Below are 479439 nucleotides of genomic sequence, written 5' to 3' on the forward strand. Positions count from 1 at the left end.
ACATGGCCTCGTTTATGTCCTTAGACGTTCGTATGGCATGACGTTCTTGTTGGAGCTGATCGGGAATAAAATCCATTCTTTGCATATATTTTTTTTCGCGTATTTGTTTTGCGCGCTTGTAAGTTTTCCACGGCTAAGTCATGACGCTTCCGTTATGCTTCTATTTCGGCTGCATGGGATGTTCGTAATGTAGACAAAAAGATAATTGCTACCTGAAAAGGCGAGGGCATTGACTATAGTCCCACTGACCATCAAGGCAATTGTGGATATATTTTTTTTATATTTTATAATGGCTCTTACTTTAATAGGTTTTCTGGAATGATGCCTGGCTTGATGAGCATATCTTTGCTGGCCATTGCTAGTCCCAAACCCGGGACCAGCATACCCACGTCATACACATTGAAATTGAGTTTGGGAGTGGCTTGTTTGGGCACCAATTTACTTAATCGTGTGTAGCCACTGACCACAACAGAGTGATACTTGTCGTTGACAAATGTTTTTCCATCAGTGGTAGACATCTTTATAACAAAACGTACGGGTTTACCTCTAATTTTTCTGTTAATGGTTTGACCACCACCACCATCTTTTCGTTTTGATTCGTCATTTTATATAACCATGCAGCTGCGGCAATACCCACGAAAGTGGCTGCCATGGTGTACAGGATCCATGGTCGGTTATGGATTGGTTTATGTTACCTAGCTAACCCGCCTTTTTCACCAGCAGCTACTTTTTAGGGTTTTTTGGTTTCTTCATGACAGTATCAATCAATACTTTGGGGGGTGTCCTCCACAGCAGGTGGGGTCGTTTCGAGGTTCACCTCTGTCATCTTGGATATCATTAGGCGGACACTTATGTTTAAATTGACAATGCTTTGCCGTAATAATCGCCACGGTGAATAGCTCGCAAGGCGTGACCAATAAACGGATCTGCGTCGAGATCTTCTCGCAAATAGAGTCATAGTTCCGGTGGAATGGGATGCTGAGATGAAGCTATAATGGTATAGAACAGCGTTATAGCCTACCCTATGCTTTTGTCATTTCGGCACTGAATCCGGTTTCGTATTTTGGGTACAGTTTATCGACTACTCCATTGGACATTTTTCAATATTATCAGCCATTAGATTTTCACCCAAGTATTGTTTCCCCTTCCCACCCTCAGCGAGGGCTGTGAGTCTTTCTTGTTTATTCATGACAGTACTTGTTTTATCCTCGGATAGCATTTGTTCAAGCAGATTGTCATGCTCCATCTTGTAATACATAAATCAGGTTTTAAATCTAATATAACCTACAAAGACATAACACAAACAGAATGAGATGAATGTCAATACATGACACGTTTTATGGATAACAACTTTTTAAAATTCTTTACATGACGTATGGTTACGAAATGAATGTCAGGTAAAACAGAACTAGAATTTCAAACATCGTCAAAGTTTTATATATATAGGGTTACACATCCAATTTGCTAAGCAGTTTGCTTGATTTTGCTAAGCAGTATAAGCCACGGGTTGGTCTGTTTTCAATAAAAGTTTGGCTTGTTTCGTTTCGGCTAACAATCTTCTCAGGCTGGAATCACGTCATTTTCTCGTAGACGTTCCTCGAACGAATCCCTATCCTTGCAATGAAATAAGGTAACCCATCACGTCTGTTCTCTGAGGTCTTTTAGGACCGAGTTAAATTTTTGCGTCAGGATCCGAATGCTATGTTTCATGTGACGACCCAAAAGGCTAAATACAACAACATGTCTCGTTTTTTGGTGATCTCTTTATTACCACTGCAATCGTCTAGGATAAACAGCATCGATTGTCCCTTTAAACTTGTTTTGAAATGCTTTTAACCAGTCCTGCAAACGCGTTCCTGGATCGATTTTATGCACCTCAGAGTTGTTCATCACCCAGGATCTCTCCATGTACGTTTTACTGACACGTAACGTAGGACAAAGAATCACGATATGACCGAAAACGTCCTGATAATACCCTTCCGGAAACGTTTTTTTTGCAACTGCAAATGTCCGTACGAGAAAAACACTCGCCTTATCTATGTTGGCCAATCGCCATGGAGTCCAATTCATCCACGACAAAGAAATATAGTCGGTCATCGACAAAATATTTCCGTAAAGACCGCCATGGTTTTACAAACAGTGCAAACTAAGCTCGGTGGCATGGCGAGTGTGTTAAATCGAGATGAGTTGGGAGACTCCATAACTCCAACTGCCATAACTCGCTCCATAAGGTTCGAATGGATTCGACGGCGTATTAAACACGCTCAATGATAGTTTCTTAAAAACACAACCTCAGCTTCAATTTACCCTTTGGGAACTGCGAGGGTTGGATGAGGCCATGCAAACCATGCGTGCATTGCTAGTGAATAACCTCGCCAAACTAGGCGATCCACGATCCTATAGCTTACGAGAAAACCAAACTCAACAAAGCAGAGGATGACAAGTTTAGCCGACATCGTATCGCAGAAAGATTAAGCTACTTTCAAGATGAAAGATTATCCCGATTGGAAGCGGCTTCCACCAACAGTCAAGTGGGGGAAACCATAGACAGAGTTTTAAATGAAGACACCACATTGGCCGTAAGGCTTAAAACATTCAGAGAACAGGGGATAACCATCATCAGTATTTTAACTGCGCTGGGGTTCATTATATCAACTTTAGCCATTTCTCTGACTGGAGGTGGCGGTGGTACCACTATCAGCCCAATACCCAGCGACAAGAAAGGTGTGAAAAAATGGATCAAACAACATTTAAAATCCCAAGGGGAAGCCCTCGCAAAACTGGCCGGAAAACATCTGGAAGCCTTTCCGGATATCCTTGTAGCATCGTTTCCTGATTGTTTCTTATCGAAAACGGTCACGAGGCTGAGTCAAAACTTGTGGGCATTCGTAGTCACCGTGGCCGGTCTATTCTACATCACCGCTAACAAATTTTTAACCAAATAAGACACAATCCGACTACAATCCCTCCAACCATGAGTGCTGTTTTACGATCTATATGTTGTCCGATGTGGGTTGAATGCTTGGCTCCAGTGGTAATGGTGGTTTCATTATTCCCGTTTCGTTACTACTCAATATCATCCTCGTCTCCCCCTATGTGTTTGCGGAGTCTAAGGATCATTATTTGACAGAAGTCCTCAATAATGGGATTCTAATCGCGGCTTATGTCCCATCACAAAGAAGGAGTGTGCTCGTGAACCCAATCCCTAGAAAAGCGGGTCTTTTGCTAGTGAGTCGACCGGATAACCCCAATACGAGTTTACAGTTAGTGTTTGAATTTGAAAACGTGTCAGACGTCTTACAAGGAATTCCACCCAATTCAAAGCTTTATATCAAAGTCTTACTCGCGGAGGCATCACCAGACCAAGATGTTGAAATCATAACGGGGTAAAACTATGTTGGCCTCGAAAACGTTTGTGCGATTTACATACAAAAGACGTGAATGCTTACGCGAGTCTCGAGGGGGTCACGATTCACTTGGAGAAAAAGATATCGCTCACGAAGATTTTTCTACCTATTAAGATACATCTCATCAGCTTAAAGTTTACTCACGAGAAATTGTCGGAGAACCAATTGAAGACTATTTCCTAACCTCAATGTTTCATTAAGTCCAGGTGCTACCATCGCTTTATCCAATCTCGGGGACACACAAAAATTCGATCAACACGGTATGGCAAATGCTTTATACATATTTCAACTTACAAAATAATGTTTACAAACAACAAGAAGTGATACTCGAATTGAACAGGATAATCAATATTATCTTTACCTATCTCTATATTGTTATGGATGATGAGGGTTTTGTCACCTCGGTTATGTAATGTTCTCTTCACAGATGAGTCAAGATTCTGTCTGGACTTCAATGATGGTAGGGCTCCGTGTGTGGAGAAACCGTAACGAGCGATCGCCAACTGTGCGATTGCTGAACATGATCAGTATGGAGGTGGGAGTTTGATGATCTGGGCAGGAATCCAAGTTGGACGACGAACTGATCTTGTGGTCATCAGGCGAGGTACCATGACAGGTGTGAGGAGGTACCGAGAGCGAAATTGTCACACCTGTGATCATTCCGTGGGCTCAGCAAGCAGGTCCTAACTTCATCTTCATTGATGACAATGCCCGTCCCACATCGAGCAAGAGTTGTCACTGATGTTCTTCAGACCAACAACATCACCCATATGGACTGGCCTGCAAGGTCTCCTGACCTGAATCTATTGAACATGCTTGGGACATCCTCAGAAGCGTGTTGTATGTCGGCCTCCCGTTAGATCCTCAGACTCTGGATCAGCGAACAGGCATTGCATTGCGGAGAGAATGGCAGTTTTAAACCTATAAAAAGATGATATACGAAGCAACATTACCAGACCAAACAGGCAATATGTTAATCACCCGTCCAGAAAACAAATACCCGGTATAAATGGTTATTTTTCCATTTTAACAAAAATTATGAAGTCCCAGAAACGTGGGTAAATGTTTTTCAAGGCTCTACACTTGAAGTCTTTCTTGGAGATGCCCCGTCAGAAGATATTAAAATTCTGGATGGGTTAAAAATATGTTGGAATGATAACAATAAGCCACGAGGGGGTCATGGTTTTTCAAAAGAGAAAAAATTCACTAAGGTACTTTTATTTATCCTAACTTAAGTACATAATCAGTGTAAAGTATATTCATGAAATATTGTCGGAGAACCATTTGAAGGTTATTTCATAACCTATATATTATGCTCAAGATGGGATTGTATCCAGCCATGGACGAAGTCGCACAAACAATGGAAACCGTGAACGGTTTTCGTTTGCATCAAATCAGCAAGATCAAACGACATCTTGAAAAAGAATGGGACATGCGGATCGCATTGCACAAAAAATACCACAGAGCCGTCAATGCTATCGATGGTGTGGACACAGTGCTCTTAACAGCCGGCATGGGGCTCGATGCAGCTGGGGTCGGTTTATTCTCATTGCCACCCCGATCGTGCTCAGCATGGAAAATGCAGCAGGGGCATTGGGATTAGTGGGAACAACACTTAAATTTATTTCAGACCGATTGCAACGTATAGCATTAAAACATGATAGCATTTGCCTTCTGTCCGAATCAAAATTAAATTCGATCGAGGATCATATCTCGACAGCGATTTCTGATTGCAAGATTTTTGAAGAAGAGTTTCGTTTGGTGATGCTGGAAGTCTCCAAATACCACAAGATGAAAGGAGAGATTCGAATCAAGACTTGTAAAACCATGGGCATCAGTGAAGAAGAAAAAACAGTTCATAGAACAGGGGAAACAACAAATCGTTTAAGCCTTCCTTATCAAGAACAAAGACATCATAAATTGTTTCCTTGATATCAATTCATATGCATAATATATATACCGGGGTATATATATATATATATATATATATATATATATATATATATACCACCACACTGTTAAGTCTGCAGTAAGTGACTTGGTGAATTTAAGCTATTTATTGAATCATGCATTACAGACGCCTGTTGCTTTGGTTTTGAAAACACAAACTACGCAATAATGGAATGTGAACTTCACAAACCAAGTAGACCTTTGTTCCCTTGATAGTTGAGACCCCACTATAACTTCACCCGGTTAATAGAACTATTTTGAAACTATTAAAGGTCTTAGCTGGCAAGCTGATGACCCAGTTTATATTTAGATGGCTTTACTTTGTTGTGACGACACGTAGCTCACATACCTGATTGGCTGAATAATGCTCGCTCAGGGTTGACTAAATGGTTTAACATTCTCCTATCAGGTCCTCTGTAGCTTAGTCGGCTGAGTGACTGCGGGTACGATCCAAAGTGTCAGAGCTGCACAACTCTGGCATTGAGGGTTCAAAGCCTATCATTCACCTCTGAGTTCACTTGGAAGGTATCAATGATGCACTCTCAGGGAGAGAGCGGCAGTCCAGGACTGCACAATCCCTTGTGAGAAATCAGCTCCCCGCAGTGGAAGCCGCGCAACAACGCAAAAAATACCCCCACATTTCATTTCTCCCTATGGGATTGTGGTCATGGGGGACCTTTTGCTATTTTTTCTTGTCATAAATGTTAAAACCAACAACATTTTTTTGTGTTAACCAACGATGCTCCACGGCAAAACAACCCTTTTTTTAACCATTCAGGGGAGCTTAATTAACCATAAATAAACGTCTGAGTGGAATACCCCCCACCTATATAACTACTTAATGTGTGGAACTCGCCTTTAGATACTCAAAACCTTAAATAACAAAAGGTAAGTACTCCTCTCTTACAAGAACCGACTTTGATAACTGGTCTACAAAAGCTAACCCTTCATTAGCTGAATCACAACAAGGCTGTGACTGGACATTCACAAAAGCATTGAGCGGAAAAAGGACTGTTTTCCAAAACAAGCTTCCTACACTCAGAAGTGATATATCAGCATGTAGGCTCTGATGAAAATCCTAAAGTATCCTTAGAACCAACTGGAGTGGAACTTGACCTTTTGTTAACAAACTCAGAACCAGAAATCGCTAAACTATGAGAACTTGAACTATCCATTCCTGGTGAACTCCTGAACTGTTTGAAAATCTTGACTGGCTAAAACTAACCCTAACTGTATTAACTGTGTAACTGATCAACTTTCTGTTCATCAAGATAAGTGTGAATGTTTCCTGGCACACACTGCTTAAACTCCTGAAACTAAACCAACTGCCTCAAACTGTCAAAATGACTACTGACCTCTTTAGCAGTACACCACCTAACAAAGCTTCCTTCTTCCAAGCACACTCAACAAAACTAGTACTATCCCTTTTCTTTGAAGGCCTAAAGATTTGCCTGTCATTTTCAGGAACCAATTCATAAGCTTTCAAAGACTTGATAATCAGAACTATCAACAGGTAAGGCAGAATAAACTTCCTAAGATTTTTCCTAAATACACTTTGCAACAACATGGTCCACTGACTTTCAGTCAGTTTCAAATTCTGAGCCTCTTTTACACAATGCAAGAAAACCTTTTGAACATCACATACAGAGAAAGGCAGAATGGGTCTAATCTGCCTTGAAAGATCAAACGATCTTTCGCCTGTTGAGGTACTGTCAGAGAGATCATTTCCTAATTCAAGTTGTTTCAGCTTAATTTCTTTGTCAACATCCAGCTGTTTCATCTGAAATTCTCTATCCTCTTTTTCAACTTCTGTTCTCAAATTTTCTTTTTCTTTCTCAGCATCAGTTCTTCCAGAGCTTCCACTTCTAATTTCTTCAGAGCAAACAAGCCAGCCCTTCACTTAATCAAGACCAAAGCATGCGCCTCTAAAATTTCTTCTTTAATCAGAAATGTGATCAAAACAGTAGTTACAAGCACAGCCCAGTGATACAAAACAGAAAATATGATACGAAACTAACAATAGGAAACCAAAAAATAATCAGTCCTGCTTAGTCTGTTACTTCTGTCACTTGAGGTTCATACATTTCGTTATAAGGTTTATAGCTATACAGGTTTATATAACAATACTGTGTGTTGATCTGTAGCACAAGATTATGGCTGGATGGATTGCATGTGTATTTTTGTTTCAAATTTTATTAAAAGTTTTCAACTAAAGTATCACTGTTTGTACTTAATAACGTAGGTTTTACAAGCTTTCTAAACTTTTGTGTAATATCTGGCCAATTCAGACTTTTTGAGCATAGAGACTTGTTCCGAAGGAGGCTAGCTAACAAACATCTCTTCACTAAACATCATAGTGACTGTTGGTTTCACACAATATTAAACAATTAAATTTTAATCCCAAAAGTTTAACAGATATTAGTGAGATATGTTAAATTTCTGTACATTCCAATTTCTGTACATGTTGATTCCCAAGATGAAAGTTAAAAACGTAACCAGGAGTGAGTCCATTAAAGAACCAGGTGGGAAACCAACAAACAAGAAAGAAACGTGCTGTAAATAACAAATTCACAAATCAATACTAATCAATACAAAGGTATCACTGTGGCAGTACAAAACTTGTGTAGCTGTACAAACTCAGAGGTAATATAATACAAGAGCAGTGATTATAGCAATAAAGACAATGATGGTAATATTCAGATCTCAGCAAACAGTAATATACTGTAAGCCATTAAAAACGCAATTGGTATTTGTTGTCCTGAAACTCACAAAAGTTCTATTGAAGATTTTTGCCTGCGATACAGAGGATGTAGGGATAAAAGGCTGTTATTCTGGCCCATTTCGAGTTCGAGTCCCGGAGCATTCGTCTCACATGAACTTTGATACTTAAACTGAACCGCTGACATTTCCACTAAACACAACCACATTCATGAAACACGTTGTGCACATGCATTACATGCACCCAGGCCCTGTAAAAACACAAGGAATTGTGGAACTCAATCACTTTGAGAAAATGCCACAATTGACACAAGACGAAAGGAATCAGGTTATCGGTATGGTCAGCCAAGGTGCTTCAAATGTGCATCCATCCACTGTAAGTCGACTCAGACAACGTTTTCGGGTTACCGGAAGTGTTGCTGATCGTCCGCGACCTGGTGCACCACCTGTGATAACAGCTCGACAAAACCGCAATATCCGAGTTTCACACTTGTGAAATTGGTTCCAACAGCTGATGATGAGGCAAGGAGGACAATTGGGACAAGTCAACGTCATTTCAGCGCCCAAAAGGTGCAAGGATGCCTTGCAGCCTTCAACATCTGGTGTCGTCACCCGTACCGTGGTCCAACCTTATTGCATCGCCAAAGACTTGCCAGACAGTGATGGGCAGCAAATGGGGCCAATCTTGGCAACAGGACATGGCCAGATGTCATTTTGTCAGATGAATCGAGGTTTAACTTATCCTTTGCAGATGTACGTCCACAGATTTATCGACGTTAAGGAGAAAGACTTGCGCCAAACTGTGTCCTTGAACATGATCCTTTTACAGGGGGTGGTGTCATGATCAGACCACAGACCATCAGAGGCTGCAGACCATCCAACAGCTGTTTCTGAGAATTGTGTGTCTTTCAATGTCCCAAAGACTACGAGCATGTCTTGCAGCGCACGGTGGACACAGACGATATTGACTGCAAGTGACCCCTCCTTTGTTTGATGTCATTGTTGCATCACTGATGTTGTTGTTGACTGGACATTTTCAGATGAAATTATTCACAGATGTTCACTTAAAACATATCTGCCAGTTAGGTTTATATATGTTGAAATTGGTGTGAGTAAAGGAAGTATGAATGTCAAATTGCGTTTTTAATGGCTTACAGTATATTAATTATCATCACATACAATGCGGGTCTAAACTCCCCATATAAACCTCTCTGAGGCAGACTGCTATACAGCTGGAATATTGCTGAAGTGGAAAACTGAACTCACTCACTCACTCACTCACTCACTCCAAGACAGATGATTCAGGAATAAGTTCCTTCCAGATCTTTCCAAATCATTCTACACTGTTCTTAGCATCACCAGAGATGCCTATAAGTTTGTAGCACAATTCTAAATGCAGAATACACTGAATTTACAGATACTTGAGTACAATGTATAACACTGCCTCATAATAATAGGGAACAGCACATGTAACAGGATGAGTCTGTCCTTTTGAAAATGCAGTTGGAAACCATTTTGTACTTTTTCAGTATTTCAAGTATTTTAATGCAAAAAAATGTGAGGCTCCCAAATTTGAAGTATTATCATGGAATAATAATTCATACAAAATTCATTATTCATTATTACCACTACAAGCAATATATTATGATTCAGATATTAGGAAAATATAAATATAGAATATTAGTAATAGCTTAGAGAAAGACTCGTCAAAAGTTGTAAAACTCATCTCACAGACATACTATTGAAAAAGGTATAAATTACGGCTACACAATTTCACAGATATTCAATATAAAATCCTAGCCTAAGGTATTGAGGACTCAAGCTGTTAGCAACCCTTTCAGTAATTCAGAGTTATGACCAGACGATTAAATGAACTACTTTAACAAAGTAAACATGTCATCATCTATATTACAAAACTTTAAGCAAACACCAATTAAGGGTTATAAAGACATGGCCCTGAGTAAACTCATCTATTGTAATCCAAGCACCTATAATTGACACATCAGATTAGGCTCGTTAAGATCTAGCCCAGGGTAAGCATCCAAGCATCCAGTAAAAGTGCCAACAAGATAAGTGCCAGTTAAAATAGGATTAACAAAGCTTTCAACAGCCCTGTACTTGGAAACTCACCCTTTCCACAGATTCAAGGTGTTGGTGGCGAATTGCACAAGGTGTTGTGTTCAGTTGTGTTAGATTTTGTCATTGAAGATCAAGAATTTTTTACAAAAATTCTATGTCCTGCCCTCATTACCTAAGTCAGTCCTACTAGGTGAGAACTTCCTCAATGACAACGATGCAGTTTTAGATTATAGCTGCCACTCCCTCATAATAGGCAACAGCACCTCAGATAGGCAATACATCAACTTCATCACCACTTCAGATCAAGAAATTTGTGGATTAGCAAAAACAATAGATCAGATTTAAATTCCCCCTCAGAACGAAATTCATTTCAAGGTGAGATTGCCAATTGAACCAATTGCCTCCCTCACTGCTCATTCTGAAGTAGCAGGTGGTAGGACCTTCTCGAAAGCGCATAAGAAACTGCTACATTTAGGCTTATGCATCCTTCCCAAGAAGAAAAAGTTTTAGACAAGGGTACAGTTGTAGGAAAATTTAGTTACATTGACAGCCACTCTATCTTTGAAATTGACTATGACCAACCTTTAATAAATTCAGTTAACACTGACATTAAGACAACAGACAACGACACTAGGGATTATGTCAAAATTGCTCAAGAGTAAGGATTTGACTTGACCAAGACACAACTGACGCCAGACCAACAACAAAGACTACTCAGGTTTTTAGGACAAAACAGAGACATGTTTTCCACAAGCCTTGCAGAATTAGGAAAAACTGACATGCATAGGCATGTCATTGACAGGGGCAACCATCCCCCTGTTAAGTGTAGGCCTTATCGTCAATCTCCTCATCTCCAAAAAGTCACTGAAGAACTTGTAGAAGATTTTCTCAAATATGATTTAATGGAGGAGTCCACTTCAATGTATCCATCCCCCATCATCTTAGTTAAGAAACGTGACGGCTCATATAGATTTGTTTGTGACTACAGAAAATTAAATTCTGTCACATTACCCATGTCATGGCCACTCCCTGTTTTTGACGATGTTGTTGATCACATCGGCGATGGCCAAGCTACAATGTTCTCCACCTTAGATCTTGCCAATGGCTTCTTCCAAGTGCCATTACACGAAGACTCAAAGCATAAAACTGCTTTTGTCACCCATCAAGGCCTTTATCAATTCTAACGTTTGCCCAAGGGCTTATCTAATTCCCCACTTTGTTTTCGCAACTGATGAGCAAAGTGCTAAGAAAATTGCTTTTTAAAGTTGCGCTGATTTACATTGATGATTTAATAATCTACAGCAAAAACTTTGAAGAACATCTCCAACATTTAGAGCAAGTCTTCTACTATCTCAAACAGGCAAAATTAACACTGAAGCCATCAAAATGCAATTTTGCAACAGACAAGGTTTCATTTCTGGGTCATGTTTTATCATGTGGAGGTGTTCAAGTTGATGACAAAAAGGTCGAAGCAATTAAAACCTTCCCAATACCTAAATCACAAAAACAGGTTCACTCATTTTTAGGCCTCACAAACTTTTACAGAAAGTATGTGAAAGATTATGCGAAAATAGCACTGCCATTGAATGCATTGTTAAAAAAGCATTCAGAGGCAAAAACAGAAATTAAACAACTCATTAGATCAAACATAACCGAAACAAACTTCCAACACAACATAAACACCAACAAATCAACATGGGTTAAAAACATCATCAAAACACCTATTAAGAAAATTCTCTAACATTAAAAACATTGACACATGCATAACCTGACTAATTACAGGCATTACAAATCTCAACTCCCCACTTTGCAAACAAAATAGACACCCAGATGGACTATGCACCCACTGCAACACACCAGAGGGCATTAACCACATATTTACACAATGCCACCTACAACAAACAAACATTAGGCAACTACACAGCTCCATACCTCCAAAATACCATAACAATATTCATCTCCTACTCAATCCGCATAATCCCCCCCAGCATATTCAAAGCCCTAGCGACTTTCATTCAAAATTCTAACATTATGCATAAAATTTAGACCCTCCTAAACAAATTACCAAACTTGTTTTAAATTTACTCTTAACACCTATATTTAGAAAAGGGATCCAAATTCACATTTCCCAGCGCGGCCGTCTTCTCCGACGTCCGCGCGCCCGTTCCTCTCATTTCGATCCGGTCTCCCACACATAGCAAGCACGCTCAACCCTCTCCGCTCACAGCCAACACTGCAACGGTAAACATTACATAACACCCCTTCCTCCCATCCACTCAAACCAGTCTACTACCGCCACAACCCATACCTAAACCAATATATACAAGCAACTTTTCTACCGTCCACCTCTCCCCATATCCAAACCTTATTCATCTGCCACACCTCTAACTCAACTAGGCATCAATCGCCCGTTACCCACCATATACAGCCTCTCTCGGCGTCACTTACCGCCTTCTTTGCTCCTAACCCCTCACTCCCCACCCCCGTTACAAACCCGTTTTTCTTTCTTTATTAGGTCCCTTATTGCTAACAGTACAGCTTAACTGCACTATTACAAATTAAACCCCAATATGCTGTACAATTACTCTCTACCCACCCACCCCACCCCCCTCATCCCCACCCCCTCATCCCCACCCCAACTTTATCTACTATATAGTCATTTCAACTCTTCTTATTTTTTGACAACGGCTTTATTTTTCTCTCTCTGTATAATTTCGGCTTTTATTTTTATTTAGATTATATTTATAACTGTTTTATTTTAAATTCAGTTAAGTTTAATCCCCCAAAATTTACATTTTTTGGGTATGGTGGTTTATTCCTATTAACACATATTAATTAATTTATTTCAAACCCCACCTACCCCGTCGGCGACATTGGCTATGCTAAAAGCCGACGTTAAACCATTAATTTCGTTCGTTGCAACTTCACCATACATCATGGAAGTGGTACGGAACAACAAGGGTGGTTCGAAGTTGCTATATCAGGGTTATTCGTACATAAAGAAGAAAGAGAGCAAGTCAACAATTAGGTGGGAGTGTTCCCAACGGAAACCGCTGTCTTGCAAGGGTTCACTGACGACAGACATGGAAGTGAAGAATAAAGTACGGAAATGTGAAAATGTGCAATTGTCATATTTATATATGCAAAAATGTGCTTACATATGTATTTTGGTTGTTTTTGTTATCGATTATGAAAGACTGATATGAATAAAATTCATTTCTGTGACTAATCATGTCATTAGTTGTTTTTTTCTTAAGGTGGAATTTGTGTAATTGGGTCTTCACACTCTTTACTTAAATATAAACAGAAATCTGCCAGAAATGTCTTATTCCTGTTTAAGCCTAACACACCCAAACCATGTTATGTTCTAATTTGTAATCTCAACTGAACATAAAACATTTATAAATAATCACACAACTCTGTATTTGGGTACGTTCACCTCAGCCTGATGGGGCTGCAAATTTATTGAGTAACATTGAATTTGAAGTTTAAAAAGAGCACCTACAGTTGGAACCCATCCGAATGGCTCCTCAGAGTGCTGTATTATGTCCTCTGGTTTCCAGGGCCTAGATTTTCCAAGCTCTCTTAGTGCTAAGATAGTCTTAAAGGTCACATGCATCCAAAAAATCAAACATTATTAAAACACAATTATCACTTATTCATGACATATAATATACATTGCTGGTTATGAAAAAAACATATAAACAAAAACATTATAAGCCTACAATCGCAAATCAAAAGTGCAATATTGTGTACTTGGGTTTACTTCCCAAGAAACGAAGCAGCCGGAATGCCGGGATCCCGGGAGCGGGTGGGTGTGCACTCAAGTGTAACGGCTGGTTCATTTGCAGATGCCCTCACGGCTCATTGTGTGTGTATATATAGAGATGTTGGGTTTTGTAAATACATGATAATTTTTTGTGTATAACATTTTTCAATCAACAGACATCATAACATGTGATGTGTTCAAGTATCACACCTGCCTGTCTGTGTAATTACATAATGTGACAGAGACCGAACTCGAGCCATGAATCAATGCATTTTGTTTATGGTGTATAGCCTGATTGGTGTTAAGTTCAAATTGCATGTGGTCAGTGATTGCAGTTGTGTATTGAATATTGTCATTAGCAGACAGGCAGGCAGACACACAGGTGTCAATAAAACAAGACATTGAGTTTTGTCTGTGACAACGACATATTTATATCACAGTTAGAAATTCTGTCAACGCTAAATAATGACATTGCTTTTAAGTATCGAACTGAGAAAGTGACTCGGTAAGGAGAACGTGTGGTGAAATAGACAAATGAAATTATATAAACAGTTAATTTACTGTCATAACATATAAAAAGCTCGCGCCTGTGAGATATCAACAAAACATTAGAAAAATAGCTCACACCAAAGCCTTCACCGAGTATTCACCGGACAACCCGCTTCCAAGTTGTGCGAACCTATTTCACTGCGCACGTGCTATGAGCGCAACCCAGCTGTTGAAACTACTTGAATTCCCCCCAAACGCTGTGGGAAAACTAGTGAATCGTTTGAACTACGATTTCGCACGCTTTTTTTATCGCGTTATTTTTCAACTTTATAAGTTGAATTTGCATTTTTGATGATTTGTTTCGGTAAGTCCATACGGAAAGGTATCAGAATCTGCAAAGGTGTGTTTTACGTTGCCTGTGACCTTAAAGTTAATGTTAATGTATGGCACTACGACTATCTTAGCGCTAAGAGAGCTTCGAAAATCTAGGCCCTGATCTGTCATGTAGCAAGTTCAGACTGGAATTCCTGGTAGCCTAAAAAAAATTAATAACTTTTTGAATACATTGTAAAATTTCCGACATTCATGCTAAATTATTGTAGTGCCTTGCATTTTGAATCACAAATCATCCTTAACTGTATTTACCTTTTTTTTGTAACAAAGCTAGCTTTTGTGAATCTTAAGATGTGTCCAGTGACCAAGTACATGGGAGGTCCAGTGACCTAGTACATGGGAGGTCCAGTGTCCTAGTACATGGGAGGTCCAGTGTCCTAGTACATGGGAGATCCAGTGTCCTAGTCCATGGGAGGTCCAGTGTCCTAATACATGGGAGGTCCAGTGACCAAGTACATGGAACGTCCAGTGACATAGTACATGGGAGGTCCAGTGTCCTAGTACATGGGAGGTCCAGTGTCCAAGTACATGGGAGGTCCAGTGACAAATACATGGGAGGTCTAGTGACCAGTAAATGGGAGGTCCAGTGACCAGTAAATTGGAGGTGCAGTGACCAAGTACATGGGATGTCCAGTGTCCTAGTACATGTGAGGTCGAGTGTCCTAGTACATTGGAGGTCCAGTGTCCTAGTACATTGGAGGTCCAGTGTCCTAGTACATGGGAGGTCCAGTGTCCTAGTACATGGGAGGTCCAGTGACCAGTAAATGGGAGGTCCAGTGACCAAATACATGGGGGGTCCAGTGACCAAGTACATGGGGGGTCCAGTGTCCTAGTACATGGGCGGTCCAGTGTCCTAGCACATGGGAGGCCCAGTGTCCTAGTACATGGGAGGTCTAGTGACAATGTACATGGGAGGTCGAGTGACAATGTCCATGGGAGGTCCAGTGACCAGTAAATGGGAGGTCCAGTGACCTAGTACATGGGAGGTCCAGTGACCTTGTACATGGGAGGTCCAGTGACCAGTAAATGGGAGGTCCAGTGTCCTAGTACATGAGAGGTCCAGTGTCCTAGTCATGGGAGGTCCAGTGTCCTAGTACATGGGAGGTCCAGTGTCCTAGTACATGGAAGTCCAGTGACAATGTACATGTAAGGTCCAGTGTCCTAGTACATGTGAGGTCCAGTGTCCTAGTACATGGGAGGTCCAGTGTCCTAGTACATGGGAGGTCCAGTGACCTAGTACATGGAAGTCCAGTGTCTTAGTACATGGGAGGTCCAGTGTCCTAGTACATGGGATGTCCAGTGTCCTAGTACATGGAAGTCCAGTGTCTTCGTACATGGGAGGTCCAGTGGCCAGTAAATGGGAGGTCCAGTGACCAAGTACATGGGAGGTCCAGTGACCTAGTACATGGGAGGTCCAGTGTCCTAGTACATGGGAGGTCCAGTGACCTAGTACATGGAAGTCCAGTGTCTTAGTACATGGGAGGTCCAGTGTCCTAGTACATGGGAGGTCCAGTGTCCTAGTACATGGAAGTCCAGTGTCTTAGTACATGGGAGGTCCAGTGACCAGTAAATGGGAGGTCCAGTGACCAAGTACATGGGAGGTCCAGTGTCCTAATACATGGGAGGTCCAGGGACCAAGTACATGGGACGTCCAGTGACATAGTACATGGGAGGTCCAGTGTCCTAGTACATGGGAGGTCCAGTGACAATGTACATGGGAGGTCCAGTGACCAGTAAAAAGGAGGTCCAGTGACCTAGTACATGGGAGGTCCAGTGTCCTTGTACATAGGAGGTCCAGTGACCAGTAAATGGGAGGTCCAGTGTCCTAGTACACGGCAGGTCCAGTGTCCTAGTACATGGGAGGTCCAGTGTCCTAGTACATGGGAGGTCCAGTGTCCTAGTACATGGGAGGTCCAGTGTCCTAGTACATTGAAGTCCAGTGTCCTAGTACATGTTAGGTCCAGTGTCCTAGTACATGTGAGGTCCAGTGATCAGTAAATGGGAGGTCCAGTGACCAAGAACATGGGAGGTCCAGTGTCCTAGTACATGGGAGGTCCAGTGACAATGTACATGGGGGGTCCAGTGAGTTGAGTTGAGTTGGGCTTTACGTCACATCAGCATTATTCCAGCCATATAGTGACAAGAACAAGGTCCAGTGTCCTAGTACATGGAAGTCTAGTGACAATGTACAAAGGGGGTCCAGTGTCCTAGTACATGGAAGTCTAGTGACAATGTACATAGGGGGTCCAGTGTCCCAGTACATGGAAGTCTAGTGACAATGTACATAGGGGTCCAGTGTCCTAGTACATGGAAGTCTAGTGACAATGTACATAGGGGGTCCAGTGTCCTAGTACATGGAAGTCTAGTGACAATGTACATAGGGGGTCCAGTGTCCTAGTACATGGAAGTCTAGTGACAATGTACATAGGGGGTCCAGTGTCCTAGTACATGGAAGTCCAGTGTCTTAGTGCATGGGAGATCCAGTGTCCTAGTACATGGGATGTCCAGTGTCCTAGTACATGGAAGTCCAGTGTCTTCGTACATGGGAGGTCCAGTGGCCAGTTAATGGGAGGTCCAGTGACCAAGTACATGGGAGGTCCAGTGACCTAGTACATGGGAGGTCCAGTGTCCTAGTACATGGGAGGTCCAGTGACCTAGTACATGGAAGTCCAGTGTCTTAGTACATGGGAGGTCCAGTGTCCTAGTACATGGGAGGTCCAGTGGCCAGTAAATGGAAGTCCAGTGTCTTAGTACATGGGAGGTCCAGTGACCAGTAAATGGGAGGTCCAGTGACCAAGTACATGGGAGGTCCAGTGTCCTAATACATGGGAGGTCCAGGGACCAAGTACATGGGACGTCCAGTGACATAGTACATGGGAGGTCCAGTGTCCTAGTACATGGGAGGTCCAGTGACAATGTACATGGGAGGTCCAGTGACCAGTAAAAAGGAGGTCCAGTGACCTAGTACATGGGAGGTCCAGTGTCCTTGTACATAGGAGGTCCAGTGACCAGTAAATGGGAGGTCCAGTGTCCTAGTACACGGCAGGTCCAGTGTCCTAGTACATGGGAGGTCCAGTGTCCTAGTACATGGGAGGTCCAGTGTCCTAGTACATGGGAGGTCCAGTGTCCTAGTACATGGGAGGTCCAGTGTCCTAGTACATGTGAGGTCCAGTGTCCTAGTACATGTGAGGTCCAGTGATCAGTAAATGGGAGGTCCAGTGACCAAGAACATGGGAGGTCCAGTGTCCTAGTACATGGGAGGTCCAGTGACAATGTACATGGGGGGTCCAGTGAGTTGAGTTGAGTTGGGCTTTACGTCACATCAGCATTATTCCAGCCATATAGTGACAAGAACAAGGTCCAGTGTCCTAGTACATGGAAGTCCAGTGACAATGTACATGGGGGGTCCAGTGTCCTAGTACATGGAAGTCTAGTGACAATGTACATAGGGGGTCCAGTGTCCCAGTACATGGAAGTCTAGTGACAATGTACATAGGGGGTCCAGTGTCCTAGTACATGGAAGTCTAGTGACAATGTACATAGGGGGTCCAGTGTCCTAGTACATGGAAGTCTAGTGACAATGTACATAGGGGGTCCAGTGTCCTAGTACATGGAAGTCTAATGACAATGTACATAGGGGGTCCAGTGTCCTAGTACATGGAAGTCCAGTGTCTTAGTGCATGGGAGGTCCAGTGTCCTAGTACATGGGATGTCCAGTGTCTTAGTACATGGAAGTCCAGTGTCTTCGTACATGGGAGGTCCAGTGGCCAGTAAATGGGAGGTCCAGTGACCAAGTACATGGGAGGTCCAGTGACCTAGTACATGGGAGGTCCAGTGTCCTAGTACATGGGAGGTCCAGTGACCTAGTACATGGAAGTCCAGTGTCTTAGTACATGGGAGGTCCAGTGTCCTAGTACATGGGAGGTCCAGTGTCCTAGTACATGGAAGTCCAGTGTCTTAGTACATGGGAGGTCCAGTGACCAGTAAATGGGAGGTCCAGTGACCAAGTACATGGGAGGTCCAGTGTCCTAATACATGGGAGGTCCAGGGACCAAGTACATGGGACGTCCAGTGACAATGTACATGGGAGGTCCAGTGACCAGTAAAAAGGAGGTCCAGTGACCTAGTACATGGGAGGTCCAGTGTCCTTGTACATAGGAGTTCCAGTGACCAGTAAATGGGAGGTCCAGTGTCCTAGTACACGGCAGGTCCAGTGTCCTAGTACATGGGAGGTCCAGTGTCCTAGTACATGGGAGGTCCAGTGTCCTAGTACATGGGAGGTCCAGTGTCCTAGTACATTGAAGTCCAGTGTCCTAGTACATGTTAGGTCCAGTGTCCTAGTACATGTGAGGTCCAGTGATCAGTAAATGGGAGGTCCAGTGACCAAGAACATGGGAGGTCCAGTGTCCTAGTACATGGGAGGTCCAGTGACAATGTACATGGGGGGTCCAGTGAGTTGAGTTGAGTTGGGCTTTACGTCACATCAGCATTATTCCAGCCATATAGTGACAAGAACAAGGTCCAGTGTCCTAGTACATGGAAGTCTAGTGACAATGTACATAGGGGGTCCAGTGTCCTAGTACATGGAAGTCTAGTGACAATGTACATAGGGGGTCCAGTGTCCTAGTACATGGAAGTCTAGTGACAATGTACATAGGGGGTCCAGTGTCCTAGTACATGGAAGTCTAGTGACAATGTACATAGGGGGTCCAGTGTCCTAGTACATGGAAGTCTAGTGACAATGTACATAGGGGGTCCAGTGTCCTAGTACATGGAAGTCTAGTGACAATGTACATAGGGGGTCCAGTGTCCTAGTACATGGAAGTCCAGTGTCTTAGGAAGTCCATGGGGAGGTCCAGTGTCCTAGTACATGGGATGTCCAGTGTCCTAGTACATGGAAGTCCAGTGTCTTCGTACATGGGAGGTCCAGTGGCCAGTAAATGGGAGGTCCAGTGACCAAGTACATGGGAGGTCCAGTGACCTAGTACATGGGAGGTCCAGTGTCCTAGTACATGGGAGGTCCAGTGACCTAGTACATGGGAAGTCCAGTGTCTTAGTACATTGGAGGTCCAGTGTCCTAGTACATGGGAGGTCCAGTGTCCTAGTACATGGAAGTCCAGTGTCTTAGTACATGGGAGGTCCAGTGACCAGTAAATGGGAGGTCCAGTGACCAAGTACATGGGAGGTCCAGTGTCCTAATACATGGGAGGTCCAGGGACCAAGTACATGGGACGTCCAGTGACATAGTACATGGGAGGTCCAGTGTCCTAGTACATGGGAGGTCCAGTGACAATGTACATGGGAGGTCCAGTGACCAGTAAAAAGGAGGTCCAGTGACCTAGTACATGGGAGGTCCAGTGTCCTTGTACATAGGAGGTCCAGTGACCAGTAAATGGGAGGTCCAGTGTCCTAGTACACGGCAGGTCCAGTGTCCTAGTACATGGGAGGTCCAGTGTCCTAGTACATGGGAGGTCCAGTGTCCTAGTACATGGGAGGTCCAGTGTCCTAGTACATTGAAGTCCAGTGTCCTAGTACATGTTAGGTCCAGTGTCCTAGTACATGTGAGGTCCAGTGATCAGTAAATGGGAGGTCCAGTGACCAAGAACATGGGAGGTCCAGTGTCCTAGTACATGGGAGGTCCAGTGACAATGTACATGGGGGGTCCAGTGAGTTGAGTTGAGTTAGGCTTTACGTCACATCAGCATTATTCCAGCCATATAGTGACAAGAACAAGGTCCAGTGTCCTAGTACATGGAAGTCTAGTGACAATGTACATAGGGGGTCCAGTGTCCTAGTACATGGAAGTCTAGTGACAATGTACATAGGGGGTCCAGTGTCCTAGTACATGGGAGTCTAGTGACAATGTACATAGGGGGTCCAGTGTCCTAGTACATGGAAGTCCAGTGTCTTAGTACATGGGAAGTCCAGTGTCCTAGTACATGGAAGTCTAGTGACAATGTACATAGGGGGTCCAGTGTCCTAGTACATGGAAGTGTAGTGACAATGTACATAGGGGGTCCAGTGTCCTAGTACATGGAAGTCTAGTGACAATGTACATAGGAGGTCCAGTGTCCCAGTACATGGAAGTCTAGAGACAATGTACATAGGAGGTCCAGTGTCCCAGTACATGGAAGTCCAGTGACAATGTACATAGGAGGTCCAGTGTCCCAGTACATGGAAGTCCAGTGACAATGTACATAGGAGGTCCAGTGTCCCAGTACATGGAAGTCCAGTGACAATGTACATAGGAGGTCCAGTGTCCCAGTACATGGAAGTCTAGAGACAATGTACATAGGAGGTCCAGTGTCCCAGTACATGGAAGTCCAGTGACAATGTACATAGGAGGTCCAGTGTCCTGTGTCCAGTACATGGAAGTCCAGTGTTCTAGTACATGGGGGGTCCAGTGACCAGTAAATGGGAGGTCCAGTGACCAAGAACATGGGAGGTCCAGTGTCCTAGTACATGGGAGGTCCAGTGACCTAGTACATGGAAGTCTAGTGACAATGTACATAGGAGGTCCAGTGTCCCAGTACATGGAAGTCCAGTGACAATGTACATTGGAGGTCCAGTGACCTAGTACATGGAAGTCTAGTGACAATGTACATAGGGGGTCCAGTGTCCCAGTACATGGAAGTCTAGTGACAATGTACATATAGGAGGTTCAGTGTCCTAGTACATGGAAGTCCAGTGACAATGTACATTGGAGGTCCAGTGTCATAGTACATGTGAGGTCCAGTGTTCTAGTACATGGGGGGTCCAGTGACCAGTAAATGGGAGGTCCAGTGACCAAGAACATGGGAGGTCCAGTGTCCTAGTACATGGGAGGTCCAGTGACCTAGTACATGGGAGGTCCAGTGTCCTAGTACATGGGAGGTCCAGTGTCCTAGTACATGGGAAGTCCAGTGACAATGTACATGTAAGGTCCAGTGTCCTAGTACATGTGAGGTCCAGTGTCCTAGTACATAGGAGGTCCAGTGACCAGTAAATGGGAGGTCCAGTGACCAAGAACATGGGAGGTCCAGTGTCCTAGTACATGGGCGGTCCAGTGTGCTAGTACATGGGAGGTCCAGTGTCCTAGTACATGGGAGGTCCAGTGACAATGTACATGGGAGGTCCAGTGAGTTGAGTTGAGTTGGGCTTTACGTCACATCAGCATTATTCCAGCCATATAGTGACGAGAACAAGGTCCAGTGTCTTAGTAAATGGAAGTCTAGTGACAATGTACATAGGAGGTCCAGTGTCCTAGTACATCGAAGTCTAGTGACAATGTACATGGGAGGTCCAGTGTCCTAGTACATGGAAGTCCAGTGACAATGTACATAGGAGGTCCAGTGTCCTAGTACACAGGCTCACATTCATCTGTACTGAATAATCTCGAACCCCAATACACAACCACTTGGTAGTAAATATATTTATGTTCTAATTCGTAAACTCAACTGAACATAAAATATTTGCAAATAATCACACAATTTTATATTTGGGTACGTTTACGTCAGCCTCAAGAACTAAGAGAGCGGGCAAAGAAAAACATAATACAAATCTTGTTCATCAATCATTTATTACAGGTAACAGGAGATCACAAACATTCAAACTCTAAATTCACATTTTTTTCGACACACTGAGTCTATACACAGATGGGGTGTGGCCTCCTTTACTTGTCAAAATAAAATAGAATTTTGACTGACATGGATTTTGTAAGCCTGCTAAATTATGTGCCCAGCCTATGGCATAAATCGACTGCTGAATAGATGCAGGATTCTTACCATTCTGCTTCAGAGATAACACGTAAAATGCTATAAGAAATTCAGAAGCCGACATGACCGATACCAAATTGTTAACACCAATCCTTAAAATTCATAAATCAACTTTCATACTGTTTTACAAAAGTCTTCGCTCTAGAGTCTAACACAAATTCGAGTAACTTTTCAGCTAAACTAATCAATGTTGGATCTTTAAGCCCCTGCTTCTCCTTCCAAACAACGAGTGAAAACTCATCTGAAGGAGATTACAAAAAACAAATCATCTGACAGTCCAACTTGATTTTTGTAGACTCAGTCCAAATCGTTTCCGTGGAAATCATCAAAAACTAAATGCCAAAAATCTGCAAATAGCAAAAGGCACCACTTAAGGCTCTGTTTCATATATCTGCCATGTCTTGTTGAAAGATATTTAACGGTCGAGTTGTGCTCCAGAAACAAAATCATTACAGACGGACGGACAGACGGAAGGACAAACAAGGCGTCGACTATATCCCCCACATTACATCCCGGGGGGATAATAAACGTTGACAATTGTTTACCTTCCTGAAATGAAAATGAGCACAGATATTGTTTACAGGATGTACACTTTACTAAAGATATGGAACAATGTATTTGAGAAGAATGGGACGGTCTGACCATGTGCTGTAGGATAAGTTGAATACAAAATTCCTGGCCCCTGACCACCTGACCTCTGCCCCCACTCCGATAGCAGTACCTGTCAATCATCTCAATAAGGGTGCAAATCGCTCAGATGATCACGTGACGCTCTGTGCCTGTCATTCTCGTCTTGGAGCGTCCAGTAATCTGTGATGTGGGGCAGGTCGGGTGGGTATCCATCGCGTATATAGGATAAGTATATCAATATACAATTTATAGTAAAATTTCCAAATTTTTAAACATATAAAAATAATTGCTCAGAGAGTAGAGGTCAGTAAGCAGAGTGTCGACCACCTCTTCATGTAGCACAAGACTGGCCTCTCAGTCTATCGAGTCATATCTATGACAGTGCAAACACGCCCTAGTCCCCTAGGTAAAGTGGTCTATGCCCAAATATAATCCATACCAATAAGAAAGATAGGACCGATATCTTTCATGATATAGAGAATGCAAAACCTACACGAAGGTAGGAACTGCATCTTAACTGTGTTTGCAAGCCGACAACAACTGCTGCGCCAGAACAAATGGACCCAGTTGGTGAAGACCTTCCACGTCAGTGTCAGACAGATCCCAGAGGTAGAGTAAGACGAAGACCATGTCCAATCTCCAAAAACAACCCTCCTTGATGCCTTGAAGGGAACAGTTCTATGTAGCGCCATTGTAGAGGTCAAGGCTCTTGACTCATGAGGGTTGGCCGTAGTCTCTTGCGTAACCTACGATTGTCCTTGGAAGCAGCTAAAAACCCGTAAAGTCCGGACAGGACATAGGGAGAGATCCTCAGTGTCGTCAGGGCCCGGAATGTTAGACAGTGGCGGGAAGGCGAATAGTCTGGCTGGCTGTCCAGGCAGCTGGTTTCAGCGACGATATCCCACCTCAAACCAGGGAAGGCTTTGGCATGTCTGGTCCTCTCGAAGCGCAACCAGGTGACATCCAGTGTGGGAAGCTCGGAGATGCAGGCAACAGTTGCAAGAGCCAGGAGGAAGAAAGTCTTAAACGTGACATGCTTGAAAATCCTTCATACTCCTCTGACGTGAGATAATTAGAAACCACGGAAAGGTCCCAGGCTGGTGGCCGGAACTTCCGGGATTGATCAGCAACTTTGTAAGATCTGAGGAGAGACTGGAGATCAGGGACAGTTGACACCTTCGCACCCGTAGCCGGTGCAATAACTGTGTTATGCATGGCCAGGTATGTAGACAAGGAAGAACCCTTCAATTCCTTGGAAGTTCTAGGATGCTGGATGTACTCCGCGACCATCTGAGGCGATGCTGTAGTGGGAGATATGATACCAATCGTCTTGCAGTACGCTTCAAAACTCTTCCATAGTCATCACAGAGTGGCCTGGTAGAAGTTCGGCGACTCGCTTGGAATATCCCTTTGCAGTTAGCGATTCATGTAAATGCACCAGGCATGAAGATTAAGTGTGAGCGGAGACCAATGCAGCTGATCGGAGTGAAGATAAACCAGAAGATCGGCGTGATCGGGAAGTGGTACTGGAATAGGTCAGCGAAGTCTTGCAGGTCTAAGAACAATCTTCTGACAGCCCAAAAAGGTGCAACCCAAACAGTGTCATCCGCTGCGTCGTGCATAACTTGAGCAGTATGCGTGGAAGGAGCGCCACTGGTGAAAACTCATACACGTTCAAGTCATCGCTAGAGCGGGCTGTTCCCAGGCCAAAGGATCCGGGATCGGGGACACAAATATTGGAAGCTGGTGATGGAAGATGGTAGCAAACAGATCCACTGTCAGATTAAACATCGGAAGGCACAAAGTCTGGAACATGCGGATGCAGTTTCCACTCCATCAGATATGGTCGAACCGGACGGGACAAAGAATCTGCAATGACGTACTTCACCCTTGGGATGTGATAGGCCTCGACCGTGATGTTGAGAGAGTCCACTAAGTGGAAAAACTGTTGTGTCCACTGAAGACGCTGAGGAGACCCCGTGGATCCCATTTGATTAATGTGCCACACGACTGCTGCATAGTCCGATCGAATCAAAAGCAAGGTTGATTGTAACAGGTGTTGCCAGTGAGTGATCACAAGAATCACTGCCCTGAGCTCCAAAACATTGATGTGACATGCACAGTCTGCGGAAAACCGCAGCCCTGCCACCTGCTGATCGAGAAATTGAGCTCCCTACCCGTGTAGAAAGGCGTCTACGTACAGGTGATGTACTGGAGCAAACGGCTATAAAGAGACTTTGCCGCAAACATTCAACACGTCCAACCACCACTTGAGATGGGGATGGAACACTGGAGAAAGAAAGATCAATGCGCGAGGGTCGCCGATCCTGATGTGCGGACACAGAAAATATTGGAGAGACCCTAGTTGAAGCTATCCCCTCAGAGTCACAACTTGAGCTGATGTCAACAGAAAGAGGTCTTGTACCTGACGAAGAATCTTGGGTTGCGAAAAAGCGCTAGGGGTACAATAGAAACTCCAGCGCAGACATTCAGTTCGTCGAGCCACCACTGAAGGACTGGACGAAGCAGTTCTGGAAGGCGACTCAATTCCTTCCGGTTCAGTTGACGGCCTCGAGATATGGGTGTAGAAATCGCTGTATCGGCCGAAGTAGGAGATGGCTTCTGTACATTGGGGCTTGAGCTGATATCAGAAGGCCTAGCAACTACTGCCACTGAAGAAGGAATCTCTCCTGAGATAGGATACATTCGATTAGTCAAGTCAGCATGATAGTACTTAAGAAGTGCTGAATGTAGTAGGTTCGTGGCATGGAGATTGTCAGTCAATCTACAGGAACGTTCACATTGAACACATTGTGATGTATATAATCAGTGATCACAGGAACGTATGGTTTGCCAAATGAAGTGTTGGTTCACCAGATGGAGTGAAAAGCTAGTAGATGCGAGGCATGGGATCGTCAGTCTACCGGAACATTCGTAAGGTTGATGGAATGGCGGAGGTAAGAAGACCAGTGACCCCAGGAACGTCCGTAAGGGAAACGAAGGTAGTAAAATCGATGCTTGCAGACAGTCCGGACATAGCTGCAGTGACCTCTGAACTGAGGGCTTAAGCTAAAAACCGAGTAACCCTAGCCAAGTGAAAGCGTTCTCGGGCGATTCTGTCTGACACCCTCGGTAAACTGTTTCTCTCGGATGACTGACGAAACTTGACATAATCACTCCTACCGGGAATGTCACCTTTCATCATTACTGGCAATAAAAGGCTGGGATAGGTATCCGCTTCGTGGGACCAAGACTAGTCTGACAGGGCTCTTCATAGTCACTGTATCATCAAAAGTCTCCGGTAAACAAAAACAGTAGTCTGTCATTGCAAAGGCTACCCACAATGCAATAGTGACAAAAAAACGGACAACACGGACGTCAATTAACCAGGCGAGTCCCAACCCATAGAATCTGGGTAAAGTGATGCTAGCTACTTGACGAAACATCCCTGCTGGTACCACACGCAGAAACTGTGCATAAATAGACCAGGGGCCCGATCCACAAAGCGTTCGTAGCCTACATTATTCGTAAGAGTTTACGATCGAAAATAAGAAAGTTTTACTAATTTTTACGACCGATCCACAAAGCGTTCTTAATCCATTCGTAAATTCATTATCTTACGAGCATTGTCATAAATAAAGATCGTCACTCTCCTGCTGAGGAGGCGACGAATATAGGGGGGGTTCCCAATGACATCATTACTTCAAGGGAATCCCTGCACTTGGTCACCAACACACCGACATGAATTCCAGTCAATCGTCAGCCACCATCAAGCGCCAGAGAAACAAAAACTGGACCCACACAGGGGTGAGTCTTCTCGTGGAATTTGTCGAGGCAAAAAAAAACTTACTATTTTCGGCATTCACGAACAATGTAACAAACATCATGAAGAAAAAGGCATGGGATGACATTTCACAGAGATGAGTGAATCTATGAATTTGCGTGAGTCATATCTGGTGTATCAACTTGAGTTGAAGTATGTAAATACTGATCACGTAAAACATCGATGTTTAGCTTTGAGTACCGAACTAGGCTGAAAGCATTAGAGGCGGTGACTATAAGTATGTATCTATGGCCTGTCTCACCAACCTGTCTTACCCACGGTCGTAATTCAGAAACTAGTCTGTAGGAATTAGGTCCATGGAAAAGATATTATAGTCAGGAGCTAACGCTGCAGTCACACTGGAAGCCATTTTTGACTCGCAGAAAGGGACAGCATTCTATCCGTCTTTTAGACGATGTAATTCCTCGATGTATTATTTCTGATTCGGAGTTAAACACCAAGATTAACGCTTGTCGTTCTGACTTTTTAATAAATGTTCATTGACATTTGTTACAGAATTAGTGCAAACAGTGGGGTCAAGAGACTTACCAAAGATGTCAAAAGAAGTGGATGGACTACAAGTAAGTGCTGAAATACATCAATATTTTGAACATAATATTTTGTATTAAATAAATTCTACATGCATGGGATATATCATGTTTGTCCTGACAGTATATATACATTTATACTTTTTTGTTTCATTAGGAGTCAAACAAGGCAAAAGGAGGCAGAAAGGAGGACTGACTGAATCTTTATTTTTTTTTCTTTGTAGTGGAGGACATAGGCCCAGGCTACACTTCAGGATTTCAGAGCGGTACATATGTGCATATATAGTTTAGAAGACAATAAGTTAATTAACAAAGTATACAAAAGGAAGTATGATATTATTGACAAAGAAGTGAATCTCTAAGTTTCATTGCATTGTGTATATAAATAGCTAGGTTTCTTACAGTATATGGATTGCCAGTTGACATGAGCATATTGAACTTATGAATAGTGGGATTCGAATAAAAGTTATGTGGTAAATACAAACATCTCAGATTTTGATAACATTTACATACCAAAATAAAATGGAATTCATTTTCAATAAAGTTATCTTTACATACAAAACATAATCTATTTGATCTGGGTTGATTCATATAGCGACCGGTTTCAATTTGGAGGCGGTGTGAAGAACATCTGAATTTAGCAAGGGCCGATCGGAATTTTGAAATTGATAAGTCTTTTATGTAAAATTCAACATCAAATGAGATTTTAAAACAAGAATAAAGTGAAAATTTAGGACTAAAAGCGATGTGTGCCATTCTTGTTCATAACTTGCTCTTAATCTAAAAACAAATTCTGATATGAATTTATCGATATTACATAAATTTTGCTGCTGTTCCCACATAAAGCCAAATCCAAAAGAGTAAAGAATATTCTTAATTTTTGATGCCCAGTTTGTTTTACCATTTACAGAGTCTAAAACTAACATGTTATAACATTTCTTTACAAATCTGGAATCGGGCATTTTGCATATTTTACACCAATATTTAACAAAAAATTTATATAAACATACATACATTGGATAACGGCCACATTCTCCCCTAACTACATGGTTCGAAGTCGACCGTTTGACATTTAAAAAACGTTTACAACAAAACATATGTACAACTTCGACTTCTTTAAAGTTATCAACTCCCCATATTTCAGCTCCATATAAAAGAATTGGATTAATTTTTGTATCAAATATCTAAAAAAATAAATCATAAGGAAGTGGATTAAACGTATAAAGAGATTTTAGAATTCCGTATGCCATTGTCTTAGCTTGCAAAGCAGCGTTATTCACATGGGGAGACCAAGATAGAGAACGTGCAAATAGAATACCCAAATATTTGTAAGATGGAACAGTTTCCAAAAGAATTCCATTGAAATGCCATTTTTCATATTTTGATAATTTACAACCATTTTTAAATACAACAATCTTGTTTTTTTCCAAGTTAACAGTTAATTGATGACTTTTACAGAAACTTTCTAAAATATTTATACGTTTTTGTAAACCAAATACAGAGTCTGCAAAAAGTACAATATCATCGGCAAAAAGTAGTAGGAACATTTGTACAACATCAGGGTGAAGCTGTACACCTGGGTAACATGTGGATTCAATTTCTAGAGCTAATTCATTGATAAAGAATAAGAACAATAGCGGGCTTAAAACACACCCTTGTCGCAAACCCTGTGGGCAATTAAACAACTGAGAGAGAGAAATATCACGCACCTGTCCCTTAACACACTTATAGATAGAAGTTAAGGCTTTAAGCATCTTAGGTGAAACGCCTCTATATTTGAGAATGGCCCATAGTTTATCCCTGTTAACAAAATCAAAAGCCTTTTTGAAATCGACAAATATAGCATAGAACTTCCCCTTTTTCTTACATAGATAACGTTGGATAACAGATTGTAGAATAAAAATATTATCAATTGTACTATAACCTTCCCGAAACCTTGCTTGTGATTCCATAACCTTTTCGTATGTATTTGCCCAAAATGTTATTCTATTGTTAAGTACAGATGTATATATTTTACTGAAAGTACTAAGAAGGGATATTCCCCTGTAATTATTTGGATCATTACGATCACCCTTCTTAAATAAAGGAACAATAATTGCTGTACTCCAGCTGTCTGGAAAAGTGGAGGACTCGAACATTATATTGAACAATAGCTACATATACGGTAATAAAATATCCATTGAATGCTTAAAATGGATGGCAGTAAATTATCTTCACCAGGCTACTTTGAAGATTTAAGCTTAAGAATAGCCTCAGATATTTCGTCCCTAGTAATGGGTGAATCTAATATAGTACATGTTATGTCATCAACGTCATAATCAAAATCACATTCACTAATATGGGGCTCGGCATGATCAGACACAGTGCTTTTGTCTTGATACAAGTTCTTAAAATAGGAAAACCATACATGAATATCAACATTGCTCATTTTCGCTCTGGGGGCTGTATATGTTTTAAGCGTATTCCAGAATATTTTTGCATTATAGATATTCTGTAGTAATTTGTCCTTTATTGACATATTGTAGAGTCTTTTCTTGTTTCGTAAAGTAGCATTGTACTTGTTTCTGCAATCAACATACGACTGTCGGGATATGTCAGATTTAACCCTTCTGAATATTTTTAACAATCTTTGGGTTTCTAATCTAAGGAAATTACATTCGTAATCAAACCATGGCTGGTTAGATTTAGTATAGTTGTTGCAGCGTTTCTTTGTAAAGTCAGCAGCCTTGAGTAAGGCATTAGTAAACGATTCAACTGATTGATTTACATCATAGATAGCTTGGCAAGCACAATCGTCTAGAGTCTTTGTTACATCAGGTGAAAGCAGATTAGCACAGAATTCGTTTACACAGTCATCAGTCCACTTGTACCTGAAGTTCTGTCCAGAGTGTGAATCGAGTGCACGTGCTTCCTTGTGGTTGTCAATGTCACCACGTGACTGAAATGCACAAGTGATTGGCAGATGTGGAGACTCTGGTCTACATCCGATATCGAATCCGCTGCAAAAACAAGTCACTCGTTCCGATAACATAGTCTATCACACTTGTTCCGTTTGATGAGATATACGTGGAATCGCCAATTAATTTATCATTTCCAGTTCTGCCGTTAAAAATTGAGATATTCAAACTTGCGCATAATTCTAATAATTTTTTACCATAGTTTGAAACAAAATTGTCACATGAGTACCGTCTATGTTGAATATTATCGTGTAAGAATTCGCAATAGTCCATCTTTAGAGTAGATATTATATCGTCCTCTACATAGTCCGGGTTAGTGCCCGTTCTTGCATTGAAGTCACCACCAATCAGAAGTGAGATGTTACCCAGCTCTTGTAGAAGATCAGTTAGTGAGTCTTGTAGCAAGGATATACCACAATGTACGTTATTATGAGCGTACCATGGCGATGTCTCAGGGTGAATATATACAGAACAAAAAAACCCCATCTTTTTCTGAATTAAAAAACACTTTGTCGAACAGCAGGAATACACAATTTGGAGTAATCTTAGACATTTTAACGTACTGTACTAATGGCTTCTTTACAAGCATTAATATTCCCCCTGATGATCTGCCATGAGCAGAGATTCGAACTGCATCTAGACTGTAGCACATGAACTCATCCGAGAACATATCATGGTCTTCTTTGGTATTCCACGTCTCACACATGCCAATTACATCGAATGTTTCAGCATAGCTCACAAAGTCAGCATCCGATGATTTAGAAGTGAGTCCATTGACATAACAAAAATGAGTGATTATTGATGGTATGGACACTAACATCTGGGCCCTGGCCACACCCCTATCTCCTCCTCTCTCGCTTGTCTCTAGAGCGTAGATTGGGTCCAGGCTTCTTGTTGCTTGATGTAGGGGGCTCGGGGTCGGGCATGGTAGCAGACGACGCATCTGGCTGAGTGGGGGTGGTATCTGTATTCTGCCTCTCGGTCACAAACAGTTTACCATTTTTGAAATAGCCAAGTTTGTTCTCAGCTTTCAAATCGTTGAGCTTCCGTCGTTGGTTTTTCGTGATGACTGAGGAAATCCCGTATCTGTCATCTTTAAGTCTGTCTCTCAGTTTTAAGGCCCACACTTTATCCTCTGGGTAGAGAAATTTGACTATCATGGGTCTTGGCTGGCCTGGCTTCCCCTTTAACCTGTGTGCGGCAACGATACAGTCGCTAGTGATATCATTATCACCGTCTGTGTTATGTCCATTCAAAGTGTCACATACATATTTCTTACACACAGAGACTGTCTCTCGTGCTTTTTCAGGTAGACAATACAGAATGACGTTGCAGCGTCTACTGTATTGTTCTTGTTTCTCCAGCATATCCTCTATACAGTCTATTTTGTCAGTAACCATGGTTATATTGTCGTTGCTTGGAGACATCTCTAGGCGATCTAACCTATCTGCAACTTCGTCAACATCAGCACGTAGAATTTCCTGTCTGCATCTTAGATCTGCCAGCTCAGAGCTTATGTTATCTAGCGTGTTACTCATCTTCCCCATATCTACCTTCAGGTCTCTGATTTCCGAGGTGATATCCTGTTTCATCGTTTTAAATGCTGATAGTATTTCTTCACGAAATGAAACAACATTATCAACAGGTCCTGGGTTAAGTTCGATGTCACCAGATAGTATGAGAAGAGCACTTCGGTATATCAGAGTAAGAGTAGTGTTTACCTTTTCGTCGTTAGATGCGAGATGTGAAATCCTCCATGAACATCCATTGTGAAAGTTAATCTCAATATCCCGATAGAGCTGTGTGAGTGTACAGCCTACCATGACAATACAGAAGATCACAAACGTCACACTAACAATCCGGTAGCTTGTGTCCATCCCGGGTGACCATCGGCTGGTCGGTGTGTAGTGGTCACTGTCATGGCTGTCACTTCGGCGGGAACTGAGCTTGGGTCGGTGATAAAAAGTCCCAATTCTAGATCTCCAGAGTTCGATCGAGATACCCATATTCTCAGATTCAGTGGTTTATTAAATTTCGTTGCAGAAAGAGATATATATTCCGGGTCGAACGTACTAATCATAAGCCATGACATCCAATCAATACACTGGTTTGGCCTGGCGGTTTAAGGGGGACACAGAACTTACTTATTTCTATGATGCAAAACGTACTAATCATAAGCAATGACATCCAATCAATACACTGGTTTGGCCTGGCGGTTTAAGGGGGACACAGAACTTACTTATTTCTATGATGCGCAAGACCGCTGGTAACCGGATGCAAGACGTGATGGAAGCTTTGAAAAGTCCAGTATCGAAGAAACAAGGAAGATCAAGCCTTACACGAGTGTCCCCTGTGTCCTTGTCGACAGACGCCATGACAGCTCCGGCTGGCGTGGAGAAAAATGACTTTGATTCTGAATATAGACGATTAAGTGAAGAGTTACATCAACTGAGGTTAGAAGACAAGAAAGCCGAACTCAGAAGAGAAATTGACACATTAAAGGTGAAACTGACTCGTGAACAGGACGATCACGTGAACAGAGAGGTCAACCAAAGTTGCAGATAGGTTAGTAAAGCCTACAGTCCTTGTCATTGTCGAATGCACCTTTCTGGACCTGGTCACGCAATAATCCTAAATTTGCATACATCCACATGTCCAATGATATCTTAGATAGGTTTGTAGATTTTTTCCCTACATCGATGCTAACAGCTCCCCCTAGATCGACTGTTTGTCTTGCCGTATCCAGTGAATTTACCCATAGAAAATTTGTGTAGTCTAAATGTTTATTACCATTGGCGCCGCCATCTTGACGTCTTTGACCTTCACTTTGGTTGACCTCTCTGTTCACGTGATCGTCCTGTTCACGAGTCAGTTTCACCTTTAATGTGTCAATTTCTCTTCTGAGTTCGGCTTTCTTGTCTTCTAACCTCAGTTGATGTAACTCTTCACTTAATCGTCTATATTCAGAATCAAAGTCATTTTTCTCCACGCCAGCCGGAGCTGTCATGGCGTCTGTCGACAAGGACACAGGGGACACTCGTGTAAGGCTTGATCTTCCTTGTTTCTTCGATACTGGACTTTTCAAAGCTTCCATCACGTCTTGCATCCGGTTACCAGCGGTCTTGCGCTTGGGTTTTACCTCCTGTATACTTTCTGCCATTATGTTTTTTCCTTACCAATTGACTGATTTTTCGTCACGATAGATCAAGCATGCCGCCATTTCAACCGCTAGGACGACAAGAATTAGGTCAAGGGAGATAACTCTAATTAACATGAAGAGCGGTAACTTAAGGCCGTTGGCTTGCCGCTAAAATAAGGAACTAACATCATTAAAAACTATTTTAATAATAAAATATTACTTATAAACATGGAATGCTCGAACCGATGTTTCGCACGACCGTTCTCTCAGGGGACATAACTCACTGACTGACTGACTGACTGAGTTTGGTTTTACGCCGCTTTTAGCAATATTCCAGCAACATCATGGCAGGGGACACCAGAAATGGGCTTCACACATTGTACCCATGTGGGGATTCGAACCCGGGTCTTCGGCGTGACGAGCCAACGCTTTTAACCAGTAGGCTACCCCACCGCCGCCAGAAAGGAGGAAGGAGGCAACCAAAACTGGTGGGGGGGCCTCCACCATCAAGCCTGACAGAAATGGAACAGCTGGTGAGCCTACAGTCCTTTCTGAATCATGAATTTCACGAGTGTCTTTATCAAGATATATGAAATACATCTGGGCATATTGTTTACAGTGTATGCAGTTGCTGTTGAATTGTAATTTAACAATTTATTTTCAGGTTGTATCATTCCTGCCTTCATGCACTATTCAAGGTTGTGATGGTGGCCTTGAAAGTGAGGAATTTGAATGTAAGTTCATGAAATGTTATATGTGGAATTGTTTACAGCTGAAACAATCTCAAATGAAATGTTAATTAATATATTTGACACATAGTGCAGATTGTCTCACAAATAAAGGTGAATTTGAAAATGTAAAGAAACCGATGTAAATAAAATTGATTTAAAAATTTGAATAATAATGCAGTTGAGTTACCATACTTTTGGTAGATTGTTCCTTTTTGATTGTATGAACATTTCTCAATTGTAATTACAATTCATGTTTTACTTACAGACACTACTCCAGCTACCCCTGAGACTCTGCATGTACTGCCTGGTTTGCCACGTGATGGGGCCTACAGTCTGCCTTCCTACTCAGAGAGTTTGTTGTCAGCAGATGATGTTCCCCAAGGTTATTAACATGTACATCATGGATATAAGGCTCATTAAGTTTAGGACAAGACATTTATAGGGTTCTGTGTGGAGAGAGAATTATGACAGTTTATAGCAAGTAATCTATCACAACATAATATGACATCATATCTACAATATCATAGTATCACAGGTTTTACTGGAATGGCTCAATGACTTGATAGTCCACTCTCTCTATGTGTTCATGTTTCACATTGAGAGAAGATGGTTGGTATACATTTAATAGTAAAATGTCTTTACTCAGAATTTCTGATTCATGTGATTATGTTTTCATGTCTACGTCCACATTTCAAAATCAAATGATGTGTATCTTTATTGCAGTTGAAGCAGTTGATACAGTTGATGCAGTTGCACACTTGATGGCTTCAAAGACTCTAAGTGGTATGTACTGTTATTCATGAAGTTTCAAAACATACATAGATGGAAATTGTATTTTGCTAAAGAACTTGTTTGTGTGTATTTGCTATACTGATGGATGGGAAATATCTCCTGGTGTCAAACTTGTGCTATATAATATGAAACTATATTTCAGATAAGGATAATATTGTTATGAGAGAGAGGGAGAAACTGAACGTCCTTAAGGACCTGCTTGAAGTTCAAAAGAAGAGACTACAAATTGAGGAGCAGAAGTTTGCCTATATCACCTCTCTGCACCAGACTGGCCAATCTGAACTCAATGTGTCCCCAATCATTCAGTTTCTTTGACAGAATATGCATTTGCACAACTATTAAAAAATCAGCCTGTTCTTGTACCTATTCTTATTATTTATCATAATTCTGCCAAATGACACCATGATTAAGAAAGGCAGTTTTTTATGACAGCTTGTCGAACTTTGAGACCATCATTTAGAGGTCCCTGGTAAGATATCCCATCTTCGTGGGTAAGGTCTTCCAGTGTTGGAGGAGCTGGCAATCTGAGGTTGATGCAGAAATTGTGTAACTGACAGGTTGCATACACAACTTGATGGCATTTCTTTGGGTTGAATGGGAGGCAGCCACCCGATTTATGTAGGCACCTATAAACAAAACATTGTTATTTGTTCAGCATAAAGACCAATTTTACTAGTCAAATTATTCTTATAAATTGAAGTATTCTTGACGGATCATGTCTTTCATTTACTAAGAAGTTTGAGTATCAATAATATCACATTATGCTTGTATTATATTATTACATCTCAAACTGTCACTAGCCAAAAAGTAAGCTTTCCAATATATGAGCATCTCAAATAGTGTTATAATAGTTTTAGAAGAATAATGTATGAACTTGCACATGCCTAAACCTGGATTTGAGAAGTCCAAAAGCCCTCCCCACAGTATTGTGGGTTCTGCAGTGAGCAGTGTTGTACCGCTCCTCAGAAGGTGTGGTTGGATTGACTTTTGGTGTAAGCAGCCATGGGCGACAGGCATATCTGATGGAAAAGTAATAAAAAAGTATAAAGAAGCCATACCATTAATAACATAAAGTCAACATGAATACTACAACAATACATATCAACTAAAGGGTGAAATAAAATTTAATTTCCTGATTGATTTAAACATTGCTGTCTTCAATTTAACTTCAAGTTTTTAATTTACTTTTAATATTATTTATTTATTTATTTATGTATTTATTTATTTATTCACTTACCCTGAATCACCTAGCAGCCATCCGTCAATCCCAGCAGTCTCCATGTACTGCCCAATGCTGCTGTTTTGAAGCATAAATGAGACATGAACTGATCCAGGACACTTTGACACCACACTTGTGAACCTTCGGATTAAAATTATAATTATTTCATCAACCATGCATTCATTATTGACTAAAGTTATGTAATTACTTTCTAAAACGGCAATAGCAACCTTTTATGGACCTCATTGCATAACCCATATTGGGCCTTGCGTAATGATTGGTTATGAAAACGAATAGGTGGCACCTCTGGTCACTGTCAAGGTCATTAATGGAGTAAACAAGGTGTGTATCCTTCGAAGTTTTACATTATGATTTGCCATCATGTTTGAATACGGGTAGTATACATATGCTGAAAGCATTACGCATTAAATATGGACGCTATAGTAGTAAGTTTCTAAGTAGTGTCACGTACCTTGGTTCTGCGTAGATCTACCTTAGTTCTGCGTCACAGAACGTTTACGGCATGGAAGCCCTTTCTGCACACGTAAACAGCTTCTTCGTCATCGCTGGGTCGCATAATAGGGATAAGAGCTCCATCGATACACCCAAGCACCTTTGGAAATCTAGCAATGTTATAGAAGGATTCCTTGGTGGCTCGTTGGTCGGATGATGCCTTTGGGAATTATATTTGTTTCATATGTTTGACAATAGCATCGTTTGTGCGGGTAAATACCCGTGACACAGTGGACTGGGATACCCCATGCAAGTCCGCTAGCTCAGAGGAAAACGATCCCTTACCATAATATTTGAGGGCAATTAAACCTGTTTCCGGCGACAATGCATGAGAACGCTCGGTTTGGAAAGCAAGATGTGGTGATAGTGAGTTTACAAGCTCAAAAATGGCATGACATGGTAGACGATATCACCGGACTATGCTGTCATCATCCAGCGTATCGAGAACCCGAGTTCGGTCCCGAAATACCCTTGGTCGTGATGGTTTTGACTCTTCTTCAACTAAGCCGAGCAGAAAACCATCTTAATTCTCAAGTTACGACAGAAATGTTTGATTTACGATAGGCGCTGGTCGTTCTTAAATTTTGGTCTTGAGTTTACGAGATGTTTTCACTAAGATAGCTTTGTGGATCGCTTAAGATTTCTGTCTTAAAGTTACGATAGGTTTACGATGTTCTTAGCGCTACGAACACAAGAAAAAAATGGTGATTTCCAAAATTTCCAATTTGGAAAGATGATATTTCCAAAATTTCCAAAATTGGAAAGATGATATTTCACAAGGCTTGGAAATCTTTGGAAATTATTTTCAGGAAGGATTTTACCACTACTTCTTTCAGTTTCTCCTTTTCCCAAGGATCCCCGTGAGTGTATAGACTGTGTATTCGTCCTCCTAGGAGTGTATTCGTCCTCCTATGCGATCAACTATAACCAGGGAGACTATAAGACGTTGTAGATTATTCCTGGTATAACTTCTCTCGTCTGCATCCTGGTTGTTCTAGGTGTCAAAATTGGCATTAACTGTCATATTTGCCCTGATATGGCTAGCATTTTCCAAAATACAGTTTTAAGTGTATGGTTTACTTATTATCCACAAAAGCGCAAATAGTTTTGACCTGTCACGGTTTGCATAAACACAAATTACATAGACCTACGTTACATCATTGATTAAATAAAAGTTTACCGGACCCACTGACTGACTGGCCATGGTTTATTACATGTACATGTCATAAAAGTGAACCCTTGCCAGGGAATAATAGGCCCTGACACAAGGGATGGACCGTTTAGGTGGTTTATCATTGCGAAATCAACAGTCAACAGACCATGAAATGTTGTTTTAAGACTGTGAGCGAATAGAGAGCAACCCGTTTGGGTTTGTGGTCAGAGACGGTGTTATGCAGTTGGTGTATTCACGAAATATCATGAACTTAATAATAGATAATTGGTTATATTGTCCACACACAGGCGGACTGGGGCAAAAGAACCCAAATGAATCCCTTCTTAAAACTTCATAGTGTAACTAATTAATTTGGTCATATACAATAAAAGGTGACTAAATGTTTAATTTTAGATAACGTTAAATAATTTCTAGAGAAACCACTACACAAGTTCATATCACAGATGATTCCAGAGACAAATAGTTTATGAGATTCTAGTTTATGAAAATCATTAAATTCCAACCAAGCCAATCTGTTCTCTAATGCTCGGGAATTATTACCACTTACATACCATAGTTTGAGATGTCGACTCAGGAAGCCGACCTTTCGATTCTTATAAGGCTCAGGACATTGACAAGGGGTACGCTTTAAAGTTTGGGTGTTATTTTAGCACATGGCTAATCTCATGTGACGTGTTATTACAAGCTGGTGGTTGATGGAAGTGAACAAATCGCACACTGAAGCCGACCGTGTAAAAACATGATCAAAACAATCATATGGTAAACACATTTAACAAGGCACTGATCCAGAGCAATTTCCGCGCACTGGTTGTTGCTTTTGTTATTGCTTTTCTCCCCTGAGTACCCGGATGATATCCCAGTACTTTCGATTGGTTCGTGACCTTTGCTGCGCAACCCGCATGCGCAATTGATCGTATAGGTGTAGATTGATCAACAAAAATAAAATCTTTTTTACTCGATAATATTTCCATCATTTTGAAAATGAAATGAAAACACTTTGAAGTTTAATCATCTGCCAGTGGTAAAAAATGTCAGGACTGAAAAAAAACGAAGTCAATGTATGTCTATATATTTTGTCTTATAATCCTAATTATTATATTGCCATATTTGGCATGCATTTTGAAACTTAATAAAAAGCATACGATTATACTTATAGCGTATTTATAACATGACTGTAACATCTAGACATTTTATAGAATGCCAACAAGAATCATATTTCACACACACCCTAGGTATGACCTAGTGTATGTTGTCTGTCTCATTACGGCGAAAACAAATGATTCTGTTGAATGCTACCACAAATGAATAAAAACAAAATGCAAATATTAGAAATAAAACCGACTAAAGTCTGCAACAATGTCAGGTTATTACCTTGTTCGAGGAATGTATCCATCAATATCCACATAGGTTAAGTCCCGATTTTGACAGCCTCAAATTTGGATATAGGAGCCAATAGAGCTTTGGTCTGGATGTGTATGCTGTTTGTCCCCTCTTCTGACAACAGTCCCATCTGCTGTTGTAGTGACTGAGGCTGTTTTCAGGCACTGATATCTCCATATAATGGTACCATTCCTGCTGGCAGTTCGTCTCGTATTAGTTTGTATTAGTGTTGAAGAATTTTACTTGTTCTGTACTTCTCTCAGGTGATTGCATTAACATAACTACCCTTAATTGGTGCAGCTAGTTATCCCAGGTTTGAGAGCGAAACTTCGCGAATCAGTGACCAAGACGCTGTCAAAAAATGGGACACTACCTTCACATAAAGGAACAATATGCCATTGATCTGCAGCTGACAAAGAATCCCGTTCCATGCCAAGTGTCTTTTAACAGTCTAATGCCCGAAAAAAGGGATACATCGATTCAGTTTTCACATTGGTGTATAATCTCATTGGTCAACGAATTGCATGATGTCCGCCATTCTTTAAAAAGGTAATCTAATTAGCCAATAATGAGCATTAAATCCACTTGTGTTTTTCTTGGCTTGGTCATCTCCTCCCCCACACTCCCCACCCACCCGTACCATTGTCTTGCTAATTAACATGGTCTGGTGATCCTCTTACGCCTTAAATAAACAACTTGCCCGACTGGCAAAGAGGAACACCCCATCAACTTACTGGCGGTTAATACATTGAAGGAAAGATGTTGTTTTTACACAGGTACAGGGTACAGGACAGGGTGTAATCAGTATAGATTAGTAAATCTACATACATAAACATTACCTTTTGACAAATCCACTGTGCAAGAAAAAAGTAATTAATCAATCAGCGTGTTATCGGTTAATCCATTGATCAATGTTTGTTTTGTATCTCAGCTGATAATTCGTCTTGCTGCAGTTCCATGAGCATATTACATAACATGTAATACATTTGTCACATCAGACCATCAATTCATAATGCTGAATACATGTATTTACACCAGACACAAGAAATGCGAAATGGGAACCTTTGGCGGGTAACCTGAGTGGTATTACCATCATACCTGTTATAAATGCATTAATTGACCATCAAGTGAATGATGACAAATAACATGTGTAGGTTTATACCACCAAACACTCAGCTAGTTACAGCAAAGGGGGATAATAATCGCTGAATTGCATGCAATGTTAATTGCCTGAAAAAAGTTATGGGCCGACACTGTTTGGAGGATACGAACGGAATTTCATTGTTGCATAAGAAATACATATAAGCATTGGATGTGTACTGAAGTTAAAATTGTATATACCTGAGTACATTTTCATTTGTCATAAATATAATATGTAATAGACATCATATGTTTACATGGCATGATTAAATATCGAGGTAAAAAAACACAGAAATAAGATCAAATTGAAAAATTGGATCAGTCACTATGCCATCTATGCATTAAAAAAATCCGAAAAGCATATACACTGCTGGTATACTTCATTGCAATCAGACAGGAACTACTGGGGGTATTCTCAAATACATGTAACAGCATCTGATGAGCATCCACCCTTCCTAATGTCCCGCTGTTTGGGTTGAAGAAATTTTGTCAAGGTGGCCAGAAGCCCAGTCCCTGTGTCCGTCACGGTCGAGGGAGCAGATACCGACAAGCTTGCAGTTTGGTTTGGTAATTAGACTGTTGGCGAGAAACATTAATCGCTCTGGATCAGTTCCCCTCTAATTACATTGGGATATATACATGTAATGAGAAGAAGCATGAAAGTGTACATTCGATTTCGAAATGGCTAATGCTCAACTTGAACATAAGTTTATTCCTACACCTCGTTGGTGCAATATGCCGAAGGCCAAAGACAACCCACGACGAAGAAATACGGATACCTTGAACGACATCTTGAAGAACTGAGACACCAGTTTCAAAATAAAATGGAATGTTAACTGTTAGACAGTTTGCTGATTCAGCGTCTCTTCTTTCACATCTTTAATATATTTATAATGTACTTATAAATGTGTATGTATATTTATAATTATGTAATATTTTGAAACATTTCATAATATGATGTTATATAACTATTTATAAAACAATCCTGTAATATGTAGCATGTTGTAACATGATTAAATAAAATCTGTCCATATAGTCTCCGTTACCACTCGTGGCTTACGCCTTCTATGTTTTTATGTGTTTTATATTTCAATGTTTATATGCTGAGACTGAAATGAAACACTATCTTTATACATATATTTGGCTCGTTTTCTCATTAGGTGTGCTCTCATTCGCATAATCCGGAATATCCTCTTCTATCAACACGTAGGCCTATCATTGTCTCTATCATCCAATGTTAATTTGCTAACGGACGGGACATCAACATTTCTCTTAACTCATCTGTTTGGACCAAAGGTCGATAGAGGGGAGTTTCCATGTATATTCTCACGCCGTTATCAAGATAACAGTTACCAGGTGAACAGAAGTATATATGCATAGTGACACCACCAGCAAATTAACACCAGGTGATTCAGCAAGTAGCACATCGTTGGGGGCATGAGGAGAGTAAGATCAACAAGTCTAAATCCACTCCTTTGTCCAAGTGATGGAATCAATCAACATTCAATCAGCTTGTTTATCCTGAACGTTGTACATCGAAATGCCGCTCTATGCAATAAACAGGGAGTTGTTATCACATAAGTGGTATGTTTCGTTGTGTATCCCCATACTGTTTACTGCAGTATAAGTGAAATCTGCTTCACTTTGCGAATGACCAATCTTTTGAAGTTGATTTAAGTTCTACTTAAGTAAACTGCTACCTAACAGATTAATCTCAGATTAAAACATCTCATTCCAAAGTCGTGTTTTCTATTTCAGGTACTAAGATATACTGAATTTTTACATATTAGATATAAATCTATCGGTACCAGTTTGACGTGTCTGGTCATGAGTTAACTAACATAGTGATTATATATTTTTGACCATTACACGTGTCATTCACACGTCACGTATGCCATTCTAATGTTCTCTGATCCATTTCATCATACAGCATTTATGTCATTCAATGTTTTGAAGCTCATACGAAAACATGAAAAATGTTACTGTTCCAGTTCCTTTTGAAGAGTGAAATTATTTTTGTTCCTCAAGTGTTCCATCCAATATAGTCATTATGGTTACAATCGGCCTGATTTTAATTAATACCTATCAAGTTATAGATGTTATACACGCGTGCATGCACACACACACACACACACACACACACAAAACATCCGTAATTTGTGAATTCTGTTCGGACGATAAAGAAATATCTAATTTGATAAGAATCTCTCTATAAATTATCAAAAATGTGGAACAAACTTCCGTATACTACCATTTCAGAAACATTGCGATATTGACCATGGAATAATGTTAACAATATGCAACCAACCCAATGTAGTACAATACAATTTTCACCGCCTGTGCATACCACACTGTTGACGAATCTCTCAGGTGTGTTAGAGCGATAATCACATCGCGACATGATTAACAAACCTACAGCTCAGCAGATTTTAATAACTTACCTTTTTAATAAGAAAAACAAGATTTATGGATGTCTACTTCTTTATTGTGAATAACACGAAGTTTCGGAGCATATGTTTGCTCCTTCATCAGGTGAAAATCAGGTCACAGTAATGCATTCCACTTCTTAATGCCCATCAAAGATTTAACTTACTTCCAGAGACTTCTTTAAGAGGCATAAGGCCAAGGCAGTAGGCCTTGTTAATTGGTGACTCTTAACTGCCTTGACTCACTCATCAATCAACAAGGGATTAGGTCCTGGGGCGTGCAAGAACAATAATTTACCATCACCCACCAGTTATCTCCCTTGTGGACATTTCCAAAATTGTACATTTTGGAAATCTCATATTTCAAAATTGGAAACATTGTTCTTGAATATGTCATGCTTTTTGCATATTTCATGCAATTCGAACAGCAACTGTTTGACTGCGTTATTCCTTTTTAACACATCCTTGCATTTTGCTATTGCTAGAAGACTCTGAAAATTTACTTAGGTAAATAGGTAAATACAGTTTTAGCACACAGCAAATGCTTATATGTATTTCTTTTGCAACAATGAAGTTCTGTCCGTATTCTCAAAATAGTGTCGGCCCATAGGTTTTCACATGCAATTAAAATTGCATGCAGTACAGCAATTAATACTCCCTTGTTGTAACCCGTGTTAGGTGGTATAAACCTACACATGTCATTTGTCATCATTCACTTGATGGTCAGTTAATGAATTTATAACAGGTATAATTAGTGGTAACACCACTTAGATAACCCGACAAAGGTTCCCATTTTGCATTTCTTGTGTCTGGAGTAAATACTCAACAGTATAAACATCGATCAAAGGATTAACCCATACTTTTATCTTACACAGCGGATTTGTCAAAAGGTAGTGTTTATGTATGTACATTTACTAATCAATACTAAATACACTCTGTCGTGTCTGTGTCTGCGTAAAACAACTTCCTTCTTTCAAAGGATTAACCGCCAAGACATTGATTCTCATTATTGGCTAACTAAATTACTTTTTTTGTAAAGAATGGCGGAGATTATGCAATTAGTTCCCAGGTATGCTATCTTGGGTGACCAATGCGACTATATACCAATGTGAAATACCTGAAACGATATATCACTTTTCGTGAACATGTATTAGACTGTTAAAAGACACATCATTTGGAACAGCTGCAGGTGAATGGCATACGGCTCGTTTTTGTGGATATTGATGGATACATTCCTCGAACAAAGTAATAGCCTGACATCATTATAACTACCTGTTTTAGTTTTAATAATTGCATTTTGTTTTTATTCATTTGTCGCAGCATTCCACAGAATCCATGATTTCGTCGTGAAGTAATGAGACAGACAACATACACTAGGGCGTGCGTGCGAATTATGATTTACAATGTCTAGATATTCAAGTTAGTAAAGGCAGATCGCCTGATAATAAACTAATTAGGATTATAAGACCAAATAGAAAGACGCACGTTGACTAGTATCTACATACTGGTGAGTGGACATTAACCATGGGAATGTAGCAAGATATTTATTGCGCAGTATGTCACTTCGACCCCCACCTCGCTTCCGAGGAAGAAATCGTTATGTTATAAGTTGTGTCATGCCAAATCCTGTTGGCCATGATTCCAATACATATTTAACTACGAGTAGAAAATAGTTTTGCTTTTCTAACTTGATGAAAACAAACCATAATCTCATTAATTCTTTAACAGACTTTAGCCCGCCATGTTACGATTATTAAAATGGCGGCGCACTGTCGCGAACATCCGCGAGTCTGAGAATAAATGCTATTTAGGTTTGTTTTCACTGAGTTATAAAATCAAAACTACTTTCTACTGGTAGTACAATATGTATTTGATTGATGTCCAATAGGATTTGCGTGACATATCTTATATCATAACAATTTCTCTCGAGGAAGCGAGGTGAAAATCAATATAACACTACTTACAATATTATTGTCACTTCCACCACGACCTCGCTTCCGAGAAAGAAATCTTTATGCTTCAAGTTGTGTCATGGATAAATATGTTTGGTCATCAATCATATATATATTGTACTACAAGTAGTAAGTAGTTTGATTCTTTAACTTCCGCGAAGCGATCTGGACAAATTTAAGATATCGTTCCAAGCTTCCACAACGCTTGTTTCGCACTCACAAACATAACTCATTTACTAAATGATTTAGCACGAACTGCGGGGTCGGTGGAAATTAGTGCATGGTGACACCATCACTCGACCCCCCAGGACGGCAACGCAACGATTGACAGCAACGCAACGATTCGTTTTGCTTTGAGTAAGTTTCGTTGTTCAGACCATCCTTTAATGTTGGAATAAGGGCAAAAGTAAATATAAAACAACATGAGTGATTCTACCCTCTGTGTATTGTACTTACCATTGAATCAAAGTACCAATCCTTTATTGAATGTTCATTCTACTGTGATCTGAGAAACAGCCTTCTCCCACAATACTACATAAATAATCCATGTGAAACATTGACAAAAAGAGCGAAGTTTTTGAATATAGAGTATAAGATTAAATTAGACATTGTACACGTTAGCATACAGCTTAATATTATATATGGCGGCTGGATTGTATTTTCATCTTTATAATTGTAAAACGGGTCGGTGGCCCTTGTACGAAATTAACTCTCACTGACTAGATATAAACTTATGATGATACATATTTAAACTCAACGTGACAAATTCACTTTTCACCCACAACATTGAACACTTAAAATGTGTTCACTGCAATTTCGTCTAGTCAAGTCGATAATCCTTTCGTTAACCCCCTTAAACAATCATTACTAAAACAACACCAAACATCAAAGACTACCGCCAGTCGCCTTAACGACCCCATGAAACACTCATGCCGCCCCATGCCACTATTGCAATTAGCCCATGCAGAACAATAATTTACCATCACCCACCAGTTATCTCCCCTTGCGGATATTTCCAAGATTGGAAATTTTTGGAAACATCATCTTTCCAAAATTGGAAAGTCTTGGAAACATCATCTTTCCAAAATTGGAAATGTCTTGGAAACATCATCTTTCCAAGACATTTCCAAGCTTGGAAAGATGGATTTTTTTTCCAGTGTACTACCTCTGTTCAACCAGCCGAATGATGCACTTGTCGCACTGGATGGAAGCGTTGATACATTGGAGGAAAGCGGCACTCTGAATACAATTGACACACTAGTAGATAACCAGGAAGTGAATGAAAGCGGCGCATCAGAGTGAACGCCCTGTCTGTTCATAGACACCATAGAAGCAGGAAGCGTAACCCCGAAGCCAAGCTGAGCACCGGTAAAAACTGTAGAAATGAGGTATCAACGCCGAAGTTGGAAGAAGTGTTGAAGTAGAACTGCAGAAGAAATAGTCACTGTAGATACCTTAGTGTGCGAACTAGTAAACAAGTCATGATGACAGTATGGGCATAGAGGCAACCAGATAATTCGGCGAATGCTAACAGTACAACGAACACTGTCGGATCGGCGAATACTGTTGAAGCGGCGATCTGGTATGGTACAATGATCCGGTTCGGTCAAGTGATCTTGTTCGACAGGGTGATCCGGTTGGGCTGCATTCACAATCTAAAGCGCTGAGTCAATCGGGACTGGTGCATTCGTCTAAAACGTCATGCCATACAGTAATGGTGTACTGGACTGAAAGGTGTTCCAATCAAAAAACAGTTCACTAAGTTGAATCATTATTCCAATCGAAAACGGAACACTAGTCTGAACCATTGATCTAATCGAAAAGGCGCACTGGGCTGAAGCGTTGATCCAATCGAAAGCGCCGCACAGGTCTAATGAGTTGGACCGAACGAGAGCGGTGAACTGAAGTGAAACGATGCACCGGTCTCTTCTTCCCTTTGTGAGAGTGACACAAGCTATAAATCTGACCATTCCCTGATATCCATAACCTTTAAACTATCTGAAGTACAGTGATTAAAAGAATGCCAGTCAAGATTTAGACAATGAAAGTGAGAAAACTAATATTCTCACTAATAAGCTAGAAAAAGAGTTTGAAGATATTGTAAAATCAAGAACACAAGGAATTATTGTTAGATCAAAAGCAGATTTGTTGGAAGTAAATACATTCTAAAAGGAAGTTATATTCAAAACAAGATGTGTCCAACATAAACTTAAATGCATTACTTGATAAGTTTAATGTTCCTAAACTATGCCAGGATATTTCTCAGACATCAGAGGGCGAACTGATAATAATGAATATCTCTAAGCACAATTTGCTGATGATACCACGTGTATGCTTGATGGCTCTGAGCGTTGTCTTTGTGCTGTAATGCAAATATCAGAACAATTTGCATGCTTCTCTGGACTGAATGTAGTAGTATATAGAATGGGGATGCTGTGACAGGCCGATTAAGAGCATCATTATATATCAATTCCGCTTCCAGCCCCCAGTATAAATTAACGATTTCGAGCAGAGACACCATTCGATGCACATCCCAGACCCCTATAGGAGCCTTAAAATCTGTAGGGTACCATGAGTTTCGGCAGCCCCGGGCGGGAACGAGGACGAATCAACAGCCTGCAATAGGTCCCCATAGACTACAAGCCGCAGACGGTGCCGGATGCTAAGCAGCCACCAGTTCCCCGGTCATAGAATGGGGATTCTGTGACAGGCCGACTAAGAGCGTCATTATATACCAATTCCGCTTCAAGCAGAGACACCATTCGATGCACAGCCCAGGCCAACTAAGAGCACTAATTTCACCACTGGTGGACTTCAGTGGTTTATGAGCGTGTGCCTGTACGCGTAAGTCGTGACGCCGTCGGCGGCGATCCACCGTTTGGTGTCCATGGGCGACAGCGACGTCTTGTTGAGGGTGATGCTGTAGATGTTGTGTTTGTCGCTTCTCAACGCATTCATTCGGTGTTTGAACGTCTTATTCTTGAACAGAGCTTGTTTGAAGAGGATGTGCTTGATGTGTTGTTTCACCACGTTTTTCTTGACCCCTTTTGCCTTTCGGATCTCACCCTTGTCAGCTTTCAAGATGGAGTACATCTTAGGCCTCAAGCCGACGTATTCGGCGATGGGTGTGCCCGCGCATTCGTCCTTCATCTTGCCAAGGACCTTTTTGTTGATCGTGTTGTGTAGGGCATGGTCCTTGGGGTAATCGCTGGTGTCGTACAGGTGTATGTGTTTTGCCATGTCCTCGTACACGTCCTCGGTGTGTATATCTAGCAACAAGGAATCCGTGTCCGTGTACAGCAGCCCACATCGATCACCGTATTGCTTCTTGAGCCGGTTGTAGTAGAAATCATACATGAGATGTTTGGACAGGTCGAGAATGCTCATCCCCACGTAGACGGGTCGGTTGAGCTTGATGTGACTTTTGTTCATGTGCAGCGCTGCCAAGTCGTTATCGAATAGCTTGCTTCGGTTGAAGGCCGGGCTAGCGATCAGTTTCCTGAGTTTTTCCTCCTGGTGTGATCGCACGAGTTTGACCGTCACCCGTTTTCTCAGGTTCTCCATCGTCTTACCAAACACCGAGTTGTTCATGAGCTTATACAAGTTCTTCTCGAAGTCACTGGTGGCCAGCTTTCGCAGGTCCGTGTTCATTCTGATGTAGGGCTCCATCCAAGGACTTTGGTCAAACTTCAGCACCCTATGAATTTTGGTCAGTTTCATACCCAACGATAGGTACAGCTGCAGGTTGCGATAGTGCACGACGTACTTGGTCTTGTTCATCAAGTTCGGGACGAGTTTTTCCACCCGAGCCAGGGTGTTCTCACCCAACAAGTCCCGCTGATAGTCGGACATCCAGTCTCGGCAGACCATCAACCTTTTGGGGGGGCCAGCGGGTAGCTGTTGTGAGCAGTGTGCAATGCCTCGGGATACTCCAGATCCACTTCGAGGATGTAACCCTTCCCCGAATCCGGCGCGATGCTCGTGATATCGATCTCATCGTCCAACCACTCAAACCCACCCGTAGGCAGAGACTGACTCATAGCCCAGCCGTACAGGTTGTTGGCGTCGAGGTAGAGGAGATGATTGGTGGGCTTGCTAGAGTCGTAGCCTTCCATGTACTTATTGTTGGCTCTTGCGTACCGTTTGGCGGCCATGGAAATCCCACCTTGTAAGCCTTTCTCGATGAACAGGTGCATGTCGTAATCAGTGAGCAATTCCAGCTTAACTCCGGTTTTCTTCAGCAGCGCATCCCACGATAGACCGGGGCTAGTGTAGTACCATGCAGGGTCGAGTTGATACTGTTTCAAACACGTCCTCCTAAACGTCTCGAACACAGCGGCTAGCAGGAGCACGTCCGTTCTCAAGTACAGGTCGTGGTAATCACCCAGATTCTTACATCCCAGTTTCTCCCACACGTTCTGCGCGTGGTTGTAATCGTCGTGGGAGATATGGGATTTGGTCAGGCTGCTGTAAAATCGACCGATGGGAGGTAATCGGGTCTCGTCGAACTTAGACCAATCATCCATGTACTCGTATGGGTACACACCCTTCCTCATCATCAGGGGCCGAGTCTCAGCGTTGGTGTATCGATCGGTGATGGGGAAGGTGTCATTGGCTTTGACCAAACTATCGAGCGATGACAGGAGGAACTGCGCGCTGTCAATGAATCTCAGACCGTTGAGCGAGAACGAGATGTATTTTTCCATGTTGTTGGGGATGCACTTGATATCACCATCGACCTTCGAGATGGCCTGCATGATCAGGTGGGCATCGTACCCTCTCAGATTGTGGAAGACCACGGGGATGTTGATTGTTTTAGGGTTGATTCTAAGCTGGAGATTGCATGCGTTATCCCCATTCAGCGGCCCCTGACATATGTGGCAATTCTCAGGACGCTTGTGGGCGACTTGGTCCTTCGGCGTCATGCGCATGGGGGCAGCGGTGTACAGCCTTTTCCTAATGATTTTCTCTTCCTGTTGCAAACACATCAGGAATCGTTCGGCCGCCAGCTAGGACCTCGGTAGATGACTGGAGTGTTCGTCTGTCCATCGCATCGGACGACCACGTACCCGAACCCGCAGGCTTGGTGTTCTTGGGTCTTGCACGTAAAACTTTGCTCAGTGTTGGGCACGTCGTGGTCGACCTGTTTGATGAGGGCTTCGAAGTCTCCGTAGATCATGTAAGGCACAGGCATCTGATGTTTGTGGTTGGTGAATTTCAAGATGTTGTCGCCTTCCTTAGGCATGTCAATTCAGATCACCGCTCTCCTACACCTAGGCAATCCCCTGATGCGCTTTGCAGCAGGTCGGCTCGTAAAACCGCAGACATCGTTCGCAGAAGTGTTTCTTCTCTCTGTGCATCGATTGATCGTGCAACAGCCGGCTCAGATTTTTTATTGCCGTGTAGTGATACTGGCCGTCTTTTTCGATGAGGAATATATTGGTTCTACGCACGGTTTTATCACCCACAGGGCATATCCTATGCACGATGGTTTTGTCGCCTTCGTGGCCGAACACGTTGACGGCCACCTTGTTTTGCTTTTCGAATTGCGTCCAGTAGGAGATGTGTGTTAAGCGTTCTACATCCGTGAAGTCGAACCCAGATTCTTCGATCGATGGATAGCTGGAACGCCTGCCCGGATTACCCGTTGGTTCATGCGTAGCAGCTATGACCGCCACCACCGCACAGTAATCGTTAACATCGTCGCCTTGGGTTTTGGGGTTAACGAGGGCCTTTTTGGCCTTGAAATGCTTGGGCACCGGTATGTGCGATCCACCTTTGAGCGGCATGTAGTTCGCTATGTCGAGATAAACGGTGTTGATTTTGTCTACCACCCATCCAGAGCCCATATGGGTATATCTCTCCAACGACTCTTGTATTTTCTGCAACAATGCAACGATCTCTCCATATGTCATAGAGTCTTGTGGACCCAATACCGAAGCGCTTTTTAACCTCGTTTGCTGGGAGCATCCCTCGTAGGCAGCGTATTTCTTGGATCTTATCCGAAGGTAAATCTCTTTTGAGTGGCATGGTTGTTTTTTCCTAGGCATATATATACCCATACTTCCTATATGCCTATATGGGAATCCCAATCCTCTCCCAGGAATCCCAATCCTCTCCCAGTAATCCCAATCCTCCCAGGAATCCCAATCCTCCCAAGGAATCCCAACCTTTCCCAGGAAACTCCTAGCAATGCTTAGCAATGCTTAGCAATGCTTAGCAAATGCTTAGCAATGCTTAGCAATGCTTAGCAAATGTTTAGCAAATGCTTAGCAAACCTCTAGGTTCTGTCTAGTGTGGCCAGCTTGTCTAGTCTGCTTCTAGTGTGCCCTAGTTTCCCATATAGACAATATTTTGCGAATGTAGATATATTGCGCAACCAAATGCCTCCAAAAAGACAACTATCGCAAGACCAAGTGGAGGAGATTCGCAAGATGCGTGGAAAAGCCCCAGCACAAGAAACGAGACAACGATTCGCATCGGTTCCAATCGACTACGCAAAATATGGAATACAGCCATGGAACCGCCTGGAGAGAAAGCGTCGACCCCCAACACAGACGCATTGCCTGCTGCCACTAGCGAGGCGTCTGTCGGCAGTGTATTGCCCGCTAGCGAGAGTGTATTGCCTGCTGCAGAGCCGACTGTGCCTACCGTCCAGGACTTCTACGACCGCTTGGGGAGGCTCGTGTGGAGAAAACTGCAGTGATGTCGGCTCGTGTGGTGTACATCAAATCGTAGAGGTGCATGTCAGGGGTCTGAGATGTATATCGAACAATGTCTCTGCTCGAAATCGTAGAGGTGCATGGGCTGTACATCGAATGGTGTCTCTGCTCGAAATCGTAGAGGTGCATGGGTTGTGCATCGAATGGTGTCTCTGCTCGAAATCGTTAATTTATACTTGTGAGTGGGATTGGCATATAATGACGCTCTTAGTCGGCCTGTCACAGAATCCCCATTCTATGACCGGGGAACTGGTGGCTGCTTAGCATCCGGCACAGTCTGCGGCTTGTAGTCTATGGGGACCTATTGCAGGCTGTTGATTCGTCCTCGTTCCCGCCCGGGGTTGCCGAAACTCATGGTACCCTACAGATTTTAAGGTTCCTATAGGGGTCTGGGATGTGCATCGAATGGTGTCTCTGCTCGAAATCGTTAATTTATACTGGGGGCTGGAAGCGGAATTGATATATAATGACGCTCTTAATCGGCCTGTCACAGAATCCCCATTCTATATACTACTAATGTAAATGTTGATAAAACTAGGATTTTATGGTTGGGATTTGACCACAGATCTCTGTGATGGGTTGCCTCTTCAAAACCCACCTGTGAAGGTCTGGGTTAGAATGAACCTTCAGTAACCCATGCTTGTCGTAAGAGGCTACTAACGGGATCGCATAGTCAGGCTCACTGACTTGGTTGACACATGTTATCGGTTCCCAATTACGCAGATCGATGCTCATGCTGTTGATCACTGGATTGTCTGGTCCAGACTCGATTATTTACAGACCGCAGCCATATAGCTGGAATATTGCTGAATGCGGTGTAAAACTAAACTCACTCACTCACTCTTCAAAACGCCTTGGCTTACTCAGCACAAAAACTCCCAGGGAGTGGGAGCTGCCGAGTAAATTTGGTTTCCCGCCATACATTCGTTACCAGACAAATGAGGACGGGCCCAGGACAGTTGCTGTGCCAGTACCAGGGGACTGAGCTGACAGAGTCCTTCTACGTCAGTCACTGAGCGGTCGTGTAGGTAGCGGGAGGCAAACACCATCTCTGATCTCAAAAAACATCCCTCCATAATAGATGTCAATGAACAGTTGCTGTGAAGAGCCATTGTTGATGCTAAGGCCCGAGTCTCTTGATGGTTTGATGCAGCTGGAGGTCGCTGGTGGTGGATCTCATCAAGAAGGTTAGTGTTGTACGGGACACTTCTGATGAAAAGACTGTTAAAAGTAGGATGAACAGGCCCTTATGCAACCTGCGATGGTCTTGCAAGGCAGCAATGTAAATCTTCAGTGCTGTCACTGACAGAGCACAAGATCTTCGGTGTTGTCAGGCCCCAGTATGATGGACAGTGGAGGTTTAGTGAAGAGTCCCGGCAGTTGATTTTTTGCTATGAGTCTCAACGAAGACCCAGAAAAACTCTGCTGTGATACTCCCTCTCAAAACGTACTCGATTAACACCCAGGGTGTGGAGTTCCAACATATTTGCAGCAGTAGCTTGAACTACCAGGGGTCTTAAAGGTGATGCACTCAAAGTTCTTCTCTTCCAGAGGTCCATAATCGTCTGAGACAAGATGTCGAAGAACAACGAAGGGGTCCCAGGTCTGAGCGTGGATGGACCAATACATCGTCTCGGTTGGGTAGAGCCACTTAACAGATCAACGAACCAACTTCAAGCCAGCCAGTGAGGAGTGTTATCTTCTTGGTGGAATGTAGCTTCTGTAACACTCATTGAAGAAGGGCCGGTAGTGGAACCGCGCAAGCATTCAGATTCTCCCATGAGATTGCTAGAGTGTCTTGATCCCATGCCACTTCATCAGGGTTAGTGGTACAAAACTGGTTAGTCGATTGTTGAGCCTGTTTCCAAACAGATCTACCTAAGGGTTGGTGATCTGGAGATCTGTGGGTGTATCTTCCATTCGGTCGGGGACGGCCGATCGAGATAGAGCATCTGCAATGACGTTTCTTCACTCCTGGTATGTGTTTGGCTCTTGTTGAGATTGCCAGGGAGTCTATCAGTTGGAAGAATTGGATCACTCAACCGAAGGGGTGTGACGAACCTGTTGAAACCAGATGATTTATGAAACCATCCAATTTACTGATTGTATGAGAAGATTGGTCAATTGTAGATCCTTCGCCCAATGTCTTATGGCTAAGATGACTGTCTTGAACTCCATTTCATTTATGTAAAGGCACTGTTTGTCTGGCGACCTCCCACTTAGTGATCATGAAGATGGGCTCCCTAACCTCGAAGTGATGTATCTATGAGTAGGTGATGAGTGTGGTTGAAAGGCGTCAAGCAAACTCCTTCGCAAACATTCAATTTGTCAAACCACCATAGGAGGTACTGATGGAGCGATGAAGGTAGAATGATCGGCGCATGGGGAACATTTATTGTGCTAAAGCGCAATCATGAACAATCAAGTGTATTGTCTGTAATTATTCGTAAACTTACCTCTGGGTTGTGCTAGCCATTTCCTCCTTCACTCCCTTAAAAGAAAACTAAGGGAAGTAATCCTTACCGGATAGGATCCAATCCTCAGTGGTTACCTGCCTTGACTTGCTCATCTCCTAGTGTTCTCTGATAAGGCTTCATATTTTCCCCTGGTGTAGATTTTGTGAAACATACAGTTGGGAGGTGAGAATGTGCCATTCCGGGTGGGTGCACTGTGTACAACCCAGAGGTAAGTGTACTAATAATTACAGACAATACACTTGATTGATATAGGCGTAAACATTCCCTCTGGGTTGTGTTAGCCAGAATCCCACATAAGGTCGGTGGGTACTTCTGAAGCTACACCATCAGAAAGAATGTTTATTCCTAGATGTCAGTTACCAAATCCCTTATCAAGGAACACTATTTGGAATAAGGTAATTGACAATTACAAAGCTTAGGTAACTACTGAGTATATATAAATGATTATTACCTAAGTGCTCTGATTCCACAACCAAGAAGGGATTTTCATGCTAGGGATGACATGATTCAGGGTTCTATAACGGTAAAACTGATAAAATATATATATATCTTTTGACGTCATTTCCGGTTTGATGATGTCATTTCTGGTTTAATGACGTCATTTCCGGTTCAATGATGCCACTTCCGGTGGATGACGTCACTTCTGGTTCAATTTTAGTTAGACAGACTTAAGTCTTACCCCTCAAAATATCACTCCTCACCATATAGGAGTAAAGCGTTGGAGAAACATCACACGAATGTACTTATACCAAAACCTGAAGGGAGGAGATGTTAGTACTGGAATCCTTCACCTGATCAGTGATGCTCATAACTATCTCACCTGACATAAGCGAATCCACCATAAGCTGTTCCTTGAAGAACTTGTGTCTCAATCTTTTTTTTGAAGGTTCAAGCCTGAGAAATTCATTGAGCCACAACGAGAGGTTTGAGTGAGTGTAGACCATCCAAAGCTGCAGTGATGTCCTGGAGATAAGCCTTAATGAAGGTATTAGGGTACTTCCACTGGCAGGAGGCAAATATCTGTTCAATGGAAACCGAAGTCAAAGCCGTGAGTGAGCAGGCCAAGACTCTAATTTCATGGTTGAAAAACGAATGTTGACATAATCCTGGTGGCAGTCTAGATAGGCTATTGTGATGGTCTTACGAAGCCAAGCTGAAAGCATATTCTTAGATAGTTCCATAATAGTGTGAGGGTTACATGGAATGAAAAGACGACGACGTTTGTGATGAATGGAGTTTGTGTGCTCAGTGTACCAGCGCAGAACGCGGAGAGGGCACAACAGACCATTCCTGTCTGAACAAGATGAGGAAGGTAATGCCAGAATAGTATACGATCTAGCACCGAGTGGTCCATGTGCAGTAGACTGATTTTTCGCCACAAATTCCGGTAGAGTGTGGCATGTAAGACTGGAATCATTTTCAGAAAAACAGACAGATGTGAAATCGATGGCGTTCTATTCCGACACACGAGCTGCGGTGGTGAAGGCCAACAGGAATGCTGTTTTAAATGCTAAAAATGTTAGAGGCACAGATCCCAGAGGTTCAACAGGCGCTTTAAGAAGTGCTTGAAGAACGAGGCATAAATCCCACTTTGGAAATATCGAGGGTGTGGAGAGATCTTTGAGGATCTTTCAGGACCGAACTAATCTGTGTAAGGAGGTCTCAGAACCGACAGCCAGACCTTGTAAATTGTAGACAGAGGCAATAGAAGAACGGTTACCCTCAATTGTGCCCGCTTTGTGTGTACGTAGGAATAGTAAAAAATCAGCGTTCATAGGAATAGAGATACGTTTCCAATGCGAGTCATAAAGGAGAGCTGTCGATGGTCGATGGCTTGTGTAGCGTCGGGTGCAAAACAAAGCTTCTTCAGGGATGACTTGATAGTTTCCACCCGCATGTTCAATGCTGGAATGTTCGGATGAAGAATTGACAGGCAGGAGCGGAAACCACGTCCGTGTTGGCCATTCCTGTGCCACCAGATACAGAACACAATGATGTTGAAGGAACTTGGACAGGACATCCGGAATTACCTTGAATGGAGGAAATACATATGCCACCATATTGTCCCATAGAATGGACAGAGCGTCAACAGCCCAAGCAGTCAGGTTGGGTACAGGGATGACAAAGACGGGTAGTTGTGCATTTCGGCTGGTGGCAAAGAGGTCTATACATGTGTCTCCCATTTCTCTTGAATAAGACAAAATGAGGCCTGGTGAAGGGTCCATTCAGTTGGGAGTAATTGGCCTGTCCAGGAGAGAGAGTCTGCCAACAAGTTTAGCTTGCCGGGAATGTGCCTGGCTCTGATGGAGCATTTGTACATGTTGACCAGGTGATTAAGTCAATGAGTCAAGGTCATCAACATAGTTGAATGAGTGCCTCCTTGTTTGTTTATACAGGCGACTGGCAAGTTGTCCGTCGCAATCAATCAATCGATTTGTGGTGCAGATGGGGCCCAACATACACGACAGCCAAAAAGGAATGGGCTAAGGTAGTCTTCTGAGCTGACATGGCCACCATTTTGTCTTGTTTAAACCCCAAGTAATTTTAAAAAACTGGAGGAAGCAGTTGCCACACGCCCGCCGCCTGCCTGATCGATGTTCTTCAAATCCCTTTGAGCCACGGGTATTTTACAAGAAGTTAAACGAGGAGCCCTAGGATCCAGAGAAGTAAAATCCTTAACCAGATCAGGAGTAGCTGAAGGAAACATGCAATCATGGATGACACTGGAAACCTTGGAAATTGTTTCATTCAATGAATTCAAGGCCGAGCAGACTACTGTAGAATGAGGTAGGGATAACTTGGGTGCTCTTTGAGGCGCTAGCGATCCGGAGGACCGCAGTTCAGCCGGTAAATCCAAGTTCAAAGCCATGGAAACCAGAGGGACAGTACATAGTTTCAATTCATGGGGTAAGGCACCTTTATCCATGTAAGCCCAACCAGGAACAAAATGCACGGCTTCTGCGTCCATGGAGTGAAATTTGTGCATTTGTAATAACCCCATGGACCCGAATCCGAGATATCAGGGAAAACCGGTATAAGCTGCGGATTATCAACGTCAATGTAAGGAAGTCTGGATGGGCAGCCCATAGCCATGGTGCCCAATGCTTCCGTGGTAACGGCGGTAAAGTCTGTATCTGTGACAACAGCCGGATTATAATCTGTGCCCGGTTGGGCAGACCTCAACTCCTTGGTCCTGTCTGGGACGGCTATTTCATTTGATAGCTGTGACTGAGTTAACTCCGTGGCTGGCGTCAAATCATCAGACTGTGATAGAGTAACCGTGGACGTACCGGTGTAACAGGACAAACTTTCCCCCTGGCCAAACCTTCCCGGGGAAACTTTGGCCTAGGACAAACTCACACCCCACACCCCCCACACCCCCCCTAGGCTGTATTCTCCCTGCCCTTGAATCAACTTTAACGGCTACTTGTTGCCCATCCTTGTTCTTATATCAAAAGGGGGAGATACTGGCCTAGCTAGGCTATTTCTTTCCCAAGCTTGTTTTCATGTTGATGTTCCTCTTGAAAAAGTCAGAAACGAAAACAAGACATAGCTATTCACGTGAACACATTGATAAGATATTCATGTTGATGTCAAGTTCCATTAACAATTTTCAGGTCATCTCCATCTTCATATATAACATGTACATGGTTCCCATTTTGTTTCAATACCCTTCTATAAGGAGGTGAGATTAAAAAGAAAAGCAAGCGTAAAAGCAAATATATTATATCATTATTATTGTTAATATATTATCATTTACTTATTTTTATTTTTCAATAATTTACTTATCCCCACTTACTCAATATTGGCTTATGTGAAAATCATTACTATATTCGAAACTTTAACTAAATTGTAACCCAGTTTTTACTTGGATGACCATATCCATTCACAATTATATTCCTCACTCATGGCTTTAAATATGGCATCCATGTCGGCGACATCAACTTAACAGTTGGAAGCAGATGTAAACATCAACACAACAACAACTACCCAACACAATATCTGTATCAAATGCTGTATCATCTATCATTCCACTATAGTGCCTTATTTTACGTTCAAAAGACAAGGTTTGATAAGGGGTATACTTGGCCCATGGATATCTGAATCATATTTCATTCACCCAAAGTGATTATGGATTAGTAAACAAGCTTATGTGAATAATGTTCCATTACATTTATACATAAATACAACAAATATTATATAATAAACAGCATGATAAGAGAGCAAGCAGCCTGTGTATATTACATCTTATTTACCCATCAAATGTGCGGTTGAATGTTTACATCTTATGGTGGACAGATGAAGAACTAATGCAATGTGTCTTCATAGGAATGGCGGCAGGAGCAGGATGGATTTAGAGATATATGCCGTTCAAACATGTATGCATTCAAATCACTACACCCAAGTCAGAGGCAAAAATGGACTATTTAACCAAAGTGTGTACCAAAATATAAGTCAAACCTACTGTTGGTTTATAAGAGCAAGGGTGGGAAAGAAGTAGCCTAGCTAGGCCAGAATCACCCCTTTTGATATAAGAGCAATGGTGGAGAAGTAGCCTAGCTTGGCCAGAATCACTCCTTTTGATATAAGAGCAAGGGTGGGAAAGAAGTAGCCTGGCTCGGCCAGAATCTCCCCCTTTTGATATAAGAGCAAGGGTGGGAAGAAGTAGCCTGACTAGGCCAGAATCTCCCCCTTTTGATATAAGAACAAGGGTGGGGAAGAAGTAGCCTGGCTAGGCCAGAATCTCCACCTTTTGATATAAGAACAAGGGTGGGGAAGAAGTAGCCTGGCTAGGCCAGAATCACGCCTTTTCATATAAGAGCAAGGGTGTGAAGAAGTAGCCTGGCTAGGCCAGAATCTTCCCCTTGTGATAGAATACAATAGAATAGAATAGAATAGAATAATACTTTAATGCCTTTTCAGGATTTTTTGTTACATCAGCAGAGCTACTAACACATTAAAGAGATACCAAACATATTTACATAAATTCTTTGATTTAGGTAACTTCACATTTGTTTAAGAGAGATATGGTATTTGGAATAAAGGATGTACAGGCTCTCTTAGTTTTCACAATTGATACTTTGTAGCGGCGGCCTGAAGGGAGGAGGTTGTATTCCGAATTTAAGTAGTGAGTACGTCAGATATGATTTTGACAGCTTGATTCACGATTTGCCGCTCATATATTGATGATAAACATTCAAATCTGACTCCAGCGATTTTACTTGCAGTGTTAACAATTTTGTCTATTTTAGATTTGAGATGAACTGAGAGAGACCCGTACCAACAATGGAAGGAAAATTTTAAAATACTCTGAATAAATGCTACATAAAAAGATGACATCACAGAGGGGTTAACATTAAAAGATCTCAGTTTACGCATGAGATGAAGACGTTTGTTGACACTTTTTGTACAGGGCTTCAGTGTTAGTGTTCCAGTTCAGCTTAGAGTCAATGAAGGTTCCCAGATACTTATACTCCGACACTGTCTCAACACATTCACCGTTGATTATCACTGGAAGCATTTCTGTGGGTTTACTCGGAAAGTCAATTATCAGTTCCTTTGTTTTTGTGACATTTAAGAGTAAGTGGTTTTCTGCACACCAATTCGTAAATGACGTCACGAGCAGAAGACCGTCAAATCGTCCTACGTCACCTACGTGACAGATTTCTGCCGGCTACATGAACCGGGGATGAGATGTTTAGAGGTCGACTGTCCTCACAGACCATTCGAAATCGGTTGCGGGTTGCCAATCTCCATTCTCGATGTCCATATCGCGGTCCAATATTGACGCCGTTTCATCAACGTCAACGTCTGCTGTGGGCCCAACGTCACCTCCGATGGACCCAGAGAGACTGGAATCGAGTCGTCTTAAGCGATGAATCTAGGTTAACCTTCAGATTCGCGGACGGCAGGCATAGAGTCTGGAGACGACGTCGTGAACGGTATGCCCAATGTTGTGTACAGGAAGTCGACAGATTCGGGGGCGGAAGTTGCATGGTTTGGGGTGCTTTCTGTGGGAACAACCGTTCCCGACTTCTGGTCATCCGTGGAAACCTCACAGCTGCTGCTTTCCGCGTCCAGGTGCTCACCCCTGAACTCGTTCCTTTCATGGCAGCTCATGGCCCAGGTCTACAGTTCCAGCATGATAATGCTCGGCCACATACCGCGATGTTGACACGAAATTTCCTTCAAAACGCTGGAATCAACGTCATGGACTGGCCCTGACCTTAATCCAATAGAGCACGTTAGGGATGCACTTAGGAGAAGGCTTCGTGGTCTTAGGAACCAACCTCAGAATTTGCAGGAACTTGGCGCTGCCTTGCAAGAGCAATGGCGCAGAATCCCCAACCACGTGTTCACAAGCATCAGGCAGTCGATGAGGAGACGGTGTTTGGCAGTGGTGAATGCGGGGGGCGGCCATACAGGATATTGAACTGAGAAATTTCGCATTTTTATTCTTGTGACTTGACATTCTGTAGACCCATGTTTTGGAACGGCGGTGTAGCCTAATGGAACTGCTTATGGCACTGTCAGTGTATCGAGTACATCACACAGATCTCAGCAATGAAATAATAACAATTTAACCATCTTACCATCTCTTGTTCTTTTATAGTGCCCTGAAGAAAGAATGTGAAGTTTCTTTTTTGACTCAGTATATATTTCCTTTCACTTGTCTCACTCTTTTCAGTGTGGATGATTGGGTCATCCTATATGGCCAGAGCTCAACGTTCGTTTGGGACGCTTCGACGTGGTACGTGGTTCGTTCGAGGGGGGATGAGATGGAGGGAACTGGTCCCAATCATCGAGAGGGAATGCGTCGTTCGACCCCACCCCGCGGTGCTCGTATTCCACCTCGGATCTAATGATATGGTACAGACCAAGACCAGCCTGCTCTACCTCGACATCTTTGAGTCGCTGCTGCGGGTGCAGCTACTGCTGCCCAACACGAGGATCTTGTGGTCTAACATGCTACCCCGTCGCCACTGGAGTGGTGCCGCCTCGTTTTCGGCCATCGAGGGGGCCCGTAAGACCCTCAACAGGCGGGTTGGGAACCGGGTGAGGGAGCTGGGGGAGTGCAAATAAGGCATGACATTGAAAGTGCTGACAGTTCCATCTTTTCATGGGACGGCGTCCACCTTTCCCCGCGTGGGTTGCAAGTTTTTATCGAAAACATTAACTGTGCTGTGCTGGTTGCTGTGGAATCCCCTTAAACACAGGTACCTTGTTAAGGCAAGCTATGGTGGGAAACAACCGGGTGAGTTAATGGTCATTTGTGTGGCTCGGCACGTGCGTGCTTTGGCGGGATTCTTGGAGGCTTAAACATATTATAACAATGTTCTAAATTTAGGGGTCCTACTTTTCAGTTGGATCTTATTTTCCCTCCACTTATCAGTGGTGGGGACTATTTTGGTATATAAATAAATTCCAGGGCCTAGATTTTCGAAGCTCTCTTAGCGCTAAGATAGTCGTAAGTTAATGTTAATGTATGGCACTTACGGCTATCTTAGCGCTAAGAGAGCTTCGAAAATCTAGGCCCTGCTTCTCAGCGGACGTATAATTTTACCTATCATTTTGCTGCTGCTGCAACTTCGTTTGCCAATGCTATATCCTGCTGCTGCAACTTCGTTTGCCAATGCTATATCCTGCTGCTGGTGTCTACTCCGTAGTAGCCCGATTTAACTCCTCTTTCATAGTTATTAAGTTAGGGCCCCTCCAAGAACCGCCACGCTCATGAACATTAACCCACAACAATTTTTTATTATTTGTATTGTATGCGCGACGTCAACGCACATTGGGTTGACGCCGCCGGTCCAACAGAGAACGTGTTTTGATAACTACATTTAGTTATTGACACTTAATGCGGTTATCAAAACCATTCTCTTGCATCGTTCGCATTTGCTTCCGCGTTCTCTTTTTTACTTCCGTATTCTGTTATCTGCCGCCATAGTTACGTCACTAAGTTACCAATGACGTCATGTATTAAACGCGTGCCGATAACGTCACTTTCTGAATGTCATTCGCGCCAATCTTATCGTGCCATCAACACCAATCGGTAAAATCCCCGTCCTTCCAACCCTAGCTTGCCTTGTTATATATTTTGCCATGTAAATTCTTATTTAAAACATTTCAGTCCCGCTGTAAATGCTCATGAATAAAAATGTTATTGGTGTGGCGGGATTCTTGGAGGCTTAAACATATTATAACAATCTTCTAAATTTAGGGGTCCTACTTTTCAGCTGGATCATATTTTCCCTCCACTTATCAGTGCTGTATCCTGCTGCTGCAACTTCGTTTGCCAGTGCTATATCCTGCTGCTGGTGTCTACTCCTCTTCCATAGTTATTAAGTTAGGGCCCCTCCAAGAACCGCCACGCTCATGACCATTACCCACAACAATTTTTATTATTTTATTTGTGTTGTATGCGCGACGTCAACGCACATTGGGTTGACGCCGCCGGTCCAACAGAAAATGTGTTTTGATAATGTATAAACACAAATAATTATACATCCAAGCTCGAATAGAGAAGACATAACTGAACATAATAATTTGAAGCTTATTGAATTGTAACTAGTTATTTTCCATAATCTAAAGTTGATAATGTTACCTATTCGAATATCGCGCCTTTGCATGGAATATAAAGGTATTTCAAGCATTTTGGTTCAAGCTGTTGAAAGTTTCATGTTGATTTGAATTGTCAGTTTTCTATGCAATTTACATGAGCATTGTGTAAAACATTTGCATTTGATCTCTGTAATTATCAAATGCTGTGTAATTATCACGTGTACCAATGAACTCAGTCTCTATTGATCCATCGTCAATAAAAGCTGGATAGTATATCAGTTACGGTATCGATACACATACGTACAATCATTCAATCATATTACAGTAATGAGATACACCTCTTTCGACCTTGAAATAACAGCCTTCAGTAGAATGCATATGTAGTTATATCCTTGTTGAAAGGTTTGTCCCGTGACAAGTGTAAAATAAACAGATGTGTTGTTATATCATTGGACAACTTGCTTTATGGAGTCACGCCCCTCTCTCTAATGTTTATGCATGCATGCGCATCTGTAATCTTATGAACCTCGTTTGCATTCAGTATAAATATAGGCACGCCCTCCTTCATAAATATTTGGAGGGAGGGTTCAACTGCAAGTACATGTATATACACTATAATAATTCAGTATAGTGTCATTTCGTGAATTCTGTAATACGTGTACTTTAGTTTGGATATTCATTCGTATCAAGGTGAAGATTATATTTACATGTACAGAAACCATTATGTTTTATGTACTAGTTGTGTGCGTAAAATCTATAGGAAAATAAATACTATCTCTACTCAATGGTTGAATTTCAATCGCTTTGTTTTACTTATCGAAAACACTACAATGAGGACAAATAAACTCGCCAAAGTGTCTATCTACTCCTATTTGTCTCATTTGTATATTTCAAAGATCGTTACCAGTGTGTATGTTTACAATACACAAACTGTTACATGATAGCTTGAGTTGATAAAGCCGAAACCCAGCATATCGACTGGTCAACGATATAGCCAATAATCAATCTCTATCCAAACTGGTGAGTGACCAAACGTGCTCTTCAGAAATTTCGCCCACGCCCCATCACCTGTCGATTCCTTTGTGACAGGTATCTCATGATACGATTGGTCACAGATAACATATGACCAGCCACTATATTGAACAGTTGAGATGCCAAACGTTCTATTTGGGACAGTTGATGACGCCCAATCACGTGACTCTTTGTTTTATGTCTATACAAAGGAATATGTAGAATACATGTTTTATATGTATGTTTGTATGGTCACATGTTTTTTGCATTAAATCTAGATGAAAGAACGTGCAAAGCTATGAATGTGCTCTATGTTAGTCACAGACTAGCGTAATAGTATTTTCCTTAAAATAATTCGTATACACTAGAACTGTATCGGCAAAAACGCTATTTTCGTCGAAGATGATGAAGTATGTAAGTAAATTCTTCTTTACAGTATGTCATTGTCAAAGATGTTTTGTAAAATTAAACCTCACACAATGATATGAGAGGGAGAATTTGTTTATGTGTGTCTCATCTCTTACATACAAAGAATACATGCAAATGGAGATAAAATATAATGTACAAGCCGCCAAAGGTCTACAAGAGAAGCTTGCAATAAAATTACATAAAGCTTTGCAATACACGATATGTATTCACACCTGCTTTCTTCAAACATATATCTTTACGACACAATTAAACAATCAGGACTTGTTTGTACGACTAGATAGTTTCCTGTCATCCCCGAAACCTGCCAGGGAAATCAGGTGTGATTAGTCTCGGCACAGCGAGCCGGGCAATCAGCAAGGGGTTCCAGGTGTTGGGTAGTGAGGTGGCTCTCGGGCTTAATGAGTTAAACACTGAATTTGGTGATGAAAGTTATACATGTTTGTTTGAGCATTTTTATTGACAGAGGTAGGACACAAACTGATAAAAGCAAACACTTCTTCCATCATTTACATGATAATGTATACAGCAGACAATAAAGAATATTAAAAATCAGTCAAATAGCTAGATTTTAGTTGGTTCAAATCTTACCTGAAATAATTTCCTGATCAATATTTAGATATAAATAAGACTGCCGTTAACTCAAGCCATGTGAATGGCATGTAACTATCACCATCTGTACATTTGCGAAACAAAGGGAATCAGTAACGCATGACTGAATGTAGGTTAGTATTTGAGGAAACGGGGTATTAACTGTACAATTAGTCAAGTTCCTATCAAAATGGCCTCTTTGTTTATATCTCATAACATATGACATTCAAAATCTTACTGAACTGTTGTGTTTTTAAAAAAAGTAATTTGTAATTTAATTCAGTAAGTAATTGTTATTTAATTAATTACATTTCAAAGTAATTGAACCCATGTCTGCAAGAGGCCAAAAAATTTGTTTACAGTTTGTTTTCACTCGCCTGTCGAACATAAGAGAGACTTTTCAAGACTTGAGATAGGATAAGTTTAAGAATGAAATGTTTTAAGTTTATATGGAGTAATAAACATGACAAGATAAAACAATCTCAAATCATTTGTGATAAGGCAGTTGGGGGAATAATATGTCCCCAAAATAAGACAGACTATATACTTTCAGAAAATAGCTGTGTTAAGACGCATCTTTACTACCAACTGAAATCCTGAGTAAACAACAAAACGCACGTCTACTTTCCAACATAAATAAACCATTTTACAAAGATCTAATACAAGGTTGGTGGTTGTTTATAGAAGGTTTGAACAAAACTACTTTTACTAATACTGATATTATGTCTCAATCAGTTTTGTTTAATGATAACATACAAGTGGGATATAAAACAATCTTTATTGAAAAATTGTACAAAATAGGCATAAAATACATGAACGATTTTATTGACGAAAAGGGACAATTATACTCCTATAGAGACTTCTGTAAGCTAAACTCCATTGCCATAAACTACTAAGATTATTTAGGCATATTTAACAATATTGTAGGAAACAAAATACAGAAAAAAGGAACAAAATTGCATATCCTTTACTATCATTACACATTGCTCATTCATTGAAAACTCAGAAAGGTTCACAATATTTCTACAAAACATTGATACAAAAGCATCTGACAGTGTAAAAACCAAAATTTCGCAAAATGGAAACATATATTATCCCATATTAAAAATAACAATAACAATCAGGACATTTCTATATATAGTGCTGATCTCCACACCTCATGGGCATGTTCTAAGCGCATACAACAATTCAAGTCAGTATTAATATCACCGAAAGAGATAGGTCTTGAGATGAGCTTTAAAGACGTCAAGTGAGGGAGAGCATCTCAGATCCTAGGATGAGAGTTCCAAAGTACAGCTGACGCATACTGAAAAGTTCTAGAACCAAATGATTTTAATTTGTATGAAAGAACACAAAGGAGGAACTGATCAGCAAAACGTAGGCTTCACGTAGGCTGGTAGACAGATGTTAAAGCTTGTAGGTATGGAGGAGATGTCATGTGAACAGCCTGGTACATCAGTGACAGATTTTTTAACTGTATCTTCTCTTCTACACATAGCCAATGAAGAGGTTTGAGGACGGGTTGAACGATAGAGAATGCACAACCTATACTTCATTAGTGTTTCAATGCACATATTCTACCAAGTTTCAATGGTTCCAGTATCAGATTTTGCATCATACTAGTATCTTACCAATAAATTCTTGCCTTTATAAAATGGGATACGTTGAAGCAATTTATGCAGCTTTATTTGCTCCATTTGTTCTGGGCATGCCATTATAAACGCTCCATTTGTAATGATTTGAAAAATTGGCATAGAAGGCAGGGCTCCAGGTAATTTTTCAACATCAGGAGTACGTACTCCTTATTTTTTCAATATAGGAGTACTGAAGTACATTTAGAGTACTGAATGGAAAATAATGGCGTATCAGTAATCTTGTGTTTTGTTTTATATATGCACAACAACATTGCTACTCTTGTGTAAACAGGCCAATAAACAATAAAACAATACTTTTTCAGATAAATACGTCTGTAAATGATTTTAAGACCATACACCATTGCTGTGGTGCGTATCTGCTACGTTTTCTAAATTATTTCCTACCGTATCATGCATATTTTCTATCCGTACATACGCCAATACGGCCCTTATCTGTAGCCCTGTCAGAAGCTCAGATAAATATGAATATATCCAAAGAAATTGTTTTCCTTGGCTATACCGAAAGAAATAATAACCAACTTAACATCATCACATCAATAACAAAACATCATATTTTCACCAGAAGATCACAAAAGAAAATGCAAGAATTCAAAGAAATCCGAAGGGAGCTAACTGACTGTTGCAGATTAACTAAATATGCAAATATTGACATGTTACATAAGTACTGGTCAAGTTGCCATTTACTTTTTTGTTAGTTTTATGAACTGTAATGTGTATGCGCTACTGTAAAAATGCAACATAAATAATTATATATATATATACAAAAATGTTTCACTTTCTTGGTAATAGACAAAGACATTTGCTTGGACTCAATAATAAATTCTTTCTTCAGTGTAGACAGTTTAGCATCTAAATAGTCCCGGAACAGTTGAATAGGCTCAAAGTCATCACCTCTTGGTTGTTCTGAACGTTTTGAAGAAGCAGAGTCCTGTACACCGTCGTCCAAAGAATGCACCATGTTTGTAGATACAACTGAGACATGCAACAGCAGTCCCGCACATGATATCCGCCCTCTTACAGCATACTCATCACGTAACTTACTGCACGGGCTCAAGTTCATTTATTAGTAAATACATTTAGAACAACATATCTCATACACTGGTAGAACAAAAACATTTCCTAGCAATTATACTCACTAACATTCTACGGTCACTGATGTGACATTCTCAAGAGACTGAAGCAATACATTTTTTAAGATATATATACTTATTGCCCACGTGGTCAACGTAAGGGTACGTGCATACTAATCTCGTACGTCACACGAGTGTCGTATCGCGTTGACCTGTGCCGTGACGACTTGACCTGAGATTCTAATGAATGGATTGGATAACTGATGACTTCTCAGTTAGGTCACTTTGTGACGGAACTTTCTCATTCATTACAAACATGTGAATTCATTCATTCTACAACTTTTACTACATCAATCAAGTTACACGTTTTACGTTATAATAGTTCAGGGCAAAAGTGCACTTTATTACACTATACACGGTGGTAGAGCGAACTGTATTTCTTTTCTAAGATGCCAAATCTAATACTTTCTAAGGTTAACTACGATAAGGCAGAAAACAAACAGAAAAAAGACGGTGTGGGTGACCTAAATTAACAATCCTCGCTCACTGACGTGCTGTTCTATTGACGTGTCTCCTCCCCTACGTTAAGACGCACATTACCAGAAAAACAGTTTGATGACGGTTTAAGTTCGGGTTAAATATCTTCTCTGAGTTATTTTAAAATTACATCTGTGATTAATGTAGACCAAATGGGGCAATATGAACATCGCATTTCTACTACCAACATAAGTTTAGATCAGTACACCTGACTAGTCACGCCAGATTCCACGGACGCATTGTGGGAATGTAAACATTGCGAACGTTACCGTGTCGCTGTTAAATTGTGAATAAACTGAGACATTTTATTCGTTGAAAACCATAAGTGTAATGTTTCCGCCAGTGATGTTAGCCACGTGAAGCAACTGCAAACCAAGAAACGGGGTGCTACGGAGTGGTTTACTGTACGAGGCTGTTCGAGGTGATTGTTATAGGGACTAATTCAGGACAGCCATCGTCCAAATATTTAAAAAGGGGGAATTCCATAGTAATTCCTGTTTTTATGAAATACTTACGAGTAATATCACGAGTTCTTTTCAATTTGCCCATACTAGCCAAACTTACAAAATACACGAAATTTGTTACCCCGAAACTGGGAAACAAACGTAAAGATTTTCCAAGACATATGGTTCTAGCGCTACGCTACGCTGCGCTCGGGGCAACACACCACTCGTCCGTGGCGGGTGACGTCACGCTCCAGATGACGTCACGATCTCTATAAATACGAGCGCTAACCATGCAACTTCCTCAATGTCTAAACCATAACCTGTAACCCTACCACTCCTAGAGGCCGTCCTTGTTAGAACGTTGCTCAACATTCGGAAAATAAGTTTCCCAATGTGGGGAAGGAGGGTGGGAATTATCATATAAGTATTTCATAAAAACAGGAATTACTATGGAATTCCCCCTTTTTATTACAATACTTACTCCTAATATCATGAGACTTTGTCATAGCGGACGGCGGTAACCGAGCCTCGTCCTGACAAGTCGCCGATATAAGGAGAGGTATTGTAAAGCGAAGGAAAATCCCTGCGGTCATGCCAACCTAGGTCAGGTCGACCCGGCCTTGACATTGCCACCCACGCGGGGGCGGGTCAGCCCGACCTGGTAGGAGTTGCCTCCCCTAGAACATAGGGAACTTCAGTGCACAATAATAGAGAAAGAAAATTTACTCACCTTTGGCTTGTAAATCTTCAAGATGGTCGGTCTGGCCGTTACCATGACTTCCATCCCGTGAAGGGTATACAGAAGTTTCTTCTCCAATCCCCGTTAAGGGAAAATGACATTTATGGCACTAAGGAGCACAATGTTATTGGTACCCATAAAAGCAGCCCATATAACATTACTATAAACACACTAACTCTGCAAACCACAGCGCAATATACTCAATATTGCGGGAGGACAAATATTCCAAATTCACAGAAATATCGACATCGTCATTTACAGAGCGATAGATTCTGTGCTACTGCGAGGGGAAGACGTTTACACCCGTTTCGCTGTGTAGCAACGTTTCTGATATAAAATCTCGCAAAAGTGGAAGGTTGTCTCCAGTAATAGCATCTAAAGAGACTGAGGAGGCGAATGCTAGTGAGGCCGAGATAGCCCTTAATTCGTGTGATTTTTCACTACTAGAGGTCAGCAGGTCGGATTTACCTGCCTGATCATAGGCTACCCTGACAGTGCCCGTAATCCACTTAGAGAAAGAGGCTGCCGCAATTTCTCTACCTTCCGTTGTGTAGGAAATAAACAACCTTCTCTGTGTAGTCCGTAGGGGTTTAACCCTGTGGATATACCACTTAAGGGCGCGTACAGGACAAAGTAAGCGATTCGAATCCTTTTCTGCAAGGTATTGGAGAGAGAAGGGATTGTAATCGGAGCTAAACACTCATGTGGTTTCTGAGTCTTAGCCCTGAACTCTGGAAGAGTTTGTAAGCTTACTAAGTCATCCTGCCAACGTAAACTTTGGAAATCAACAGCGTGTAACTCACTTCGGCGACACGCTGTAGCCAAAGCCATGAGGAAGGCTGTTTTGTAAGAAACGAGCCGTAACTCTGCCGTCTCCATTGGCTCGAACGGGGCTTGCTTCAAAGCTTCGAGGACTAAGAATACATCCCATTCGGGAGTCAACTGTTTCGACACCGCGAACGCAGACATTGACGTCATTAGATCTCTCAGGACTGGTCCCCCGAGAAGTCGGGACCCCCGCTTTGGCGTATTGTGGTACAAATCGCAGAGGAGTAAGATTTAATAGTTCGAGCTTTAAGGTGTGAATTCACCTGTAGGTGATTTAGAAACTCGGCTAAGTCTTTCACCATTGGACGTAAGGTATCCACCTGTTGTGACTTCGTCCAATCCACCCAGCACTGCCAGTGTGACTGATATAGTCTTTCAGTTGACGAGCGCCTGGACTGAGCGACGCGTTCGGCAACTGCTTTAGAAAAAACTCGCGTCTGGAGGGAGTCTTTGACAGTTTCCAGGCGTGTAGGTCTAACACTGCCGGGTTCTTGTGGCATATCCTCGACTGAGGTTGCACTAACAGATCGAACCGGCGTGGAAGCGCTATCGGTGGGGCCACTAGGAGCTCGAGCAGCGTGGGAAACCACGGTTGAGCCAGCCATCTTGGAGCTATGAGAGTGAGAAACTTTCCTTTCGCGCTTTCCTTATCACCCGATCCAGTATCGGAGGTGGAGGAAAGGCATAGGCTTACCAGACCCGGCCCAATCTAATGTGAGAGCATCCGTGCCCACGCTAGGGGGTTCGGAACCGGGGACACAAACAGGGGGAGTCTGTGATTCAACCGTGTGGCCAACAGAACCACATGGGGAGTTTCCCAAGCTGACAATTTCCCTTTCACCACCGAATGGTGTAGTGTCCATTCTGTCTGAACCACCATGCCCCTTCTGCTCAGGGCGTCGGCCAGTACATTTATCTTCCCCTGAATGTGTTGAGCTATTAAGTGACCCTTCAGATCTCTCATTTTGTTGGGAACTATGAGTGTTCTCTGACAGAGTTCGGGAGACTGTGTCCCCCCCTCCTTGTTTATGGACGCGGCAACCGTTGTGTTGTCTGTACGAAGGAGAGTCACTTTGTTCGCCAAGTGGGGTTTGAACACCTCCACTGCCCGATTGACCACTTCCATCTCCAGGACATTGATGTGGAGATTGCGAAAGGTGCGGTTCCCACTGAACGTCGGCCTGTAGGGTGCCCAGATGTGCCCCCCAGCCCGTCTGTGGGTGGGTGTCGGTTGGTGTAATGACATGGTCGGAGACAGGAAGTCTCGCGCTAACCGTTGACTTATTGACGAGTTGAACCACGTCCCGAGGGGAACGGGTGTGTCCCAGCTCAGATGGTCCCACTTGGAGGCTAGCATCAGCTGTAGCTCTCTTTTTGCCAGTTTCGCCCAGGGTAGAATTTTTGAAAATGATTCAATCTGACCTAGGAGAAAGTGAATCTCTCTCGGCGTGGCGAAAGTCTTTTTGCACAACTTGTGTGCTAGCGTGACAAAGGCGTTCAGACGGTGATCGGCGGGAGACACAGTGGCTTCCCCTAGGTCGTTTCACCCCGAGAATAGTAAATCTCTGAGAAGGGACTAGTTCCGATTTCTCGAGATTTATTACAAACCCTAGTTTCACAAAAAATTCCTGAATCTGCTGACTCTGTGAAGCACAGAGGAGATTCGACCTGGCAGGACTCAGGGAATCGTCCAGGTAAGCATGAAACCGGAGACCCAGGCAATGGAGCCTTGCTACCACTGCTTTCATGACTCGGGTGAATACGTAGGGGGCTGAGGCTAGACCGAACGGAAGAGCATGGAACTCGTACATGCGATCCTCGAACACAAACCGGAGGTATTTTTTCGACGTTTTGTGAATAGGAATGTGAAGATAGGCGTCTTTTAAGTCTATTGAAATAGCCCAGTCGCCTTGATTTAGAGAGGTTCTTATGGAAGTGAGAGTTTCCATTTTGAACGCCTCTACTAGCGTGTACTTGTTCAGGTGAGACAGGTCTAATACTGGCCTCCAGTCTCCGTTTCTTTTGGGGACTAGGAACAGTCGGGAGTAAAATCCCAGCCCGGGATTCGGGAGGGGAACGATCGCCCCTTTTCCGAGAAACTCCCTTATCATTTGACGCAACGACGACAATTGATTTTTGTCTCTGGGGAGTGCAGACAGAGGAGGGTCTTATGTTAGCGGCGGGTACGGTACGCCGTGAAACTAAATGCAGTATCCGACCCTTAGTACGGAATGTACCCAAGGTCGAGTGTCTCCTCTTCCCATGCTGGTAGGAAGTGTGACAACCTGCCAGCTATAGGGAATTCTGCCCCTGATACGGAGGCCTGACTGGGTACAGGGTCCTGAGTGGACACCGGTATCAGAGACTCTCTGTTGAGCTCTCTTTGGGGGAAGGAGTCAGGAACGACCTGTGGCCTTCCCTGCCGGCCGCCGGACTTGACTCGCCACCCTTGGGTGGCTCTGTTGGAGGACTGCTTCGTCCCCCTTTTCCGATTCGGTCAGTGTCGTTTGGCACCAGTCGGACCGGACGCGGCGGCAGTTTGGGGAGGAGGTACAGTCAACTTCCCCACGGAAAGAGACGGAGGCTGACGGGTGTACAGCGCGTCGTATTTCCGCCTGTCCGCCAGCTGCTGCATTCGGTCAGGGAGACCCGTGCCGAAGAGTTGCCGACTCTCAATGGGGGCACACCTAAACTGCGCCCTTGTCTGCTCGTCGTAAGAGCAAGCAGCCAAGGTCGCGGCTCGCCTCGTTAGCAGGAGACATGCCATGAAGCGCCCTTGCAAGCGTGACAGATGTGACAACGCAGTCAGAGCTAATGTCATCCACGCTTGCAAGGGAGGCGTGTCCGCCTCCAAGTCCTTAGGCAGGGCCAGGAAGGTCCCATCGAGAAGCCAGAAAAGATGTGAAATCACCCCAAAGTAGTGGCGGCACATCTCCTCCCAGCTCCTCAGGTTTTCCGAAGCTATCAGCAATTTTGCTGGGTTCTCCGCAGGAAAACGTGAGAGGAACTCAGGGGGCACGGGGGGAGCTGCCAGGGAGAACGGCTCCGCCCCGTCCGGCGCAAAGCAAGAGTATGTGCCCTGACCGTAAATACGAGGGGATTTACGGGTGGGCACTTTACCCGTCTTCATGGATCTACCGTCCTCCGGCAGGTCTGAATTTCCCGATCCTCGGATCAGGTCATTCAGCTCTGTCCATATCTCATCCAAGTCCCTAGAGAAGGGTAGGGAGAGGGAGGACGTAGGTGCACGTGTTCCCCTACTCACCTGAGCAGGAGTCAGGAAAGGCATGGCCTCCTGTCGTGGGGGGTCCAAGTTCCCGGCGGATTTGCCGTCCGGACGCGACTGACCAGAGGAAATCCTTCAGGGAGAGGATGGATTCGGTGAAGGAATAATCCCCCACTGTGCTTCCCTCCCCCACATCCGAGGGGGTGGATGGACCCCTAGGGACAGTCAGGTTAGGCCCAGTGGGTCCTTCCCGACTGCCCTAGACGGTAGAGGAGGGTCCCACCCTAGGGTGAGACTCCTCCTCGTACAGGATGCTCGAGTCCACGGACGAGGAGTCATCCGGGTCTGAGTCCACGTCCATGGGATGCTGCCCTTCTCCTTTGGGCAAACCTAGCGGGACTGTCGGGGCCTGCATGGTCGTCGCACCCGTGTCTCGCCTAACAACCCAACAAAGGTCGAGGGTGGGTCCCTTGGAGCTGAAAGGGATTGGGGGAAGCTTCCAGAGGTCGCTACCCCACTAGGCACATTCTGCTGTCCCCCTTGAATAGGGGGACCCCGTAGAGAAGACAGAACCTGCTCAAGAAGCAAACTTTGCCTCTGGATGTCCTGGCCTGGATGTCCTGGCCGGCACCCACCGCAGGGCCGGCCGAGTGACCTCGTAGCCAGGTCGGCCCATCGGGCTGAAGGCTCCGTGTCCCGCTGGGATACACCGACCCTAATCCTGTCGGGTCCCGTAGGGACGTTCGAGAACTATCTGGGCCGTTGACTCCAGACCCAGGGGATCTGACGAAGCTGGCAGCTGGCACCTGGGAACTCGGGCCCGACCTCAACCCCAAGGGTGATGTCAGACACAGGAAAGTCGGGGACGTCAGTGACGTCCGGGACGAATCCGGAGGTCCCAGGCAGCGGGGAGGTGGCCCTGAGGGCCCCCTACACCCGCCACCACGCCGGAGAAAGACCGGTGGTCCGAAACCGGCTGACAAGACGCTCATTGGAGAGACGGCGCTCGAAAGTCGCTGAAACGAAGCTCCCGCTTCAGCGACGCCTTCCAACGCCTCTCTCAACTGGGTCCACTGCTCCGGTGTCCAATCCTTGCACACAGCACAAGGCTTACTTTAACCGAGAGCAGTGGCGGCATGCCAAACATAAGGGTGCGGATCATCTGCCTTCAGATTAATCCCGCACTCGAAAGCCCACACCAAAACACTTCAAAGAAGTATGTGACATAATTCTTTGACTAAAAGAGCAAACTGGGCTGCTAGGGTACTATACCAGGGGTGTGCTCCGTAGCAGCCAAAATTGAAAAGAGGAAGTTGCATGGTTAGCGCTCGTATTTATAGAGATCGTGACGTCATCAGGAGCATGACGTCACCCGCCACGGACGAGTGGTGTGTTGCCCCGAGCGCAGCGTAGCCTAGCGCTAGAACCATATGTCTGGGAAAATCTTTACGTTTGTTTCCCAGTTTTGGGGTAACAAATTTCGTGTATTTTGTAAGTTTGGCTAGTATGGGCAAATTGAAAAGAACTCATGATATTAGCAGTAAGTATTGTAATTAAAACTAAAAACTATGCATATGTACTCAAGACATGTGAGACATTATTGTAATTATTTATATGATGCTAATCTGTATTCTATGCAATCTTTATCACTTCCGCATTGTACATTGACTTGTCAGGCAATTAATTACTGTATATGACATTTATAATCTTAATTGGTCATCCCCCTTGGCCGTGTCTGCCATCACATCAACTGGTCAAAGAAGTGCTATTGTTTTTCTATATGTCCATTGTCGAGTCGTGGCCTGTCCATTGTTGTCAAAAATTGTATATATACTTAATATGCTCACATCTATATGTGGAAGGAGTACGAGTCTGGTATTCTGACAATCTGTGTAGGGACATCCACGAGCGGGATAATGCTGCTCGTTGGAAACGCCCTGGGGTTGAGCAGGTAATCCGCTCACCTCATTTATGTCTTGTGTATTTTGTTGTCATGTAACTAAAGAAGTTTGAACTCTACGTATTCCTTCGTCTTGTCAACATATTGAACGTACACCTCATCTTAAACATGAGCTAATTCCCCAGTCGACACAATTATCCACGCTTTGACATGATGACAACTGACATGCATCCTGACATCGGTTACCAAGGGTACTTTTGACAACGAGGTGGCAGACGAGAATGGCTTGGTGACTTCAATACAGTATGACGTCATGCAAAATTCTTCCGCAACCTCTTTATGAAACCAGTTTCGGTTTGAAAGCATAAAAACAACAAAAATACGCTATTTTGTCAATTTTATGCAGGTAAGTCGTGGGTAATAAATAAAACACAACACTCAGTCTCATTACATGCAAATTATACGAAACTTGTGACCTTCCTATATTTCGCTCGGTCAGATACCATAGAAAGGTCATGAGTTTCGTATAATTTGTATGTAATGAGACCTCGTGTAGTATTCTCTATATATGCAATACATTTTTTTGGTACTACATGTACTAGTATATCCTAAAGTTACAACATTTTCAATGTGCAATTTCAATATGCTCATCAACAAAGAATTTCTACATTTCTACAAATACATGTAATCTTGTCAAAACATGTGGAATGCAATCAAAACCATATTGTATTTTCCTTAAAGAGATTTAAAGGGAAAGAGTGCAATATTGTCTTGCTTTGACAATGTTTCGCAAGCCATTCTGAAGCATTCGGAAATATAGGAACAGTTTGCTGAGTGAGGGGCATAAAACAAACAACCAACCAGCTTTGTAACATACAGATATTTCCACTGTTGAATGGCTAAAGCCATCTTGATCTTTAAAAATTAATGCATGCATTTCCACGTAAAATTGTATTCAGCATATTAAGAATTGGCAAGCTACATAATGTTCAGTAGTGTAATTCCAAGGTACATAGTTGGGTCATTGATGTTGCCCTTCTAATACATAATTTATATAATCAAAGTTAACCAGGCTTTTGGAAAACGTCCACTGAGGCAGTCACATTCTTTTTATTGCTTAAGTTTTAGATAAACAGATAGAAAAGCAGTTGGGTGTAGACTCCCCAGCCATGGTAAGCTCTTGCCCTCAGCCAAGAGGATTGTACTGACTGTCTGTGGCCAGACCAGCTATTTGTTTGTTGTTTAACACCACACTCAGCAATATTCCAGCTATATAGAGACTGTCTGTAAATAAACAAATCTTGACAAGACCAACCAGTGATCAACAGCATGAGTATCGATCTATGCACTTGGGCCACAATGACATACCAAAAATATACAAACATAAAGAAACAGAATTCATTATGTGAAAGTTTCAGGAATTTGAAAATATTAACTATACATTGAATATTTATAATACTTATCCTATCTCACGGAGTGTACTCTCTCTTTAATTCGACTGTTGAGTGGAAACGAACTGTAAACAAATTTTCTGGCCTACACCCTTTGCCCGAACACTCCCCACTGCCCCCGTTCCTGGACAGCCTGGCGGCTTCCTGATAACCATACAACATGCTCTCCGGTTGGTCATGTGACTCCCCCGTCCTGTCATTCTCATCTTGGAGCAATTGTTGTATTCTGTGAAGTGGGGATGGTTGGGCGGGAATCCATTGCATGAGATAGGATAAGTATTATAAATATACAGTTTATAGTTAAAATATTCAAATTTTTAAGACAGAATGTGATGTCTTTGATGTCATTGAGCCCAAGGATGGAGGACAACGGCAGGAGGGTAAAAAGCCTATCCTCTTGTCCTGGCAGTTGGCTCTTCACTATGAAGTCCCATCGGTGACCCAGACAAACTCTGCTGTGCCTCTTCCTCTCGAAACGTATGTGATAGACATCCAGAGTGTGGAGTTCCAACATACATGCAGCAGTAGCAAGAGCTACCAGGAAGAAGGTCTTGAAAATGATGCGCTCAATATTTTTCTCTTCGGGAGGTTCGGTAAAGCTTAACAGATCGACAAACCAACTCAAGTTGGCCAGTAAGGTGCGACCAAAAGCAGTGTTATCTACTAACTCCTGTAGTATTCGTGGAAGAAGTGCTGGTGGTAGGAACGAGTTAGCATTGGTTGTTGAACCTGGTCGCAAACAGATCAATCTGCAGGTTGTTAATCGGTAGGCAAATTGTTTTGACCTGGACAGAGAGTTGGCGATGACATTCTTTACTCCCAGTATGTGAGTTGCTCTTGCTGAGATTGCCAGGGATTCTATCATTTGGGAGAATTGACTTGATTGCTCACTCTAGAAGGTGCGACAATCCTGTTGAACCCAGATGATTGATGAACCATACCACCGTCAAGTTGTCTGATTGTATCAGAAGACTGGTCATATGTAGATCCTTAGCCCAATGTGCAATGGCTAGGATGACTGCCTTGAACACCAGTCCTCCAGCCCTGCCACTTGTTGATCATAAAGATGAGCTCCCCATGCTGAAAGTGATGCGTCTAAGAAGAGGTGATGAGTGTGAGTTGACAGCATCAAGCAAACTCCTACTCAGACACTCCATTCGTCGAGCCACCAACACCGATGGTGATGGAGCGACAAATGTAAAAGGATTGGCACTTGGGGATTGGTGCTCCTCTGGATCGGCCATAGATGTAGTTGATCTCTGGTCATGAGGGCTTGGGCTAACGTTAGTAAACCCAGCAACTCCTGTCACTGTCGCAGTGTTTTCTTCTGCATACTCACTATATAGAGGTATGATGTGTTGAGTCAATGAGCCACCACTTAATGTACTGATGGAACGCTGAAAGTAGAAGGATAGGTAAACTGGGAACCTCAGGAATGGACATAGAACGGGACACTTCCATAAAAGTTGATTTGTTGAGCCACCACGAAAAGTAGTAGGAACTGTGCCTGGGGAGCAGTTATTGCGCTAAAGTGCAATTGCTGTCTTGCTATAATGCTGCCTTGTGCTTCATTGCTCTCTTTGTTATTTCACAGAATCCAGTAATCCCTTGTTCATGTTATAGACCCGGTAGGCATTGCATTCTGTAAGTATGTAGTCAAAACTTCACACACACAAAAAACTTTTGTGATAATACAGTTGAACTGTATAGTAGTCAATGTGGTTGTCTACCGAGTCACAAAGAACTACCCGTGTACCTCCAGTCAACTCCCTGTATGACGTCACCGGTGCATTATTAGGTTAACCTCCATGATATTTGATGCAATAAATGGTAGACTGAGTGCAGGTGTATGAAGTTGGATTCAGCTCTCATTTCTTGATGTTGAAAATCTACTCTAGCTGGTGGAGAATTGTAGATGTAGGCAGCGTTCGAAATAATTGCCGGCCTGGAGGACCAGGGCTGGTTGTTATTGTATCAGGCCAGCAGTTTCAAATATTTGCAGGCCCTTGTGGCCTTCAGTAAATTATCTGGTTTTTTTTTCAACTTTAATCTTTCCCATAATTTTTTTCTTTATTGACGTTCCAGAATCATCCATGATCCACCATGTTACGATAACTTACAGTTTCACTTCCTGGTATTTCAGTGCTTTGCCCAAGGGAATGTCAGCACCAGTCTTCAACAAATAAAAACTTCTCTCTGTGCCATAGGCTTTGCTAATTGATTTGGTAGAAATAGTGAGAAACTGAGTACAGTGTAGTTTTGGTTTGACTGGGCCTGCAGATTTCATTCCCAGCCTGTAGATGTTAAAGCCTTCAGGCGGCAGCAGGCCCTAATGGCCAACTGGCAAATTAAAGTGTTGAAAACACAGGATGTAGGAAAATGTGTCGAACTGAGTGTAGATATGATGAAGGGGTTTCCCTGTGGGAGAAGGAGAGGCGGTTTTGCTGAACACTGACTGGTGAGATCAGCGAACTCGGAGGTAGGACTTGACGATTCTGATATGGAAACGCATCTAGTTGCTGTACTTGCTTCAAAGCCATCATCATTACTCGCACCATCAAGTCAAAGTCCATGTTTGAGGTTGTGTATCTTGGGAATGACCCCAAAAGACAGGTAGGTTTGGCTGCATAGCTCTAGTAGCCTGTGACTAAACTTGAAGAGATCGCCAAACTGGCAGGAATCGCCAAACCTGAAGGCAGAGTTGACGAAGTCATAACCGTCAACGAATGCTCTATGCACAGAAGACAGATTGTAGTTGCTGAAGAATGGACTGGCCAACTATCGAAGATGGAGGAGCGGCGATCAAGGGGTTCACTGATGTAGAAAGGATTGCTGAATGACAGTTGTGATCTGGGTTGATCGCCAATCCAGGAAGTCGCAGCTGAAGAGAAAATCCTCGATCCCAGGAGATTCGCCGGTTGTAGATTGCCGATTGCAGAGGTAGAGATCGCTGATTTCGTGGAAATGTCCACAGTAAATGAAGAATCCTGCACAGTAGGTGAAGATCTGGGAAGCGCCGATCCTAGCTGGTCTGGGGATCTATTAACTACCACCACTCTAGATGAAACAACAGGTCTGGGGGTCAGCAAACTCCTTGTTGAATCAGACGCATGGAAAAAACGTTTGATATTCTTGCTGCGGTCGGAGTCCAACAGGGTGTCAAGAAAATCATCATTTTCTGTCTGTGAATGAGAAATCCTATGGGCTTTCTTGGTAGGTCTATCAGTCTTGGATTTCTTGGGTGCAGAAGAGCCTGTATTGTCTAATTTCTTTCTATCTCAGTCTGCCAGTCGCCTGGAGCTGACCTTGAAATAGGTAGCAAAGTCGTCAACATTAAACTTCTCACAAATCTTCCATCTTGTGGTCCATGCGCAGAGCCCCATGTAGTCAATGCATGATGGATAAGTGTCCAAAGAAGAGAAATTCTTATTGCACTTGTCACAGACCTTCCTTTTCCTTGAGGATTTGTCTTCTACCCTCTCACCAGACAAAACAGACAGGGGAGTAACATGATTAACCGGAGAGCATGCTGCATGCTTTTCAGGTGGCTGCTAGGCTGTCCAGGAATGGGAGCAGTGGGGAGTGTTCGGGCAAAGGGTTCAAGAGAGGCCAGAAACTTTGTTTACAGTTCGTTTCCACTCAACAGTCAAATAAAAAAGAGAGAGTACACTCTGTGAGATAGAATAATTTTAAAAATGTAATCATTTCACCTCAGTTGATGTTTATTGCACATGCAGTGCAAATCGCTCACATAACTGCATGCATTATCCCTCTAGTCCACCCTTTATAAGCAACTAGATAAAAAAAACACACCATCAAGCGAAAAAAGGGACAGGAACCTGACCAACAGGTTTTCGTGGAGTTTTTTCATTAACAATCAACACCCATTATTATCAAATGTTTTCTCTGTTTTCATTTCTTGACATTATCTAAATACTAGTATCGTTTAAGGTTATAAGGTATAAGGTTATAGTTATCTGCCAAAAAATTATGAACAACTTGCAGTTTACTCATGGTTCAGTATGTTTCATACTGTCAAGTGCATGAACAGATTTTTTCCTGTGATGTAGTAGGGACTGGATATATACTCATGGAAACAAATAAGTGAACACATGAAAGTACAAGTGTTCCTTTATTCTCTTCCAGGTTTCTTCACAAGGAATGTATTGCACTGTAAGTGAAATTCTGGAAATAAATGATGGAACACTTGTACTTTCATGTGTTCCCTTATTTGTTTCTATGAGTATATGTTTGAAATACTTTGTACTTGTATAGAATTTGGTAAAGTGATAGTAGTCAGTCATATTTAGCTGCTAAAATATTTGATTAGTAGTGGTATTGAACATACCACCATATGCTGGCAAAACATTTTTTTGCTGATCTACTGTCTATGAAGTCTCCACAGAACTTGCACTAACAACAGATTTTATATGAAATCTCATGTGTGCATTAACATTTACTACATCTTAACTACATGTATTTACAAGAGTTTGTCCTGTAATTTGTATCCTCAAACAAATCACTGCATGAAAGAATATCTGCATACTGTCCCTGTTCCATTTGGTTGGTAGTATAGTCCGTTTGGCTCAAAAGTGGACTGAGGAATCGCAATCTAACTCGAAAACTAATAAACATATAATACTCAATGAAACGCTGATCATAATCAAAACATCAGACCAACTCTGTGAGTTTTTTGCAGAATTTATGTCCTAAAAAGAAAAAAGTTGTTTTACAAACTATCATTAAAATATATACACAGTTCACTATTTGTTATGAAGGAGGGGTGCAAAGAGACGAACAGACAGGTGTACATGAAGCATGTGCACAAGTGACGACAAAGTTATTGATTCATTTACCTGTGCTGTGCTGTCTCCATCCTTTCTCGCACACCTGGCTGTTCCTCTCTTTGCACCCCTCCCTCGTAACACATAGTGAACTGTGTAAATATTTTAATGATAGTTTGTTAAACAACTTTTTTATTTTTAGGACATAAATTCTGCAAAAAAACACACAGAGTTGGTCTGATGTTTCATGGAAAAAAATAAGATCACTGTCTTTATATGATGAGTACTTGTGGCATGAAGAAATAGCAAAGTGACTTTGCACTATTTTCAAGCATTTGTTAAGTTCATTGCACAGAAAAGACCCTGTGCTATATCAATAATTTCTTTCCTCTTTTCTCTTTAGAAAATAAATAAAACCCACTGAATGGCCAAGAATTCCTTATGTATTTGCATGAAAGCCATATAAATTCAGTTAACACGTCAACCCCAATTCAGGACAATTGTGTAAGATCAAATTTTGCCATAAGTTAAAAACACAGTATAAACCGTTCATAATTACTAACATTTTACAAACTGTCTTTCTAAATGATTTCACAAATTGCATCTGTATGTCAAATTCATCCATCCTGTGTTGTTCATTTGTTAGTGTATCTTGAATTCCACGATTTGCATTAGCTTCCTGTTGGCAGTTCATGCAGTTAGTGCTTTCCTAATTCATAGCAGCAACTGGTCTTCTTTGCTAACACAGACTGTACATGTTCATCTCTTCAAGGGTATTTTCTGTTTTATGAACTGCAAACAAAAGAGAGAAAAATATAAGGAAAACATGATATACAGTTTAAGTACCAGCATGCCAGAAGTACAGAAGCTCAATTTCATTCATTGATACAAAACTTGTGAGGATTTGCTATGTCATATCACGAGCTAAGGTAAGCAACCTAGAGTTGCCTCCTCTGATACCACGCTGTGGTGTCGCCTGTAACCATGTCTCGGCAGTAAAGCTATAGTCATCAACAGAATAAGTTGTTTCGTCCGTCTCCCCACTCACAGCATGACATGGTGGCAGCGGTAATAGTCTCGCATTCTTGCATGCATTCTTCATTGCTCAACTAATGAATAGGAAGACATAGTGCAACACATAATGTCAGAATTTACACCGAAAATGGAGTGGTCTTCGTCCGACCAGCCAACAGCCCTAGCCATGTTTAAGCAAACTCTATTTCTCCGTAAAAGAGATAAAGAGTGAGTGAGTGAGTTTGGTTTTACGCCGCTTTTAGGAATATTCCAGCAACATCATGGGGGGGGAGAGAGGAACACCAGAAATGGGCTTCACACATTGCACCCAAGTGGGGAATTGAACCTGGGTCTTCGGCGTGACAAGCCAACGCTTTACCCACTAAGCTACCCCACCTGAACAAGACAAAAAGAATCCGGATAGCGTATGGGAAAATTTCAAAATGCAAATTGAACCCAAGACGAACTTTCGTGTATCTTGGCTTTACCTACAAAAGTATAAACAAGAAGAAAATGAAAGCCTTTATGACTTTGTCTCTAGATGTAAATTACAAGCCTTCCAATGTGATTTTTCTAAAGAAGAATTTGACGAGAGAATAATTGAACAAATAATTACAGGAAGAAAGCGTACAGAGTTGCAAAAAAGAACTGCTAGGCAAAGATAAAACACTGAAACTTAATGAAGCTCTTAACATAAGAAGAACATTTGAAGCATCAATATGCCATATGAGACAACTTGCCAGTGTTCAGTCAAGCATGTACACGCAGACTACTCAAGTTGACTACATCAAGCAAAAATAAAACAGAAACCCATGTTATAGATGCGGGCAAGCTTATGATAATTTCCACAGATGACCCTTCGCTCACATAGAGAGAAGGGTTTCCACAGATAGAGGCGATATGTGACAACAGTGGAGGCAAGAACCATTTTGGGAGAATGTGTAGAAACAAAGAAAACTTCCAACCCAAACAGAGGAGAAGACCAATGCAAAGGGGCAGATTTAGGAGCAGATCAACATCTAGATATAGAAATAATGACAGAGGAAGAACAATCCACTACATGGAAGAGACTGATAATAGCACAGATAATATATACCAGGGGGATGATGATTGTCAAGACCTAACAATCAACAGCATCATAATATCAAACATGAGCAACATAGAAGAGGATTTAGAAGATGAAGCGATCACAAGAACAAGAATAGGACAAAACAAGTTTGCCAGGATTAGGACAAAAGTGGACACTGGTGCCCAAGGCAACACACTGCCAATTAGGATGTTTAGGAAAATGTTCCAGATCATGTTGGAAGCAATGGAAACCCACTCCCAGGTATCGTTATGGAAAAAGGAACCATACTTAGGGCATATTATGACACTATCATTGAACAGTTGGGATGCGTCACACTGCATTGCCAAAGTAATGACAAGGAATGGATCCCAATTGAATATTTCAGCAGGTCCAGCAATCTTAGGACTAATGGCATCCAAACTAATGAGACTTGTGACTCTTTACTGTTCCATACAACAATAGCCAGGAATGAAAATAAATTCAGCAGAAGACCTGATATCAAAATACCCACAACAGTTCGATGGGGTAGGGAACTTCCCAGGCACATACCACATATCTTTGGACTCGGATGTACAACCCGTGATACTCACCACGGAAATGCCCTATTCACCTCCCCGAAGAAATGAAATCTGATCTAGATAGCATGGAACAAAATGGAATCATAAGAAAAGTTTCAGAACCAACAGAATGGGTAAACAATCTTGCTTTCTCCCGAAAGAGCAATGGAGAAATTCGAAGTTGTTTGGATCCAAAAGACCTCAACAAGGAAATAAGATGATGCCATCACAAAACGCCAACATTAGAAAAAATAACTTACAAACTCCGTGGATCCAAGTTATTCAGCAAGCTGGATGCAACACATGGGTAGTGGTCTGTGAAATTAGATGAAGGTTCACACTATTTAACACACCTTTTGGTTGATATTGTTTTCGAAGAATGCCTTTTGGACTTGTTATGGCGCAAGATGTTTTCCAACACAAATTGGATCAGATACTAGAAAACTGCACTGGGGCTATTGGCAGCGCAGATGATGTCACAATATATGGCAGAACCGAACAAGAACATGACAGGAATCTAGAAGTGCACGGCTAGGTGTTCAACAGTAGCAAGTGCCACATAAAGCATGAAAAGATCGAATTCTTCGGAATGGTCTTGGACAAAGATGGCGTTCACCCATACCCAGACAAGGTTGAAGCAATCAAGTGCATAAACGACCCAGCAAACAAGACACAGCTGCATGAATTCTTAGGCATCGTTACCGACATGTCCCCTTTCATCCGAAACTTATCAGAGCACACTACTCACTTCAGGGAAATGCTACAGAAAGAATCAGAATTCATGTGGTCAACAAAGGGACTTGGGGCGGCGCTGATACAGGAAAACAAGCCGATAACCATCGCATCAAAGAGCTTGTCACCAACAGAGCAACGCTACGCAACATCGAAAGAGAGCTCCTTGCAGTAGTATTCGGTTGTGAAAGGTTCCACACATATGTCTATGGTAAAGAGTTCACGGTGGAAAGCGACCACAAACCGCTGGAGATGATACAGCTAAAAAACCTGACAGCCGCTCCACCCAGACTACACAGAATGCTTTTGAGAGTCCAAAACTATGATGCAACCATCAGATATAAGCCTGGAAAAGAAATGCTGATAGCAGACACACTTTCAAGAGTAACAAGTATGAAGGATGACCACATTGACTTGGACTTACAAATAAGCAATGTAAACTTCAGCCAAGAAAGAGTAGACCAGATAAGAGAGGAAACAGCAGAAGACCCGTCACAAGCACAACTAATACAAGGGTGGCCAGAGAAAGAAAAGATATTGCAAGTAGTACAAGAGAATATCGGTCCTTCAGAGATGAACTATCAGTAGAGAACGGAGTCATACTTCAATGAGGAAAATGGTCCTTGAGAAAATACACGAAGCCCACCAGGGCATGGAGAAGTGTAAACTGAGAGCAAAAGACTGTATTTTGGCCTAACATTAATGCAGAATAGAAGAAATAACAAGACAGTGCCCCACATGCCAAGTGATCCAGAGATCCAACTCCAAAGACACACTCATGCCACATGAAATACCAACCAGACCATGGACTGTCATCGGCACAGACCTGTTCCACCTTCAAGGAGCAAACTACATCATCATAGCAGATTATTACTCAAAATTCTTTTTCATCAGAAACTTCCATCTCCATGCACAAGCATGGCTGTTGTGAACATAATGAAGCAGGTCTTCTCGGAGCATGGGTTACCAGAGAAAGTGATCAGCGACAACGGTGGCCACTTCAGCTCTGAACTGTTTAACACGTTCTCAAGAGAATGGGGATTCACGCACACCACAAGTTCACCAATCTACCCACAATGAAATGGATTCGTCGAGAGAAATGTGAAAACTGCAAAAGACACTATTCTAAAGGCCAAATCAAGTGATAAGGACATCAACATGGCCCTACTGTGCTTGAGAGCAACACCAATAGACCATTGGCTACCAAGACCAGCAGAACTTCTCTACAATAGGAAAATAAGAAGTAACCTACCAGTTCATATCAGGAATAGGAGTGAAGCAAGAGACGATATACAGGATAGAATGAAACAAAGACAATACCACCAATGTAAGGCTAAGTCAACTTGTTGCCATGGAAACGCCAAAAATATTTTATTCACAATTCCAAAACTACCAAAAGGCACCAGTACACCACCAGACCAATCTATGTGCCAAGTTTAGTGAAGAAATAGTGAACGGTTTTAGATTTCACCTCCGGAAAAAGAGCACAACCACCAATTTCAGGCTAAGTCAAATTTGTTGCCATGGTGCCAAAAATGCCAAAAATAATTTATTCAGAATTCCCAAACTACCAAAAGGCACCAGTACACCACCAGATCTATCTATGTGCCAAGTTTGGTGAAGAAATAGTGAACGGTTTTAGAGTTCTGTCTCGAAAAAGTGCACTACCACCAATTTCAGGCTAAGTCAAACTTGTTGCCACAGAAACGCCAAAAATATTTTATTCAGAAATCCAAAACTACCAAAAGGCACCAGTACACCACCAGATCTATCTATGTGCCAAGTTTGGTGAAGAAATAGTGAACTGTTTTAGAGTTCTGCTCCGGAAAAGTGCACTACCACCAATTTCAGGCTAAGTCAAACTTGTTGCCACAGAAACGCCAAAAATATTTTATTCAGAAATCCAAAACTACCAAAAGGCACCAGTACACCACCAGATCTATCTATGTGCCAAGTTTGGTGAAGAAATAGTGAACGGTTTTAGAGTTCTGCTCCGGAAAAGTGCACTACCACCAATTTCAGGCTTAGTCGAACTTTTTGCCATGGAAATGCCAAAAATGTTTTATTCAGAATTCCAAAACTACCAAAAGGCACCAGTACACCACCAGATCTATCTATGTGCCAAGTTTGGTGAAGAAATATTGAACTGTTTTAGAGTTCTGTTCCGGAAAAGACAAATGTGCACGGACGGACGGACGGACGAGACGGACGACGGACGGAGTCCATTTTAATACCCCCCGCAAAACGCGTTGCGGGGGATAACAAAGACAAGATAATCAGAAATCATATTATGACCTCCATGCCAATTGACCTCCCTCCATTTGAGCTTGGGCAGTACGTACTTATACAAGACTCCCCCTCAGGCAGGTGGCTACCTGCAAGAATCCAAGCAAGTTGCCATGAACCAAGATCATATATCGTACAAACTGGCCAAGGTGTGACGCTTCGCAGGAACAGAAGACAATTCAGAGAACGTCAAATACTTACAGAAGTCCTAGTGGTAAACCAACCTAACCAGACAACAAGATGTCAGATTGGCCACAAGATGAGAAATAACCAGGCGACAAAGACGACGACACAATTTCTTCTGGACGCAGTGGCTGAGCGGTCTAGGCGTCTGACTTTGTGTGCTGGCGATTAGATGCCTGACTCTGAGGGTGTGGATTCGAATCCCTACGTAAAATGTATTCAGCCAGGTAACCTTAGCCTATGTTAATTATTATGTTAAATATGTTTGTACAAAACATGCATTACACTTATACTATAGCAATATATAATATCTCTGTTAAAATAACTGCTTAAGATACAAATTATTCTGATAATGGAATAGAAATTCTTTGATGCTATGTTATCTCGTCGTTTTTAACTGAATCACCTGTACATTGGACCAAAACATCTGTACACACCTGATTGCTATTTCCAGCTTAGTTGAATAACAAGTAGCATAACAGGAACAACAATTGAAATATCATGTCTAGTGATGTTTGATTGCAAGTTTCCAGTCCATACATCCATTTTCATTTACAAAGTGTTTTTTTTCACCTCCAACGATACGATATAGTTTTGACTGGGCACAATACATGAAATAGCAGTTTTGTTATGTCCATGGAAAATACGATTTTACTTAGCCTTTGTTCCGCGTTATGTAATAGTTACTATAACGCGGGTGTCTAATAACGCTGGGGGTCATCCATGGACCCCAAGACCCGCGTTATGGCAAGGGATGACTGTAACTGAAATCACCAGTAACCTTTAAATACTTTTTCAATTCTTGAATGTACAGTGTAAAAATAACCACAAAAACGATTCAATGTAAACCATACTTTATATTGTTAGGAAAGGGGGATGTCATATCACGAGCTAAGGTAAGCAACCTAGAGTTGCCTCCCCTGATACAACGCGGTGGTGTCGCTTGTAACCACATGTCTCGGCAGTAAAGCTATAGCCGTCAATAGAAGAAGTTGTGTCGTCCGTCTCCCCACTCACAGCATGACATGCTAAACCAAATAATTTGTCTCATAACCATAGCATTTCATGTGAATTATCACTGATATTTTATAGTTTTCTGAACATTTTGATACTTTTGAACTTGATATTTTTTTAACGATTAGGAACTAGGTCTTAGTTACCAACATATCTGTTTTTGCTTTAATACAAAATCTATCCATTACTAGAAAGTGTTTTTACTCGTAAAAACAGATAACTCCCCTTCCCCCAATTCACCATTGAGACCTCGAACAATTCATTTGATTCCTTCAATTTCAAAATCTCTAAATATGTAAATACATATTATTGATAGTATGTTATTATGTTTATAAAGTCTTCATTTAATATTTTTAGATTCAATTGAACTTAATTGCTTATCAACAAATCAACAACTCCACTGTTTTATTTTATAAATATTGTCTCTAGTCAATAAATATTTTAACAAATGCTGAAATCAAAATCAAATTTTATAACATTCAGTTATGGATGTAACTTTTTTACTGAATCTAATCAAGAACAAGATAGGTGATATCATGGAAACTGTAGTAGAATGTATAAGACCAGTATATGGATGGCAGCTTCTTGTTTATTGTATATCACAACGTTTCTGGGCTACTTCTTGCCCCTTCATCAGGTGATTTGTAGTAGAATGGAACAACACCAGATCTTCAGTATGCTGTATCTCTCTCATAAATATGATCAATAAGTGTTCCTTTCCTTCTTGTTGGATGGTCATAAGCTGTAAAAAGGGCTCACAAAGCAGAGATGAAGAGGTGTGCTTGCTTAAAAGACCAAGTCCAAATTTGTTGCCATTGAAAAGAAAAATTTTTTTTGAAAAAACCCCAACTAAAACCCCCAAAAGGCACATCTACATGATATGGAGGGGCAGTATAACAAATTTGGTGAAGATGGGTAAATTAGTTTCAGAATTTTGCTCTGGAAACGAACTTTACACTTCAAAAAAATAAAATTGAAAAAGAAAAAGAAAATCCCAAAAAGGCACATCTACATGATATGGAGAGGCAGTATACCAAATTTGGTGAAGATTGTTCAAACAGTTTTAGAGTTATGTTCTGGAAACAATGGGAACACTGATGGCAACGCTGACGGAAACTCAACCAAAAACAATGTCTCCTGACCCTTTGGGGGGAGACATAATTTATATCATGAATTAAAAGAAGGAACTATGCCAAAGAAATGGTACATTCATAAGACTGGAAAAAAAGTCATTGATATCTCCCACAATAGTCAACTACCAAAAGGCATCAGTTCACAGCTTGACCTATCTGTGTGCCAAGTTTCGATTTTCAATATCTGCATTGGAAAAAGGCACTACTGCATGTAACAGAGGTAGCATTCTTATAATTGTGCACATTGACAACTATAGTTTCATAATTCCTTTGGTGTGAAGTAGCATTAGATATTTCACAAGATAGATCACAGTTAACAAAATAAAAACACCTTGAAGCATAGAAAATATTACAATGATATATGCAGTATAAATACATCTACATTAGCATTCCTTTGATATCACATCCACTTTATGGAGACACTTTCTATAATGACACTGCTTCCATTATTATTGATGATCTTTTTTTGTTTCTGAGGATGTTATTAATAACTGGATATCACCATCTGCTAGGATGTTACATATGCTACTGACAACATCTTTTGCTGTCATCACTCCACTGATCTAATGATCATCTCTGAGTGAGTGACAAGGTGATAACCTACAATCTGTCTGATCCTAGGCTCACATTAGAATCAAAAGGTCATCTAAACTTAACAAGTTTGAGTCACAAAGATCCTCCATACTCTGCACACTCCCATGCACGAACACATACATATACATTTTTCTCAGTAGAAAAGGGCAGCTGATAACTAGGGAAACTATAACCTGGGCAGCCACTAAAGGCCCCATGGACAGGCCTACCAAAGAAAACTTTCCCACTGTGCAGAAAAACGCAGAAAAGCCCACATTAATCGTGGAAATAGCAACATATACATAATACCTCACTACTGAAACAGTAAAAACGTCAACTTTAAATCGCTAACACTGCATCGTAAAACGAGGAGCCCACAACTTCGATTTTGCGCATGCGCACATGGAAGAGGAAGTCTCGACCGCATGTTGGCATTTTCCAGCTTGGACAAAAGTTACATTCCTGTTTAAGTATTTCTGTTGTGTTATTTGGCATTTATCATCATGATATTTGTGTGCACACTTGTTTAGTTTACTTTCCATTCGTATGAAACGATTGGCAGCAATTATTTCGACATATTTAATACTTTTTCTACGCAAGGCGACTCATGGTTGCTTGGAAGTTGGAAAGAAGCCCGGATCGTAATGCGCATGCGCAGTAGAGGTCAAAGTTCCCTGATATAAAAATGTTGCAGTTTCATAGTTTTTCGTTGCCGTTTTCACTGTTTCAGTTGCGAGGTAATGTGTTTATGTTGCTATTTCCACGATTAATGTGGGCTTTTCTGCGTTTTTCTGCACAGTGGGAAAGTTTTCATCGGTAGGCCTGATGGAGGTGGAGCAAGAAATCCACCACCAGGGAATAGTTACATTCAAGTATTCCCTGTCTTCTCAGCTGCTGTCTAAATTGCCCCATTGGTTGTGGTTGATGGCAGAGGAGGAAGGTCTCCAAGACAATGCCACAGAATAGGAGGCATACTTGCAAGAAACCAGAATCTGTATCAGCACCAAGATAGAGTCCACGAGTGAAGGTGAAGATTGTGCAGGCTATCACACGTGTCCAATCAATGCTGAGGAGTACATTGTAGTGAAGGTGAAGATCGTGCAGGCTATCACACGTGTCCAATCAATGCTGAGGAGTACATCGTAGTGAAGGTGAAGATCGTGCAGACTATCACACGTGTCCAATCAATGCTGAGGAGTACATCGTAGTGAAGGTGAAGATCGTGCAGGCTATCACACGTGTCCAATCAATGCTGAGGAGTACATCGTAGTGAAGGTGAAGATTGTGCAGGCTATCACACGTGTCCAATCAATGCTGAGGAGTACATCATAGTGAAGGTGAAGATTGTGCAGGCTATCACACGTGTCAAATCAATGCTGAGGAGTACATCGTAGTGTAGTGTTAGTGGAAATGGTTCTTTTATGAGGAGTACGAACAAACCATGGGAAACCATGTCCTGTTTGGTTGAGTTGAAGTTATCAGTTACACTAAACCAAATATTTTCCGATTCATTTCTAAACTGACGGGCAAAAGTTAGTATAACGTTTTCAATTTGGTTTGGGGAAATTGAGCATGTCTAAATTCCAATGAAACATCCAAAGCAAACATTGTCAAAGTCACGAGAATATTGCAGAATGGTAGTGATGTCAGTAGATGTAGTCACGTGACCCCTAGCACAAGAAAAAGGTATAACATGTAATCGTTGAAAATCACGAACATGCACGTGCACCAGTCGGGTAGAAATGGGATGGATACACGCTGGCATATCACAGTAACTGAAAGCACATGCAAAATGCGAAGCTGACACAAATTCAGCGAGCCGAGCCATTGGAATGCGCGATATGGGAGCTACCTAAGCTCATCTTGCCAGAACGCTCGGGCTGTACCCCAGCAACAATCTCCAGGCTGTTCACACGTTACCGAATACTGGTAGCACTCAAGACAGGCCGAGAAGTGGACGACCACGGGTCACTACACCCATAGAAGACCGCTACATCCGACTATCCATCTCCAGAACAGGTTCGTGGACGGCAACGCCGACGGGCGGGCTACGGCACGGGCATCGTATCAGTCGTCGCGACAGTGACCAAGATTGAGATTAGCTGGTATAAGGGCTTACCGCCTTCGCGGAATGGTCCTGACCCTCAGACATCGCCAAAACAGACAGCGGTGGGCAAGGCAAGTATACAGGTGGCAAGTCCGAGATTGGCGGCGTGTTCTCTTTTCCGATGAAAGCCGCTTCACCCTTTACAAGTGTGATGGCAAAGAACGGGTATATCGGCCGGCGAGGGAACGTTTAGCAAGGCCATGCATCAGAGAAGTTCATCCATTCGGGGGGGTGGAGTCATGGTTTGGGGCTGTATCTGTGGAGACCAGAAGACCCGTCTGGTTGTAGTGCAGGGCAATCTCAATGCACGGGGTACATCGGACAGATCCTACAGCCAGTTGTGGTACCCTTCCTACAGAATCAACCCGGGGTGTACTCCTACAACATGACAACGCGAGACCTCACACTGCCAGAGAGACTCGCTACTTTCTGCAACAGAACAATGTTGACGTCCTGCCCTGGCCAGCGTGCTCACCGGATATGAACCCGACGAGCACCTCTGGGATCATCTGGACAGGAAGATCAGAGGTCGGGCAACAAGTTCCACAGAACAGGCAACAGCTAGAGCAAGCACTCAGAGAGGAATGGTACCGCATTCCCCCAATGACGCCATTCGGCGTTTGGACGACGTCAATGAGGAGACGATGTGAGGGCATGCATTGGCGCAGCAGGGGTCACACACGATACTGATGTGCACAAGATCCTGTATTCAAGGAATGCCCCTGCTACTGACTCATAAACTCAGATTGTGATAATCGATTTATGCAAAATTCCACCCCTTGCGTGTTTACTTGACAGCGGCTCACAAACTCCTTGAATGAAATTGTTGATTTATTGTGATTTACAGCTCAAGTGTTTTTTTATTATGATGCATTAAATATTTTTGGGAAATTTCGGTGTATGTCTTTGTTACAGGACGTTCAAAACGTCATATACTAACTTTTGCCCGTCAGTTTATAAGCATCTTAACAGTAAGCTTTTGACAAAAGTACACACGGAGAGGAGTCAGAAACATTGTTCAAAGTTGGACAGAAAGTATGGAATTCAGGCCAGAAATTGGCCACAGTCAAATTTAGCAGCTTTTATGTCCTGACATATGTAAGGCTGAAAAATGAACTTTGCTAGAAAGTATAAAGTAAAGGGATTGGATTGTGCCCAACAGTGTGAAACACTTACCAGACTTAGTCTATTCATTTATCTAGTTATGACTTTGAAATAATTCCAGGAAATAAAAAAATACTAACTGTTTACTGTTTTGAGGCTGCTAAAACTTACCAATTTAATAAGCCAGTTTTATGCAACACAAGTGACAAAATCCACATAATTTAGGGAATATATCAGATACCCTGCCCAAAAGTGATTAGATTTAGTCACAATTAACAATGCTTGTCAATATCAGCTGAAAACCGTTTTTCTCTCCAATAATGTATGGGTTATTGGGTGACAGAAAGAAACAGTGTATTTCGATAATCAGGGGAGATAATTTAGTAATGTCAAACACTATCATATCACTTTTTTGTGAACTCAGAACCCTAATGTTACATTCCACAAGGGTCAATGGTTATCATTTTCATCTAAGCAGGTTCTGGTGTTTATGTATAACCCTAGTTCATGTCTGCAAACTGGAAAATCTGCACATTGAGGCATAAAGGAAGCACTGTCAGAAATTTCTAATGGATGAGGGTGACCGAGTGATGGACCTTGATAGTGAGACATAGTGGTACCTTAACTGGACTTAAATGTACTATATGTACCTATATGTCCAAGTACCACATCTTCTTCAAGTTAGTACAAGGCAGTAAAGTGTGTTGAAGCAAAAGAGGGTGCTAGATTACATATTTCCAACATCAGGCTTCAGATCTAGAGTGGCATGGCAAAATACCACATTGATGTGACCTCTGATTTCTCTTGCATGTATGGAGAAACACCTTCCCAGTCACTATCAGGCATTGAAATTATATTAAATGTTAAATCATAAGGACAACAACAGCCAGGAGACAGTTCATGAGAAAGCTAAATTGGCTAAGGTGAGACTCTGCTCCCTTTTAAGGCCAGACATGGCACCTCAAATTGACAATTTTGCTTCAATATATCAAAATCGAGATTTTGATTTTTTTTTTTTTATGTAACACATGTACTTTGTGATAAAGAGAGACAGAGTACCATTTATGAGTATTTTCATTAAATTTAACTTAAAGGTCACATGCAACAAAAACAAAACAACATAATTAAAACACAATTATCATTTATTCATGACATATAATATACATTGCTGATTATGAAAAATCAAATAAACAAAATTATAAGCATACAATCTCAAATCAAAAGTGCAATATTTTGTACTTGGGGTTACTTTCCTCGAAATGAAACACCTGGGATACCGAACCCAGTCAGAGCGGGTGGGTGTGCACTTAAGTGAAACGATGACGCTCATTGGCTGGTTCATTTGCCGATACACTCAGGGCTCTGTGTGTGTGTATAGAGATGTTGGGTTTTGTAAATACATGCTCATTTTTTGTGTATAACATTTTGCAATCAACAGACAACATAACATTTCCATATGGAACAAATGCTATTGGAAAAATCCTTTCTTCCTTTCCATTGGCACCCCCCCCCCCCCCAATTTCTAAGAGCACCCCAACAAACGAAACCCTCTTATAGACACTTCAGGATGTGTATGAAAGTTCTTATTTACCCGGAATAAATTCTGTGTATGCAGAACGAAATAATTGTTCCACATGCACTTTTACAGGAACAAATATTGCAATGAAAAGTTCCAACAGAACTTTTTACTATGGAGGAACCAAATCTTTTTTACAGAATGTCCAATAGCTTATGTGTCTGTAAGATTAACCTCCACACTGATAGCAACCTATGTTTATTATGATGATAGATAGACAAGGTTCGACAATATGTGCAATGGATTAGACAGACTATTGAAAAACACAAACAACTGTTGTAATGAAGACATGTTGTCTTACGTTTTTACAAATGTTAATAAATAACAGAAGAGGTTATGGACTCCTCAGTTGTTGCTTAAATAGGCTGCTGAAACAAGCTGAGCGTGATGCTTGTAACAACAGCGATTGCAGCTGACCACACACCCTTCGCTTGATTGAGTGGTCCAAGGGAGACAACTCTAAAATAATGTCACTCTCTAGAAAAGCTATGCAGCTATTGTGTTGTCAGTGGACGAGGGTCGCATGCATGCTCCAAGATGTCAGATATTACATTGGCACTCATAAGTTAACAGGAACACTCATAGACTGAATTGTGTAATTCTTAATGAACAAAAGTTTGCAATTAATGAAATTGGGTATATCAACTCAGAGGTCATGCTCACACCACTTGCATTAGAAAATGGCGTAGGCAGACCCGGAGAGTGGACCAGCAGCTACAACCATCACAGTTCAGAATAGGACACTTAACAGTTCACAGTTTATACCAGGTAATGACCAAATAACCAACGGCAGAGCCTGGGATGAATGGTTAGAGGGCATTGAGAAGGTATTTAGGTTCTTTCGCAATATAAGTGTCGAAGATAAGAAGACGCTCTTATCATCTATGGTGGGAGAGAAATTGCAAGACTAGAAAAGAGTCTACCTAATCCTGAAAATGCAGCGCTAGATGCATATGAGAAACTGAAGAAAAAACTGAATGATTACTTCACACCAAGTGTGAAGAAGTGAATGAATTGCCAAGCATTCGGGGAAACATGCAAGAAGTGTGGTAAGAAAAGAATGTGCAGTGCAGGCAAGACAAATTTCAAGCCAAGACAAGGTAAGAAGCATAAGACTGTAAAGAAAACAGAAGCTGTAGGTTCACAAACAGATTCATCAGGTGAAGAATGTTTCAAATCTCACTTATCCATCAAGGTAATCAAGAAGGTAGGAAGTCCCAACAGAACAGTACCAATTGCTATTAATGTCTGTGGACGAGGGTTGCATGCATGCTCCAAGATGACAGATATTACAATGCTGAAGGATCAAATTTGGACTGGGGAGGATGTGTGTTGTTTTCATTCTGCCTGGGTGGAGATGGATCAAGGTTGCTAAACACCAAGTCCTTAGATTTACTTTAGCATAATACATACATGCAACTCTTTTCAAGGAATAATTAATTGGCCAGTGTCATTTGCAAAGTCATCTGCAATTACTTTTGACATTTAGTACTAGTTACTAAATGTTTTTATTGGAGGTACGCTACCTTATGATTACAATTTGCCTATTCTCATCAGTGGACATGCATGCACACCACCCTAGAAATTACATCACTCATGCATAACACCTCATGCATTATATCATCAATCTAACGGTAATACACGACGCATCACTTCGCATCCGCCTTTATGGTTAAAATACATGACCCCGCAGTTGGGACGTCAACAGGTAGGCGTTTATGGCGGTCAGCAGTTCCTTGTGTTTTATTGCATTTAATAAATCGCATGGATGCAGAAGGTACAGTTCTGTGTACCCAGCACAGATGCAGCAAGTGCAATGACATTTCCTTCGCTTGGGTGGCCAGCTGCTTTCAAGGACTGGGGGTCTCACAACCCCTATCCAACAACAGTATGAGCCCATGCTTTACCAGCAGAAGGCAGCCAACCAGAGGATATAAAGGTAAGGTCTTTGGCTCCTACACCCGTCAGACTAGACAAATTAACTCCCTGGTTGCATCTTTATGGTCAGTCCAATGCAGCAGATGCACAATATTTACTTGAAGGTTTTACATTTGGTTTTCAGCTTAAGTTTCAAGGCATGTGCCATAGTTGTCTCATAGGTAATTTAAAGACTGCGACACACAGCGATAGATTATACATTGTCCAGCAAATGCTAAAAAAGAATATCCAGGTCATTCAACACTGCCCCCTTCGACAATTTGTCAAAGAAACAGTCAGACTCCCAACTATCGCAGACGATTTTCATCTAATCCATCATTTGTCTTATCCAAAAGGTGGGTCATAAAAGACCACATAGATCCACAAGCATGCTCAGTGTCTTACGCCAAGTTTTTTTTAGTAATTTAAATTTTATTTCTGAATCCCTGTTACAGTCAAAACTAAGGAGCCAGGGGACAGCTCAGTCCGAAGATATACAGTAATTTAATGGTATACAGGTGGAATTTTTTACGAAACAAGACAATCCATTCACTTCAAAATTCGGCGTTACAGCTTTTGTTTAAAAAAATAAAAATTTCAATACTATATCTCAATCTCAACTCACTTCTGAACCAGGCAATATTTGGTAAAACAGAATTGAGCTTGCATTTGTACAAGTAATATTTTCCCAATAATATGAACAAGTCAAAACAGAGTCACTAAAAACATTTTCTTTACAGCCAAAAATTATCAGTTCCATAGTGAGTTTGAGATTATGAATGTGGTCACAACCTTCTGTTAACCATGATAAAAAATTTGACCAAAAGGTTTGTACAAATTCCCATTCCCATAATAAGTGACAAATAGATTCCATTTCTTTATTACAGAATGAACGTAAGTCAGAATCTTTTATTTCCAGGAGTATCCTGTACTGGAACCATCTCAGTTTGGTGTCTTGTGTTGCTTTAAACGAGATTAGGAAAATACAGTTCCAATCAAGACCACTCTGAAAATCCTCTTGCCACTTTAACTGTGCTCTTGGCGTCCTATTTGAAGAACAAAGAATATAGTAATAGGCTTTTGAGCCTTTATTAATTGAAAGTAATAACCGAGTAATTGGTGTATTTCCTGCACATTGTCCAGAGTTTTCTTTCACAATTGACAAGCCAGCAAAATATTTTCTAATAGAGCTGATGACTCCATAGTAAAAAGATACATTTAATTGATACCCTTCATTAAATTCAACCAGAGATAGATAATTGCCATTTTCATCAACAAGATCACAAATTTGAGAGATACCCCTTTGAAACCACCCTTCATAAAAAATAGTTTTCTTATCAATAACAACATTGCTATTATAAAATATATGATCAGACAAGAAATCTTCAAAATTATCAGGCTTAATTTTACTTGAAAAATCACAAAAAGCATTGAAACAATCAATCCAGAAGGGATTTTTCAGATTTCTGACAATTTTATTTCAAAACTTCTTTGCCATGCTTATCAAATTCACTACATTTACAATAACTAGCATTTAAAATATATTTCGACTTTGGATCTTTAGTAACAATTTTTATCATCCAAGTCACCTTCAAAGCTTTTGACATATTCAAATATATTAATCATACCCAATCTACCCTCCTTAACTGGTCTACACATTGTTATCTCTTTATTCAGTCAGGTTTTTGTTTCTAAACAAAATTAAATAACAGTTTATTAAGTTCCTTAAGAAAAACACCATTTAAGTAATACAAGATTTAATATCCTTATAAAAAAATTCAATCCATCTTCTTACGACAGGTCCAAAATCGAAAAAAGATAACGTTTTCTGTATAAATGTCCATGAGACAGAATCAAATGCTTTAGCAAAATCAACTCTTAATAACATACCTGGAATATTTTGTGATTCTGTAAAAACTAAAGTATCATAAACAATTCTTATATTATCACCAATATATCTATTGGACATAAAGCCAGTTTGGTCATTATTAATTAGAATTGGGAGGACTTTTTTAAGCCTTTCTGCAATACAAGAAGCCATTTTGTAAACTACATTAAGCAAGGAAATGGGCCTCCAGTTTGTAAGAAAATGTTTAGGTTTATCACCCTTAAGAATACAAGTAATGACACCTAATTTTTGTGTAATGGAAAACTCGCCAATGTCGATAGCACTATTGATTGACCGCAACACAAAATAACCCAAATCAATCCAAAACATTTTGAAGTATTCTGCGGTAAAACCATCTGTACCGGGACTTCTGTTGTTTTTCATACTTTTCAGTGACTTAAATAATTCGTTGTAAGTAATGTAACCTTCTAGAGAGTCTGAAACAACTTTATCCAAGACAGGCAAATCCTCACATAACACATCACAGATGTCTAAATTAGACTGAGAGTCCTTGTTGCCTGAATAAAGATTCTCATAAAAAGACTTTGCTTCTTCAAGACTATCACTAGATTCATGTATAACAGATCCATCAGGTCTTTCAATTTCATTCTAAGTTTTGCTTACAAAATTTCTGTTACAAAGAACAAAAGTTACAAAAATAAGTGGTAACTTTCTCTCCCTCATCAATCCATTTGGCCCTTGATCTAACAAATATCCCTTCCATTTTTGTTTATCGCAAACATTCCAATTCTCTTTTCTTAGCATCAAGAATTTCTACATCTTGAGAAGTAGAGACTGAGTTTTCTAAAGTGTCAATTTGTTCAGTGAAGTCATGTTCTTTTCTGGAGTTTTTTTTTTTTTTATGAAGAGTAGGATATTGTTTTTACTCTTATTTCCATTAAGAGGGTTTCCAAAAAAAGTTGATCATTTATTCTAAATTGAATATCACAGGTAGGTACTTCATTTAAGTTATCAAAATTGTAAACAAGTGCAGCATATTGCTTATTCACATTTGAAATCACTTCTTTTATAGTCAAAATATAATCCTTATCTTTCAGAAGAGAAGAATTAAATTTCCAATACGAACTTCTTTTCCCCTGATCACTGAAACTAAACCAGACGTCTATAAGTGAATGGTCTGTTCTGTAGCCAGCATTGATACCCATTGACTGAATATATGGGAACAGAGATTCAGACACTAGAAAGAAACCTAGACAAGCTTGTTTAAGAGGATTTTTCCAACGCCAAGTGAATTTCATAGAATCTGGATTGTGATCTCTCCACACATCAATTAGGTTCAGCTCACCAATCAGCTTTAACACTTCCTCCCGAGCATTTGGATTATTTACATTGATATAATTATAAACATCAACGTCTGGGTTTAAAACAAGATTCCAGTCACCACCAAAGATGAAGTGTTCATTGTTAAAAGACAAAGCTTGTTGAAGTATGGAAATATAAAAATTTGGACAGTCCTCGTTAGGCCCATAAAGATTTACCAATGTTGTTCTTTTTTCACATATTGTTATATCAACAATCAGAAAATTCCCATTGTCACCTTTAATAACCCTATGAATCTTGTAAGAAAAGTTGTTATTGATTAAAATTGCAACAGCCTGGGATTGGCTGTTATTACAATCAAAACACCATTCTGCTCGAACGTACAACTCTAACTTACTGTCAAAATGGGTATCTTGGAGCAAGTAAATTGAGTGTTTCTTAGCTCTCAAAAAATTAAAAACATCCTTCCTTTTGGGGGGATCTCCTTAGCCTCGACAGTTTTGAGAAAACAGCTAAATTTGTCATCCATGTTACACACTGTTGTCTAGGATGAGGTATTGGAGTGACTGCCTGACTGAGTGAGTTTGGTTTTACGCCGCTTTTAGCAATATTCCAGCAACATCATGGCGGGGGACACCAGAAATGAGCTTCACACAATGTACCCATGTGGGGATGTATTGGAGTGAAATTCTTATAAAATATTGACATAACTGTGTAGCATCATGAATGTGGTGCCCTTCAAGAAAAGCTATGACTGAAACAAGAAAAGCTATGACTGAAACGAAAAAACACAACCATCTTGAGGAGTTATGAAACAAAACGATATTAACCACTATTTCCCTCACACACACACAGAGAACTAGTACAAGAAGAAAAACACAAGCATAATCCTTCAGATATACATTCCGTAGCAAGTGCTCTATTGTCTCGTAACAGTGTCTCTGAGAAATAAACTGATGATAAAGCGTGTTCACAAGTAAAGGGAGATAAACGTGTTACATTTATCCAGCTACTGTTGGCCCATCAACAACTCTACTAAATGGACGGAATTTACAGTTGAATTAAGTATCGGGCTTGGCAGAGTTCGCTCCCATTTAGACCTGTAGCGTTGGTCGGGTCACGATGTTTACATCATTTGGGCCTCATTATTAATTATAGATTAGCAATTACACAGCTTGGCCTGTTTGCTCCCATTTTTACCCCCAGTGTTGGTCGGGTTGCGACATTTCTGTCATTTGGGCCTCAGCATTCTTTGGGTAGTAACAATTATGTGGGCGACCCTAGTTGTCACATAGCTAAAATTGGCCTTGCCTTGTGATGCCATTTAGGCTTATTAACACCATTCCATTTCGAAATTGGGGCAGCCCTCAAGAACCTCCACACCCTTGGCCATTAAATCCACAGTTGTGCCTTTGTTATTCCTTCAACATTGTCCTCTTTTCTCAGGAAGGGGGCTTTTACTGCAGTATCATGCAATGAATAATAATTATTTTTTCTTGCTCAAGATGGAACCCAGTTTTGGGCATGTGCTTCACTGCCTACAATATTTTAATATGCTACACAAGTACAGTGTATACAAGTTCCCTTTAGCTGATAAAATCAGATACTTTAGTAATGATTATAAACTCAGCACACAATAAAAAACTGTCATTTTCCCCACTCACTGCATGTACTGGAGGCACTTTGTTACAATATGCTGATTAAAAAAAAAGATTTTTAAAGTATGATGTTGACCAAATTTACAAGAATATTGTTATAGTGACTAATTCAGGACAGCCATCGTCCAAATATTTAACAACTGATATGGCAATGTCCCCCGCCGCTAAAATATGGAATATCTATATTTACTACCGGTACTTTTTATTTTTGGGTCACATACAAGATGCCTGAAATGACTGGTGTCTGCATAATCAACGAATGTAGGCTGTCAACATAATTGAAAACATTGGGTGCAATGTTTTATGAGATATCACGTTTAAATAAGTTTGAAAAGCTCATGCTGTTGATCGCTGGATTGTCTGGTCCAGACTCGATTATTTACAGACCGCCGCCATATAGCTGGAATATTACTGAGTGTGGCGTAAAACTCACTCACTCACTCACTTAATCCTTATCACTACCGCAGTGTACATTTGTCTTGTCAGCCACCCTGAACCACTCTGTCTTTGTTATTAATTATTGTATATGACATTTATTGCCCTAATAGGTCATCCCCCTTGGCTGTGTTTGCTATCACATCAACTGGTCAAGGAAGTGCTATTGTTTTTTCTATCTGTCCATTGTTGTCAAAAATTGTATATATACTTAGTATGCTCACATCTATATGTGGAAGGAGTACGAGTCTGGTATTCTGACAATCTGTGTAGGGACATCCACGAGCGGGATAATGCTGCTCGTTGGAAACGCCCTGGGGTTGAGCAGGTAATCCGCTCACCTCATTTATGTCTTGTGTATTTTTTTGTCATGTAACTAAAGAAGTTTGAACTCAACGTATTCCTTCGTCTTGTCAACATATTGTAAGTACACCTCATCTTAAACATGAGCTAATTCCCCAGTCGACGCATATCCATGCGTTGACAATATTATGTATGATATAAAACATAGAGATAGAATTTTCAAAGGAACTAAGTTTTTAAAGGCCCTTTCTGCATAATCAAAATGTATCATGATTCAGCCAATATATGTTTTCATCACAACACTCCAACTCTCAAATGATGCTTACCAAAACCTGTCACCATGAAAATTTGCACATGTGTCTGTTTATATGTACAGTTATGTACTTCATTATACAGCAATGAAATATAATGAAATATCAGTTTCATCAAAGATCTTTTAAATTATATTATCAGGTATTTTTGTTAACTAAATGCCTGGTAGATTTGTAGCTTCCGACTTACTTTACTTGTATATTCACACAGTAATCTATATATGTATCTGTGTACAAAATTGGAAATTATAACCATAAATTGTATATTTATATACCGGTACTTATCCTATCTCACGGTATGCACCTCTCTCTTCTTCTTCGACACATATTTGGAAACATGCTGTAGGCTAAGTTGAATCAAATCTTTTGGTCTCTGTACCACCTGACCTCTGCCCCCACTCTGATAGCAGGACCTGTCAATCATCTCTATATGCATGCAGATCGCTCAGATGATCATGTGACGTCCCATTATTGTCATTCTCGTCTTGGAGCTTCCAGTCATCTGTGATGTGGGGCAGGTCGGGTGGGAATCCATCGCGTGAGATAGAATCACTGCCCTGAACTCCAGAACTTTGATGTGGCATGTGTTGTCTGTGGAAGACCACAGCCCTGCCACCTGCTGATCGAGAAGGTGAGCTCCCCACCCGTGTAGAGAGGCGTCGACGTACAGGTGATGTACTTGAGCAAACGGCCTTAAGAGACTCTGCCGCAAACATTCAACTCGTCCAACCACCACTGGAGATGGGGATGGAGCGCTGGAGGAAGAGAGATCAATGCGTGAGGGACGCCGATCCTGATGTGTGGACATAGTTAGAGCCATCCCCTGAGAGTCAAAGCTGGAGCTGACGTCAACAGACCCAGAAGTTCTTGCCACTGATGAAGAGTCCTGGGTTGCGAGAGTGCTAGGGGCCCCATAGAAACTCCAGCGCAGCGTCAGAAGGCCTAGCAACTATTGCCACTGTAGAAGGGATCTCTCCTGAGATATGATACATTCGATTAGCCAGGCTACCATGACAGTACTGAAGAAGTGCTGAATGTAGTAGGTTCATGGCATGGAGATTGTCAGTCAATCTACAGGAATGTTCACATTGTACACAGAGTGATGAAGGTTGTATAATCAGTGATCGCAGGAACGTATCGTTTGCCAAATGAAGTGTTGGTCCTCCAGATGGATTGAGAAAGTTAGTAGATGCAATGCAATCTACCGGAACATTCGTAAAGTTGATGGAATGGCGGAGGTAAAAAGACCAGTGACCCCAGGAACGTTCGTAAGTGAGACGAAGGTAGTAAAAGGCTTAAAGGGGAAGTGTACACGAAAAAGTCACATTTATTCTTATGTGAAAAAAAAAAGATTTTTTAATTAGTTAATATCAGTGTTTGAAAATATGCACTCATTTTTATTACAATGAAAGTATAACCCTCATTAAAAGGGCTGAAATGTTCTGCCATTATGAGGCCTTTGTTTACCAAGCTAAACAGGCCAGAGTGACCGCCCTTTGATTATGACGTAATTGGTGCCACTTAAAATTAGACTGGTCTCCTGTCTAGTCCCAAATCAAAAGATAATAATACTGAAATTAATCACGTGAAAAAAGTTTGTGAAAATACGAAAGAAGCATAAGAACAGAAAATGTAAGCAGCAGGATAGATTGATCATGTGTATTTTCATTCAAAACCTCACCTCAATGAAAATACCAAATATGTATAACAATGTTGACATCCGTATGACATCACTATCGGAAAGCGACTTTTTCAAAATGGCCTATACTAGCTGTTTACTGAAACAAGTACACCAGATTTTTCAGAGGAAACTTTCGTTTTTTCAAGCAGCGTATATGCATAAATGTGACATGTAAGTAGTCCGAAACAGTTTGGTAATCTGATGGTTGTTATTTTCGTTTTCTTAACATTGTGATCAAGGGAAATAGTCGGAAATGAGGAGAAGTACCATCGTCGGTGTGCATGAGTTTGCGTCAGTCATAGTGTCACGCTTTCAGAAACTACAATATGTTGTGATGAATCTTGTAAATCATTGGAATACACCTATTTTATTTAACTATCGCTTGCTATGATACCTTCCCCATGCATGCTCTAAAACTAATGAGCAAGTGTATACAACAAGTAGGCAAACGGATACAGAGTATAAAATCTGAGATTGGCTTTGTTTACATTTCAAACAAGTGGTCCTTTCCAAGCGGCATCTGATATATTTCGTTAGTCTTCACCTAAACACTTGGTATTGGTGACAAAGACTGTGCATCTGGCAATTTATTTAGAAGTGTATAGGGTATTCAGGGATTTGTGTAAGAAAGATGGTATCGAATTAAACAATTGATTTTATGGGTGAAACATAAACGACATATGTGTGACATGATTTTATAAACACTGCAATATGTCTGAAAATTCACTTTGACGTTGTTTGCCTATTTTCCAAAACATTCTCAGCGATTCTTGGTTCATCCACAATGTATTAGAATGAGCATTGGTGATTCGATCAAATATCAACAACAAAAATACCGCTGATCACAATGATACAGTTTTTTTCTTTTAAATTCAATTCTCCCCAAAACAAGTTTCAAACAGAATTCAAAACTGCAAATTGCATTTATCTTCGTGATGCATTTGGATATGGTTTCGATATCAAAGTGAAGGTGGAAGAAGAGGGACATTGAGTAGCAAACGTAGAATGCCGCACATGCACGGATGGCAGCTAGTTGTAGTGCATAATACATTTTAGTTTTGGTGAAAGAAGATACTGTTGGAAAGACGACCGACTCAGGTTGAATGTTTTACAATTTTGTTACGTGGTAACACTTTTTGTACCATATATACGTTTTTTTCAAACTGCAACGTCATCACAGTGTAGAACTGACCACATAGCCAGCTGACGGCCAGGCAATAGGTGGATTAAAACAGTAGCCTGCGCATCGATACACAAGAACCACACCTATACCTGCATCACATGAAAAATGGGTCTAATAAGTTCTAACAACATCATTCGTTTATCAGTCTGGTACCAATGACGTCATTTCGAAGGGACATAAGCCAAAGTGTGTTTATTGTGGACACAGAACTCTCAGTGAATGTGGAAAATATAAATTGATATAACACCAAAAAAATAAATTAGTTACTTCTGATATATGTATGGGTTTGGCTATAAAACTACTTGACAAACACTTTTAATTATGAAAAAGTGCAAGACAAAAAGGTTTATTTTCGTGTAAACTTGCCCTTTAAGCTAGGAACTGAGTAACCCTAGCCAAAGTTAAAGCGTTCTCGGGCGATTCTGTCTGACACCCTCAGTAAACTGTTTCTCTCAGTTGGGCGACCAAGATCGTTCTGAGATCTAGGTTGGTGCGATGATCTGGATCGGAAAGATGATCTGGTTCAGTACTGTGATCCGGTTCAGCCAAGTGATCGAGAATGCTACCCACAATGCAATAGTGACAAATCCGGACAACACAGTCTTCGATTAACCAGGCGAGTCCCAACCCATAAAATCCGGAGTAAGGGACGCTAGCTACTTGACAAAACATCACTGCTGGTACCACACGCAGAAACTCTGCTGGTTGTGCTGAGGTAGCAGTTATGTCAGTAGTGCAGGCCTCTAAATTACAGCAGCGATTGACGATCCTGGATCTTCAAGATTCCTACGTCATCTACCTTCCGATCCTCACCTTTAATGAATGATTCGTTTCAACAAATCTACCCTTTGACGAAGATATCAGCTCTACAACCACCCGGTTGTGCAGTACATGACCAGCTTGATATTCAGGAATATTTTACGACGCTTCACTGAGTCCTGCTACTACAGACTACTCGTAGCAGCATTATGGTGTATCGCTGGGTGTAATTGAGGCCTGTTTTGTCATCCTCATCACCATTCCTTTACATCATCAGCAAGTTTCTGGACAGATATGTCAAAACGATGCACTAACAGGAAGTGCCGCACTGGATGGAAGCGTTGATACATAAGAGAGCGGCGCATTGAAGTAAAGTGGCGCTCTGGATACGAGCGGCATACCAGTAGATAACATGGGATTGAAGCGGCGCATTGGTGTGTAGAGACGAGCCAATCAAAACCTAAGGTGCACTCTGAATGAAAGTGTTGCATTGGAGTGAACGCTCTGTCCGTACATAGACACCGCAGAAGCCAGAAGCATAACCCCAAAGCCAAGCTGAGCACCGGTAGAAACTGTAGAAATGAGGTATCAACGCCGAAGTTGGAAGAATTGTTAAAGCTAAACTCGCAGTAGAAAAAAATCACTGTAGATAATGTAGTTTGCGAACAAGCAAACAAAGTCATGTTGACAGTAGCCGCATAGAGGTAATCAGATGATTCGGCCAATGCTGACAGTTCGGCGAACACTGTCGGATCGGCGAATACTGTTGGAGCGGCGATCTGGTATGGTTCTGAGACTAGGATCGGTTCTGAGATCTAGGTTGGTTCGATGATCCGGCTTGGAAAGGTGATCTGGTTCGGAACTGTGATCCGGTTCGGCCAAGTGATCTGGTTCGGCTGATCTAAAGAGCTGAGTCAATCGGGACCGGTGCACTCGTCTAAAACGCCGTACCATACAGTAATGGTGTACTGGACTGAAAGTTGTTCCAATCGAAAAAACAGTTCACTAGCTTGAATCGTTGTTCAAATCGAAAATGGAGCACTGGTCTGAAGCGTTGATCCAATCAAAAACGACACACTGGGCTAATGAGTTGGACTGAATGAGAGCGGTGAACTGAAGTGAAACTGTGCACTGGCCTCTTCTTCCCTATGTGAGAGCGATGCACTGGTACAAAATGCCGGACCGAACTGAAACGGGCGCTTTGGCCTGCAGTGACAAACCAAAGAGAAGCGTACTGCAGTAGAACCACTCTGGTGCGTCGAATTGTGTGAGAACGACACACTGGAGTGAACACTCGACCCATACATAATCGGCGCAATGGAAGTAGTGCACTATGCGGAAAACGCTGAACTAACAGGGATTGTTGAAATTGATATCATCACTGGAGTTGGAGGGATCGCTGTAGACATGCTTGCACTACAATAAATCATCGTAGGTAAGTTAATTGCCGATCCAGAAAAATAGAGACACATTGCCAGTAGGCGCTGACAATGCCGTATCAGGTGTTTGAGAAAAAGTCACTAGAACTGTCAATCGGGACTGTGACGGCGAAGTATGAAGTTCACTACCCAAGTGGGGAGAGGCATCCTGTCCTGATACTGGACTCAAAGTCTGGGGTCGGAATAACCAACGTAATTCTCACTGAAGTAAGAATCTGATGCTGCATCGAGAAATCTTCGTCTGGTGATGGTGATAAACGGCAAGCTGTTTGGTACGGACGATCTCACTCCGAATATTGAGATGAGGATGGTCCCTCGGAAAGCCCCTTTCTGCCACTCATCTTGTGCCCATTCCACAATAACGGAGAATGCTTCATTGTCCAAATTGGCACAATAAGAGCAACAGTGAAGACCCGTCACACCATCCAATAAAATCAGCGCACATTGTGTGAGGATCAGCGGCAGGAAAAAATACTTCTGTAATTGTCACAGTGTTATCTCTTCCGGAAGATCAATTACTTTCCTCATGATGAAAAGTAGAGACGAGTGGCAGACAGAGCATAACACACGTCCAAACCAGTGGGCAACAAGAAAGAGAATGACAGTCACATGATCATCTGAGCGATCTGCCCGCTTATAGAGATGATTGACAGGAGAGATCCATTCTACAGTGGCAATAGTTGCTAGGCCTTCTGACATCAGTTCAAGCCCCATCAAGCCATCTCCAGCTTAGGCCGATACAGCGATTTCTACGCCCGTATCTCGAGGCCGACAACTGAACCCGAGGGAATTGATTCGCCTTCCAGAACCACTTCGTCCAGTCCTTCAGTGGTGGCTCGACAAACAGAATGTCTGCGCTGGAGTTTCTATGGTACTTGTAGCGCTCTCGCAACCCAGGACTCTTCATCAGTGGCAAGAACTTCTGGGTCTGTTGATGTCAGCTCCAGCTTTGACTCTCAGGGGATAGCTCAAACTATGTCCACACATCAGGATCGGCGTCCCTCACACATTGATCTCTCTTCCTCCAGCTCTCCATCCCCATCTCCAGTGGTGGTTGGACGAGTTGAATGTTTGCGGCAGAGTCTCTTAAGGCCGTTTGCTTCAGTACATCACCTGTACGTCAACGCCTCACTACACGGGTGGGGAGCTCACCTTCTCGATCAGCAGGTGGCAGGGCTGTGGTCTTCCACAGACCACACAAGCCACATCAAAGTTCTGGAGTTCAGGGCAGTGATTCTATCTCACGCGATGGATTCCCACCCGACCTGCCCCACATCACAGATTACTGGAAGCTCCAAGACGAGAATGACTGCATGCTTATAGAGATGATTGACAGGTCATGCTATCAGAGTGGGGGCAGAGGTCAGGTGGGACAGAGGCCGAAAGATTTGATTCAACTTAGCCTACAGCACGTTTCCACATATGGGTCGAAGAAGAAGAGAGAGGTGCATACCGTGAGATAGGATAAGTTTAGAAATTTATACCTTTATACTACATACAATTCAAATGGTAAATCATTATGTCTAGTGATAATGTATCTCAAATGTCACTTATTAATTGACCAGGTTTGTTGATGTGTTGGCAGATGCTTTGTAACTTACAACAGAATTCCACAGCTGCATATGAAATAAGTCTTTTTGTGGGATATTTCCTAATGTTGATCATCCGTGCACCAAATTCAAAAGGAATTATGGCATGTGTTCTTGGACAATTATCTCAAGAAGGATCCTGACCTTCGATGCATTTTAAATTTCACAATTATAAGACAGAAATGGGCAAAAATGATATTTTTAATATGGTTCCAATGATGGCCATGTGTGCAGGATCAGATTTCTGTGAGCACAGTTGACACTGTGAGACACTACAGTGTCCTTCATATATCGATTTAGTTTCACAGGTCTTTCAGTTGTGAAGAATATGCCAAAAATGCAAAAGCTTATCTTGCTATGGATGGACCATGGACAAAACAACACCACAAAAGCTCACTGTTTTTTCAGCTGTGTGAGCTTTTAGTTTGCACACCAGTAACAATTTCAGCCATTATGTGAAGGACTATAGTTACCTTGTAAATCTACACATGCTGAAAACTATAATCGTTATCAAGAAAGTGTACTTAATGACCAAAACTGAATGGTGTAGAAAACCATACAGTGCCATCATTTTGGACATATTTCACACACTCATCTCTGAGCCCCATGGCCTCTACACCCAAAAAGGTAAAACATCTGAGGAATATTCAAGTTCAGTCCAAGTATTCATGAGTTTAAACTGACATTTCAACAAAAGAGGCAATAAGGCAATGAAGAGAAAGACCTTTAGAGTGGTACAAGAACCTTCATTTGTGTTCTTCAAAGTTCCATTGAGGCTAACATGATGCAACCATTTACAGATGTGTTGAGTGAAAACTATTATTCAAAGAGGAAAGAAATGATCAGATTTGCACTTACTGTAATCAGTCTCTTGTTAAACTGGCTTTGGGTTTCTGTGTCATTCTTCTTCTGTTCTGCTATCTCTGTTCGGGGAAATGAGTCGATGCATCTGCTCTGTATTCATAATGTTCACTGGGTCCAGCTTGTGTCGGTTAATTAGGCCAACCAGATACTCTTTGTAGTGAACACTGAAATGTCAAATCCGTACCAAACTTACATTTTTCTCTGGTGAAATGTAGATTAGCATCTGATATCATATCATGTATACCCATTGCCATGAGAGTGTGGCTCAACTGGATAAGTGGACAACAGTTTCATGTAACCAGGGTAAAAAAAGAGATGGAAGCTCATATTATTTAAGTGATTACCTTTTGAGCAAGAATTTGATTCTTGTCTCATACATGTTACAAAGTCAATTAGCAAATCATGAATGATGTTAAAATGTAGTAAACTATCTTGAGATATCATAGCCGCCTGCAAAAGTTTTGCTTCTTGCTTATTTGTAGTGGTGGTTGTAAGAAACAACAGAAAAACACGTCCATTACTCTCATACTGAACCAGAACCTACTGATACAACTGCATGGGTATTCAAATATCAAAGACGGCTATACCAAGGTACAAGAAAATGTTTTGATATGCCATATCCCCTCTGTTTTTACTTTTCATTTAATATGAACTTTTAAGCTTTTAGAAAAATGCACAAGTAGAAGGGATAAACAAGAGGCAGACACATCACCTAAGTTTCCTTGATGCCCCCGAAACTTTCCAATCCCTGAACATAATCAAACACAGGAAGATCTGACAAATCAAGTGACATCTGCCCTTACCAATATCTACCTATTTATCTTGTTCCCAATGTTATCCTGACCCATACAGGTCTGGGCTAGAGTTCATTTTCAGTAACCCATGCTTGTCGTAAGAGGCAACTAATGGGATCGGTTGGTCAGGCTCGCTGACTGGGTTGACATATGTCATCGTATCCCAATTGCGTAGATTGATGCTCATGCTGTTGATCCCTGGATTGTCTGGGCCAGACTCGATTATTTACAGACCGCCGCCATATAGCTCGAATATTGCAGAGTGCGGCGTAAAACAAAACTCACTCACTCACTCAATGTTATCCTATGCAGTTTGAACACATGATCAATGTAGCACAACTTGGAAACAGAAAACTCTCTGCCTCCTGCTACAATAATAACAAAGTCATTAATGCTTTCATAGTTATGACATTCTTTCCAACTTCTTTATGTGGCATTTAGAAGCTGGTATGATGAACAGGAACAACTTTTACAGGATAGACAACTTCTTTATTGCAATGTAAGCGATGTTTCAGTGTAGATGCTAACACTTATCAAGCAGGTGATCTTAGCATCTACACTGAAACATCGCTTACATTGCAATAAAGAAATTGTCTATCCATAAAAAGTCGTTCCTGTTCAGGCATCCTTGAAGAGCAACTCCTCGTGGTGGGTAACACTAATGGCTCTTCACCCCCAGTGTGGACTCAGTGGCATATTGGTCCACAGCACCCCATTGCCGGTCATATGACCAAAGTGGGCAACCTGTTTGCCAGGGGTTACGCCCTGTGTGAGTGGAGGATGGGATTCTGGTGGTTTAGGGAACCTGGAACTGTGTTCCTTTTGCCCAACACACCACTTTGGCCCTTACTTCACCTAGACCGGTGGTAGAATTGGTCCGATTCTATCAATTGGCTTGTCACGTCAAGCCCTGTGCATGGTGAATATTTTTGCACATTTTCCTCATTTTTGAGGTGTTGGCCTTTTCGATTTCCTGATTATATATCATTGATATATTATATTGTCTAGAGTCCTATGCCAGAAGGCAGTGGCTCATGGGCCAATCTGGCATTATTGACCTCCTGGTTCTAATTGTCTTCAGATAACTGTCAAGGGCAAAACCAGCCTGACTTCTATTTCTGTTTGGCTACATTAGCTACCTGTGTTTGTATTGCTCGAGTATAGCATCCCTTTAACCCTGGTGTTCCATAGTCAGTTTCCACTTCGACACCGTCCTTGTTGACACTCGATGTTGGGTGGGGAGCAGGGATGTTGAATCTATTTCTCTCATTATGGCTACACAAATACTCACTGGTTCTCGCAGGAAAAATAAAAGAAGACATTTGGAGACAGATACTGTTTCATCTTCTGACAATGAATCTTCTACTAATGTTAATTCATGGCCACGTTTTCTAGTTGGAGAAGGCAATGATGGTCTGCCTCTCAAAATAAATCCATTTGCAGTATCCAAAGCTGTTGAAGGTATTTGTGGTGACGTGTAAAACATTACCCGTCTTCGGTCATGTTCTCTTTTAACAGAATGTGCCCGATGACAACAATCCATAAATTTACTGAAAGCACAACATTTTGCAAATACTCCAATTACTGTCTCTGTGCATAAATCGTTGAATTCATGCAGGGGAGTAGTAGTACTGTGGGGGTTCTGCATCAGATGCTGCTTAGAGGCTTATTTGTGGGAATAAAAAGCCTCCCAGCCCCCCTTAAAAAAATAGCGAGAGGCATCCTTCGATGTGCCGCCAGCCTAGACCTGAGTTGCTAAGTCAAACAAAGATGGCGGCCGAGCTTTGCAACGGGTTTTGGACTGGATTTAAATGTAGCCGTAATATTCGGCGACGACTTTATGGAGTGGGTCTGCCATGAACTCGTCGAAGTGGATTAAGGAGTACAGGACATCGCATTATCGGGTTTCGAAGCTATAATTGAATAACGTATCCATGAGGCGTTGTAACCATTCGGTGCCCACGAGACCTAAACTATCGTACAGGCTAGTAAATTTCCCCCGACTTATGACTTGACGCAGGGCGGCATAAATATCGAGGCCTGAACGAGGACGCGTCTGAACAACCGTTTCTCGATCAATCTCGATCCGGGATCAACTTGTAATTCGGTCGGACAGGTCAAGCGACTGCGTTTGTAAATACGTTCTAAGACCATAGCGACTTGACTCGAATCTTTGGTCATTAACGGCTCTGCTGCCTTATAGCGACTGGCAACGTCCATGATATTCAGGGCGTACTTGAACGTTTTGTTTCTCACCCTGTCATGCGGGAGAAACATCGGTTTGATGGGTACGATTGGGTATGGAAATGTCAAACTTTCTTCTCGGGATGTATCAGGGAGCCTGCAGGTACACTTGCCAGATGGCTTGTTTCTTAAGCCAAGCTTTGGCGGTATCCTTGGAGACGTGAGCGGCTTTGGCGGGCTTCGGGATGGCACCCACACCTTCATAGTAACCCTGAGGGCTGTAGTAAACCTTCTCCATTATGTATACACGCTATCGTTCATTCAATTGTCTCGATGCATCGAGTGGAGTTTCCTTTTATTGGGGGTCTCAGAAACTCCCAACGCGTCGAGACCTACTGTTGGTACCCATAGCTATAAGTGTGGATGCCATCTTTCGCAATCCATCGTTTGGTATCCAAGGGCGACAGCAAGGTCTTGTTGAGAGTGATGCCGCAGATGTTGTGTTTGTCGCTTTTCAACGCGTTCATGGGGTGTTTGAACATGCGTTTATCGAAAAGAGCCTGTTTGAAGAGGGTGTGTTTGATGAGTTGTTTCACCACTTATTTCTTGACCCCTTTCACCTTTCGGATTTCATCGTGATCGGCTTTTTGAATCGAATACATTTGAGGTCTTAACCCGACGTATTCCACGATGGGTGTCGCCGCGCATTCGTCCTTCATCTTGCCAAGGACCTTTTTACTGGTCGTGCTGTGTAGGGCGTGGTCTGGCTGCTCTGTAATTGCTGGTGTCGTACAAATCGATGTGTTTCACCATGTCCCCATACACGTCCTCGGTACGAATTTCCATGAGCAGTGAATCCGTGTCCGTGTACAGCACTTCACCTCGATCACCCTACTGTTGTTTGAGTCGGTTGTAATAAAAGTCGTACATCAAATGTTTGGAGAGGTCGAGAATGCTCATCCCCACGTAGACAGGCCGGTTGAGCTAGATATGACTTTTGTTCATGTGTAGCGCTGCCAAGTCGTTATTGAATAGCTTGCTCCGGTTGAAGGCCGGGCTGGCTATGAGTTTCCTGAGTTTTTCTTCCTCGTGAGATCGCATGAGTTTGACCGTCACCCGTTTTCTCAAGTTTTCCATGGTTTTGCCGAACACCGAATTGTTCATCAGTTTGTAGAGGTTTTTCTCGAAGTCGCTGGTGGCCTGTTTTCGCATCTCGGTGTTCAGCCGAATGTAAGGTTCCATCCAGGGACTTTGATCGAATTGCAGCACCCGATGTATTTTAGTCAGCTTCATGCCCATTGACAAGTACAGTTGCAGATTCCGATAGTGCACCACGTACTTGGTCTTGCGCATCAAGTTCGGAACAAGTTTTTCCACGTTGGCCAGCTTATTTTTGCCCGAACAACGTTAGTTGATAGTCTGACATCCAGTCTCGGTTCACCTTCAACCGTTCGGGAGCCAGCGGATAGCTGTTGTGAGCAGCGTGCAATGCCGCGGGATACTCCAAATCCACTTCGAGGATGTAGCCTTTGTTAGAATCCGGCGCGATGCTCGTGATAACGTTCTCATCGTCCAACCATTCGAACCCGCCCGTAGGTAGAGACTGGCTCATGGCCCAGCCGTACAGGTTGAGGAGGAGGGGGGTTGGTGGGCTTGCTCGAGTCCTAACCTTCCACATATGGGTTGTTGGCTTTCGCGTACTGTTTGGAGACCATGGAAATCCCACCACGCATGCCTTTCTCAACGAACAGGTGCATGTCGTAATCCGTGAGCAATTCCAGTTTAACTCTGGTTTTCTTCAAGAGCGCATCCCACGAGAGACCGGGGCTGGTGTAGTACCAGGTAGGGTCGAGTTAATACTGTTTCAAACATTTCGTTCTGAAGGTCTCGAACACGTCGGCCAGGAGCAGGACGTCCGTTTTCAAGTACAGGTCGTGATAATCGCCTAAATGCCGACAGCCCAGTTTTTCCCACACGTTCTGGGTGTGGTCGTAAGTCGATATAGGGGACTCGGTCAAATGGCTGTAAAAGCGGTCGATAGGGGGTAATCGTGGCTCGTCGGAACTTGGGCCAATCGTCCATGTACTCGTACGGGTACACGCCCTTCCGTAACAACAAAGGCCGAGTCGCCGCGTCAGTGTATCGATTGGTGATGGGGAAGGTATTGTTGGCTTTGACCAAACTGTCGGGCGACGACAGGAGGAACTGAGCACTGTTGATAAATCTCAGACCGTTGAGTGAGAAGGACATGTATTTCTCCATGTTGTCGGGGATACACTTGATATCACCATCAATGTTCGAGATGGCCTGCATGATCAAGTGAGTATCGTACCCTCTCAAATTATGGAACACCACAGGGATTGGGATTTTTTGAGGATCGATTCTAAGCTGGAGGTTGCCCGCATTGTGGGCGGTACCCCGGTATCGACCGGTGATGTGGCAATGATGTCTCACGACATCAATTTGGTCGCACATGTGACAATGCTGAGCCTTTTTGTGAGCGAGTTTATACTCCGGCATCATATCCATGGGGGCAGGGTCCGACAAAGCTTCCCTGATCTTTGTTTCTTCGCGTTGGAAGAATGTATGAAACGTTTCGGCCGCGTTGGGACCTCGGTAGATCACGGGAGTCTCCGTTGCACTGTCGCATCGAACGACCACGTACCCTAACCCGCAGGCTTGGTGTTCTTGGGTTTTGTACATGTCGGTGACCCGTTTGATGAGCGCTTTGAAGTCAGCGTAAATGACGTAAGGCACAGGCATTTGATGCTAAGATGTTTTGATGTTCTCGAGGCATGTCGATTCGGACATCCGTCTCTCCCATGCCTCGGCAATCTGCCCGGTGCGCTTCCAGCAGGTTGGCTCACGTGAACCCGTGCAGACATCATTCGCAGAAGTGTTTCTTTTCTCTATGCGTCGATTGATCGTACAACAGTCTGCTCAGACTTTCAATATGTGTATAGTGATACTTACCCTCTTTTTCGGTCATAAAGAAATTGATTCTGCGCACATCATCTGGCATGGAGCTGATTCGCTGTACGATGGTTGTATTGCCTTCGTGGCCGAAGACGTTGATGGCTAAATGGTTTAGTTTTTCAAATCGGGTCCAGTAAGAAATGGGTGTGGGTTTAACTAAGCCATCCCAGTTAAGCCCGTCGTCTTCGGGATAGCTAAAAGGTCTATTCTTATTAATAGCTACTGGAAATAAGCCAGCTCTCACCGAATATACTGCTCAAGCATTGTCTTTAGTCTTAATGTTATTAATGGCTTTTTAATTTTTGTAGTAAGGTGTCAAGTCTAGGAACGTTCCACCTCTGAACGATACGTAGTTCGCTATATCCAAATGGATGGTGTTGATACTTCCCACCACCCACCCGGAGCCTTTGTGCATCCATCGTTCCAACGATTCTTGTATTTTTTGTAGCGAAAGTATCGAGGGTCGAAGGGATCGAGTCGGATTAAAGTACGACTTCCTGCTTGCCTCTGAAGTAAGGCTCTATGGACTCGGTACTGTCATCCGTCTGCTGTTTGTTGAGCAACATGTGGATGGTCAAACTGGTATTTGATACTTTTTAAATCATCCAACTCTTCTTCTGCTGCTTTTTGAGGTTTGAGCCGTTAAGGTCGATGTTAGACTGCACGGTCATTTTCCAGCCTCTCAGATACTTACCCACGGCATGGTCTGTCGGCACGAATCTCAACTCGACCGACTCGGTGTCTTCCACCAAGGTGAGCAGTTGGGCTTTCCTCATGCGAGAATTACCCTTCAATCCCCGTTCTTTAGCTCAAGGTTTGAGTTCTCGTGCAGTAGGGGCTTGACATATTTGAGCATGTCGAAATTACCCTTCAATCCCCGCAGCTCAAGGTGAGCAGTTGGGGTTTCCTCATGGGAGAACACCCCACCAATCCACGACTTTTAGCGAGAGCTTTGAGTTCGCTGACGGTAGTCATGATTCCTATATCCACATGCAAAGTCAAATGTCTAACTGATTTGATATATCCACATGCAAAGTCAAATGTCTAATTGGTTTGATATATCCACATGCAAAGTCAAATGTCTAATTGGTTGTTTTCAAAGGGAGATAACTCCATCAGCCTTCTCTTTTTGAAATGAAGCGCACATAAAATCTTTCCTTTTTTTAAATTTGTTTAAAAAAAAAATTATTCTGAGGAGTCGGTTACGTTCGTTGAGATAATCTTTTTTCTTCTCATAAATCAGTTGGTTTCGGACCACGTCTGCTCCGTGGGCTTTACATAAACCATAATGGCATTTCACTCCAATACCGCATACCGAGCATGTGTAATTCACAAAACCTTCGATGGACATCATGTGTATGCCGCAGTACTCCTCGGTCCTGCATTTCTTGCTGCAAGTCTCGGCTTTTCCCAGAAGCACGTATTGACAATGGTACGGAGCGGGTCTCATCTTCACTATATGCGCTTAGATATATTTTAGTCTTATTGCTTAGTGACATATACGGTGGCGACTCATCCTAAGGCCACAAAAATCAGCTCCCGGTCTTGCTGAGCCTTGGAAAGGGTGTAATACTGAGAAAGGGTCGGTTCGTCGCCGAGAGGTTCCAACCGTTTGCCCATGATCAGGTAGTATTGTTGCATGGCATCATCGACGTCCTTGAACGTTTGAAGGGCGTGGTTTTCGCATTGGAGTTGGGCGTTGATGAAATCGATTCTTTCCATGCGTTTGTGGGCGTACTCGGCTTGTAATTTCTCCACGGCCAAATCGTTTGTAATAGGGAAAAAAGGTTATTGCTGCCGGAAAAGGCCTGGGCGTTGACTAAAGCCCCACCGACCATGATCGCGACCGTGGCCATTTAAATATCATACTTTCTTACTTTAATACATTTTCCAGAATCATGCCTTGGTCAATATCAAATTATGCGTTATCCAATTCTTATTAATATTTTTTTTTTCTTCTAAAAGCAGAGTTCTTTGAAAATAGATAAGAATATAATGAAATGATGGGGAGAAAACATTATTTCTGCTTCACACTCTCTCAATTAGATCCCTTGAAATAATTTTGAAGTCATCAGATCGGATCATTCTAAAATGGTTATTATCTTTGAAAAAAAATATATACAAATAAATGTAGGGGAGAAATCCTTTTTTATCAGCAGCATAGGAGAAGGCACGGTCTCCATATTTAGCTTGTTTGACTTTGGGGATAACAAGAAGGTGCTGATTCCCTGATCTCAGAGATCTAGATGGTGCATAAGCCTGAAGATCTGAGAGGTAGACTGGAGCCATGTTAGTCATGCACTTGTATGCAAGACAGAGGAGTTTGAAGGAGATTCTGTGTTTCACGGGCAGCCAATGAAGGTCCTTTAGAGTTGATGTGATGTACTGTTTTCTGGAGATCTGGGAGGTAATGCGAGCAGCTAAATTCTGTATGCACTGGAGTTGGCCAGTGACACAAGATGGAGATCCGGCCAAAAGGCTGTTACAGTAGTCCATACGAGGTGTGACTAGGCTCAGGCAGAGAGTTTTGGAGGCATCTTTGGTAAGAACGGTCTGGCCTTACTGATATTGCGAAGATGGAAGTAGCAAGTTTTAGTAACATACTTGACGTGTTCTGTCATACTGAGATCTTGATCGATGACAACACCCAGATCCTTGACAGTGGAAGAAAGTGGAATGGTTGCTCCACAGACAGACGCACTAGTATTGTCACATTGCTTGAGTTTTCCAGCCTGTCCCAGAAGAATGGACTCTGTTTTCTCTTTATTTAATTTCAAGGCATTTGATGACATCCATGCATATCTTCTGGCAACAGTCTGATGTCTGACGGAGAGACGCTCTAGATGACTCTGTGTTTGGTTGAAATAACTTCCACAGCTGTGTGTCATCTTCGTAGTTCTAAGTGGTCAAGGTTGTGGTCTGCTACAATAGAGCCAAGTGGAACAGTATAGAGGGTGAAGAAGATCGGACCAAGCACGGATACTCGAGGGACTCCGGACTCAAGCCTAGATGCAGTAGACATAGACTCACCAATAACAACAGTTTGAGTCCTGTCCTGTAGATAAGGTGCCAGCCATGATAAAGCTGAATCCTTTATTCAAAGTTCTGTATCAAATCTTTTGAGGAGTCTCTGGTGATCTATCGTGTCAAAGGCACTGCTTAGGTCAAGTAATGTGAGCAGGGCCACTTGTACTGTGTCAATAACACATCATAGGTCATTCAGGATCTTCAGCAGAGCCGTCTATGTGCTGTGGTGTGCTCTGTAGGCTGATTGGAACACCTCATAGAGGTTATGCCAGGAAAGGTGGCCCATGAGACGACTGGAGACTGCACGTTCAATGAGCTTGGATATAAATGATAAGTTTGAAACAGGCCTGTAGTTTTTTGGATCCGCACAATCAAGGCTTTATTTCTTCACACTCGAGCTGACTTGAGTACATGTATGACATAACCAGATGAAGTAGAAGAGTGGTAAAAGTACATCGAGACAGTCATATAGAAGGTCAGTTGGAATCGGATCAAGTGAACAAGTTGTTCTTTTCGCAGATTTCAGTAGTTTAGTAACTTTAGTGCCAGTGAAACTATCAATATGAGTAAGAGGCGTGTCATCAAACATTTTTGGAGGAAAATCAGCTTCAGCCACAGCCACAGAAGACGAAATCTTGTCATGAATGTCTTAGATCTTTTTGTAGAAATATTCCAAAAATGTCTGTGTTGTTGCTTCATTGTCATCAGGTGACGATTCCCAGTGTTTACCCAAGATACTGAACAAAAGTTTGAACAGCAACTTTGGACTTGACTCGTTGACTTCAATCTGAGAATTGAGATGTTGATTTGGGTGATGACTGTTGTTGAGTAATTTCTGGCTGAAATATACATTTGGCGATGAATTTCCAGGAAATATTTATTTATTTCCATCTGCGTCTCTTTTCGCTTGTCGAACTTCAGGTGTGAAGTCCCAAGCAGATGTTTTAGTGACTGGTATGACTCTGTCCTTCACTGGTGCATGTTTGTCTAGCAGCTCAGATAGAAATCTATTGTATAGCAGAACGAGACTTTCAACATCATATTGTGGCTCAAGTACAAGGTCTGAGTTTAGCAAATTGTCTTTAAAAGTATCCTTATCCAGGGAGCGCATGTTCCTACAGCGAGGAATCTTCACATTTGGACTGGGTATTGAGAGGTCCAAGCTCACAAAGATATGGAAATGATCAGAGAGATGTAGATCCTATACAGATACACAACTGACACACGCGTCTGAAGCATGGTTAACTATCCAGTCCAGAGTGTGTCCACCTCTGTGGCTTGCCTCTGACACAAGTTGTACACAGTTGTGGACTTCAAGAAGATTAAGTATTCATTTAGTGTCATGGTTATCCTTGTTGTCAAAATGGAAATTGAAGCCGCTACGATGATAAGAGCTACTTCGTCAACTTTTCCAGTTGCCGAGACGGTGCCGAGCAGTAATTGCTGCCAATGGTGGCCATACAAAGCACTTTGACGCCATCTTGTGGACTCAAGTAAACAGAAACACAACAGTAAAGGCTTTGTCTATAGACATTTGAATTTCACCTTTTTACAATTGGGATTGCATGAAATAATTGCTCTTAAACTAACGCAAGGAATTCTTCTGAAAATGGCTCATGCGTTTCTTACTTTGAAGAGTATATTTCTGGATCGCAGTTTCATGTAAAGACCTCATCTATAGTTGATAAACAGGGTAAGAAGTACATTCCTTTTTCATATTGTACTAATTCTATATAAAATATGCTTTGTGCAGAAATGGGGGTTTTATTCATCATTAATCACTGGTCAGTGGTGCAGCCGAGGACTGGGTCGTAATTGTCAAGAATGGCTGAACTGAGAGCGAGGAGTTCACGATAGTGTTATAGCAGCTAATTCAGGACAGCTATCGTCCAAATATTTCTAAAGATCAAAAACTATGTAGCCACCAAGCCATGTGAGACTTAATTGTAACTATTTAATCTGCAGTCTTAATCCTTATCACAACCGCATTGTACAACTGACTTGTCAGCCACCCTGTGCCATGCTGTCACTTTCATTAATTACTGTATATAACATTTATAGCCTTAATTGGTCATCCCCCTCGGCCATGTCTGCCATCCCATCAACTGGTTCAAGGAAGTGCTATTGTTTCTCTGTCTGTCCATTGTTGAGTCTTTGCCTGTCCATTGATGTCAAAAACTGTATACGGTATGTGCTCACACCTATATTGTCAACATATTCCTTCATCTTCATGAACATATTGCAAGTCTGAATTCTGAGCTAGTTCCCCTGTCAACCATTCCCCGCATTGACAATAGGATCACCGAAGTCTTGGAGATGTCCGGAGAAACTGCTGATTCATGAGAGATTGTCGCAATGTGATGGATCACAAATCCTGGTTGATTCACTCATTCCCGAAGGATTGCCAAAGTAGATGAAATTGCTGCAAGTCTTGAGATGTCTGAAGGGATCGCTGAATAATGAGAGGTTGACACAGTATGAGGGATCACAGATCCTGGCTGGATCGATGCACCCCAAGGGTTCGGTGAAAGATCATCATTTGTGATGAGACGCAGTAGCCGAGTTTAACACGTTCATTGAACGTGGGTCTGGAATCTGGGTGATGGTGCTGTCGAAAGTCTAAACCGATGACAACCAAAGGTGGCTGGTCCATGTACGGGGGAAGTGTTCATGTTCGCAGAAATAGATGGAATCGCTGAACGAGTCGAAGTCTGATGTCTGGTCCCATGTGGGGGGATCGCTGATGCTGCAGAGATCAACGTTGCATGAGGGTTTGACGAATAATGAGGGTTTGGCAAGTGGTGGGTTCAGAGGTGTGGTGTTCGGCGAACCACTGGAGGTAACAGCAGGGTGAAATAAACGTCTAACTTGGTGCATAGGCTGCACTTGATCTTCCTCTTCTATTCTTCAAACGCAAAACACCAATGCAGTCTATGCAGGATATGTGTAGGGTCGAGATGTAGGTCTTCTTGCAGTCCATGCAAACTTTTCTTTTCTTTGATGTTGAATCTTCTTTCCCCAAGATGTTAAAGGTTTTTTAAGTCAGCTTATTTGCCACAGTTTACAACACGTCAGCACCCTAGTGCGACAAGAACGAGAATAACTACACAAAGGGGTCACATGAGCTATCAGTACAGGCAGTATGGTTCTCACAGGCAACTAGGCTGTCCAGGAATGGGAGCAGTCGGGGTGTGTTCGGCCAAAGGGTTCAAGAGAGACCAAGAACTTTGCTTACAGTTCATTTCCACTCAATTGTCGATCATAAGAGAGAGAGTACAAGACATGAGATAGGATAACTTTAAAAATTTAAAAAGTTGACTCTCCCAAAAAATGTTTTAAAAATAATTTTCGCTTCAGACGGAGGAAAACAGAATTTGTCTATTAATTGTCTAGATGGCTGGGAATTATTTCATTGAATACATAAGGATCCTAGTTCTCTTGAATAAATTATTTTGTCTCCATGCAGATGATCAATGTCCCGAAAACTGGTGAATTATTAAATACTAGTCAGGACAATGTGTATTTCCCTGGTTTTCACTTAAGGAAATAGTTATGAAGCTAGGTCATAACCTTAGAATGCCATCAGGTCTGCCAATGAGAATACAGAACAACTTACATGGCATACAACACTGACAAAAAGCTAGTCTGGTGCCAAGGCTCACATTTCAACAAAATGGAAAACAATAAATGAAACAGGTACTTTATCATTTGCCGTTGTATTTAAAGATAAAGGGGGTAGACCGCAGTATTTGGGGCTACAAACTGGAATGAACATGACAGCAGAACATTTTCAAGCTCATGGGAAATCTGTCACTGACTTTAACTATAAATTGTATATTTATACTGTCATCCCTCGCCATAATGCGGGTCTTGGGGTCCATGGATGATGACCCACCACGTTATTAGTAAGTGATAACACGGAATAAAGGCCAAGTAAAATCATATTTTCCATGGACATAACAGAACTATTTCATGTATTGTGCCCAGTCAAAACTATATCCTATCATTGGAGGTGAAAAAACAAACTTTGTAAATGAAAATAGACACATGTTCAGGAAACTTGCAATCAAACATCACTAGACATGATACTTCAATTGTGTTATGCTACCTGTTATTTGACTAAGCCGGAAATAGCAATCAGCTGTGCACACATGTTTTGGTCCAATGTACTGGTGATTCAGTTAAAAACGATCCGAAAATATAATACAAAGAATTTCTACTCCATAATTTATATCTTAAGCAAATATTTTAACAGAGATAATATATATATGCTATCGTATTAGTAAAATGCATGTTTTCTACGAACATATTTAACATAATAATTGACATAGGCTCAGAACTTTGAGTTACGTGGCTGGATACATTTTACGTAGACAGTTTGACAAGTCACCGTTGACTTCCCGTGGTATGTGCCAGTTTGATTGTAAAAACAAAATGTTGGCAATTAATTGTCAAATATGACTTCAATGAGTCAATAACATGGGTCTAGGGGTCCCTGGATGACAGGCGGTAATCTGTACATGATTGCTGAGAATAATGTGAAATTGGAGCTATAGCGGTAAACTTGTTTGCGGAATATGCATAATGGCCGAAACTGGGATAGCAGAAACTGTTTTCGCGACCAAAATATTAATAATAATACTTTTGCATTAAAAATAGGGGTACATGTTTCTGATGACTTTATCTTTAACTCAGTCAGTTATTGCAATTTTCCCTTGTGGTGTCATAGAAGAATACATCTGAATAAATGTGCTGTGTGATAAGGTGCTTTACTCTGAGATTGTGGGTTTGAATCATGGATGGAAGCCTAAACCGTACAAGAATCTGCAATTTACTAAGAAAGTGGAATCCCAACAAGTGTTTGCCACTAATATGGCAATGTCCCCCGCCACTAAAGAAGAATGAAATATTTATAACATATACTCATAGAAACGAATAAGGGAACACATGAAAGTACAAGTGTTCCTTTATTTATTTCCAGAATTTCAGTCACAGTGCAATACATACCTTGTGAAGAAACCTGGAAAATAATACCTGGGTACAACAGTTCATGAGATATCGCATTAAAAAGAATTTGAAAAGTGGTCAAAGTGTCATGGTGACCTTGAAAATAGGGTCAGGGTCACCCAAATCAACCGGTGTCTGCGTGATCCCCCAATGTAGGCTGTCACCAAATTTGAAGACATTGGGTACAACAGTTCATGAGATATCGCGATAACAAGAATCGGGATGTACCTTCACGGAGTAGTATATACAATGATAGTCCTGGACCAAGTCCAACAAAAGCCTCTGCAAAGCCTTATTTCCCAAATAAGGCTTTTGTCGGGCCCTTAGATCTTGCTACCATTGCATCTACTACTTTTGAGCCCCCGTTGATTTCCTGCCCACACGTGGCACTACTGTGCCGCTATGCCACGTTGGCAGGAGGTAACCTTGTGCTGTACGGTACGATCAATAATTCTTCTCTAACGAGTCCTCTCCCTGGCCCATCTCTCAAGTAGTACAAGTTCGGCTCGTCGGCTTTCATGTCCACTTTATCTATGTTGTAAGTTTTGACTGACCATTTAGGATCGGTGGCTCGCTTATGGCTATCACCCTCGTGTTCCCCCGGCTGGTATAGGTACCTCACTAGTGCCCTATCTGGTATCTGTTTCCCCTTCCCACGCAATGGAGCAGCCGACTCTGCTACTATTGATTTTAGTTTGATAGCATCTGCCGGTTTCTTGCCGGTGAGCCGGGTGGCTTCATGATTGATTGCCGACACCACCTGAGGTAGCCGCGCGACCCATTCAGTCGATCGCTTCCCCGGGGTGGCCATCTCTTTTCGCATACTGATGTCCGAATAAGCGCTCGGCCAAAGTCCTATTGAATCTCTCAACTATGGCTTGGCTGCGTTGGGCTCCAGCCGTGCCACGCCTGACCTTTGTATCGTGTTTATCCAGCAGGTGTGACACGACACCCATGAACTCCCGCCCGTCCATGCGCACATCATCTGGCATGGAGCTGATTCGGTGTACGATTGTTGTATTGCCTTCGTGGCCGAAGACGTTGATGGCTAAATGGTTTAGTTTTTCAAATCGGGTCCAGTAAGAAATGGATGTGGGTTTAACTAAGCCATCCCAGTTAAGCCCGTCGTCTTCGGGATAGCTAAAAGGTCTATTCTTATTAATAGCTACTGGAAATAAGCCAGCTCTCACCGAATATACTGCTCAAGCATTGTCTTTAGTCTTAATGTTATTAATGGCTTTTTTATTTTTGTAGTAAGGTGTCAAGTCTAGGAACGTTCCACCTCTGAACGGTACGTAGTTCGCTATATCCAAATGGATGGTGTTGATACTTCCCACCACCCACCCGGAGCCTTTGTGCGTCCATCGTTCCAACGATTCTTGTATTTTTTGTAGCGAAAGTATCGAGGGTCGAAGGGATCGAGTCGGATTAAAGTATGACTTCCTGCTTGCCTCTGAAGTAAGGCTCTATGGACTCGGTACTGTCATCTGTCTGCTGTTTGTTGAGCAACATGTGGATGGTCAAACTGGTCTGTCGGCACGAATCTCAACTCGACCCACTCGGTGTCTTCCAACAAGGTGAGCAGTTGGGCTTTCCTCATGCAAGAATTATCCTTCAATCCCCGTTCTTTAGCTCAAGGTTTGAGTTCTCGTGCAGTAGGGGGATTGACATATTTCATAGGTACCTCACTAGTGCCCTATCTGGTATCTGTTTCTCCTTCCCACGCAATGGAGCAGCCGACTCTGCTACTATTGATTTTAATTTGATAGCATCTGCCGGTTTCTTGCCGGTGAGCCGGGTGGCTTCATGATTGATTGCCGACACCACCTGAGGTAGCCGCGCGACCCATTCAGTCGATCGCTTCCCCGGGGTGGCCATCTCTTTCGCATACTGATGTCCGAATAAGCCCTCGGCCAAAGTCCTATTGAATCTCTCAACTATGGCTTGGCTACGTTGGGCTCCGGCCGTGCCACGCCTGACCTTTGTATCGTGTTTATCCAGCAGGTGTGACACGACACCCATGAACTCCCGCCCGGGGTCAACTTGCAGCTCTGTTGGCCATGTCAGCTGACTGCGTTTGTATATGCGTTCAAATCCGCGGGCTACCTGGGTCGAATCTTTCGTGGTTAAGGGTTCGGCTTCCTTGTACCGACTGGCAACATCCACTACGGTAAGGGCATACTTGTACCTCTTGTCATGGGGTAGGAACAGGAGGTCGGCCTGGTGAAAGCTATTGGGTATGTTAATACCGAACTTCCTTCTAGGTACGTAGCGTGGTGCCGGTAAATAGATCTGCCACAGGGCTTGTTTTTCAAGCCACGCTTTGGCCTCCTCCGGGGGTACTGTCGCCATTTTAGCCAGCTTATGTACGGCGCTAACTCCTTTCCAGTACCCACGCGGGCTGTAGTAAATAGCCTCAAACTTTCTCTGGTTCCGTGACATGTCACCTATATACACCTATGTTCTTGGTTCAATTTTCTCATGCCCGTACGCGTACGTGTTTATCCCATCAATAGCTATCCAACGCTTAGTGTCCATCGGCGACAGGGACGTCTTGTTTATCGTCAGTCCATATATCCTATGCCCATCACTTCTAAGTGTGTTCATTTTATGTCTAAAGGTACGGGTCTTGAACAGGGCTTCCTTGAATCTGGCGTGTTTGATGTGTTGTTTCATCACGTACTTCTTAACACCCTTCGCCTTCCAAATCTCACCATTGTCGGCCTTCAGGATGGAGTACATCTTAGGCTTCAAACCTATGTACTCGGCTATGGGTGTGCCAGCACACTCGTCCTTCATCTTACCTAGGACCTTTTTATTTACCGTGCTGTGTATGGCATGGTCCTTGGGGTAGTCACTGGTGTCGTACAAATCGAGGCGTTTCTTCATGTCCTCGTACACGTCCTCGGTTCGAATCTCCATTAGCAGGGAATCCGTGTCAGTGTACAGCAATTCACACCTGTCGTCGTACTGTTTCTTCAGCTCGTTGTAGTAAAAGTCGTACATCAGGTGTTTGGATAAATCGAGGATGCTCATCCCCACGTAAACAGGCCGGTTGAATTTTATGTGGCTTTTCTTCATGTGTAGGGCAACCAGGTCGTCGGTGAATATCTTGATACGGTTGAATGCCGGACTGGCTATCAGTCTCCTGAGCTTGTCTTCCTCATTCGACCGAACCAGCTTCACGGTCACGCGTTTCCTCAGGTTCTCCAAAGTCTTGCCGAACACCGAGTTGTTCATGAGCTTGTAGAGGTTTTTCTCAAAGTCACTGGTGGCCAGCTTTCGGAGGTCTGTGTTCATTCTGATGTAAGGCTCCATCCATGGGCTCTGGTTGAACACGAACACCCTGTGTATTTTGGTCAGCCTTATACCCAACGACAGGTACAGCTGTAGGTTGCAATAGTGAACGATGTACTTGGTCTTATTCATTAAGTTGGGCACGAGTTTTTCAACGTCTGCCACCCGCCCACCTAACAAGTTATGTTGGTACTCAGACATCCAGTCTGGGTTAACCCTCATACGTTCGGGGGCCAGGGGGTAGCTGTTGTGTGATGTGTGTAATGCCTTGGGGTATTCCAAGTCCACCTCGAGGATATAACCTTTGTTCGAATCGTCCGCGATGCTCATAACATCGACCTCGTGCGATTCCCATTCGAATCCCCCTGTGGGTAGATACTGGCTCATGGCCCAACCGTACAGGTTGTTGGCGTCGAGGTAGAGAATGTGATTGGTTGGCTTGCTCGGGTCATAACCCTTCACGTATTGATTATTTGCTTTCGCGTATCGTTTGGTTGCCATGGAAATCCCACCTCGCAAGCCTTTCTCAATGAATAGGTGCATGTCGTAATCGGTGAGCAATTCCAACTTAACTCCGGTCTTTTTCAGCAAGGCATCCCACGACAGACCTGGGCTGGTGTAATACCATGAGGGGTCGAGTTTATACTGCTTGAAACACGTCCGCCTAAACGTCTCAAACACGTCGGCTAACAGCAGTACATCTGTCCTCAAGTACAGGTCGTGGTAGTCACCCAGATTCTTACAACCCAGTTTATTCCATACGTTAATAGCCTGTGAGTAATCGTCTTGGGATATTGCCGAGTCGGTCAGGTTGCTGTAAAATTCTCTGATGGGGGGTAGTCTGGTCTCGGCGAACTTGTACTAACCATCCATGTACTCATAGGGGTACACACCCTTCCTCATCAACAGGGGTCTAGTCTCGGCGTCTGTGTATCGATCGGTAATAGGGAAGGTATCCTTGGCCTTGACCAGACTGTCGAGTGACGACAGGAGGAACTGAAGCGAGTCGATGAACCTCAAGCCGTTTAAGCTGAAGGAAATGTATCTCTCCATGTTGTTGGGGATGCACGTCAGGTTACCGTCGACTTTCGCGATGGCCTGCATGATCAAGTGAGAGTCGTACCCTCTCAAGTTGTGAAAGACCACGGGGATGTTTATTGTCTTGGGGTTGATTCTAAGCTTGAGGTTGCACGCGCTGTGAGCGGCGCCTCTATACTTACCGGTGACGTGGCAGTGATCTCTCACCGAATCACCGTTCAGTGGTGAGTCACACACGTGACAATTAGTGCTACAGGTGTGAGCTAGCCGGTCAGATTTGGTCATACGCATGGGAGCGACTGTATACAGTGCATTCCTAATAATTTTTTCTTCCTCCTGCAAACACTTTAGAAACCTTTCAGCCGCGTCGGGACCCCTGTACACTACCGGAGCTTTCGTTTCCCCATCACAACGGACGACTACGTATCCAAACCCACGGGCTTCATGCTCTTGTGTTTTCTGTGTGGTTGGGGTACCCCCGGCAACCTCAACTGGTTTGACCAAGGCTTCAAAGTCGGCGTAGATGACATAAAGCACAGACATTTGGTTCTTGTGGTTGTCGAATTTTAGGATATTGTCACCTTCCTTAGGCATGTCGACTCGTATGGCCGTCTGCCCCACACCTTGACAATCCTCCGGTGGGATTCTAATAAATCAGCTCGGCTGAAACCGCGGCAGGCATCGCGCACAAAAGTGTTTTTTACCAACGTGTTTTCGACTGGTCGTAAGGCAACAGCCTGCTGAGATGTTTTATCCACATGTAGTGATACTTTTTACCTCACTGGGTCATGAATATATTGGTAACGTGGCGACCTCCTCCCCAACACTGGGCTGACCCTGTGCACTATTGTTGTGTTACCTTCGTGCCCAAAGACGCTTATGGCTATATTATTCTGTTTTTCTACTTTGGTGATCTGGGATATGGGGTTGGTTCATCTATACCATCCCAGTTGAGCCCATCGTCTTGGGGATAGCTAGAAAGCCTGTCTGAATGAGTGTCAACTGGATACAAGTCTGCCCTGATAGCTACCCTCAGGCAATCGCCTCCTCTATTCTTGACGCTTGACCATGGCATGTTTTTTTCTTATAGTAGGGGCAAGTCTAGGTATGACCACCTCTCTGAAACGGCACGTAGTTAGCTATGTCTAGATAGACATTATCGATTTTATCTACAGCCCACCCGACCCCAAGTGTGTGTAGCGCTCTAGGTATTCTCAGTATTTGCTGAAAACTGGTATCGATTGATGCGTCTATGGTCTCTGTATGCGTGACGATTTCTTGTTTACCTCGGAAGTAAGGCTGAACGTACTCAGTGACCCCATTCCCCGCCTGCTTATCGAGTGACATTTTCACTGTAATCTGAAACTTGATACTTCCCAGATTGTTTAGTTCCTGGTTGACTTTATCAGCTATCAGAGGCTTGATATCTGTGATGTCTATGTTCCTATCAACATGCATGCGCCAGCCTCTCAAATAGTTGCCTACTACTCTTCCCCATAAGTATGTATTCGCATCGGTATGGAGCAGGTCTCATCTTTAGCATACTTATATGAGTGCTTAGTCTAATTGTTTTGCAACCAACCCAGTCGCTGCTATACCCAGCGCGATGAAGACCAGTTTACGGTCCATTTGCCCCTTGGATGGTGTGTAGTACTGAGCGAGTGTGGGTTTATTGAGTGGTTCCAGCTGTTTACCTGTTAGTAGGTAGTATTCTCTCGCTGCGTCGTCGACATCGTGGAATGTTTTAACGGCATGGCTCTCACGCCTGAGTTGTTCGTTAATGTAATCGATCCTCTGGAGACGTTTTTTTAGCGTACTCGGATTGTGCCGCCTGTAATTTCTCAATAGCGAGGTCGTGTCGCTTCCTCTCTGCTTGTATCTCAGCCACGTGTGACTCTCGTAGTTTCAGGAAGAGGAAATTACTCCCGGAAAATGCTAGGGCATTTACTAACGCCCCACCAACCATCATGGCGATCGTAGCCATCCTATATTTACTTCATAATATTTTCAGGTAGTATCCCTTGTTTTACTAGGATGTCCTTTGTGGCCATCGCCATACCAAGGTTCATTATGAGCATACCCATATCCTGCAGGTTGAAATCTAGCTTGATAGTCGGTTGTTTAAGCACCATTTTGGTCAACCGAGCGTATCCTACGGCTAGACTGGCGACCACGGTGGCGTGGTATGCGTCGTTGACGAACGTTTTCCCCTCAGACATTATGTATATGATATAAAAATATATATTTTATTGCATGATATGTGGGTTGACCTCTAATTGCGGGGGTTTCTCCACGGGATCCCTGTGTCGTGTAACCATGAGATAGCCACGGCAGCAGTTACGCCTGCAACCAACAGGGTTCTTCTGCCTGGTGACTGTAGGGATCTCCTCCCTGGGGGTTTCCCCCAGTTGTGGGGTCTCCTCTGAATGAGGTGGGGTCTCCCCCAGTTGTGGGGTCTCCTCCTGTGCAGTATCCATCTATACTATTATTATTATTTTTCCCCTCCTTAAATTGGCAATGCTTTGCCGTGATAATCGCTGCCGTCACAGGGGCTAAAAACATACCGTATTTGTGGTACAGCACGCAGCTGATAGAGCTCAAGGCGTGTTCAATAAAAGGGTCTTTATCAAGGGCCTCCCACAGGTAAAGTCGGCGTTCCTGGGGGATGGGAAGAAAGTACGACGCAATACCAGTGTATATCTGGGTCATAGCCGATCCTATAGTTTTCGTCATTTCTGCCCCGAGTCTAGACTCGTATCTAGCGTACAGCTTATCGATTTCTTCGTCTGACATTTTGTGAATTTTATCGGGAGTGCAGTCTCCAAAGTAATGTTTGGCTTTGCCACCGACAGCCAACGCCACCAGTCTCTCTCGCTTATCATCGTCCCCTCGCTTATCATCGTCCCCTGGCACCAACAGTTGTTCGAGCAGTTCATCACACTCCATCTTATAATGTAACAAGCAAGTTTTAGTTTTAACAATATAATATACGGTGTAGGTGAAACACAGAGAAATGAAGGTTAAGTTGCACACAACGAACACTTAAAAAACAACCATAACTATAACTATAACTGATAAGTGCTAAACGCTAAGCATTTATTAAGCATTGCTAAGCTTTGCTAAGCATTTGCTAAGCATTTGCTAAGCTAAAACACCCTATAGGCTACTGGTTGGTTGGTCTTGAGCACTAGCTTAGCATGTTTAGTTTCAGCGAGATGTTTCTTTACACGTTCCCGTTCTAATTTGCTCATCACATCGTTCTCTCTCAAACACTCCTCGAACAAATCCCTGTCCTTGCAGTGAAATAAGGCCACCCATCGCGTCTGCTCCCTGAGGTCTTTCAACACCGAGTTGAACTTCTGCATTAGCACCCAGACGCTGTGCTTTGCGTGTCGGCTGGAGAAGGCCAGGTACGATAGCATGTCTCTCTTTTTTGTTATCTCGCGATTAGTGCTGCAGTCGTCAAGTATGAACAGCGCCGACTCCCCTTTAAATTTCCCGTGATAAGCTTTCAACCAGTCCTGCAGACGTGTCCCCAGGTCGACTCTGTGTACGTCCGGGTCCGTCATCACCCAAGGTCTTTCCATGTACGTTTTATTCATTTGTAGAGTAGGGCACATGATAATGATGTTGTCAAACACATCCCTGTAGTACCCCTCCAACATATCCAACACGAAAACGGTCTTCCCACAGCCCGTCTGCCAGTACACTATGGCGCAGTGTGGGTCACGGGGCAAATCAGTAGGCAATGGCCTAGTAGATGGCTTGCACGAATCTCCCATTGTCTATATTAAGTTGCACGTCCATAATAACGTACAGATATAATTTCAACTTGCCAGCGGGTTGAGCCTTCTTGGTGATCTTGATTGTTATCCCCTCGCTGCCGTTGTCGATGCGGCGACCGCTACCGTGCAGTTTATCGTCATCCGTGGATCGCATGTCCAACCACAGCGCGTACTTGGTGGTCAGGTACTACCGATCTGCATAGGTCCAGGTCCTGATGATGTGTTGGTGCTGGCGGTAGTTTCATTATCTCATCCCACTGCTGGTGCGCCCTCATACCGCTGAACAGCTGATTAGGGCTGATTGGGCACTCGATGGTCACTTCCACCTTTTCAATCTCAGGGTTGAAAAACTTCGCTGTCCCTTCGGAACGGTTCGTAATCCTCCACGGGGACGACCAGGATGCCTTTCATCGATCGCGCCGGCACGTTTAGGTTTATGTTCCACAGCGTGTCGCTCTTATCCTGATTGATCGCTCTATGCCTCAGGACCCTATCGTACAGGATGGCTACCTTCCCCGAGTACTGGCTTCGAACCTGCCTGGCCAGCTCTGGGCTAGTGACCATGTCGAACTCCAGAGAGATGTTGTCTATGGTGTAACTGGCCTCATCACCGTTCGGCGTACGCACTACTTCGCTGTAGTCGTTAAACGTGAGCTCGTATTAAAGCCTATCACCCAGCGCGGCCTGGTAAAACGGCGCGTCCGTGAGCAACTCGAAGTCGAGCGGCACGCAGAACCTGTTCCCGTACGCTTGGGCGATGGCCTTTTCACCGTCCGTGATCTTGTCTAACTGGTCTTGCGTGAAGCTGTATCAATAAAATATGTCGCTGTCGTCGATGCTCAGCACCTCGTTACCGCTGATCTTGATGGTGGTTTTCTTGATGATGGCCCGACCTACGTTCCGCACTAGCTCGCGTTTGTCGTTGCCGGAGGTCAACGTGAGGTTGAACGCCAGTCGAACCGTGCCTGGTACAATGAGGTCATTCTTGCCAAGATTTGGGAATCTAACCAGCAGCGTTTGGTTCTGGTCTATCTTGCTGGGATTGTTGGTGATGGTCACCGACTGGCGCACGGCTCTGACACCTAGAGGCTCTCTTGATCTTCGAAAAGGATCTAGTTTTCTACCATACATTGTTATATAAATGAAATATATAAGTTTTAATACTAAATAATGGCTGAAGGCGGTTATGAGTACATCCCTATGGATGATATGTGGGATGATAGTGCCCAGGCATTCGAGGGGGATGACACCACATTCACGCAAGGCAACGAACTCGTGAAGCAGGCCGTCAACGGGTTTTACAATGGTTTAAAAGGGGATAAAAATTACGTCGAGCCGTGGGGGCGAGACTATTCCAATTTTTTTGTTGATGGTAAGGGCACGCTGCGATTGAAGGCTCGCCCAGAGATCGATCTCATGAATAAGCGCACGAGAGAACCGCTTGCCTTATCAACACTCAGCAGTCGCCATGGGGGTGACTTTATCCGCGATGAACTAGGCTTCATAGATTACGGTGGCGCATGGCCTAAGCTTCCCCCGGAGGCCGTTCAAGATCTGCAAGATGTCAGGGGCGCCACATCGGATCAAGACATGACTGATAACATTGAAAAGCTGTTGGCCACCTACCATAACAAACCCTTACCCGGGTTCGAATTTACCGTTCAGGAACTGCGGGGACTGGACAATGCCATGCAAACCATTCGTGGGTCACTCGTGGACAACACGGCCAAACTGGACGCGATAGACGACCACATCGCCCATGAAAAGGTCAAACTCGGTGAAACGGAGGACGAGTCTCTGAAAGCCACCATCGAGGAACGAATACGGAATTTGGAAGAGGAAAGGAAGACCCGTCTGGAAACGGCATCCTCCTTCCAAGAACAGCTTCGATCCCAGATCAGCCGTGTGCAGGAAACCGTTGATCGAGTCCTCTACCAGGACACCACGCTAGCTGACAGGATCCGAATCCTCTTCCGAGAGCAAGGCATCAACATCGCCAGCATTCTGACTGCATTGGGCTTCATCATATCAACCCTGGTGGTGTCATTGAGTGGTGGTAACCCCACACCTGCCGGCGGCACACCACCAAGTGGTGGGGGTGTCAAAGACTGGATAAAAAAACACCTGAAATCCCTAGGGGAGGCCCTGGCTAAACTGGCTGGTAAGGCCGCCGAAGCCCTGCCCGGCATCCTGGGTAGCATCGTCTCGTGGCTGCTGAGCGCTCTGGCTAAAACTGCCACATGGCTCAGTCAAAACCTGTGGGCAGCCATCGTCGCCGTGGCGGGTTTGGTGTACGTAGCGGCTAAGGAATTTTTAACCAAATGAGCCCCACCCCGACCGCGACCCCGCCAACCACCAGGGCCGTTTTACGATCGATGTGCTGCTGTGCAGGCTGTGGGGGTGACCCCACAGGGGGTGTGGGTTGAACCCTAGGCTCTGGGGGTGGCGCCACTATACCCGTTTCACAGGTCATGGGTGGCGGGACGTGGGGGGTGTTGACATCAAAAATGACTCCCAACTTTTGGTCTGCCGTGGCTATGACTATTTCGTTGTTGTAGCCCACCACTTTTTTTACTCTCAGTTGCATATCGCTCGGAGCCATGTACAGCCCCACGTCGAAGACGTAGTCGACTTTCGACCTGGCGTATTCCAACATGTCTTGGTAGCGTTTGATGGCACTCGGTAGATCAACTGGAGAATTGATAGCATCCTCAACGTTAACAACGAACTGTTTGTGCGCGTCGTAAGCAGTCCCCTTACCCAGGATGTTGGAACGCGTTTGCGTCTGCGCACCCAACAGCTCCCACACGTACGTTCGAATCGAGTCGTTCAACCTGATTACAACGGCACGAGTGAACCCTCTCGACGTGTCCAGCATGAACTTTTTCCAGTCATCCGCTGCCACCTGCTCGAACCTCCAGACTCGGTAATCCTTGCTGTCATTGAAAGCCATGTAACGGTCATCCCACTCGTTCGTTATGAGTTGATGATAGATGATACGACTTGTATCCCCATTCTTTCATCTTCTCGCTGGCTTCCACGAGGGGCATGTTGTGAACGATGGGGATACCCAACCCGTGGTTCGGTCCCGGCAGACGCCAATCCGTCTTCATGTTTAGTTCGAATTCGTTGCAAATACGTTCGTAGGCCCGTCTATCGTACTGGTTGTTTACTGGGTTCCACCCCTTTTCCTGTGGGAGCGGGGCGCTGATCTCTTTAAGGATACGCCTGACCTGGTAGTACACGTGGAACGTGAACACAGACTGACTCAGCGGTCCACGCCGAGTGTCGGTCAATGTCACACCACACCCCGTTGTAACGCACCACACGGCGAAGTTGAGTTGATTCTGCCAGAACTGAATCCGGTTGTTGAACCAAGCGTGAACTACCTTAGCGTTAGTCACCGAAAATTTATACTGGTCGAACACATCTATGAACTGGGCGTCGAAATACAACCCCTCAGCGACCACGATCTTCATGGGTGAGAAATCTATGTCCAGTTTAGGGTAAAACACACCAGGGGAGTACATTTTAAAACTATTATATAATGAGCATATATACTCTAACATGTACATAACACTTCCAGGAATAACGAGCGGTGAGGCTCTTCAGCTGACACACGCGATCGATAACACGTCGGGTCAACTCGAAGTAGCACTGTGTGATATCACCTACCTACCGCGATGGACTAACATCAACGTAAGCAACAATAAGCTGTTCGTCAGTGGCGCCCGTAACCAGATAACTGACGGCTACTACAGCGTGTGCTCTCTAAGCGACGAGGTCTTCAAACCCCTGGGAGCCAAACTCAAGATGAACGACTCATACGGCACAGTGGTGTTAATCAACAACGGAAGAAACTCCTTGAGACTCGGTCAACCATTGGCGAGGACACTCGGTATGCAGCCTGACGAGATAAAACCAACAACTACCGTCACAGGCACGAAGTTACCCGACCTAGTACCGTACCGAGAGCTGTGCATTCATCTCAACCAGGTGAGCACAACGGACAACATTCAAGGGGGTCACCCTTCCACTATACTGAGAGCCGTACCGGTGAAAACAGAGAAATACAACGACGGTAGAACTGAGTCGTTTTCACCGCGGCAGTATAAGAGGTTGTCTCAGGGCAACATACCTGAGCTGATAATATCGGTGTTAGATATAAATCATAATCCCGTGAATATAGGATACCTCAGCATAACGCTGCACATAAAATGACCAGCGCACAAGGCCCCGGAATGAAGTTGAAAAAATGCATCAATGTGGGGATCTCCGACCTCGGGGACACACGCGGATTCGACGACCCCGGAGTAGATGGTAAATTGTACGCCTTGCAGCTTAAAAACAGTATTTACAAACGCGTTGAAGTCCCCTCCATAGGTGGTACTAGCAATCTAAGTGATATAGTAGATACCTCAAGAGCGGTTGTCAACACTCGGTACACCCTAGTCAACACTGATGATAAATGGATGATATACCCATCGTTCGGGGACAAACTGTTCGACTTAGACGATGTTGAGAGCAACGTGACGGCCATCGCCAAAAATAAGCAGTATTCCCTCGTCTTTACCGACGATGACAAGTGGGTGTTGTTACCCGCTAAAGGCGACTGGTTTCTCAATATTAAGCTCGGCTCCCCCTACGTGTTCACGGAGAACAAAGACAACTACCTAAACAAAGTCGTGAACAACGGAACACTGCTCGTGGCTTACGTCCCGGCTCAGAGGCGTAGCGTAGTCATCAGCCCAGTCGCCAGTATGGCAGCCCACATGCTATCGAGTAAACCGGGAGTGCAAGAGGTGACATTGCAGTTGGTGTCTGAATTCGAAGGCGTGGTCAACATCCTGGAGAGTCTACCGGATAATGCCACTCTGATCATCAAAGTATACCTAGGGGAACCATCGCGGGATGAAGCCGAAATCGTGAAGGGGATCAAACTCCGGTGGGGGAAACGACACCAGTATCACGTTTGCACCGTTTACGTGCGGGTGGGTGTCGACTCCAAAACCAGTCTGCAGGGGGTCACCGTGGTCGTGGAAGACACGATATCACTAACCAAGATCTTCCTACCCGACAACATACACTTCATGGGGGTTAAGTGTACCCCTGAACTATTATCAGAAAAACAATTGGAAACTATCTCGTAATAGTATTATAGCAATGATTAGACATCGTCCCAACGCTACGCTAAACGACCTAGGGGACACAGAGGGATTCGATCAGCCTGGTGAGGAAGACACCTTATACATCCTGCACTTGAAAGACAACGTGTATAGGCGGGTGTCGTTATCAGATTTTAAAGAGCCTGAATGGTTACTCAACTTAACCCTCACCTCACCTTATATCTCCTTGAAACAAAATAATACTATCTCCGAGATTAGGAACAAAGGCATGATTATAGGATCGTTCGTTCCGGAATCTAGTGTACAAGTCATACCAATACCAGACCACTCAGGCAACATGCTAGCTTCCAGTGAGCAGGTGAAGACAGAGATCAAATTACTTGATTACCAAGAGGTTTTTAGAAGTGTCGCGGACAACTACACATTCATCATAGACATCTATCTCGGAGATATAAGTTTGACTATTGGCGCATTATTTTCGCATTATAGATGATATGATGATAGGTTGGGAAGACAGGTGTAATAACCAACGTTGCCGTCGTATTAAGGTATCGGGAAACGAACCTTTAGCAAGCCTTGATGGGGTTCGTCTCTTTAATGGAAGTAGAGCTAAGACCCCGCTTTTTTACACGCAAATTAATCTAAGTATTATCAGCTTTAAGTACATTAATCGAAGGTTAAATGAAACCCAATTAAAATATCTTTTGTAATATATATTATAAGATGGGGCTATACCCAGTCGTAGAGGAAGTCGCAAAGACCCTGGAAACCGTAGACGGGTTCCGCTTGAGACAGTTATGTGATGTAAAACGCCAACTAGAACAAGACCGCGACACGCGGAAAGCACTATGTAAGAAGTACCATAGAGCTTTCAATATCGTGGATGGGACTGATACTGCCCTTATGGCAACCAGCATGGGACTAGGGGCGGCAGGTGTTGGGTTGTTAGCCACCATCATGGCCGCACCTATAGTATTAGGCATTGAAATAACAGCTGGGGTGACAGGGGTGTTAGGGTTGGTGCTTAAGTTTGCATCACGCAGACTGCATCGTAAGGCGTTGAAACATGACGAGATCAGGGTTCTAGCCGAAGCAAAGTTAAACACCATAGACGACCATATTTCCACCGCACTCACTGACAATAAAATCTCAGAGGAAGAGTTTCGTTTAGTCCTCTCTGAACTCGCAAAATATCATAGAATGAAACAAGAGATTCGATCCAAGTCTTGTAAAAGCACTACCATCAGCGAAGTTGAGAAAAAAAAGTACATAGAACAGGGGATACAAAAAGCCCAGCAAGCCTTTATTACGAACACCAAAGAGATCATAGGCGATTCACATTAAACTGTTTCATCGATGTCAACGCGACATAGGGTAATCCCAATAGTGTCATAGCGGCACGTGGAGCTATTATAGACGCAGCCCAGCTTTGGATGATGCAATCCCAGGATAGACCCGTTAAACCGAGATACTTCAGCTAAGTCCCCGGTAGCTCAGTCGGTTGAGTGGCTCGGCCTATTATAGTTTGCGTGTGGGGTTCGTATCCCGATGGTGCCTCAACTTTTTATAGGTATATTCACGAAGGGAAATCAGCGGGGGCTCAAAAGTAGTAGATACAATGGTAGCAAGATCTAAGGGCCCGACAAAAGCCTTATTTGTGAAATAAGGCTTTGCAGAGGCTTTTGTTGGACTTGGTCCAGGACTATCATTGTATATACTACTTACGGACACTGCTGAATACATAGTCCCCCCGCTACTCGTTGTGGGGGGGGAGGGGACAAATACAAATAATTGTCATGTCTGACCACTCTCTGAAAGAGCTTTCAGCCGTATGAGCAGTGCAAATTTACACCTATCAAAGGGGTACACATATTGACTACCAGCTGTCAGACTCACTTGTGTTACTGGTGATTGGGTACCTTTGAAAGTGTGGGTTCAAATTCAAGATGGAATCCAACCCAAAAGACTACTTGAATTTATTCTTCACTTCAAGAAAGTGGAATTCTGATTATATAACATACATTACATGTAAACGGTGTTGTGTATTCCCAGAATCAGAGGTTGTTACTGTGACAAGTAGTGGCTTCTTCATGGGAATACTGATGCAGTCATCCTCAACAACAAGTCACAGAAACACTTGGAAGTACACAATGCCATTAAAATACACAATGCCATTTTGGAAAGTGGTCAAATGTAACATATGTTCTATTCGGGATTACACTTTCTCAGTAAGACTTGGAAGTGCTGGTGCTGTAACTGACCAAGCTCTGTGAGCGCTTGAGCCAAAGATCCCATTCCACTGACAAAATAGCTTTGACTACTGGAGAGCTTGAGGGATCTTCTTCTGGATCTTGTTCCACCTGTGGCTTGGCTTCAATGAACTGAAAACATTTAGCAGTCATCCAAACTGACGAAGCAGCAATCTTGTCTGGGCCAGGTTGTCAAATGGACCTTAAGCTTAAATGCAGTTGTTGATGTAAGTTTTGAAGATGATCCCCTTGTCATGTAGAGATTGTGTGAATGTATTCATTAGGTGGGGTGGTAAAAAGCAACACGACTGTAGAAATGCCAAACAGAAGGAATCACCAGTGGTCGAGTAAACCTTCAACTGTGAACCACAGATAGTGCCTGTGCATCAAATGGATCAAGACCTGGAAATAGTCTTCTAGGAGATACAAAGTTACCATGAAGTTCCCTTGAGTGATGAGTTTTCATAAAAGTGAGATGAAGAGCATCCTGAAATGAGGCAGTGTCTCAAGGGCAATCACTTCAATCAAAAGTGGAGCAATTGGGTAGAATGATCTGGACAAGAAGCTGACTCCCCTTGACTGCATGCCTTTGGTTGATTGTTAAAGGATAATTGCCCTTGTGAACTTGGCTAATGGCTTATAATACTGTCCTTTGAACCAAGTAACAGCTGTTCTAAGATGCTTCAGTGAAAGATTAAAGGCACCGACAGTACTTTATCAGACGATAATGTGCACTTTTTGCATTACATCACAATGTAATGCCATTCTAGTCTGCCCCCTCGTAATCGAACAATTTTGCATTACGTCACAATGTAAGTAACATCACGATGCATGTCAGTTGTCATCGCCTCGTACAGCCTCCTACAGTAAACTGCTCCATTGCATCCCGTTTCTTGGTTTGCAGTTGCTTCACGCAGCTAACGTCACTGGTGGACACATTATGTTTATGTTTTCCAACGTTTAAAATGTCTCAATTCGACTCACAAGTTTTCAGCGACACGGTAACGTTCGCAATGTTTACATTCCCACAATGCAATCGTGGAATGTCGCTTGACTACTCAGCTTCATCTGGATGTACTGATCTAAACTTACGTTGATAGTAGAAATGCGACGTTCATATTGCCCCATATGGTTTACGTTAATCACAGATGAAATTAAAACAAGAAGACAAAGTCATCAATATCCCCCGCAATGGCAAAATACTCTTCATGATTATGTCTACTAGTTATGATTATGTCAAATATTTAGGTGTGTATATAGAAAAGTGGAAGGAGAGTATTGAAAGGTTTTTAAAGTTCTGCTCCAGAAAGCAGCACTATCATCAATTTCAGGCTAAGTCAAACTTGTTGCCACGGAAGTGCCAAAAGTATTTTATTCAGAATTCCCAAAACTACCAAAAGGCACCAGTACACCACCAGATCCATGTATGTGCCAAGTTTGGTGAAGAAATATTGAACGGTTTTAGAGTTCAGCTCCGGAAAAGAGCACTACCACAATTTCAGGCTAAGTCAAACTTGTTGCCATGGAAACGCCAAAAATATTCAATTCAGAATTCCAAAACTACCAAAAGCCACCAGTACACCACCAGATCCATGTATGTGCCAAGTTTGGTGAAGAAATATTGAACAGTTTTAGAGTTCTGTTCCGGAAAAGACAAATGTGCAAGGACGGACGCACGACGCGAAACGCTTGAAATATTTTAGTCAATTTTAATACCCCCAGCAAACGCCGCGTTGCGGGGGATAATAATTTAGAAGGATATTCAATCAGAACGTACCCCCTCTCAAACAGTTTATCATTTGTTTTTTCTGGTAACGTTCGTCTTAACGTAGGGGGTAGTCACATCCACAGAACAGCGTGCCAGTTAGCCCTGTGCGAGGATTCTTAATTTAGGTCACCGACACCGTCGTTTGTTTTCTGCCCTTAGATTAATCGTAATTATCCTTAGAAAGTATTCAATTTGGCATCTTAGAAAAGAAATACAGTTCGCTCTACCACCATGTGGATGCAAGCGTCTTCGTGCTTTAACTATAATAGTTCAGGGCGAAAGTGTGCTTTATTACACTATACATGGTGGTAGAGCGAACTGTATTTCTAAATTATATTTCTGATTTCACTATGTTAGTAAAGCCCACTATCTTGCCAGTCCTATCCAGGATTCAGTCCCACAATGCCAGAGTGAGGCACCTGTTGGCCTGCATAACAAGAGTCATCAGAAGATGACAAACACCCCAGGCCCCCACATAGAACTAAGTCTGAATCGTTTTCATGGAAACCCGGGAAAATAAAAATGCCAAAAATCTCCAAGTAGCAAAAGACACCAATTTGGGATCTGCCTCACATATCTGCCAAGTTTTGCTGAAAGATATTGAAAGGTTTTTCGATCTACCACTTCAATTACTTATCTCTGTTGTGCTCTGGAATTACCTAAATCCACCCCTCCTTTTGAGACTAAGTCCAGAAAAGAGAAAGTTGCATGGCATGATGGGTAAACCCAGTGAAAAAAGGGAGGTATGCTCAGCACTGCATACCGCTGTCAACAAAAGTTTGTTATTTAGAAAAAATAATAACTATTTTAAAAACTTTTCAAGGAATTGGAAACCTCTCAGTGAAAATATGCTAGAGTACCCCAAGGAAGACTTACTTCAAGGAATTGGAAACCTCTCCCAGTTTAGGTAATTTTCTGTCAACTACACTTCATATCGAGACGCAATATGATAGCGATTGCTGTGACCCCAACAGAAGTAACGGAGATGTTTATTCAACGGGCTGTTATTTTAGTCAGCTAAGACCGGATTGCAAAGGATTGTTCTCATAGTAAGTTGATTTTGGGGACCATTAGTTTAGTCTGTAATCCGTAATTGAGAGAGTCCAGATTATAAAGCAAGCTTTAATGATAAATTAAGAAAATTTTGCCGAACTCAAAGAGTAGTCCGGATTATGGAGAGAACCGGATTACACAGAGTCAGGATTTGACAGATTCCACTGTATATCAGTCACAAAAAATTGTTAAACAACATATTGAAAGTTTAGTACACTTTCCTAATATGTTGTAGTTTCTTTTTACTTTGTCTAGAGATTGTTTCAATGAGAAAATTTCTGAACAGTCCCTAAAAGTGTTATAAACATTATCATTTGTGTTCAAAAGATGTATACCTTTGTAGGTTGTTGATGGATAAGTCTGAGGGATAAGTCTCTTGAGAAAAATTGAGAAATTGAAAGTATGATTGTTTACAGCTCTCTCGTGTGTTAGCTGGCATCTATTTAGCAGTTGTAGTATGTAGTATGTAGGCTGAAGACAGACTGTTTTGGTGTGGAAGTCATCACATGGAATTTGAAGCCTGATTTATATTTTTTTTACCTGCCCTCTCATACAAGCAATCACGTAGAATTAATGAACATAGAGCATGCTTTTTCTACAGAAATCAGTCTTATGTCCCTTTAACCTTGGTGTGAACCTTTTTATCTACTGACTTTAGACAGCTGTATTCCCAACCTGCATAGTCCTGCATTTCCCTCTTTCACTTCTTTGCCACAGGCCTCATCTTGACGACTGCCAACTTCACCATCCTTCTGTTCCATTACAGGACATGCTCTGAGGGCCTGACCAGGCCCTTCTGTATTGAACTGTACTTGGCCAAACTTAGAAACAGAAGAATGAAAAGAAATCAACATTTAATGTCAGTCAACAGTTGAAACCAGAATAACTGAAATAAAAATTTCTGGTTATAATGTTGGTTACAATCCATCAATTTTTCTGTCGGTTATTTTCTAGATTCTCATGTGGCCTTTGACATGAATATTTTGACAAATTGAGCTGCATGGTTCTTAAATCTACAATATGTTTACTCCTTTCTTTGTTGTTGATCCATACATTCAGCAATATTCCAGCTATGTTACCCAGAACTAGAAAGCTGCCTGCATTAACATGCCAAAAATAGAAGCAACCCTACATCCCTAACATGTCTTAGATGCCCTAAAAGTTTCCCATCAGAAACATGTATCATGGCCATTTTCATTAACCAAATCACTTGACAGCTGACCACCAATATCCATCCATATAACTTTGAAACTTAACCCATTAAGGCCGAGAGCCGCATATATGGGGCAAATTAATCAGCTCCTCTTAGCGAGTGACGCGTTTATGGGGCAGGTAATTGGCAGTTTCTCACAGCGAGAGCCACATATATTCCTCAATAGAAAGCGCCTCTTATTCAGAAAGTGACGCACATGTGTGTCATTACTTTTTTTTTATCTCAAAATATACCTGTTATTTCAACCAATTCAGTAGTACTGAGCAAATATGTGCTTTTCTTACGAGAGGTGCTACCTTTAGTGTCAATCAGAAGAAGTATTTAAAGTGTTTTGATAGCAATTGCTAATCATTATCATAAGCTTATACAGCTTTTGACAAATGAACACATGTCGGCGAGAAAGGGGATTATGATGTTTTGGAAATGGATACTAAAATATTTCTTATGCACATTGATTGAATTAGATGTAATGGTTTAGAGGTTACTGTAGATTATGTTTTGTTCAACTTCCTAATAAATAGGAAACAATATACAAAATTTCAAGGACATACAAAGAATTCAAACACAATAGAATAGTTTGAATTTACTTTTTAGGTATTATTACGTTGTCATGTTTCATATAATGAAATATAATGTATAAACACAAATAATTATACATCCAAGCTCGAATAGATTAGACATAAATTAACTTACTAATTTAAAGCTTACTGAATTGTAACTAGTTATTTTCAATAATCTAAAATTTATAATGATTCCTAATCGAATATCGCGTCTTTGCATCGAATATATATACATGTCAGTGTTATTACAACAATGAAATCTTTTACTACGTTTGTTACAAAACACAGTAAGTTGGTAATTAAAAAAAATCTTAGACATAGACAGAAGTAGTATTACATGTAAACCATACAAAGGTATTTCAAGCATTTTGGTTCAAGCTGTTGAAAGTTTCATGTTGATTTGAATTGCCAGTTTTCTATGCAATTTACATGAGCATTGTGTAAAACATTTGCATTTGATCTCTGTAATTATCAAATCCGGTGTAATTATCACGTGTATCAATGAACTCAGTCTCTATTGATCCATCATCAATAAAAGCTGGATAGTATATCAGTTACGGTATCGATACACATGCGTATAATCATTCAATCAGATTACAGTAATGAGATAACTGAATACCTCTTTCGACCTTGAAATAACAGCCTCCGGTAGAATGCATATGTAGTTACGTCCTTGTTGAAAGGTTTGTCCCGTGACAAGTGTAAAATAAACAGATGCGATGTTGTATCATTGGTCAACTTGCTTTATGGAGTCACACCCTCTCTGTAATGTTTATGCATGCATGCACATCTGTAATCTTATGAACCTAGTTTGCATTCAGTATAAATATAGGCATGCCCATCTTCATAAATATTTGGGGGGATTCAACTGCAAGTTTATACAATATAATAATTCAGTATAGTGTCACTTCATGAATTCTGTAATACGTGTACTTTAGTTTGGATATTCATTCGTATCAAGGTGAAGATTATATTTACATGTACAGCAAACCATTATGTTTTATGTACTAGTTGTGTGCGTAAAATGTATATGAAAATAAATACTATCTCTACTCAATGGTTGGATTTCAATCGCTTTGTTTTACTTATCGAAAAACACTCAAATGTGTTTTCGATCTCTGAGGACAAATAAACTCGCCAAAGACTCTATCTACTCTTATTTGTCTTATGTGCATATTTCATACATCGTTACCAGTGTGTATGTTTACAATACACAAACTGTTACATGATAGCTTTAGTTGATAAAGCTCAAACCTAGCATATCGACTGGTCAACGATATAGCAAATAATCAATCTCTATCTAAGCTGTTGAGTGACCAAACATGCTCTTCAGAAATTTCGCCCACGCTCCATCACCTGTCCTTTCCTCTGTGACAGGTATCTCATGATACGATTGGTCATAGATAACAAATGACCAGCCACTATATTGAACAGTTGAGGTACCAACGCTCTATTCGGGAAATTTGATGATCACTTCTCTATCACGTGACTCTTTGTTTTATGTCTATACAAAGGAATATGTAGTATACATGTTTTATATGTATGTTTGTATGGTCACATATGTTTTCTGCATTAAATCTAGATGAAACAAAGTGCCAAGCTATGAATGTGCTCTATGTTAGTCACAGACTAGTGTAAATAGTACTTTCCTTAAAATAATCTGTATACACTAGAAACATATTGGCAAAAAAGCTAATTTCATAGAAGATCATAAAGTATGCAAGTAAGTTCTTCTTTACAGTATGTCATTGTCATAGATGTTTCGTAAAATTAAACCTCCAGGGGTTCCAGGTGCTGAGTAGTGGAGTGGCTCTCGGGCTTAATGAGTTAAAGTATTATCAATAATGATAATCATTCTTGATTGCCTTATTTCCTGAAACTTGTTTCTGATCCACAGGTTTAACTTGAATAAAAACTTTACAACATCCGTATGTTGTGTTGGCTAACTTCCTCGTGGTCTTCCCAAGTTTGAGTTTGGGAAACTTCACAATTTTTCCCTAGGATACTTTGTGTGAAAATAACTCTGGAATTCCCAGGGGAAGGATGGGTGGGCCTTTACCTAAGTGTTAGAGGTAGTATTCTAAGAATTCTTATCATTGTTGATAATATACTAAGCAGCAAAAGAAACATCAGTTTGGAATTTTCCTTCGCAGAAACGTATACCTGTAAACTCACTAAATGTTTTGATTGTATATTTTTGACAACATCTCCAACTTTACCTGAGCAAACACATTCCTTCCCAAACTCAGAATTGAACCCAAGAAATGGTCTCAAAAACGCAACCTGATCTCGGAGATAGTACAGTGTTTTCCATGTTTTTTTAGCAACTCTTGCTGCAAGTGCTGTTCACAAGGACCAGCCCTATAAAATGCACCCCCAAACCTGGTTCAAACATGCACATTACAACGTCAGCAGGATGCCGCGACTCATAACAAGCACAGAGGAACCAGGCGCTAGGAAGACTTGAAGCTGGCCACACTGCACAAGCCGTTGCCAATCACTTCCAGGTCAACGTCTGGACCATCTCAGGCTGCAGCAACGTTTATGGGCCACCAACACCACAAATGATCGCCCACATACTGGCAGACCAAGGGTTACCACAAGACGACAAGACCGCCATGAAGTGTGACAGCATGTACAGAATCCCTACATGCAGGCATCTGAAACAGCATGCCAGACAGTGGGAACACACGGAAGACCAATCAGTACTGACACAGTACGCCAACATCTTAACAGCGGGAATCTTCATTGTCATAGACCTTACCATTGACTTATCCTCACCCCTCGTCATTGGCGTGAACGTCTACAGTTTGCCCTACAACACCAAAACTGGCGATACAGGCAATGGAGAACTGTTCTGTTCACAGATGGGAGTCGGAACTGCGTGATCAACCACGCCATACCACATTTCGCCAGTCACCGAACAACATTTTCCAGCTTGATAAGGCCCGGCCCATACTGCCAGAGCTACACGGACTTCCTACAGCAGAACAGTGTCAACATTATGCAGTGGCCAGAGTAGTATAGGGAATGGTGGTATGGACTGGTCCCCAAGAGCTCAAATTAAAAATCTGAGCCCTTGAGATGGACCTAATCCGCACCGCTATTGCATAATACCACTGTTTGATGTGCATGTCAGAAAGGAGATACTGACTTTTTGAGCAAGCTATGTGTACAGCTCTCACTCGCTCAACACTATCAGTGGTCCTCGTGGTGTGAAGGTGATGGAACTGGCTGGCTGGCTACACTTGTGTTGATGACCGCGAAACAGTTTATCGTGAATCTTCTCCGATAATAATTTGTTTGGTTTTCGTGAGGAAGGCTTCTCGGGCCTGTTGCCTCCCTTGTTCCACTTACTTTTTTTTCTCGACTTTGCTGAATTCAGAGATTTTATGAGACTTGGTTCGAATGTCTTGTTTCATTCTGTGGTATTTGGCGAGTTCTGAGAGCACCAACCTAAACTCTTCCTCAGATAAGTTACTGTCGGTGAGCGCGGTGGAAATGTGATCTTCTATCGTGTTGAGCTTCCCTTCGGCTAGAACTCTAATTTCGTCGTGTTTCAACGCTTTACGTTGCAGTCTGCGAGATATGTACTAAAGCGCCAATCCCGCTAACCCTACCATTCCTGCTGTTATTTCGATGCCCAACACCACGGGCTGCCACTATGGTGGATAGCAGCCCGACTCGGCCATCGCCTAATCCCATGCCTGTTGCCACCAGGGCAGTGTTGACGCCGGCCCAACGAATTGACGACTCTGTGATATTTTTATGCAGCTCTCACGCCAAGATCGCGATCTTGTTCTAGTTGTCGTTTGATGTCGCATATCTGTTACAAACGGAACCCGTCTACGGTTTCCAGAGTTTTCGCCACTTCATCCACGACCGGGTACAGTCACATTCTATGTGTGTGTATATACTCTCTTACAAAATACTATTTAATTGGTCCTCAGTGAATCGTTGGTGAATATACTTTAAGCTAATAAAATGGAAATGTTTCAAGCATTTTGGTTCAAGCTGTTGAAAGTTTCATGTTGATTTGAATTGCCAGTTTTCTATGCAATTTACATGAGCATTGTGTAAAACATTTGCATTTGATCTCTGTAATTATCAAATCCGGTGTAATTATCACGTGTATCAATGAACTCAGTCTCTATTGATCCATCGTCAATAAAAGCTGGATAGTATATCAGTTACGGTATTGATACACATGCGTATAATCATTCAATCAGATTACAGTAGTGAGATAACTGAATACCTCTTTCGACCTTGAAATAACAGCCTCCGGTAGAATGCATATGTAGTTACGTCCTTGTTGAAAGGTTTGTCCCGTGACAAGTGTAAAATAAACAGATGCGATGTTGTATCATTGGTCAACTTGCTTTATGGAGTCACACCCTCTCTGTAATGTTTATGCATGCATGCACATCTGTAATCTTATGAACCTCGTTTGCATTCAGTATAAATATAGGCGAGCCCATCTTCATAAATATTTGGGGGGATTCAACTGCAAGTTTATACAATATAATAATTCAGTATAGTGTCACTTCATGAATTCTGTAATACGTGGTACTTTAGTTTGGATATTCATTCAGATCAAGGTGAAGATTATATTTACATGTACAGCAAACCATTATGTTTTATGTACTAGTTGTGTCGCGTAAAATGTATATGAAAATAAATACTATCTCTACTCTATGGTTGGATTTCAATCGCTTTGTTTTACTTATCGAAAAACACTCAAATGTGTTTTCGATCTCTGAGGACAAATAAACTCGCCAAAGACTCTATCTACTCTTATTTGTCTTATGTGCATATTTCATACATCGTTACCAGTGTGTATGTTTACAACACACAAACTGTTACATGATAGCTTTAGTTGATAAAGCTCAAACCTAGCATATCGACTGGTCAACGATATAGCAAATAATCAATCTCTATCTAAGCTGTTGAGTGACTAAACATGCTCTTCAGAAATTTCGCCCACGCTCCATCACCTGTCCTTTCCTCTGTGACAGGTATCTCATGATACGATTGGTCATAGATAACAAATGACCAGCCACTATATTGAACAGTTGAGGTACCGAACGTTCTATTCGGGAAATTTGATGACGCCCTATCACGTGACTCTTTGTTTTATGTCTATACAAAGGAATATGTAGTATACATGTTTTATATGTATGTTTGTATGGTCACATATGTTTTCTGCATTAAATCTAGATGAAACAAAGTGCCAAGCTATGAATGTGCTCTATGTTAGTCACAGACTAGTGTAATAGTACTTTCCTTAAAATAATCTGTATACACTAGAAACATATTGGCAAAAAAGCTAATTTCATAGAAGATCATAAAGTATGCAAGTAAGTTCTTCTTTACAGTATGTCATTGTCATAGATGTTTCGTAAAATTAAACCTCCAGGGGTTCCAGGTGCTGAGTAGTGGAGTGGCTCTCGGGCTTAATGAGTTAAAGTATTATCAATAATGATAATCATTCTTGATTGCCTTATTTCCTGAAACTTGTTTCTGATCCACAGGTTTAACTTGAATAAAAACTTTACAACATCCGTATGTTGTGTTGGCTAACTTCCTCGTGGTCTTCCCAAGTTCTCTCAGAAGGAGTTTGGGAAACTTCACAATTTTTCCCTAGGATACTTTGTGTGAAAATAACTCTGGAATTCCCAGGGGAAGGATGGGTGGGCCTTTACCTAAGTGTTAGAGGTAGTATTCTAAGAATTCTTATCATTGTTGATAATATACTAAGCAGCAAAAGAAACATCAGTTTGGAATTTTCCTTCGCAGAAACGTATACCTGTAAACTCACTAAATGTTTTGATTGTATATTTTTGACAACATCTCCAACTTTACCTGAGCAAACACATTCCTTCCCAAACTCAGAATTGAACCCAAGAAATGGTCTCAAAAACGCAACCTGATCTCGGAGATAGTACAGTGTTTTCCATGTTTTTTTAGCAACTCTTGCTGCATCGCATGCTGTTCACAAGGACCAGCCCTATAAAATGCACCCCCAAACCTGGTTCAAACATGCACATTACAACGTCAGCAGGATGCCGCGACTCATAACAAGCACAGAGGAACCAGGCTCTAGGAAGACTTGAAGCTGGCCACACTGCACAAGCCGTTGCCAATCACTTCCAGGTCAACGTCTGGACCATCTCAGGCTGCAGCAACGTTTATGGGCCACCAACACCACAAATGATCGCCCACATACTGGCAGACCAAGGGTTACCACAAGACGACAAGACCGCCATGAAGTGTGACAGCATGTACAGAATCCCTACATGCAGGCATCTGAAACAGCATGCCAGACAGTGGGAACACACGGAAGACCAATCAGTACTGACACAGTACGTCAACATCTTAACAGCGGAATCTTCATTGTCATAGACCTTACCATTGACCTATCCTCACCCCTCGTCATTGGCGTGAACATGTACAGTTTGCCCTACAACACCAAAACTGGCGATACAGGCAATGGAGAACTGTTCTGTTCACAGATGGGAGTCGGAACTGCGTATCAACCACGCCATACCACATTTCGCCAGTCACCGGAACAACATTTTCCAGCTTGATAAGGCCCGGGCCCATACTGCCAGAGCTACACGGGACTTCCTACAGCAGAACGGTGTCAACATTATGCAGTGGCCAGAGTAGTATAGGGAATGGTGGTACGGGACCAGGTCCCCACAAGAGCTCAAATTAAAAATCTGAGCCCTTGAGATGGACCTAATCCGTACCGCTATTGCATAATACCACTGTTTGATGTGCATGTCAGAAAGGAGATACTGACTTTTTGAGCAAGCTATGTGTACAGCTCTCACTCGCTCAACACTATCAGTGGTCCTCGTGGTGTGAAGGTGATGGAACTGGCTGGCTGGCTACACTTGTGTTGATGACCGCGAAACAGTTTATCGTGAATCTTCTCCGATAATAATTTGTTTGGTTTTCGTGAGGAAGGCTTCTCGGGCCTGTTGCCTCCCTTGTTCCACTTACTTTTTTTTCTCGACTTTGCTGAATTCAGAGATTTTATGAGACTTGGTTCGAATGTCTTGTTTCATTCTGTGGTATTTGGCGAGTTCTGAGAGCACCAACCTAAACTCTTCCTCAGATAAGTTACTGTCGGTGAGCGCGGTGGAAATGTGATCTTCTATCGTGTTGAGCTTCGCTTCGGCTAGAACTCTAATTTCGTCGTGTTTCAACGCTTTACGTTGCAGTCTGCGAGATATGTACTAAAGCGCCAATCCCGCTAACCCTACCATTCCTGCTGTTATTTCGATGCCCAACACCACGGGCGCGGCCACTATGGTGGATAGCAGCCCGACTCCCGCTGCGCCTAATCCCATGCCTGTTGCCACCAGGGCAGTGTTGACGCCGTCCACGTAATTGACGACTCTGTGATATTTTTTATGCAGCGCTCTACGCGCATCGCGATCTTGTTCTAGTTGTCGTTTGATGTCGCATATCTGTTGCAAACGGAACCCGTCTACGGTTTCCAGAGTTTTCGCCACTTCATCCACGACCGGGTACAGTCACATTCTATGTGTGTGTATATACTCTCTTACAAAATACTATTTAATTGGTCCTCAGTGAATCGTTGGTGAATATACTTTAAGCTAATAAAATGGAAATGTTCGGATGGAAATGGAAATGGCCTCAAATGTAATGGTGTGTCCATCCTGAAAAACATTGACTCTAGCGAGGTTTGTGGTGGGGACTGTTCCTGGTTGTACGTAAATACGACAGCGTCGATTTTCATGGATTTTATACCAGCGTATGTATAATGCATCCAGAAGTTGTACTTTTTGCCTGGGGGCATCTCTGAGAAAAACTTCGATAATAAGGGTAGAACATTGTATCGTACGTACCCACGAGCCTGGTGCTGTGAGAAAGTTTTTTCAGATACATCCATTGTTTTCCTAATTCCTGATGGGCGACCAGCATGTAACCCTTTTGATCTGGCAGTGGTGTAGCGTAAAATGCATTTTCCTCGAATGGAATAAACCAGTCCAGTAGAACCCCTTTGTTTTTTAGTTCGAGGACATTACGATCCTCATCTGTGATAAGATAGGGATAGGTGAGGACCAAGTTAATTATCCAGTTCAACTGAGATTCGAAGACGACTTCTCGTCGTTTGTACACGTTGTTTTGTAAGTGCAACACGTACAAGGCGTTTTCCGTACCGGGTTTGTCGAATCCTCGCATGTCCCCGAGATCGGAGAACACGATGGTGGCTTGCGGAGTCAATTGGTTTTCGGATAATTTCTCGAATGTGCACTTCAAGCACATGAAATGTATGTTGTCGGGTAGGAAAATTTTGGCAATATCGTGTCTTCCACGGTGACAGTGACTCCCTGCAGGCTGGTGTACGCGTTCGCGTTCACCACAACGTAAACGGAGCAAACGTGGTGTTGTAATTTCTTAGACCACCAGAGTTTCATCCCTCTCACGATTTCAACTTCGCGCGATGGAGATGGTGGTTCGCCTAGGAAGACTTGGATGATCAGCGTGGAATTGGCCGGTAGATTTTTCCATGATGTCTTTCAATTCGTCGAATCCCGTCACCATCTGCAAACTTGCGCTTTGCGTCCTGGGTTTCCCGGATAGCACGTGTGCTAATTCATTTTATGGCGAGCTGGCTGAGATCATCACGCGCGCCTTGGCGTCGGGATGTAAGCCAAGAGCATTATTCCCTCGTTCAGGACTTTCCGTAAAAACGAGTTGAGAGCCGAACGTGATGTTGATGATCCAGTCAATTCGAGAGGGCACGAGGACCCATTTGTTGTCGTCGGTGAGCATGAAAGTGTAAGGCGCGTTTCGAGCGACGACCGTGGTCTCGACATCGCTCAGATCGAACAGCTTGCCACGGAAGGCCCTGGATATCGGCCCACTCGCCTCTCTTCATTGGCGGACAAGGTCGTGCCGCTCGTTGTTGACCGCTCCTTCGGTGTCGACGAATCTCTTTAGGGCTTTGATGCAGTTGTCGGATCCACTGCTGCCTTTGGTGGCGGCACTTCAAAGCGCTTTGTAAATGTTGTTTTTCAGTTGTAATGCGCATAGCTCTTGCCCTCGATTCCAGGCTCGTCGAATCCGCTGCGGTGTCTCCGGAGGTCGGAGAACGCGATGGTATGACATTTTCCCAGTCGCATGGTCGCTCCTCGACCAAGCTTTGGTCATTGTCTTTTCGCGTAGGTGCAGAGTCATGCTCAGGTATCCTATATTGACTGGATTATGTTTAATGTCTAAAACCGATATTTTTAATTCCGTGATGGTGCCCTGCCTTAATTTCTTATACTGCTGCGAATTTAAAAACGATTCGGTTCTGCCGTCGTTGTACTTTTCCGATTTCACCGGCACAGCTCTCAGCAGCGTCAAAGGTCGTTCGCCTTGAACGTTGTCGGTCGTGCTCAGCTGATCGTGATGAACGCACAGTTCGCGGTATGGAACGAGATCGGGTAATTTCGTGCCAGTCACGGTGGTTTCCGGTGGTATTACGTTCGACGTAAACCCGAGCGTTTTACTCAACAGCCGGCTGAGTCTCAAAGTGTTTTCTCCGTTGTTGACCAACACGACCGTGCCGTTGGAGTCGTTCATTTTGAGTTCGACTTCCACGGGTTTGAGTCATTGAGCGAGCACACGCTGTAGTAGCCGTATGTTAATTGGTTGCAGTCGTCGTTGACGAACAGCCAGTAAGTGTTTCCGCCGATGTTGGTCCATTGCGGATAGTATGTGATGTCGCAAAGCCCGACTTCAAGCTGACCCGACGTGTTGTCGATGGCGTGCTTCATTTGAATGGACTTGCCGCTCGTGATTCCCGGGAAGCGTTGCGTACATATTGAAAAAGTAAACACGTATACTATATAACAAACAATTCAATATGTACAAACCGAGAAACATTCTTGGTCAACATCCCAAAAGCGATGATATAATACGCTATGAAAAGACGCGATCTCGAAGTCAACTATGTGTTCGGCGTGGATGTACATGGCTCCCACTGAGTGATTCGATTCATCAAAACCGAGTGGTTTCGGTAACAACAACGCGAAAACATTACCGCTCGATGCAGCTTTGAACCCGCAATTCAATAACGCGAAAAGTTACCGCATAACGAACGGGGAATCGTGGCACCGGCACCGGAAAGTAGAACCAACACCACGACGGGCAGCAGCAGCGGCAGCTGCCTCCCATTTGGCAGGTAAACAATCAATTTCCGCGCCGATCATGCCATCGTGGTGTGGTCGACGGGGTGCCTGAAAGACGGCATTAAGTGGCTGGACATGCTGGAAGGCTACTAACACGTTCCACCACATCGTCATCCTCTGCCCGACTTCACGGGTAAACAAGACGTGCGATGCAGCGAGAGAGTGGGTGATGACAGACCCGACGTGCACAAAATCGATCCTGGAACTTCGCCTGCAGGACTGGTTGGCGCGGCGTTTTCACAACAAGCTGAAAGGAGAATCAACGTTGTTCATCCTGGATGAATGCAGCGCCCGACAAGGAGATGGTTAAAAAGCGACGCCAGCTGTCGCATTGGCCTTCGGGTCGACACACAAAGCACAGCGGTTGGGTGCTGACTCAGAAATTCAACTCGGTGCTGAAAGATTCTCACGGGGAACAGACGCAAAAGATGGGTCGCCTCTGTTTCACTGCAAGGGACAGGGATTCGTCTCGAGGAGTGCTTGCAAGAAAATCCACATGATCCCGAGCAAACAAGAACGAACGAGTGAAGAAACAGCTCAGCCAAAACGAACACACACCAAACTCCTGCTAAAACCCACCAACCCAGTAGAGTACAAAGTCTGCTAGCTTAAGCAAACTTCTAGCAAACTTTTAAGCAAAATCCTAGCAGACATAAGCAAAACTTAAGCAAAATCCTAGCAAACTTAAGCAAAATAAGCAAATCCTAGCAAACTTAAGCAAATCTTAGCAAACTTAAGCAAAACTTAAGCAAATCCTAGCAAACTTAAAGCATCCTAGCAAACGTAAGCAAATCCTGGCAAACTTAGAGCACAGTCCTATGGCTTAAGCAAATTTGGCAAACTTAATTCAACTTAAGCAACCAGTAAAGTGCTTAAAACAGGCTCACAAAAGGCGAAGCAAACAATAGCACCGCAATCCTATGCAGTTTTAGCAGACTTCTAGTTGGCTTTAGCATTTCTACGCATACTTCAAGCCAAGAAAGATCATGATGTTTGAGACACTGTTGTAATGACACTTTGTCATCTCACTGGTCCTTTTTGTTCTAATTTCAAAGGTACTTCCAGATCAGATGTATCCTGAAAGAAATCAGCACCCGATTCCTCAAGACACGGGCGCGGGAATGTCGTAAACAATCCATAATGATCGACGCGTATGCATTTAACGCTGCTTTATGGTGAATTCTAACTAGATCCTCAAGACGGGGTCGATTACGCTTTGCGGGTCTAAACCACGGTTTGGGCATTCCCATCGTTCACAACATGTCTCTCACAAAAGCAAGCAAACTGCTTGTGAAAGATTGGGGTTACAAGTCCTATCATTACGTCAAGACGAACGAGTGGAACGACGACGACTACATGGCTTTCGACGACAGCAAGGATTACCGTGTTTGGAGGTTTGAGCAGGGACCCGCGGACAAAGCAAAAATGTTTATGCTGGACACTTCGAAAGTGTTTACTCGTGCTGGTGTCGTCAAATTGAATGATTCGAACTTACGTGTGGGCCGTGCTGGGCACGCAGTCGCAAACGCGTTCCAGCATCGTGGGTCATGAAGGGACGGATTACGACGCGCAGAAACAGTTCGTGGTCAACATCGAGGACGCCATCGCAAGACCGGTCGATCTGACGAGTGCCATCATACGCTAAGAAAAGACACTAGAATATGACCGGTCGAAAGTCGACTATGTGTTCGGCGCGGAACTGTACATGGCTCCGAGCGACATGCAACTGAGGAGGAACCGAGTGGTGGGTAACAACAACGAAATCATTATCCGACCGCTGATCAAAAGCTTGGCTTGAACCTGGAAGTCAATAACGCGAGTTGAGTTGTGCCGCACTACGAAACGGGAATCGTGGCACCGGCACCGAAAGTAGAACCAACACCACGACAGCAGCAGCAGCAGCTGCCTCCGCACATGCAGGCAAACAAACATGTCGACCGCAAAACGGCTCTGGTGGTCGGCAGGATCGCTGTCGGACTGTGTCTCATTTGGTTAAAAATTCCTTAGCCGTGACGTACACCAGACCCGCCACAGCGACGACTAACGCCCACAGGTTTTGACCGAGCCACGTGACGGTTTTGGATAAGAAACCTAGCAACCAGGACACGATGCTGCCCAAGATACCAGGCAGCGCTTCAGCGGCTTTGCCAGCCAGTTTCGCCAGGGCTTCGCCGAGCGATTTCAACTGGTTTTTTTATCCACCTTCTTTGGGTGCTGGTGGTGTGCCTCCACCGCCCGTCAGCGATACAACCAGGGTCGATACGATGAAGCCCAAAGCCATGAGGCATTTCTCTCGGATCGCTGGCGGTGCTAGCATCACCGAGTTTGTTCCTTGCGTTTTGCAGATCTTGGACGACCTTCGGGGCAAGTTTTGTTTTGGGTCGTACGCCACCGCTGTAATCTCGCAGGTTTAGTTTGCCGCGTATCAGTTGACTAACACCACGGCGACTGCCTAGCGTTGACAGGGTTTGTTCATGAGATCGACCTCCGGATGAGCTTTCAATCGCAGCGTCCCTTCCTTGTCAATTTTGAACTTCGGATAGTCGCGACCCAATGGTTCGACGTAATTTTTATCACGTTTTAGGGCATCGTAATAATCGTCCACGGTCTGCTTTAAAAGCTCTTTGCCCACGATGTCACCCATGAACGAGGTGTCCATGGCTGCTGCATCGTCGTTGGAGTCCACCAACAACAAACGCGCAATCGTGCACAACCTGGGTCGCCCTATCGTCAAGAAAACCACCATCAAAATCAGTGGGAACGAGGTGCTGAGCATCGACGACAGCAGCTTTTTTTACTGTTACTCAGACCTCTGGAGAACCCCAAACGAACATGATGACATGGCGTATCAAGGACTTTGTTGGGATAACTACCGTGCCAACGACCTATGCGTGACAATATAACGACAGGAGAAAAAGCCGTCGCCGAGGCGTACGGGAATCGGTTTGCATACCGCTCGACTTCGAGCTGCTCGAGGGGCACATGCCGTTTTACCAGGCCACGCTGGGAGATCGGTTGGAATACGAACTCATGTTCAACGACTACGGCAAAGTCATCTTCACGCCGGACGGCACCGTGGCCAGCTACGTTGTCGACAACATCTCGCTGAAGTTCGACATGGTCATTAGCACGGAACTGGTCCGGCAGGTTCGCCAACAGTACTCGGGAAAGCTGTCCATCCTGTACGACCGCGTGCTGCGACATCGGACGATCATCAAGGACAAGAGCGACACACTGTGGAACATCAACTTGAACGTGCCGGCTCGATCGATGAAAGGCATTTTGATCGTCCCCGTGGCGGAATACGAGCCGTTTCAAAGGAACAGCGAATGCACTTGGAATCCCGAGATCACGAAGTGGAAGTGATCATTGAGGGTGTGCCCAACCAGCTGTTCAGCCAAGGCATGCGAGCTCATCATCAGTGGGACGAGATAAAAAATCTATCGACCGTCAAACGACACTCGCCGGAAGTCAGCATCGTCGCCAAAGACCTGGGTTTGTCCTACGTGACGCTCGATACATACCTGGATAGGTATTACGCGCTGTGGCTGGACATGCAATCCACGGACGACGACAGGCTGCACGGTAGCGGACATCGCATCGACAACGGCGTCAAGGGGATCACCATCCAAATCACCAAGAAGGCGCAGACCCCCGCCAGTAAGTTGTATTTGTATGTGATCATGGACGCGCAACTCAATATAGACAATGGAAGATTCGTGCAAGCCATTTATTGATTTACCTCGCAATCCCCACTGCGCCATCGTGTGTGGTCAGACGGGGTGCGGTAAGACGGCATTCGCGCTGGACATGCTGGAAGGCTACTTTCGCAACACGTTCCACCACATCGTCATCCTCTGCCCGACTTTACGGGTGAACAAGACGTACGCAGAGAGAGAGTGGGTGATGACAGACCCGGACGTGCACAAAATCGATCCTGGAACTCGCCTGCAGGACTGGTTGCGCGTTTTTCACAACAAGCTGAAAGGAGAATCGATGTTGTTCATCCTGGACGACTGCAGCGCCTACAAGGAGATGGTTAAAAAGCGAGACGCTGTCGTGTCGCATACGGCCTTCGGGCCGACACAAAAGCACAGCGTTTGGGTGCTGACTCAGAAATTCAACTTCGGTGCTGAAAGACTTACGGGAACAGACGCAATGGGTCGCCATGTTTCACTGCAAGGACAGCGATTCGTTCGAGGAGTGCTTGCAAGAAAACGACATGATCCCGAAACAAACAAGAGCGAGAGCGATTGAAGAAACAGCTCGCCAAAACGAAAGTGAAAACCCGAAACAGTCGAGTAAAAGTCGCTACACGCAAAACTCCTGCTGAAACCCAGCAAAACAACCCCTAGAGTTACAAAGTCTGCTAGCTTAAGCAAATCTTAGCAAGGCAGCAAAAGGCTTAAAGCAAATCCTAGCAAACTTAAGCAAAATCCTAGCAAACTTAAGCAAATCCTAAAACTTAAGCAAATCCTAGCAAACTTAAGCAAATCTTAGCAAACTTAAGCAAAACTTAAGCAAATCCTAGCAAACTTGGGCAAAATCCTAGCAAACTTAAGCAAAATCCTAGCAAACTTTAGCAAACTTCTAGCATAACTTAAGCAACAACATAGCTTAAGCAAAAAAAAAAAATTATGATGTTTGAAACACTCGTTGTGTGCAACTTGACTTTCATCTCACTGTGTTTCAGATTTTGATTTTATTAAACTTAAAAATTGTTTGTTATGTTATAAGATGGAGTGCGATGAACTGCTCAAACAAATGTTGGATGATGACAACAATAAATGACAAGCGAGAGAGAATGGTGTCGCTCGCGGTCGGTGGCAAAGCCAAACAATACTTGGGTGGGGGTAGCGACCACACTCCAGAGAAAATTAACAAAATGTCAGCCGGAGTAATCGACAAACTGTAGGCGAGATACAAAGCCAGGTGCCGAAATGACGAAAACCATAGGGTCTGTCATAACGCAGATCTACGCAGGCGTAGCATCATACTTCCTTCCTATTCCACCGGAACGTCGACTTTACCTGTGGGAAGATCTCGAGAAAGATCGGTTCATCGACAACGCTTTGAGCGCAGTCAGCTGCATGCTGTTCCACAGATACGGCATGTTTTTAGCTCCGTTGACTGCGCCGATCATCACGGCGAAGCATTGTCAAATTAAAAAGGAAAAAAATGATAATAATATAGAACAACCACATCGATGCACACTCTCCGGAGCAAACACCAAGGGCGGGGCAGGAGGAAACGCCAACGATACAACTAGTCACCACTAAGAAGAAGAAGAATCCTAAAAAAGTCGTCAATGGTAGAAAAGGGGGTTGAGTCAAGCACCGCAATAAGAATAATTATACTCAGTGGATTGTCACCATGGCGACAGCAGCGGGATTAAGCATGATGGTGGTCGTTGCAATGCTGCTATATAATAACAACAAATCATCACCAACACAACAACAGCAGCAGCAGACGAGGCCACCACAATTAGGAATAGATCCGCATGTTGTGTTATAAAATATTTTTAAAAATATATATATATACACACAGACACTACGTCGTCTGAAGGAAAAACATTCGTCAACGCCGCATATCAACGCCGCTGTGGTTGCTGGACTAACCGTGGGGGTTCACGCCACTCAAACAGCCTCTGATCAAACTCGATTTCAACGTGCAGGACATGGGCATGCTCGTCATGGACTTAGGGATGGCAATGGCCACCAAAGACATTCTCATTAAACAAGGAATTATACCAGAAAAATTTTTGAAGTAATATTATGAAACAAAAGAAAAATGGCTACGATCGCCATGATGGTCGGTGGTGCATTAGTCAACGTCCTCGCATTTTATCTCTTCTCCAAATTACGAACGTCGAACGCGGTCGAGGTGGAAGCGGAACGTAAATGTCGTGATTTGGCCTTGGAGCAACTGCAAGCCGCTCAAGCCCAGTACACCAGAAAACGCTTGCAGAGAATACAGTTCATCAACGACCAACTCGCTCGTGAAAACCACGCCGTCAAAACGTTCAAGAACGCCGTCAAGTCGTTCCATGCGACGGACAAACACGAACGCTCCCGTGGTCTTCAGAAGTCCTGACGTGGTCTACAGATTTCTCACGTGCTTGCAAAATGAAGAGAAATTCATCAGGAAACGGTTGTACATCATCGCCCCCATTCACATGAACCAAAGACGACTGGCGAACTCATAAGAAGGCTAAGAATTGCCACGTGTGCGACGAACCCCTGAATGGAGATGTCGTGAGAGATCACTGCCACGTCACCGGTCCGTACAGAGGCGCCGCTCACAACGCCTGCAACCTGAAACTCAATCCCAAAACCATCAAAATCCCCGTCGTGTTTCATAATCTTCGCGGGTACGATGCTCACTTGATCATGCAGACCATCTCGAAGGTCGATGGCAACCTGACGTGCATCCCCAACAACATGGAAAAACACATCTCGTTCTCCTTGGACAGTCTGAAATTCATCGACTCAGTTCAGTTCCTGCTGTCGTCTCTGGATAGCCTGGTGAACACCAACGACCCGAACGACTTCGACATCACCAATCGATACACCGACGCCGAGTCTCGACCTCTGCTGCTCTGGAAGGGATTCTACCCCTACGAGTACATGGACGATTGGTCCAGGTTCGACTAAGACGCGATTACCTCCCATCGACTGATTTCACAGCAACTTGACCGACTCGGCCATCACCCCGGACGATTACGTGCATGCCCTCAACGTGTGGGACAAACTGGACTGCAAGACTCTGGGCGACTACCACGACCAGTACCTGAAAACGGACGTGTTGCTGCTGGCCGACGTGTTCAAGATATTCAGGAAAACATGTGCGAAACAGTACGGTCTGGACCCCGCGTGGTACTTCTCATCCCCTGGCCTTTCTTGGAATGCCTTGTTGAAAAAGACAAGGATTGAATTGGAATTGTTAACGGATTACGACATGCACATGTTCGTGGAGAAAGGCTTGCGAGGCGGGATTTCCATGGCATCCAAACAATACGCCAAAGCCAACAACCAGTACATGCCCGGTCACGACTCGAGCAAACCGACCAACCACATCCTCTATCTCGACGCCAACAACCTGTACAGCTGGGCCCTGAGCCAATATCTCCCCACCAGGAAATTCGAATGGGTCGTCTGCCCATCCGATATCGACGTGAATAGCATCCCCGAAGACTCCGATACATATACGAAGTGGACTTGGAGTACCCCGCGGAACTGCAAGAATCGCACAACAGCTATCCGCTGGCTCCCGAACAATTGAGGGTGAACCCGGAGTGGTTGTCCGACTACCCATGAAGCTTGCTCGGAGGCAACAAGCTGACCAACATTGAAAAACTCGTGCCGAATTTGATGGACAAGTCAAAATACGTTGTCCACTACTGCAACCTGCAGCTGTACCTGTCGCTGGGAATGAAGTTGAAAAAAGTACATCACGCGCTCGGATTCCATCAAAGCCCGTGGATGGAACCTTACATTCGGTTGAACACGCAGCTGCGAAAGCTGGCCACGAGCGACTTCGAGAAAAACCTGTACAAGCTCATGAACAACTCGGTGTTCGGCAAAACGATGGAGAACTTGAGAAAACGAGTCAACGTGAAGCTGGTCAGATCCAGCAAAGAAGAAAAACTCCAGAAGCTCATCGCCAGCCCAGCGTTCAACCGGAGCAAGATATTCGACGACGACTTGGCGGCGCTGCACATGAACAAAACCCACATCATGTTCAACCGACCCGTTTATGTAGGGATGAGCGTCCTCGACCTGATGTACGATTTCTACTACAACGAGCTGAAGAAACAGTACAGCAACGATAAGTGCAAAGTGCTGTACACGGACACGGATTCCCTGCTCATGGAAATCCACACCGAGGACGTGTACGAGGACATGAAGAAACACATGCACCTGTACGACACCAGCGACTACCCCAAAGATCACCCCATGCGCAGCCAAGTCAACTAAAAAGTGCTCGGCAAGATGAAGGACGAGTGCGCAGGGCACGCTGATCGCTGAGTACGTCGGCTTGAGACCCAAGATGTTTTCCATCAAGAAAGCCAACGACGGTGAAATCAAGAAGGCGAAAGGCGTGAAAAAACATGAGGTGAAAAAATAAATCAAGCACGCCAGATTTAAGGAAGCCCTGTTCGAAAACAAAACATTCAAACACCAGATGAACATGTTGAGAAGCTATGGACATAGGATATACGGACTGATGATCAACAAGACATCGCTGTCTCCCATGTACACGAAACGATGGATTGCCGACGATGAAATCACCACTTATGCGTACGGACACAACGCGTGCAATGAATAAATAACGCTCAGGTAATACATACACAGTGGAGAAAATATACTACAGCCCGCGTGGGTACTGGAAAGGCGCGGATGCCATCCTGAAACTCGCCAAAGCTGCTCGAGTTTCGGAAGAGAAAGCCAAAGCCTGGCTCAAAAAACAAGCCATCTGGCAAGTCTACCTGCTGGCGCCTCGGTACATCCCGAGAAGAAAATTTGACATTTCAACGCCGAATCGCGTTCACCAAGCCAACCTCCTGTTTCTCCCTCACGACAGGGTGAGGCGCAAAACCTATAAGTACTCCCTGATCGTCGTTGACGTCGCCAGTCGCTACAAGGAAGCCGAACCGTTGACAACGAAAGATTCGAATGAAGTCGCCAAAGCCTTTGAACGCATATACAAACGCAGTCACTTGACATGGCCTACCGTATTGCAAGTCGATCCCGGACGCGAGTTCATAGGAGCCGTGTCGCAGCTGCTGGCCAAGCACAAAGTCCAAGTGAGACGAGGTGTGGCAGGAGCTCACCGTAGCCAAGCCATAGTCGAGAGATTCAATCACACCTTAGCCAAACGTCTGTTCTCGCACCAGTACTCGCGGGATTTGGTGGATCCCGAAACAGAAACACAGAATGGGTCGTACGCTTGCCTCAAGTGGTGGCTGCACCAGACTCGTGGGCAAGAGACCCGTCAAAGGCATAAAAATGAAATCCATCGAATCGTCACCGGCCGGCGGCACGACGTCACGATAAAGCAGAGAAAACTTCACCGGACCGTGTCAGCGTTAGGTACTTGTACCAGCCAGGAGAATACAAGGGAGACAGCAGAAAACGCGCCACCGATCCGAGATGGTCCATGAAAATGTACAACGTAGACCTGGTCGACATCAAAGACGGTGAACCGAACTTGTACTACTTGAAAGATGGGCCGCCGAGAGCATTCGTCAGAGAGGAGTTGATGATCGCACCTCGCGACACAGTCCCTTACAGATCATCCACTGCTGAATAATTGTCATGTATCTCCTTTCTGACATGCACATCAAACAGTAGTATATACAATGGTGGTACGGGATTAGGGGCTCCCCGAGGGCTCAAATTTTTAATTTGAGCCCTTGGGGGGACCTGGTCCCGTACCACCATTGTATATACTACTGGCCAGCCCTTAGTCCTGATTTAAACCCAATTGAACATCTTTGGGATGAAATTCAGAGGAGACTGAATAGTGTCATACCAAGGCTGAACAAAGCCGATTTATTGAGCCAGGTTTTTCTCAGAGTGTGGTTCCAGGTGCCAATGGCCCATCATCAATCGATTGGTGCACTCGATGCATAGACGCTGTGCTGCAGTTATTGCCCCTGGTGGTGGTCACACTAGATACTGAAGTCAAGAGTCTGAATGGACTGCAAACATTCACATAATGTCTTGAAATTGTGCTGAGTTAGAGGCCAACATTATATAGGGCGATCACAATAGTGGCACGTGACCAGGACAGTGTTGGCTCATGGTCATAGTGCCCAGGAAGTTGGTTGGGGTTCAAAAGTGGTATATACACTGGGGGGAAGAGATCGGGGCCTGATAAAGGCTTTATCTATGAAATAAAGCTTTACAGAGGCCTTTGGCAAAAGTGATCTCGTACCCCCACTGTATATACTACTCACATCGATGTTGATGGTTTATTTGGATGAACTTCTTCCTTTCATTACCAATTTGGTGAATTTGAGTATATCCACTGGAGTTTTTCCAGACTCTCTCAAATCTGCTATTGGGAAGCCTCTTCTCAAGAAAAGCGATTAAGACCCTAACTATCTGAGAAACTATAGGCCTGTGTCAAATCTTTCATTTATCGCCAAAATCATCGAAAAGGCTGTGAATATAAGACTTAAAGATCATCTCACAGAAAATGGACTTATGGATGAGTTTCAGTCTGCCTACCGTGACAACCACAGTACAGAAACTGCTTTGTTGCGAGTCATGAATGAGCTCAGAAATCGAGTTGAGGATGGGAATATTGCTTTATTAACACTCTTAGATCTATCCGCAGTGTTTGACAGTGTGGACCATAAGCTACTACTCTCAAGACTTTATCTGGAGATGGGAATTACAGATGTTGCGCTTACCTGGATTGCGTCATACCTGAGTAATAGATCACAAACTGTCATTATCAATCAAGAAGAGTCTAAATGTTTCTTACTATCGAGTAGAGTACCTCAAGGATCTGTGCTGGCTCCTGTGCTGTTTGTGCTTTATACAACTAGTCTTGTTAGAGTGATAGAAAATAATAAAATGGGCCATCAATCTTATGCTGATGACAGTCAACTGATTAACAGCTTCAAACCCGAGAATGTTCAGGAGGCTGTACAACGTACTACTGATTGCTCAACTGATGTCAAGTCCTGGATGTCATCAAATATGTTGAAGCTAAATGATGAGAAAACAGAGGTTTTTTTGATAGGCACTAAACATGATTTGCGTGACATTCCTGTCACCTCTGTTGAAGTTGGAAATGCTTCAATCCCTTTTGCTGACCATGTAAAAAACCTTGGCGTCATCTTTGATTCTCAGCTTACTATGGAACTGCAAATAATTAAACTTTGTAAAACTTGTTACTACCATCTACGTTGTATCAGTCAAATAAGCCATCTCATAACACGAGATGCCGCTAAAAGACTTGTGCAAATGCTTGTTCATTCTAGACTTGACTATAGTAACAGCTTACTGATAGGAATCAGTAAACGTCAGCTGTACAAGCTCCAGAAAGTCCAGAACACTGCTGCCAGGATAGTGACGAGAACACCAAAATCATCGCACATAACGCCAGTTCTTAAGGATTTGCATTGGCTTCCCATTGAAGCGAGAATCAACTTTAAAATTCTGTGTATGGTGTACAAATGTCAAAATGATATGGCACCACCATATCATTCTAATATGCTAGTAGACTACATCCCTCTAAAGACTCTTCGATCTCAAAATCTGAATCTTCTGAACACACCAAAGTATAATCTTACCAGCTATGGACAGAAGTCTTTTAGACACGCAGCTCCTCGACTATGGAACAAACTTCCTCTGGACATCAAACTTTCATCATCATTAACTGTATTCAAATCAAAACTCAAGACGCAACTATTTTCAGGCTATTATTCATAGACTTTATTTCACCCTATCATTCATGAACTTTAATTCATAGACATTTTCTCCTGCTATTATTCATAGGCTTTATTTCAGGCTATCATTCATAAGTTTTATTTCATACTATTATTTCACTACCTGTGTCTTTTCTCTCATTTTATGCGCTTTGAGCATGCACCTTGTGGATGGATACATCGCTTATAAATACTCATTATTATTATTCAGAGAAAAGAAGTGACATTTTCCTGTCTTGCAAATCTTGAGGAGAGTGTTTGCCTATAGACTATTCCAAAGATAGTTGGCACTGAAGAGGATGTCTAAAGATTTTCTGGTTTGATGAAAACCCAAAACTATTTTTCATGTAATGATGTACTAGAGGTAGGGTATTTGAAGGAATTATGGTATTTTCAACATGCACTACTGTGTTATTGAATGAGGTTATTCTCAACTTCTGCAAAGTTAATGTCACAAAGTCTTCTTTATCCACAATACTAAAACGATACTTTATGCTGTGAAGGATCCAGTCTTAAAAAAGTTGCTGCTGAGCCATGGGTTACTGCTGTTGTGTGGGATGTTGTGTTGTTTGTAGGGATGGGAATAAGAAGAGAAAATTTAAGTATTGCAAACACTGGGCATATGTGAGAAAATTCCTCACCTAACTCATTGGAAACTTCTACAGTCTACTATTGATTTCATGGACTTCATCCCAAACCAAGAAGTAAACTTTGTGACAATAGTAGATTTAATGAATCTGTTATTATTCCATATCATGGTACTTAATATCTGCCATCTTGTAGGGTTGCGCAATATAACCGGTTTACCGGTATTTCCCGGTTCAGACATGAAAACGATGCGTATTGCGATACGCTGATCGAAAACCGTTTTTTTGACATGCATTCGGAAAACTTCGTAACACACGGAAATCTTCGGATATTTCCGTTTTTTTTAATTGTTCTTTTCCCTGTTTCATTAGTGCCAAATGTCACTTACATTTTTATTTTGTCATGATTAAATTTTTTATAAAAGGTTAAACAATCATAGTGATTTTGTTGTGTTTTTGCTTTATAATCAAGCATTAACTCGATTATAAGTAGTTTTTGTTAAAAAAATAATCCTTGCAATATATTGCAATACATATCGCAATATATGCTTCCGCATCGCAATATATCGCAATATGAAAATTCTCTGCAATACCCACCCCTACCATCTTGTACTGTTAACTGACTGAGTAGGTAGTGTTACTTCAATTATTTTCGAGATATGACTTGAATGAATTGGTCATGGTCCAGCATCAATAGTGACTGGAAAAGGTCAAAGTAAATATTTTGTAAGGACACTTTCCCCTGTATAGGTTTAAAGATATGGCTAATTGACAGCTATCAAAACAATTAAAAAACTAAAAGCATATTCTACAACTCTAAACTTACACGATTTGGATGTCATATGGTTGGATAAACAACTTTTCTTCATGGGTATTCATACCTGCAGTAATTTCTGTAACTCAGCAATATCATTGTCCCTCAGGTAGAAGAAGCAGTCAAGTGGATGATGACAGTGTAGTCCTTGTGTAACACATTGGCTGAACTTTGTGCAGATCTGTAAGCATACATGACAACTAAATGAAAGATCTATCCTCGAATGACAATCACTAAATTTCAACCAGAGCGCTGTACAAGGAAGATAATTCTATGCATCCATAACTCTATTAAAATTAAATGTGACATTTCACTGTTGATACTTACACCATTATCAAGTATGTGATGATATGTGATCATTGCTTGATAACAGTGTTGGCATCCACACTGAATAACTCATTCATCATCTCAAAGATGTATCTCCTATCTACCTTGTTCATCATGCCAACTTCTACATGTCACTCTAAATGTCAGAGGTGAGTGCAAATAGTGATGCCTTCAACAAATATGGATTTCCTTATGGTACCTATATTAAAAGAAGGTTTAAGCCCAGTGGAACTATAGAACAGGATTTTTAACTTTCAGTAAAATTTGATTCTCACATAGAACATCAAAACAAACTCAAAACAAATAAGAGATGATAACAGAAATACAAAAGACTATTCAGTGATGGTAATGGAATGCCATATATTGTATAAGGAAGGACTAGGTGTAATATCATGAAATAATAACTCATACAAAAATTCATCATTCATTATAACCACTACAAGCGATATATTAGGATTCAGATAGGGAAAATATAAATATAGAATATTAGTTTCATCAGGTATCAGTAATAGCTTAGATAAAAAGACTCCAGTCAAAAGTAGTAAAACTCATCTCACAGACATACTATTGAAATAGGTGTAAATTACGGCTGCACAAATATTCACAGATGTTCAAAATAAAATCCTAGCCTAAGGTATTAAGGACTCAAGCTGTTAGACAAACCTTTCAGTAAGACAAAGTTAAGACTAGACGATTTAATGAACTGCTTTGAACATGTCATCACCTCCATTAAAATATATTGTGGAAACATTTCAAATTAAGGTCAGTAAGCGCATCTATTGTAATCCAAGCATCCTACTGTAAATACTATAATCATCCAAGCAACATGTCAACACAATTAGTGCCAGTTAATTTAGGGAATGTGTCAACACAATAGACTGATCCAGTCTGTCAATCAAAACTGGTGCATGCGTCAATTTTGGCCAATCAGCATGGATTTGTCAGACTTATTTCCAATCAGTGTGGATTTGTCAGACTTATTTCCGGGGTCAAACGATGCCTCCGAAGCGATATTACATATTGCTGCGATTTGATGTGTACCATGGAGCGCGATATGCCTAACGATCAGTTAAATGTCTGCACTATCGTTCATGAAACCTACGTCTGCCTGCAGATGAGAATTTGCACGAATTTCCACACTTTTGCACATGTGCAAAATCATTACCAATTGATGACAACAGAAAGCATTTTAAGATTTTGCAAGTGTTATAAACACGGACAATTCTTGTAACTACCAAATTGTTTTTGCTTAACATTTTCAGTCACGTCTGGGCATTAAGTTGGTACGCCATGAAGCTCAAATGAGACAGGTGAGAAAGCTGTGACACAATGTAAACAAATCTGACAGCAGACCCAAAGGATCCAAACAACTATAGGGGTATCTCACTTCTCAACGTTATGGGTAAAATATTTACTGATATTATCGAAAAAAGGTTAAGACGATGGTTTGAAACAAACGAACTTATATCAGAGAGTCAAGCTGGATTCTGTCCCGGATATTCTTCTGCAGATCACCTATTCACGCTTCAATCACTATGCTCAAAATATCTTTGTAAACCAAAGGGTAGATTTTATTGTTGTTTTATAGACTTCCGAAAGGCCTTCGATCTTGTGGACAGGAAAAGAATGTTAACTCTACAGCTTCAAAAAGGATGTCATGGAAAAGTCATTACTCTTCTCAAGAACATGTATTCATCGATCAGGGCGTGTGTGAAGGTGCAAGGAAACGCAACTGAAATATTCTCAACATCTGCAGGGGTTCGACAAGGCTGCATTCTCAGTCCAGTGTTATTTATATTATATATAAATGAACTTGTAACAGCCATGTATAGATCATGTACAAGTGGAATATTCGTCACCCCAGATATTGAAGACTTGATGCTCCTACTTTTTGCGGATGACGTTGTGTTATTTTCATTTACCATCATCGGCTTACAGAGACAGTTTAACACACTGGAATCCTACTGCTCAGAATCAGGGTTACAACTGAATTTTAATAAATCCAAGATTATAGTTTTTAGAAATGGTGGAAAACTAGCACAGAATGAAAATTGGACCTATAAAGGACTGCCTATCGAAACCGTCACCTATTACAAATACCTTGGACTTATCTTCTCATCACGACTGGTATGGACAAAAGCATGTGACACTCTCGCACAGCAAGCTAGTAAGGCATGCCTCACAATAAATAGATTCCTACAGAAAAATAAAGAAATAACGTTTCAACTGCATGTACGATATTCGACACTAAAGTTTTACCAATACTCCTCTATGGAGCAGAAGTGTGGGGATGCAAGTATTCAGCTTCAATTGAAAAAGTTCAGTCAAACTACTTTAAACACCTTCTCAAAGTTGGAAAATTTGCTTCAAACAAGGCAATTCTTGGCGACACTGGAAGACATTTGATTTATATATCAACACAAGTAAAGGCCATCAAGTACTGGATAAAAGTTCTACGAATGATAACTGATCGCCATGCACACCAGTGTTACCGAATGCTTAAATAACTCAATGATGTAGGAAAAAGAAACTGGACTTCTGATATTAGAGAAACATTGTTCAAGATAGGATTCTCACATGTATGGATCGCACAGGATGTCGGAGATGTAAATAATTTCTTATCATGTTTAAAACAGCGCCTCAAAGATATATCACACCAAAACTGGCATCATGAGATAAACGGTTCAAGTTTCCTTACCCACTACGCTTCATTCAAGTTTTCACTGGAAAGAGAATCATATATCACGAACATCAGGAACAAACAACTAATAAGAGTCTACTTCAAATTTAGAGCTTCGCTAACAAACTTCAAGATAAACAAGCTAAGAACCAATAAAGATACAACGGCAATCAACCCCATCTGTGAACTTTGTAATCATAACCTTAATGAAGATGAGAACCATGTATTTTTTGTTTGTGACAAGTATAATCAAGCCAGAACTCTATATCTACAGAAGCTACAATCAGTCTACAGAGGCCCACTAACCATTCAGGCAATTTTCATGTCACAAAACAGTAATGTACAGCATCTAACAGCTATCTATCTCAAATGTTTATGATCACGTGTAATTTAAATTGTATTTGTCAACTGTATCATAGGCCTTATGGCCCAAATACTACTGAATAAACTTCTCAGTTCTCAGTTCTCAAATCTGACAGCGATCTGATTTCCGTTAGGGTCGACCGAAATAGCAAAACTTGTTACATGAAAGAACAAGGTGGTGGATATTCTCACATATTTGTCACACATTTTAGGATGTTTAAAGTTTTAAAGTTGCCTATCATGCAATATCCAAGTATCAAAATTAAGTCATATGAGTGCCTATAAAACCATGCTTTAAATATTTCAGAATTTTTATAAAGAGATGCATGGGACTTTTTTAAAAATGAATTACATTCCTCCATGTTGATCGAATACGAAAACTATGTGAGAAGAATGGTGACTTTCTGGAGTATTGGATGGAGTGAAATAAAGTGTATATCTTAATTATGAGAACATTATTTGAAGTTTTGTTACAACATAAATTATTCACATATATTGGTACATTTTAGGAGTAACATTACAACTGCCATTTTGATTAATTCACTGGAAATGATAGCAAGGTATGTTTTAAGAATCTAGCTTTTTTTTTAGTAAACGTGGAAGGGTAATAAAATAAATAACATCTAATGAATTATAAATAATTATTTAATTGATTGACATATCATATTCATATGATTTTAAGGTAGAACTAGGCAAACAAACACTATACATATCATGGCAGGACAATCACTTAGTGTTAACTTAGTTTCTTGGCTCCTGCTTTTAGATGTTTTTTAAAATAATATATTTACTAATAAGATAATTCTGAAAGTGATTGCTAGTATCATAACTCTTTAAAGTTATTTTAACATCCACAGAATTGTTCAAGGTTTATTGAAGGTTATTTGGAAAATGAGCTTCATATTAAATTGCACACTGGTTTGCAGGAGGTGAATGCTTCAGGATATTTTCATGTGTGCTTTCCTAAACCTTTGTTATGACTTTTACCAAATTTTGAATCAACTTTACTATAAGTTTTATGACACTAGTAAGTATCTCAGAAAAGGAAATAGATCAAACTCAGTGTTATGTCCTCTAGGGATATGGTCTCAGATCTAATAAAACAAAGATTGTCATTAATGTCAATTAATGTAATTGTATTGACAAAAAGCTTTGAACAAAGGATATATTTTTTGCACCTTATTTACACTAGTATTTAGCAGTTAAACATCACTGATGAAAAAAACAATACATTTGTATTTTGTGTAACATTCTATTTCAATGCTAGTTAATTGTTCGGATAACTGTGGATCCTCTGTTCAAAGATTTTGCATCACAGGTTTCCTATTTCTGGAAGATGGGTTAGCTAGAGTACAGGTGCAGACTGTATCTTGGATCTTCTTTGTGTTCTGGTGCTGTGACATACCTGTACATAAATGCTGGCAGTTCATGAAGTCCAGTATTGTGGAAGTTTGTATGTAAATTAGGATTCCACAACAAAATACATATAGAAAAATAAAATGGAAAGGATGATAAAAAAATGGATGTCCTTATATTCAGTGTCATTTTAGGATGGTGTGCAGATTTTGAAGAGGGAAACTTTACTGGGAATTGCTGCAGATCAGCTGTTGGATATTTGCTTCTGGGTATGTCCAGATACGTCCATGGAAACATACTGTTTGCAAGCCCAATTACCTTTTCCAGATTTCCAAATAAGATCAAATAGGTTATGCTGTGATTGATTTGTTTACATTAATTACATACAGACAAATAAGGTGCATGAAGTAGTAGACAGGAAATATTTTCTGCTTTTTATTTACCATTCTTTTAATTCATTAAATGATAGAAACACGTTTTCAGATTATTGATTTAACTAAATTTGAACAACGCCAATGGATAACTATAAGTAAAGGCACCACACACAGTGTTGACAATCTATTTATAGATACCGAAACAATCTGCAACATGAACATGTGGTTGTGTTTACAGTTAATATAAAATTATGATGGGAATTTTTGAAGAAAAAACCCCAAACGACAAAATTCAGTTACCCTTCCCCTGCTGATATCTTTGACGGAGGTGAATTGCCAGATAGATTCAATGATTCGAGAGAAAATACGCTTCCTACTCTCTCTGCATGCAGCTGGACGATTTTTCATCGGGCATGTAACTCATTTTCACTCGCCATTTGCAATCTGCCTGCTAACATATATTAAAAATCACACACGTATAACTTGCCTCTTTAAAGGGCCACTGATCCAGAGCGATTAATCTTTCCAGCCAACAGTCTAATTACGAAACCTAGCTGCAAACTGGTCAGACCCTGCTGCCTCGACCATGATGAACACGGGGACTGGGCTACTGTCCACCTTGGCAGAATTTCTTCAACCTAATCAGTGGGACATTAGGAAGGGTGGATGCCCATCAGATGCGGTTATTTGAAAAATATCCCCCGTAGTTCTTGTTTGATTGTAATAAAGTATCCCAGCAGTGTAGGCTTTTTCAGATTTTCAAATGTTTGGATGGTATAGTGACTGATCCAATTTTACCTCAATATTTAATCTTGTAAAAATGTGATGTCTATTACGTATGCTATAAAAAACACACATTTGATATATTTGAATCCATAAACTAAACAACCCCACTTTGCCATTGCTGGAAAAATCTGAAATTTTACTTAGGTACATAGGTATATACAGTTTTTAACTGAGTACACAGCAAATGCTTGTATATATTTCTTATGTAACGATGAAATTCCGTTCGCATCCTCAAAACACTTAAAGTGTTTTCATTTGTTATCAAAATAATGCCAGTGAATACAACATTCAGATTGACTAGTAGTGAACCCAAGCTTACTACTCTCCCCAAGACTCCCCATGTAGTTAGAGTTACTTTCAAAACAATGCTATTATATCAGGCTTCTCACCAAATTCAAGGTCAAACAAACTATTTCTTAAATCAAATTCTACATCCATTTACGTTAACATTTTTATAAAGTCAACATTACTATGAAATTAAAATTTGACATCAAAATAAGCAAAGTGAATATTTTTCTATAAAAAAACAAATTATTCATCAAAGTCTACATAATTTTACAACAAAATCAACTTAAGATTATCGAGTGAAAAAGATTTTATCTTTGTTGATCAGTCTATACATATACTATCAATTGCGCATGAGGGTGGCGCAGCAGAGGTAATGAACCAGTCATGAATTCTGGGATATCATCCGGGTAATCACTGGAGAAAAACAATAACAAAAGCAACAACCAGTCCACGGAAATTGCTCTAGATCAGTGGCCCTTTAAATATCATTCACAAACGACGGACACCAAAGTACCAGAAGCAGAATTCATCAACAACTTTCGCAATCACGTACGTTTCGCCGACGGTGTCACCATTGTGATTAGTCAGTGGTTGTCCCCCCTAACGTCAAAAACGAAGTGGGCGGAGTTTATCGGCTGGAACTGGATCGGTCTATTAGTGCCAGTTGAAATAGGATTAGCAGGATTAAGTACTCCCCGTCTGGTCATTTCATTTGTACTCACCCCATTTTGTATATTCTGCATTTCATTGGCTTTTATAGGGCACACCCATTTTTGCATCAGTGAACCAATCGTAATCTCTTCATTGTTTTAATTGTAGATAAAATGTTTAGTCAGTAGGGTTTAGACTCCCAACACAGGTCATCTCTAGCCCTCAGCCCAGAGGGTTGTACCGACTCTCTGTGGCCACCCCATGTTATTATGTTTCTTGTTAATAAAGTTGTAATTAGATTCTTGTGACTTCAGACTCTTTGCTGAGCTAATTACCCATAAGCAGACAAGCACCAGGGTGTTTCACCGGAACCCTCACTTGGACCCAAGACAGATATCATAATAGCGCTCATGACAGCGAGGCTCTATCCATTCATTATTAAAATTCAGGTCCAATAGGGGTTACCCAATAAATGTGTTCCTGGATTATTCCAATCTCTATTTGCAGGATAGGTTTTTGATATAATCAAAACATGATCCTCAGCAAACTCTGAGTTACAATATTATGCTGTAATACGTGGATCAAGGTCCAAATTAATTATATTGCAAAATGAAATTGCTTTGCAAATTGACCATATGTCAGGCCCCAATGTTTAAAGGGACACTGGGACTGGTTGTTGCCATGTTATTGTTTTTCCTCCACGACTACCAGCATGCACTAGTGCTTGGATATGTGCGGTATATAAATATTCTATAATAATAATCCCAGAATTCTTGTCTGGTTTGCGATTTCTGAAGTTGGTAGTATCAGTTTTCATTGATCAGCAAAGATGAAATCTTTTTTACTCATCAATATTTCCAGCTTCATTATCATGATAACAAATGAAAACATTTTGAAATTTAACTTCACCTGCCTGTGCATCTTTATATTTTGTCGCATAATCCTAACTAATTAATTATTATATACTGAACTGCAAAAGAAACATCACCTTTCAAAACCAAATACAAAAATGTCTCTTTACAAGGTGGTGTTTTCATTATGATTGTATTGTTTTGTGAACATATTTTTCAATCCAAATTGACAGCTATTACCAACATCTTTGTGTTTTCTGACAAAAAGCGTATCAACCAAACACTCCTAAAAAGGACAGACACGGTGAAAGGTTCCGTATGACATTCATGGAAATGAAAATGCATGTGCATATCGTTGACAACCCTACCAATGAAAGCAAGTCCCAAACTTGCCTAAAATCATTCTTGTTTTGACACAATCGCCATGCCACGACTTACGAGAGATCAGAAGAACTAAGCCTTGGGATGATTGCAAGTTGGCCAGACTGCACAGGGGTAGCCAATCATTTTGATGTTGATGTTAGGACAATCTACCAACTGCAGGAGTTGTATCAGGCCACTAACATCATCTAAGACCGTCCATACGGTGGACGACCTGCAGCAACATCACGTCAAGACCGACAGATTGTGCACAAACATCCGCAAGAATGCTTCACCAGAGCGATGGAAACAGCACGCCAGACCATTGGGACTCACAACAGACCCATTAGTGCTGATACAGTGCATTGACGTTTGCACAGAAGAAACCTGTGCTGTCACAGACCATATCATAGTCCTTTCCTCACCGCTCATCACCGCCAAGACAGACTGCAATGGGCAACTCGGCATCGAAATTGGCGTTATTGACAATGGAAAACTGTGCTTTTTTCTGATGATAGCCGATATTGTGTTTCGACAGCCAATGGCAGAGTGAGACTATGGCGAAGGCGAGGGGAAAGGTTTCCAATGATTGTATTATTGAAAGAGCCTCCAAGTTTCAAGCATCACGGTGTGGGGTGCAATTGGTCTGAACCAGTTGGCTTCGTGGTGTTCCAGAATCTCGGTCCAGGGCAAGGAAATGGCATGACAACTGCTCACTATATTGACCAAGTCATAAGACCTCATGTTGTACCACATTTTGGACGTCACAGAAATCACATCTTCCAGCAAGACAACGCTTGTGTCCACAATGCCAGAGCAACTTTTGACTTCCTAAGACAACATGCATCCAAACCCTACAGTGGCCTGCACTCAGTCCAGATTTGAGTCCAATACAACACCTTTGGGACAGAGATGCAAAGAAGACTGAATGACCTCTGACCAAGGCCGGACTAGATCAGGCATTTCGCAGAGTATGGACCCAAGTGCATATTACCTTCATCAACCGGCTGTTGAAACTGTTTGGAGGATACAAACAAAACTTAATTCTTGCATAAGAAATACATACAAGCATTTGCTGTGTACTAAAGTTATACACTTTATATACCTATTTACCAAAGTAAATTTTCAGAGTTTTAATATCATAGAGTAAAAGACATCACATTTTTACATGACATGATTAAATATCAGGGTAAAAAAAAAACAGAAATAGGATCAAATTGGATTAGTCATTATACCATTCACGCATTAGAACATCTGAAAAACATACACTGATACTACAATCAGACAAGAACTATCAGGGATATTTTCAAATTACACATCTGATGGGCATTCACCCTTCCTAATGTCCCACTGTTAAGGTTGAAAAAATTCTGCCAAGGTGGACAGTAGCCCAGTCCATGTGTCCGCCACAGTGGAGGGAGCAGGTACTGACCAGCTTGTAGCTAGGATTCGTAATTAGATTGTTGGTGCGAAACATTAATCAATCTGGATCAGTGCTCCTTTAATTAATACATTTTAAAAACTGATGGCTGATAGGCTTCAATGGGTTATCATTTTTTTCCCATTGAATTTGCCATCATTAAGATTAGATCCGGATATGGTGAACATATAGAGCATGATCACATCTATTTGGGGGTGAAATATACTTTGTTAAACATATGATAATCAATACATAAGTTCATACAAAAATTCGTGTTTGTGCTTCTTTCATAAATTGTATGCATACAAATCATGTAATGACAGCACATTGTACACAGTTTTTGCAGAACTGTATGCACTGGACTAAAAAACAAAAGCATATGATATTTGTTATCAAAATTAATCTATGTGTCAGTGGATATCATATTTCAGCATTTCCTCTTGAACTTTAAAAAATACAATTAAAATAAAGTTACTGTTGTAAATGTCACGATCCTAACCATGGTTATTGTTTTTAGTTGAAAACAATGTGAAAATCTTGACATTGGTACCTTTTCTGGGACTGTTTTCTAGTTGTCTTTATTAGTTGAAACTTCATAACAGAATTTTGGAAAATACAACAAAGAAAACAAAAAAGCACCATTTCAGTTGTTGTATATCTATTAGGGCATAAATAAAACAATAAGAACAGGTGAACATCGTGAGGAAAAATGGGAATGGACAACCAGAAAACCTGATAGGAAACCACTGATTATGCAACATATATCAGTTGGATGATTTACATGAATTGAACTTTCTATTCCTGTCCCCAACTTTGGGACCAAATGTACATGCATGGCCTAATAGGAAGCAAGGTGACACAGTGTTCTGGGCTCTGCGTTGTTCTCACTTTACATCATTCCACTGGGCAATATCATGCGTTAGCACGGTCTGAAATTTCACGGATATGCTGATGATAATCAGCTGTATATCAGTGCAAAGCCGGGCGATAACTGTCTGAAGCGGGACAGACTGACCGTTGGTGGATGTCATGTAATTTCCTCCAACTCAACGATGAGAAAATGCAATACATGATCATCAGCATCAGACAACTAACTAAGGTTACCCACACACCAATCACCATAGGAAACTCCACTGTACCACCATCAGACACTGTACATAATCTCAAAGTAATGTTTGACAAGACCTTGTCCTCAGAAACCCAAGCACCTGCAGTAGCCAGAGCTGCAAACTTCCATATAAGCAGCAGATACACTGGAAACCAGGCGCTATATAAATTTGTTATTATTATTTATTATTATTAACATAAACATTTCCCATAAACATCATTCTAGGATAAACAGCATCGATTCTCCCTTGAACTTGTTGTGAAAGGCTTGGAACCAATCCTGTAAAGGTACTCCCAGGTTGATTTTATGCACCTCCGTGTGGTTCATCACCCACACTCTCTCTGTGTACGTTTTATTGACGCGCAAAGTAGGGCAATGAATAACAATATGATCAAAAACACCCCGATAATAACCTTTTAGTTTTTGTCTGTATTGCGAGGACATAGTTGGAGAAAGTATGTTTTTATACAGACAGAAATATTTCATTTAAGTGTCACAGGTCAGTTACATAAGAAATATACATACATGATAAACATCCATGGATAAAGAAAAAATGACATATAGCCATGAATTGGCTTACGAGACACTAAACTATAGAAACTAAATCGTAAAAGAACATTTTTAAAATAGATAATTATTGCTGTTATGAAATATAAAATGAACATACATACATACATACATACATACCCACATACATACACAAGTACATATACATGTACATACAAACACATACACATATATACACATATATTAGAGCATAAATGACAATAAAGTTTTATAAATTACCCAACTGTAACATATGTTATATTTGGGGATTACACTTTCTTAGTAAAGTACAAATTCTAGTACTTTTTGGATTGAGTCCCATCCGGGATTCGAACCCATAGCCTCAGAGTCAGGCACCAAATCGCCAGCACACAAAGTCAGCCGCCTAACCCGCTCAACCACCGCGACTTCCACCAAATGGAAGTCGGACAACTGGTAGTCTAAACTGCGGACTTTGTGTACCCCTCTGATAAGTGTAAATTGGCACGGCTCCCACAGTCGAAAGCTATGATTACACAATGCCATGGAAGTCGCGGTGGCTGAGCGGGTTAGGCAGCTGACTTTGTGTGCTGGCGATTTGGTGCCTGACTCTGAGGCTATGGGTTCGAATCCCGGATGGGACTTGTATATTTATGTTTTAAGACCCTTCCTGTAAAGTCTATAAGTTCTTAATTTATTTCCATTTTCAGTGTTCTTGTCATCCCACAGTTCCGTAAACATTTCTTTGTTTCCGTGACTTCTCTATAGCATACATCACGTCACTAACTGATCCTGGAGCATATAGTCCATTACACATATTTGTTCGTGTACACATCTTTTCAACTGAACAATATAACTGACTTTTTTCTATATTTAGACAAATCAAATAGTTGCTTTGGTAGTCTTGAGTCCCCAGTTCTACTAAGTCTAACATAAGCACATACTGCAGATATCCTTTGCTTTGTTAAGATTTCCACACCATTTCGCCTTGCACGGTAATAGTTGAAGTATTCCACTGAACTCCCAGGAAAAACGACATGCTCTGTTTTGTATTTTGTTAATAAGGCTTCGTGATGAAAGTCCTCAAATAGGTGCTCCATACATGAGAATTGGTTCAACGGTTGATTTGTATAATTTGGTGAAAATATCGTAAGTCATTTCTCCACATTGATTGTATTTTGATATGAGTACAGATAGAGCTCTATTAGCACCTTTAGATATTTCCAAATTTGTGTGAGATCGGTAGCACTTATACGACCACTTTTAGGATAAAACACTCCATGTACTTCAGCATGGACATATCGAATGTAAAATGTAGTACCTTTGTATATTTAACATGTTCGTCATTCTCTCCAGAGTCACGAGTGGTGAGTCCATTCAACTGCTTAACGCTATCGATAGCACGTCAGGGCAACTTGAAGTCGCTCTCTGCGATCTCACGTATTACCCTTGATGGACTGATATAAGTAATGATAAAAAATAACAACATAAATAAACATTTTGTGTGATGGTTATCATAGCGTGTGTTTGCTGAACATGAAATTTTTAAACCTCAGGGAGCCAGCCTCATGCTAAACGAGTTGGGATGGAATACTTAGATTAACCAGTGGAAAAGAAATCTTTAGCCTCAGTAGACCCTTAGCGAGAACACTAGGGTTTACGTCCAAACCACCATGATGGGCTTGAAATCATCGGACATCGTTCCCTATCACCATCTTGATCAGATAAGCACGACCAGTAATATTCAAGGCGAACATCCTTCGACACTGTTAAAAGCCATTCCGGTAAAAAAGGAAAAGTACAACAAAGACAGAATTGAATCTTTCCAATTCTTACAGTACAAGAAGTTAATGCAGGGTATGATCATGGAACTCAAATCAATCTTAGATATAAAACATCAACCAGTCCATATACGATATCTAAGCGTGATGCTACATGTCAAGTACTGGCTAAGTAATGGTCGACGCTTCTGGTCTTGGAATGCATCATCCTTGAAAATGTGCTATCATCGCGATCTCCGATCTCGGGGAAATGCAAGGATTCGATGAACCTGGCGTCGAAGACACGTTATACACCTTACAATGTTTACAGGCGAACAGAAGTGACCTCCAATGGTGGTGGTGGTAACCGGGAAGATTTAGACGATGTCAAGATCGGTGGTATCTTAAAAAATGCTCAGTACAATCTTGTCCTTAACGATAATATTAAATGGGTGATGGTCCCAGCATTCGATGGCAATCTAGGTGATTTAGACAATGTTGAGACCAGGGGTCTCTCAAAAAACATGTTGTACAATTTCATCATTACTGATGATAACCAATGGACATTGATCTCATCCAAACTTGACTGGCTACTCAATATCACCCTCATTTCTCCCTATGTGTTTATAGAGAATAAGAATCATTGTTGAACAAAAGTCATCAATAATGGGATTCTACTCGGGGCTTACGTCCCATCACAAACAAGGAGTGTGATCATGAGCACCATACCGAAAAAAGCAGGTCTTATGATAGCAAGTCAACCGAACCTCCATGTTATGATTTTACAGTTGGTCTTTGAATTGGAAAATGTATCAAATGTCTTACAAGGGATTCCATCCAGTTCTACGCTTTATATCAAAGTCTTCCTTGGGGATGCATCACCACCCAAGATGTTGAAATTGTAATGGAGGTAAAACTCTGTTGGACTCAAAGACATCAATGGCACGTTTGCGCGATTTATATACGGAAAGACATAAATTCTTACGCGAGTTTCGAGGGGGTCACAATTACATTAGATAGAACAATTGCGCTCACTAAGATTTTTTTACCTAACAATATACGTTTCATAAGCTTAAAGTTTTAAGCAAAAATCTGTCGGAAAACCGTGTGAATACTATTTCATAAACTAGTATTATGCGTAAAGCTTCTGGTTCCCAGAATGCAATGCCCAAGAAAATGCACTAACATCGCGCTTTCCGATCTCGGGGACATGCAAGGATTCGATAAATCCGGTACGGAAAACGCATTAAACATCTTGCAGTTACAAAACAATGTTTACAGACGAAAAGAAGTTATACTAGATATACGAGATTTAAACGATGTTGAGACTAAGGGACTCTTAACTCATTTAGGCCGAGAGACGCATATATGGGGCAAAATAATCAGCTCCTCACAGCGAGTGACGTGTTTATGGGGCAGGTAATTAGCAGTTTCTCACAGCGAGAGCCACATATATCCATCAACAGAAGGCACCTCTTATTCAGCGAGAGACGCACATGTGTGTCATACTTTTAAAAATCTCACTGTACCTATTATTTCAACCAATTTAGTAGGGCTGAGCAAATATTAGCTTTTCTTACGAGAGATGCTACCTTTAGTGTCAATCATAAGAAGTATTTAAAGTGTTTTTATGGGAATTGCTAATCATTATCATAGTCTTATACAGCGTTTGGCAAATGAACACATGTCGTCGAGAAAGGGGATTATGATGTTTTTACAGAGGTAAGTGTCTGGTACTCTTCATTGGGAATGGATAATAAAATACTTCTTATGCACATTGATTGAATTAGATGTAATGGTTTTGAGGTTACTGAAGATTATATTTTCTTCAACTTCCTAATAAATAGGAAACAATATATGAAATTTCAAGGACATACAAAGAAATCAAACACAATAGAATAGTTTGAATTTACTTTTTAGGTATCATTACGTTGTCATGTTTCATATAATGAAACATAATGTATAAACACAAATAATTATACATCCAAGCTCGAATAGATTAGACATAATTTAACTTACTAATTTAAAGCATACTGAATTGTAACTAGTTATTTTCCATACTCTAAAGTTGATAATGTTACCAGCGCCTTGAGCAAGCACTAGTTGCCTGGATATGTGCGCTATAGAAATATCATATAAACCTGAAGGCTGCTTCTCACTATATATTAGACATGGCTTCTTTTCCCGGAATTACCGCATTTGAGGTTTTTGTTTGCTCCCAGGTTTTACTTTTCGTAATTAAGACCTATTTCCCGGTTTTACTTTTTGTAAGTAAGACCTCTTCCCAGGTTTTACTTTTTCCTAACTCTATATTAACATCAACATTCAAATTCAGATGATATGTTAGTGTTTGAAATCAATTGAAAAATATCGTCAAAGATCAACTTAAATGTGCAAATGTTTTCCCTAGCAGGATTGGAACCGTATATTTCAGATTCATAAGCAGACGCTCTACCTCACAGCCACCTGGCCGACAAAGAACGAGGGTTGAATTATCTATTTATAGTTAGGCCTACTGTCATTCAATTGATTTTACTAGCGCTTCAGTTACTGTTATGTAGCTTCATTACATGATCATCTAATTATCCATCATTGACGGTTTATATGTATAATAAAGCACTCCTCCTCGGTTATGGTTGGGAAAGTAAGTCCTCGACCATCGGTGGGAGAAGTAAGACCTCGAGCGCCACGCGCTCTCGGTCTTACTTCTCCCCACCCTCCAGTCTCGGATCTTACTTTCCCAACCATAACCTCGGAGTCGTGCTTTATTCTACACGTATAACATAATACCTAATCGAATATAAAGTGATAAGTCGCGCCTTTGCATCGAATATAATACATGTCAGTGTTATTACAACAATGAAATCTTTTACTACGTTTGTCACAAAACACAGTAAGTTGGTAATTCAAAAACTTCTTAGACATAGACAGAAGTAATATCATAAGTTATTACATGTAAACCATACAAAGGTATTTCAAGTATTTTTGTTCAAGCTGCTGAAAGTTTCATGTTGATTTGAATTGTCAGTTTTCTGTGCAATTTACATGAGCATTGTGTAAAACATTTGCATTTGATCTCTGTAATTATCAAATCCGGTGTAATTATCACGTGTATCAATGAACTCAGTCTCTATTGATCCATCGTCAATACAAGCTGGATAGTATATCAGTTACGGTATCGATACACATGCGTATAATCAATCATATTACAGAAATGAGATAATTGAAGACCTCTTTCTACCTTGAAATAACAGCCCCGGTAGAATGCATGTGTAGTTATGCCCTTGTTGAAAGGGTTGTCCCATGACAAGTGTAAAACAAGTGTTTGCCACTGATGTGGCAATGTCCCCTGCCGCTAAAGAATGGAATATCTATGTTTACTACTTTTTATTTTGGGGTCACATACAAGATGCCTGAAATGACTGGTGTCTGCATAATCACCTAATGTAGGCTGTCAACATACTTGAAAACATTGGGTGCAATGTTTTATGAGATATCGCCTTTAAAAAGCGGTCAAAGTATCATGGTGACCTTGAAGATAAGGTCAAGGTCACCCAAATACACTGGTGTCTGTGTAATACCCCAATGTAAACTGTCATCAAATTTGAAGACATTGGGTACAACAGTCCATGAGATATCACGTTAACAAGAGTTAAAAGTGTGAAAATAGTCGTGGTGACCTTGAAAATAAGGTCAAGGTCACCCCAATCGACTGGTGTCTGCGTAATCACCCAATGTAGGCTGTCACCAAATTTGAAGACATTGGGTAAAACAGTTCATGAGATATCGCGTTAACAAGAGTTTGAAAAGTGGTCAGTGTCGTGGTGACCTTGAAAATAAGGTCAAGGTCACCCAAATCGACTGGTGTCTGAGATATCGCGTTAACAAGAATCGGGACGTACGTACATATGTACGTATGGACGTTGCTGAATACATAGTCCCCCGTTACTGCGGGGGACAATAAACAGATGCACTGTAATATCATTGGACAACCTGCTTTTAGGAGTCACGCCCCTCTCTGTAATGTTTATGCATGCACATCTGTAATCTTATGAACCTCGTTTACATTCAGTATAAATCTAGGCACGCCCATCTTCATAAATATTTGGGGGGATTAAACTGCAAGTTTATACATTATAATAATTCAGTATCGAGTCACTTTTTGAATTCTATAATACGTGTACTTTAATTTGTGAAGGTGAAGATTATAGTTACATGTACAGCAAACCATTATGTTTTATGTACTGGCTGTGTGCGTAAAATGTATATGAAAATAATGGCATTTAGTACTAGTTACTAAATGTTTTTATTGCAGGTATGCTATCTTATGTTTACAAGGGCGGTGGGGTAGCCTAGTGGTTAAAGCGTTGTCTCGTCACGCCGAAGACCCGGGTTCGATTCCCCACATGGGCACAATGTGTTAAGCCCATTTCTGGTGTCCCCCTCCGTGATATTGCTGGAATATTGCTAAAAGCGGCGTAAAACTAAACTCAGTCAGTCAGTCAGTTATGTTTACATTTTTACTTCGCGCAGCTCCCTGAAAATTACGTCACTCATGCGTAACACCTCGTGCATTACGTCATCAATCTAACAGTAATTCTTTACACATCACTTCGCGTCAGCCGTTCACCGGGCATACTCGTACCGTTTTCTCTTTCACTTGCTGTATCTCCTCCGCTGCAAATACTTCTATAATTTTGGTTTAAATTCAAGTCCTTGATTCGTACGGCTGTCTTTCTTCCTCGCTAATAATCTGTAGCTGCATATATCGATAAATCACTGAAGTCCTTCGATTTAACCGCCGACAAGCATGCCACCAAAACGCCGAGCAGCTATCACCCATCGTTTGGTAAGAGGGTCGAAGCGACCACGGGACACAACTGGAACACCGAGGGAGGTGAACGGAGTACCAATCACCATGGATGCATCAGCAGATGGTGAGTTTCATTACGTTCCTCGTAATAATTTTGTGTCCATACTGTCAGGCATTTTGACTTCCACCGTGACCGACTCCAACCAAACGGATCACGCATTACCTAACCCCCACAATGTTAATGAGCCGATAAGAGAGCAATTGCAGCAAATATGGGCGCTTTTGGGGCAGTCAGGAGCTAATAACTTCGGCCATTCGTCTTCTGTGAGCGCTTCCAATTTCCCCGCGTATTCCTTCGCTGAGTGCGAGCGAGGCAGGGTTAACCCGTCTTCTCAGAGCGAGGCTCCTGGTGACGCATCAACCAATCAAATGCTACCTTCGGGGGAATCCCTTGTCTTCTACGCGGAAGCCATTGATGCACACGTCAAACAACAAACAAGGGAAAAAGTATGGAGAGGTGAGTATGTCGACATCGGCACGCTTCTCCCTGTTGACGGGGGTTCGAAGAGGGAGAATCACTTACCGTTACAACGGACACAACAGGTAGGGTGATTTTTAAACCGGTCAAAGCTCCAGCTAAAAAACTAACGCTTGGCAGCTGGACATCCGCTTTTCATGTTTACATGAGCATATACCTCGGTAAACATTTCAGTTTATCTATCGTGCAAAGTCTCCTCTCTTACATGGAGACAATCCGCTTTCGGCGGAATTAAGATTTGGACAGGAAGCCTGGATTCTATGTGACCAGCAATTTCGACACAGAATGGCGAGACCCTCTCCGGCAGCTGGGACAGAATTGACGGTGAGTTATGGTTAAAATTCATGACCCGCAGTCGGGCGCCAACAGGTAGGTGTTTATCCTGGTCAGCAGTCTGTTCCTAGTGTGTTAGATCCAGTGCTCAACATCTGCTTTGCATTCAACAAACCGCATGGATGCAGAAGGTACAGTTGTGTGTACCCGCACAGATGCAGCAAGTGCAACGACGCTTAGCATGGGCTGACCAGCTGCTTTGAGGACCGGGGTACAACGACCCCCTATCCAACAACAGTATGGGCCCACGCATCACCAGCCCAAGGCAGTCAACCAGAGGAAACAGAGGTAAGGTCTTTGGCTCCTACACCCGTCAGACTAGATAGATTAACTCCCTGGTTGCATCTTTATGGTCAGTCCAATGCAACAGATGCACAATATCAAAGGTTTTACATTTGGTTTCCAGCTCGAGTTTCAAGGGCGAAAAAAAATTTAAAGTCAGCTTACACACAGGGATAGGGTAGGTGGAGGATCTGAATAGAATGGCTGGGCTGTTTAACACTCCCCTTTGCTAATTTGCAAGTATCCCCAATAGGTCTAGTCCCAAAGAAACAGTCGGTATGATTTTCGTCTAATACATCATTTGCTCAGTCTCAACACTTGGGTCGGGGGCACTGCTAAGGATGATGGGGGTACAGTTCGAAGGTAAATTCTACTTTGATAAATGCTTACCTTTTGAATATCATGTGCTGTCTTTGAGACTGTCAACGCCTCCCAGGCATACAAATCATGCACTACCTAATTTAACTTTCTGACTGGGGATCACAGGGGCACAACCCAGTGCCAGGCGCTTTGGCCCAGCATCTCAATTAACATTCTTGGGTCTTGAAAAGATACAGCATATCCTAAATTGGTGTAGGCCTCCAGGACTGCACCGATAAACTGATAACAGGTATGTACAAGTCCAGTGGGCGTGCAGGACAGGAGAAAACCTATTATGCTGGATCTGTTAAAAGTAGTGAACAACAATCTTAGGCACATTTGTTCCTCATCATAATGAAGCATGCCTCTTCAAAGCAGTATATTATGCGTGGCCTTCTTTGGTTTCTTCTAGGGTAGATATTTTCCAACACCTGGTCAATCCACATGCCCAATAGCAGCCCTTAAGGCCTATTTATGCATGGTACAGCTACAATCTGATCTATGGAAAAGGACTGCCAAGTTTCGCGGCAAGAGCCAGACCAGGGAGCTCCAAATGCATCAAATGGAGTTGGCTCAAGTCACAAGCTGCGAAGTGGTCGACATCCAGGCCCCAGCTGCTGGTGTCATGCAGGCCACCTTTAAAGCATAATGCTATTGTTCACTAAACAGGCGTTGGGGTTACATGTATTGTTAGTAATTATTAGTAAACTTACAGTCCTGTGTAAACAAAAATGTGATGGCTCCTCCTTATCTCCCTTGGCTGTGACGATCAGCCAATTTTTTCTGAAGAAAACGATCTCCTGCGTGGGGATAATATGCAATCAAGATCTCCAATGGCTGCCAGAATCACACAAAGGAAGGAGGGTTTATGCAGATGATGAATACAGCAATACCACTAATTATCCTGCTATAGTCTATGACATAACAATTAGGGTAACTATGACTTAGGTGATGAAATGTAATTATATGAATGATCATTCCCTGGATATTCTAGTATTCAATTACCTAAAGGGAAGGATCATACTCGTGAGGGAGAAATATTTGGTGTTTGGAGAAGACTGACGCCACTTCCTGTCCAAAACCTCACAGGTGGTTCTGTAATAGTCTATTTGACCCGATTCTCATTTAAACTGATGTCACTAAAAACTTCCGGTAAGTGATTTCGGCTTCAAAATACATCTGGATATGGAGGGAGTATTTTCGCCGAGCATATCATCTCAGAGCTAGAATAGGTTGGGGTCATAGGACTCTAGTTCAGTCTGATCTAGAGGCAGATGTAGGGGAATACTTCTAGAATCTGGGATACTCTGTGGATGAGCCGACCGCTAGCAGATGCCCGATTCTTGGCAAGAAAAACTGGTAAAGTGCTACATGACAGCCATCCATAGCCTCCTGTAAAGGGATTGGCTAAAGTCTATGGCAAAAATTCTGGTATTCTGAAACTGGAAGCTGTATCAATGACAAGGAGAAACTCCATCTATTAAGGAAAAGAAATGTCAAGGAATTTCCTACATAGGTTTGGAAGACTTCTGGAGGGACTACAGAATGAGACATAAAGCCAACGCAGGGAAGATTGTAGGACTAGGAGCTGAAAAAATAAAAGAATAAGTAAAGAATTAAATTCGTAACTGGAATGATCTAATCGGCTTGTAGATCAAGCTGTTAGAACCACTGCTAGTCCTTGTATATCCTAAACAGAAATGATTGCTGATCTGTAGTCCACCATAGGACTGTTTCAGTGTCTTAACGTCACGAAGATAAAGATAGAAATCCGCTAAGAAATCTGAATTCCCCTCAACATAAAAAATGGAGGATCGATATCAGAACAATGAAAAATATCCAGAGATTGGTGAAACAATTTCCTCATTGGATTGTTCTGGAAGTTCTTCTCCAGTCAAGAGGCGAGATGGTACTAGTGCTGCGGAATAGTCTAACACAAACCCTCAAGCGTGATTGGCATCAGAAAACTGCCTGAAAAACAACATCCAAAGAGGAGTGGGCAAGCATCCCTCGTGGGCTGACATGACAACCACGGTATCTTGATTAATTGCCAAATAATCCTCAAAACCTGGGTGAGGAAGCTACGCGATACCCAAGACAAGGTACCCGCAATATGAAAAGATATCGATCTAGTATGCATGGGCTAAAACCTTAAAACTCCCTTGGACTAGGAGGAACATGATTTAAATGTGAACGAAAGTTTGGGATAATTCGAGAACAGATGTGAGAAATCCTTATCAATTGGAAGCACTGGCGAGGAAAAAACAACCCCATCTTAACAAGGTTGACATGGGCTTGTCTAGCCGAGGATGCTAAACCTTCGTATTGACAAGATTGTGACTGAATTGTCCAGCCACGTTGTACAGTGAACGCAGACACGAGATCACAGAATAAAGTCCCACATGGTGCATAAAATTCTTACAGCGCATCTCCAATGGCGCGTCATATGTCTAAAGAAACGTACCTTCAAAGAAAAGGACATACTAATCAATGCACCATTGATTAAACCCATGATTAAACTCATGTCCACCCGTAACACTCTACAACCTAACAACACGATGTTTATGGCGGCCATTTACAATGTATGAGCTCTCGGCCAATCAGCGTCATTCAGTCCGCAGTAAATACTATTTATCAGAAAATGAAATAATTCGTTATATTGTGGCTTACACAAGGTCTAAGCTGGTTCCCAAGCTGGTTCCTGGCTCCCGTTGCGCTCATGAACTTACGCCATATAGCGTATATTGCTATAAGCGAGACAGGGCCCAGCTTAACACAAGGTCGCAAAGCATGGCAGAAGTAGGTAGACCAACGGAAGATGCCATGAGCGTGTTTAGGGAGATGAGGATGATGAAAAAGTAAACAAACGACAGAATAAACCTTCCAAGATCCGTCAGAATGCAGAGGGATAATAGGCACTTGGTAGAACAATAAATGTGCCCTATAACACGCCTTTTCCAGGTACAAGGCACATGCTCAAGGTGTTGACATGTTACCTGTTATTACCCCTGAAAACCCAGGCTGCCAAGAGGCGAGAAAATTGAATAGCCACACGATTTATCCCACCAGGTACCCATGTACCCTGCTGGTTATATACAGGCAAATGAATAAACACACTTGCCTGTATTCAGTGACTGGATATCAGTCTTGTTTCCAACCTAACGGTATATCACCCGTGCCTCCCCATGGAGCGCTCAGCTGACAGTGCATGCTGGCAGGAAAACACACGTGTCATCCCCGTTAACTGATTCATTCACCGGGCCGTCACCTGGGCCGAGGCATGTACTACCTGAACTGCTGACGCCTCGTGGGACAGCAGAGTGAGTTTGAACCCTGGCCTCGAATATAGCAGTGGTGTTGCTAATTAAGTCATAATAATAATATAATTATAATGAATGTTACATATCGCGAAATCCAACCACAAGGTGGATGCTCAAGCGCTACAAAGTGAGGTTGGAGTTAATAGTACAGTGAAAGAGGTGCGTTGAAAGATGTGATCTGAACGCAATAAAAACATGGAAACAGTTTATAGCGAGGAACAGACTATTCCACAGTGATGGCACGCAACCACTGAAAGAGCATTCTCAATAAGAGGCCAAGGCAGTCTGTAAGAAGGAGAATTCAATAAGAATTGCTTCCAGATTGCAGTTGTCTGGGTGGTTGAAGGGGCAATTCACTGAAACGATTAGAAATTCTGGTGCTATGCCATTTAGACTCTTGTATGTGATACAGAGTACTTTAAACAACTGTACCGGGTTGTTTGGAAGCCGTGGCCAGAGGTAGATTCCAATGGAACGGGTGAATACCCAAAGTAGTAGACAAAGTAATAGGCTCAGATGATGAAAAAATATATAGCTACCTTATACAATGCCAAGCGTAACAGATTGTCGAGGGGAGACGAGATCGACAACCCCCGAGTCCCTTATACCAGGAGTTAAGGTGAGAATTGCAAATGCCATTAACCAGAGAAGGATGGCAATAGATGGCACGTGAGACCCGTTGAACTTGTCGTAAAAGGTGACTAATGGGATCAGGTGGTGAGGCTTGCTGACGTGGGTAACATAATGTGCCACCGTATCCCAAGTGCGTAGAAACCACCTCTGTAGTGTAGTGGTTAGAGCGTCCGCCCGGAGAGCGGAAGGTCGCGGGTTCAATCCCAGACCGTGTTATACCAAAAGACGTTAAAATATGGTACTTGTTCGTCCCTGCCTGGCGCTCGGCATTAATGGGTACAACAAGGACTGGGCTCCTTGGAGTCAGTATAATGTGTCAGAGTAGGGTATTCATGCTTCACTGCAGTATGGTATCTCAGTGGGCTTACACTATAAACCCAGCTGAAGTCTGGGTTAGTACAAGCAGACGCACATACACATACAACGCATGCACGTCGTCATATGAGTGAAATATTCTCAAGGACGACGTGAAACCCAATGTCACCACACCTCACCAAGTGCGTAGATCAAAGCACTAGTTGATCACTGGAATGTCTGGTCCAGACTTGATGAATTACAGGTCGCCGCCATAAACTGGAATATTGCTCAGTGAGGTGTGAAAACTTAATACGCTCACTCCATGGTTGATATTTGACTACCCGGGTACAGACTATAAAGCATCCCAACTGTCTACAAAAAAATAGACTCTAGACTATGGCTCTTGCCGGCGGTATACGAGTTGTGCGGCTAACGACCCCGGGGGCGTGCCCCAACCACTGCCGCTGTCGTTGAGCTGTTGCGGCTACAACCCCACCATGCTGGCAAAAAAAAAAAGATTGCCGTCCATCGACCTCGTCGACATCCGTGTCAGGCTGATCCGGAACATATCCTGAGATGCCAGCCCACCGACCAGCTGGTGGCCAGAATATCCGCTTGGCTGAGGGATGGTGGCCAGAATATCCGGGTCTTGAGCTGGGGATCCCGTGGGTCCTGAGCATAGGGGTCGACCAGGACGGAAGGTCGGAAGCCATGGAACCATACCCAACGCCAGCATGAACCAGTCTGACAGACCTCGACCCGTGGTCTCGTCTGGGACGGTTGGATTGATAGCCATCTGTGTCTGTGTTTGTCCCGTGGACGCCGACAGATCAACAGACTGAGTAGCCGTGGCCATGGGTCGAAATGCCATGGGGAACACGGACTACACGGAAAGTTATAGACACAATGAACATCTTAAGATACGCATCTTGTGACATATGCATTTTGGCGGGAAAAGTAGAGTTCAATAAAGTAACATAAAACGCAAGCAATATGTACAAAATATAGAATGTGATGGACAGAAATATCAACCAATGCGACACTACTGACCGGGAGTCTTGTAGTTCTTTGAAAATTTTGAGGGAGGACCCTTGAAGCACGAGGCACAGACAAAACACGTGCAGAGACGCTCTTGTGACATGTGCTTTTTTGGCGGGAAAAGTAGAGTCCAATAAAGTAGAATAAAACGCAAGCAATATGTACAAAATATAGAATGCGATGGTCAGAAACATCAACCAATGCGACACTACTGACCGGGAGTCGTGTAGTTCTTTGAAAATTTTGAAAACACTTCCACTCTGTAAACACGTCTTCTGTGTTGTCCATACAGAAAAATTTTGAGAGGTTTTCAACAACTATGTTGTGATGTCACAGCCAAGGGAGATAACTGCATAACTCTTTTAAGCATACCACTAGGGATAGCTATGACTTAGTTAAAAAAATTCATTTCCATTCTGTATGTGTCTGTGGAATCCACAGGAATAAGGCAACCATAATCCAGAGGGAATGTTTACGCCTATAATTTCCTAACTTTGTAGTAATTCCCCATCCACATATAGTGGCCACGGACCCATCCTGGTTCCAGTGGGATGGGACACACCTTAGCAGTAAAGGGGTTCATCAATTTATCAGCGATATAAACGATGCCTTGGTACAAATTTTCAAGTAAGTACATATTAAAGAGGTAAGTGAATTTCTTATATGAGGCAATCATGGCGGGTACGCGTATCTTCAGCCTTAGCCGTATGGTGTGGGGTAGCACTGTTGTGCTAGGTGGCGTGGTTCTTGTGGGCTACCTTTCAACATAACTCATAAGAATATACAGGCATCCCTCGCCATAACGCGGGTCTTGGGGTCCATAGATGACCCCCCGCGTTATAGTAACGATTACATAACGCGGAACAAAGGCCAAGTAAAATCGTATTTTCCATGGACATAACAAAACTGCTATTTCGTGTATTGTGCCCAGTCAAAACTATATCGTATTGTTGGAGGTGAAAAAAAACAAAACTTTGTAAATCAAAAATAGATGTATGTACATGAAACTTGCAATCAAACATCACAAGACATGATAATTCAATTGTTATTCCTGTCATGCTACCTGTTATTCAACTAAGCCGGAAATAGCAATCAGCTGGGCACACATCGATGTTTTGGTCCAATGTACCGGTGATTCAGTTAAAAACGATCCGAAAATATAACATCCAAGAATTTCTATTTCATTATCAGAATAATTTATATGTCAAGCAGTTATTCTAACAGAGATCTTATATATTGCTATCGTATAAGTATAATGCATGTTTTCTACTAAACATATTTAACATAATAATAAGCATTGCTAAGCACTTTGGGTTACCTGGCTGGATACATTTTACGTAGGAGACAGTTTGACAAGTCACCGCTGACTTCCCCGCTGCACGTGCCACTTTGATTGTAAAACAAAATGTTGGCAATTAATTGTCAAATATGAGTTCAATGAGTCAATAACGCCGGTCTTGGGGTCAATGGATGACAAGGCTGTAATCTGTTAAGTGATTGCTGAGAAAAATGTGAAATTGGTGCTATCGCAGTAGGCGCGAAAAACGGACCCTCACGAATGTGGTAAGCGGGCGTTGTATGGAATGAGGTAATGCCATTTCACTCACGGTTTCTCCGTTGTTATTGTAAACAGTTTTAATGAATGAAAATGGGATTGAATTTAATCAAATAAAATGTGTTTTCTGACATCATACATTCTGGGATGGCGGTGTTTACCCGCGCAATTACGCGGTGTGTTGCATCATAGCAAACGTAAGTACTCGGCTGATAATCGACATGTCTTTATGATAAAGTTATTACGATGTTTCGCTGTTCATCAATTTGTATTGAAAAAGACCCGGCATGTTTTAAGCATCTGAAAAAACATGGATATGTACGATAAACACTGTTAATTGCAATCCGCACTGAATTTCACTAGTTTACAACGTGATTAACCAGAGCTCAAGAGCGGATTTGTTGGTGTGCTATTTTCGATGACGTGAATATGTGTGATGACTGGGCAACTTTTTTTATGGGAGCCACCAATTACCCCGCGGTTTAACCGAATCCGCGGTATCGCGAAGAGTGTTATTACGAGGGATGACTGTATATATTTTAATTAGGGTTTCCGGTTACCTGCTTTCCAGCGGGAACCTCGGTTGGGTTACCTTCTTACCCAGTCTTTCCCGGGTTTTCACTCGGGGAATCTAGTAACAGTTAAGTTAAGTATCAGGGCCTGGCGTCGTTCGCTCCCAATTAGACCTGCGACGTTTCGTCATTTGGGCCTTAGCATTCTTTGGCTAGTAACAATTATGCTGGTGACGCAAGTTGCCACATAGCTAAAATCTTTTAGGCTTATTATTAGTATTCTATTTCAAGATTGGGGTAGTCCACTAGAACCTCCACACCTTCGGCCATTAAATCCACAGTTGCGCCTCTGTTTTTCCTTCATTGTAGTCCTCTTCTCAGGAAGGTGGGTTCTTACTGCAATATCATGCGATAAATACTATCTCTACTCAATGGATGGATTTCAATCACTTTGGTTTACTTATCGAAAAACACTAAAATGTGTTTTCGATCTCTGAGATCTATCTACTCCTATTTGTCTTATGTGTATATTTCATACATCGTTACGATTATGTATGTTTACAATACACAAACTGTTACATGATAGCTTGAGTTGTTAAAGCCGAAACCCAGCATATCGACTTGTCAACGGTATAGCCAATAATCAATCTCTATCCAGCTGTTGAGTGACCAAACGTGGTCTTCAGAAATTTCGCCCACGCCCCATCACCTGTCCCTTCCTCAGTGACAGGTATCTCATGATACGATTGGTCATAGACAACTAATGATCAGCCACTATATTGAGCGACTGAGATACTGAATGTTCTATTCGGGAAATTTGATGACGCCCTATCACGTGACTCTTTGTTTCATGTCTATACAAGGAATGTGTATTATACAATTTTTATATGTATGTTCGTATGATAACGTATGTTTTCGCATTAAATCTAAATGAAACAAAGTTATGAATGTGCTCTTTGTTAGTCACAGACTAGCGTAATAGTACTTCCTTGAAATATTCAGTATACAGTAGAAATCTATCGGCAAGAACGCTAATATCGTAGAAGATTATAAAGCATGTATGTAAATTACAGTATGTCATTGTCATAGGTATTTTGTAAAATGAAACCTCACACAATGATATAAGAGAAAGAATTTGTTTATGTATGTTTCATCTCTTACATACAAAGAATACATACATATGTTGATAAAACATAAATGTACAAGCCGCCAAAGGTCTACAAGAGAAACTTGCAATAAAATTGAAATACATGATATGTATTCACACCAGCTTTCTTTTAGCTTGTATCTTTACTACACAATTAAACAATCAGAGCTTGTTTGTATCGACTAGACAGTTTCCTGTCATCCCTGAAACCTGCCAGGGAAATCAGGTGTGAATAGCTCTAATTAGCTCGCAACAGCGAGCCGGGCAATCAGCGAGGGTTCCAGGTGTTGAGTAGTGAAGTGTCTCTTGGGCTTAATGAGTTAAAAGGCACATTGTACCATCTTCTACGCATCGACAATGACAAATGGATGATGATCTCATCACCAAAAATTGACTGGTTAATGAATATTACCCTTACCTTCCCATACATGGTTGAAGATGATTTTGGTTATGTCACCGAACTGAAAAATTATGGGATTGTTTTCATGTCTTTCACTCCGGAACGTAATTCCATACAAATTTGGCGAATACCAGATCACACAGGCTCTATGTGGTTTAAACATATTTTATTCTATTCAAGAAGAAAGAAAAGGATTGGCAAACAAGCCTAAATGGCTTATATAAATGCCGCTCCATAATACATGTGAAGGTTCACATTTGTGCATAATACATATTTATAGTGGTTATAACAAGTTATCTCTGAATAATAACAATCATGGATATCAACAATTTATCTTGGTTTTGTTTCGTGGCCAGTTGATACAAATAACAAAAAAATAAGAGAAGCTACAAAACTTTATGAATCAAAACGTTTTGATGTAATAATGAATTGATGGACTGACCGTAGAATATCCATATTCGTCTCGTAGAATATCCATATTCGTCTGATGAAATACTGAGTTATTACCATTTAGCACATCCAGGCTCTATGTTAGCCCCACCACCAAAAGTGCACTATTAATGTTTGACATTGCTGAATACCACCATGATTTTTAATCCTGATTCCAGTATAAAATTTCTCTCTGCACTTATTATTGAACTCCATCTTGGAAATGTGAAGATGTGAAACTTTTGGGTGGGTTAACAATACGCTGGGGTAAGGAACATAAACATCAACTTTTGTCGTATTTATGTTCAACCAGGAACAGTCCCCTTTGCAAACCTCGTGACGGTCTTTGTTTTTATTCTAGGTGAACTGTATATACCATTTCAATCAAGCGTATTTATTTATACGAAAATGTGAACCTTATCAGCCTTAAATATACTAATAAAATATTGTCAGAGAACAATTTGAAGGTCATTTCATAACCTATATTATATCAAGATGGGATTGTAGCTCAAACTTTGGAAACTGTGGATGGATTTTGTTTGCGACAAATAAGCGACATCAAACATCAACTCAAACAGGTGGGTGATGTGCGAATCAGATTACAAAAAAAGCACCACAGAGTTGTGAATGCTATTGATGGCATTGACACTATGCTCGTAGCAGCCAGCATGGGTCTTGGTGTGGCTGGTGGCGGTTTATTGTCAATGATCATCGCCGCGCCTGTCGTGCAGCATCTGGCTGAAGCGAAGTTGAATACGATCGAGGATCGTATCTCCACAGCACTCTCCGATAGTAAAATCTCCGAAATTAAAAATTAAATGAATTAAAAAAAAAATTAACACCCTCAGCGGGAGATATCCAACAATGTCCCACACTCGGGGTGTTCTTTTTTAGTAGCTGATGGGTACCGAATTGGCCAGAAATAACGCCCTGAGCAGAAGTGGTCTCATACCCCCATCGTCATGCTACTTGTCAAATAACACTTCACCTCCAATAACTTCTGTGACTGGATCCAAGAACAAGTCAAAGCATCAATAAGATACCAAGTATCTTTAAAAGTTAAACTGAAACTATAGACTACAGACAATGTGAGAAACTCCAAAGCCTTCCCACATTACACATGCACAAGAGCAGGACACCATTGTCTGTACAACCAATTATGGATAGTTGATAGCAAAGAGGAATTCTGTTGAAAATCTAAAGACTTTTATAATGTGATGATAGCCAAAATCAGGAATTATGGCAGCAGTAGGATATTTGTCAGAATTATGTAAAACATGCAATATATGTAATGTGTAATTACTTACTCCTTGTTTGTAGAAGGGTTGGGAGCAGCCACTACAAAACTCATGAGCACATTCTGGGCATTTGAAATGCATGCATCCTCCTTTGGCAAGTGAGTATCGCATCTTGCAACTTGGGCAATCTGAAAAAGAATATTTTCAACATGATTTCAAAGGTATATGATATAGGCTTCGAACATGGCTATCATTCACCAAAACCTCTACATACCATCTTCTAATCTTGAATATTTGGTTTGTGTTACAAATATTACCTTCAAGCCATTACATTACACAGAAGTACAGATTTCTACTGTCAAATGAAACATATTTCAACCAATTTATCCCTCAATATGATAATTACAATTTGGTTTATAGTTTATCCTGTTTACAGTTATTATTCATCACTTTCCCCCTTATGTTAAAAAAAATGTTTGTTACAAATGGGCACAGTGGGAAGTCTGATTTCACTAATTGTGATCTCACAGAAGTCAGATTAACAATGAATTTAATGAATTATAGTGCAGTGGCTTAGGTCTGATTTTGAAGTTGATCGTTACACACCAGACTTAAGCATGAAACTTTGCAAAGTGCTGGGGAATATCATGATAAAACATATTTTTGGGGTGTGCGCGAATGTTTGGGCCCATTTTCCGAAAAATCCAAGAGGGCATCCAAGATGGCCACCAAAAATAAAAGATTTCCAAATTCTTTTTATTTTTTTAATTTATTTTATTTATTTATTGGTTTTTTTTATATTATTAATATTTCAATATCAATATGTACATGTCACATCTTTTCAATCATAAAATCTTTCATACTTTGAATGCCATTCTAGACATTCATTTTCAAATTCTACCTCAAAATATATTGGTCCACAAATACACATAAATGACAAAATAGCACTGACAGGGTAATACTGCATTAAACAAAATATACCAAAGACACTGCACTGTGAATAAACGTATAGTTAACAAAGAGGCTATAAACCCTCATTATGCATGAATTAACGCCAACAGAAGATGAGATGGGGTCAGGACATTCTTCACTTTGCAAATATAACTAACTGAAACTTAACAGTAACTTTGTGTGTGAAACAGTTTCTCCCATGTATTAATACTGCACATCAGACTTTGGCAATAAACTGAGTCTGAGTACAAGCAAAAGCAAATTTTATATCAATGTATACATACATGTACTCAATGAGATCTTAATGCTTCTTTAAGACAGCAATAAAATGTCAAAGTACAAACAGTTGTCCCTCAGTAGTTTCAAAATATATTTTTGGCCTCCTTCCTTATGTGAATTCACATTATTTGTACACTACCATTAACGCCAAAAATAAAAGATTTTCAATTCTAACACTATATGACGTTCCCCCGCTGGATTATAGCAGACCTTGCACAGCGCTAGGGAACATCATGATAGAACATATTTTTGGGGTTGTGCCCAATTTTTTGGGCCCATTTTCCAAAATACAAGATGGCATCCAAGATGGCCACCAAAAAATCAAGGATTTCCGATTCTAACACAATGTGACTTACCCCTGCTGGATTATAGCAGAAAACCTTGCACTGTGCTATTATCATGTGGACATTGATCGAAAAACAGTTATTCAACTACGTCAGGGTGGACATCAAAGTGCTTGATATTTATTCAGCCCTATGCTGAGTGCTGAGTCAAGATCAATTCTTGACCCTGAACAAAAGCTTAGGTCAGGTGGGCACCGAACCGTTACAACTTCTCATGGATGCTTTAGTCGATTTTAGCCTCGAGGCAAATGAACGCCTCGCCCTGTACAGAACCTACTCCTTAGCCGACTTCAATCGGTTTATGCTAGACAACATCCATCTCAAGATCGTTAACTATTACGGTTACCGTATATAACCATAGATAAACTGACCTCATAGATAAGACGACCCCCTAACTTGACCCTTAAAGTCAGTATCAAAATGGTATGTTTTCTCATAAGCCGACCCCCTACGATGTCCCAATCGTGGCCAACTCAGACCACGGACAACTGGCAGTTACAGATAATTATAACTTCGCATTATTCACAATCATATTGTGTCTACTCACACCTCGAAATGAAGTGTAGTTGACAGAAAATAGATAATATATTTTGTTTTACTAAATATCATATTTATTGTAGCTGGACGATCACATGTCAACAAACTGGCTTTCATATTTTACCCATTTCCATGTGCATACAACTTCCGTTTACCATGTTCGTGAGGGTATGTTTTTCTTCTAACCGCAAAAACACTAATTTCACACATTATCAACAATCACGAACTGATTACCGCCTCGTTATCCATGGACCGCTAGTTTACAGTAACATCAGTGAAAACGAGTGTGAATTTAAATGGCATGCTTATTTCACCTCATTCCATGTGTGTACAACTTCCGCTTACCATGTTCATGAGGGTCAGTATAACCTTAGTGTTGATCATACACATTTTACATTTATAGAGCAAAACCTGTTATTAAAATTACACAGTGCTAATATATATTTCTTTTGGTTACATAATAGTATTGAGCATTATATTTTACTGATCACTGCATCAGAATTCATCCTGTTATATTATTGTGTATGTTTAAAATAAATCACCGGTAGATCGCCGGGAAATTTGTACAGCTGATTGCTATTTCTTGATGTATATGAGACAAATACACATGGTAATCTTAATCCCTGCATATAATACAATGCCCAGCTAAAACAAATTAGAACTGAAAAGGTAAATAATCTTGTCACGTGATGTTTAATTGCCAATTTGACGTCTTTACTGCAAAATCATTTTCTCTTGTTTGTTCACCTGAAACGATACAATGTTGTTTTCTTACTGCTGGTAACCAGAAAAAAAGTTTGACAAAAGTGTAACCCATAGATAAGCTGACCCCCTTCTACAGGCTGATTTTTTTGGTCTTCAAAATTTGACTTATCTATGGAAATATACGGTACTGTATAGTTCCTGCAGTAGCCTGCAATGTGGAGGGAGATAATGTGTGTGGAACTCACATGCATCATCAAGTCAAGGACATCACCAAAGCTAAAGAAGAATCTTGGATCAAGCACTGCATTGGCCTTCTTGCTAAAGAACATTTGGAAAAAGATGAGTTTATTGAATGGTACATTTCATGCTTCTTGCCAATCCCAGGAACAGGGTGCAGCAGGAATAAGTTCTCTCCCTCCTCTCTTTAAGGACAAAGCAGCAAGTCCTTACCATGGTTAGGCATGGTATGTCTATCATGAAGACAGTCACAGGACAACTCCCAATCATGGCTGTAGACCAACCACTTTTTGATCTAACAAAATATGTTCAATGGAGATGGCCTATTGTGTTTGGTGAAGACATGTACACTATCATGCTTGGATGTCTTCACATTGACATAGCCTCATGGAAAATGGTTGGAGACTTGTTGGTAGATTCTGGGTGGACTTTAGCACAAACAGAAGCAGGTATTGCCTCAAGAGGAACAGCTGAATCTTTCATTTCGGCGTCTCATGTCTCATCACTAGCAAAGCTTCAAAGAGATGCTTATATGTCCTCACTGGAATCTCATGTTCAACACTCTTTTGAAGACTGGCTGGAAAAATTGGATGTCAGAAAAGAGCCCAACATTCAAATACTGGGATTTGATTCTTCATCTCGACACAATGATACTAATCTTTGTGAAGTCCCATCGCAAAGGAAACATGTGTCTGTACAGGTAATGGAATAACTTGTCCCTTGGTTCTTTGCTCTTGATCACACCAACTATGCATGCTGGCTGTCAGAGATATGAAAGCCCTTCCTGTTGACAAAAGAGAGTCCCTTCGGAGAGTTTGGGTTTTCCCCAAAACATCAAACACATTTTCTACCATGCTTTTGGATCAAGCTCATGAACAAAACAGCAAAGTTGTAAAACACTCAGGTGGTGCAATTGGATCAACAGAAAATGTTGCCTTAACTAGATGGGTGATATCTGGACCAGAACAAGCAAGAATTCTGCAAGAGTTTGAGAAGCAAGGTGACAATGTGGATACAAGAAGCAATGAACAAGGTTTTGCTTCACAGCAGACATTTAAGACTCAAGTCAACAACTTATGTGGCACAGTTGCTTCGATGAGAAATCCGGTCCTGGAAGAGTCTCCTGAACTGATGATCCTTAATGAACATCACTGTGTTGGTGTAGCTGTCATAGCATCTATGAAATCAATGGAGAAAACAGGAAAAGACAAATATGAGAAGTTTGTACAAGATGTTTTTGTGGAAATGACGGAGTCAATTCACAACCCCATCAAGAAAAATCTCCTCCCGTTTTTCAAGCGACCACATACAAAACTTCAGTCTAAATCAAACAGCAAACGAATGACCTGAAAAACGACTACAGTCTCTTCAGTTAGATGTTCATTGATTGTCAGGTAAATTTTAACTATAAATTGTATATTTATATACTTATCCTATCTCACGGTATGCACTTCTCTCTCTACTTCGACCAAGGTGTGGAAACGTGCTGTAGGCTAAGTTGAATCAAATCTTCTGGCCTCTCTCCCACCAAACCACTCCCCCACTCATATACTTTGACCTGTCAATCATCTCTGTAAAGCGTGCTAAGTGTTCAGATTGTCATGTGACATCCCACTACTGTCATTCTCGTCTTGGAGCCCCAAGTAATCTGTGATGAGGGGAAGGTCGGGTGGGAATCCATCGCGTGAGATAGGAAAAGGATATAAATAAACAATTTAAAGTCCAAATTTCCAAATGTTTAAACTTATCCTATCTCATGATATGCATTATCCCATGGCTGGATGGTGGGCCGCAGATTACCCTGTGTGAACTCAACAACCGTAAGGTCGCATAGCACAAGGAGGCCTGGAGAAAGCACCAACTCCCGATATGCTAACTCCAATACTTGTGATAGGCTGCTTCTGAGTTATAAACCCCCTTGGCTTACACAGCAAAAAACTCTAGGGAGTGGGTGGTCCCGAATTAATGTGGTTTTCAGCTGCAACTTTTGACAAGCAAAAGGACGCAGTTTGGCAAGTAAGCCTCGCCTCCCATTATTTCTCAGAAAGCCCCAGTGAATTAAAGTTGAAGACCTAAATCTGGACAGCCCCTGCTTCGAAACCATCCCCCACAGACACATGCTGGAAGGCAGTGAAATGGAGAACAGCCCGGTGCCCAACTCTTTTAACATTCAGTACCAATCCATCTTACCAAAGGTGAGAAAGGAACTTAGGAGCGGAACGCTTCGAAAACCATATAGGTAATCGGAAACTTTGCTGACGTAATTGCTGAGAGAGTAGAGGACAACAAGTGGAATGTCGACCACCTCTCCACAAGTACAAGACTGGCTTCACAGTCCATTGAATCATGGGTATGACAGAAACCAAGTTCCAGCTAAGTGAGGTGACCTATGCCCAAATAAAATCAATACCAACAAGAAAGATAGGATCGATATCTTTCATTGATATACAGAATGCAATACCGACACGAAGGTAGGAACTGCTTCTTTATCTGCGGTTGCGACGACAACTGCTGTGCTAAAACCAATGGACCCAATTGGTGAAGACCCTCCACATCGACGGACAGATCCCGGAGATAGTGACAGGCGAAGACGTGAAGCGAACAATTGTGGAAGCCAAGGCTCTCGTCTCATGAGGGTTGGCCATAGTAGGTGGAGGAAGGTCAGCGTAGGCATAGACACGAAGGATGGTAGACCTTATTTAGAATGCCAAGGTGGTACGAAAAACTTCGGCAGATGAGGCGGTAGACAGACGAATAAATAGTCTCTTACGTAGCCTACGACAGTCCTTGGAAGTAGCTAGATAGACCCGTAGAGCCCAGACAGGACATAGGGAAAGATCCACAGTGTCGTCAGGGCCCAAAATTGTAGACAGTGGCGGATTGATGAACAGTCACTCCAGCTGTCCTGGCAACTGGTTTTTGGTGATGAAGTTCCACCTCAAACCTAAGAAAACTTTGGCATGTCATGTCCTCTCAAACCGCACCCATTTGACATCCAGTGTGTGAAGGTCGGAGATGCGAATAGCTGTTGCAAGAGCCATGAAGAAGAAAATCTTAAATAAGACATGCTCACAATCCTTCTCCGCCAGAGGCTCATCTTTCTCTGACGTAAGATGTCTAAGTACGACAGAAAGATCCCAAGCTGATTGATCAGCAACATTGTATGATCGCTGGAGAGACTGGAGTTCCGGGACAGTCGATACCTTGACACCTGTAGCCGTGGCTATTACTGTGTTAAGCGCAGCGAGATATGTGGCCAAAGTTGAACCCTTCAACTTCTTGGAAGCACGTAGATGCTGGAGATATTCAGCTACCATCTGTGGTGACGCTGTAGTAGGGGAAACAATGCCCTTCACATTGCAATATGCTTCAAAGTTCTTCCATTTATCATCGTAGAGTGAACAGGTGGAAGTATGATTCACTGTGGGAATTGATCTGAGAGAGGGTGGATATGAAGGCGTTGAGTCCTGTTCCCATGCCAAAGGATCCAGAATCCGTGACATGGACTTCGTAAGCTGAGTTTTGAACTGGGTTGCAAATATATCCACTGTTGGGCTCGAAATCGGAAGCAGTGAGTCTGGAAGATCTGTGGATGCAGTTTCCACTCTGTCGGATATGGTCAAGCTGAGTGGGACAGTGAATCGGCAATGACGTTTTCCACCCCTGTGATTTGCCGTGTTGTTTACTGAGTCCACCAAGTGGAAGAACTGTTAGGTCCAATGAAAGAGTTGTGGGGAACCTGTGGATCCCATCTGATTGATATACGACACTACTGCAGCGTTGTCCGAACGGATCAGATAGGCTGGTTGACAGAAGAAGTCATCACCAATGAGTGATTGCCAAAATGGCTGCCCTGAACTCAGAACATTGATGTGGCACATTTGGTCTGCAGGAGACCACAGCTCTGCCACTTGATGATTGAGATGGTTAGCTCCCCACCCATGTAGAGAGGTGTCTACGTACAGGTGATGTACTGGAGCAAACGACCTTTAAAGAGACTCTGCTGCAAACATTCAACTCGTCCAGCCAAAATTGGAGATGGTGGGACATGATTACACCCAGTGATACACCATAACGCTGTTACACGTAGTCTGTAGTAACAGGACTCAGTAAAGCTTCGTAAAATATTCCTGCATACCACGCTTGTCTAGTAATGCACAAACGGGTAGTTGTAGAGATGATATCTACATCGAAGGATTGATTCGTTGAACCAAATCATTCATCAAAGGGGAAGATCGGATGGTAGATTAAATCTGGAATGAAAAGAGCCCCGGTGACAGGAGGAATCTTGAAGATCCGGGATTGTCAGAACCTCAAGTGCCTGCGCTACTGACATAACTACTACCTTGTGTTCAACCAGCAGAAAAAGGGTACCAGGTGGGATAAGTGACTAAAATCTTCTAGCGCCCCACAGGCCGTAGTGTAATCCGGAGAACCAAGTCAGATTGCCATCCTTATAGTATGCCACTCCATGGTGAGGAATTCAGTGCATCACAAATGCCCTGAATATTAACATCATGTTGAAAGCTGGTATGATACGACAAAACTGACCATATCTAGTTACAAGTTCACAATCCTCGATGAGGATGTCAAAAACCAGTGTTAACAAGTTCCGATCCTTCATGTTGAATGTAGTAAGGAAATCATCTGGTATCTTGCTCTAGATAGTTGTAGGTGATCGGCGAACCAACTGATCATGTGTGTTGAAACAACCAAAACAATTTGAACATCTTAAAGGCGGCTGGTAGGTACAGATTTGCTGAACCCTAAGGAGCATTCTAAAGATGTGTCGTGTTGGAAGTAACACAATGCGACAAAGGGAATCAGTTCGATTCAGTTAATCATTAGAGTTGGTAGGCAAAGTCTGATGAACAGATGATTCGGCGAATGCTGAACGCTGTCGGATCGGCAAATACTGCTGGATCGGCAAACTGGTCTGGTTTGGTGACCAGGATCGGTTCAGTGATCTAGGTGGGTTTGACTATCGTGATCGGATTGGCAATCTGTTTCAGTGAGAGAAGATCTAGAATGGTCCTGTGATCTGGTTCGTTCAGGTGATATGACTCGGCAGGGTGGTCTGGTTTGGTTGCGTAATCTAAAGCACTAAAGAGTCATTCAGGACCAGTGCACTGGTCTAAAGCGGTAAACCCAGCAAGAGTACCGCTCTGGTGTGAAGCCAGGGGTTCAACATTTTTTTAAGTGACTTTAAGAAAGTAACTTGTCCTGACTAATTTTCCACTTGCCCTGATTTTATGACATAATTATGATGATGTAATTATGAAAGAAGAAATCAACATGGTATTTGATGTTAATGTTTACTGGACTATTTATTGAAAAGTGATAAATAGCAAAGAAAGATAACTCTACTTTATTATCATTGCGAAATGTAATAGCTACATTTTGAGCAGATATGAAATTAAATCCAAGTTTATTTGCGGTTTGAAACCATAAGTGAGAATTATCTAGTAGCCCACGGACAAGTAAGATACCATTATTTGATTGCCCGAAATGAAAACTGACTTGTCCCGGGCGTCCGGCAATGGGATTTTTGAACCCCTGGAAGCCCTGAAAAAATTGGGAACAGCGTACTGGTCTAAAAGGCCAAACCAAACAGAAGCGACCCATGGGTAGGGCTGCTCTGGGTCCGAAGTGCAGTACAATGTGGTAATGGTGTATTGGACTGTAGCGTTGTTCCAATTGAAAACAGAGCATTGGGTTAAAGCTTTGTTCCGATTGAAAACGGTGCACTGGTTTGAAGCGTTGATCCATTTGAAAGCGGCACACTGGGCCAAAGCGTTGGACCAAATTAGAATGGTGAACTGAAGTGAAACGGTGCACTGTCCTCTTCTTCCCTTTGTGAAGCGACGCTCTGGTACAAAATGTGCCAGGCCGAACTGAAGTAGCACTCTGGCATGCATTGATGAACCAAACAAATGCGTAGGGCTGCTCTGGAGCGTCGGTCTGTGTGAGAGCAACGCACTGGAGTGAACACTCGACCCATACATTATCAGAGCACAAGGGAGCAACACTGAATGGAAGCGGTGCACTTGGTGGAAAACGCCGAACTAACAGGGATTGTTCAACTTGATATCACTGGAGTTGGAGGGATCGCCATAGACAACAATAAGTCACTGTAGGTAAGTTAATGAATGAGTGAGTGAGTTTAATTTTACGCCGCACTCAGCAATATTCTAACTATATGGCAGTGGTGAGTAAATAATCGAGTCTGGACCAACAACATGAGCATCAATCTGCGCAGTTGGGAACCGATTCCATGTGTCAACCAAATCAGCGAGCGTGACCACCTGATCCCATTAGTCGCCTCTTATGACAAGCATGGGTTACTGAAGATCAATATTCTAACCCGGACCATCACGGGTTAGGTAAGTTAATGCCAATCCAGAAAACAGACACACATTGCCAGTAGGCGCTGACAATGCTGTATCAGTTGTTTGAGAAATAGTCACTAGATCTGTCGATCGGGACTGTGATTGCGAGGTATGAAGTACTACTACACGAGTGAGTGAGTGAGTGACTAAGTGAGTGAGTGACTAAGTGAGTGAGTGTGTGTGTGTGTGTGTGTGTGTGTGTGCATGCGTGCGTGCGTGCGTGCGTGCGTTACGTATGTACGTGTACTGTCACAGTGTTTTCTCTTCCTGGAAGATCAATTACTTGTCCCCTGAAAAGTAGAGATGAGTAGCAGACAGACCTTAACACACGTCCACACCAGTGGGCCACAAGAAATAGAACGACAGTGGTGAGATGTCACATGACCATCTGAGCGCTCAACACGCTTTACAGAGATGATTGACAGGTATAGGAGCGGGGGAGCGGTCGGGTGGGAGAGAGATCAGAAGATTTGATTCAACTCAGCCTACAGCACGTTTCCATGCCTTGGTCGAAGTGGAGAGAGAAGTAAAAAAAGGAAAACTAAGTTCTATGGATAGTCAACTTCTTTATTGCAATGAGTGCGACCTTTCGGTGTAGGTACTAATACCATTATCAAGCGAGTGATAAAAATAGAGAGAGAAGTGCATACCATGAGATAGGATAAGTTTAAAAATTGATTTATATCAATTCTTTTCTCATGAAAACCATCCATCGTCACCATCCATATCAATTCATGTAAAACTTAATTTACCAAACAGCAAATCAGAGCTATTAGATTGTCTTGCATCACTTGAGTATGACTCTGTTCCTGACATTGATGCCAAAGTGTTTGATGGCGCTGCCGTTGTTCATGCACTGCATAGAGGTGATTCCCAGACGTTTGGTGATTTTTTTTTACTTCTTCTTACTATAGATGAAGAGACAACTGGAGGAGTGCCATCATATTGACATTGCTTGGGACATCTACAAAGAAGGTAGCCTGAAGGAGACAACATGAGAAAAGCGAAGAAAAGGCAGTAGAAGAAAAGTTTCCCGTTATACTAGACTACCTATGATGATTGCTCCTTTTCCAAAAGAATCAAAAGGACAAAGAAGAATTCTTTTCATTCTTAACAGATGGTGTGGCTAGCAGCTCTTACCAACCAGGAAAGGTGGTGTTCATAACAGCTGTGGAGTCAGTGGTGACAGTAGGAAGTGAAGAGGATATGCAGTGCACTGATCAGGATGAGGCGGATATCAGAATCTGCCTTCATGTCATGGTTAGCACTGTCGACACAGATATTGTTGTTCTAACTGGTTGAACTAAAGTCTGCTGTTCAGCTGTGGGTGTCATTTGAAAAAGAGAAAAACTTCAGATATTATCACATCAACAGAATATTCCAAGATCTTGGCTGTCAAAGATGAGTGGCACTTCCCTTTTTCCATGCATTCACTGATTCTGACATCACAGTTCAGTGGAAAAGGCACAAAAAATGCTTGGAACACTTGGATATCCTATGAGGATGTGACTGAGAGATTTCCTTTTCCTGCACAGCATCCATTCCAACCTGTGGACAAAGACTCAGAAGTGTTTTCATCACTTTGCATTCACATGCATCATGTCTGACATCACTACATCAGTGATTATAGTCAATGAACTGCAACAAAAGATGCTCTGCCATGGGCGCAAGATCAAGTTGACGCAGAACCTTCCTCCCACGCAGGATGCTCTGCTACAGCACACAGACAGGAGCTTGTACCAGGCCAGCATATGGCTTACTTGTTTACTTCCCAGGCAGAAAGCACCAGAGCCAGATTTGTTTGGTTGGACAAGGGACGATAACACATGGCGACCAGTGTGGATGACACTGCCAGAAGCTTCACAAAGTTGTCGAGAACTCATCAAATATGACTTATCAACCTCTATGCCCAAAGAAGTGCATTTGTAAATCTTTTCATCTTCTATACACATCGCTCTGTAAATGCAATGGGAACTTTTCAAGGAGAATTCAGAATCCCAGAGATTGATGTTTGATAAAATGTTATCAGGTGACTGATCAAAACAGTAACTTTTTCATCAAGTGGATGATGAATTATATCTTTTTCTACTAAACATAAATCTTGTTTGTTATATTTATTGAAAGTATTAGAAATAGCCCTTTGAATGGCGAATATATCTCACATATTGCAACAAAGGTAGATTTTTTTATAGCTGCGACTATTCTGGGTGGACTTCAGCACTCTTTGATTATTGGCGGCCATCTTGGATTTTTTGGAAAAGAGGCCCAACAAATCGGGCACACCCATAAAATATGTTTTATCGTGATATTCCCCAGCACTCTGCAAAGTTTCATGCTTTAGCCCGCCATGTATCTATTTTGTGCTATACTTCAGTGTTTTATGATGTGATAAGGATTTTTATAATATAGCTATGTGGCAGTGTTATCTGTTTTATATGTTTTATCTTGATGTTCTCTTGCACTGTGCAAGGGTTTCTGCTTTAATCCAGCAGGGAAAGTCAAGTAGTGTTAGAATTGAAAATCCTTGATTTTTGGTAGCCATCTTGGACGCCATCTTGTATTTTTTTTAAATGGGCCCAAAAATTCAGGTAGACCCCCAAAATTTGTTTTATCATGATGTTCCCTAGCACTGTACAAGGTTTTCTGCTATAATCCATTCTACAGTGTTAGAATTGGAAATCTTTAGATTTTGGTGGCCATCTTGGATTTTTCGGAAAATGGGCCCAAAAAATCGGGCACACCCATAAAATATGTTTTATCGTGATATTCCCCAGCACTCTGCAAAGTTTCATGCTTTAGTCCGCCATGTATCTATTTTGTGCTATACTTCAGTGTTTTATGATGTGATAAGGATTTTTATAATATAGCTATGTGGCAGTGTTATCTGTTGTTGGCCAATGTTGTAATCTTATTGCATGGTACCTTGTTTCCTTAAGTTTCGGGTAGAAGTTATTTTATTCATTAATGTTAGCAGTGGCGCGGTATTTAGTATCTATAAATTCTCTTGGAATAAAATATGGACTGATATTTTCTAGAACAGGATAGAGTAATCCAGCAGAGTATGAAACATTCTGGAAGGTGTAAAGACTATCTCTGTGAGTTTAGTAAAGACACACACATACATAAAGGGCAAGGGCATGTCTCTCTCATCTCAAATTATGCATCAAGACCAGTGGTTGTATAAAGATTCCAACTGTACTACCACTTTGTTGATTCCTTGCATTGTAATTACAGTGCAGTATTTTGTATTACTTGGCAACTTAGTTAATTTCATAATACAAGTGTTAATGGACGATCTTTTTCAGTTTATCTTCCTTCACTAACCCTCTAGGTGTGGTGGTCCATACAGTCCCACTTCATGGTTGCGGTGTTACCAGTAAATTGAGAATACTCTGGAGAATATCTAATAAAAGGCAATAATGCACTTGTCTTGAAGTGTGTGAATGAGTGAGCATATTTTTAAACCATGTGGGGTATCAGGGATACTCTACAAGAGGGATAGGTCACCCGCTTGCTTTCTTTACCATTTGTACTAATTAGTGTGTGCCTCATCATGCTCCAACGCACACAGTGACTTGGTTCGTTCCCAGCACAACTTTGGCTGCGTTTAACAGTACTTCAGCCAGTTTATTGTATCAGTCGGAATTTTACAATGAATGAATGAATGAATGAACTATAGCAAGAATTAAGAGCAAGAATTATATGTGAATGAATGAAAGAAATAAAGAAAAAGCGTTGTAAACACCTTTCCAGTTTTGTCAAATACTAAGATCAACAAGAAAGAAAGAAGTTTTAGAACTATAACACTCAAGCATCACAAGCATCAACGGCGGATCAGAACAGATCGGCGATATGTCATATTTTTCACACACATCAAATACACCCTAACAATTTCTTTTAAATTATAAAACTATCACTATTACTTGCAAACACCTTTCACCTGCTGGTATATTCTCCTCATAAAAATTAAAGGTGTATGTGAAAGAAGTTTTTAGAGATAGAATTTAGTCTTCCTTTGCTGTGTACCAAGAATTGAAGCCAGTGAGCTACAACATGCCGACTTGAAACTTTACTACAAATCTACTGTACTAATACTGACACTAATAACAATTATTTGACTTAAAATGAAGTGACAGAATAGGTAACTTATCTTCTACATGTAGGTTTTCAGTTATCACAACACTCAGCGAATGTAATCAGCTGTTGAAAATAAACCGGGCTCAATCTTAAAAACTAATTAAGCTGTCGCCATATTGGCTACACTGGTCACTGGACATGATATCATAAATCTCATAAACTGATTGGATGCAAAATACATAGTTGACTTTCATTTGGTATAATTTTTAAATATATTGTGCAAATTAACACACACAAAAATAATCTGAATAAACTGACATAAGAGGAAGTACTACAATAAAAGCAACACTTAAAAACAGCTGTTAAATTCTGCAAGCTATTTCTTTGTTATTTACTAGTTATGGTACAAATATGATTTTTTTACCTCGATATTTAATCATGACATGTAATCAAATGCTTATACATATTTCTTATAATATGCAACAGTGAAGTTCCTTTTGTATCCTCCAAACAGTGTTGGCCCATAAGTATTTTCAGGCAATTAAAATTGCTTGCAATACAGCGATTACTACTCCCTTTGCTGTAACCAGTGTTTGGTGGTATAAACCTACACGTTATTTGTCATCATTCACTTGATGGTCAGTTAATGAATTTATAACAGGTATAATTAGTGGTAACACCACTCAGACTACCCGACAAAGGTTCCCATTTCTTGTGTCTGGAGTAAATACTCAGCATTATGAATTAAGGTCTGATGTGGCAAATGTATTACATCTTATGTAATATGCGTATGGAAGTGCAGCAAGACGAATTATCAGCCGAGTTACAAAAACAAACATTGATCAAAGGAGTAACTGATAACACGCTGATTGATTAAGTACTTTTATCCTGCACAGCGGATTTGTTGTCAAGAGGTAATGTTTATGCATGTAGATTTACTAATCTTTACTGAATACACCCTGTCGTAAAGTACCGGTGTAAAAACAACGTCCTTCTTTCAAAGGATTAACTGTCAATGTGTTGATTGATTGCTCATTATTGGCTAACTAAATTACTTCTTTAAAGAATGGCGGACATCATGCAATTAGTTGCCAGGTGTGCTATCTTGGATGACCATTGAGACTATACACCAAGGTGAAAAACCTGAAACGATATATCCCTTTTTCGCATATTAGACTGTTAAAAGACACTTGACATGGAACAGGATTCTTTGTCAGCTGCAGATGAATGGCATATGATTCCTTTATGTGGATATTGATGGATACATTCCTTGGAAGTGGTAATAACCTAACATTATTGCTGTAACTTTAGTCTGTTTTATTTTTAAGATTTGCATTTTGTATTTATTCATTTGTGGTACCATTCAACAGAATCATTTTTTTCCCGCCGTGATGTGTAATGAAACAGACAACATATACACTAGGTTGTACTTAGGGTGTGTGTCTTGATATTACAGTCATGTTATAAATTTACTACAAGTATAAGCAGATCGTATGCTTTTTATTAGTTTCAAAATGCATACAAATATGACAATAAACTAATAAGGATTATAGGACAAAACAAAAAGACGTACATTGACTTGTTATTTTTCAGTCCTAATATTTTTTACCACTGGAAGATGGTTAAACTTCAAAATGTCTTCATTTGTTATCATAAAAATGAAGATGCAAATATTATCGAGTAAAAAGGATTTCATTTTTGTTGATCAATCTATACCTATACTATCAAATGCACATGCGGGTGTCCCAGCAGAGGTCACAAACCAGTAAAAAAACTGGGATATCATATGGGTACTCACAGGAGGAAAACAATAATAAAAGCAAAAAACCAGTCAATGGAAATTGCTCTGGGTCAGTGCCCCTTTAACTGCTGCAATAGTTAAAGGTCACATAAACCCTAGGGGGTACAAATACATAAATCACTAACTGGCATCGTTATAAATGAAACCCCGTCATTAAAACTACTCATTTCAACCTTTAATTGACTAAAATCGACCTTTTTGACAACAGTGCACAATTCTCACCCGCGAACGAAATTTCAACCAATCAGAGCGGAGCGCCTCTGTGACGTCATATGAGGAATAGCTTTGAGGGCCGATGCAGAATTCATCTACATTTTAGGGGTTAAATTATCTTGTTTACAGGCTTGTATAAACCTGAAATCGTGACAATTGTTGTGGAAAATGAAAGCTATATGTTCTCACAATCTACTGTCATTTAATTTTGTCTCCTGCTTTGCCTAGTTTCCGAGGTACAACTTGTTTTCATAGACGATTCTGTCAAAATCGCTTGATGTCGTTAGGCCCTATTTGTATAATGACTGATCCAAATTGATCCCATTTCTGTGTTTTTTTACCTCGATATTTAATCACGTCATGTAAAAATCTGTTTGTTTTCTCAAAACAGTGTCGGCCCATAAGTTTTCACATGCAATACAGCAATTAATACTCCCTTGTTGTAACCCGTGTTAGGTGGTATAAACCTACACATGTTATTTTTCATCATTCACTTGATGGTCAGTTAATGAATTTATAACAGGTATAATTAGTGGTAACACACTTAGATTACCCGACAAAGGTTCCCATTTGGCATTTCTTATGTCTGGAGTAAATATTCAACATTATAAACATCGATCAAAGGATTAACCGATAACACGCTGATTGATTAATTAGTTTTATCTTAGTTTATGTATGTAGATTTACTAATCTATACTGAATACACTCTGTCGTGTCGGTGTCTGCGTAAAAACAACGTCCTTCTTTCAAAGGATTAACCGGCAATACATTGATTGATTGCCCATTATTGGCTAACTAAATTACTGTTTTTAAAGAAAGGCGGACATTATGCAATTAGTTGCCAGGTGTGCTATCTTGGGTGACCAATGAGACTATACACCAATACCTGAAAAGATTTATCACTTTTTCGTATATTAAACTGTTAAAAGACACATCATTTGGAACAGTTTTGTGGATATTGATGGATACATTCCTCGAACAAGGTAATGGCCTGATATTGTTCCTATAACTTTAATCTGTTTTAATTTTAATATTTGCATTTTGTTTTTATTCATTTGTCGTAGCATTCAACAGAATCAGTTTTCGCCGTGAAGTGTAATGAGACAGACAACATGCACTAGGGTGTGTGTGCGAATTATGATTCACATTGGCAAACTATACAATGTCTAGATATTACAGTTCTGTTATAAATTCACTATAAGTATCAGCAGATCGTCTTTTTTTTATATAGTTTCAAAATGCATACAAGTATGATAATAAACTAATTAGGATTATAAGACCAAATATAAAGACGCACATTGACTAGTATCTACATACTGGTGAGTGGACATTAACCATGGGAATGTAGCAAAGAAATTTATCGCGCAGTATTGTGACTTCGACCCCACCCTGGCTTCCGTGGAAGAAATCATTATGTTATAAGTTGTGTCATGCAAAATCCTTTTGGTTATGATTCCAATACATATTTAACTACTGGTAGAAAGTAGTCTTGATTTTCTAACTTGATGAAAACAAACTATAATCTCATTAATTCTAACAGATTTTTTATTTTTAAAATGGCCCCTGTCAGGAACATCTGCCAGTCTGAGGGATAAATGGTATTTAGGTTTGTTTTCACCGAAGTTACAAAAATCAAAACTACTTTCTACTGGTAGTAAAATATGTATTTGATTGATGGCCAATAGGATTTTTGCATGACATAGCGATAACATAACAATTTCTCGTGGCAGCGAGGTGGGTGTCAATATAATACTACTTACAATATTATTGTTACCGACCACAACCTCACTTCGAGGAGGAAGAAATCGTTATGTTACGAGTTGTGTCATAGAAAATCTTTATGGTCATCAATCATATGCATATTTTACTACAACTAGTAAATAGTTTTGATTCTTTAACTTCCGTGAAGCGATCTGAACACAAGTAAGATATCGTTTCAGGCTTCCACAACGCTCACTTTGCACTCACAAACATAACCCATTTAGCACGAACTGCGGGGTCCTGTGGAAATCTGTGCATGGGGACACCATCGCCTCGACCCTAGAGCAATTGATGACAAAGCAACGATTCGGCATGTAAGTCGTTGATGTCGAGAAATCATCAAAATGATGAGCATGTTACATTTTCTATACAACTAACTGAAAATCGTTCCTCATATGACGTCACTGCAGTGCTCTGGCGACAGAGTTACGTAACCTGTCTGTGGTTTCGTTGGCGGGCGAGAGTGAAGCAGGCGACTTTTTGGCCACTTTTAATCGCTCGGTATTAATTAACCACAAGTTTTTAAAGAATAAATTTGGTGTTCCGCATAAGACTAACCACAAATCTTTCATATGTAATGGTTAAAAGAGTAACAAAAAACAAAGTTTATTGGTTCTTTAAGGTATTGTCATGGGTTATAAACCAAAGCTGATACATTCTTCCACTATCTGCCATCTGAGACTAAGTAAATGATACTGTTTTAAACTAACAATCACTCAAAAACATGTGCCTGTTGAAAATATTCTGTTGTAAAAGACCGATCCTCAATGAAGGTGCAACAAGGTAACACATTAGTTTGGCTTTAGATGTCATATGCAGACTGAGTTGAGAAAGAGGATGAAGTGAGAAGTTGGACTGGTGAGAGTCATCATCCTTTGGACAACAAGATCGCCCATTGTATAACCTTTCTCTGCTGCTTGCTGGTTTCACACTGAATTTTATTACATATAAATTTTAAGTATTATCAATAATGAACATATTTTTTAGAATACTACCTCTAACGCTTGATTAGCTTTTATCCTGAAGCTTGTTTTTGATCCACAGGTATAACTAAAAAGGAACAATTACATGTATTGTTACAAATTGTTAGTAAACTTACCTCTGGATTATGGTAGCCCTATTCCTGTGGATTCATAGATTACATACAGAAAATCAAAAGAAATTTTAACACTAAGTCATAGCTATTCCTAGTGGTATACCTAATCTACCCCTGAGTTATCTCCCTTGATCCTGACGCCATTGTATTGTTCTCCTTGAACCCTTCATAATTTTTCTAAAACACAACACATCTATGACATCTTCTAAGGATAATTTTGCGGACATAGGGTGGAAACTACTCCCCATAATCCAGAGGTAAGTTTACTAACAATTACTAACAATACATGTAATTGTTCCTAATTATAATGTAAACATTCCCTCTGGATTATGGTAGCCTGAATCCCAAGTAAGGAAGGAGGGTTATCCCTTGGAAGATACTACCCTCTATACACTAGCTGAGAGTTGATGACTCAACCTCCTAAGAATAACTATGACTTAGTCAGAGATAAACAATTTATCTCTAGATTGGTCAGTAGCAGTGAGGGAATACATTCCCAGAGATGGTGAGTCTTCTAACTTCCCTCAGTTATGGTTGATATAATAGATATCATGATGATTCTAATCCGTAATAGTAGGGATTATATAATCCCTGACACCATAAATCCGGATTACGATAGATTCCTATAAATGTATCATGATTCTATCTGAATCCCAAAATATGTCATTAAACCTAATATTCTTTAAAATTATGACGTCACTTCCGGTAACTATGATGTCACTTCCTGTTTGATGATGTCACTTCCGGTAACTATGATGTCATTCTGCTTGTCGTAAAAGGTAACTAATGAAATCGGGGAGGTCAGGTTTGCTGACTTGGTTAACCATATATGACACCATATCCCAACTGCGTAGATCGATACTCATGTTGTTGATCACTGGCTTGTCTGATCCCAAGTCGATAAATTATAGGCCCTGTCATAAGGCTGTAATATTGCTCAGTGATGAGTAAAACTTAACTCGCTCACTCCATGCATGATTGATACTCGTCTACCCGTGAATAAACTATAGAGTACCCCAGCTGCCTACGAATATAGACTCCAGACTATGTCTCTATTTACATTCCTTAATGAATCCAGTCTCTGAATCTGTTCAAAGGAAGTGAGACGACGTAATATATTCCCTTGATTGGCCATAGCATCCGCTAGAGATATATAAACCACGTCCAGGAAACAAATGCGCCAACGCCCCCTCTTGAGCTGTGTCCTTTATAACCCAGAGTAAGCTTAGAAAACTGGAGGAGCAAAGCCCGTAGACCCGCGGCAAACATGCAAGAATAGGATAACATACCAATGGATGTCCGAGCAGCCATATCTAACTCCTTGAATCGCTATTGTACACGGAAGTGTTTGCTCACGGAAGCCGCTTAACTTCTTGTGAGAGGGCAAAATCCTAATCTAAGTTTGGCCGGGATAAATATATCGTGAATGGTGTAGACCTGGGCAGGTTCTATCCCACATCGTGGCCTTGCCTAAGTTATAATACTCCAATGGTTACTTAAGTAATGAAGTATGCGACAAGGACAGCTTGGGCATCCCTTCTGGCAGTAATCAGCAACCCAACTCCACGGGTAAGTCAATTCCCTGATCCTCAAACAGAGGTGGAAGGATATTGGGATAAAGACCATATAATAGTTCCAACTTCTCCATTAAACTTCAACCCGGCGAGAAATCCTCTTCTGAAAACATCCATAGTTAGTACTGTCAACAAACCTCTCACATAGTGAACTCCGGTTGTGAGAAGGGATATACCGATGAAGCGACCAGATCGGCCAAGTCAGACATCAATAGGGTCAAGGTCGGATTATCCGAGTCAGTATATGCCTACAGTTCTGTGGCTGTATTCTCTGATCAAACCGCTAGGCCCGTGGCTGTCGGGTTGCTGGGATGACAAGCCGTTGTCAATAGCCGCCTATCCGGTATTATGGCTCAATCCGGGACAGGAATCCCGTGCACCCGGGACAGTATCAAGCCCGTGAAAGTCCTGCTGCCTAGTCCCACCACGGAAAAAGATAGCAGGCCCGTGGCTCTCGGTTGCTGGGTTGACAAGCCCATTGTTAATAGCCGCCGACCCGGTGGTATGGTTCAAGCCGGAACAGGAATCCCGCACTCTCGGCACGGTATCCAGTCCGTGACAGTCCTGCGGCCATCCCACCGTGGGGAAGGATAGCAGGCTGTGAGTGAGAGGGAACCGCCACGGATAGCTGGTTCTCGGTAACCAAGATCGCGGAGTGTGCAGCCTGAGCCACGGTCACGCCCGGACCCAGAGCCAGCTAGACCGACTCTGTTCCCGTCGCCTGAAGCCCTTGGCTTCTCCCCTGAAGGGGACCAGCCCCCTGCTTACGCCAGGGCATGGTAACCATCTTTCCCGGTCATAGCACCCCTGGTTTCCGTCAGGAAATGACTTTGGCCCCCGGCTCGTGCCATCGACCACCAAGTGATTGCGGCTATCTGCCGTTTTGCTGGGTAAATAAGTCTCCTCAATTGCTTCAATAGCCGGGCTAAATTCCATGAGGGTGGATGATTAGATTTTGACCTAGATCTGGATTTAGGCTCAGATTTAATAGACAAAGAAGGCGATCCCGTGTTGGATTTCTTAGTTCCCGAGAATTCAGAAGATGAAGATACTTACGCTTCCTAGCCATAGAATGAATTTTCTCCATAATAAGCCAACTGTAATCTGACATAATAGACCTCTATCTGATAAAGCACGGCAATCCTTGAAGAATGAGACACATAGAGAGTGGGGATTGACATCCACCATAAACTTCTGGCATAGGAGACATATGTTATGCGCCATATTCGTTCTAGTCAAAAAGGGCGGAAAATTTTCAAAGTCCAAAAACAAGTGAGTGATTGAGTATGGTTTTATGCCACTTTTTAGCAATATTCCAGCAATATCACTGCGGGGAACACCAGAAATGGGCTTCACACATTGTAGCCATGTGGGGAATCGAACCCAGATCTTCGGCATGACGAGCGAACACTTTAACCACTAGGCTACCCCACCGCCCCACCAAAATCAAGAAAATACACGTAAATAGAATATCAAATAGTAATGCAATTGAACGTTGATATGGAATGCGATGTAACTGACCTGTTTATGAAGAAATGAAGACTTGATTGAAAAATAAATCTCACTGAATCTCTGCACGTCATACGTGTGGACCATACAGAAAAATTATGAAGAGTTCTAGGAGAACAATACAGCGACGTCCGGATGAAGGGAGATAACTCAGGGGTAGATTAGGTATACCACTAGGAACAGCTATGACTTGGTGTTAAAATTTCTTTTGATTTTCTGTATGTAATCTGTGTATCCACAGGAATAAGGCTACCATAATCCAGATATGTTATAATTAGGAAAATTTAAAATCCATGGAGTTGAACTTTCTTACTTCCTAGAGGTCTTCCCTACCACTATCTGAAGGGGATGTATCCCCTGATAATTTTTTCATAGGGTACCTTCAGTGAATGAAAAGTATTCTGGGATTCCAGAGGAAGGATGGGTTGCAGTGTTCAAAATAATTGCCTGCCCAGAGGCCCAGCGCCAATTGTTATTGTATCGGGCCGGCAGTTTCAAATATTTGATGGCCCATGTGGCCTTTAGTAAATTATCTGTCATTTGTTGTTTTGTTTTTTAACTGGAAACTTTCCCTTCACTATCTGGTATTTCAGGGCTTTACGCATAGGAATGGCAACACCAGTTTTCAGCAAATGGAAACGTTTCTCTGCGCCTTGATTATGTAGAAACAGTGTGAAACTGCATTGACAGATCCAAGGGAGGTTCCCCAGGGGCTCAACACCCAACACCCCCCACCGCCTTGAAAATTCCTGGATCCGCCTATGCTGTGTACAGTGTAGTGATTTTGATTTATATGGTTTGACGTTAACAAACTGGGCATGCAGATTTCATTCGGGGCCTGTAGATTTTAAAGGAGAATACGAACGAAAACAAAACTTTTGACATATTGTAAAGGATATTCTAAAAGTCACATTCCGTCATTAGAATTCAAATTTTTTTTTGTAAAATAGCAACAAAAACAGAAAAAAAGTACTCGTATTTCCGCCTATTACGGAAACACCCATCAGTTAATGAGCAGAGGGGTATCACGTGACATGATGTCATATGTGCCTGTTGCTGATGGCTTTCTCTTTGATTTCACCTCACAACTTAACAGTGTCCATGGATTATGAAGCAGTAAAAGAAGTTCCAGATGTCATCTCTGAAATTGATGTTAGACCGTATCAATACAATCCGATCTAAAATCTTGCAAGGCAGTCTTCCGGTGAAGATGAAGAGGAAGAATCAAGCGAAACAGAGGCACCGTTTGAGGTCAAAATAAATTTAAAAATATACCATATCATTTATAGTATGACCAGAAATTATAGAGAATTTTAGGAATATGTTTAATTGGATTTCTAGTATAAACAACCTTGACCAGGTATCAAGTGCTTGGTTTCATTCAAGAGAAACAACTCCGTTAATCCTTTTTCATTAGTTTGTGAAGAGTTATCCCCCTTTGTTTACTTGCTAGCAGACGACATTTTCAGTGATCCTCAGTATGGATGATTTAGAGAAGAGGAAGTTGATTTTAGAGTATTATAACAAGAACATCAGATCAGTTAAAATGATTTCAAGTAGAACAGGCATCCCTTTGTCCACTGTTTATTGTGTTTTGAAAAATATTGCAAATGGATATGGCATTGAGCACCAGGGAGACGCAGATGTCGGTTACAGGAGGCAGCTTGGGATTCTTGTTTCTAAAAACAAACGAAGGAGTTTAGAAAACTTAAGGCTGGATATGATTGATAGATGAACTGTGGCTGTCTGTAAGGAGACAATTAGAACTGAGCTGCATGCAATGGGTTGGCAGAAAAGTCAAGGAATTCCATCACCGATCATGAAACTTGAACAAAATGAGCGAAGGTTGAACTGGTGCTTACAGCATAGAAATTTTAACTGGGAAAATGTGATTTTCTCAGATGAAAGTTCTGTGTGGCTGTTTCCTAATACACTGAAATTCTGGGCCAAACAAACTGAAAAACCTTTGTATCAGCGCCCAAGTACAGTCCGAAATTTAACGTGTGGGGTGGCATATTTGTTTTAGGGGCAACGCCCCTCTGTGTATTTGAAGGGAATATGAACAGTGAGCGGTACACAGATATTCTCGAGGGACATTTACTTCCATCTGCTCACATGTTCTATGGAAATTTTATGATTTTCCAGCAGGACAACGACCAAAAACATCGTTCAAAGCATTCACAGGCCTGGTTTCGGACCCAAAATCTGACATTATTAGATTGGCCAAGCTATAGCCCTGACCTAAATCCAATAGAAAATGTTTGGGGACTTATGAAGGAAAGTGTCAATAAGAAAAATCTGACAAATATTGCTGAAATGAAAAAGAGGTTGTCTGATATTGGGACAGCATCGACCACGACTTTCTAACTTCTTTGATCAGTAGTATGCCCCGCCGCATTGAAGCCTGCATTGCTGCCCATGGTGACTTGACAAAATACTAACTGTTTACCTGTCTTTGAATCTGGAGTTATGTTCTGCTAATAATCAGTTCGCTATACACTAATTTCAAAGTGAGCACCGCTAATTGTCAGTGACACTGATTGAGTTTGCTCAGTTTGTTATTCACACCGTTAATTAGTGTTAACTGGGACTCCCGCTGTAATATACAGAGGTTTATTCAGGACTTTTAAAACAGTTTGCTATAGCCGTCAGTTTGTTATATCCGTGTTCGTTATAAAAGTATTCTACTGTATTTCTTACAAAATTATGCTACTCATGCTCCTGTGAAATCATGACTTACTAAGAATTGCTTCAGCAGACAAACTTAAAGGTCACATGCAACGTAAAACACAACTTTGCAGATTCTGATACCTTTTGGTATGGACTTACCGAAACAAATCATCAAAAATGCAAATTCAACTTATAAAGTTGAAAAATAACGCGATGAAAAATAACGCGATGAAAAAAAACGCGCGAAATCGGAGTTCAAACGTTTCACTAATTTTCCCCAGACTTTTCTGGGGAAAACGGGTTTCAACAGCTGGGCTGGGCTCATAGCGTCGCGCCAGTGAATTGAGGCGCAAACTTGGAAGCGGGCTGTCGGTGAATACTTCGGTGAAGGCTTTGGTGTGAGCTATTTTCCTAATGCTTTGTTGATATCTCACAGGCGCGAGCTTTTTATATGTTATGACAGTAAATAAACTGTTTATATAATTTCATTTGTCTATTTCACCACACGTTCTTCTTACCCAGTCACTTTCTCAGTTCTATACTTAAAAGCAATGTCATTATTTAGCATTGACAGAATTTCTAACTGTGATATAAATATGTCGTTGTCACAGACAAAACTCAATGTCTTGTTTTATTGACACCTGTGTGTCTGCCTGCCTGTCTGCTAATGACAATATTCAATACACAACTGCGATCACTGACCACATGCAATTTGAACTCAACACCAATCAGGCTATACACCATAAACAAAACGCATTGATTTATGGCCCGAGTTCGGTCTCTGTCACATTATGTAATTACACAGACAGGCAGGTGTGATACTTGAACACATGACATGTTTATGATGTCTGTTGATTGCAAAATGTTATACACAAAAAATGAGCATGTATTTACAAAACCCAACATCTCTATATATACACACACACAATGACCCGTGAGGGCATCTGCATATGAACCAGCCGTTACACTTGAGTGCACACCCACCCGCTCTGACTGGGTTCGGTATCCCGGCTGCTTCGTTTCTTGGGAAGTAAACTCAAGTACACAATATTGCACTTTTGATTTGCGATTGTACGCTTATAATTTTGTTTATATGTTTTTTCATAACCAGCAATGTATATTATATGTCATGAATAAGTGATAATTGTGTTTTAATTATGTTTGATTTTTTGGTTGCATGTGACCTTTAAATGTCTCTGTAGTTCTGTGTGGAAGTACATATTAAAGAATGTCCATTCCATAATATTGTAAAAAAATGTAATGTTTAATATGTTAAATTATATTTGTAAAAACAAACTAGTATTTAATATGTCAATATTGTTAAATAGGAACACCCACTGCAATGAAAATGTAACTGAAATGATTAAGGCTCCTCCACAACCATGCTTGAACATAACCCTCCATATCTTTGCCATTCACCTTATACAACAATATTTGATGATACTCACCTATCCCACTCTCTTCCAGTACCTTAGCAAGTCCAACAGCCTGGTTTTCTGGATCATTGTCAAACTTCCACTGTGTGAACTCTTCACAGGTTAGACCTTCATGCTGATCTTCCCACTGGTAAACACATAAGAAATAGTGAGAACTATAAGATTAACTTAAGATATTAGCTTAATATACTTAGCCAAAACAACATTTACTTATAAAAAAATGTTGTCCTCCAGGACTGGGTGAAATACTAAAACAATTGTAACACCTTCTGCAATTTCATCTCAAAAATACAAAAAACTAACATAGGAAAGTCACAATTATTTGATGGAAGCATTGTCTGCGTTGTTTACCTCATCTCAATCACATGACCTCAAAGAGGAGGAAAGCATGTCAAAGGTATGGAAACCTTCTTGAGTCATTCCCTATTAGATCTTAATGTTTTAATTTATCAATGCTTGGACTGCATATATTCCTTGCTCCTTGAGGCAATGCTTTGGCCTGTCAAGGGTTCCTACAGGTCTTCTCCTGATCAGGCCTTGTCAAGAGCTTACTCTGTTGTTGTAAAGGACATGATTGGACATGAAAGCTGCCAGAATGTTTTCTGTGATAGACATATCTCTTGAACTACTGACATCTCCCATGTAACACCTTCTCAATGTATAATTGTATGCCATAATCTGTTTGCAATTGTCGTATGACTCATTTTACGCTGTTTTTCGTGAAAGAAATTCCATATTTAAACCAGGTCAAAGTTCCTCTAGGTCAAAGGTTAATCATATCACTCCTTGAACTTTTTTGAAAAAGTAGTTCCCTTTTCAAACTTCAACACATTTATTATATGCACACTGACTACATCTGACAATGATGAATATAGTGTTATAGCTAAAATGGATGGAATTATCATGAAACCGCCCTCTAGTTATCAGAAATGAGTGGGCTGCTGCAAATGATAATAGCCACTGATTCCTCAACGACGGGCCATTATCAGTTCTGTTGTCAAATGACGTCACAGCAGGTGATGTCACGCTCCATAATGATGTCATAAATCTTGTTTCATTACCTAACAGTGGGTCAACAGCCCATTGCAAGGTGTTTGAAGTAAACTTACAATTAAATTTATGATACTGTTTTGTCTTTTTAAACACAAATTCCATCCAGTTTAGCGGGATAGGTGAGTTAATTGACCTAGGGCTTCTGCAAATGATAATGCGCTGAAAAACAGCGTCATCCCAATAGTGTTGAGATACATTCAAAGGTTTTGGCATTGTAAGGAATACAATGCTCCTGTGAACTTTCTGAATTTTCAATCACGATTTGACAAAGATTATTATAGAAAACTTGAAAGGATGGCAACAAGACATTGAAATATCTATTAAAAACAAGACTAGTAAGCATAAAATATACATTGTAAAGATGTATAACCTTTGGCTATAATACTTTTAAAAAAGATGTTATTATTCTGTTTTATATGGGGCCCTTTTGACTTGGGGTCTGAGGCCCTTTTGACTAGGACCCAGATACTTATATCATAAAACCTAATGATTGACTCTTCAAAAGACATATTTGTTGTAAGCTATTATATGTAAATGTTTTGCACAAATGTTCAATGGTGACTGGTCAAATTGTTTCATTTACAAAAAGTATCAGGCAATTGCAATCAAAGCTTCCATCAAATCTCAGGGATATCACCAGTAGACCTGTTTGAAAATTTGTGTATACATGTACCTGATTGCTATTTTCAGCTTTGTTAAGAACAAACTACACATGATAATCTTTATCTCTGAACATTAAACAATGCTTAGCATATCAGGAAACACAAATTAAATGGAAAATCATCTTGTGACATTGTTCTGCACATTTCACACCCTTATTGACAAATACACAATGCCATTTAGAAAGTGGTCAAATGTAACATATGTTATATTTGGGATTACACTTTCTTTGTAAAGTACAGATTCTAGTACTTTTGTTGGGTTGAGTCCCATCCGGGATTTGAACTCACACCCTCAGAGTCAGGCACCTAATTGCCAGCACACAAATTCAGACACCTAGACTGCTCAGCCACCATGGAAGCCGCAAATATAACATATGTTACTTATTGACAAAGTTTGGTACCAGCCTGCATTTGGCTGAAGGAATAGTAGGGCAGGCTGTCATGAATGAGGCATAAATGCTTAGTTTAATTCATGGGAGCAAAGGCAACTGGCATTATCCTGAATAATTTCACTCTTGCAATCAGTCTAAAATTGAAAATTTTAACTTTAAATTGTATATTTATAAATACTTATTCAAAAAAAATCTCATGGTTAGTACTTTCTCTTTCTTGATCGACAGTTGAGTGGAAACAAACTGCAAACAGAGTTCAAGGCCTCTCTTGTGCCATTCACCTGAACACACCCCACTGCCCCCATTCCTGGACATCCTGAAGCCTCTGTGAAGCATGCAGCATGCTCACCGGTTGATCATGTGATTCCTTTGTCTGATCATTCTCTACTTGGAGCATTAGCCATAACCTGTAAAGTAATCTATGTAGTAGGGTCGGACAGGCAGGCGGGAATAAATTGCGTGAGATAGGATAAGTATTTATAAATACAGTGGAAACCTGATAAGTAAAATCTCAAGGGACTTGCCAAAATTGTTTACTTATCAGGTACAATGTATTTTACTTATCCAAACTTATAAAAACCTGCAAATGAAAACCATATGCATGTATATGTATGCATATGTAACAATGAACAAATTATCAGGGCTGGCCTCCAGTTGTCAGTGTATTGTCAACTGCATGACGCCAGCGAGCTGTAAGTAGGATGTTTGTTTGACTGGAGACTGACACGTGCCCCTCATGTCGGATTATGTGGTGATCGCTAATTTAGTTATCCAGTCTCTTTTGTTAAGTAATTTACTTCCAGGGACCGTGAGAAGACGTTTAGTTAAGCGGTATTGTTTACTTATCCGAGTTTAGTTAACCAGACTCTAATAATGATAATTAATGAAGATATTTGCCGGGACCAAAGAAAAGTGTTTACTTATCAGGTCTGTTTAGTTAAGCGGTCTTTACTTAGGCGGTTTCCACTGTATACAATTTATAGTTAAAAAATGTCAAATTTTTAAACATATCCTATCTCCCAGTTAGTACTTATCTTCCACCCAGTGTCTGTGTATAGATGACAACCGTGTGATGTGGTGAAGGTGGACAAGGAGGCCGCAATTGCCTGATTGACTACTCCTATACTTGTGATGGGTTGCTTCTTCCAAAACCCCTTGGCGAACTCGGCACAAAAACTTCCAAGGAGTGGATGCTCCCGAGTAAATGATGGAGCCACTACATCTTGCCCTGACTCGCCAGAAACTGCTGCAGAATTAAAGTCTTTGACTCTAATCTGGACAATCCCTGCTTCGAAAGTCCCAGTTCATGCACACAGTTGAAAAAGAACATGGCCCGGTAAACTAAATTATTTTAGTGTTCAGTTGTGAATGACATCGCATGACCCTTGCTCCTTTGCTTAAGCTAGTCAAGGATGTGAATGGCAACTTGTAGCCCAAACGCATTGAAATCGACTGGAATTCGGTATTCACTGACGTGATTGCTCATGAGAGTAGTGAGTGGGTGAGTGAGTGTTGATCGCCTCTGCATTATAGTACAAGACTGTCCTCTCAGTCTATGATGAAGTCGTTAAATGATGACTGTACTTCAACGCCCTAGTGTACAACTAGGTGAGAAAGATCTGTGCCCAAGGAAAGTAGAATAAAGATGAATCATAGAGTTCCATACATCTTTATTTACTATATACCAGGTAACATGGATTTCGCATGTGAAGGATGTTACTGTCTGCATTGACGAGCCAATGGTAACTGCTGCACCAGGACCAAGGGACCAAACTGGTGAAGTCCTTGTACATCAGTAACTAAGATGTCGCGTAGATAGTGGGAAGCGAAAGACCATCTCCGAACACCCCTCCATAATCGATGTCATAGAGCAGTTGAAGTTAAAGCCCGAGTCTCATGAGGGTTCAATGCATCTGGAGGGGGAAGACCTAAAAAGGCTAAGGTAGTAAAAGAGACTTCCGCTGATGAGGCTGTAGAGAGCGGGATGAAAAGGCGTTTGCGCAGTCTGCGACGATCTTGTGAAGCAGCAATGTATATTCTCAAGGATATAACTGGGCAAAGAGAAAGGCCTTCAGTATCATCCGGCTCAAGTATGGTGGATTCTTCGCTATAAAATCCCAGCGAAGGGCCCAGAAAAATTCTGCCATGTTTCTTCTTCTCGAATAGTACTCGGTTCACATCCAATGCATGGAGTTCCGACATTCGAGCAGCGGTAGCCAAGGCTACCAGGAAGAAGGTCTTGAAGGTGATGCGCTCAAAGTTCTGTTTGTCCAAAGGTTCATAGTCCGTTGGAAACTAGATGTTGCAAAACGATTGACAAATCCCAAGCCAGGGGATGGAACTTCTTAGACTGGTCTGCCAGAGTGCAAGAGAGACTGGAGTTTAGTCACAGTCAAGATCTTGTTTCCTGTTGTTGTAGCTATTACAGAATTAATAGCTGCTATCAGGGTTCATACAGCCAAGAGCCCATGAGATTCAAGGGCTTTTCAAGGACTTTTCATGGACATATGACGTGTTTTCAAGCACCACTTTTCCCCCCAAAGTATCGCAGACAAGTTTCACTTTTGATTTCGACATTGCCGCTCAAGCATTAACAACGATCTATCATTACGTAGCGCAAATGCCCGATTTACAGACGGAGCCCGGTTTCTTTTTTTTATGATGTAAGGGACCAGGAAATAGACGCAATTTGATCAAAACAATCGATTCATAGTCAGTGGAACCACAACAAATACTTTAATGAAATTTTGAGATGCTACTCTCTGCCCCTGTCTATTCCCGTTGCTGTCGCGAGCCCCTCCATGCCAACTGTCAACAATCATGTTCATAATGATGATAGTTTGTTAAACAACTGTTTCTGTGATGCATGACAATTTCTAATAGCTGAAAAGGTGTTTGGGTATAGGTTATTCATGAACATCTTGCCTCCTAATATTTCTTAACTACCTTTCTAAACTGATATATTTAGCAATTCATGGGGACACTTTCTAGTCAAACAGACTGTAGTCTTGAATATGGAATAGTGCCGTCTTCCTTTAAGTCATCCCTAGTGAATCCACTCCTGAAAAGATCACAGTGTGGTCTTACAGGTTTCGAATGTGATAATACAAACATCCAAATTGCTGGACAAGGTCAAAGACCTTGGTGTGATTATCAACTCATATGCGTCACTGGATTATCATGTTTCCCATCTAGCTCAGAGCTGCTTTGTTCAACTGCGCACTATTGGACATATCCGACCATATCTCACCACTGAATCTGCCACCACTCTTCTCAGGATAAATGTCTCCTCGTTATCCCCACAGTGAGGACTTTTACATATGGTGAAAGGTCCTTTTCTTATGCAGACTCTACAACCTGGAACCAACTTCCTCAATATCTACATGACTGTACAGAACTTTCTACTTTTAAATCCTTACTAAAGACTCACTTCTTCAGATTAGCCTATGAGTCCAAACAATAATCCATTGAATAATTCCATGTATCCCTAGTTTTTCATTATCTCTTAGTGTCTGTAATTATGTAATTCTATGTCTTGCACTTTTAGCATTTTGTACATGGAAAATAGCGCATTACAAGCATGCTACTATTACAATAAACTTCAAATTTCTTCCACTTGTTATCGTAGAGAGATTGAGTAGAAGTATGATAGGAAGTAGAAGTTACTTGTCTGGAATATCCCTTGGTGATTAACGATCTCTGTAATCAGTGTAGGAAAGATAGCCCGTCCCAACGTCCGAGACGGGTGAATTTTGTGGAGGACGGGTTAAAAAAATATCTAGTCCGTCCTCATGTCGGGTCAATTTTAGCAAACCAATGACATATATATACACTTGGTTGGTCCAAATGGGACAAAGCATTGGCGATGACATTCTTTATTCCTGGAATGTGTCTGGCTCTTGCTGAGATTCCCAGGGAGTCTATCAGTTGGAAGAATAGCATTGCTCAGAGGATATGTCGAACCTGTTGACACCAGGTGTTTGATGTACCACACTACTCTCAAGTTGTTAGATAGCAAGATTGGTCGATTGGGAGATCCGCCCAATGTCTTATTGCCAAGAGAACTGCCTTGAACTCGAGTTCGTTGATGTGAAGTGACTGCTCCTCTAGTGACCACAGCCCTGCCGCTTGATGCTCATGAAGGTGAGCATCCAGACTCTGGCATGACACATCCACGAACAGGTGATGAGTAGGGTTGAACGGCATCAAACAAACTCCTCCGCAGATGTTAGATAGAAAGATAGAAAGTAGACGGATTAGTGCATGTGGATCAGCATGTTGAAGCTGGAGCCGACCCATGGTCGTGAGAGCTTGAGCTGACATTGGTATTCCGAGAAGTTCCTGCCATTGGCGTAACAACCTGTCTTGAGACAGTGGTAGAGGTACCAAGCGTTGTATCTTGGCCCATCTGTCCTGGGGAACATACATTTTGCCGAGATGAGTGTAGAAGAAGGCCCCCCAAAGAATTGTAGACGCTGTGTTGGGGTCAAAACCGATTTCTTGATGTTGACTATCCAACCCAGTTGGTGAAGTAGTTGAGTGGTGAACCGTAGATGCAGAGGGTCTGTTTGGGCTTCAATGCAATCGTCGATGTAAGCCTCAAAGACAATGCCCCGTCAATTGGGGAACAGAGTGATGGGCTTCGTAATGCGGGTAAATAGCCATGGGGGTATAGAAATGCCAAACGAGAGTACCCTCCACTGACAGGGGATGCCATGGAAAATGAACTGCAGAAACTTCCAATGATCTGGGAAAATTGGGACATGCAGAAATGCAGTCTTCCGGCTTCAAGATTGTGCGCAGAAGAGTCACTGAGATCATTCGGAAGCGAAGTTGAAAACCTTCATATTGAAGATGAGGCTGAAGTTTGTCTGAGTTCTTTTTCAGGACGAGAAATATTGGGAAGTAAATGCTGGGGTGTCAGGTGAAGGTCCTACAGACTCTATTGCTAGTTTGTCCAGTAATGTACTTAGTGTTGTAGGTGGGTAGGTACGTCAAACTTGACGCAAGTTTTATGAGTGACCCTCAGAATTCAGTTCAATAAAATCGATTTGATAAGCAAACAATGATGGTCTTCATTAATTTTGATATTTCTTTCAATTCATGTTAATAAATGTATGTTACAGTGAATAAATTACAAGCATGATTATTTATTCAGTATACCGGAGTGAGTGAGTATGGTTTTACGTCGCTTTTAGCAATATTCCAGCAATATCACGGCGGGGGACCCCAGAAATGGGCTTCACACATTGTGCCCATGTGGGGATTCGAACCTGGGTCTTTGGCATGATGAGCGGATGCTTTAACCACCAGACTACCCCACCACCCCTCAGTATATTGGAGTTTGTTATGACTGAATTGTACAGTCAAAAATATACTATTTATTAACTAACATATAAATGGCAATACAACACAAAACAACAAAATCTTTGCAAAACTCTTGCTTTCTGATATACACAATAAATTTTTGATGACACACAAATATTGAAAATGACCCCCAACAATAAATACTGTGAGTCATCATGACTCTTTTCTCAAAGTCTGTGTAAAATCCTGGAAACAGATGCAGAAGAAGACTGATCCTGAAGGTTCGACGAGTGTACAGCTGAAAGTTGTATGGAGATTTCTGGCGAAGGTAAGGTGGTGATCGACGTATCTGGAGGATTTGTTGAAGGTTCATTACGGCTCGGTAATGTTGCACCACAACCACCCTTGACAGAAGGGTAGGTTTGATGATCACCGGGGTCGTATCTCCTGGGGGTTGAAACAAACGGCGGAGGTTTTCACTCAAGTAGCAGTCAGACGGAGTATCCAAATAATCCCCGTACTTCGTCATTGAAGAGGACAATTGTCGAGCTTTCTTCATAGGCCTGTCTTTTTTGGCCAAAGGACCATGTTCATCTGGTCCCTGCTTTTCTATAGATGGAGAAATTATCATCATCCAGATCTCCATAATAGCTACATCTGGAAGTCCAGGCACACAAGGGTGAAGATTGGACTTGTAAAAACACCTTCTTGCATTGAGGACAAGTTCCCCTCTTCTCAGACAAAGAATTATACTTTCCTATAGTTGTAGATGAATTCAATAATATGTCATTTAAAAAACAGTATGTCTGCACAGCAGTGCGACAAGAAAGAGAATGATTAGACAAATGTGTCACATGATCAACCAAAGGGCATGCTGCATGCTTCACAGAGGCTTCAGGATGTCCAGGAATGGGGGCAGTGGGGTGTGTTCAGGTGAATGGCACAGGAGAGGCCAAAAACTTTGTTTGCAGTTCATTTTCACTCAGCTGTCAATCATGAAAGAGAGAGTACTAACCCTGAGAGAGAGTACTAACCCTGTAAAAATATAACTGTATTCATGTATGTCACCATACACCATCATGCAACAATTAAATAAATAAAATACCTGTTTTTTACAAAGGAAACAGGTTTTCTTGAAACACTGCTGACATGTCATAGAAAGCTGACCATGTCCATTTTGCCAACCTTGATACAGAAATCCATTGCCACACTGAAACATAAAACCCACAATATTATGATACAAAATTTTACAGGCAAACTAAGATTAGTTTATTTGCAAGTAATGAATCATTAGATTTTCATAACAACCCATGTCACATTTTATTGTCCCAAAGTGCACCAAGACAATAGACAATTGCTATGCAACATGTGTTGCATTGTTTCTTTACATCATAAAATTATTAAAATATTGTCAGGCATGACAACAATCCACAATCAGCATGTGGCCATAACAAATGGCATAACTTGTCAAGCATAGTTGTCAAATTGTCTATCACAAAATCAATTGCTTTGGCACACTTTTGCCTTGAAAAGTTCCTTTAAAAATACATAAACTATAACATAAAGACTCCCATCTCCCATTCTTTAAACTTTGCATGAAAAATCTAGTAATCAAATAATTTTAACCAATACTATACAATTATTGACTGGTGATGAGGTCAATATTGTTGTTCGCGGGTCCATAAAAACAGGTATTCACCGAATTCACCAGTCCATAATTGTTTTATTATGTAATTACCGAAAAAAAGCTTCTAAAAACCAAAACATGTCCATTTAGTCAAGAAAGTTTTATTTTCACTACAAACCAATAAGGTTATGTCAACAATACTGTGACATGTAAATATAGCAGGGTGTGGAGTCATGACCCACAGATCACATTCTTGTCTTGTCAGCATGCTGACAGGGTTAACCTCTTTGGTCATGTGGACAAGGCGTCCGATTTCGGATCAGAAGGTTTTAGGGCCGCTACATAACAATAGAATGACATCATAGCTTGACACCCTTACATAAACATTCATGGTACAATATCCATCACAAGAGCAGTTAAAACAAAGCTGATTTTATAGTGTTGGTAGAAATTGTAGTTAATGTTAACATTGCAGCTGTGCATTACAGGCAAGCAGTTATTTACCATGCTGTTCTGCACCTGCACATTAGGCCTAAGTGCAGAGTCAGTAGTTTCATGAACATCAATTGTTTGCAATAGTCTGTCAAAGTCAACATCATTCAGAAAGTTATTGATATTGCCAGCAGGCGGGACAGCATCTCAGCTATGGTTGCTGACATTTTCATCTTGGCTTTCTCATCAGTGTAGCCAGTATATGTTTTTAGGCTAGATTCAGACTTATGTCCGGTTACTGTCATAATATGACGGGAAGGGACCTGAGCTGCATCCAAGACGTGAACTGTTGTCGCTCTCAGTGAGTGATTGGTATACTTCATGGAGAGCCCTGCTCAGATTTGGCATCATTGGACCGAGACAGTTGTGGCCAAGGGGAATGGGATAATAATGCTGGTTATTTTCCATCTTCGAGTTCGGTTGTTGGAACAACTTTGGGCAGTTTTTGTTCAGCAGTCTTATGTACTTCACATAAGAACGGACTGGGCATCTTGTATTATCTGTAATAGACAAAAAGTTGAATAAAAATACATAAAAATGTAACATTTTGTGGATTTGAACCTTTGAACAAGCTCTTATCTAAGACTAAAAACCACACCCGAAGGAAATTGAATGAGAGTGACGTCCCTTGATATTTGTAGTTGTGGTTGCCTTGCCACCTGTTTGTAAAATAGATTATACCTGAAGTTGATGAAATGCAGTAGGCCTAGGCCCAATAGATTTATAAATCTACAGTAGCATTAAATCTACAGAGTAGCGTAAGCCTACTCAATGGGCAATGTTGATACTCATTATAATTGTCATATGTACTATCTACATTGTGAAAGCGTGTTGTGCATCTAAAAACATTTTGATTACAAGAAAGTAATGATTTTGGAATTTATATATTCACCTTGTATTGAAGAAATACAGGACTGTCCTCACTGCAAATGTAGTGGTACAGTTTCATCAAATCTGCGTTGGTAATGGGGGCATGATGATTAACTTCGCCGAATCCAATGAGCTTCAACTCTTTTACCATCACCTTGAAAGTCTTGCTTGATGTCTTGAAATCTGAGCCTCTTATTATGTCAATCTAAGGTCTTGTTTTTTTTATGTGTCTCTGGATACCATGTCTGTAGGCCATAAGCGTTGGTTTTTTGTATCTGTCTCCTTTTTCGGTCCTTGCTTCGAGATAAAATGTTGACAAAACAGCATCTAAATCTTCAGGGGCGAGGTTTTCAAATTTAATAGATTTTCCTTTATGGGTAAGATATTCCCTGAAAACATGTATCGCCGTTGAAGTCGCTTTCTTGGGTGTTTTTTTCATCAACATTTTCAAAAATGATATTTTCTTCAGTTACTGAAAGTTCCGTAAAAAGAGTTTGTTTACTATCTGTCATCTCGGCATTAACAATTGAAGTGTAACGGGGTCAAGCAAAGCAATCTGATTGGTTGAATCATAGGGAAGTCCTCATCTGGGTCTCTCAAGTAACTCAAGTCAATATGACTTTTGGTCGGACCTGGGTTGGAATCAATATGCCTTTCTGTCGACAGGCACGTGACCGCCTCTAGACCAATCAGGTAGCCGGAAAAATATGCTTACATAATAAAACCAGATATATGTATAAAGAAGTGAAATTCAGCAGAACACAGTAGCACAGATAGTTCAGGGGTCCTTCAACCAAGTTGTCTAACTCTGCCCCTTAAAGATCACATCTACTGTAGGGGGGTACAAATACATAAATCACTAACTGGCATTGCTATAAATGAAACCCCGTCATTAAAACTACTCACTTTGGTCTTTAATTAACTTAAATCAACCTTTTTGACAACAGGGCACAATTCTCACCCGCGAACGAAATTTCAACCAATCAGAGCTCAGCTGCTCAAAGCGTTTCTCTGTGGATGTCGCCATATGAGTTATAGATATGAGGGCCGATGCAGAATTCATCTACATTTCAGGGGGTAAATTATCTTGTTTACAGGTTTGTATAAACCTGAAATCGTGACAACTGTTGTGGAAAATGAAAGCTATATGTTCTCACAATCTACTGTCATTTAATTTTGACTCCTGCTTTGCCTAGTTTCCGAGTTACAACTTGTTTGCATAGGCGATTCTGTCATAATCGCTTGGTGTCGTTAGGCTTTATTTGTATAATGACTGATCCAAATTGATCCCATTTCTGTGTTTTTTTTACCTCGATATTTAATCATGTCATGTAAAAATGTGTTTGTATTATCAAAACAGTGTCGGCCCATAAGTTTTCACATGCAATACAGCAATTAATACACCCTTGTTGTAACCCGTGTTAGGTGGTATAAACCTACACATGTTATTTGTCATCATTCACTTGACGGTCAGTTAATGAATTTATAACAGGTATAATTAGTGGTAACACCACTTAGATTACCCGACAAAGGTTCCCATTTGGCATTTCTTGTGTCTGGAGTAAATATTCAACATTGTAAACATCGATCAAAGGATTAACCGATAACACGCTGATTGATTAATTACTTTTATCTTATACAGCGGATTTGTCAAAAGGTAGTGTTTATGTAGGTAGATTTACTAATCTATACTGAATACACTCTGTCGTGTCGCTGTCTGCGTAAAAACAACGTCCTTCTTTCAAAGGATTAACTGGCAATACATTGATTGATTGCTCATTATTGGCTAACTAAATTACTGTTTTTAAAGAAAGGCGGACATTATGCAATTAGTTGCCAAGGGTGCGATCTTGGGTGACCAATGAGACTATACACCAATGTGAAATACCTGAAAAGATTTATCACTTTTTCATATATTAAACTGTTAAAAGACACATCACTTGGAACAGCTGCAGATAAATGGCATATCACTTGTTTTTGTGGATATTGATGGATACATTCCTCGAACAAGGTAATAGCCTGACATTGTTCCTATAACTTTAAATCTGTTTTCATTTTAATATTTGCATTTTGTTTATATTCATTTGTCGTAGCATTCAACAGAATCATTGTTTTCGCCGTGAAGTGTAATGAGACAGACAACATACGCTAGGGTGTGTGTGCGAATTATGATTCACATTGGCAAACTATAAAATGTCTAGATATTACAGTTCTGCTATAAATGCACTATAAGTATCAGCAGATCGTCTGCTTTTTATTTAGTTTCAAAATGCATACAAGTATGATAATAACCTAATTAGGATTATAAGACCAAACATAAAGACGTACAGTGACTAGTATCTACATACTGGTGAGTGGACGTTAACCATGAGTATGAAGCAAGAAATTTATCGCGCAGTTTTGTGACTTCGACCCCCACCTCGCTTCCGTGGAAGACATCGTTATTTTATAAGTTGTGTCATGCAAAATCCTTTTGGTTATGATTCCAATACATATTTAACTACAAGTAGAAAGTAGTTTTCATTTTCTAACTTGATGAAAACAAACCATAATCTCATTAATTTTAACAGACTTTAGCCCGTCACTTTACGATTTTCAAAAATGGCGGCGCCCTGTTGCGAACAACCGCCAGTCTGAGGATAAATGCTATTTAGGTTTGTTTTCACAGTGTTACAAATCAAACCTACTTTCTACTGGTAGTAAAATATGTATTTGATTGATGGCCAATAGGATTTTGCATAACATAGCTTATAACATAACAATTTCTCTCGTGGCAGCGAGGTGAGTGTAAATATAATACTACTTACAATATTATTGTTACTTCGACCACAACCTCACTTCCGAGGAAGAAATCGTTATGTTACAAGTCGTGTCATGGAAAATCTTTATGGTCATCAATCATATACATATTTTACTACAACTAGTAAATAGTTTTGATTCTTTAACTTCCGTGAAGCGATCTGAACACAAGTAAGATATCGTTTCCGGCTTCCACAACGCTCACTTTGCACTCACAAACATAACCCATTTAGCACGAACTGCGGGTCCTGTGGAAATCTGTGCATGGTGACACCATCGCCCAACCCCTAGGAGCAATTGACCACAAAGCAACGATTCTGCATGTCTTCGTTGATGTCGAGAAATCATCAAAATAATGAGCTTGCTACACACTTTCTATACAACTAACTGAAAATCGTTCCTCATATGATGTCACTGCAGTGCTCTGGCGACAGAGTTACGTAACCTGTCTATGGTTTCGTTGGCGTCGGAGAGTGAAGCAGGCGACTTTTTGGCCACTTTTAATCGCTCGGTATTAATTAACCACAACTTTTTTAAGAATGAATTTGGTGTTCCGCATAAGTCGAACCACAAATCTTTTATATGTAATAGTTAAAAGAGTAAAAAAAAAAAGAAGTTTATTTGTTCTTTAAGACTAACTACCATGACTCAATTTGCTGGTGGACAAATGAGTGAGACATGAGACTGGGCTACCACCTGCAAGGACAGCAGACATAAACTTTGAGACAATGTTTAAAGTATTACGCATATATACATACCAAAGGGTATTTATTTCTTCAGTCTAAACAAGCAGACAAAAGGAAGCGTGGATGCACATCAGATGCCATCATTTGGAAATGTCCCTGGATGGCTAAAGTATGATTTTAAAATAAGTATCCCAGCAGTGCAAGCATTTTCAGATTTCTGGTGCATGGAAGATTAGATTGGTTTTGATTCCATTTCTGTATTTTGTACCTTGATATTTAATCATGTCATGTAAATATGTTATGTCATCTAACCTATAATATGAAAAATACACATTTGATTTGACACAGTAAACATAAAACCCATTTTGCAATTGATAACAAATACAAACCATTTAGGTAAATGTATACAGACAATTATTTACTTTAGTACAAAGCAACATGCAAGCATTATTTTTTTTAACAATGAAGTTACATTCATATTCATAAAACAGTAACGACCCTTCAGGCAACTACATTGCATACTTTATTGTAAGGATTACTTCTCCCTTGTTGTCTTCCTACACAGATATTTTTCATGGTTCACTTGAAGCTCAATTAAACAATTTACAACTGGCATAATCAGGGATAACACAACCCAGATTACCTGGCATTTCTTGAGTCTGGGGCAATTACCGGTACTTGACCTTACTCGATCAGGTCTGAATTTATGGTGGGCAGACAATAGGCCCACTCAGACAAAAATGACAGTAAGCCCTTGCAAAAATCTAACTCAGAGGATAAAACACCCTTTGAGTTGATTTTGAGTTGACAGGTGATAACATGATGTTTTCTAAGCAATTCCTCCCACTGCTGACAGTGGTTACAGGTAAGTAGCATATGTGAAAACCATATGCACCCAGGCTCCTCAGTGATGATGTTGTTATTTTAACAATGGAATGAAGTCTGCCTAATGTTGTTTCAGAGAATTGGCTTAAATTGGTCACTTGCTCCTATGTTTGATTTTGTTGGACAGGGCAGTGAGCATGGTGTTTATTAAGACGGTCTTTTAAATGTTATTGCAGAGACACGTTAAAACGTTATTACTGTTAAAGCTTATATTATGTTATATTTTACATGATATATTCATGTGAGAATAGATTCATTTGCTGCAAGAAGATTTGTTGGTATTCTATTACATCTTTTCATTGAGGGTCTTTTTTCCTACCCATTGAGGGTTTTTGTCATGGAGGCATTTAGCCTAGGAGTGTTTTGTCGGTAACTGAAATGAATGAGCGTCTTTTCTGTGTTGTTGTTTTTGTCAGTCGTCCGTCTGTTATTATCCACCAAAAAAATATCAATTCCTTACACATGCTTTTAATAATCTGAACTTTTATAAGTGGTACGTTTTCAATGATGTTCAGTATATATCAAAAAAGAAAAAATAGAATTGGCCGATAACATGTTGACTGATTATTATAATTATCTTAGACTGTGGACTGTGGACTTGTCAAAAGTTAGTGTTTATAGATGTATCCTCCTTTAAAGTTCCTGTTTAAATAGCCTTGTTCAAAGGATTAGCTGATAATACTTTGACTGTTTGGTCATTGTTATCTACCTAAACGATTTTGTATTTTAAAAACCATGGATATCATGAAAATGATGTCATATGTGCTGTTTTAGTTGACCAGTTAAGACTTTACGCTTTTGTGAAACACCTGAGATGAAGTTATGTGACCAGTTGAGTTATAATATCTAAAAAATATCTGAATATATTTTACAATACCATATAGTTAAAAGGCATGTGACATCGAACATAGATTTTGTATCAGCTGCAGAAGCATAAGAGATTGTTCCTTTAGTCATATTGACAGATATATTACTCCAAATAGGTAACTGTCTGATATTATACAGATATTACACATATTTGATTTGTTCACACATAAGACTTTGGCTCCTAGAGTAATTAAATCTTGAACTGGTACGTGGCTACTCGATGACAGATACATATTTCACCCTCCATTCCTTAAATGGGACCCAGCACTATTATTTTGAAGGAAATGGTGTTGCTTGAATATTCCCACACACATAAAACTAAAACATGTAAGAAGAATTACTTTTGTCATGGGTCAATTTCTTTGTGAATGTGTTAGTGTGTGACAGTGTGACTTGTATCTATTAGACAAGAGACAGGGTTCAAGAATTGTAATAGTAATTCATTTTTCTATGAGATACTTTGTCATGACAATACCAGAAACAACTCTGTCTCAAGTGGGCATCTCACTGTGCCGTGACCTAGGTTTTCTTGTGATGGCTGAAGACAATGGGCTTGCAGTAGTGTCTTCATTTAACTGTAGCAATTAAGTTTCAAACTCAACAGTAAGCTGCTGGACTATGTTAAAGAACAAATAAACTTTGTTTTTTTGTACTCTTTTAACTATTACATATGAAAGATTTGTGGTTAGTCTTATGCCAAATTCATTCTTTAAAAACTTGTGGTTAATTAATACTGAGCGATTAAAAGTTGCCAAAAAGTTGCCTGATTCACTTTCGCCCGCCAGCGAAACCACAGACAGGTTACTTAACTCTGTCGCCAGAGCACTGCAGTGACGTCATGTGAGGAATGATTTTCAGTTAGTTGTATATAAAGTGTGTAGCAAGCTTGTCATTTTAATGATTTCTTGACATCAACGAAGACATGCCAAATCGTTGCGTTGTTGTCAATTGTTCCTAGGGGTCGGGCAATGGTGTCACCATGCACAGATTTCCACAGGACCCCACAGTTCATGCTAAATGGGTTGTTTATGAGTGCGAAGCTAGCGTTGTGGAAGTCTGAAACATATCTTACTTGTGTTCAGATCGCTTAAAGTTAAGAATCAAAACTACTTACTAGTTGTAGTAAAATATGTATATGATTGATGACCATAAAGATTTTCCATGACACAACTTGTAACATAACAATTTCTTCCTCGGAAGCGAGGTTGTGCTCGAAGTAACAATAATATTGTAAGTAGTATTATATATAAATCCTATTGGCCATCAATCAAATACATATTTTACTACCAGTAGAAAGTAGTTTTGATTCTGTAACACTGTGAAAACAAACCTAAATAGCATTTATCCTCAGACTGGCAGATGTTCGCGACAGGGCGCCGCCTTTTTTCAAATCGTTAAGTCACGGGCTAAAGTTTAGAAAATTAAAACTACTTTTTACTCGTAGTTAAATATATATTTGAATCATGACCAAAAGGATTTTGCATGACACAACTTGTAACATAATGATTTCGTCCACGGAAGCAAGGTGGGGGTCGAAGTGACAATACTCAGCGATACATTTCTTGCTACGTCCACTCACCAGTATGTAGATACTAGTCAATGTACGTCTTTATATTTGGTCTTATAATCCTAATTAGTTTATTATCATACTTGTATGCATTTTGAAACTAAATCAAAAGCAGACGATCTGCTGATATAGTGAATTTATAAAAGGTCTGTAATATCTAGACATTTTATAGTTTGCCAATGTGAATCATAATTCGCACACACGCCCTAGTGTATGTTGTCTGTCTCATTACACTTCATGGCGAAAACAATGATTCTGTTGAATGCTACGACAAGTGAATAAAAACAAAATGCAAATATTAAAATGAAAACAGATTAAAGTTATAGGAACAATGTCAGGCTATTACCTTGTTCGAGGAATGTATCCATCAATATCCACAAAAACGAGTGATATGCCATTCATCTGCAGCTGTTCCAAGTGATGTGTCTTTTAACAGTCTAATATACGAAAAAGTGATCTATCGTTTCAGGTATTTCACATTGGTATATAGTTTCACTGGTCACCCAAGATAGCACACCTGGCAACTAATTGCATAATGTCCACCATTCTTTAAAAAAAAGTAATTTAGTTAGCCAATAATGAGCAATCAATCAATGTATTGCCAGTTAATCCTTTGAAAGAAGGACGTTGTTTTTACACAGACACAGACACGACAGAGTGTATTCAGTATAGATTAGTAAATCTACATACATAAACACTACCTTTTGACAAATCCGCTGTGCAAGATGAAAGTAATATGTTTATAATGTTGAGCATTAAAATTACTCCAGACACAAGAAATGCCAAATGGGAACCTTTGTCGGGTAATCTAAGTGGTGTTACCACTAATTATACCTGTTATAAATTCATTAACTGACCGTCAAGTGAATGATGACAAATAACATGTGTAGGTTTATACCACCTAACACGGGTTACAACAAGGGAGTATTAATTGCTGTATTGCATGTGAAAACTTATGAGCCGACACTGTTTTGAGAATACAAACAGAACTTCATTGTTGCATAGGAAATACATTTAAGCATTTGCTGTGTGCTAAAACTGTATGTACCTATTTACCTAAGTAAATTTTCAGATTCTTCTAGCAATGGCAAAGTAGGGTTGTTTAGTTTACGGATTCAAATAAATCAAATGTCAATTTTTAATATCATACGTAATAGACGTCATATTTTTACATGACATGATTAAATTTCAAGGTAAAACACAGGAATGGGATCAAATTGGATCAGGCATTAGAAAACCTGAAAAAGCCAACACTGCTTTGATACTTTATTACAATCAGACAAGAACTACCAGGGATATTTTCAAATAACTGCATCTGATGGGCATCCACCCTTCTTAATGTCGCACTGTTTAGGTTGAAGAAATTAACCGTAACCTTGATGAGCGAGGCTGATCATCGTTTTCACTATCACTAGCGTCTGGCTCGAACAAAAAAGGACTTGCGACACCAAGCGATTTTGACAGAATCGTCTATGAAAACAAGTTGTAACTCGGAAACTAGGCAAAGCAGGAGACAAAAGTAAAGGACAGTAGATTGTGATAACATATAGCTTACATTTTTCACAACAGTTGTCACGATTTCAGGTTTATACAAACCTGTAAACAAGATAATTTACCCCCCTGAAATAGGAACAATTACATGTATTGTTAGTAATTATTAGTAAACTTACCTCTGGATTATGGTTGCCTTATTCCTGTGGATTCCACAGACACATACAGAATGGAAATGAAATTTTTTAACTAAGTCATAGCTATCCCTAGTGGTATGCTTAAAAGAGTTATGCAGTTATCTCCCTTGGCTGTGACGTCACAACATACTGTAAACGTATTATATTTCGCGCAGGTTTTATTTTCGCGCTTTTCGCGCAAAACAGTTTAGCGCGAAAATTTATACAACGCGAATAAACCTGTCATTCATTCAGTCATTATATACTAGTACTTGCATCACGATATCTCACTTTCTAAGCACTTAATACTTCCGTGAGTAAACGGATTACTGTGTACTAGTATATCGCACAGATAGGGATTTCCTGTGAGTAAGCAATAAACGCCGCTGGCAAAGAGACAGCTGGCAGTTCCGGCAATTACTGATTGCGCGAATAATTGACCGCGCGATGTAGTCTTAACTGTCAATTCCGCGAAAATTGCACCACGCGAAAATAAGTACGTTTACAGTAGTTGTTGAAAACCTCTCATGATTTTTCTGAAGAAAAACTAACATCTTCTGCATCTCCTCGTGGGGAGGTTGGCGCGCTGGCACTAAATCCAGAGGTAAGTTTACTAATAATTACTAACAATACATGTAATTGTTCTTAATTATAGCCGTAAACATTCCCTCTGGATTATGGTTGCCAGAATCACACATAAGGAAGGAGGGTTTATGCAGATGATGAATACAGCAATACCACTAATTATCCCGTTATAGTCTATGACATAACAATTAGGGTAACTATGACTTAGGTGATGAAATGTAATTATATGAATTATCTAGATCATTCCCTGGATATTCTAGTATTCAATTACCTAAAGGGAAGGATCATACTCGTGAGGGAGAAATATTTGGTGTTTGGAGAAGACTGACGTCACTTCCTGTCCAAAACCTCATAGGTGGTTCTGTAATAGTCTATTTGACCGATTCTCATTTAAACTGGTTTATGTGACGTCACTTCCTGTTTGATGACATCACTTCCTGTTTGATGACGTCACTTCCTGTTTGATGACATCACTTCCGGTTCACGATGTCACTTCCGGTTCATGATTTCAAGTCTTCTCGTAGTTTATTTAACTGGAGTAATAAACTGCAGCGGATATAATAATTCCACTTGCTGGTGATAAATATTAATAGATAAGGTTCTTCAAAGATCCTCATCCTTCCGTTTACTGTTAACCTGTTTCCTCCCTCACAGTCCAAAACAGTGAACCACTGCTGATTCTGAAAATATCAGCAACCCCCCCCCTTCTTTTTCCCCCTCAAGGGAAAAAACAGGTGGAGGAGAGGCGCTGTCGGTAGGCTCTCTAAGGATGGAATGACGTTTCGCAAAAGTAAATTGGTGTAGGGATTAGATATTTTCCACCGGCATGCAGCAACAATCTGATCTATGAAAAAGGACCCCCAAGCTGCAAGTGACGACATCCAGGCCCTGGTGTCATGCAGGGAAAACTATTGTTCACTAAGTTGGGGTCACAGTCCTGGTAAACAAAAGTGATTATCCTCCTAAGCCAAGACGATATAATATGCAATCAAGATCTCCAAATCAACAATTGTCTTGCATGAGATAAAAAAAAGCGGCAAATACATCTGATATGGAGAGTACGCCGGAGATATCATCTCAGAGCTCAAATAGGTCATAGGACTCTAGTTCAGTCTGATCTAGAGGCAGATGTAGGGAATACTTGAATCTGGGATACTCTGTGGATGAGAGACCGCTAGCAGATGCCCGATTCTTGGCAAGAAAAAACTGGTAAAGTGCTTCATGACAGCCATCCATAGCCTCCTGTAAAGGGGATTGGCTAAAGTCTATGGCAAAAATTCTGGTATTCTGTAACTGGAAGCTGTATCAATGACAAGGAGAAACCCCACCTGTTAAGGAAAAGAAATGTCAAGGAATTTCCTACATAGGTTTGGAAGACTTCTGGAGGGACTACAGAATGAGACATAAAGCCAACGTGGGGAAGATTGTAGGACTAGGAGCTGAAAAAATAAGAATAAATAAAGAATTAAATTCGTAACTGGACTGATCTAATCGGCTTGTAGATCAAGCTGTTAGAACCACTGCTAGTCCTTGTATATCCTAAACAGAAACGATTGCTGATCTGTAGTCCACCATAGGACTGTGTTTCAGTGTCTTAACGTCACGAAGATAAAGATAGAAATCGGCTAAGAAATCTGAATTCCCCTCAACATAAAAAATGGAGGATCGATATCAGAACAATGAAAAATATCCAGAGATTGGTGAAACAATTTCCTCATTGGATTGTTCTGGAAGTTCTTCTCCAGTCAAGAGGCGAGATGGTACTAGTGCTGCGGAATAGTCCAACACAAACAATCAAGTGTGATTGGCATCAGAAAACTGCCTGAAAAACAACATCCAAAGAGGAGTGGGCAAGCATCCCTCGTGGGCTGACATGACCACCACAGTAACTTGATTAATTGCCAAATAATCCTCAAAACCTGGGTGAGGAAGCTACCCGATACCCAAGACAAGGCAACCGCCATATGAAAAGATATCGATCTAGTATGCATGGGCTAAAACTTAAAACTCCCTTGGACTAGGAGGAACGTGATTTAAATGTGAATGAAAGTTTGGGATAATTCGAGAACAGATGTGAGAAATCCTTATCAATTGGAAGCACTGGCGAGAAAAAAACAACCCCATCTTAACAAGGTTGACATGGGCTTGTCTAGCCGAGGATGCTAAACCTTCGTATTGACAAGATTGTGACTGAATTGTCCAGCCACGTTGTACAGTGAACGCAGACACGAGATCACAGAATAATGTCCCACATGGTGCATAAAATTCTTACAGTGCATCTCCAAAGGCGCGTCATATGTCTAAAGAAACGTACCTTCAAAGAAAAGGACATACTAATCAATGCACCGTTGATTAAACCCATGATTAAACTCATGTCCCCCCGTAACACTCTACAACCTAACAACACAATGTTTACGGCGGCCATTTACAATGTATGAGCTCTCGGCCAATCAGCGTCATTCAGTCCGCAGTAAATACTATTTATCAGCCAATGAAATAATTCGTTATATTTTAGCTTACACAAGGTCTAAGCTGGTTCCCAAGCTGGTTCCTGGCTCCCGTTGCTCTCGCGAGCTTGCGCCACATTGCGTATATTGCTATAAGCGAGACAGGGCCCAGCTTAACACAAGGTCGCAAAGCATGGCAGAAGTAGGTAGACCAACGGAAGATGCCATGAGCGTGTTTAGGGAGATGAGGATGATGAAAAAGTAAACAAACGACAGAATAAACCTTCCAAGATCCGTCAGAATGCAGAGGGATAATAGGCACTTGTTGGAACAATAAATGTGCCCTATAACACGCCTTTTCCAGGTACAAGGCACATGCTCAAGGTGTTGACATGTTACCTGTTATTACCCCTGATAGCCCGGGCTGCCAAGAGGCGCGAGAAAATTGAATAGCCACACGATTTATCCCACCAGGTACCCATGTACCCTGCTGGTTATATACAGGCAAATGAATAAACACACTTGCCTGTATTCAGTGACTGGATATCAGTCTTGTTTCCAACCTACCGGTATATCACCCGTGCCTCCCCAGGAGCGCTCAGCTGACAGTGCATGCTGGCAAGAAAACGCACGTGTCATCCCTGTGATCTGATCCATTCACCTGGCTGTCACCTGGTCCGACGCATGTACTACCTGAACTGCCGACGCCTCGTGGGACAGCGGATTGAGTTTGAACCCTGGCCTCGAATAAAGCCGTGGTGTTGCTAATTCAGTAATAATAATAGTATAATAATAATGAATGTTACATATCGTGAAATCCAACCACAAGGTGGATGCTCAAGCGCTACAAAGTGAGGTTGGAGTTAATAGTACAGTGAAAGAGATGCGTTGAAAGATGTGATCTGAACGCAATAAAAAGATGGAAACAGTTTAGAGCGAGGAACAGACTATTCCACAGTGATAGCGCGCAACCCTGAAAGAGCATTCTCAATAAGAGGCCAAGGCAGTCTGTAAAAAAGGAGAATTCAATAAGAATTGCTTCCAGATCGCAGTTGTCTGGATGGTTGAAGGGGCAATTCACTGAAACGATTAGAAATTCTGGTGCTATGCCATTTAGACTCTTGTATGTGATACAGAGTACTTTAAACAACTGTACCGGTTGTTTGGAAGCCGTGGCCGGAGGTAGATTCCAATGGATGGCTCAGATGATGAAAAAATATATAGCTACCTTATACAATGCCAAGCGTAACAGATTGTCAAAGGGGAGACGAGATCGACAACCCCTGAGTCCCTTATACCAGGAGTTAAGGTGAGAATTGCAAATGCCCTTAACCAGAGAAGGATGGCAAATAGATGGCACGTGAGACCCGTCAACTTGTCGTAAAAGGTGACTAATGGGATCGGGTGGTGAGGCTTGCTGACGTGGGTAACATAAAGTGTCACCGTATCCCAAGTGTGTAAAAACCACCTCTGTAGTGTAGTGGTTAGAACGTCCGCCCGGAGAGCGGAAGGTCGCGGGTTTGATCTCAGACCGCGTCATACCAAATGACGTAAAAATATGGTACTTGTTGGTCCCTGCCTGGCGCTCGGCATTAATGGGTACAAGGACTGGGCGCCTCGGAGTCAGTATAATGTGTCTGAGTGGGGTATTCATGCTTCACTGCGGTATGGTATCTCAGTGGGCTTGCACTATAAACCCAGCTGAAGTCTGGGTTAGTACAAGCAGCCGCACATACACACGCATGCACGTCGTCATATGAGCGAAATATTCTCAAGGACGACGTGAAACCCAATGTCACCACACCTCACCAAGTGCGTAGATCGAAGCACAAGTTGATCACTGGAATGTCTGGTCCAGACTTGATGAATTACAGGTCGCTGCCATAAACTGGAATATTGCTCAGTGAGGTGTAAAAACTTATTACGCTCACTCCATGGTTGATATTCGACTACCCGGGTACAGACTATAAAGCATCCCAACTGTCTAAAAAAAAATAGACTCTAGACTATGGCTCTTGCTGGCGGTATACGAGTTCTACGGCTTACGACCCCCGGGGGCGTGCCCCAACCACTGCCGCTGCCGTTGAGCTGTTGCGGCTACAACCCCACCATGCTGGCAAAAATGATTGCCGTCCGTCGACCTTGTCGACATCCGTGTCAAGCTGATCCGGGACGTATCCTGAGATGCCAGCCCACCGACCAGGCGTGGCCGGAGGGATGGTGGCCAGAAGATCCGCTTGGCTGAGGGATCCCGTGGGTCCTGAGCATAGGGGGGTGGCAGGACGGGAAGGTCGGAAGCCATGGAACCATACCCGACGCCAGCATGAACCAGTCCGACAGACCTCGACCCGTGGTCTCGTCTGGGACGGTTGGATTGATAGCCATCTGTGTCTGTGTTTGTCCCGTGGACGCCGACAGATCAACAGACTGAGTAGACGTGGCCATGGGTCGAAACGCCATGGGGAACACGGACTACATGAAAAGTCAATGGATAGCCAGCTGTGTCTGTGTTTGTCCCGTGGACGCCGACAGATCAACAGACTGAGTAGCCGTGGCCATGGGTCGAAACGCCATAGGGAACACGGACTACATGGAAAGTCAATGGATAGCCAGCTGTGTCTGTGTTTGTCCCTTGGACGCCGACAGACCAACAGACTGAGTAGCCGTGGCCATGGGTCGAAACGCCATGGGGAACACGGACTACATGGAAAGTCAATGGATAGCCAGCTGTGTCTGTGTTTGTCCCTTGGACGCCGACAGATCAACAGACTGAGTAGCCGTGGCCATGGGTCAAAACGCCATGGGGAACACGGACTACATGGAAAGTCAGAGACACAATGAACATCTTAAGATACGCGCTTGGGACATGTGCTTTTTTGGCGGGAAAAGTAGAGTCCAATAAAGTAGAATAAAACGCAAGCAATATATACAAAATATAGAATGCGATGGTCAGAAACATCAACCAATGCGACACTACTGACCGGGAGTCTTGTAGTTCTTTGAAAATTTTGAAAACACTTCCACTCTGTAAACACGTCTTCTGTGTTGTCCATACAGAAATTTTTTTAGAGGTTTTCAACAACTATGTTGTGACGTCACAGCCAAGGGAGATAACTGCATAACTCTTTTAAGCATACCACTAGGGATAGCTATGACTTAGTTAAAAAAATTCATTTCCATTCTGTATGTGTCTGTGGAATCCACAGGAATAAGGCAACCATAATCCAGAGGGAATGTTTACGCCTATAATTGTACATGAATTCTGCATCGGCCCTCATATCTATTTCTCATATGACATCACAGAGATGCGCCGCTCTGATTGGTTGAAATTTCGTTCGCGGGTGAGAATTGTGCACTGTTGTCAAAAAGGTTGATTTAAGTTCATTAAAGATCGAAATGAGTAGTTTTAATGACAGGGTTTCATTTATAACGATGCCAATTAGTGATTTATGTATTTGTACCCCCCTAGAGTATATGTGATCATTAAAGTGAAAGCATACATGGTGTTATGCATGAAAAATAATTGAAAAAATGTGTTATTATGAATTTATTGTTTCCACAATGAGGTTTCTGGTCCCCTGGTCCATCATCATAAATCATTGAGAATTTGCTCACCTCACTCAAGAACATGAGTAAGCAGAATCTTCAACGCATCCTCTCCTATGTGGAAAGATCACTTGTTCCAAACTAAGGTGATATCACAAGTAGAAAGTCCATACAATAGTGATAATACAAATGACCTTTAAAGGCACTCCTGACCTTGAGCTATGACCAGTAGCCTTGAACAAGTAAACATATTTGTTCACTATTATTTGACAAAGTTTGGGGATTTTTCTGAATGATAGATTTGTATATCTCATTGCCAGATATAAATGATATAAATGACAGCATATAAAAATCTTTAATGGTCACATGCAACGTAAAACACAACTTTGCAGATTCTGATACCTTTCGGTATGGACTTAACGAAACAAATCATCAAAAATGCAAATTCAACTTATAAAGTTGAAAAATAACGCGATGAAAAAAACCCACACGAAATCAGAGTTCAAACGATTCACTAATTTTCCCCAAGCGCTTGGGGGGGAAAAGTGGTTTCAACAGCTGGGCTGCACTGGGCAGCGCTCACAGTACATGCACAGTGAAATAGGTTTGCACAGCTTGGAAGCAGGTTGTCCGGTGAATACTCGGTGAAGGCTTTGGTGTGAGCTATTTTTCTAATGTTTTGTTGATATTTCACAGGCGCGAGCTTTTTATATGTTATGACAGTAGATTACCGATTTAACTGTTAATATAATTTCATTTGTCTATGTCACCACACGTTCTTCTTACCGAGTCACTTTCTCAGTTCGATACTTAAAAGCAATGTCTATATTTAGCGCTGACAGAATTTCTAACTGTGATATAGATATGTCGTTGTCACAGACAAAACTCAATGTCTGTTTCATTGACACCTATGTGCCTGCGTGCCTGTTTGCTAATGACAATATTCAATACACAACTTCGATCACTGACCACATGCAATTTGAACTTAACACCTATCAGGCTATACACCATAAACAAAACACATTGATTATGGCCAGAGTACACTTGAGTGCACACCCACCCACTCTGACTGGGTTCGGTATCCCGGCTGCTTCGTTTCTTGGGAAGTAAACCCAAGTACAAAATATTGCACTTTGAATTGCGATTGTAAGCTTATAATTTTGTTTATATGTTTCTTCATAATCAGCAATGTATATTATATGTCATGCATAAGTGATAATTGTGTGTTAATTATGTTTGATTTTTGGTTTCATGTGACCTTTAAAGTACCAACAGGAAAAGTAGTAGAATAAAATAACAAATGTGGAATGTTTAGATTCAATTTTTGCATCAAGTCTCAACCTCAGATGAAAGATCCCATCCACATTCAAAGATGTCCAAGATATTTTTATGGATTAAACTTCTTTTTTAATTTCTCTCTAGCGTTTGAGACCATTCCAGGTCCCTTCATCAGGTGAACTGGAATGGTCTCAAACGCCAGCAGAAAATAAAAAAGAAGTTTAATCCATAAAAATATCTTGGACATCAATGTACAACTTCTAAATGCCACTGAAAGACATCACATTCAAAGAGACTGAAAATTATGTTTTGACCGAGCATGAACAAAGAAATGTATACATCTTATATAAGACCAAGCTAATGCCAGACTTACATGAGCACACCATCGGAAATTGTGATCCTTTTGCAGATGCCAATCCCGAACCTTGGTTTCAAATAGATCTTGAATGTCCTTGTCAACAAAGGTGTTCAACTGCAAATAAAATCAGAATTCAAAATCCATCTATATTCTATAAATATGCCTTTGAGAAATTTGTGAAGTGTAACAACTATCTCATTTACTGTCTTGGCTGCATGTAAAGGGGGCAAGGGTACCTAAGCTGATGATCAGCTTTACCAGCCTGACCACCAAACCCCTTTTGCTGAATTGTATTTTTAATCTAGAAATTGATATTAATTAACAATGGAACATTAGCAACAATGATAATAATTCTTAGAATACTACCTCTAACACTTTATTGCCTTATTTCCTGAAACATGTTTCTGATCCACAGTTTTAATTGAATAAAAAATCATTAATTCCATGGTTTTGTGTTGTCTTTCTTCCCAATGGCTGATTGGCTCAGAGCATCCCAAAGCTAGGTTCGGAAGTCAACCATAAAACTCACAAATCTAAATGTTTACTGATAGACAACTATACCTGCATTTGGTTGTTGTGCAAACGCTCGAGAACATCACTTTCTGTTGTATTTAATGTTTTGGGGGACTAAGATGTAATTCCTGGTTGATGGTACCTCTGATGAAGTAACAATGCCAACCTGATGATGTCAATTCTGGTAAACATTACACATGATGACATCATGATGATCTCACATACCAGCAACATAATCTGCAGCGAAACTGCTGAGGCAAAGACAGAATCAGACTTCCAGAAACATCATTCCGTAATGGATAAGATAGAGCAGTTGGCATGAAGTGTGGATGCTATGGCTGCTACTTCATGCAGAATAGGTGCTGTTGAAGGAGTGTGTCAAGCAGCTTTGTAGACTGCTGCTCTCATCCAAAATGATGACGTTCTTGAGACTTCAGTAGAAGTGTTGGGTGATAGAGGTATGAAAAGCCTCTTGAACTTTTCAGGTATATGTGAAGAGCTCTGACTGGACAGAGTAATAATAAACAGACATGACAGCTGGGATATGGAAGTGTCTATCAGGCTGTCCTGGAAGCTGATTCTTTACTTCGAATAATTATCTTAATCCCAGATGGACTGAAACATGATTGCCATAATCAATCTTGTTTTGTTGACGTCGATAGTGTGACTGTAGAAAATGCCAGGAGAAATAGAGTCTTCTGAGTCAAAAACTCTGTCAAAGTCAAAGTCTGAATAGGTTCATAACACTGGGAGAGCAATGAGTTGTGGAACTTTGGTCATTTTAACTCAAGACTGAACTGATAGTTGCTAAATAAGTGGCTAAAGTAGAACCATTGAGATTTCTTGTACTTCTCAGATGACATAAATATTTTGCAAATTGATTAGTAGCCTTCATTGCCATGAACCGCTTCAATCTTGGAAACTGATCATAAGTCATCCATTTAAAATCACAGAGATCTTCTATGTTCTAAAGAGACAGCCTTGGCTACTCCAGCAGAATATCATCTTCTGATAAGACAGTTCTAGAAGGTTGTTCAACACGCTCCTGTCTTGAGTGAGGGTGTATGGATGAAGAAGAAGCTTTGGGTAATTTGGAAGCTTTAGAAAATGGTTTTCCTACTGCAACCATCAGACTGGGAAACCAGGTTCTAGATGGCCAGTAAGGTTCAATTGTCTGCCAGACTCTTGAATGATCACTGGTGGAGGGAATGATGTCTGTTAAGACCTTCAGTGGATATCACTAACACATCGATGGTCCATGCCAAAGTTTGGAACTGGAGATAAGATGGCTGTTATCTCTTTGATTAATCTTGTTGCAAACAGGCTATCAGCAGACAACCGTGATCATGAACGGTTGAAATGCTTCTGGATTTAACATCTGTTCTGTTGGTGAAGGCTTCATTGGCCTGGGCAGTGCATTTGGTATCATATTTCTAGCTCCTGGAAAGTGTCTTGCTCATATTCTAAGGTTGAGACTGTCTGTCAGGTTGTAGGGTTGAAATGTCAACCACAGAAGACTTGCCACCCTGTTTTGCCTTGTAGGTTGACCTTGATGCAAAAGGTTACAACTATACAGATCATCAGGAACCTGTTCTTTAGTTGTTGAGCCCAGTGAGACATGGCTCTGATTACCACTTAGAATTTTAGTTGGTTAATGTGAAGACATTTCTCTTCTCGGATCATAGTCTTGCTGTCACTTCTGTGTTGAAGTGAGCTCCCCAAACTTGCAGTGAAGCTTCTACAAATAGATGTAGGTTGCAGAATAATTCTTCTAAATAATTTCTTCTGTGGACATTCAACTTGACAGTCCACCAATGAATGTGTTTCTTCAGATGTGATGGAAGATGAACCTTGAATCCTGATGATCCTGAAAAGTTAATTAACTTGAAGTCTGCCTCTCTGCTTAGAATAACTCATGATTTTTATCCAACAATCTTCTGGTACTTAAATGTGGTTTTCATTGAGAGGAATCGATTCCTATAAACTAAAGATCTTGTGAAGGTAAAAGGTCCAACTTCTGATAGTTGATTAACCAACCTAGTTGAGTTAAAAACTGCAGAGAGAAGTTAAACTGATGTTTGATTTGCTCTGTTAGTTGATGAGTCTGAATCCCCTCATCAAGGTAGAAGGCACAAAGGATCCCTTCTTGTGAAGATAAGTGAGTGAGTTTTGTTTTACACCGCATTCAGCAATATTCCAGCTATATGGCTGCTGTCTGTAAATAATCGAGTCTGGACCAGACAATCCAGTGATCAACAGCATGAGCATCGATCTGTGCAATTGGGAACCGATGACATGTGTCAACCAAGTCAGCGAGCCTGACCATCCGATCCCGTTAGTCGCCTCTTACTACAAGCATGGGTTACTGAAGATCAATATTCTAACCAGGACCTTCACGGGTCTGTGAAGATAAGCCACTGTGGATTTGATTACCATGGGCGTATATATTCCAGAAAGCAGCGCCTTCATTTTAATGTTAATCTTGGTACATGAAGCACAGGAACCTCTTTGATTTTTTATGAAGGAGGATGTGTAAAATGCCATCTTGAAGATCTATGCTTGCAAGAAAACTGTTTGACCTCATCATTTGCCTCAACTCTGGAAGATGGAGCATCTTGAACTTCTGTGGTTGTTGAAGATACTCCTTCATGTTGTAGATTTTTTAGAATATCTTGCTTGAATTCTTCTGTAGTACCAGGAAGATTGGAGAATTAAACCCTGTAGTTAAGTCTTCTGGTTGAATGATGTCTCCCGTTTCCTTAAGAAAAGTAAACATGTAGCTTCTGACAACTTTGGCAGAAGAATCTCTGTACAAACAATCCTTGGAGCAGGGTGGTTACTCCTTAAGCATTGGACTGTAGCCCCTCTTGAGAATCTTCAGTACAAATGGGTCTTCTAGAAGCTCCAAATGTCCCGTTAAGTTGTCAATCTTCTTCTGTCCTCAGGTTTCTGAGTAACGACTTCTAAATTGAGTTCTCTGCATCGACTGTCTTTACATGGAGTTCATTTTTTGTACTGACTTAATCTGGATTTGATCTTTAGAAACTTTAACCACTTCCCCAGGGTTGATGTAGTAAGGGATCCGTGTAGAGGCCCAACCAGTTCAAAGAATGATCTTCTGGTAGTGGTATTTTGTGGTGCTAACTTTTGATCTTTCTACCCTTTAAGTATTAGACTTCATGAGTAAGAATGTTTCATCAATCCCTGGCACTTTGCAGAAAGCCTCCATGTTGTGTAATGGAAATTGGCTTCATTAGAGGTAAAGTCAGCTTCTTGATGTCTTCACCTTTGACCCTCCCAAGAGGGTGAAGATATGGGTAAACCATCCACAGTACATGCCAGTAGTTCATGGTCTTCATAAATGGAAAGTTTATCTTCATCTTATGAAGAATCCCCATTGAATGATGATTCAATATTATCATCATCTTGAATGCACCTTAATGAATTAAAATTCAATGCATGAGGCCACATCTTGATGATTCTTCAAACACTGACGAAACTGATGTAGACTGAATAAATGGTTTCTCTATCCCTTGCTCTTGATGCTGTTGATGTTGCTGAAAGTTAAGTAGTACTTGTCTTGGGATGCCTTGCGTAATGCCTGAGAGCAGCGTGAAGCTTTGCGGCTGAGTGAAGGTTTGAGGCTGTGTGATGGTCTGAGGCTGATGATGCTTGAGAAAGCATAGGTAGCTGCATGAATGATGAGTGGCCTTCAAACAAATCTGGTTGTACAACCGTTGGAGCCTTTGTGAAAGGTAGATATTCTACGTCTGCTGATGCAATAATCTTCTGAGTGTCCTCCGTGCAGGTCTCAAAATCTTATTCTAATGTTGAAGTGATCAAAACCCCTGAAGTAATTTTGATCTCCAAGACAACTGATAAGATCTCCAAAGGGCTTCCAATAAAGCCTCCTCTATTACAAACTTCGGTTTAATAGCCAGTGGAGTTTATGGATGGGTCGTGTATGGATCAGATAGGACTTGGGGGACCCCTATTTCTTTATCTGGGGTCCTGGAGTGGAGCTTCTTTGTCATCTCCTTTTCTTGGCCTTTTCACATGACCAGGGTATATTATTAAAAACTGCTCGTGATAGGGGTTGACAGCAAGGAGTTTCAACACACTCCCACACTCCATGTAAGGATCTCCAGTGGACATTAACTTCCCACTGGTTGAGCACAATTTTAAGTGGATGTAGGGGAGCAAGATTTGGAGACATTAAATTTACCATGATTACATGATGAAAGAAAGCAAAACATTCAAAATTTTGTCAATATTTTTTCAGAGAACGTGTAAACACATGCGTGCAAGTGAGCCACAGGAAAAATTGTTAGGCTTCTGTTAGCACAAAGAGGACCACTAGAAAGAAAGACAATGCATTACCTTATAATACCAATAACATTTTAATTTAAGCTAAGCCTGTGGATTCAGAAACAACTTCAGGAAAAAGGCAATCAAGGGTTAGAGTGTAGCATTCTAAGAACTATTAAAAATATACCTGCAGAACATTCAGTGAAACCATTAAAAACTTCAGAACCCATTCTGATTGAGGTTCACAAAACATGTTTCTTGAGTTATTGTTTAAACACAGTTTTCTTCTAGCTACAACCTTGATATTCAAGATTAACAAAACACTTCCCAGAGCTAATTGGGAGATATACATGATTAAAAAATCATACCCCTGAATGTCCAAGCTATGCATTGTTTCAAATAGGGTGTCAACAGTCAAATTCAGAAAAAGATGTAAAGCATCGCTATGTACATTGGTATCTTAATTTTTAGGAAACTATTTAGCACTTAGAAAGAATACATTCATATGATAACATTATTAACAAAATACAAAACAAGAAGACAAGAAGATCTTAGTGGTAAGAACAGCAGGGTGCTGATGAAGACATACCATGAGCCCAAGAAGATTGAGGTAGTCTGACACATTTTCATCGTTGAAGTCAGGCAGACTGCATACTGGACAGGTCCAGTTTCGAACATGCTTTTCTTTGATAGAGATCTCAAAGTGCTTACGGAGACATTCACGACACATCTGACACTGACAGATGTTCAAGTTCATCATCTGCAATGAAACACATGAGACTGACACTGAGAAACATTTCAGATCATCATCTGCAATAGATAACTGGGAGTTCTGTGAATAACAACAAAATAGACTGCAAGTTCTGTCAAAAACAGAAGCAGACCTTTCAATACCCTTTCTGGGAACTTGAAATACAATCACAAATCAGATTCAACATGTAATGTATGTGCAAGTACACTGGAAAACAAAGCAGTTCCTTCACTGCCCAAGCCCCACATGGCTACAATGTGTGAAGCCCATTTCTGGTGTACCCCACTGTGAAATTGCTGGAATACTGCTAAAAGCGGTGGAAAACCAAACTCACTCACTCACCGCCCCAAAAATTATTATGTACCTAACCAAAACCCATTTACACTGTCTCACCATAATCTGAAAACACTTTAGCATAATTATGCCATTGAAGTAGCAGTTATATTATAAGACAATAAGACAGTTATATGCAAATTGTATTTAATGACGTCACTTCCATATTTGGAAATAAAAGCCACACAGTCATATGAAATCTGCTAAAAATAAAATCAACCGACCTCAAATTGAAATTAAAATCAAATTCCAACTACATCATGAGCAAGTGTTAACGAATCACTATCAGATAGTGATAATACTTGGTGCAAAAGGTGACATGTCCTCATCAAACAGAACAATATAAGCAGACATGAGTAGACAGCGCAGTATTTCTCGGTTTCATAAAAAAATGCAAATCAAAACTGGATTAAGGGAATCAAAGTCATGTGATGCTACTGATACTACCTAATTAACAAAACTTAGACAAGAGTGACACATTATTTTTTTCAAGTGGCCAGAAAAAATCAAATGAGGAAGGGGATGAGGTGGGGGTGGAGTTGGGGGAAAGAGAAAGGATTACAAACTAAAATAGCTAATCACCCATGTCATTCATCCAAAAGTCATTGTCTAAAAAAATCATCTTTTTCCTTACCCACATAAACAGCCTTACAAGGAATTGTTCATTTTTCGTTTAAAAATTGAAAATTCTCCCCCTATTCAAACTGTAATTTATGACATAACACATGATATGAAACAGCCTTACAAGAAATTGTTCATTTTTTGTTTAAAAATTGAAAATTCTCCCCCTATTCAAACTGTAATTATTGACATAACACATGATATAATGCATTAACAAAATGGCCTAAATATTTGGCACACAAGGAAAGACCCATCTAGACCCATCTGCACACTCCTATTCTTCGTCACTAAACAGCTAGTAAAATCAGAAACTTGACATCTACATTATTGGTAATAGTTGTGTGCAGGGTAATATATTTTAGTTTCTTGCTGTGCCATAAACACGGTAATGACCTGGTCTTGGCAAATGAAACAGAATATATGGAATACTGACAAACATGTGCTGACAGCATATCACAGTCACACAGTAATTTATAAGTCTTTAGTTAAATCTAAGTCTACATAAATTGCATACCTTGCTCATTGGAAACTTTGACATGCAAATGACACATTCTCTTTGAAGGTAAATAATGGAGCTGCGTCTATCCTGGCAATTACGCACTGCTTCCACCACATCCTCTAAGGTGTATTCATAGTCACTCTCTTGCTTCAGTTTTTCAAGGTCATTGTCAAGGATTTTGACAACAATTTCTGCTCTTCCCCAACTCTGAAGCCTTGCTTCAACCAACACTGTACGTATTCTTCTCTGTAAATAGAGACTGAACATAAAAAAAATCCACAGTACTCTCCTTTAAGAAGCATATAGAAGTTGAGGTTCTTGAGAGGCATTTAGAAGTTGGTGTTCAAGTAAAACGCAAATATTATGGATGACATCTTTTCTGAGCTATTCCTTTCCCCTTCGTCACAATTCACCTGACGAAGGGTCAAGGAATAGCCCAGAAATGGTGTGACATACAATAAAGAAGAAGCTGTCATCCATAATATTTGCATTTTACATATAGAAGGAGTACAAAGTAAGGTTAAGATATATGGATAGACAACTTCTTTATGTACAATGACGACCAAAGTTTTGTGTAGATTCTAACACCGTTTTCACATCACCTGCATGATAACTGTGTTTGAATCTACATCCAAATGTTGCTCTTCATTGTAAATAAAGAAGTTGATCATCCATATAATTTATTCTTGCTTACTCATCACAGTACTTGCTTCCATATATATATTCATCAAAGGTACTCATTTATTTCATCAAATCATTTTCTTGTTAAATGTTCTTGACATTATTCTCTTTACTGTGCAGTAATGTGTATGTTGTAAACTCACATATCATGTAATATTTATTTATAACTCACCTTGTCACTATTTTCGTGGTAATATTATCATTGTCATCCATTACCAGTTTACAATAATGATACTAATGATAATAAGAAGACATGGTTTGTGTTTTTGAACTTTACCACGACATTCATGCCCTGAAAACATATACCAAATTTGGTTTTCCTGTCTATAACAGGTATTGAAAAATCTGTTCTCATTGGAGATAATGTATACTACTGACAAAAAAAAAGGGAACTGAAGAAATGACAGTGAATGTGTAATTGCTCCAAATGTCCACAAAATCAATTTCAGGCGTGAAGTTCAATATCTGGTGTGTTCACAATGTTGGGCAACACATACAAGACACATTGATGGCATACTGTTGATTAACCTCCGGATGGTTGCCCTTGGTATTGCCCACCATTCTGCCTGAAGAGCTACCCCAAGCTGGGCCAGGTTGATGGGTTCGGGGTCCCTGGCGTACACATTCCAGCCAAGAAGGTCCCACAGATGCTCAATTGGGGACATGTCTGGGGACTTAAAGGGTCAGTCTAATACATGCCCTCTCGGGAGATAAGCGGTGATGACTTGGGCACAATGTGGTCTGGCATTATCATCTTGGAATTAACAATTCCTGCCAATAATTCTAGCCAGTGGAGCCATGACAGGATGCAAAATGTTGTCAACATATAGCTGACCAGTCAATTGTCCATTGCCTGTCGTGTAAATACTCCCCACACCATAACACTTCCGCCCTCATACCGATCATAGTCAATAATTGCCGCTCTGGCATACCGCTAACGTTTTCTGCCATCTGTGAATCGGAGGCAAAACCTTGACTCATCGGAGAACATGGTATAACGCCAATGGCGCAAAGCCCTGAGGCTGCCTAGCCCACACCTATGGTGAGCTGTGAGGGTGACTCCCTTCACAAGACGCCTTGCTTTCAGAAGGGCTTGATAGAGTCGATTCTTTTCGGTTGATACTGAAATTCGTCGTCCAGTTAATGTACGGAATTCCCTATTGATAGCAAGTGCTCATTTGAACCTTGTCCCACAGGCATGAAATTACACTTTTTGATATACCCACTTTTGGGGCAACTTGGCACAGTGGTGTTCCCCACTCTATCATGACCACAATTCTATATTTTGTCTGTTCATTGAGATACTGCCTCCCTCATAGGTATTTTTCAGCGTGTGTTCACCTCAATTGCATTAGTGATTGTGAGTTCTTCAATAAGTGGGCACAGTTTAGCTTCTGTGTGGACGTGCATCATGTGTTGTTCATGCATCATGTGCAATTTCATTGTGATAGGATGTTGCGTTCAGCTGCAACGCCACGGCATTGCACACGTACACCTCAATGTTAGCGGCATTCAAATTCTTAGTTCCCTTAATTTTTTTCTGTAGAATACACTAAGTCAAGAAACGTATGACAAGGGTCATAACTCTGTAACAAACTGTAACACGGTTTCCGTTTTCGAACTCCATCAAGGCATTCATGTCCTGAAAACAGATACCAAATTTGGTTTTCCTATCTATAACGTTTTTGAGACAATCTGACCCATCAACTTGTGCGGACGGAGCGCAAACCTATATTCCCCTCCTACTTCGTGGCGGGGATAATAAAAACAGCATTGTTTTGTGTTACATCACACACAATATGTTGCCTGAAATGTTTTTGTAAATATCTGATACAGCACAAGTCCAGGATGGTATTCAAACCGGCAATGGAAACTGTTCCCATGTGTCCAAGAAAGGAGACTTGACTGATCAAAAACACTTCTGCCTTTTCAAATGTTTGAATACACAATATAAAATATTCACAGGGTGCTTGACAAAACCATGTGTCATCCTACTTCTCTTCCAATGAAATACTTTTGCTGTGTCCTTTGGAGTAGTTGATTTTGACTGCCTGACAAAATGAATCATGTCTGACAACAGAGCCAACCACCCTGTTCCTAACTTAATTGTTTATATGGTCGATTCCAACGAAAAGTGTACACAGCTGGGTACAAGGTGTCCAAAATAGAATTGCTTGAACCTTGTAATTCTTTTTACCAATGCAAAGTCAACATATTTGCCTCTTATGAAAATCAGTTGCCATCACTAATCTCTAAAAGTGACAAGTTGGTGGATCAGTGAAGTTGAAGGCTCATTTTCTAAATTACCTACAAATACCAACATCATACCTTGTATATCCTGTGATTAGATGGACTGTATGTTGCCTGACATCCAAATTCACTGTTGTTCTGCATGCACAATATGTTAATGACCATAGAAACTCTGAAGCCATATTATGGTTTCTTTCATGTTTTATAACCTCAAAATAGAACCATTTTGGTACCTTTCTTTGGTGTAAGTGAGATAGCAACACTTAGTGTTCTTTTCACAAACAAATCATTATTACATATCTATCTTATTCATCTGAGAGACAACGGGTGGAACTTTCGGTAAGTACAACAAATTTGAAAATGCATCAATAACAATTTTGGGTGGAAGATAAAAAAATGTACTTGTAGGTAACAAACATCACGTAATTCCTTGTAGTTCATAAATGTTCATATATGTCAAACTAAATCGTAGCTGTTTTATTAAAACATCGAACAGTTTGGAAATTACTTTCTAAATGCATAGGACATGTGAATGAAGATTGTTTACAACCAGTTTAAGGCTTTCTCTTTGTTTTGTCTCAGTGTATGTCGGAAAGTAGCAATGTCATTTTAACTGATGGAAATATACTTCTCATCAAAAGTTTAGACTCACTAGAAACACTCACTATATGTTATGTGTGTGTGTATATATATATATATGGTCACATCGAAGATTGATTTCTCCGCTAACTTGGGGGAACCAACTGCAAATCTTATGCAGATGAATTGCATGAGGAACATGCATCAAATTGCTGAAAAGCATGTGCAGTAGATGTAAAAGGGGGATTCTGCTGCACATGCGGTTTATTAATGTCTGAATGCTGTCCTATGGTAGGATGAAACATGGTGGATGGGTTGTGTGAGCATCGTGGGATGAGTCCTTGTTTTAAAGTAGTTAAAAAAAAAAAAAAATTTTTATTCGGGAGTGATTCGAACGCCAGAACTCAGTATCTAAAGTCCAGCATGTTCCCTCAGCGTACAGTGCATTAAACCTATAAATAGCTTATGCGCCTTCCAAGCTGATGAAAGCCAATTCTAAAATCATGAATTGTGGCTTCTAACATTTTTTTCAGCGTCCAGTGATGCATTTATAGTGTTCAGCGTTGTTTAGACTACCTACGAGCATCGTGTTTGTATTTTATTAGAGCTTTATTCAAGGTGAAAAGCCTCCCAACATTTTCGAAGTGAGAAACGGACATGTACTGACTGATTTGTGCTAGTATAGACAGAGCTCAGCTTAGGCATGCAATTCAATAATGGATTGTGGTTTCTACAAATATTTTCACCCTTTTTTTTTTCCCAACTTTAAGCTGATGAGATGCAGTTTTGGAGGTACATAAAAATTTGTGAGCGCAATTTTTGTCTCCAAATTAATTGTCACCTTGTTGAGACTTGTGTAAGCATTGACGTCTTTCTGTATATAAATCTCGCAAACATGATTTTGATGTTTTCAAGGCCAACGGAGTTTGACTCCCAGTAATAGGTCAACATCTTGGTCAGGGGAGGCTACGATATAAAGTGTTGAATTGGGTGGAATCTCTTGTAAGACAATGGACACGTCTTCGAATTCAAACACCAACTGTAAACTCGTATTTGGGCTATCCGGTTGACTCACTAGCAAATGACCCGCTTTTCTAGGGATGAGGTTCACGAGCACACTCCTTCTTTGCGAGGGGACGTAAGCCGCGATGACAATCCCCTTATTGAGGACTTTCGTTAAATAATGATCCATCGCCTCTGCAAACACATAAGGTGAAACGAGGGCGATATCGAGTAGCCAGTTGATTTGGGACATCAACGTCCATTGGTTATCATCAGTCAAGATGAACTGGTAAAACATGTTTCTTGAGAGACCTCGGGTCTTGACATTGTCTAAATCGCCAAGATTGCCATCGAATGCCAGTGTAGCAGCCATTTCTTTCCTGGTCTAAACTTTCCCCAGGGAGAATCTGGCCTAGGCCAAACTATCCCCGGGGAGGTTTTGTCCTAGGATATTCTTACCCCGAAAGTTTATGCTAGGCTAAAGTCCCCCTGGCCAAACTCTCCCCCTCCCCTTGTTTAAACTAGGATATTTTGTTCTGGGTTTTTTTGTGAAAAGTCGGGAGATTCTGGCCTAGCCAGGCTACTTCTTTGCCACCCTTGCTCTTATATCAAAAGGGGTGATTCTGGCCTAGCTAGGCTACTTCTTCCCCACCTTTGCTCTTATATCAAAAGGGGTGATTCTGGCCTAGCTAGGCTACTTCTTCCCCACCTTTGCTCTTATATCAAAAGGGGTGATTCTGGCCTAGCTAGGCTACGTCTTCCCCACCCTTGCTCTTATATCAAAAGGGGTGATTCTGGCCTTGCTAGGCTACGGCTCTTATATCGGGTGATTCTGGCTTCCCCTTCCCCACCATTGCTCTTATATCAAAAGGGGGAGATTCTCGCTTAGCCAGACTACTTCTTCCCCACCCTTGCTCTTATAAACCAACAGTAGGTTTGACTTATATTTTGGTACTCATTTTTGCTAAATAGTCCAGTTTTGCCTCTTTGATATAGTGATTTGAATGCATACATGTTTGAACAGCATATATCTCTAAAGCCATCCTGCTCCTGCCGCCATTCCTATGAAGACACATTGCATTAGTTCTTCATCTGTCCACCATAAGATGTAAACATTCAACCGCACATTTGATGGGTAAATAAGATGTAATATACACAGGTTACTTGCTCTCTTATCATGCTGTTTATTATCTAATATTTGTTGTATTTATGTATAAATGTAATGGAACATTATTCACATAAGCTTGTTTACTAATCCATAATCACTTTGGGTGAATGAAATATGATTCAGATATCCATGGGCCAAGTATACCCCTTATCAAACCTTGTCTTTTGAATATAGAATAAGGCAATATAGTGGAATGATAGATGATACAGCATTTGATACAGATATTGTGTTGGGTTGTTGTTGTGTTGATGTTTACATCTGCTTCCAACTGTTAAGTTGATGTCACCGACTTGGATGCCATATTTAAAGCCATGAGTGAGGGAATAAACTTTTGAATGGATATGGACATCCAAGTAAGAACTGGGTATTTAGTTAAAGTTTCGAATATAGTAATGATGTTGACATAAGCCAATATTGAGTAAGTGGGGATAAGTAAATTATTGAAATATAAAAATAAGTAAATGATAATATAAAACAATAGTAATGATGTAATATCTTTGCTTTTATGCTTGCTTTTCTTTTTAATCTCACCTTATAGAAGGGTATTGAAACAAAATGGGAACCAAGTACATGTTATATATGAAGATGAAGATGACCTGTAAATTGTTAATGGAACTTGACATCAACATGAATATCTTTACAATGTGTTCACGTGAATAGCTATGTCTTGTTTTCATTTCTGACATTTTCAAGACGAACATAAACATGAAAACAAGGTTGGGGAATAAATAGCCTAGCTAGGCCAGAATCTCCTCCTTTTGATATAAGAACAAGGATGGGAAACTTGAAGCCTTTAAAGTTGATTCAAGGGTGGGGAAAGTTTGGCCTAGGACAAACATTTTCCCCGGGAAAGATTAAGCCTAGTGGGGAAAGTTTGTCCTTGGCCAGAGTTTTCCCGGGGAAGGTTTGGCCAGGGGGAAATTCTGGCCTGTTACACCGGGACCATCACCCATTTGTTAATGTCGTTGAGGACGAGATTGTACTGCATGTTTTTTAAGAGACCTCCGGTTATGACATCATCTAAATCTCCTAGGTTACCACCACCACTCACTTCTGTTCGTCTGTAAACGTTGTTTCTTAATTCTAAGGTGTATAACTTGCCTTCGACACTGGGTTCATCGAATCCTCGTGTCTCCCCGAGATCGAGGAGATCACAATGGTAGGACATTTTCTCAGGCACATGGCTGTACCGGGACCAGAAGCTTGAGTCATTGTTTTACCTGCAGTGTGATGCTGAGATATTCCATATACACCAATTTATGTTTTATATCTAAAATGGATAGTGTCAATTCCGTGATTATGCCTTGCATTAACTTTTTGTACTGTGGTGTCGAAAACGATTCGGTTCGACCGTTGTTACACTTTTCTGTTTTCTCCGGCACAGCTCTTAGCAGCGAGGAAGGGCGTTCGCCTTGAATATTACCGAGTCAAATGGGTTTTCCCCCCACCGTTAACGTCAGCATGCCATTCGATTCGTTGAGTTTGATAAGGGCTCCAATGGGTTTGAAAATTTCATCATTCAGCATACAAACACTGTAATAACCGTCGGACAAATCATGACGTTTACCATCGATGAATAGCCTGTTGTTCCCTCTCTAGATAGACTGATATTAGCCCAAGGCGGGTAGTAGGTGAGATCACAGAGAGCGACTTCGAGAAGTCCCAACGTATTATCGATCGCGTGTAGCAGTTGAATGGGCTCGCCGCTCGGGATTCCCGGGAGCTTAATGAACATGTTACACATATACAAGACACTATAATATGCATTCAATATGTCTACACCCAAGTATACACCAAGAGTGATTTATCCTAAAAGCGATAATAACGTAACAGCTACCGATCTCACGCAAATGAAGACTGTGGTGAATGCAAAGGATGGTTTATATTTCCGAGCTCGGTTTATCGATGTTATTAAAGAGTATAAGCTTTCGGTCAAGAGTGTTGAGCAGTACACGTTTGGTTTAACAACCCGTTGCAATTCTGGCAAAATCAATTCAATTTCAGGTGCGATGTGACGTTGAACGATACGCGATACTCGTCGCGATCCACTGAGTCAGTCCGTCTTCTCGTTTCACATTTACTACCAGATCAGGCGCATCCTGAAAGAAATCAGCACCCCACTTCCACAGGACAAGGCGTGGGATGCATAGAAACAATGTGTACGATCGGCGTGCGTACGAATGGATTTGCGATGAATTCGAAATCAATCCGAAAACGGATTGGCGATACCGGTGGGAGTGAATCACAGTTTGGGTATTCCATACAGTGATAGACTTCCCATGAAAGAAGCCAGTGCTGCTTTATTGAAAAAAGATATCCTACTTACACCGGACTATCTTCTGGAAAGTAATGAATGGAGAGATGATTGCATGACCTTTACAGGTGAATGTAGAATTCCTTTCACCATCCAAAAGGTCAAGCAGCCCCAATACGTTGAAGACGATTGGAGAATATATATGTTTTATACGTCGAAAGGGTTTTCTTGCTCGGGTACCATCCGCTTGAACGATTCGATTCTAATGTACATGTGGGCCATGCTAGGCTCGCAAGCGCAAACGCTTTCCAGTATCATCGAAACAATTTGTGGCGAACGTCGACAATGCCATCGCCAGACTGGTGGATTTGCCGACAGCCATTAAGCGTTAGCAAGACACGTTGCAAGATGCCCGGTCGAAAGTCGACTACGTGTTTGGCGTGGGGTTGTACATGGCTCCGAGCGACATGCGACTAAGGATCCTCAAAGTGGTGGGCTACAACAACGAAATTGTCATTGCGACCAGCGATCAAAATGTGAGTCACGTTGCACCACCCACGAGTACCAGTAAAACGGGGATGGTGAAGCCACCACCATTGCCAGAGCCCAGCATTCAACCCGCACCACATCCATCGGTACGCACCATGGTCGAAAATCAGCAACACATTGATCGTAAAACAGCGCTCGTGGTCGGTGGAATCGCGGTTGGACTGTGCCTTATCGGATTAAACATTCTTTAGCGGCGATGGTCACCAGACCAACCACAGCGACGACGAACACCCACAGGTTTTGGCCAAACAACGTGACCGTTTCCGACAAGAGGCCTAATAACCAGGAAATGATGCTACCCAAGATGCCAGGCAATGCTTCGGCGGCTTTGCCGGCCAGTTTAGCCAAGGCCTGGCTGAGCGATTTCAAATGCTTTTTTATCCAGTTTCTGATGTCGCTCCACCACCACCTCCGCCTGTCAGCTCTAGGACCAGGGTTGATATGATGAAACCCTAAGCGGTTAGCATGCTGGCGATGGTGATGGCGATCCCTTGTTCTCTGAATAACATTTTAAGACTTTCAGATAACGTGGCGTCTTTGTGGAGCACTTGGTCGATGGTTTTGTAAATGCAACTGATCTGGGTTTCGAAGCGTTGGATGCCACTTCCAATCGGTTCAATCTTTCGTCTACCAGGTTGCGCAATCTTTTCTTGATGGTGTTTTTTAAGACCTCGTCATCCTGTACCTGGGCTAGTTTTCTTTTATCGTGAGCGATATGATCATCGACTTCTTTCAGTTTTGCTATGTTGTTCACGAGTTCTCCACGAGTGGTTCTCAAGGCCTTGTTTAGCCCTAACGGTTCCCTAACGGTAAATTCTAAACCTGGCAAGGGTTTGTTACAGTAAGTGTCCAATATTTTTTCGATGTCGTTCGAGGCTTCTTGAGCACGTTGTGGAACGTCTCTCAAATCATTTCGACCGGCTGCACTTGCCAAGGCATCAAGCTCAGCGTCAGCTTCTCGTAAAGCCTTGGCAAATGCTAATATTTTGTCGATAGCTGGTTATAATTTTTGTCGCGGAAAAAGTGGGCACCTTGGCGACTGGCCAGCGTGGACTAGGCGTATGGGAATGCATGAGATCGTCGTCCTGAGCCTCTTTCAGACGTAGTATCCCTTCATGATAGATTTCGAACTTAGAATAATCAGGATAAAGAGGAGCGAGATTTTCCTTTTGCGCTATGGCATCGTAATAATCATCCAAGGCCGTATTTAACATGGTATCGCCTATGCTATCACTCGCGTCATCATCGAGGGCTCTATCACCCCCAAATCGTCCATGCAAATATCTTCACCACCTTCAGCCATGATTCTGTTATATTAAAGATATAAAAACATACTTTCAACATAAACGATGGCATAGGGACGAAAACTAGATCCTTTCCGAAGATTGAGGGAACCCCTGGGAGTGAAAGCCATGCGTCAATCTGTGACGATCACGAACAACCTGAGCACGATCGACGAAAACGCTTTTGGTGCGCTTCCCAACCTGGGCGAGAATGATGACATCGTCCCTGGGACGACTCACCTGTCTTTTCAGATCAGTTTGGAATCCGATAATAACGAAAGAGAAATCGTGGCAAACCTAGGTTGTGCCATCGTGAAAAAACAACGATTCAAATCAGGTGGAACGAGATCCTCAACATTGACGACAGTGATGTGTTTTTCACTTACACGGACCTCTGGAGAACAGCGAGCGAACAGGAAAACATGAAATATCAAGGCATTTGTCCGTTGACTCCGTGGGGTATGCTTTTGAACAAGCCGATCTCGCCGCTATACCGAAGAAGCATAAGGCTATAGCCGAGGCATTCAGTAACCGATTTTGCATTCAGTTGACTTCGAACTACTGGAGGGTCACATGCGATTTTACCAAGCCGCTCTTGGTGATAGGCTGGAATATGAACTGACGATGAGGGCAGCTATACCATCGACAATATTTCGCTGGAGTTCGACAAGGTCATGAATCCAGAATTGCCTCGACACATTCGCAACCAGTATTCGGGAACACTAGCCATCCTGTATGATTGCGTGCTGCGGCATCGGAAGATTGATGCAAATAAAAGCGATACGCTGTGGAATATCAATGTGAACGTTTGATCGATGAAGGGCATTTTGATCCTGCCAGTGGAAGAATTTTCACCGTTTGAAAGAATGAACGAAAAATATTGGAACCCCGAGATCACCAAAGTGGAAGTGACCGTCAAGGGGGTGCCCAATCAACTGTTTAGCCAAGGCATGCGAGCTTACCAACAGTGGGACGAGATCCAAAAATGACTGGCGATCAAGAGCTCACCGGAAATTAACGCGATTGTGAAGGATCTCCGTCTCACCTACGTGACGCTAGGCCTATACCTGACCACCAAGTACGTGCTGTAGCTGGACATGCGATCCACGGACGACGATCGGCTGGGCGGGAGCGGACGACGCATCGACAACGGCAGCGAGGGGATTACTATCCAAATCACCCAAAATGCTCAAACTGCGATATATTCAACCTCCCCATCGGGGGGTTCGAGTGGGTTAATAGCAACCATTTTAAACAGGATAACATCATGGCTATCCCCGAAAATTATCAGATAGGATACATATTTGAAGTGGATTTGGAATATCCAGCAGAAATCCATGCCGACCACAACAGTTACCTGCTGGCCCCCGAACGGCTAACGGTCGATCAAGAATGGATGTCGGGCTATCAGCGAGAATTGTTAGGAATGACTAAACCAGCTCAGGTGGAAAAACTCGTACCCAATTTGATGGATAAGACCAAGTACGTTGTGCATTATCGAAATCTACAGCTCTACCTGTCATTGGGGATAAAGCTAAAAAAACATACACCGAGTGCTCAAGTTCGATCAAAGTCCATGGAAGGAACCGTACATTCGGTTTAACACCGAGCTGCAAAACAAGCCACCAGTGATTTCGAGAAAAATCTCTACAAACTCATGAACAATTCTGTGTTTGGCAAAACGATGGAGAATTTAAGAAAACGGATGACCATAAACTGGTTAAATCCAACGAAGAGGAAAAAATGAGAAACCTCAAAGCCAGCCCAGCCTGTAACAGAAGCAAAGTATTCGACGACGATTTGGCAGCACTGCACATGAACAAAGGCCACATCAGATTGAATCGACTGGTCTACGTGGGGATGAGCATCCTGGACCTCTCCAAACACTTGATGTACGATTTCTACTACAACAAGCTAAAAAGCAGTACGGTAATGGATGCCAGTTGTTCTATACCGACACAGACTCGTTGCTCTTAAAAATTCGTACCGAGGATGGGTACAAGGACATGGCAAAACACATTGATTTGTATGATAAGAGCGATTATCCAACGGATCACGCTTTACAAAATACAACCAATCAAAGATCCTGGGAAAAATGAAGGACGAATGCACTGGTACACCCATTACGGAATATGTCGGATTAAGACCTAAAATGTATTCCATCCTGAAAGCCGACAACAGTGTAATCCGAAAGTCTAAAGGAGTGAAAAATACGTGGTTCAACGGCATATCAAACACATCCTCTTTAAACAGGCTCTCTTTGATAAACGCATGTTCAAACACCAATTGAATATGCTCAGAAGCGACAAGCATAGAATATACGGACTGACCATCAATAAAACATCCATGTCGCCCATGGATACCAAACAATGGATTGCTCGTAATGGTATTACGACTTATGCGGACACAGTTGTATTAAAAAAAGAATTGTGAACTATACATAAATCATGGAAAAAAATCTATTACAGCCCACGGGGATACTGGAAAGCGCGGCCGCCATCCCGAAACTAGCCAAAGCCACTCGTGTCTCTGAAGAAAAAGCCAATTCTTGGCTTAAAAAACAAGCTCTCTGGCAAGTCTACCTACCGGCGCCTCAATACATCCCAAGAAGAAAATTCAACATTTCGACGCCCAATCGCATCCATCAAGCCAACCTCCTGTTTCTCCCCCACGATAGGTTGAGGCATAAAACCTACAAGTACGCCCTGACCGTCGTGGACGTCGCCAGTCGCTACAAGGAAGCCAAGCCCTTGACGACCAAAGATTCGAACGAAGTGGCCAAGGCCTTGAACGCATCTACAAACTCAGTCCGCTGACATGGCCTGCCGAGCTGCAAGCCGATCCCGGACGCGAAGTTTATGGGGGCTGTGTCACAGCTGCTGGCCAAGCACCAAGTCCAGGTTCAACGAGGCATGGCTGGAGTTCACCGCAGCCAAGCCATCATGGAGAGGTTCAATCGCACCTTGGCCGAACACCTGTTCTTGCACCAGTACTCGCAGGATTTAATCTCTCCACAAAACAGAAATACGGAATGGGTCGTACAGCGAACCGAACTTGTACTACTTAAAAGACGGACCGCCAAGAGGGTTCACCAGAGAGGAATTGCAAATTGTCCCACACGACACGGTATTACCCCCTAATTCAAGATACGTCTATATATAGCTATCATGTGGACACTGATCGAAAAACGGTTGTTCAGGCGTGTCGGGGTGGGCGTCAATGGGCTTGATATTTACTCAGCCCTACGTCAAGTAATAAGTTGAAGGAAATTCACCGCCCTGTACGATAGTTTAGGTCTCGTGGGCACCGAACGGGTACAACTTCTCATGGATACTTTAGTCGATTATAGCCTCGAAACCCCGAGATCACACCGCCCCGTACTCGACCTACTCCGTAGCCTACTTCGACGAGTTTATGGCAGACCCCATCCATAAATCGTCACTCAATATTACGACTACATGTAAAACAACGATGCATCCCATGATGCTCACACAACCCATCCACCATTTTTTAACCTACCATAGGACAGCATTCAGACATTAATAAACCTATAAGCTGCATGTGCGGCAGAATCCCCCTTTTACATCTACTTGTGCAAATATCGTACATGTGAACAGCGGCGTTTTGGTGTAAAGTTTTGTTCAGAATTCGCCAATTTTCACTGATTTTTATCATTTATTGAACTCATGACAATAATCATTTCAACATTACACATTTGTTTTACAATACATCAGTTCATGTGTAAACAGTACCTTTAAACAATATGGAATATTTTGCAAAATTTCGTTTAAAACAGTCGCCTGAAGTAAGTGGCTATATTTACACTAGATAGTCTAAACTTTTGATGAGAAGTATAGAAATTGAACTAAAATCATTACCTCTGAAATTTTATTTTCCAAATATTTCAACTGATATTTGTATTCAAAGAAAGCACATCAAAAATGTTCAAAATGCTTGAACTATTACCATATACCATATAAAATTATGTACAGATAAACATGTCACTAGAACAATCAATACATTATACATCTTACTGAACTATAACTCTGCTTTAATGACCCATATTTTGCAATGACAATTGCTATTAGATAGACATTTACAGAAAGTTTTAACTACAAAAACGAGTTACCTACAAATAAGACATACCTTTGACAAATCTAATTACTAAATTACTAAACCCATGCAGCTTACTTCTACTACAGTCTCAATTCTCCTATGTTCGCAAGTGCATCGGTGACAGCCCTGAACAAGACTTACAACTTCAAACACACTGACTGATGTTACCTACAAATTCGGAATGTTACCAACGAATACACGTTACCTACGAATCTACCGTTTATCCTGTGATATCATGCAAACTTTTACTTTTATCACCAAGATCAACTTGTTTTCTGACATTTCAATCAAAAAGAATTCATTATATATCACTATAATAAAGTCTAAACCATGAACTGCAGTGCATCCCTGACAAGAACATCTTTATTGAACGCTAAGTTATGTAGCCATTTGGAATTCCAAGGAACCATTTCAATCTATTAATAGGCAGTACTGCGTACCTAATCAGTTTTATGATCTGCAATAATTGTCTTCAGTATAAATTATGTTATAGCAGCGTATTGTGTTCTCTATTTCATTTTGTTAACAACGAATACATGTTATCTACAAATGCTGTGAGCTACAACCGGGGAAATCCCAGCGGGACGAGCCCCCATGTCAATTCCACTTGCAGTCTGAGGCCTATTTTACAATAATAAGACTTAAAACCTCACTAAAATTGAAGTTGGTTAGTTGTAACAGGTGTCATATGCATCCTATGTTATTGTCACATGGGTTTATTTATATAACATTCTTGCCGAAAATGTAAAACACACTTACTAATCACCAATATGTTGTCTGGTCTCATCTATGATGACTTCCAAATGGAACACATGTCACGTGTTGTCATTCCACCAATCTATTTGAATGTGATCAGTTGTTGGTACTTGTAGGTAACATTTGGGAGTTAAAATTTACTTACGAATACAGGTTATTTTGTGTGATATCTTCGTAAAAACAGCACAGAAAATGTTCAGATGTAGCACACGTATATATTGTGGCCATTTGCGCTTGAACTAAGGATATCATTCACTAATGTGTTCATTTGTGGAAACAGCAACATATTTAATGGTATTTGTAGGTAACATGATTTTTTTAACCAATTCAGACTTTGATTTTCTAACATTTCTTCAGATTATTACTTGCAAGAAATATTACGCCATTGCATTTGAGTACTTTACATATTAATGCTGTAAAAAGTAATACAAAACATAACCTTGTGTTGCATTTACATAAATTGACAGTGTCATTGAAAACTGTATTCGTAGGTAACGCAAAAAAATACCACTTGAAAACAAATTACCAAAATTACGAATTAAGCCCTAGACAAAATCATTTCAGGGGATTTATTCATGAAATATTTGGCAATCAGATTAATAAACTTCTGTTCATCCAGTTTGACTAGTATTTAACACACAACATGTTTTCAACAAAACATTTGTAAATATAAGTCAAAATGAATAAAAATGGCCTGTTTTTGTCTCCCATAAAGCATAATTTTTAATTAAAAATAGTCATGTTATATATGGCCCGAATCGTCTCACTTGTGCCGATGTGATGGGCACCCTGAAATAAATGAAGGTAGTAATGCTAAAATGTTATGGGCCCAAACATGCTGTGTACACTTTTCGTTGGAATCGACCATATATGCCAATCAATTTGGGAGGTCAGTGTTTGATTAAGGTGGAAGCTCTTTATGAGAGAATTATATTGTGTACTTTTGCACATCTTAATTTGTTGGATGATCCTCTTGTGAGGCATGTCAAGACAAATGATGAAAACAAGGAATTCCACAGCTATTTTAAGTGTGCCAATTTTGTTGGACAAAATCTCCAAATTGAGGTTGATTTTGCTGATGGTGTTGTACAGCAATGGGAATAAACCAGGTGAAGTCTTTCATCAGGTCAGCCCAAACTTGTCATTTCAGGGTCTGCTTTCTTGGAAACCACTGCATCGTGTATAAATGCAGTGTGTATGAATAGACAATGCCATTTAGAAAGTGGTCAAATGTAACATATGTTATATTTGGGATTACACTTCTTAGTAAAGTACAGATTCTAGTACTTTTGTTGGGTTGAGTCACATCCGGGATTCAAACCAACACCCTCAGAGCCAGGCACATAATCGCCAGCACACAAAGTCAGCCACCTAACCCACTCAGCCCCTGCAGCTCCCAACAAAAGTACTAAAATGTGTACTTAACTAAGAAAGTGTAATCCCAAATAGAACATATGTTATATGCAGTGTGTAGAACAAAATAGCAATCCAACACACTCCTTTGCCTGAATAAAGTCAAACAGAACTGAAAAGTGAAACAGAGGGATTTCTTATCGCTGTCTTAGGACCAGTCACTTCCCACTCACAATGGCTAAACTGTGATTCTTGGAGAGAACCTATTTATTATTAAATGCTGATTATGTAAACAATTTGCTGAGTCCCTAGCCAGTGGATATGACTCCTTGGCACAAACAGCATATCTATGTTAGTTAGTTAGTCTATGTGATTTATAGGAATAAACAAAAGTGTACATATATCACTTGTATAATTATGCGTGTTGGTGTATATTATGCATGTGAAACGGTATATTAATTTTATATTTGTCCATATTTAATCATCTATTGTCATAATTGCCATACATATTTTATTGTATCATGTCATGCTTTTAAACTTCTTTGCAATAAATTCATATACATCTGAAGACAAATTCCTGCTAACAAACCTGATCTTGAACTTTTTGATAAAGCCAATTAATTGTGATTGGCAAGATTCAGGAAATGCATGATAAATATATGCACCTTGCCTCTGAAACATCATCATTCCCAGTACACTCATCAGGCTCCCCATTGGTGTCTTTGGTTTGGTAACTCCAGATCTCTTGGCACACATTAGGAGAATGCCCGGGTTCTTCCCCGGGAACACAGCCATTCTGAAACTCTTTGTTAATGCAGAAGGCTGCTGTGTTGGTAAGTCTACATATTCTATGGAAAGTTCTTGGTGGGTTCGGCAGCACTTCCTTGAAGAAGTACCTTTTGCTGTCTGGGCTGCATGTAGAACTGATGATGAGCCTCACCAGCCACTACCAGGAACACCATACCTCTCTCTGCTGCATTATATTTTTATTTGGAAAACAATAACTATGACCCAGAATATTTAGAGGGCATCATGGAAATGAGAACTATAAAATTATTTGGAATATGCCCATAGACAGCCTCAGGCATATCCAAGCCAACAAACCTGATCTCTTCCTTTTTGATAAAGCCTTTGAATGTACTTATAACATTGAATTTTCAGTCCTTTTTGACAGCAATGTGATTGAACAAATTCAAGAAAAACATGGCAAATATGTGGACCACGCCTTTGAACCGTCTCACTTGCATCTCAAGTACACTCATCAGGTTTCTCATTGTTCTCTTTGCCCTTGGTTTGGTTTCTCCTGATCTCTTTGCGCAGATAAGGAGTGTGCCTAAAATCTCCACCTGTAGCACCACCTTTCAGGCACTCTTGGGTAATGGACAAGGCTCTGCGTGTTGAGGGTTTCCATATACCAGTACTCCACAAAGTTCTTGGTGGGTTCAACTTGGCAACACCTACAGGGAGAGATCCCACCATATCATACAAGTAGGAGTTTAAGGGTCTTGCCACCTCATCAGAAGCAGGCCTGTAGAAACGGAAAACTGCAACTTATCTGGATAATTTCCAGGCATGAAGATGGAGACTGGGTAGATAGTTGTGGAGGATGTCTAATCAAAGCTAATTGAGTTGATCTCATGATCAAGGGACATTGAAAAGCTCTACCATGAGTTATGGAACAACAACTGAAACAAGGTCCTTCTTAGTGAGAGGCTATTAGGATGACTATACAATCCATGAGTTGAAACTTCTGCAGAACTCTATCCAGGAGAGACCAGAGAGAGAAAGAGTAAGAGAACATACATGAACAATTCATGGATATAGCATCCAGTAGAAATACTTGAAAGGCTATAACTAATCTGAGGTACACTGTGAGTTTGTGGTTCAGGCCAGTAGCAAAGAAATCCAGTTTGAGAGTATCCTGACCAATGTTATCCATGCAAAATTCTCCTGATGGAGATGACATTCCATTGATACAATCCTCCCTCAATATGACTGACTGTCTGCCGGGATGTTAAATTTCCCCAGATTATTCCTCAGCACTATCCTGCTGTTGATCACTGCATGCACATGATTCTACAGATGGAAGATATCATTAACTTCTCAAATAGTTATGGGCATTTGGCAGTGAAAATTCTTAAAGAGTGATGGAAATACAGGATCACTAACATAAAAAAGGGATAGTATTCTTTGAATGATACACAAAAATAATTTTTGTTTGATGTTACAGACAGTTCATGACAAACAAAAGAAGAAGATAAACTCAACTGTCCTCTAGGCAGACAAGCTAAAAAATGCCCTTATCATATGTCATCATTTCCTTGATAAACCTTTTGTATCGAGATGTATTCTACAGGGAACAAGTCAAAAGGCCGCATGACAAAAGGGCCTCAAAACAGAAAAGTCAAAAGGGCCGCAAGAAAGTCAAAAAGGCCGCAAAACCCTAGTCAAAAGGGCCGCATCAAAAAGTCAAAAGGGCTGCATCAAAAAGTCAAAAGGGCCTCAGACCCCAAGTCAAAAGGGACCCATATAAAAAATATAATTATAACATCTTTTTTTAAAAGTATTTTAGTAAAAGGTTATACATAATAATAATAATATTCACAGGGTGTTTGACAAACCTCGTGTCATCTTACTGCTCTTCCAATGATATAATTTACAGAGAGCAGAAGGGAGCAAGAAAGGGATGTTGGGGGTGCAAGGATCAACTTCTTGTACAGAAAATGATTTTGGAAGAGGCTAAAACATATCACCGCAACCTCTCCATGTGCTGGATTGACTATAAAAAAGCATACGACTCTGTCCCTCACGAATGGATTCTGAAGTCTCTTCATTGTATTGACCTCCCTGAGCGACTACTTGATTTACTCAAGTCTTTAATGAGTTGCTGGTCGACTCAACTTGAGATGTACTCGCAAGGGCAGGTGCAGACTTCGGAATCTATTCCAATCAGAAGGGGAATATTTCAGGGGGATTCCTTTAGTCCTTTGCTTTTTTGTCTGTCTTTAAATCCTTTGAGCTTCCTGCTCAATAAAGAGGAGGGTTACCATCCCGGACCTCCTCAGATCCTGAACACCTCTTACTCATCTCCTTTACATGGATGACATCGAGCTCCTTGCCAAAGGAGATTCCAATTTGAAAGAGCAGGTTCTCCTTGTCAAGTCCTTTTCTAATGATATTGGCATGACATTTGGACTTGACAAATGTAATACTCTTCATTTGAAACGTGGCAAGGTAACTAATGATGGATCGGTCAAGTTACAAGGGGGAGGAGTTATTGAGCATCTTGTAGAAGATCAGGCCTACACCTATCTTGGAATGCAAGTTCGAGACAAGCTCCAGAATGCCCAGATTCAAGACAAACTTCGGGCCGAGTACAAATCTTGTTTAAAGAAAATCTGGAGCTCAGAGCTAAATGCTCGAAACAAGGTCAAAGCCACAAATACTTTTGCTGTGCCAGTCCTTTCCTATTCCTTCAGAGTAGTTGATTGGACAAAACAAGACATCCAGAGTCTGATAACAGAGCCCACCACCCTCGTTCCTCTCTTAACCGTTTATACATGCCAATCAATTCTGGAGGTCGGGGTTTGATTAATGTGGAGGCTCTTCATGATAGAATTTTATTGTGTACTTTTGCACATATTTATTTATCGGATGATCCTCTAGTGATGCATGTGAAGACTCATGATGAAAGCAAGGAATTCCACAGCTATTTTAAGCGTGCCAAGGTTGTTGGACAGAATCTGAGATTGCAGGTTGATTTTGTTGATGGCGATGTACTGCTGGATGGTACAGTGATGGGAGTAAACCAGGTGAAGTCCTTCACCAAGTCTGCCCAGAGTCGGTCTTTTGTGGAGAAGCTTTCTTAGAAGCCATTGCATCGTGTGTACATGCAGTGTGTGGAACAGAATAGCAATCCAACCGACTCTTTCGCCTGGATGAAGTCGGCTGGTCTTAAATGTGAAACTGAGGGCTTCCTTTTTGCTGCTCAGGACCAGTCACTTCCCACTCGCAATCGCCTAAATGTGATTCTTAAAGAAAATATCAATATGAAATGTCGACTTTGCAATGAATTCACGGAGACTGTCCAACACCTTGTCAGTGGATGCTCTTCCTTGGCACAAACATCATATCTTAAACGACATGATGGCATGGCTTGTTGCTTTTACTACCGTCTCCGACATGCCTGTGGCTTTGACTCCGAGGTCCATCCATGGTACGACCCTGAACATGTCCAGGGCGTCATGGAAAATGATGCTTTCAAACTTTTGTGGAATAGGCCCATATACAGCCTCAGAAGAATTCCAGCCAACAAACCTGATCTTGTCCTTTTTGATAAAGCCAATGAATTTATTTATATCATTGAATTTTCTGTCCTTTTTGACACCAATGTGATTGGCAAGATTCAGGAAAAGCATGCTAAATATGCAAACCTTGCCTTTGAAATGTCCCGCTTGCATCCCAAGTACACTGTCGCCAGGCTCCCCATTGTTCTCGGTGCCCTTGGTTTGGTACCTCCTGATGTCTTGGCGCAGATCAGGAGAGTGCCCGGGTTCTCCACCGGGAGCACAGCCCTTCTGACACTCTGGGTAATGCAGAAGGCTGCAGTGTTGGGGAGCCTTCATATTCTCCGGAAAGTTCTTGGTGGGTTCGACTAGGCAGTGTTTCCTGGGAGAAGTCCCATTCGCTGTTTGGGCTGTGTGTAGAGGGGGCTAGGGCCCTGAGCTGATGATGAGCCTTACCAGCCTGACTGTGCCAGGATCACCCGAACCCTCTCTGCTGCATGCATTTTTCATCTTTAATCTGTAAAACATAATAATAATAATAATAATAATAAAGCATATTTATAATGCGCACATATCCACGCTCAGAGCTTTCTATTTTCTTTCTAATGTTGAAAATAAATATCTATTAAAAACAGGGCTAGTATGCATAAAATATACATTGTAAATATGTATAACCTTTTGCTATAATACTTTTGAAAAAAGATGTTATAATTATATTTTTTATATGGGTCCCTTTTGACTTGGGGTCTGAGGCCCTTTTGACTTTTTGATGCGGCTGTTTTGACTTTTTGATGCTTTTTTGTAGTCAATCCAGCACAAGGAGAGGTTGCGGTGATATGTTTTAGCCTCTTCCAAAATCATTTTCTGTACAAGAAGTTGATCCTTGCACCCCCAACATCCCTTTCTTGCTCCCTTCTGCTCTCTGTAAATTATATCATTGGAAGAGCAGTAAGATGACACGAGGTTTTGTCAAACACCCTGTGAATATTATTATTATTATTATTATGTATAACCTTTTACTACAATACTTTTAAAAAAAGATGTTATAATTATATTTTTTATATGGGTCCCTTTTGACTTGGGGTCTGAGGCCCTTTTGACTTTTTGATGCGACCCTTTTGACTAGGGGTTTGCGGCCCTTTTGACTTTCTTGCGGCCCTTTTGACTTTTCCGTTTTGCGGCCCTTTTGTCATGCGGCCCTTTTGACTAGGACCCTATTCTACACATCACATTCTAACCATTTCAGCTTTCTTGCAAGTTCCACACCCAAAGAAGAATTTAGATTTTGTATGGCAAAGACATAGACAAAGATGAGTAACAAATTATTCATGCATCTGTCATGTGTATGTTATCTCCTTAAAACTGCACTAACCTCCCAATCAATATCTTTATTACAGACCATGTCCTGAAAGTCCTGATGTGATATGACACTTGTGGATACACTGTTACAGTTGATGTTCAGTGCAAGCTGCATCATGTCAGGTTCAGGATTGTCACTTCCAACCCATATACGATGTTTGAAGGGGGCTAGCCTCATCAAGTCCAAGTGATGCAAAACAAGTTCCTTGTTTCCTTTATGTTCATGCATTGCCTCCAGAACATCTTCTCTGGCATAAAAAGCCTCGCTATTCACTTCAGCATACTGAAACAAATTAACATACGAAAATCTGAACTAAATCAAGTGATACCATTCTATTTCTACTTGGTTCTTAACTGCATGTGTGGTTCATTTTCATACTATCACAATAAAAGTATTCAAACAGTACAAGCTTGCAAGGAGCAAAGGGGAATCCCTTTTCCCTCAAGATTTAATGAAAGGACAGCCACATAAATAGAGATCTGAAGAAATAGCAGCCAGTATGGTCTATATTGTTTTTTGCTGTTAAGTCGAGATTATTGTTCCACTAGTTCAGTTTTGAAGAGTGACATGTCTGGGATGAAACTCTAGTAGAAGCCTGGAGTTGCCGCCCTGCATATTGGGATGCTTTCTCTGGAATTAGTTAGCTGTCACTTTTTGTCCATAAATCAGCGATCATGGCATATTCATTTTGTAGGAGGAAAACACACTGAGTGCATCTTGACTCCTTTGAACTTTTTCTCATTCGGCACCTCCAGCATTATATGTGTTTGTCTTCTAGGGCCTTGAAGTGTCCACACATCTTACATGCAGCCGGGAATGGATGCCATCATGTTCCATTATACTTCCACCATTCAGAACTAAACAAAATCTTAGGTAACTTGAAACATGACATGTGATCCTGATGTAACCTGATGTTTTCCATTAATAAGAATACTGTGTCTATATGTTCAAAACATAAGACTTTGGTGACCCAAATGCTCATATTCTATAACATAAACTGATCTTAATGAAAACATTACTTACCAATTGTGTACGAGTGTTGATGCAGTACATAACAGCATCTTGGACACTGCCCTGTGATTCTTGTAATGCTCTCTTAGCTTCCACTGTTGATATAACACCTATATCATTCTGCTGGGATTCTTGGCTCGCATGAGACACCCTTGAAATCACATCATCCACATACTTCGCCCAAGTTTTATTCAGCCAGTCAATGACTATTTTGGTGTCTTTTCCACACTGCTCAAGGGCAATATGGACTTCCTCAACACCATACCCCTTTTGATCAGCTGACTGAAATATCAAGTAGAAAGGAATAAAAGTCTTGCATTGAAAAACAAATACGTGTAGAAAGTAAAATCTGGGTTGGATAGATGCTCATTTTCTCTTTCAAACAAGTTTACTTCATGCTTTTCTTCAATTAACTTTTGGAACTATACAAATATATGTGTACCAAAAATATCAGAATTCTTTTTCAATGAATTGAAAATGTTACACTAAATTGTATATTTAAATATGTATCCTATCTCATACTATGCATCTCATACTTCTAGTTCAATCCAGGAGTGGTAACATATCTGAAACAATTTTCCAACTCCCCAAAAACATCTCGCCAAACTCATCCCAAGAATACATGTCATGTGACTGTAACATTCTAGCACCTCACATGCAGCTTGGGTTATCCGGGGTAATAATAATCAGATTCTGATTACAGAGTCCAGTGAGCAACTAGTCAGATACTAGGCGCTATATAAATCAATTATCATTATTATGATGTTTTACAGATTAAGATGAAAAATGCAGCAGAGACCTTTCCGCAGAATATGTAGACTCCCCAACACTGCAGCCTTCTGCATTACCCAGAGTGTCAGAAGGGCTGTGCTCCTGGTGGAGAACCCGGGCACTTTCCTGATCTGCGCCAAGAGATCAGGAGGTACCAAACCAAGGGCACCGAGAACAATGGGGAGCCTGACGACAGTGTACTTAGGATGCAAGCGAAACATTTCAAAGGCAAGGTTTGAATATTTAGCATGCTTTTCCTGAATCTTGCCAATCAAAAAGGACAGAAATTCAATGATATAAATAAATTCATCCCCAAGGCTCTGACCACAGTCCGTTTGGGTTCAAAAGAGAATGATGAATGATTAAATAACTTGAAATATGGATAAGTCCACAAAACATAAATAAGAGTGAGTGAGTGAGTGTGGTTTTACCCTGCTTTTAGGAATATTCCAGCAATATCACTGCGGGGAACACCAGAAATGGGCTTCACACATTGTAGCCATGTGGGGAATCGAACCCGGGTCTCACTAACCCCAAAGCAGCTGCAGCTAATGCCAGGATAAAGACTGTTTTGAAAGTGATGTGTTCTAAATCCTTTTCAGTCAATGGTTCGTAATCCCTGGAAGCTAAATGACCTGAATACAACTGTGAGATTCCATGCATTGATGGAGATGATAAAGGTATGGGTCGTTCTCTTCAGATAAATGATGTGTTTATGACCATCAGTGGGGGAGACAATAGATGGAATGATGTTAGTCCCACGATTAGAGAAACAAGTCAAAACTGCCTGTCTTGATAAAGGAGATTGCTGAGCATCAGGAGTGAGTGAGTGAGTTTAAATTACGCCGCACTCAGCAATATTCCAGCTATATGGGGGCGGTCTGTAAATAATCGAGTCTGGACCAGACAATCCAGTGATTAACAGTATGAGCATCGATATGCACAATTGGGAACCGATGACATGTGTCAACCAAGTCAGCGAGCCTGACCACCTGATCCCGTTAGTCGCCTTTTACAACAAGCATGGGTTACTGAAGGTTCATTCTAACCCGGACTTTCATGGGTTGAGCATCAGGAACAAACTGGTGTTCATCCGAAGTAGCATTTTGTTGGGAAGAGCATTTAAAAGTATGAAAGCATTAAGTGAAAGTACAAGCTTGTCAAACTGAAAAGCCATACTTTTCTGAGGCAGATGTCAAGGCCTTCACAAAATTATCTGATAGTGGACAACCCTCAAGACTGGGTGCCATGAAGGTATCGATCCGTTGCTCCCTGCTGATATAGATCCCAAGCACAGAGGTGACGATGTGAATATTTTTAAATTTAGAAACAATTTTAACAATGCACAGTTTCTTACTGTGGCTAGTATTTGATATATTTGGGATTGTACTTTCTCAGTAAAGTACAGATTTTAGTACTTTTGGGCATTGGGTCCCATTCAGAATTTGAACCCACCCCTCTGACAAGTGTTAATGGGTTTTTGGTTGAGTCCCATCTGGGATTCAAATTGTATGTTCTTATATCTCAATGAAAAAGAAAAGCATCAGTCAAAACCTGTTTCCAGCCTGTTCTGAATGGAGCATATTTTTAATGTCATTTCATATCATGATATACCAGGCGTCATTGATAAAGGGTCAAATGATATATAGTACATGTAAAGAAACGTTTCTCAGAAATGATAGAACTAAGAGTGTCCTCATAATGTTCGATGTGTTGACAAATATGACACATCGTGACATACAGACAAAACGTTCAAACAGCACTAGCAAACATCAGTTGTATAGACCAACCCCCCAAAGTGACCTCAGTTGCATCTGCGATTCGCTCTCCATTGCGAGATATATCTTCTGCCGACCATCATGGAAGGTCAAATTGAATCTGCTTTCATCTGTGAAGAGTACAGGAGACCATTGACATTGATTCTAGCTGCCTAAATGTCTACTCGATCTCAAACGCATCTGCCTGTGACGTGTTGTTAGTGGGGACAAACTGTAGGTCCGGCGGGGACAAACTGCAGTCTGGCTGCCCTTGAACGGCGACGAACAGTGCTCCTGGATGTCTTTATATTGTTAACATTGAAGTGTTCTGTCTGAAGATCTGCTGTGTTAAGGAATCTGTTACGTAACGCAGTGTTAATCATGTGCCTATCATCTCGGACTGTTGTGACTCTGGGGCCACCTGGTTGATATGCATATTCCCACGGACCCATTGGCTTCAAATCTCTGCCACAGTCTACCAATAGCACTTACATTAAAGCAGACAGCAACATGCCGCTGAGTTTGACCAGATTCCAAAAGGCCTATAGCCTGATCCCTTTCAGCAAGTGTCCAAAAACGTTTCATTTTAAGCTGCAATTTCAAACAGGTACCTGAACATTTGTTGTATTTCGGATTACACTTTCTTAGTCAAGTACAGATTCTTGTACTTTTGTTGGGGGCATGATGTCATGGGTCATTGTTTCTACTACTGTCTTCGCCATGCCTGTGGCTTTGACGCCAAGGTCCATCCATGGTACGACCCTGAACATATCCAGAGCGTCATGGAAAATGATGCTCTCAAAACTTCTTTAGAATAGGTACATATACAGCCTCAGAAGAATTCCTGCCAACAAACCTGATCTTGTCCTCTTTGATAAACCCAATGAATTTTTTTTTAACCATGAATTTTCTGTCCTTTTTGTCAGCAACATGATTGGCAAGATTCAGGAAAAGCATGCTAACTTTGCGGGCCTTGCCTTTGAAATGTCTTGCTTGCATCCCAAGTACACTGTCGTCAGGCTCCCCAATGTTCTTGGTGCCCTTGGTTTGGTGCCTCCAGATCTCTTGGTGCAGATCAGGAGAGTGCCCAGGTTCTCCACCGGGAGCACAGCCCTTCTGACACTGGGTAATGCAGAAGGCTGCAGTGTTGGGGAGTCTACATATTTTCCGGAAAGTTCTTGTTGGGTTCGACTAGGCAGCATTTCCTGGGAGAAGTCCCATTCACTGTCTGGGCTGCGTGTAGAGGGGGCAAGGGCCCTGAGCTGATGATGAGCCTTACCAACCTGACTGTGCAAGGATCACCTGAACCCTCTCTGTTGTATTTTTCATCTTAATCTATAAAACATAATAATAATTTATTTATAAAGTGCCTCATATCCACCATAGAGATGCTCAGTGGCGCTGTGACAATATTGGGGAAGGAAATAGTTCATATGGGTTTTACTGAAAGGCAGCAGTGAACAAATGGGGTTTTAGCAGAGATTTAAACATTTCTTTTGATGAAGTGTTCCTGATTTTCTTTGGAAGACAGTTCCACAGTTGAGGGCTTGCAAAGGAGAAGGCTCGGTCAGACAGTTGGTTTGGAGATCTGTGTTGGATGAGGAGAGAGTCACAGGAGGATTGGAGACTTCGCTGGGATACATACACAGAGACGAGATGTTTGAGACAGTCGGGAAAGTTATCGTTGTAGAGGCAGTCATGAGTCAGAATGAGGATTTTGAAGGTAATTCTTTCAGAGATGGGGAGCAAGTGAAGAGACTGTAGTACTGGGGTGATATGGTCTCGAGTGTGGGTGATACATCTAGCAGCAGAATTTTGGATTCTTTGTCGTTTCTGGAGTGATTTAGCAGAAAGCTTGGCATATAGGGAATTACAGTAGTTGAGAAGTGACAAGACAGTGCATGAGAAGTTTACAGGTGTCAGTATCGAGGTAGTGGTGGACTTTGCTGATATCATGGATGTTGAAGTAGCAGGATCTACTGATTGCGGTGATGTGTGCATCAATGGACATGTTGGAATCAAGGATGACACCAACATTCCTGGCACTCTCTGATGGTGAGACTTCTGTGTCACCAAGTGAAGGTGATGGCAAAGCAGTCTTCAACTTTATAAGCTGATGTTTGGAGCCAATGAGTAGGAACTCTCTCTTCTCCTCATACAACATCAAATAGTTGGAGATCATCCATGATTTGATTTCCTGAATGCAGAGCTCAAGTTTGTTGATACTGAGTGAAACATCATTTGATTCAAAGGCAATGTAGAGTTGTGTATACTAGTATATGTGGAAACCAATATGTTGCCCCCTGATAATGTCACCAATGGGGAGAATGTAGACTGTGAACAGAAGGGGCCCAAATCTCATCCCTGGGGAACACCATATAACAATGGTGACTTTGATGATTGTACATCTCCAATTTTGACAAATAGTGTGTGACCTCACAAATATGAGGAAATCCACTTGAGCGCAGTTCCTGTTATCCCAATGTGACTTTTAAGTCGATGCAGAAGTAAGGTATGATCTATGGTATCGAATGCGCTGGATAGGTCAAGGAACGATTCCATGAGGTGCTTTTTCTCAAGATGTGCCCTCAGTTTGCCATCTACAACTTTATCTAAACATATAGATACAAATAAAGGTTGGAAATTGGACAGAAACTTTTCAAATAGTTTTCATCAGCTCCAGGTTTCTTTAGAACTGGCATGACAATTGCATGTTTAAAAACACTCGGGAACAGTACCAGAGGAGAGTGATGAGTTCATAATGTCCCAGACTGCAGGTACTAAACGGTGTAGCACACACTTGAACAGCCAAGGAGGAATGGGATCCAGTGGTGAAGCTTTCAAGATCAGTTCTAACCAAGATCTTTACAGGTGCTGTAAGTTTTAGTAACATATACCAACTTAAATGACAAAGTACAATGTTGTCTTTCAGTGGCATTTAGAAGTTGTACATTGATGTCCAAGATATTTTTATGGATTAAACTTCTTTCAAATTTCCCTCACGACTTTTTCGAGACCATTCCAGGTTCCTTCATCAGTTCACCTGATATAGGACCTGGAATGGTCTCGAAACGTTGTGAGGGAAATTAGAAAGAAGTTTAATCCATAAAAATATCTTGGACAAAATACAATGTGTTTAAAGAGTCTGGGTCCTTGAGAGAATGCTTTATCCACTAGGCTACAACACCGACCTAGCTGCTAATCAAATGGCCAGAGTGAGTGAGTGAGTTTAGTTTTATGCCACACTCAGCAATATTCCAGCTATATGGCGGCGCAAATGGCCAGAGCAAACGCCTCTCTGAATTCCACAAGCCAAAACTGTGAAACAGTTAATACTTCATGCATATGCATATTTTGCATGATACTTCAGCCATTTTCCTTTTTCAAATTAAGGAACTAAGAAGTTTTCGCCTGTTTTAGGCAACTTGACTGAAGTCTTTGAATGGCATTTACAAGTGATACACATTAAAAGGTAAGAATTTATGGATGTCGACTTCTATATTATGTGGAACACAATGTTTTGGAGAATATTCTTATTCCTTTATCACATGAATGAAAAACTAGGAAGCAGATAACTATATAAGTGCATGTGAAACAACAGTGATATGACAACAATAAAGGAAGCCAGTAGTTAATTGGTGCAGATTGGTAATGGCAATGAACAAATAGAAGCCAGGAATTCCTGATGAAGGAGTAAGAATGTCCTGTTCCTCATAATAAAGAAGTTAATATCCATACTTTATCACCCTTTAACTTGACAAAACTCAGAGTAGAACTAAGAATCGTAATGTGATTATTTTATTATAATGATAAGCTTCAAGAAATCCAGTTGCCATTACATTAATCACTGACCATATTTATACTGTGTCAAAAAGGGCAGAAACATGAAATGATGGAGACAGAATAATGATTACCTTTATAACCTGCAATAAGTCAGCCCCATCGAGTTGTGTCTTTTTCATATGTCTTTGTTCATTGATGTTCTCCATTGTCTCTTGGAATGTAGATTGTCTACTTTGAAAACTGTGTTCACTGCCCAATTCCTCATGAGTCAGATGTGACTGGTTTTGATCAATAGAGTCATTTACTGCTGACTTCTGATAATCAGATATCTGTACAGAGACATTATTGCCATAAATGCCTGTTTGAGGACTGTTCATTCTGCTGCTTGTTGACTGTTTTGTTGATTCTGACCCTTGTTTCCCCCTGGAATCCTTAAGTAATCTCTCTTCATACTGACGATGAGCTTCCTGTTTTTCTAAGTACACCTGTAATCCAAATGAAGCACAGTGTCATGTAATATGTCATCATACAATGATAAGTCATATACCAGCACCAGAAAAATAGAAAACGAAGAATTACTTTGGGTTGCTCAAAGGGTAAACAAGAGTCATCATAAGATGACAAATCCCCCCCAGGCCCCACAATTTTGAAAGAACAAATCATCTGCCAGTTACTTAAACTCCAACTAAGTTCAAATCGTTTCCATGGAAATCAAGAAAAATACAAATGCTAAAAATCTGCAAATAGCAAAAGTCACCACTTCAAGATCTGATTGATAGATCTATCAAGTCTTGTTGAAAGATATTGAACGTTTCGAGTTGTGCTCTGGAAACGAAGTCCAACCATCCCTTTTGAAACCAAGTCCAAATTGTTTCCATGGAATTTAAGTAAAATAACAATGCCAAAAAATCTGTAAATAGCAAAAGGCACCACTTTCTTTAGGATCTGTTTAATATATAGGCCAAGTTTTGTTGAAAGATATTGAACGGTTTTCGAGTTGTGCTCTGGAAACAACACCTACCTCCATTTCAGCTACAGTCCGTTTGGCTCAAAAGCGGACCGATGAATTGCAATCTAACTCCGAAAACTAATAAACATAACATACTCAATGAAACGCTGATCATAATCAAAACATCATACCCACTCTGTGAGGTTTGTGCAGAATTTTTGTCCTAAAAATAATAAAGTTGTTTAACAAACTATCATTAAAATATTGACACAGTTCACTGTTTGTTACGAGGGAGGAGTGCAGAGAAAGGGACAGCCAGGTGTTCGAGAAGAACGTTCACAGACAAAGTTATTTATTCATTAACCTGTGCTGTGCCGTCTCCATCCTTTCTCGAACACCTGGCTGTCCCTTTCTCTGCACTCCTCCCTCGTAACAAATAGTGAACTGTGTCAATATTTTAATGATAGATTGTTAAACAACTTTATTATTTTTAGGACAAAAATTCTGCACAAACTTCACAGAGTGGGTATGATGTTTTGATTATGATCAGCGTTTCATTGAGTATTTTATGTTTATTAGTTTTCGAGTTAGATTGCAATTCATCGGTCCGCTTTTGAGCCAAACAGACTATAAGTCTAACATGGAAACAGGAACAAATCAAATTTTGAAAAATTCCTAAATAGCAAAAGGCACCACTTCCACTCCATGGTTAATACATGTGCCAGGTTTGGATGATAAAAATAAAATAAAAATTCTAGTTATGCTCCGAAACTGAAATCCACCTCTCTTTTTTCGACTCAGTCCAAATTGTTTCCAAGAAAATTGAGAAAAATGATAATGCCAAAAATCTGTAAAGAGCAAAAAGGCACCACTTTTCCGTTTGATGTGTCCACCAATTATTGTTGACAGACAGACGGACGGACAGACAGACTATACCCCACATTATATGTCTGGGGGATAAAAATATTCATATTGATGTAAACCAGCCTGAAACTACTGTATCATACCAGCACTGCCTCAATTTAGCTTGCCACCTTCCATTGGTGCTCTAAACTGCCCTGTGAGTTTCATACTCAGCAAAAGTTACTGTCAGTTTTCATAGTCATATATTCTATGCATTATTACTGAGGGTTAAAGACATTCAATAGATTTTAACAAAACATGATCACTATCAAAAGAGTGAATGAGAGGGTTAAGTTTCATACAACTTTGTACATCACAGTGCCATCTTCATGTGGGAGGAAAGCTCAAACTAATACAGGTCTCACTAATATATCACTTTATACACATATAGACTAACACTATTTGCTTATTTCTTCATTCTCCTGAAATGTAGTGGAACCTTCCTGTGCTGTGCTCACAGTGAAACAGAAATACATCTCAACCAAATGCAACTTTACCCCGCTCAGGCACACTTTAACCATGTGACCAATCAGGTCTCATCACTTTTCCATTTGGTCCGAATCATACTTTTAGGGTAGAGTGGTTACGGTTGGGAGGGAAATGTAGTGTATGAGTGAATGGGTGAGTGAGTGAGTTAATATATAGGGTAACATTGGCAATATTTCAGCCATATCGTGATGAGAACAATTTAATTGATATCAATATTAAAATCAAGAAATTTAGAATGTAAAACATCGAAGGACAGTAAAAATACTAAAGTATCACAGATATATATTTAAAACTAGTACACTATCGTAAATTTAAATCACATAGACAGTATAAAATAAAAACGGGGTTGGGGGGGGGGCCTTATAGATCACCAACAACTGAAGGTTGATCACCATACTAGGGTCCATTGGGACTTACAGTACTTTTGCCACCTGCATGGACCCCAGCTGGATTTACACCATCCCTTTAGCCACTAGCGACTGTGCTGTGTAGTGTATGTGTCAAGTTAGTACAAAAGAATATGTTTGCCCTAAAAACTACATTTGTTCCCTTTTTCTGACTCATACCAACTGCTTGAATCTGACAGAAGGTGGTGGACTCCATACAAATGTGTATATCATGATTTGCTTCTTAAACCTCAGGGGAACATGATTTTCTTCTTATGATTCTCTTTGTTTATGTAAAGTACCACTTTTCGTTTTGGTAAAAAAAAAAGCGAATTTCTTGTGGACTTGCAGAGAATTAATTCCAGCTCATCTTAAAACTACTTTCAAGTTAAGAATACGACGTGAACTTAACAGAATTGTCTCACTCATATTCTGACTGCCAAAGTGACAGTGCTTAGGAACAGTAACCTGACTTGAGTCTACAGACCTAGACAGAAACCTCAGAGTCAATTAGATCTTCGGTGTAATCTGTGTAATAGGTTTGTTGTCTTCTTGTTCCCTCTTAAGATCCATAAGGTCTTGTGAGTGGGTGCCTCCCAATCTTTTGATATAGGCCACTACTGTGGCATTGTCTGTAGTGAGGAGTCTTGCACACTCCAACGGGGTGATGACTTAGCATAACATCACTGCCACAGGCTAATTTGCATGTCACGTGACCAGACTTTTCTCTTGTTTGTAAACAAATGCATAAATCAGGAGAGACTGACCTTAAGCAGGCTTTTCAGTGCACTCTTCATATTGTATTACATTGTTATATAGATATTCTTCTACAATTGTGACAGTCAGATTCATGACAATACATATTTATACCATCAAAGTTACTCCATCACTTGCTCTGCATAGAGATTCGTTGACAGCATCGTGGAACCGCATAACCTATGTAACCAAAGGATCGCTATGCAAATCAAAATAAATAAATAAATAATGTTACATGTTTTTTTATATTTTCTCAGTGAAAGTAAACCATTCTATCAAAGAATATTAAGCACATGTGTAGACTCGTAAAAAATGAAAGCTCTAAGAAATATATACAATATATTGAATGGACTGTGCAAGATGTGATTAATCGTCACATCTCTCTGGCCTGTGGCAGAGGTACTATGCTGGTTGCATGGGTACTCTGGGTAGGAGAGTGGAGTTCCTGGGTATTGATGCCCAGTGACTGATAGCTAATACCACTGCTCTCTTTTCCAGTATATTGATATGGACTGGTGCTTGTATCTCCCAGTGACCTGATGCCTTCATGTCTTCTAGATTGGCTTGCCAGGCTGTGACCGAGGTATGCGTGAAGAGAGGACGATCTACCAACAGCATCATGATTGATGACAAGTGTATGATGTTCTCAGGGTTCATCCACTATGCGAGGTCCCTGAACACAAGGTCTGTAGGTGTTATGATAGAGTCTAGCTGCTGACCTCGATGATGATTTATCCACTACTGAAAGTATCTGAGATACAAGTGGCCTCTGAATTTGAGATCCTGCATAGATGTCAGTGGTCCCAAAAGTGACATCCATTGTCTGAGAGCATGCTGAGAATGTTGGAATTTGGATATTCTAGTTAAGACGCCTTGGTATCGTTCAAACGGTGGATAAATGATACCTTGAGGCATGTCTCAAGTACTTTCTTGGGTTGCAGCTGATTTTTTCAGGATTGACTAGGAAACCCAATTGTCTAAAGAAATCCTGGAGATAAAGTGATTTGTCTTAAGCCTCATCTATGATGATCGGTGAATTCTGACACGCTGTAGATGGAGATATGCCAGAACTGGGGCTGTTATCGTAAAAAGCCTCGCAGCTATTGATATTCCAAATGGTAGGACCTTGAATTGGAATAGTCTCTCGTTGATGGTAGATATTTCTGAGAGTCTGGATGGATAGATACATAGAGAATATTACACGAGGTCTCATTACATACAGATTATATGAAACGAGTGTCTTTCCTATGGTATCTGACCGAGCGAAAGCAAGGTTAGATAACATAGGAAGGTCACGAGTTTCGTATAATTCGTATGTAATGAGACCGAGTGTGGTATTTTATTTATTACCCATGTCTTTCATGCATTAAATTGACAAAATAGCGTTCTTTGTTATTTTTTGGTTTCAAACCGAAACCGGTTTCATAAAGAGGTTGCGGAAGAGTTTTGTACTGTAGTACAATATTTATATGACGTCACACTGTAATGACGTCACTGCCTTGGTAACAGATGTCAGGATGCATGTCAGTTGCCATCGCCTCGTACAGCCTCCTACAGTAAACTACTCCGTAGCACCCTGTTTCTTGGTTTGCAGGTGCTTCATTCGGCTAACATCACTGGTGGAAACATTCCGTTTATGTTTTTCGACGGATATAATGTCTCAGTTCGACTCACAATTAAACAGCGACACGGCAACGTTCGCAATGTTTACATTCCCACAATGCATTTAAGTTATAGAATGAATGAATTCACGTGTTCGTTATGAATGAAAAAATAGTTACGTCAGAATGTGACCTAATTGAGAGGTCATCGGTTATCCAATCAAATCGTTAGAATCTCAGGTCAAGTCGTTACGACACAGGTCAACGCGATACGACACTCGTGTGACGTACGAGATTAGTATGCAACTACCCATACGTTGACCACGTGGGTAATAAATAGAGTTATGTAACCTTCAGATCTAAGGAGATCATAGAGTCCTCTATGGAGATTGTCTGTCTGAGGTTCCATGAGGACTCCATCCAAAACTTGGGTGATCATCTCAGGTATTCCCAAGTGAGGATATTCAAGTCGATAATCATTTTGAGCCCTGTAGAATCCTTCTTTGGTACCAGAAATACCAGACCTTGAGTTCCAGATCCCTGGGTTTAGCTCGATAAGAGCCTCCTTGTCTATGAGTTTGTGAATCACAGTCATCGATGCTGAAAGCTTGTTTTCCTGAAGGTGATATCGAAGTCCCACTGGGTATGTCAACAGAGAGGATCACTTGGTAAACTGAAGAGAGTATCCCTCTTTGATGACCTTCAGGATCCATAGGTCATAATAATCTGATAAATGGCCACCCATGGGACCCTGGAACATCTTCACCAGAAACCCTGGCATCTGTCTCTGATATGAGAGCCTGAGAATCGAATACCACCTTGTCCATACTATCCAGGTAGCCATGTAGCATCTGGGCTGTGATGCCAGCAATCTTTAGTTTAATTGAGGACAGATCATCAGCTGCATCATCCTCCATAGTAGGTGGTAACATCTTCTTGACACCAGAAATGAACTAGTTGGATATTGTTGATCAAACAAATGGACTCATAGAAATATCTGACTCTGCTCTCCTTAATAGTCATATGCTCTCGAACCTTGACTGCAGGTCTAAAGTGTGAAGAAACTCTACAGCTTGAGCTGTTAAAACCTCAGCTGGTAATAAGGGATGTCTCTCTCAGCATACCAGAAGTACGATCCCTCTCTGAAAACCTGTGCGGACCGTGCAAATATCTCCATGGCTGGTGCAGTTTGTACAGTCTGTGATAACATTTCCAGTCGTACGGTCGGTGAACCCTCTTCAGTCCTTGCAGCTGGAAAAGGTCTGGTTTGGTCCATGTGGCTAGATTGGCCCGTGTGGCTGATGATGTTCGTACGGCTGGTATGGACCATATGGATAGCCTGGTGTGGTGTGGTCTGTGTGGCTAGGCTGATCATGAGGATCATTAGCCACATTGAACACAATTTTATGGATCTTGAGATCTTTAGTCATCCTTTATGGTAGAGTAAAAGCCTATGCTCAGTATTATCTGTTGAAGTTCTTGTTCAGCTTTCTTTTCTCTTAGATTTGCTGAGAAGAGCTTGGTCTCTTCAGGGGAAGAATCTCTGGGCTTTAGCCAAGAAACTTGTAAAGGGTTGTAGTGGAAGAAAAGCTTGCTTTGCTTCTTGTTCTGGGTGTATCACAGGAGAAGACCTCCTAATGGACCCATTGCTGGATTTAAGTTGAAAGTTGACAGTCTTATATCATGATCCATATCTAAAGCTTGGTCCATAGGCATAAAAGCAATTGAATAGCTGGTTGTTGAGTCAGAATTGACAACACTGCTCGTGTGCATCTTATGTGTATCTGAGATAGTAGGTGTTGTGTCAGGATCCATAGTATTTATGATGGCATAATAATTTGTATTGATAACAGATCTTGCAAATCTAGTAGACTGTGGATTTAACTGACCTGGTCCATCCTGATGGAGCATGGTGTGTCAACCTATCGTAAGAATCAACAATGTTGGTATGGCATGGCAAATTCTGGTCATAAGCCAGTTGATGTAAGCTCCAATATCCATGGAGTGTTTTTTAGTTGATGCCAAGTCCTTAAATCAGGTGGAAGTTATGGGGACTATAGTGACACCAGTAATGGACAATAACGAGCCTGGTGTAACTTTCTCTTTAGTTGTAACAGGAGACACTCGTCATGTCTCAGCTTTGACAAATTATCAGATGCCTTGTCATTATAATATGAGCATTAATTGTCCATGGGAGTGTATGATGTGCTCAAAAGGAAGGAACATGGGGTGTTACCCCAGTTCCCACATATTTTGACTTCAGCCGTGATAACGTAGTTAAATTGCTCATCTTTCTTTTCCTCCAAACAGTTTTAGGATCAAATTCTTGTATCTGAGAAAAAAATGATCCATGTTTGTTATCCTTAAGCTTTTCCAGTTTTGTGTACATCTGTTCAAAGTTCAACCTTGAGGGTAACAAATTGTAACTCAAGGGATCCATCCCGAAGTAGGTTATAATGTGTCTTATTCATAAGAAGGAGACCACTACTCAGTTATGGCACGAGGAGTACTATTGAAAATGGTAGTATGATGTAAATTACTCTCTACTGGACTTCAGTGCTTGTCAGAAACAGTAGAATCTCTGTCAAGTTGTAGGGGCACTTATAGGATTATGGATAGACCATACAGCACCTATGCTTGAGTATCTGGAGATGGTCGCTGGCATGGTTGTTGCTGCATCTGTATGGTAACTGACAGTGACAATGAAGAATCTGCCAAAGTGCTAAGTTGGCTGGATGGTTGGCTTTCGTTCAAGTCATGGCTACCATACAGTGACCATCTCAGATGTGGTTCCACGTGTGGGGTAGGCTGGCTGGCCTCCAACCAAGCAGCTGGTAGGTGACACCAAGAAGCCATGGGGAGGGAGATCACATCACTGGATTAGTAGACAGCCATGTCACTCTTGTTGGGACACTTGAAATTTCTACTTCGATCTGTTCCAATTGTTGCTGTTTTAAACACCCCACTTCAGTGGATATAGCTGTTAGATAGAACAGATTTCATGGCACGCTTTTGAGCAGAGTCTCTCTTCAGACAGTTGTGTGCACATAAGTAACATGCATGCCCACCAGTAACTTATGAAGTGTTGAAAGATGTCAACTGAGCTGAATCTCAAGGACCTGGTGTGAGCACTCTCACTTAGCCAGAGTCTAATGAAAAAGGTCTTGTTAAGACAACATTGCACTATGGCTAGGTGAGAGATGCGAGCCAGATAATTAGCATTAGCCACTGAAGCGTGAGCCTTTGTTCAAGGGCTATAGTCTATATCTACAATGCAACAAAATTTAAGAAGTATTCAAGTGTGGTTGCGTTTGTTTGTAATATGAAAATTTGGTTTAAATATTTTTATATCTGATATATTGTTCAGAAACTGGATCGGCAAACAAGCAAAACACTTATATTAATGCCTCCCCAGACAAAATAACATTTTTGCGACATGCATTTCATAACATTATTACAAAAGTACATTGTATCATAAATAATATTAATATTTACAATATACATGACTATCAACAGCCATACAGCAAAACACTTTTAGTACTGCAAAGGGCCGGATGAAAACTTAAGATTGATCAAATATTCTTGAAGTGATAATAAAGTTATGTACTGATTTGAAAGTATTATGATTTATAGATCTAGGTAATTCTTGGTTACCATACACAGTGTCGTTTATGTTATATTAATGTTTGAAATAAAATAAATCGTTTTTAATAGCATCATAGTTGGGACATATAAAAAGATAATGAAGGGTGTCCTCAAAGTGGCCGCCGTTAGCGCCACTTATCTTCTACTTGCAACAGAGACTTGCAAATGAGCATCCTGCCCAACCTTAGCGGCTATGTCCCTTATAGCCCCGTTAAAGAGTGATCTGCCGAGAAAAAGAGAAAAGATCTGTCCGAAATCTATCCTCCCACGAAGATAAGTGAAGCGGGCCCCTGCGCCAAACCGCCGTGAGGTAGGAGAAAAAATAGGCCAACTGATCCAAGTTGTCTGGAACTGCTCCTGTAACAACACCATCGCAGCCCGAATATAAGATTGTTGAGGGGAAGCCGCATGCGAGACATAGCCACAGCTTCAGTCGCCGTCAAAACCAAGTTGAGGGGAACTAGGATCCTCCGAATGGCACCATCCAGGTGCGACAACTCACGGTCTTCAACCAGAAAGGGAGAATAGGTCCTCTGTTTAGAATCCAAAAGCGCGATGTCATCCACAGAAGGCGAGGCAATCAACGTAGAAAACCCATGAACATGGGAAGCCCCAAGTTAAAGCGGGGTGCCACAAACCCATCCTTAACCTTCCTTAAGTTGTCAAACGCCTCATCAAGAGAAGCCTCAAGTTGAGTAATGCAGGGACGAGGTGGAAAAGTGATAGAGCCGAAATCACCCGGTTTCATATCAAAGGTAGTCAACAAGTCCGAAGGTGAACTGCTACAAGGTAGTTGAAGGTTATCAGCAATCCAAACCAATAACTGAGGTGTGTCGAGTGCATCAACGCTGACATCTGAAGCCGAAGTGACATCTGAAGTAGGAGAGGGTGTAGCTGATTGAGGAGTTTCATCCCCGAAACGAAGTTGGAACGGTTGGAGGGCCAGCTGGCTGAACAGTCGAGGATGGAGCTGGGACTTGCTGACGTAAAACTGAGGCCACAGCATGAACGATGGCATCAAAATCAACACGTCGAGACGCAGAAGTCTCAGACGACGGATCCCAAGAAACTGGTAAAATAGGTTTGGTCGAGGTGATAGACCTAGTACCCAAAGTAAGGAGGCAATGTAGATCAGAGGCTGGCATTGGTGGATGACCTGGCAAAGGTGGCAACATTGAACCAAGAAAAAGCGGCACACTGGAAGACTGGAAGTAAGCATCGCACTGGAAGCAAGCAACGCTCTGACAGGAAGCGCCAAACCAGGACCAAGCGACGCATTGGAAACAAGCGGTGCTCCGACAGTAAATGCCGAAGCGGATGCAAGCGGCGCATGGGAAGTAAACGGCGCTCCGACAGTAAGCGCCGAACCGGGAGCAAGTAGTGCACTGGAAGCAAGTGGCGCTCAGACAGTAAGACACCCCTTGAGAGTGAAGGTTGGCCATGAAACCAAGCGCCGCACTGGAAACATTGGATGACCAAGGTACTGAGAAATCGTCACCAGGGTAGACGGATAAGACTGGCCAGCAGAAATAGTTAAAACTACAACTCTGGGCGGCGAATGATCTTTAATCACAATAGGACTGGACGCCTGCGGACAAAATAATGTTGGAGATCCTTACTCAAATAAAAATCAGAAGCCTCACATAGAAATTCTTCATTCAGCGACGGGGACTTAGACCTGTGAACAGTTGTCTTCAGATTTCGAGCGTTTAGAAGGGGTAGGACCCTCCGAAGGTTTACGGCGATCCCTGTCAGACAAACGTCAAGAAGCCACCCGGCGATATTCCGAAAAAGCCTCAACATTAAGTTGAGCATAGTAGGTACACGGGTGCGACCAATCAAAACATCCCAAACAATCCACACACAACGTATGTGGGTCCGCAGCAGAAAAGTTACTATTACACTTGTCACAATATTTGCGTTTAGAAGAAGCACTGCGACGAGATTTACCCATATTGAACACAGTCAAACTCTCACTAAGAATCAGCACACGCCCCGCACTGGAAAGAGAATGACAGGCACAGAACGTCCACGCGGATCATCTGAGCCGATCTGCTCGCTTATTGAGATGATTGACAGGTACTGCTATCGGAGTGGGGGCAGAGGTCAGGTACTTTGAGGACAGGAAGTTTTGATTCAACTTAGCCTACAGCACGTTTCCACACATGGTCGTAGAAGAAGAAGAGAGGTGCATAGCGTGAGATAGGATAAGTTTAAAAATATATTTATTAGGTGAATAATGCTAAACATATAAAAGGTTAAAAATTGAAGTTGATAAAAAAAACAAACTTTTGAAAAGTTAAAAAACATATATACATATTTATAACAAGTTTTAAAATGTTAAAAGTGGTATTATTAGGTCTTCAGACGAAAGACCTAGGAAGACCTACTGTTCTTATCCGAATATTCTTCTTATTATTTGTACGTTTTTTGTACCAGCTCTCCTGAACTAACCCCTGGGTCGATTTTGATAAAACTTACAGGGATTATAGCCTGTAGGCTGAAATTAATGAATGGTTGAAAAAATCCCGACTTTCGGCTTCCGGTAAGGGCAGATAACCCAAAACGTCAAAATCTTTGAGCCCCAATATCTCCAAAACTAGAAGGGTTAAATTGACCAAATTTTCACTCGATGTAGACATCATCATCCTTTATTGATTCAATGCATCAAATAAGTCGGGCAGCAGATGAAATTTTCCGCAATTTTGGAAAAACTGAATTTTTGCCGATTTTCACGTTTTGACGGTGCCTGTGTTTAAAAATCTTCTTCTCCGGAACAGCAAATAGTACAATCGTGTTCGATACGCCGTTAGAAAGCCCACATACCAGACTACAAAATTTGCACAAGGAATATCGATATCTTGAATGGTTTTGGAGTGATCGTCCTTGGAAGTTGGTGAATTTTTCTTAGACGCATTTTCATAGGGTTAAAAAAAATGTCACAACGCTGCAAAAAGACAATGGATTCCATTTTCCAAAGTACCAATCTGTAGATGATTGAATGGGAAACATTTTTGCTTCACATTATGGTTATGTAAATATCAATAATTACGTCACCATTACGACACAAACACAAACTTTGCAATTTTTCACATTTCCGCACGTTTTGATGGTGCCTGTGTTTTACAATCTTCTTCTCCTGAACGGCAAATAGTACAATAGTGTTCTATATATTTTGTTTTAAAGCCCACACTCCGGGCTACTTAGTTTGTTCAAGGCATGTCGATATCTTGAATAGTGTCGGAGTTATTGCCCTTGGAATTTGGTCAATTTTGGCAAAACGCATTTTTATAGGGTTCACAGCTCTTTGAAAACACAATGGATTTCATTTTTCAAGGTACCAAACTGTAGATAATGAAATGTGGAACATTTTTGCTTCACATTACTGTTATGTAAAAGTCAATAATTACGCCACAATTATGCCAAAAACAGGGAGGGACATTAGATTTTTCGCATTTTGTCAGTTGTGAGATAACTCGCCTTTGGAAGTTTGTGGATTCTTCTAAGACGCATTTTCATAGGGTTAAAAAAAATGTCACAACTCTGCAAAAACACAATCGATTCCATTTACCAAGGTACCAATTTGTACATAATTGAATGGGAAACATTTTTGCTTCAAATTGTTATTATGTAAAAATCAATAATTACGTCACAATTATGACACAAATATTATAGGCATGAGATTATGGTACTTGCCACAATAATAGATATACAATTAACATTATTAATAACAGGTGATTAAGAGGTGAGAAGATACAAATTATGAGAGGATTTAATAATATATTTAAGATATGAAGTGACTAATAACGTTGTAAGGTAGAAAGTCAGTAACGAAGGTAATAAACATGAAAGTAGGTTGTTAGAGCTGATGAGAGCAAGGTGAGGTGACTCATAGCTTAGGTAAAGGAAAAAGTACTACACTATCCAGATGTAGCGGCGTGGCTGGGGACCTTGCTACCAGTTCTTGGTACTCTACGAGTCATATATGGCTAGGGGAGAGAGACTCTGAGATTCCTGGAATCCACCTCACGGTCTTACAAATATGGTAGTGGGGGTACGAAATATAGGTGGGGGAGAGTAATAGATAGTCAGGTTATGGGTTATTGACCAATAGAAAAAATGGAAAAGGGTGTTGGTTGTGACGTAGGAACCCAGGTTTAAGCGGGAGCAAAGCTCAGAGACGGGAGTCTGGTGCGGGCCTACTCTTGATGTTGGTCACTGGGAATCGTCTCAGAAATTATCTGGAAGCACCAGCATTTGGCTTAAGACTGAAGCTTTGCGGCTGAAGTCTTATAGAGTGACCATAGAGTAGGTTGACCAGCAACACAGTGTTAATAAAAACTATTGAACGAAGATCATCGTCTTGTGTTTGCTGGAGGGACTACGGTAAAGTTCCAAGGGCCCCCGGGTACTGACACTGTACCTCTCTCACATCCCTTATCGTCAGGACCGAAGTACGGGGGTATACCGTAGTTCAGGTAACGACACGCCATCCCAGGTGTGGGATACCGACAGGTAAATTCCATCTACCTGCCAGGTAAAGGTGCTAGTCGAAACGCCTTGGAAACAAACACAAACATTTCAATTTTTCACATTTCCGCACATTTGACGGTGCCTGTGTGTAAAATTCTTCTCTTCCTGAACGGCAAATAGTACAATGGTGTTTTATATATTGTTGTAAAGCCCATACTCTAGACTACTTAGTTTGCTCAAGGCATATCTTAAAGAGTTTTGGAGGTATCGCAATTGGAAGTTGGTGGATTCTTCAAAGACACATTTTCATAGGGTTAAAAAAAAATGTCACAGCTCTGCAAAAACACAATGGATTCCATTTTCCAAAGTACCATCCCTCCACTTCCTGCTTTTCTAATGCCCAAAGAGCAATGCGGTTTTGGTTGAGTTGAGTTGAATTGAATTGGCCTTTACGTTACATCGGCATTATCCTAGCCATACAGTGTCGAGATCAAGTCTGTATTGATAAACACCCCGAAAACAAAGTTCACCCGAGCTTCCCAATTTGATGGCTGTTTCACAAATACAATATATTCCAATCTGTTTCTATAACAACACTTGTAACTTTTTTTTACAACAAATGCAATATATACACATAAGTCCATGGCTGTTTCACTGGTGCAATATATACACATAAGTCCATGGCTGTTTCACTGATGCAATATTTACACATAAGTCCATGGCTGTTTCACTGATGCAATATATACACATAAGTCCATGGCTGTTTCACTGATGCAATATATACACATAAGTCCATGGCTGTTTCACTAATGCAATATATACACATAAGTCCATGGCTGTTTCACTAATGCAATATATACACATAAGTCCATGGCTGTTTCACTGATGCAATATATACACATAAGTCCATGGTTGTTTCACTGATGCAATATATATATATAAATCCATGGCTGTTTCACTGATGCAATATATACACATAAGTCCATGGCTGTTTCACTAATGCAATATATATATATATAAATCCATGGCTGTTTCACTGATGCAATATATACACAAAGGTCCATGGCTGTTTCACTGATGCAATATATACACATAAATCCATGGCTGTTTCACTGATGCAATATATACACTTAAGTCCATGGCTGTTTCACTAATGCAATATATACACAAAGGTCCATGGCTGTTTCACTGATGCAATATATACACAAAGGTCCATGGCTGTTTCACTAATGCAATATATACACATAAATCCATGGCTGTTTCACTGATGCAATATATACACAAAGGTCCATGGCTGTTTCACTAATGCAATATATACACATAAATCCATGGCTGTTTCACTGATGCAATATATACACATAAATCCATGGCTGTTTCACTGATGCAATATATACACAAAGGTCCATGGCTGTTTCACTGAGTAGTAGACATAATGATAGTCCGAGACCAAGTCCAACAAAAGCCTCTGCAAAGCTTTATTTCACAAATAAAGCTTTTGTCAGACCCTTAGATCTCGCCCCAGTATATCTACTACTTTTGAACCCCCAGTTAACTTCCCGACCCTACGTGGCACTACTGTGCCGCTATGACGTGTTGACAGGAGGTAACATTGTACCGTATGGTATGATCAATAATTCCTCTCTAACGAACCCTCTCCCTGGCCCATCTCTCAAGTAGTACAAGTTTGGCTCGTCGGCTTTGAGGTCCACTTTATCTATGTTGTAAGTTTTGACTGACCATATCGGATCGGTGCCTCGCTTACGACTATCACCCTCGTGTTCCGCCCGGCTGGTATAGGTACCTCTTCACGAGGGCCCTATCTGGTATCTGTTTCTCTTTCCCACGCGCAATGGTGCAGCCGACTCTGCCACTATTGATTTTAGTTTGATAGCGTTGGCTGGTTTCTTGCCGGTGAGGACGGGTGATTTAAGTGGTTGATGGCTGACACCATCTGAGGTAGCCGCGCTACCCATTCAGTCGATCGTTTCCCGGGTTGGTCATCTCTCTCCGGATACTGATGCCCAAATAAGCTCTGCCAAAGTCCGATTGAATCTCTCAACTATGGCTTGGCTGCGATGAGCCCCGCAGCACCACGCCTGACCTTGGTATCGTGTTTGTCTAGCAGGTGTGATACGGCACCCATGAACTCCGCCGGGTCGACTTTGCAGCTCTGTGGGCCACGCCAGCAGACTCGCGCTTGTACATCATGCTTCAATCCGCGGGCTACCTGGGCCGAAGTTTCGCGGTCAAAGGGTTCGGGCTTCCTTGTAGCGACTGGCAACGTCAACGACGGTTAGGGCATACTTGTACCTCTTGTCGTTAGGGTAGGAATAGGCGGTCGGCCTGGTGAACGCTATTGGGTATGTTAATACGCGAACTTCCTTCTAGGCAACGAGGCGCAGGTGCGATAAATAGATCTGCCACAGGGCTTGTTTTTCAAGCCACGCTTTGGCCTTGTTTGGGGTACTCAGCGCCATTTTAGCCAGCTTGTATGCGCGCTAGCTCCTTTCCAGTACCCACGCGGGCTGTAGTAAATAGCCACAAACTTTCTTTTGGTTCCGTGACATGTTCGCCCCCCATATATATACACCTATGTTCTTTGATGTGGCTTTTCTTCATGTGTAGGGCAACCAGATCGTCGGTGAATATCTTGCTACGGTTGAATGCCGGACTGGCTATCAGTCTCCTGAGCTTGTCTTCCTCATTTGACCGAACCAGCTTCACGGTCACGCGTTTCCTCAGGTTCTCCATAGTCTTACCGAACACCGAGTTGTTCATGAGCTTGTAGAGGTTTTTCTCAAAGTCACTGGTGGCCAGCTTTCGCAGGTCTGTGTTCATTCTGATGTAAGGCTCCATCCAGGGGCTCTGGTTGAACACGAGCACCCTGTGTATTTTGGTCAGCCTCATACCCAACGACAGGTACAGCTGTAGGTTGCGATAGTGAACGATGTACTTGGTCTTATCCATTAAGTTGGGCACTAGTTTTTCAACGTCTGCCACCCGCCCACCTAACAAGTTATGTTGGTACTCAGACATCCAGTCTGGCTTAACCCTCATACGTTCGGGGGCCAGGGGGTAGCTGTTGTGTGATGTGTGTAATGCCTTGGGGTATTCTAAGTCCACCTCGAGGATATAGCCTTTGCTCGAATTGTCCTCGATGCTCATAACATCAATCTCGTGTGATGCCCATTCGAACCCCCTGTGGGTAGATACTGGCTCATGGCCCAGCCGTACAGGTTGTTGGCGTCGAGGTAGAGAATATGATTGGTTGGCTTGCTCGGGTCGTAGCCCTTCACGTATTGATTATTTGCTTTCGCGTATTGTTTGGTAGCCATGGAAATCCCACCTCGCAAGCCTTTCTCAATGAATAGGTGCATGTCGTAATCGGTGAGCAATTCCAACTTAACTCTTTTTCAGCAATGCATCCCACGACAGACCTGGGCTGGTGTAGTACCATGCTGGGTCGAGTTGGTACTGCTTAAAACACGTCTTCCTAAACGCCTCAAACACGCCGGCTAGCAGGAGCACATCTGTCCTCAAGTACAGGTCGTGGTAGTCACCCAGATTCTTACAGCCCAGTTTATTCCATACGTTAATAGCGTCGCGGTTATCGCCTTAGGATATTGTCGAAGTCGGTCAGGTTGCTGTAAAATTCTCTGATAGGAGGCAGTCGGATCTCAGCGAACTTGGCCCAGCCATCCATGTACTCGTGGGGGTACACACCCTTCCTCATCAGCAGGGGTCGAAGTCTCGAAGCCGGTGTATCGATCGGTGATGGGGAAGGTATCGCTGGCCTTGACCAGACTGTCGAAAGTGACGACAGGAGGAACTGAACCAAGTCGATGAACCTCAGGCCATTCAAGCTGAAGGAGATGTATCTCTCCATGTTGTTGGGGATGCACGTCAGGTTGCCGTCGACATTCGCGATGGCCTGCATGATCAAGTGAGAGTCGTACTCTCAAGTTGTGGAAGACCACGGGGATGTTTATTGTCTGGGGGTGATTCTAAGCTTGAGGTTACACACGCCAGAGCGGCCTCTATACTTACGGTGGCGTGACGGTGATCTCTCACTGAATCACCGTTCAGTGGGCTATCACACACGTGACAGTGAGTGCTGCAGGCGTGAGCTAGCCGGTCGGTTTGAGTCATACGCACAGGAGCGACTGTGTATAGTGCATTCCTGATAGTTTTTTCTTCCTCCTGCCAACACTTTAGAAACTTTTCAGCCGTCGGGACCCTATACACTACCGGAGCTTTTCGTTTCCCCATCACATCGGACTACCACGCATATCCACACCACAGGCCTCATGCTCCTGTGTTTTTGTGTGGCTAGGGTACCCCGGCAGCCTCAACGGGGTTGACCAAGGCTTCAAAGTCGGCGTAGATGACATAAGGCACAGACATTTGGTTCTTGTGGTTGTCGAATTTTAGGATATTGTCACCTTCCTTAGGCATGTCGACATGTATGGCCGTCTGCCCCACACCTTGGCAATCCTCCCGGTGGGATTCTAATAAATCAGCTCGGCTGAAACCGTGCAGGCATCGTACACAAAAGTGTTTTTTCCCAATGTGTTTTGACTGGTCGTGCAACAGCCTGCTGAGGTGTTTGATCCACGTGTAGTGATACTTATCACCTCGCTGGATCATGAATATATTGATAACGCGGGGCGACCCAACATTGGGCTGACCCTGTGCACGATCGTTTTGTTGCCTTCGTGCCCTAAGACGTTTATGGCTATATCATTCTGTTTTTCTATTTTAGTTATCTGGGATATGGGGGTGGGTTCATCTATACCATCCCAGTTGAGCCCATCGTCTTGGGGATAGCTAGAAAGCCTGTCTGAATGAGTGTCAGCTGGAAACATGGCTGACCTGATAGCTACCCTCAGGCAATCGTCTCCTCTATTCTTGACGTTGACCATGGCCTGTTTTGCGTTGTAGTAGGGGGGCAAGTCTAGGTACGACCCGCCTCTGAATGGCACGTAATTAGCTATGTCTAGATAGACATTATCGATTTTATCCACTACCCACCCGGACCCCATGTGTGTGTAGCGTTCTAGGTATTCTCGTATCTGATGAAAACTGGTATCGATTGACTTGTCTATAGTCTCGGTATGAGTCACGACTTCTTGTTTACCTCGGAAGTAAGGCTGAACGTACTCAATGACCCCAGCCCCCCTGCTGTTTATCGAGTGACAATTTCACTGTGATTTGAAACTTTATACTTCCCAAATCGTTTAGTTCCTCATTGACTTTATCAGCGATTAGAGGCTTGATATCGGCAATGTCTATGTTCCTATCAACATGCATGCGCCAGCCTCTCAAATAGTTACGTACAGCGCGCTCAGTGCGCATGAACTCTAGGTCAATAGCTCTATTCGGCCGTAATAGTTCTACAAGCTGTGGTTTCCTCATACGGGAATAACCGACTAACCCCAAATCGCGTGCCTCCTGTTTGAGTAGTTTCACATTCGGGAGCTGAACGCGACCGTTCAGAGCTACAGGGTCATTCATTAATGCGACTAACCCGTCTCTCCCCAGGCGGGAATAACCCGTCAACCCTAGCTCTTTTGCTTTGAGTTTTAGTTGTTTTACCGTGGGAGGGGGTTGTATGTTAAGTAATCTCAACAACTGTGGTTTGATCATTCGAGAGTAACCAATTACACCTCGCGATCTGCTTGAGCTCCCGAGTAGTAGACATTGTGTACACACCTAAGTATATCAATCTCTAATTGGGCCACCGGCAAGGGAGGTAACTCTTTCAACCTTGACAAAAAATAGAGGCTCTATAAAATCCTTAGTAAATATCTAGATAGACCTTATCGATTATACCCTCGACCCACCCGGAACATGCGCAGCATAGTAGGGTGTTTTTGTATTATTTGCAACGAAGCCACCAGTATATCTATCTCCCCATGCACATCTATTCGTCAACAAGTATATCTATCACCATGATTGTAAATGAGCACCCCTTATATAGTTTGCTAACAATCATGGGTTTGAGGACACTGATATCTATACTTTCCCCCACATCCATCAGCCAGCTTCTCAGGCAACGACTTTCCCTGGGCTCAACTTCCACAAACATTGTTATACCTAGGTGTGCACAGTCTCTAATTGGGCCACTACACTGCTATCCTGAGGAGGCGCCTACGTTCTTTTCTGTAGTCTTTTTTCTTCTCGTAGATAAGATGATGCCTGACTACGTTTGCTCCGTGAGCTTTGCATAGGCAGTAGTGACCTTTCACCCTGACACCACACACAGAACACGTGTAGTTGATACTTTTTATATGAAAACAACAGTACCCCTCAGTCCTGCAGCTCCTACCACAGGCCTCGGTCTTCCCCATAAGTATGTACTGACATCGGTACGGGGCAGGTCTCATCTTTGGTATACTTATATGAGTACTTAGTCTAATTGTTTCGCAACCAACCCAGTCGCTGCTAGGCCAAGCGCGATAAAGATCAATTCCTGGTCCATTTGCCCCAGGGATGGTGTGTAGTACTGAGCGAGTGTGGGCTGATGGAGTGGTTCTAGCTGTTTACCGGTTAGTAGGTAGTATTCTCTCACTGCGTCGTCGACATCATGGAATGTTTTAACGGCATGGTTCTCACGCCTGAGTTGTTCGTTAATGTAATCGATCCTCTGTACACGTTTCTTCGCGTACTCAGATTGCGCTGCTTGTAATCAAACAGCCAGGTCGTGGCGCTTACGCTGAGCTTGTATTTCAGCCGCATGTGACTTCCGTAGTTTCGAGAAGAGGAAATTACTCCCGGAAAATGCCACGGCGTTTACTAATGCCCCGCCGACCATCATGGCGATCGTAGCCATCCTATATATAGTTACATTTACTTCAAAATATTTTCTGGTAGGATCCCTTGTTTTACTAGGATGTCCTTGGTGGCAATCGCCATACCCAGGTTCATTATGAGCATACCCATATCCTGCAGGTTGAAATCTAGCTTGATAGTCGGTTGTTTAAGCACCATTTTGGTCAACCAAGCGTACCCTACAGCTAGACTGGCTACCACGGTGGTGTGGTATGCATCGTTGATGAACGTTTTCCCCTCAGACATTATGTATATGATATAAAAATATATATTTATAACATGATATGTGGGTTGACCTCTAATTGTGGGGCTCCCAGGGCTCCATGAGTGGTTCTTTATTATATAACCATGAGATAGCCACGGCAGCAGTTGCGCCTGCAATCAACAGGAGTGGAGCCTGGCTCCACGTGTTACTCTTAGACCACCTTTTTGTACCGGCAGCTACACTCTTAGGGTTCTTCTGCCTGGTGACTGTAGGGGGCACCTCGGGAGGGTTCACCTCCAGTTGGGGTTCCCCAACATGGGGGTTTGGGGTGGGGTTTCATCTGGAGGGTTCTCCTGTGCAGCATCCATCTTGTATACTATTATTATTATTTTTCCCCTCCTTAAATTGGCAATGCTTTGCCGTGATAATCGCCGCCATCACCGGGGCTAAAAACATACCATTTTTGTGGTACAGCACGCAGCTGATAGAGCTCAAGGCGTGTTCAATAAAAGGGTCTTTCTCGAGGTCCTCCCACAGGTAAAGTCGATGTTCCTGGGGAATGGGAAGGAAGTACGACGCTATACCAGTGTATATCTGGGTCATAGCCGATCCTATAGTCTTTGTCATCTCGGCCCCGAGTCTAGCCTCAGATCTAGCTGCATACAGCTTATCGATTTCTTCGGTTGACATTTTGTGAATTTTATCGGGAGTGTAGTCCCCAAAGTAATGTTTGGCTTTGCCACCAACAGCCAACGCTACCAGTCTCTCTCGCTTATCATCGCTCCCTCGCTTATCATCGTCCCCTCGCTTATCCCCCTCCAACAGTTGTTCTAACAATTCATCACACTCCATCTTATAATGTAATAAGTAAGTTTTAGTTTTAATAATATAATACCCGATGCAGGTGAAACACAGCGAAATGAAGGTTAAGTTGCACACGACTAACACTTCAAAAACATCCATCGCCTTCCCTATAGAACTGTAACAATTAATTGCTTGCTAAGCTTTGCTTAGCATTTGCTTAGCTTTGCTTAGCATTTACTTAGCATTGCTAAGCTAAAACACCCTATAGGCCACGGGTTGGTCGGTCTTGAGCACGAGCTTAGCATGTTTAGTTTCAGCGAGCTGTTTCTTCACCTGTTCCCGTTCTAGTTTGCTCATCACATCATTCTCTCTCAAACACTACTCGAATGAATCCCTGTCCTTGCTATGGAATAAGGCCACCCATCGCGTCTGCTCCCTGAGGTCTTTCAACACCGAGTTGAACTTCTGCGTTAGTACCCAGACGCTGTGCTTTGCGTGCCGGCCGGAGAAGGCCAGGTACGATAGCATGTCTCTTTTTTGTTATCACACGATTAACGCTGCAGTCGTCCAGGATAAACAGTGTCGATTTGTTGTGATAAGCTTTCAACCAGTCCTGCAGACGTGTTCCCGGGTCGACTTTGTGTACGTCCGGGTCCGTCATCACCCAAGGTCTTTCCGTGTACGTTCTATTCATGTGCAGAGTAGGGCACATGAAACCGATGTTGTCGAACACATCCCGGTAGTACCCCTCCAACATATCCAGCACGAAAACGGTCTTCCCACAACCAGTCTGCCCGCACACTATGGCGCAGTGTGGGTCACGGGGCAAATCAGTAGATGGCTTGCACGAATCTCCCATTGTCTATATTAAGTTGCGCGTCCATAATAACGTACAGATATAATTTCAACTTGCCCGCGGGTTGAGCCTTATTGGTAATCTGGATTGTAATCCCCTCGCTGCCGTTGTTGATGGGGCGACCACTACCGTACAGTTTATCGTCATCCGTGGATCGCATGTCCAACCACAGTGCGTACTTGGTGGTCAGGTATTCCCCAATCTGCACGGAGCTTAGTTTCAGGTCCTTGATGACGTGTTGGTGTTGGGTCGGTAGCTTTTTTATCTCATCCCACTGCTGGTATGCCCTCATACCATGACTGAACAGCTGGTTGGGCACGCCCTCGATGGTCACTTCCACCTTTTCAATCTCGGGGTTGAAAAACTTCTCGCTGTCCCTTTGGAATGGCTCGTAATCCTCCACGGGGATGATCAGGATACCTTTCATCGATCGCGCCTGCACGTTCAGATTGATATTCCACACAGTGTCACTCTTAGCCCGCACGACCGATCTATGCCTCAGTATGCGGTCGTACAGGATGGCCACCTGCCCCGAATACTGGTTTCAAACATACTGGTTTCGAACCTGCCTGGCCAGCTCCGGGCTAGTGACCATGTCGAACTCCAGAGAGATGTTGTCGATGGTGTAACTGGCTTCATCACCATTCGGCTTACGCACGACTTTGCTGTAGTTGTTAAACGTGAGCTCGTATTCAAGCCTATCACCCAGCGCGGCCTGGTAAAACGGCGCGTGTCCCGTGAGCGGCACGCAGAACCTGTTCCCGTACGCTTGGGCGATGGCCTTTTCACCGTCCGAGATCTTGTCTAACTGGTCTGCCGTGAAGCCGTATCCCACGCGCAACCGGGTCGATTTGCTGATACCTTGGTACACGTCATTGATGCGTTCTCCCTCGCTTTTCCAGAGGTCCCCGTAGCAATAAAACACGTCACTGTCGTCGATGCTCAGCACCTAGTTACCGCTGATCTTGATAGTGGTTTTCTTGATGATGGCTCGGCCTACGCTCCGCACGAGATCATGTTTGTCGTTGTCGGAGGTCAACGCGAGGTTGAACGCCAGTTGAACCGTGCCTGGTACGATAAGGTCATTCTCACCAAGGTTTGGGAATCTAACCAGCAGCGTTTGGTTCTGGTCTATCTTGCTGGGATTGTTGGTGATGGTCACCGACTGGCGCATGGCTCTGACGCCTAGAGGCTCTCTTGATCTTCTGAAAGGATCTAGTTTCCTACCATACATTGTTATATAGATAAAATATAAAGCCTTGAAACGTGTACGCAGAGAACTCGTGAACAACATGATGAAACTGAACAAAGTCGACAAGCACATCGCGCGAGAGAAAATAAAACTCACCGAAACGGAGGACGATGATATGAAACGTCGTATCGAGGAGAGAATAAAAAACTTGGAAGACGAGAGACGGACTCGGTTGGAATCGATATGCTGCTGATTGGATTGTGGGGGTTGGGGTTGTGGGGGTGTTGGTTGAACCCTGGGCTCCCGGGGTGGTACGACTATGCCCGTTTCACCTGTGGGAGGTGGGACGTGGGACGTGACTCACGTTGATGCCTACATTGACACCCAACTTCTGGTCGGCCGTGGCTATGACTATTTCATTGTTGTAACCCACCACTTTCTTTACTCTCAATTGCATATCGCTCGGAGCCATGTACAATCCCACGTCGAAGACGTAGTCGACTTTCGACCGGGCGTATTCCAACACGTCTTGGTAGCGTCGGATAGCACTCGGTAGATCAACTGGAGCATTGATAGCATCCTCGACGTTGGACACGAACTGTTTCTGCGTGTCGTAAGCAGTCCCCTTACCGATAATACTGGAACGCGTTTTGGCGCTTCGAGCACCTAACAGCCTTTACCGCGTCGCGTTCAATCCAGTCATTCAAGCGTTCGGTGCCGGCACGAGTAAACCTTTTCGACGTGTCCAGCATGAACATTTTCCAATCATCCGCGGGCCCCTGCTCGAACCTCCAGACTCGCTAATCCTTGCTGTCATCGAAAGCCATGTAACGGTCATCCCACTCGTTTGTTGTGATATGATATGACTTGTAACCCCAATCTTTCACCAGCTGTTTGCTGGCTTCCGTGATATGCATATTGTGAGCGATGGGGATACCCAACCAATGGTTCGGGCCTGGCAAACGCCAATCCGTCTTCGGGTCTAGTTCGAATTCGTAGCAAACGTGTTCGTAGGCCCGTCTATTGTACTGGTTGTTTACTGCGTCCCATGCTTTGTCCTGTGGGACCGGAGCGCTGATGTCTTTGAGAATACGCCTGACCTGGTAGTACACGTGGAACTTGAACACAGACTGACTCAGCGGTCCCCGCCGAGTGTCAGTTAATGTCAAGCCACACCCCGTTGTAGGCGCACCACACGGCGAAGTTGAGTTGATTCTGCCAGAACTGCATCGGGTTGTTGAACCAAGCGTGGACTACCTTAACGTTAGTCACCGAAAACCTATACCTAGCAAATACATCTATAAACTGGGCGCCAAAATACAACCCAGCAGTGACCACGATCTTCATGTGTTGGAAATCTATATCCAGTTTAGGGTAAAACACTCCCGGGGAGTAAAACACTCCTTGTTTGTCCATTTTTAAAGTATTATATAATGGGTATATATACTCTAACATGTACGTAACACTTCCAGGAATAACGAGCGAGGCCGTTCAGCTGATGCACGCGATCGATAACACGTCGGGTCAACTCGAAGTCGCACTCTGCGATATCACCTACCTACCGCGATGGACTAACATCAACACCAGCAACAATAAGCTGCTCGTCAGTGGCGCCTGTAACCAGATAATCGCCGGCTACTACAGCGTGTGCTCACTAAGCGACGAGGTCTTCAAACCCTTGGGAGCCGAACTCAAGATGAACGACTCAAACGGCACAGTGGTGTTAACCAACAACGGAATAAACCCTTTGAGGCTCGGACGACCATTGGCGAGGACACTCGGGATACCGCCTGATGAGATAAAACCAACAACTACCATCACAGGCACGAAGTTACCCGACCTAGTACCGTACCGAGAGCTGTGCGTTCATCTCAGTCAGTTGAGCACAACGGACAACATTCAAGGTGGCCACCCTTCCACAATACTGAGAGCCGTACCGGTGAAAACGGACAAATACAACGACGGCAGAACCGAGTCGTTTTCACCGCGTCAGTATAAGAGGTTAACTTGGGGTAACATCCCTGAGCTGATAATATCGGTGTTAGATATAAATCATAATCCTGTGAATATAGGATACCTCAGCATAACGCTGCACATAAAATGACTAGCGCACAAGGCCCCGGAATGAGGTTGAAAAAATGCATCAATGCGGGGATATCCGACCTCGGGGACACACGCGGATTCGACGACCCCGGAGTAGATGGTAAATTGTACGCCTTGCAACTGAACAACAACATTTACAAACGCGTTGAAGTCCCCATCATTGGTGGTACTAGAAACCTAAGTGATATAGTAGATACCTCAGGGGGCGGCCGTCAACACTCGGTTCGACCTAGTCCGCACCGGTGATGATAAATGGAAAGTATACCCATCGTTCGGAGGCAAACTGTTCGACTTAGAAGATGTTGAGAGCAACGTGATGGCCATCACCAAAAATAAGCAGTATTCCCTCGTCTTAACCGACGACAACAAGTGGGTGTTGTTGCCCGCTAAAGTCGACTGGTTTCTCAATATTAGGCTCGGCTCCCCCTACGTGTTCCCGGAGAACAAAGACAACTACCTAAACATAGTCGTGAACAACGGAACCCTGCTCGTGGCTTACGTCCCGACGCAGAGACGTAGTGTAATCATCAGTCCACTCGCCAGTATGGCAGCCCACATGCTATCTAGCAAGCCCCGGGATGCAAAACGTGGTATTGCAGTTGGTGTCTGAATTCGAAGGCGTGGTCAACATCCTGGAGAGCCTGCCGGCGAACTCCACACTGGTCATCAAAGTCTACCTAGGGGAACCATCGCGGGATGAAGTCGAAATCGTGAAGGGAATCAAACTCCGGTGGGTGAAACGTCACCAGTATCATGCTTGCACTGTTTACGTGCGGGTGGGTGTCGACTCCAACACCAGTCTGCAGCGGGTCACCGTGACATACACTTCATGGGGGTGAAGTGCACCCCTGAACTATTATCAGAAAAACAATTGGAAACTATCTCGTAATAGTATTATAGCAATGAATAGGCATCGGCCCAATGCTACGCTTAACGACCTAGGGGACACGGAGGGGGTTCGATCAGCCTGGTGAGGAAGACACCTTATACATCCTGCACTTGAAGGACAACGTGTATAGGCGGGTGTCGTTATCAGATTTTAAAGAGCCTGCATGGTTGATCAACATGACCCTCACCACACCTTATATATCTTTTAAAAGAGATAATTATGTCTCCAAAATTAAGAACAACGGTTTACTCCTCGGGTCTTTCGTTCCGGGGCCTGCTGTAAAAGTTCGGTTAGCACCAGATTCCAATAGCAACATGTTATGGGCATCCGGGAAAGAGTAAGTTAAAGTTTGACTTCTACGAGCAACAAACTACTACTGTGGAGCCAGGCTCAACACTCATTATAGAAGCCTATCTCTTCACAACTTCTAATAGTATAGAACAACTTTTACCTGGGGTAACAATACACTTTGGCACCGTAAAACCGAACGGACGTTTCCGTATCGTCATACAACCAGACCCCTCCACAGGTTATATAGATCCCTTAGTAAGTCAATATGGACCTCGTGTGGACACAGAGCTACCTATTAACCTCTCACCTATTTCCCTGCATGAGGATCTACACCTTGCAAGCTTCAAGTACATTGATCGACTATTAAATGAAACCCAATTAAAAAATGTTTCATAAGATATATTATACACACAGTATGGGTCTGTACCCAGTCGTAGAGGAAGTCGCGAAGACCCTGGAAACCATAGACGGATTCCGCTTGAGACAGTTATGTGATGTAAAACGCCAACTAGAACAAGACCATGACAAGGAAAGCACTATATAAGAAGTACCATAGAGCTTTCAATATCGTGGACGGGACTGATACTGCCCTTATGGCAACCAGCATGGGACTAGGGGCGGCAGGTGTTGGGTTGTTAGCCACCATCGTGGCCGCACCTATAGTGCTAGGCATCGAAATAACAGCTGGGGTTGTAGGGGTGGCAGGGTTGGTGTTTAAGTTTGCATCCCGCAGACTGCATCGTAAAGTGTTGAAACACGACGAGATCAGGGTTCTGGCTGAAGCAAAGCTGAACACAGTAAGTGAGCGTATTTCGGCAGCACTCACCAACAGTAAGATCTCAGAGGAGGAATTTCGTTCAATCCTCTCTGAACTCGACAAGTACCGTCAGATGAAACAAGAAATCCGGTCCAAGTCTCGTAAGTCTGCTATCAGCGAAGACGAGAAAAAAAAGTACACAGAACAGGGGGTACGAAAAGCCCAGCAAGCCTTTATTACGAACACCAAAGAGATCATAGGCGATTCACATTAAACTGTTTCATCGAGGTCAACGCGACATAGCGGCACAGTAGTGCCCCGTGTGGCCGTGAAGTTAACCTGGGGTTCAAAAGTAGTAGATATACTGGGGCGAGATCTAAGGGTCTGACAAAAGCTTTATTTGTGAAATAAAGCTTTGCAGAGGCTTTTGTTGGACTTGGTCTCGACTATCATTATATCTACTACTCACTGATGCAATATATACACAAAGGTCCATGGCTGTTTCACTAATGCAATATATACACAAAGGTCCATGGCTGTTTCACTAATGCAATATTGCACATAAGTCTGTTTCCAATCTGTTTCTATAACAATGTGATGGCAACCACTTGTAACTGGTTTTAAAACAAATGCAATATATACACATAAGTCCATGGCAGTTTCACTAATGCAATATAGGGGTATACACAAAGGTCCATGGCTGTTTCACTGATGCAATATATACACATAAGTCCATGGCTGTTTCACTAATGCAATATATACACAATATATACTGTGCTGCCAAAAGAGCACACCAATGCATGGAGACAGTCGAGTGCCAGTCCAAAGATCAATCCACTTCAGCAAACTTTGAAAACATTTATTTCCAGCCCTCCGTGGTAACTGAAGTACGTTGGTAGGATCTTAACTGAAATATCTTGGATGTCTCTCGTGTAATCATGGTCAATTATGGTATTGTCTTCAGTTGTGGCTTCTGTTACATTCTGAACAAAACCAAATTTTCTGAGGAAATTTTCAATAGATGACGACGTTCTGATGTTGTCATTAAAGTCAACAACGATCATTATCCCACAACTGAAAGTTTCACTTAGTCTTTCCATCAGATACATCAAACTATTCTTGAACGCTGCCATTTGATAGTGTGGGGGCCTGTATACCAAAACAAGAACAGTATCTATGGCGGGCAAGTACATACACAGATGTTCTAAATTGCAGTTTTGTTTCAGTAGTTCAACATTCAGATTTTCTTTCACAAACAGGCCAACACCACCATGAGTCTGTAATCGAATTGTCGTATGACGACTCCCTGTTTTGATGGTAAAACTTGTAAGATGGTAAAGTATCTTTGGACACATTTGGAGATGCTATCCATGTTTCTGTAAGGCATATCTCTTTTGATAAATCGTTTGTCATTTTTCAATCAGTGAAAATGAGCGTCCAGACCTTGTATGTTGTGCAACATAACAGTGAAATCAAAGCTGTTTTGGTTACTGCAAACCTCTGCATCAAAGCTTTTCATTTTTGTCAATGCATTTGTTACTTGAGCATTGCAGTATATTTTGTTTGGATCGAAGTTTTGCACAATCAAACCTTCTAATGAGGTTATATGGCTGAGAGCAACATATGCTTCTCCTGGAGTTCTGATACCATCAAAGGATACTGAAACCTCATCAAATGTCAGACCCTGCGTTTTGTGTACAGTACATGCCCATGCAAGTTTTAACGAAAATTGCCGTCTAACGCCAGCACTATTTCTTGCTGTCTCTTCCTGCATCTCAATTGGCGTATAGGCTGGAACGTCCATTGGAAAATGTGTTCTTTTCCTCAATTCTGCACCAACCTTACAGTTATCACATTCAATGAAAATTTTGATTGGTTTTTCTGCATTTTCTCACATTAGCAGATGAGAAACAGTACCAAACACGCCATTTACTAGACCATCAGCTGTGTCAATATTTCTTGTCAGCATTACTCTGGCACCTATGCCAATTTTTGGGCAAAGCAAATGAACCACACATTTTCTTTGTCAGCTTAACATTTGTCTGACGTTGTTTCAAAACATCTTCAGCCTCAATGGTAATAATGTTAGGACATTTGGCATTCAACATTTCTTCATTGAACTCATCAACTTGGGTATTTCTGGGAAAGATGTGTATACAATTGTGGCAGATATAACTTTGTACATAGGGATTTTATTATTTTAATGTTTTCTATTCTGTATATATATATTTATCAGTAGGATAGTTAAGATATAGGTCATGCGTCCCTCAAGCCCTTAACAAACCCAAGCCATGACGTGCTCAGTTGATTGGCCAAGCTAACCTTCCAAGTTAAACCCTTTGTCTAATAGCTTGCACTCAGTCTGCACAAAGTCACTCCACAGACAAGTTGACAGGGACTGTTCAAATCAGGTCAGTTCAATATATCTCTGTATATTTATATTACTGCATTCATATGTTGCAGTACATTTAACTTGTTCTACTAAAGTAAACTAAGTGTTTGCTATTATCTAAATCTCATCCATTATCTGTTTACCTAAGTATGCTAAACCAGGCTTATTAAATTGTAAATACTAACAAACAGATTTTCTATATCTTTACTCTTGTGTGCATGAGATAATAGTTTGAATGTGTTGCAGAACAGTCTTATTTAAATTCTGTTGTGGTTAGGTATGTGTATGCAATATACGGCATAAACATTTCAAGTAGTATATAAAGTGTATAAGTGTGTTACTCTTAGTTATGAGAGTATATATATATTTTATTCAGATATATTCTGGAAATATTGCTGTGCTGGTCGACACCCCAGTCTCATCCACAGGGTAGGCGCGCATTGTTTGTATTGCCCATTTGAGATTTGTATGATTATGAGATGTGTCATACTGTTTTGTACAATTAACTACATGTATATCCATTACTTAAGAAGTGTAATATAGATCAGTTAACCTCCTACCCATTTACTATATGAGTACAATTTGTATAAAGGTTCATAATCTTTAGGGCGTTTCCTACGAGCGGCATTATCCTGCTTGTGGTCGTCCCAGCCGACAGTCCAAATACCGAACTCGTACTCCTTCACTGTCCTGATGTGAGCATACTAAGTATATATACAGTTTTTGACAACAGTGGACAGGCGACGACTCATCAATGGACAGACAGAAAAACAATAGCACTTCCTTGACCAGTTGATGTGATGGCAGACACGGCCAAGGGTGATTACAAATGAAGGTTATAAATGTCTTATACAATAATTAATGGTCTGACAAGTCAATTTACAATGCGGTAGTGATAAGGATGTACAGTGTCAGTAGTGATTAAAAATACAGCTTGCGTCATATATATATTACAATATAGTCTCACATGTCTCTAGTACATAGTTTTGGACTTTTTAAATATTTGGACGATGGCTGTCCTGAATTACTCCCTATAACAGAGTGAGTACAGGAGTTCTGCGTTTCTCCTTGCTGACACGAGACATTTATGTTTTTGCTACTAGTCTATACTCTGAGCAAAATTGGGCTAAACACAGCTTGTCCATATCTTCGCCAGATGGTCTGTGAGTGTAACGATCAATTATGCTTGTAGCCCACATGTCTTCTTCTTCAAAATCTCCAGAAGAACATTTTTGCTTGATCGTCTCAAGAGGCAAACTTAACCGTGCTGGGTTCATGCCTACAGGTACAAATTGCACTAAACGAGCTCTCTTTTAAATGCATATTGCACACTCTGTACACAGCTTTTTGTGCACTTACTTCTCTGTGAGTGAGATAAGTGTGTCTGATCCTCCTTAGTGCTTCCTTTGCATTGATGTTGTCTTCACTGCGAGCTTCTTTTTCTGTCTGGGCAAGGAGTAAACCCATTTCACGTTCAGCTTTGCTGATGTATGATATAATGTACACCACACATGAATAGGCATCAATGACATATTGAATATCCATGTTGGCATTCCAGCATTTTAACAGAGCAGGATTATACTGGTTAATCCATACATCACTGGGTCGCCTTTGCAGTTCTTTTGCCCAGTGCAGCACATGCACTTTCAACATCTTCTTGAGCAACACCTATTGCCTGAAGCAGTGACTCAGTTGAATCATATTGATTCTTACCATTTATCTCTCTCCAAATTTGGTTCAGTACCTCTTCTGCTGTTTTTGATATTTTTGGCTGTAGGATTTCATCAAGGAATTGCATATCTGGATTGCCATTGGCATCCTTAGGCAAATCATCAACAGTTTTTGTTTCATTGTTTGAATCAGGATGAGAAATGAACGTTTTGCATGATGGAGGTCTTGGAAAATTGAACCGACAGGTTTTACCACCTTTCCGACAGGTCTTTGAATGACGTTTGCTGTGGGTTTGAACACTGTCAACAATGCTGCAAAGTTCTTTGTCATCCTGTGGCAGTTCACATGAAACATATCTGTCAACAAAGTTGATGACAGCTTTATCAGAGTCAGTCGATTTTTGGAGCATTTTCTATAAAGTAAAAGGTAATGAGTGTGTGGTGAACCTCTTTGCCTGGAACTCCACTCGATAAAAGTAGTCAATGACTTTTCCGATTGGAGCCGCTGGAGACATGATTACATCCCTGAGGAAAGCATGGAACCTTTGATCAAACATTCTGGCAGCTGTTACTGGATTTCTTCTCAGTACTGATCATTTGGAATTCCAATCAAGGTCTTTGGCTTTCCTCGCGTCAGATGTTTCAACGCAGGATGCAATCAATGATCTCATTCCACCTGAGTTCGGCAGAGGAAAATGAACAAAACCATGTAGGTATTCCCAACTGCCTGATCATTGCAAAAAAGGTCCTTTTGAACTGACTGCCAAAAGGGAGGTGTTCCCCTTACTGGTTTCAAAAATTTGTACCCCTCATCATGCTTTAAAATTTGTGAGAGAGATTCTTTGTCTGCAAGATTACTGGCTACAATTTTTCTGTTGCTTTGTGAATCAGTTCCTTTTCGAATGGAAATTTGGACATGAGATTTGACTTGCTAGAGTTCAGAAAGATACTGAGCATAAAATATATAATCAGTATTTCTAGCAAATCTTCCATCTGCATGCATGAGCCTGGTGGTCAGGTATCTACCTAATGTGAGCCTCTCCTCCCTTTCATCATGAAATGTAGGTGTCCCTTTAGGAAATATAGCAGGAAAGCATTTAGCTTCATTGCTTTTGTCACTGGAAATTGCAACTGGGGTGTTCTTTTCACATGGGGAAATATTGATGATATTCTCAAAATTGTTGTCCAAAATATCTTGCCCAATGTCAACTGGTTGAAGACATGTATCCAATATCAATCCATTTTCATCACCCTTGACATCAGATATATCCTTCGAAGTTGAAGCAGAGCTTGGCTCTGAAACAAAAGTCCTCGCAACATCTTCAACATTTTGATCTGAAGCATCATTGTCAGCATTGTTTGATTCGTCATCTTCTATAACAATATCCTGAGGATTAATCCAGTCATTGTTGAAGTCTATGTCCCTGTAATAAATGTTGTTTTCTTTCAAATAGGAGAGGGCTGCTCTAATGCTTTCTTTGTTGACGTACTGATATTGGTAATGACCCTTGTAAGCCAATTTCTGCTTCAACTTTATTCGGATCATCTGATCAGATGTTTCAACTCGAGGCAGAACATTTGTTGTCTGCTTGATATTGGATGGAATGGCCACAGTTGGTCCATGCACAGCAATCTGTTGGCCTTTTGGCAAAGACATCAGTTTCATAAAAGGAATGTTGACAGCAACAAGATGTTGTTCCAAACTGTTCAAACAACTCAGTTGTTTTGGGATATCATGTAACTGAAGATTGTTCACGACAGCTTCAGCTGGTTTCCTGCCAGACTTTAACTTTCTGTGACAGGTATGGCATATCCATAACTTCCCCTTGGGCCTGTCACGAACACACATGGTTGCATACACGTGTCAGTACATTTATGAAGAAATGTTTCTGTGATGCAGTGACCAGCCAGTTGTTGAGATTTATCATAATTAGTTTTCAAACATGGAACAACTTGATTTTCAAAAAGTCTGCGATGGCACACTGAACATACATATTCTGGGCCTTCAGCAATACGTTTCATGAAACGTGTCATAACATTCAACATTTTACTGTTAAAAGCGGTTTTCATTTTTCTTTTCAGCATGTTTTGTTTTTTGCACCTGTTGTCTGAACGCTGCATTAGTCTTATGTTTGACATTTTTTGCTTTTTTCATAGTTTCCCTAAACTGTTCATTTGACCAGTATTTTGCAGCACTGACAGATCTTTTAGTTTCTCTTAACTCCTCATTTTCCCAGTATCTCGCAGTAGTTGCAGATTTCACTGCTTCTCTAAATTGTTAATTTTTCTGATACTTTTCAACAGATGCCCTTTTCACAGATTTCCTAAAATTTCCCTTGGTTTTGTACTTTTTGACACTGTAATTTTTAACACGCTCCCTGAATTTCTCATTCTGAGCATATTTTGCCATACTTTTTCTTCTCAATTTACTGCGAAAGTCTTCATTTTGCCGCATTTTTTGTGGCTATTTGACTTCTCCCTTTCTCGGTCGTTCAAGGTGCATTTTGTGCCAGACTTTGGGCTTTCGTTCTCTTTTCTCTTCTGAACTCATGCTTCTGAATTTGTACAACAGCAAATACTGCATCACAAAAGTTCACAAAACATGAGCTAAGATCTAATAACCCCCTATCTAATGCAACTTCAAGACCAACAAAACCTCCAAAATCGCCCATGCCTTCTGCAGGCCATAATAACCCAGAGTTTGGTTCATGCCTCATTAGTCTGAAAGTGCTATCAGAAGCAGAGATATATTCCGGCAGTTCATTGATTAACAGATGTGTTGCCGATATGGTAGAAGATCTTTCAATGTGCCCATACAGCTCATCTCCGGCAACAACGACTTTGTCTAAATCATCCACTGTCCAGTTACAGAATGTTTTAATCTGTGCATTGTACAGAAACATCAGTGCACAACAAGTGCACTGACGACCAGAGTTTGGCATAAAGCGCTCATCCCCTTGATGAAAACGACCTCTCAGCTTTATCTGATGGAAAATTTCATTTTCTCCAGTACTATCAGTATCAACGAGGTCCATGACTATAACATTACAGTCACCATCTACAGACCTGTTCATGTCACTAGGATCATCTATTACTATGTCATCTGAAGTAGGATTTACTTCATCTTTCACTGAAGCCTGAGCAGCTCTAAGATCCTGAGACTTCTTCTAGTATTTCTTCCATGGCATTGTTAATGGTTGTTAACTGATAATCACACAAATCAACACAATGACAATTGAAAACTAAATGTGTCAAATCAATGAGCTGACTGTTGATGAGTGTCACATCAATGAGATTGACAAAGAACAGATCACAAAACTGTTTGTATTTGCCAAGCTAGTCACGTGTTAATACAATATAATTTCAGTGGCTTAATAATCACACTTCAAACTAATACTACGTGAAACGAGCAAGGTACCCACAAGCTGAACCGAAATAACTTTCCCTGTTCTTCAGCCTGGGGAGTTACACAAAAAACTATATTAGTGGGTACTATAGTTCAGTTGAGTATAGAAAATGATAACAACGGAATCTCACCTGGTTAAAATTCTGACACTTGGAATTGATACTACAAACCCAAACCATGGCAGTGCACAATTGCTGACGAGTACAACACCATGAGACTGAAAATAATGAAACACTAAAAATACAATTAAGTATTTAGGGCAATGATAACAGCTACACACAGCAATATAACCTGGTTATAAATTCTAAGACTTGGCATTGATACTACAAACCCAAACCACGGCAGTGCACAGTTGAACAGTAAACAATTGCTGACGAGTACAACACCACGAGACTGAAAATAATGAAACACTAAACAATACAATTAAGTATTTAGGGCAATGATAACAGCTACACACCGCAATATAACCTGGTTATAAATTCTAAGACTTGGCATTGATACTACAAACCCAAACCATGGCAGTGCACAGTTGAACAGTAAACAATTGCTGACGAGCACAACACTACGAGACTGAAAATAATGAAACACTAAACAATACAATTAAGTATTTAGGGCAATGATAACAGCTACACACCGCAATATAACCTGGTTATAAATTCTAAGACTTGGCATTGATACTACAAACCCAAACCACGGCAGTGCACAGTTGAACAGTAAACAATTGCTGACGAGTGCAACACTGCGAGAATGAACTAACCTAATATAAATCACATCTCAATCCAACATCTCAATCCAACCTATCATAAATCACATCTCAATCCAACACTCACAACAATAAGTCACTAAGTTGTGATTGAATTAACTACAACAACCTGAAAGCAGAGACCATATAATAGAGGGACAGCCCTCGAGCCAATGCGCAAAACCATCAGCGCTACGGCTTGTACTGCGCAGCCTATCCGGAAGCTGGCGAAAATGTGTGTTCACTTCAGTCATCGATTTTGCGTATTTTCATTGCCAAGGTAAAATGTAAATTTTTTTCATGTATATACTCATTTTTACAACAGTGCATTAGAGGTGTATTAGGGGTGCTAAAGCATATATTTGCCTTTGTATTTGATGAATACTGTCATGTGTGCTCGTTGTTCTGTGAGAACAATGGCGGAGGTGCAAAAGTCCCGAATTTGATTTTCAATAACGGCTTCTAATTCTCAAGTACAAATCCTTAGGTACCGGGGTGTAATAAAAGCAGATATGATAAAGATTGGTTTAGTGGCATTTATAAGTCTATGGGGGTCGCGTAATTCTTTATTTTGACTCCTGCAATACGACAAAATATGTTTTCCAAAATATTTACTCCACAACACTTGATTTTCGCACGTCTTCACAACAATAGTTTACTACTAGCATTTTTAAAATAAATATGTCAACATTCACGGCGATTTCCTCTTTTGCTTGGTACCAAAATTATATGGCTACGATCAGTATTTTATTTTTTATGGTTTGGGCGTAAACCCATACTGAACATTTCAATTACCTTGTAGCAGACGACATAACATTTCTTTTGTTTGTTAATATGACCTGAATATATATTTAAATCATTCTACAAAAATCTCATTCACCTAATCGTTTGAAAATAAATGTATTTTTTTCCATTATTGTTCATTGTGATGATTATGTTTGTAGAAAAGGTCCTTATTTTATCATGACTACAATTAATATATTTTTCTGTTATCATTATTCTTCCTAATGAAAATTGATCATGAGTTTACCTGGGCTTAGACAGTACCAACAGCCTGTCTTTATGCAACAATAAAAATGAAGTCATTATTCAACATCATATTTATATCATAAAATTATCATTTGTTTTGTAGATGCCCAGGAAAAATAAAGTCTTCATCGGCACTCGTCAGAAGGACTACTCAAAGAGTACAATATTCCCATCTTGAGTAAGTAGATACACCTTGTTTGAAACAGCATTGGCAACCAACTATTGCATAATTTTAACAAGTATTTAGAACACTTCATGTTATTTTTTCTTTAATATTAATATTGTGTATCTCGGTTTTTTCAGCTCTAGAGATGAACCCACAGATACCCTATGCCCGGAAGAAGCCACAAATGTCCACCTGGAAAATGTCCGAATGTAGTTTTCTTTGGACTCTGTACTTGTATGGAGGCTATCGATTAGAGCCTAGATGTTTTGGCCACTTATTGTCTTATTTTTAGCAGAGCATGGACAATATATCCAGAAATGTAAAACAGCAGCTTGGTCATTTCCTCTGATATGGTTTACTTGCTTACCATCAGCTGTCTTCATCGATTCCGAAAGAAAGTGAAAGAGCGTTTGAACGATGCAGTCTAGCAAACACTTGGTGAAGATGTGAATAAGTCTGATGTGATGGCTGCTGACTTCTTCTATATAGGTGTGCATGCTTGAAATACAATCTTCCTGTATGCACATCTGATGATACCTGCTCCAAAATACCTCTCGGTCATTTGTTTTAAACATATTTTATTTCAAGAAAAAGAAATTTTGCAATTTGGATCAGATCTTGACCAACTATTGAACCTGACTGAGATGCATCCATCATAGGGTCGCAAATGATCAAATTTAACATGTAATAAATTACATGAGAAGAAGCCAGGAAATTAAAATCCAATGTATAATTCACTTCATGGATATTTAAAATATCAGTTTACGAAGTTATTTTAAGATTGTGTACAGATTTGTATGATTTTATGTTTTTCATTCACAATCTAAATCCTAAATGGACAACATAACTAACATAAGTTAACATGTTTTAATATTTTTAATGAATTAGTCTATTCTTTACTCTTAGTCTCAATTTCAAATTCAGTTTAGAGTTTATTTGCAACAGTTGAAATTCATATCTACTGTTGTTTTAATGAAAGAATATCTAAATGGTTGAATTTAGCAATACATAATTGTACATATAGATCTATGGTCCTATTCTACAATAAATACATTGTACATATGAGAATGTGTCATGTTGTGCTTTAATGTTATTGGTTGCAGTATCCTGCCAAGTTAAAGTTGACACTTTGCTGAAATTTTAAAATTGATTGGGTAATGTAGTACAGCCCATAACACGAATATTTCATTGACTCAGAGGAAAGTGACGTTTGTGAAAATTGTTATATTCGTCCTCATGGCTTTAAAGGAGAATACGAGTGAATTGCAATAATTTGATGGGTGAAAGATAAAGTCATCAGAAACATATTCCCAAATTTTCAATTAAAACATTATTGTTTTGTTTTAATCGCGAAAACAGTTTCTGTAAATCTCAGCTTCGGCCATTATGCATATTTCGCTGGAACCTACGTGACCTTTCCGCTCGTGACGTCAAATGTGCCTGGAGTCCGCCATATTGCCAAAGACCAAGCACTACAGTAGTACAAATCGTATTGTTTCTGTCGTTTTTGTAAATGGTACGATGGTGTATTCTGTTGCCTGGGGATGCACGGAATCATCGAACAATGGAATGCCACCATTTCTTCCGTTTTCTAAGTAAAGAGGCAGGAGAAATGGTCCGATAATTCCGAGTCGGACGCATATGAAAGAGACAAGCACACATGGGGCATACAAATCCCAAAGCTAGGCTGAAGAAAGAAGAATTGCCCACGAGATTCATTTATACTCCATTATTCCCTGTTACAGCTTACTGTCAGTGGTATTTTTAACATAAATTAAATCAAGTACGATTGCCAGTCAAATTGCCCCCGCTGCAAATTGCCCCAGCAAATTTGGTCAAATTGCCCTTGAGTTTTGGTCAAATTGCCCCAGGGGGTAGTTGAAATGACCCAATTTATTTAAAATGATTAAATATAGGCCATAAATGCATAATTTTGTCAATTTTGATATCATGTTCTTCATATAAAAGTATATACATAGTTATGAGTTTACTGATGGAACATTTATCAGAAATATTACTTCTTAAAAACTTTTATATGAAGAACATAATATCAAAGTTGACAAAAACTATGCATTTACGGCATATATATAATCATTTTAAATAAATTTGACCAAATTAGAATGAGTGACCAAATTTGCGGGGGCAGTTCCACTGGTACCAATGAGATAGATATCAAAATCAGTAAGAGATTTCACATGAGCTTGAAAATGTTTCGCTATGACGTTCTTTTCGGTTTAAAGCCCTAAATGCTGCAGACTACCCGAAACATTGCTGAATACAACGGCAATCTTGAAGTACTTGTTGCTTTCATTGTTTTCCATTTTGTCCAATTACGCATGTCGGCATCAGACTCGCTATTTGTCAGTAGTGTGTGTCGTGAAAGTTGTTCTGTGTTCACATTGGCTCACAAGATATGCTATGGCCTGTACAACCCCAATATGTAAAATCAAGACAATATGTAAAAACAAACGCAATATGTAAAAACTTAACGCAAAATGTAAAATATAACGCAATATGTAAAAGATTAACACCAAATGTAAAAAATGTCTTTAACGCAATATGTAAACACCTAATGCAAAATGTAAAAACAATATTTAACGCAATTTGTAAAAGAGTAGCGGAATCTGTAAAATGCAGCTTTATTGTTGTTTATTGTTTTGGCGACTGAAATTATTTGTTTAGAAACTTTACTGTATTGTTTTTCAAAATAACTAAGCTATTGCAATATTTCTGACAAAATTAACCTCATTACTAACTTAATTGATATCTGATCTTTTGGGTCGTTTAACATCAAAGTAAAGCCGATAATTGTGTAATATACATGTATAGCGATACTTGATATCATAATCTATATTCGACAGCATCCAAGGAAATCATTTTATTCTTCATAGTATTTTTACATAAATGGTCATATGGGTTGTATTCAGTATGTCCTATTCAAGGAGGTTTTACCTTTGGCCTTTTTTTATCCCACAACGCGCATGTAGCGCAAAGTTGGGGACATAAAATTACCCTCCGTGATTAGTACGGTAACCAAGGTTCAACTTGGAATTCTGCAGATATAAGTTTTTGCATTTTTTTCTTTTTCTTTTTTCTTCTTTTGTTGAGAGACCAGTCATTGTTTTCAGATTTGTCCTATTTAGTGGTGAATTAATAGCAAAACATTTTCCTTTATAGAATTGATGTGTTAGTTACTTTTCCTGGTAGTGTGTTTTTTAATCTCACCTCAAAATGCACAAATGAAATGCAACAAATCCTGATAAAAGTTTGAGCCATCCCATAAGAATTACGAGTGACTTGGTAATTTGTTTCAGAAACAGTTTTAATGAATTTTGGAGAAAATATCATATTTATGATGATGTATTTACAAATATTATATTACTCCAAAATGTGAAATTTACTGTTTCAGATATACAAATATCTTTGATTTAGAAATGGTAAATCCATCTTGCAGTTTTAGTTATAATGGACATGCAAGATGCATCAAGCATGTGATTCGAAAGTATTTCCATTCCAGTCATATCTGATTTCCTTCAATCAAGTCACAGGTAATATTGCTGTCAATGAAATCGAGTAATACCAGAGACATTTGAGATTGGATCCCGATGTTAATCGCTCAAATTTAATGAAATAAAGTTATTGTATTTTATGCAATTTAAGTAAAATGGAACATTGATGTAAAAGGGTAACATGACTTGTTGTTCAAGGTTTCAGAAAACTGAATCCATCAAACATGCCAATGCCAAATCACACCTAAGAAATTATAATCATAATTCACCATTTAATCACATAGATTGCCATTCGCTGTGTATTCTGTGACATTCCTGTGAATATTTGACTTAGTATCAAACATTAGTACAAATGGAACCAGTTATTCTATTGTTTATCTAAATGGGGACATCTCAGTGTAAATTACGTTTTCAATATCCGAAAAATTGCTGAAGGGGTACTGAACCTTATTATCTCACTCACTCACTCGCGGGACATATGGTGATCACCTGGTGCTCACGGTTGTATTAAGAATCTTATGATAGAGGCCAGAATCTTTTATGTAAACGGAACAGTGACACAAGTTCACCCAAAAGAGATTGATTTTACATATTGGGGTTGTACATGGCTGAGTGCCATACCTACTTCCATAACCAAACACTAGGGAAACATACATTGTCCTGACAAGTATTTAATCAATCACCAGTTTTCGGGAATAACTTATCTGCGTCGCGAATATTATCTCTGCTCGACCAGGCTGGGTTTTGTGTGGAGACTTGCTACGTGATTAATGAGAACTAGACTTAAAGTACGCAGGCACAAAAACAATACACCATGGCCATATGTATTGACTTCAGTAAAACTTTCGATATGGTTTGGCACAATGGCCTCATCCCAAAACTCATCCTAAATTTCATTCACTCTTTCCTTAATAACAGACAAATAACAGTCAAATCTCACAACACTATTTCGGACCCATATCCACGAGAAAATGGAACACCCCAGGGGAGCATACTCTCCCCAACTTTATTCAACTTCATGATAAACGACATCTTTCCGGACAAATGGCCAGAAATGTCAAAAGCAAAGTTTGCAGATGACATTTCCTTCTGGACCTCTTCTACATCTGTCAAACAAGTAACTATCAAAACACAAAGAATGCTAAATCATATAAAAAACTGGGCCCAAAAATGGTGGTTCCATATTAATGTAAAAAAAACCCGTGGGCATATTATTCAAAGCTCCAAGAATGCGAAATTATACATCCAAACTTCACCTAAACAACCAAGAAAGACAACAAGCATTGTCACTAAGGTGACATAATCCCCCACCTCAAATGATCAAATCAAACTTATAAAGTAATGAAAGTTTAAGTTAAATGTCAACAAAAACATGACCAGTCAACCTCTCTTGATGTCTTGCTCTTTAGGTGTTCAAACACACACATATTTTCAAGACTGACTTTGACATGAATGCAAAAATAGTACTAAAGAAATTGCTTTTTGAAAAACATGTAAGGGAAGTCTTGAAAGTCTTTGAAGAAGATCCAGTGAACTGTTTTTGAAATATCTTGCTGACAATTCAGGTTAACATGCTCAAATCTTCAAAGTGTCTCTGTGACCTTGAAAATTAAGTGAAGGTCACCAAAATCGACTGCGCCCTGCGCCTTCCCTAGATAAAGCTTTGTATTGAATATGAAGAAAATCCAGAGAACGGTTCTTGAGATAGCTTAACATTAAGGTCAAGGTCACCAAACCTGACTTGGACCTTTCTTATACTGTGATGAACCTAGGTACCAATTATGAAAAGAATCTAGTGAACGGTTCTTAAGATATTCCAATTCGTACGTACGAAATTGGACTACACTGATCCAGTCCTTCACAACCTTTCCCCTTTAAATCTCCAGAAATTAACATCTATCCAGTATAAAGCCCTTAAACTCGCCCTAGGCACCATGAGTGGCACCTCCCTAAATACAGTACTATTCCTCACAGGTATCCCTTCAATCACACACAGAATAGACCAAAGTGCACTCAATTACTGGGCTGGGACCCAGCACAACCCCATATTCAAACATATCACAACAAGATAGTAACACTAAGAAATCCACCATTAAAAAATTCAAAGTTCACCCAAACAGAGCACCTTTCCTCACCCACCTTAACAGTCTGCTACATGCACAACAACTAAACAGTATCTCTCACACACCTTCCATTACAAGCTTCATCTATGACAAGCCCCCACCCAATGCAGACATCACCTTAGCCAACACCCTGCAAAAACTACCCAACAACACTGACACCCCCACCAAAATAAACATCATAAACAACCACATAAACACTTCACACACCCACATCTACACAGATGCATCCAATAACACAAACAAAATCACAGGCATAGGCATACATGTACAACAAACTCCCCCTCTAACAACAAACCTGCACTACACTAAACATACTACCTCCAACACTGTAGAACTAACAGCAATCCTCACTGCACTGCACCTATCAAACTTCCTTATCTTATCCGACTCACTCAGCTCTATTAGAAAAATACACAACATGCACTCCAAATGACGCCCAGACTTAATTCACATCAAACTTCAAGTGAATCACTTAAACAAAAATATAACCTTCATCTGGATCCCCAGTCACTTAAATATCCCAGGAAATGACACAGCATACACAGCAGCCAAACTAGCAACTACACACACATCTCCAAACATCAACTTCCATACATCCAAAACTGAAATCAAGCAACTCATTAAATTAAATACACTCAAAACAAACTTCCAACACAACATAGACACAAACAAATAAAAAAGGGTCACCTCTATTAAAATCACCAATAAGAAATATTCCCACATTCTCAAGCACCAAAACATTGACTCTTGCATAACTTAAACTAATCACAGGCATCACCAATCTGAACCACTCACTTTACAAACAAAACAGACATACAGATGGCTTATGTACACAATGCAATTCACCAGAAACCATAGAACACATCTTCACTCACTGTCAACTACAACAAACAAATATTTACAACAAACAAATATCAAACAACTACATAACTCCATACCTACAAAATACCACAATAATATACATCTATTGCTCAACCCACATAATCCCACCAATATTTTCCAAGCCATATCTACCTTCCTACTCAATTCCAACCTCTTAAGTAGAAATTTGACCCGCCCAAACAAATTCTTAAACCTATTACAACTCACACTGCATATTTAGAACAGCGATCGACATCAACACTTTCTAGCTTGACTGTCTTCTCCGAAGTCCACGCCCACCTCTACACATCACCACACAGCCCTGTCCTCTCCGAGGTCTTTGCGCCTTCTCAATACCTCTTCAACATACCACAAACTTAATAGCAAACCACTATTGTCCTCTCCGAGGTCCACGCGCCTTCTCAATACCTCTTCAACATACCACAAACTTACTAGCAAACCACTATTGTCCTCTCCGAGGTCCGCGTGCCTTCTCAATACCTCTTCAACATACCACAAACTTACTAGCAAACCACTGTCCTCTCCGAGGTCCTCTCTGAAGTCCTAAGGTGCAAGCCTATTGTTCTCAATACCTCTCAATACAACATACCACAAACTTACTAGCAAACCACTATTGTCCTCTCTGAGGTCCTGCAGACGTCTCAATACCTCTTCAACATACCACAAACTTACTAGCAAAACCACTTCTCAATACTTCTTCAACATACCACAAAACTTACTAGCAAGCCACTATTGTCCTCTCTGAGGTCCGCATGCCTTCTCAATACCTCTTCAACATACCACAAACTTACTAGCAAACCACTATTGTCCTCTCTGAAGTCCGCGCGTTCTCAATACCTCTTCAACATACCACAAACTTACTAGCAAACCACTATTGTCCTCTCTGAGGTCCGCACGCCTTCTCAATACCTCTTCAACATACCACAAACTTAATAGCAAACCACTATTGTCCTCTCTGAAGTCCGCGCCTTCTCAATACCTCTTCAACATACCACAAACTTACTAGCAAGCCACTATTGTCCTCTCTGAGGTCCGCCGCTCAATACCTTTCTCAATACCTCTTCAACATACCACAAACTTACTAGCAAACCACTATTGTCCTCTCTGAGGTCCATGCGCCTCCACCCCTCACTCAACGCCCCACACTGCCAGCTCTCAGCCATCCAACCATCCATCCGCTCCCACCGTTCCCCACCCTTTCCCAGCTCTCAAGGCCACTCAACCATCCAACCATATCAAATCCACGGTCAACCTGCTTTCCTCTCCTCTCCAAGGCCACTCAACCAACATATTTATCCTTATCATACCTTCAATCCCCACCAATCAAAGGCCCCTATGCTATACCAATCCTATGCCCCCCCCTCCACCCCATATAACAACCCTCCTTTTTACCTCTATCAATTTAATACTTCTCTTCTCCTCATCTCTATTAATTAAACCAAACCGTTTCATTTTTCCTTTCCCTTCCTAATTTCGGCTTTTAATTATCATGTTTATAAGCGTTTTAGTTCCAAATTTAAGGTAAGTTATAAGGTATTTAACGTCCCTTCATTTATATTTTTTGGTATGGTGGTTCACTCCTATTAAAACATTAATTATTTATTAGCTCCATACCCGTCAGCGACACTGGCTACAACCAGAAGCCGACGTTAAACCTGAAATCATCATCATAATATTTCTTAGCAGAAATGTTGATGTACACCCAGGAAAGAAGTCAGGTATTTCCTGCATTAACAAGGTGAAGAACAAGATGCTTAGTTGTGTGTTGTTGACTGTGAAGAGGAATTTTGTGAAATATTTGGAAGATTGGTCTTAAGTCATTGTGTCCAAAACACAGGATATATGGAAATGACATAATAGAGGTTGAGGATCTGTAGTAATTTTTGGTTTCTTCACAAAGAATTGCATCATCTTAGATTACTGGCCCACTGGTGCCTCAGTAGAAAAATAAAATAAATTTATTTAAGGCAGTATAAAGGCATATGCCAAATTCTCAATTTCCCCTTTTCTGGAAATTTGAGAGAGGGTTGACTTTTGCATATGCAAAATTTCAGGAAAGAATAAGAACTATTTATAACAACATGATCCCAACCTACAATGATTACAGACACATATGAACAGATGGACAGAAGGACATATGGACTGACAAGCTGCTTACATACTGGGGAGACAACAATGAATGAGAGAGTCAGATGTTTAGAGGCTCGCTTTTAGCTGACAAATTTCAACTGGAGCAGTAAGAATGGCCGAAACAATCTGATTTTCTTTGTTGAAAACAAAGTATCAAAAATCTTGGATACATTGATATGTCATCCATAGACAAAAGCTATAACACATGCTACCAATTACTGATGTCAAGTTGAAGCACAAATGTGTTCACTCTCCCAAGCAAATTTGGTTTCAAATACTTTCAATGCATCAGTTGTTTGTGGTTTAGTATCACCTTAGCAACCAACTTAGCAATGTGAAAGATATATAGCCAGAAAAAATAACAACATGGCAAAGTTCCAGAGAAAATGGCCCAAGGAATTGAAACTGTAGTATCTTTCTCATATAAATGTACGATGCAATACCTACTATAAAAATGCTTTACGCTATTATATCTATTATACTTAGCTATAATGTGTGCTATGCTAACACAGTTATTTCACTGCACCATATTTCCATAGAAGGAACTGAAATAATATCCTCAAACTACAATACTTATTTCTATAACTGTATCATGCGCCATTTATTGTATTGTTTTGGCTGGATCAAAATGTTTGCTATGTCAATACGGATATTTCACTATACTACTTTTTGTATGATGATACCTTACGAAAACCAAGTGGAATATGTGGAATATGGATTAAGTTTTACCTGGTCTTGTTCCTGAGCAATCTTTGTCCCAACCATGGGTATATTTGAACATACAACAAAGGTTTCTTCACTCTCTTTTATCTCCTCAGTTGTGCAGATATCACTGACAAACACGGCGTTGTCACTTGTACGATGACACATGTCACATATCCTTGTGTTACTGTCATTGAACATGGTGCAGTGCTCACACTGCCAGTGACGGCCATGATCTGCTTGTCTGTCTGAGTTGAGGCCAGATGTTGGGTGTATGTTAACAGTCGACAATGGACTCCTGCAAGCTGAAACTACATATGGCACAATATGAGCCTCCATGACAAAAATGTAATTTTCTGAATAAAATTGATATTTTATACTTATCCTGACTCATGCTTATTTGCTTGTCTTCTTCCTCTTGAGAACCTAGTGGAACACTTGTATCTCCTTATTGAAGTTCCTTTCAATAAAGCGTACGTAAAATCACTACTCACCAGAGTTATCCCTGTTTCCTGTTTTGTCGGGAAAAGTGGCGCCACTGTCTTCCCACACTTCACTCTCTCCTGATAATGAGCCTGACACTTGAATTTGCAGGGAAATCCAAAGTGTCTAGTAGGGAGGTTGGAAGGGCTTACCTCATGAGTCAGGATAAGTATAAAATATCAATTTTATTCAGAAAATTACATATTTTTCCTTATCCTGACTCATGCTTATTTGCTTGTAGAATCCGACGCATTTGGAGGCGGGAAAAAATACTTTAGGATTTCGTGTAGTGATTTACGTCAATATATACCCCCCTATGGGAACTCCGTATTGGCACTGTGCTAATCTCTGCTGCTGTTTGTGACCCTGTCCTTTCAGCTGCCTTTTTGATGGGGGGACCACAATTGTTAACTTTTGGTCCTTTCTTTTGTTAACATTTATATGTGGATTTTGCGACTCCATTTCTTGATGCAAGCATCAAGTGGAGAAGCGACCCTTTCCTGTACGAGTATTCTTACAAGTACTGGGTCATATCACTTATGCTAGTCGTTAGCAGAGTTTTGCTTAAGTCTAACTGCACGTCTGAGTGTAGGCTTGGTAAGTCATGTGATAAAAGAGCGAGACTTCGTCTCAGCGTCTTTGAGGAACTGTCAACTGTTGTGCGACAACCAGTGGGCCGAAATGATGAATGCCGGAGACGTCCTCAGTGGCGATATCTCTCAAGTAGTGGTTGCAAACACCATGTCTGATTTCCAGAAGCAGCCCTCCATTATCGTCTGTAACGAGCAATTCCCATGTAGAGCGAGTGTTGACGCCAGAGCTCTAATTTCGTGTGGGTTGGAGGCTCTTGGAGGATCAAGTCCTGCTGCCTTGTAGGCCCGTAGTATGACAGTTCTGATCCAGATTGATATCGTAGTGCGGGAGACCTCCGTCTGTGTCGCTGTCGATATCGGGACGAAAAGTCGCTTGAACTTGCGTCTCCTAGTTCTGGATCGTTGTAAATATATTTTCAATGCTCTCACTGGGCACAAAGATAAGTCATGTGTATCTTGTGGTCCGAGGACGGAGGATAATGCTGGGACGTGGAATTGTCTGTCCGGTTGACCTGGCAGTTGATTCTTTGCGATGAAATCCCATCGTAGTCCCATATGCACTGTGTTTTGATTTTCATCAAACCGTGTTCTCTCATAGTCTAGAGCATGTATTTCCGACATCCTGGCTGCTGTTGCTAGGGATAGCAGGAACAGCGTCTTTTGTGTCAAGAATTCAAAGGATGTCGTCTCTAATGGTTCGTAGACGTCACTGGTGAGATGTCGTAGAACAACGTTGAGGTCCCACGCCGGAGCTTTGAATCTCTGTTGTTGGTCCTCCAATTTATAAAAGACCGTAACAAGGCCAGTAACTCTGGTACTTTTGTTAGCTTGCCACCTGTCCTCATAGTAATGACTGAGCTCAATGCCGCTAGGTATGTTGAAAGCGTAGACCCTTTTAGCCGCTTTGTTTGCCATAGGTGACAAAGGTAGTCCGCCACTTGAGGGTGTGATGCTTTTCTAGCTGAAAACCCGTTTCTGGCAGCATATGTCTCGAAGCTTCGCCACTTGTCGTCGTACAAGTTGCGTGTAGACTTGCGTAAAGCTAGTGTCACTGCTTTCGCTGCTCTGGCGGAGTACCCTCTCTTGTTCAAGCACGCCTTGATACAGTCCACACGTGTAGTTGGAATGTCCCTGGGTTGCCGTGCGCCTGCTTTGTGTGAGGATGTACGAGTAGATTCAACCACTCTGGTAGTTGCAGCTGTGGTGGTCCTAGTTCTTGTATGAGAATGGGGAACCACATTCTCGCTGGCCAGTAGGGCCTGACCAAAATCAGTTGGAGGTTCCTGGTCTGGCTGATTTTCTGCAACACCCTCATTAGTAGCGCTGGCGGTGGAAACGCGTACGCATTTAGTCCTTCCCAGGATATGCTGAGAGCGTCCGTTGCCCATGCTTGTGGATCTGGTACTGGAGAGACGAATGTTGTCAGCTGATTGTTGAAACATGTGTGGCGAAGAGGTCTATCAACGGGGCTCCTATCTCCTTGATGATCTGTTTGAAGATCTCGGGATGTAGCATCCATTCCGTCGGAGATGGTTGAGTTGGACGGGAGAGTGCGTCTGATATGACATTCCTGGCTCCTGGAATGTGGCATGCTCTTATGTGGATGTTCAGATTGTCGATTAGGTCAAACAGTTGAAAGCAGAGGTCCAGCAGGTTCAATGATCATGTTGATCCTTGCTTGTTTATGTAGAACGCCACTGTGGAGTTGTCCGTGTGTACCATGAGATGCGCATTCTGTAGAATGTTGCTCCAATGGAGTATGGCGTTGACGACTGCTTTCATTTCCAGCATGTTGATGTGCAGACTTTCCTCTTCCTTGGTCCATTTCCCGGCTGCCACATCGTTGTCGAGATGTGCTCCCCAACCTTGGAGTGACGCGTCCACATACAGATGAGTCTTGCACTCCAGCTCTGTTAGATAGATGCCTTCGCAGACATTCGCTCTCTGGGTCCACCATAGTAGATGAGGTCTGAGGTAGTCCGGGAGACCGAAGGGGTCTGGGTCGTCGAGATGAGCATTGATGAGGACCTGTAACGGGCGTAGCTGTAATCTCCCTCTGGCTGTCATGTCTTGTGCAGACGTGAGGAGACCCAACAGACTCTGCCACTGTTGTAGTGGCCACGAAGAGAATAGGGCTTGTGGGATTGTCTGTTGAATCTTGAGCCATCGGTCCTCTGGTACTGACGACGATGCGGTTCTGCGTCGTGGAGAAATCTGATGCCTAGGAACTGCAGGTCCTGCGTAGGTTCTAGGTCCGACTTGAATAGATTCACTAACCACCCCAGCTGTGTAAGCAGTTTGATGGTAAAGTTCAACTGTAGTCTGAGATGCTTGGGATCTTGATGTACTTGAATCCCATCGTCGAGGTAAAAGGCACTGCGTAGACCTCGATGATGTAGATATATGACTATGGGTTTCGTCACCCTTGTAAACAACCAAGGGGCCGATGATATTCCAAATGGCAGGACCTTCCATTGGTAATGTAGCCCATCCAGTGTAAACCTGAGGTACTTCCTCGAGTCTGGATGTACAGGAATATGCAGGTAGGCGTCCTGTAGATCTATGCTGGCCATGTAGTCCATCGGACGGACGAGGTGGATTAGTTGAGGTAGATGTATCATGCGGAACTTGGGAGGTCTGCTCAGATATTCTCTGTTGAATGTGCTCATATTGTAGATGAGTCGGAACTTTTCTTTGGAGTTTTTCTTGGGCACTAGGAAAACTGGGGAGTAGAAACCTGGCGTGATGTTGGTTTGATCTACGACCTCTATGGCTCGCTTTACTAGTAGAGATGAGACCGCTTCTCGTAACTGCTCTATCTGATGAGTCTTGAAGTCGAACTTGTGAGGGTCGACTGTAAGCGGGTGGAGCGGCCTGTAGTTGTATGCGATATCCGTTTCTTAGGATGTTGGATACAAACGGATCTTGAAGTATTCCCCAGTTTTCCCAGTGTAGCTGAAGGCGTCCACCCACTTGTGAAGGCTGTACAGGAACGGCTGGGGGTGGAAGACTCCAGTCGTTCCGAACCCTTCTTTCATCGTCGATAACTCTTGGCACCTCTGGGTGCCCTGCCTCGTCCGGACCTTGCTCTGTAGTTGCCGACTGGGCGACGAAAGGAACTTTTTCCACCTCTGGAGCTAGCCACTGTCTTGTCCCGTGCTCTCTGTATCCCAGGAAACTTGGACTTGCCTGAGTAGCGCTGGAATGTTTGCCTGATGACGCTGGCCAGAGTATCTATGGACTTGATCATAAGGACCTCCCTTGAGTCTTTGGTAACTTCCTTGGCAACCTCGTCGATTCCTCCAGCAAAGATGGAAGGAGCTGACCACGGGGCTGTGTAGAGTGACTTGGTAAAGTGGTCACTCCAACTGCAGGAGGCGAGGAGACCTTGTCGACGTGCCAGTGTCAGCGCTCCGGAGATGGATGAGAGATGGTCTGTCATAAACTGTTGGTCCTTCTTGTGCATAAGGAGGGCCGAATATATCATCCTATCTTCTTCCGCAGTAGAGTCTCGGAATTTAGCGATGAGCGTTTCGTTGACTGCCCTTGATCTGTTGAGGCTGAAGAACATGCGCCTGGTCATAGTTTCAACTTGTGCCAACTTTTTGTCTTCAATGTTGTAAGACTTGGCCTTGGCATCACTGATGACTTTGAAGTTCTCATCGATCTCCTGTGCCTTCAGGAATGGATCCATGTTGTGGAAGGAGAACTTTTTGGCGTTGAACTGTGGTAGATGCGGCGCCTGGGCTTTTGTGGCTGACTTGAAGGCTGCGTCCAGGTTCTCGGGGACCGCTGCGATGGGATCAATCGGAGGGAGAGTGATCGTGTCGACATCATCCTCCTGCATGAGATAGGTGTGAGCCGGATTATCATCCTTAGATGGTGATGCCAAATCTAAACCGTTGGCCATCCAGTAGCATATTTCAGCGTCCGAAAAGATGATCCTGCCGTCATCCTCAATGACAGGAGTGTTGAGTAAGGGATGTTGATCCTCCTCAGATGGTGATCGAGGTGGAGTCCTTCGCGACTGCGGTGACCTGTGTGGAGACCTGAGCGGAGACCTGGGCGGAGACTTGTGTGGCGACCTGCGTGGAGACCTTCGTGGAGACCTTCGTGGAGACCTGCGTGGAGATTGGCGTGGAGATCGGCGTGGCGAGTGGCCGGCGAACTGCGTCTGTAGGGTGACTTGCGCGGAGATGAGCGACTGTAGGTTCGCGAATGTCTTGGCGAATCCCTTGACGATCTGCGTGATGCGGAAGATGTCTTGGATACTGTATCTGAAGTCCTTCGCGAACGCTGATCATCTGATTTCTCATCTGGGGAATGGCGACTGGTCCTTCGCGAACGCCTTCGCGAATGCTGGTCGTCCGATTCTGTATCCGGGGATGGGCGATTCCTCCTTCGCGAACGCCTTCGCGAATGCTGATCGTCCGAATCCGTAGTAGGCGATGACCGAGTCGTCCTTCGCGAATGCCTTCGCGGATGCTGATCGTCCGAGTCCGTCGCAGGGGATGGTTGAGTCGACCTTCGCACAGGCATTGTAGATCTGCTGCCAGATATCACATTGAGTGAGGGCCCCTCAGAGACGACGTCTGCGTTGGAGCCTTTGCGAAGGCTTGGGACCTCTTTGTGGGCTGGCTGTAACTTCTTCTCCAGGCCGTAAGGCTGCTCCATCATCTCCATGATCTGTTGGGAGAACTGCTGCATAAAATCCCCCGGGTTGAAGGTCTGCGGTGGTAGTAGCGCTGCCCTTTCTGCGGTGATAGCGACGTGGCCCACAGGACGCTCATCTGTTGTCAGCGTAGATACCTTGGGTTTGCATGGAGATTTGCGCTGAAGTCACCGTAGCTGAGACTGGTCTTTTCTTGGGACGAACCTCTGGGATGATGATCGGTTGATCATCGTAGAGTCCCTGTTCTGTCAACGGGACAATCTCGGCTGAGAAAGTCCGTGTTGTCGGCGCTGACTTCCCCTTGGTAGTGGATGACGCCCTGGGGGTGCGGAGTCTGCGCTGGGCGGTTGACGATTTCCGAGTCTTAGGCTGAGATGACGGGATGTCCGGAGTAGCAGGTTTCTTCTTGGAGGTGGCGGACTTCGTCCCACGCCTCTCCTCCGAGGGAAACTCCAGCGGAACATCAGACGGAAGGGGGTCGTCAGACAGCAGTTGACTGGTGAGGGACTCCGCTGATTTATCCATGACTGGACCAACCAGTCTAGACCTATCTGCAGCATGTCTAAGGACGCAAAGAAGGTATTTATTAAATGCACAAGTAGTTAAATGCTTGCAATTAATGCAGCAGGAGCTGAAAGAACATGGTACCGTGCAGCTAGGGCACGATTGATGAGGGTCAGCAGCAGAGAAACGTAATCTACAATTGGAACAGTTTTTCATGAACGTAAACAACTGAACAAACACGGACTAACCCGTGAATAAACAGTGCTAAATACGATTAAATATGAAACCATATTGTTGAAATATACTAGCTAAACCTCTATAAAGTAATAATAGAGGTGACTAACTAAGTAATAAAAGGATATAGTGCCGTATAGGAGACACAGGCGCTCTCACAACCTGCTCACAGGGCGAAGAAGGAGAGAGTGAAGGGTGGGAAGACAGTGGCGCCACTTTTCCCGCCAAAACAGGAATAACTCTGGTGAGTAGTGATTTTACGTACGCTTTATTGAAAGGAACTTCAATAAGGAGATACAAGTGTTCCACTAGGTTTGCAAGAGGAAGAAGACAAGCAAATAAGCATGAGTCAGGATAAGGAAAAATATTATGCTTTACTACGTGATTATGTCATATGCTCACAAATACTTGATGTCATTTACTTACTTACTCACAATGTTCATTTATAAAATATGTTTATTGTTCAGAAACTGTAAGTATTCATTTCAGGTGGATCCTGAAAAGTGGATTTCAAATTAAAGGAGAATACTGGACATTTGCAATGGGTTAAAGATGAAGTCATCAGAAACATGTACCCCAAATTATAATGCAAAAGTATTAATATTTAAATGTAATCGCGAGAACAGTTTCTGCTATCTCAGCTTCGGCCATTATGCATATTCCGCTGGCTGTCACATGACCTTTACACTCGTGACGTGAGTGAGTGAGTGTGGTTTTATGCCACTTTTAGCAATATCACGGCATTGACACCAGAAATGGGCTTCACACATTGTACCCATGTGGGGAATCGAACCCGGATCTTCGGCGTGACAAGCAAACGCTTTAACCACTAGGCTACCCCACCGCCCCACACCAGTGCTGTCATGTATGACTTAGGTGGCCTATAATGCAAAAGACCAAGTGCTACACTTTCTCTGTAAAGAGCAGATTCATTTAGGAATCGAATCCACAATCAGGCCACTCATCACCAGGACACCAAGTCAGCCATCTAACCCCCCCCACAGCCAAAAGCTATGAACACACAATGCCACCTACTAAACTGACTCCAAATTTCTTTACATTTTGAATTTTATAAATATGTCTGCTGCTGTGTGGCCATTCAGGTTTTAGAGCTAAACTCCAACAAAAAGAGTCAAATAACTATGAAAATATTAATATTTGTGCCATTCCATTGCTTTTTATCATTATTGGGGTAGCCAAATGACATCCTTAAGGAGAGATTCATTCATTCATTTATTCATTCATTTATTCATTCATTTATTCATTCCTGCCGTGATATTGCTGGAATATTGCTAAAAGCGGTGTAAAACGAAACTCAGTCAGTCAGCCATTTATTCATTCATTCATTCAACTAACTTACCAGCTGTTTCTTTCGAGTTATTTGATGTTGCATTGGGCTCAGCTTCAGGCTTAATGGGAGTGCATGGCTGTTGGTTGTTTTTTACAGTGGTGGTTTCAGTAGAAACTACTTGTGAATCCTGTTGACCCTGTGGCTGCTGAAATTTATTTGGCTGGATGACAGATGATTGGTACATGTTTTCATGTACATTACTGAGGATCTTTGTAGCAGCTTGGCTTGCAAAAGGCTGGTTAAGTGTTCTACCTGTATCCTGGTCCTGATAATCACTAACAGGCACAACATTTGGTGTTGGCAAGACAGGGTCATCAAGTCTACTAAAGTCTACATGAGATGGTGGATAATACACCTGAGAGGGCTTATCTGAGTTTGATTCAAGTCTGTTGCGGTGTTTATCAAGAATTAGTTTTTCTCGTTTCAATAAACCTTTTTTCTTGCTCAGTTTTAAAAATTCATCTTGTTCATAAAATTTTACATTCATCTCAATCAAATGATTCAACTGCACTTCAATTTCCTCTATTTCTTCAGTTAGTGAGATGATATGAATGTCACATTTTGCTTTTTGTTTTTCCAAGTTTTGTTCCTCTTTAATCTTTGCCAGAAGTTTAGATGTCAACACTGAGTCTGTCTGATTAATTTCAGACATCTGTTGTATACTGGTTGACTGCCTTGGCATGCTCCAGTTTAGAGGTGATGAACTTATGTTGTCTGAGGGCAAAACTGCAGGCACTGGTCCACTCTCTTGTAACAGATGTTGCTGCTCTGCCACCAGAGGCTGGATAGGTTTGAGTTTCCTATCTGGTATCGGAGGATGTTCTTTCATCTGGGGCACTACATGATGAGGTACTGGTGTACTATTTTCGTCATGCTGTACATTAGCAGAACTAGTGCTGATAAGAACCAGTGGGTCAACATTCAGAATGTTCCCTGGTGCTGATGGATTCTGTCTTGCAGGTTGATCAGTCTAAACAAAATAAAGAGCATCAATGAATATATCATGAAACAATTCTGGATGTAATCTTCAACAAGATCTTAAACAAAATGATAACTATAGTTAGATGATTCCTTTGAATATCCTACCTTTTTTACATCGTCAGCTTTCACAAGAGGGATAGGTCTGATCTCCTATCTAGTACTCCAAGATAATTGGAAGCAATTAAGTAGATATATACAAATAAACTTGAATTATAATGCTGAATTGTCTGATTTTAAGAGAAAAACAATTTGGGAATTTATGGCTTTTCTTTGATGTTACACTTGTGACCTGTTGGGTGATATTTGACCATACATATGAATCACTTCCATTTCTGAGGTCATTCACTTTCGGCTCATAAGTAACATGTGATGTCATTTCCAGAAGAATGTCTCTCTTGCCAACAATATGTAACCTTATCTCACAATAGTTATTGTAGTGATAACAATATCTACCACATATAACGCTGCCAAAAAAAGGCAAGCTTTTCATACCAAAAATTAGAAGGGCGTGATTGCAGTTGCCTCATCAACAGTGTAGAAAATATAATTATTTTCTAGCTGTCTGTCTTTCCAGTTTTGCTGGCAATGGTTTGATAGCCAGATAAACAATGATGTTGTTTGAAAGTAAAATTAAACAAAAGTTATCATTGTTAGTACTTCTGAGAATAGTACCTCATTACATCATTGCCATAAATCCTGTTGGCTGTGATCTCATTAAATCCAGATTTTCAACAGATGTCCTCTTCACACCTATATATAACTTATTGGCCCACACAGCTGTTCCTATCCAGCATATGGTTATGTTGTCAAACTGATTCTAGTTTTAGTTCAATAAAAATACAACAAAAATATGTTATTTGACTGTTTATATGGTCATGTTATTGTGAGTATTTGTTTGCAGTTGTGTAGTCTTCTGTTGTTTGCCTCCACTTCTGTCTACATGTTACAGGTATAAAGCAGTAAAAGGGAAGCGGACCCTATCATGTAACTTTCTGAAACAACTCCAGCTATGTCTGAAGTTACTCCTTACCCTCTATCCCCAGGACGGGATTGCCACTTGAGACAGGCAATCTCCTTGTCTGACAATTCTCTGTAGTTGGGCTTTGGTCAGTTCCATCTCAATGTTGGGCAGATCTACTACTTAATCCTGGATGAATAATTTTACATTGGATGGGCGCGGTTGGCGAACTGGCTAAAGCGCCAGGCCAGTGATCCAGCGAGCTTGAGGTGACAGGATCGAGCCCACCTGTGACCGGGTGTAAAAACCTTGGAGTCAACTTTGTGTGCAGACTCTTTCGGTGTTGTCACAACCCCTAGTGTACAGTACACAACCCTGTGCACTTAAAAGAACCCACGAATCCGTTGGTATATGACCAGATGGTGGCCACATGAATACGTGCAAACACCCAGTTGCGGGTACAGCAACGTGCAGTAAACTTGGACAAAGTACTGTGACTATGTGTCCCAGTCCACCCAGCTGTGAATGCGTACCTCGTAAGGATGGGAATGCCACAATAACTCGGTGAGCCTAGTGGCTGCAAGAGTTGTATGCTCCCCAGGGAGTTGAGATTAGCAATACGATGTGCCGTTGAGATTGACATCCAGTGAACGAGGGAAAAACAAAGCGCCTTTGAGCAGCTGAGCTGAGCTGGATATCGGCGCTATACAAATGTTAGTATGTATGTATGTATGTATGTATGTATGTATGTATGTATGTATGTATGTATGTATGTATGTATGTATGTATGTATGTATGTATGTATGTATGTATGTATGTATGTATGTATGTATGTATGTATGTATGTATGTATGTATAAACATTGGTGCCCTCCAGCTGCTCCATAATGTTGTCAAGTAAAGAGGAAAGGTCTATGCACATTAGCTAAATTTGATACTCATAGTATAATAATTCCACGTAACCAAAAACCTTATACTGCTGCATGGAGCAGCAATTTTCATTGACACAGGATAAGTACAGTAGTAGTATACACAATGGATGAAAACTGGTAGAATAGTTTCTGAAATATTGACTATTCTACCATGACTTCAGTAAACACTGGATTGTGATTGGTTAATTATAGTCATTCAGAGGTATATAATCACGATATACAGGTCTCTGTTTTCCGTGCGCAATTATACATTGTTTACGGTAATGCACTATTTTCGTTTGACCACCAACATGGCCGACGTAAACCAAGCAACCGATACACTGATGGATTACGGCGATTTTGCAGTTGGAAATTTTGCATCTCTACTCAATGATGGATTTAGCGATGATGAGTTCAACTCATTACTGTCGCAAATCACAGAAACAGGTGATTATATACACAAATTAGTTCATAAGTATAGAAAACAATACTCAGTCGAATAACGCCAAGATATCGCCTGCTTTTCGAAGAATAAAAAACACAAGCAAAACTGTCATTACGCATATTCAGTGTTATGCCAAAACGGATCCAGTATGCATAATTTTTCATATTAAATTTTATTTATTATCAGATTTCGTTGACGATATCACCACTGATCCTGACTTGGTAACGGAGGAGAAATTAAATTCAGAGCTATCACAATTCCGTTATACTACCTCTGATGTCAAAACACAGTAGGTTTATCTCCTAATTCCAGTTTCAATTTCTTCAGATTTCACGGTACAGTCAACACCCAGCCTGAATGAAACTGTAGGTCGCCCTAATGAACCTGACCAAACCAAATCTGATTTGGGAAATTTGGGTATGAAAATTTGGCCATAAGAAAACAAGATTAATGAATAATTAAAAAAGAGTATGTTCGAATGTCAGAACTGAAAGCGATTATGAATATATTTACAGCATCATGACTGAAATTAGCTACTACCACAGGCCTCTATTAATATAACAATAAACATAACAATCGCCAATAGTAATATAACAAGTTTGAAGCTGGCCTACATGTGAAAATAACATTGGTAAACATTACCTAAATGTGTCTATTTACTGTAATTTAATAGATGTCAAAGATGAAAATTCAGCACCCGGGATATAAAAATCAAGGCGAGAAAAAGTGGACGAGGCTGATTTGGACCAGATATACCTTGCCGAGAGACCTAAAAACACCCTAAAAACAACTCATTGGGGCGTTTCTATTTTCAAACGTAAGAAAATAAGGCAATGAAAAAAATTTACAAGAATTTTTTTTAGAATTCGATTTTATTTTCACTTAATTTCACCAATGAGTTTTCTTTACTAATTTAGAAAATAGCTTTACACAACATGACATATAGACCTAACATGACATACACCTAATATTTTTAATCATCAGAATTCATGTGAAAATTGTATAAAAAGTACTGTAACTGTAACCGAACCCTACTTATACTGAATAAAACCTATTTCCTACCTTTTCATAGGTATTCCAAGTAGATCTACTGATTATATTCCTTTCCATTCAGAATGGCTAACACAACAAAATGGGAATCCAAACTTTGAAAGCTTCCTGCTGATGAACTGGCAAAATTGCCCCGACATTTTATGCCGGGTAGGGACGATCGATGGCCAGTATTACTCCAAGTCGAGCTATGTGGGAATCAGGGCCGCCATACATCGCCATCTCAGAGCACCTCCTCACGAAAGTGCAATTTCAATATCTTGCAGGATCAGCTGTTTCACAGTGCAAATAATGTTTTTCTCGGTATCTTGCGCCAAAAATAAAAAAGATGGGCTTGGATAACCCCAAACATCATGAGGCAATTTCTCAGGGTGACATGGCAAAAATTAGATCACATTTGTCTGTTGACACACGAGGAAAACCTCCAAGTTAAAGTTTGGTTCGATCTCACACTCGGTTTTCGGTAGGTGGGGCTGTGAAAATCAGCTGTCTCTCTCCAGCGATTCTTTTACTGTCGAAACAGACGACATGGGTCTTCAATACATCACGATGACACACTCTGAGGCTACAAAGAATCATCCAGGGGGGTCATGATAAGGGGTAGGGAAAACCTCGTATATATGAGACCGGGTTGTCTTTCGTGTCCAGTCAATTCATTTTCAAAATACAAATCAAAATTGAATCCACAAAATCCAGCATTTTTTCAGCAAGGCGGAAATCTGTAACTGCTTTCGACACCACGTGGTTCACTCTGAAACCATTAGGCCACAACACGCTTTCTTCAATGATGAAAAGTTTGTCAGTAAATGCCGGCTTGAGTTAAATTTACACAAATCACTGCGTGCGTGCCACAACTGTAACTATTTTGTCGCGATGCTGGTGTGGAATCGCTGTCGCGAGATCGTAAAGTTGACAGGACACCAGAATCAGCAAAGTTTAAATTCATACAACACCGATTCTTCCTCCGACCAAAAAGAAAGTATTCATCAATTCTGCAGGGTAATTCAGGTAGTTCCCGCACTTGGCTCCATCTTTCAGTTTGAATTCGGTGAATCAGGTCAACTTGGCACAAAGTGTAAAGTCATGTGCGTCGTCCACATTTCAAATCACTTACTGTGCAGTGACAGTCATCAACAATCATTACGGTGGGAATTAGGTCAGTGGGTTAATTCATTCCAAAACTTGAGAGGGTTCCATTTTAAAAATTCATAAGTTTTCATCTGTTCAAAACCCAACAATTATGCTTCACACTGTAAACATAACATAGTTAAACGTGTGAATAAAGTTCTGTAGCATTGAAGCTATTGTTTGTTTGAATATATTTTACAAAGTTGGCATTGTTCAAAATTTGGGAAGAGGCCATCACCCCTACATGCAGTTGGACTGTACAAAAGAATTGTTGCACCTCTTCGGTGTTCCGAAAGCGAGCTTGTCGTCGAATACGCGGCGGCACAGTGCGAGGTAAATAGTTCGTTTTAAAAATCTTAATAACGCAGTTATGGTAGAATGGAGATAAACATACTGTGTTGGAAAATCAGAGGTATATAACGAAATTATAATAGCTCTAAATATTTGATTTAAAACCTCAAATTTGATTTAAAACCGAACACGTAGTGTGAGGTTTTAAATCAAATATTTAGAGCTATTATAATTTCGTTATATACCTCTGATTTTCCAACACAGTATGTTTATCTCCTAATTAAATGAGCATGGGGTCGGTCGGGAAAAGGCAAAAAGGCCAACTTTTTGTCGTAATTAAGTCTTAATTAATCTAATGAAGTCATCGAGAGTGTTCCCAATGCCGTTTTGCTATAGTGTAACCATCTGCCAAGATGCATGCAAAATTTCACGAAAATCGGTCAAATAGTTTAGAAAAAAATCACTTTTTAGTGAGCATGGGGTCGGTCTGGCGAAAGGCTAACAATCCAACATATTGTTGTACTTTTTATATATTATCGAGGCGAGAGGTGTTTTTAGCTGAATGAAACGCAGGTCTCGGAAGTCATCACCTCGCTACCGTCTCGGGGGTTGCTTTGAGCGAGTGTCGTGGACGAGTATATGTGATTGTGACTCTTGGCTCGGCTATGATGATGATGCACGGCCGGCTGAATAGCGAGGCTACAGATGTCTGAAAGTGAATGAGTAGTTATATAATGATGGTTCTATTACAGGGTACCTTATAGGCTTAATTCTACGTAATTCCGCTCCCAGCGCCTAGTATAAAATACTGATTTTCGAGCAGAGACATCATTCGATGTACAGCCGAGTTTGCCAGCCTAGACTCGTTAAACTCGCAAAGTGTCTATCATTTTTTCAGCAAACACTGACTAGACCTAGACATGCCGAATGAATTGTCCTTTATAGGGGGTCTTAGAGACTCCCAACGCATCGAGGTCTAATCAGTGGTTTATGCGCGTGTGTCTGTACACGTAAGTCGTGAGGTCGTCGACGGCGATCCACCGTTTGGTATCCATGGGCGACTAGGAGGTTTTATTCAGGGTGATTCCATAGATGTTGTGTTTATCGGTTCTCAACGCATTCATTCGGTGTTTGAACGTTTTATTCTTGAACAGAGCTTGTTTGAAGAGGGCATGTTTGATGTGTTGTTTCACTACATATTTCTTGACCCCTTTTGCCTTTCGGATCATCACCGTTGTCGGCTTTCAGGATGGGTCTCAATCCGACGTATTCGGCAATGGGTGTGCTCGCGCATTCATCCTTCATCTTGCCGAGAACCTTTTTATTGGTTGTGCTGTGTAGGGCGTGGTCTTGGGGGTAATCGCTGGTGTCGTACAGGTGCATGTGTTTTGCCATGTCTTCGTACATGTCCTCGGTGCGTATATTCAACAAAAGGAATCGATGTCCGTGTACAGCAGCTCGCATCGATCGCCGTACTGTTGTTTGAGTTGGTTGTAGTAGAAATCGTACATGAGATGTTTGGAGAGGTCAAGAATGCTCATCCCCACGTAGACGGGTCAGTTGAGCTTGATGTGGCTTTTGTTCATGTGCAGCGCTGCCAAGTCATCGTCGAATATCTTGCTTCGGTTGAATGCTGGGCTGGCGATCAATTTTGTGAGTTTTTCCTCCTGGTGCGATCGCACAAGTTTCACGTTAACACGTTTCCTCAAGTTTTCCATGGTTTTGCCAAACACTGAATTGTTCATAAGTTTGTAGAGGTTTTTCTCGAAGTCGATCGTGGCTCGTTTTCTCAATTCGGTGTTCAACCGAATGTACGGTTCCATCCAGGGTTTTTGATCGAATTTGAGCACCCAGTGTATTTTGGTCAGCTTCATACCCAACGACAGGTACAGCTGCAGGTTGCGATAGTGCACGATGTACTTGGTTTTGTTCATCAAGTTCGGGACGAGTTTTTCCACGTTAGCCAGGGTGTTTTCACCCAACAAGTCTCGCTGATAGTCGGACATCCAGTCTCGATCGACCATCAATCGTTCAGGAGCCAGCGGATAATTGTTGTGCGATTCGTGCAATGCTTCGGGGTACTCCAAATCCACTTCGAACAGGTAGCCTATCTCGAAGTTGTCGGGGATGGCCATAATGTTCTTCGGATTAAAATGCTCGCTATTAACCCATTCAAACCCGCCTGTAGGCAAATACTGACTCATAGACCAACCGTGCAGGTTGTTGGCGTCGAGATAGAGGAGATGATTGGCAGGCTTGTTCGAATCGTAGTTTTTCACGTACAGGTTGTTGGCTTTCGCGTACCGTTTGGAGACCATGGAAATCACGTCATGTGCATGTTGTAATCGGTGAACAATTGCAGTTTGACGCCCGTTTTCTTCAAGAGCGCATCCCACGAGAGACCGGGGCTGGTGTAGTACCACGCGGGGTCGAGTTGATACTGTTTCAAACACGTTTTTCTGAATGTCTTGAACACGTCGGCCAGCAGGAGCACGTCCATTTCCAAGTACAGGTCATGGTAGTCGCCTAGATTCTTGCAACCCAGTTTGTTCCATACGTTCTAGGCGTGCTCGTAATCGTCCTGGGAGATATAGGATTCAGTTAAGTTGCTGTAAAAATCGGTTGAGGGCAGGTAATCGCGTCTCATCGAACTTAGTCTAATCGTCCATGTACTCGTACGGGTACACGCCCTTTTTGAGCAGCAGAGGCCTTGTTGCCTCATTGGTGTATCAATGGGTGATGGCGAAGGTATCGTTGGCCTTGACCAAACTGTCGAGCAATGACAGGAGGAACTGAGCACTATCAATAAATCTCAGACCGTTGAGCAAGAAGGAGATGTATTTCTCCATGTTGTTTGGGATGCATTTGATATCACCGCCGACCTTCGAGATGGCCTGCATGATCAAGTGAAATTGTGGAAGACCATGGGGATGTTGAGTTTTTTTGGGATCAATTCTAAGTTTTAAGTTGCACGCGTTGTGAGCAGCGCCTCGGTATCGACCGGTGATGTGACAATGATCTCTCACTGAATCACCGTTCAGGGGTCCTTGACATACGTGACAATATCTAGTTCGTCGATGAGCGAACTCATCCTCCGGCGTCATATCCATGGAGGCAGGATCCGACAAAGCTTCCGTGATGTTTCTCTCTTCGCGTTGTAAGAACGTGAGAAACGTTTTGGCGGCACCGGGACCTCGATAAATCACCGGTGGTTCCGTTTTTCCATCGCATCGGACGACCACATACCCGAACCCGCAGGCTTGGTGTTCTTGCGTTTTGTACGTGAAACTTTTTTCCGGGGATGGTGCGACAGTGTTCACCTGTTTGAGAGCTTCGAAGTCGGCATAGATGACGTAGGGCACAGGCATTTGATGTTTGTGGTTGATGAATTTTATGATGTTTTTATTTTCTTGAGGCATATCGATTCTGAACGCCGTCTCTCCCACGCCTCGGCAATCCTCCCAGTGTGATTCTAATAAATCAGCGTTAGAATACCCATGCAGGCACTGTTCGCAGAAATGTTTCTTTCTGGCGTGTCTGGATTGGTCGTACAACAATAGGCTCAGACTTTTAATCGCCGTGTAGTGATACTGGTTGCCTTTTCTGAGGAATAAATTGATTCTGCGCACGGTTTTATCACTCACAGAGCTTATCCTGTGCACGATGGTTTTGCGGCCTTCGTGGCCGAACACGCTGACAGCCATCTTGTTTTGTTTTTCGAATCTGGTCCAGTAGGAGATGGGTGTGAGGCGTTCCAGACCCGTGAAGTCGAACCCGGATTCCTCGATCGATGGATAGCTGGAATGCCTGCACGGATTACCCGTCGGTTCGTGCGTAGCAGCTATGACCGCCACCTACTCGCAGTAATTATTAACATCATCGCCTTTGGTTTCGGGGTTAACGAGGGCCTTTATATCTCTGAAATGCTTGGGCACCGGTATGTGCAATCCACCTCTGAGCGTCATGTAGTTTTATAAACGAGATAAACGGTGTTGATTTTGTCTATCACCCATCCAGAGCCCATGTGGGTATATTTCTCCAACGATTCTTGTATTTTTTTGGAACGCACCGTCGATGGAGAATTCAATCGATTCTGGTTGAGTTAGGACTTCCTGTTTGCCTCTGAAATAGGGCACGATGGACTCGGTACTGCCGTCCAACTGAGGTTTTTGGAGCGACATTTTTTGGGTCAACTGGTATTTGATGCTTTTCAAATCGTTTAATTCTTTGCGAAGTTTACTGTCGATTAAGGGTTTGATTTTATCGGTATCGATATTAGAATCGTGGTCCGTCGGCACGAATCTCAACTCAACCGGTTCGGTGTCTTCCAGGAGTTCGATCAGCTTGGCTTTTCACATTAGAGAATAACCAGTCAATCCACATTCTTTAGCTCGAGCTTTGAGCTCTCGTACCGTTGGGGGCTTGTCATAGTTCATGTCGAGCAAGGTGAGCAATTCGGCTTTCCTCATGCGAGAATAACCACTAATTTCTGTTTTAGTCAAATTTGTTGCCATGCAAAAGCCAAAAATATATTATTCAGAATTCCAAAACTACCAAAAAGGCACCAGTACACCACCAGATCTATCTATGTGCCAAGTTTGGTGAAGAAATAGTTAACGGTTTTAGAGATCTGCTCTGGAAAAGAGCACAACCACCAATTTCAGTCTAAGTCAAACTTGTTGCCATGGAAACGCCAAAAATATTTTATTCAGAATTCCAAAACTACCAAAAGACACCAGTACACCACCAAATCTATCTATGTGCCAAGTTTGGTGAAGAAATATTGAATGGTTTTAGAGTTCTGCGCCGGAAAAGACAAATGTACACTGACGGACGCATGCACGGACGGAGACCATTTTAATAAACCCCCCCCCCATAAAACGCGTTGCAGGGGATAAAAATCCTGCTTAGACGTTTGTCCCAATCACAACAACCCACACAATCAACACACGATGTGTGTGGGTCCCAAGCTGAAAAGACTTTATTACACTGAGAGCAAAACTTTCGTTTTCTGGCCTGGACAGGCTTATCCATTTTGAAGCAATTCTCAGACGAAAAATATTTCACATCCACTCTGTCGAGCGACAAGAAAGAGAATGAGTATGTAAGGTGATCACGTGGGTGAGGACTGCTCATGCCATGTGCTGTCACGGACTAGTGAGCATGGCTAAGGCAGGAAGGCATGCACAGCACGGGGACAGGGACAAGGAAGGCCTGGAGCAAAGTTTAATTCGTTTCCACTCATGGTCGAATGAAGAGAGAGAGGTGCAAGTCGTGAGATAGGATAAGTTTAAAAATTGGTTGTTTCAATTCATCTGTCAGATATTTCAATAGTATTTTCATAAATTATTTGCAGAGCTGAAACTGACTGGCAAACTCTCACCCCACTAGCTCATTCAGTGTGTTTTCCTCAAACCCGAGCCTCTCCATAGCTACATGATTCTAGGATTATTGGTGAGATTTACGAATGAGCAATGGTGATTTTATACAAAACAAATGCCTGTGATCAGTAATACAATATTTAAAAAACATATCTCAAAACATACACCAAATTCAAGATGAATGGTGATTCAGTAATGTGTCAACAAGAGTCATCAGAAGATGACATATCCCCCCAGCCCCCACATATTTGAAAAAATCATCTGACAGTTAGTTTTAAAAAATGTCAAGCTAAGTCCAAATTGTTTCCATGGAAATCATGAGAAATATAAATGCCAAAAATCTGTAAATAGCAAAAGGCACCATTTCAAAATTTGCCTAATATATCTGCCAAGTTCTGTTGAAAGATACTGAACGCTTTTCAAGTTGTGCACCGGAAATATAGCCAACCCCTCCCTTTTGGGACTAAGTCCTAATCGTTTCCATGGAAACCGGGGAAAAATAAATCTGCCAAAAATCTACCAAATAGCAAAAGGCACCACTTTGGCATCTGCCTCACATATCTGTCAAGTTTTGCTGAAAGATATTAAGAAGTTTTCGAGTTGTGCTCCGGAAACGAAGCCCACCCCTCACTTTTGGGACTAAGTCCGAATCGTTTCCATGGAAACCGGGAAAAATAAAAATGCCAAAAATCTGCAAATAGCAAAAGGCACCACCTTAGGTTATGTTTGACATATCTACCAATTTTTGTTGAAAAATATCGAACGGTCTTTGAGTTATGCTCTGGAAACAAAATGATTACGGACGGACGATTCTGACCTTTGATTATGGACAGACGAGGCGACGAATTATATCCGACTATATCATAAAATGCCCAAAATCTGCAAATAGCAAAAGGCACCACTTAAGGATCTGTTTGATATATCTACCAATTTTTGTTGCAAACATTGAACGGTTTTTGAGTTATGCTCTGGAAACAACATGATTACGGACGGACGGATGAGGAGTCGACTATATCCCCCCACATTACATGCCGGGGGGATAAAAATGGCAAGATTTAATATGTACCTATTTTTCAGATGTCATTTTCAATAACTTTGGTTTCCTAGCAATTACAGTGGATGATATCACTGAACAGGAAATTTCACACACAATTCAAAACTGCTTTGAGAAAAGATAGCAAATTAATAGCCATTAAAGGGCCTCAGAAGCATAGTTTAAATAATCGAAATTCTGTGAGTATACATTGAGAGGCACCAAAGCTGGGATCATTTATACATTTTCAGCTCTATAGCTCATGTAATCTGAGAGACTGAGAGAGTGAGTATGGTTCTATGCCTATTTTAGCAATATTTTAGCAATATCACGGCAGGAGACACCTGAAATGGGCTTCACAGATTGTAAGAAACTCATGTAGCAAAACTAGAAAACAAATACATGTGACATCAATGGGTGTAACTAGATCAGAAATTAAAGTATTCTAAAAATGTCTCATGATAGCCCAAAAACTACATGCTGCATATCAAATTTCATAATGTTACATGCAACACTGGCCGAATTATGGCCAAAAACGACACATTTAAAATCATATCAGAATTATGTGTGCTCAATTTCGAGACACATTAGATGTGTTTGTTCATACAAAGTTTCAGACCCATAGACCATTAACAAGGTTAGTTTCAGCGACTGGAAACTGCCCGAAACCAACAAGGTTAGTTTCAGCGACTGGAAACTGCCCGAAACCAACAAGGTTAGTTTCAGCGACTGGAAACTGCCCGAAACCAACAAGGTTAGTTTCAGTGACTGGAAACTGCCGGAAACCAACAAAGTTAGTTTCCAGAAATGGAAACTTACAGTAAAGTATCATTGGTAGTTTCCATTGCATAAAGCAACTGGAAACCATCATTGATGGGAACTTGAATGAAACGAACGTAGAGGAAATTACTTTGACTCATTATATACCAGTATATACAGCATATCCTGAAACCTACATTAACCTACGTTAAACTGTCTATGTATTACATGTATATAGGATTCAGTTTAGTGATCTCAGTGTTTCTGTACACCAGAATTCAAATAAAAGATATTGTCACATGAAACAAAAGTAATTTCAGGAAAAGTTAAACCTAATTGAAAGAATATGGAAACTTAAGATTCTACTTTGTCTGCTTTCCGTTTTGTAAGGTAAACTTACAGATACCTTAAAATTACTGAGGAACCGGTACGGCTCCATTAGGTTTCAGTTATCTATTGGCTCTCCGTTTGTAATGTTTCTCAAAGTGATGCATACTAATACAACTAACTGGGAGTGGTTATGCACATTACACATAGCTGTACTAAAAAGGACAATATTTTCATAAATGTTCAATGAGGAACATAATACAGGCCACAACAAATTATACAGTAGACTTATAGACATAAAATATATTTAAGTTTAACTTCATCTGCCAGTAGTGAATACTGTTAGGATTGAAAGAAAATGAAGTCAATGAACGTTTTGCCTTTTAATTACAGCATTATCATTATTAATCCATTATTATATTTATAAGCACTTTGGAACCTCATAAATAGATAGATATGTTATAGAGTACCTAAAATATAAGGGAATCATATTTCAAGTGTGACTAAGTACATGTTGTCTGTCTCGCCTAGAAGAACTTTACGGCGGCGAAAAAATTGAAGTGGAATGATTTTGTTGAATGCTACAAGAAAAAGAAAAAGAAAATACAGATATCAAACAACTAACGTTAAAACAAAACTAATGGGCTATTACCTTGTTCAAGAAATGTATCCATCAGTATCCACATAATGGAACGATATGCCATTCATCTGCAGCTGCCCAAAAACCTGACCCATGTCACGTGACCGTGTTTCATTGGACACCAAAGATAATACCTCTGACAATTTTTTATATAATGTCCACAATTCTTTAAAAAAAATCAAATATTGTCGGTTAATCCTCGAAGGAAGGTGGCTGTGTTTACACGACAGAATGTGGGTGTATTCAGGGATGTCTTACCTGGAAGTAGACCTTTGTTATTACAGTGAAAATCTTTGATGTTGGAGAGCTGACGGTGCATGTTGTTTTAAAGGATTAGCTTTCTCAACTACCTAACGAAATAGGTGACACGAACTCACCCTTGTTCACTTACATAATGAAAATCAATGAATTTGAACTCACTTAGCTTGTTTTGACAATCATTGATTGTAATTAATTGATATGAGTAAGCACCAACTCATCAATTTGGGTACATAATATGCTGGCCATACTTTCAAATTCATCACTTTTATTATGGCAAAACAGCAGTTACATCTGTTGAGTAAAAGTTTATTCCGACTTCACGAGGTGGAAGATACCTATGTATGGTACACTTTAGAGAAATGCTACATCTTGGATGTCCTGGGTATGTTGTAGAGACTTAGCTGTCTCCACTGTCGATGATATAGTCACCAAACATCCTGACATACGTAACCACAAACGTGTCAACAATGATAAAAAGGTATAAATATCCGCTGTGACAATAAATACAACATATAACATAAATATATTTTACAATGCCACATAGATATATTTTACAATGCAGAATAAGTGTACTTGCGTTCACAGACGCAGTTTCATACTTGTGCGTTGTTGATGTCTGATTTAGACATAGTCGGACTTGAGGCGATATGGATACAGACTAAATGTAAAACAAGAAACTACCTGATTGGAACTGTTTATCACGCCAACAAGAGCTCCGAATATTGGAATTTGATCGATGAATCAATAGGTAACGCAGTTGATCTTAATATGCAGACAATTATAACCGGTGATTTCAATATTGACGTTCTTCATGGCAATAATCAAAAGATAGATTTTATACAAAGTTACTACGGCCTTCGACAAATAATTACGGATGCTACTAGAATAATCGCAAGTAGTAAAACTTTGATCGATTTGATATTTGTTTCTCGCGTCGACGTTGTCAAAGATTCTGGTGTATTAGATCCCATATGCAGCGATCACTGCCTCATATTTGTTAACATAGCAGAAATGATGCAGCACAAGAATTCATTCAAAAGGAAAATCTATGATTATTCTTCAATGGATGTTAATGGTATGAATGAAACTATCAAAGAGATAAACTCAGATATATTTTTCTCTTCGGGAGCGTAGATGAACACTGAAAACCTTACATCCTTGTTATTGAATATCATGAATGAACATATTCCAAATAAATCTGTAACAATTAGAACCAAAGATCCAGCGTGGATGAATAACGAAATCCGATCCTTAATAAGAAAACGAAATCGTGTTCATAAGATTGCAAAAAACAGAAACCTTCCTGATGATTGGACTAAGTTCAGAACACTTCGGAACAAAGTAATAGCAACAGTTAGAAATGCAAAACATGCTTTCGATGCAAGAGTTGATGAATCTATAAATAACACTCATGGTACTAAAATGTGGTGGCGATTAGTTAAGAATTATGTTAAAACAAATTCGATAAAATTGTCCTTTCCATCAATTGTCAGCAATAACATAGTTTATGACAATGAACAAGATATTGCTGATGTACTCAACTCATTTTTCTCAGAACAATGCCAAGTTGCTAATCCTAACGCTGATCTGCCTGATTTCGAACCGCGTGAAATCGATCATCCTATGTCATCTATCACAATAAGTAATGGAGATGTTCGCGATATTCTTCTGAGTCTAGATTCATCGAAAGCCACGGCCCTGATGGCATTGGAAACATCATACTGAAACTAACTGCAACCTCTTTAACCCCCTTTTGTTAGCTAAGTTGTTCAACATCTCCCTTCGTAATAAACTTATCCTACTTCTTGGAAACTAGCTTCGGTGATTCCGCTTCATAAGAAAGGTGATGAACACGATTGCTCAAACTATAGATCTGTAGCGTTAACAAGCTGTGTCGCTAAAGTTTTTTGAAAAATGCATTTTTAAATATGTCTTCAACTTCCTCAGGGATAACAATATTTGATCAAACTTACAATCTGGATTTATGCCTGGTGATTCTACAGTAAATCAACTAACTTATCTTTATAATTTTATCGCAAGTGCCGTAGACCAAGGAAAGGAAATCAGAGCGGTATTCTGTGATGTAAGTAAAGCCTTTGACAAAGTTTGGCACAAAGGTATTATTCATAAACTTTATGCTTATGGTATACTGGGAGAACTTTTGGAGTGGTTTGAAAGTTATTTAGATAGTAGAACGCAGAAAGTGGTAATAAATGGATATAGTTCAGGTATCAAATCTGTGGAAGCTGGTGTACCCCAGGGTTCCGTATTAGGACCACTTCTGTTCATCATTTATATTAATGACATTGTAGATGGTATAGACAGTAACATTCGCCTTTTTGCTGATGATACATCAATATATGCTATAATTGATGAACATATTACAGCAGCCGCAATTATAAACAATGATTTGGCAAAAATTTCAGACTGGGCCAGAAAGTGGCAGGTAAGTTTTAATCCTAGTAAGACTGAGAGTATAACATTAACTCGTAAAACGAAAAATTATGTCAGGACGAACTTACTAATGAATGGCGAAACTATTAAAGAAGATGATAACCATAAACACTTAGGTATAACACTTCAAAGCGATTGTTCTTGGAAAGTTCATATAGGTGACATGGTAAAGAAAATTAGTCCAATGATCAATTGTCTGCGAAGTTTGAAATATCGTTTATCTTGGAAAAAGCTAAATACTTTATATAACTCCTTTATCTTACCACTTTTTGATTACTGCTGTCATATATGGGATAATTGTATGATTGAACAGGCGATTTTACTGGAAAATTTACACTTAGACGCATTAAGAACTATTATATGCGGTGCGGTTCGTGGCATCAGTCATGATAAAATATACAAGGAAACCAATTACAGCACACTGAAACAAAGACGATGTCGCTCTAAACTTATAACTTTCTATAAAATGTATCATCGTCTGACTCCTGATTATCTGAATGATCTTGTACCAGGTAGAGTATTTCAACAAAGCAACTATAATCTTAGAGATAGTACTTCCATTCAAACTATTAACTGTAGAACACAAAGATATTCTCAATCATTCTTACTGAGCGCGATTATGTCATGGAATTCATTGCCCGATGGAGCTGTTAACGCTATATCCGTGAGGCAATTTAAAACCATGATAAATCCAACAGAAACTGACAACTACTTTGATTTAAATTTTGGGACTAGATTTTGTCAAATCATCCATTGTCGCCTCAAGCTCGGCTGTAGTGATCTGAACACAGACAGATATAATCGACATATATCAGAAACAGCTAAGTGTTCATGTGGTCATTATAACGAAGACGTCATTCACTACCTTTTTACATGTCGAAACTATCAAAATTTAAGAACAACGGTGTATTTTTATATTCAAGGATACGATGTGGAAACTACCTTATACGGTAACGGCGCATTGGATAACTCAACAAATTGTCAACTCATTACACCAGTTCATTTCTAAAAGTAAGCGCTTCCAGTGATTATCATCTCTACATATACATGTATATTCAATGCAAGACAAGATTTATATAACTTGATTTTCTGCGGCAGCTCTTTTCGTTGCTAGGCACAACCAACTCCATAACCAAATATTTATTATTCAATCATTTTTCTGAGTGTAATTTTGTCTCAATATTATTCTTTTCTTGTCCGTCTATTCAAATATGTATCCAGCTATATTGGAACCGTGTACTGGAGCGGCGTTTATAATAAGCCACTAGGCTTGTTCGCCTATCCAGGTTTCTGCATTAACGGAATAAATATATGTTTAAACCACTTAATGAAACTGCAGTGTAGACTGGATGTGTACTATGTACATGTATTATGAAATTGTTTTATCATGATGATGATTAAAATAATTTGTGCTAAGATGTCACTTTAATGAATTTTATTGTTGTTGCCATATCATGTATAAAGTAAATTATTCTCTAAAATCTGGTATTTTCAACGTATATCACCTTGTTGTACAATTTATTTTGTTTTCAACTTGGGAATTTAGTTTTACCTGCATGCCTATCATCACAGATTATGTCTAATGTTCTCCAAATGCGGTCAACCTGAAAACCCCTGTGTTCCGCCCTTATTGTTGTTATAAACATCACAAATGTCTACTTCACAGTAATAAACCTTTTCAGTATACGTTAGTAACTCTACAAACATAAACCCTACCTTTTGACAAATATGTCGTGCAAGATAAAAGTAATAAATCAATTAGCGTGTTATCGGTTAATCCTTTCATCTGTGTTTTTTTTTTAACTCAGCTGATAATTCCTTTTGCTGCACCTCCATGCATATATTGCATAGCATGTAGTACATAAGACCTTAATTCAAAATGTTGAATATTTAGTGCAGACATGAGAAATGCTAAATTGGAATCTTTGTCGGGTAATCTGAGTGATGTTCCACTAATTATACCTGTTATAAATTCACCAACGGACCATCAAGTGAATGATGACAAATATATGGGTGTAGGTTTATATCACCAAACACGGCTACAGCAAGGGAGTAGTAGTCGCTGTATTGCATGCAGTGTTAATTGCGTACACAATCTTAGGGATATACGCTGTGTGGTTTTAAAATAATAGGTCATCAAACATCACATTGTTTCTTGATATGATTAAATATCGAGGTAAAAAACACAGAAATAGGATCAGATTGGATCGGTTAGAATACGATCAACGCATCGGAAAATCTGAAAAAGGTTTACACTGCTGGAGTACTTTATTACGGGAAATACATCCACCGTTCTCATTGTTTCATTGTTTAGGTTGAAGAAATTCTGCCAAGGTGGACAGCTGCCCAGTCCCTTTGTCCGTACGGTCGAGGGAGCAGGTGCTGCCCATCTGGCAGTCAGACCACGTACTAAAATTGTTGTCCCGAAACCGGAAGCGCTTGATTTGCAATGAATGAGGCCCCGCGAGATGTGACGGACATTGTAAAAACAAACAATTTACACATATTGCAGTTATCAGTGTTTTTCTAAACTTGTGAAGGGTAAGCAGACTATTGGCATGTTTACAATAGAATTGAAAACAATATAATTGAGTACCCATAAGTCTTTGTTTGAAATGCTGCCATCTTTGTTCAAACGTACACGCGCGAGATTGGAAAGAACTTCGTTGTTGTTGTTTTGAAGTAAAGTCTATGAGAGTAAGGTAGTAGAAATTGCTGTGTGTATACTTGCTACAGTTTTCTTGACACATGGCAACATACTTGACAATCGAAGCTTTGGAACCAAGGATCCGGGAACTTGAGCGATCTCAACGAAACCCAGGACAGTACCCGTCCTTGTCAGGTAGGTTTCAGATGAAATTCATTATTTTCTTATCATAGCAGTCAGTTTGCATCGAATTAAACGTTTTCGGTAGCAACCTTTATCTTACAGTAACGGTGCGCTCGCATTTCGATTTCGCTCACAGTTATTAATGTGGACATTGCATTTTGGTGTGAAATATGTAAAAAAACTACATTATTGTTGATACCAGCTGAACATTCCTTTAAAATATAACCATAAGAAAGTATGCCTTTGTGTTCCTGTACGTTGAGTCTGATATGGTTATATGCAGCAAGGCAACAAATATAGATAAAAGAAGTAATTCATGATAATTATAGGTGGAAAATATTACCATATCGACATATGACCCAAATGTGTGTCTCATTTTGTTTTAGGCTGTTGTGAGAAGAATCATGGAAAAGTCGGTGGAGTCCCTTGAAAATCCATTCAAAGTTACTAACTTAAGGTAAAATAACTTTCTCCAAGTTTTATTATTGCTCGACATCTTCATCAATATATATGTTGAGTTTTATAAGAATAGACATGTCATTAACACATAAATGCAAACTAAAATTAAAATTGTCATCAACTCGTTTCTTGTTCACAATTGGGTAAATCTAGCATCTAATTATTTCATTCTGTCAGTTATCTAGTAGAATTGACAAAGCATACCATTATGTAGTGTATAATTTCTACATAATCATGTCGATCATGTTAAAAGAAAACTTCTCATACCCTCTCAGTAATGCATATACCACAATTACTTATTACTTGGTTTGATACATGGTGAATATGCTAATGATCAAAATAATATATGTTTGTAGGATTGTAATAATCTATTATTGGACGAATCAAAATTAACTCATTTGCTTTTCTTAATAGAAGCCTTTTGGATAATCTGGAGGAGCAAGATGGACGATCGTCATCGGCAGATTACAGAAAAGGAAGAAAAACGCAGGGAAGATGCTATAAGAAACAAAAATCCGATCTGTAAGTTCCTGAAACTGGATTATATAATATTATTTGTACCGGTTTATAAACTTCCTGACACCAGTTTGAAATACCCTGAGTCACTTAACTGACATGATGTGCTTCATATTATCACATCGCTATATACCTGTAATAGAATAACTTTCCTTATCTCATGTCATTACCCATCACCGTAATATGCCATTATCTAATTGGACAAAGTGCCGCTCTCAAGAATAAATGTTGGACATAACTTTTGCAATGCAAGAATTTCATTTTCATGAATAAGGAGAAATCAACTGACAGGATTTTGTGATTTGTGACAATGTATAATTGTAACATTGAAATATACACATGATATGTTTATGATGAATAAAGAGAAATCGACTGACTGACTGATTTTGGATTTATTTATTTCTATGTCCATGTGGTGTTGAGGTAACTGTAGTTGAAATGAGTTTATTTTATATTTGAATGTATTATGAATAAAATATATGACATAATACATTCAAATATATAATACACTCATTTCAACTACAGTTAAAGAACCACTAAACTTTGTTTTTTGTTACTCTTTTAACCATTACATATGAAAGATTTGTGGTTAGTCTTATGCGGAACACCAAATTTATTCTTTAAAAACTTGTGGTTAATTAATACCGAGCGATTAAAAGTGGCCAAAAAGTCCCTGCTTCCCTCTCCCGCCAACGAAACCACAGACAGGTTACGTAACTCTGTCGCCAGAGCACTGCAGTGACATCATATGAGGAACGATTTTCAGTTAGTTGTATAGAAAATATGTAGCACGCTCATCATTTTGATGATTTCTCGACATCAACGACGACATGCCGAATCGTTGCTTTGTCGTCAATTGCTCCTAGGGGTCGGGCGATGGTGTCCCCATGCACAGATTTCCACAGGACCCGCGAGTTAAGTGCTAAATGGGTTATGTTTGTGAGTCGCGAAATGGCGTTGTGGAAGCCTGAAACGATATCTTACTTGTGTTCAGATCGGCTTCACAGAAGTTAAAGAATCAAAACTACTTACTAGTTGTAGTAAAATATGCATATGATTGATGACCATAAAGATTTTCTATGACACAACTATTAACATAACGATTTCTTCCTCGGAAGTGAGGTTGTGGTCGAAGTAACAATAATATTGTCAGTAGTATTATATTGACACCCACCTCGCTGCCATGAGAGAAATTGTTATGATATCGCTATGTCATGCAAAATCCTATTGGCCATCAATAAAATACATATTTTACTATCAGTAGAAAGTAGTTTTGATTTTTGTAACTTGGTGAAAACAAACCTAAATACCATTTATTCTCAGAATGGCTGATGTTCCCGACAGGGCGCTGCCATTTTTAAAAATTAAAAAATCTGTTAGAATTAATGAGATTATAGTTTGTCTTCATCAAGTTAGAAAATCAAGACTACTTTCTACTCGTTGTTAAATATGTATTGGAATCATAACCAAAACGGATTTTGCATGACACAACTTATAACATAACAATTTCTTCCACGGAAGCCGAGGTGGGGGTCGAAGTCACAATACTCGCGCGATTTCTTGCTACATTCCCATGGTTAATGTCCACTCACCAGTATGTAGATACTAGTCAATGTGCGTCTTTATATTTGGTCTTATAATCCTAATTAGTTTATTATCACACTTGTATGCATTTTGAAACTAAATAAAAAGCAGACGATCTGCTGATACTTATAGTGAATTTATAACAGAACTGTAATATCTAGACATTTTATAGTTTGCCAATGTGAATCATAATTCGCGCACACACACCTAGTGCATGTTGTCTGTCTCATTACACTTCACGGCGAAAACAATGATTCTGTTGAATGCTACGACAAATGAATAAAAACAAAATGCAAATATTAAAATTAAAACAGATTAAAGTTATAGGAACAATATCAGGCCATTACCTTGTTCGAGGAATGTATCCATCAATATCCACAAAACTGTTCCAAATGATGTGTCTTTTAACAGTTTAATATCTGAAAAAGTGATAAATCTTTTCAGGTATTGGTGTATAGTCTCATTGGTCACCCAAGATAGCACACCTGGCAACTAATTGCATAATGTCCGCCTTTCTTTAAAACAGTAATTTAGTTAGCCAATAATGGGCAATCAATCAATGTATTGCCGGTTAATCCTTTGAAAGAAGGACGTTGTTTTACGCGAACACCGACACGACAGAGTGTATTCAGTATAGATTAGTAAATCTACATACATAAACACTACCTTTTGACAATTCCGGCTGTGTAAGATAAAAGTAATTAATCAATCAGCGTGTTATCGGTTAATCCTTTGATAGATGTTTATAATGTTGAATATTTACTCCAGACACAAGAAATGCAAAATGGGAACCTTTGTCGGGTAATCTAAGTGTGTTACCACTAATTATACCTGTTATAAATTCATTAACTGACCATCAAGTGAATGATGACAAATAACATGTGTAGGTTTATACCACCTAACACGGGTTACAACGAGGGAGTATTAATTGCTGTATTGCATGTGAAAACTTATGGACCGACACTGTTTTGAGAATACAAACAGATTTTTACATGACATGATTAAATATCGAGGTAAAACAACACAGAAATGGGATCAATTTGGATCAGTCATTATACAAATAGGGCCTAACGACACCAATCGATTTTGACAGAATCGTCTATGAAAACAAGTTGTAACTCTCGGAAACTAGGCAAAGCAGGAGACAAAATTAAATGACAGTAGATTGTGAGAACATATAGCTTTCATTTTCCACAACAATTGTCACGATTTCAGGTTTATACAAGCCTGTAAACACGATAATTTACCCCCTAAAATGTAGATGAATTCTGCATCGGTTCTCAAAGCTATTCCTCATATGACGTCACAGAGGCGCGCCGCTCTGATTGGTTGAAATTTCGTTCGCGGGTGAGAATTGTGCACTGTTGTCAAAAAGGTCGATTTAAGTCAATTAAAGGTCGAAATGAGTAGTTTTAATGACGGGGTTTCATTTATAACGATGCCAGTTAGTGATTTATGTATTTGTACCCCCTAGGGTTTATGTGACCTTTAATATAGTTGAATAATCATAATTTAATATGGACATATGGTAATCACTGAATACTAATAATTGAAAACAAATGGAGCCATACAGATTCTGATTTACTGAAACCTATGGAACATGGTTAATGTGATTAATAGAAACGAAAATCACAGGGAAACATAATTGAATTAAGTAAATTAATGAAACCATCTGAAAGTAGAGGATAAGGGAAGGAAACCCAATGGAACCTCAGCAATCTGCGTAACGGAAACGCACTGGAGCCATACCGGTTTCTGGGTAACTTGTAAGTTTCCGTTTTCCGGAAACCTGAAGGAAATGTAGAGAAACGGTCCGGAAACCTAACTGAAACGTAAGTTATTTTTCCTGTGATTTTTGCTCTGGCCTGACTGTCCAGTTGAAAATTCAAGTAAAAATTTATTATTTCACTTAATCATTTTGTCAGAAAATCATTTAATGTCCAAATCAGTTGTTGTTTTGCAGTGTATCAAAAGCCTACCTGATGTCATAAAGTTGGGTTTTTTGGCTGAACACTGACATGGATAGAAAATGTGTTTCTCATGCTGGACCTTTTAAAATAAATGGGGACAAAAACTAGCCAATGTCATCAACATAAAAATGGAAATAAAATGCATACATAAAGGGGGTTGTGATTGAATAAGAATGGGCAGATATTAAGGCAAACTTGTTTGTTTTTTTCATTTAGAAAACCACAGAAAACAGGATAAGTTGAAGCACTAAAAATCAAGAGAGCATTTAGTACCAGGAACAAGACAATAGGCCGTTAAATATGTATGAAATATACCTTAATAGTTGACGTCATATCTGCTGTATTCTGACATTGCTGAGTAACAGTTGGACTTTGGAGTCTTCTGCGTTGTCCAATAGTTTCAACAGGCCTGAAATGTAACATTCAGAATGTTCAGATAGAAAATGTTTATGCAAGTAAAGAAAAACAGAATCTGGAAATAATGATAGGTTTGAAAGGTATCCTCCCTAAACTTCCACATCCCAAAACTTCTACAGCTTATAACAACATTTCTGGTTGACTGCACACACTTTAGCATACTGAATACCTCAGTCTGTAATGGTTTAACCCATTAACCAGAAATGAACACAAACAATCACTTAGTAATAAATTATATATTTGATTGAGGCAAGGTTATTAACATGATTAACAAAAATACATATTTGTTCTAGTTACATATCACAGTCTATGTAGAACATTTATATGGAACTTATGTCCTATAGTGTCCAAGATTTCACCCGCACATTTGACAGTCATTACTCTGTCACTGTACTTTTGTTGGAGCATTATATACCATCAGTGTCATTGCCATAACATGCATTTTTTTTACATGACAGGGACATCCATAAGTAAATCTTTTGTCTATTACATATTCTTTAAACATTCTGAAATACCTGACTGACAAATTTCATTAAATTATCATTTAAAGTAAACATACAAAACTGGCTATTATTTTAAAATGTCACGACCGTTATTGTGTCACTACCATAACAATTAATGCAATGTTATATTGTAAAACTACATATTTTAATATACATGTACACAGTGTGCAAAATAGTTTCCAAATTTTGCTAGCCAATCCGGCTAGCTATGCCTGAAAGTTACTAGCCCACAAAATATTTCATTATCCCGAAATTTGAATGTAGACACTGGTTTCATCATTATGCTGTTAATATGATGAACATTTTCAGGCAATATCGTGCATGATTTCAAAAGTGTATTTTAACTTAACAAATCGGAGAGAGTTCGCAGATGATGCAGCAATTACCGGCAAACTGACCGACACTGATTCTGAAGAACTGTATAAAGAGGACATTAATCATTTCACGACTTGGTGTACAGAAAACCACTTACTCTTAAATGTCACAAGAACAAAGGAACTGATAATTGACTTTCCGAGTAAACCCACAGAAATGCTTCCAGTGATAATCAACGGTGAATGTATTGAGACAGTGTCGGAGTATATGTATCTGGGAACCTTCATTGACTCTAAGCTGAACTGGAACACTAACACTGAAGCCCTATACAAAAAATGTCAACAAACGTCTTCATCTCATGTGTAAAATGAGATCTTTTAATGTTAACCCATCTGTGATGTCATCTTTTTATGCAGCATTTATTCAGAGTATTTTAACATTTTCCTTCCATTGTTGGTACGGGTCACTCTCAGTTCATCTCAAATCTAAAATAGACAAAATTGTTAACACTGCAAGTAAAATCGCTGGAGTCAGATTTGAATGTTTATCATCAATATATGAGCAGCAAATCGTGAATCAAGCAGTCACTACTTAAGTTCGGAATACAACCTCCTCCCTTCAGGCCGCCGCTACAAAGTTCCAATTGTGAAAACTAAGAGAGCCTGTACATCCTTTATTCCAAGTACCATATCTCTTAAACAAATGTGAAGATACCTAAATCAATGAATTTATGTAAATATGTTTTGTATCTCTCTGATGTGTCAGTAGCTCAGCTGATGTAAAACAAATTCCTGAAAAGGCATTAAAGTATTATTCTATTCTATTTACAAAATGACCACATGAAGACTGTGGAGATTTAATGGCCCGACTGGACTTTTACTAGTCACGGGCTAGCGGGCCAGTGGCTATTTCGCAAACTGTATGTACATTAAATATACGCTAAGCCTGCATAATTTATGTTTTGTATATTCAGAATACTATGAATGTAATCAACAACATTTCAAGGTAAAACAAGAAAAAAAAGTTTACAATTTTTGCCGACTTGAAATATGCACGAATTTATATTATATATATTTCAGATTTTTTAACTAACTGCTCTCTTCTCTACTAAAATCTCTACTCTACTCTACTCTACTAAAATCTCATTATCTGTTGTTTCAGTTAAGTGCACTTCCTGGGCTATCCTATTACCTAAAAGGGGGTGATGAGGAGTTGTTGTTTTAACTCATTAAGCCCGAGAGCCCCATCACTACTCAACACCTGGAAGCCCTCGCTGATTGCCCACTCTCTGTGCCGAGACTAATTAGTGCTAGTCACACCTGATTTCCCTGGCAGGTTTCGGGGATCACAGGAAACTGTCTAGTCGTACAAACAAGTCCTGATTGTTTAATTGTGTCGTAAAGATATATGTTGAAAGAAATCAGGTGTGAATACATGTCGTGTATTGCAAGCTTTATGTAATTTTCTTGCAAGTTTCTCTTGTAGACCTTTTGTCAGCTTGTACATTTATATTTTATCACAATATGCATACACATGTATTCTTTGTATGTAACAGATGAGACACGTTAACAAATTCTCTCTCTTATATCATTGTGTGAGGTTTAAATTTACAAAACATCTATGACAATGACATACTGTAAAGAAGAATTTACTTTCATACTTATTAATCTTCGACGAAAATAGCGGTTTTGCCAATACATTTCTTGTGTTTACAAATTATTTTAATGAAAGTACTATAATGCTAGTCTGTGACTAGCACAAAGCACATTCATAGCATTGCACTTTATTTCATACAGATTTAATGCAGAAAACATACGTGACCATACAAACATACATATACAAAATGTATACTACATATTCCTTGCATAGACATAAAACAAAGAGTCAACGTGATAGTGGGGTGTCATCAAATTTCCGAATAGAACGTTCGGTATCTCAACTGTTCAATGTAGTGGCTGGTCATATGTTAACTCAAGCGATGTAACATCGTATCATGAGATACCTGTCACAGAGGAAAGGACAGGTGATGGGGTGTGGGTGAAATTTCTGAAGAGCATGTTTGGTCACTCAGCAGCTTGGATAGAGATTGGTTATTGGCTATATCCTTGACCAGTCGATATGCTGGGTTTCGGCTTTATCAACTCAAGCTATCATGTAACAGTTTGTGTATTGTAAACATACACACTGGTAACGATGTATGAAATACTTATAAGACAAATAGGAGTAGATAGTCACTTTGTCGAGTTTATTTGTCCTCATTTTAGTGTTTTGCGATAAGTAAAACAAATCGATTGAAATCCAACCACTGAGTAGAGGTAGTATTTATTTTCATATACATTTTATGCACACAACTAGTACATAAAACATAATGGTTTGCTGTAAATGTAAATATAATCTTCACCTTGATCTGAATGACTATCCAAACTAGAGTACACGCATTACAGAATTCCGCGAGGTGACACTATACTGAATTATTATAGTGTATAAACTTGCAGTTGACACCCCCACCCCAATATTTATGAAGGTGGGCGTGCCTATATCTTTACTGAATGCAAACGAGGTTCATAAGATTACAGATGTGCATGCATGTATAAACATCACAGAGAGGGGCATGACTCCATAAAGCAAGATGTCCAATGATATAACGGCGCATCTGTTTATTTTACACTTGTCACGGGACAAACCTTTCAACAAGGGCGTAACTACATATGCATTCTACCGGAGGCTGTTATTTCAAGGTCGAAAGAGGCGTTCAATTATCTCATTACTGTAATCTGCTTGAATGATTATACGCATGTGTATCGATACCGTAACTGATATACTATCCAGCTTTTATTGTCGATGGATCAATAGAGACTGAGTTGATTGATACACGTGATAATTACACCGGATTTGATAATTACACAGATCAAATACAAATGTTTTACAGAATGCTCATGTAAATTGCATAGAAAACTTCTGTCCATGTGTGACAATGTTTTGAATTACCAACTTACTGTCTTTTGTAACAAACGTAGTAAAACATTTCATTGTTGTAATAACACTGACATGTATATATGTATTTGATGCAAAGGCGTGACTTATCACTTTATATTCGCTAAGGTAACATTACGAACTTTAGATTATGGAAAACAACTATTACAATTCAGTAAACTTCAAATTAGTAAGTTCAATTATGTTTAATCTATTCGAGCTTGGATGTATAATTACTTGTGTTTATACATTATGTTTCAGAATATGAAACATGACAACGTAATGATGCCTAAAAGTAAATTCAAACTATTCTATTGTGCTTTGAATTCTTTGTATGTCCTTGAAATTTTGTATATTGTTTCCTATTTATTAGGTAGTTGAAGGAAATATAATTTTAGTAACCTCTAAACCATTACATCTAATTCAATCAAGGTGCATCATGAAGTATTTTAGTATCCATTCCCAAGGAAGAGTACCAGGCACTTACCTCTGTAAAACATCATAATCCCCTTTCTCGCCAACATGCGTTCATTTGCTAAACGCTGTACAAGACTATGATAATGATTAGCAATTGTTATCAAAACACTTTAAATACTTCTTCTGATTGATACTAAAGGTGGGATCTCTCGTAAGAAAAGCTAACATTTGCTCAGTACTGCTAAATTGGTTGAAATAATGGGTACAGTGTGATTTTTAAAAAGTACAACACACATGTGCGTCTCTCGCTGAATAAGAGGTGCTTTCTGTTGACGACTGTATGTGGCTCTCGCTGTGAGAAACTGCTAATTACCTGCCCCATAAACACGTCACTCGCTGTGAGGAGCTGATTAATTTGCCCCATATATGCGTCTCTCGGCCTTAATGAGTTAACAATGTGTGGTAGTATTGGGATGATAAAGCGGAAACCCAGCATATCGACTGGTCAAGGATATAGCCAATAACCAATCTCTATCCAAGCTGCTGAGAGACCAAACATGCTCTTCAGAAATTTCGCCCACGCCCCATCACCTGTCCTTTTTGACGTTAGTGGGGACAACCACTGACTAATCCCAATGGCATCACCGCCGTCGCAACGTACGTGATCGCGAACATTGTTGATGAATTCTGCTTGTAGTACTTTGGTTTCTGTCATTTGTGAATGATATACGTATTTCAATTTAATATATTTTTGTTGAGTGATTGTAAGAGGCGAGTGAAAATGAGTTACATCGTCTCGGTGAGCTGCTAGAGTAGGTTCCTCAAGCCTATTTTCTTTTGAACCAAATAATCAACCTGGCAATTCAAAGATATTAGCAGGGGAAGGGTAACTGAAGTTTGTTGTTGTTTTTTTCCAAAAATTTCGATCGTAATTTTATAAAAACGTGAATACAACCACATGTTCAAGTTGCAGAGCATTTCGGTATCTATAAATAGATTGTCAACACTGCACATAGCGCCCTTTATTCATTTATCCGTTGTTCAAATTTAGTTAATCTGAAAACATGTGTTTCTGTCTTTTAATGAATTAAAAGAATGGTAAATAAAAACAAAGCAGAAAATATTTTGTTCACCTTATTTGTCTGTACCTTAATGTAAACAAATCAATCACAGCATAACTTATTTGACCTTATTTGAGAATCTGGAAATGGTGATTGGGCTTGTAAACAACATGTTTCCATGGATGTATCTGAACATACACAGAGGCAAATATTCAGCAGCTAATCTGCATCAATTCTCAGTAAAGTTTCCCTCTTCAAAATCTGTACACCATCCTAAAAATGACACTGAATATAAAGAAATCCAATTTTTAATCATCCTTTCCAGTTTTTCTTTCTATGTGTAGTTTGTTGTGGAATCCTACTTTATAAACTTCCACAATACTGGACTTCATGAACTGCCAGCGTTTATGTGCAGGTATGTCACACCACCAGAACACAAAGTTTTGCATGGAATGTTACACAAAATAACAATATATTGCATTTTCTTCAGAGATATTTAACTTCCGGAAGACTGGAGTTCAGTAATAATCATTCCCATTCATAAGAAGGGAAATGTTTATTAACCTAGCAATTATAGGGGCATTTCATTGCTGAATAGTATTAGCAAACTATTTACAACTATAATTAACAGCAGAATTGATGAACATGTCGAAAGGACTGGCCTTATTTGTGAATATCAAGGTGGTTTTAGGAAACACCACTCGACAATTGACTATATAACAAGAAAACAGGGTAAATTATATTGAGCATATGTCGAGTTTAAAAAGGCGTTTGACATGGTAAATCGGAAAAGCTTCCCTATCTTCTTTTGAAAAATGGTATACATGGAAACATATTTAAAGTTCTCCAAACCTTGTACAACAAGATAAAATTAGCAGTTGTAATTGAAGGGAGGAAAATGTCTGATTATTTCAGTTGTTTCACAGGGGTTAGACAGGGGTGTGCTCTTAGTCCCTTGCTTTTTTCGATATTTATTAAGGAACTGTCTCAATCTATGAGTGAAATGTTTGATCATGGAATATTTATAATGGAAGACATGTTTACTATTTTATCGCTACTCTTATTAGTGGCTGATACACCTCTCAAGTTGCAAAAACAATTAGATTTTCTTTATAGTTATTGTTGTAAATAGGGCATGGAGATTAATACTGACAAAACTAAAATGATTGTTTTTCGAAAGGGGGGTCGGCTATCTAGATTTGATAAATGGACATATAAAGGTACAGACATTGAAGTAGTTAATGCCTGCAAGTATCTGGGTATTATGATGACACCTAAACTTGTTTGGACAAGAGCTTGTACTATTTTAGCACAACAAACAAACAAAGCATTATTTCCTATAAAAAGTCTTTTTAGTAAATATGATATAAATATTTGTGATTCATTTAAGATATTCGATATGAAGATTGTACCAATTTTGATGTATGGGAGCGAAATATGGGGATATTGGGAAATGAATCAACTAGAAATCATTCATCGATCATTTTAGCAAATCCTTCCTGAATTTTGTTATGTACGGAGAATGTGGGAGGTATCCCTTGTATGTCAACAGTTATACGAATTGTATCAGATATTGGTTGAGATTGATTGCAATGCCATCATAGAGATACCCGTAACAATCTTATCTTATGTTGAAACAAACGTGTCATAGAAAATATGCAAATTGGGCATCAAATGTTATGCAACTATTATGCACTTATGGTTTTGGTCATGTTTGGATACAGCAGGGAGTAGGTAATATTGATTTATTTTTAAAGCTATTTAAGAAAAGATTAATTGATTGTGCCAAGCAAGACTGGCATGCACAACTTACAAACAAAACCTTGTTACAGTTTTATTCTATTATTAAGTCATCACTTACTACATAATTGTACATCTTTGATCTTAATAATATTAAATATCATAAAGCACTGCTTATCTTTAAAAGCTGTTACAACAGGCTAGGAATACAATGTATTAGAAAAGGTTTTTGTGATTATGAAGGGTCTGATTCTTGCTTTATGTAATGCAACGGAAGATAAAATACATATTTTATAATAATAATAATAATTAATTTGTATAGCGCCTATTTTCCAACTTTGAGCTGCTCAATGGCGCTGAACAGGGTAGATAATTTACATATCATATGCTTGATTAAACAGGAAAGTTTTTAGACAGTTCTGGAAGGATTTGTGAGAGCTTGCTGTTTTGAGTTCAAATGGTAGATTGTTCCACAAGGTAGGGGCAACCTTGGAGAAGGCACGATCAGCAAGTTTAGTGGATGTTGAGGGAACCGAGAGATTGTACATATTCTGAGATCAGAGATATCGTCCTGGTGTTTACATCTGGATCAGGTCCTTTAGGTAGAGAGGGGAGTTATCATTGTGCAGAGCAGCGTAGGTCAGTGATAAGACTTTGTACACCACCCTAAGCCGAACTGGGAGCCAATGTAACTTTTTAGAACAGGCGTGATATGCTCACGAGATTATATAAGAAGATAAGATAAGATGAAACTTTATTATCCCAGAGGAAATTCTTTTGGTATCAAAAATGGCCTCAAAATGAATATATACAAATTTCACAAATATATACACAATAATAACATGCACAAAATGAATGCTGATGATAATTAACTACATATGTAAAGAGGCTAAGTTAGTAGGTATCGCATGCTTGATGACTATTCCAAGACATTTGTTGCATTAATAACACGAATACTGGATGGTATGAAGGACTGTCGAGCTCTGTTTGTTTTAAGCGAAGGTACCGTAATCGAAAGCGGCGTCCAAATGGAAGTAGTTGAAAATGGTGAGATAAAATATGGGTACTATCAAATCTAATGTTAGTTGCCTTTTTGACAATCTGGCGCTCATAAATAAAGGGAATACACTCGAAAGACACTCCAGTAAGTTTGCTGGCAGTATTAACAATTTTGAAAAGTTTGTTTTTGTTGCGAGCAGACAGACCCCCATTCCAAAATAAAAAATTGTCGGTCAGCACACTTTGTATAAAGGTTTGATAAAAAACGGTCATAATGGTGTTGTCAATAGAAAAGTTTCTTAAGCAGCGAAGAAAATAAAGTCGCTGTTGGCCTTATTTGTAAATGTGATCGATGTGTTTTGAAAACGAAAGTTTTGAGTCTAAAATAACACCAAGACATTTGTAATGGTCCACTCTTTTCAATTACTGCATTATCAATTATAAGAGGATGTAGAGGTTCCTTATTTCTCTGAAAATCAACCACCATTTCCTTAGTTTTCTTTACATTCAGAAAAAGAAAATTGTCTTTACACCAAGATAGAAATTTTCTAATCCCTTGATGATAATTATGTTCAGAATCAGAAATTAGGCCAGTAACAGTGGCGTCATCTGCAAATTTCACAGTAGACACGTCATTTAATGACAAGTAACAGTCATTGGTATACAAAATGAAGAGTAAGGGTGAAAGAACACAGCCCTGTGGAGCTCCAGTAGAGGTTGAGAGAAAAGATGATTGATAGCCATTGACACTGACATACTGAGTTCTATGTACCATGAACTCTTTTACCAATTTGATAATGCTGCTATTAATGCCTAGATTAAACAGTTTAATCATCAAAAGGTGTGGTTGGATGGTGTTGAAGGCAGAAGAAAAATCAATAAAGAGAATTCTTACATAGTTGTTACAAGTCTCCAGATGAAAGTAAATATTTTGCAGGAGGGTTAATGTTGCGTCCTCTGTCCCATGCCCTGGTCTTTATGCAAACTGTAAAGGATCTAGCAAATGACTTACATTATCAAGTAACAATTTTTGGATAATCTGTTCTAAACACTTAATGGCTATCGATGTCAAAGCAACTGCATGATAGTCATTATTTAAAGTAGGATTATTCCTTTTCGGAACAGGAATGATATTGGAAGTTTTCCAGAGAGTGGGAACAGCTGAACTAATTGACCATTGAAACATCTTCTGAAATATGACACATAGTTGCTCTCTACATTCTTTCAAAACAATACCAGGTAAGTTATCAGGGCCACAAGATTTGCCTACTTTGAGTTGTTTCAATGACAACAGAACATCACTTCTTGATATTACTATGCCATCAGATGAGGGTAAAGATGAATACATGTTATCAATATCATTGGTAAAATCATGATTGTCAAATCTGGCATAAAACAAATTCAATTCATTAGCAAAAACAAAATTATCTTGAACATCAATTCACTGCTGTTTTTTGTTAATCCCAATTACAGACTTAAGTCCTTGCCAAGCATGTTTCAAATCATTTGTGGTAAACATTTTTTCAATTTTACATTTATATGCATCTTTACATTTTGCTGTTTGACATAAAATATCCCTTTGTAATTTCTTTAACTTTGTGAATATTACCTGAACAAAATGCTCATTTCTTTTCATTCAATAAAGATTTAAACTCTTTTGTGACCCACAGTTTATTATTAGGGTAAACTTTGATTGTCCTAAGAGAAATAACATTATCAACACAAAACTTAATGTAGTCTGTGACTGCGTTGGTTAGATCGTCCAGAGTATTACATGCTTCATCAAAAATATCCCAACTAGTACACTCAAAATACCCTTTCAGCTGATCCAGTGACTCAGTGGTCCATGATTTAACCTGCTTGATAACAGGTTTTCCGACTTCAGCTTCTGTTTGTAGGTTGGCACAAGATAAATAGCCTTATGATCTGATGTTCCGATAGGCGGTTTTACGTAGGAATATTGCCGTAGCAAAGATCCAATGTCTTGTCTCGCCTGGATGGACACGTCACATATTGAAAATAGTGTGGAAGTACATCTTTTAAAGAACATTTATTAAAATCACCCATAATGAAATTGGGAACATCCGGTGACAGAGCTTGCAATTTTTCTGTAATTGTCCAAATTGAATCAGCGGCTTTGCTTGAGTTTGCATTTGGTGGAACATATACAAGAGTTACAAATACCTGTCCAAATTCTCTTGGTAGGTAAAATGGTCTGAATGAAACTGATATTTCCACGGCCTTTGTGCACAAACTTTCACGCAAGACATAGTTTTTGCACCATTTTTGGTTCATGTATATACACAGTCCCCCACCCGTTACCTTCTCCACTATCTGAAGATCTCTGTCCATGCGAATCGGTTGTCCAAATCCACATAGTTATTGATCCCGAATTCACACTTTCACTCAGCCATGTTTCGGGCAAGCACAATAAACAACTTTCCCCGTACATGAATTTTGCAGACTCTTCCAATTCCGTTAGTTGTTTTCGTAACGACCACACATTTGAGAGCATCAAGGTCGGTAGCGGCAGTCTGTTCTTCCTTGTTCGTATTTTCCATCTCAAACCTCCTCTTTTGCCTCTCTTGCGTTTCTTGACAGCAACATCTTCTTTCAAACACTCCTCAGGAGCATCTGTTATAGATTTTCCTGTCCAAGAAGAGTCACAGAACTCCAAGAGTTGGAGGCGATCATAACGTATGGCCGTGACGTCACCATGGCTACCCGAGTAAACAAAGCCAAACTGTCCGGCAATGATAATTAGGGCTATCAAGCTGTAGAAAACACTGAAAAAATGCAATTGGTTCATCACGCTCTTCAAATATTGAAGAAATCACCTTTGTTCAAACCTGAACGTCTTTGACGACAGAGGAAAACACATACAACTAGCAAAAATGTATAATACAGAGAGAGACGTTTCGATACGTGTTGCCATGGTGCAGTGCCACCTACCACCTAACTATAAATGTCCAATGTATCAAACTCTTTGTGATGATGTACCTCTTATTTTCAAGCACAAGAGAAATATGAACGGGTTAATATCTTTAATGAATTCCAATTATAAATTCATGTTAGCAAATAACTTTACAATGTGTTTCATATTTGAGAACTCCTTTGATACGCATGTGTATATATTCATGTATATTTAGTGTACTGTATTATGGGTCAACTGGCCATGAAACAATAAACAAACTGAACTAAACTATTTAACTGCTAACTACTAGTGTAAATAAGGTGCAAAGAATATATCCTAAGTTACATATTGACATTATTGCTTCTTAAACAATGATAATCTTTGCCTTATTAGATCTGAGACCATATCCCTAAAGGACATAACACTAATTTTGATCTATTTCCTTTTCTGAGATTCTTATAAGTGTCCTAAAAAATATAGTAAAGTTGATTAAAAATTTGGCAAAAATCATAACAAAAGTTTAGGAAAACACACATGAAAATGTCCTGAAGCTTTAACCTATGACAAACCAGTGTGCAATGTAATATGAAGCTAATTTACCAAATAATCATCAACAAACCTTAAACAATTAGTCCAAAACCAACATCTTAATAAACACTAGCGTTGGCTGAGTCTTCAAATATTGGTAACCTCCACAAAAGCTGATGATTTATAAGAAGAATTACATAAAATCTGTGTTAAATATAAGTTTCAACATTCATTGCAGTTATATTTTTTATACATGAAAAGTCAACTTAAAATCATATGAATCCTATATGTTAATTAATAAAATAATTATTTATAATTGATTAGATTATTATCTCTTTTATTACCTTTCCACATTTACTGAAGGACGCAAGATTCTTTAAACATACCTTGCTATCATTTCTAGTGGTTTAATTAAAATGATAGTTGAGTTATAACTTCTAAAATGTACCAATATACCTCCCGTATATGTGAATAATTTATGTTGTAACAAAAATTCAAATAATGTTCTCATGATGAAGAAATTCACTTTATTTCACTTTGTCCAATATTCCAGAAAGTCAGTATTCTTCTCACATAGTTTTTGTCTTCGATCCACATGGAGTAAGGTAATACAATTCAAGGTTCAATCTCTTTATAGAAATTCTGAAATACGCATGGTTTTGTAGGCACTCAATGCGCGCCCATCCTACTGATTGGCCAAAATTGATGCATGTGCCAGTTTTGATTGACAGACTGGATCGGTCTATAGCATAGCAGTAAAAAATACAATAGCTGATTTAACAGCAATAAAGTCTTGGATAATTAATATTCACCAAGCATCAACAGCAGTCCTTGGCTGAATATCGCTAGTGGAGATTTGATTTTCACACAACCTTGCTGATCATGATGGAAAGTTAGATGATATAGGCTTGAGCTTACACAGATTACACTTGATTCAAAAAGCATAAAACTATAGTAACCTCCACACCACTGCTTACATAAGATAGTAACAGATTCCTGTCAACCAATCATCATTACAACAGAATGTCATGAAACAAGGTAATACAATTACAACATTGTTATCCTCCACAACACGTTTTGTATGGGATATTATTTTTCCGTCTGTGCAAATTCATCTTTTCCGGAGCAGAACATAAAAAACGTACGTTTCTTCACCAAACTTGGCACATAGATAGGTCTGGTGGTGAACTGGTGCCTTTTGGTAGTTTTGGATTTCTGAATAAAATATGTTTGTGTTTCCATGGCAACAAATTCCTTTGACTGAAATTGGTGGTAGTGCTGTTTTCCAGAGCCGGTATACTGGTATATACCGGTACAATATCTTGTGATACAAATATCGCGATATGGTTCAGATTCTGCAATATATTGGGGTATCCAGAGTTAGCTCCCTTTGAATCTTCTGCCCTTGATTTCAATAGCAACCTAATGTGCTCTGAAAGTGCTCAATATATTCAATATATTCATGTCAGGGACCGTCTCAAAATATCAAGAGTAGTATAGACAATGATTGTACGACACCAGGCCCCTCCCAAGGGCTCAATTAAAAAATTGAGCCCTTGGGTAGGCCCTGATCCTGTACCATCATTGTCTATACTACTACTGAGTTGAATGCAAAATTTGACGAAAATCGGTCGAATAGTTTCTGAAATATTGACTTTTAAGTGAGCATGGGGGAAAAATCAAGGCCTTTGATTCACACACACACAATGATGACAATTATCATACAGTGGGTGATCGAAAAGGGACTGTGTCGTGAGGTACGATCATCAACTCCTCTCTGACGCATGCTCTCGGCGGCCCGTCTTTCAAGTAGTACAAGTTCGCCGTCTTTGATGTCGACCAGGTCTACATTGTACCTTTTCATGGACCATATCGGATCGGTGACGCGTTTTCTGCTGTCTCCCTCGTATTCTCCCGGCTACAAGTACCTTCTCCCGGCTGGTACAAGTACCTAACGTCTTTGATGTCGACCAGGTCCGTAATGTTTTGACGCCGTTTTCCTGTCTCCCTCGTAATTTATTGACCCGGCGATGTTTTCTCCGTTTTACTGCGACGTGCCGCTGACGGCGATGATTCGACAGATTTCATTTTGATGGCTTTGACGGGTCTCTTGCCCACGAGTCTGGTGACATCGTTGTTGATGACATCCACCACTTGAGTTAAGCGTACGACCCATTCCGTGTGTCTGTTTTTGGGATCCATTAAATCCCGCGAGTACTGGCGCGAGAACAGGCATTCGGCTAAGGTGCGATTGAATCTCTCGACTATGGCTTGGCTACGGTGAGATCCAGCTTGTCTCACTTGGACTTTGTGCTTGACCAGCAGCTGTGACATGGCTCCCATGAACTCGCGTCCAGGATCGACTTGAGATACGGTAGGCCAGGTCAAGCGACTGCATTTGTAGATGCGTTCCAAGGCTTTGGCGACTTCGTTCGAATCTTTCGTTGTCAACGGTTCGGCTTCCTTGTAGAGACTGGCGACGTTGACGACGGGTAGGGCATACTTGTAGGTTTTGTGTCTCACCCTGTCGTGAGGGAGAAACAGGAGGTCGGCTTGGTGAACGCGATTCGGCGTTGAAATGTCAAATTTCTTCTTGAAATGTACCGAGGTGCCGGCAGGTAAACTTGCCAGATGGCTTGTGCCCGCGCATTCATCCTTCATCTTGCCAAGCACTTTTTTGTTGACTTGGCTGTGCATAGGGTGATCTTTAGGGTAGTCGCTGGTGTCGTACAGGTGCATGCGTTTCTTAATGTCCTCGTACACTTCCTCGGTGTACAGCACTTCGCACCTATAGCCGTACTGCTTTTTCAGCTCGTTGTAGTAGAAATCATACATCAAGTGTTTGGATAAGTCGAGGATGCTCATCCCCACGTAAACGGGCCGATTGAATTTGATGTGGCTTTTGTTCATGTGCAGCGCCACCAAGTCGTCATCGAATATCTTGCTTCAGAAGAACTCCGCGCTGGCTATGAGTTTCCTGAGTTTTTCTTCCTCGCTGGATCTGACTAATTTCACGTTAACATGTTTTCTCAAATTCTCCATCTTCTTGCCAAACACCGAGTTCATGAGTTTGTACAAGTTTTTCTCGAAATCGCTGGTGGCCAGCTTTCGCAAGTCCGTGATCATTCGGATATAAGGCTCCATCCACAGACTTTGATCGAACTCGAGCCCCCTGTGTATTTTTGTGAGTTTCATTCCCAGCAACAAGTACAGCTGCAGATTGCGATAGTGAACGACATATTTTGACTTGTTCATCAAGTTCGGCACAAGTTTTTCAACGTTAGCCGGCTTATTGTCTCCCAGCAAGTTTCGTTGATATTTGGACATCCAGTCCGGGTTCACCGTCAATCGTTCGGGAGCTAGCGGATAGCTGTTGTGAGATTCGTGTAGTTCTGCGGGATAGTCCAAGTCCACCTCAAGCACGTAGCCTTTGTTATAATCCGGCGCAATGCTATTCACATCGATTATCTCGGGTGAAGAGACCCATTCAAATCCCCCGGTGGGGATATACTGACTCATGGCTCAGCCGTACAGGTTGTTGGCGTCGAGATAGAGGATGTGTTTGGTCAGTTTGCCGGGGTCGTGACCGGGAACGTACTTGTTGTTGGCTTTGGCGTATCGTTTGGAGGCCATGGAAATCCTGCCTCGCAAGCCTTTTTCCACGAACAAGTGCATGTCGTAATCCGTTAACAATTCTAATTTAACTCTAGTCTTTTTCAACAAGGCGTCCCAAGAGAGACCGGGGATGAGATATACCACGTGGGGTCCAGGCCGTACTGTTTCGAGCACGTTTTTCTGAATATCTCGAACACGTCGGCCAGCAGCAGCACGTCCGTTTTCAAGTACAGGTCATGGTAATCACCCAAATGCTTGCAGCCCAGTTTGTCCCACACGTTAATCGCGTGGGCGTAATCGTCCGGGGTGATGGCCGAGTCGGTCAAGTTGCTGTAAAATTGGTTGATGGGAGGTAATCGCGTCTCGTCGAACTTGGACGAATCATCCATGTACTCGTAGGGGTAGATGCCCTTCCTCAGCAGCAGGGGTAGAGTCTCAGCGTCGGTGTATCGATTGGTGATGTCAAAGTCGTCCGGGTCGTTGGCCTTCACCAGACTGTCTAGAGACAACAGCAGGAACTGAACGCTATCAATAAATCTCAGGCCGTCTAAGGAGAACGAGATGTATTTTTCCATGTTGTTGGGGATGCATGTTATGTTGCCGTCGACCTTCCCGATGGCCTGCATGATCAGGTGAGAATCGTACCCGCGAAGGTTGTGAAACACGACGGGGATTTTGATGGTTTTGGGGTTGATTTTGAGCTTCAGGTTGCACGCGTTGTGAGCGGCACCCCTGTACTTGCCAGTGATGTGGCAGTGATCTCTCACGGAATCCCCGCACAGGGGTTCGTCGCACTGTTGGCAATTCTTAGCCTTCTTGTGAGTGAGTTTATCCTTCGACGTCATGCGCATGAGAGCAGGATCTGACAACTCTTTCCTGATTTTTTTCTCTTCCGTGTTGTAAGAACGTGAGAAATGTTTCGTTTGTCTGTCGCATCACATCGTAACCGAACCCGCAGGCGTCGTGCTCTTGCATTTTGTGAGTGAAACTTTTGTCCAGGGACGACGGAGCGACAGTATCGACGTTTTTGATGAGGGCTTCGAAGTCGGCGCAGATGACGTAAGGCACGGACATTTGATGCTTGTGGTTGATGAATTTCAAGACGTTGTCGTTTTCATCGGGCATGTCGATTCGGACGGCCGTCTGTCCCACGCTTCGGCAATCCTCCCGGTGCGATTCCAGCAGATCGGTTCGCGTGTAACAGTGCAGACACCATTCGCAAAAGTGTTTTTCCTGGCGTGCTTCGATTGATCGTACAACAGTCAGCTGAAACTTTTAATCGTTGCGTAGTGATACTTGTCCTTTTCTTCGATCAGAAATAAATTGGTCCTTCGCACAGTTTTATCTAGGACGGGTCTTATCCTGTGCGGAATAGTTGTGTTCCCTTCGTGTCCGAAGATGTTAATAGCCAGATGGTTTTGTTTTTCCACTCGAGCGACTTGTGAGATGGGAGTAGGCATGTCTATCCCCGTAAAGTCGAGGCCGGATTCCTCGATGGAGGGAGAGCTGGAAAGTCTGTCTGTATGATGGGTAGCTGGATGCAAGTCGGCACCGGTAAACAGTCGTCGCCTTTATTTTTTAGGTTGACCATGGCTTGTTTTTTCTTCTAGTATGGTGGCAGGTCCAGGTACGACCCTCCTTTGAACGGTACGTAGTTTGCTATGTCCAGGTAGACCACATCGATCGTGTCGACGACCCAGCCCGAGCCTACGCGCGTAAAGCGTTCCAGGGATTCTCGTATTTTTGCAAACGAGGTGTCGATGGGATGCGTCGACGGACTCGGGTTGAGTCGCGACTTCTTGCTTGCCTCTGAAGTAGGGCTGGACGTGCTTGGTGGTGCCGTCCGTCTGCTGTTTTTCCAAGGACATTCTCACCGTGAGTTGAAATTTGAGGCTTCCCAGATTGTTCAGTTCATCGCCGACTTTGTCAGCAATCAGGGGTGTGATGTCGTCAACGTCCAGCCTCCAGCCTCTCAGATACTTACCTACGGTGTGCTTCATCTGCGCGAACTGCAGTTCAACGTGTTTGTGTTCCCCCAGCAGTTCGACAAGCTCGGCTTTGTTCATGCGTGAATAACAACCTCTGAGCTTACGCTCCTTCGCTCGGAGCTTGAGTTGTTTCACCGTGGGTCGTTGTTGTTCATCGACGATGTTGAGCAATCTCAGCAGCTGAGGTTTCTTCAAACTGGAGTAACCGATCACTCCACATTCTTTAGCAATCCTTTTCAGTTCTCGAACAGTGAGCATTGTTGCTATATCCATATGCGAAGTCTAATCTCTAATAGGTTTGATTTTCACTATATTCAGATGCGGAGTCAAATCTCTAATAGGATTTTTCGCTATATTCAGATGCGAAGTCACATCTCTAATAGGTTTTCGCTATAGTCAGGTGTGAAGTCAAATCTCTAATTGGTTGTTTGCTAAATGAGAGGTAACTACGTCAGCCTTATCTCTGACGATTTGTTTTGAACAATATTGAAGCGCACGGAAAATCTCTACTTTTTAAATTTTTATTCTGAGCAGTCGGTTGCGTTCGTTGAGGTAGTCTCTTTTCGTCAAGTACATGAGATGGCCTCGTACCACGTCCGCTACGTGGGCTTTGCAATGGCGATAATGGCATTTCACGCCCATGCCGCACGTGTAATTCACGAAACCTTTTCGTATGGACATCATGTGGTTGCCGCAATAGTCGGCTATGCATTTCCTGCCGCAGGTTTCAGCTTTGCCGAGCAGCATGTACTTGCAGTTATACAACGCACGTCTTCCCATCTTTATGTATACACATTTTTAGTCTAATTGTTTAGCGATCAACACGGTAGCGGCTATGCCCAGCGCCACGAAGATCAGTTCCCATCTTTCTGTTCCTGGGAGGGTGTGTAATACTGCAAGAGGGTGGGTTCGCCGCCAAGAGGCTCGAGTCGTTTGCAGGTGAGTAGGTAGTACTCTCGCATGGCGTCGTTGACGTTCTTGAACATTCTCATAGCGTGGTTTTCGCGAGCGAGTTAGTCGTTAATGAAATCTATTCTCTGTGGGTGTTTTTTGACGTACTCAGCTTGAGTGGCCTGCAGTTTCTCCACGGCCATATCGTAACGTTTATGTTCCGCTTCGATTTCGACTGCATTAGACGTTCGTAATTTGGAGAAGAGATAATTGCTGCCGGAAAATGCAAGGGCGTTGACTAATGCCCCGCTGACCATCATCGTTCTCGTGGCCATCTTTTAATGTTATTACAATATATATTTTTTTTTATTTCAATATGTTTCCGGAATGATGCCTTGCTTGAAGAGCATGTCTTTGGTGGCTGTCGCCAGTCCCAAATCGAACACGAGCATGCCCATGTCTTGCAGGATGAAATCGAGTTTGGGTGCTGGTTGTTTGGTGATCATTTTGCTCAATCGAGCGTAGCCTATGGCCAGTACGCTGACCATGATGGCGTGATAAGCGTCGTTGACGAACGTTTTTCCATCGGTTGTCGACATTTTTTTATAACATGATGTGAGGGTTTACTTCTAATTGAGGGGCGGGTACCGGTGGTGGTGGTGGTGGTGGTGGTGATGTCTTCGGGTTGAATTTGTACAGCAATATGATGAAGACGGTGGTGATGCATGCTGCTGTTGTTATGGCGTAAGAAATCCATTGACGAGTTTTTTTCCGCTTTTTAGCTAACTGGCCTTTGCGACCGGCGGCTACTTTTTGGGGATCCTTTTTCCTTCTGGTTACGGCATCAATCACTTGTTGTTGTTGTTGTTCCTCTGCCGTCGTCGTCTGTTGCTCATGGGCAACCCCCTACGATGACATCTTGTACTATGTCGTTATCATTATTTAATTCTTTAAATTGGCAATGCTTTGCCGTAATGATCGCCGCCGCCAATGGAGCTAAAACCATGCCATACCTGTGGTACAGCACACAGCTGACGGCGCTCAAAGCATGTTTGATGAACGGATCTTTCTCGAGATCTTCCCACAGGTAAAGTCGACGTTCCGTGGGAATGGGAAGGAAGTAAGAGGCTATCCCGGTGTAGATCTGCGTCATGGCCGACCCTATGGTTTTCGTCATTTCGGCGCTGAGTCTGGCTTCGTATCTCGCGTACAGCTTGTTGATTTCTTCGGCCGACATTTTGCGAATTTTATCGGGAGTGTGGTCGCCCCCACCCAAATATTGTTTGGCTTTGCCGCCGACAACCACGAGCGCCACTAGTCTTTCCCGCTTGGCGTTTTTATTATTGTCATTGTTGTCAACCGACATTGGTTTGAGAAGTTCGTCGTACTCCATCTTATAATATGTCAAACAATGTTTAAGTCTAATAAAACAAATCCGATGAACGCAAAACACACGACCAGAATTTCGTACATTGTCAACCAAAAATATTCATTCGCTTGAATTTTGCTAGAACTTGGCTTGAATTTGGCTAGAATTTTTAGCAGACTTTATACTCCATGGGTTGGTCGGTTTTCAACAGGAGTTTGGCGTGTTTCTTTTCGGCGAGCTGTTCCTTCACTCGTTCTCGTTCTTGTTTGCCGGAATCACGTAGTTTTCTCGCAAGCACTCCTCGAACGAATCCCTGTCCTTGCAGTGAAACAGGGCGACCCATCGCGTTTGTTCCCGTAAATCTTTCAGCACCGAGTATAATTTCTGAGTCAGCAACCAAAAGCTGTGCTTTGTGTGTCGGCCTTCTCGGGTTGACACGGCCAGATACGACTACGTGTCTCGTTTTTTAACCATCTCCTTGTTGGCGCTGCAGTCATCCAGGATGAACAGCGTCGATTCTCCTTTCAGCTTGTCGTGATAAACGCGCAACCAGTCCTGCAGACGAGTTCCAGGATCGATTTTGTGCACGTCCGGGTCAGTCATCACCCACGCTCTCTCCGCATACGTCTTGTTGACCTGTAAAGTCGGGCAGAGAATGACGATGTGATCAAACATGTCGCGATAGTATGTCCAGCACGAATGCCTTCTTGCCGCACCCCGTCTGACCACACACGATGGCGCAGTGGAGATCGCGAGGTAAATCAATAAATGGCTTGCACGAATCTTCCATTGTCTATATTTAGTTGCGCGTCCATAATCACGTACAAATATAATTTTAATTTACCGCCCGGATTTTGAGCTTTTTTGGTGATTTGGATGGTGATCCCCTCGCTGCCGTTGTCGATGCGACGTCCGCTGCCGTGTAGTCTGTCATCATCCGTGGATCGCATGTCCAGCCACAGCGCGTAATACTTTAACAGGTATTTATGGAGCGTCACGTAGGGCAAACCCAGGTCTTTGATGACGTCGTTGACTTCAGACGAGTGTCGCTTGATGGCTGATAGTTTTTTTATCTCGTCCCACTGCTGGTAGGCTCGCATGCCTTGACTGAACAGCTGGTTGGGCACGCCCTCGACGGTCACTTCCACTTTCGTGATCTTGGGATTCCCAGTGAGGTCGCTGTCTCTTCGAAACAGCTTGTATTCAGCCACGGGAATGATCAAGATGCCTTTCATCGATCTAGCCAGCACGTTCAGGTTGATGTTCCACAACCTGTCGCTCTTGTCCTTGACGATCGTCTGGTGTCGCAGCCCACGGTCGTACAGGATGGACAGCTTTCCCGAGTACTGGTGGCGAATCTGCGGGGCCAGTTCCATGCTCGTGACCATGTCGAACTCCAGCGAGATGTTGTTGATGGCGTAGCTGGCTTCCGGTGCCGTCCGGCGTGTAGATAACTTTGCCGTAGTCATTGAACGTGAGTTCGTATTCCAGCCGGTCGCCCAGCGCGGCCTGGTAAAACGGCATGTGCCCCTCGAGCAATTCGAAGTCTAGCGGTACGCAAAAACGATTCCCGTACGCCTCGGCAACGGCTTTTTCTCAAATTGTTATATTGTCGAGCTGATTTGACGTGAAAACGTACCTCACACGGATTTCATTCGATACGTCGTTATTCCGACAAAGTCCTTGATACGCCATGTCATCGCGTTTGTTCGAGGTTCTCCAGAGGTCTGCGTAACACTAAAAGTTGTCGCTGTCGTCGATGCTCAGCACCTCCTTCCTGCTGATTTTGATGGTAGTTTTCTTGATGATGGCACAACCCAGGTTGTTCACGTTTATAGTTTGTGGACTCCAACGTGATGTAAAAAGCCAGTCGAATCGCGCCGTGGACAATGACGTCGTTTGCGCTAGGTTCGGGAATCGAACCAGCAGCGTTTGGTTTTGATCGATTGTGCTCAGATTGTTGGTGATGGTCGACCGTGCACGGATTGTTGGTGATGGACACAACGCAGCGCTCTCGATTTTCGGAAAGGATCTAACTTTCGTCCATAATGCAACATTGTTTATATTGAAACTATGTATATTTGTAGTTTAATAAAAAAAATAAAATAATGGCTGATTTAGACTTACACCAGCTGAACGACGACGATGATGTAGCAGAGACCTTGTTCATGGGTGACACCGTGGGCAACGAGATTTTAAAGCAGGTCGTGAACGAATATTACGATGCTTTAAAACGCGATAAAAATTACGTCGAACCATTAGGTCGCGACTATCCAAAGTTCAAAATCGACAGCAAAGGGAAGCTGCGATTGAAAGCTCATTCGGAGGTCGATCTCATGAACAAACACACGAGAAAACCGCTCGCACTGTCAACGCTAGGCAGTCGCCGTGGTGGTAGTCAACTGATACGCGACGAATTAAACCTGCGAGATTACGCCGGTGTACGACCAAAACAACTTCCACCGAGATCTGCAAAACGTAAGGACAGAACTCGGCAGAAGTGCCCCAGCGAGCTAAAGAAGCATCGGACGAAATCCCAAAATATTGGTCACGTACTCGAACGAACCCTTGCCCGGTTTCGAATTTCCTCTTAGGGAACTTCGGGGTCTAGACGAAGCCTTGAAAAACGTGCGCGGAGAACTCGTGAACAACATGGGTAAACTGAACGAAATCGATCAGCACATCGCTTGCGAGAAAAGAAATCTCAGGATCGTCGTCGACGACGAAGCCACGAAAAACATCATCGAGAAAAGATTGCGCGACCTGGAAGACGAGAGACGGACCAGATTGGAAGCCGCTTCCTCCAACCGGGAAGCCCTCCGATCGCAAATCAGCCTCGTGCGTGAAACCATCGACGAGTCTTGAACGAGGACACCACGTTGGCCGACAGGATCTGAATTCTGTTCCGGGAACAAGGGATCACCATCGCCAACGTTCTTACGGCTTTGGGCTTCATCGTATCAACCCTGGTCATGTCGCTGACGGGTGGTGGTGGGACACCACCAAGCCCATCATCAGGCGATGTCAGAGACTGGATCAAAAAACATTTGAAATCTCTCGGCGAAGCCCTGGCTAAACTGACTGGCAAAGCTGCGAAGCGCTGCCTGGCATTTTGGGTAGCATCGTTTCCTGGTTGTTAGGCTTCTTGTCGAAAACGGTCAAGTGGCTCGGTCAAAACCTGTGGACTTTCGTCGTTGCCGTGGCGGGTTTAGTGTACGTCATGTTTCGTACTGCGGCACGACTCGACTCGCGATGTCCTGGTTCAAGCCTAACTTTTGATCAGCTGTCGCGATTACGATTTCGTTATTGTAGCCCACCACTCTGTTCACCCTCAGTCGCATGTCGCTCAGAACAATGTACAGCACGGCCCACACATACGTTCGAATTGAATCGTTCAATCTGATGACACCAGCACGAGGTAAACCCATTCGAAGTGTTCAGCATGAACATTTTCCAATCGTCCGCAGGTCCCTGCTCAAACCTCCAAATGCGGTAATCCTTGCTGTCATCGAAAGCCATGTAATCGTCATTCCACTCGTTCGTCTTGACATAATGATACGACTTATAACCCCAATCTTTCACCAGCTGTTTGCTGGCTTCCGCGAGAGACATGTTGTGAACAATGGGAATGCCCAAACCGTGGTTCGGACCCGGCAAACGCCAGGACGTCTTCAGATCTAGTTTGAATTGACCGCAAATCGTACGGATTGTTTACGACATTCCACGCCACGTCCTGCGGAATCGGGGCGCTGATTTCTTTCAGGATACGTCTGATCTGGTAGAACACGTGAAAATAAAACACGGACAAGTGTCGTTCAACGTCACGCCGCACCCCGTCGTCGCGCACCACATGGCGCAATTGAATTGATTCTGCCAAAACTGCATTGGGTTGTGGAACCAAGCGTGTACCGTTTTCACCTTGGTGACCGCAAACACATCAATGAACCGAACCATGAAATGTAAACCATCCTTTGCATCGACCACAATACTCAGTTGCGTGAGATCGGTGGCACTTATTTTATGATCGCGTTTAGAATAAAACACTTCCGGTTTGTACATATTGAATTGTTATTTAGTATACATTTCTACTTTTTCAATATGTACGCAACGCTTCCGGGAATCACGAGCGGTGAGCCCGTTCAACTGCTGCACACCATCGATAACACGTCAGGTCAACTCGAAGTCGCGCTTTGCTACATCACCTACTATCCGCAATGGACCAACATCGACGGACACAACTACAGGCTGTTTGTCAACGACAACCGCAACCAATTAACATATGGCTACTACAGCATGAGCGAACGGCACGGTTGTGCTGATCAACAACGGAGAAAACACTTTGAGACTTAGCCAGCCGTTGACTAAAACGCTCGGGTTTACCTTCAACGTAATACAACCGAAAACCGGTATGAAATTACCCGAACTCGTTCCGTACCACGAACTGTGCGTTCATCTTGATCAGCTGAGCACGACTGACAACGTTCAAGGCAAACGACATTCGACGGTGCTGAGAGCTGTGCCGGTGAAAACGGAAACGTACAACGATGGTTGAACCGAATCGTTTTCGTCGCGGTATGACAAGAAATTAAGCCAAGGCACCATCATGGAATTAAATATATCGGTTTTAGACATAATCCAGTCAAAATAGGATACCTGAGCGTGACGCTGCACCTACGCAAAAGACAATGACCGAAGCTTCGGGTCAGGGAATGACCATGCGACTGGGAAAATGTTATACCATCGCGCTCTCCGACCTCGGAGACACGCGCAGTTTCGAGGAGCCCGGAATCGAGGGCAAACTGTACGCATTGCAACTGAAAAACAGCATTTACAAACGCGCCGAACTGCCGTCCTCTACTGCCAGTGGTAGTGGCAACAACCTATGCAATTTCGTTGATACCGAAGAAGCGGTCAACAACACTCGGTACGACCTGATACGCAACAATGAGGACGAATGGGCGATAACCCCAGCCTTCTCATGACGTTGAGACCACGGCTGTCTCCAGAAACACGCAGTACACTCTCATCTTCAACGACGACAACAAATGGGTATTAGTGCCATCCCAAATCGACTGGAATCTCAACATCACGCTCGACTCTCCACACGTTTTCACGAACAAAGATCACTACCTGACGAAAGTCGTGAACAACGGAACGCTGCTCGTGGCTTACATCCCTACGCAAAGACGCAGCATGATTGTCAGCACGTTGAGGCAAAGAATAGCCCACATGCTGTCGAGCAAACCCGGAACGCAAAACGTGGGATTGCAGATGGTATCGGTCCTGGAAAATCTCCCGGCAAAATCCACGCTGTACATCCAAGTCTACCTTGGCGAACCACCGTCGGCGCGTAAGGTCGTCGAAATCGTGAAAGGGATCAAACTCCGCTGGGCCAAACAACAACAATACCAAGTTTGCTCCGTTTACGTGCGGGTGAACGTTAACGCCTACACCAGTCTGCAGGGAGTCACCGTGACTGTGGAAGACACGATATTGCTCACCGAAATTTTCCTACTTGACAACATACATCTCATGGGTTTAAAGTGCACATCTTATGAATTAACCGATAACCAATTGAAAACTATTTCGTAATACATCATATATAAACGAGATGAACCATCATCATCCCAGCACCATCAAGTTTACCAGCAACAGGTTTCAACTCCGCCATCCCAAGTACACCCCAGTTTCTCAAACCCCAGAGTCAATCATCCCCACAGACCTGAGAGAAAAGTATCAAGTGGAGGCAAAGGGAAATCTCCAGCATACACTGGTTCACGATCCAAGCCATTTCTTTCTACACATCCAGCTTGTGATGTCACCAATGACCAGCCATATGGAACTGACCTACAAGCATCAGGGATGCATCCTTATTCAACACAAGGAACAACTGGATATGTCTCTCCACCAGAGAGAGGGACACTGTGGAACAACACTAATGAAGAGTTGCCTAGATGTTTTAGGTGTGGTTACCCAGGTCATATTGCTCGGGGATGCAGAGTAAGACTTGATCACCTACGTCATCCTTTAAACTGGCCCAGGCCTATGGGAAAGGGCTGCCCTTAGGTTGTTCATCACGCCCTACAGTACCAGATGGATTAGTTGGCAACAGTAATGAAGTTGAGATTGTAATTGAAGGAGTGCCCGTGCAAGCATTATTGGACACAGGAGCTACTGTGTCAATTGTCTCTGAGACCTTTTACAAATCTCATTTGCAGCACATTGCGCTTGAACCCATTGGAGATATTTTGGACATCGAATGTGCTGGTGGTCAGTCACTCCTATATCAGGGATATATACAAGTTAATATTATCCTTACCGGTGGAGGTACCAGCCCTCAAAATCCTGTCTCCTGTCTACTCTTGGTTGTTCCTGAAACAAGGTAAAATGCACGTGTCCCTGCCTTGCTGGGTACAAATGGTTTGCAATGTCTTTCGGATGAATGTAGGCAACTCCATCGACCAAAATTCCTACAGAGGGCAGATTTACATACACCTTGGTACTTGGCCTACAGAAGCATTGTACTCAGGGAGAAGGAGTTACTACGCAATGGATGGCGTCTTGGTTTAGTCAGGAGCACTGAGACTCAGAATATGATCATTCCTCCAAATAGTAATGTCATCATAAAGGGTCGGATCATGAAGGGATTGACATCGCCAGGAATTTGTGCACTTCTTCAGCCTACCCACAGGTCATCGCTACCAGCTGATATTGATGTTGCCCCAACACTCATCACTTACAATAGTTCAAGGCCAGAGATTGTAGATGTACACATCTCAAATGTGACCACACAGACCTTATGTATACCTCCAAAGGCTCTTCTCTGTGATGTTCAACCAGTAACCATACATGATTCACCCAAATGCCTACCTGTTGAAGCAGATGTGTTATTGGATCAGATAGATATTGATAAGGAAGGATTATCAGAGGAGATTAAACATGGACTGGATATAATCATGAGATTTCAGGATATATTTTCAAAGAATGAGGAGGATATTGGACAATCTTCAATGGTTCATCATCGAATGGAACTCACGGATAATAGACCATTCAAACAGCGGCATCAGCGCATACCTCCTGCTATGTATGAGGAAGTTCGCAGTCACCTACAACAGCTCTTATCTGCTGGGGCTATTAGAAAATCGCAATGCCCTTGGGCTTCCAAAGTTGCACTGGTTCGCAAACGGAACGGTCGATTAAGGATGTGTGTTGATTATCGCCAGCTGAATAAACGTACCATCAAGGACTCATATGCTTTGCCGAGGATTGAAGAGCTATTGGATTGTCTTGGTGGTATGAAGTACTTTTCAGTACTAGATATGAAGAGCGGGTACCACCAAGTTGAAATCGAGGAAGACCACAAGTCTCGTACAGCATTTACCGTTGGACCGATAGGGTTCTTTGAATACAACTGAATGCCGTTCAGACTATCAAACACATCGGCTACCTATCAGCGACTCATGGAAGAATGCCTAGAGGGTCTCCATCTCAAAATATGCCTCATCTACCTTGATGACCTTATCATATTTTCCAGGACCTATGAGGAACACCTTGAGAGGCTACAACTTGTTTTTCGTCGTCTCCAAGAATGTGGCTTAAAGCTTGCACCAAAGAAATGTAATTTTTTTAAGCGAAAGGTTCGATACGTAGGGTATATCATATCTGAAGCTTGGATTGAAGCTGATCCGGACAAGGTTGACAAGATAAGACATTGGCCAACACCTTCTAACTCAGAGGAAGTCAGAAGATTTCTTGGATTTGGAGGTTACTATCGAAAATTCATCAAGGACTTTTCAAAGATTTCAAGGCCTCTCTCTGAGCTTATACCCAAATCTGCTTCGAAGAAATCTAGACGACCATCCAAGGATCAAGACTGGATCTGGGGCCCAAAACAAGAAGAAGCATTCAGTGAGTTAAAGTGTCGCCTGTGTTCCCCACCTGTACTAGGCTATGCAGACTATTCACAACCCATTGAACTCCATACTGATGCAAGTACACATGGGTTGGGTGCAGTGTTGTATCATCTCCAGGATGGCAATCTGCGAGTCATTGCCTATGCAAGTAGAGCATTAGGACGTTCTGAGAGTAACTATTCAGCACATAAACTTGAATTTTTGTGCTTGAAATGGTCCATCTCAGAAAAGTTCCATGACTATTTGTATGGGCATGACTTTGCTGTGGTCACTGATAACAACCCTTTAACCTATGTACTTACCAGTGCTCGACTCGATGCAACTGGGCATAGGTGGTTGGTTGCACTAGCAAACTACAACTTCAGTATCAAATACCGTCCAGGAAAAGCTAATATTGACGCGGACGCATTATCTCGCTTACCAGATCATCAGGATTATGTTGAAGATGAGCAAATATCTCAGGAGTCTGTGACAGCCATTTGTGATACCATCCATGTCTCAAGTTTGGTTGAAAGTCTGTGCTTCTCTATGAATATAATTGAAGAGGATACGGAGCTTGAGGATGATCAGTGCGAACTGAATGCAAGGGAATGGAGGAGAGCTCAAGCCAAAGATTCATCTCTTCGGATAATCCTAGAGCACTTGAGAAATGGCACATCTCCAAATAGGATGCAGTACATCAATGATCCTGAAGTGAAATCATTATTGAAATGCTTTAACCAATTCCAAATGAAGAGGGGAGTTCTCTATAGAACTACCACTGTAGATGGAGAAGACCGAGAACAGTTGGTTCTACCGATGAAATGTAGCACTGCAGCACTTCGCAGTTTACATGACAACATTGGACATCCAGGTAGAGATAGAACTTTAGCACTTTTGAGGGATAGATTCTACTGGCCTGGGATGTCAAATGATGTTGAAGCACACTTGCAAGGATGGAATGCTGTCTTCGAAGGAAAACACCAACAAGCCGAGCTCCAATGGTAAACATCCAGACATGGAACCATCAAAAGGTGGATTGGAGCATGTTCTAGTTGTAACTGACCACTTTACCAGATATGCCCAAGCATACCCAACAAGAAACATGTCAGCCAAAACAACTGCTGAAACTTTCTTTACAAATTTTGTTGTTCACTATGGACTACCAAGGCGGATACATTCAGATCAAGGAGCTAATTTCACTGGTAAAGTGATGCAGGAACTGTGCCAACTGTTGAAAATTGAGAAGTCCCAAACCACGCCGTACCATCCCATGGGCAATGGTATGTGCGAGCGCTTCAATCGCACACTCTGTAACATGCTAGGCACTCTGGATCCCGACCAGAAAAGGAATTGGAAAGCCCATATAGGTCCCTTGGTACATGCCTACAATTGTGCAAGACATGAGACAACATCAACATCTCCATTCTTTCTAATGTTCGGAAGACTCCCTAGATTACCTGTCGATTTGGCTTTTGGATTGGACATAGAGCCAGGAAAGTCCAGATCTATTTCTGAATACACCAAGTCCCTCAGGGAACGTTTGAAGCAAGCATATGAGTTGGCATCAGCAAAGAAGGCTCAGTCCAAATAGAAATCAAATTACGATCAAAGAGCTCGCGCTGCATCACTGGAGGTCGGAGATAGAGTCCTTGTAAAAATTGTAGCCTTTGACGGATGACACAAGCTGGCTAACAAATGGGAAGATGACGTGCATATTGTTGTGAATCAACCAAATCCATCTATTCCTGTTTTCACAGTTGTGCAAGAAATAGTGAGGGAAGGAAGAAGACACTTCATTGAAATCTTCTGTTGCCAGTTGGCTACATTTCTAACTTGGAACCACCTGTTCCAACGCCAAGACGAGTAACCAAAATGCCCAGACAAGTGATCCCAACACCACGGAAAAGATCATCAACATCCCTGAAAGCCACATCAGAGATATCGCACCAGGATGATGGAAGTTCTTCAGATGGACAGGACTCAGATATGTACTCCTATTCATATCATGCTCCAGTGTTCACTGATTCATCAGTGGATGGGCCAGCTGAAGTACAGACAGCGAGGGTAGGAAATGATGAAGCTAGTGCTGTCCATGATGAGAGGGAGGAAGTAACATCTGAAGATACTGGTCAGCTGGATCAGACATCAGCTGCAGGTGGCTATTTCAGCAATGAAGTATCTGATGAAGAGAATAGTCAGCCAGCAGAAAGGAAAATGTCAGCTCCAGTTCCAGGACGTTCAGGCCGAACCCGAGTTCAACCGAGATGGATGCGGATTCGGGAGTATGTTCTCTCTGCGGTAGCTACACCAGACGAGCGGTGAAAGCGGATTATTTCAATTCTCTTGCCTCTGGGGCAATGTTTGCTCACCAGCCAGAGAAGCTAACTGAGGCTATTCTGGGTGTTGTCACTGGTAAATTATAATGATGGGGACATCATTTGTTGGGGAGGGGAAGTGTGAGGCAGGTATGAAGTCATGTAACATTTGGTTCATTTGAAGTTGTCATTGTCTATAGTTTTAACACAAGCAGTATCATTTTTAAGCGTTAGTCTATGGTTATGTTTAGATCTTGCCTAGTCCATTACGGGTATAAGTGGTGTCAAGAGATTGTGTCATCGCTTGTGTTGTGCCCTTTGACTTGCTTGGCCCCTTGTGTCGATTGGTTCTTTTCAAAACACTAAACACTACTTGCACGTCAGCCATTGCACTTCACTTCAATCCGATAGCAGTTCAGAGCACAAACAACTAACACGTCAGATCTAAAGCAGCAGTATATTCATCTTGGATACGTGGCTCTTCTACACCCCAGTGTCACGCACAGGGGTGTCTGTCAATAAAGAATAGATCCCACAACCCGTAATCAGTGTCTGGTCCTCAGTATTTCCATTCACGTCCCGGTTACAACCTCTGGCTCTGTGTGACCATTTCACAATTCACAATATTTGATTATTTTTGTTTGTTTCATAATGTTATAAATTTATCATAAATACCTCTGTCTAATAAAAAATTTTGGACTGTATAATTGACATTCTAGTGAAGGGTCTTAGTTATTGGAGGTCACATAAGATGTTAAGCTCAATTAGTTCACCCAAATCATGTTTTTGTTATATTTTGCAATAGTTCATGTTAACACATGTTTATATTGGAGTTGAATCTGAATGAATCACTGACATACAGTAACAATAATTCCATCCTGCATTGAAGTGCATTCTGTTGAAGCAAACAACACTGACCATGAAAATCATGTCATACTATTACCTTTATCATTATGTTCGAAAAACTTTGTTGCAATACTTCAATTAAACATTCCACATTAAGGCACTATATAATTATATTTATCTGCAAACCATTGGCATACAGCCATAAACAATGGGGACGGGGAGCCTGAAAGTATGGTGTAACAGCAACTAAGATGATGTGGCAATAATATTTTTTCTGATTATTGCATTAAAATACTTCTCTCTTTTTTCACTTTTGATATTGGGCAGTTTTATGCAATGACTGGCATATTGAGGATAAAATGAGTGCACATCTGACTGCTATTTTCAGATATATACAGTTTGTATATAGATACAAATGAGATAGTGTAATCCCAAGTATATTATATGTTATATTGTGTGCAGCTGGAAAATAAATGTACATCATATCTGTTCTGGTGAACAGGAGAAAACAAATTTGTTAAAAATATGAATTTATTGTCTATTGATTAATATAATTATTGAAATCACTTGGATTGATGCTACACAAGGGATTTTTTTTATACAGGGTTTAAGATTATTGTGTGTGATTGAGGGATTAAATGTACTCAGTGAAGTACAGATTCCTGTATTTTGGGGGATTTGAGTCCCGTCTGGGCCCTAATTGCCAGCATACAAAGTCAACAATCCACAAACCCACTTTGCCACCATGGTTTCAACAAAATTTGAAGTCTAACAACTTTGAAATTTGAAACCATACAATATATATATATGAAAAAGCAGTTGTTACTCAACATAATACCACTCATACATGATACAGAAGAATTAGTTTGAAATAAATATTCATATCAGAAATCTTTTAGAAATTTGTCAAATATGTAGGAAATACTTGTCATGCAAAACACTGGATGAATCAGTTTTCAAATTGTTCACTTCAAATGATGGCTTTATGAAGGTCTAAGCTGTAATCAAACAAAACAGATCCATTTTTGGAAAGCCAATGGTACTATTACTTCAGGAGAAATTCACAAGAGACAATCCTGCACATAAAACAAATATCACCTCCCATTTGTGGAATTCAGTGTAAAAGGAATAAGTAGCATAAACCACTCAATGAAAGTTGGTAACAGTGATCTGAAAAGAGATTGCCTCCTTTGCCATTCAATGATAAAGATGATTTGGAAAATTAACGTGCACTTTCCAAAATAAAGCGCTTTTCACAAATTATATGTTACATGCATTAGACTTTAATGAGGCATTTTAGAGAACATGGCAATCAAATTTAATATATGACCTTGACCTCATGACCTTTCATTTTCTGGGTTCCCCACGACAGTTAATGTGAGTAAAGTTTCAAAGACCTACAGTGAAATCTTCTTCAGTAAATTGCTAGCATAATACATTTATTATTGTATAACCTTGATGTTGTATCTGACCTTCAATGTCACTGACAAGTATTTCAAGAAGGACACTAATGATGATGTAAATATTCCAGCATGTCAAAAGAAAAACATAGCATATGCTAGTCATTGAAAACAGGACACAAGTTAGACTGTCTCTCAGCTCTGCATTGAAAACAGGGTCACTGGGTGATAAGACAGTAAGTTAGGTTCCGAACACACAGGCTGAATCCTCATACTCATGGCATCTTGATAAAGTGGACGTCTGTCCTGTTTAACTTTACCATAGGCACTTGACACTATAAATTGCACTCCACATACAATTCCATCTGTGGATCCAAAGTCCAGTGGTCATCTTCAGCCCATTCCACTGATAAAGTAACCTCGCATGGTCATTCCCAAACCACATGGTTGTGTGTTATATCCTGAGTAAAGTGGATTCCTGTTCCCTGGATTAGATCTGAATTACCAGATATGATACTTACTTCTTCCTACCTGCTGGACTGATCAATACCACATCTACATGTTTGTCAAGAACATCCTGCATGCTCTCCTGCTCATCTTTCAAGAACTCAAGACTTGCTGAAGGCTGAGATGTGTCATCAGTCTGGGGTGGTCACTCTGACAGTGTGAGGGGCCTTGGTTTGGAAAATTATCCCATACACTGAGCACATTTGGACACTTCTGTTAATAAAGTACATTAGCACTTCTTGCAGCAAAGGTATGGGTCACACAAGGATTTAAATGCCAACATTTCCCTGCATTTTGGTGGAGGAGAGACAACCTCGTTCCACACAACAAACTTACACCAAAAAGCATAAACCCAAAGAGGTTTTGTATTCATAAAACTTATGTACTCACCTAGCTTGTATGCCATATGGTCCTTGAATGGTGGCAGAAGCCTGCAAGGGATTCTGTTTCGACTTTGAAGGAGAGGTGAGGTCGCGCTTGTGGTTCTGACGACGTGGATGTTTGTGCCACATCTCATCACACTGTGCACAGAGCAGCTTAAAGTCACAACTGCTGCACAGTTTTGTGGCTTCTTGATCACCACATATGTCACACACTGGAATGAATATATAGACATCATGTTACTTCACATTCTTTGATTCATATATAGAGTGGCAGATGCAATTTATACCATTGTGCAAAAATATCAAGGCACATAGTGTGCTTTTGAAACATTGATATTCTGGTGTTTGGCTGTTTTGAAGCATCAACATTTGCATTTATGAGGCAGTGTTATACATTCTGCAACAATAGTTTACCTGTTATACATTTTACCTGTACAGTCCGTTTGAGTTAGAAACGGACCGATGAATTGCAAATTTTATCATTGTACAAAATTGCCACATAAATATAAATAGTACACATGTTTATCATTTACTAATACCCAACAGCTTTCTTATATTTGAAAATTTTCTGGACTCCACCAAAACAGTTGTTTAAGAAACTATCATCATTGAAAACGCAAAAGTTGTTATCTGTCACGGCAGGGTGAAACCACAGAAACGGAACAGCCAGTCATGGCGGGGACATCTCAAAATCTATTCCGGGAGACCTGTCGGTTCCTCGTCCGTCGTAGTGTCATAGTCACGACTTAAAGGGATGACAAGTGGTGCCACAGTTGCCTGTTGTAAGCCATCCCGAGACCAGTAACCTTGTTCAATGACGTTAGCTACCTTGTTGACACAGTTTCAGTCGTGATTTTGTTAAGGGATTCCTTAACCAAAACCTCTACGTCACTTAATCTTAAACTTTTTATGTAACTGTCAACTTTGTAGAAAGGTTCACCTTTGTGGGGTTTTATGATCTCATATAGCTGAGGCTTCGTTGCCTTTGAAGGCCGTGCGATCTGAAATTTGTCGAGCCATGATATCATATCACCTTTTCGACTGTTCGATGTCGGGGCTTTACTGTCGGGGTCCTGCACGCTGTGGTATGGGGCATTGTCCATTACGATAAAAGACTTCTCTGGTAGAGCTGGTACCAACTTGTTTTTAACCCAATCGAGGAAAACCGCACCATTCATCTCGGAATGGTAGTCTCTGTTATCTGTGGACTTTGCCTTGAATACCAAGTCGCAGCCTGGGAGAAAGCCTTTGCTGGAGCAACCAGCATGGAGAATGATTAGTCTCTCTCCTTTCCCTAGAGGCAGCTTTCTACGTGACCCCTTATCACCCCATCGGGTACCCACTGACTGCTGGCAGTGTGCGAGGCATTGACCAAGGTCTCGTCCAAGTACACTGGCTCGAACCCTTCCTACGCGCTTCTTCTTTATAACCCTGAGAAAATTATTTCTCAAGCTTAACGATATCAGGGCTGTTCACAGAGTACTGGCCTATTCTCCCCCGAATTTTCTCATAACGATAGCCGGAAGAGTGTAAAAGTCACCAGAGTGTGTACTTTGATACTCTGAGGTTGTGTTTTTGCTTCAAATGCTTTTTTACAATTTACAGCGACATGTATTTGTTTTCAGAATAGAGCTTGTTGATAGACTGCCTTACAAGGTTCTTTTGAAAGTTGTCCAAATGTTTTAATTTGTGTGATTTTGACACGACCCCTACCTGCTTCGCATCACCCTCACAATGTTTGTGTTCCAGAACATTTGTCAGTACCCTTGCTGATACTCCTAAAGCTTTTGCTGCCCGCTTACAGAATTTATTAATGGCATAAAATGGTTTGCCCCTTTTGGCTTCAGCACGGAAAAAATCGTACACTTTAATCATCAACTGTTTCACGTCAGCATTCAACTTCATTTTTCATCAGGCATGTGTATCCCGTGCACGACGAGATAGTGGCTGTTCCGTTTCTGCAGTTTCACCCCGCCGCGACAGATAACAACTTTTGCGTTTTCAATGATGATAGTTTCTTAAACAACTTTTTGGGTGGTATGATATTGGGTATTGTCAAAGGAGATGTTGCCAGATAAAACCCAACTTTAAGATTAAGTGACGTAGAGGTTTTGGTTAAGGAATCCCTTAACAAAATCACGACTGAAACTGTGTCAACAAGGTAGCTAACATCATTGAACAAGGTTACTGGTCTTGGGATGGCTTACAACAGGCAACTGTGGCACCACTTGTCATCCCTTTAAGTCGTGACTATGACACTACGACGGACGAGGAACCGACAGGTCTCCCGGAATAGATTTTGAGATGTCCCCGCCATGACTGGCTGTTCCGTTTCTGTGGTTTCACCCTGCCGTGACAGATAACAACTTTTGCGTTTTCAATGATGATAGTTTCTTAAACAACTGTTTTGGTGGAGTCCAGAAAATTTTCAAATATAAGAAAGCTGTTGGGTATTAGTAAATGATAAACATGTGTACTATTTATATTTATGTGGCAATTATGTACAATGATAAAATTTGCAATTCATCGGCCTGTTTCTGACTCAAACGGACTGTAGAGTCAGTGGTCAGTGAGGGGCAGTTTTGTGCTATATTAAGACAAGAGTGCTTGCTATAGTTGCAAGTTGGAGTACTATTGCTGGAGAGTGAATCTTACCATTAATATCTCGATTGATCTAATCACTTCTCTTGAATTATACTGCCTCTGAATTTGTACTGCCACATTGATACCTTTGTATTGATTTGAAAATGTAATCAATTTTAGAATGCATTTGTTAATTATATCATATTTCTTTCCTGTTTGCTGGTTTTACACCTGTTTATTGACCGAAATTGGACGCTCATCCACAACAGAAATTCAATACATCACAAACTTAATTGTCAAAATTTCTGAATTGAAATTTTATTATTTGAAACTGAGAGAAACCAACAATCAATATAGTGTTTAATGTAAACTAAATTGTTAGGCTACTTTCTACAGCACAGATGTCAGTGCTCAAAATGTCTTGACTGGTTGAATTGGCCAAATTTGACATCAAATTTGGTATGCTTAAGATCGATGTTGCAAAGATTTTTATCCCATTCCTGGTTCAGGAAGACATTTTGGAGGATATTTCTTTGGACTTAATTGAGTAAAAGACTGATATTTTGGCTCTGAAGAAAATTAGAAGTGGAAATTTGGCCTAAAGAAATTGAAATTGAGAAGAAAAAAAATGTGATAGGAAGCAGAAAAAGAAAAGGAGGAAAGTGAATTAAGGATAAGACAATTGGAAGTTGAACAAGCATTGTCACTAAGGTGACATAATCTCCACGGCAAATCAAACTTAAAAAGTAATGAAAGTTAAATGTCAACATCTATTGCTCTTTAGTTGTTCAAACACACAAATATTTTTAAGACTGACTTTGACCTTGACATGAATGTCATAGTGTATGATATATGCAGAAATGGTACTAAAGAAATTGCTTATTGAAAAACATTCAAGGGAAGTTTGAAAGTCTATGAAGAAAATCCAGTGAATTCAGGTTAACATGCTGAAATCTTCAAAGTGTGGCAGTGACCTTGAAAATTATGTGAAGGTCACCAAAATTGACTGGGCCCTGCACCTTCATTAGATGAAGCTTGGTGTCAAATATGAAAAAACTCCAGTGAATGGTTTTTGCGATATCTTGCTGACTATCTTAACATGCAATTTAACATGATGAAATCTTCAAAGTGACCTTGAAAATTAAGGTAAGGTCACCAAAATCGAATGGGCCCTGAGCCTTCCCTGGATGAAGCTTGGTGTCAAATAAGAAGAAAATCCAGTTAATGGTTCTTGAGGTATCTCGCTGACAAGCATAACATGCAGGTTAATATGCTGACATCTTCAAAGTGTCACCATGACCTTGAAAATTAAGTGAAGGTCATCAAAATCGACTGGGCCCTGCGCCTTCCCTAGATAAAGCTTGGTGTTGAATATGAAGAAAATTTAGTAAACGGTTCTTGTGATATCTCGCTGACAAGAGTAAAATGTTAAAGTCCCTGATTGAAATGAAGGGGTCACCAAACCTGACTGGGGCCTTTCTTATACTGTGATGAACCTAGGTACTAAATATGAAAAAAATCTAATCAACGGTTCTTAAGATATTCCAAGTCGTACATAATTTAAAGAAATTAAACTGAAACAACTTGAATTACAAACTGATCCCTCTCACAGTACCTCAACAGGTGATAGGTAATTTGATCTCTCAAGGCAAATTTCTCTGAGCATGATGATGAAAAGGTTTTCTTGCATTTTAAACAGATTTCTAACAATTAGAAATGCCCAGAAAATCAGTGGACAATGTTGCAATGTGTATTCAGGGAATTAGCTCATTCTGCATAACTTATTGATGGGGACCGCCTCTGTGATGTAGTGGTTAGAGTGTCCGCCCGGAGAGCGGAAGGTAGCGGGTTCGATCCCCGACCACGTCATACCAAAAGACGTTAAAATATGGTACTTGTTGGTCCCTGCCTGGCGCTCGGCATTAATGGGTACAACAAGGACTGGTTGGCTCGGAGTTAGTATAATGTGCCTGAGTGAGGTATTCATGCTTCATTGTGGCATGGTATCTCAGTGGGCTAGCACTATAAAACCAGCTTAAGTCTGGGCTAGTACAAGCAGCCGCACACACACATACATGTGCATGCACGTCGTCATATGAGCGAAATATTCTAAAGCACGACGTTAAACCCAATCCCACCTCACCTCACCTATTGATGGGAGTTCTGAATATCAGACTGTTAAGTCCGCAGTGTTGAAGGCTATCAATTGGTTCTTGAAGCTTTCAGGCAAAAGCTTAGGTCTGCTAAGAAAAGGGATGGTATTGCTTTTGTTGAGCTTGCTAGGGAGAAGGAAACTTTTTTAGAAAAGGTGGTGTACTTCTAAAGAGGTCAATGATGATTTTGACAAGTTTGAAGCACTAGGTTTAGGTTCAGGATTTTAAGCAGTATGTGTCAATAGACATTTGGACTTAATGAGCATAAAGTTGATCAGTTGCACCAGGCTGGTATTTTGGTGGATGACTTTTCACTAACTTATATTGTTAGTCTTAGACAGTCAGGGTTTTCAGGCAGTTCATAGGGTTATAAACCAGAAAAGGGTAGTCCAGTCTCCTAGTTCTCGTTCAACACCAGTCTCCTAGTTCTCGTTCAAACATTTCAAAGGTTTAGGTTCTGAGTTTGTTGTCTAAAAGTCAATCTGTACTCACATTGATTCTAAAGATACTTCTTGATTTTTGTCAAAGTCTACTTGTACATATTGCCGTAAGTCAGGGCATATCATTTCTGAGTGTAGACAGTCATTCTTCCCCAGTGCTTTAATGAATATCAAGTCATAGCTGTGTTGTGGTTTGACTAATGATGAGCTAGCTTTTGTAGACCAATTATGAAAGTCCTTTGTTGTGATTGTAGAACTTATAACTTTTGTCATTTAAGGTTTTGTGTCAGCTAAAGGAGACAAGTTCCACTGTTAAGCCCATGATCTTAAAAAGGAAATACAGAATTCTTCCTTCCAGTGTTGTTACTTGTACTAAGGCTATGCAATTTATTCCTGGGAATGATTATTATTATTATTATTTTAATATCATAGGATATTTATGTAGCACACATATTCACGCAAACTAGTACATGCTCAAGGCGATGTTTTTCCCTCAATCATTGGATGTCAATTTCAATGGTACATTGTATTATCAATCTCAATTCTCTGGGGAGCATACAAATCTTGCAGGGACTAGGCGCGCCCATTCTCTTCCCACAGAGGTTACTTGTCATATCTTCCTACGAACCTCTGTTCTAATACGGCCATATTACCCGGTTCTCGTAAAATCCCCTAGCCGCAAAAGATTGCAACACGAATTCTCTCCCTTCTTTCTATCCAATCAGAACACGTGTTACATCGACTTAGATTCAACTTGACTAATACAAGCAAATGTGGGGCCACAAATATCCCCCATCTGCCGGGGACTTGTGTTGATATTACACACAAGACGTTTAATGGCTAGCTTGTCCGTTGTCAACGAGGGCGATGGAGACGCCACTGATCCACCATAACATGACTGAGTTCTGTCTAGAAGAAACGTTTAGTTTTAGTTTTCTCGAAGCATACGGAAATTACCGAGGCCTTATGAATGATCACTTTTGAAACAACGTCGCTGATTGCACAACTAAATCTGATTGCCTCCAATCACGAGTCTTGAACGCTCACACCATGAAAGGGCCGTATTAGAACAGAGGTTACGTAGGAAGATATGACAGGAGTAACCTCTGTGGGAAGAGAATGAGGCGCGCCAAGTTGTTGTGGCTTTCCCATCCTCACGAGGTACCCATTCACAGCTGGGTGGACTGGGTCACATAGTCACCGTACTTCGTCCAAGTTTTACGGCACGTTGCTGTACCCGCAACTAGGTGTTTGTATGTATTCATGTGGCCACCATCTGGTTATTTACCAACGGATTCGTGGGTTCTTTTAAGTGCACAGGTTGTGTACTGTACACTAGGGGTTGTGACAACACTGAAAGAGGTGGGCTCGATCCCTGCACCTCAAGCTCGCTGGATCACTAGGATGGCGTTTAGACAGCTTGCCTACCATGCCCCCCAAGATACGATTATGTTGGCACTTTCATGGAACATTCTCTTGACATGTCTAAATTTTCAAGGGAGAGCCCTCACAATTCTGACAATTTGCCTGTTACAGAAGCAGTTCTGGGAAGGTAGCAGTTGGTTATGTTACAGGGAGAAGATCCAAAATTTAAAGTTCTTGACAATAGGGCATTCTCTTTAGAAGAAGCTGACATAGTTCCAGTTGCTATTACTTGTTCAGATTGTTCCTCCTAATTCATAGCAAAAACAGCCAGGTCATTTGTTAGTGTATGAAAATTGTGACAAAATTTGGTCCTTTTTCGTTTGGTTTAATTTGCTGCATGATGTAGCTGAATTTTGCAAAACCTGACATGTATGTCAAATGGTTGGCAAACCAAATCAGAAAATACCACCTGCACCATTGAAACCCCTTCCAACTTTTGAAGAGCCTTTCAGCAGGTATTCCAACAGGCTATGCATCAGTTAGGCATATCCCAGGGTGAGTCTAATGCATATAACTTTGAATCTCAGGGAGCTCCATTGAGATTTCATCATACTCTTAAGAATATGATAAGGACAAGTAAAAGTTTACTAATTTGAGACCGAGAAAGATTGGGATGAAGGAATTATTTGTTGTTTGCTGTGAGGGAGGAGTCAGTTCAGGGGTCTTTATTTGTCAGTCCTTTTGGCCTTGAATTTGGCCATACTGTTCATGGACCTTTGAATTGAAGCAGTTTTCACTAGATTGTTTCAATTCTCAGTGAATACACACATTATTCCTTTGGTCTGAAAAACATCATAAATTGTACCAATTCCTAAAAAGACACAACCTAAATGACTACAGGCCAGTTGCTCTCACATCTATAGCAATGAAGTCTCTGGAACGCATCTTGTTGGGACATCTCCGACAGGAAGTTGCCGACATACTGGACCCGCTTCAGTTCGCCTACAGGTCAAGAAGAGGAGTTGTTGATGCCACACTGTCACTCCTTAATAATGTCTATAAACATCTAGAGACACCGAAGTCATACATCAGGATCCTCTTCGTTCAACACTATCCAGCTACATATCATGATACAGAAAATGTTAGACATGGGCATTAACTCATACCTCATCAAGTGGATCGAAAACTTTCTTGTGGACAGACAGCAGTACGTGAAAGTTAACGGGGCTCTATCGAGTAAACGGACCACCAACACTGGTGCATCACAAGGCTGTGAAAAATCTCCTGTTCTCTTCACCCTCTACACTAATGATTGTGCAAGCTCGAATTCAACCTGTTTAACTGAAAGTTGATTCTGAAGAACTGTATAAAGAGGACATTAATCATTTCACGACTTGGTGTACAGAAAACCACTTACTCTAAATGTTACAAAAACAAAGGAACTGATAATTGACTTTCGGAGTAAGCCCACAGAAATGCTTCCAGTGATAATCAACGGTGAATGTATTGAGACAGGGTCGGAGTATATGTATCTGGGAACCTTCATTGACTCTAAGCTGAACTGGAACACTAACACTGAAGCCCTATACAAAAAGTGTCAACAAACGTCTTCATCTCATGCGTAAAATGAGATCTTTTAATGTTAACCCATCTGTGATGTCATCTTTTTATGCAGCATTTATTCAGAGTATTTTAACATTTTCCTTCCATTGTTGGTACGGGTCACTCTCAGTTCATCTCAAATCTAAAATAGACAAAATTGTTAACACTGCAAGTAAAATCGCTGGAGTCAGATTTGAATGTTTATCATCAATATATGAGCAGCAAATCGTGAATCAAGCAGTCAAAATTATATCTGACCGTACTCACTACTTAAATTCGGAATACAACCTCCTCCCTTCAGGCCGCCGCTACAAAGTTCCAATTGTGAAAACTAAGAGAGCCTGTACATCCTTTATTCCAAGTACCATATCTCTCTTAAACAAATGTGAAGATACCTAAATCAATGAATTTATGTAAATATGTTTTGTATCTCTCTGATGTGTCAGTAGCTCTGCTGATGTAACACAAATTCCTGAAAAGGCATTAAAGTATTATTCTATTCTATTCTATTCTACTGAAGGAACAATAGCCTAACAAGAAGACAAAGTCATCCATATCCCCACAATGGTAAAATACTCTTCACAAATATATCAACTAGTTATGACTATGTCAAATGTTACATTGTTCTTCAGATTGATCAAACAAAAACATATATATGTAAACTATTCATATACTAGCATGCTTGTACGAAGCCAGTTAATCCCTTAACAATATACTGACTGTAAGCTTTTTTATAAGCTGATTCTTTTTTCCCTGATTTTTTCCCCTACAATCGTGAATATTACCATCATTGTCTTTATTGCTATAATCACTGCTCTTGTATTATATTACCTCTGAATTTGTACAGCCACACAAGTTTTGTACTGCCACAGTGATACCTTTGTATTGATTAGTCAATTTTTTAATATAACTGTTAATTACATCACTTTTCTTTGTTGTTCGTTGGTTTCACACCTAGTACTTTTACAGACTGATATCCAGTTAACTTTTCAGTGTAATCCTCTCAATGCTGTGTTGAACATCACCAAATATAGCTTTCCATTAGTATTTCAAAATTAACTTATCATTTTAATTTTGCACTTCCTGCATATATATATATATATTCAGTTTTATAAATATGTAATTTTCTGAATAAAATTGATATTTTATACTTATCCTGACTCATGCTCTTTTGCTTGTCTTCTTCTTCTTGCAAACATAGTGGAACACTTGTATCTTCCTAATTGAAGCTCCCTTCAATGTAAAATCACTAATTAGTACTCACCACGAGTTGCCTCCCTCTTCCATTTGCGCGGGAAAGGAGGCGCCACCCTCTGGCCTCATGCTTCACTCTCTCCTGATATAGCGAGCCCAACACTTGAATTTACAGGGAAATCCAAAGTGTTATGTGGGGAGGATGGGAGGGCTTACCTCATGAGTCAGGATAAGTATAAAATATCAATTTTATTCAGAATACCTGAGACATCCTCGGTGGTGATATCTCTCAGATAGTGATTAGCAAACACCATGTCGGATTTCCAAAAGCAGCCCTCCATAATGGTATTTAATGAGCAGTTACCGTGTGTAGAGCAAGTGTGGAAGCCAGTGCTCTGATCTCATGTGGATTAGATGCTCTTGGAGGGTCGAAGTATGACAGTTCTTATCCATATCGATATGGTGGTACGAGAGACTTCGGTCTGAGTCGCTGTCGATAGAGGGATGAATAATCGCTTGAGATGTCGTCGCCTCGTTTTGGATTGTAGTAGATAGATTTTGAGAGCTCTGACTGGGCATAGAGATAGGTCAAGCGTATCTTGAGATCCAAGAACTGAGGAGAGTGCAGGAACATGGAATAATCTGTCTGGTTGACCTGGCAATTGATTCTTGGCGATGAAATCCCATCGTAGTCCCATGTGCACTATGTTTTGATTGTCGTCAAAACGTATTCTCTCATAATCTAGTGCGTGAAATTCTGACATCCTGGCTGCCGTTGCTAAGGATAACAGGAACAATGTTTTCTGTGAGAGAAATTCAAAGGTTGTTGATTCCAGTGGTTCATAAGCCTCACTTGTGAGGTGTTGGAGCACTATATTTAGATCCCAAGCTGGAGCGCGGAATTTCTGTTTCTGATCCTCCAATCGGAATGCACGTAATAAGGCCAGAAACTCTGGCGTCTTGGTTAACTTGACACCCATTCTCATAGTTATCACAGAACTAAGCGCGGCAAGATATGTTGACAATGTCGAGCCTTTTAAATGTTTATTTTGTCGTAGGTAACACAGATAGTCAGCCACTTGTGGATGTGTAGCATTTCTCGCTGTAAATCCCTTTTTTGCTGCGTAAGTTTCAAAACTGTGCCACTTGTCGTCGTACAAGTTGCGTGTAGAATAGTGTAAAGCAAGCGTGACTGCTTTCGCCGCTCTGGCTGAATAACCTCTCTTGTTTAGACACACTTTAATACAGTCCATATGTGAAGTTGGAATGCTTCTGGGTTTCCGTGCGCTTGTTTGGTGAGAGGATGTATTAGTAGATTCGAGCTTTGGTAGCTCTAGTGTTGGTTGTCCCGATTTCTTGAATTAGAATGGGAAACCACGTTCTACAGCTGGCCAGTAGAGCGACCAAAATCAGTTGGAGGCTCTGTGTTTGTCTGATTTTCTGTAACACTTGTGGGATTAAGCTGGCGGCGGAAACGCTGCGACGCGTTGAGGCCTTCCAGGATATGCTTAGTGCGTCCGTTGCCCACGCTTGTGGATCGGGACTGGTGATCTAATGTTGCTAGCTGATTGTTGAAGCGAGTGGCTTAATAGGTCTACTAAGCGGAGCTCCTATTTTCTTGATAATCTGTGCAAAGATTTCTGTATGGAGCATCCATTCTGTCGGTGACGGTAGATGTGGCCGAGAGAGTGCGTCTGCTAGTACATTCTTGGCTCCGGGAATGTGACATGCTCTGACATGTAAGTTGAGATCGTCGATTAGATCGAACAGTTGAAAGCATAAAGTCAATAGGTTCAGTTATCTCGTTGAGCCTTGTTTGTTTACATAAAACGCCACTGTAGAGTTGTCGGTGTGAATCATCAGATGCCTTCTGTAGAATGGTGCTCCAATGTAGTATAAAGCGTTGATTACTGCTTTCATCTCTAGCATGTTTATGTGGAGCTTGCTTTCTTGCTGATTCCATAACCCTGATGCCGTCCGGTTGGCGAGATGAGCTCCCCAACCTTGGAGAGCGTCTACAAAGAGATGGGTTTTGAATTCCGGCTCTGTTAAATAAATGCCTTCGAAGACATTCGACCTCCTGGTCCACCATAGTAGATGAGGTCTGATGTGTTTCGGTAGACTGAATGGCTGTAGGTCGTCGAGATGAGCGTTGATGAAGACCTGTAACGGACGTAACTGTAGTCTGCCTCTGACTGTCATGTCTTGGGCTGACGTGAGGAGACCCAACAGACTCTACCATTGTCGTAGTGGTAGCGGAGAGAGTAAGGCTTGTGGGATGGTCTGTTGGATCTTGAGCCATCGGTCTTCTGGTACAATGATACGGTTCAGTGTCGTGATAAATCGAATGCCTAGAAATTGCAGATCTTGCGTAGGTTCTAGGTCCGACTTGAGTAGATTTACTAACCATCCTAGCTGTGTTAGTAGCTTGATGATGAAGTTTAACTGTAGTTTGAGACGCTGTGGATCTTGATCTACTTGTATCCCGTCGTCGAGGTAGAACGCACTGTGTAGCCCTAGACGATGTAGGTAGGTGACGATAGGTTTCGTTACTCTTGTGAATAACCAGGGGGCCGATGATATTCCAAATGGGAGTACTTTCCATTGATAATGCAGCCCGTCTAGTGTAAACCGTAGGTATTTCCTGGATTCGGGATGTATCGGGATGTGTAGATAAGCATCCTGCAGATCTATACTGGCCATGTAGTCCATGGGATGAATTAGGTGCCGTAGTTGAGGTAGATGTATCATGCGAAACGTTGACGGTTTGCGTAGATAATCTCTGTTGAATGTGCTCATGTTGTAAATGAGTCTGTATTTCTCCTTGGAGTTTTTCTTGGGCACTAGGAAAACTGGGGAGTAGAAGCCTGGTTCGATGTTTACTTGATCTAGTACTTCTATGGCCTGCTTGGTTAGGAGAGATGTAACAGCCTCTCTTAACTTTGGTAGTTGTTGTGCCTGGAAGTCGAACTTGTGAGGGTTGACTGTCAGCGGAGGCGTGGCCTGTAGTGGGATTCAATATCCGTGTTAAAGAATGTTGGAGACATATGGGTCTTGTAACATTCCCCAGTTCTCCCAGTGCAGTTGAAGGCATCCACCCACTTGTGACGGTTGTACTGGAACGGCTGGGGGTGGAAGACTCCAGTCGTTCCGGACCTGTCTTTCAACGTTTATAGTTGCGGGAACCTCTGGGTGCCCTGCCTCTTCCTGATCCTCCTCTGTAGTTGCCATATGGGCGACGAAAAGAATCTTTTCCCCTGGAGCTGGCCATCTTCCTATCCCGTGCTTTCTGTAAGCCAGTGAATTTAGATTTCCCTGAATATCTCTGATGACGCTGGCTAGCGTGTCCATCGACTTTATCATAAGGACTTCTCTAGAATCCTTGGTGACTTCCTTAGAGACTTTATCTATTCCTCCGTCGAAGATGGATGGCGTAGACCACAGGGGCTGTGTAGAGTGGAGCTGTAAACTGCTCACCCCAACTGCAGGAAGCGAGGAGGCCTTGAAGACGAGCCAGAGTTAGCGCTCCAGAGACTGATGTGAGATGATCCGTTAGAAACTGCTGGTCCTTCTTCTGCATAAGTAGGGCCGAGTAGATCATTCTGTCATCCTCAGATGTCGAATCTCGAAATCTGGTGATAAGAGTCTCATTGATCGTTCTAGATCTATTAAGGCCGAAGAACATTCGCCTTGTCATGGTTTCGATCTGAACCAGCTTGCGGTCGTCAATCTTATAGTTCTTATTCTTGACATCGTTGATTACTTTGTAGTTATCATCGATCTCTTGTGCCTTGAAAAAGGGGTCCATATTATGGGTTGAGAACTTCTTTGCGTTGAACTGTGGTAAGTGTGGCGCTTGGACTTTCGTGGCTTTATGAAAGGCTGTGTCCAGATTCTGTGGAACCGTAGCAATCGGGTCGATCGGAGGTAGGTTGATGGTGTCTGCATCGTCCTCCCTCATAAGGTAAGTGTGGTCCGGATTACCGTTCTTGGAAGGTGAAGATAGGTCCAGGTTGTTAACCATCCAATAGCGTATTTCAGCGTCGGAGAAAATGATGATCTTCTTCTATAACGGGATCGCTGATAAGAGGTTGATGCTCTTCCGATGGTGACCTGTATGCTTCTACCGCTGTGCAGGGTGACGTCAACGGAGACCTGACTGGGGACTTCCGTGAAGACTTGTGTGGAGAACGGTGTGGTGACCTGCAAGGAGATCGGCGAGGTGGACGACGAGGTGATCGGCGTGGAGAACGGCGAGAGATCGTCTTGGTGAACGGGCTGACGAGATGTGTCTATATGGTGACCTTCGCGGAGATCTATGTGGTGAAAGTTGATAGCTTCGCGAAGCTCTTGGGGAATCTCTCGATGACCTTCTAGACGAAGATGACTTGGAGCCTGTAACTGGTGCCCTTCGCGAAGACCTTCGCGAAGCTTCATCTGAGTCCGGTCCTGGGGAGCGACGACTTGACCTTCGCGAAGGCTTTCGCGAAGGCTGGGGGTCCGGGTCAGAGTCCGGGGATGAGATGATCTTTCTTCTCTCGAGCCTCTTCGTGAGTGTTGATCATCAGAGTCCGAGGTAGATGACGATCTAGAAGTCCTTCGCGAAGGCTGTACATCTGGGTCCTTCGCCGAGGTGGTCTGTGGCTTTGTAGTGGCCGCTACGTTGACAGGGGGTCCCTCTGGGGTGTCGTCTACGTTGGACCCTTCGCGAAGGCTCAGGCTCTGGGCTGGTTGTCCCTCCAGTCTGTATCGGTCCTCCATCATCTTCATGATCTGCCGCATCAGGTCGTCTGGGACGGTCTGCGAAGATGTAGTCGGTGCCCTCTCTGCGTTGGTAGCGACGGGGCCCTCAGGAAAATCGTCAGACATCAGCGTTGGTACATCAGGCTGCATGGAGATCTGCGCTGACGTCACTGTTGCTGACACCGGTCGTTTCTTGTGGCGTAGATCGGGTATGATGATCGGCTGATCATCATACAGGCCCAGTTCTGCGGCGGGAACAATCTCGGCTGAGAAGGTTCTAGAAGACTTCGTCGATTTCCCCTTGGAGGTAGACGCTGCCCTGGGGGTACGGAGTCTGCGATGAGATGATGTCGAAGCCTTCTTAGTCTTTGGCTGCGACTACGGGATGTCTGGGGATGCAGGACGCTTCATGGAGACGGTGGACTGCGTCCCACGCCTCTCCTCCGAGGGTAACTCTAGCGGAACACCAGACGGGAGGGGGTCGTCCGACAGCAGTTGACTGGCGAGGGGTTCCGATGTATCGGCCATGGCTAAACCTTGTTTGCGTGACCTATCTGCTGCACGTCTCAAGACGCAAAGATAATATTTGTTAAATGCAGAATTAGACAGATTAATACAGTAACTGCAACGTGAAGAAAATGCACATGGCGTAGTACAGCTAGGGCATATTAAATGCGGATCAGCAGCAGAAAAACGTAATCTACAAATAGTACAGATTTTCATTAACGTAAACTTGCTGAACAATCACGGCGTCCCGTGAATAAACAGCAGAAATACGATTAATTATCAATACATAATTGTTGAATACTAGCTACACCTCTATAGAAGACTATAAGAGGTAACTAACTAAGAATAATCAAAGGATATAGTGTGTAGGGAGACACAGGCGCTCTCACATCCTGCTCACTGGGCGAAAAAGGAGAGAGTGAAGCATGAGGCCAGAGGGTGGCGCCTCCTTTCCCGCGCAAATGGAAGAGGGAGGCAACTCGTGGTGAGTACTAATTAGTGATTTTACATTGAAGGGAGCTTCAATTAGGGAGATACAAGTGTTCCACTATGTTCGCAAGAAGAAGAAGACAAGCAAAAGAGCATGAGTCAGGATAAGGAAAAAAAAGTATTTTTTTAGATAAAAATGTTATTTCATAACTATCCTGACTCATTATTGCTATATCTCCATTTTCTTCCGAGGTACAGTGGAAACCTATGTCCTATTGTTCCCTAATGAGCAGTAAAAAATAGCTCACCATAAATGGGCCTCTCCCTGTCTCTACGCCAGTGACCCATGTGACTTATCCCCCAAAATACATATTTTTCCTTGTCCTGACTGATATGTTACTGCTTGAATCCAACAAATAGGTGGTGGGTCAGCCATCTATTTGGATTACAAGAAACTGTTCAATCCACCCCCTGGGAACTCTTCAATCTTCAGATTACTGCGGCAAAAAGTGGGGTACCACCTTCTTTGAATTACAAAAGAAGTAAATCGTAAGATTTTGTGGATTTTTAAGACTCGCAAGGAATTAGATTCACTCTTATCTTGGTTCGATCCATATGTTAATAGAGAATAAACCAAACTGAATCGTATCACTCATGCTCTGATTTATCTAGTAAAACAGACGGGCATGGACTCTCTGTACGTGGTTATGGAACGGTAACCTGACGTCTACGAGTCTACATGATTATGGGTGAGTACCTATCTTCGAGCTGGAACTGTCAACTGTTGCACCACAACTAAGGACCCAAACTGGTGTATTCGGAAACATCCTCGGTAGTTAAGTCTCTGATATAGTGGTTGGCGAAGACAGTGTCTGATCTCCAGAAACATCCTTCCATAATTGATGAGATGGAGCAGTTGCCATGTAGACCTAAAGTGGATGCAATGGTTCTGATTTCGTGAGGACTGGAGACTCCAGGTGCATCCAGTCCTGCTGCCTAATAGGCTCCTAAAATCACTGCTCTCAGACAGAAGGAGATAGTTGTTCTGGATACTTCGGTTGATGTAGCGGGTGATATTTGGAATGAAGAGTCTTTTAAACTTTCTTCTTCTCAAAGCAGTTCTTTTAACTCATTAAGGCCATCATGTCCTCACAGCCAGTGATGCGTATATGTGTCAAGATATCAGCTGATTCTCATAGCGAGAGCTGCATATGTGCGTCAATACAAAGCAAATCTTATTCAGCAAGTGATGCACATGTGCATCCTTAGTATTTATTGCAATATACCTATTATTTCGACCAATTTAGTAGTACTAAGCAAAGATTAGCATTTCTTACCAGAGATGCTACCTTTAGTGTTGATCACAGGGAGTATTTAGAGTATTTTGATAACAATTACTAATCATTATCACAGGCTTATACAGTGTTTGGTAAATGAACACATGTCAGTGAGAAAGGGGATTATGATATGCTTTTACAGATGCAAGTGTTTGGTGTCTGGTATTCTTTATTGGGAGGGGATACTAAAATACTTTTTTATGCACATTGACTGAATTAGATGTAATGGTTTAGAGGTTATTGAAGACAATATATTCTTGAACTACCTATTAAATACGAAACAAGATATGAAATTTCAAGGACATAGAAAGAATTCAAACAAATTAGAATACTTTGAATTTACTTTTAAGGTATTATTACGTTGTCATGTTTCATATAATGAATCGTAAACACAAATAATTATACATCCAAGCTCGAACAGATTAGACATAAATTACTAATTTAAAGCTTACTGAATTGTAACTCTTTTTCATAATCTAAAGTTGATAATGTTACCTAATCAAATATAAAGTGATAACTCACGCCTTTGCATCGACACAAAATATACGTACATGTCAGTGTTATTACAACACTGAAATCTTTTACTACGTTTATTACAAAACACAGCTGGTAATTCAAAATTCTTAGACATATATAGAAGTAATATCACAAGTTATTACATTTAAACCATATAAAGGTATTTTAACATTTTGGTTCAAGCTGTTGAAAGTTTCATAGTTATTTGAATTGTCATTTTTGTATGCAATTTACATGATCATTGTGTAAAAAACTATTGTATTCTATCTCTGTAATTATCTGATCCGGGTTAATTATCACGTGTATCAATGAACTCAGTCTCTATTGATCCATCGTCAATAAAAGCTGGATAGTATATCAGTTATGGTATCGATACACATGCGTATAATCATTCAATCAGACTATAGTAATGAAGATAATTGAGCTCCTCTTTTGACCTTGAAATAACAACCTCCAGCAGAATGCATATCAAGCTGGAAAGGTTTGTCCCATGACAAGTGTAAAATAAACATGCGCTGTTATATCGTTGGACAACCTGTTTTTTGGAGTCACACCCCTATCCTAATGTTTATGCATACATGCACATCTGTAATCTTATGAACCTCGTTTGCATTCAGTATAAATATAGGCGCGCCCATCTTCATAAATATTTGGGGGGGGATTCAACTGCAAGTTTATGGAATATAATAATTTAGTATAGTGTCACTCTTTGAATTCTATAATACATGTACTTTAATTTGGATATTCATTCATATCCAGGTGCAGATTATATTTACATGTACAGCAAACCATTCATTATGTTTGATGTGTAATGAATGTTATCAACTGGCATGTATCTTATCAGTTTATCGACTGGTGCCTGCATTATCGTTTGGTATGCATCATTAAACGTATTGTCAACATTTGCCGTGTTGTTCGATATGCAACATGATGTCAGAAATGATTTTCAAGCTGTCAAACTAAACATTTGAAGCTTTTAGAGACCTTAGGAGTCTAGATCTCCAGGCGTCAAACCGGTAAGTTTTTGTGAAGTGACATTCTCAACTTTCATGAAATGAAGCGAAAATACGCCTCACCGCATGTTCAAGAAATTAGGTGCCTGTCGCTGAACAGTAAGTAGAAGTTAACATCTTCGAAGCTTACGTGTCTAAATTTTCACTATGGCAACAAGTGACAGTAATACACCTCATATCAACTAGGATGCTGTTGATCTTGAACGAGAATGGAAACGTTTCAAACAACATTGTCAGTTTATATTCAGCGGTCTGGCAAAATGCAAGTGCAGGAAGTGAATTACCTCATGACTGACATTGGTGACAAAGGACGGGAAGTGTATGAGACATTTACATGGGCCCCTCATGATGGTGAACATCCTGCTGAAAATGAAACTTTAGCTGGTGTTTTTGTAAAGTATGATTGTTAAGCAGCGCCAAAAAATAACCAAATTAGGACAACAGTGATATTCAACAGGCAAAGACAGGAACAGAATGAGAGGTTTGACAATTCCGTGACAGATATGAAGCTTTTGGTCAAAGATTGTGATTGTGCAGAACCTGATAGAATGCGAACATCTTTGGGATCCTTTGGATCAGCATGTGCACAAGAGCAATCCACTACCCCATACACTTCTGCACCTCCTTACTTCACTTCAGCATGAGTGGCAGAACAGTCCACAACATTTGAAAGCTTCCATGCACCATTGCTGTTAAGCTGTCATCCGGGCTCATGGAGATCATAACTGATACCAACATTTTGCCCATCCTCATGTCAGTGACATACCTGTGTACATGTTTCAGGTGGTTTACCAGAGATACTATTTGGGACATGTCTAGTGTTATCCCCTTACCATTGTGTCATGATCTTTTGTTGCTTGTATCTTGTCCACTTGTTTTGTTATTCATCTTTCAAAGTAAATGTCTAGTTTCTTTTTTGAAAAGTACAGATTCACGTTTTTCAGAAAGAGTAACCACAAACCACCAACTTGACCTTTGATGTTCTATTAAGGCGCCATTAGGACAAAGTAAACAGACAATATGCAATGATGTCAGAACCTTTGTTCCATAGACTGTAGAAAAATCACAGACTACCGGAACTGCTAAGCCAAAAGCATGACAAACCTTAAAGCATTAACATTTCACTGGACTAGAAATCAAATAAATAAATGAATAAATGAGAACAAGTTTGCAAGTTTATAGCTAACTGGTCCTTACATTTTGTGGGGCAAAAGTTGACAGTCGACAACAACACACTACAAACATGGTCATAACATAAGATGGTGAATGTGCAAGCGTCCATACCACAAAGTCCTCTGCACCTCCTAAGAATATTTGTGCTTGATCAAAAGTAATAAAAAAATTGAAATAAGGTGAACTTACATTTCTGCAGTGACACTGAAGTTAACAGATCCTGACCTCCTTCCTCTGCTTGAGGCATCAACTAGAAAATGAAAAGTGCTTGATCACTGTCTGTTACAAGTACAAACTTGAATATTGAATTACATGTGTTAATCTCATTTCATTAACATTTTTTAAATGCAAAAGGAATTGCAAGAATACAATCAAATATCTGAGTGGTTTATTTTTGAGAGATGAAGCATAAACTGAGTAAATGTCAGAGGTAAACACAAATGGCACAGATACTATTCTAACACTTCAATAAACATTTGTGAACCATAAGAAGCAAATTTGCATTCTGACTTCAGTAACATGGTGTGTGCAGTGAATCAACGAAGGGAAGACAAGTAAGTGTTACCTTGTCAATTTGCACTTAGGAATCTGTAGACTTTGTGAAGATGGCTGCATGTTTGAATGTGCCTGAATTTGACTCCACTAAATGCCCATGGGAGGAATGGTGCAAAATTTGAGGACATTTATTAGTGGCTGCCAGCATTACAAGTCCCTTGAAACGAAGAAGTGCTTTGTTGTCTTCATGTGGAATGAAAACATGTCAGCTAATGTGAGCTACAGTTCATCCTGATTTGCCATTAGATAAGTCTTATGACGAATTGACGAACATTATACTTACTTGCCTTCCCTTCATTGATTCACTGCACACACCACGTGCTCCGAACACAAGTCAAAATTCAACGTGACAGGTAATTTCATTCCACTTCATACACCTTGCCTGTCAAATGTTTAGCACCACAGCAGAACACTCTGTCTGTTTTCAATACTATCAACTCTGGATCCCATCCTCGTGGCGACAATATGTCAGTCCTGAACATGACGTATGACACATCTGTTGATTCTGACCATACAGCTGTTATCTTCATGGTTGATATGAAGCTACCCTCCAGAGAGAGAAAGCAAATCTCGACATTAATGAGTCTTTCCAACTGGACCTCCCAAAAGTACTGTCAGACTACCACAGCAAATCTGTACTGGAGTGTGTTGACATGTATAACTGTATAGAAAATACTCAGGGAACATGCTCCTTTGATCACCTGTAAGATAACTCTCCACCCTAATGCATCGTGGCATAACAAAACCATCAGAAAGGAAAAACTCAAGCGTAGGAAGTTGGAAAAACAATATAGAACAAGCAGTTGTCACTAAGGTGACACAATCCCCCCGCTGCTAATTGTCAAATCAAACTTAAAGAATAATGAAAGTGAAGGTCGTAGTTTAAGATGAAGTTAAATGCCAACCAAAACATGACCAGTCAACCTCTCTTGATATCTTGCTCTGCTCTGTAGTTGTTCAAACGCACAAATATTTTCAAGACTCACTTTGACCTTGACATGAATGTCATGGTGTATGAAATATGCAAAATATAGTAATAGAGAAACTGCTTATCAAAAAACATTCAAGAAAAGTCTTGAAAGTCTATGAAGAAAATCCAGTGAACCTTTCTTGAGATATCTTGCTGACAATTTTAACATACTGAAATCTTCAAAGTGTCGCTGTGACCTTGAAAATTATGTGAAGGTCACCAAACTCGACTGCGCCCTGCACCTTCCCTGTATGAAGCCAAGTGTCCAATATGATGAAAATCTAGTGAATGTTTCTTGAGGTATCTTGCTGACAAGCTTAACATGCAGGTTAGTATGCTGAAATTTTCAAAGTGTCGTCCTGACCTTGACAATTATGGGAAGGTCACCAAAATCAACTGGGCCCTGCGCCTTTCCTATATGAAGCTTGGTGTCAAATATGAAGAAAATCCATTGAACGGTTCTTTAGATATCTCGCTGACAAGCTTAACATGCAGGCTAACATGCTGAAATCTTCAAAGTGTCGTCGTGACCTTGAAACTTACGGGAAAGTCACCAAAATCGACTGGGCCCTGCGCCTTCCCTATATGAAGCTTGGTGTCAAATATGAAGAACATCCAGGGAACAGTTCTTGAGATATCTCGCTGACAAGGGTAAAATGTTGAAGTCCCCTTGTGACCTTGAAATAAAGGTCAAGGTCACCAAACCTGACTGGGACCTTTCTTATACTGTGATGAACCTAGGCACCAAGTATGAAAAGAATCCAGTCAATGGTTTTTAAGATATTCCAATTCCGTACGTACGGACGGACGGACGGAGCCTAATACTATATTAGGCTAAATATATACGCTAAACATGCGGCAGGGGATAAAAACAGGCTTGATTATTCGCAAGGAGATCCATGACAAGCTGAGGAATGTTGTGTCTTCAGTAACTGACAAGGCAAAATCTGACTATTTCAACAGTGCCTTGAATGATGCCAATGGTCAGAAAGAAGTATTCAACATTTCAAACAGGTTCCTGTACAAGCAGAAGAGAACCAAACTTCCATCCTGTTCAACAACATCTGAACTGTGTAACAGATTCTCAGAGTTCTTCCGGGAAAGGATTGTTGACATCAGAACTTCCCTGAACCAAATCACAGAACAACAGGAACCAGACATGCTTGCATGTTCAACCATACTTTGACATTTTCAGGAAACCTCTGTAACTGAACTGCAAAATCTTATTTCAAGGACTCCTGATAAATCCTGTACCCTGGATCCGATGCCAACTTGGCTTCTGAAGAACAAGAAGAAACCTAACCTGGGCCATGAAATCCTGAAACACTATCTTCCTGTGTCGAACCTGTCCTACATTTCCAAATTGACTGAGAAAGTTGTTGTCTCAAGCAGCACATGACATCCCACAACTGCTATGAACCCTTTCAATCTGCCTATCGGTCTGGTCACAGCACTGAAACAGCCTGCTCAAATCTGTTAGCAGTGAAGGAGCAGCAATTCTCATTCTTTTAGACCTTTCGGCTGCCTTTGACACCATAGACCATGATGTCCTGTTCAGAGTTCTAGAGAACAGAATCGGTGTCATAGGAGCGGCACTTGAGTGGATCATGTCATACATGTCAGGTAGGCAGTCAGTATGTACAGACTGTACCCTAGACTAAGGCTTAGTCTCTGAATATATATAATTTTGATAGTAACAAACAAGCCCATTTATATTGAAAAGGAGCCGTAGGGGGACCAGAGATTCAGACCTGAACCTGAGGAAATCTAGACTTGCTTTATTTAGGGCTTTAGCACTGCAGAGAGGGCTTGGCAGTAGGGAAATTAATGTGGTTCAGGGACTGTGAGACAGACTAACTGTACCCCAGGAATCTGTTTTAGGCCCTGTGTTATTCACCTTATATGCAATCCCTTTAGGTGACATTGCAAGAAAGCACAACCTCCAATATCATCTGTACGCTGATGACATGCAGATATACATTGCCCTTTAAGCCTCTCCAAACACAGTCAATTAAACCATTGTTCCAGAAAGTTCAGGAATGTGTTGAACAAATGAAAAGTTGGATGATATATAACTACCTCAAAATGAATGAAGACAAAACAGAACTGTTGATACCCTGTCCTAAACATCTTCGACCTAGAGTCTCACTGCCAGAAGTCAAATTTGGCGATTGTGAGATCACACCAAGCTCTGAAGTACATAACCTCGGAGTCATTTTTGACAGTCAGGTCAATTTTGAGTCAACCTCATCTCCAAGCGATATATCAACAACCACACAGCTGCATCACTGACCCAAGCACTGGTAACATCACGCCTCGACTATTGTGATTCTCTTCTCTTTGGAATCACAAATCAACAACTGAAGAAACTACAAAATGTCCAGAACACTGCTGTCAGGGTTGTTAGCAAAACCAGGAAGTATGGCCATTTAACACCAGTCCTGCAACACCTCCACTGGTTACCAGGGAAGTGCCGTATTTAGTATAAGATACTGGTACTGGTGTTCAAGTGCCTTGATAGATCAGCTCCGTCTTACCTGTCCAGTCTTATTCACAGATACCAGCCACGTCGCTCACTCAGATCCAAAGAGGGACTTCAATTACAAGTACCAAAATCACGCACAAAGACCTTTGGCGAAAGAGCCTTTGAATATGCCGGACCATGCTTGTGGAATGAACTGCCAATCCATATCAAATCCCAGACCACTCTCACTGGATTCAAATCAAAACTCAAGACACACTTTTTCAACTTAGCTCTTGATCAGTGAATTTCTTTTTCTCAGAAACAACAGCGCTTTTGAGCAGCATTTTCCTGGATATCAGTGCTTTACAAGTTTTAGTATAGTATAGATTCGGATGGCAGTTTACTGGTCACTCATTGAAATATGAACGTCAAGGTTACATCTGGTTGGGTACTCCGCACGACTAGTAATTATTAATGATCTGGACAACAAGTTTAAACTGTGTAATATTTCCAGTCATTACACTTTGTTCACTGACGAGTTACAGTTTCATCTGGACAGTTCAGGACAAGGGCGTACAGACGGTGATGTGAACGGTATGCTGATGCGTGCGTTGTTCAATGTCGACAATTTGGTGGCGGGAACGTTATGGTATGGGGAGTCATCACATCTCATGGTCAGACACAACTTGTCAGTGTTAGTGGCAATGTGACAGGTCTGAGATACAGGGATGAGATCATTGGGCCTCATGTGCAGCCGTTCATTTAAGGACAGGGACGTAACTTCACGCTTCAGCAAGATAATGTCCGTCCACATGTCGCTCATGTTGTGACAGATTTCCTGAGACAGAACATCCTGGTACTCCCCTGGCCAGTTGTCCCTTATCAAGCCAGCTTGGAATGAAATGGAGCGACATTTCTGTAATGAGGTACTTGGTATGTGTAGTGTAGGATCTGGGGAAGCCTGGAACGCCATGGATGACTTCAATGTTGGAAACACGCAAAACGAACAGGAAAGTTATGTCGCCATCTTTTTTTTATTCCCCTTCACGACTACCAATTGTTACATCATTTCCCGGTTCAGGATTGGTTCTATTTTTAGATGTAAGATATAATATCTGTATCCGCTTATGGATGGATAAAATGAAATAATGATAATACAGGCATTCATTACATGGGGGTGCCGGAGAAGCAAAATTGTTAACCAATTTTGAAGGTATTCATCCAGATAGCGGATACAGTACCAATGATTAAGAATGACTAGATTTTGTAAATACTGAACTGGAAAATACAAACAATATAACTATAACTGTATAATAACAGTAACTCCATTGTGAGGTATAAACATTAGGGGTGTCGCGATACACGATATATCGATACATGCTTGCGCGTATCGATTCCTATTTTAAAACTTTATCGATTCAAATTTTTATGCTATATCCATCTCCGTCAAAGTCTTGATAGTAAAATTACACCAGACCGCTCCGATAAATAGATGTAGCTAGCTTTACTTAAAAAATAGGTTGGAAACTAACAGTTTTTGTGATTGGCTAGACTATTTTGATGGACCAACCGTACGTTGCCGGTAAGGTAATGCTATGAAAAGGCGCGAAAATTATGTATCGCGATACATATCGTATCGTGACCTTAAAATCGTGATACGTATCGTATCGTGAGATTGGTGTATCGTGACACCCCTAATAAACATACAACCCGTACTGGGAATAACACCTATCAAATGATCACAAAGTCAAATGATTACCATGTGCTATACATGTTCAAATATGTCGACATAAACTAAAGTGGCACAGGCTTGAAGTAGTTAATGGACAGAGGTCTGAGGCATATGTAGCTTAGTAATATTATACATCATGGGATGTAATGTGATGTAGTGCGCATGTGCGAAGCGTGACGTACCGGATGCTCTGGCACTCGGGAAGTAAAAGGCTTATTGTCAACACTTAGTTGTGTCGTCTCTCCTCCTGGGAACAGCAAGTCATGCAGTGAAGGACCCATAGAACACTACATTGGCGACGAGGATGTTTGTTTCCTAGGATTTCAAGTGGTGAGACTAGGTATGTTAGTTATGCGAACTCTAACTAACTGCTGAATCAACTCACAACTTTTCGAGTCTCGATATAGCCGACCTGTAGTCAGAGATACATTCCGCTATGTTTTCCCGTGCACATGTGATTTTTCAGTTGACCCATGATATCATCTTTACTACTTGTGTGGAACACTTACAGAACTGTCTAGCATAATGAATTTACTTCTACTCATCATCTATATCACGTTTATAACTTCGTTTGACGTGTTGGAGAATTTCGTTATAATGGCAGAGTCAGGTCTTAGGCCGCCACCAACTTTGAACATGAACGCTAGTGACTTGAGTAATGAATTCAAGTTGTGGATGGAATCTTTCAAATTGTTTGAAATAGCCAGTGGAGTTGATGAAAAACAAGATAAAGTGAGAAGAGCAACGTTACTTCATTGTTTGGGACTTCCATGTCAACGTATATTTCACACGTTACCTGGTGAAAAAGACTCTTATGCTTCAGCTGTAACTACGTTGGAGGGTTATTTCAATCTAAAGAGGAACATTGTTGCTGAACGTTACAGATTTAGGTCTAGAGCACTGAGTTCGGATGAAAGCATTGATGTTTATGCGACAGATTTACGTGAACGTGCTAAAACATGTGATTTTGGTACTTTGAGTGATGAAATGCTTCGTGATCAGATAGTTGAAAAGTGCTATTCCAAACATTTGTGAGAGAAACTTTTATTACAAGATAATTTGACTTTGGAGTCAACTCTGAACATAGCTAGATTATATGAGATGGCTATGGAGAATTCCAAAACATTTTGTGGAAATTTAACTACAGTGAATAAGGTTAAGGTGTCTTCGTGTCCTAGAGTGTGCAAAAGCAGAAAGTCTAAGAAGCCTGAGGCTAGTGTTTCTGTTTCACACAGGTCTAGAGGTAAAGGAAAGACTTAATCTAAGCAGCATGGTTATAAGCCAAGGTTAAATTCAGACTTTGTAGAGGATGGTGATTCTGATTCATTTTCTGAAGATGCAGAGTTTGTAGACTATCTTGACTCAGATTGTTCAACTACTATTGATGTAAATGAATGTAACATAACCATGTATGTTGATTCTGGATCACTGAACAACATTATTTCTTCAACAACTTATGATAAGTGTTTCAAACATTTTCCTTTGTCGAGAACTGCTAAGACGTTCAAAGGATATGGACAGTCAAAACCATTGAACTGTTTGGGATATTTTGTTGCTACACTCAGACATAGTGGTAAAGAAGTTTCTGACAGAATCTATGTTATGTCTGGTAATGAAGTGTCATTACTGGGAAGAAAATCATGTTTGGATCTTGGTGTGATAAGCATTAACACTGTTCATTCACCTGTTGATATTGACTATCTGTTTGATGAATATGAAGATGTGTTTGATGGTATAGGTATGATCAAGGGTTTTACTCATACTATCAAGGTAGATGAATCTGTTCCTCCAGTTACTCAACCTTTGCGTCATTTGTCATATTCTATGGTTGAAGCTGTGAATTCAGAATTGGATAGAATGTTGGATGATGACATTATAGAACAGGTTCATGGTACCTTGGGTATCTAACATTCATTGTGTACCAAAGCCCAATTCATCAGAGATAAGGGTGTATTGTGATCTTCGCGAGGTGAACAAAGCAGTTGTTAGGGAGACATTTCCAATTCCTACGATTGATGATACACTTCATGCTTTGAAATCGGCTAAGTACTATGCTAAGTTGGATTGTAGGCGAGGGTTTTGGCAAATTGAATTTGCTGAAAATTCCAGAGACATTACCAGTTTTGTTACTCATAGAGGATGTTACAGATTCAAGAGATTACCATTTGGTTTGAACTCAGCATCAGAGGCTTATCAGAAAACTATGACTTATGTTTTTCAAGGTATAGGTCTTGAGAAATACATTGATGATTTGATCTGTTATGCAGAAACATTGGGTGAACTAGTTCTGAGATTAAGAAAGATTTTTCAGAGGTGTAGAGACTACAATCTGAGGTTGAATAAATCAAAGTGTAAACTTGGACTAACAGAGATTGAAGTGTCAGGACATGTTGTATCACCTTCAGGAATTAAGCCTAATAAAGTACAAGCAGTAGAATTAGCTTCCCCACCAACGAATGTGTCAGAAGTTAGATCATTTCTTGGTACATGCAACTATCTCATGAAGTTTGTGCCTAATTTTGCAGAATTATGTGAGTCATCGAGAAAGTTGATTAGAGCTAGTATTCCGTGGAAGTGGGATGCTTATGTTGAAACTGCATGCAATACTTTGAAGAAAGCTATTAGTGAAAGTGCTTCTTTAGCATACTATAATTTGAATGCTACTACAGTTCTCATTACTGATGCTAGTCCAGTTGGTCTTGGGTCTATATTGTTACAAGAACAGTCAAGTGGTCCCATGAAACCAATAGCTTTTTGCAAGTTGTTTTCTCACTGAAACAGAGAGGAGGTATTCACAGATTGAACGTGAAGCGTTAGGATGTGTTTGGTCAGTTGAACATTTTCACAAATATCTGTGGGGTAGGAAGTTTGTTTTGCAAACTGATCATCATCCTTTGATTCATATGTTGTCTCAACAGAAAACTGTACAGTTACCTGCTTGGAAATTGCAAGGGTATGATTTTGACACTGTTCATATTCCTGGAAAGAGTAATATTGCTGACTTTTTGTCTAGACAACCTTTGTCATCAAAGAAATCTGAAATGATACTTGTATTTTGGATTTGAATTCAGTTTCACTGGATGAGTTGAGAGATGCTACTTTGCATGATTCAGAGCTTGTAAAAGTAGGGAATTCAGTTGATTCTGGAATTTGGAATTGTGATAGTGAATATTTTGGTTACAAAGATGAACTCTCTATGTTTGAATCATTATTGTTGAGAGGAGAAAGAATAATTGTGCCAACTGTGTTGAAAAAGAAAATTCTGGACATTGCACATGAAACTCATCAAGGAATAGTCAGGATAAAACAGTTTCTACGAGCAAGATTCTTCTGGCCGAAGATGGATTCAGATGTTGAACATTTAATCAATAACTGTACATCATGTGTATTGAATCAACCACTACAGGATGATACTCCGTTACAACCTGTTGAACAAGCGCCTGAAGCTTGGTCGAAGATTGCCATTGACATTGTAGGACCTATTGGATCAGACTATTTATTAACTGTTATTGACTATTATTCGTCATATCCGTTCGCAGTTGTGATTAGAGACATTACATCATCTTCAGTGATTGAGAAGCTTGAAAGGATATTTTCAGAGCATGGATTTCCTGAAAGCATTGTTACTGACAATGTCCGACAGTTTGTTAGTTCAGAGTTTTGTAAATATCTGAAGATGGCAGGTATTTCACACATCAGATCTTCACCATATTTTCCTAAAAGTAACGGGAAAATTGAACGTTCTCACAGATACCTTAAGAAATTTTTCAGAACTGCAACCAGTGATGGAAAGGATTGGAAAGTACAACTTCCAAGAATTCTGCAAACTTACAGAGCTACAACTCATCGTGCAAGTGGAGAAACTCCAGCTATGTTATTTCTTAACAGGGACATTAAGACAAAATTACCTGTGTTGAAATCTACAACGGTTGATCCTTTATTATCTAGAAAATTGGAGTATGCAGAGAAAATGAAGACCTATGCTGACGAGAAACGTCATGTGAAACATCATACATTTGATGTGGGCGATATTGTGTACGTAGCAAACATTGTGCGTGGAAAGTTAGAACCGACATTTAACAATGTGAGACATGTTATCTTGCATAAGAAACAGAGAGACTGTTTCCAGATTGTTAATTGCAACACTGGAGTGATCACTGTCAGAAACGTCCCATGTATGGAAGGTTATTCAGAGATATTAGAAGAAACCATCCAGGAACTGGTGCCTCGAGCTCCGAATATACATGTGACACTACCTGCTCCAGAGCAACCTAACCCTGTTGACACTGGACATGGTGAAACAGAACATTCAGATGTTGGTCCAGAAGTACCAGTATCGAACGATCTTCAGGTTAGAGAACCACAACGTTCGCAGAGAATCAGAAAACAACCTGAACGATTTCAGGACTATGTCTTGAAATGAACAATGAACTGTCATCGAATATATCTGAATGACTGAAAGAATTGAGAACTAGGATACTCTTAAACTTTCTGTATAATATGTATATAACATATCAGGAAATCAATTCTTTGATATTGGGCTGGTGTTATTTGATATTGCATTATTTCGTAAATATCTTGTCATTGGTGAATTGAATGTTTGGTATTATTTGATATTGCATTATTTCGTAAATATCTTGTCATTGGTGAATTGAATGTTTGGTATTATTTGATATTGCATTATTTCGTAAATATCTTGTCATTGGTGAATTGAATGAAAGTATGTTCACTGTATCAGGTATCTAGTAAGAGTAAACAAATATATATATAAATACAACATTTATTGATAAGTTCTACAAATGTTATTTATAACAGGAGATACTTCGCCCACAGGCAGAAATAATAAAGACGTATATGGGTTAAATGGCCTAGAGTGTGGGGGTGCTCGAGGGCTGCTGCGTTAGTAGTAATGAAAATGCACCTGCAGCTACCGCTGCCCTAGTAACTACCGTTACTAGGAAACCCTAGTAACTACCGTTACTAGGAAACCCTTGCCATGGCGCCACCGCTGCCAGGCACCGAATGTAAAAGAATATTGAGCCAGGGCAACTACCGTTGCCAAGCCAACTGTTTGCTGTAAAGCAAACCCTAGTCACCTGCTGTAAAGCAGAGTGGATATACCTGATCCTTGCTGTAAAGCAGAGTGGATATACCTGATCCTTGCTGTAAAGCAGAAGACCCTAACAGTGCAAAATTTAGACGTGCAGCCAAATATAACAGCAACCCACGAGCACCCCGCCAAGAGCACGAAAGTGCTACCCCACACACAGGCCATACAGGAAAAACCCACCAGCTTCTCTACACGAAAATAACGTAAGGAAAAGGAGAAAACGTTTACATATTGCAGTTGCAGTCGATATTTCTCATTTAAGGATAGAGTCCAGGGTTTTAGCGATGTTGTTGATAAAAATGTCCATGCCTCTCCGTGACAGGTGTACACCATCGAAGGCATACAAGTCCCTGTCTCTGGCGTTGAACTGGGGATGGAGGACCTGTATACCACCAACACCTCGCACCATGTTACCAGCCCTTCTGTTCAGTTTGGCTCTTGTCCTTTCCAGCTTGGTAGGGCACCTGGCCACGTGCCAGTACCAGAGAGGCAGCATATCCGACCAGATGATGGTGGTCTTGGAGACAGCAGGCAGATCCGGAGCATCGACAGCTCCATCTCATGCGAAAGCTCGCAGGCGGTGACTTGGCCAAGGTCATTCGACCCTAGGTGAATCACAAGGGCCGTGGGGTGGCTGGTTGCCCTGGCCACTTGTCGGTCCACCACCTGCCGGAGTTCTGCCCATCGCATCCCTCCCCTCACCAGCCAGAGGATGTTATCACTGTCAAGCCGATGGCCCCGCTGGTTACTGACTCTTGCTAGGTAACTGGACCCGATCAGCCAAACCGTTTTTTCATTTCCCAGCCTTGCAGCCTTCCCGCTCCTGGAACCAGGCGGTGATTTATAACCGCTTTGCGCTTGGGTGGCATGTCTAATCTTGAATGCTGAACAGCGTAGCTGAAACTTGAAAGATGAAATGGTAGATGAAACTCGAAAGATGGACTGAAGGATGACAGCGTCGACCGAACGATATGATGGCGGCGATACCGGCGGAAAGCTAACGGCATATGACGTCATATGACATTGTATGCAAAATTGATGACGTTGGGGCATGACGTAGCAGCATGAAGAGGAAGCGAAGGTATATGATATAATTAAAGCTTCGCATCCCTGCCATAAAGGCATTTAGTATTTAGTACTAAATGCTAATATTTTCATATTAACATTTTACAGTTGTTGAGAGAATGATCAGAACCAACTTCGTTTGTGAAGTGTGTGACTGATTAAACATGGGAGGAATGTAGTGTAGTAATATTATACATCATGTGATGTAATGTGATGTAGTGTGCATGTGCGTGGCGTACCGGATGCTCTGGCACTCGGGAAGTAAAAGGCTTATTGTCAACACTTGGTTGTGTCGTCTCTCCTCCTGGGAACAGCAAGTCATGCAGTGAAGGACCCATAGAACACTACAGCATACATTCAGTCATACTTGGTGAGCCCTTGCAAACACACAGTATCTTCCATACAAAACATGTCCCTACAAAAGACAGTAAAAATTTCCAATTTTAGTTTTGAAATACAAGATTGTTTAAGTATCCACATAATATGGGAAACATCAAATGCATTCCATAAACACTGCATCTGACACAAGGTTTATCATCATTAACATATATGACATTTAACAGGATACTATTTGGTGAGCCCCTAGTTAAGTATGGGTGTCAAAGAAGGATTTTCTGCAAAGACAATCATGAAAAACAAATATTGATGGTAATGTTAGCATATTATGTCATTAATGTATCAATGATTCTAGAAGTTTGCCATGAGCTAGATATTTGATCATAGGTTGTAAAGAAGGATCATTGTGTTGCATTTCCTTTAAAGAATCTGGTGTGATATCACCCTTCTGAAAAAGTTCAATGTTTTTCATCTGTAGTTCAGTGGTATCACATACACTTGAAGATACGCTCTCAAAGTCAGTTTGAGTTGACATGTCTATAGCTACACTGGACTCCTCGATGATGCTTTGAGCATCACGCTCAGGCTGACTTGAACGAAGTGACTTGCTAAAGGTTGTCTCAGAAACACTTAATACTAGTACACAGATCTCGGGCTCTTGAATTGGAACTAGTTCACACTGGTTGCTTGTTTTGTGCTTCTTTCTCATTCTTGATCTCCTTTTGCTCAGGGTCGAGTCGTCCTCCATGCCCTCATCATATTCAGGCTCATACACAAGCTGCACAAAAAACATCACTTTGTGTTGTGATTCTATTCACAGTCTCTTTGATATCCACATCGTTCAGTTGTAGGTATTGGAAAAGATCATTTCCATCAGGCAGGATGGCTTGTCCCACCTTCTCGTCAACATAGGGAAAGTAGAGAACGTCCTAGTCAAGACTAGACACAGGCTGCACATCTGGACAACATCTAGAAAGAGAATCAGCCACAACCATTTGGGATGCTGGCTTATACTCTATTTCAAAATCAAACTGCTGCAAGATGGCTCATCATCTCTCATAAATAGCACCCTTCATCTTGAGGGCTTGATGACCACATTCAGCAACAAAATGTCTACCTCGCAAATAGGATGCACAATCAAGCACACTAGTCACCATTCCTAACAATTCTAACTTGTTTGGTCCATAACTTTGATAAGTGGAGAGCGACTTTGAACCAAATTGCACCACTCTCGCTAGCTGGAGGAAAGTCTCCATCCGGATCCATTTGGTATAGCATGTACCCTATGCCTGTACTAGAAGTGTCAACTGCAAGTCTGAAAGGTACGTCATAGCGAGGAAATACAAGAACTGGTGAGTCTACCATTGACTGTTTGATACGATCAAATGAAGTTTGCTGTTCATCAAGCCACAGAAACTTGGCTCCTTTCTTTATCAGTAGTTTGTTGAAAGAGCTTGCATGAGCACTGTAGTTAGGGATAAACTTTCTAAACCAGTTTAACAGTCCTAACACTCTCTGTAGTTCTTGTACATTTGTTGGAACTGGAAATTCCTTCACTGCTTTAACTCTGTCTTGAGGGGCACTGATGCCTTCTTTAGACACTTCATGTCCCAGATAGATACACTTTTGAGCAGCAAAAACACATTTTGATGGACCAAATGTAAGACTAGCTTCCGGAATCTGTTAAACACTTCATATAGATCTTTCAAATGTTCAGAAAAACTGTCAGAGAAAATCAAAACATCATCAAGGTAGAAATAATCAGAGTGAAATGTCAGTCCTTTTACAACCTTGTCCACGAGAAGCTGAAAACTATTTGGTGCAGTAGATAATCCCATGGGAAGTCTCAAAAACTTGTCAGTACCAAAGCAGGAGCTGAAGGCTGTGTACTTCTGTGAATCAGCTGATATTGGCATTTGGAAAAAAAACCAGATGACAAGTCCAGAGTCGTTATATATCATGGTATCCTCTCTGAGAAGGATTCCGTTAGTTCCTGTAAATCTGGAATAGTATCTGAATTCTTGAGACTGTGAGTTAAGGTGACCAAAATCACAACAGAAACGAAATAAAGATAGACTTGCTTCTCTACTCCCTGGTTTAAGTCCTGCCTTCAATTTGTTTTTCTTAGTCACCAGCACAACCGGACTAACAATGGGGAGATCCTCACCTTCGTCAACGAGAGATACGATACCTTGTCTAAGTAGTTCATCGAGTTGGTGACGTAATACTTCCCGCTTATCTGGAGGAAGTCTGTATGGCTTCTGCTGTTTTGATACATAGTTGTCTTTTAGAAGTATCTGATGTTCCATTAAATTTGTCTTATCAAGGGTTGGATTCTCCTTCGTCACAAAAATGTCCTTGAACTCATATAAACACTCATGAAGCTCAGACCTCTCACCTTCACTTACATTGCCAGATATCATGAATTAAAAGAGAAATGAGGTTTTCTCATCACACAAATTCACATCAACTGGCTTGGTGTGAGTCTGGTAGGTAGGCACTTTGGATGTAGACATAGTAACATGAGCACATTTGGTTTGGGTTCACACTCACTGTCAGATACACGAGAGAGATCATAAGAATCATCTAACACAGTAAAACTAGCCAGCAACGAACCACGACTAATGGTTACATCTTCATCAGTTGGATTATGGATTTTGACAGGCAATCTCCTGTCACAAGGGCATACAATAACGGATTTACAAACAATGAGACCCCTATTGAGCAAAGACTTTGTGGTCTCACAAATACCTTGTGCACTCAACAATACATGATCTGGTAGTTTACCTTGAATCACAATCACAGAGTTTGCTTTGATAATGAAAGATTTTCTGCTCCTTATTCTGGCAGATTTCCTCTTTACTCTGCATTTTGCAAAGTCTAACATAACTCCATGGTTCTTCAAATACTTAGTACCAAGGATAAGAGGATGCGAACAGTTAACAAGAACATGTGCTACAATGCTATGTTTGCCATGTAAAGTTTGAATTTTCAGTTTAACTGTGCCCAAAATTGGTACTTCTTGCTTATCAGCCAAAGTAATTGATGTAAACTTGGAAGGGATTATCATCCCTTTACAAGAGTCAGGAACAGAATCATAGCAATGTTTTGATACAACATTTGTAGAGCTACCTGAATCTAAGAGGGCAGCCACCTTATGGGAATCAAAGCTAACTGGCATGTACAGAAACTGTTTACATTGAAAATTGTCCTCATCAGTATTGTCTGAAACGGTAGTAAAATCATTAGTAGTGTCTACAGCTTCACTTTCATTAGAAACACCTGATCGAGTGTCAGTGTACTTGCCAGACTGGATGCTTTCTTCTTCACATTTGCCTAATGATCGTGTCTCTTCATTAGGTGTAGTTAGTTTTTCGAACCTATAGATTTGTTCACTTTGCAGCATGCTACTGAATGTCCTCTCTGATGGCACACTCCACACACGAAATCAGGCCTGCGACCCCCTTCACCATAAAGGTTACAATCTCTCTGTTGATGTCCTTCACCCTTGCACTTAAAACATGAGGTTTGTGTTTTGTTAGACTGCATGCTGATTGATTCCAATGCTCTGGCCAGCCGCTTAACTTCTAGCTTTAGCTCTGCAATCTCAGCCTTTGGTGCTGGCGTGTTGTTAACTGCATTGACAAAGGGGTATTGTTCAAAATGTCCATCTCGGTACCCATAATAATTATGCTTCTCCCAACTTTGCAGAAGTTAGGGCATTTGGCAAAGACACTGGATTGCCTGCTCTTACATAGAAAGCTAATTGAGGGGGGTAGCCCCTCAATAAACTTGATGAGGAGGTCTCTGTCACTTTTCCTCAGACGTCGTCCCCGGTTCACTAGATCCGAGTGATATAACTCTATCGGTTACCTCACCTGTAACTGTCTCGATGAAAACATTTCCCCCTCAGCAATGAGTATGGGATTAGCGCCAAGATCCATGTCTATATATTTGTGAGTGAACAGCTGCTCGACCTGGTGCCACTGCGCACGATGTAGTGGCAATATGGACCGGTACCACGTAAGCGCTGGACCCTCCAAATGTAATTGGAACGCGGCTCATTCAGTCCCTGAAGCTGAGAGAGCGTTGCATATGTTTCGAATTCTACTAAATGTCTTTCTTCATCCTCCGAGGATAAGCCATTAAATCTGTTGATTCTATTTTCTTTGAGTAAGTGTGCCTTTATGAACAAGATACACAGAAATGGCGATTGGCAACTTAACATGGTCTCATGTAGATGACGAAAGGCCGCGAAAATTAAATTCGCTAATTTCCATGCAAAAATTGTCAAATTAGGGGTAAAAGATTGGTTACACCGCATCTCCACCATTTTGAGGTACTTGGTATGTGTAGTGTAGGATCTGGGGAAGCCTGGAACGCCATGGATGACTTCGATGTTGGAAACACGCAAAACGAACAGGAAGCGCCATCTTTTTTTATTCCCCTTTCCAACTACCAATCGTTACACCATTTCCGTTTCCAGATTGGTTCTATTTTTAGATGTAAGATATAATATCTGTATCTGCTTATGGATGGATAAAATGAAATAATGATAATACAGGCATTCATTACATATGTCAAGTCCAGAATCAGCCACTGACATAAGCTCAGTTGGGACAAGCGTTGGTTCGGACATGAAACAACATTCCCCAAGCTTTCTTCCATTGCTTAGTGTTGTCTATGCGGCGGCGTTGTCAAGCCTGCATCAATGCCCATGGTGGACACACGATACTGAATTTGTGACCTGTCTTTTGGAAAACACCACAAATCATGTTATTATCTTTTTGCATAAAAAAATGGCATAACATACAAAAAGTGCACAGTTACTTTATACCAGAAGTATTACCATCATTGTCTTTATTGCTATAATCACTGCTCTTGTATTATATTACCTCTGAGTTTGAACTGCCACACAAGTTTTGTACTGCCACAGTGATACCTTTGTATTTATTTGTGAACTTAGTTAACCTTGGAATACAAGTGTTATTAACAAAACATTTCTTTGTTGGTTTCACAACTTGCTCTTTGATGGATGGCATTACCAGTTATCTTTTAGATCCAACCTGGGAATGAGCACGTAAACACAGTGAACTGATGTGTTGTCGTGTTTTTTTAAAAACTCTTGCTGGAACATATTTGGACTCAAAAGATGATGTCACAGCAGCTGTGGCCAACTTTTGGACAAACAGCAACAGACCTTTATGAAGCTGAAATGTCTTTGAATCAAGTCTTTCAATGTGAGGCTGAAACATTACCATTCAAGGCTCATAACTATGCAAGTGATTGATTAACCACTACATACATGTCTGCAGAAACAGGCAACCCAGAAAAAGTCATAACATACTTTACCTTGACATGATACAGATCATTCACTTCTTGTATAAGCATGACATGCACCTAGTTTCAATGAACTCTATAACACCTTTTTCTTGTCAGGTGGTCCCAGGCTTTTCCCTGGATGTGACTTTGACAATGGTCTACATCCTTCAAAGAATGATATCCCTGAGATATCCAAAGCACTGCCTAGTTTCAGAAACTAAGTGGAGCAATTAAGGTAAAACCTTAAAACATAATTAACATGAAACAGAATATATTCTGTACTCAGCTTTACTGGTGTCTTCATCAACCCTGCTTTAATTTGCCCCAAAACTTAACCAAACAAATGGGTATATGAACAGAAGTGAAATGTGGGAAGAAACTTGCCTGTACTTTTCCCCTTCAGTTGATGCTCCAGTTGGTGACCACTGACCCAAGTCACTGATGCTTACTCCAACACGCAGCATCTCCACATCAGAGCTACACAGAAAGAAAACACAAAATTAAGCTTGGTAAATGCCATACACATATCTTAATCTTGATCAGTCAAGGCTTCAGACAATCTAAAAAACTGTAGACAACAAAACAACTAGAGTATCACAAATTTGTTTTAAAACCATAAAAAAATTCATAGCAGTAGAATATTCAAACTGGCTATATATTATTAGCAGCCAAAGTTGCTTTGATCACTTGCAATTTTGGACAAAGTTAACCAGAAATTAAAACAAACAAATATTTCACAATTAAAATACTGACAGACATCAGACAGTAGTTATCATTGTTAATATTCTAAGAATACTACCTCTTTTACATCACTGTGATAAATCCTGCATTTTGGCTGCAATCATGCAAAACTAATCACAAGAATATTCAACAATCCTGAGAATCAACAATTTTTGCTGTCATGAAAAAAGATTTGTTTAAATTTAAACAGCGCTCATATATATCAATAATCAATCTGAGCATCAACACTTAATGATATTTTCAGATTCTTTTCATGTCATCAGGCAATCAAAATACGTCAGGTTAAATTCCACTTTTAATGGAAATTGTTGAATTAATTAATGATCTTGCTACTGACCAATATGACATCATCTTGTTGGGGTCAGCCAACCATAAGACTCACAGGTAACACAATTCTATATTACTTGTATCAGCAATAACTTAAAAGTTTTATTTTCACAAACTGCAACAATAACAAATTTATGCATATGTATATATCTAGTAATGTTTATCTAATCGTATATTGTATGTTATACTTATATTTGTGTCAGTTTATGAACATTAAACACAATGAAGTTAAAGACACACTTTAATGCCATTGAGCATACCTGACATAATCATTAACAACAACAAACAACAATTTAAGACATAATTCATTTCCACATGTGAACTTTTGAACAAGTTGCAGGGTCTAAAAATCATGCCTCTGGCAATAAAATGGCTTCAACAAGATATGATAGGCTTAGAGGCAAAAGAGATCATAAATAGTGATGTCAGTTAGTGGGTCAGAGGTCAAAGAGGCTGTGTTGTACATCAATTGTTTTGAATTGATCATACATATTTTCTGTCAATTCATGGTCTATTCCGTAAAAGGAACTTTATGATTTTGTTGTCATGAGATGTTAAGGTCTCCTTTGGAGCAGACTGCACAAGTTTGAAACCTGCTGGTGACATATATTTTTTCAAGATATTGTTCATTATGCAATTGAAATGACAAAGGAAGAAAAGAGGTGTTCTTACTTAACACATGTAAACCATGAATCAAATAACTAAACACTGCATTTGCAAATAGTCTCACAAGGCTTGCTAATTTTGTAAAGTCAGCAAAGATACTGTGCATCTTTAACTTTTCACAAATTTTCATCAATTGTCTCCAGTTGTTTCATTCAGTTATTCCAAAATATTTTACATACACAACATTTGGTGGAATAAACTGCTCAACTTCAGTCTGATTAGGATGTACTCCACTTAGGTACATTTCCATCTGCTTCTTTGCCAGGACAATGTCTGCAACCATATTTGCTGTTTGATCAAGGTTTGGTTCCTCTGGTTCCGGGAAAAAGAGCCCATCCTCAATCTCCTGTGTGTATCCCATCAGTTTCATCAGCTCTCTCCCTCCCTGTGTGATAAACAATAATTTTGTTCTAAAAATATTCAACAACAGGTGTACATATAAGTAATTGAGGCAGCAAACAGCAGCCCTTCACAGTGACGTCTTCATGACTAGGCTGAAGATCAAACAATACTCACACCAACCTGTAGAGTAACATATGTTATATTTGTGATTACTCTTTCTCAGTAAAATACAGATTCTAGTACTTTTTGGGGGGATGAGAGGTTACTGATTCCGTTCTGATTATCTCCGTAATTGTATTACAATCAGAAGTAATAATGCAGCATTTTACAAAATTGTTTCCTCATGCGATGTCTCCATTTTAAAAAGATTATCACTGTATATCCATCATGCTATCATGTTAAGAAAACAATTGTTATCCTCCTAAATAAGAACCTTCTTTGTAACCGCTGTATATGGGCCGGTGGCCTAACATACAAATAAACATATTTTGACTTTGACTTTGATTCTTTGAAGAGAGTCCTCCTTGGGGTACTTATAAGCACTTTTATGTCCATTAAAAATTCCTACGACAGTTGTAACCATATTTTGAATAAAATATCTACAAAACAAAAAACTTGTTTTTGTCTTGTTTGACCACACCTGCAGGTCCCAGCGGGGCCCCACAGCCAAGAGAAAGTAACTTTAACCTTCAACCTCGCAAATCAATTTCCATGCTGATCATGATCAGACAGAATGTGGGGAGGAGGGTGGCCCTACCTCGAGGAGGACTCTCTTCCAAGAATCAGCAACCTCTACAGGTTGGTGTGATTCTTTTTCAGTAGAGGTCCTCCATGGGGTACTTATAAGCATAAGACAGACTCCCATAGATTAAAGCCGGGAGTGGCATTCTGTCAGGGATTCGGAGCACTCCATTCTGGGATATAATACCCCTTCAAAAGGGTAATGGTACAATTGGCTGAACCAGAACCCTGAGGTTTACAATAAACCAGCTCTGAGCCGACCAATGAGGTGCAAGTATCACAAGTAGTCAAGCTGGTGGGGTGGCTAGCTGCGAGTGGACCTTGGGGATCAGTGGTATTGGTGGGTTACAATAAACCAGCTCTGAGCTGACCAATGAGGTGCAAGTATCACAAGTAGTCAAACTGGTGGGGTGGCTAGCTGCGAGTGGACCTTGGGGATCAGTGGTATTGGTGGGTCACCATAAACCAGCTCTGAGCTGACCAATGAGGTGCAAGTATCACAAGTAGTCAAGCTGGTGGGGTAGGCTAGCTGCGAGTGGACCTTGGGGATCAGTGGTATTGGTGGGAAGGCCCACAGTCAGAGGCTCATGCCCTCAGAACAGGGATCTAAGAGCAAAACACCGTTATCTGATTCATCACTCCAGAGGCAAACAGATCCACTCAGAACAAGCTGTACAACTGGGAGATAATCCTGAATATCTCCGTATCCAGCATCCACTCGTGTGGGGCTAGTATACGCCAAGAGAGCGCGTCTGCTCGAACGCTCTCTATTCCCGAGAGATAAACAGACAACATCCGAACAACTGGTCACACCTAACACTGGTCGTGAATCTCTGACCTGAGGAAAAACCCGATCCTGGGTGGGTACTGGGTCGAATATCTTGAGGTTCATGATCTTCCCTAGTCGGACTAGAGTTTTCTAGCACCTTGTGCATAGAGTCCAGGCTCGCTGGTCGAGTTAGTGCTTGCAGCACCAGTCATCTAGGTATAAAGAGTCAGAACACCTTCCTTGTGACCTTGTTGTTTCGATGGCCCCAACATGAGCTTGGTGAACACCCTCAGAGCAGTGGATATAAGGGGGAGCACCAAAATTGAAAACCTTGTATTAAGAGTACCGATGGTAACTCTAGAACGAGGGATGTAGTTTGGTATTGAGGAAATATGTGGTGTTCCTCGAGACTAAGGTGTTCATCGCCACCACTCTATATTAGACTTGTCCAGTAGAGCCTGGATTTCATCCTGCAGAACCCTCACCTTGTCAGGGCAGGACAGCACCGAAGTGCACCTGATCCTGAGAATACTGGTGGGCCTTGCTTCCACTGTGGTAAATGACCTACCTTGAGGGTGGTAAGCACTAAGGATTGGTGCCTTTTCCCACTCTGCTATAACAAGGATAGGCATCCGCCCACAGGGACGTCAGCGTTGGGGTCTCCAGGGGGAGCCCATGGAGATTCCCGACATCGTTCCACCACTGAGGGCAAGGAATCAACCAATTTAGTGTCTAAAGAAACTTCTCGTAGCTCTATGAGTGGGACACCAGCTGTGCCTAAGCTTGCTGTATGAGTCTTATCCTCTATTGAATCTCGCTTCAAGAAAGACTGCTTCCAGATGAGGTCTGACTTGAAATTAACAATCCAGCCCAGTTTTGTAAGAGTGTGGCTTCCCGACTCAACTGTTGGGCCAGAGTCCTGAGGAGCCAGTGGCAACACCCGCCCTGCAATCTGGCTATCTGAGCTGGAATGAACCTCAATTTGGTGAACACCCTTGGCGCCATAGAGATGCGTAAGGGTAGCACACAAAACTGGTAGCATTTCCGTCAAAGGAGAATGGAAGGTACTTCTTGAAATCAGATGCATTGGAACATAGAGGTATGCATCCATTCACCATTCTCCTGCCTCGACAGATGAGATCACTGAACGCAGTGTCTCCATCTTGAAGGACAGTACATCTATTAACTTGTTCAGCCCACTGAATGAGAAAGGGTCTGAACCCTCTGTCCTATATGGTATCGAGGAAATAAATAGAGGTTGAATCACACATTTTCCTGACCCTTTGGAAACATCTCAATGGCTGCCTTGTATTTCCACCTTCTCCCAGGAGGCCAGCACTCCCATTCCAAGAGAAGAGTGAGAGCCGACTATCAACAGGGATTTGTGGCATAAGGCAGTGAACCATTGTAGCTGAAAACATGTTGCTTGCCAGTGCAAGTGCACCGAGGGCGCCCGAGGGATTAACGTGAAGCTCGACAGACTTCCCTTTTCTTTGAAAACAGGTGACTTAGGCCGATAACCACACTCATCATTTGGCAGGCAAAGCTACAAATGTTGTCCCTAGCTAGATGAGAGTGGACCTCCGTCAGTTGCCGCACCAGCGCTACCGATGAAGAATCACTGGCACTCTTTCCCCGGTCCACCAGTTCCCTCTGCATAGCAGGGAGATACGCCTAGTGGACCATTCAGTGTTCAGCTCTTATGTGGGAAGGTCGGCAGAGTGACGGTAGAATGAGAGGCTGTGTCCCAGACACCTTGCTGGAAGCAAAGGCTTCCTCCGGGAGGCCCTGCTTGAGGCATCACAGCCACGATTCTATCTCGCACTTGCCTCAGGGACAAACCGAATCATTGCAAGGTTCAAAGAGCCGAGCTCGAATTGACTTGTCCACTGTTCAAGCCCGAATTCAAGTGTTGAGGCGACAAAACAGATACAACATTTATGAATGAAAATTTTTCGACACTCTTTCAATATATCACCCATGCAATTAGAAAAGAACCATACATACAGTATTCGTTTCTTTCAACTTGGAATTCAACTTGAAAAAGTTTTCTGGAGAGCATGCACATCTTCACCGTGTGAACGACAGCATGGAAAGTGATTTGAAGGTTAGAGTTACCTTCTCTTGGCTATGGAGCTCCCCACGGCGCCCTGCAGCGGTGTTCAAACAAGTCAAAAACAAGCTTTTTGTTTTGTTAATATTTTATTCAAAATATGGTTACAACTGGCGTAGGATTTTTTATGGACATAAAAATGCTTATAAGTACCCCTAGGAGGATCTCTTCTGAAAAAGAATTTAATCTCAGGGTTGTACCAGTATGCAGGCTGGTTGGTTGGTTTGTTGTTTTACGCCACACTCAGCAATATTCCAGCTATATGGCAGTGGTCAGTAAATAATCAAGTTTGGACCAGACAATCCAGCGATCAACAGCATGAATATCAATCTATACTCAGCAGCAAAAAAACCTGTCAGTACGAATTCAAAATTACACAGGCACTGTAATGAAATCATTACAGAAATGGACATAATAAGCGGATCAAAACTTTTTGTTGTGTACAATATCTTGACACATCAATGAATAACTCAGCACAGTTTCAAGACATTACGTAAACATTTGCAGTCCATTCAGACCCTTGACTTCAGTATCTGGTGTGACCACCACGAGAGGCAATAACTGCAGCACAGCGTCTATGCATGGAGTGCACCAATTGATTGATGAAGGCCATTGGACCCTGGAACCACACTCTGGGAAAGGCCTGGCGCAATAAATCGTCTGTGTTCGGTATGACATTATTCAGTCTCCTCTGAATTTAATCCCAAAGATGTTCAACTGGGTTTAAATCAGGACAAAGGGCTGGCCACTGCATAATTTTCACACCGTTCTGCTGTAGGAAGTCCCGTGTAGCTCTGGCAGTATGGGCCTGGGCGTTATCATGCTGGAAAATGTTGTTCCGGTGATGTGCGAAATGTGGTATGACGTTGGGTCTGAGAGCTTGGTCGATGTAGCACACAGCTGTGATGCCGCCGCCTCCTCTCCCTCGACCAAGGTTCTGGAACACCACACAACCCACTCTCTGGTTCAGGCCTATTCCATCCCATACCATGATGCTTGCACCTCCCCATGAGTCTCTTTCCATAACACATTGGTCAGAGTAACGTTGGCCACATCGTCGCCATATTCTTGTTCTGCCATCTGCAGTTGATATGCAGTACCGACTCTCATCTGTGAACAGAACAGTTCTCCATTGCCTGTATCGCCAGTTTTGGTGTTGTAGGGCAAACTGTAGACGTTCACGCCAATGACGAGGGGTGAGGATAGGTCCACGGTAAGGTCTACGGCAATGGAGGTTCCTGCTGTTAAGACGTTAGCGTGCTGTATCAGTACTGATTGGTCTTCCGTGTGTTCCCACTGTCTTGGTCTGCCGGTACGGGGGCGATTATTTGTGGTGTTGGTGGCCCGGAAACATTGCTGCAGCCTGTAGATTGGCAACGGCTTGTGCAATGTGCCCAGCTTCAAGTCTTCCTAGCGCCTTGTTCCTCTGAACTGTCTTGAGTCGCGGCATCCTGCTGACGTTGTAATGTGAATGTTACAACCAGGTTTGGGGGTGTATTTTATAGGGCTGGTCCTCGTGAACAGCACGTGCAGCATGAGTTGCATGAAAAACATGGAGAACACCGTACCATCTCCGAGATCAGGTTGTGTTTTTGAGACCATTTCCTGGGTTCAAATCTGAGTTTGGGAAGGAATGTCTTTGCTCAGATAGAGTTGGAGATGTTGTAAAAAATATACATTCAAAACATTAAATGAGTTTACAGTTACTGTAAACGTATTATACTTTGCGCAGGTTTTATTTTCGCGCGAAAATTTATACAACGCGAATAAACCTGTCATTCATTCAGTCTAGCCAAGCTCGCCCCTGAGTTGTTACCATAACACATCAAGTTTGAAGACAGAAATCTACGGGAATCTTAAAATGACGACTGATAGTAGCATAAAGAATCATACTTAACTGTCGCTGTAATGTATTTCCCAAAACATAATTAAATAATGAGCCAAATCCATCGCCCGAATTAAGCGAAAACAGCAATGTGTGTTGTGGCTGCCATGGAAATTGGTCACATGACAGATGGTTTGATACAAAACAGATTACCATGAAGCGACTTCGGAAAGAAATAATACAGCAGTATTTTATTTATTCATTAAGATTTTATTTACCAGTACATCATGAAGCCGAATAGTCACTTAACACTCAATCATCTCATTCACAACAACCCGGCTTGTTTGAAATCACAAAGAGCTTCATATACAGTAGAAGTTAATTCGATCAGATCGTCAGAATTGAACATAAGACTGATGTGTTTTTCATCTCTTCCGTGAGTAAACCGATTACTGTGTACTAGTATATCGCACAGATAGGGATTTCCTGTGAGTATGCAATAAACGCCGCCTGACAGGTTAAGCCACTCTGTTTGTTTTCACTGCTATTAGTGGCGGCCAAAGAGACAGCTGGCAGTTCCGGCAATTACTGATTGCGCGAATAATTGACCGCGCGATGTAGTCTAAACTGTCAATTCCGCGAAAATTGCACCACGCTAAAATAAGTACGTTTACAGTATACGTTTATGCAAAGGAAAATTCCAAACTGATGTTTCTTTTGCTGCTTAGTATATATCAGTTGGTATACAGTGACAAGTCACCCAAGTCATAAGACTGACCACCCTATCTTACGACAAGCAGGGGTTAATGAAGACAAAAATTGTAACCCAGATCTTCACAGGTAACTAGTAGAATCCTACCATTAACTTTAAACATTAAATGAGTTTACAGTTATACGTTTATGTGGAGGAAAATTCCAAACTGACGTTTCTTTTGCTGCTTAGTATATGTGCATAACATATAGTGAGCGCTTTAAATGAGCCAAAACTTTTGATGGGTAGCATATATATACTTCTCACAAAATATTAAGCAACAAGGATATATTTTCTTAGAAAATTTTCATGTATTAAAAGTCATGATACTTGAATGATGCAATACAAAGATAAAGGTGTTGCACACACCATTCACAAAAACAATTGAAAAATCTTTAATAATAACAAAGTTACCAATCCTCAAAAACGGTACCAATGAAAAAATCATGCAGAATCCGCTGCATTGAAGAATCAAAATGTTTCAATTACAGTCAATGTCAATTTTGAACAACGATCGTGTTCAGTAACGTGTATGTCTGCCACTGGCTCCAATACAAGCTTCTACACGCCTTGGCATTGACGAGATGAGTCTGTCAAATGTCCTTTGTGGAATGTTCTGCCATTCTGTCTGTAAGGCCTGTTCCAGTTGATCCAGGGTCTCGGGGCAGACATGGAGACCGTAAACACGCCTTCCAAGAATGTCACAAGCATGTTCTATGGGATTAAGGTCAGGAGACCTTGCAGGCCAGTCCATATGCATGATGTTGTTCTGGAGAACATCATTGACAACTCTTGCTCGATGGGGACGGGCATTATCATCCATGACAATGAAGTTGGGCCCTGTTTGCTGTGCCAGAGGAATGATTACGGGTGTGATAATCTCATCCCTGTACCTTACACCAGTCATGGTACCCCGTCTGATGACCACAAGATCAGTTCTTTGTCCAACACTGATGCCACCCCAGACCATCAAACTTCCACCTCCATACTGGTCATGTTCAGCAATGGTACAGTTGACGTATCATTCATTACGGTTTCTCCACACATGTGCCCTACCATCGTTGAAGTCAAGGCAGAATCTTGACTCGTCTGTGAAGAGAACATGACGCCAACGATTGACCCTTTAGTTACGCTGTTCATGTGCCCAGATCACTCTTCGTAGTCGATGATGTGCAGGCAGTGGGATGCGTTGTACTGGTCTTCTGGACCTCAGGCCTTCAGCATGAAGTCTGTTCCTCACTGTCTGTGTTCAATCAGACCCTGTTTCCTGCAACTCTATGAAGGTGAATCTGGAGTGATCTGGCCGTAGTGAACTGGTTTCTCCGAGCTAGGGTGGCCAGATATCGGTCTTCTTGGGGAGTTGTCACCCTTGAACGACCTGTGGGTCTTCTCTCTGTCATCAGTCCAGTTTGGTGGTATCGAGTCATCGCTCTTGAAACGACACTGCGATGAACAATAAAATGATTGGCAGCAGCAGTTTGTGTCATACCCCCCTGCACCATTCCAACAATTTGAGCAACCTCAGTTGCCGTCAAGTGATGTTTCAAATGTTACTGACATTAAGTTGTCCTTGCTGGCAGTTTTTAAGCAATAAAAGTGCACATGTGAAGTGTGGAACACCTGCATGCTGTTAAGGTTATGTATTCCTTGACATTTTCCTGCCTGCATTATGTCTCGATGAACGGCTATCCAGACTTATAAAGATTTTATGCTGAAAAAAAACCCCAACTTGTTGCTTAATTTTTTGCGAGGAGTATATCTTCTTGTTTTGGTAACAGTTTGTTGACAATATATTTTCTCTTACAGATCATCTACTAACTACTACTACTTGCACAACACTATTAAAATAAGTTCAACTTTTAATGCAGCTCTTAAACTACACAACTTACTGTTTAAGTACTTTCATCCACCTTTGGTTTAAGTCCATGATTATAAGTGAACATCTATCGATTGTAACTAAGGGACTGTTCATAATTTATGGTGTGTGTGTGTGTGTGTGTGTGTGTGTGTGTGTGTGTGTGTGTGTGTGTGTGTGTGTGTGTGTGTGTGTTGTGATGTGAGTGTGTGTGTGTGTGTGTGTAAGTGATGATTTTGATGGAGAAGCATGTAAAAAGTAAGTGATCCCCCCTGCCTGTCATGTACAAAATCAATTACACCCCCCTTCCTATATTTTTTAAGCATAATTTAAAAATATTTTTATGTACAAAATTGCTGATCCCGTCAAGATCATGTGTACAAAATTGATGACCCCCCTACCTCCCCAGAACAAAATGGCTGCGCACGCACACACACACACACAAACACCGAGCTAAAAGAGTAGTTTTATAGCCATAACAGTACAGATATCAGAAGTAATCAATTTATTAGGGCTCCATGCCTCAAGGCAAGGAGACCCATTGTAATTGTTCAGATTGTTTTTATTATTTAATATTCCGCTGATTTTTGTACCAAACATACCTCCTAAACCAATGCTCCATATCACTTACAAAAAATCACACAGATGCCCACCGAGGTGAGGATATTCCCCTTAAAAATCTCAAGTCTCTAGGCCCAATAGAAAAGAGCAGATAAATCAAAATTAATTCCAAAAGTTCAAAGTTCGACAGGAAAGATCTCAAGAACTAATTGTTCCAACACTTCCAAATCTTTTGTACAGATGCACAATTGAATTCCCAACAACTGTGCCTGGACAGGTCAACTCGCTAAAAAGTACAGTTTGGTAGTTGTTGTTTTTCTTCAGTTTTTGGCAGTGTTTTTCAACAGGTTTCTAAGGTCTTTGTTCCCAAAATGTGCTGAGCTCGAACTATCAGTTCCAGAGATTCCAAACTCTCCATATCTGATGTCCCGTAACCTTTGTGCAAATTGTGCACAGAAAGTGCCAGGATGTGCCTTCAATGGCCACCATATTGAGTGCTAATTCGGGCCCAAAGTTCCCTTCCAAAACTTTCCAAGACTTCTTCACGATTTTTTCAAAAGCAAACTAACCAGGGAAAAAGTTGAGAATACCTTTTGAAAAGCTGTTTAACATGTGGAGTGTATTCGCCTGATAGTGATAGTCCTGGCGATTTCAGAACACTAAGTGTTTTGACAATAGACCTAAGGTCAACCAAGCTACGGCCTGTCAAAGAGGGAACTATTTCTTCTCCGGAACTATTTCGAAGGTACATGACCCCGCGACCAAGGCTGTATTTCAGCGATCCGCTCACATGTCAAAAACGTGTTCTGGTAGTGTTTTAGACAATTTCAAGACCTCAAATACCCTTCAAACACCCATAATTCTGAAAAGAACTCTTCGATTTTGATCAAAATTTGTGTTTGCATGTATGCTACCAGAGCCAAATATACGTACCAATTGCAGCAATACAGCTCCAAAGACAATGGTAGGACAAGTAAAATTCTATTTTGCTCACTATAGTTGCTGTCATCATCGGTTCATCATCTTCAGAGCACAATGAAAGTTGGCAATATATATTTTTATTCTATGGTCCATGTTAAAAGTATCACCGTTTGTGGGTCAGATACTTATCATTTGGTGACTGTTGGCGGTAATTGAGCTAGCTGAAGGAAGCGGCAGTAAAATCTACCAACAACCCCCCACTTGTCGGCTTTCTAGCGTCCCAAACAGCATTACACATTTGGTAACAACCGAGTCTTCTGCAGTTTGTTTATGGTTGTAAGTGAACTGTTTCCATGTGTTATGTGTACACCCAGTATATTTGCTTGCTCTGTGTTCACAAGTTCAGTTGCAAAATCTTAAAGTAACGGTGCAAAGAATACTGACACAGACTATGGTTCAATTGCGACAGCGTGAGGGAAACATTGTCACGATTACTGATACAGGCTATAGAAATACCTTACTTGCTGTGGATTGACACGTTCAGTTGCGAGAGCATGAGAGAAACAGTCGTAACTGATATTGCAACAGACCATAGAAATACAGTGCACAAGCGCCTCATGTCAACATAGCAACATGCTGTTGAAATATGAGCTGTTCAAAAGGGCACAAGAGCAGTGTCTACTGACAGGTAAATGTGGATCATGACTTGTCAGGCACCTCTATCAACAGGCAATGCGGTATCTTTCAGTCACAAACCTTGGGATATTTTTATCATTCAATGTCACATAAAAGATAATCGGTTGCAATCTCCATAGCATTTATGGAGGTGGGCTGTGGTAATGTGTAATAGTTGGAAGACATATTTCATTTAAACATTTTAAATTGAAACTGGCAAAACACGAAATTTCATTGATTTGCATACCAGCCAGAAAACTGTGTTGCCCCCAACCCCTATCCTCTCGCTAATATATATACTTATCCTATCTCACGGTTTGCACCTCTCCTCTTCTTCTACGACCATGTGTGGAAACATGCTGTTGGCTAAGTTGAATCAAATCTTGCTGGCCTCTGACCCGCCCTGACCTCTGCCCCCACTCCGACATCAGCACCTGTCAATCATCTCTGTAAGCGTGTAGCGAGCTCAAATGATCATATGACTACCTGTGCCTGTCATTCTCGTCTTGGAGCTTCCAGTAATCTGTGATGTGGGGCAGGTCGGGTGGGTCCTATCGCTAGGTTAGGATGAGTATATAAATATAGAATTTATAATAAAATTTTTCAAATTTTAAACTTATCTATCTCACGGTATGCACAATCCCACGGCTGGTAGGCGGGTCGCAGATTACCCCGTTACTACCACCAGGAAAAGCGCATAACCCAGGAGGCCAGGAGAAAGCACCAACTCCCGATATGCAAACTCCAACTTGAGATTGGTTTCTTCACATAACCTCTTGGCTTACACAGCACAAAAACTCTAGGGAGTGGGCGATCCCGAATTAATGTGGTTTTCGGCCGCAACTTTTGACACGAAAAAGGACGCAGTTTGGCAAGGAAGCCCCGCCGCTCCGCGATTTATCAGGTGACTCCAGTGAATTAAAGTCGAGGACCTTAATCTGGCCAGTCCCTGCTTCGAAACTTCCCCCCACAGACACACGCTGGAAAGCGGTGAAAGAGGGAATAGTTCGGATGCTCAACTAGTTTAACGCTCAGTACCAATCTCCCTAACTTACCAAAGGTGAGAAAGGACTCAGGAGCAGAACGCTTCGAAAACCATGTAGGTAATCGGAAATCAACACTTCACTGACGTAATTGCTGAGAGTAGAGGTCAGTAAGTGGTGTGTCGATCATCTCTGCATGTAGCACAAAACTGGCCTCAAAGTCTATCAAGTCATAACTTATGACAGTGCAGACACACCCTATTCCCATAGGTGAGAATAATCTAAACCCAAATGGAAAAAAAGTACTAAGACATGGATAACATCGATATCTTTTATTATGTACAGAGCAAAACCGACCAAAGAAGGATTGCTTCATCGGCGAACGCGGGCCGATGACAATTGCTTCGCCAGGACCAGGGGGCCGAATTGATGTAGACCTTCCACGTCTGTAACTGAGAGGTCCCTCAGGTAGTGTGAAGCAAACACCGTATCTGATCGCCAAAAACAGCCCTCCATGATGGACTGCAGGGAACAATTTCTGTGAAGAGCCATGGTGGAGGCAAGAGCTTGAGTCTCATGAGGCTTCGCCGTCGATGGTAGAGGCAGGTCAGCAAAGGCATAAGCACGCAGGATCGTAGTTCGCATCCAAAACGCCAAGGTAGTACAGGAGACTTCCGAGGTGGAGGCAGTAGACAATGGAATGAATAATCTCTTACGCAATCTGCGGCGATCCTGCGAGGCAGCTAGGTAAATCCTTAATGCACGCACCGGGCATAAGGACAGATCCTCAGTGTCATCTGGGCCCAAGATAGTGGACAACGGCAGAATCGTGAATTTGCGATCCGGCTGTCCTGGTAACTGATTCTTGGCGAGAAAATCCCACCGCAAACCAAGGAAAACTTTCGCATGTCTAGACCTTTCAAACCGTAGCCGAGAAACATCAATAGCATGCAACTCAGGAATACGAGCAGCCATAGCCAAGGCCAAGAGAAAGAAGGTCTTAAAGGAGACATGCTCGAAATCTTTCTCCTCCAAAGGTTCATAATCAGCTGACGTGAGATGAGCAAGTACAACGGAAAGATCCCAAGCTGGAGGCCGGAACTTCCGAGATTGGTCAGCTAGTTTGTAAGACCAGAGGAGAGACTGGAGTTCAGGGACAGTGGACACCTTCACACCTGAGGCTGCTGCAATAACCGTGTTAAGAGCCGCCAGATAGGTAGATAGTGTAGAACCTTTGAGTTTTCTGGAGGTTTGGAGATGCTGAAGGTACTCTGCCACCATCTGCGGGGACGCCGTAGTGGGTGATGAGATGCCCTTCTTCCTGCAATATGCTTCGAAATTCTTCCATTTGTCATCATAGAGTGACCTCGTAGAAGTACGATGTGCTGTAGTAATGACAGTAGCCACACGCTTAGAATAGCCCTTAGCCGTTAATGACCGATGTAGATGCGCCAAACGTGCAGATGGAGCGTCATCGGAGACCAATGTAGCTGGTCGGAGTGCGGATGTACCAGTAGATTGGGCCGAACGGGAAGAGGCACGGGATCTGGTTCGGCTAGGTCTTGAAGGTTTACGAACCAGTTTCTGGCCGGCGCTAGAAAGAACTGCAAGGGACGAAGTTGTACTTGACCCCTGAGGGTCAACGCCTGAGCCGACGTCAAGAGGCCCAGGAGCTCCTGCCACTGACGAAGCGTCCTGGGTTGCGCCAATGCCAGAGAAACCAATCCCTGAATCTTGCCGAAACGATTCCTCGGGACAAAAAGTTGTTGGCTTCTGTGTCGAACACTGCTCCAATGAATTGGAGACGGCGCGTAGGGGCTAGTTCCGATTTCTGCAGATTGATTAACCAGCCTAATTGGCGAAGAAGCTGTATCGCAAACTGCATGTGACGAAGCAGAAGGGCATGATCGGTCTGCGCCTGAATGCAGTCGTCGATGTAAGCTTCAAACACTATCCCCTTGCGGTGAAGGAAGCTGGTGATAGGCTTCGTTACCCGTGTGAATAGCCAAGGGGCCGAAGAAATTCCAAACGGGAGGACACGCCACTGATAGTGGGTGCCCTCGAAGACAAACTGAAGGAACTTGCGATGAGCCGGGAAGATCGGGATGTGCAAGTACGCATCCTGGAGATCCAAACTGACCATGAAATCTCCCGGTTCGATAATGGTCTTGAGGAGTGCCACCGATACCATGCGAAAATGGGGCGGAGGCTGCAGAAACCTCTCGTTGAAAATCTTCATGTTGAAGATTAACCTCAGTTTGTCCGAATCCTTCTTGGGGACCAGAAAGATTGGAGAATAGAACCCCGGACCCAGGGATTCGATCGCAAGTTTCTCGAGTAAGGTGTCTATTGTGGATCGCAGAACCGCCGTCTGTCGAGCGGGATACGTTCTGCGCTCCGGAAGTAAAGTGAGAGGAGGATCCCCGATGAGTGGCAACTAAAAACCCGACAACATGGAGAGGACGTAGGGGTCTCAAGATGGTCCAGTTGGGAGCATAGGTCCCAAGCCGGCCGCCTACTGGGGAAGTCAGAATGGGCACGACTGGAGGTGGAAGAACCAAGGAGCCTGCTAATGTCCTCAAGTCACTGTTTGTCAGGTCTTTGCAAAGTGGGCTGGTCAGAAACATAAGCTGATCGTGAAGCCATGGATGCCCGACGTTGACGGTTGAGTCGTCCTCTGCCAAAGCATCCTTTTCCACGATAGGAAGCAGCAGGACCCGCACAAAGGTCAGGATTCGCAGGGACATAACGGGCTGGCCGTCGCTGGCGCGAACGATTCCTCCACCTGCAAACGCTGGAACTTCAACAATTCCACTGACACTTGTAAATGAGCATCTTGACCCACTCTGTTGGCGACATCTCTAACAGCCCCGTTAAACAAAGACCTGCCAGACCACGGCTGCTGAAAAAGATCAGTACGGAACCGATCCTCCCAAGAGGATAAGTTCAAAGGCCCCCTGTGACGCACAGCAGTGATGTCATAAAAGAAGTGAGCTAACTGATCTAGAATGGTCTGGAATTGCTCTTGCAATAACACCATAGCCGCTCGAATCTACGCTTGTTGATGGGACGTAGCATGCAACCGACATAGCCACCGCTTCGGTAGTCGTCAACACCATGTTGAGTGGAGCCATAATCTTCCTTATGACACCATCCAAATGCAAAAGCTCACGATCCTCAACCAGGAACTGCGAGTAGGCTTTCTGTTTAGTCCCTAGCAAAGTAATATCATCATCCACCGGAGGGGAGATGATTAGCGTAGAGAAGCCATGAACATGAGCAGATGCTAAATTGAAGCGAGGAGCCGCGAACCCATCCTTAACCTTCCTCGGGTTACCGAAAGCCTCATCCAGAGATGCTGCCAATTGAGTAATACACGGTCGAGGCGGGAACGTGATAGAGCCAAAGTCACCTGGCTTCATGTCAAAACTGGATAATAAATCTGCCGATGAGCTACTACGCTGTAAACGAAGGCTATCGGCAATCCAGACAAGTAGTTGAGGCGTGTCAACAGCATCTATGCTACCATCGGATAGCGCCGTACCATCCGACGAAGGAGACCGTGTCTTCGAACGATGAACCTCCTCTAAAGGAGGAGCTGGAGTAGTCGAAGGGCCTGATGACGGATGAGCAGAGGAAGATGCTGGCACCTGCTGTCGTAACGCTGACACTACCGCTAGCACAATAGCATCAAAGTCCAGAGGTTGAGAACTCGAAACCTCAGACCCCGGATTCCAGGAAACCGGCAAAATTGGTCTGGCCACCGATCCTGATATAGGAGGAACCGATGAAACAGAAGCCGGCACCGAGAGATGACGAGGCACCTCACTAAGAGAAGACGGACCTCCAGCTGACTGAGACACACTCCCATGCGGCAACGATGAAGCCGAAAGGTCCCGGCCACTGACAGCAAAGGTTGAACTGAGTGGACCTAGTGCCGAACTAGACACATGAGAGGTAAGCGCCGAACCCTGAGGAAGCAACGAATCACCCGCCCCATGAGTCCTTGAAGCCAGTGAACTCTGAGAAAGCGCCGAACTAGGACCAGTATGCGTAAGCGCCGCAGCACGAACACCGTGAGGAAGCGCTGAACCAGGAGTAGTATGAGTAAGCGCCAAACCAGGAGCCCTGGGAGCAAGAGCCGAACCGGGAATACTGTGAGTATGCACCGCACCAGGAGCACCATGAGGAAGTGACGAACCCAAGTCTGCATGAATTAGCGCCGAACTGAGAACACCGGGGTTAAGCGCCGACTCAAAACCCCCATGAGTAAGCGCTGAACTGGGAGCACCGGGAAGAAGCGCCGAACCGGGAACACCGGGAGGAAGTGCCGATCCGTGAGCACCAGTAGAAAGCGCCGTACCGGGGGCAAACAAGAGCGCCGAATTGGACACAAGCGGTGCTCTGAATGACATCATGTGATGGGCAACAAGCGGCGCTCTGAATGACATCATGTGATCGGCAACAAGCGGCGCTCTACCCACAGGTACCTGGCCTGAAGTAAGCGGCGCTTGAGAGGTAAGCGGCGCACTAGAATAATGTGGTGGCCCATAACCAAACGGTACAGGATACGGGATAGAAGCGGACAAAGGTAATCTGGGAACCATCATCGACACACTTGTCAATCCCACCGGAGGATGAGAAAGTGCCGCATCAAAACTATCCCCTGTACCCAAAGCAAGTGACACATTCGACGCAAGCACCGAATGGGAAACAGATGTAGTAACAACCACCGAAGTGGAAAGCACCGCACTGCAAGGAAGCGCTTGAGATGTAATGCTAGGAATCACACCAAGCCCCGCACCAGAAATCCCCACCTCAGGACCCAAAGCGCACTGAGGGAAAGGTATCACCGAAGACGGACGGGATTGAGGAGAAGATGTAGATAATACAACAACCCTAGGTGGAGAAGAGTCTTCCAAAGTGATGGGGTTGGAGGCATGCGGTCGGAAAAGTTGTCGTAAGTTTTCACTGAGGTATGAATCCGACGCCTCTCCTAGGAAATCTTCTTTAGGAGACGGGGACCTCGAACGATGGACTGTTGTTTTCTTACAGCGATCTGCCTTAATAGGCCCTCAGATGGTTTACGACGATCCCTATCTGACATGCGTCTGCAAGCCACCCGGCGGTATTCAGAGAAATCATCATTGTTGAGGTCTGCACAAAAGGTACAACGATGTGACCACTCACACCAACCCAAGCAGTCAACACACAAGGCATGTGGATCCGCCGCCGAGAAGTTACTTTTACAATTATCGCAATGCTTACGCTTCTAAGAACCACTGCGATTAGACTTTCCCATTGTTGGAAAAAGCAAACAAACTTTCTATAGACAAGCACACGTCCACACGACGTAGCGACAAGAAAGAGAATGACAGGCACAAGTAGTCACATGATCATCTGAGCGAGCTACACGCTTACAGAGATGATTGACAGGTGCTGATGTCGGAGTGGGGGCAGAGGTCAGGGCGGGTCAGAGGCCAGCAAGATTTGATTCAACTTAGCCTACAGCACGTTTCCACACATGGTCGTAGAAGAAGAGGAGAGGTGCATACCGTGAGATAGGATAAGTTTAAAAATTTAATACTTTCATGGCAAACTGAACATTATCTGAAAGTTTTGATATGATAACTATACTTATACTTATAATTTCATTTCCATTGAAAATCGCAACAATTATAAAAGCACTGATACATAACCAACAATTATTTCACAAAAACCCACGAATGTCTGAAACAAATCCCTGAGGCGGTAAACTATCACTTGCTCTTTTCTTCCATAATTGCTCATCAACTATCATCTTCCACTTAAGGGGTCCTAAGATGCATAGCATTGATCAAGTGTTTGCCTTTTTGTCAGCGAATAGTTTAACACGAACAGTTAACAAATAAGTTGAACAGTTTCCATTCTTTGTAGCTTACTTGGTTGGTAAGGACTACATATCTTGTCACAAACCTTTCTCTTCCAAGTGATTTGAGAAGGCCTCTGGTATTACCATTAATACAGTAACAGTTTTATACAGTTTCTAGTTTGATGGACCAATTTGATTTGATGGTTTGTGAGAAATCGACTGCATGTGCTTCTCACATCATTTCTGCTTGTTCCTTCACGATGGATCCAACAGAGTGTGGTATCATATGCAGCAAAAGTTTACCTCCTGGTGATATTGTCACCGTCACTCTAACTACCTTACTGCAAAGTAGTATAAGGCGCAAAGATGGAATTGCTGAAAAATTATCTGGAATATCTTCAGTTTCAGTTCATGTAAACTGCCACAAAGATTACACTCGTGAATCTTCTATTTTAGCAGCTGTGAATCCCTCACTCGAATAACGGTTTCCTTAAGATCATCACTGTCAACTTTCAATTTCAAAATGAATTGCTTGTTCTGTCGAGAAAATTGTGATATAGCTTCAGAGACTAAAAACTTAAATACAAGAGCGATATTTTTGCAGTTCGAACGTTTAGTTCCAAAGATTCCAATCTTGACATGGCTGAATATTGTGGTGATGTGTGGGGTCGAGCTGTTATTGAATGGATATCAAGCGCCATAGATTTAGTGGCTGCCGAAGCCAGGTATCACCATACATGCTGTAAGAAATTCTTCAACAGACCACGTTCTATCCGAGGGAAGGGTAGACCTACAGATGAAAACTTAGCAGAGCCTGTGATGATTTGTTTGAATTTCTGGAACAAAATGATGAATGTCAGTATTCAACAGAAGATCTTGTGAGCAAACTGAGAGAATTTCATGTTGATGGTGAGATTGAATGCAGTGAAAAAAACCTGAGATCAAAATTGCTAGCTCACTTTGGTGATGGTGTTATAATTTCTAGCATTCGTGGAAGGAAACCGTTATTTTGCATTAGAAATACTGGCCACAAGATCCTTAGCGATGCATGGTATTCTCAGAAGTTGAGGAACCCTGAAAAAGAACGGTTGCGCATAGTGAAAACAGCTGCGGATATCATACGGGACGACATCTGGACAATGCTTTGTGATACTGACCATTACGCTCCTGATGATGATGCTTTTCATAATCACATAATGAATGTACCTAATACTCTCAGTGTTTTGGTCAAAAGGATTACAAACAAAGATAAGAAAGGTGATGTTGCTACAAAGCAAAGGAAGGCATCTGTTATTTGTCACCAAATACCCTCAGCAACAAGAGAAAGATCATTTCTTTCTATGATATAACTTGGTTTAGCCGTGTATATTCACCGACATATTGGATCTAAGCACCTTCCGGATGTTATGTCAGCCTTGGGAGTGTGTTCATCATATAATGAGGCTATTTCCTATGAACATTCTGCAATGGTTGCAGATCATGGGATTGGTGAAAATGCATTCATGCAATTTGTCTTTGACAATGCAGATTTTAATGTTCGCACACTTGATGGATATGGCACATTTCATAGTATGTGTGGAAACCTGTGCGTCACACCAGGTAGTTCTGTCTGTATATCTGATGTTATCAAGCTTAACAAAGCTGTTTCAGCAGACAATGTCAGGTCCAAATCAATTGATATTTTGACTTGTTCATTTCAGAGCAAGACAGGTTTGCTTGGTTTGACTGTTGATGACATTTCCAATATCAGAAAGCTGACCTCTTCTAGCTCTGTGCATATTCTTTTGGAAACGCTTTGGATGAGTGGAGTATGGTTGAAACTTGCTTGACAACGGTACAAGAATCTGTATCGAAACATAGCACTCACGAAATAAAGAAGTAGTTGTTATCCATAAAAATTGTTCTGTATGGTTGAAATTGGAGGACACTCCCTGCTGGAGCGGATGCATGGAGTGTGCCAGAAGTGTTGGCAATTATGAAGCATCCAAAGTGATCCCATTGCCATTTGTCAACTTGCAGGCATCGAATCCGGACGCAATATATTCTGTGCTGGCATATTCTGCTGACAAATGCAGGAAACATGGACAGAAAGCATGTTTTGTGACATTTGACCAACTTCTATATGAGAAAGCTGTTGATATTGTAGCTTCCCACCAGAACAGAAGTACTCTAGCTTCAGTTGTTGTCAGACTTGGTGCTTTCCATCTCCTTATGTCTTTCATGGGTTCGGTCGGTTATATAATGGATGGCAGTGGATTGAAAGAGCTATGGTCACTCATCTATGCCTCTGACTCTACTGAAAAAATGTTGACAGGTCACGCTTAAGCAAGAGCATTGAGGGCTCATACTCTGACACAGTTAGCAATAGCTGTTATTGCCTTGCAGAAGGTCAGCCTGGATGAAACAAGTAAAGCTTGTCTGAAGACTTTGTATAAGGATGTTCAAACCAACCATGTGATCCCTGATGAACTTCCAGCAATTGCCAATGTCACAAACCTTGTCGAAAAACTGACTCCCATTATGGAATTTGAATCGTCTCAAAGCAGAACTGCCAAGTTGTGGTGTCAATATTTTGAACAAGTTTCTTTGATACACCAGTTCATTCGAGCTGAAAGGATCGAAGACTGGGATCTTCATCTTGATGACTGCAAGATGATACCATATTTTCATGCTGCAAGGACATATTGCTCATGCCAAAAATGACCATTTGTATGTTCAACAGATGTCACAACTGGGAGATATTATGCCCAAGGATGAATTTGAAGCTTCTACCAGGTTTGGTGGTTTTACTGTCAGGCGAAGTGACAAGATGTGGGCTGGCATCTGGACAGACATGACAACTGAACAGGTTCTCATGCGGGCAATGAAGAATGAGGACTGACAGACAGTGTGTTGGCGCAATGGATCTTGGCAATGCCTGGTTATAATAATAATAATCTTTATTTGAACTGAAAAGGCCACAGGCCTATAGTACATAAAGTTATGTTACATTTGAGAGGAATTTAGATCGGATAATCACAGCATAGTAAATGAACATTGAAATATTTTGTAGAAGAACTGGATTTTTACTACTTAACAGTGAGGAGAATTTTATCACATTTGGATGGACATAGTAATATCTTTTAATATATTTGGTTCGCAACAAGTAATAAAATGAACATATTAGGAGGAAATGTAATTCTTCTTCTATTTGGTTTAAATTACAAAGTGTACATAATCTATTTTCTCTTTTTACATTCATATATCTGCCTCTTTCAATCAACATATCATGAGAAGAACATCTGAATCGTGCCAGTGCTATTCTAAACGTTTTAACATTAACACAGGATAGATATGACTCAAGGACTATGGCATTTTTAAACAAAGAATAATACATGCATTTATTTGATAAGGATATCCTTTCACAGCATGTTTGAATAAACATATCTTTAGTGTTGTCGTTAAGGATTGTATGAATAATGTAGGTGATTTGACATATTATGTATTCCATGTAATTCCAAAACCAATAGAATATAGAAAGTTTTTTACATTATTTGCCCAGTTCTTTTTTTGTCAACTTTTATCATATAACAACATCATATTACAACACCACATCAGGTGGTCTCACTCGTGGACAAGGACTGACAGACAGTGTGTTGGCGCAATGGATCTTGGCAATGCCTGGTTGAACTGAAATGATTCAGTACTTCGAGAAATTCTGTGGGACCAGATTTTGTAATGTTGATCAGCACATAGAACTAAGGATGTCTAGAATTGAGAGGGACACCAGTGACGTTAACAAGCTGATTGAATGACTATCAACTCATTCTCCATTTGAACAAGGACAGGAACTGGTCTCCTTGGAATTGTAGGGAAAGAAGACAGTACTTGCGATTCTGCACTTGCAATTGGAGATTTTGCTATGAAGAATATAGTTGGCAAAAGCTTTGGAGATATGCATATTCCAAGAAAAAACAGAGCACTGCCCCTATCTGTCATGAACAACTCAATCAAAATACAGAATGAGGTTATACCTGTCAATACCATGCAGCTTTTTCATCCCATCCTGTGCCTCATGAAAACAGATGATGACTTTTTATCCTGTTTGAAATATGAACTTTCTCCACGTCCTCTATCACTATTCGATGAGTACTCAATGAGAAAAACAGAAAAATCTGTCATGTACTCTGTCATTGATTCTTTGTCAGGCAAACAAAGTCTTCAACAGGAAGTTCCTCCAGATGCTATGTACATAGTTGATGGTGGATACTTCCTGAGAAAAGTGATGTGGCGCCAAAGCAGAACATACAATGATGTTATGATGCTTATCTGACATATGTCAATAGACACTTTGGAAACAGTTGCATCATTGTGTTTAATGGGTATGGCGAGTCTGTGTCCACAAAAGGTGTTGAACAGAGTCGGAGAGCATCCAGCTATCTGAGCACTGATATTGTCTTCAATTCTGAAACACCATTGACGATCAAACAGGATACATTCCTGTCCAATGATAACAAGAAGACAAAGTCATCAATATCCCCCGCAATGGCAAAATACTCTTCATGATTATGTCTACGAGTTATGATTATGTCAAATATTTAGGTGTGTATATAGAAAAGTGGAAGGAGAGTATTGAAAGGTTTTTAAAGTTCTGCTCCAGAAAGCAGCACTATCACCAATTTCAGGCTAAGTCAAATTTGTTGCCATGGAAATGCCAAAAATATTTTATTCAGAATTTCAAAACTACCAAAAGGCACCAGTACACCACCAGACCAATCTATGTGCCAAGTTTGGTGAAGAAACATTGAACGGTTTTAGAGTTCTGCTCCGGAAAAGAGCACTACCACCAATTTCAGGCTAAGTCAAACTTGTTGCCATGGAAACGCCAAAAATATTTTATTCAGAATTCCAAAACTACCAAAAGGCACCAGTACACCACCAGATCTATCTATGTGCCAAGTTTGGTGAAGAAATATTGAACGGTTTTAGAGTTCTGCTCCGGAAAAGAGCACTACCACCAATTTCAGTCGAAGTCGAACTTGTTGCCATTGAAACGCCAAAAATATTTTATTCAGAATTCCAAAACTACCAAAAGGCACCAGTACACCACCAGATCTATCTATGTGCCAAGTTTGGTGAAGACGTATTGAACGATTTTAGAGTTCTACTCCGGAAAAGAGCACTACCACCAATTTCAGTCTAAGTCGAACTTGTTGCCATGGAAATGCCAAAAATATTTTATTCAGAATTCCAAAACTACCAAAAGGCACCAGTACACCACCACATCCATGTATGTGCCAAGTTTGGTGAACGGTTTTAGAGTTCTGCTCCGGAAAAGACAAATGTGCACGGACGGACGAACGGACGGACAGAGGGACGGACGCACGGACGGAGTCCATTTTAATACCCCCCTCAAAACGCGTTGAGGGGGATAAAAACAAGTCACATTTGATAAGGGCTCTGACACAACAATTTCATGAGCTCAATATCCCAGTGAAACAAGCCAGTGCAGATGCTGACCTTCTCATTGTACAAACAGGCATTGATTGTGCTGATAATGGGCGCAAAGCCATTGTTGTTGGGAGTGATGTTGATCTTCTGGTGCTCCTCATCCATTTGTGTGCTTCAGAAAGATTGTACTTCCTTAAAACTGGGAGCGGAAAGACTGCTGATTGTCTATATAACATTTCATTGTTACAGCAAGCATTGCCAGAGAGCTTCATTTCTGGATTGCTCTTTCTCCATGCCATGACTGGTTGTGACACTACATCAGCCTTGTACAGACAGGGAAAGAAAAAAGCTGTCATGTTGTTCACAAAACGACAGGACTTGCATCCACTTGTCAAAGCGTTCCATAATCAATTACAGTGAAGCCTCGTTAATCCAGACGGTTGCGTTTCTCAGCAAATTCGTCCAGATTGCGAATAGTCCGGACTACTGAATTTCCGGATTATCGAGGCAAATTATATAGGCATAGATTGGTAACAAGCTGACATGGTCCGGGAGGTGAGACATCCGGATTATCGGAGTCCGGACTAACGGGGCTTCACTGTATCCACAAATGATATGGTTGCGTTTGCAGGAGAGCAGTTCTTACTGGCATTGTATGGAGCACCTAAGTCTGTTAAATCCCTGAATGATTACAGATATAATTGTTTCACAAGAGCCGTTGCCAAGTGTCCCATTCACACACATATGCAGCTATCTGCCTTGCCACCTACATCAGCAGCGGTGAGAGAATATTGTCTGAGGGTTTATCTGCAAGAGACATTGATCAACATGATCAAATGCAATTGTAAAACAGGGTGTGTGCATATGTGTGGGTGCAGAAAGGCAGGATTGAAATGTTCGCATCTATGTGGATATTGTCATGGTAGTTGCAGCAATTCAAACACATGGAGAAGATCATGCACTACCATCTGATGAAACATCTCATGAATTGTCTTCCAGCGATGCTGATGAGAGTGAAGTTGAAGATGAGCCACAGCCTTTAACTTCCTCCAGACTGACCAGGAACAGAAAATTATTATTTTAGATCTTTAATCATACGTGTTTGAAGATGCCCTGTTACATAATCTGTAAATAGTGTTTGATAGTCTTGGTATTCTGCAGAATATCAGTTATTTTTAGGTACTGTCAGGTTGAGTTATGATATTTTCTTGAACTTGTGAGTATCCAAGGGTGATAACTCTTTTTAAAGCATGGCAATGTGCTTTTATGAAATTATATAATTTCACTTGCTTGAATTTTGGGTGTAATAAATCAAATTATTGCAATTGACTTATAAAAATGCCAAAAAATTCGAAATCTTCAGTTTCAGTCAAAATATGATTTTATTAAGTCATATTTGGTGGTTTGTGCTGAAAAAGACATTTAACAATACACTTCAAGGTCTTTTAGACATATCTAAGCCTTATCATTATACCTATAGGTCTTTGTACAGAAATACAGAAGTTGTGACTATTTTATCAAGCACAATTCGTCTTCTAGGTTAGCAAAAGGTTGCATAAGGTAGCCATGTTTGCATGTGCACTATGGATTTAGCTCAATTGGGATTTTAGGGGACTTTTAGTATGTTATGTAGGAAGGTCTGTAGAACATATCTGCCAAGTTTAATTTTTCTTCATCGCTGTGGTATCACTATTTGCTTTGACATCATATCATATGATCTCAGTCACTGGATTTGCTATTTGGAATTGTACAATAGACTCTGTGACTTGTGGTTTTCTCTCTTCTATTCACAGATTTCCTGTACTTCCCAAACCAGAAATCTGACTATTTGAAAGGATAATCATTTGATTACAAAGCTAGCAAAGAGGAAAAAAATGCAAATTGATGAAGGTTAAAATGGCTAATTGAGTCCTTTGGGGGAAGAGCCAAAAAGGACCATGGAGCCCGACATCGCTGCTTGTATCTATATTTTTTTGCATAATATTGATTCAAATTTTCCACGTTAACTGAGAGTTCTATGTCAAAATAAACACACCATGGCTTATGTCCCTTGGAAATGATGTCATTGGCACCCGACTGATAAACGAATGACGTCGTTAGACCTTATCAGATCCATTTCACATGGTGCGGGTAGAGGTGTGGTTCTTCAAAACTTGTGTGTTGATGTGCAGGCTACTGTTTTAATCCAACTGTTGCCTGGTGTCAGCTGGCTATGTGGTCAGTTCCACACTGTGATGACATTACAGTTTGAAACAAGAAGACACCGCCAGACCAATCTATGTGCCAAGTTTGGTGAAGAAATAGTGAACGGTTTTAGAGTTCTGCTCCGCGGAAAAGAGCACTACAACCAATTTCAGTCTAAGTCAAACTTGTTGCCATGGAAACGCCAAAAATATTTTATTCAGAATTCCAAAACTACCAAAAGGCACCAGTACACCACCAGATCTATCTATGTGCCAAGTTTGGTGAAGAAATAGTGGTGAACGGTTTTAGAGTTCTGCTCCGGAAAAGACAAAAGTGCACGGACGGAGTCCATTTTAATATCCCCGAAAAACGCGTTGCGGGGCATAAAAAAAACCTGTAGACATTGTGCAAAAATTGTTACCACGTTACCAAATTGTATAACATTCAACCAGAGTCAGTCCCCTTTCCAACAGTATCTTCTGTCACCAAAACTAAAATGTATATATATGCACTACATCTGTTGATGAATAAGACGGCTTTCTACATTTGGTACTTAATTCCTACATAAATTGTACAGTATATGTCCCTCCTCTTCAACATTCACTTTGATGTCAAAACCATATCCAAATACATCACGAAGATAAATGCACAGTTTTGAATTCTGTTAAAATTAGTTTTTCAATGATATCACCCGCTCATTGTAGGGTATATCTACTGAAAATTACATTTATCAGAAATCTTCTTTTCTTTTTTTTAAACTATATCATTGTGATCACTGGTATATGTTGTTTGATGGAATCTCGTTCTGAAACATCGTTGATGAATCGAGAATTGCTGAAAATGTTTTGGAAACACAAACATCGAAGTGAACTTTCAGCCAGAGTGTTCATAAAATCACATCACACTTATGTCAGTTATGTTTTGCCCATTACATCACAACCATAATTCAAAACCATCTTCCTTACACAAATCCTTGAATTCCTCATACAGTTCAAAATAAAATGACAAATGGTCTTTGTCACCAATACCAAGTGTCTCAGTGAAATCTAGCTAAATATATCAGATGCCGTGCAGGGGAAAGGACCACTTGTTTGAAATGAAAACAAAGCCCATCTCAGAATTTACACTGAGTATCGTTTTCTGATACTGTGAGAGATCCGTTCCCCTAGTCGTTGCATATACTTGCTCATAAGTTTTAGAACATGCATGGGAAAAGAAATCGTAGCAAGAGACAGTTGAATATAAATAGGTGTATTCCAATTATTTCCAAGATTCAACACACTATATTATAGTTTCCGTAAGCGTGACGCCATGACTGACGCAAACACACACACAACGGTGATGGTACTTCTCCTCATTTCTGACTATTTCCCTTGGTCACGATGAAAACAAAACAAAAATAACAACCAGGAGATTGTCAGAATGTGTCAGACTACTTACATGTCACATTTATGCATATACGTTGCTTGAAACAACGAAAGTTTCCTGCCAAATATCCTGCGTACTCGTGTCCGTGGACACATCATTTTGAGAAAGTCACTTCCCGATAGTGATGTCATACGTTCGTCAACATTGTTATACATATTGGAAATTTAACCATAAATTGTATATTTATATACTTATCCTATCTAACGGTATGCACCTCTCTTCTACGACCCATATGTGGAAACGTGCTGTAGGCTAAGTTGAATCAAATCTTCCGGCCTCTGTACCACCTGAACTCTGCCCCCAACCCGATAGCAGGACCTGTCGACCATCTCTATATGCATGCAGATTGCTCCGATGATCATGTGATATCCCATTACTGTCATTCTCATCTTGGAGCTTCCAGTAATCTGTGATGTCGGGCAGGTCGGACGGGAATCCATCGCGTGAGATAGGATAAGTATATAAATATACAATTTATGGTTAAAATTTCCAAATTATAAACTTATCCTATCTCATGATATGCATTATCCCATGGTTGGATGGTGGGCCGCAGATTACCCTGTGTGAACTCTACAACCGTGAGGTCGCATAACACAAGGAGGCCTTGAGAAAGCACTAACTCCCGATATGCTTACTATGAACTTGTGTATGGTTGCCCTTTGTGATAACCCTTTGGCTTAAACAGCACAAAAACTCTAGGGAGTGGGCGGTCCCGAATTAATGTGGTTTTCAGCCGCAACTTTTGACAAGCAAAAGGATGCAGTTTGGCAAGTAGGCCCCGGCTAACCACGATTTATCAGGTGACTCCAAATTAACAACAAATAAATACTCCTTCGAGGAATATTTACAGAAGGTAATGGTTGTCACTACCAGAATCCCTGCATCATATTCCTTTTGAGATGGAATGACTTGGCACACTCCTGTAAAATCTGCACAACTGGAAATCTTCATACACAACAGGACGGTTCCCGAGTGGTCAATTCTGAGTTTGGTATGTTCCTCATTTCAGCTAAGGGAGTGGTACTCTCTTGTCACTTCTCAAATTCTTGATGCCATTGTTGATTGTATGAACACCCACTGATATAATCTTAACTCCCTGCTGGCAATGGTAGCTGTGGCAGGATGTTTCTTGGCCTTCCATGGGGTTCTCATGTCTAATATGGTAAATGTTTCTCTGCACTTATTTTTCACTTCTAATCAATTTCATTGGTAAGTGTGCAGTAACTGTAAAGATAGTGTAGAAGCTTCAGTGATAGTCTCATTGGCCTTGGACAGCAATGTAATGTTGGCATTTTGGAACAGGGTTTATCAGGGTTATTTATATATTCCCTGAGTTATGTAAATTGAACATCTCTCTAAATAATGACCTTGCTGTCAATAGAAATGAAATCAACGCAGCCTGACATTTATTATCTTGGCCACTAACACAGTCATTTGCAGATTAGCTGCCCATAATCAATGTTAGACGAAGGCCGGTTGGTCACTGAAGCATAACATTGTGGATGATAGGTGCGGGATACTGCAGGCTGACCACACATCTGACTTAAATATCAACACGTGACAATCTGATCAGGATTTGACCCTTTGGGATAAACAAAGAATGCTTTGTGTTAGTTGAAACTTGACCCTCAGACAGCGGCTAGGCAGTTCGGCTCCCAAATGCCACCTAGCTATTGCAATATTACCATGTAGCTGTCAAATTGAATAATGAATAAAGTGTTGTGGACCCACTGATGGACTCTGTATTTGAAGAAACACATATATCCTCACTAAACAGCCCTTTGATATATGATTCATAGGTCCTCCCATTCCAGCTGTCATGGTGTAGTGTTTAGTTGAAGGCTGGGAAGGCTAGTGATTATCTTCTTGGTGAGACAGTTGAAGGCCTACCACAGCCTCCATACGATGCAAATCTTGTAAGAAGAAAACTTCAGTGTCTCTCTGGTCTGACATGCTTGATTCGTCAGCACCCCTCAGAGTCTTCCTGGATTTGCAGTAAAGATCTTTGTGCTCCTACATGCAACCCATCTCAAACACTGACTGCTGCCTCTTCAAAATGATTTCCAAAAAACATTTGGGAATGGACACCAAAACACAGGAAAGAAGTGAGGTTTCCCCTTCACAAGGTGAACTATTGTAAAGATAACCAACCAAATTGATGGCAATGATGTAATAACATGTTTGTATTCACAGGAATTATATTAATATTGTAAGAATATTTATACTGTTTAGTATAGCATTCGCTAAAAGGAAATGAATATTTAGGTATGTTTTAGCCTGCTAAAACTGTGATAATAAATCTTTATTAGGTTAGTTATCTTTTTGAAGTTGCTTCCCTGTGCTTCTGGGGAGCTTCATACACTGTTACAGTGCAGTGACATCTTAGTTTACAGAATGTTGTGGAATGCTTCATACACTGTTACAGTGCAGTGACATCTTAGTTTACAGAATGTTGTGGAATACTCCCATTCACTTTTAACCTGTCCAATGCATTAACTGTGGCAAAGAAGGGATTACTTCAGTTTTGTCTGACATCTTACTTCAAAACTTGAATGAACACAAACTGATCTAGCAGACCCTCTGAAATACTCACCTTGAGAGCATCAACACGGTCTTTGAATATAGGGTTAGAGAATTTGACGTATCTCCACAGTTCGTTCCTAAGGGTCTTTGGTTTCAGCAGGTGACGGCCATACTTCTCTAAAATGTTTAGAGCCACAGGGATGTTCTTCAGATTTTGTATTGACTGAAATATAGATGTACGTATGCAAAAAACTAACAAATGCATTTGAATTCAAACTAGTTGCCTCAATTTGTTTTTGTTGAATACCTTGCATGAATACAAGCAGCTCCATTGGTGAGGTAAAGATTATTGCCTTTCTATAATTCTCTGTGTGTGTCTGTCTCTCTCTGTTCATGTCTGTGTCTCTGTGTACATGTCTCTATCTGTCCATGTCTGTGGTGTATCTCTCTCTATGTACCTGTGTGTGTGTCTCTCTCTCTGTGTCCATGCCAGTGTCTGTGCCTGTGTGTCTGTGCCTTTGTATGAGTGTCTCTCTCTGTGTATCCATGTCTGTGTGTCACTGCCTTGTGTCTGTGTCTCTGTTAGTCCATGTCTTTGTGCCTGTGCCTGTTGTGTGTCTGTCTGTGCCTGCATGTGTGTCTCTCTCTCTGTCCATGTTTGTGCATCAGTGCCTGTGCCAGTGTGTGTGTGTCTCTTTTCTGTGTGTGTCTGTCTGTGTCTGTGTGTATCTCTCTTCTCTCTGTATCCATGTCTGTGTGTCTGTGCCACTGTGTATCTCTTTGTCCATGTCTGCGTCTGTGCTGGTGCCTGTGTTTTTGTCTCTCTCTGTGCCAGTGCCTCTGTGTGTCCATGTCTGTGTCTGTGCGTGTGTGTCTCTCTCTTTCTCTCTCTGTGACCATGTCTGTGTCTCACTCTCTGTGTTCATGTCTGTGTGCCTGTATGTGTGTGTGTGCCTCTCTCTCTCTCTCTCTCTCTCTCTGTCATGGCTGTATGTACACTAGTATGAAATGATGTCAGTTTTAGAGCTGACCATGATACTATGCCACATGAATATCTGACTCAGAAGTACTGACTCCAACACAAACAATCCATCTTATCTTCCTCAAGACCAAGCACCAACCAAGGTAACAACGAATACCCTTTTTCAATGCCTTTGGGTATTATGACGCCAGGTATTGATATGATCTTCTGATCTCTGTAAGACTCAACCACACCAGTATCTTTTATAGAGGGTACTATATATAACCATGTTTGGTATCAATTAATATCTTATCAACATTAAAGCATTAAAATAATGTTGGAGCTAGAAGAATAATGTTCACATGACCACTCAGAAGTAGTATGTGTCTCTCTCTGTCCATGTCCTCTGCCTTCAAATGATTTAGCTCATAGGAAATGTACAGTTTGAATTGAACCCTGTTATCAGTTAAAAGGGCAGTGAAGTGCAGAATTCAAAAACACTCAAACAACACCAACCTGATTGTTTTCCTTCAAAATATTTGTGACATTTAGGACAGCATATTTCATAGCAACTGGGCACTTCAAATACACAAGGTCCATAAGAGGACTGCTGCAATCAGATGCATTTTTAATTGCAGATACGAGGCAGTGTCGGTTGTGAAGAAGCTGTGCATCAAGTTCTTGTGGGCCACGATCATAGATTGCTTGATCCATGGAGCTGAACAGGGAGCTAGTTGTTTGACCCATTCAAATCATCTGCTTCACCTGACTGCACAGAAAAAACAAAACAAATATTAACATGTGCAAACAAAATGAGAAACAGTCCCATCCCTCGAAACCTCTACTTCATGTTGCAAAGACTGTGCATCAGACATATTCACCATAGAAATAGGTGATAGTGAAAAACACCAATATTTACAGCTTTGGTTTTTCCAGCTTGATTGAGAAAAATACAATCCTTGGGGTTATTGAAAACATCATATATCACAATTAAGCATATAAAAGCATACCGACCAAATCAAGCCTTTCATAAATGAAACTTTGAATATCAAAACATATGTTCATCGAAATAATGATGATGATGTGCGAAAAAATGTAGATATGACCTACAGATTCCACTGTATATGGATCAAGCTACAACTAGAGGTCCCGTGTCTGCCAAAAGATCATTCAAGTTTTTAGTTAGGGAAGCATATCAACATTTTGCCATAAGCATTTGAGGCTGGCCTGGTTGCTTAAGTGAAGGACTAATACCGTAAACTATGTTTACAAAGAACACACTTATAAGGAAGTCACGTATGACTGGGGTTTATTTTTGTCTTAGACATTTCACATCATTTAAAACTGTAGAGGAAACTTTTTTAAGGATAGACAACATTTGATCACTATTGATAGTTGGGTTGATCGTTTGATATTGACTGCTTAAGAGTTTTCTCATCTTGTGGTCTGACCAGTTTGCAAGGATGATGACATTCCAAAGGATGGTATGATTCAAATGGATGTGGGTGTGTTTGGAAATGGCTGATTTGGAGTCTTTTTTTTCTTCACATATGTGTTTCTTGACTCTCATTACATGTTAAGGGGACTGGATGCTTCACCTACACACAAGTCACCCACATTCACGCTGAATGTGGTTGACAATGCCTGAAGGATCTTCTTTGTTGCTTGTAGCTGGTTTGCCGGTGGCTTGTAAAGTACATATATGCTGAATTGATGCCTCTCTGGAACACAACATCTATGTTAGCTTGCTTCTTTAGTAGTCTGTGGATATGATGGCTGGTTGTATCAATGTATGGTATGCTGTAGATGAATGGTGCTGATTGCTGACGTGGTGGTTTGTCTCTTGGGTTGAGGGTGGTCTTGATGGTTTTGTGTACCACGTTGCCTGGATACTCATTAAGGTTCATGAAGACATGATGAAGTATATCAAACTTGGCTTCAAGGGTTTGGGTTGAAGAGCTGATGTTCTTTGCTGGTTAGATGTGGGGTGGGTGAAGATGTGAAATGAAGATATTGGTCAGTGAGGGTTGGTTTCCTGCAGACGATTGTGTGGAGCTATAATTTGAAGCTTCACTGTTCTCTGCAGCATACCTACTAACATTTTTTTATTCTTGCAGGGTAAGCGACGTGGAGGAAGGTTCAGTCAATCACAGTGGGCAAGTATCTTTTGGTAGTGACCAATCCTATGTGGAGGCGGTCTTGCTGGCCTCCAAAACAGGCCAACAAAAAGAATTGTAGGCATCACTCAACATTGTCCATGATTACTCGTTCCTGTGGAGGTTCTGCCACAATCCAGGCAAGAGTTGCATTCTTGTGTTCAAGGGCGGAGAGAAAGATATCAAGGAACCTTACTTTAAACTGAATGACATTCACATGCCTGTAAAACATAGTACCATATATGCAGGATCATTAGTTCATACCGAAAAGCAAAGTGTTCTTCTGCTAGAAGGATAATAACATCTCTCAAAGATGTTGGTCCAATGCTATGTAGAGGCGGTCTTGCTGACCTCCAAAACAGACCAACAGGGCCATGGGACACCATTCAGGCAGTCCCATAGTCTATGCTGTGTCCTGTCAAACCCCCTGCGCAATTTGTGTCAGACAGGTATTTATTTATTCGAACTAACTTTGCTCCCCTAACAAGGTTTCAGTTTCAGCCAGGGTTATCTGGTCGGCTAAGGTCAGGGGCCGATGCAGGTCATTCATAGTTTCATAGTTGTCCACCTTGGATCGTAGGACCTGTGAGAGGTCCCCTTAAAACTTCTGTACGACAGCATCTATCAAGAGCTGCTGTATGTCCACCTGCGCTGTTTAGATGCCACCATCATCAAGTCTCGATTGTGATGAAGCACAAAAAAACTCAATAGACATATCAGCAACGTTGCCAGGGGGCAGCTGGGCGGCTGGGTTGTTGTCTTTAAACCGGACGAGTCCCAGTTCCAAGACAGGGCCCACATGAATAAGCAGGGCATGGCGGCCCAGCACCAGGCAATCCAAAAAGCTCTCGCCTCATGTTAATCACCTTTTAACCTGTGCTGTGACCGCCTAAAAAGTGCCTGGCTTGGTTTATAAGGGAGATAGTTCAAAGGGTATACAACTTCTTTATTACCTTTGCCAATATTCTTTAGCTGAATATAAGTTGATTGACTGCTCATTGTTATCAAACTCAGCAATGGACATCATGAACCTTGCTGTCGCATATGCCAGTAAGATATCACCCATATGGGCTGGAATTTCCCATATTTAAGTCCAATTACACCCATGGGCTTAAAAACGGGATATTTTCCCGTTATCAAGCCCATGGGCTAAAATTAAGATTTCAAATGTTATTGTTTAGAGTGATGTCCCTTTGCAAAAGCACATGGCAAACTTCAGCATATATAATGTTTGTAGTGCACGTTTGTAGTGCAGTTACTGCATGAGTAGAGGTTTTCATGTTTACACGTTTTGGAGCCCCAAGAGAGATCAGGTTCTCTATACGGGTGCCAGGATAAACACCCCAGCTACAAAATGCCCCAGCAAATTTGGTCAGAATGCCCCGGATCTGTTCTTCTTGTTTATAGCCAGTTTTTATCCGCACTTTTTGACAAGATTATTTAACAAAAGTTCTAGATTGTTTTGATAAGTATTATACCATACTTGTTGACAAAAATTATGCACTTATGGCCTCACATTTTGACAAGATTAATTAGCAAAAGCTCAAGATTGTTTTGATAAATATTATACCATACTTGTTTTCAAAAACTATGCATTTAAGACCTCACCTTTTGACAAGATTAACTAAAACAAGCTCTAGATTGTTTTGATAAGTATTATACCATACTTGATGCTTTAATCAGTTTATTAATGGAACATTTATCAGAAATATTACTACATAATATTATATGAAGAATATAATATCGTAGTTGACAAAAACTATGCATTTATGGCATATATTTAATCATATTCAATAAATTGGGGCATTTTGACTAAACACACACACACACACCAAGTATTATTATATCACAGATTTTTAGTGGGAATGTGAATAAATACAATATTGTTAAAAGAGGACTGTATATGAAACAAGCCATAGCTCTTGATATTTCACTGGATTGGTAGACAATATTAATAAACAGTTGTCCGTTTTGAAAATACCATATCGTCTTTGCCGTTTTGGCACGGCACATTTTGACTGATGTCAGTGTCTTAATATCATGACTATGTGTCAACTTATTGTGTTGTGAGACAAAAATCAGAAACAGATTTATAATATCCCCATATCCGGTATACCATATTACGCACACAAATGATGTCAGCTGTATTATAGCCGAAGACGACGCATATCTATTTTATATGTCGTCATTGTCGATCCTGGACCTAGTGCAATTTATCAAATCCCACAATCCACTGTCCATGCCTCATACATACTCCTGCCAACGTTCACTACTCATTTCTATACTTAAAACTTTATATTTGAACCTTACCCCAACCCTTAATAACGCTTCTTAAAGATTCTTCTGGGACTCTCGAACTTTCGCTTCTGTCAATTGTTTCACAACACCAGGAAGTATGAGGTTATCTCCCTTTAACAGATAGACAGACGTAAGCATCCATATATTTATTACATTTGTTGCTATGTTCACTTTTCCCCAAAATGTAAGATCTGATTCCTCAATACGACTTCCAAACTCTAACATTAACTCTCCATCATACCTTACATTGTTTTAGGCAACGTAACTGGTCTATTAACTCCGAAGGAGACTTATCGATTTTCCCACCTTAGGTGGAATGCATCGTTAGCATGCTAGGAGCAATATATATAATATGGTATATCAGAGTTGATGTTTGGTAAATAATATTCTTGGCATAGTTCAGATTTCCAATGTTTATAATACAGACATTTAGAGGATAGACAGATAGATTCAAGCCATTTTTGTTGATAGATGTCATTCATTCTTTGGGTCAGTGATATAATAAAAGAATTTTCTGGTTGGGCGTTTTGATTATTCCAAACATAACCATTCCCCGTTTTGAATAAAAATTCCCTTACATTAGTTACCCAATTTCTTTTCCCATTTTTATCATATACTATCATCATATTATATAACACTTCTTAGGAAATCTATGACATGGCATAGTTAACAATCGTAACCAGTACTTTATAACTTTAATAGTAGAATATATGAATATAGAATATAATGGAAATCTACCACACTCGCTGTATACCATAGTGCTACATGTGCTAGATTTCACGCCGAGATATTTTTAGCATGCATATAAATGGACTTTTTCTATAGATTCATAATTATTCAAAACCCCATATTTCTGATCCATATAAGAGTATTGGGCGTACTTTAACATTAAATATTTTAAAGAATGATTTATATGATATGTCTCTTATATATATCAAAACCTTAAGGGCTTGTACAGATGCCTGTTTTGTGTGGTTAATCCACGAAAGGTGATTTGAAAAATAGACTCCAAGATATTTATATACGTTTGTAGTTTCTAGTTGTTCGCCTTTGTAAATCCATTTCTCCCTTTTTGAAAGTTTCCCGCCATTCTTAAAAACAATAACCTTTGTTTTACTCCTATTTACTGCCAAATTCCACTCATCAGAACAGATTTCAAGTTGATCAATTTGTTTCTGTAAACCACTTATGGTACTGGAAAACAAGACAATATCATCCGCAAAGAGTAACAAAAATAATTTGGTTAAATCTGGATGTAACTGGATCCCGTTTGTACAGTTATCACATATTTGCACAGCTAATTCATTGATAAAAAATGTAAACAGACTTAAAATACAGCCTTGTCTGACACCTAAATAGCAAATAAAATTTTCTGAGACTTCATTATTGTTTCTTACACATACTTTGACATCTTCATATATGCTACACAAAAGTTTGTTGTTTTTGACTGAGTCCATGAGTTTGCAAAAGGCCCCATAATTTATTTCTCTTGATAGAATCAAATGCCTTAGCAAAATCAACAAATAGGGCATAGAATTTCCCACCCCTTGAATTCAAATATTTTTGCACAATGGATTGAAGTATGAATATATTGTCAGTTGTAGTATAGCCCTGTCTGAAACCAGCTTGGCCCTCATATAATTTATCCATAGTGTCAGCCCACTTAATTAATCTTTTGTTTATGATATATGTAAAAAGTTTCCCGAAGATACTAAGGAGAGTAATTCCACGGTAGGTATTTGGGTTGTTTACATCACCGTGTTTATGTATGGGTACAATAATACCATTTGACCATGATGTAGGAAAATTACCGGTTTCTAGTATAACATTAAATAAAAGGTCAAGATAAGGACGTAATATATCAGACGAATGTTTAACAAATTCCGGGAGAATATTGTCTATCCCTGGTGACTTTTTGCACTTGATATTCTGTATACTTTCTATTATTTCCTGCCTATCTATGGGTGTATCTAAAATGTCATAGACAATATCCAAGTTAGGGTCAGTATTTACAACATGTGTTGGTGCCTCACTATTTACAGTAGTGTCACTATCTATTTCCGGATTTGAGAAAAGAGTTTCAAAATATGTATACCAATTTACAATTCCTATGTTATTTTTTGGGGTGTTTTTCGAATTAAGTTTTTTAATTCTGTCCAAAATATTTTCGAATCATTTATATTTGTTTCTAAATATACTTATTTCTGATCAAAATATTCTTTTTCCTTCCGTTAACAGGTCACAGTATACTTATTTCTAGGTCTATGGTTCGTCTCGAGGGATTCAGTTGTTTTCTGTTTTCGAAAAGCATTTAATAATTTACATCGTTCCTTTTTCAAATAGTCATATTCACTATCAAACCCTGTATTTCTATTACCTCCCCTTGGCGAAAGCTTGACTTGTTTTTTCATATCCGAAGCTGCTAAACTCAGAGCATCTACAATGAAATCTACACTCTTGTTGATATCTGTAAAAACAGCATCCATAGATTTTTCAAATAAATCCTGTATCTCATCAGTGTGAAAATTGTTTCTAAATTCTGTTAACTTATCTATATCCCAGACAAATTTAAATGCTTTGTTATTTGTCCTAGTTTCATTACGTAGAGGGTTAACTCTCCATTCATTCAAAGTATTGGGAATATTTCTGTTATCAAAGTTATATGTCAAAATGACAAAATGAAGTCTTTAATTTGAAGCTGGTACACATCGTTCCATTCCTGAAAAGTAATGGAGCGAGCAGACAATGGAATGACGTCACAAATGTTATTTAATTTTACGTTCACGAGAGTGATGCGCACGTAATTCTAGTGTCAGTGGTAAATGAGACGATTCAGCGCGTGAAGGTATATCAAAACTTTGTATGCTATCAAAAATTCTAGCCGATGCTAAAACGTAGTCAATAACACTAGTACCATTTGTACCAATAAATGTATATTGACCAATATTAAAATCTGATCCACACCTACCATTTACAATGTGGATATTTAGAATACTACTTATATCTAACAAGCATCTACCAAAATGGTTCACAATCTTATCACATGAGAATCGTTCAAGATTAAAGTTATCTAGAATAAAATCATACATTGAATGATCTTTACTTTCAGTGTGAAGAATGATATCATCGTCAACAAAATCAGAATTAGTACTTGTTCGAGCATTGAAGTCACCCCCACATAGCACATAGATGTTGGGTAAATCAGATATCAGCTCTAATAGTTTCTCCTGGAAAATTGTAATACCATTTCTGCAGTATGCATTCAATTTATTGTACCACGAAGATCCCTCTGGGTGTATATAAGTACAGCTATATAATAAGTCAGCATCAAGATCAAAGAGACATTTCTAAGATGCCTAGCGCTTAGAACAATCGAAAAAAACAAACATTATCAGACATTCTAGCACGACATTGTGTGATACTCGATTCTGATTGGCTGAGAGCTCATCAAAACCGTACTTAAATGGCAGTTTAAGGCCGCTAATTTAAAGTGACCGATTCACCGCGTATGAATACAACGAACTCGTTGACTCATCGGACATCGGCAATTTCTATCTCGGTAGCATCTTTGGTGTTTTGGAAGTAAAAAGCGAATGGTTTGAAGAAGAATTTCTTGACCCTAATCCAAGTGAAGAAACTACGAAGCTGGAAAATCCGTCAGCAGCGCAAAAGCGGCAGTTTATTCAAACCGGGTACAGATCTAAGCGTCTTGACGTCGACAACACACGTCTGTTGTGCCCTTAAACCTACAATGGTCTTAAGTGCACAGTAATCATAAATAAACATGAGTGGGCGGAGCTTATGTCACTACGTCAATAAATGGTAGTATGGAAGGAAATGCTGTTTTGTTATGTTGTAGGGAAAAAATGCACTCTCATTACACGCTATTCAACTTTACACGACTCAGCAGAAGTAAAGACACTTCCGTGTTCAAGAGAGAAGTAGTGCGTACGAAACACGTATAACGTGGTCACATAAGCTCCGCCCACTCATGTTTATTTATGATTACTGTGCACTTAGACCATTGTAGGTTTTAGGGCACAACAACATACGTCTAAACTTTTAAAGGTAACCAACCAGTTTCACTGTACAAAATAGCTCTTGAAGCGAATTTTGGCAGACCGGTTACAATTTCATAAGGGGTAGTATAAGAGAAAGTGGGTGCTGCAATGTTTCAAAAGCTGAACCATTTCTTAAGTTTTATAGAGACCACAAATATCTGCTCAAGGTAATATCTACTGATGAATTCTGTAGGTCAGGTGTATGATAAAACATATTCTGAAAATAAAATGTACGAATATCATCATAAAGTGGGGTAGTATAAGAGATCAAGTGGGTTTCATCTTCAACTTGGTCTGTACAATGTTTGCACGTGTAGCCAAAGCGTAGTGCACATTCGCTCTTGAAAAAGTTTAAAGGCTTCTTAGTCACCATTTCTTTTTCCATCGCAATAAAGTATTCATGAAACGTCATAATACAAGTATAAATACAGAAACAGATCAAGATTATATTATGTAATCATGAATAGATTTTAATAATTTGTGTAGATCATTGCTAGTGTGACGATGCACATCCTCATAGTATTGTGATGATACTAAACCCCTTTAAATAGAAATATGATTTTTGTCTTAATTCCGTGTATTTATTGTGTGTGAAGAAATAATGCACAGCATTTTCGACTGGATGACCACGAGCACGAGGGGCTGTCGATGATGTCAAACCTATCACCATTCAGATCCCTACAACGGAGCCTGAGGCGAGAATGAATAATTTGGCATATATTCTTGACCCGTAGTTTGGGTCAAAGATAATTGTTTTGTTATTAGGTCTGCATAGCGAGTTTTTGAGTCAGCGCGCTTTTGAATAATTTATTAGTGTTTCAATGCACAGATTCTGCCAAGTTTCAGTGGTTCCAGTATCAGATTTTGCATGATATCTTACCCAAAAATTCTTGCCTTTATAAAATGGGATACGTTGAAAGCGATTTATGAAGCTATTGTTCTACAGAAAAGTAATCTATATTCCATTTGTTCTGGGGGGTGTACAAAAGAATGTTTGTAAATGATGTTTTATGATCTTACGTCATTTTATCTGTTTGTACACATGGCAACAAACTAAACCATTATAATTATTATTATGCTTTACAGATTAAGATTTATTATTATTATGTAAAATACCTATTAGTATATTATATTGTGCTAATTATAGAAATAAAATATGTTGTGATCTGAATAAAATTATGAGGAAACATGTCTTGTTTTGTTAAATACGGTAACACGTTTGAATCACTAAGCATGTTTTGACAGCATAGCCGGGAGAGCCACATTCCATGTTCACGCAACCATAACTATTGCCGGGAGAGCCACATCAATTTTGGCTATCTGTTACGGAAATGTGGCTCTCCCGGCCTGTAACCGGTCAGTCAATGAATTTATAACAAGTGTAATTGGTGACAGCACCAATCAGATTACCTGACAAAGGTTTCTCATTTAGCATTTCTCCTGACCACTTGGTGGAAGAACAGCCAGGTAATCAACAAGCGTGTGTAGTGAAATTTCAATTTCACACGTGCAACTCGCACACCTAGCTGTTCTACCATCAATTGGACCCCCTCGTAAAATAGCGAAAGGTTGCAAAAAATAATGATCGTTTGCTAAACAACTTTTTTATTCGGGTGTCAAAACTTATGAGACAAATCATCAGAGTTGGTCTGTCGATTTCATGTGACTGCAAAACTTGATGTTGTTGCAATTATTAGAGTTTGCGTTAGTGAACCATTCATCAGTCTCAAATGAAATCAAACGGACTGTAACTGATAACATGCTGATTAATTACTTTTATCTTGACCAGAGGGTTTGTCAAAAGGTAGTGTTTATCTGCCTAGATTTACTAACGTGCATACGTTGATTGACTCAGTGGTACCTGAACTTGATCATGAAATAACACTGCCTGAAATAAAGCAAGCAATAAACTGTCTGAAACGTTATAAATCTCATGGACTTGATTGCATCATAAATGAGTATTTTATGGAATTTGATTTATATCTACTACTCATGTTACATAAAATATTTAATTGTGTCATATGCACAGGTTTCCCCACAAAAGGTTGGGCTTCAGCCGTTATTATACCTGTTTTCAAGAAAGGTGATGCTAGTGTTCCCAGCAATTATAGAGGAATAAGTCTTATTAGTTGTTTTGGAAAGTTGTTGACCAGGATTTTAAACCAGAGGCTTCTTGACTGGACAGAGGAACATAAAACTATTTCGGATGCTCAGTTTGGTTTTCGTCCTAATCTTGGTACAGTCGATGCTATATTTTCGCTCCATTCATTGATTAGTCGTTCTCTGAATAACAATAAACGGTTATATTGCGCATTTGTGGATTTTAAACGTGCTTTTGATTCAATGGATAGGTATAAATTATGGTATAAGTTAGCAAAATGAGGTGTTAGAGGGAAGCTATTGTCTGTTATTCATTCGTTGTATCTTAATGTAAGGTCATGTGTATGATAGTCAGTATTTCAGAATAGTTTAGGCCTAATGCAGGGAGAGGTATTGTCGGCAATTTTGTTTTCTTTTTATGTAACTGATTTTGAGGAATCTTTCCTAAAAGATAAATGTATTTCATACGAGTTTAAATCTTTAAATATATTTTTGCTTATGAACGCTGATGATCTTGTCACATTTTTTGAATCCGTAGAAGGGATGCACACACAATCAACTTCGTTGTTGGCTTATTCAAATCGCTGGGAACTTAAAGTGAACATTGCTAAACCAAAGATAATGGTTTTTAGAAGAGGTGGTAAAGTTAATTCTTCAGAACATTGGTGTTAAAATGGCAGTGTCCTAGAGGTTGTTCATACGGTTACTTACTTAAGAATAGTCTTTAATTATAATAACAGATTTGATTTTCAAAGGCTCAGATGCAGTTGTCTGATCAGGGTAAAAAGGCCCTTTTTTTCCATTTACAGTAATATGAGGTCGCTCTCTCTTTATCAGGAATCTCTTTTATTTATCTTTGATTGTTATGTCGGCAGTGTATTATCTTATCCGTCTGAGATATGGGGGCATAATAAGGGGATTGAATGTTGAAAGGTTACATTTGAATGTTTGTAAAAGGTTGTTATAGGGGTTAAGAAATCAACATGTAAATATTGGTGTAAGCTTCTTGTATTTGACAATAGTATTTTACTGTGTTGTTATGAGTATTGTGGTGACCCGTGGTGTGAAGAATTGGGCGTATCAGATGAAATGTATTTTGTCAAGCATTGGTTTCAGTGAAATATCGTTGAGGTGTTATGAACAGAATATTTATCAGTTATTAACCAAAGGATTAATGATCAGGCTGTACACTTTATTTTTAGTCAGTACTGTTGTCCAACTCCTCGAAATAGGTAAAGTAAAAAATGTTATCAATCAATGTTCGCTCCAATATTATTTACGTAAATCGATTCCATATTTCTATAGGAAGTAATTCAGACTCAGCTCCCATAACATAGCGTTAGAAACTGGAAGATATCAAAACATAAATTTTGCTAATTGTAAATGTTTAATGTGTAAAGATGATATTGAAGATGAGCTGAAATGTCCATCATATTATAATCATAGAATAATGTATATCAAACCATAATATTGCAAATGTCCATCAATGTTTAAGCCTATTCAACTTCTACACTGACCCAAAAAAGAAACGCATAAGTGAAAATCCAGTGTTATCAGTGATGCTTTAATAACTTAAATTACACAAAAAGTAATGATAATAGAGCAATAAAAATTCACACAGGTATTGGGACATGTGTATCCCAAAACAAACAGTCATTCACAGTGGTATTGAGAGTCTCTGTTTTTGATGGCACGGTCACAAAGTCAGTATCTGGTGTGACCACCACGAGCCTCAATCACTGCTCTGCATCGCCTGGGCATAGACTGTATAAGACGTCGGATCCGCCGTTGTGGGATTCTTCTCCACTCATCCTGCAACGCATCGACAAGCTGTTGACGTGTCTGTGGTTGCGGCTGTCGGCGTCGTACACGTTGATCCAATTGGTCCCACAAATGTTCAATTGGGTTAAGATCCGGACATTTTGAAGGCCATGGAAGAACTGTAATGTTGTTGATGGCAAGGAAATCTGTTGTAATGCGTGCTGTATGCGGTCTTGCCTTGTCATGCTGGAAAATTTCTCTTCTAGCGTCAATTAGGGGAATAACATGACGTACCAGGATTTCATCACGATAGCGCACAGGATTCAAATTCCCTTGGACATGCACCAGCTCGGTTCTGTCATTCACAGATTTGCCTGCCCACATCATTACACCTTCGCCGCCGTGTCTGTCGACCTCACGAACACACTGTCGAGCATATCTTTCATTTCGACGTCTGTAAATCCGCATCCTGCCATCATGTCGATACAGCAGATCCTCCTCCAGTTCAAGAGGGTCCATGGTCGAACGTTCCTGCTCCATTGGAGACGTGCACGACGATGGTGGTGTCGCAGAACAGGTCCTGTATGTGGTCGCATCGGTCGGATTCCATGCTCTCTTAGGCGATTCCTGATGGTTTGTGCAGAGACTCGACGCAGCCCAGGAACATTGTCGGCGGTGTACGCTGCAGTGACGGTCCGATTTCGCAGATGAAACACCCGGATGAAGCGGTCTTGCGCTGGAGTTGTCACCCTTGGTCTCCCACTCCTAGGACGATCTCTGGTCAAGTTGTGCTGCGTGTAGCGCTGCCAGAGACGGGAAATCGTACTCTGCCTCACGTTTAGATGTCTGGTAACTGATGACTGGCTTTCTCCAGCTTCCAAGTGTCCAATGGCTCTGTTTCTGCTTTCTTCGTTTAGTCGTGGCATCTTGAGGGTCACATATACAGAATTTCGGAGAATGAATCGCAACAGGACTGCTGGCTTTTTATACCCATCAGTATCAAGATTCAGATCCCGTATTTGCACGTGCATCATGCTTTCAGATTTTTTTACATACAGATTTTACGGGGATTTTTTCAAAGTGCTGTGTTTTGGCGAATAATCACCAAAGGTTGTGTTTGCGTGTGTTGGATAATTGTATGGGCTATATTCACACTTAATATTAACATTGACAGTTTTTCCATGCCATATTTTTCGAAACAATCTACTTCGAAGATCAGAATTCAGCTATGCGTTTCTTTTTGGGGCCAGTGTAGTATTAACTTAGAGTATTATGTAAGTAAGGCAAATATTTATATAAGGCTAGTATATTAAGAAACGAGTTAATTAGTACTTAGTAATTGTACATCCTCCTATAAATTTCCATTGTCACCATCTTTTTAAAAAAAAAACCCAACCTGTACAAATACAGGTATTTGACATATCAATTGTCTGTACAGATAAAGGTAATAAAGGAATTGAATCGCATCGAAAAAACCTAAGTCATACCTGCTTGACAACGATACAGGAATTTGTATGGACTGACTGACTGACTGAATATGGTTTTACGCCGTTTTTAGCAATATTCCGGCAATATCACGGCGGGGGACACCAGAAATGGGATTCACAAATTGTACACATGTGGGGAATCAAACCATTTGTATCGAAACGTCGCATCACATGAATATGGAAGTTGTTCACCCATAACGTTTGTCCTTATCTGACTCTCCAACTTCTAATAATGGCTCTCAGAGAAATCATGGAAATAGAAATATAAAACAGATCGTAACTTTTTAATGAAGATCCAAAGTGCATAAAATATAATACAACATTAATTATGCTAGGATTATAAAGCAAACATAGACGTTTATTATGCATATTTTCCCGGCTACCTGGTTGGTCTAGAGGCGGTCGCGTGACCTTCGACAGAAAAGCATATTGACTCCAACCCAGGTCCGACCAAAAGTCATATTGACCTGAGTTACTATGACTTCAAGCTATGACGTCATTTTATTGTTTACATGTCACAGTATTGTTGACATAACGTTATTGGTTTGTAGTGAAAATAAAATTACTTTTCTTGACTAAATGGACATGTTTTGGATTTTTGAAGCTTTTTTTCGGTAATTACATAATAAAACAATTATAGACTGGCGAAATCGGTCAATACCTGTTTTTATGGACCTCGGTCAATATTGCTTTTCGTGGGTCCAGGTATTGACCTCCAGTCTATAATTGTATAATGTCGATGTAGAATCTAGATCTACATTGACTTCGTTTTCTTTCAATCCTAACATTTGTTAAGAATGATGAACTTCAAAATGTTTTCATTTGTTGCGTGATATTGAAGATGGAAATATTAATGGGTATAAAAGATGACGACATTTTCCAATTAATTCCAGTGCGAAACTGTATTTCATCTTTGTTGATCAATGTGGGGATACGCCCGTATACTACTAGTATC

At 41.3% G+C, this 479439-nt stretch overlaps 3 protein-coding genes and 4 long non-coding RNA genes across 9 annotated transcripts; 5 read left to right on the plus strand and 2 right to left on the minus strand.

The window, feature by feature from the left end:
• The first annotated feature begins 16149 nt into the window (after positions 1-16149).
• LOC124271748 lies at positions 16150-16793 on the plus strand. The gene is made up of 3 exons (XR_006897120.1): positions 16150-16169; positions 16360-16620; positions 16764-16793. It is a non-coding gene; the product is annotated as an uncharacterized LOC124271748 (long non-coding RNA).
• Positions 16794-19732: 2939 nt separating this feature from the next.
• Positions 19733-21632, plus strand: LOC124271747. The gene is made up of 6 exons (XR_006897119.1): positions 19733-19752; positions 19944-20110; positions 20182-20276; positions 20940-21150; positions 21251-21274; positions 21465-21632. It is a non-coding gene; the product is annotated as an uncharacterized LOC124271747 (long non-coding RNA).
• A 5866-nt stretch (positions 21633-27498) lies between these two features.
• On the plus strand, positions 27499-35535 carry LOC124271749. 2 transcript variants are annotated; one of them, XM_046706915.1, is made up of 4 exons: positions 27499-27593; positions 34653-34769; positions 35111-35170; positions 35322-35535. In XM_046706915.1, the coding sequence occupies exons 1-4, from the start codon at positions 27506-27508 to the stop codon at positions 35492-35494; spliced, it is 438 nt and encodes a 145-aa protein (XP_046562871.1). In that variant the 5' UTR covers positions 27499-27505; the 3' UTR covers positions 35495-35535. The 2 variants fall into 2 exon arrangements, with proteins under 2 accessions (XP_046562871.1, XP_046562869.1); XM_046706913.1 differs by lacking the exon at positions 27499-27593 and adding an exon at positions 34078-34390.
• A 35221-nt stretch (positions 35536-70756) lies between these two features.
• LOC124271730 lies at positions 70757-71996 on the minus strand. Its single transcript, XM_046706889.1, has 2 exons — positions 71690-71996; positions 70757-71580 (listed from the first exon to the last, which is right to left on the minus strand). Exons 1-2 carry the CDS (start codon positions 71994-71996, stop codon positions 70757-70759), a joined length of 1131 nt encoding a protein of 376 aa, XP_046562845.1.
• A 4915-nt stretch (positions 71997-76911) lies between these two features.
• LOC124271751 lies at positions 76912-97223 on the plus strand. Of its 2 annotated transcripts, none has more exons than XR_006897122.1 (3): positions 76912-76923; positions 89325-89331; positions 97085-97223. It is a non-coding gene; the product is annotated as an uncharacterized LOC124271751 (long non-coding RNA). The 2 variants fall into 2 exon arrangements; XR_006897121.1 differs by lacking the exon at positions 89325-89331 and adding an exon at positions 90672-90677.
• On the minus strand, positions 81800-469168 carry LOC124271750. Its single transcript, XM_046706916.1, has 23 exons — positions 469088-469168; positions 465138-465390; positions 463731-463883; positions 434888-435093; positions 433359-433451; positions 415610-415670; positions 396373-396577; positions 363605-363698; positions 339322-340282; positions 331503-331786; positions 285726-286079; positions 279296-279565; positions 278285-278554; positions 256651-256881; positions 255021-255191; positions 249626-249724; positions 231042-231146; positions 222535-222649; positions 197013-197131; positions 167267-167380; positions 143044-143189; positions 110059-110228; positions 81800-82200 (listed from the first exon to the last, which is right to left on the minus strand). Exons 6-22 carry the CDS (start codon positions 415665-415667, stop codon positions 110099-110101), a joined length of 3726 nt encoding a protein of 1241 aa, XP_046562872.1. The 5' UTR covers positions 415668-415670; positions 433359-433451; positions 434888-435093; positions 463731-463883; positions 465138-465390; positions 469088-469168; the 3' UTR covers positions 81800-82200; positions 110059-110098.
• LOC124271752 lies at positions 371041-389028 on the plus strand. Its single transcript, XR_006897123.1, has 3 exons — positions 371041-371120; positions 379807-379815; positions 389019-389028. It is a non-coding gene; the product is annotated as an uncharacterized LOC124271752 (long non-coding RNA).
• Positions 469169-479439: the final 10271 nt, after the last annotated feature.

The sequence above is a fragment of the Haliotis rubra genome, unplaced genomic scaffold, assembly GCF_003918875.1.
Source record: "Haliotis rubra isolate DU_JTF1 unplaced genomic scaffold, ASM391887v1 Scf163, whole genome shotgun sequence".
In the NCBI taxonomy this organism is placed as follows: domain Eukaryota; kingdom Metazoa; phylum Mollusca; class Gastropoda; order Lepetellida; family Haliotidae; genus Haliotis; species Haliotis rubra.

Bases quoted from the DNA above. Each gene is read 5' to 3' on its own strand.
- LOC124271749 (XM_046706913.1), top strand. From the start codon at position 34,246: ATGAAATACATCTGGGCATATTGTTTACAGTGTATGCAGTTGCTGTTG. The intron at 34,391-34,652 runs GTAAGTTCATGA...TTTTACTTACAG, and splicing joins TGAAAGTGAGGAATTTGAAT to ACACTACTCCAGCTACCCCT. The intron at 34,770-35,110 runs GTTATTAACATG...TCTTTATTGCAG, and splicing joins AGCAGATGATGTTCCCCAAG to TTGAAGCAGTTGATACAGTT.
- LOC124271730 (XM_046706889.1), bottom strand. From the start codon at position 71,996: ATGGAAACTCTCACTTCCATAAGAACCTCTCTAAATCAAGGCGACTGG. The intron at 71,581-71,689 runs GTCAGCAGATTC...GAAACGACCTAG, and splicing joins TCTCCTCTGTGCTTCACAGA to GGGAAGCCACTGTGTCTCCC.
- LOC124271750 (XM_046706916.1), bottom strand. From the start codon at position 415,667: ATGCCTCAAGCAGAGGAAGGAGGTCAGGATCTGTTAACTTCAGTGTCA. The intron at 255,192-256,650 runs GTATGCAATTTA...GTTTCATTGCAG, and splicing joins CAAAGTTTCCAATGAGCAAG to ATGATGAACTTGAACATCTG. The intron at 143,190-167,266 runs GTATGAATACCC...TCTGTTTCTAAG, and splicing joins AGTTACAGAAATTACTGCAG to TTTGGCCAAGTACAGTTCAA.